The sequence below is a fragment of the Stegodyphus dumicola genome, chromosome 10 (genome assembly GCF_044657685.1).
Source record: "Stegodyphus dumicola isolate Sdum_Otavi_A_Nest chromosome 10, ASM4465768v1".
Taxonomy (NCBI): Eukaryota; Metazoa; Arthropoda; class Arachnida; order Araneae; family Eresidae; genus Stegodyphus; species Stegodyphus dumicola.
The window spans coordinates 58,521,721-59,088,793 of record NC_140777.1 but is presented as its reverse complement, the minus strand read 5'-3'; the positions used below and the strand labels follow the sequence as shown (position 1 = coordinate 59,088,793).

At 33.2% G+C, this 567,073-nt stretch overlaps 5 protein-coding genes across 12 annotated transcripts; 2 read left to right on the top strand and 3 right to left on the bottom strand.

The window, feature by feature from the left end:
* Nucleotides 1-109,660: 109,660 nt before the first annotated feature.
* Nucleotides 109,661-115,887, bottom strand: LOC146994972 (uncharacterized). Of its 2 annotated transcripts, XM_085824960.1 has the most exons (3): nt 115,710-115,887; nt 115,148-115,308; nt 109,661-110,763 (listed from the first exon to the last, which is right to left on the bottom strand). In XM_085824960.1, the coding sequence occupies exons 2-3, from the start codon at nt 115,298-115,300 to the stop codon at nt 110,728-110,730; spliced, it is 189 nt and encodes a 62-aa protein (XP_085681086.1). In that variant the 5' UTR covers nt 115,301-115,308; nt 115,710-115,887; the 3' UTR covers nt 109,661-110,727. The 2 variants fall into 2 exon arrangements, 1 of the variants encoding a protein (XP_085681086.1); XR_015043405.1 differs by lacking the exons at nt 115,148-115,308; nt 115,710-115,887 and adding an exon at nt 114,774-115,127.
* Nucleotides 115,888-116,534: 647 nt separating this feature from the next.
* LOC118193663 (gamma-tubulin complex component 5-like) lies at nt 116,535-242,475 on the top strand. Its single transcript, XM_035364785.2, has 22 exons — nt 116,535-116,889; nt 127,639-127,745; nt 128,941-129,046; nt 133,382-133,478; nt 146,339-146,421; nt 148,164-148,483; nt 157,769-157,858; nt 173,551-173,644; nt 179,224-179,431; nt 186,122-186,321; nt 188,962-189,080; nt 189,504-189,703; nt 195,713-195,974; nt 207,752-207,914; nt 208,029-208,091; nt 210,261-210,349; nt 211,407-211,494; nt 211,587-211,707; nt 214,011-214,162; nt 216,427-216,641; nt 231,107-231,201; nt 233,898-242,475. Exons 1-22 carry the CDS (start codon nt 116,815-116,817, stop codon nt 233,987-233,989), a joined length of 3,039 nt encoding a protein of 1,012 aa, XP_035220676.2. The 5' UTR covers nt 116,535-116,814; the 3' UTR covers nt 233,990-242,475.
* Nucleotides 242,476-242,706: 231 nt separating this feature from the next.
* On the bottom strand, nt 242,707-362,286 carry LOC118193671 (uncharacterized). 3 transcript variants are annotated; one of them, XM_085824959.1, is made up of 2 exons: nt 362,057-362,286; nt 242,707-243,131 (listed from the first exon to the last, which is right to left on the bottom strand). In XM_085824959.1, the coding sequence occupies exons 1-2, from the start codon at nt 362,088-362,090 to the stop codon at nt 242,929-242,931; spliced, it is 237 nt and encodes a 78-aa protein (XP_085681085.1). In that variant the 5' UTR covers nt 362,091-362,286; the 3' UTR covers nt 242,707-242,928. The 3 variants fall into 3 exon arrangements, with proteins under 3 accessions (XP_085681085.1, XP_085681084.1, XP_035220684.1); XM_085824958.1 differs by lacking the exon at nt 362,057-362,286 and adding an exon at nt 299,197-299,472; XM_035364793.2 differs by lacking the exon at nt 362,057-362,286 and adding an exon at nt 259,545-259,680.
* Nucleotides 276,448-438,598, top strand: LOC118188232 (junctophilin-1-like). Its single transcript, XM_085824957.1, has 7 exons — nt 276,448-276,906; nt 331,000-331,250; nt 339,516-339,773; nt 374,049-374,224; nt 377,653-377,771; nt 398,041-398,954; nt 437,519-438,598. The coding sequence occupies exons 1-7, from the start codon at nt 276,507-276,509 to the stop codon at nt 437,603-437,605; spliced, it is 2,205 nt and encodes a 734-aa protein (XP_085681083.1). The 5' UTR covers nt 276,448-276,506; the 3' UTR covers nt 437,606-438,598.
* A 16,878-nt stretch (nt 438,599-455,476) lies between these two features.
* On the bottom strand, nt 455,477-560,192 carry LOC118188233 (carbonic anhydrase 1-like). Of its 5 annotated transcripts, none has more exons than XM_035358625.2 (8): nt 559,751-560,190; nt 492,556-492,747; nt 488,156-488,274; nt 485,738-485,833; nt 476,561-476,675; nt 470,868-470,974; nt 466,450-466,579; nt 455,477-465,072 (listed from the first exon to the last, which is right to left on the bottom strand). In XM_035358625.2, exons 1-7 carry the CDS (start codon nt 559,965-559,967, stop codon nt 466,451-466,453), a joined length of 975 nt encoding a protein of 324 aa, XP_035214516.1. In that variant the 5' UTR covers nt 559,968-560,190; the 3' UTR covers nt 455,477-465,072; nt 466,450. The 5 variants fall into 5 exon arrangements, 4 of the variants coding, with proteins under 4 accessions (XP_035214516.1, XP_035214517.1, XP_035214518.1 ...); XM_035358626.2 differs by having other exon boundaries at nt 455,477-458,225; XM_035358627.2 differs by lacking the exon at nt 559,751-560,190 and adding an exon at nt 521,124-521,266.
* Between the last annotated feature and the right edge of the window lie 6,881 nt (nt 560,193-567,073).

The following is a 567,073-nucleotide window of genomic DNA, read 5'->3' as shown; positions in this document are numbered from 1 at the left end:
GTAAAGAGAACCGCCCTCTATTGATCGGGCGTCCAGTGGACATGTTGTGCCCACTGAAAACGGTCCCTCCTACTGCGTGACGTGAGCGGCACACAAATGGCTGGTCGCCTCGCGTACAAACCACCTTCGTGAAGCCTTCTACGCACAGTTGATGTTGACACGAACCTTCCGGTGGCTGCAGCAAGGAAGGATCTAAGAAGAGTCAGAGTAGTGGTTCTATTCCTGCGTGCACATATTGTCAAATATCGGTCGGCGCTCATCGTAGCAGTTGGCCGTCCTTTCCTGAACCTCCTAGATGCTGAATCTGTGGTTTGAAATTGCCTCCAAAGTCTATAAACTACAAAAGGACTCACATTTAGCCATCTGGCCACTTCTGTTTGACTTTGTCCTGCCTTTAGTTTCCGAATGGCTCTCCATCGCAGTTCTGCTGGCAAATGAGAGGTCATTGTTACGAATTGGCTTTCTCAGATTTCTGGTGTCACTGTCACAGGGAAATATGTGGGCTTGCTCTCAAACGTGGACTTTTAGGCTCCTCGCAAATGACGTATTCCGAAAGCAGCATCACTAATTTGCATATTGCAGTTTTACTCAGCTACTCTTACTTGGTAACATATTCAAATTTTACACGGTTTGGCTTATTTTTGTGGGAGTTATCACTATGTTTGTAATTTTTCCTTAATTTATGATAACCAGTGTAGCTGAGTTCTTCAATATAGTGGGGAAAAAACAAAAACACAATGATCTTGATCCAACTGTAAAGGCATTGTGTGGGAGTAAGTATATTATTATTATTATTGCAATTTTGTTGCATTCTATTTCTTTCACATTACAGAAAATATTTCTTTTGCAAATGTTATGTTATTTGCATGTTAATGATCATGTTTTTCTAATATTCTGTTGCCTTGAATTTAATATACATGTATAAGAAAAGAAATTTCCTTCACTGGCAAACATTATTTTTATACAAAGGTACAAAAGATGTTACGCATTAAAAATGGGCAATATTCATAAAGTAATATTATCCAATTTAAAATAACATATCTTTATTTCTCTGTTCCAAATCTATATTAGTCTAACTTCAAAAATAAATTTTCCTTTTTCAAATTGATTATAAATATTGCGAATACTGCGTACTATGTTAGCTCCCAACGTCATTTTTGCTATTTCTAAAAACACTCGTCTCATGCTTTCGTAGATTACATCAGCAGAGAATGGATATATAATACGTATGAATTAATAATCACAACACTAGTAAGTATCTTAAGTTTTACTTTACTGTCCTCTGTTATTTTCCACTTCCGGCCAGAATAAACGCGTGAATATGTTTATGCAATTTGTACTTGCTAACACTTAAGTATTTAAGTTGTTGCTTTTCGCCAAGAACAGAGTTAGATGGAGAGAAAGTGAGCCTTCTTGCCACTGTGTTCCACGCGACCTTTCAATCAGTTGCTATCCGCTCTTAACCCTTTAATGGTTTGACCCGGATTTTCTCGTTCTTTATGCAAGCTCCTTAACGGTTTCTCCCGTAATATTGTCATTTTAAATATCTCCTTGAAAATGAATTGACCCGTCTTTTTGTTAGATTTAAAAGCAACGTCAAAAACGGATAGCCCGGATTTTTGTCTCACTTTCACCCCCAAGTGCCTAAGGGGACAAGCGTCCCTCCAACCCTGATGACAATAGTTAATGAATGACCCTCAATAGCGCGGGAAGTTTTACGATCAAGAACTCTTCTTGATGTTTTACGATAACGGCGACTTTACCTTGGTTCTAAAGTAATAAGAAATTTGTTACCAGTTAGAAAATTAATGGAAGAGGAAATAAGAATTTCTGTTTTAGACGCTGTTTAAGAAATTAAAAAATGATTAATAAATTAAAAAAAGAAAAGTAATTTAGCTATTGTTCTGCTATCGGAAGGGATTCAGGAATGTATGTATGCACGTCATGTGCATGTGTCTGTGTATTTATATGTGTGTAAACACATGTATACGTTCGTATGTATATTATATATGCGCATACATGAACACATACATCCGTATATACATGCATACAGACATACATTTTTTAATCCGATCCCGATAACAGAAGAGTACCGTAATTTATTACATAGATTAATAGCAATAAGAGATTAAATAATATTCTTTACAAAATTCATTTACAAATTTATGTCATGAATAATAAAAAAAAAGTCGCACCCTATATATATATTTTTGACATTGCAAATCGACTGTTTGATTTCGTTATTTAAGTGTCTGCACTTTTATAATCCTTGATATAAATTGCATATAAATTGAATATTGTAAAGAAGTTTAATCTCTTGTTCCCATTAAAATATGCCATAAATTATTTTTTGCATTTGGCTTATTAAGAATTTTATAAGTTTTGAATAAAAGCTTATGTTATAAAACTTTTTAAATTTTTATCTTCTTAATCTTAACTTATTTTCAATGAAACTTTTCAGTTGAAAAATCATTTTTCAAAAATGAATAATTTTTTTTTTTTTTTTACTTCCAATAAATGCCTCAAATAATTGAAAACATTTTCTGACTTTTCACTCAGAAATCAGAAGTTTTGTTAAAAATATCATACAAATTTCAATTAAAAGAATATTTTACGTCAGTGCAAACATTAAAGTTTTGACATTGTAGTTTGTCTTGCAAATGAAAATATGTGCAAAAATCGTGTCAACATTAAATTTTAAAAAAATTTAATGGAATTTTATGAAATTTGTTTCACTATATTGTATTATCATCCGCAGTCAATATGTTTACAAAATTTGAACTCGATAGCTTATCAGGAAGTAGTATAAAAATCTTCTGTTCATAGCCCCAAATACCATGAGTGAACTAAATATATACTAGACTAGAAGAGAAACACGCTAATGTGACAATCAAAATCGTAAAAAACAACCTTATATTTAGCGTAGGTATAATGAAACACTCAATCGATTTAGAGGGCAGCTAAAGGTCCCTCCTCATCAGGAGAAAGACAGATTTTGAGCGTAATGTGCATTTGCCCCTCGCTCCCTATTTTAACTTCGCTAATATTTCTTTATGCTTGATCAGACAGCCTGGCTCAGTAAAAGTAGGCGGCCAGTGCAACTCTGATTAAAAATCTAGTTATAACCACGTGCAGTGCTGATAAGCACTACGTGTTTCTGTGACTCCTTCTCCTATTTTCTTCTTTCTATGTATTTCTTTCTCCTGATGAGGAGGGACCTTTAGCTGCCCTCGAAATCGATTGAGTGTTTCATTATACCTACGCTAAATATAAGGTTGTTTTTTACGATTTTGATAAATATATACAACTTCTTTGCAGAAATATTATGCTGTTTGAATAAGGTCATCAGAAGAAATTTCGCATATTTTTAATTATTTATATAACTACTTATACTTCGTGCATTTTGCAGCAATTATTTCATCTAAAACTTTTTTTTTTTTGTTACCTTTCCCACACTTAATGATGTTATCACCATTCTGATGAATCTCGATGGCTCTGAAAAACCAAACTTTGAGTAGGTTCTCATAAATTTAACTTGTAAGGATCCTAAGTTTTACTAACGTTTATTTTATTTTGAAACTGTACTATCACTTCTTATTTTCTATTTTCGGCCAGAATTAAATGCTTTAACTTGTTTATGCAAATTATCTTGCTGACGCCCATGTACTTAAGTTGTGGCTTTTTGCCAAGCAGGAGAGAGAAGGAGTTTTAGGAAGCAAGCCGCTTGCCATTGTTTCGTATACCCTTCCTGCTTGTGTTGTCTACTTCACACTTTCGTGAACATAGCTTGAGTAAGCTCCCTGTTCCTATTCAGCACCATTCATGTTTGCAAAGCAAATCAAGAGAAACTCAAGTCCTGAGAGTGGCGCCCGAACTAAAAGGGTTGCGGATGATGATTCTCCGCACCCAGGATTTGGCGACTAGGTCCCCTAAAACCGTAGTCGCCCTTTAAGAAGGGGAGTATATAAGGTATTTATCCCACTTCCCTAGAGTGCCTTCGTGGTGTAGTGGTTCTGCACGCTGGGCCGGTATTCCAGAGGTCCGTGGTTCGATTCCCGGCAAAGGCATTGTTAATTTTTCATCTTTTCTGCCCCTAAAAAAAAATCATAATGAATCTACAAACTTGATAAATACTATAAAAATACAACTGTTCTTATATGAGTAGAATTTATTGCCCGATGGAAAGGTTTTGCTAGATTGCTTTAGTAATCAGTAGAGTTTTATACTGATTTTATGTTCTTTTTTTCTTAATTTTCAGTTGTTGTAGCCCTACCATCAATCTCTCGAGAGGACTTTCGGCTCGCTGCATAGTTAGTGCCCCCATGCTGCACAGACACTATACATTTACATTCATCCTTCTCCGGGATTCGAGGACCCTTCGATACGGCAGTCAGCGACGCTAACCACTATACCAGCTGGGCTGCAATTTTCAGTTGTTCATGAGTCCACTAAAAAGCTCTGCTGCTTAAAATGTCAATTGCTTAAAAAATATTTGCAGTCTAAAGCAAATTTGATATTTACATGTTTTTACCTTAATATTTCTTTACAAAGATAGAATGATAGTTGTCAATACGGACGGGTTTAACGTATTTGGATTACGGCGAAGCACGCAATTGTTTATCTGCCCAAGAGGAAGGAAACTTTCTAAGAGGATCTAACTTATATTCTCGTTCCACTTGTAAAAAAAGCCAAGAAAACTTCCAGGCAACCAGCTCGTTGGCCAGGATTTGAACCCGTGTCGAGCTAGCTGTGCTTAGCGATTTTAGATGCTCTGACAATGGGGATCCGGAGTTTTATTTAAAATCTTGGTTCGAAATCTTCTACCCTAATTTAGTGTGACAGTTGTCTTAGCATAAGGGTTACGGTTATTTAAATATAACAAAGCATACGAGAGCTATGGGCTTTCGTGGAGCCCTTTCAGTGGGAAACTGGGTTACACGTGTAGAAAACCACGAAAAACAAACAGGCAGGAATCCAGTCTCTGATAAACAGAACTGATTATTTTCATTTAATCTGAAATCTAAAACAAATAAGATAGAAAACAGTGCTTTTCTGGGGAGCTGTATTCAGTATATGAAATTTATTTCAAATAAGCTGTAGGCTTTAAGTACAGTTTTTTGTACAAGCAAATGGTAGTTTGCCTATGCTAACTGCCCCAGTGGATTGGCTGCCTCACTGTCGGTGGGAAAAAAAGAAAGTAGTTTAGCTTTCGTATGTAACTAACATGCTGACCAGCAGCTCACCCTGTATCATTCTCTATTGATTCATTAAATGAAGATTGGATCATCAGATAAATTTTGCTTCTTCCAGTGCCAGTTACAAATCATACAGCTGTTCAATAACATTTGAACTATATCATTAACGTTGCATATTACTAAAATGTACTTGTTCTTTAAAATCCTTGATCTGTTTTAAAAATAGTACCGCAGAAGTTTCAGAAGTGAAGTACAATTTAAAGCTACTTAACATTTCTATGCATATAAAAAAGTAAAACTGTTTAAAATGCATATCGTTTAACGCTTCCTGTTTTATTTAGAATAATATTTCAAAAATAAAACTCGTGTTGGTTACGACCCAAGCAATACTTAACGGGATAAAGAGCCATAGTTTGATAATGCTAGAATCATGCATTCAGTTTTCGTCGTTTTAATAAAATCCATTATGATACTTCTGCTGCTAATTATAAACTGCATTTACGTATACAGAAGTATGATTAATACACTAATATCATAGAATGGGTGTACTCCAACTGCGCTAATGAAAATCCCCCCCGGGTCCTGCTATAGTCCAACTGCGTCGATCAGAATTTCTTCCCCCAGCTGCCTACAGGGTTACAATTTAACTTTTCGAAGCCAATTGTAGCCAAGAGGAATATAAAAATAAATAAATAGAATTACATATCTCAAGACCAAGTAAAAAAACTATCTAACAAGCAGTCTAATTACTTGAATAACAGTAATAAATGCGAGAGCTAACAAAGAAAATAAAAGGTATTGGTAAACATACATATTAGCATTACAAACATCTTCCATTTATTATAATAATATCATAAATTAAATAATTATAAAGCATACAAATTATATTTTTAATAACTTGCATCAATAACAGTCAAGATGTCTGAACTAGACTGGAAAATTTAATAGAGTTCACTAGCGTGCAAAAAATACTTTCATATCAAAGTGTGCTAAAAATATTTTTTGTTAATTAAAGTAATCATGTAAATATTTGCAGAAATTAAATTTAGTTAAATTTAAAAAAAGCTTAGCATGAAATCTATTATAACAACATTACTATGCATTTGGAACACTGACGTATAAATTGTAAATAAATTTAAATTATTATGCTAAGAAGTTTTTTCTAAAATTTATCTAGAAGAAAGGAATTAGATAAACAATACTGCAAATTAATATAATCAGTCAGGTCTCTCAATAAATAAAAGTTTATTTTTTTAACCAAAAATTAAAAATTGGGTTGCAAAAGTTTGAGTAATATACTTGGAAATATTTGAACATATAATTAATTAGAAATGTATAATTAAATTAATAACAAGCTAATTAACAGTAACATTAAGCTTAATTTCATTCAATCTAAAACAAGCAATCGATGAGGAGCTCAGCATAACTGAAGTTTTAATGCTATTTTACATAGATTTGCGTATAAAATAAAAGTTGCACTTGTGAAACAAGTGAATAATGTACTGATAGTCAACAGGAATTAAAATACAGTGGTTAAAAATATAACTACTTGTCAGAAGGTATGCAAAGTTGCCATGGCTAGAGAAATTGAATGGTTATAGAAAACTCATAAAGTTAAGCGCTACAGTGTGAAAAAAAAATTCTGGAATAAACATGTTAAGAAAATTAGATGGAGAAATAATCCTTAATTTATTGATATCCATATAAACTCTATGCTTTTGGAAAAATGTGACATATAATTTCCACCGAAACCGAGTTAATTTCTTTCCTTATTTTTTCTTATTAGGGGGATTTGTAAAAAGGTATGCTAAAGTAAAGGTGAAACTTTTTGCAATATTTTTAAAGAATAAATTAAAAAAGTATTTAAGTATTTTTACTTCATGAACTGAATTTTTTACGCTACATTTTTACACAGTAAATACGTACAAAAAAAAAAGCTGGAGGATCTCTGGGATTAGAAACTCGGAACGAACTACCAATGTTTAGTGACTTTTCCGCTTGATCGTAAGATCTTTCAAAATTACGCTGAACAATATATTAAAGAAAGTGGAAAATACAGTACATGTAAAAACAAAAGTGGGCTGAATTATAGATTAACATGTTTGGTAATGAGTTAAACATAGATAAGTATGCCATTATGAAATATTAGGAATGTAGTATAAAAGCATCAATGAAGAAGGCAATGGAAATCTAAAACACTGTAATCTAAATGTATAATATTATCAGTATATGCTATTAATTTCAATACTGCTGAAAAAATTATAAATGAATGGTGACGTCTTATCATCAAACAGAGATCACACTCACGATTCAAAGTATCAGGTTTTTTTATTCCTGGTTTATAGAAGAAAAGATAAACGGAATGAGTATGTACAAATGGATTAAATATGTTTAGGAGAGTAGTCACAACACATTCCAGTATGGGGATGTAAAAGTCACAGCTGACCACCTACGTGCGGTCACTTTAGATAAGTTCCAAGTCCGATCGCCTACGCGCGACCAGTAAGCGTCTAGTTGTAGCTCCTTCGCGAGCGTTCTGTCAGACCGCTTCTCTCGGACTTCTCGAACCAACTGAAGTTGTGTTACTTGGAGAGTTCTTACAGAGTAGAGATAGGTAGCGACATCTGGTGCTTCGTTGAGGCACGATTCCACAATGAATAATATTATAAATCACACGAACTTGTTGCATTATAAATTACAACAGTTAGAAATATTATTAGCGTGATTTAGCGATCATCATTGTTAACAAATAATTTCAAGTAATTAATTTTACAAATAAATCAGCCTGAAACTAGGTTAGAAAATAAGCTACGTGCTGAAGATTAAGCTTTGCCAAGGTGTTAGAAACATCTTCTGTTAACTAGAGTTGTGATGCAAGAATTTGTAAAAATTATCATTTAAATATAAATTCACATTAATACAATACAAAGTAGTATATAAATTCTACATACATGAAAACTTGAATACAGTGCAACAATATGAGAAAAAGGAAACTGAAAATTCCAGGATATAAATACAAGGGAGTTTGATTTTTTTTTTTTTTTTTTTTTTTTTTTTTTTGGTTAATTATGAAAATTCTGCTGATGCTCATAATTATAAATTTATTAATTAAATGTGTATTAGAAATTAAATGTATGCCAAAGGCGGAAAACAATCAGGTGGAAAACAATAAATATTTAAACTTTTCTAGTATTAAAATATGGAATTTGTAACAAAGTTAAATAAACTTAAAATAACTTCAATGACTAAAAATGGAAAGCTTAATACGGGAATATATTGCAATAATATTAGAGTGAATTTAGAACGACTTAAGACGTCCAATTTTTAGATTTAATAAAGAGAATTTTTTGAATTAAATTAGAACTGTTTACCTAAAATGGTAAATTTGAAAGTTAAAACCATTCTGCTGTCTAAGAAGATTTGTTAATATTTATCTAGATAAGAAACTTATTTAAGGTGCGCTACAAATCTGACATTTGATAGGTTGATTATGTATCAGTTTTGTGTATGTCATTAATCTATCAATTTTACTATTCAAAACTGATATATATATATATATATATATATCAGCGACTAAAATCTACAACTTGAAAAGTTTTTAATTCTTACAGAGAATAAAAAAGATCTGGCTCATCATTCCTTTAAGCATCATAAAACTTTAAAATGAGTATAAAAGAAATTTATTTTTACTTTAGCACACGCCAGACTTTAAATTAATACTTGTTTTGCATGCACAATTTTTATAATATTGGTAAATGCAAATAAAGGTCAGTCTCCATAAAATGTTCCATTAATGGCGATAAATGACTTTTTGTAGCACCTAATCTTCTTGGGAAAGAAATAGGGGACAGGAAACGTCGCGCAGTTCGTGGATTAAATAAGAAGCGGACGGGTATCTTCGATCAACTTTGGCGCACAGAATATACGCTTTTTATGCTCTGACAAGTTTTGTCAAGATACCAATTTATAGTTCATATACAAGTCGTAAATTCCCTAGCCAGATTCCATTTTTATATAAATAGATGCATAAAGGAGAAAATGGAACAGTTAATTATATTTATTCTTTAACAAAGTTTAATTCTTTTAGATATAATTTTTAACGGTAAACGATAGTCTGCTAAGTTATAATATAAAAATTATTACTAATAATAATTTATATCCTAATTTAATAATATTTATATCCTAATTTATATCACTCAAAACAGAATTGGAAAACTCATTCAAATCATATTTAATCAAAACATTTAGCGAAGTTTTGGGAAAAAGGAATTTGGGGGTTTGTTTGATTTTTAACGGTGAATTCAATCATTAAAACATTTTTTACCGTGTTTCCTCATTCATATAAAATTAGCAAAATAATTTACTAAATAATTCTTAGATGTAATAGTATTCTTGTTTATTTTTTGTTATATGACTAAAAATAAATAAACAAGCGGCTGGTATTCAATATTTATTTTTATTTAATTACAAAGACTTGGCTATTGGTACTTAAGACGTAGTCTTTCCATATTATCACTTTTCTATTAGGCCTTGAAATTATGTTAAGGACGTAATAGAATTCGGAAAATCCTATGATTGCATAAAACTGCGGAAGGTGCTAATAATGACAAATTTTAAATGAAAATTGAAATTTATTTAAATAGACTACAATTGAATAGAAATTTATTTAAATTGACTAAATTAAATTATTCTTATATTCTATGTCATTTCAGTACTATAATTTCAGTTATTAGCTTAAATACTGCAATTTAGTCATATAATTTGTAAGTGGAAGTCCCACGATTTTAAATTTATGCATAAACGAGCAAATACATTTTGAAAGTTAAAATATATGTATATTTTACAATTCATTTAACTGAAACCGTAAGAATCAACAGGGACTTTTGTGCGTGTCTTCTTTATGCATTTAATGTATAAAACCCGGAAAAATGAGAAAATCCATCAACACAGAGAAATAATTCTTTTTATTCTGTGGTAAGATTGTATTAAATTCACTTAAACTTCCGTTTAAATTCGAAATGCAATCAACGAAGGAATACATTTCTGGTTTTAAATTCCACATTAGTAGCAACTGTATAATTGCTAAACTTACCAAAATATTTGTAGAAAACCGCCAAAATTCTAGAAATTGCTATAAAATCCCGAAAACATTAGGAAGATTATTGATTGCCAATTCCATGCTGAAAAGATCAAGCGTTTACGAGGAGGAGCTCGACTGTTAACGAACAACTTGTGGAAAAAATTCAACGCTAAATTATAAATACGTACCAAATTTTCCAAAAATCCCTTATAAATATTGTACTCTCATCGTAAATATATATGGACTTATAATGTGATGAAAACTGAGTCGGTAAAACATTGGATAAAAATTTAATTTCCCAAAATAAATTGGCCTACTAAAACTAAATAAAATAGATAAGTAAATAGTAAAAAATGTATAACAAAATAAATAATGATCTTTCTTAAAATACTGCCCAATAAAACATGTCGAATAATTGGAAATTTACAAGCTTGAAAGCTAAAATTCTAAAAAGATTTTAGAAAATTCGGACGTCACATATTAAAAGAAACAAGTCTACAAGCTACAAGTATAAAGAAAGAGGAGGAGACGAAACTAAACGCAACAAGTACTTCTTGCCATTCAATAGCCGTGAGGCAATTTTATGGCTTATCCATCACACTAAGGGGAAGCAAACATACTGCCCTAGGCTGGGCCATCTTAGAGAGATTTCAGAAAACGAAAGCGATTTTTTGGAGGGTTTTGTTGACTGACAACACGGCCATTTTCAAAGCATTTCGTTTCGATGGACGGGCTCGTTAATGGGTTAAGGCCAGAGGTTTAGTCCTCTCGATATTTAAATCATATTGTAGTTTTCCGATGTTTGCGCTCTACATATGTAATAAATTGAAAGGCCAACCTTAGTGTTAGTCATCTGTATAAAGTATTCAAAGTTATCTCTTATTTAAATTTACTTAGTTAGTAGTTCTTATATTATTACGTTCAGACCACAAGTGGTTGGTCTTTGTATCCCGAAGTGCGGGAGCGCCTGTTATATTGTGGAGAATAAAGAGTAGTTAAACCCTTCCAATCTTAGTCATCCATTTTTCAATTTCCCCACAGAACATAGCTTCCAGTAAGCTCACTGTTCTCATTCAGGACGCATCATGTTCGCAAACCAGATTAGGAGGAATAGTAGTCCTGATACACCTTTAATATGAAGGGTTTTAAATTAAAAATACATTTATTAAAAATTTCTGCACTTAATGCACATTTACGGAGGTAGCACAAGAGCAAAATAATACTTTTTCTCCCTAGGAAAAGTCACTACAATTTGTATATTAAATTCACCACACTACTGTCTTGTAAGAAGTGTTATCGCATAGCAACAAAAATACAATGCAAGTAATAATTTTTCGGTTGTGCTATCAAAATGTAAACAAATGGGTATGGAGATCTACCTTCCAGCTCCAGCAAAGTCAAAGCGTTCTTAAACGTAGAGGAAATGATGTCATGGGAGCGATATTCAATCACGAGGATCAAGGAAATTCGTGTTACGGATTTCTTAGGCATAAACGCCTTTACCTCCACATCATGAAAAGAATAAAATTATCGTCATCTAAAGAAGGGATTTTCTAATACGGAAAAAATTTCATAAGCCGAAAAAAGCCTTAAAGAATAAGTGCCTTCGCACTGAGAAAAAAGGTAAAAACTCAGAAGGTCTTAATTTTGCGCCAAAATAAAGGCCAGAATAATTTAGATAGTGGCAGTCATCATTCATAAAATTTGGACTAGAACATAAGAGCAGGTGTTTCCTTGATGCTTGATCATGCGACGTCAACTACGCGGAGAGAGAAGAACCCGTAAGGGAAAAGTCAATGTCTTAATCCGCGCTAGTACTGCCGGAATGTTGCGCAAAGCACGACTTGTCCGGCTCACTGTTCTCATTCAGGACGCATCATGTTCCAAGAACCAGATTATCAAACCAGATTAGGAGGAATAGTAGTCCTGATACACCTTTAATATGAAGGGTTTTAAATTAAAAATACATTTATTAAAAATTTATGATAAGAAAGATCATTTGAGCCTATTAAGTCAATGACCTTGCCCTGCGAGCTCTTCTAAGGAGGAATGGGAAGGGGTGTGTTGTATTTTATATGTGTTGGGTATGTGCTCAGTGATGATTACAAGATGTACACAAACATCGTTTATTCTACATTACTCATCTACTATTCTATATTACAGTTATGATTAAAGATAATAATAGATACAGTTACAGTTACATATATAACATCTCCCTTTTTTATAAAAAATAATAATAGTAGTAAAATTAAACATATTCTTTTAAATAATAAGGTTTCTTAACAGTTCTACCAGATCGAATGACGTAGTTATGTCCATTTGAAAAATTTGATGATACTATACCTCTTTCACTATTTGGTGACACAACACTTCTGTTAGATTTTGAAGGACTTACAGGCACATCTAAATTTGTAGTGCTCCTACTATTTTCATGTATCTCGTGTTCATCTATAACTTCATTCTCATAGTTGTTTTGTATTGCAAACTCTTCCTGATTAGTTCCTTTAAGAGGTCTCTTCTGTTCCTTTCTACAATTCTTCCATCTGTTCTTATAATTCTATATGAACGTGGTCTTTCTGCTTCTTCTATAATTTTCCCTCTTTCATTTAGTTTTTTCCTTTTCTCTTTTATGTAAACAGGATCTCCTGTTTTCAGTGGTTTTAACGGTCTTGCATTCCTATCATAATAACTTTTTTGTAAGGTTTCTCTCTTCAGTAAATGTTGTTTATGGTCTTCATATCGTTTAGCTTGGACAAAATTCTCTTTTATAGGCATCAATCCATTTACTTTTCTTCCAAACATCAATTCTGAAAGTGACTTAATTTCATCTGAAATAGGAGAGTTACGATATTCCAGTAATACTAAATATGGATCCTTGTCAACTACAGCTTTTTCTAACATTCGCTTGACAGTTTGAATATGTCTTTCAACCATTCCATTAGACTGTGGGTATTTTGGACTTGAAGTTCTGGTTTCAAAATTCCATCTTCTTGCAAAATCTTTATATTTCCTGCAATTATATTGTGGACCATTATCGGAATATACTATTTTCGGAATACCATATCTTGCAAAAATTGATTTCAATTGCTTTATGACTGCTACACTTGAAAAATCTTCCAAATGTCCAATTTCAACATATTTGCTAAAATAATCTATAACTATTAGATGATCCCTTCATTGAAAGTAAAAGAGGTCTGTTCCCAATACTTCCCATGGACCATTAGGTATTTCTTTAGATATCATTGGTTCTTTAGTATTAGCATTTTGTAAACTTAAACATGTTTAACAATTCAGTACCAAATCTTCAATTTCTTTGGACATTCCTGGCCAATATAATATTTCTCTTGCTTTGATCTTGCATTTTACTACTCCTAAATGACCATAATGAATTCTGCTTAACATATCTTTTCGTAAACTTCTTGGTACAACAACACAGGAATTTTTAAATAATAATCCATTTGCTTCTGATAGTTCTTCTCTGAAGTTAAAATATGGTTTTGCCAGTTCTGGAACCATACGTTTTTCATCTGGCCATCCAGTTTTAATTAATTTTTTTAAAACTTGTAGTTCTTCATCTTTTCCTGTTTCCAGTTGAAAAACTTCCATTTTACCATTAGACATTGGTATACATTCTACAACTAATCCAACATGAGCTTCTATTTCTCCTTCAAAGAAATCAGATCCTTTATCAGTGAATGATCTTGATAATGCATCCGCTATATAAAGTTCTTTTCCTGGTTTATATTTTACCTTAAACTGATATGGCTGTAATCTTATACGCATTCTTTGTAGTCTTACAGGGCATTTATTTAATGGCTTTTTAAAAATTGATTCCAGTGGTTTATGATCACTTTCCACAGTAATATTTTTTCCAAATATATACTGGTGAAATTTCTCACACGCAAATACAATAGCTAAAGTTTCCTTTTCAATTTGAGCATAATTCTTCTGTGTATCTGTTAATGCCTTAGATGCATATGCCACTGGTAAATTATTCTGCAGTAAGACTGCTCCTAGTCCTTCTTGAGATGCATCTACAGATAAAACTACTGGTATGTTTATATCATAATACTGTAAAACTGGTTTATTTACCAAGACATCTTTTAGTCTTCTAAATGCTTTTTCATGTGTTGCATTCCAGTTCCAGATAACTTGTTTTTTCAACAAATCTCTTAAACATGATGTCAATTCTGATACATTAGGTATAAATCTAGAAACATATGTAATCATTCCTAGGAATGTTTCTAATTCTTTCACATTTTTTGGTGCTTTTATATCTAGAATAGCCTTAATTTTGTCTTCATCTGGTTTTAAACCATCTTTAGAAAATATATGTCCCATATATTTCACTTCATTCAGCCCAAATTTACATTTATTTAAATTAAATTTAACATTCTTTTCTCTGGCTCTGTCCAACAATTTCTTTAATCTTGAATCATGTTCTTTTTTATCTTTACCCCAAACTAATAAGTCATCTATATATATTTGAACTCCTTCTAAATCACTAAAAATTTCAGAAAATCTTCTGTGGAAAAGTTCTGGTGATGAACTCAGTCCATATGGCAACCTTAAAAAACAATATCTACCAAACGGAGTGTTAAATGTAGTAAATTCACAACTTGAATCTGACAGTTAATTTGCCAAAATGCTTTGTTTGCATCTAAAATACTAAAGACCTTTGCATTTGTCATTTGAGATGAAATTTCTTCAAAGGTTGGTACGTGATAATGTTCTCTCAGTATATTTTGGTTAAGGTGCTGAGGATCTAAACACACTCTTAAATTTCCATCCATTTTCCTTAGTACCACTAATGAATTCACGAATTCTGTTGGTTGGTTAACTTTCTTTATAATACCATCTTTTTCCATTCTTGCTAATTCCTTTTTTCAATCGATTTAATAAGCTAAGTGGAATTTTCCTACAGGGTTCTATTTTACCAACAGCTCCTGGTTTTAATTTAATATGATATGTATATCCAGTTAAATTCCCAGTTCCTTTAAACAAATCTTGATATCCTTTTAAAAGTTCTGGTAACTTTTCATTAGAATCAGGATTTACTGTACAAATCCTTTGTATTAGGTTTAATTTTTGCAATTTAGGTAAACCTAAAATAGCTGGAACAGTTTTATCACATGCTACAACTTGAAATTCTATTTCATCCTTGTTTCCTTTCGATGTTTCACATAATAATTTACATTTTCCAACTACATCAATCGTAGTACCATTGTAATTATTTAAAGTGACTTTTGATTTAGTCAAACATTTCTCTCTTAAATTTAATTGTTTAAATTTAGGCAATGGTAGCACATTACACTGAGCTCCAGTATCCAACTTAACAAATAAATATTTAGATATCTTTACCTTTAGTTTTTCAAACCATTCGGTTTTATTTTTAGAAAATGGATTTGTATCTTCTACTGACCCTAAAATATATTCATTACCATTATTATGTAACTCATGCTCTAAATTATTCTGTACAACATTAACATTTTTAAAAGTGCACATTTTAGAAAAGTGATTTTTCTTTTTACAGTACAAGCAAATCTTATTATAAGCAGGGCAGTTGTATAACTTATGAAAAGTTCCACATTTTCTACATGGTTTTGGATTATTGTACTTATTTCCTTGATAGTTTGAAGAAGATTTAGTACTTTGTTGCTTTTGTTTTACATGAAAGTCTTTCTTACAAGGCTGACTTTTTTCCTCTGAAGGTCGAAATTTATTACGTTTGATAGCTTCTATTTTATTTTCTTCAGTTAAAGTTTTCAGCTGAAGTTCTTCTAATTCAGAACCTTTACACATTTTAATAAATTCTCCAATGTTAACTGATCTTCCCTTAATAATCTATCTTTGAAATTTTTATTTAGAATTTCACTTACTATTCTATCCCTTATTAAACTATCCTTTAATTCTGCAAATCCACAGTTGATACTTAATTTCTTTAAATCGGTTAAGAAATCATCAAACGATTCACCTACATGTTGTGTTCGACAGAAAAATATATGTCTATCAACACTTTCGTTTGCTTTCGGTATGCAAAAATTTTCGAAAGCTTCAATTACTTTGTCAACATCCTTCTTATCTTCTTCACTTAAATTAAAAGTATTAAATTTTTCAAGTGCTTCTTCACCAATTATATGCAATAAAATAGCTACTTTAATTTCATGTGATTTAGTAATACCGCCAGACGCTAACATATAAATTTGGAATTTTTGTTTCCATTTCTTCCAATTTTCGCTTAAATTTCCTTCGAAACTTAGATTACTTGGTGGCTTTAATCCATCCATATTTAATTTAGGACTTTAAATAGTTTATATATACGTATTTTTAGCCACTTCCAATAAAAATAAACAACTCACTTACCAGCGATATAAGTTTCGATTTCACAGTAAACAACTTCCCATGATGTTTTTGTTTAGAACATCTTTACCGAGGCTGCATGGTTCTTGAAAAAAGATTTTCTTTTTTAATCAACGACGGGCTGCGCCATGTGTTGTATTTTATACGTGTTGGTTACGTGCTCAGTGATGATTACAAGATGTACACAAACATCGTTTATTCTACAATACTCATCTACTATAGACAGACAGACAAAGATGTCTTGTTTTGCACCCGCTAAGTCTTTCTGCACCGATGGGCGAAAAATCAAGCATAGGTGCGAAGGAAAGGTATATAGAAAGGGGGCAATTTAGAGATTTAGAGGATAGTAAAAACGAACTTCGTATTGTTTTATACGAGTTCAAAAGGCCCGAAAGAAAAGTTGGGACAAAATAAATTAAAAAAATAAATGGCCCATAGTGAAATCGAGAGGAAAGAAATTTATAAAGATATACATATATATATATATATATATATATATATATATATATATATATATATATATAAAGGGGGCCAATAGAGGAAAAGGAAGAGAAGAAAAACCTAATTTGCTAATACGTATGAGTATGATGACGATGGAACTATGTGATGAGTGTAGGTAAGAAAATTAGGTAAATAATATTATTTTAAGATAGTTGTGTCCACAATCAGTGAGTATTTGCATCGAGGAGGCACTAAATATTTAACATATTTAAAAATTTACACGATATGCAGGGAGAGGGAAGGAAAAAAAGAAAAACACAGGTGAAAACATAAGTACATTATGCAGTAATAGAGCATGTCGACTTGTGAAGTTTTATAAGTAGTTCAATTGTCACATTGTATTCTTTCATATATACTGTACAATAGAATATACAGTAGATTCCATCAGGTTGTACGTAGAGGAAGAAAAACAATTTATAAATAAATAAATAAATATATTTTTTAAGTATATAAACAAGTAAATACAGCATATAATCATGGTAAGGAGAACTTAACAACATAGAATAGTTATATCTAGTTGCGCATAGAAATTATATTATCATATAATAACTTCAGTAGGATTGAGGAATTACACGTTTGATAGAAATGCAAAAAGGGGGAAAAATTAATAAAAAGAGAAGAAAAATTTAGACTAATTTTATTCATAAATATAAGATGAAAGGGTAATTATTGAAAAAGAAAAAAAATAAAAAAAAAAAAATGGGGGGGTAAGGTAAAAAGGAAAGTTGGAGGAGTGTCTCAAACCAATTTCCTTGTTTTGGTTCTTCTTGTGTCGCTTGGCGTCCCGATTTCGATGTCCTGATCGGCTCCCGAGAACTTGACGATGCCAAAGAACTATGACTTTCAGTACACTGGAATCTAGATATCAGTCTAGAATGGTTAGTGCATGGATTTTCAGAAATCTTTGGGACAGAGTCTAAATCCAAATGGATAAAAGGAATGGACGGAGGATTTTATTTAGTAGGGAAAGGGGGAGATAGAGTGGCCCCTTTCGAGTTATTAGAGAGAAGAGAAATATATAAGGTAAATAATTATAATAGAGGGCAGAGAGACCGGGAAAGCTTGAGATATCCATAGAGTAAGGGAAAGCGAAGGATGGTAAGGTCAGGAAAATTCAGATAATGTAGCATTAATTCATATATTCGTGCAAACTTGCCCATGTAAGGTGATTGATAAGATTTCTAAGAGTAAGGACAGATATATGTGAAAAAATGTATGAGAAAGTGCGTCTTGAAGAGGAATATTTTGAGAGCAATATTTGGAGATGGAGGTAATATGGAAGTAGAATGAGGGAGCAGAAGAGCCGGAGATGAATATGTGCATGACTATTTCAGAATAGGAAGGTAGAGCAGGTGATGAGCTGGCGTGGTGAAGTGAAGATATAAATTAGAATAGGAAGAGAGACATAAATTTGGATACTTACTTATTTCGGAAGTTTGTCGGTGCTGGTTGTAGGGTGTTGGAGGTGGCTAAGAGAAGAGTTTCTCGGTTGAGGAACGTTTGTCGAGTAGTATTTTTGTCTCTTACAGAAGTAAGTGCTTTGGACTCTCGGTCTTGTAGTAATGCATAGTAGGGAGAGAAGGGGAAGAAGAAAGTTGAGTATAGTGGACAGATGTTAATGAAGGAGGAAAGCCAGCAGGCATGTAGAGCTCTAGAAGAGGTTGGTGAAGAAGTAGTGGTTGAGGGAGACAGAGGGCTGGAGGTAGAAGGGACAAAGAGGTGATTTAAAACATATTTATGAAATTGCAGTCTTTGACGAAGTCTCCTAGGAGTTTGAGAATGGTAGAGGAAGTGGAGTAGAGTGCAGCAAGGATAGAAGGGGATTCAGAAAGTGCAAGAAGATGAGTCTGTAGGGTGTTCCTGGGCGCGGAGTAGAGAGAGCAATAAAGTAGGAGGTGTTCGAGGGTGTCAGGGACCTTACAGAATAGGCAAAGGGGGGAGTCAATTTTATTAAATTTAAATAGTAATTCGCGGGTGAGGATAGCGCCTGTTCTCAGACGGCGCAGGGAAACGTCAACTTTTTTTGGGGGATGAGAAAGTAGCTTATTGGAGAGAGTGATTGAAGAGAGGGGGCGCCAAGGGTTGGCAGAATGATTTTGTAGATAGGAGGTGAAGTCAGTATTGAGAGAGAGTATAAGAGATTTTTTGGTTTGGAGGGCGGAAGGTGGAAGAGAAATTGGAGTACCTGTGGGAAGTTTAGCGAGTCGATCCGCCTCTTCATTTCCAGCAAGGCCAATGTGGGAGGGGATCCATTGAAATTTAACTGATTTATTGAGCGAGATGCAAGTCTTATAAAGGGAGTAAATTTCTGATAGAAGCGTGTGAAGGGAAGTAGAAGAAGGGAGCTTTTGAAGGGCCAGTAGGCCAGATTTGGTATCGGTGAGAATAAAGCTATGGGGATGATTAGAAGAAGAGAACCATGAGAGTGCCTCACGTATGGCAAGGAGTTCCAGCTCCATAATGGTACATTTGTCTTGAAGGGTGAAGTTTTGTTGAATGCCCAATTTTGGGATAACATATGCTGCACCATTGTGGGTTGGTGTAAGGGAGCCATCAGTAAAAATGAAAATGGAATTAGGAGGAAGATTAGTAAGAGTGTCCAGGCAGAGAGACTGAATAGCTGATGAAGGAAGAAGGGAGGATTTTGAGGGAAGGGAAGGTATATAGCATCGAGTGGGTGCTGGAGAGAAGTTCCAGGGGGCTGGGGAGTTGATAGGAGAGGCAGGGGGGTTGTAAGAAAGGAAAGATTTGGAGTTTTAATTTTGATGAAATCCATTATATTGCCTGAACGCATAGGTGAAAGTAGCAGAGGAGCTAAGGGATGATTATTTGCTGAGATGCACACTCTGTGAAGAAGATGGAGGAGTTGGTGTTGGGCTTCAAGGAATATGGGTTTTAGTTGGGATTCGATGTACACCTCAGAGGAGGGGGTAAATCAGAGAACTCCGAGAGCTCTCTTAATAGCCATTTTGTGGGCAATCTCCAGGGGTTTGAGCTTATTTGTGGATAGATTACATAGCACGGGGAGGCTGTAAATGGAGATAGAGCGGACAGTAGAGATATAAAGGAGGAGCTGCGAGTGTGGGTTAGGGCCGATAGAAGTGCCAGTACAGGATTTGAGAATGTTAGATGTAGACTACTCATCTACTATACAGTTATGGTTAAAGATAATAATGGATACAGTTACAGTTACATATATAACAGGGGAGGCGCTTACGCGTCGAAAAAATTGCTGTGTCAGTGGTCAGCTGACGGAGGGAGAAGTTTCATTTTCGCCAGCTATTCAGTTCGGTGTTTAAAGGCCAGATGATTGACACCTCTTAGGGGGTGTTAAAAACAAGTTTCAGTCCCTTTTAAGCTGCCATCACACTAACGCAACGATGCAATGATCAAGGAGATTAATGTACGGAGTGCGCTAGGCTAGGCCTTTAAATCCACATCATCAGAGATAAAATAATTACATCAAAAGAGGGGTTCATCTAATAAGGGAAAATTTTGAAGCCTACATTTTAAAAAATAAAATCTTTTCAGATAATGCCCTTCCGCATGAGAAAAAGGTGAAAACTCATAGAAGGTCTTTTTAATTAAATTTCGTGTCTAAAAAAGGCCAGAATTCAATTTTGATAGGGCAGTCATCATTCATAAAATTTTGAAAAGAATAATAAAAGGGGCAATACATTTCCTTAATTCTTGATATCAACAGTAAAATAAGATCCTTAGAACAAGCAGTCCGGATGGAAGGAGCTAGCGCGGGTTCAATGAACTCGCACCCACTCGGAGTAGCTGGTTAACTGGGCGGGGGGTGGACCCGTTAAGCAGGTTCTAGAAGCAGATCAGAGTATACAGCTGGTGGAGGGGAAGAAATTTTTGTCGCTATTTAGTGCGAAGTTTAAAGGCCAGATATGAGCGCCCCTTAGGGGGCTCATATCTCCTGCGAGCAACTCGTTTAGCGGGGGAAAATAAACTATTAAGAAATTGAATGCAGTCGTATGCGGCTGCGGAGATAAGTTGTCCCTTGTTAAAGAGACGTTAAAAGACTCTTCTTAAAGAGTTAAAGAACAGGACTCCTCCGGTCAATGCGCGGGGGCGGTTTGGGTTTAGGAACGTGAAGTAAGCATCCACATGGGCTTCTGTATTCCAATACCGGGGCTAAGTTGTCCAATGACACGGTATTCAAATTTTTAGTTAAAATACTGCATTAATTAGTAAGAAGTTAGTTCAAACAGGACAAAATTATAGATTGAATTAGTTTCAATATTTTTACTCTTTATATTTAATTATGAATAATATACAGTTCAGCATAACCAAGTGTTCAGAATACTTAACTGAATTCAAATCCGAATTCTATTTCAAAATCTTGTGAAATCAATTTGAAACTGTTGTTCAGAGGCCAATATTTAGAGTAAAGAAGCCATCGATTTAGGACAACACACTTTATTTACGCGAATAATGAATAAAAAGATCACACAGGAAATCATATTGACCATCACACAGCAAATAACATCTCACCATCTCCATACGCTCGAAGCTCGAATGACGGATGTGTCGGTAGAAGAGACAGCTGCGCCATCATAATTAATACGCATGCGCATAAGAAAAAAGCGTTCGCTCGCCTCTACCCAACACACCCCTCCTGCGAGCAACATTTTTTCAATACAAAAATGAAATACAAACTATATATAACACATTACATTAAGAAATTAAGGAAATTATTTTCAATGTATACATTAATTTTTCTTCACTGACACTCTTAGTAAGAAAATCTGCAATCACATTATCAGTTTGTGAATATTCCAACTTAACCCATCAACGAGCCCGCCTCTCGGAACGAAATGCTTCGAAAACGGTCGCGTTGTCAGACAACAAACCCCTCCAAAAAAATCGCTTTCGTTTTCTGAAATCTCTCTAAGATGGCCGAGTCTAAGGCAGGATGTTTGCTTCCCCTTAGTGTGATGGATAAGCCATAAAATTGCCTCCCCGCTATTGAATGCCAAGAAGTAGTTGTTCCGTTTAGTTTCGTCTCCCTCCTCTTTCTTAGTACCAGTAGCCTGTAGACTTGTTTCTTTTAACATGTGACTGCCGAATTTTCCGAAATCTTTTTAGAATTTTAGCTTCCAAGCTTGTGAACATTCAATTATTCGAAATGTTTTATTTGGCAGTATTTTAAGAAAGATCATTATTTATTTTGTTACACAATTTTTTTACTATTTACTTATCTATTTTATTTAGTTTTAGTAAACCAATTTATTTTGGGAAATTAAATTTTAATCCATTCTTTTACCGACTCAGTTTTCATCACATTATAAGTCCATACATATTTACGATGAGAGTACAATATTTATCAGAAATTTTTGGAAAATTTCGCATATGCATTTATATTTTAGCGTTGAATTTTTTCCACAAATTGTTCGTTTACTGTCGAGCTCATCTTCGTCTTTTCAGCGTGGAATTGGCAAGCATAATCTTCCTAATATTTTTCGGGATTTTATAGCAATTTCTAGAATTTTGGCGGTTTTCTACAAATATTTTGGTAAGTTTAGCTATTATACAGTTCCTACTAATGTAGAATTTAAACCCAAAAATGTATTCCTTCGTTGATTTGAGAGATCGCATTTCGAATTTAAACGGAAGTTTAAATGAATTTGATACAATCTTACCACAGACTAGAAAGAATTATTTCTCTGTGTTGGATGGATTTTTCTCACTTTTCTGCATTTGATACATTAAATGCATAAAGCAGACACTCACAAATAGAATTTAAATAAATTTATTTAAATAAATTTCTATTTTCATTTAAAATTTGTCATTATTAGCACCTCCCGCAGTTTTATGCAATCATAGGATTTTCCGAATTCTATTATGTCGTTAACATAATTTCAAGGCCTAATATGGAATAAAAGTGATAATATGGAAAGACTATGTCTTGAGTACCAATAGCCAAGTATTTGTAATTAAATAAAATAATATTGAATACCAGCCGCTTTTTTATTTATTTTTAGTCATATAACAAAAGATAAACAAGAATACTATTACATCTAAGAATTATTTAGTAAATTATTTTGCTAATGTTTTATGAATGAGGAAACACGGTAAAAATGTTTTAATGATTGAATTCACCGTTAAAAATCAAAGAAACCCCCAAATTCCTTTTTCCCATAACTTCGTAAAATGTTTTGATTAAATATGATTTGAATGGGTTTTCCAATTCTGTTTTGAGTGATATAAATATTATTAAATTAGGATATAAATTATTATTAGTAATAATTTTTGTATTATAACTTAGCAGAATATCGTTTATCGTTAAAAATTATATCTAAAAGTATTAAATTTTGAAAAAGAATAAAAAATATAATTAACTGTTCCATTTTCTCCTCTATGCATCTATTTATATAAAAAAGGAATCTGGCTAGGGAATTTACGACTTGTATATGAACTAAAAATTGGTATCTTGACAAAACTTGTCAGAGCATAAAAAGCTTATATTCTGTGATATTAGTGTATTAATCATACTTCTGTATCCGTAAATGCAGTTTATAATGACCAGCATAAGTATTATAATGGATTTTATCAAACGACGAAAACTGAATGCATGATCCTAGCATTATCAAAGTACGGCTTTTTACCCGTTAAGAATTGCTTGGTTCGTAACCAACACGAGTTTTATTTTTGAAATGTTATTCCAAATAAAACAGGAAGCGTTAAACTATATGCATTTTAAACAGTTTTACTTTTTTTTTGGAAGGGAACCTGACCTCCGCAGGCTAACTGACACTAAGGTCTCGAAAGACTATTTCTAGTCAATAGAGTTTTTTCATTCTAGAAATACTCATTATCTAGAGCTATCTTTTTTTCTAGCCATTGTAAACTACAGGTATAGTGGGAAAAAATTCTCATTTTACATAATTTTCGGATAATTACATTTTACGTTAAATAATTTTAGATTTTGATTAACGCAATCGATGAATATGGCAGAATAATAGATTGTTGTAAACACTGTAAATTTCAACGTTTTTTATGTAAAGTTTTCAAGTAAACCAAACCAAAGATTATTAAATTAGTCTTATAATGTTTACTGTTTGGTTTTCAGTGTTCTGAATTTGCATTTTAAAAAACATAATTTAAATAATCTTTCTTTACGCTAGTCGCTTTTAAAATGTTTACCTATGTAAACACTTACTAATGTTTAATGTAGCAACTTTGTATGTACTTAACGAAAGACTTAGAGGAATTTATAAAGAAAACTAGTTCACATGGAAAAAATCACGAAATCTTCCCTACAGCCAACGTATTGACCAGAAACCAAAACCAGGTCAAAATACTTATGATCATCTCTTTTATTCACATAGCCATTGGTAAACTTTTCAAACTTATACTTGTTCTTATTGAAGTTATAAACAGAAATGTGAACACTCAGATACTGCCGCTTGTTAAAGTTAGTACAGTCTGCGGCTGATTCTATATCTGCCGAGGTGTTTTCGAAAAAAACTTGAAAGATAATAAATTATGTTACCTGCTGAGTCATCGAAATATTATATATTTGTTTATTGAAACTGAAAATTTTATAATTTTCTATAAAACTGCAATGGAATTATTGCATTGAGTAATCTTCAGTGTGATGTAATTAGTGTCCTAAATATAAAAGTATGCAAAAATCAAATTGGAAATTACAGCAAATCAGTCCCTAGAGATATGCTATGACTGTATTAATCTAGTAGCAATCAATTATTCATGAACATTATAGTATGCATGCCATATAACAATTTGTCAGCAGTACAGGAAACAATTTCGATATGCGTGCCTTTTCTTTTAACATAGTTTTTCTCTCGTTACTTTTAAGATAAACATATAACTTGAAATAGTTTTTCTTCCTCCAGCTTTCACTTATTTATTTCTTAAAATATCTCCACTAAAATCAGAGTGATATAATTAACGATTTTTCTTTATTATATAAATATAAAATTTATCCTTTATTATATAAATAATTGAAATGCTTAAATTTGACATTCTAATAAATATTTTATAGTAACTCTCTGAAAAATTTAACTTCTTTTAAAATGTATGAAAATGAATTAAATAGTGTATTTTTTCCAGTCTTAATGATAATAGAATTTTAGAATCATCAGTTATATATCCGTATTGATCATGAGAAATTATCTAGAATTTGAACTCGGGGTGTAAGTGATAGTAGATCGAACTATCAGTCGGAATGCCTGTGGTTCGTATTCCGCTGATAGGATAACGGATTTTTCGTTTTTTTTTTTTTTTTTTTTTTTTTTTTTTTTTTCTTATAAAGATGCTATGTCTCTTCAATGGCACCCCAACGAAAACATGTCAGACGATAATTCGTTAACACATGAATTATTCCGACAGTGCCTCGTGCTTCTTCTCTCTCGCCCTTTAAATGAAAACAAATAATAAGGAATTATGCCATTCTCACTATCTTGTTATAAATGGAAGTCCTTCTAGCTAGAATTTGGAAGACCTCCTTATTAGAAGCACAAAGAGGGCACTGCTGAATTTTCGCATTTCTTGCTTCGAAAAAAATCCAATGTATCTGCATGGTATCTTTCTATTTGTGCAGCATTCGAAATTATTCCGCTTTCGCAAATTTTTCAAATTTACTTTTTCTTGTATCGTTATTCCATTTGTCGTATATTGATAGGTGAAACAATGCAGATTTCTGTCTATTTTCTTAAGTTTTCGTATCGGCAGGAAAATATACTGTCACACTTAAAATTGGTTTTAATGCTGAAAATGATTTGATTGTTTGGTTCTATTTTTCCTTTTTCTTCCTTTAAAGATTTATTTTTCTTCCATATACTTATTTATTTATTACATTTTAATCTAATAGTCTCCCAAAAACTAAAGCGATAAAAAAGTTCTTTGATTCCAAGATAAAAGAAACTTTCATTATGCTTTGAATTTCTTCAGCAATCTTTCATCAGTAGGATTTATTTTCTTCTTTCACCTACTGATACTATGTGATTCTATATATGTAATATATATGATTATGTATGTGTGTGAGTGTGTCTAAAGGTTTAATTGATATATATATGTCATCAATGATATATATATATATATATAATCAATGATATATATATATGCATTCATATTTTAGCATATATATATATTATAATGCATATATATATATATATTGCATTTTATAATTTCATTACACAAAAATTTTATACCTTAGGGAGTATATCTTTTATAGTAGATTTTGGGAATGCTTGAATTTTGAGTGAAAAGGAAAGTCAAGATTTCTACTACTTTACCCCGTTCAGTGCTTTCTCTTTTACTGAGGAATTAACATCATAGGAGGGCTGTTTTTGCCCAAAGGTTCGGCCTTTGTGGGAACGGTTAGGGGAAACCAGAAAAGCAAGAAATAATTTTTCATTCATGAATTGACATCTTCAAGAAGCATTGACTCTCAGTGAGTAAAAGACAAACATCTGGAAAGATGTATTTAAGCATAAAATGGTTTTCGAATCCAAATAACATTAATTTAGAGAAATTTTTGTGGATGCAATATATAATATTGAGATAAAAGTATAAAAGTAAGTAAAAGAGGGCGATGTAGGGTGATTTCATTGTTCGACTATTCGATACACTATTCGACTATGTTAGAGAAAGGCCTCAAACATAGTACTGTCGGCCCTGTGTTTAGATTTGCTAAATTTACTAAAGCACACGATATCTATCTACCAAGATAAAGGTATTCTACTTCCGACGAGCTTTCTAAGAAACACTTACACGCATTTAGTTTACATGTTGAGAAAAATCATAAAAATTCCATGCAGTTGTTCTATTTCGTCGCTGAAAATAGAAGCCAAGAAGAATCGATAGTGTTCTCTGGCTTCAGGCACCTAGATTTCTCACTTTGAATTTGGAACTAGAAATATAATTACAAATGTCTCTACTAGGGAAGATCAAAATTCATTATTTTTTAACACATGTAAAATCTGGATAAATACGTTTTCTCGTTTATAAATTACAGAAGATTTTTCAATAATTCCTGATATTTTATAGGAAACTTTTGATGTATTTGTTTCCTGTAACAGGTCTAAATAATCATTCATTAAAGCCACACTAATTTTAACGATCTGAAAATTAACAAATGAGTTGAACTCTTTCATAATTATAATAAAAAACTTAATTTGGGTTTAAGATTACCTCAGAAGTGATTTTTTTTTTATTTCTTAATTTAGAAGCCTTACAATCCAACAGTTATTTCCCCTATTCAACTACGGCCATATTAGTGGCCGGTAAATACTGGTAGTTCGATTTACACCCTGACGAACGAATACGATGGCTGAATGGTATTTTCCCATGTTTTTCCCTATATATAACATGAATATGAGAGTTTTCTCGTTAAAAAGTCCTCTACGAAGGCATCTCTTTCCTTAAAAGCAGATAGTCCTCGTGTGTTTTGCTGTATTCAAGTAATCCTTACTTTCAAACTACGGCACCTGTCACACTAAATCAAGATTAAAGGTTTCTAAACAAGATTAAAGGTTAATCGGCCTGCGGTGGCCAAGCGCTAAAACCACTGAGTACTGGTAATCCTACATAAGTTCAAATCCTGGTGAACACGCTTGTTCGGTGAAAGTTTTCTACGTTCAATGTGAAAAAAATCTAGTTTTCCTTAGAAAGTCCTCCCTGATAGTTTCCGTCCTCTTGCGCAGATGCCAATTCCATTAAATTTTCTGCATTAAACACAATTGTAATTCTTTCTTTTTAAAGAAATCTCAGGGGAAATAATTGTAAACATCAGCTTCAGTGCGATTATGAATTCTTATTTTAAAGTAGTTAACATTTTGAGTGGGAAAAGAATTTTTAATACGCTCATAAACAACCCCTCCTCTAAACTGGTATCAAACTGTGTCGATTTCTAAAACAATCTATATAAATACGTTTCCAAAAAATTCTGCTAAAATATTAAAAGTTGTATTTGTAGAGCATTTATTAGTTAGATTTGTGACTACCTACTCAACTTTTGGTTTTCATAACCTATAAGGTATTTTCTCCCGCCTTCTTAGCATACCTTCGTGGTGTAATGGTCAGCACGCACGGCGTGTATTCGAGAGGTTGGTGGTTCGAGTCCCGGCGAAGGCATTGCTCCTATTTCACATGTCCTGCTTCGAAATAACCTAATGTTTCTATAGTGGCACCCAAACCAAAAAAGGTGGTGGATGATGATTCTCCGCCGCAAGGATTTGGCGATTCGGTCTCCTAACCCCAGTCGCCCTTTAAAAGGGGGAGTATATACGGTATTTTCTCCCGCCCTTTTAGTATGCCTTCGTGGTCTCAGTACGCTCGGCGCGCATTCGAGAAGTCCGTGGTTCGCGTCCCGGGTAAGACATTGCTCATTTTTCATGTCTCTTGCTGTTAAAAAAATGTAATGTCTATAAAAACCTTCCATTCATCAGAATAGTAATAAAGTCATGAAGCATAGTGGGTAGGGGGGGGGAAAGGAAATTTTAAAGAAAAGATTATTTTTACAAAATGACTCAAAATTTCTTGAGACAGTATAAGTAGTTATATAACTCAAATAATTAAATATTTGACCTCTTAATTTTACGAGTATTTCTGTATAGAAATAAAACATTATTAAATATCTTTAATGAGTATCATAGATAGTGGAGCACATCGAGTGAGCTTCACAATATTTTCAAAAGCAGCCACTTTGACAAATGAACAGAACTGTCGGGAATCGCTTATGAATGTCACTTACACGTTTCACAATGCCAAGAATGTTATAAAAATAACGGTTATGCTTAAATCAACAACTTACCGATCTTTCCAAAGTGCTTAAAAATAGAGCTGTTCCAAAAATTGTATTCAGTTCATTCACGGTGTTTAATCAAAAGCTCGTCGTCGATTTTTGAACTGCTTATCGATAAGCTATTGAATTCAGATTTTGTACAATTACATTTACGGATGATAATACTTCGATTTAGAGTTTTTAAAATTTAATGTCGAAGAAATTTTGTGCGCATATTTCCATTTATGAATAAACTAAAAATCTTAAATTTTTAAGTTTGCATCATTTTACAGAGCGTAAAATATCTTTTGAAATAAAATTTGCATGAAATTGGTAACCTAATTTCTGATTTGGGGGCGAATTTTGTTTTAAATTTATATATTTTTTCGATTATTTGAGGTAAAAGCATACTTGGAAGTAAAAGACTGAACCAAAAGTAATAATAATAATAATAATAATTTATCGCATAGATTAATGGTAATAAGAGATTACTTAATAGCTTCTTTGCTAAATTCCTGTACAGTTTTATAAGAAGAATCATAGGCTCTTAAATTACGAAATCAAATAATTGAATCGCATTGTCAGATGTATAATATTTATAAATTTATCAAGACAGCCTCACGTTTTTATTATTCGTGATATAAATTTGTAGAAGAATTTTTTAAAGAGAATTATTTAATCTCGTATTCCCATTAAATTACACGATACATTATTTTTAAAACAAAGGGCGTTAGCCGAGAAGGTCTATTAACTTCATTTTTTCATTTTCCGTTGAAAACTATGTCAGTTCACTTTTCAAACTGTTGCTACCACATATTACAGCCCTGTATTATATTTAAAGAAATTAAATAATGGTTTTGGTTTATTAGATTACGGCAGAGCACTCGAGGGCTATCTGCCTTGAAATTAAATAATGAATAATCTGCATAAATATATGTATGTTTCTCGCATTGTGATAAAACAACGGTACCTAGACCCATCCAATTTTGAATAACGTACATTTCCACCCGAATATGGGCATCTCGAAGCCGAGATTTGGAATTTGTTTTATTATATGTTTCCTATTTCGTAAAACTTCAATGAATTTTTTATTAAGAAACTCAACGATTTTAAAGCGAGCAAAGGCAACACTGTATGAAAATAATAATATAAAAAATTATCTTCAACGGGTGAGACTGTGTATTGGAAATTCTAAAGATATGCTCATTTAAAATTTATTTTGCGGTATTGATGTTTAACTGAAGTTTTATGGTTTAAGTGCGAAGAACATGATATTTAAAAATAAAGGTAACCCACAAACCGTTAAAAAACGCCCTTTGGGCGTAATGTAAAATCTGAAAGATTTGCATTCTCAGATTTTTATGTTTGCATTTATTACTTTTATTTTTCTCGTTTTAATTCATTAATGCTCTTATAGGTAAACGTTCATTTTGTAAAAAATTCTATTTTTTATTCAATAACTGCTCTAAAACGGAAATTCTTAACCCACCGGGCGGCTCGCATTCAAATCTATTTACGTCTCGAAAACTGCAGTAAAATTTAACCATGTTTACAACTTTTTTTTCACTTAGAGTGAACCAAAATTGTCCTGAAAACGGCCTTTGTTAGATTTTCTTCCCCCCTCCTTGTAGGGCGATCAACAAGTCGTTTCACTAAAGTCATGGCTTCCTACTGTCCTTTGATTACCGCCTAGAGGCGATTAAGCAGATGGGCTGCTTTTGCCCTTACGGAGGAAGGAACACGTTTTGTGTCCATGCTTTGGTTAGACGAAAAAAGATATTTTTTTCTGGAAATCCAAAACAGAAAAGGACGTTTTGTATTGCATTGTTACTAATTTTGTGCATATTTCTAATCTTAATTGCTTATCAGAGCCGTGCAAAGATATTTTTTAACCTGAGGCAGAGAGGTCAATGCGCGTCCATATAAATATAAAAATAGCTACACTTGTATTAACCAAAAGTAATTGCATTAAATCAAAATGTCATAACTCTTATAGCATAATTATACCATAATTCTTAAAGTATTTTTTAATCGTAGATTTATGAATTCAGAGAAATAATGTAGCCAATTATTTATAATTTTCAAATGAAAACGTTAAAAAATTCGTTTTTGATAAATAAGAAATAACACTGAAATGTATATTGCATTAATTTCCAGGTTTCCTTGCAATTTTTTTGGTTTGTTGTATTGATTTAAGTTTGACGAAGCTTATTTCCCCTAATAATTAAAGCAATTTTCGAAAGCGTATAGCCAATTTGGCGCCTCTTCTAGTGATTCACATGAGCCCGGCTTTGTTGCTTTTTAAGTATAAATGTTATTAATTTTTATTGCGTTTCGGTATTTTAATGTACGTTTATAGAATGTTAATTTGTTTTTATATGCATATTTCAGTAATATAATCTTACGACTAGTGAGACAGTGTAGTTTAACTAATTTTCTGCTTTTGATTCATGTTATCGAGCTTTAACGCTAAGAAAAAATTTATAAGAGGCTTAAAATACCTAATTCCTATTGAAAGCTACATGTAATTGTTAATTAAATTACTATTAAAATAACAAACACATGCTCAGTGTCAGTCATTTCGACATAATGTTTGTAATTCATTTTACCACAAATTTATTTCGTTTATCTTGTTTCATATTTATGAAAGGGGAGTTTACCTTTATCGCATTTATTGGTTCATAGAAATTATGAAATATTGAATATTTTGAAACAAATTTCACCCATAATAACCTTATTAAATATTTTCTACATATAGACAAGATGTCGCAGATACCTCTCAGTTTCCGAACTAAATTACATGGTACTAAAATTCGGTGCATTTTCATATGATTATTGACAGAAAGAGTTACCTTACGTAAATCACAAAAGAACATTGTTTTAATTCTTAATTAAATATAGCACTTGTATTAAATTGCTAAAATTCATTGTTAGGAAAATCTCGCTCTAAAAAATTAGACACTTTTACGTTTCAAAGTGGAATTTTTGTGGTTTTCTCTGTGCATAATGTGGGCGCGAGTAAGTTTTTCTTAGAATGTCCTCCACGGAGGCATTCCTCCATTTAGGCGGATAGCTCTCGCGTGGTTTGAAGGAAAAATAAAGCAGACCAAAACAAAAGCTTCAAAATTGGTGTTTAAAATTTTTTTGTTTTCAAATACGCAAATTACTTAGAGATCTCAATTCACATTATCAAATGTTATTAGTTAAATAAATAAAAGCAAGCAGAGGATTTCCATTTAAATTGTTTGTTTTAAAATAAAAAATAAGAACAGTAAGTTTTGAATAAATCTTGTCAACATCAAGCAGGGACAGGAACATGCCAATGTAAAATTTAATATTAGGCCAAAAAGAAACGCTTTGACGTAGATTTTGGATAAAACTTAATCAAATTCGCAGGTAGTCAGAGACAGGCCTTTCTTCAGTAGAGAGAAAAAAATGTTTCTGAAGTATTTGTGTATTTATTACATAAATGTTTTAATGCTTCCATAGCACTGCTAATCGATAAAATTTATTTGATGAAAAGTAGGAAGTTTGTTTTTAAAATTCCGATTTTTCAACCTTTTTCAGTGACATATGTGGCATCGAAAAGCACGTCTGGCCAGGAGGCAGATTAATGGCTGAAAAATTCTTAGAATTTAAAGAGGCATCGAACAAGAAAATTTAGGGATAGCGAAATTCTAAGAATTTGGCACTTGACAACGGCAAAAGTTTTAGAATGTAGAGAGCTACATAATTTAGGCAGGGCAAAATATTTTAAATTTATAGAACATCGGTCAGTAGAATTAAGATACCACAGCGATTGCACTGAGAAACAAATCGACCTGCTTCTCGATTATGCGGACGGACGCAGATTAACTTCCGAAAGCTCAGTGAAAGCAAGAGCTATACATAATGCAGCTATTTACGATTTCTCCTATAATAAACTGAAATTTAATATAATAATTTAACACTATATATCAGTTTACGAAAACATGATGATACTTTTGAGAAATTTTCTTTAATTCCCCAGTACACTAAAAAAAAAAAAAGTACAATAGATTATATAATGATATTACTAACAAAATGATGCCGATGACGCATTTAATTTTTGTCTTTTTATTAATCTAAATAAATATGTCATTGAGTTTTCCATAACTTATAGTTTTGCAAATTAAAAATGTTCAATAATATAATATGCGATTATGGTATTATTGGTATGGTACTATTCAAGGCAAAGCACACGAGGGTTATCTGCCTAAATGGAGGGATGCCTTCGTGGAGGACTTTCTAAGGGAAACTGGCTCGTATACACGTTACACATGGGGAAAACCACGAAAACGACCATGCAGCCAGCCCGTTCGCGGGATTCGAACCACGGACCGAACTAGCAGTGTTCACCGTCTTTACCGCTCGGCCGCTGGTGGGTAATATGTGATTATGAAAGCTGTATAAAAGAAGAAAAATTCTTGCATATTCGTCAGGCAGCATACGATGGGCACCTGCTTGAGGAAAAGGATGCGTTTGTAGATGACTTTTTCAGGGAAACTGGTTTGGTATATTCAACCTAAAATTCACCAAAATACCAAGCAACGAACGCCTTCGCCGGAATTCAAACTTAGGCAAAACTACCAGTGTACAGTTGCAAAAGAGAGTTAACAACATAAACAGGTAACATATCTGAAATTAGTATTTATTGCATCCAACAGTGATATGATTTTCTGATATAATTTAACGGAATATGACTGTAAAAGAATGGGAATCTTTTTTTTTTTCTCCTTTTGCAAGGAGATTTTTTTCCGCTTTGTTTTCAACATTTGGTTGAAATGCAAATTAAATAAATATTTACAAATGCAGAATATTGGATAGTTATTGATGATTTTGAGATTCAGTTTCTGAAATCCATTTCATGTGTCATTTCCATAAAAAGGTGATACTGAAACCAACTTTCGAGGAGTAAAATGATTACTAGAAAAGAGTTTCCGATTTCTTTCATTCTTTTATTCCCATTATAAATTTATCCCGTAGTTCTTAGAACATTCTTCTATCCGTAAGTGATGATTTGCTTTCCGAGAAAATTTTCTGAAAGGAATAAATTACTTAGTCTTCAAACCATGGGAAAATCTTGCCATCGCCGGTACTTAATTCCCTTCATTTACTGAGATAACCTGCTTTGTTATAAGTATGGTACTTCTTTTCTGATTTTTACTGAATTTGCATGCTCAAAGCTATCTAAATAAAGAAACGCTATTGTGAATATCAGGGTATGAGTACATATATAAAAGGGTTATATATTTTTCAGAATTCCCCTATGAGCTGTTTATTCTTAGGGCAGAAAGAGGAGAAAGCTTGCATACATCGCCATTCCCGGAAACTAGACAGTACCGAAAACATTACTAGACAGTCCGGTTTACCAAACAATAGAGTTTATCGGATTCCAAGTTGTAAAAGCTGACAGTTATAAATTGTTATGTTCATGGCGACCTTCAGAAGGCATCAAATTATTTCAAAAGTTCCGCTGCTATAAATTTTCAGACTGCAATTTTGTTCCTTTAAATTTTCGAAAATACCTATTTTTTAAGTATTTTTCGGTACTTATATTAATATTGATACAAATAATATAGAAAGCACCAAACGTAGTTATGATGTATTTTAATTTGTCCTTAGTATTTTCTCACATATAAGTACTAACACTTTGTCTACACGTTTCTAACGTTTCACCATAGTAAGCCTTCTCTTTCCGAATGTATTCAGTTCCTTTTCGCTTTCGTTTTCTGCTTCTTCTTCTTCTTTTTTTTTTTTTTAAATTTTATTTATTTATTTATTTAATGTTACCATATCCTGAGTTTTACTTTAGCTATTAACTAGAGTATCTACTAGGTAGCATTCATTATAGTACATTCATTATATTCATATAGCTACTAGCTAGCATTCATTATAGTACAAAAACTAGTATACCTTGTCAATATCAACACATTTTTATCTTCAATAAAATCCACTAATTCGATTGATGCTGTAAAAATTACAATTTAATACTTTAGCCAATTATTCTGATTATAGTGATTTAAATTCGATTTTAGGCAACATATGCATTCTTTCAGAAAACGCGATATATTGAGCACCGCTGTTACAAGTAAATACTGTACATTCAACCGTTTCATAATATGTAAATGTAGCATAACTTCTTTTCGAGTGCTTGCACTGAGAGTCTCCTTCAAGTAAACTTTAATGGAACTTTATTTCATGAAAATTTAGAAGTATTATAAAAGCCTCAGAATTATTTCCATTGCAAACATTTATGAATTATGCAGAAAAATATATAAGAAAAACATCAATGAGAAACTATTATCGAATATACATTTCATGACAGTAGTAAAACATTTTTTCAGCACCGACGGTGTTAAAAAGCTCAATATTGTGATAAGCTAAATAAAATAAAACGGTATTAAAAGTTTAATATTGTGATAAGTATACTAATCTATAACACTCATTTGATATTTTTGGCATTAGGAACTATAATGTAATTCTAACCGTTAAAGTAACATTGTATTTGTATTAACTATAATTGTAATTGTAATTTCAATTAAATTTATCAGTACTCGTTGTACCTTGAGGGAGACGCATTATTATTATTTTTTTTTCTATTATATAAAATACTGTCCTCAGAAAAAAATGTCTCTAGACATGATTCTGTCTCCAAAATTAATGGATGAGGTGAACAGAAATAATCTTGGAACAGCCTTTGGGCAAGTGCTGCGAGTATGCGAAATGTAAGACTGTAATTAAACTTCGACCATCCTGGAGACTACACTTTCTTAGAATATTGCCATTCGACAAATTATAAGACCTTCCATTTATCTTTAAAGTTTAAGCTATCTGTTATTGACTGAGAAAAGCTGGTAATTCATTGTAGTTACTTTGTAGTTAAAACTACAACTAATGCAGTTATAACTGTAATTGTGCCGCCCAGATGGTACAGTGGTTAGGGAAGCTAGACTGCGATACCGAAGGGCCTGGGTTCGAATCCCGGAGAAGGCATGGCTTTAACTGTTCGTCATTTCATAGAAGGCGATGGTGGCTCACATATTAGATGCCTCCATAATAAAGTGACTGCAACTTCTGGCCTTGTATAGACTAATGGACTGTGTTGCACTGTAACTGTTCCCAATCTGCCATTGGGGAAAAAATAAAATAATAATAATTGTAATACAATGATTGTTCGAATTACAATATAAATTCAAAAGCAATTAGATTTTTCGCTCAGCAAAGTAATAAGTCGTCTTTTGAATACTACAAGTTCAAATCGGATGCCCATTTTTGCAAACAATCTAAATGTTTAGATAGCTCCGTGGATTTCCTTATGTGTAACATGAATACAAATCATTTTATTTTAGAAAGTTCTCTATGAGTACATCATTCTTCTTAAACGTTTCGTTGCATTCAATTAAATAAAGATCTTTTCCTGCTTTTATTAACGGGTGATGTGAACATGAGCCAGTTTCCCTTAGAAAGTTCTCCATAGAAGCATCTTTGCAGTCTTTACCGTAATCCAAATAATATGACAATCACAGGTGCATAAGAAAATTGTACTTTTATTTGTTCTTACGTGAAACAATGATGGAAAATAGTTCATGCAAGTACTTTCACTTGTAACTGAATAATGCATTTTAACTATTTATGGAAAATGTGTGTTATGTTGAATAAAAGACCAATTCGTAATTTTTTTTTCCAATGGCAGGGAGTAGCCGTTTATAGACATTGATCACTACTAAGGCCGGTCATGTTATTAAGGAGGGAACTAATACGTTGGCCACCGTTGCCACCTATGAAGAGGACGAACAAATTACATTCATGCCCTATCCGGGATTCGAACCCAGGCTCTTCGGTACGGCAACCAGAGTCACGAACCGCTTTACTGTCTGGGCGGTAATTCATAATAAATGGATTTAGTAAAATGTCTAATACACACAGCAATTAAGCATACTGATTGCTGATCAGAATCCTTTTTTACCAGCTAAAGCAATAGGTTGGACAAGCGTCCCGTAGCAAATCCTTTGCGGAAACATCCCTTTGCACTGGCATAAACTCTTTGCTTGCTTTCCCTTAATCTTGTAATTTAAGTTCACATGTATATCGAAGATCATAAACATACATATTTGCTTACTAACGTTATGTGCATTTCGGTCTATATAAAATATTGCCTTTAAATAAACTCCTATTTATGCTGGTACCACAAACTACAATATATGTAAGATGATTCAGAAGACATGACAGAAAATATTAATATTTTTCTCATAGGTGATTATCCCGTTGTATTATTTAAAAACTCATTATCCAAAATGCAGAAACATTTCGAATATAATATTATTGACTGTAATTTTCAAATATTATCACGATTTCCTTAGCCTATGTCACTGAAATTATAAGGGGCAGTTGTTTTTCTGATTAAATAGTTACAATCATCTGCTGCGCAATTTTAATTAAGAGGTCATTACAATTGCTTTGTAATTTTTATTAGATAATATAATTACAGTTATACCGTTTACTCAATTAGATTTCACAATTAAAATGAAATTATAATTAAAATGCATTTGAGTAAATTGTATATATAATTAAAAATTGTTACATTGTAATTACAAGATAATTGCATAATATTATTCCAATTACTATGTGTTTTTAATTGCATTCTGCAATTACATTTGCAATTAAGATCATGATTTTCCTGGGCTACGTAACTGCTTTTATCAGAAACAATTGCTATCCTAATTACATTATTATAATTACTTACTGGAGTTACAATGACAGTGTAATTGTAATTATATTATATGTTTGCAGTTGCATTAAATATGAAATTGGATTTCACAAATATAGAGTAATCGTAATTTAAATGAAATTACGTAAATTGTAATTGTAATTAAAAAAACAGCTACTTTTTAACTATAACTACTTAGTAATTGCATAATTTTATTACAATTGCATACTACACTTAGAATTACAATTATGATCATAATTTCACTATGTTAGGTAATTCTAATTATCAGAGACAATTACTTTCCTAATTACGTAGTTATAATTAACTACTGCAATTGCAGTTAAAATTACGTTGTAATTAGCTAATATTAAAGTAGTTGTGATTAGATGCAATAAAATTTGTAATTGTAATTAGATTATATAATTTTAATGTTTGTGATTAACATTGCATTGTAATTGTAAGACTTAAAAATTAAAATGCAATTACATACATTATTGTTGCATTTAAAAAGTACTTATTTTCTAATTGTAATTGCGAAGCTAATTACAATTGCAATATAATTGAAATCACATATTTCAAAATATTGTAGCAGTTTCTTGCAATTTTAATTTTAATTCCAATTACATTTTGCCAAACTGCATCTAAAATTTGGAGAATAATTAGCTGGAAAATGAAAATTCTCCTTACAAACATAAACATTTAAGTTTACTATAGCTGGTATAAGCACAGAACAGCTGGAACAGCTGGAAGTTTTGAACGAGCTATTTATTCCGAGCTGTCCGTCTAATTAACCCCGGTTGTGGGGGAGCTGGTAGTAGACAGCTTCCTGAGCCTCGTAGTAGAAAGCTCTGCCTTAAATTCTACTGAACATCTTTCCAAATTAGTATATCTTACTATTGAGGAATGTAGAGGATTGAAGTTTCATAGTCTATTCACTCGGTTTTGCATGTTCAGAATGTCTGTTATGATGGTCGTATGAAATGTCGTCGCCTGGTATGATGTCAGAATGTCGTCTGTTGTGATCGTTCCGTATGTAAGCATATGATTGATCTTATTATTTATAGCCGTTCCTAGGGATAAATACATAATTAAGGAAATATTCAAAACCTAACGATAAAACCCATTTGCCCCTAGCGAATAGATAGTTTCCTCTCCTCAATTATCTCCCGCAGAGAAAAATTATCACCTGTCAGTTTACATTAAGAGCAGAGAGGGGAGGGCACTCTGAGACAGGCCGTATATATGCTGTTTGCCGTTTCGGGCCAAAATTTAAGTTTACGTATATATGCTGCCTTGCCGCCATGAGGACCAAAATATTTGGACGCATATATGCTGCTATGCCGCTATGAGAGACATTATTTTCGAACGCATATATACGGCCTTGCCGCCTGGAGGGTTAACATTAGACAGTGTCAAGTGCATACCGAGAATGCACGGATGGCGGGAAAAAGCTCAAACTACCCCCTAGCTGAAGCAGGCGACAGTCGTACAGCAGTAAAAAGATCGTGTATCGCTCCCTTCAACATATGGCCTTCGGATGCCGTAGACACACGAGGGTACCTTTCTTAAATACATACCATCGAGTTGCCGTTCTTACCTGGGCAGGAAAATATAGAGAATAGACACTAGTGGAGTTGAAATGTGTAGGAGCGATGAGTCTCGATCCGTCTAATTAACCCCGGTTGTGGGGGAGCTGGTAGTAGACAGCTTTCTGAGCCTCGTAGTAGAAAGCTCTGCCTTAAATTCTACTGAGCATCTTTCCAAATTAGTATATCTTACTATTGAGGAATGTAGAGGATTGAAGTTTTATAGTCTATTCACTCGGTTTTGCATGTTCAGAATGTCTGTTATGATGGTCGTATGAAATGTCGTCGCCTGGTATGATATCAGAATGTCGTCTGTTGTGATCGTTACGTATGTAAGCATATGATTGATCTTATTATTTATAGCCCTTCCTAGGGATAAATACATTACCTCTAATGATATATAGGTCATAGGGCTTCGCTTATTTAATAGGAACACGACCCTGAAATCTTTACCTATCCATATCTGTCCTTAGTGGGTATCATAAAAGTGAAAAATAAATCCAAATGATGGAACAAACCTGTGCACTTGAAGTTCAGAATCACATACAATGTGGCAATATGTAACAGTGGCAAAACTTAGGTAAAATAGCGATTTAAATATATCTGAAGCATAACTTTCAAATCGTAAAAGCATATTAGCACATCTGTAGTACAAAAACTTTGGCATATCGTTCTCCTCGTAGGTGCTACAGCTGTAGCGTCTTCCTACTTCCGTGTCTTGAAGCTAACGGAATAGCGTAGGGGTAGTTGTTGAGGCATACAAAAGGAGTGGGCGGAGCATAGTTGCACAGACCAGTTGTTGAAATTTTTAATACATAATACACATCAAAGTGCTGCCCCAGAGGGCGCAAGATCCATATCGATTTGCCAGCACTAATTAAGGAAATATAATAAAGAATAAATAATGAAAAGTAGAAAAAACACTATATACACTATGCACATCCATCACCAAAACTCATTTTGGTGTATTGTTCTTGCTAATTATGTAACGTAAGTTAACGTTACGCTAACCAGTTGATTTTATCTTAAAGAGGTGGATATTAAAGAATTAAAAATATTTTGATATATTTCTGTATTGTGTTTATATTTAGAAGAATTTTTACCCAGCCGAAGGTTGATGAAACCACTTTCATGAGAGTGTAAGGATAACATAATTTCTGTGCTTTAAAATAATAGATCAAAGAAAAATACATGTTTTGAAAGTACTTTTTTTATTGATAAATATTTTCTCCATAGTATTCACGTATTTTCGTTCTAATAATAATGATCTCTGGTTATATATAAGTATTACGTTTATGTTTTGTATAGCAAGAAGCCCCCCCCCAAAAAGAATTATGTATTTGAATATGTATGGCAGCGGTAGTTTAGCGTTGGTTCGTTTTCCACTTTTCCGCTTACACTTTTATCCAAAAAATACCAAAAATCTGAGATATTAATTAAAAATTCTTAAAACGCTAATTTTCGCCCTCATTTTTCCGAATGGCAACAGGGATACAACAGCAACAATGGCGTCGTGCCATTATTGCTGATGTAATGAGAGAGAATTATCGATTTAATGCGATTTTATCAAAGACAAATGAATAAAACAAAAATTAAAAAAATAAAATTTGAAACCTCATTCAAATTTTGGAAACCTCGTTTCGAGGTGCACTGGCTCTTGTCTAGATGCACCTATGTAGCAAATTCGTAGCCCTGGGTCTATTAGCTTACACTCAGCCCAAACGAAAGACAGACACATAGAATCTTCCTTCTATTATGAGTTATATATCAGAATACCTTTCATTGTTACATATTCAAGGAATCCTTTTAATAGCGTTCGAAACAATGAATTTACCAATAATTGTTTTAGGCTTTTGTTGAATTACAACAAAGTTAATGTATACATTTTTAACAATGCTTATAAACCATAATCATTAGAGATACCGAATCTAGTGGTGCTAAAAACTTACGTGTGGAGCTTATTTGCTTAAACTTGTTATTTTTAATGCTGAAATCGAATTGGAACCATTTTTAGAAATGGAGTTCTTTTTTTTTCGAAGTATTGTGCTACGTTTTTATACCAACACCCTTTATCGACAGCCTATTGGGCATACTTATTTGTTTTGCTACTGTGTTTCTTTTGTTTCCTGGAAGAGAAGAGAAAACTCGGAAAAATAATGATGAAAACTCTATTAACCGTAATGAACACAAGTTTAACACCGGAAAGAAGGTACTTAATTTATATTTCCTTGATTCATATGATGATATTAATGAATTTAATGATGATTCCCTTGATGTGGATATAAACAGTGACACCGATCTCCTCGAAGTTAATAACGAAGCTTTTGATAATAATCTTCTTAATTTGCATATTGATAGTGATACTGACCACATCCACCATTTTGCCAAAGATTTCGATAATAATCCTTATGATGTGCACAATATCAGCGATGAAAACAAATTTAATTACCTCCAACATGAAACAGAAAAGGATTTTGATTTTCCAAAACCTGATAACTCAGGTCATCAAATAGGCACGAATAGCAGTATAACCATGTTGAACCAAGAAGAATGCAGTTTGAATGCCTGTTTTAAATCATTGGATGCTGAATGCATTGTATCGCATAACGATCTTGGAGCACAAACTGACATCGATTCTGGTAAACTCCTTAACACAAATAATGAACCAGGAATGAATGGCAAACTGGATCAAATAGAGAGAACAGAACTCAAACCAATTCAAGATTCTCAAGAACACCCTGTTGATGCCGTCGTTGGTTCCGTCCCTCTTATCTATATTGATGACGAATACACTCAACATCCTTCTTCGACTCATAGCAAGCGTTTCAAAATTTCAAACCTAAGAAAACCATTACTAAAATATTTCTGCTTTAAAAAATTTAAAATAAACCAAAGACTTATAGCATATTATCGAGATCTCAGATAAGTTTACACAATTTCAATTCATATTCGTCAAAAATTCGTTTGCCATGACACCAATCTCATTGACTGACCAGTGACTGCCTAAAAAATGGACATTGACTGAGCAATGACAGATTAAGTGACGATCTCATTGATTGACCACTGGTAGACTAAAAATTGGACATTCACTGAACAGGGACCGAGAAAGGGAACATCTCCTTGCCTGACCAGTGACTGAATAAAAATTGGACATTGACTGAAAAATAACTGACTAAGTGACGATCTCATTGACTGAGCATTGGATTTGGACGGAAAAAATTGCCTTATTCGATAAGAGAGAGGAAGGATGTTTTCAGTCCAATAGATTTCGCTACAGCTGAAATGCAAACAGAAAGTCATTTTAAAATTCTTTTTTGCAGCTACATTTCAGAACTGTAAAATAAAAATGAAATTATATCTTAACCTGAAATTAAAATGATTATTTGCATTTAAATGCTAGTGCTAAATTAGTTTTTCTTGTGTTCTTAAATTAATTTACTAGTTTACACACCATATTCAGTTATGATTAACCAATATGCTCTATTTTTAACTATAACTTCTCATTGAATTAAGGAAAGCTGTAGCTATTATTGAAATTTTTCTTAGCATATTTTGACTTGTTGTCTGTGCTCCCAATTCGAAGTGACCGTCAGCCACTTCCTTTTTGTTTTTCGTAAGTGATTTGTCGGCATTTTGCATAAAAAATTTCCAGATTATCATTAAAACACGAATAAGGATGTTATTTTTTATTTTAGATTTTTTTCTCTCCGTGGCCTTCATGTCAAAACGTACTAGAAATAATAAATGAGAATATATTGCTTTCTTTTCAAACGAAGTATTTTCAATATATGTTCCATAGCAATATGCTCTGTCATTAAGATTGCTAAGAGTTTTACCCTGTTTCATTCCTCGCCAACGTGCTGGCTGCATGGTTGGCTTCTGCAGTTTCCCTTATCTCAACGTATATGAGGCAATTTCCCTTAGAACGTTCTCCGTAAAGCCCTCCCTCGCGCCAGGTACGTAACCATCCTTTTCTTTGCCTTTTTCAAATAACCTGAATTTTACTCAAACAAATCAGTCATGACATGAAATTTGGAAGAAATGGATTTAAATAATTTTTTATAAAAATGTCTCGATTGGATATATACTGGAAGTTAAAGAATTTACAAACCCAGAGATACAGGAAAAACAAATATTAAACTGAAAGCTTTCAGACTTTGTATTACGCGCAAAGGGATCATTTTCAGGGGCGTAGCTAGAGGGGGGCAAGGGGGGCATCTGTCCCCGGGCGCAGAATTCGAGGGGCGCCAAACTGATGTTACCACATTTTAGAATTAAATCTTTTCCATCGTTGGCAAGCAGTAGGGGGCGCGAAATCTTCAGTTGTCCCTGGGCGCTGAAAACCCTAGCTACGACTCTGATCATTTTTTTCATTTGCACACATAGACGTTTGAACAGAATTCGGGCTAATATCCCTCTGGGTTAAAAATATTTAAAAACAGCGTATTTTATAAATTACAAAATGAAATTTTCATATATTTGAATAAATATTTATGAGGCATTATTAATAAAAATGAGAATAAAGGAAACACTATGGATAATCCTCAAACGTTTAGTCTGAAATTTAAAATTCAACAAACCTATCGCAAACCACTGAGTACAGGGGTTGTTCAGGTATTTTTTTAAGGATTTTGCAAAGATTTAGATATATAAATACATCTTATAATCTCATTTTCTAATAAATTCCGTCTGAGAGTCCTTTTGTTGAACCATCATATTACATCTTGATTTCCAAGAGAAAAGCCTTTTCCTGAAAACATCAAGCTTGATTTTATGCCACTTCTACCTCAAAATGTTCCACAGTCCATCCAATGTTTGGAGATGCCACGTATAAAGAACTTGTATTAAACGTACAAATGCACATTAATCCATGAGAGACACATCAGAAGATTTCGAGGATATGCATCTAGAGGGTACAGCTTTAATTCCGGTTTCATATCTTATTTTTTCAAACCATAAAGCAGTAGATTTAGAGGTATGAATTGTAGCCTTGACCTGATGGAACTTAATACTTTCAAGATCTTTTGGATAAAGAGATGACATTTCGTCTTTTAATATAGGTGTTTAAAGTTTTTTCTGATTGTAATACGAATTAATTTTGATATTTGTTTCTACTTTCCTTACTTTAAGTTTCTCGTTATAAAAGAATCCAGTAAGAATAATAAAACCTTTAGAAAAATTGTCCTTGATTTTTCTGAACCAATATACTATGTCTTTTTCTCCTCTTTTTTGGTAGTAAATTAATCTTTTTTATTGCAATCGTTATACGTATGGTCAAGCTTCATGTGTTGTAACTAGCCCATTAACGGTTTGGCCCGGATTTTCTCGTTCTTTTATGCAGGTCTCTTAACGGTTCGTTACGGTAAATTGTCCTTGATTTTTGTGAACCAATATACTGTGTCTTTTTCTCCTCTTTTTTGGTAGTAAATTAATCTTTTTTATTGCAATCTTTATACGTATGTCCAAGCTTCATGTGTTGTAACTAGCCCATTAACGGTTTGGCCCGGATTTTCTCGTTCTTTTATGCAGGTCTCTTAACGGTTCGTTACGGATTATTGTTAGTTTAAATGTACCCTCGAAAACGGACAGTCCCGTGTTTTTGTATTATCGAAAAAACACGCCAGAAAGGACTACCCCGTATTTTTGTATGTCTTCCAACCCCCAATGCCTAAGGGGACAAGGGTCCATGCAATTCTGACGACAATGGGTTATGGCTGTCATTAGCGTGGGGAGAAATCTTCTTGATGTTTTGGAATAAAGGCCTTACACTGACTCTAAAGAAACAAATTTATTACCAGTTACAAAGTGGATGCATATATAAAGGGATTTAAGAATTTCCGTTTTAGAGCAGTTATTGAATAAAAAATAGAATTTTTTACAAAATGAACGTTTACCTATAAGAGCATTAATGAATTAAAACGAGAAAAATAAAAGTAATAAATGCAAACATAAAAATCTGAAAATGCAAATTTTTCAGATTTTACATTAGGCCCAAAGAGTTTTTTAACGGTTTGTGGGTTACCTTTATTTTTAAATATCATGTTCTTCGCACTTAAACCATAAAACTTCAGTTAAACAGCAATACCGCAAAATAAATTTTAAATGAGCATATCTTTAGAATTTCCGATACACAGTCTCACCCGTTGAAGATAATTTTTATATTATTATTTTCATACAGTGTTGCCTTTGCTCGCTTTAAAATCGTTGAGTTTCTTAATTAAAAATTCATTGAAGTTTTACGAAATATGAAACATATCATAAAACAAATTCCAAATCTCGGCTTCGAGATGCCCATATTCGGGTGGAAATGTACGTTATTCAAAATTGGATGGGTCTAGATACCGTTGTTTTATCACAATGCGAGAAACATACATATATTTATGCAGATTATTCATTATTTAATTTCAAGGCAGATAGCCTCGAGTGCTTTGCCGTAATCTAATAAACCAAAACCATTATTTAATTTCTTTAAATATAATACAGGGCTGTAATATGTGGTAGCAACAGTTTGAAAAGTGAACTGACATAGTTTTCAACGGAAAATGAAAAAATGAAGTTAATAGACCTTCTCGGCTAACGCCCTTTGTTTTAAAAATAATGTATCGTGTAATTTAATGGGAATACGAGATTAAATAATTCTCTTTAAAAAATTTATCTACAAATTTATATCACGAATAACAAAAACGTGAGGCTGTCTTGATAAATTTAAAAATATTATGCATCTGACAATGCGATTCAATTATTTGATTTCGTAATTTAAGAACCTATGATTCTTCTTATAAAACTGTACAGGAATTTAGCAAAGAAGCTATTAAGTAATCTCTTATTACCATTAATCTATGCGATAAATTATTATTATTATTATTATTACTATTGGTTCAGTCTTTTACTTCCAAGTATCCTTTTACCTCAAATAATCGAAAAGATATATAAATTTAAAACAAAATTCGCCCCAAAATCAGAAATTAGGTTACGAATTTCATGCAAATTTTATTTCAAAAGCTATTTTACGCTTTGTAAAATGATGCAAACTTAAAAATTTTGAGATTTTTAGTTTATTCTTAAATGGAAATATGCGCAAAAAATTTCTTCGATATTAAATTTTAAAAACTCTAAATCGAATTATTATCATCCGTAAACGGTGTGTGTACAAAATTTGAATTCAATAGCTTATCGATAAGTAGTTCAAAAATCGACGACGAGCTTTTGATTAAACACCGTGAATGAACTGAAATACAATTTTTGGAACAGCTCTATTTTTAAGCACTTTGGAAAGATCGGTAAGTTGTTGATATAGCATAACCGTTATTTTTATAACATTCTTGGCATTATGAAACGTGTAAGTGACATTCATAAGCGATTCCCGACAGTTCTGTTCATTTGTCAAAGTGGCTGCTTTTGAAAATATTGTGAAGCTCACTCGATGTGCTCCACTGTCTATGATACTCATTAAAGATATTTAATTATGTTTTATTTCTATACAGAAATACGGGTAAAATTAAGAGAACAAATATTTAATTATTTGAGTTATATAACTACTTATACTGTCTCAAGAAATTTTGAGTCAACTTGTAAAAATAATCTTTTCTTTAAAATTTCCTTTCCCCCCCTACCCACTATGCTTCATGACTTTATTACTATTCTGATGAATGGAAGGTTTTTATAGACATTACATTTTTTTTAACAGCAAGAGACATGAAAAATGAGCAATGTCTTACCCGGGACGCGAACCACGGACTTCTCGAATGCGCGCCGAGCGTACTGAGACCACGAAGGCATGCTAAAAGGGCGGGAGAAAATACCGTATATACTCCCCCTTTTAAAGGGCGACTGGGGTTAGGAGACCGAATCGCCAAATCCTTGCGGCGGAGAATCATCATCCACCACCTTTTTTGGTTTGGGTGCCACTATAGAAACATTAGGTTATTTCGAAGGAGGACATGTGAAATAGGAGCAATGCCTTCGCCGGGACTCGAACCACCAACCTCTCGAATACACGCCGTGCGTGCTGACCATTACACCACGAAGGTATGCTAAGAAGGCGGGAGAAAATACCTTATAGGTTATGAAAACCAAAAGTTGAGTAGGTAGTCACAAATCTAACTAATAAATGCTCTACAAATACAACTTTTAATATTTTAGCAGAATTTTTTGGAAACGTATTTATATAAATTGTTGTAGAAATCGACACAGTTTGATGCCAATTTAGAGGAGGGGTTGTTTATGAGCGTATTAAAAATGCTTTTCCCACTCAAAATGTTAACTACTTTAAAATAATAATTCATAATCGCACGGAATCTGATGTTTACAATTATTTCCCCTGAGATTTCTTTAAAAAGAAAGAATTACAATTGTGTTTAATGCAGAAAATTTAATGGAATTGGCATCTGCGCAAGAGGACGGAAACTATCAGGGAGGACTTTCTAAGGAAAACTAGATTTCCTTCACATTGAACGTAGAAAACCTTCACCGAACAAGCGTGTTCACCAGGATTTGAACTTATGTAGGATTACCAGTACTCAGCGGTTTTAGCGCTTGGCCACTGGGGCCCGCAGACAGATTAAAAATCTTGTTTAGAAACCTTTTATCTTGATTTAGTGTGACAGGTGCCGTAGTTTGAAGGTTAGGATTACTTGAATACAGCAAAACACACGAGGACTATCTGCTTTTAAGGAAAGAGATGCCTTCATAGAGGACTTTTTAACGAGAAAAGTCTCATATTCATGTTATACATAGGAAAAAACATGGGAAAATACCATTCAGCCATCGTATTTGTTCGTCAGGGTGTAAATCTAAGTCGAACTACCAGTATTTACCGGCCACTAATATGGCCGCATTTTAATAGGGGAAATAACTGTTGGATTGTAAGGCATCTAAATTAAGAAATAAAAAAAAAATTCACTTCTGAGGTACTCTTAAACCCAAATTAAGTTTTTTATTATAATTATGAAAGAGTTCAACTCATTTGTTAATTTTCAGATCGTTAAAATTAGTGTGGCTGTAATGAATGATTATTTAGACGTGTTACAGGAAATAAATACATCAAAAGTTTCCTTTAAAATATCAGGAATTATTGAAAAATCTTCTGTAATTTAAACGAGAAAACATATTTAACCAGATTTTACATGTGTGAAAAAATAATGAATTTTGATCTCCCCTAGTAGAGACATTTGTAATTATATTTCTAGTTCCAAATTCAAAGTGAAAAATCTAGGTGCCTGAAGCCAGAGAACGCTATCGATTCTTCTTGGCTTCTATTTTCAGCAACGAAATAGATCAACTGCATGGAATTTTTATGATTTTTCTCAACATGTAAACTAAATGCTTGTAAGTGTTTCTTAGGAAGCTCGTCGGAAGTAGAATATCTCTATCTTGGTAGATAGATATCGTGTGCTTTAGTAAATTTAGCAAATCTAAACACAGAGCTGGCAGTACTATGTTTGAGGCCTTTCTCTAACATAGTCGAATAGTGTATCGAATAGTCGAACAGTGAAATCACTCTACATTGCCCTCTTTTACTTACTTTTATACTTTTATCTCAATATTATATATTGCATCCACAAAAATTTCTCTAAATTAATGTTATTTTGATTCGAAAACCCTTTTATGCTTAAATACATCTTTCCAGATGTTTGTCTTTTACTCACTGAGAGTCAATGCTTCTTGAAGATGTCAATTCATGAATGAAAAATTATTTCTTGCTTTTCCGGTTTCTCCTAACCGTTTCCGCAAAAGCCGAACATTTGGGCAAAAACAGCCCTTCTATGATGTTAATTCCTTAGTAAAAGAGAATGCACTGAACGGGGTAAAGTAGTAGAAATCTTGACTTTCCTTTTCACTCAAAATTCAAGCTTTCCCAAAATCTACTATAAAAGATATACTCCCTAAGGTATAAAATTTTTGTATAATGAAATTATAAAATGAAATATATATATATATATATATATATATGCATTCTAATATATACATATGCTAAAATATGAATGCATATATATATCATTGATGACATATATATATCAATTAAACCATTAGACACACTCACACATATACATATACAGATATAGAATCACATAGTATCAGTAGGTGAAAGAAGAAAATAAATCCTACTGGTGAAAGATTGCTGAAGAAATTCAAAGCATAATGAAAGTTTCTTTTATCTTGGAATCAAAGAACTTTTTTATCGCTTTAGTTTCTGGGAGACTATTAGATTAAAATGTAATAAATAAATAAGTATATGGAAGAAAAATAAATCTTTAAAGGAAGAAAAAGGAAAAATAGAACCAAACAATCAAATCATTTTCAGCATTAAAACCAATTTTAAATGCGACAGTATATTTTTCTGCCGACACGAAAACTTAAGAAAATAGACAGAAATCTGCATTGTTTCACCTATCAATATACGACAAATGGAAAAACGATACAAGAAAAAGTAAATTTGAAAAATTTGCGAAAGCGGAATAATTTCGAATGCTGCACAAACAGAAAGATACCATGCAGAGACATTGGATTTTTTTCGAAGCAAGAAATGCGAAAATTCAGCAGTGCCCTCATTGTGCTTCTAATAAGGAGGTCTTCCAAATTTTAGCTGGAAGAACTTCCATTTATAACAAGATAGTGAGAATGACATAATTCCTTTATTATTTGTTTCATTTAAAGGGCGAGAGAGAAGAAGCACGAGGCACTGTCGGGATAATTCATGTGTTAACGAATTATCGTCTGACATGTTTTCGTTGGGAAAAAAAAAACGAAACATCCGTTATCCTATCAGCGGAATACGCACCACAGGCATTCCGACTGATAGTCCGATCTAGTATCACTTACACCCCGAGTTCAAATTCTAGCTGGAAGAAGCTCCATTGAGCAATTTCCAGCTCAAAGAATAATGAGATAATTTCTCATAATCAATACGGATATATAACTGATGATTCTAAAATTTTATTATCATTAAGACTGAAAAAATACACGATTTAATTCATTTTCATACATTTTAAAAGAAGTTAAATTTTTCAGAGAGTTACTGTAGTTTTTCAGAGAGTTTTCAGAGAGTAAAGTTTTCGGAGAGTTATATTTATTAGAATGTCAAATTTAAGCATTTCAATTATTTATATAATAAAGGATAAATTTTATATTTATATAATAAAGAAAAATCGTTGATAATATCACTCTGATTTTAGTGGAGATATTTTAAGAAGTAAATAAGTGAAAGCTGGAGGAAGAAAAACTATTTCAAGTTATATGTTTATCTTAAAAGTAACGAGAGAAAAACTATGTTAAAAGAAAAGGCACGCATATCGAAATTGTTTCCTGTACTGCTGACAAATTGTTATATGGCATGCATACTATAATGTTCATGAATAATTGATTGCTACTAGATTAATACAGTCATAGCATATTTCTAGGGACTGATTTGCTGTAATTTCCAATTTGATTTTTGCATACTTTTATATTTAGGACACTAATTACATCACACTGAAGATTACTCAATGCAATAATTCCATTGCAGTTTTATAGAAAATTATAAAATTTTCAGTTTCAATAAACAAATATATAATATTTCGATGACTCAGCAGGTAACATAATTTATTATCTTTCAAGTTTTTTTCGAAAACACCTCGGCAGATATAGAATCAGCCGCAGACTGTACTAACTTTAACAAGCGGCAGTATCTGAGTGTTCATATTTCTGTTTATAACTTCAATAAGAACAAGTATAAGTTTGAAAAGTTTACCAATGGCTATGTGAATAAAAGAGATGATCATAAGTATTTTGACCTGGTTTTGGTTTCTGGTCAATACGTTGGCTGTAGGGAAGATTTCGTGATTTTTTCCATGTGAACTAGTTTTCTTTATAAATTCCTCTAAGTCTTTCGTTAAGTACATACAAAGTTGCTACATTAAACATTAGTAAGTGTTTACATAGGTAAACATTTTAAAAGCGACTAGCGTAAAGAAAGATTATTTAAATTATGTTTTTTAAAATGCAAATTCAGAACACTGAAAACCAAACAGTAAACATTATAAGACTAATTTAATAATCTTTGGTTTGGTTTACTTGAAAACTTTACATAAAAAACGTTGAAATTTACAATGTTTACAACAAACTATTAGCGGTAAAGTCGCTGAACACGGGTAGTTCGGTCCGAGGTTCGAATCCCGCGAACGAGCTGGCTGCATAGGTGTTTTCGTGGTTTTCCCCATGTGTAACGTGTATACGAGCCAGTTTCCCTTAGAAAGTCCTCCACGAAGGCATATCTGCCCTTAGGCAGATAGCCCTCGAGGCTTTGCCATAATCACACACACACACAACAAACTATTATTCTGCCATATTCATCGATTGCGTTAATCAAAATCTAAAATTATTTAACGTAAAATGTAATTATCCGAAAATTATGTAAAATGAAAATTTTTTCCCACTATATCTGTAGCTTACAATGGCTAGAAAAAAAGATAGCTCTAGATAATGAGTATTTCTACAATGAAAAAACTCTATTGACTAGAAATAGTCTTTCGAGACCTTAGTGTCAGTTAGCCTGGGAAGGTCAGGTTCCCTTCCAAGTCGTTTTCTTTTCCCAGGAGGCAGGGGTAGAAAGGATTCTTCCCGATTATTATTACTTTTAGCAAAGACGTTTACAATTATCTAGTCAATCCTTGCTAATCAGACGAATTTGGGAAGAAAGGGAAAGTTGTAGATAAATTTTGCTTCTTCCAGTGCCAGTTACAAATCGTACAGTTGTTCAATAACATTTGAACTATATCATTAACGTTGCATATTACTAAAATGTACTTGTTCTTTAAAGTCCTTGATCTGTTCTAAAAATAATACCGCAGAAGTTTCAGAAGTGAAGTACAATTTAAAGCTACTTAACATTTGTATGCATATAAAAAAGTAAAACTGTTTAAAATGCATATAGTTTAACGCTTCCTGTTTTATTTGGAATAATATTTCAAAAATAAAACTCGTGTTGGTTACGACCCAAGCAACACTTAACGGGATAAAGAGCCGTACTTTGATAATGCATTCAGTTTTCGTCGTTTTAATAAAATCCATTATGATACTTATGCTGGTAATTATAAACTGCATTTACGGATACAGAAGTATGATTAATACACTAATATCACAGAATATACGCTTTTTATGCTCTGACAAGTTTTGTCAAGATACCAATTTTTAGTTCATATACAAGTCGTAAATTCCTTAGCCAGATTCCTTTTTTATATAAATAGATGCATAGAGGACAAAATGGAACAGTTAATTATATTTTTTATTCTTTTACAAAATTTAGACAAAATTTTTACAAAATTCTTTTACAAAATTTAATTCTTTTAGATATAAATTTTAACGGTAAACGATATTCTGCTAAATTATAATACAAAAATTATTACTAATAATAATTTATATCCTAATTTAATAATATTTATATCCTCATTTATATCACTCAAAACAGAATTGGAAAACTTATTCAAATCATATTTAATCAAAACATTTTACGAAGTTTTGGGAAAAAGGAATTTTGGGGTTTGTTTGATTTTTAACGGTGAATTCAGTCATTAAAACATTTTTACCGTGTTTCATCATTCATATAACATTAGCAAAATAATTTACTAAATAATTCTTAGATGTAATAGTATTCTTGTTTATCTTTTGTTATATGACTAAAAATAAATAAAAAAGGGGCTGGTATTCAATATTTATTTTTTATTTAATTACAAATACTTGGCTATTGGTACTTAAGACATAGAGTTTCCATATTATCACTTTTCTATTCGACCTTGAAATTATGTTATCGACCTAATAGAATTCGAAAAATCCTATGATTGCATAAAACTGCTGGAGGTGCTAATAATGACAAATTTTAAATGAAAATAGAAATTTATTTAAATAAATTTATTTAAATTCTATTTGTGCGTGTCTGCTTTATGCATTTAATCTATCAAATGCAGAAAAGTGAGAAAAATCCATCCAACACAGAGAAATAATTCTTCTAGTCTGTGCTAAGATTGTATCAAATTCATTTAAACTTCCGTTTAAATTCGAAATGCGATCTCTCAAATCAAGGAAGGAATACATTTTTGGCTTTAAATTCCACATTAGTAGCAACTGTATAATAGCTAAACGTACCCAAAATATTTGTAGAAAACCGCCAAACTTCTAGAAATTGCTATAAAATCCCGAAAAATATTAGGAAGATTATTGCTTGCCATTTCCATGCTGAAAAGATCAAGCGTTTACGAGGATGAGCTCGACTGTTAACGAACAACTTGTGGAAAAAATTCAACGCTAAAATATAAATACGTATGCCAAATTTTCCAAAAATTCCTGATAAATATTGTACTCTCATCGTAAATATATATAGACTTATAATGTGATGAACACAGTCGGTAAAAGAATGGATTAAAATTTAATTTCCAAAAATAAATTGGCCTACTAAAACTAAATAAAATAGATTAGTAAATAGTAAAAAATTGTGTAACAAAATAAATAATGATCTTTCTTAAAATACTGCCCAATAAAACATGTCGAATAATTGAAAATTTACAAGCTTGGAAGCTAAAATTCTAAAAAGATTTCGGAAAATTCGGCCGTCACATGTTAAAAGAAACAAGTCTACAGGCTACTAGTACAAAGAAAGAGGAGGGAGACGAAACGAAACGCAAGCCATTCAATACCGGGGAGGCAATTTTATGGCTTATCCGTCACACTAAAGCCCCGTTCACATGCAACGCTCCTTCGCACAGCTGCCGTTAGCAAGGGGAGAAAAAGGAGACATGAAAGAGTTTCGTCTTTAGGACCCGTTCAGAAGACCACCGTCTTCCTTCCCCTTTACACCTAAAGCCTCTGTGAACAATCATGTCTCCGATTTGGCAGATTTCTAATACTGTTTACACATTTTTAACGTGTTTTACTGTTGTTAATTTTGTAATCTGTACTTTCGCAACTGGTACCTGAACTTTCGTAATGGTTCCTGAAAAATATATGCTTTTTAATTATTATTATTATTATTTTATAAGCTGTTATTTAGTTCACTCTTGGTGCTTGTCGCTATGGTTAAAAGAGGGTAATGGATTTTTAAACTGCTTCCCGATAAGATATAGAACTCAAACTTTGTACATACACTGCTTGTGGATGTGGTGTCACGCTTTTGATTTTTAGAGGATTAGATTTTTTTTCAAATTTAAAGTTGAAACGACTTTTTGCAAATATTAACAGATAAACTGAGAATCTCAGAATATTATAGTTTGCACCATAACACACTGCGAAAGAAAAAAGAAATTAAATGAAATTTTAGCGTAATTTTTAAAAAAAATATTTTAGGAGAATTTTGTACTTTTTTGAAAGATATGCAATGAAGCAGAATGGAAAATATTAGTTCTTCTTGGGCATCAATTCGAATAATCGGTTTAAAAGTAATAATCTCATTATACCACACTATTTTTATGACATTATTTACGCTATATAAGTTGTTATTGTTACCAGTTGTTAGTTCAGCGTGAGATTGGAGATATTTCTGAGTTAAGTTTCTCTTAAGATGCGTTTTGCATTCCGTTGTGTTTAACGTTCTTTAGATTGAAGCATAACTACTGATTATACTTAGTGATATGCTAAACACTTGTACGAGTATTTCTGTGGAAAATTCCAGAACTTTGAAGTGTTTATGTTGATAAAATAAACTTAATTAAGCTATCATCGGATTTGAGTGCAATGACAATCTTTTACGAACTATTATCAATCTATTACAAACCCATACGCAAGCAGCAATATTATAAGTAATTAATGTATTAAAATTGTTTTGAACGTGTTTTACAAAACAAAAACAGGTAAAGAAAAATTCTGCTTGCGTTTTATTAGTTTTTGCAATTTTTCTGGCCACATAAGGTTTTAAAAAAAGGATTGTAATTTATGTTTATATTTACCAATTGAATAAATAGCACTAGGTTTGATTTATATACATATGTTTATATTGAAATTCAGTATTAAAATTTTAAATATTTGAAATGATTAAATGTCTATTTAGACAGTTTGAATTCTTTAAACTGCAAATGCAAACTGAGAAACTTTTGCACTTTTTTCAATAAATTCTTTTACTCCTAAAACATATACACGTATGGATTAAATTTTTTACTGCTTATATAGAATTATATACTTTATAGAAACAAGGATGGATTTTGCAAAATACTTTCGGAAAAAATTATTTGAAATGAAAATGTGACTGAGATCATATTTGTTTTAAAGATTTTAGATAAAAGTGTATTTTTTTTTCCTCAGAAACTAATTCATTAATTGCAAAATCATTCCTTGAAGTTATTACGAACACTCTAATAAATACAATAAAAAAACTGGGGGGAAGACATTGAAAATTGTAGGAGAAGAAAGACATTTTAATTGTAAAATTTTTCTTCAAAAATTTAAATTAAAAAAATGCTAGCAAAAACTTTTTTTCAGCTTAAAATTATTTTGTCTCACAAAACCATTTAATAATATTCATAATTATTAAATGGATGATTCATAATTATTAAGTAGATGAAAATGCTTAAATTTTAAAAAAAATCATTCAAAAGGTACCGAGTCCCTTTTTGCGTTGAAGCCGATATGCATTTGTTTTAACTTTAGTTTTAATTTGAACGATATTTCTGGATTACCTAGCATCAGATAACCTTGTCTGTATTTGCCTATAATTTCCGTATCTTGTACAGTTCTATCTAATTTGGGGGGGGGGATCCCCAGACATCTATCAGCGCGATTGTTTCGCTGACAGTCCAGCGAGCAGTAACTAAAATTAAGTGAACCGCGCAGTATAGAACGGGAAATCTCCCCATTTGCCCTGCTCCCGAGAGGTAAGAAACATTCAACCAAGTTCTACCTCCAATTCGGCGAGGCAGTTAATGCTTGTCCCATGTGAACGGGGCACGTTGGAAGAACCGGTTTTCGCTACCGGTCGAATCTGCTCTTGTGAACGGGGCTTAAGGGGAAGCAAACATACTGCCTTAGACTCGGCCATCTTAGAGAGATTTCAGAAAACGAAAGCGATTTTTTTGGAAGGGTTTGTTGTCTGACAACGCAGCCGTTTTCAAAGCATTTCGTTACGAGAGGCGGGCTCGTTTATGGGTTAAGTTGGAATATTCACAAACTGATAATGTGATTGCAGATTTTCTTACTAAGAGTGTCAGTGAAGAAAAATTAATGTATACATTGAAAATAATTTCCTTAATTTCTTATTTAAATAATTAATAATTTAATTTCTTAGCGCAAACTTAATAGCGCTGCGCCGCATCTGGGCTTACGTGAGGAAGTTGTGCTAAATGCACATAAAGCTAGCACTGTGGTTGTTGATAATCAGTGGTTTCACATACCAGTATAGGTAAACTTTATGACATAGACAGGTTCAATATCGGGCAGATAGTAGTCACTCGTCGCATGGGAAATACAATTTCCAAAATCCTCAGCGGGACAGCATTTTAACATTAGACAGTGTCAAGTTCAAGTGCATACCGAGAATGCACGGATGGCGGGAAAACGAACTAGCGATGGGGCAAAGTGCAAAGCACAGTTAACTTAGAATAATCGTCGAGTGAGACGTCTCAGCCGTATTGTACACGGCCAACGAAGTAAACAATAGTTCAAATTACCCCCTAGCTGAAGCAGGCGACAGTCGTAGAGTCAGTAAAAAGATCGTGTATCGCTCCCTTCAACATATGGCCTTCGGAAGCCGTAGACACACGAGGGTACGTTTCCTAAATACATGCCATCGAGTTGCCATTCTTACCTGGGCAGGAAAAGTATAGAGAATAGACAATAGTGGAGTTGAAATGTGTAGGAGCGATGAGTCTCGATCCGTTTAATTTACCCCGGTTGTGGGGGAGCTGGTAGTAGACAGCTTCCTGAGCCTCGTAGTAGACAGCCCTACCTTGAATTCTACTGAGCATCTTTCCAAATTAGTATATCTTATTATTGAGGAATGTAGAGGATTGAAGTTTTATAGTCTATTCACTCGGTTTTCCATGTTCAGAATGTCTGTTATGATGGTCCTATGAAATGTCGTCGCCCGGTATGATGTCAGAATGTCGTCTGTTGTGATCGTTCCGTATGTAAGCAATAAATCCAAATGATGGAACAATCCTGTGCACTTGAAGTTCTGAATCACATACAATGTGGCAATATGTAACAGTGGCAAAACTTAGGTAAAATAGCGATTTAAATATATCTGAAGCATAACTTTCAAATCGTAAAAGCAAATTAGAACATCTGTAGTATAAAAACTTTGGCATATCGTTCTCCTCGTAGGTTCTACAGCTGTAGCGACTACCTACTTCCGTGTCTTGAAGCTAACGGAATAGCGTAGGGGTAGTTGTTGAGGCATACAAAAGGAGTGGCCGGAGCATAGTTGCACAGACCAGTTGTCGAAATTTTTAACACATAATACACATCAAAGTGCTGCCTCAGAGAGCGCAAGATCCATATCCATTTGCCAGCACTAATTAAGGAAATATAATGAAGAATAAATAATGAAAAGTAGGAAAAACTCTATATACACTATGCACATCGATCACCAAAACTTATTTTGGTGTATTGTTCTTGCTAATTATGTAACGTAAGTTAACGTTACGCTAACCAGGTGATTTTATCTAAAAGAGGTGGATATTAAAGAATTAAAAATATTTTGATATATTTCTGTATTGTGTTTATATTTAGATGAATTTTTACCCAGCCGAAGGTTGATGAAGCCATTTTCATGAGAGTGTAAGGATAACATAATTTCTGTGCTTTAAAATAATAGGTCAAAGAAAAATACATGTTTTGAAAGTACTTTTTTTATTGATAAATATTTTCTCCATAGTATTCACGTATTTTCGTTCTAATAATAGTAATCTCTGGTTATATATAAGTATTACGTTTATGTTTTGTATAGCAAGAAGCCCCCCAATAAAGAATTATTTATTTGAATATGTAAACCAGCGGTAGTTTAGCGTTGGTTCGTTTTCCACTTTTCCGCTTACACTTTTATCCAAAAAATAGCAAAAATCAGAGATATTAATTAAAAATTCTTAAAACGCTAATTTTCGCCCTCATTTTTCCGAATGGCAACAGGGATACAACAGCTACAATGGCCTCGTGCCATTATTGCTGATGTAATGAAAGAGAATTATCGATTTTATCAAAGACAAATGAATAAAACAAAAATTAAAAAAATAAAATTTGAAACCTCATTCAAATTTTGGAACCCTCGTTTCGAGGTGAACTGGCTCTTGTCTAGATGCACCTATGTAGCAAATTCGTAGCCCTGGGTCTATTAGCTTACACTCAGACCAAACGAAACACAGACACATAGAATCTTCCTTCTATTATGAGTTATATATCCGAATACCTTTCATTGTTACATATTCAAGGAATCCCTTTAATAGGGTTCGAAACAATGAATTTACCAATAATTGTTTTAGGCTTTTGTTGAATTACAACAAAGTTAATGTATACATTTTTAACAATGCTTATATACCATAATCATTAGAGATACCGAATCTAGTGGTGCTAAAAACTTACGTGTGGAGCTTATTTGCTTAAACTTGTTATTTTTAATGCTGAAATCGAATTGGAACCATTTTTAGAAATGGAGTTCCTTTTTTTCGCAGTATTGTGCTACGTTTTTATACCAACACCCTTTATCGACAGCCTATTGGGCATACTTATTTGTTTTGCGACTGTGTTTCTTTTGTTTCCTGGAAGAGAAGAGAAAACTCGGAAAAATAATGATGAAAACTCTATTAACCGTAATCAACACAAGTTTAACACCGGAAAGAAGGTACTTAATTTAGATTTCCTTGATTCATATGATGATATTAATGAATTTAATGATGATTATCTTGATGTGGATATAAACAGTGACACCGATCTCCTCGAAGTTAATAACGAAGCTTTTGATAATAATCTTCTTAATTTGCATATTGATAGTGATACTGACCTCATCCACCATTTTGCCAAAGATTTCGATAATAATCCTTATGATGTGCACAATATCAGCGATGAAAACCAATTTAATTACCCGCAACATGAAACAGAAAAGGATTTTGATTTTCCAAAACCTGATAACTCAGGTCATCAAATAGGCCCGAATAGCAGTATAACCATGTTGAACCAAGAAGAATTCAGTTTGAATGCCTGTTTTAAATCATTGGATGCTGAATGCATTGTATCGCATAACAATCTTGGAGCACAAACTGACATCGATTCTGGTAAACTCCTTAACACAAATAATGAACCAGGAATGAATGGCAAATTGGATCAAATGGAGAGAACAGAATTCAAACCAATTCAAGATTCTCAAGAACACCCTGTTGATGCCGTCGTTGGTTCCGTCCCTCTTATCTATATTGATGACGAATACACTCAACATCCTTCTTCGACTCATAGCAAGCGTTTGAAAATTTCAAACCTAAGAAAACTATTACTAAAATATTTCTGCTTTAAAAAATTTAAAATAAACAAAGGACTTATAGCATATTATCGAGATCTCAGATAAGTTTACACAATTTCAATTCATATTGGTCAAAAATTTGTTTGCCATGACACCAATCCCTTCTACCAATCATAGCAAGCGTTTCAAAATTTCAAACCTAAGAAAACCATTAGTAAAATATTTCTGCTTTAAAAAATTAAAAATAAACCAAGGACTTATAGCATATTATCGAGATCTCAGACAAGTTTACACAATTTCAATTCATATTCGTCAAAAATTCGTTTGCCATGACACCAATCTCATTGACTGACTAGTGACTGCCTAAAAATTGGACATTGACCGAGCAATGACTGATTAAGTGACGATCTCATTGACTGACCACTGACAGACTAAAAATTGGACATTCACTGAACAGGGACCGAGAAAGGCAACATCTCCTTGCCTGACCAGTGACTGAATAAAAATTGGACTTTGGCTGAAAAATCACTGACTAAGTGACGATCTCATTGACTGAGCATTGGATTTGAACGGAAAAAATTGCCTTATTCGATAAGAGAGAGGAAATATGTTTTCAGTCCAATCGATTTCGCTACAGCTGAAATGCAAACAGAAAGTCAGTTTAAAATTCTTTTTTGCAGCTACATTTCAGAACTGTAAAATAAAAATGAAATTATATCTTAACCTGAAATTAAAATGATTATTTGCAGTTAAATGCTATTGCTAAATTACTTTTTGTGTTCTTAAATTAATTTACTAGTTTACACACCATATTCAGTTATGATTTACCAATATGCTCTATTTTTAACTATAACTTCTCATTGAATTAAGGAAAGCTGTAGCTATTATTGAAATTTTTCTTAGGCATATTTTCCGTTGTTGTCTGTGCTCCCAATTCGAAGTGACCGTCAGCCACTTCCTTTTTGTTTTTCGTAAGTGATTTGTCGGCATTTCGCATAAAAAATCTCCAGATTATCATTAAAACACGAATAAGGATGTTATTTTTTATTTTAGATTTTTTTCTCTCTGTGGCTTTCATGTCAAAACGTACTAGAAATAATAAATGAGAATATATTGCTTTCTTTTCAAACGAAGTATTTTCAATATATGTTCCATAGCAATATGCTCTGTCATTAAGATTGCTAAGAGTTTTACCCTGTTTCATTCCTCGCCAACGTGCTGGCTGCATGGTTGGCTTCTGCAGTTTCCCTTATCTCAACGTATATGAGGCAATTTCCCTTAGAACGTTCTCCGCAAAACCCTCCCTCGCGCCAGGTACGTAACCATCCTTTTCTTTGCCTTTTTCAAATAACCTGACTTTTACTCAAACAAATCAGTCACGACATGAAATTTGGAAGAAATGGATTTAAATAATTTTTTTATAAAAATGTCTCGATTGTATATATTCTGGATGTTAAAGAATTTACAAACCCAGAGATACAGGAAAAACAAATATTAAACTGAAAGCTTTCATACTTTGTATTACGCGCAAAGGGATCATTTTTTTCATTTGCACACATACACATTTGATCAGAATTCGGGCTAATATCTATCTGGGTTAAAAAATATTTAAAAACAGCGTATTTTATAAATTACAAAATGACATTTTCATATATTTGAATAAGTATTTATGAGGCATTATTAATAAAAATGAGAATAAAGGAAACACTATGAATAATCCTCAAACGTTCAGTCTGAAATTTAAAATTCAACAAACAAATCGCAAACCACTGAGTACAGGGGGTTTTCAGGTATTTTTTTAAGGATTTTGCAAAGATTTAGATATATAAACACATCTTATAATCTCATTTTCTAATATATTCCGTCTGAGACTCCTTTTGTTGAACCATCATATTACATCTTGATTTCCAAGAGTTCCAAGTTTTAAACGTACAAATGCACATTAATCCATGTGAGACACATCAGGAGATTTCGAGGATATGCATCTAGAGGGTACAGCTTTAATTCCGGTTTCATATCTTATTTTTTCAAACCATAAAGCAGTAGATTTAGAGGTATGAATTGTAGCCTTGACCTGATGGAACTTAATACTTTCAAGATCTTTTGGATAAAGAGATGACATTTCGTCTTTTAATATAGGTGTTTAAAGTTTTTCTGATTGTAATCCGAATTAATTTTGATATTTGTTTGTACTTTCCTTACTTTAAGTTTCTCGTTATAAAAGAATCCAGTAAGAACAATAAAACCTTTAGAAAAATTGTCCTTGATTTTTCTGAACCAATATACTATGTCTTTTTCTCCTCTTTTTTGGTAGTAAATTAATCTTTTTTATTGCAATCGTTATACGTATGTCCAAGCTTCATGTGTTGTAACTACACTGAAGTGCCACTAAATTAGGGATAGACATGGGTATGCAAATTGAATAGCGCTGCGCCGCATCTGGGCTTACGTGAGGAAGTTGTGCTAAATGCACATAATGCTAGCACTGTGGTTGTTGATAATCAGTGGTTTCACACACGAGTATAGGCAAACTTTATGACATAGACAGCTTCAATATCGGGCAGATAGTAGTCACTCGTCGCATGGGAAATACAATTTCCAAAATCCTCAGCGGGACAGCATTTTAACATTAGACAGTGTCAAGTGCATACCGAGAATGCACGGATGGCGGGAAAACGAACTAGCGATGGGGCAAAGTGCAAAGCACAGTTAACTTAGAATAATCGTCGAGTGAGACGTCTCAGCCGTATTGTACACGGCCAACGAAGTAAACAATAGCTCAAATTACCCCCCTAGCTGAAGCAGGCGACAGTCGTAGAGTCAGTAAAAAGATCGTGTATCGCTCCCTTCAACATATGGCTTCCGGAAGCCGTAGACACACGAGGGTACCTTTCCTAAATACATGCCATCGAGTTTCCATTCTTACCTGGGCATGAAAAGTATAGAGAATAGACAATAGTGGAGTTGAGATGTGTAGGAGCGATGAGTCTCGATCCGTCTAATTTACCCCGGTTGTGGGGGAGCTGGTAGTAGACAGCTTCCTGAGCCTCGTAGTAGACAGCCCTACCTTGAATTCTACTGAGCATCTTTCCAAATTAGTATATCTTATTATTGAGGAATGTAGAGGATTGAAGTTTTATAGTCTATTCACTCGGTTTTGCATGTTCAGAATGTCTGTTATGATGGTCGTATGAAATGTCGTCGCCCGGTATGATGTCAGAATGTCGTCTGTTGTGATCGTCCCGTATGTAAGCATATGATTGATCTTATTATTTATAGCCCTTCCTAGGGATAAATACATTACCTCTAATGATATATAGGTCATAGGGCTTCGCTTATTTAATAGGAACACGACCCTGAAATCTTTACCTATCCATATCTGTCCTTAGTGGGTATCATAGAAGCGAAAAATAAATCCAAATGATGGAACAATCCTGTGCACTTGAAGTTCTGAATCACATACAATGTGGCAATATGTAACAGTGGCAAAACTTAGGTAAAATAGCGATTTAAATATATCTGAAGCATAACTTTCAAATCGTAAAAGCAAATTAGCACATCTGTATTATAAAAACTTTGGCATATCGTTCTCCTCGTAGGTTCTACAGCTGTAGCGTCTTCCTACTTCCGTGTCTTGAAGCTAACGGAATAGCGTAGGGGTAGTTGTTGAGGCATACAAAAGGAGTGGGACCAGTTGTCGAAATTTTTAACAGATAATACACATCAAAATGCTGCCTCAGAGGGTGCAAGATCCATATCGATTTGCCAGCACTAATTAAGGAAATATAATAAAGAATAAATAATGAAAAGTAGGAAAAATACTATATACACTATGCACATCGATCACCAAAACTCATTTTGGTGTATTGTTCTTGCTAATTATGTAACGTAAGTTAACGTTACGCTAACCAGTTGATTTTATCTTAAAGAGGTGGATATTAAAGAATTAAAAATATTTTGATATATTTCTGTATTGTGTTTATATTTAGATGAATTTTTACCCAGCCGAAGGTTGATGAAGCCATTTTTATGAGAGTGTAAGGATAACATAATTTCTGTGCTTTAAAATAATAGGTCAAAGAAAAATACATGTTTTGAAAGTACTTTTTTTATTGATAAATATTTTCTCCATAGTATTCACGTATTTTCGTTCTAATAATAATAATCTCTGGTTATATATAAGTATTACGTTTATGTTTTGTATAGCAAGAAGACCCCCCCAAAAAGAATTATTTATTTGAATATGTATGGCAGCGGTAGTTTAGCGTTGGTTCGTTTTCCACTTTTCCGCTTACACTTTTATCCAAAAAATAGCAAAAATCCGAGATATTAATTAAAAATTCTTAAAACGCTAATTTTCGCCCTCATTTCTCCGAATGGCAACAGGGATACAACAGCAACAATGGCCTCGTGCCATTATTGCTGATGTAATGAAAGAGAATTATCGATTTTATCAAAGACAAATGAATAAAACAAAAATTAAAAAAATAAAATTTGAAACCTCATTCAAATTTTGGAACCCTCGTTTCGAGGTGAACTGGCTCTTGTCTAGATGCACCTATGTAGCAAATTCGTAGCCCTGGGTCTATTAGCTTACACTCAGACCAAACGAAACACAGACACATAGAATCTTCCTTCTATTATGAGTTATATATCCGAATACCTTTCATTGTTACATATTCAAGGAATCCCTTTAATAGGGTTCGAAACAATGAATTTACCAATAATTGTTTTAGGCTTTTGTTGAATTACAACAAAGTTAATGTATACATTTTTAACAATGCTTATAAACCATAATCATTAGAGATACCGAATCTAGTGGTGCTAAAAACTTACGTGTGGAGCTTATTTGCTTAAACTTGTTATTTTTAATGCTGAAATCGAATTGGAACCATTTTTAGAAATGGAGTTCTTTTTTTTCGCAGTATTGTGCTACGTTTTTATACCAACACCCTTTATCGACAGCCTATTGGGCATACTTATTTGTTTTGCGACTGTGTTTCTTTTGTTTCCTGGAAGAGAAGAGAAAACTCGGAAAAATAATGATGAAAACTCTATTAACCGTAATGAACACAAGTTTAACACCGGAAAGAAGGTACTTAATTTAGATTTCCTTGATTCATATGATGATATTAATGAATTTAATGATGATTATCTTGATGTGGATATAAACAGTGACACCGATCTCCTCGAAGTTAATAACCAAGCTTTTGATAATAATCTTCTTAATTTGCATATTGATAGTGATACTGACCTCATCCACCATTTTGCCAAAGATTTCGATAATAATCCTTATGATGTGCACAATATCAGCGATGAAAACCAATTTAATTACCCGCAACATGAAACAGAAAAGGATTTTGATTTTCCAAAACCTGATAACTCAGGTCATCAAATAGGCCCGAATAGCAGTATAACCATGTTGAACCAAGAAGAATTCAGTTTGAATGCCTGTTTTAAATCATTGGATGCTGAATGCATTGTATCGCATAACAATCTTGGAGCACAAACTGACATCGATTCTGGTAAACTCCTTAACACAAATAATGAACCAGGAATGAATGGCAAATTGGATCAAATGGAGAGAACAGAATTCAAACCAATTCAAGATTCTCAAGAACACCCTGTTGATGCCGTCGTTGGTTCCGTCCCTCTTATCTATATTGATGACGAATACACTCAACATCCTTCTTCGACTCATAGCAAGCGTTTCAAAATTTCAAACCTAAGAAAACCATTACTAAAATATTTCTGCTTTAAAAAATTTAAAATAAACAAAGGACTTATAGCATATTATCGAGATCTCAGATAAGTTTACACAATTTCAATTCATATTGGTCAAAAATTTGTTTGCCATGACACCAATCCCTTCTACCAATCATAGCAAGCGTTTCAAAATTTCAAACCTAAGAAAACCATTAGTAAAATATTTCTGCTTTAAAAAATTAAAAATAAACCAAGGACTTATAGCATATTATCGAGATCTCAGACAAGTTTACACAATTTCAATTCATATTCGTCAAAAATTCGTTTGCCATGACACCAATCTCATTGACTGACTAGTGACTGCCTAAAAATTGGACATTGACTGAGCAATGACTGATTAAGTGACGATCTCATTGACTGACCACTGACAGACTAAAAATTGGACATTCACTGAACAGGGACCGAGAAAGGCAACATCTCCTTGCCTGACCAGTGACTGAATAAAAATTGGACTTTGGCTGAAAAATCACTGACTAAGTGACGATCTCATTGACTGAGCATTGGATTTGAACGGAAAAAATTGCCTTATTCGATAAGAGAGAGGAAATATGTTTTCAGTCCAATCGATTTCGCTACAGCTGAAATGCAAACAGAAAGTCAGTTTAAAATTCTTTTTTGCAGCTACATTTCAGAACTGTAAAATAAAAATGAAATTATATCTTAACCTGAAATTAAAATGATTATTTGCAGTTAAATGCTATTGCTAAATTACTTTTTGTGTTCTTAAATTAATTTACTAGTTTACACACCATATTCAGTTATGATTTACCAATATGCTCTATTTTTAACTATAACTTCTCATTGAATTAAGGAAAGCTGTAGCTATTATTGAAATTTTTCTTAGGCATATTTTCCGTTGTTGTCTGTGCTCCCAATTCGAAGTGACCGTCAGCCACTTCCTTTTTGTTTTTCGTAAATGATTTGTCGGCATTTCGCATAAAAAATCTCCAGATTATCATTAAAACACGAATAAGGATGTTATTTTTTATTTTAGATTTTTTTCTCTCTGTGGCTTTCATGTCAAAACGTACTAGAAATAATAAATGAGAATATATTGCTTTCTTTTCAAACGAAGTATTTTCAATATATGTTCCATAGCAATATGCTCTGTCATTAAGATTGCTAAGAGTTTTACCCTGTTTCATTCCTCGCCAACGTGCTGGCTGCATGGTTGGCTTCTGCAGTTTCCCTTATCTCAACGTATATGAGGCAATTTCCCTTAGAACGTTCTCCGCAAAACCCTCCCTCGCGCCAGGTACGTAACCATCCTTTTCTTTGCCTTTTTCAAATAACCTGACTTTTACTCAAACAAATCAGTCACGACATGAAATTTGGAAGAAATGGATTTAAATAATTTTTTTATAAAAATGTCTCGATTGTATATATTCTGGATGTTAAAGAATTTACAAACCCAGAGATACAGGAAAAACAAATATTAAACTGAAAGCTTTCATACTTTGTATTACGCGCAAAGGGATCATTTTTTTCATTTGCACACATACACATTTGATCAGAATTCGGGCTAATATCTATCTGGGTTAAAAAATATTTAAAAACAGCGTATTTTATAAATTACAAAATGACATTTTCATATATTTGAATAAGTATTTATGAGGCATTATTAATAAAAATGAGAATAAAGGAAACACTATGAATAATCCTCAAACGTTCAGTCTGAAATTTAAAATTCAACAAACAAATCGCAAACCACTGAGTACAGGGGGTTTTCAGGTATTTTTTTAAGGATTTTGCAAAGATTTAGATATATAAACACATCTTATAATCTCATTTTCTAATATATTCCGTCTGAGACTCCTTTTGTTGAACCATCATATTACATCTTGATTTCCAAGAGTTCCAAGTTTTAAACGTACAAATGCACATTAATCCATGTGAGACACATCAGGAGATTTCGAGGATATGCATCTAGAGGGTACAGCTTTAATTCCGGTTTCATATCTTATTTTTTCAAACCATAAAGCAGTAGATTTAGAGGTATGAATTGTAGCCTTGACCTGATGGAACTTAATAATTTCAAGATCTTTTGGATAAAGAGATGACATTTCGTCTTTTAATATAGGTGTTTAAAGTTTTTCTGATTGTAATCCGAATTAATTTTGATATTTGTTTGTACTTTCCTTACTTTAAGTTTCTCGTTATAAAAGAATCCAGTAAGAACAATAAAACCTTTAGAAAAATTGTCCTTGATTTTTCTGAACCAATATACTATGTCTTTTTCTCCTCTTTTTTGGTAGTAAATTAATCTTTTTTATTGCAATCGTTATACGTATGTCCAAGCTTCATGTGTTGTAACTACACTGAAGTGCCACTAAATTAGGGATAGACATGGGTATGGAAATTGAATAGCGCTGCGCCGCATCTGGGCTTACGTGAGGAAGTTGTGCTAAATGCACATAATGCTAGCACTGTGGTTGTTGATAATCAGTGGTTTCACACACCAGTATAGGCAAACTTTATGACATAGACAGCTTCAATATCGGGCAGATAGTAGTCACTCGTCACATGGGAAATACAATTTCCAAAATCCTCAGCGGGACAGCATTTTAACATTAGACAGTGTCAAGTGCATACCGAGAATGCACGGATGGCGGGAAAACGAACTAGCGATGGGGCAAAGTGCAAAGCACAGTTAACTTAGAATAATCGTCGAGTGAGACGTCTCAGCCGTATTGTACACGGTCAACGAAGTAAACAATAGCTCAAATTACCCCCCTAGCTGAAGCAGGCGACAGTCGTAGAGTCAGTAAAAAGATCGTGTATCACTCCCTTCAACATATGGCTTCCGGAAGCCGTAGACACACGAGGGTACCTTTCCTAAATACATGCCATCGAGTTTCCATTCTTACCTGGGCATGAAAAGTATAGAGAATAGACAATAGTGGAGTTGAGATGTGTAGGAGCGATGAGTCTCGATCCGTCTAATTTACCCCGGTTGTGGTGGAGCTGGTAGTAGACAGCTTCCTGAGCCTCGTAGTAGACAGCCCTACCTTGAATTCTACTGAGCATCTTTCCAAATTAGTATATCTTATTATTGAGGAATGTAGAGGATTGAAGTTTTATAGTCTATTCACTCGGTTTTGCATGTTCAGAATGTCTGTTATGATGGTCGTATGAAATGTCGTCGCCCGGTATAATGTCAGAATGTCGTCTGTTGTGATCGTTCCGTATGTAAGCATATGATTGATCTTATTATTTATAGCCCTTCCTAGGGATAAATACATTACCTCTAATGATATATAGGTCATAGGGCTTCGCTTATTTAATAGGAACACGACCCTGAAATCTTTACCTATCCATATCTGTCCTTAGTGGGTATCATAGAAGCGAAAAATAAATCCAAATGATGGAACAATCCTGTGCACTTGAAGTTCTGAATCACATACAATGTGGCAATATGTAACAGTGGCAAAACTTAGGTAAAATAGCGATTTAAATATATCTGAAGCATAACTTTCAAATCGTAAAAGCAAATTAGCACATCTGTATTATAAAAACTTTGGCATATCGTTCTCCTCGTAGGTTCTACAGCTGTAGCCTCTTCCTACTTCCGTGTCTTGAAGCTAACGGAATAGCGTAGGGGTAGTTGTTGAGGCATACAAAAGGAGTGGGACCAGTTGTCGAAATTTTTAACAGATAATACACATCAAAATGCTGCCTCAGAGGGTGCAAGATCCATATCGATTTGCCAGCACTAATTAAGGAAATATAATAAAGAATAAATAATGAAAAGTAGGAAAAACACTATATACACTATGCACATCGATCACCAAAACTCATTTTGGTGTATTGTTCTTGCTAATTATGTAACGTAAGTTAACGTTACGCTAACCAGTTGATTTTATCTTAAAGAGGTGGATATTAAAGAATTAAAAATATTTTGATATATTTCTGTATTGTGTTTATATTTAGATGAATTTTTACCCAGCCGAAGGTTGATGAAGCCATTTTTATGAGAGTGTAAGGATAACATAATTTCTGTGCTTTAAAATAATAGGTCAAAGAAAAATACATGTTTTGAAAGTACTTTTTTTATTGATAAATATTTTCTCCATAGTATTCACGTATTTTCGTTCTAATAATAATAATCTCTGGTTATATATAAGTATTACGTTTATGTTTTGTATAGCAAGAAGACCCCCCCCAAAAAGAATTATTTATTTGAATATGTATGGCAGCGGTAGTTTAGCGTTGGTTCGTTTTCCACTTTTCCGCTTACACTTTTATCCAAAAAATAGCAAAAATCAGAGATATTAATTAAAAATTCTTAAAACGCTAATTTTCGCCCTCATTTCTCCGAATGGCAACAGGGATACAACAGCAACAATGGCCTCGTGCCATTATTGCTGATGTAATGAAAGAGAATTATCGATTTTATCAAAGACAAATGAATAAAACAAAAATTAAAAAAATAAAATTTGAAACCTCATTCAAATTTTGGAACCCTCGTTTCGAGGTGAACTGGCTCTTGTCTAGATGCACCTATGTAGCAAATTCGTAGCCCTGGGTCTATTAGCTTACACTCAGACCAAACGAAACACAGACACATAGAATCTTCCTTCTATTATGAGTTATATATCCGAATACCTTTCATTGTTACATATTCAAGGAATCCCTTTAATAGGGTTCGAAACAATGAATTTACCAATAATTGTTTTAGGCTTTTGTTGAATTACAACAAAGTTAATGTATACATTTTTAACAATGCTTATATACCATAATCATTAGAGATACCGAATCTAGTGGTGCTAAAAACTTACGTGTGGAGCTTATTTGCTTAAACTTGTTATTTTTAATGCTGAAATCGAATTGGAACCATTTTTAGAAATGGAGTTCTTTTTTTTCGCAGTATTGTGCTACGTTTTTATACCAACATCCTTTATCGACAGCCTATTGGGCATACTTATTTGTTTTGCGACTGTGTTTCTTTTGTTTCCTGGAAGAGAAGAGAAAACTCGGAAAAATAATGATGAAAACTCTATTAACCGTAATGAACACAAGTTTAACACCGGAAAGAAGGTACTTAATTTAGATTTCCTTGATTCATATGATGATATTAATGAATTTAATGATGATTATCTTGATGTGGATATAAACAGTGACACCGATCTCCTCGAAGTTAATAACGAAGCTTTTGATAATAATCTTCTTAATTTGCATATTGATAGTGATACTGACCTCATCCACCATTTTGCCAAAGATTTCGATAATAATCCTTATGATGTGCACAATATCAGCGATGAAAACCAATTTAATTACCCGCAACATGAAATAGAAAAGGATTTTGATTTTCCAAAACCTGATAACTCAGGTCATCAAATAGGCCCGAATAGCAGTATAACCATGTTGAACCAAGAAGAATTCAGTTTGAATGCCTGTTTTAAATCATTGGATGCTGAATGCATTGTATCGCATAACAATCTTGGAGCACAAACTGACATCGATTCTGGTAAACTCCTTAACACAAATAATGAACCAGGAATGAATGGCAAATTGGATCAAATAGAGAGAACAGAACTCAAACCAATTCAAGATTCTCAAGAACACCCTGTTGATGCCGTCGTTGGTTCCGTCCCTCTTATCTATATTGATGACGAATACACTCAACATCCTTCTTCGACTCATAGCAAGCGTTTCAAAATTTCAAACCTAAGAAAACCATTACTAAAATATTTCTGCTTTAAAAAATTTAAAATAAACAAAGGACTTATAGCATATTATCGAGATCTCAGATAAGTTTACACAATTTCAATTCATATTGGTCAAAAATTTGTTTGCCATGACACCAATCCCTTCTACCAATCATAGCAAGCGTTTCAAAATTTCAAACCTAAGAAAACCATTAGTAAAATATTTCTGCTTTAAAAAATTAAAAATAAACCAAGGACTTATAGCATATTATCGAGATCTCAGACAAGTTTACACAATTTCAATTCATATTCGTCAAAAATTCGTTTGCCATGACACCAATCTCATTGACTGACTAGTGACTGCCTAAAAATTGGACATTGACTGAGCAATGACTGATTAAGTGACGATCTCATTGACTGACCACTGACAGACTAAAAATTGGACATTCACTGAACAGGGACCGAGAAAGGGAACATCTCCTTGCCTGACCAGTGACTGAATAAAAATTGGACTTTGACTGAAAAATCACTGACTAAGTGACGATCTCATTGACTGAGCATTGGATTTGAACGGAAAAAATTGCCTTATTCGATAAGAGAGAGGAAATATATTTTCAGTCCAATCGATTTCGCTACAGCTGAAATGCAAACAGAAAGTCAGTTTAAAATTCTTTTTTGCAGCTACATTTCAGAACTGTAAAATAAAAATGAAATTATATCTTAACCTGAAATTAAAATGATTATTTGCAGTTAAATGCTATTGCTAAATTACTTTTTGTGTTCTTAAATTAATTTACTAGTTTACACACCATATTCAGTTATGATTTACCAATATGCTCTATTTTTAACTATAACTTCTCATTGAATTAAGGAAAGCTGTAGCTATTATTGAAATTTTTCTTAGGCATATTTTCCGTTGTTGTCTGTGCTCCCAATTCGAAGTGACCGTCAGCCACTTCCTTTTTGTTTTTCGTAAGTGATTTGTCGGCATTTCGCATAAAAAATCTCCAGATTATCATTAAAACACGAATAAGGATGTTATTTTTTATTTTAGATTTTTTTCTCTCTGTGGCTTTCATGTCAAAACGTACTAGAAATAATAAATGAGAATATATTGCTTTCTTTTCAAACGAAGTATTTTCAATATATGTTCCATAGCAATATGCTCTGTCATTAAGATTGCTAAGAGTTTTACCCTGTTTCATTCCTCGCCAACGTGCTGGCTGCATGGTTGGCTTCTGCAGTTTCCCTTATCTCAACGTATATGAGGCAATTTCCCTTAGAACGTTCTCCGCAAAACCCTCCCTCGCGCCAGGTACGTAACCATCCTTTTCTTTGCCTTTTTCAAATAACCTGACTTTTACTCAAACAAATCAGTCACGACATGAAATTTGGAAGAAATGGATTTAAATAATTTTTTTATAAAAATGTCTCGATTGTATATATTCTGGATGTTAAAGAATTTACAAACCCAGAGATACAGGAAAAACAAATATTAAACTGAAAGCTTTCATACTTTGTATTACGCGCAAAGGGATCATTTTTTTTCATTTGCACACATACACATTTGATCAGAATTCGGGCTAATATCTATCTGGGTTAAAAAATATTTAAAAACAGCGTATTTTATAAATTACAAAATGACATTTTCATATATTTGAATAAGTATTTATGAGGCATTATTAATAAAAATGAGAATAAAGGAAACACTATGAATAATCCTCAAACGTTCAGTCTGAAATTTAAAATTCAACAAACAAATCGCAAACCACTGAGTACAGGGGTTTTTCAGGTATTTTTTTAAGGATTTTGCAAAGATTTAGATATATAAACACATCTTATAATCTCATTTTCTAATATATTCCGTCTGAGACTCCTTTTGTTGAACCATCATATTACATCTTGATTTCCAAGAGTTCCAAGTTTTAAACGTACAAATGCACATTAATCCATGTGAGACACATCAGGAGATTTCGAGGATATGCATCTAGAGGGTACAGCTTTAATTCCGGTTTCATATCTTATTTTTTCAAACCATAAAGCAGTAGATTTAGAGGTATGAATTGTAGCCTTGACCTGATGGAACTTAATACTTTCAAGATCTTTTGGATAAAGAGATGACATTTCGTCTTTTAATATAGGTGTTTAAAGTTTTTCTGATTGTAATCCGAATTAATTTTGATATTTGTTTGTACTTTCCTTACTTTAAGTTTCTCGTTATAAAAGAATCCAGTAAGAACAATAAAACCTTTAGAAAAATTGTCCTTGATTTTTCTGAACCAATATACTATGTCTTTTTCTCCTCTTTTTTGGTAGTAAATTAATCTTTTTTATTGCAATCGTTATACGTATGTCCAAGCTTCATGTGTTGTAACTACACTGAAGTGCCACTAAATTAGGGATAGACATGGCTATGGAAATTGAATAGCGCTGCGCCGCATCTGGGCTTACGTGAGGAAGTTGTGCTAAATGCACATAATGCTAGCACTGTGGTTGTTGATAATCAGTGGTTTCACACACCAGTATAGGCAAACTTTATGACATAGACAGCTTCAATATCGGGCAGATAGTAGTCACTCGTCACATGGGAAATACAATTTCCAAAATCCTCAGCGGGACAGCATTTTAACATTAGACAGTGTCAAGTGCATACCGAGAATGCACGGATGGCGGGAAAACGAACTAGCGATGGGGCAAAGTGCAAAGCACAGTTAACTTAGACTAATCGTCGAGTGAGACGTCTCAGCCGTATTGTACACGGTCAACGAAGTAAACAATAGCTCAAATTACCCCCCTAGCTGAAGCAGGCGACAGTCGTAGAGTCAGTAAAAAGATCGTGTATCACTCCCTTCAACATATGGCTTCCGGAAGCCGTAGACACACGAGGGTACCTTTCCTAAATACATGCCATCGAGTTTCCATTCTTACCTGGGCATGAAAAGTATAGAGAATAGACAATAGTGGAGTTGAGATGTGTAGGAGCGATGAGTCTCGATCCGTCTAATTTACCCCGGTTGTGGTGGAGCTGGTAGTAGACAGCTTCCTGAGCCTCGTAGTAGACAGCCCTACCTTGAATTCTACTGAGCATCTTTCCAAATTAGTATATCTTATTATTGAGGAATGTAGAGGATTGAAGTTTTATAGTCTATTCACTCGGTTTTGCATGTTCAGAATGTCTGTTATGATGGTCGTATGAAATGTCGTCGCCCGGTATAATGTCAGAATGTCGTCTGTTGTGATCGTTCCGTATGTAAGCATATGATTGATCTTATTATTTATAGCCCTTCCTAGGGATAAATACATTACCTCTAATGATATATAGGTCATAGGGCTTCGCTTATTTAATAGGAACACGACCCTGAAATCTTTACCTATCCATATCTGTCCTTAGTGGGTATCATAGAAGCGAAAAATAAATCCAAATGATGGAACAATCCTGTGCACTTGAAGTTCTGAATCACATACAATGTGGCAATATGTAACAGTGGCAAAACTTAGGTAAAATAGCGATTTAAATATATCTGAAGCATAACTTTCAAATCGTAAAAGCAAATTAGCACATCTGTATTATAAAAACTTTGGCATATCGTTCTCCTCGTAGGTTCTACAGCTGTAGCCTCTTCCTACTTCCGTGTCTTGAAGCTAACGGAATAGCGTAGGGGTAGTTGTTGAGGCATACAAAAGGAGTGGGACCAGTTGTCGAAATTTTTAACAGATAATACACATCAAAATGCTGCCTCAGAGGGTGCAAGATCCATATCGATTTGCCAGCACTAATTAAGGAAATATAATAAAGAATAAATAATGAAAAGTAGGAAAAACACTATATACACTATGCACATCGATCACCAAAACTCATTTTGGTGTATTGTTCTTGCTAATTATGTAACGTAAGTTAACGTTACGCTAACCAGTTGATTTTATCTTAAAGAGGTGGATATTAAAGAATTAAAAATATTTTGATATATTTCTGTATTGTGTTTATATTTAGATGAATTTTTACCCAGCCGAAGGTTGATGAAGCCATTTTTATGAGAGTGTAAGGATAACATAATTTCTGTGCTTTAAAATAATAGGTCAAAGAAAAATACATGTTTTGAAAGTACTTTTTTTATTGATAAATATTTTCTCCATAGTATTCACGTATTTTCGTTCTAATAATAATAATCTCTGGTTATATATAAGTATTACGTTTATGTTTTGTATAGCAAGAAGACCCCCCCAAAAAGAATTATTTATTTGAATATGTATGGCAGCGGTAGTTTAGCGTTGGTTCGTTTTCCACTTTTCCGCTTACACTTTTATCCAAAAAATAGCAAAAATCAGAGATATTAATTAAAAATTCTTAAAACGCTAATTTTCGCCCTCATTTCTCCGAATGGCAACAGGGATACAACAGCAACAATGGCCTCGTGCCATTATTGCTGATGTAATGAAAGAGAATTATCGATTTTATCAAAGACAAATGAATAAAACAAAAATTAAAAAAATAAAATTTGAAACCTCATTCAAATTTTGGAACCCTCGTTTCGAGGTGAACTGGCTCTTGTCTAGATGCACCTATGTAGCAAATTCGTAGCCCTGGGTCTATTAGCTTACACTCAGACCAAACGAAACACAGACACATAGAATCTTCCTTCTATTATGAGTTATATATCCGAATACCTTTCATTGTTACATATTCAAGGAATCCCTTTAATAGGGTTCGAAACAATGAATTTACCAATAATTGTTTTAGGCTTTTGTTGAATTACAACAAAGTTAATGTATACATTTTTAACAATGCTTATATACCATAATAATTAGAGATACCGAATCTAGTGGTGCTAAAAACTTACGTGTGGAGCTTATTTGCTTAAACTTGTTATTTTTAATGCTGAAATCGAATTGGAACCATTTTTAGAAATGGAGTTCTTTTTTTTCGCAGTATTGTGCTACGTTTTTATACCAACACCCTTTATCGACAGCCTATTGGGCATACTTATTTGTTTTGCGACTGTGTTTCTTTTGTTTCCTGGAAGAGAAGAGAAAACTCGGAAAAATAATGATGAAAACTCTATTAACCGTAATGAACACAAGTTTAACACCGGAAAGAAGGTACTTAATTTAGATTTCCTTGATTCATATGATGATATTAATGAATTTAATGATGATTATCTTGATGTGGATATAAACAGTGACACCGATCTCCTCGAAGTTAATAACGAAGCTTTTGATAATAATCTTCTTAATTTGCATATTGATAGTGATACTGACCTCATCCACCATTTTGCCAAAGATTTCGATAATAATCCTTATGATGTGCACAATATCAGCGATGAAAACCAATTTAATTACCCGCAACATGAAATAGAAAAGGATTTTGATTTTCCAAAACCTGATAACTCAGGTCATCAAATAGGCCCGAATAGCAGTATAACCATGTTGAACCAAGAAGAATTCAGTTTGAATGCCTGTTTTAAATCATTGGATGCTGAATGCATTGTATCGCATAACAATCTTGGAGCACAAACTGACATCGATTCTGGTAAACTCCTTAACACAAATAATGAACCAGGAATGAATGGCAAATTGGATCAAATAGAGAGAACAGAACTCAAACCAATTCAAGATTCTCAAGAACACCCTGTTGATGCCGTCGTTGGTTCCGTCCCTCTTATCTATATTGATGACGAATACACTCAACATCCTTCTTCGACTCATAGCAAGCGTTTCAAAATTTCAAACCTAAGAAAACCATTACTAAAATATTTCTGCTTTAAAAAATTTAAAATAAACAAAGGACTTATAGCATATTATCGAGATCTCAGATAAGTTTACACAATTTCAATTCATATTGGTCAAAAATTTGTTTGCCATGACACCAATCCCTTCTACCAATCATAGCAAGCGTTTCAAAATTTCAAACCTAAGAAAACCATTAGTAAAATATTTCTGCTTTAAAAAATTAAAAATAAACCAAGGACTTATAGCATATTATCGAGATCTCAGACAAGTTTACACAATTTCAATTCATATTCGTCAAAAATTCGTTTGCCATGACACCAATCTCATTGACTGACCAGTGACTGCCTAAAAATTGGACATTGACTGAGCAATGACTGATTAAGTGACGATCTCATTGACTGACCACTGACAGACTAAAAATTGGACATTCACTGAACAGGGACCAAGAAAGGGAACATCTCCTTGCCTGACCAGTGACTGAATAAAAATTGGACTTTGACTGAAAAATGACTGACAAAGTGACGATCTCATTGACTGAGCATTGCATTTGAACGGAAAAAATTGCCTTATTCGATAAGAGAGAGGAAGGATGTTTTCAGTCCAATCGATTTCGCTACAGCTGAAATGCAAACAGAAAGTCAGTTTAGATTCTTTTTCGCAGCTACATTTCAGAACCGTAAAATAAAAATGAAATTATATCTTAACCTGAAATTAAAATGATTATTTGCAGTTAAATGCTATTGCTAAATTACTTTTTGTGTTCTTAAATTAATTTACTAGTTTACACACCATATTCAGTTATGATTTACCAATATGCTCTATTTTTAACTATAACTTCTCATTGAATTAAGGAAAGCTGTAGCTATTATTGAAATTTTTCTTAGGCATATTTTGCCTTGTTGTCTGTGCTCCCAATTCGAAGTGACCGTCAGCCACTTCCTTTTTGTTTTTCGTAAGTGATTTGTCGGCATTTCGTATAAAAAATGTCCAGATTATCATTAAAACACGAATAAGGATGTTATTTTTTATATTATATTTTTTTCTCTCTGTGGCTTTCATGTCAAAACGTACTAGAAATAATAAATGAGAATATATTGCTTTCTTTTCAAACGAAGTATTTTCAATATATGTTCCATAGCAATACGCTCTGTCATTAAGATTGCTAAGAGTTTTACCCTGTTTCATTCCTCGCGAACGTGCTGGCTGCATGGTTGGCTTCTGCAGTTTCCCTTATCTCAACGTATATGAGGCAATTTCCCTTAGAACGTTCTCCGCAAAACCCTCCCTCGCGCCAGGTATGTAACCATCCTTTTCTTTGCCTTTTTCAAATAACCTGACTTTTACTCAAACAAATCAGTGACGACATGGAATTTGGAAGAAATGGATTTAAATAATTTTTTTATGAAAATGTCTCGATTGTATATACACTGGATGTTAAAGAATTTACAAACCCAGAGATACAGGAAAAACAAATATTAAACTGAAAGCTTTCATACTTTGTATTACGCGCAAAGGGATCATTTTTTTCATTTGCACACATACACATTTGATCAGAATTCGGGCTAATATCTATCTGGGTTAAAAAATATTTAAAAACAGCGTATTTTATAAATTACAAAATGACATTTTCATATATTTGAATAAGTATTTATGAGGCATTATTAATAAAAATGAGAATAAAGGAAACACTATGAATAATCCTCAAACGTTCAGTCTGAAATTTAAAATTCAACAAACAAATCGCAAACCACTGAGTACAGGGGGTTTTCAGGTATTTTTTTAAGGATTTTGCAAAGATTTAGATATATAAACACATCTTATAATCTCATTTTCTAATATATTCCGTCTGAAAGTCCTCTTGTTGAACCATCATATTACATCTTGATTTCCAAGAGTTCCAAGTTTTAAACGTACAAATGCACATTAATCCATGGGAGACACATCAGGATATTTCGAGGATATGCATCTAGAGGGTACAGCTTTAATTCCGGTTTCATATCTTATTTTTTCAAACCATAAAGCAGTAGATTTAGAGGTATGAATTGTAGCCTTGACCTGATGGAACTTAATACATTCAAGATCTTTTGGATAAAGAGATGACATTTCGTCTTTTAATATAGGTGTTTAAATTTTTTTCTGATTGTAATCCGAATTAATTTTGATATTTGTTTCTACTTTCCTTACTTTAAGTTTCTCTTTATAAAAGAATCCAGTAAGAACAATTAAACCTTTAGAAAAAATGTCCTTGATTTTTCTGAACCAATATACTGTGTCTTTTTCTCCTCTTTTTTGGTACTAAATTAATCTTTTTCTATTGCAATCGTTATACGTTTGTCCAAGCTTCATGTGTTGTAACTACACTAAATTAGGGATAGACATGGCTATGGAAATTGAATAGCGCTGCGCCGCATCTGGGCTTACGTGAGGAAGTTGTGCTAGATGCACTTAAAGCTAGCACTGTGGTTGTTGATAATCATGGTTTCACATACCAGTATAGGTAAACTTTATGACATAGACAGCTTCAATATCGGGTAGATAGTAGTCACTCGTCGCATGGGAAATACAGTTTCCAAAATCCTCAGCGGGACAGCATTTCAACATTAGACAGTGTCAAGTGCATACTGAGAATGCACGGATGGCGGGAAAAAGAACTAGCGATGGGGCAAAGTGCAAAGCACAGTTAACTTAGAATAATCGTCGAGTGAGACGTCACAGCCGTATTGTTCACTGTCAACGAAGTAAACAATAGCTCAAATTACCCCTTAGCTGAAGCAGGCGACAGTCGTACAGTCAGTAATAAGATCGTGTATCGCTCCCTTCAACATATGGCCTTCGGAAGCCGTAGACACACGAGGGTACCTTTCCTACATACATGCCATCGAGTTGCCATTCTTACCTGGGCAGGAAAATATAGAGAATAGACACTAGTGGAGTTGAAATGTTTAGGAGCGATGAGTCTCGATCCGTCTAATTAACCCCGGTTGTGGGGGAGCTGGTAGTAGACAGCTTCCTGAGCCTCGTAGTAGACAGCCCTACCTTGAATTCTACTGAGCATCTTTCCAAATTAGTATATCTTGTTATTGAGGAATGTAGAGGATTGAAGTTTTATAGTCTATTCACTCGGTTTTGCATGTTCAGAATGTCTGTTATGATGGTCGTATGAAATGTCGTCGCCCGGTATGATGTCAGAATGTCGTCTGTTGTGATCGTTCCGTATGTAAGCATATGATTGATCTTATTATTTATAGCCCTTCCTAGGGATAAATACATTACCTCTAATGATATATAGGTCATAGGGCTTCGCTTATTTAATAGGAACACGACCCTGAAATCTTTACCTATCCATATCTGTCCTTAGTGGGTATCATAAAAGTGAAAAATTAATCCAAATGATGGAACAAACCTGTGCACTTGAAGTTCTGAATCACATACAATGTGGCAATATGTAACAGTGGCAAAACTTAGGTAAAATAGCGATTTAAATATATCTGAAGCATAACTTTCAAATCGTAAAAGCAAATCAGCACATCTGTAGTATAAAAACTTTGGCATATCGTTCTCCTCGTAGGTGCTACAGCTGTAGCGTCTTCCTACTTCCGTGTCTTGAAGCTAACGGAATAGCGTAGGGGTAGTTGTTGAGGCATACAAAAGGAGTGGGCTGAGCATAGTTGCACAGACCAGTTGCCGAAATTTTTAATACATAATACACATCAAAGTGCTGCCCCAGAGGGCGCAAGATCCATATCGATTTGCCAGCACTAATTAAGGAAATATAATAAAGAATAAATAATGAAAAGTAGGAAAAACAGTATATACACTATGCACATCGATCACCAAAACTCATTTTGGTGTATTGTTGTTGCTAATTATGTAACGTAAGTTAACGTTACGCTAAATAGTTGATTTTATTTTAACCCACCGGGCGGCTCGCATTCAAATCTATTTACGTCAGGAAAACTGCAGTAAAAATTAACGATGTTTACAATTTTTTTTTCATTTAGAGTGAACCAAAATTGTCCAGAAAACGGCCTTTGTTAGATTTTCTTTCCCCCTCCTTGTAAGGCGATCAACAAGTGGTTTCACTTAAGTGATGGTTTCCTACTGTCCTTTGATTACGGTCTAGAGGCGATTAAGCAGATGGGCTGCTTTTGCCCCTTACGGAGGAAGGAACACGTTTTGTGTCCATGCTTTGGTTAGACGAAAAAAATATTTTTTTCTGGAAATCCAAAAGAGAAAAGGAAGTTTTGTATTGCCTTGTTACTAATTTTGTGCATTTCTAATCTTAATTGCTTATCAGAGCCGTGCCAAGATATTTTTTCACCTGAGGCAGAAAGGTCAATGCGCGTCCATATAAATATAAAAATAGCTTCACTTGTATTAAGCAAAAGTAATTGCATTAAATCAAAATGTCATAACTCTTATAGCATAATTATACCATAATTCTTAAAGTATTTTTAATCGTAGTTTTATAAATTCAAAGAAATAATGTGGCCAATTATTTATAATTTTCAAATGAAAACGTTAAAAAATTCGTTTTTGATTAATAAGAAATAACACTGAACTGCATATTGCATTAATTTCCAGGTTTTCTTGCAATTTTTTTTGGTTTGTTTTTTATTGATTTAAGTTTGACGAAGCCTATCTCCCGTAATAATTAAATTAATTTTCGAATTCGTATAGCCAATTTGGAGCCTCTTCTAGTGATTCACATGCCTGACCTTTTTCCCGGCTTTTTAGCTTATTAAGTATAAATGTTATTGATTTTTATTGCGTTTCGGTATTTTAATGTACGTTTATAGAATGTTAATTTGTTTTTATATGCATATTTCAGTAATATAATCTTACGACTAGTGAGACAGTGTAGTTTAACTAATTTTCTGCTTTTGATTCATGTTATCGAGCTTTAACGCTAAGAAAAAATTTATAAGAGGCTTAACATACCTAATTCCTATTGAAAGCTACATGTAATTGATAATTAAATTACTATTAAAATAACAAACTCATGCTCAGTGTCAGTCATTTCGTCATAATGTTTGTAATTCATTTTACCACAAATTTATTTCGTTTATCTTGTTTCATATTTATGAAAGGGGAGTTTACCTTTATCGCATTTATTGGTTCATAGAAATTATGAAATATTGAATATTTTGAAACAAATTTCACCCATAATAACCTTATTAAATATTTTCTACATATAGACAAGATGTCGCAGATACCTCTCAGTTTCCGAACTAAATTACATGGTTCTGAAATTCGGTGCATTTTCATATGATTATTTTGGACAGAAAGAGTTAACTTACGTAAATCACAAAAGAACATTGTTTTAATTCTTAATTAAATATAGCACTTGTATTAAATTGCTAAAATTCATTGTTAGGAAAATCTCGCTCTAAAAAATTAGACACTTTTACGTTTCAAAGTGGAATTTTTGTGGTTTTCTCTGTGCATAATGTGGGCGCGAGTAAGTTTTTCTTAGAATGTCCTCCACGGAGGCATTCCTCCATTTAGGCGGATAGCTCTCGCGTGGTTTGAAGGAAAAATAAAGCAGACCAAAACAAAAGCTTCAAAATTGGTGTTTAACATTTTTTTGGGTTCATATACGCAAATTACTTAGAGATCTCAATTCACATTATCAAATGTCATTATTTAAATAAATAAAAGCAAGCTGAGGATTTCCATTTAAATTGTTTGTTTTAAAATAAAAAATAAGAACAGTAAGTTTTGAATAAATCTTGTCAACATCAAGCAGGGACAGGAACATGCCAATGTAAAATTTAATATTAGGCCAAAAAGAAACGCTTTGACGTAGATTTTGGATAAAACTTAATCAAATTCGCAGGTAGTCAGAGACAGGCCTTTCTTCAGTAGAGAGAAAAAAATGTTTCTGAAGTATTTGTGTATTTATTACATAAATGTTTTAATGCTTCCATAGCACTGCTAATCGATAAAATTTATTTGATGAAAAGTAGGAAGTTTGTTTTTAAAATTCCGATTTTTCAACCTTTTTCAGTGACATATGTGGCATCGAAAAGCACGTCTGGCCAGGAGGCAGATTAATGGCTGAAAAATTCTTAGAATTTAAAGAGGCATCGAACAAGAAAATTTAGGGATAGCGAAATTCTAAGAATTTGGCACTTGACAACGGCAAAAGTTTTAGAATGTAGAGAGCTACATAATTTAGGCAGGGCAAAATATTTTAAATTTATAGAACATCGGTCAGTAGAATTAAGATACCACAGCGATTGCACTGAGAAACAAATCGACCTGCTTCTCGATTATGCGGACGGACGCAGATTAACTTCCGAAAGCTCAGTGAAAGCAAGAGCTATACATAATGCAGCTATTTACGATTTCTCCTATAATAAACTGAAATTTAATATAATAATTTAACACTATATATCAGTTTACGAAAACATGATGATACTTTTGAGAAATTTTCTTTAATTCCCCAGTACACTAAAAAAAAAAAAAAAAAAGTACAAAATATTATATAATGATATTACTAACAAAATGATGCCGATGACGCATTTAATTTTTATCTTTTTATTAATCTAAATAAATATGTCATTGAGTTTTCCATAGCTTATAGTTTTGCAAATTAAAAATGTTCAATAATATAATATGTGATTATGGTATTATCGGTATGGTACTATTCAAGGCAAAGCACACGAGGGTTATCTGCCTAAATGGAGGAATGCCTTCGTGGAGGACTTTCTAAGGGAAACTGGCTCGTATACACGTTACACATGGGGAAAACCACGAAAACGACCATGCAGCCAGCCCGTTCGCGGGATTCGAACCACGGACCGAACTACCAGTGTTCAGCGTCTTTACCGCTCAACCGCTGGTGGGTAATATGTGATTATGAAAGCTGTATAAAAGAAGAAAAATTCTTGCATATTCGTCAGGCAGCATACGATGGGCACCTGCTTGAGGAAAAGGATGCGTTTGTAGATGACTTTTTCAGGGAAACTGGTTTGGTATATTCAACCTAAAATTCACCAAAATACCAAGCAACGAACGCCTTCGCCGGAATTCAAACTTAGGCAAAACTACCAGTGTTCAGTTGCAAAAGAGAGTTAACAACATAAACAGGCAACATGTCTGAAATTAGTATTTATTGCATTCAACAGTGATATGATTTTCTGATATAATTTAATGGAATATCACTGTAAAAGAATGGGAATCTTTTTTTTTTTTTTTTTTTTTTTGGCTTTTGTAAAGAGATTTTTTTCCGCTCTGTTTTCAACATTTGGTTGAAATGCGAATTAAATAAATATTTACAAATGCAGAATATTGGATAGTTATTGATGATTTCGAGATTCAGTTTCTGAAATCCATTTCATGTGTCATTTCCTTAAAAAGGTGATACTGAAACCAACTTTCGAGGAGTGAAATGATTACTAGAAAAGAGTTTCCGATTTCTTTCATTCTTTTATTCCCATTATAAATTTATCCCGTAGTTCTTAGAACATTCTTCTATCCGTAAGTGATGATTTGCTTTCCGAGAAAATTTTCTGAAAGGAATAAATTACTTAGTCTTTCAAACCATGGGAAAATCTTGCCATCGCCGGTACTTAATTCCCTTCATTTACTGAGATAACCTGCTTAGTTATAAGTATGGTACTTGTTTTCTGATTTTTACTGAATTTGCATGCTCAAAGCTATCTAAATAAAGAAACGCTATTGTGAATATCAGAGTATGAGTGCGTGTATGAAAGGGCTATATATTTTTCAGAATTCCCCTATGAGCTGTTTATTCTTAGGGCAGAAAGAGGAGAAAGCTTGCATACATCGCCATTCCCGGAAACTAGACAGTACCGAAAACATTACTAGACAGTAAGGTTTACCAAACAATAGAGTTTATCTGATTCCAAGTTGTAAAAGCTGACAGTTATAAATTGTTATGTTCATGGCGACCTTCAGAAGGCATCAAATTACTTCAAAAGTTCCGCTGCTATAAATTTTCAGACTGCAATTTTTTTCCTTTAAATTTTCGAAAATACCTATTTTTTAAGTATTTTTCGGTACTTATATTAATATTGATACAAATAATACAGAAAGCACCAAACGTAGCTATGATGTATTTCAATTTAGCCTTAGTATTTTCTCACATATAAGTACTAACACTTTGTCTACACGTTTCTAATGTTTCACCATAGTAAGCCTTCTCTTTCCGAATGTATTCAGTTCCTTTTCGCTTTCGTTTTCTGCTTCTTCTTCTTCTTCTTTTTTTTTTTTTTTATTTATTTATTTATTTAATGTTACCATATCCTGAGTTTTACTCTAGCTATTAGCTAGAGTAGCTACTAGGTAGCATTCATTATAGTACATTCATTATATTCATATAGCTACTAGCTAGCATTCATTATAGTACAAAATCTAATATAGCTTGTCAATATCAACACATTTTTATCTTCAATAAAATCCACTAATTCGATTGATGCTGTAAAAATTACAATTTAATACTTTAGCCAATTATTCTGATTATAGTGATTTAAATTCGATTTTAGGCAACATATGCATTCTTTCAGAAAACGCGATATATTGAGCACCGCTGTTACAAGTAAATACTGTACATTCAACCATTTCATAATATGTAAATGTAGCATAACTTCTTTTCGAGTGCTTGCACTGAGAGTCTCCTTCAAGTATACCTTAATGGAACTTTATTTCATGAAAATTTAGAAGTATTATAAAAGCCTCAGAATTATTTCCATTGCAAACATTTATGAATTATGCAGAAAAATATATAAGAAAAACATCAATGAGAAACTATTATCGAATATACATTTCATGACAGTAGTAAAACATTTTTTCAGTACCGACGGTATTAAAAAGCTCAATATTGTGATAAGCTAAATAAAATAAAACGGTATTAAAAGTTTAATATTGTGATAAGTATACTAATCTATAACACTCATTTGATATTTTTGCCATTAGAACTAATTCTAACCATTAAAGTAACATTGTATTTGTATTAACTAGAATTATAATTGTAATTTCAATTAAATTTATCAGTACTCGTTGTTTCCTGCACCTTGAGGGAGACGCATTATTATTATTTTTTTCTATTATATAAAATACTGTCCTCAGAAAAAAATGTCTCTAGACATGATTCTGTCTCCAAAATTAATGGATGAGGTGAACAGAAATAATCTTGGAACAGCCTTTGGGCAAGTGCTGCGAGTATGCAAAATGTAAGACTGTAATTAAACTTCGACCATCCTGGAGACTACACGTTCTTAGAATATTGCCATTCGACAAATTATAAGACCTTCCATTTATCTTTAAAGTTTAAGCTATCTGTTATTGACTGAGAAATGCTGGTAATTCATTGTAGTTACTTTGTAGTTAAAACTACAACTAATGCAGTTATAATTGTAATTGTGCCGCCCAGATGGTATAGTGGTTAGGGAAGCCTGACTGCGATACCGAAGGGCCTGGGTTCGAATCCCGTAGAAGGCATGGCTTTAACTGTTCGTCTTTTCATAGGAGGCGATAGTGGTCCACATATTAGATGCCTCCATAATAAAGTGACTGCAACTTCTGGCCTTATATAGACTAATGGACTGTGTTGCTGCACTGTAACTGTTCCCAATCTGCCATTGGGGAAAAAATAAAATAATAATAATAATTGTAATACAATGATTGTTCGAATTACAATATAACTTCAAAAGCAATTAGATTTTTCGCTCAGCAAAGTAATAAGTCGTCTTTTGAATACTACAAGTTCAAATCGGATGCCCATTTTGGCAAACAATCTAAATGTTTAGATAGCTCCGTGGATTTCCTTATGTGTAACATGAATACAAATCATTTTATTTTAGAAAGTTCTCTATGAGTACATCATTCTTCTTAAACGTGTCGTTGCATTCAATTAAATAAAGATCTTTTCCTGCTTTTATTAACGGATGATGTGAACATGAGCCAGTTTCCCTTAGAAAGTCCTCTACAGAAGCATCTTTGCAGTCTTTACCGTAATCCAAATAATATGACAATCACAAATGCATAAGAAAATTGTACTTTTATTTGTTCTTACGTGAAACAATGATGGAAAATAGTTCATGCAAGTACTTTCACTTGTAACTGAATAATGCATTTTAACTATTTATGGAAAATGTGTGTTATGTTGAATAAAAGACCAGTTCGTAATTTTTTTTTTTTTCCAATGGCAGGTAGTAGCCGTTTATAGACATTGATCACTACTAAGGCCGGTCATGTTATTAAGGAGGGAACTAATACGTGGGCCACCGTTGCCACCTATGAAGAGGACGAACAAATTACATTCATGCCCTATCCGGGATTCGAACCCAGGCTCTTCGGTACGGCAACCAGAGTCACGAACCGCTTCACTGTCTGGGCGGTAATTCATAATAAATGGATTTAGTAAAATGTCTAATACACACAGCAATTAAGCATACTGATTGCTGATCAGAATCCTTTTTTACCTTTTTTACTTTAAAGCAATAAGTTGGATAAAATTATGAGACTTAGTTTAGTCCTTGATGATCTCCTTTCTGAGAAGAAAAGGATAAATGTAATTTTTATGATTTATTTCTTGTGTAATGTAAACAAAACAGGCGTCCCGTAACAAATCCTTTGCGAAAACATCCCTTTGCACTGGCATAAACTCTTTGCTTGCTTTACCTTAATCTAATTTAAGTTCACATGTATATCGAAGATCATAAGCATATATATTTGCTTACTAACGTTATGTGCATTTCGGTTTATATAAAATATTTCCTTTAAATAAACTCCTATTTATGCTGGTACCACAAACTACAATATATGTACGATGATTCAGAAGACATGACAGAAAATATTAATATTTTTCTTATAGGTGATTATCCCGTTGTATTATTTAAAAACTCATTATCTAAAATGCAGAAACATTTCGAATATAATATTATTGACTGTAATTTTCAAATATTATCACGATTTCCTTAGCCTATGTCACTGAAATTATAAGGGGCAGTTGTTTTTCTGATTAAATAGTTACAATCATCTGCTGCGCAATTTTAATTAAGAGGTCATTACAATTCCATTGTAATTTATATTAGATTATATAATTACAGTTATACTGTTTATTCAATTAGATTTCACAATTAAAATGCAATTATAATTAAAATGCATTTGAGTAAATTGTATATGTAATTAAAAATTGTTACATTGTAATTACAAGATAATTGCATAATATTATTCCAATTACTATGTGTTTTCAATTGCATTCTGCAATTACATTTGCAATTAAGATCATGATTTTCCTGGGCTCCGTAACTTCTTTTATCAGAAACAATTGCTATCCTAATTACATTATTATAATTACTTACTGGAGTTACAATGACAGTGTAATTGTAATTAGATTATATGATTGCAGTTGCATTGAATATGAAATTGGATTTCACAAATATAAAGTAATTGTAATTTAAATGATATTACGTAAATTGTAATTGTAATTAAAAAAACAGCTACTTTTTAACTATAACTACTTAGTAATTGCATACTACACTTAGAATTACAATTATGATCATAATTTCACTATGTTAAGTAATTCTAATTATCAGAGACAATTACTTTCCTAATTACGTAGTTATAATTACCTACTGCAATTGCAGTTAAAATTACGTTGTAATTAGCTAATATTACCGTAGTTGTGATTAGATGCAATAAAATTTGTAATTGTAATTAGATTATATAATTATAATGTTTGTAATTATCATTGCATTGTAATTGTGAGACTTAAGAATTAAAATGCAATTACATACATTATTGTTGCATTTAAAAAGTACTTACTTTCTAATTGTAATTGCGAAGCTAATTACAATTGCAATATAATTGAAATCACATATTTCAAAATATTGTTGCAGTTTCTTGCAATTTTAATTTTAATTCCAATTACATTTTGCCAAACTGCATCTAAAATTTGGAGAATAATTAGGCAGGAAAATGAAAATTCTCTTTACGAATATAAACATTTAAGTTTACTATAGCTGGTATAAGCACAGAACAGCTGGAAGTTTTGAACGAGCTATTTATTCCGAGCTGTTATTCAAAACCTAACGATAAAACCCATTTGCCCCTAGAGAATAGATAATATCCTAATATCCTCTCCTCAATTACCTCCCGCAGAGAAAAATTATCACCTGTCAGTTTACATTAAGAGCAGAGAGGGGAGGGCACTCTGAGACAGGCCGTATATATGCTGCTTTGCCGTTTCGTGCCAAAATTTAAGTTTACGTATATATGCTGCCTTGCCGCCATGAGGACCAAAATATTTGGACGCATATATGCTGCCTTGCCGCTATGAGAGCCATTATTTTCGAACGCATATATACGGCCTTGCCGCCTGGAGGGTTAAATCCCTTTATATATGCATCCACTTTGTAACTGGTAATAAATTTGTTTCTTTAGAGTCAGTGTAAGGCCTTTATCCCAAAACATCAAGGAGATTTCTCCCCACGCTAATGACAGCCATTACCCATTGTCGTCAGGATTGCATGGACCCTTGTCCCCTTAGGCATTGGGGGTTGGAAGACATACAAAAATATGGGCTAGTCCTTTTTGGCGTGTTTTTTCGATAATACAAAAACACGGGACTGTCCGTTTTCGAGGGTACATTTAAACTAACAATAATCCGTAACGAACCGTTAAGAGACCTGCATAAAAGAACGAGAAAATTCGGGTGAAACCGTTAATGGGTTAATGACATTGTCCTTTGTTAAGTCCTTCATAAAATGGAAACGTAAGTTCATGTGTCTGGATTTCGTAGAAGATATGGCACAGTTGATCCACTGGATGGCAGCTTGACTGTCTGTATTCAAGACCACTGCACCATTCAAAAATTGTTTACATTTTAATTCTGATAATAAATTTATAGTTCAAATAATATCCTTACAAATTTCAGAAATAGAAAATAATTCTGCTTCACAAGTAGACAGACTAACACTTCTCTGCTTACGACATTTCCAAGAAATCAATGAATCACCTAGTAAAATAGTACCACCAGAAAATGACTTACCATTTGCTGCATTTGAAACTCCAAAATCATTGCTATAGAAAAGTTTTTTTATTTTTTATACCTTTTAAATACCTTAATACACTTTCAGCCAAAAGATAATGCCTTTTTTCTGGTACATGATTAAATTGTGACAAATAAGTTGTTACAAATGATACATCAGGACGTGTTCTATTCGCTAAATATAAAAGTTCCCCAATTAATTCCTGATACAAAATTGCACATCAGTTGTTTCATTTGTACATGAAAAACCTTTATCTGCCCCTTTAACGATTGGCGTTTTTACTGCTTTACAATTTTCCAGATTGTGTTTACTCAATAAAGATTCAATATATTCTGTTTGAGACAAACATATACCATTTTCAAGTTTTTCTATTTGCATTCCCAAAAATTTTGAATTAGTATTTTCATGTAACTCAAATGCATTTTTAATTTTAGAAACAATATTTTCAAGCATTTTTTTATTATTACAGAATACAGCTAAATCTTCAACATACAAATACAATATAAAAATGTTTTTGGTATCATTATAAATGAATATACAATTATCAGATGCTAACTGTACCAGTCCAAGTTTTTATAATTCAGTTTTTATTTTCATATACCAATTTCTACCCGATTGAGGCAACCCATAGATACTTGTCTTCAATTTACACACTTTACCTTCTCCAATCAGTTTTTCATAACCAGGTGGAGGAGTCATATACATATCCTCGTTTAAGTCACGGTACAAGTACGCTGTTTTTACATCATAAAATTTAACAGTCAAGTTTAATTTAGCTGAAAGTGCAAGCAATAATCTAAAACATTCAATGTTAACTACTGGTGAATATTATTCGGTATAATCCTTATTTTTTATTTGATTAAACCCAGCCGCTACTAATCGCGCTTTATATTTTACTTCTCCAGAGTCTGCTTCCTTCAAAGTATACACCCACTTACTTTTTACTAATTTTGTTTTTTCAGGCCTCTATACTATTTCCCACACTTCATGTTTATGTAATGAATGTAATTCATTTCCCATTGCGGATTTCCAGTCATACCAATTAGCACTTTGTTTTGCTTCTGAAAAATCATTCGGAACATTACTGATTATACTTGACGCTAGTTGTTTTGATTTGAGCCTCTCGGATCGTCTTAACGGTATTTCATTTCCATATTTATTACCTTTTTCATAGCTATCAGATGTTTGGACTTTATTCCCCCTGTCTACAACGGCTCATGTCGCCGATTTCGAAATTCGCTGAGTCATCATATTCGCTTGCTTGAGTATTTTCCGTAACAACCAATTCGAGGTGTGGTTTTTTATCTACTTCGTTTCCCCTTCCTTTTAATTCTTCAATATCCCAAGTTTCTAAGGTTTTATTTTCCCCCATATAATTACTACCTTTTAAAGATTCGTTAAATTTAACTGATCGTTCTTCAATTATTTTGTTACTTGCTATATCATAAATACGATATCATTTTCTTTCTCTAGAATATCCTAACATTATCCCTCTTTTCCCTGGTATTGCGAAAGGTGGTTCTAATTCTAAATGAAGTGAAATACTTCAACAATCTACAAAAATAATCATTTTATTTACAAAGCAACTTGGATTGCCTCGAAGGTTCACTGCTCACTAACTACGTCGCAAACTAAAAACTAACATTCTTTTTCAGAAGCGAAGCGCCCTCTAACGGCGATACATAAATCATTTGGGGGATTTTTCCACACTCCCCACCTGATAATTTCTGCAAAAATTATCACTATTTCAGCATACAAATAATAAAATATAAGAAAGCAATTTACATCAAATACATTCAACTGATGTAAATATAAACTGCAAAAGGAAATTCTATAAAATAAACAAATATAGTTAACTGCATCAACTCAAATGTTACTCAATACGTAAATATTAATTCAAATTACAAACAGTAAATTATTAGTAATAACTAAACTAATTATCTAAAATTAATGTTAGTGAATATGAAATATAAGAAATAAAATTAAAAGGTTACAAATTAGTTCATTTTCAGTCTGATAGTTCAAGGGGGTATATCAATTGTACAGGTCTCTTAAGGTCCCCTTTTTTAGTTTTTACCACACATGATCGTACAAGACCATCACGTCCTTTGAAGACTTGAATTACTCGACCTAAATCCCAGAGGAACTTAGATTTAGTCGTTCCTTCAAGTAAAACTATATCACCAATTTTAAGATTTTTCTTGGCTTCTGGTGTACCAAAGAAGTGAGCATTTCTTAACTCAAGAAGATACTGATTTTTCCATTTTTTCCAGAACTGTTTTATAAGCGTTGTCTGATATTCTTTTCGTTTTATTAGACTTGTTGGAGAGTTATTCAGGATCTCAGCAAAGTTGTATGGATATTCATCCTTATGTCCTATCAATAGAAAATCAGCCGGTGCAAGCGGTTCAGGTTCATGTAAATCGTTGTAAACGTAGGTCAAAGGACGTCTATTCACAATATTTTCGACCTCTGTCAACACAGTCATAAATTCTTCAAAATTCAATTGAGCTCTGCCTAATATCTTTTTCAATGGTTCCTTTATGGTTTTCATAAGGCGTTCATAAAAAGCTCCCCACCATGGAGCAAGCTCTACGATAAATTTCCAAGTCAAGCCTTCATTTGCTAGAAAATTTTGTACCTTTAATTATGCTGTAAAAAAGTCTGTACCTTTAATTGTGCTGAAAAAATACTGTAAATCTTTGGCAGCATATTTGAAAGTTTTCGCGTTATCTGAATAAAAGGTGCGACAGTTTCCTCTTCTCGAAATGAAACGTCTGAGAGCCAAAATGAATTTGTTTGCAGACATATTGGAAATGAGTTCTAGATGTAACGCTCGTGTAACAGCGCACGTAAACAATACGATGTATGATTTCTGAATGTCGTTTCCAGACCTGATGTAAACTGGACCTGTGAAATCCACGCCTGTAACATAGAAAGGTGGAGTTTCAACAATTCGATCTTTAGGTAACTGAGCTGTCATTTGTTTCGCTGGTTTTACTGCGTATTTCCGACAAATTAAACAGTTCCCTATGACTTTCTTTACCAACTGACGGCCTTTAGGAATCCAAAATTTCTGTCTTAGTTTGGCTAAAGTTGCTGCAACTCCCGCATGCAGAACGTTATTATGTTCCCTTTTTACAATTAATTCAGTAAATTTGGAATCTTTAGGAAGAAGAACTGGATGCTTCTCGTCAACTGTATATTCGGTTTCTTCTAATCTTCCCTTAATTCGAAGAATTTTATTTTCATCAAGAAACGGTGCCAAGCTGAATATATCAGAGCTTGGAGAAATTGACTTGTTAGATTGAAGAGCCTTAATTTCAGGTGTGAAGAAATCCATCTGGGCTTTACGAACACAAAAAATTTCAGTGTCCTGAATTTCAAAAGCACTTAATGTTCCACTATTAGCAAGCAGTTTTCTTGCCTTAGCAACGAAACGTCTAACCCATGCCATAATTCTGAGATATTTCAGCACATTACTGAATTTTGTTATATCCAATAGTTGATCATCTCTTTTCACAACAACGTCATAAACAGATATCTTACTACGGAGTTTTAGTTGCTTATCGTTTCCTACGTCAAACTTCGGTTGAACTGGCCAGTCTATACGTTTGTTTTGCAACCATTCTGGTCCAAACCACCAAAGTGAACAATTTCTTAAATTAGCAACAGTAGTTCCTCGTGATATGATGTCGGAGGGGTTATCTTTCCCACGGCAATAATGCCAATTATTGCTTTCAGTTAGTTTCTGAATTTCATAAACTCTGTTTTTGATGAAAGATTTAAATCTTTCGGGAGATCCCTGAATCCAAAAATACGTTATTTGAGAATCAGTCCAGTGGAAGGGGATTACTTCGTATTTTAAAGATTTTGCTATTTTTTCACTCAATCTAGCGGATAAAAGCGCACCCAAAAGCTCCAATCTAGGAAGTGTAAGGGATTTCAGAGGTGCAACTCTACTCTTGGAAGCAACAAAAACTGTTTGAAAAGTTCCATTGTTCAAAACTATTCTCAGATATACCACGCATCCATAAGCTTTCAAACTAGCATCAGAAAAGCTATGGAGTTCTATTTGTTTCACATCTGCATCTAATATTCCTTCTAAATAGTAGCGGGGAATTCTGAGGTGGTTCAGTTCTTCAATTTCTTCGTACCAGGCTTTCCATTTATAACTAAGATCAGGTGGCAGTTCATCGTCCCAATCGATTTTGGCAGACCAGATTTCCTGAATCAGACACTTTATTCTTATAGTGAAAGGGCCATAAAATCCGACAGGGTCAAAAATACGGCCTGCGGTCTGCAATAGAAAACGTTTTGAGTTGATTGACGAGGAAATGAAATTTGTCAAGTGCTGAGTGTCAAAATAAAAATTATCATTATCCGTATCCCAATTAATTCCTAACACTTTGATCGGGACAACTTCAGGAGATTCTTGCATCGAAAATTCTTTGCGATGCCAAATATCTTTGAGTTCTTTGGAATTAGTATGCCACTTATGTAGTGACATGCTAGCTTCATTAAAAATGTTCACAATTTCTAAACTTGTTTTCAGGGCTTGTTCTAAATTTTGGTGACCACCAATAATGTCATCAACATACAGGTAGTTGTTTAAGAGTTCTACTGTTTCAGGATATATTTCTGAATATTTTTGAAGGTGATGCTTAATAGTAGCAGCTAGGAGAAAGGGACTAGATTTTACTCCAAACAAAACTCTTGTAAATCTAAAGATTTTCAAACTCTCATTGTTATCATTAGGATCATGTTTCCAAAAGAATCGTGTAACGTCCCTGTCTTCTTCATTTAACTCTATCTGTAAGAATGCTTGTGTAATGTCCGCTGTAAAGGCTATCGAATTTTGTCTAAATTTTATCAATAAATCAAAAATATCAGGATATAGGTTCGGACCAGTATATAAACAGTCATTTAGAGAGAGTGTTTTTGGTTTATGGGCTGAAGCATCATAAACTATTCTTAGTTTGCTTGTTGCTCTATCATTTCTGATGACTGCTCTATGAGGTAAATAAAATAGGGTTTTATCATTTTGATTGTCTTCTTGAACTGGTTCAATAATATGTTTTAACTCGTAATCCTTTAAAACCTCTGTGTATTGAACAAACAAAGAGTTATCAATTTTAAATTTGTTACTCAGTTTCTTAAATCTTTCAAGTGCTAAATCCCTATTATCTTCCATTAAATGTTTTGAATTCGGTTTCCAAGGTAATTTTACTTGGTATCTGCAGTTCTTATACCTGATATCAGATTCGAAAGATTTCATAATTTCTAAATCAACAGTTTTGTCGTTTTGAGTATCACTTTCCAAACCCAAGTTTTCTAGCTTCCAAAACTGTTGTAACTGATCTGATATCAAGTTTTCATTTACAATTACTTTCATAGTTAATAATTCACTATGATCATTATTAACTTTACCCTGAAAACACTGCCCAAATAAAGATTCTGTGGCTACTACATTTCTTGAAATTCTTTTAATTTTACCAGTAATTATAGAATAGTAGAAATCTACCCCTATGAGAATATCAATTTTGTCACTTTTTCTACAACAATCTGCTAATTGTAAATTTTGTAAAATTTTATTTTTCTTAGCAAAGTTCAAATCTGGAGGAGAGATAACAGTATTGGATATATTTTCGGTTTCAAGAAGCTCAATATATATATTAAGATTAGGATCGTTTACATTTTCTAGTTTTGCTCTAACAACATTAAAGGTTTTTTCTAACGCACTTTTATCACCAAAGGAATAAACAGAAAGTGATTCTTTTCTAACAATCGGAAGTTCCATTTTAGTAGATACATCTTTAGTTATGAAAGATCTCATTGAGCCATTATCAAAAAGAATTCTGACATTTTCAGATTTATCATTATTTCGGATCAATGCAGAAGCCGTTTGTAATAATATTTTATTAGATCTATTTTCATCGGAATTATATGACGAAACAGCGGAAATAACGCTCGAATCCGACGTTTTCTTTTCAGGTTTTTCATTATCTTTTTTCTGATAGAATGAATAACAAATGGCTTTCGAGTGTTTATTAAAGCAGAAGGCACAGTTTATTTTTTGTTTACAATTTTGGATCCGGTGAAACCGACCTAAACATAAAAAACACCGCGATTCACTTTTTAAGATCTCCTTTTTCTTTTCTACACTTAAAACTTCGCAATCCGCAGATTTATGATTTGTGTTCCCGCAGAACAGACACTGCGATTCGGATGACGCCGCTAATAACTCAACTGTAGACGGCTTGCTCGTTATGGCTGGAGAATGATTATGTTTGAAGGGCAAATGCTTTTCCAATCGCGAATATTTTTCTCTAGAATTATAATTAACAGAAGCCGCGCGTTCTCTACTGAATACTTCGTTCCTCAAAAAGGCTAACAAACCTTTTAAATCCCAATTTTCGTCTTTAATTTTTCGGCTATAATCAAGAACGAATTCATTAGGAAGTAATTTCAAAATTAAAGGCGTTAAGAGATTTCCGTAGGTATCAGAGTCTATTTTTAATGCTTCAAGATTTCTTATCTGTACTTCAGTGTGATCTAAAAGTTTTCTTAATCCGTTTATATCATTAGGATTTCTAACAGGTGAAGTACTTAAGAGTTGTCCTAAATGCGAATTAATTAAGATGTTCTTTTGACCAAATCTGGAACGTAACAGTTCAAGAGCAGCTTCGTAATTATTTTCGATGAGAGCGAAACCAGAAATAGCTTTGGCGGCTGAGCCACCAAGAAAGCTTTTTAAGTAAATTAATTTTTCTATTTTTGATAAATTCTGATTTTTATCAATCGCATTTTCGAACTGACCTATGAATTCTAACCAATCCGAAGAATCACCATAAAATTTAGAGATCGTTAATTTTGGAAGACGAGTGAATTTGTGACTTTCATTTTGGGATTCTGTAACGGTTTCATTAGAAATGTCTCTATTTGCATTGTCCGAATTTTCCAACTTATTCAACTCCTTCAACTTTTTCTTTCCTCTAAACTGCCACACTTGAATTTTCTCTTCATATTCTAAAGCGGATGAGATTTTAAGTTCAAATTCGTCTTCTCCGACTTTTAATTCTCGTTCTATTTCAGCGTCTAAATTGCTCAAGGATTTTGATTTTTCGTTTAACTGGTCTAAAATTTCTTCTAATACATTTACATTTATACTACTATCATCTTTATTCAGTTCGGTTTCAATTTTCTTTAATATCTTGGACACTCCGGTCCTCAATACCTTTCGTTTCGATTTCAGTTTAGCAATAAGATCTTCCATATTATATAAAAATAGAAAATACAGGCTTACCTTGGCTGTCTTCGCATAAAATGATATCCAAAATTAAAAAACACAAACTTCTAAATTGGCCAAAGGTTCTCGGCACCGATGCGCCATAATGCGAAAGGTGGTTCTAATTCTAAATGAAGTGAAATACTTCAACAATCTACAAAAATAATCATTTTATTTACAAAGCAACTTGGATTGCCTCGAAGGTTCACTGCTCACTAACTACGTCGCAAACTAAAAACTAACATTCTTTTTCAGAAACGAAGCGCCCTCTAACGGCGATACATAAATCATTTGGGGGATTTTTCCACACCTGGTATGTCAAATTTGTTTCGCGTTACTTTCGGAATGTGAAAGTATGCCACACATCCAAACTTTTTTAAATAGTTTAATTTGGGTTTTTTACCAGTCCAAATTTCTAAAGGAATTTTTTCTTTTCCTTTTCGGGGTGTTAAATTTGATACTTGAGTACTAAAATTAATTGCTTCTGCCCAGAATTTTACCAGAAGCTCACTCTCATGTAGTAATGCCCTAGCTCTTTCTAAAAGAACTCTGTTTGCCCGTTCATCTTTCCCATTACTCTCACTGTTATACGGAATTGGTTTTTCACGAAAAATACCTGAATTAACAAGATAATTATCTAATTGTTGATTTACAAATTCTAAACCATTGTCTGTTCTCAAACGTTTAATTCTTTTACCAGTTAAATTTTCATACTTAGCTTTAAATTTACAAAATGCGTCAAATACTTCACTTTTACTTTTAAGAAAATAAGTAAAATACATTCCAGAAAAATCATCCACTAAGATCATAAAATATTTAGACCCACCAATTGATTCAGTTTGAACAGGGCCACATAGATCCGAATGAATTAATTCTAAAATTTCTGAACTCTGGTTAATGTCAATATTTGGATAACTTTTTCTAGTTATTTTACTTATGTCACAAGTTTCACACTTAAAATCACTTACATCATTAATATCAATGTATTCTTTCATTTTAAGCATATATTTTGGATTTAAATGGCACAATCTACTATGCCAAAGTTTATAATTATTATCAGTACAATCATTAGCAATGCAAGATTCAGAATTATAATATGGTTCTAAATTAACTTCAAGCCTACCGTTATTCTTAAATGCTTTAAAAATCAATTCATTAAACCTACTAAAAACTAACACAGAATTATTCCTTGATTCAACTTTACTTCCTTTATCCATTAAGGCAGTGAGTGACAATAAGTTATTTCTTAAATCAGGAATATAACTAACATTACTAATAGTTAAATTAATAAAACTAGAATTCTTTGTATTTATAGTTTTTGCTTTAACAGTACCAATACAATAAATATTTTTGAATGTTTTCCTGCCTGGTAAATTTCCCTCACCTCTGGTGTAATATTCTGAAACCAAAAGAAGTCTTTTGCCATGTGTCCAGTTGTACCACTATCCAACAACCAAATTTTATCACATTCATCATTTTTTCCACGCGTAAGTTGAAGAGCAAAATCACTTTCATCAGAATGAGATGAAACGTTCACACTCGTAGGTTTTCTTTCCTTGTTACCTTTGGATAACTCACTTTTTGGATTCTTGTTTCTGTAATAGCAGTCCTTCGAGATGTGATCAGGCCGTCGGCAAATGTAACAAATTCTTGACTTATAGTTTTTATTCCTTCTTGATATGAACGCCTCTGCGTTGTTTCCATCAGGTCGTTTCCCATTCGTTGAATTGTGAACAGACTTTTTCTCACGGAGTATTTCGAGTACTTCATCAATTGTTTTTTTCACGCTGAGTCTTTACAATTTCCCTAATTCGAGAGAATTTTCCACGAAGTCCACGGACTGTGTAAAACACCAGTTCCCGAGAAGATACATCTAGGCCTAGCGAGTGGCACTTAGTTGCTATTCCTCTCGCTCTTGCGATATAATCATTAGCCAACTCATGCAACTTCATTTCTAAATTTTTTAGCTCATTACCAGCATCTATTTTTCGATCTTCGGCTTGTCCCGTAAATGTTGACTTTATTTTTTCCCAAAGAATTTTTGCATTCTCTTCTGTGGAGAACTGCAGCGCCTGTTGATCCGATAGTGAAAGTTTTACATATGCTACGGCGTCAGCCTTTTTTCATTCCACAATCTTTCATCTTTCTCGTCTAAATTTTCTGGTTTTACTGTCGAAATTACCGAGCCAAGTCTTTTCAGTGATAAGGCAGCTTTAATTTTCAGTGCCCAAATAAAATAGTTCTCTCCAGTTAATTCGGGAACGTTCCACTTCTCCATTTTTTGCTTCCACTAAGACACTTTCGGTTTCGACTTGGTATTTTATATCCAATTCTTCTTGACAAAACCACGAAGCTGCTACCATTTGTTGTTCAGAGGCCAATATTTAAAGAAGCCATCGATTTAGGACAACACACTTTATTCACACGAATAATGAATAAAAAGATCACACAGGAAATCATATTGACCATCACACAGCAAATAACATCTCACCATCTCCATACGCTCTAAGCTCGAATGACGGATGTGTCGGTAGAAGAGACAGCTGCGCCATCATAATTAATACGCATGCGCATAAGAAAAAAACTTTCGCTCGCCTCTACCCAACAGAAACATACTTCTTAAATAACAAAGATATGGAAATTTTTAACAGAAAACGATAAATATCAAAATCGAAACTGACATTTGATTCATAAAAAAGAATAACTTATTATGATAGTAAATAAAATTTACTGACTGAAGCAAAAAATTCTATAAGCTGCATTAAAATTTCGCCACAGTTTATATCAAGCTGTGTATCTAAGCATTTTAGAAAATGAGAGACGCGAAGAACCTATTCTAATTAAATTTAACATATATACAGCAAGTATTATTACTAGTAATATGATTATATTTTTAAGGGACTGAAAAATATCTTCAAATTAATCATTCATAAAAAGTACTGCAAGCCTTACAGCATGAAATCTGTAAATTAATTTTATAATTTGAGGAATAAAATACAATTATTAGTGAGCAGTATATTATAACGTTGATAATAACTCAATCCATCGCATTATAAACAAACATTTTTTCATCCGCTAGTAAGATTAGCCGCCTGACTACTCAATAAACTAACTACCAAGAACATATAGTGAATTTGAGTTTCAGAAAGCAGCGCCTCCTTTTACTCTGTATCACGTGAAGAACATCAGTAAAACAAAAAGACGAAAGTAAAAGTCAGGTGGCCACCATCAGTCGACGAAAAATGTGAGTGTCTGGTCGAAGGTCCAAATCAGTGAACTGAAAATTCTAGTATAAGTAAAAAATGTTAAAGATGGAGCATGTCAGATGGATATTTGTGCTTTTCTCTGGGAAATGGAGAACATTTAACAGCGTTGATGCAGTTGCTAGGATGAGTGAGGACTGAATAGAAGAAATTTCTGGCAAGTTTTTGAATATAATCTTGAATTGTATCTACTTTGAGATCTTGGTGAATATACGAATTTGAAATGAACTGTGTTGTATTTTATATGTGTTGGGTATGTGCTCAGTGATGATTACAAGATGTACACAAACATCGTTTATTCTACATTACTCGTCTACTATTCTATATTACAGTTATGATTAAAGATAATAATAGATACAGTTACAGTTACATATATAACATCTCCCTTTTTTATAAAAAATAATAATAATAGTAAAATTAAACATATTCTTTTAAATAATAAGGTTTCTTAACAGTTCTACCAGATCGAATGACGTAGTTATGTCCATTTGAAAAATTTGATGATACTATACCTCTTTCACTATTTGGTGACACAACACTTCTGTTAGATTTTGAAGGACTTACAGGCACATCTAAATTTGTAGTGCTCCTACTATTTTCATGTATCTCGTGTTCATCTATAACTTCATTCTCATAGTTGTTTTGTATTGCAAACTCTTCCTGATTAGTTCCTTTAAGAGGTCTCTTCTGTTCCTTTCTACAATTCTTCCATCTGTTCTTATAATTCTATATGAACGTGGTCTTTCTGCTTCTTCTATAATTTTCCCTCTTTCATTTAGTTTTTTCCTTTTCTCTTTTATGTAAACAGGATCTCCTGTTTTCAGTGGTTTTAACGGTCTTGCATTCCTATCATAATAACTTTTTTGTAAGGTTTCTCTCTTCAGTAAATGTTGTTTATGGTCTTCATATCGTTTAGCTTGGACAAAATTCTCTTTTATAGGCATCAATCCATTTACTTTTCTTCCAAACATCAATTCTGAAAGTGACTTAATTTCATCTGAAATAGGAGAGTTACGATATTCCAGTAATACTAAATATGGATCCTTGTCAACTACAGCTTTTTCTAACATTCGCTTGACAGTTTGAATATGTCTTTCAACCATTCCATTAGACTGTGGGTATTTTGGACTTGAAGTTCTGGTTTCAAAATTCCATCTTCTTGCAAAATCTTTATATTTCCTGCAATTATATTGTGGACCATTATCGGAATATACTATTTTCGGAATACCATATCTTGCAAAAATTGATTTCAATTGCTTTATGACTGCTACACTTGAAAAATCTTCCAAATGTCCAATTTCAACATATTTGCTAAAATAATCTATAACTATTAGATGATCCCTTCATTGAAAGTAAAAGAGGTCTGTTCCCAATACTTCCCATGGACCATTAGGTATTTCTTTAGATATCATTGGTTCTTTAGTATTAGCATTTTGTAAACTTAAACATGTTTAACAATTCAGTACCAAATCTTCAATTTCTTTGGACATTCCTGGCCAATATAATATTTCTCTTGCTTTGATCTTGCATTTTACTACTCCTGAATAACCATAATGAATTCTGTTTAACATATCTTTTCGTAAACTTCTTGGTACAACAACACAGGAATTTTTAAATATTAATCCATTTGCTTCTGATAATTTTCTCTAAAGTTAAAATATGGTTTTGGCAGTTCTGGAACCATACATTTTTCATCTGGCCATTCAGTTTTAATTAATTTTTTTAAACCTTGTAGTTCTTCATCTTTTCCTGTTTCCAGTTGAAAAACTTCCATTTTACCATTAGACATTGGTATACATTCTACAACCAGTCCCACATGAGCTTCTACATCTCCTTCAAGGTAATCAGATCCTTCATCAGTGAATGATCTTGATAATGCATCCGCTATAAAAAGTTCTTTTCCTGGTTTATATTTTATCTCAAACTGATATGGCTGTAATCTTATACGCATTCTTTGTAGTCTTACAGGGCATTTATTTAATGGCTTTTTGAAAATTGATTCCAGTGGTTTATGATCGCTTTCCACAGTAATATTTTTTCCAAATATATACTGGTGAAATTCCTCACACGCAAATACAATAGCTAAAGTTTCCTTTTCAATTTGAGCATAATTCTTCTGTGTATCTGTTAATGCCTTAGATGCATATGCCACTGGTAAATTATTCTGCAGTAAGACTGCTCCTAGTCCTTCTTGAGATGCATCTACAGATAAAACTACTGGCATCTTTATATCATAATACTGTAAAACTGGTTTATTTACTAAGACATCTTTTAGTCTTCTAAATGCTTTTTCATGTGCTGCATTCCAGTTCCAGATAACTTGTTTTTTCAACAAATCTCTTAAACATGATGTCAATTCTGATACATTATGTATAAATCTAGAAACATATGTAATCATTCCTAGGAAAATTTCTAATTCTTTCAAATTTTTTGGTGGTTTTATATCTAGAATATCCTTAATTTTGTCTTCATCTGGTTTTAAACCATCTTTAGAAAATATATGTCCCATATATTTCACTTCATTCAGCCCAAATTTACATTTATTTAAATTAAATTTAACATTCTTTTCTCTGGCTCTGTCCAACAACTTTTCTTTAATCTTGAATCATGTTCTTTTTTATCTTTACCCCAAACTAATAAGTCATCTATATATATTTGAACTCCTTCTAAATCACTAAAAATTTCAGAAAATCTTCTGTGGAAAAGTTCTGGTGATGAACTCAGTCCATATGGCAACCTTAAAAAACAATATCTACCAAACGGAGTGTTAAATGTAGTAAATTCACAACTTGAATCTGACAGTTAATTTGCCAAAATGCTTTGTTTGCATCTAAAATACTAAAGACCTTTGCATTTGTCATTTGAGATGAAATTTCTTCAAAGGTTGGTAAGTGATAATGTTCTCTCAGTATATTTTCGTTAAGGTGCTGAGGATCTAAACACACTCTTAAATTTCCATCCTTTTTCCTTACTACCACTAATGAATTCACAAATTCTGTTGGTTGGTTAACTTTCTTTATAATACCATCTTTTCCCATTCTTGCTAATTCTTTTTTTAATGGATTTAATAAGCTAAGTGGAATTTTCCTACAGGGTTCTATTTTACCAACAGCTCTTGGTTTTAATTTAATATGGTATGTATATCCAGTTAAATTCCCAGTTCCTTTAAACAAATCTTGATATCCTTTTAAAGATTCTGGTAACTTTTCGTTGGAATCAGGATTTAATGTACAAATCCTTTGTATTAGGTTTAATTTTTGCAATGTAGGTAAACCTAAAATAGCTGGAACAGTTTTATCACATGCTACGACTTGAAATTCTAATTCATCCTTGTGCCCTTTCGATGTTTCACATAATAATTTACATTTTCCGACTACATCAATTGTAGTACCATTGTAATTATTTAAATTGACTTTTGATTTAGTCAAACATTTCTCTCTTAAATTTAATTGTTTAAATTTAGGCAATGGTAGCACATTACACTGAGCTCCAGTATCCAACTTAACAAATAAATATTTAGATATCTTTACCTTTAGTTTTTCAAACCATTCGGTTTTATTTTTAGAAAATGGATTTGTATCTTCTACTGACCCTAAAATATATTCATTACCATTATTATGTAATTCATGCTCTAAATTATTCTGTAGAACATTAACATTTTTATAAGTGCACATTTTGGAAAAGTGATTTTTCTTTTTACAGTACAAGCAAATCTTATTATAAGCAGGACAGTTGTATAACTTATGAAAAGTTCCACATTTTCTACATGGTTTTGGATTATTGTGCTTATTTCCTTGATAGTTTGAAGAAGATTTGGTACTTTGTTGCTTTTGTTTTACATGATAGTCTTTCTATCAAGGCTGACTTTTTTCCTCTGAAGGTGGAAATTTATTACGTTTGATCGCTTCTGTTTTATTTTCTTCAGTTAAAGTTTTCAGCTGAAGTTCTGCTAATTCAGAACCTTTACGCATTTTAATACATTTCTCCAATGTTAACTGATCTGCCTTTAATAATCTATCTTTGAGATTTTTATTTAGAATTCCACTTACTATTCTATCCCTTATTAAATTATCTTTTAATTCTGCAAATCTACAGTTGCTACTTAATTTCTTTAAATCGGTTAAGAAATCATCAAACGATTCACCTACATGTTGTGTTCGACAGAAAAATATATGTCTATCAACACTTTCGTTTGCTTTCGGTATGCAAAAATTTTCGAAAGCTGCAATTACTTCGTCAACATCCTTCTTATTTTCTTCACTTAAATTAAAAGTATTAAATTTTTCAAGTGCTTCTTCACCAATAATGTGCAATAAAATAGCTACTTTAATTTCAGGTGATTTAATAATACCACCAGAAGCTAACATATAAATTTGGAATTTTTGTTTCCATTTATTCCAATTTTCGCTTAAATTTCCTTCGAAACTTAGATTACTTGGTGGCTTTAATCCATCCATATCTAATTTAGGACTTTAAATAGTTTATATATACGTATATTTAGCCACTTCCAATAAAAATAAACAACTCACTTACCAGCGATATAAGTTTCGATTTCACTGTAAACAACTTTCCATGATGTTTTTGTTTAGAACATCTAAACAAAAGCCAGAGCCCCCCACCTAGCCAGAGATCTGAACTTTCCTACATAATGTAGAATATTCCTGTATATAGTTGTATATATTGTGTATAGCTTTTATGAATACTTTTTTCATTATTTTATCGAAACTTTTATATGATATCTGATCTTGCAAACTGCACTTTTCTCACTGTAACTCTATGTCTGCAAATGTATGGTTTTGAGAGTTTGTATTCCTACAAACTCGTTCTGTCATGTAGTATATTCTCACAGTAGCTTATCATAAAAACTCATGACTGCTTTACCTTGTAGTGCTCCGTCTGCGGGGCGTCTTCTTGTCTGGCCTAATTCCTAGGCTTGCGGCATCTTGCTCGCCCCCCTTCTGCCTCACCTCATTCTCTTAACTCCTACCACGTCAGACTTCCTACCCTCATGTACCTACTGGCTCTCCTCATGAGCTGGAAACAGCCATACTTGCCATACTTGTTCGGATCGGATCGGATCTGATTAAGTGATTAGCTATAACGTTTTGATGATAAATCTGAAATTACATGTTATTATTTATTTACTTATTTAAATTTGGTATGTGTATGTTAAAGTGAAAAATATTATTCAGGAGTTTCTCACATACTATTTTTAAGGCAATATGGCGGAGATTAAATATAATTATGTTTTATTATTAAAACTATTAACTTTTTAATTAAAAAACACTTGATTTTTTTAAAAGTTTTTCCTTTAGTTCCTTTTTAGTTTAGGAATATTAATACAATTAAGCACAATGAAACTTGGTTAAGAGGTATTTTATTTTATACTTTACACTGAGCTTATTATCAAAGTTTAAACATATTTCCCATTGAAAGCTTTTTTGAATGTAATTAAATTTTGACGATTTTCTAGAGATATTTTCTATTAGATTTTCGAATAAATTAAATTAAATTTCTGAATAAATTATCATTTGACACCCTGTCAGAAAATGAATTCCAAGTGTAACCCCCCTCTTTAACTGCTTTTTCACTCAGCTGGCAAAAGAAAAGGAACGCAATGGTTTTCCGCTTGAATAGCCAGCGGCCAGTTAGAAAACTGTATGACAAAAGCCCACAAGACGAATGCCCACTTAAAAACAGCAGACATTTTCAGGAAATCCAAAATAGCTATGACTTCCTGAAGAGTAAAAAGATGTTTCTACAACTTGACACTCGAGAATAAAATACGATCTGTGTGTGAAAAATTTTACGAGTACTAATTATTATGATTAAAAATTAAATTTCAAGTGGGGATGAAATTAATTTATGTAAAATCCAACTCGTCAAAATTTAACTAGATTATTTGAAACCGTGCTTTTAATTCACCATTAAAACACTATTTGTGATAGCGCACACAAATGTTTCTTAATCATAATAAAATACGGTACTTTTATTTTTTTCGTTGAAACGAAAGTTCGGCTTTAACTCTCCATATTAAATTCATTACATGCAAAATTTTCTGCAGTGTTAAATTATTCATAAATTATTCTCTGTATATGATGAAAATTTACATACATTTTATACTGCTTATAATTTTGTAGAATTATAGAAGCCAGTGTGGCCAGTATTCCTTTCACCTCCCTTTGTCGGTCTTATATGAGGACACTTCCACTGGTGGCGTAAATATAATAAGAAAGTTATACGTACATGTATATGTTTTTAATAACATTATTCTGAATGACTCTCTGTTCTATATACATTTAGGATTTTAATTCAGCCGGAGCCCAAAATGAAATGTGTTCCGCTACTTAAATTTATTGTTCAACTATTTGTTATTAGTTTAATTTATTTTTTATTAATTAATTTATTATTATTTTTTTTATTATAATATTAATTTTAACGCAGCATATATATCGGTGTGGGTTTTTGTTAGTGTGGGCTTTTATCAGCGTGCTCTTATATCTATGTGGGCTTTCATCGGTGTGGGTATTAGTCGCGTGAGCAATTATCCCAGTGGGCTCTTTTTGTGGGCTTTTGTCGCATGCGCTTTCGTCCAGTGGGCTTTTGTCTGGTCACCAGTTCCAACACCGACTCTACTACAAGCCAGATGGCGGTTTTGTGACGTCACAAGTTGTGGTCATCGGGGATTTGATGCGTCGTCCGTTGTAACGAACGAAGCGTGCTTGTTGCTATCGCTATGTTACAGTGTCCTTTTGTTGACATATTTGTTGGTCGATTCCGACTTAATTTTGACAAATATGGGTGGATGTGTTGCATCAAATTGTTCCAATCATTCAAAAAATAAGTTTAGGACGTTTCGCCAAAAATGAAGAAAATGGATAATTAATTATCGTCAAAATCAATGGATTCCGGTCTCAAAAGCATGTTTTTGAGGTAAGTTCAGCTTCGAATTTTCTCATAGAATGTTAGAATAAATTACTCTTCGTATTTCTTTAAAACGTGCATTTTCGTTTAACTATCATTTATTAATGATCAAATGATTTTATAAATACAAAATAAACTGCGGAATGTGTGTGTGTTTGTGCAATAAATTATAGCCGATACTGTTTGTGATGTTTCTTTTATTATCGTTTGTAAAATTGTACACTACATTTCATGTAAATTTTGTGCTTGGTTAGAAATGTGATATGACTTTTCGTGTTTCAATTTTACTCTACGATTGGTAATTTAAAGTCGCATGCTATATTTTGATGTATTGTCACCAAACCTGTTGGTTTGCACCTTTGTTAAAAATTGGATACATAGTTATGATCTAAATTATAAATTATTTAGGTTTTTCGTTATATTAGGATAAATAAATTGTGTATTTGTCTAGGCATTTTGAAGAAGTATTAATTTAAATATTTTATGCATCATTTTGATCCTATTATCATGCTTTTATGTTATAGTAAACCTTCATGTTGTATTTCTAACTATAGTTACTTTAAATTTATTTTCAATGTGTGAACAGGAAATATGTTTTAATTAGCAGTATTAATTAATTAATTTTGAAAATTTAGGGGGGATTTAAAAGTCCTCCTGAAATTTTTAAGTTATGCTTTCTATGTGAAAAATTAATTCAAAATTTTCAAGACAAAATAATATGTGAAAATATAACTATGGACGAAGAATTTATAAATATGCAAAATCAGATGAGGTAAATATTCCCTCCTGTTACAATATCAAAACAAAGATCATAAAATGTTTGACTGCACGTGGAATTTTTTTTTTTTCAAGAAGCTTATTCAAAATAAAAAGCAGCATGAGGAAAGGTTTTAAAAGGAAGAAACTAAATTAGAATCTGAATCGACAGTTTAAGAAGTTTTTACTGTTCAGTTCTGTCTGTAAAAAAGTACATTAGTTATTGCTGAAAAATTGTTGCTTATCTCTTAGAACAATAGTTATACCCACGAGTAGCTGAATGGTTAAGGTTACTGAATGCTAAGAGTACATTTTCTGAACATGCTGTCTGCATGGTTGGTTTTTTTTTTTTTTTAAAGTTTTTTTTACGTATAAAGTGAATACAAGCCAGTTCTCATTAGAAAGTCTTTCACCATGAGCAGCAGATAGCACTTTTGAGCTTTGTGATAGTCAACTAACCAAACTATTATGAATATTAGATAATAAGCTTAACATTGGTGAAGATCTTTCTCGTTAATTTGACATGGAATATCTCTTGGTCTGCTAAATCAAATTTACTTTTGTGTGACCTTAAATCAGAGGCACCAATCGTGAATCTGTTTTGGCGTGTTTTAAGAATTATAAATGAAAAATTTATTGCTACTGTGGAAGAATGCTCAACTAATGTTTACCTTACTAATCAATTCTTATAGTATTGTAATGGCTTGCTCTGTTGCAAATTTTTCGCTAACCAGAAACTTTCAGTACTGCATTTCCTTTAATTGTGTTTTTGTTTATGCCCTTTCAGTTATAATTCTTATAATCATAGGGATAATGAAAGTATTTAATTACTTTATATTTAAGAAATAATTAATTTTATTTATGGTAATATTTTGCACAGATTATAAAGTAAACATTTCACAAAAGAGAGCATATATTTTCGGGAATATTGTTCAAAGTAAAAATGATATCAGTTTTTAAACATTATATATATATATATTAAGAAAATAAAATCAGGCTCTAGTGTAGAATTGGGTGCCCCTTTGATTAGCGACATTTTTTTTTTTTTTTAATTTTATTTTGGCAATGAAACCTCGCTTCAGGTTACCATGATAGTTTTAACTTTGTTTTAGCTTCCTTATTTAAATGAAAATAGATTGATGTGTACATGGACAAATTTAAGGCAGTGCGCAATGACTAGTTTGTGCAGTTCTAGGATGCTTTTTTAAGTGAAAACATATCGATGTGTACATGGACACAGAGTTCGTGCAATTCTTTTTTTTTCCCTTTTACTTATTACATGCTCCGCCTTTAGGCACTACAGGAAAAGGAGGAATGCCCCGTGGAGGTCTTGCTAAAATCCTAATATACGGTGCAGCCTTGGTGCAATTTTGAAAACATCAAATGACCTTTATTTGATTGCAGTCTTAATGTGACATGTCAGAACACTTTTCATATTTCACATTTTATTTATTCATTAAAAATTATTATGCATTTAAGTTTGTTTTCATTTTAAACTTAGTTTTGAAAAGGCATAATAAATTATTTTCCAGAATATAATATCTGTTGTAATGTCCATAGATGGATTTATATTAAAATATAAAATTTTATTTGTTAGAAAATAATACAAATTTTCATAAATTCAACTGCTAAAGAAAAATACACACAGTACATTTATAACAAATTTTATTACAGCATCTTTACACATATCATTATAACTGAAATCCGACACAATTTATTCTGTGTTGACACAAAAGAAATACAATGCAAGAATATAAAACTCTATCATTATAAGAAATGAACATTCGTAATATGAATCATTTATTATCTTCATAATAAATGGTTTTCTCTCCTTTTAATGCAATATTCAGGTATAGAATCCAGTACAGTTCTGTTATGGGGAAGCCATCGGCAAATTTTTTGCTAAACTCGCCAAGAGACTGGTTCATATGAAGTCGCCAATGTTTACTTCTAAAGTCATTAGAATGTTAACTTTTTTAAGAAAATGTAAAAGAATGTCTTTTCAAAATTGGCAATGAGAATGCAAATTCCAAAGATGTAATGGTCACTTGTATTTCAATCAACAAGCCTTCAACACAAGTTTCCCATATTCTATTATAAAATCTCTGGTTTCAATGATAAATGTAAGAGAATACATGTCAATATAGAATAATGACAATACACCAATGGCATTTTAGGGGAAAAAAAAAAAAAAAGTTTGCTTATTATCAATAATTAAATTTACAGTTATATGAAATAAAATAAACATACCCATTACATGCATCACAAGGTAATTTGTTTAAGAAATATTTTTCCATTCTTATGATACTCAGTTTCATAATATCCACAATTATCTGGGACATTTTTTTACTTCTTCAGCACATAAAGCTCTTGCAATAATCAAAGATCTTTCCATCTATTTTATAATACTGACGATTTGTTACACAAGACACCACACTGATAAGCACAAATGTATATTACCAAATGAAGAGTTTTTGTTGAAAATAAGGACGATGAATTATTCCAATACTTATATTTGGAATTAAATCATGCACACAATCAAGTTCTAGATATTCCTTTGTTAATCATTTTCTTTATCATTCAGGACTGATCGATATTCTTGAACAGAGTGGTGTGACAATGGATATTGCACATATTTTTTAGTCCACAAAGCACCAATTCTTAACTTCAATAAACTAAGATATATCCTATGCATTTTTACACCTGAGAGCCATTTCATGATAAAAACACTCCTTTCTTCATCATGAATACCTGAAACAAAGAAAGAAAGAACAGAACAAATTTATTTTTTAGTCTTTAAAATCATATATCATATAACTATTATACAGGTGAAATGTTATAAAGACCTATGTATGTAACTTTGTAAAGACTTATAAATTAATATCATAATATATTTATAGAGCTTGGGTCAAAATTATTATTATGAAATATAATTATTGCTGTATGTCTCTTTTTCTTTTTAATAAACAACAAGGTGTTAGCCGAGGTTTCCAAGCCTCGTTACCAAAGTGTATGTGGTAGAGCCTTATCATGTCAGGAAAAGTGCAGACAGAAAAGGATACCGGACGTCCCTTGCAGTCACACTTCATCATTCTTTATTTAATTATCTCAATAACTTTTCAAACTTTTAGTGTGTTTGCTTATTTTTCATGTTCCAAAACGAAAAGTCCCTAGGCCATTTCCAAGTCGTTTTCCAGTAGAAGCAGTCCGGCTAATTCTATCTTTGGATTTCTTAACAGTGAGATTTTTTATGGGGTGGGGTAGTTAGCCCCACACCCAACCCCCAACCTGGAGGACCAGTTCCCTGATATAATCCCCAGGGGCAGGGTGCCCGGCTATACCCCCAGACGCTGGGTACCCATTTTAGTCGCCTTTTACGACATGTATGAGCTACATTGGGACTATTCTTTCACACCCGGTCACCACACGGGTATATTAGTAGATTGATTTGTGCTTATTCACTGTGAATAATGTGAAGAGCAAATATTACTTGAGCTGAACATGTAGTACTATCCAGAAAGAGTCCATACAATTATTGCATAAATAGAAATATTAGAGTAAGATTGTGCAGAAAGAAGACATTATGGAATTTGTCTTTTTTTTACACTACTACACTATGCCATGTAATTGCAGGATACAAAATCTTAAATAATGATGAACATTTTAAGAAACACAATTGAAATACAAAATAGAAACTTTGGGAACTTGAGAAGTAACTGAGTATAAAGAAAATTTTAAATAATATAAAATCTTCAGTAATACCAAAAACTTGGTTAAATAACTAAATAAGCAAAGAATAATATCTACAAGTCCAGAATAAATTATGATATTTAGCATTTAAATGTATAATAAATATGCTTCTTAAATCTCAGCTGCTCAGCAACGATGACACGTAGATATTTAGCAAAGGCGCTTGTAAATACAATATAGAAATTTCAGGACCTTGAGAAGTAACTTAGTATAAAGCAAATTAAAAATTATATAAAATCTTGAGTAATATTAAAAACTTGATTAAATAAGCAAAGAATAAGATATACAAGTCCAAAATTTGCAATTTAAATGTATAACAAACATTCTTCTTAAATCTCAGCTGCTCACCAAAGATGACACGTAGATATTTAGCAAAGATGCAGTTTGAGAGAACTTCAAAAATTACTTTTAAAGACAGCATCAATGTTACTTTGCAAGTGTCTGAAGTTATCTTTTTTTTTTCTTTATTGAACTTAATATCGTCATTTTTCCTATTGCAAAGATTCTTGAGCATGATATTTGTTGATATCCAAATTATCAGTTTGCTTATACTTTCACTTGTATGACCATTATCACAAATAATATCATCAAAGAGCATTTCTTTTAATTCTAAAATTTTAAAAGTCAAATTTGCAACAATTTTCCTCTGATTTTGTTCCAACAAAAAATCTTCATATTCTTCACTACACAGCTTATTTACAATTAAATAATTATACATAATTATATTTACAATAAATGGTTTTGGCCACCTGGGTCCACCACGATCAAGATTCTTTATAAGATCATACGTTTGATCATGATTAACTGTGGAATTTATTGTAATGTTTTGTTTGCAGGTACAGCATTTCACTTTCTTTAAAACTGCATGACAACAGTAACCACCCAAATAAGTCAGAACTGGCAGATGGCTACTAATGTCCTTCACATCACTCTCCGTAATATTTAATGATGGGTAATATACCGTATTATCTAATTCTATAATATCATGAAGATTATCATCATATTCAAATGATGTTAAAGGGACAGTAGTATTTTTAATAATCAATTCTAACTTAATACTTGATTGTATTCTTAATTTTTTTTCACATTCTAATAACTGTCTCATTGAAATATGATACTGAGAACCAGAAAGTTGTCTGTATTTACCAAACCGGGCTTCAAGAGCATCAGTCTGAATTTTTCCTGGAAGTATATATTTCATTCCAAGCTCTTCAACACAATATCTAGTCAACTCCAGTATACCATAAGTAGTTTGTTTGAGAGCTGCATGAGTTTCTTTTGTAAGCATGCCTGTTGAACATTTCATTGATTCCCATGCATCTAACCAGTTAAGAAACTGATTGAGGAAAATAACTTTTGGATCAGAATCATCTGCTGTTAATGGCTTCATAAATTCACTCTTTTGATGTATACCTTTAAACATAGTTTTAACATTCATAATATCCCACCATTTGCATATTATGGATATAAACTCAGATGTATCTGAATAGTGTAGTATTTCATGCAAAGGACCCAAATGAATCAGACCTTCAATAGTAAATTTATTGAAAATCTTAAGAACCAGTTTAATGTTTTGTTTCTCTAAATTAGAAGGTGAAAGACTTTTTAGAGTTAAACCATTAGAAAATGTAATCAGTTGGTCATTTTCAATTTCATGTAGCTTTCTCAAAGACATAAACGAAGCAGTTTTGAAGTGCTTCTTTGAAAGATCTTCAATATTTGGAAAAAACATACATGTACCAGGATTTTTCTGGTTCAGCCAATTGTTCCTTATATTTTTAAATAAATGAACTGCATCTATTATGTAGAAAAGAGGCCTATTCCCATTCATTGGATGTTTGTAAACAAATGAATTACCTGGTGGATTTGAAAACAAACTCATGGCTTTTCTATTTATTGCATTGTTGTCTGTAATAACACAAATAACAATAATTCCCATATTTTCAAGACCTCTAATCACTTTTTTAATTACATAATGTAATGTTTCAAAATTTATTGTGTTAACAGGCATAATATGTACTACCTCTTTGAATGAAGATTCCAAACTGGATATCATAAAAGCAAATGCACTGGTTGCTGGACTGGAAGAATCAAATGCAGCCCCAACGACAGAGCCTCCTTTGTAATCAAAATATGGCTGAACATACATTTCATCTACCAAAAGAATCACTTTTCTTTCTCGATCCTCAAGGAAAGTTACACGATTTTTTTATATATTTTAAAAAATTTTCATCAATAGTTTCATTACATGGTGACAATACTAAATTGCTACAAATTTTTTTTAAAGTCGAAGGATGAGGCATAATAATACTGCCACTATCCCTTAAAAATTTATATGCATGTGGTGATATAGTATTTAACAAGCATGCTAACACTAGTACATCAGGATTGTATCTAAAATTATTTTTAGGGCAAAGTAAAAGATTCATCTGGTCTTGCAAAAATTTAATAATGCTCTCATTTTTGTCGTTAGAGATAGTTTGCAGTAATTCATTAATTATATCAATTGTTATGGTTAATTTTGAATTTAACTCTTTGGTTTGAAGATTAGCCAATTTATCTAAAACAGTCCTAATTTCATTAGAATTTGTAACTTTATGTGGGAATGTGTAAGGAGATAATTGCATAATAGATTTTTCTTTAATAAATACAGACATTTCTTGATTGTCATTCACAACTACAGAATAATCAATTGATGGCCCAGAACTAAAAACAATATGAATAAAGCAAACAGTTGAGGTATCTGGAACTGTGTATACATGCCAAAATGCTGATATTCCATAGCGATCAATACATGACAAAATATCATTAGAACAATTAATTTTCAAATCATTATTATACATTTCATATTCTTTAAGGCTTTCACGCAATGCTTTCTGTAAATTATGGCACTCGCGGGCAGTTTTTTTTGCATCAGGATCTTCTCGTACAATGGTGCTACTTTTTGAACTGTATACAGATGGATAGTCCTTAAATATTGATGGCACTGTATTTTCTTTTAATCTAAGCACCTGAAGTGGAGCAGAAATTAAAATTCCATTCTTAGAATCAAATGCTGAAGCTTCAACTTTAAAATCACTTTCCTTGAAATGCAAATCACAAACCTTTAGAGAAAATTAAAAAAAAAAAAAAAAAAAAAAAAAAATTATTATGTTAATAGTAATAGTTTAAAAATCAGAGGGTTCATTCCGAGCATTTGTAGTAAAGAATATTCATTTCACAGATAGAACCAGAGAATATTTGCAGTGATTAAAGCTCTATTTCAATCCTTTATTTCTGTATATCCTGGTTTATGTAACAAAATATTATCATTTAAAAATTTCTGAATGAACCCTTATATGTAATTAGAATCTACACTATTAATTAATAACTCTACTTTACTTACCTTTGAACTCTTTTTGGGTGAAAAGTCTTTCCGTTGGATTGCAGAAAGCCACTCTCTCTTCAAATCTTCATTTTTAGGAAAAGAGAATACAGACACTTTTGGTCCTGTTGGGTAGTTTCCCTTACATAATGGTACACAGCATCTACTCGGCATTTTAATAACTGAAATGTTTTTATTTAAATTAATATATAAAAGGGAGTAAATAGTTATGTATAAAATATAAATTAATTATTTTTAAATATAAAAGGGAGTAAATAGTTATAGTGTATAGCTAATGGCATGTAAAATTTTAAGAATAAGCTGTGTTAGCTTATATTATAACATCAAATTTATACAGGTCCATAAAAAAATGTTTTATTCTGAAACAGATCAGGTAATATAATTATGCAAAGCCCGTTTATTCTACGATGGGCTGAAACAACATTATTCAAAAAGAAATTATACATAGCACAGCAGCCTTATCTCTACCAGAAATAACACATGTATACTAGAACATACGCCTAAAAACGTTGATATAATTAGAAAAATATAACTTTACAGAAGTAAAGTAATGTATTCTTACCTCTCTAAAATACATCCAACCTTAAAACCATAAAAAAATCAAAGTATTCTGCTTCAGCGTTCGCACAACGTAATAAGCTTCAGCAATCAGCAAAGAGCCACTGCATGCGTTCCGAAGTTTATTATGACCAGAAGTCGTGACGTCACACGAATTTTCGAACCGCGCGCTTAGGCTTGAAGTAGAGTCGGTGTTGCCAGTTCGCGTATGTGGAATCCGTTACGGATCTGTCAATTCAATGCGCATGCGTGGTTAATGGGGGTGCGAATAGCATCGTCTGTTCGCACGCATGCGCCATTCGGACCGAATTATTCTCAAAGGAGGTTCTTGCTCAAAAATAGGGTGGAAAGATGGGGATTTTCCTTCCCTCCAGCATAGCTCTTTCCTGAGAAGAGACTTTCACGTCACAGCAAATAATACCACCCCTTTTGGACGAGTCTATGTGTTTTGGCGGAATGCCAACCAGGGTTGTTCTTGAGACGGTCGAACTATACTAGGGACTTGTATTACGGGTTCGGACTTTGCTTTTTCCTGCCTTTGATTATGGTAGGAAAACACCATTTTTTTTTTTTTTTTTCCATTTACCGCGACCTTTTTTTAAGGGGGGGACATAAGAAGCTTGCATTTATTTTTCATTCATTATGGTGGAACAATTTTCGAGACAGGTAATTACACGCTGCTTATAATATAATAATAAAAATAATTTAATTTGTATAATAAGCCATTTTGAAGAATAATAAAATAAAGCGTAGCTGGACAAGCAACTATGATAACAAAAACAGATCGTTAATAATATATTAATGATATAAGCACGCGGTCTTCGAACATGAGCGCTTGGATGAAATCCAACATGAGCATTTGTAAGCGCTTGGACAAAATTCCCTTTTTCCTTCTGTCATTCCGAAACCCGGGCGATGAGCAAAAGTTAGGTTTAGACGCTAGTAGCACCGCGTACAAAATTGTAAATATTTTCTGGCGGTTAATATAATGTTTAGATTAATTCTTGAGTTTAAAAGAATTAACTGTTCTGTAAAAAGTCGTTTAATTTAAATGCATGAAAGATAATTTGATAAATGAATTACTAATCTGTATTGAATTAACATTTTAAATGACTAAGAAAAAAGCCGATAGCATATTGTATGAGCACTGCAGAAAGTTAGTTCAATCCGTAACAAAATTCGAGGTAAGTTTCTTATTTTAAGTATAAAACAAGAAACTGAATCAGTATGCATAAATTTCAAACTGTAGTATCGCATTCAATATTAATGCTTTGTTAGAATAGAGAAAATATATGTAGAGAAAATGTTTTATTCAATTAGTGTTCGAGTTTAACTATTATTGTCTAGAATTTAAAATCTGAATATAGTTCCGAAAAAAAAAAAAAAAAAAAAAAAAAAAAAAAAAAAAAAACTTCCTCTTAATAGTCAGTGGATCATTAAAAATATGCCAAATTTAGACTTTAACTTCTATTTTATTAGTTTTGTTGGTGTAAAATGAAAATTGCAATTATCTTTATCTGCTTTACTTAAAAGATTGGGAACTACTCTTATATGCGCCCTCAAGTCGCCAAATTTCTCGCCTCTACGGTGCCATAGTGCCATATTACTATCTAAATTTTTTGTCTACATTTCGAACTTTAAGCCTAAAATGTCTCCAAAAACTTTAGGCTAAAAATCAAAAACAAACAAAAAAATAAAATAAAATAAATTAGATAGCAAAAACGTAAAGTTTCTAACCAAAAATATTTGACAAAAATCCATGTACACAGCAATATGTTTTAACTTAAAAAAAATGTACGAATTGCACAATTTAGGCGGCGAAAGAATCTACGAACTACGCACACCTGGCTTTAATAAATTAACATAACAACAATAAATTTCAAAGAATACCATGTACACGGCATTCTGTTTCAACTTCTAAACACATCTATGAATTGCACAATCTGGGCACTACACACTAATTAACAAAATAAACTAAAATAACTAAAATAAATTTCAAACAATTCAAAAAGCAATAATAATGACAGAAATCCATACTAAAAAAACAATGAACATAAACATTCTACAAAATAAGAACAAGAATAAAATAAAATGCACTTACCATGAATGTATACTTTTTCGAACAGCAGAAATACCAATTTCATGCCGACATGTAATCACTCTCATATTTATATGACAGCCAGACACACTATCCAGAAAATTCATACTATGGGTCACAAATAAATGTTCGAAACCTTCTTTTCCTAAATCCTTGTAAGATTTCCAGCCATCCAAAAAAATAGTTGTACAAGGATCAATCCACTCTTTAATACACTGCATCAGCATTTCCTTACTTCATGATACTAAAAATAATCTCCCAGACCCTCTTGCAACCACGTCTCTCATTGCAACATAGGCCATTTCAAAACATGCAGGACACGAACCTACGAGCAATTAAAACATTCCAGCAAAAGAGTATTCAACGTCAAAAGGGTTGCCATACAACACGCAATCGTGCCAAAAACCAACGCAGAACACATATTGCCACATTTGATGATCTTAGGGGGCATATAAGAGTAGGGCCAAATATTGTATCTGTATGTGGTTAGTCAGTTTGAAATTTTGTTGCATTGACATTGTTTCTTTTAAATAGAGGAGTGGATAAATTTTTAGTAATTTGGGACTAAAATGGTGACTTTCGGAGAATTAAGTAATTAGCTATATAACTAAGATATTTTTTTTTTTTTTTGCATTTGAAAGTCTCACATTTTTTTCCTTATATGATTATATTTTAATAATAGAAAATTCCTATAATATCCTGAAATATATACCATTATAGCTTGCATTAATGGATATTATGTTAAAAACTTATTTTCATGTAAAAGCTTTACTGTATGCAGCGAAGTATTTACATATAAGCTATACAAGCTATAGCTTAAGGCCTCCGATTTCTTGGGGGACCCCAAAAAAGCCCTCTTGGTATCCGAAAATCATATTTGGCATTGACATATAATATCTGGACTTGAAAAGGTCCCCATATCTCAAATAGCTTAGTGCCTTATCAAGTCTGAATCCAGCCCTGACAGTATACATTTTTCATAATTTTCTTTCAAATGTAACAGAATTTTTAACTATGCATTGAAGTTCTGTTTTTATAAACATGGAATTTTTCACTACATATTTATTAATGTTTTGTTTTGAATATTTTATTTTAAAAAACTTGAAATTGCAGCAGTTTTAGTTGTGTAAACGAGAAAGTGACAGTAGCTGCGAAGATCTATGTTTTTCTAAAGTTGGAAAATGATGTATTTGAATAACTGGGAAGGTTGCCATTTTTGACCAAATTAGAATCAGAAGGAAACTTTATAAAAATATGCAAGTTCCTGAAACAATTTTTTGATAATTTTGATCTTGCTTGAAAATTGCAGCCAAATTACATCAGATATAGTCAGGGTTAGTTGACCTGTTTATTGTAAACTACAGCTGATTTAACACTCTGTCAGGTGCATTTGATCTGCTAGGAACACCTCAAACGCTTTTGTTTGCCCTGTCTCCTTCAAACATTGTATCTCCTCTATCCAGTTAGCTTTCTCATTTCTAGTGCCACTAGCATTCATAAGGTCAGTCAGTGAATATATTTCTTCATTTCCAGTTGAGATGAAATGATCTAATAGGCTCATTGGCCCCGATTACATTGTAATTTGACAAGTAAGTTTTTTGTGATTTTTTAATGCTGTATCACATTTTTTTCAACTACATTTTAAACCAAATGATAAAATAACATAAAAAAGGAAAAACCTGTTATGCATTTAAGCATTACACAAAGCAAATATCCACTTACTTCTGTGGCACACAAAATTCCTTAACAGCATCCAAAAACTTCCTAAAATTATCTGAACTAGAATCCGTATATTGGCATCCCCACATAAACTCACAAAAATAAGAGTAAAAAATATCTTACGTAATGTCCAGAAAATGGCTACTAAGTAAACCTTCATTTACACACCAGCCAATTAATGCACTTTTCTCCCTTTGTTCCAAATCGTACAGAAACTTCAAATTAATCTTACTACATTCAGCCATTCTACTGTCTAAACAATGAAACAAGCAATGTACTTCCTAACCACACACACCACAAAAGCCCTTGCAAAACACCCCACAATTCAAAATTTCCCGGAATAATGCAAACATCCTTAATTACATCATAATATTCCATAACATTCATTTCCATAACATTCAACTATTCAGCTTATCATAAATGAATAAACAATTTGGTGATAAACAAAACAACAACTTGGCGATAATGAAACAACAACTTCGCGATAATACAAGGGGTACCCTAAAGTCAACTCTAACCATTTAATCTAAACAGGTGGCATAAAGAATATTCTACACATAAATAAAAAATAATAAAACAAAAGGAAATTTAATTTAAAGAGGTGGCATAAAATTATAAATATACAATATTATGGAAAAAATTTCAGTTTTTGAATATAACTGACATTACATAAATTCTCTCTCTCTGTAGAATGGTGTTTGAGACACCAGGGTGCCTGAGACAAAGCTCTACCCCTTGTAGAACAATTTGATCATTTCGAAAGGTAGTATACAATAGCCGAAAGATAAATCGAACAGGTTTTTTATAAAAATTTTGTTAAGGTCAAATAAGAATATTGCTAAAGTATTAATATCAATGGAGTTGTTGTCTAAATTAGTGAGAGCAGAAAAGTCGAGAAACTGGTCACTGTGACAAGAATGAGGTAGTGCAAACATAAGCAAATTGAATCCATTAAGAATTATCAAGTACGCAACATTAAGACATGAACTTGAAATAATTATATTCATATATCTATAACATATATAAAAGTGAGAATGAAGACAGAAAACTTGAAGTGTAGTAGATAAGAGGAATGAAAATATATACATAAATAAACACATATGTCAAATTATTAGAGTTGCATATTACATAATCCATACATTTAATTGGGCCATAGGCCTATCCATATTTTCCAAACTGTTATAGTCGTAATCATAGATTTTAATACTGGGATTATCAACATTTTGCTGCCTTTCATGAAATTTTTTGGCTAAGTTATAATAATGAGTGCGCAGTAACTCAATGCCTATCTATTATTCCTTACATACCATTCAGCATTTGCAATTTGCCGTAGAACAGTATTCTGGTGGACTTGCAATCTTTTCCTATGAGTTTTCTTGGTATATGCCCAAACTGGACTTGCATAACACAAAAGTGAATGTAGAATGGACTTGTAAATGAGTAACTTGTTTTCAATAGATAATATACTGTTTCGAGCAATTAAGGGGTATAGTTTGGCTTTACGAACTCAAAACTTCTGGATAATAGATGTAATGTGCGGGGACCATGTAAGTGATTTATTGAGGATCAACCCAAAATAAGAGACTTGCTTGCCCCAGGGAATATCAGTGCCATACAACTTCTGGTTTTTCTTGAAGTTAGTTTTCTTCACAAACATAATAGCTGTTGTTTTTCCCACGTTCACAAGGATCTTCCACCTGGAGAGCCAAGTCTCTAGCGTGTGTATGTAATTTTGTAGTCCTTGTATAACTGGACCTGGAAATGCACTTCTGTGTGCGAGGACTGCTGTGTCATCTGCATACATAGCTAATGCTGTGTCGTGTGTGGAAGGTATGCCGTTCACGTAAATATTAAAAAGTGTAGGTCCGAGCAAAGATCCTTGCGGGACGCCAGCCAAGATGACATGGCTTGTGGAATTTGTGCCAGAGACGTGAACAACAAAGTGTCTACCTGTTAGGTAGGAATTAATAATGTTTATGATGTAGCCCGGGATACCCAGGATGTGTAATTTGTAAGTGAGGCCATCCAGCCAAACTATCAAGCCTTGGCAGTGCCGAGGAATAAACCACCAGTCACTTTCCGGTTAGCCATTCCCTTTGCAATTGTTTCTACCATTCGGTAGAGTTGGTTGGTTGTGGAGAGATGTCGTCTGAACCCGAATTGATGTGGAATAATAACATTGTTGGAGTCCAGAAATGCGTTGATTCTTTTGAGTATGATAGCTTCACATATTTTGCTTACTGAAGATAATAGGCTTATTGGTCTATAAGATACAAGTTCCGACGCAGGTGTACCAGGCTTGAGGATAGGTATAATCTTAGCTATTTTCCACTGCTGAGGAAGGTATTGCCAGGTGAGGATAATATTGCAGATTTTAGTTAGCATGAAGATGGTCTTGACAGGGAATTTCTTGATCATAATGTTTGTGATGGCTTCAATACCGGAGCTTTTCCTTTTCTTGAGTCTTTTGACAGTGGTATAGACCTCTGATGGTAAGGCTGGAATGATGTTGTCTGTGCATGGATTTGTTGAGAAGGTGGAGTGAAACTGGTGAACAAGGTTTTCTGTTGTAGTGTCATGAATGTTGTTTGTGCGAAATTGAGTTTGCAGATGCTGAGCTAAGAATTCTGCTTTCTCAATTTCTGTGTAATGGGTCCTTTGAGGGCCTTTAAGGGGCGGAATTTTATTGTAGCATTTTGTGTACTTTTTAAAGGCTTTCCAGAGTTATCATCTGTGGAGAGTGCATTGAGGTAGCTGGTCCAGCTTTGTTGCGCTTGGGTGTCTAATAGAGACTTGATAGCATTTGAGAGACGATTGAATGATTGTTTATCTTCCTGGTTACGGGTACGCTGAAATTGTCTCCTTGCTGCATTCTGCTGGGTGATCAGCTGCTTTAGCTCCTTGCTTCGGAAGATATGTCTTTTGGGAATTCTTTTTGAGCATTGGCATGAGCTCTAATAAAAGATGTGAAAGTTTGAATAAAGCTATCAATATCATCCCTCGTATGTATTGTGGGTATGGTGAACTGAATGTACTTGAGAGCTTTGGCATACTTTCGCCAGTCAGTAGTAAGGGCTCTGGTGTCTGGTAAGGTATAGCTGCGAATGTCCAGAATCATTCTGACCAGGTTATGGTCAGATGAGAGTTCATCCAGCACAGAAACATCCAGTGGTACGCTGGTGTTTCTGAGCAGGAAGAAGTCAATGATTCCTGATGAACGGGCAGTATACCGTGTTGGGGTTTTTGGAGCTGCTATTCGTAAATTCACCGCTACATAAATTCTATCAGATATGACTCTAAATGGTGGCGAGCAGTGCACTGCTAAAATTTATTTCTCCATTTAGCACAGTCCCACAGTCATTCCACAGTTTGAGTATGGCATCCAGTTTCGGGGTCTACAAAATTATAACTGTGACTCACAGTGAAATGTTCAGCATTTCTTAATTCCTCTTCCTTATGTCCTTTCTAGCAGTCTGAAAATATTATACTGCCATCCGCAATGTTTTCCTGAATGGCAGTCATCAGTGTTGTAGCACAACAATCGAGATCAGCAACCAGAAATCATTCATTGCTTTCCCAGCATTCCAGAACATATCCTGTGTTGTTTTTCCTTTTTGTAGAAAGACTTCCGTCTACTTCTAAGATTTTTGTTGGCTCCACCAATTTTATTTCTTTTATGAGACATCAAGCTCTTTGCACATACCTCCCTCAAGTAGTTATTCCAATCTACTGTCTTATTATGGCTGATTTTTAACTGAAGCTGGCAAAATGCAATCACCCACAAATTGATAAAAGGAACGGCACTAAAGAAAGAAAAACATGGGCCTTCAAATCATGTTTTGGTTCTCAATCCTTTTTTTTTTTTCATGGCATGAACATTTCATGGCATTTTTTTCATGGCAAGAACATAAGTAACAATGCCGTATAGGAGCTTTGTTTGAGTCAAAAGTTAACTTCATCGAATGATTTTAAGAACAAAGTCAATTGATAGGAATTATTCCTTGGTCTTGATGAAATCTTATGACAGCCACTTTGTCATTAGGTAATTTCCAAATTATGTAGTCCATCGTAATAAAAAAATGGCAAAATATGGCAAAAAAATTAACATGTGAAGATATTTCGAATGAAAACTGGAAAACTTGAGCCACGATATTTGGCATGTTGTTGTAGCATTGTTTTCTCATTTTTTCTTCATTTTTAACTGATGCCACTCAAGCGGAATTGTACCCAGGAAGTTTTATACTCATTTTATGAAAAATTAAACATATTGATTTCTGTAAGACAAAAATTGACCAGGGTATTTAATTTAAAAATTTGCGATTTTTTATCCATTTTTAACTTGCGTTTAGGTTAGTAAACCTGTAAACGATTATCAGTGCACTCAGTTGACATTCCAGTTATGCACTGCCATTGGTGCAAGCGGAACAGCTCACATTAAAAATTTACGACTGACAGATATTGCATGTATTTAGAAAGAAAGACTTGCTTAATCTTGTAACTGCTAAATGGTTAAATAAGAATAATTTGAGAAAATAAGTTTAAGATGTATTGAAAAGAATGTGTATACTGTAATTGGCATACAAGAAAGTCATGCAGTCTTCAGCGCAGATTTTTCTTAATTTTATTCATGTATTAGGTTATCAGATTTTTCTTAATTTTGGAAAGGGGAGATTGATCATGTAGCAGTGGTGAAAAGGATGCATATAGCAAAAAGGTTACTTTTCTGTTATTGGGACCATAGACAGAAATGCCCATATGTATGCATGTGTGTTTGTATATGCACAGACATATGTACATTGTGCCAAAAAAAAAATTGAAAAAGGAAAAATCTGAAATGTTTCAGATTTTAAATTACGTCCAAAGGGGCATTTTTTAAACATTTTGTAATGATTTATTAAATAATATATTTTACATATTCAAACCATAAAATTCAGTTCTACAGAAATATTCCAAAATAATTTTAAAATGAGCATATCTTTAGCATTTCCGATACAGAGTCTCGTGCGCTGGAGATAAAAATGTTTTTTCGTACATTGTTGCCATTGCTCACTTTAAAGTCATTTAGATTTTTAATAAAAAATTCGCTGAAGTGTTACAAAATATGAAATTGATAATAAAACAAATTTCGAATTGAAATTAGGGCTTCCACGTACCCATATTTCAAGGAACATTATGTTATTCAAATTTTGACGGCTACTGTTGTTTTATCACAATCCGGAAACATACATACATTCATGCAGATTCTGCATTATTTAATTTCTTTAAATATAATATATATGCAGGGCAATAATATTTGGTGCCAACAATTTGAAAAGTGATTCTCCGTTTATATTTTTCAATACGAAATGTCAAAACGAAATTAATACAGTCAAAAGTTGTTAATCCGGACTCGTCGGGACTTCGGCGATTCCGTGTTATCAATTTTTCCGGATTATAATCCGGAAAAATTCATCATCAGTTTAAATCTGGTAAGATGGCATGCAGAAATTATAAAATTAAAAATATGAAACCGTAATTTATGAAATAAAGAACAATTATGATCTAAAGGGTATCAAAATTTACAAAAAAAAAAAAAGCTTAATATTTATTTGTTTACTTTATTAAACATTTCTTTCAATGTAAGTTGTTTAAGTTGCTTCATTTTATGTGATAATACTTTCTCTTTAATTCTATAAACAGACAAAATTTCTTATTCAGTTACAAAGTTCCGCTGTTCAAGTCCTATAATTGCTGTGTCGACAATACCGACTAATTTGTCAATCGAAACTTTTTCGTTTTCAATAACCACTGTGTCACTTTCTTCACTATCGGAAGCAAATTATAATGACGAGGAATTCAATTTAAATCATATCAAAGGCGGAATACATCGAGATGAAATACTACATTTAGTAAGGAATTATAAGCCAAATAAAATGAAAACATCTGCCCTGAAGATAAGGATAATGCTGACAGATCAACTTCCAATTCATTGCACCCCCCCTTCCCCGCCGCAGAGCAGCGTGAAATTGATAAATAGATTTCGGAATGGTTAAGTCATTTTTTGCAGCAATTCCATTTTTGTTTAATGGACTTCGAAACATACTTTCGCTTTGTAGATCCTTTACATATTAGTAAATATATATCGGAAATTCTATTTGACATAATCGAAAGTTCAAGCTTACTTTTATAAAATTGCTCTAACAGTTTGCAAAAAATAATAAGCTGGATCCAATTCGAAGATTAAGGAACAATGCAATCTGCAACATTAACTGAATTCGATAATTTTAGCTTAGCTTATACCGTCCATTATGCATTAAATGCGCATGCGTAAACGTATTTTGCGCATGCGCACATGCATATTCGCAGCCGTAAAGGTCTTACGCGCATGCGTCCCATTGACGCATGCGCGTAACGAAATCCGGACCTCACCCATAATCCGGACTTTCGTTTGAAGCTTTGAGGTCCGGATTATGGGTGTTCGAATTAACGACTTTTTACTGTAGTCCTTCAGGGCAATTGCCTGCTTGGACCCCCCCCCCGAAAAAAAAAATTCTACGTCTCCCGTTCTACTGGTCGAAATTCAACTTGCGTTTTTCATGTCTCAAAAGGGAGATTTAGGATATGTATTAGGTTTATATATAGCTTTTTTCTAATATAGGTAATTTGACTCTAAATCAGACTTTTTCTGAAATGACATGCCAATTTTTTTTCATATTCCGATTTTATGACTCAAATTATGCCAAAGTGCCAAGTTTTGTAAAAATCGCATAAGTAGTTTTTAAAAAATTTAACTCTCAAAATTTTAGCTCTTCAATGTTAATTGAATTTGATATATATTTATTAATATCACTTTTTTGTTATTAAACTTGCTTGATTCCTTCTTCCAGAATTCGAGATTTAGGCTTAATCCAAATATAATTTGTGCATTTTTTATGATTTATTTTAAAAATTTGTATTTAAAAATAATTTTAATAAATTTTTCAAAATTTTTTTATATTATAACCTATAAAATTTCTACCATCATCTTAAAGTAGATGTATTCCTAAGCATACCTGCAAAAAATTAGAGTTTTTTTATTCAAAATTTCAAAAGATGTACGTGAATTTATATATTGGCACGTTTTGAAGTGTGGCATAATTGTTGAAAATGATACTAACATCAAATGTGGTTTACGCAGTTTGTTAAAATTATTTGAAAGTAGTAATGATATGACTTTTTTTCAACTCATTCACAATGCAAAAAAGGGAAAGAAAAATAGGTAGCCATAAATTAAAAAGTTCGCCAAGTGAATTATTGTTGGCGCAAACTGAAAAAAAGTGCCAAGATAAATTTTTGAATTTCTCCATAAATTTCACACCAAATTTTACAAAATTTAATATTTAGGCATAATTTGAGTCATAGAATCGAGATATGAAAAAAAAAATTGGCATGTCATTTCAGAAAAAGTTCGATTTTGTGTCAAAATACCTATATTAGGGCAATTCTATATATAAATCTAATACATATCCCAAGTCGCGCTTTTGAGACATGAAAAACTCAATTCGTCAATCAGCCCAGTAGAACGGGAGATATAGAAATCCTCCAATTTTTTGCGCAGTGTACTTTCATACAATCACACATACATAGGTACATTTCTGAATCCGGTCTCGATAACAGAAAAGTGTCCAAGAAGGATTGAGAACAGCTGGTCAAGAATAACTCCCATTTTTCTTCTCTTCTGCCAGTTATTTTTCAGCTGTCCTGCATTTCACTCCTACACCTGTACAGGGATTATACATGTACGACCAATGGTGAAATTCTAATGTTTTGTCTATTTCTACCTGACTCCTTTTGTACCCTAAACTACCTATTTGCCTCTTGAGGTCATGTGACCATGTTTTTGAAATTTTTAGTCTTTGGACTCACTCATATTAAAATTATGAGCAAAAGTAGCAAACATTTTTCATTATCAACTTGTATTGTTAGAATGGGCCTGTCCCATGGGCAGTTGCAAACAAATTTGCTTGAATGTGTAATTTTCATGTTTTTGAAGAATATTTTTTTCCTTTTTAAGGAACATTATATATAGTCTTCATTTGTTATGTTTCTTATGAATTTGTCTTAAAACTGGTTTTGTATGTGTAAATTTGTTTCACAGGAAGATGATGAAAATTTCCAAATATGCCTGGATTTTGCTTTGTCAAATTTACTCTATCACACATATCCCGATGTTAATAGTCATGCAGTCAATCGATGGATTTCAGGGTAAGTACCATCAAATATGTAGTTTTTATGCTGAGAGTATGCTTTCTTGATTAAATTGATAATTTAATGTTTTAATAATTTTGGGGAAATACTGAAGTATATTGAATTAAATTGCACTCATAGAATGAAATTAAAAATGAGACAAGATAATCGGTACTTACATATTAATGTAACCACCTTTGTACAATTTTCGGTTTTTTATAAATGAAAAGGTAAAAATTACTTATCAGGGGCAAGTTGCCGATCTTTATGAATTTTTTAAAAACATTCTCAAACTATTGATATTTATTGTAAGTGGCAAACATTATCAACAAATGAAAAAAATGCAAATTATAATTAATAAATAAGGATTATCTGATACATAACAAAAATGAAATAAAAATAAAATTAAAGCATATTTTTCAAGAAATCCTTCTCTAATTTTTATGCTGTCTTCTCCCTGCGTACACAGCAATCTGGTTTTTAGAAATGTCAGAGAATAGCAGAAACTTGTCCTTGTGCACTGTTTGTCTACCAAATGCATCTCATTGTTCTCCCTTTAGTGATTTGGTGGCAAAATACTAGATTCCTGTAGAATATTTATTGCACTTTGTTGCAATTGCTGGAAACGTTCGCAAGCTGTAATTGAAAATTGAGTTGAAGGCAAAAAGTGTCATGCAATTATAAAAACTGTTGGAACTTAGAATGCAACAAAAGTAATGCATACAAAAATTATGATTTTGTTTCATACAAAAGAACGATAATTTCTGCAATTGATTTAGCACAGTAAAATTAATATAAAGTTATTTTGACTTTTAGAACCTTCACAAATAAAAACTCATTTTATTAAATAAAAATTTTTTGTTTTATAATAATAATTAGTAGTTTTCATACTTTGCAATCTGTGCTGAAATAACATATTATTGCCTAAATTACTGAACTAAAACTTTTTTTTATTTGTTTTTAAGAAATTGTTTGTTTCTGAAAATTGTTCATTCACAGGAATGTTAATTCTAAAATTGAAAGTTTAAAGTAATAATAAAAAAAGAAATAATATAAATATATTTTGCAACTCAACTGAGTTTGCAACTCTAGTTTTACTTAAATTTGGTGCAGATGAATGCAGAATTTGAATATTTCCAAAATTTTCATATAGCTAAATAATAAATAATGTGCTCTTTGCACAAAATATGTACTAAAAATTTTATTTTTCTAGGATGCATGATAGATTTCTCATGCGTTCTGAACTAGAGAAAGCCAAGAACTTTTCATCACTGTCAAGAAAATTGCTAGATAAAATTAATGAATGTAATATTTCAGAAGTAAGTATGTTTTTTCATTGTTAAAGTTATGTATTTCTTATTGATGTCTTACTGATATACATGTAAAACAGTCTGAAGGTTAAGAAAGTATAAAAATTTTGTGAGTAGTCTAGAAAGTCTTTTATTAATTTAGAGAGAACTTTTTTAGCACTCGTAATGGAAACATTTATATATTTTATAAACTGTCATTGATTGGAATGTTTGGGTTTGGCTTTCCCCTTGACAAAGTTTGAGCTCCAAGCTTGTTATATTTTTAGCTGTTTTGCTACGATTTCTTTCTAATTTTCACCTAAGGTATACTTTTTTGAAAATCTTTATAACGAGTTGCCTTTCTTTTGAGTTCAACTTTACTTCTGTAGAAATATATTGTTTCTATTTTTTATTTTAAAAAATTTTTCATGTATTTGAATGATTGCATTTTTTCCGTTCAAAGAAGCAGATTTATTTAAGTAATCCATTATATGTAATATATACAGTGCACATTTTGAAATTCAGACCTTTGAATCATTAACAACCATTTTTTTGTCCTATCTCTAGAAATTTTTTTTTTTTTTTTTGGCTGCTTAATGCTTACGAATTTGATATTTTTTCATAATAAAGCATGTGGAGAGTCCCAGTTCTTAATTAAAATTCTGCCTTGATGCCAAGCTGGTGAATCATTATTTATTAATTTTGGCTTTTAACAAGGTATGACTATCAACACACTTCAGCTTGAGAAATGATTCATGTAGCAATGTCTAAACAACTAGTAATTGTTTAGACAATTTTATCATTAGTAATTGAATACCAAAGAGCATGGTAACCTTTTATGTTAACATTAGGCTTGGCAATGATAGCAGGCTTCAGCTAGAGTCTAGAGCAAGGGTTTTCAACTGGTGGTACACAAAGAAGCAAAGTATTTTTAACTATTAAATCCAAAAATTAAAACCCCAACATCCTGATTTTTTTCTCTAACACTCCTAAATTTATGCAATCTGAGTTTTGTTCAAGAGTGGTGGTACTAAAGGTTTTCAATTTTTGTTGAAATGGTATGCGTTAGTCAAAAGGTTGAGAACCGCTGGTCTAGAGTATATCGTCGAGGAGAAATTAACAAAATTTTTTCCATAAGCAAAAAATAGATTTTTTTCAATGATTTTCATAGACCTAAAGTTTACATTTAGTGCTGTTTGAATTGACAATAACTGATTTGTTATTCAAAGACCAGTGTCAAAGCTGGTGTGGCCGTATTGGGCGGCAAAATTTAGATGAAGCAAAATCTTTAGAGAAGGCACCAAGATGCAAAATTTTTAGAATTTAAGGAGGCAGTTAGCAGTAGAATTTTGGACATACAGAGACTGCACTGGGCTGTAAAATGTCTTGCGACCATCCTAAATAAGCATTGAGTATATGTGGGAATTTATTTGAGACTCAGATAAGACTTAATCATGTTCCAGAAATAGGATAAGTATAATAAATAACTAATATAATTGAAGCTTAACTTTAACTTCGTCAGCGTGCGATAGAATTAAGAGAGAATTTAATGCAACATGTCTTTAGTTGCTAGTCTCATGATACATTGCTAATAGTGTATAGCAGCTGCTAGCTAAGCTTTATGATGATAACTGCAAATTTGAAGGCAATCCATTATCTCAAATAATAAAAGAAAATTCCAATTAATGGATTTTTTCAAAGAAATGTGGGGAGGTGGTAATAAATGAAGATGATATTATAGGAGTTTTCAATTGCAGTGACAATGCCTCTGCTGTCAACCAACTGGTGAAATAATGGCAAAATCTGAAGTATGGTTCAAAAATCAACAAAATATCACTACCAATAATAAGAGAGTGGGTGTTGAATAGTTTTGAAAATGAAAAAAATTCAGTTGACAGTTTAGAGGAAATTCTTGACGTGGCAATTACAAGTCTTGAACATTGGAACTTTGTAACTGAACAAGTAATTATGTCTATCTGTAGAATTAAAGAGAAAGTTTTTTTGTAATGAACAATGAATTGGAAGTTGATCTGTCAGCACTATCCTTATCTTCAGGGCAGATGTTTTTATTGTATTTGGCTTATAATTCCTTACTAAATGTAGTATTTCATCTCTATGTATTCCGTCTTTGGATTTAAATTGAATTCCTCGTCATTATAATTCACTTCCGATAGTGAAGAAAGTGACACAGAGGTTATTGAAAACAAAAAAATTTCGATTGACAAGTTAGTCGTTATTCACGACACAGCAATTACAGGACTCGAACAGTGGAACTTTGTAACTGAAAGAGAAATTTTGTCTGTTTATAGAATTAAAGAGAAAGTATTAGCACAAAAAAACGAAGCAACTTAAACAACTTACATTGATAGAAATGTTTACTAAAAAGTATACAAATAAATATTAAGTTTTTTTTTTTTTTTTGTAAATTTTGATACCCTTTAGATCATAATTGTTCTTTGTTTCATAAATTACAGTTTCATATTTTTAGTTTTATAATTTCTGCATGCCATCTTACCAGATATAAACTGATGATCTATAATCCGGAAAAATCGATAATCCGGAATCGCCGAAGTCCCTACGAGTCCGGATTTACGACTTTTGACTGTATTAACTAATCATAGCTTGTTCCTAGAATCACACCTACTCTAGCATAAATACTTCTGGCGAGCTAAACTATGTCTTAATTCTATGTCATTATCCTGCTAGCTTCTACCTTGCTAATATCTCCCCACTTTGCTTCTCTAAAATACCTGTCTTATTTCTAAAAATTGATTGTGTATAAGAAATTATCATAATTGTATGTTGTTTACAAGGAATTATTCTAGTGTGCTTGGAAATAAAGATGATAATTAGCTGAACTTTGTGTGGTATGAACTTCTCCCTCTCGCATTACAACTCAGCCATCACAACTGTTCTTCGAAATTATGACATATATATATATGTTTGCGTGTGTGTATGTATGTAATGATAGTCAGCCTATACTGCTAAGTGCTGGCTGAAAAACTCAAGAACTGGGATCTAATTTATTCTTCAATTAATTTACGTTCTGGTGGAAATAGTAGTAAAACAAGCTAAGGTAACTGATTTAAATAAAATAAAACAGTCATGTTTTACAGTTTAGAAAAGCTAGCAAATAAAATCCAAATAAAAAAAAATAATGCAGTAAATGGCCTGAAGTTTACACTAGGTGTTGGGACTAGAGATTGTGCAGGTTTTGCATTTTGCAAATTTCAGGTCATAAAAGAAAAATATTATGTTTATGAAGTATAATTTAGAAAAATTAAAGTAAGCAACAATTTATCTCCTTCTGCGATTTTGGTAGAAGAGAACAAGAGGCATTAAAAAAAGGGGGGATAAAAAGCATGTGAGGTTTTTTTTTTTTTTTTTTTTTTTTTTTTTGTTCTTTGCCCTCGTTTTTCAAATAGAAGTTTTTTTTTTTAACTTTAGTGTGCCCTTTAAAGCTCCCGCTGCCAAATTATGCACACTCAACCTCTGTACAGTTTTGTTCTAAAAGTTTCAGATAAGTTCTGAGAGTGTCTTTTTAGTGTTTTCTGTCATGATTTATTTAAACACCCCATTTTGTAATAAAAAGGTCTCCCCTAGCATGAAATATGCTAAAAACATGCTAAATTATTCTCTCTAAGAAATTGGAATTAATAGCTTAAAAATTGTTTTAACTACATTCCTGTTACTCAATATAACCAGATATTTTTGAATGTATATTGAACTGTATCTAAAATAAATTTGTTTTAAATAGAGAAATGGATATTTTGCATTTTGCTTTTTTTGGTAATTGTTATGAACAATTATTTTATGAACCTGAGTGGAACTGTAGTACTTACATATTAATGCAACCACCCTTGGTGCAATTTAGCAATTTTTTACAGCTAAAAGAAATTAAAATTACTTTTTACGTGTAAGCTGGCAATTTTTAAGACTTTTTTCAAGAAATTCCCAAATTACTGTTATGTATCATAAATTCAGATTGTTGTGTACTTGAGAATAAGAATAGAGCACACAGGTTATGTGCATGGTTGCCATTCTTTGGCACAGTTTTAAAATTTGGTTGTACTATGGTGGTTGAAATAATACATACACACTGATACTTTAGCAAATGAATCTGATTTTACAATAGATTTGAGCTCTAGTGATGTATATAGTCATGTGGTGGTACAGTGTAATAAACAGCACTTCAATTCAGAATGTTTACAAGTCCCATATTCGTGTTTTGGCAAGAGCATTTCTTATTTTCTATTACATTTAGGTTTTGAACTTCTGTATTTAGTAAGATGTATTAAATTTTTACATGAATTTTATAAATAAACTTTAATACATTCCATTAATGAGCTTATGATTCCATTGCAGAAGGAGAAAGTATATAGAATACTAGCTCTGCTGTTCCATCTTGCTGGATTTGGGGATGAAAAGCAGGAAGACCCAAAAACTGAAATATGTGACAATGGTATGTTTCAGAATTTTGATCATAAGAAATGGTTTAAAAACAGCATTTATTTATTTTTTTGTATTGCAATATAGCTTTAGGTTTATAATATGTTAAAGACTGCAATATTTTTTTAGTTTCATGTATATTTTAATATATTGAAATTTATTGCTATTTAATATTTAAATAACGTTTTGTGTAATAATAATTTAAGTATAATGTATTATTTATAACATTTAATAATATCAAAATTGCTAGGTACACTCCACAAAAGAAAGGAGGAGGCAGTTCTATATGTACCATTTTACTGGACCGATTGACGAAATTTATGTTTTTTATATCTTGAAAGCGTGTCTTAGAATATATATATGTGTAAAATATAAATTATCTTTCAAATAATAAATTAATTATAGCCCTTTAACTTTCGTTTTCATTCTAAAAATAACAAAGCAATAATTTTTTAACTAAACTCCCTGCAGTTCTTGTGTTGTATTTTATATGTGTTGGGTACGTGCTCAGTGATGATTACAAGATGTACACAAACATCGTTTATTCTACATTTCTCATCTACTATGCTATATTACAGTTATAGTTAAAGATAATAATAGATACAGTTACAGTTACATATATAACATCTCCCTTTTTTATAAAAAATAATAATAGTAGTAAAATTAAACATATTCTTTTAAACAATAAGGTTTCTTAACAGTTCTACCAGATCCAGTGACGTAGTTATGTCCATTTGAAAAATTTGATGATACTATACCTCTTTCACTATTTGGTGACACAACACTTCTGTTAGATTTTGAAGGACTTACAGGCACATCTAAATTTGTAGTGCTCCTACTATTTTCATGTATCTCGGGTTCATCTATAACTTCATTCTCATAGTTGTTTTGTATTGCAAACTCTTCCTGATTAGTTCCTTTAAGAAGGTCTCTTCTGTTACTTTCTACAATTCTTCCATCTGTTCTTATAATCCTATATGGACGTGGTCTTTCTGCTTCTTCTATAATTTTCCCTCTTTCATTTAGTTTTTTCCCTTTCTTTTTTATGTAAACATGATCTCCTGTTTTCAATGGTTTTAATGGTCTTGCATTCCTATCATAACTTTTTTGTAAGGTTTGTCTCTTCAGTAAATGTTGTTTATGGTCTTCATATCGTTTAGCTTGGACAAAATTCTCTTTTATAGGCATCAATTCATTTAGTTTTCTTCCAAACATCAATTCTGAAGGTGACTTAATTTCATCTGAAATAGGAGAGTTACGATATTCCAGTAATACTAAATATGGATCCTTGTAGTCAACTACAGCTTTTTCTAACATTCGCTTGACAGTTTGAATATGTCTTTCAACCATTCCATTAGACTGTGGGTATTTTGGACTTGAAGTTCTGGTTTCAAAATTCCATCTTCTTGCAAAATCTTTATATTTCCTGCAATTATATTGTGGACCATTATCCGAATATACTATTTTCGGAATACCATGTCTTGCAAAAATTGATTTCAATTGCTTTATCACTGCTACTCTTGACAAATCTTCCAAATGTCCAATTTCAACATATTTGCTAAAATAATCTATAACTATTAGATAATCCCTTCCTTGAAAGTAAAAGATATCTGTTCCCAATACTTCCCATGGACCATTAGGTATTTCTTTAGATATCATTGGTTCTTTAGTATTAGCTTTTTGTAAACTTAAACATGTTTGACAATTCAGTACCAAATCTTCAATTTCTTTGGACATTCCTGGCAAATATAATATTTCTCTTGCTTTGATCTTGCATTTTACTACTCCTAAATGACCATAATGAATTCTGCTTAACATATCTTTTCGTAAACTTCTTGGTACAACAACACAGGAATTTTTAAATATTAATCCATTTGCTTCTGATAGTTCTTCTCTGAAGTTAAAATATGGTTTTGGCAGTTCTGGAACCATACATTTTTCATCTGGCCATCCAGTTTTAATTAATTTTCTTAAAACTTGTAGTTCTTCATCTTTTTCTGTTTCCAGTTGAAAAACTTCCATTTTACCATTAGACATTGGTATACATTCTACAACTAATCCAACATGAGCTTCTATTTCTCCTTCAAAGAAATCAGATCCTTTATCAGTGAATAATCTTGATAATGCATCCGCTATAAAAAGTTCTTTTCCTGGTTTATATTTTATCTCAAACTGATATGGCTGTAATCTTATACGCATTCTTTGTAGTCTTACAGGGCATTTATTTAATGGCTTTTTAAAAATTTATTCCAGTGGTTTATGATCACTTTCCACAGTAATATATTTTCCAAATATATACTGGTGAAATTTCTCACACACAAATACAATAGCTAAAGTTTCCTTTTCAATTTGAGCATAATTCTTCTGTGTATCTGTTAATGCCTTAGATGCATATGCCATTGGTAAATTATTCTGCAGTAAGACTGCTCCTAGTCCTTCTTGAGATGCATCTACAGATAAAACTACTGGCATGTTTATATCATAATACTGTAAAACTGGTCTATTTACCAAGACATCTTTTAGTCTTCTAAATGCTTTTTCATGTGTTGCATTCCAGTTCCAGATAACTTGTTTTTTCAACAAATCTCTTAAACATGATGTCAATTCTGATACATTATGTATAAATCTAGAAACATATGTAATCATTCCTAGGAAAGTTTCTAATTCTTTCACATTTTTTGGTGGTTTTATATCTACAATAGCCTTAATTTTGTCTTCATCTGGTTTTAAACCATCTTTAGAAAATATATGTCCCATATATTTCACTTCATTCAGCCCAAATTTACATTTATTTAAATTAAATTTAACATTCTTTTCTCTGGCTCTGTCCAACAACTTCTTTAATCTTAAATCATGTTCTTTTTTATCTTTACCCGAAACTAATAAGTCATCTATATATATTTGAACTCCTTCTAAATCGCTAAAAATTTCAGAAAAACTTCTGTGGAAAACTTCTGGTGATGAACTCAGTCCATATGGCAACCTTAAAAAACAATATCTACCAAACGGAGTGTTAAATGTAGTAAATTCACAACTTGAATCCGACAGTTTAATTTGCCAAAATGCTTTGTTTGCATCTAAAATACTAAAGACCTTTGCATTTGTCATTTGAGATGAAATTTCTTCAAAGGTTGGTATGTGATAATGTTCTCTCAGTATATTTTGGTTAAGGTGCTGAGGATCTAAACACACTCTTAAATTTCCATCCTTTTTCCTTACTACCACTAATGAATTCACAAATTCTGTTGGTTGGTTAACTTTCTTTATAATACCATCTTTTTCCATTCTTGCTAATTCCTTTTTTAATGGATTTAATAAGCTAAGTGGAATTTTCCTACAGGGTTCTATTTTACCAACAGCTCCTGGTTTTAATTTAATATGATATGTATATCCAGTTAAATTCTCAGTTCCTTTAAACAAATCTTGATATCCTTTTAAAAGTTCTGGTAACTTTTCATTAGAATCAGGATTTACTGTACAAATCCTTTGTATTAGGTTTAATTTTTGCAATTTAGGTAAACCTAAAATAGCTGGAACAGTTTTATCACATGCTACAACTTGAAATTCTATTTCATCCTTGTCCCCTTTCGATGTTTCACATAATAATTTACATTTTCCAACTACATCAATTGTAGTACCATTGTAATTATTTAAAGTGACTTTTGATTTAGTCAAACATTTCTCTCTTAAATTTAATTGTTTAAATTTAGGCAATGGTATCTTTGACATTACACTGAGCTCCAGTATCCAACTTAACAAATAAATATTTAGATATGTTTACTTTTAGTTTTTCAAACCATTCCGTTTTATTTTTTGAAAATGGATTTATATCTTCTACTGACCCTAAAATATATTCATTACCATTATTATGTAACTCATGCTCTAAATTATTCTGTACAACTTTAACATTTTTAAAATTGCACATTTTAGAAAAGTGATTTTTCTTTTTACAGTACAAGCAAATCTTATTATAAGCAGGACAGTTGTTTAACTTATGAAAAGTTTCACATTTTCTACATGGTTTTGGATTATTGTACTTATTTCCTTGATAGTTTGAAGAAGATTTAGTACATTGTTGCTTTTGTTTTACATGAAAGTCTTTCTTACAAGGCTGACTTTTTTCCTCTGAAGGTCGAAATTTATTACGTTTGATCGCTTCTGTTTTATTTTCTTCAGTTAAAGTTTTCAGCTGAAGTTCTGCTAATTCAGAACCTTTACGCATTTTAATACATTTCTCCAATGTTAACTGATCTTCCCTTAATAATCTATCTTTGAGATTTTTATTTAGAATTTCACTTACTATTCTATCCCTTATTAAACTATCTTTTAATTCTGCAAATCCACAGTTGCTACTTAATTTCTTTAAATCGGTTAAGAAATCATCAAACGATTCACCTACATGTTGTGTTCGACAGAAAAATATATGTCTATCAACACTTTCATTTGCTTTCGGCATGCAAAAATTTTCGAAAGCTTCAATTACTTTGTCAACATCCTTCTTATCTTCTTCACTTAAATTAAAAGTATTAAATTTTTCAAGTGCTTCTTCACCAATTATATGCAATAAAATAGCTACTTTAATTTCAGGTGATTTAGTAATACCACCAGACGCTAACATATAAATTTGGAATTTTTGTTTCCGTTTCTTCCAATTTTCGCTTAAATTTCCTTCGAAACGTAGATTACTTGGTGGCTTTAATCCATCCATATTTAATTTAGGACTTTAAATAGTTTATATATACATATTTTTAGCCACTTCCAATAAAAATAAACAACTCGCTTACCAGCGATATAAGTTTCGATTTCACAGTAAACAACTTCCCATGATGTTTTTGTGTAGAACATCTTTACCGAGGCTGCATGGTTCTTCAAAAAAGATTTTCTTTTTTAATCAACAAGGAGCTGCGCCATGTGTTGTATTTTATATGTGTTGGGTACGTGCTCAGTGATGATTACAAGATGTACACAAACATCGTTTATTCTACATTTCTCATCTACTATACTATATTACAGTTATAGTTAAAGATAATAATAGATACAGTCCCACTTAGCAGTGAAATGTGAACCCAACATCTGGACATTAATCTGTTATCTGATCTGAAATGGAATTCACAACTTCCTCTCTCTTCTCTTCTGCTTCATTTCCCTGTATAGCTTTGTTGTTAGCCACACAGAGTTTACTTTTCCAATTTTCATTCATTGTTTAAGAAATGTAAGCTGTATAAAATTGTGGGGTACATAGTGCGGCACACATAGTGATGATGTGCATTTTTAAGGAATAAAATTATGTGTGGAATTTACTGTTGTCTGTGTCTTTGAGTGTCAGCTTTCTGTTATGAATTTTGTATTTAGATATCAAATGTTAGTAAAATAATAATTAAAATTGTTTTTTGTCTTCGCGCTATGCAGCACGAGACATAGTTTAAGATAAAGCTATGCCGGAAAAGTAAATATAGAGGAGTATGTGCATCTACCCTTTTGCTTTCCAGAATTCTCGAGAAGCAAAGAAATTACTAGAACTCTCTCTTGACTGATTGAAAGCTTTAAAAAGCCAGACAGAAACATCTCAGCTCAGTTGTTTAGTTAGCTGCTGTTGTTATTATTTATTTGCGAGCTCAGCATGAGATCAGATTAGCTTTCTCTTTGCATTGCGTTGTATTCTGCTGTTTTTAGTAGTTTAAAGTATAACTACTGATTATATTGCATGATATTTTGAACAGTTGTGTGGCTATCTCTGATGAAAATTCCAGCATTTTGTTATATTTCTTTTCATAAGAATAAATTATATTAACCTTTTATCGGACTTGTGCTTTCAATCTATTATGAACCCATACACACAAACATTTTTAACTACAGTCAAAAGTCTAATCCGGACGTCCATAATTCGGAATGATCTATAATCCGGACCTCAAAGCTAAAAACTTTCTGCGCATGCGTCAATGCATAATGTGTTAACGCATGCGCATAATACGTTAGTAAAATTATAATTAAAATTGTTTTTTTGTCCCTGCGCTATGCAGCACGAGGCATATTTTAAGATAAAGCTATGCCGGAAAAGTAAATATAGAGGAGCATGTGCATCTACCCTTTTGCTTTCCAGAATTCTCGAGAAGCAAAGAAATTACTAGAACTCTCTCGCGACTGATTGAAAGCTTTAAAAAGCCAGAGAGAAACATCTCAGCTCAGTTGTTTAGTTAGCTGCTGTAGTTATTATTTATTTGCAAGCTCAGCATGAGATCAGATTAGCTTTCTCTTTGCATTGCGTTGTATTCTGCTGTTTTTAGTAGTTTAAAGTATAACTACTGATTATATTGCATGATATTTTGAACAGTTGTGTGGCTATCTCTGATGAAAATTCCAGCATTTTGTTATATTTCTTTTCATAAGAATAAATTATATTAACCTTTTATCGGACTTGTGCTTTCAATCTATTATGAACCCATACACATGCAACATTTTTAACTACAGTCAAAAGTCTTTAATCCGGACCTCAAAACTACAAACTTTCTGCGCATGCGTCAATGCATAATGTGTTAACGCATGCGCATAATACGTTTACGCATGCATCTTTAATGTATAACGGACGGTATAAGTTAAGCTAAAATTATCTAATTATCTATTTCAGTTAATGTTGCAGATTGCGTTGTTCCTTAATCTTCTAATTGAATTCGGCTTATTATTTTTTGCAGACTGTTAGAACAATTTTATAAAAGTAAGCTTGAACTTTTGGTTATGTCAAAAAGAATTTCCGATTCTGGAGTTACCAAAGGATCTACAAAGCGAAAGCATGCTTCGATGTCCATCAAGCAAAAAGTGGAATTGCTGCAAAAAATGGATAAAGACATATCCTTTGAATCTCTAACCATTCCGAAATCTGTTTATCAATTTCACGCTGCTCTGCGGGGCGAGGGGGGACGTCACGGCGCCAATGAACTGGAAGTTGATCTGTCAGCACTATCCTTATCTTCAGGGCAGATGTTTTTATTTTATTCGGCGTATAATTCCTTACTAAATGTAATATTTCATCTCTGTGTACTCCGTCTTTGATATGATTTAAATCAAATTTCTCGTCATTATAAATATCACAAACACACATCAAATAGTTTTCTGGTTGCAATTTTCTAATTTCGACTATACGTAATGTATGCTTTACGCATGCGCGCATTGAAAGAAATATTTAATAAAGTAAACAAATAAATATTAAGCCTTTTTTTTGTGAATTTTGATACCCTTTTGATCATAATTGCTCTTTATTTCATAAATTACGGTTTCATATTTTTAAATTTATAATTTCTGCATGCCATCTTACCAGATTTAAACTGATGATCTATAATCCAAAAAAACTGATAATCCGGAATCGCTGAAGTCCCAACGAGTCCGGATTAAAGACTTTTGACTGTACGCAGTTAAACCTCTCCTACATCAATCCGCTGCAACTTTCCACCTAGTCATGTTATGTATAACATTATTCTAAGATATTAACAAGCAAGCTAGTTAGTACAATACTGTATGACCAATTTGGTCTAGATAATTTTTTGCGCAATATGCTGCAAAATTAAGTAAATTAGAAATTGTAGTAAGCTCGCCTAAAAGTTACCAGGAGCTGTGGCTCCAAAAAAGTTCAACACATTTTAAAAAAACAATGTCATTGAAGGGTGAGAAATTATGCTACATGAGAAAATAAACACAGTAAAATACTAAGCGTTGGAAACTAGTAACGGCAAAAAATACAGTAAAATACCTATTGATGTGACACTTGAAAAAATTAAAACATATGAAAATCAAACCAAGGAACAAGTTAAAACATAAAACAAACAAATTCAGGTAAAAATAGAAAGCGGAAAATGGTAAATTAGCCGAATTCGAGGTCTGGCTTTTCAAGGGAAATATCTAATTGAACGTCGAATCAAGCTAACTCCATTACGTGTTTCGCCATGTATTTAATGTATACATTAGTTATTATATTTAATAAAATCATGCAAGCAATTTATTTAAAATTCCAACATATAAAAACATGCCAGAGGTTTTAATTTATTGTTGAACCTGCAGTGAAATTCTATTATTTTTACTTAATACAATTTTGGTAGCATTTTATTTTAAAAACAACAACATATAAATGTACTGGAAAATTTAATTTTTGCAGATTCTTTCTGGTGACTGTAGTTCAGCAATAGTTGTTAATAATGGCTCACACATGAACTATAGCTTTTTTTTCCATTAATGGAAAATTGAAAATAATTATTAAATGAGTATTTTACAATAAAAATCATTATTTTGTCCACAATGCATTTATGAAAACTAGTTAAATCATTAACTATTTGTTTCTTGCACATGTGCAGATCTGTAATTCTTTGTTACTTGCACATGTGCACACCAGTAACTGCTTGTTTGTCACCAATGTAGAAAGACATCATTTCCACTTTTTCAGCAAGGCCATTACAGATGATAAATATTATTGTTTTCTAAAGATTTTTTTTCTTTTTACAAAATAAAAGTTCATATTTGTTAGCTTGGCAGACTATGTTTCAATGAAGTCCTGAGAATATATCACATATTAAATTAATTAAATAGATTCAGTTGATATATAAGCATAAAATTTCCCCATCTTTTTGCATATTGTTTCTAAATTTAAGACGTTCTCACTGAATTCAAAATTGGAGAAAAAGAAATAATTTATTAACCTGCTTATCACTATTATCTTGCTTTTTAAGAAGTTGTTAAATCACTTTGGTTACTTGGAAAATTTCATAAGTATTGAATGTCTGTAATTTTCAATGATATTCTATGCTGTTTCTTTTCTTAAAAGTAATTTTTAAATGTTTCTGATCTTTCATAGAGAATACAATGAAAAAAATTTAGTTAATATAGTCAATACGGCCCACCAGCGGCCGAGCAGTAAAAGCCGCTGAACACTGATAGTTCGATCGAGGGTTCAAGTCCCGGCGAACGGGCTGGCTGCATGGGCGTTTTGAGGTTTTTCCGATGTGTAACGTGGATACGAGCCAGTTTCCCGTAAAAAGACCTCCACGGGGCATCTCTCCTTTTCCATGTAGTGCCCAATGGCAGAGCACATAATAAGCAAAAGAGAAAAAAAAAAAAAAAAAAAGTCAATATTTCCTTGCTAGATCTGCCATCTAAACATGGAGAAAATACATCATCTGCCATAAGAGATTATTTCGAAGTCAATCTGATTGGCAACATTTTGGTTAAAATAGTACAAAATAAATCAGTTTAAATGTCCAAAATTTAGGATTTCTAAGAATTAAATAATATATAAAGAGATTATAAAATATTATTCTGTATGGGTTCTTTCTCATCTAAAATGTCCTGAGAAGTCAGGGAAATGAAAAATGGTCGGCCTATACGAATTTTGTAAGGAATTTCCCTATGCCTAATCTCATGGCATTAGTGTTTAGCCGCTCCATTAGAGGTGTGGCTAGCCATTTCATAAATTAACTACTAATTCCAGTCTAACAGCTGAAATATCTGTGATTCAAATCCCAGCAAGGTCACAGTTCGTTTTTCACATTTACTTCTCTGAAAATAATAATTTGTACAGTGATACCCAAATTAAAACATGATGCAGAATAATTTTTCAATAATTGAATCTGATTGTCTGGATCCTGTAGGTTGCTTTTATATCTAAGAGAGTAGCAATTATTGTACCCCTGCATGTTTACAAGGTGCAAATGGTTAATATTAGAGATGGGTGAAACAATTCTGTTATGAAATTGGATCAGAACCATGAAATGAATCAGTTCTTTTTTATGACTCCCTGCTGACTAACAGTACATTGAAGGAAAAGATCAGATATAAGGGGTATATCAAGAGCCATTAGTGAGGATGGAGTGAAGAGTGAAAAAAATTGAACAAACAGTGGATTGATACTGGTTAGCAAGGTTGAAACAAAGAGCAAAAGGAAAGTAGGGGTGGATTTTAGCAAGATTGGAGTGAAGAACGAAAAGAGTTGAACAAGGAGCAGGATTGGGAAAATTGACTTAACCAAGCACTAACTTCCTCAAATGATTTCTTTCAACTTTAGTTTCCAGATTCCCTAAAACTTCCTTTTTACACAGAATCAACAATAAAATTCTAGACTAAAAGAAATTAGGAAGTGATGAAAATTAAGCTGACTATTAACATGGAAGGATAAACATTTTTTCCTCTCCTAAAATGGGAATCGAACTTTCCTGGCATGCTTTCAAAAAGAGCTCAGCTCTTTTTTAATGAATCAGGCATTCACTTACTCAGTCAATAAAGTGAATCAGTTTGCAAGTGTCTATTTCTGTCATGCTTCCTATAAGAACTCTCCATGAACTGTAAAATAGTAACACTTGTTTTCTGGAAGTAAATTCGCTCAGTAAAGTAGTTCAGGAGCTTATCCTCCAACTTAAGTTAATATTGTCCTGCTTTCAGTTGAAAGATTTGTAGTTTAAATCTCAGGGAAGGCATAACTGAGTTTTCATTTTCTCCATTGTAGAAAGCCTAATATTCTTTACAACTTTAAAAAAAAAATTCCACATCTTTTCTTAAAAATCTGCGAAACAAATAATTATAATAATAAAAAAAAAAATATACAGATCTATACTTTCAAGTAATAAGTTCATGTTTTTAATAGTGACTAATAAACCAAACCGCTTTTCTTAAAAGAGAGGCAAATGAGAAGCTACTATGATCTTCATTTTTTCTTTCACAGTATATTTTAGCTACCTTGAATCTGACAACATTTTATTAACCTATAACTCTCCTTTACACCTGCTAGTGAGCTATTAATCCCTCTGTTTGAAAGTGTGACTGCCTTTCAAAAATAAATGCCAGTTTTCCAATAAAGCCATACTATACATTTATTATCTTAATTTATTGTTTTTGTTTCATTTTTGATGTATACACTTCTTGTTGGAAATGTTAACCTCCTTTTTTGATTTAATTACTATCTTTTGATTATATAGAGAGAGTTTAGGTAGTTTGGTACAGTTGGTTGATATTATTATATATACTTGATTTCTTTCTTATATATATATACATATATATATATATATATATTTGTGTGTGTTGGGGTAATCCAAAAGCAATGTCTTCAAAGCACTAGAGATGCATGTAAAGTTTTTATGTGGCTGTTGACAACTCTCATATTTTTTGCTTATCCCACTATAAACAAATGTTGCATACATGTTACTGGGATGCTTTAGTCTTGGCTTGGCAGCCATTTGTAACCCGGTTGACACTACTGCCAAGTGCAAGTTCGTATAGTTATTCTTTTTCTTTTCTTTTTTTTTTTAATGCCAAAGGTGTTAAACTAATTGAAATTCATTGCTAGTTGATGGAAGTGTATGATGAGTCTTGCATGGATGTCAAAAATTTTCGCAAATTGAATGGGGTGTTTACAGCTGTTCATTATAAAATTCACGACAAAGAAAGAAACAGGAGACTGTTAATTTCCAATAAGACAGTCACAAAGGTTGAGCATCCCTTACATCTTAAGTTGAAACAATACTTAGCCTAAACATGGTTCGACAGTGATGACGAGGTGAAAAGTGAGGTTCACTGCTTCCTCAATGACAGGGCGGTTGAGCTATTCAGAGCTTAAATTGCAATGGAGCTCGGCTCTGGTACTTCTCAGTTTTCGAGATAAATTATAATTTCAGCCAGAGTGCAAATAATGAATAAAAGGGTTACGGCACTTTTCATGTAAGGGAACTACAATTTTAGCACATAAATTTTGTTTTAATAGTAAACGTGCCTTAAAAAATCAAGTCTAACTTCTGAATGCAGGCTTGTCTTTCTCTCGCACTCAAGCCTTGCACAGAGGTTGAGACTTAAGGAAAGAAAAGCTACCCCGCCCCCCCAATTGTATGCCAAAGGCTTATTCTCCAGGATATGCAATGAATTTATGAGAGCGGGTCAATTTTGTATTCTCTCAAAGAACTAAAAGTGATACACTGGTCATGCACGTTCCACACTGGTGACTTTCTACTGCAGAGCTCCTGTAAACTTTCTGAATGATGTAACCCAACGGGGCACTGCTGCCACTTGTACAGAGAAGTCTTATAGTCGTCAAGCAGAAAGATAGACAGGGCATCGCGACCAGAAAGTCTTGAACTCTTCATTCTTTATTTTCGAAGCTACACCTTTTTCGTTAAATTTCTTTCCATATCCTCATACTGTTTCTAGAATTATCACTATTCTCCTTAGTGTAGCTTTAACCATTTTAGTTTTTTTCCTTGGTATGCTGGAAAAAAAAAAAAGAGTGGAGCCTGTCATCCCTTGGAATAGTACATTATACGTATAATCAGGGCTTTAACTCAGGCGGAGATCGGGTGAGCTGCTTCTTAGCATCTAAGTGGAATTCTAGCCGATGCCCCAAATAAGACAAGATCCGATACTTTTTTTCGTATTTAACTATTTGAAATTAATATAATAATTTATTAGGTTTCTCTTTATCTCTTTACATTTTTCCTAATTTAATTAATTATTTTAATTTTTAGCTATTTTATTTATTATTATTAATATTATTATTTCTCCTTTCCTTCCTCACTGTCTTCCATAGGGTTGTGGCACTTCTAATTTTAGAAATTAATCCTTGCAGCTGTTATAACATGGGTATCTAAAAAGCTGCCACAATAAAAAGTTAACATTGCTTTTGGGATTACTTTCATATATGTATATTAAAAGACAAGAGTTCTTTTTTTTACTATCAGTCTAATATGTTTAAAAACCAAGCATATTGAAAAATGACTTAATTTGCAAAAACCTAAGTAAATTATTGAGATCTTTTTTATTTACTCTTTTGCCATAAAAACAAATCAATTTATAGGAAATAGAATAGGCAGAAGTGATGCAGCTCTAATTAATGTGTTCTTTCTTCTTTCTTAGATGCTGCGGAGAAGTTTGACTGGGTTGCTTACCTTCGTGAAGATGATGAGAGATACAGTACATTTTCAGATAGTAATTCTGAGGTATGTTTTCCCTCCAGCTTACAATTTTGATACTTATTACAGGGTTCTCACTCACCTTAAAAGTCAAGACTAGGGAAAATGGTCAAAGAGAGTTGCTGAAAATGTCAGTTTTTTTCTGTAAAAGGCCAGAGATCAGAATTTTTCTAAAAGTCATGAAAATAATGATTATTAAAAATAAGTGCATATTAAATTCTATAAATAATAAAAAATATTCTCTAAATGATAACTAATAAATAAAATTTCTGCATCTTAATAATAATAATAAAAAGTTAAATGAATCTTTTTCTTCTTTTATATTATGAGTATTTTACTCAGCTTATATAGCTAAAACAATTTTATCAATTTGTATATAATTGTTATTAGGAATATAATTGTTCTATCATCCTTCTGTTCATGAGTATAGTTTAAAAGTCACTGCACTGTGTTATTTTGCATTAAAATAAATATATTTGTTAAATATTTTTTTATATCTATTGAAAATTTTAACTTTTCAGTTTTGTTTTGAGCACCATAGTACTAATATTTATTTTGAATGAAATTATGAATTTCTTTTATAAAAAGAACATTTATTTTTCTGAAATTTGGTATTTTTGTAAACCTTACTTGCTTATTTGAACATTTCCTGTTTACAGTAAAAGTTTGATAATCTGGCATCCAAAGGTTCAGCAAATCATCTCATCCTGAGAGTAAATCTTACTTCTGCAATAAAGTTAGTTTTTAGTCCAAACAGGCAATTTGCCCAGAAGGACTATTGATTTCATTTTGGTATTTTGCGCTCTAAAAGTCAGTTCACTTTTCAAATTGTTGCCGCCAAATATTAGAGCCCTGTATTATATTTAATGAAATTAAATAACAAATAATCTGCATAAATGTAAGCATGTTTCTCACATTGTGATAAAACAACGGTATCTAGAGCCATGGAATTTTGAATATTGAATGTTTCCACCTGAATATGGGCATCTGGAAGACCAAATTTGAAATTTGGAATTGGTTTTATTATCTATTTCATATTTTGTAAAATTTTAATGAATTTTTGATTGACAAACTCAATGATTTCAAAGTGAGCAGTGGCAACACCGTATGGGAAAAAACATTTTTGTCTCCAGAGCACAAGACTGTGTATATGAAATTATAAATGTATCCTCATTTTAAAATTATTTTGTGATTCCCATCACTTATGTGAGCCATTTTTTGCTCCGTTCTAAACAATTGTATTTTTATTAAATTAATATTTTAATATTTTGAGAAAATGTATGTTATGTAATAATTGTTACTAAATTTAAGTATGAAACACACCCACAAAAAAAATTTTACATGTTTTTTAAATTTATTTTATTACAGTTTCCTTTTTGTAAAGCACAAGTGTCCCATCACTTTTGTGAGACACTGTATCTAATTAGTCATGTCGGTGCATTTATTGCCCATTCAAAAACATCTCCAAGCAGTGGGCTAAACCGCATTCGAACCTTGTGTGTGTTGAACTAAATTTTATAGTTTAAATGCGAAGAACATGATATTTAATAAATAAAGGTAGCACTTGTAAACACCATGGCACACACAATTTGACAGCTCTTGTTACCATTCCTATAGCTTGTTACATTTTGTGCTCCTATTTATATTTGGCCCCAAGTTAATGAGGTACCGTTAACCGAAATTTTATATTGATTGATTTTTTTTTTTTACACAAATTTCTAGTTTATAGTGAAATAATTGTCATTAATTTGGCATTTCAATATTAATAGTTGTTTTCGTCGGATGAAAGCTCTCCTGAGGCAGACCGTGGATCTGAAAATGGCTCTGTTGACAGTTTACTTCACTCTCCTCTTCATCCTCCCCCTAGAGATGATTCTGGGATAGGAATCAGCCCAGACAGTTGCTCTGGCACATCCCAGCATTTCCATGGTCACAACCAAAACATACAGGGATTTCAGGATGGAAATTCCAGTGTTCTGAAAGTTGTTCAAAATTCCTCTTCGTTTTATCCATACTGGGTGTCAAAATACCAGAAAACTTATTTTCCTTGTCGCTATGATTTACAAACTATGAACTTCACCAAAAGATGGTAAGTGTTGCATTTTGTGTACTTGCTTGTTTGTTGCTGATTGTATCTTAACAGTAAATACCCTCTTCCCTTTATTTTCTTGCCATACAATATGTGACAGATAATTTTCATCTGGGGAAAAAAAAAAAAAAAAAAAAAAAAGATTTCTTGCATAATTGGGTATTTAACATATTAGCAAACACCTCAACATAATTTGGTGATATTTTACTGATGAAAAGCTAACAGTTGTTTTTTGAATCTTTTATAAAAAGATTCCTAAATTGTTGATGTTTATCATAAGTTGACAAATATTATCAACATATTTTAGCAATATAAAATACAAATTTGAATTGTTAAATAAGAATTACAGGATGCATTAAAAATATCATTTACATTCGTTTCCAGATCTTTCTATAATTTTTTTGCAGTATTTTTCCCAAGTACATAGCAATCTGTTTTCACTTTAAAAAAAATCAGAGAATTGCGGAGAATCATCATTGTGCAAACCTTGGCAACATCAGCTATCTACAGAACACATCTGCCTGTATTTCCCTTTAGAAATTGTGCTGCAAAAATCTGTATTCCTGCAGAAATTTTACTGAAGTTTCTTCCATTACTGGCAAATTCCAAAAGCTCATATTTTAAAACTAAGGCAAAAAGTATGATTTGTTTATAAAAAGCGCTGGAACTTGGAATACAACAAAATGGAATTGCATGCAAAAATGATGGTATTCCTTGACTGAAGGACTGTTATGAGCATCGTTGCTGGAGAATGGTTACCTAAGTTTGCACATTCTGAAAATGTTATGACTTCTGCAAAGGTGGTTGCAATAACATGCAAGTACTTATAACTGTTATTCATTACATGCTATACTTTTTATGTTATACAACCCTTTCTTCGTTACCATTACACTCATGTATTGCTTAGATTCGAAAGATATATCAGCTCGTTTTAACGTTCTAGGGAAACAAAAATTGTATGTCACTAGATTTTGAATGTTTGATCTAATGGTACATTATATGGATAAATTTACTTTGAAGTTAGGAAAGCAAATAGTAAATGCATATTAATGTTTACATTTATATGTCTAGTAAATAACAAGTAATTTAATTATATTAAAATACCAAAATCGCAACTTTCCAAATTTTTACTAAATGCTATAGAAAAAACTAAGAACCAAGTGAAAACAACTTTAAGAACTGAAACAGAAATGAAGTCAAGGTCAATGGTCAGATTGTTAGAACTGTCAGGTTGAATTGCTTTTGCTGTCGTCAGGGAAATGGACAAAAATAATTTAGTTTTCTATTCCAACTAAATGATAGCTAGACCAATGTTTCTGATACTGTGTAATTTTTAAACCACAAAAACAAGTTATAAACAATTACATAGAACCATCCCCTATGCTAATTTGCAACCACCCCAAAAGTGAAATAAAATCATTTCAAAATGTGGAGGATAAATAAACTCGAAAAAACAATTGTATTTATTATTAAACTTGTGCTTGATGGTAAAGTTATAATGCTAGGCAAAAAAAAAAAAAAAAAAAAAAAAGGCAGGTGGCACTTGAAATAGTTTTTCCCACACCTCTTCAGGAATAGAATTTTAGTGCTGACAAAGTTTGCTGTAGGTTAGAGTTTGTACTAGTGGAAACCCTGTCATCAGTTTGAAATTACCATTCTTTGCAGCATAATCAACAAATCCTGTTTCTTCCAGGAGAGAGAAGAAATGTTGATGTATTTTATCACTTTTGCATTCAGTGTTCGTATGGTCCTTAAGAGTTGTCCTTAGATTTTTTTAAATCGATTTTTGGTTCTTAAAAGTCCTTAATTTTGGCCAAAATCAACAGAAGATCCTTAATTTTTAATCATCTGAAATTTCTCTCTGTTTTTACAATTGCCATTTTGAGTGTGAATTAGAATTTTGGAGGAATATTTTTGGCGATTCACTGGCATATATGGTTACCTTTTGAATGGGTTTATGGGTTATAATTTGTTTCTATTTCTAATATAATTGATAGGATACTCGAGTTTCTAAGCAAGAAGTGAAACATAAGCATTTCAAAATTCATTTTTTCTAATAAAGAGCTCTTAAACAACTTTTCGCTTTTGGAGATGCGAATTCTTTTATTAAGCGGTTCTAAATCTGGCGACATTTTTGGCGATTTTAAGATCAGTTTCTATAGAAAATATTTAATTCCAAGATCTGAGAATTTTTGGACGATTTTTTTTAAAACATCCTAACATTGATAAATTTCATTAAAATAATGGTAATAAATTGAAATTGTGTTAAAAAAATAACATTAAAATAAAACATTTTTATTTTTCGCTGTCATATTATAAAATTTCATTTTGGCAACTTATACAATATTTTGACTCTGAAAAATAAACAAGGTATAATGCTGTAAAGCACAATTTACGAAATGGCTCTTAGCAAAAGCAAAATTAGCTATGTAATTAGTTAAAAATATCTTCTTTTTAATTTTTTCATTTTAAAAGTTTTTTCCATGTAATTGTCTCAGAATATTCAAAATTCTCAGAATATGTGTCAGTTTTCTCTATAAAATTAATTTTACACTTTTTCCCTTCTTTTTTTTTTTCCAAAATATATCTGGCTTTTTACTGTTACTGAATTGGTAGGCATAATTTTTCTTTAGTATTTTAGACATTGCAGCTTGGAAAGTTTAGAAGGATTTGAAGGCAAGATTTATAGACCCACGATTCTAGAAGATTCGAGAAACATGTAACAAAATGAAAAATGTCTCCATAGTATCAACACATAATGGATGTATTTTACAGAAAGTTTGCGATGAATTTCTTACTTTTTGGAGAATGTCTGGAAGAACAATGAAAACATAGTATTTGAATATTTTACTCCTGATACTAGAATCATTTTCGTAACATGTTTATCTTCCCTTTATTATCTCTACTTTTCACTAGACACAAGCATGGAAAATATCAAAAATGCTTCTAATCTTATCACATGGGTAGCCATTATAGAAAGGGATTTTTTTATTAATAAAAGAAATGAAAACTTACAATTTAAAAGATTCATGTAATGTGTTTTAATGCATCATATACTAGGCATTTTCCCACCTGATGCAATCTCTGTGGAGCGTAAATTCTGCTTCCAATGCCTGCTCTAAATTCTAAAAGTTTTGCCATTTCTAGATTTTGTTGTTCGGTGTGTTACTAAATTCTGCCACAACGGCTCTGTATCCAGCCTTTACCATATATATTTCTTCTGAGTGTTCATATTACTACAAAAGTAAAATTAGCCATTTTCTATATATTCTAAATGCATTTCATGTTTTTTAGAGTAATGGAAATCTTTAATTAAATCCAAAAATTCTAAAGTGAAAAGGAAATGTGTTGAAGAAAGAAAATAATAAAGACAAAGAAAATTATTCTTCAAAGAAAATGTGCAGTTATTATGTAAATTACCAAATTGTTTATGATTTCAGCCTTTACTATAATTTCCCATTTCTGTTTCCTCATATGATAGAGTTACTGAACCAGATTAAATTTAACTTAAAATGTATAATCTTTGACCACTAGTCCACACTTTTAGTTTGAATTTGGTTGTTCTTGTTTAATTACGTCACCGTCAGCTGTAAATGATTTTGTTAGCAACAGAACATGCCTTTATATTCTAAGTTCTTATTATATAAGAGGCTTATTTAAACCTTTGTCTGATATTTTAGTTATTTTCGGATATAGTGATAGTTTGCTTCACATCAGTTGGGGGTTTTTGACTATTTAACTTTTACCAGATCAAGTAAACCCTCATAGGTACATTGTGGAGAAGTTGACAAGTGTGCAGGCAAACCTCCACATTATTCAGCATCAGGTGTGCTAACCGCAGCCGCTCAAGGACAACACGAAAAAGATTGCAACAACCGGTTTCTTGCCCTTCTGCTGCTGGCGTTCGAGGGTGTAGGATGGGCTTCGGTCTGTCCTCTCCCTGGCTGATGCGATGTGCATTTTCCTGCTTCTCTTTGCTTTCCTTCGATGCTGTCTGCTATACATGAAAATCATTTTTAGTGAGATTTTTATTATTAGAAAGAAGAGATTAGATTCAAGAAAATAATTACTCCTGTTTCCTGTACATCGTTGCAGAAAATAATTTTTGTTCAGCTTCTTCCTCCTTTTGAGAACTCTTCGCGCGCATGTGTTTGTGAGATCTGAAATTTCCTGATTTAAAGAAGAAAAAGCGGAAATACCATGATTAATCAAGTGCGCTTAATGACTGCTATCAAAATTTGATTGTTCCTTTTACACCAAGACTTTGTTTCGAGCTGATAGAGATAGATTGACTTTATTCTGAGTGCAACGTTAATTCTGGTGATGCGCATTACTCGTGCTTGATGTTCAAATTTATTCGTCTGTCTGGTTGATAATTTTATTTATATTAATGCTTATTTCAATATCAAAGATGAAGAATAAAATATAATTGATTTGGTAACATACACTTGCCATACTTTGGGGTAAGTACTTTGATTTCGTATTTCCTTCTAGATCACACATTTTGATCTGCACGTTAGTAAGTATTTATGGGTTATTGCTACACAACGCGATTTACTAAGTAAGCAATTCATTTGATTTATATTTGTTCATCCTTTAATTCAAAAAATGCCATGTTACTACACTTAATTCTATTTCATTTTTACATTTAGCACCGCAACACACCATCTATTATAACAACAAGTTAGGAGATAAAGCACTTAGGTTGATGCAGAAACTATCGAGAACATTGGTTTGCATTTTGAGACAAATCTCTAATTGTTAGAAAAGATGCTTAAAGAGAAGGAAATTGATATAAACTAGCCAAAAAGGTTTCATATTAAAATGAGGGATAAATATTTTGTTGAGTGGTGTTGTTATAAAACATAAATGTTTTGTAGCTTTTAATGTGTAATTATCCTAATATCATTTAAGGATCAATGTTATAAATTACATGTATTTTAAACTGGGAAATTTGATTAGATTTTGATTTTAATAGGCCTTTGTTAACAAATATTGTTAAAAAATAAAATTTAATAATGGTGGCCATGTAAATCCATAATAGCTAAGGTTGTCTAATTACCTAATTTAATTATTTATAACTAACTGTTTACCCTTAAAAATTATCTCTACATATTAAAGCGAGTTATTGCCTTTCATTAATACTCACTGTGGTCACAAGATAAAACACAAAAATGTAAAAATTCAAGTAAAACTTATACTTTGCATCTAGTGAGACTTAAAATAATACAAAACAACTTATCACCTCTGGTGCTTTAATGGCTTGTTGGAACCTTAAATTATATTAACTGGGTTACAACCCCTGAAACTTTACATGAAGCTACGACACTAACTGCATCATACAGAGCCCGACTAACTTTCAACACTTGCCCAACTGTGCCAACATCAGGCCTTTCAGGTTTGTTCTAATGAGCAGGTGTTTCTCTAGACAAGCAGCAGCAGTAGTAACAACATTCAGTCTATTGTTCTGAATCATGCTGATTATGATCTTACTTCTCATTTTAACCTATGCCGTTTGACATAAACTCTACCTTCTATTTACTCAACCTCTAGACTGACCAAGCATGTGACAAAATGAGACATTAAAAAAATAAATAAATAAATAAATCTAACTGTGACTAAAACGTAAATATCACTTATCTTCTTTCAAATATGTCCATCTGTTGTAAGTGTAACATATTTAATGCTACTTGATAAATTGCATAAAGTTTAATTTATTCTCAAACTTAATAATAATTATGTTAATTAATTCATGTTTAGTTATAATGCATACTACTTAGAGATCTATTTTATTTTTAGGATGGTATTACAAAAGTGAAATTCAAGCATAGATAGTATTTTTAATTGAATTTATTCAGTTCCCATTTGCTCATAGGTCTTTTTTCATTAATGGTCCTTAAAAGTACGTTATTTCCATGTGCTGAAATGTGTACGAACCCTGGTATTCATATACTGTATGTACCTAGGTTTTGTGATTAATCAGCATTTTATGGGCATTAAAATGAGTTTAGCTTGATAACATATGAATTAGTAATTCACATACATGAATTTTTTCATAATTTTTGTAAATATATGAATATTTTTTATATCATTAAAATTTTTATAATGTAGTAAAGCTGCCATTAAAGCTCAACTATTTTAAAAGCTTGGGAAATTCCAAATTTTGGATAGCTAAGTATATAAGAAACATAATTCCCATCAGAAAAGTGAGATTAATGGAAAAAATGTCTGCTGTAAAATCGTAAAACAGGTTTGCCACACTACCTGAAAAACCAGGAAAAGTAAAAAAATTCGAAAATTGACCAAAAAAAAGGGGGGAGGAATTTAAATATTTTAGCCCAAATCTGGAAATTTCGTTTGCTGATCCCCGAAAAATGACTTTTGTGCCAACATTGGAGCGGATTACTTTTTTGATGAATTATATATCGCATGAGATCATTCCGGAAGCTGGTGTAGAGCCAATTTTAGCAGCGCTGATCAGATTGCCTTTCAGACAGGAGAAGCAAGTTTCCAGCATCTTTGATTTCTAGCAACCTACAGAATTTGTCTCCAGAAAATGGACGTCTGAATCATATTGAACAAAAGGAAATTCTGCCTCATGTTTTTCTGTTGTCTATAGAATTAAAAAATGTCTAGAATTAAAAAAATCTGCTAAGTGATAAGTGAAACTTTGTAGTCTTTTACAAATTATTAACCCCTTAACTGCAGTGGAAAATGTACAAAATTCACTCTCCAGTGCCACCGTTTTCTACACAGGCGTGCATAGTTATGTGATGTATTAAGGGGTAAATAAGTGCAAGTTCTGCTGTCTAAAAACTGTTTACTTTCACAAAATAAAGAATAAGAGAAGAAATGAAAAGGCAAATTTAATATTTAAAGTAGAAGTATATACAAAGATGTAAATATAATAAAAATGATCCTAAAAATATATGTATATGTATATTTAAATTAAAAGCAGTAGCAGATTTGGCAGAAATTTCTTCACATCATTTGGAAAATTGGAAAGCAGATCAAAATTTGTTTCTTGGGAACTGTATTTGGAAATTTCTGAAAAAGTCAAAACATAATAAAAAAAAAGTGTTTTCTGCATCTGTTTGACGGTATTTTGAAATTGCATGTAATTGCATATCCATAATTTCTTGCCTATTTCACCCCCTTTTTTAAACTAATTTTATCATCCAAAAGCCAAAAAATAAAAAATCATGCAAGTGATTTAATTTCTGAAAAACAGGGTTACAATAAGAACGTAACAGATGGAAATTAGTGATGTATAAACTACTGGTAAATATTGCAGTATTATTTCTCTAAAAGAAATCTGCATCCCAATAAGAATACATATTAATATTAACATTGCATTTATCTGACATATATTGAGCTGATATATGATGGTAGTTGAGCCGGCCACATTGCATTATTCAGATAGCTTGTAAAGCCTGCACCTCACATAGTGAATCTTGATCAGAGTTCCCAAGAAGGATATCTTAGAAACAAAGGAGGAAGAAGGTGAACAACAGACCCAGATTTCGAAATCAGCAGTAGATAAAGCTACAATGAAATGAAATGTAAATAACAGAAGTAAGGTGAAATCACATGTTTGGAAAGTATTTTTAACTGTGAGAAACAGCTATTGCATTGGGTAGCTCAACAAATAATCTGCACAAAATATGTTTCATATAATAAATGCACAGAAAAATAAATTAGCCCTCAGAAAGAAAAACTATGTTCAATAGAGGAAGGGGAAAATTATGCTAATATTTTTTAAATTTTCAGAACCTAGCACTAAAAAGCTAGGAAAAAATGCACATAGAAGTATGGTACATCATCAGAAATTTCCCAGTTTAAAGTAAAATATTTCCTCATGTAGAATTGCTAATTTAAAAGAATTCTTCTTTTAATAGTGTTCAATATTTTATGGATAATTCTGTGTTTCTGCTCATAGTAAAATATGGAGAGAAAGATTATATAACATGGGAAGAACTGCAAAAACATTTTACAACTGTCCATTGAGAGGAACCTGCTGTAGCTTCAAGATTTTGATATAGTGATTTCATGGGAAACGTGCAGTAAATGGAATAGGGTAATAAATATTATGAAGCTGAATTTTTTTATTCCATTTAGCCCTTTGACTCCCCCCAAAAAAGTAGTCATTAAAAAAGTTCACTTGCTTGTCACACGGTCAACATATTGGTAATGCTTAATATACATAAATTTTTTACTGAATTTTTTAAAATTACTGTAGAAAATATGGTGATTACACTATAGTACCACTTGGACTATACATCTTGATTTGTTTCTGATGATGCTATAGAAAAAAGTTTTCCTTTAGACAGAGTCCATCATTACAAGCTAAGCACTGCCATTTTGTGCTATGGGGTTAAGCTTTTGCCTTGCATAAACCACATTTAAAGATGCCTCATATATTGGCATATGCACTGCTTTCTGTTGATGAGCCTCAGATGAAACAAAACATCTGTATTTTGTCACTTTTTTGTACCCATTTTCACAGTGCTGTGAATCTGCTTGTTACAGAGATTTGAAAAGTTTTCAGTCATAAAGTTTGACCTTCATTCATAGAGAATGAGATGTATGAATCTGTAACCGTCATGTCAACAAAATGCTAAAATATACGAAGCGACCAATGTTGAGAAGATAACTTACCAGCTGTTAAAAAAGTTATACTGAAATTTATTACACAAAATACTCAGAAAGCACACTTATGACATTCTATAAACGTCATCACTCAGAAAATGCTGATATTGACAGAAGACTGCATTTTATCTTGAAATTTCTGTTATGGGCCAAAAGATGGGGTCCTAAGGTATTTATTTATGTATGTAGTTATTTAAGAAAACCATCGGATTACATTCTATAGAATTTTGAATAAATAGTTTCAGCATTAGACCACCAGGAGTGAAAGGGTTAACAAAAGCAATATCATTTATTGTATGTTAAAATAAAGGTGATTTTTCATTTTTTCATTTTCTAATTTTGTTTCAAGTATATGCAATTTTTTTATTTCTGTAAATTTTGAATTTCATTTTCTGAATTTTTTCCAGACTTCTCATTTTTACTCCCATGAGGTTAGCAGATGTGCGAAGTATAATTTAAAGTTTGAGTTGTTTTTATTCTTGTAATTACATTTCATTATAGGATTTTACCAGTATTTAAGAGTAATTAGGAATTAAGCTTTTATAGTTTGTATGACTTGTCTATATTTCCTTCTTAGATATATTTCCATATTTGTTTAGTATTTTTTATATGCTATTTTATGTAACCTAATTTTAGGGAGGAATTCTCTACTGCTCAAAATCTTTTTAATATCATTGAAAGAAAAGTAATCGTGCACGAACGGAATATCATCAAAGAAATACTGTGGTAAGCATGGTGATACCTTTCAAATGTGTAGTAATATTTAATATGAAAACAGTTACTTAACATATGCAAATAAATTCATTAAATTGGTCTAATGTTTTTAAAGTTCCCCCTTTTTTAAAATGTTCTGTTTATTTAAAAAAAAAAGGGAATTATAAATCAAAGATTAAAACTTTAATTACATATTTTTCCTTCTAAGTTCCCTACTTTGAGTATCATGGCTTATATTTTTATGCAAGGGCTGTTATTACTGTGATCATGACTAAGATTATAAGGTGTAAGTGTGAATAATAAACAAAGACAGGTACACTGCTCAAAAAAAAAAAAAAAGGGGACAGTGCTATATCTCCCGTTCTGGGGCAATTCACGAAATTCAAATTGCGTTCTTCATGTCTCGAAAGCGCGACTTAGGATATATATTAGATTTATATATAGCACTATTCTAACATAGGTATTTTGACACAAAATCAGACTTTTTCTGAAATAACATACCAATTTTTTTACATATTTCGATTCTACGACTCAAATTATGCCAGAATACCAAGTTTTGTAAAAATTGTACGAGTAGTTTTTGAAATATTAAGCTCTCAAAATTTTAGCTCCTCAATGTTAATTGAATTTGGCAAATATTTATTTATATCTCTTTTTTTATTAAACTTTTTTGATTTTTTCTCTCACATTTCGAAATTTAGGTTCATTCCAAATAAAATTTACCCATTTTTTGTGTTTTATTTTTTAAATTTCTATTTTTAAATAATTTTTCGAAAAAAATTTTGAATTATAACCTATAAAATTTTTACCATCATCTTAAAGTAAGTATATTTTTAAGCATATCTGCAAAAAATTAGACTTTTTTATTCAAAATTTTCTAAGATATACACAAATTTACATATTTTCGCGTTTTGAAATTTGGCATCTTTTTTTTGAGCGATAATAACGCCAAATGTGGTCTATGGATTTTTGTTACACTGTATTGCCACAGCTATTTTAAACCTTAAATTTTAAGTAAAATTTTACGGAGAATTAATTACATGACATTTTTTCCCTCAATGATGCATAATAAAAATTTATTAATACTATATGAAAAGCTATTTTTGTAAATAAATTTTTTAATATTTTTTTTAATTTCTCTCTATCTTTTTTTTTTTTTTAAATAAAAGTAAATTTTTGTATGAGTAAATTTTTACCTTCAGCGTTTTATCGTCTGCTACTTTACTTCGATTAAATCGAATTGTCTAAAACTGAGAATTTTCGTTTGATGTTTATTTGAATTTTATGACATTAACTGCACAATTTATTTCTAAACAAACTGATGCTTTTGAAGTGGCTGAAAGAGCGGCTGGTACTATCATCCATATTTTTAAAGCACAGTATATTTTTATAGAAACATAAGATTTAGAATAATCATTTTTATAAAAGTCAAATTATGATATAAATATACAACCCTCTAGAGACTGAATTAATGGAAGTTCAATGGTTATGTAGAAATGATCTGCAGCTACTTAATCGCTGGATAAGTCAGCAGGTTCTGTGGACAAGTAAGAATAATTATATAAACGACACCCAGCATTCTGAATTCAATTAACAACGAGGATACGATGTTTATTAAATGAATTCAAGAAGTTTTAAAACATAAAAAATCAGCTCATTTTTTATCCTAAACTGTATTTTTGTGCGTAGCGTATTTTCATTATTCTAATTTAAAATTCTAATAATTCTTAAAATTCTAATTTAGAATGTAATTGTCAAGAACTGATTCTTAATCATCAGTAATATAATAAGTAATTATTACGGTTATTAATAAATCCTTCTTATAAAGTAATTGCAAATATTTCAAAAAACTTTCTGTCTGAATGCAAATATTTTTCTGTGCAAATATTTTTAATTTTATATTTATCAAGATTGCACACGATATTATTTATTTGCACTTCAATTCTTAACGTCAGTTCCAGTAGAAGTTACAAATCAATTATATTTAATTAAGGATTGGATTGGATTATTTAATTATGGCAAAGCACACGAGGGCTATCTGCCTAAAGGGAGGGATGCCTTCGTGGAGGACTTTCTAAGGGAAACTGGCTCGTATACACGTTACACATCGGGAAAACCACGAAAACACCCATGCAACCAGCCTGTTCGCGGGATTCGAACCTTGGACCGAACTACCAGTGATCAGCGTCTTTACCGCTCGGCCGTTTGTGGGCCTTTATGAAATGGAAGGCGATAACTTTATTTAAAATGATTGTCAGAAATACCAAAATGTTTCGAAAAGTTGGATACTTTTTAATATACTTTCAGAATGCTTAAAGAAAAAGAGAAGAAAAATAAATTTTTTCGTAAAATTTAGTATTTGTTTTTTTATAATTTAAAATTTTTCAGTGTTATGATATTTGATTCTTGCGATTTCAAAAATAAAATATTTGACTAAAATATGAATAACATTTTAAGAAACCAAATGTAGGATAAAATTGTGTAAAGCAATGGGCACAATGATAAAACTGTTTAAAGCAGTGTATGCAAGTCATCCTAAGTTAAAATGTCGGTTATACATCTCTCTTATTTATATATATCTTTTCTGAACGGAACATTGAAAGGCATGTAAAACTGTGCTTTACTGTATTTTCTCTTTTAATATAGTATGCAGTTTTCAAACTCATCCTAGTCTGGGTTACAAAGTATTCTTCTGAAAGAAACGCAGTTCAAATAAATAAAATCAAATTCTGGAAAATTGATATTAATAAATATATTTAAAATGCTCAGTTCGAAGAAATAAATAGAAAATTTTAAGACAATTATCTGAAGAGACAATGCAACACAAACAATTAAAATAAAAGTATAAAAATTTAAAAATTACCTAAAATAATAACTATGACGAAAAATATATATAAAGAAAACTATTTGAAAAAAAATAAATGCTGCACCTTTATTTACGCAGTTCGAATAGGTAAATAGAAATTTTTAAAACAGTTATTCGAAGAAAAAAAAAGTGCAACTTAAACAATTAAAATGAAATTCGAAAAAGAAAAAATTACTTAAAATAATAAGTTATAATTAAAAATATAATATAAAGAATATTATTTGGAAAAAAGGAACGATGGTGACTTTTTTTCCTCTCACCGGAAAGGAAACTAGGTTGCCATATATTAAGAAGTTCGCCAAGTGAAGTATTCTTGGCGCAAACTGACAAAAAAGTGCCAACATAAATTTGTGAATTTCTCCGTAAATTTTGCTCCAAATTTTACAAAATTTCATATTTAGGCGTAATTTGAGTCGTAGAATCGAAATATGTAAAAAAATTGGTATGTTATTTCAGAAAAAGTCCGATTTTGTGTCAAAATACCTATGTTAGAATAGTGCTATATATAAATCTAATATATATCCTAAGTCGCGCTTTCGAGACATGAAGAACGCAATTTGAATTTTGTCAATCAGCCCAGTAGATCAGGAGATATAGGACTGTCCCATTTTTTTTTTAGCACTGTACTTAAAATTAGGCAAAGAAACAAACATGGATTTTAATTGGTACTCTGTTTCGAGCTCTGTCAGAAACAGGTCCATCTTTTTCGGAGGCCCACCAGCATTCGAGCAGTAAAGCCGCTAAACACTGGTAATTCAACCTGGGTTTGATTCCAGGTAAATGGGCTGGCTGCATGGGTGATTTAATGGTCATTTTCAGCTAGTTTATCTTAGAAGTTCTTCACAAAGGCATCCCTCCCCTTCAGATATCTTTCATGTGCTTTGCCATAATCAATTAAACCAAACCCTCTTCTTCAGGAGCAAAATGATTATTTCTAAAGGGAGGGGGGAAAAAAAAAACCACACATACTTTTGTGGTAGAATTCTTATTCATTTACTTATGTACAAAGGAGAGACAAGTGTAGCTAAATAATAATTCATTACTTTTGATGCTATTTTTCAAAACAGAGGGCAACATCTCCCAAAACCTTACCAGTGCCATTTGCAATGTGTTAGATCTTATTATGTGGTAAAAAAGGAGTGCGTACAATTTCTTAAATTTCATGTAACTAATATAATTGAGATACTTTTAAGATGTCCTTCAAGCCGAGCAGGATTAGAGCAAATTTTCTGTTTGGATTGATCCATTCAAAATATGAAATAAATTATTTCATACATAATATGGTTTGCTCATTAGTGTGCTACACTATATTAATTCTGAGGCTGTAGATTCAATTTTGTAATTATTAACTCAATTTCTCCTTGTTATTTATGACTAAGTATGTTAAATTTCTTTTTTTATTAGTAGTATAGTAATTTTCTTTTATTAAGTAATGAAGAATCTATATATATATATGTTTCTCACAATGTAGAAAAATGGTTTAATACAACAAGTATTGTCCACCAACCAAATATATGCACTCTGAAGATGGAATTTGTTTATTTGATTCAGGTTTTGTGCACATTTAATGTACTTTTAATCATCAAACAATTTTTAATTAATATGTTGCCACTCTTAAAATTTTATCAGAAACTCAGAAAACTCAGGAAAAAAAAAATTTGTAGCCGCTCGATAAAGTGTAACCTATGTATATTTTACATTTAGTCTTAAAACTCAGCAATTTAACAGAAATGTGTTGCCCCTTCCAGAAATAAAAAAATACTTTTATCACACATCGGTATGTTGCCATAACACAAAGCGTGAGATATTTGATTTTTCTTCATTATTCAATTAATCTCATCCTGAGCTATTTAGTAACAATTAATGCAATTTTTCATCTCTCGTATTTCAATGAAATCATTGTATAATATTCTTTTTTTTTTTTTTTTTTTTGTCATAACTATTTTAGGTTGCTGTCAAGCAGCTATAATATTAAATTAGTAAAAAATTGATTTCTTGCAACTGATTTTCTTAGTCATGGAAGAATTTGTTAGGGTTGCTGAGAATGCACCATTTTCAAAATTTTGTTTTACTGTTTATACCATTTGCAATATATTAAATGTTATATGGTAAAAATGAATTTTCCAATTTCTGAAGTTTTCTTTGTAAATTCTTATCTGTGATTCCATAGTCTAAATTTGTGTGCCTTAAATGATTTATTAGATTCCTTAATTGCTTTTTCTGTCCACTATTGGTAACTTATCACAAATTACTATTTGTAATCTATTACAATATAGCTCAGACCAAATTTCAGTAGGATTAGAGCATTTTCTCCCCTTTTGAATTTATCCATTTATTTATCCATTCAAAATTATAAAATAAAATTATAATATAAATTATTACATGCAATAGCATAAAATGTTCTTTTAATACACTATTTTTATTATAAATTTTATACATTATATTTATTGCAATTTAAATCAGTTTTATAATTTAATTTCCTTTTTTAATTCATTTTTATTTTCTGTTCCTTCTACATACAGTAGAACAATTATCCGAATCAATTGGGAATGAACCCCATTCAGTCGGATAATTGGATTTTTCACAAAGAAAGTGTCTACATACACTTTAATAAATTATTATATGTACTGTATTCTGAAAATAGAAGAAAAAAAAACTATTTTTAAAGAAAAAGAGATTTAAATTAATTAAGATGAAAAGACCAAACTTTTATGTACATTTTATATAGCGTACTGTACAGTACTTACAAGTGCTGAAAGTCATTGCTTGCTGAACATCTCGGTCAAAGTAAGCTGTTTGAGTGTCTTCATCCATTTTCGGGCAGCCAAGTTGTGTGTGTGCTTGACAACGAGAAGTTGCATGTGGTCACACTCGGGCAGATGCTCCATCCACTTCAGTGCAGTTTCAAGGCCAGCAAACGTTTCAATAGCTGATGCACATTCAATAGCAGACACGTCCTGTGTCAACTTCAACTTCAACACTTAAGTAATCTTCTTCCTCGACACTTTCTTCTCTCCCACTTTTAATAAGTCCATCATTTAGAATTTGAAATCCAGGTTCTGAGGAATCGCACAACATCCATCCTGCTGTATCCTCAGCATTAACTTCTGGACATTGAGGAATTTGCAAAAGAATGTTCCTGAATTCCTCAAGTGACATGTCACCGTCATCTTATCCTCTCTCTTCTCTTTCCTTTTCTTCAGATTTGTTTTCCTTTTTTTTTTTCTTTTCCTTCTCTTCTTCAGATGATTCTGAAATTCTGAAAGTGATTCGGATAGTCGGAGTTCGGATAAATGGAGTTGTACTGTAATTGTTTGTTTTACCATTTTTATTGTTACTATGAACTGAAATTAAATTTCAAAATCTGTTTAACTTAGATATAGCTAGTATGCAAAATTCTAAATAAATATATATATTACAAAGAAAAGATTGTTGCAGAATTATAAATTAGGTAAGTTAAATTATATATAAAACTGAAATATTAGTAATATAACAGTGCTGCATATGAATAGAGATATAATAATATAAATCTGAAATAAGTTTAAAAATTTTATTCTTTCATTTTTTAGACTGGTTTTTTTCTATGGTATGGTTTCTTCTTCTGTGGAAGGAACTTGCTAACATTGGAATTAATGCTGCTTAGTTAGTCACAAAAATTACTTTTCTTTAGAGAGAATCATTTTCTTTCTGTTTAGTTGTTACTACACAACCTTGGCTTGCACTCATCCAGTAGGGATGTTACAAAAAAAAAAAAAAAAAAAAAATCACATTGTTGAGGAGTAACAGATTGTATTTCTCCTGTATGAATCTCACCCATCTGTAATACTTAAAAAAAAAATAAATAAATATCCTCTTAGTTATTATGAAAGAGAAAATGGCGAAAAGAGGGGGGTTGGGGGCGGGAAACGTTGCGGTGCGCAATGAATTGGAAGTTGATCTGTCAGCACTATCCTTATCTTCAGGCAGATGTTTTTATTTTATTTGGCTTATAATTCCTTATTAAATGTAGTATTTCATCTCGATGTACTCCGTCTTTGATATGATTTAAATCGAATTCCTCGTCATTATAATTTGCTTCTGATAGTGAAGAAAGTGACACAGAGGTTATTGAAACGAAAAAATTTCGATTGACAAATTAGTTGGTATTTTCGACACAGCAATTATAGGACTTTAACAGCGGAACTTTGTAACTGAAGAAGAAATTATGTCTGTTTATAGAATTAAAGAGAAAGTGTTATCACATAAAACGAAGCAACTTAAACAACTTACATTGAAAGTATAATAATAATAAATGTTTAATAATGTATAATAATAAATGTTTAATAAAGTAAACAAATAAATATTAAGCTTTTTTTTGGTAAAAGTTTACAATATCGTGCCCCTTGTTTTTTGGCGATTCTTTTTTGACGCCAAGATCGGCGGCAGGAAGACACAATTTCGAGATGGCCGCTACGCAAAACCAAAATAAGAAGTCAAAGAATTGCATAAACTCTATGTCCAGAGTCGTAGCTAGGGTTTTCAGCGCTCAGGGACAACCGAAGATTTCGTGCCTCGTAACATCAGTTTGGCGCCCCTTGAATTCTGCGCCCGGGGACAGATGCCCCCCCTTGCCCACCTCTAGCTACGCCCCTCTCTATGTCTATGTACACATCAATCTGTTTTTACTTAAAAAAACATCCTAGAATTGCACAAACTAGGCATTGCGCACTGCTTTAACTGCTTCCCTTACACCTTTTTTTGAAAAAAATTGCAAAAAATCATCACATTTTTTTATTTTATTATTAAATACTAGGAAACGAAACAAAACAAAATATATAGGTTTTAAGTTGAATTTTTAATTTTTTACAGATGTAAAAGCATTTAGTTTTAATATTAGGTTACTATCCCGAGTTATCTCGGGCAAATAAAAAAATTAAATGTTAGTTCGTTGTATGAGAGTTTTTGAAACAAGGGACAACACAAAGTGATACCTAACATTCTATACACTGGTAATCTGGTCACTTTTCTTACTGGCTTACCTCTGGAATCTCTTTTACGGGAGAACAGAGGACACTGCCTCATTGGATTTGATTTTTTTTTTCAGTAGCAGGAATAACATCTGGAAAATGCCTTGAGGTTATAATCACTATCTGAAAAATCATCGCATTCGCTATCTTGCATCATCGCCATTATTTTACTTTTTTCAACGCAACTATCATTCTTCATACATTACTAATCCACAAGCCGACGTATACTGGACAATAGGGGAAACACATGACCAGTCCCGCCAAAAGAACCGCAAAAGCAACAAAACTTGGCGAATTGCCAATAAAAGCTGAATATTTCCTTTCATTTCCTCCAAGCCGAGTGAAACCGTGATAAAACAAATCGTATTGACAAATTCTGCTTTGCCCGATTTTTCTTGGAATAATAATTAACTGCAATATATACGAACCCGGGATAACTCGGGATAATCTGGCAAGCGGTTAAATTTGTCCATGTAACTCATCAATCTATTTTTATTTAAAAAAAATCAGGAGGCTAAGGCAAAGTTAAACTATCATGGTAACCAGAAATGAGATTTCATCGTCAAAATTTTACAAAAAATTGTCGCTAATCGAAGGGGCACCCAATTCTACACTAGAGCCTTTTTTTTTGTAACTTTTGATACCCTTTAGATCATAATTGTTCTTTATTTCATAAATTACGGTTTAATATTTTTAATTTTGTAATTTCTGCATGCCATCTTACAATATTTAAACTGATGATCTATAATCCGGAAAAATTGATAATCCGGAATCGCCGAAGTCCGGACGAGTCCGGATTAAAGACTTTTCACTGTATTTTTCATTTTATTCAACTAGAGATAAAAATGCTTTATTTCTAGATGTGTTGTCACTATTTACTGCTAAATCCTCGAATTAATTAATATAAATGTTATCAAATTTGTACAAAATATGCAATAAATAAAAAATAAGAAATTCTGGCTTCAAGGTGCACATGTTCGGGTGGAGGGATGTATATCAAATTTTGGGAGCTCTAGGTGTCGTCATTTTTACACAATGTGAGGAACATACATACATACATATAAAATTCTTGTTTATTTAATAGTAAATATTGGTTAGAAAAATGCATTTGTGTTTATGCTCATGGTTTCATCTTTGCAGTTAAAATGTGCAATGAATTCTCTCATGGCAACCATATCCCATAAATAAGCACTTTTGAAAATTGTTATTCTTTATAATATAAACATTGATATTAACAGTTAAATTTTAGTTTCTAAGATGATCACATCCTAATATGAGCAAGACCGCCAAATGTTTGTTAAGCCTACCATTGAAATGTTTGGTTTCAGCATCAAATTGAAACATTTTGCACTATGATCAGATCAGGGAGTTATATTTCCAATTCTTTACTATAAAAGGAAAATTATTTTTATATTTATCATTTGCAAATCATAAATTGCAGCCTTTCTTGATTTGCTATAATTTATCACACAATCTCAATTTATATGCCTTAAATCAGCGATTCTCAACTGCTGGTACGCAAGAGAAAAATAGGTGGTATGCAAAGAAACAAAGCATTTTTAACTATTAAATTAAAAAATTAAATACATTAACATCATGTTTAAGATTTTCTCTAACACTCATAAATTTCTGCGATATGAGCTGTGTTCAAGGTCAATAGCCGCTCATAGACTTTAGCAAAACAATCCATTTGTAAGGATTATGTTAATTTTGTTAACAGTTAAATTTTGAGTTAAAGTTCCTTTCCTATCGATTCTTAACTTCAACTTACTACATCCTGCCAGAACGTAGTTTTAGAATCACGTCTGAATACATAATGAGGAAGAGCAGTATTTAACCGCAAAGTTCATCGGTCTTAGGGAGAGAGATACCAGGTATTCTGGCTGCACGCACTTACCTTTTTAGGCTACTCTTTCATAAGCTATTATTATGCTCGGCCGTACTTTAGGCACTTGATAGCTTTGCAGTCTATTAATGTTAAAAGGCCAACTCTGTTAGAATCTTGATAGCTTCGGCTATATCTCTTTAGTTAAGATTAGGTTAGTATTATTCTTAGCCTCTTAAGTTCAAGCCGAATTGTCGGCTTTATTGTACACTCCAAGAGGGAGTTTTGTTAAACTTTAGTTGGAGTAATAAAGGGTTAGTTTACCCTTCTATCTTGTTGTTTCCTGTCACACGAACTCAAGCGATTATTCGCTTATTAGTTCTTAAGATTCTTTCACTTCCAACAGTAACTTAGTATTAAAGTGAGGAACTCTACACATTTTTACTTTCACATATATAAATGGATGTCGTGTTTAATAGGAAATAAAAATAAGTTTTTGTAAAAAGATTATTCTTTTAGAGTAATTACCATTAATTCTTTTCGAGTTGATTGATCTATTAACATGTCGCCACCATTTCCAGGCTCATATTGCTGTATTATCAATTAGAATTGTTTCTTTACATCGATTTGCTGTCTCTAACAGCAGATATTTTCTCTTCTTGTTGCTTTGTATTTCTTACTTTTCTACATAAAAGTACATTTCTCAATGTAAGTACATTTTTTACATTGAGAATATCGGCATTTGTTTTTGAAGAACTGGTAATATATTAGACATTTAAATTATTGTGAAAAATAATAAAACAAACCTGGATTTTCAAAATGGAAAAATGGATAGGATTCTAAGCAGAAAAGTGATGATTCACTAGGGGTGGATCCAGAACAATATACACTGACTACCAATAAGTATTTGCACACTTATGCAAATGACGATATCTGCGGTCCTAAGGTACGTCACGGACTCCGCCGGTATATATCGTGTAGGAAACAGCATCGGCTTTAGTCACATGCAAGATGCCTTGCAGTTCAGAGCTCTCTGATTTCGGGAAAGGTATATTTATCAGGTATCACAAATGTGGCCGATCCTTAAGGGACATATCTAGCGATCTGAAGTACCCAAAATCGACAGTGGCCTGTGATTAAGAAGTGGAAGGTGAACGGTGATTGTCAGAATGTGCCCTGAGTTGGCAGACCAACGAAACTGGGAGATAGAGACTGACGAGTGCTGTCCAGAGAAATTCGGAAGAACAGCACCCAACTGATGGCCCTCATCTGCGAGGAGTTTCAACAGGCACCTGGGAGTATTGTTTCAATGAATACCATTCGTAAGGAAGCACATCTGCTTGGTTTTTCATGGTCGTGTTGCTGCCCATAAGCCTTTGATTACAAAGTCCAACCACGCTGCTCGGTTAATGTGGTGCAAAACACATCGAAATTGGACCATAGATCAGTGGAAACAGGTTCTTTGAAGTGACGAATCAAGGTTCACCCTTTACCGTTCGGATGGCAGGGTCTGGATCTGGCTTCTACCTGCAGAACATCTGCCAGAATGCATTGTACCAACAGTCAAGTTCGGCGGAGGTGGAATTATGGTCTGGGGGTTTTTCTCCTGGTATGGGCTGGGACCCTTGGTCCCCATTCATGGTAAGCTCAACTCCGATGCCTACTGCACTATGTTGGATGACAATGTGCTTCCTATGTTGTGCCAATTTTACGGGTTGGACCCCTGTTACTTTCAGGACGACAATGCCAGTTGTCATGTTTCGACGTTAACCAAGGCTTGGTATGGTGCCAATGGAGTTCATTGAATGGACTGGCCTGCCTAGAGTCCAGACCTGAACTCTATCGTGAAACTCTGGGACGAGTTGCATCGACGAATTCAGGGGTGCACTACCCGTGCAAAATCGGTGAAGGAACTTCTATGTCTTCTCCAAGCTGAGTGGAAGAAAATACCACTAGCTGTCATACAAAGACTTGTGGAAAGTATGCCCCGGAGGGTACACGCTGTAATTACCTCTCGTGGAGGCTCTACCAACTATTGATTTCGAATAAAATTTTTCTTTTATATCACAGGTGTCCAAATACTTATTGGTAGTCAGTGTACTATCACTAAAAATATTGAAAAGAACAATTGTTTATTATAGTAAAAGTTATTTATCATTTGCGTTTACTTGGATTGGAGATGAAATGGGCCCTCAACCTCAGTGTGTTGTTTGTGGTGAATTGTTATCCAATAAAAATATAAAACTATCGTTTCTTAAAAGACATCTTGAATGTGCATGCCAATTTAAAAGATAAATATGAATATTTCAAGAGGAAATTATCCGAGTTTAAAAATTGTAAGCAAGTAATGAAAGATTTTGTTACTTCAAGTGAAAAAGCTTTGGAAGCTAGTTACCTAGTAAGCCCTAAGAATTGCCAAGACAAGGTAGGTTCACAGTATTTGAGAAAACCTTTATCAGCAGCTAAAGATACCGTTTTAAATATTATGGAAAGAAAAAGGTGACTAATGAACTTAATAATATTCCATTTCCAAATGATACACTAAGTCGATGAATTCATGAAATGGCAAATTCTATAAAAGAGACACTTATTCAAAAAATAAAACACAATGAATATTGTGCATTGCAAATGGGTGAAAGTACTGGTGTAATGAACTTTGTTAAATTAGTAGTATATATACGTTTCGAAGAAGGTAAACAAATTGCTGAAGAGTATTTATTTTGTGAATCTCTTCATGATAGAGCAACTGCAAATGAAACTTCCATTTAAAGTAATTGACAGTTTTATGTCTAAGAATGATATTCCTTGGAATAAGTGCATTGCTATATGCAGTGATGAAGCTCCTGCGTAAACAGGAAAACATTCTGTTGTTAATTCTCAAATAAAGAAAGTCACACCAGAAACTAAATTTACTCATTGCTTCATTCATCGTGAAGCTTTAGTACCTAAAATAATCTCCAAAAACATGAAAATCATTTTGAATTCAGTTGTGAAACTTGTTAATTTTATTAAAAACCGAGATTTAAATTAAAAAATATTTATGATTTTATGCCAAGAGATGGGCAGTGAACATGAAATGCTTTTGTTATATTTCAAAGTAAGGTGGTTATCCAGAGGCAAAGTTTTAAATCATCATTTTGAACTTTGATCAGAAATTAAAATTTTCCTCTGTGATTCAAAATCTGAATTGCAAAAATGTTTATTTACTGAATTATGGTTGGCCGGTTTAGCATATTTACCTGATATTTCTGGAACGTTAAATGAATTAAATTTAGGATTTCATGGACAAAGTGTTAATTTGTTTAGCATTAGAGATAAAATTAATGCAACGATAAAAAAAAATGAGCTAATAATCAAAGTATTGGATGAAAATATTTTAAGCTTTTTACCACTTTTAGAAAGTTTTCTAACCAAAAATAATTTGAAAATAAAAGAAGAATTAGCATCCAACATTATAAGTCATTGTTTTTTATTCATAAATAATTTCAACATGTATTTCCCTGAGGATTATGAAAAAGAAAATTGGATTAGAAATCTATTTAGTTTAAATGTACCTGAAATTTAATCTCGTAAAGAAAAAGAACAATTGATAGAAATTTCTCATGAGGGAGCTCTAAGTGAAAATTTCAAAAGTTAACTTTTCATTTGTTAACTTTTGGCTAAACCGAAAAAAAAAAAAAAAAAAAAAAAAAAAAAAAAAAATTATTAAATGCATTTCAAATAAAGCTATTATTATTATTATTATTATTATTATTTTTATTTTTGCACAGCCTGTCTAATACAAATGGCCAATAGGTTATGCAAAGGGAAATATATATATGTTTTAATATTTGTATTGAGAAGTGGAAAAATAATCATTCTAAAATGTAATGGTGGTACTGAAGTTTTTGTTTAGATGGTATGCATTAGTCGAAAGGTTGAGAACTGCTGCCTTAAATTATTTAACAAATTCCTCAAATTCCAAATGAATAATAAACTTTAAAATGAATAAAAAAATGCAAGAAAAACTATTCACAAGAAGAAGTAACAAAATTTAAAATGAAGATCGAGTGTGGTAAATCTTGAAACATGGAGAAATGCAAAGTTCTACATTCCATGCTCCACAAGTATAAAATGTTTGTTGCCCCCCCTTTTTTTTTTAGCATGATGTGGGAACAAACTATGCACCTTCCCCCCACCCTTTTTGTAAATACAGAGGGCAGGAAAAGTCCTATTAGATAATTGGATAGGCGCTGGTACAGATCTGACAGTAAAACAGTAAACTGCTTTTCTTCTTGATAATATTTGTAGTTTTTGAGGATTTGTTCGATTAATTTAATTTCAAATTGGAGAAAGGGTATTGGTATTTTAATGACTAATTTTTTTTTTTTTTTTTTTTTTTTTTTTTTGTTAAAATTAATGTTGGAGTTCAACACTTTTATATCCATCAGCCCCCCCCCCCCCAAAATTTTTGTGTGCCATTTTACTGACTTTCTAAAACATGAATAGTGTGTCATAATTATGCCTACACCGCCTATGTTTTTGTTGTAATCTATAATATATTTAGGTTTTAAAATGTCTTCGCCAGTAACTCTATTTTCTGCCAGATTTAGTCATTTCTGGCCATTAAGGATTGTTAGCATAAAAATGACCTTTTCTTCTTCTTTTTTTTTTGAACGTGATGATGTTCATATTTTCTTATTGAATGCATCTAATTCACCCCTTTTTATTTATTTATTTATTTATTTTTTTTTCTAGAAAGTCTGTGTGCATTTTCCCTTGTTTTTAATACTGTTCTGCAAATATTCGATTTTAGAGAATACAAATATCCTGCAAGCATTAGGGAAATGAAAAGGTATTACAAACTTGTAAAAAATATATAATAAATAAAGACAAATTAGAAATTCAAAATTCTGCCTTCAGATGCACATGTTCGGATGGATGGCTAAGTGTAATCAAATTTTGGTAGCTCTAGATGTCACAATTTTTATACACATACAGATTCGTCATTATTTAATAGTAAAGATTGATTGGAAGAATGCATTTGTGTTTATGCTCATGGTGACATCTTTTGTGGTTGAAATGTTCAATGAATTCTCTTGCCAACTGTATCTGAAAAAGAGATCCAAATATAAATTACAACTTTTCTCACATAAATCACTCATCAATGTTTTCACTATCATTTCTCCGTAAGACCTATTACTGCTTAGCATTTCTGTGTCTCTCTCACAATAACTTAAAAAATTCTGTACATAACTGGTAATTGATATAATAGTAAAAAAAACTGTTGTGTGGATGACTGAAGGGAAAATCGCAACTGTCTTGATCGTTTAAAACATAATTCTTATTTTGAACAGGAAAAATTCTTGAGAAATGCATTTTTGCTTAAATTACTACTATACTAGGGATGCTTAATGGACCCCAGAATTTCTATATGGGCAGTTTACGTTTTAGATAATAGGAAGGGAAAAACTTTGCATAGAGACATGCTATAGGCAGAGCAAACAGATGTAAAATTGACATATAATAACTGAAGTTGTGTTTATAACTTGGAAAGTATTTGTGTTAACGCTGAGCAGCTGATTGGGCTCAAGATTTCGCAGTGCAGAGAAATTGCAGAGTGACATAACATTCTGCAGAGTGATGCAAAATGATGCAAAGCATATCCTTGAAGTGGGGATTTATTTAATTAAAATTATGAGTTTAAAGATCTATTGCCAGTGAGTTCCAATTAAGTTTAATAATTTTGTTTCATATTTACATCACATATATATGCATGCATTTCAATTTTATAATCATGTTTTATATTCAGTTTCAATATTTGCCATGTATGCAATAATAACAAATTAATCTGACATATTGTACTGAAGGCAATAATTGCTGTGTAGGAATGTAAAAGATTTAATTCATGAAAAGTACTTTTTCTTTGCTTTTAAAATTCACTGTTTGAAATTTAAAACTGGGTAAATTGATAAAATTTAACGTTGTATTTTTAGCTGTTAATATAATTTAACTTTATATTTTTCAGGATGCTGAGTGGAGTGAAAGATGTGTTTATACTTCAATGGAATGGTTCTGAATTTTTACCGAATTCACAGATTCATTTGTGCGAATTAACTTCTGTAAGGCTTTATCTTATATTTATTTTAATCTATAGTCTTATATTTATAATATAATCTTATATGTGTATTAATATCTTACATTTATTTTTTATAAAGCTTTATTTTATAGTTATTTTAATATTTGAATCTTTATATTCCTTTATTAAATGTAATGTAAACTTGCAGCTTTTTTTATTGTAGATTTTAATATCAGCATGTTTATTATGTGAACAAATATCTGGTGTAAGATGTTAATTGTTGGATAAGTAAAATCTTTTAAATTTCACTGCATGCTACTGATAAATGGATGTTTTAAAAGCAAGTAAATAAGGCAAAATTTCCTTTTCACATTAGTTACCATAAGGTCTCCTTTTAATAATTTAGGCATTTTGTTAACTTGGATGTATAGTTTCATATATGGCATAGTTCTGTAAGTTGAACAGTTATGTTTCATTTAACAAATATGTTCACATTTTAGCAGATGTTTATTATATATGTATTTATAATAATAAACACTGGTTATTTCAAGATTCTTGCAGTAATAATTTCAAATTACCTTTGTAACTACCATATTTCCTCACATAATTTTCCCTTTTGTTTTAATAATTACGTTATCTGAAAATCGAGATACAAAAAATGATGCGAATAATTTAATTTTTAAAAGACGTAGTTATAGTATAAGAACATAACAGGTAAAAATTAGTCATGGATAAATTACACGTAACTGTCACAATATTATTTCTTTAAAAGAAACCTTCTTTCCAATAAGAATTCATAGTATTAATATGAATATTGCAATATCTGACAAATTATTTTCATTTATAATGTTGTGTTTTTTTATGTATAGGTTTGTGGAGTGAATAACGAAAACAGCACTTGATAAAGTATCGAAACACAATTTATTAGCCAGTATTACCCAGAACAGCTCCAAAAACATGTTTACAGTTGTCAAAATGGCAAACACACTGAAACAATCAGCAACAGAGCTTTCAGACTATAACTGATATCAGTTATCTTTCAAGCTATAACGGTGAAGACAGCTTCATGACAAAGCACTAGAGTACAGCTCCCGATTCAGTTCGGTCGTTTTCAGAACTCTATGTACTCTCGAGACTCCACGCTGCAGCTCACAAAGCACTAGACGATACACTCGTTAGCCTCAACAATGCACACTCTTGATGTACCAACTTGCGATACAGCCGATGACCAACTCGAGATTAGACTGACGATCAACTCAATGGACTAGGCACTGACTGACTGACTCGCTGCATACCAGCAGGGAATTATATAGCTTTTGGCTTGCATTCGAGAACATTCTGGGCCAAACTAGTAAGAATTCATTTCAGAAGATTCTCAATCCGTCTATGGTATATCACCAATTTTGTCGCCAAATGGGCGATTTCGTGCCAAATTTGGCAACCTTGCTTTCCCTTGTTATTTTTTAGCAACCCCAAACCCGCCTAGCGGAGAAGCTATCATACCACATCCAGACATTTCATAACAATATTTTCCTGTAACTTGAATCTTGCCTGTTCTTATTATGTCTGTGCTACTTCTTTGGCCTCAGATTATCAATTAATAGAGAAGGTGAGTGCGCTGTTGAGTCAGCTAAATTTATAGACTGAATGCTGGTTCATATTTGCATAGCTGTGAGGATCGGTTCTAGGCTGGCATAAAATTCAAGAGTTACGAAAAAAAAAAGGTCTGCTGTGACCTTCGCAGTTTGTTTGCGGGAATTTATCTCTCTAGTTAGGTCAGAATTATCACTATAAATCCATTTTAAAATTTAAGGGTAACCCATTCTCTGAGTGCATTAAGGAAAGGGGAAAATTACATGAATATTTGGTAAGTTTTAGAATCTAGTGCTAAAAGTGCTAAAACTCTGGGGGAAAATACGCAAGTAATGCGATTTTTTTTTTTTTTTTTTTTTTTTTTTGGTAGAATACTCAACACCAAAATAGGAGACTACAAATTCAAAACAGCATTTAAAATTGCATTTTAGGAATCAGTTTTTTCGAAACACTTCATGCACAGATTGATGTATTAGAATGCTATTCATTTTGAAGCATCTTTGATATTTAATTTATATGACTGTGTTTGTAGAAATAGTTGAACTTTTTTTTTGGGGGGGGGAGAGTTTTGTCTCGGATATTTGTGTTTTACACCTGAGTTGATTTGTATATGTATATATATGTATTCCTGACAGCACATGTCATGAGCATCCATTTGAGTTTGAATTAAGTTATGTGGAACTCATTGCTTGTGTACTTGTTTTACTCTTAAATGGCCATGTAAAACTGAATGCACTTCTGTCATTGAAATGTTCGAAAATGCCTTATTTTCATCCTTTGTGACTGACAGCATCAGTGTTTTCTGGTGTTGAGGAGCAGTTTTTGTTTATCCTTTATGCAATTCGTTACTCATACCCCTGTGTGCACAATGGGATTCTTTAATGAGTTGTAAATTTTTGCTTTGGTACCGAAAGTCAGTTGAATTCCATCATCACTTTGTTTTGTCAGAGTTTGTCAGTAGTCATTAAAAGCATAGCTCAAGATCATCAGTTGGTTCAAATTTAAAAAATAATCATAGCTGAAAGCTTAAAAGCTCTCATTTCAGTTTACACTTAATTTTTCACACACAGTGAATTTTAAGTCATCATATTATTGTAGTACAGCTGTTTTATCTGTTGATATGTCACTCTGTTTCATGCATAATTTTTTTACTAGAACTGTGCCATACGTATACTTAATGCTGCCCATTCCTGTACGTTATTTAAGAAATCTTATTTCTAAATGAGAGCAAACTAAATTTGTAAAAGCATAGAATTAGTGTCTGAATATTATTTTCTTCAGCTTTACAAGAAGAATTTTCAGTGCATTACTCCATGTAATGCTGCTGTTATTTATATATTGCCTTGAAATTTGTTTATTATACCACAAACAAAGCGAAATGCATCAAATGATATAGATCTTTCTGCTCAAAAATTTTACACGATGGTTCTAGTTCTTTAGAAAAGCCATTCATAATGTGCTACTTTATATGAACTTCGGTATTTTGCAATTTCTGTAAACAGTATTTTGAAAAAAGATTACTTGATTTGTCTTCTTTAAAATATTTAATTAATAATCCATAAATTTTAATTATTGCATACAGGGAATTTTGGTACTAATGCTTGCATTCATGGGCACTATCAAATGGAATTATTTTGATCATTTATTATTATTTAATATTTAAAAAATTCTTTTTACTAATCTCTGTTACTTATATTATGTTTTGATGTTAAAAACATCTGCAATTTCAGTCTTTCCGCTTTTTATAATTGTTATTTGCCTTATATTACACTATGCAATCATTTGTTTATCATTTTACGTCTTTGCAAAGGTTCCTGCTCCACAAGCATGAGAATTTTCATTTATCATCCATATTTGTCATTGCCTGGCAATTATCTAATCCCGAGAAATTGTTCTATTGGATGTTCCATAAGATTTTTAAAATGAAATCTTTCAAATTAAATTTTTTAAATTAAATAACTGCATGATTTAATCTGATGGTCTTCCAAAGTTCAGCACCAGGAGGAATAAGAGATATGAGAGCCATATTAACTGAACAAACAATAAAAGGTGCAGGGCTGAATTGATTAAAATAACAAAATAACAGCAATGGCCTATTCTGACTTGTATAACATGAAGAAATCAGTATTATATTTTGTGTTGCACCATGGTTTGTGATAATTGCTGTGACATGTTTCAGCACTGGGGAAAAAAAAAAAAAAAAAAAAACTTTGGATGTGTGCTTTTGTAGTCCATCCTGTTAATGTTTGATGATAGGAAAATGATCTGGTGAGGTGTAAGTTGACTTGATGAGTAAAGAAGAACTGTTGTGTTACATGTGGTCGCACGTTCTTATGGTGAAACTTGGATGGTGACAAGCTGTGAAAATAAGGGAGAAAAAACTTCCAGAAATTCAGAGATGTAATACTGGCCATTGAAGCATATTAGGTGGTGTAGGTGTGCAGGTGTAAAATCCAGCTGTACTCAGATTGTAGCTCCAAGTGACAGACTGATATAATATTACATTACAAGTTTCATTATGTCTTTCACAAGGGTCATTATGTCTATCATTGCATTGCTGCAAGATTCAGTTACAACCATTGTTATGCTGTGAGCAAAAGTGGGATTCATCAGAAAAGATTTCTTGCCAACGATGCATACATTCGTATGCATTGTTGAATGTACCATTGTAAGTACCGAATCCTGTGCTGTGGTGTCAAAGGAAGCTAGAATAATGGTTGCTTTGCTGACAACTTATGGCAGTACAGATGTTGTTGGACTGTCTGTGTGAATGCTTAATATTGTGGAAGACACCCAATTTCTCAAATAAGAATTTTTTTGATTTTACAATACCTAATGGCACTATGGGCCAAATGGTCTGTTATCTTGAGTATTGATGAATGGATGCTATTGAGATCCCAAAGGTAATTCTGTGTGGTCCACCTTAACTCATCTACCAACAATTCTTCTAATAAAGATCTCGATCTATGCAAGAAGCATTTGTGTGGCATGATAATCTGTAGTCTAGGTGAGTTATAATTTTCCTGTAATCAAATTCTGAGACATACTGGTATAGGTTTCATTACTTCTTACAAAAAAGCTTCTTACAAAAAAGCATAAAATGTCCTCCAACAACAAAAATAAACAAAACAAAAGAATGATGTTTCTAAATGAAAAATTGGCAACTCCAATACTCTGGCTCTCAAAGGTAGCCTCAATGAGTGCCTAACGAAAAATGATTCTCCATCACTAGTCCTTTGAAAGTAAGGAGAAAAATTTTAATTTCAGTCTACCTTTTTTTACATGATGTGCATGATTTTCATATATGTTGCAAAGCTAATTGTTTGCATATTTTATAATGATTGACTTATGCTGCCTAATCAGGATAATTGTTAGTGACTCTGATTGCCATACCAAAGTGCTTGGGTTGTTTGAATCCCGAAGAAGGTATGGATGATTGTAAATGTATAGTGTCTGTGCAGCATGAGGCACTCAAAATATTTGGTGAGCCAGAAGTCCTCGGAGAGATTGATGGTAGGGGAAGAGGGATGGGAAGCCTCACACCTGTCTCCTCCCCAGGGTGCTCTCCTTTAAAACTGGGGATGGAACAGAGCAAAGTTGTACTATCACCTGTATGGTGCTCGGGGCTTTTGCCAGTGACAGGCACAATCTTGCATCCATGCCACGATAAATTCCTTAGGCTTGTTCTGATATCAGACTAGTGAGATTAGTCACAACATAGGTCTACGCATGGTTCAAATTTCAAGTCTGTTGTATACTTCTTTTGTGATGTTGCATTTGAATGGCTAGCAGTGCTTTTTAATAAATATTTTTTTTTTAGTATCTGTAATTAATGTGCAGCAAAACACATCAAATTTGTGGTTTGTATTACATCTAACTGATATGCATCTGTCACTTATCTCTCAGTTATTAGAATCAAGTTGCAAGCCTAACTGATAATTTTTGTAAAAATTTGCATCATCTATTATTTATTTCAATACAGAATAATAACTTGCTTTTTGCTTAATTACATTTTTTAATTATTTTTAGAAATCCTTGGGCAATATTTTGAAGGAATTTTGTGAATATGGAACCAAAATTGCAGTTCTGAGAGATTTTGTAAATGATGTTCAGTTAAGAAATTCAGACGTTGGTAAAAACTGCCATACCTTTCAGGCATACACAGAAGCTGTAAAAGAACAAATACAGTATGTCACCAATCAGATATCTGATCTGGATAAAATTTTGAGGGATAAGAGTAAGTATATAATTACATATATGTATTTTATATCTGAGGTGATTGCCATCTGGATATAGTTGGACTTCTGGATTTTTAGCCTTGTTAAATCCAAAATTTCTGGATTTATGGAACATAGATTCATTGTCTTTCTTTTAGAAAAAATACTTCATTCAGAGATAACATAATCTTAAAACTTTTCTATTCAGAGGAGACAGACGAGAGCTGAAGGTTTCAGGCTAAACACAGAAAGCAGAAATTCCCTATATTGTCAAAATTGATTAAATCTCTGTCCATATGCCGTTTGTTGAAAATTCATTGAATTGTATGGATTACAGAATATAAAGCAGCCTCTAACAGTGACAGCCTAGATATTGTGCAGACTGAAATATTTTTTATTTCATCACACAAAAACACAAGTGAAGGTTTTAAGTTAGAAAAATCCCTCTGAAGACTTTATTAGTAAAGATTTTAGGGATAATTTGGTGAATGACTGGACAGCTTTTATATAGCAAAATATTTTTCATTCAATGAACCATTCTGTTCCTTCTTATAGTTCCTCATCTCCAACACTTTGCAGTGTCTGTTAATACTTCGAGATCTAATCTGATACTCAAGTGAAAAGCCAAAATATTTTGCTGATCACACTGAACTTTCATTTGCTAGCAAAGAAAACCATTAATGCAGCAATTCCCCAAAATTAAATCTGATGTTGTATATTATAAATTAATTTTATAATAAATTTTAAAAAATTATATTTTCTGCATATAATGAAACTGTTTGAAAATATTTATGTGTGCATGTATGTATGTGCTACAATTATCCTGTATTATTTGAGACTTGGATGTTTACTAGTTTTCAGATTTTTTAAATGTGGTTGCAATCAACCTTGATTATATATTCATCATACTGATAGAAAATTCCTTTTCTATCACTTTAGTTTTGAAACCGTTGGTCATAGATAATATATGCTTCTAGTTTTGAAAGTATTTCAAATGATGCACGTATTCATGTTTCAAATTTATATAATTTTTGTAAAAATTATAAAATTTAATTTTTTGGTGAGTCTTACCGTTGCTGTAATTTTGCTTTGTAAAAAATGAAGCATTTGTGTTTCATTTTTTACATGCCTTTTCGTTTTAAAATTATGGTTAATCATCTAGGCAAAAATTTCTTAAATTGAGTGTCGTGACCCCATTTAGGTTTACAAAAATTGAATTCAGATACATGAATTTTAAAAAAATTACATTAAATGGAAATTTTAAAGAAATCACATTAACTGGCACTAATAAGATTAATGTCATATACAACCCAAAAAGAATTTGTTGAGTATCAATAAACTCAAAACTTGAGTTTCTTGCCTTGACTGAATTCTGGATCACAGCTCGAACTGAATTTTCCATGATTTATTGAATGGCATTAAACATTCTTCTGTCACATACTATATGGGGAACAAGTATTTATCAGCTTTAATGCTTATTAAATCCAAATGCCATTCAATGCTGAAAAACACTGAAGTTGCCTTATATCCAGCAGTGTCAAATATTACACCAAGATTTAATTTGTTATGCAGCAAAAATTATGATTTCCTTCTATTAATTTTCATATGCCTGAAACAAATCCTAAAACTGTTTCTGGCTCTACTCTTATATGCGCTCTGATATCACCAAATTTTGTTCTGGGCTGGATTTTGGCATGATTGTGTGTTGTATGGCAACCCTGTTGAAAAATCTTTTGACGTTGAAAAATCTTTTGCTGGAGTAGTTTAATTGCTCATTGGTTTGTGTCGTGCGTGTTTTGAAATTGCATATGCTGCAATGAGAGACTTGGTTTTAAGGTTTTAGTCGCATATTTTAGATTGTGTGAAAAGGAAATTTAGTATTAAAAGGTACAATGTTGGAGTTGTAAACGAGTCTGCTTTGTGTCTGAGAAATAGGGAGGAGATAAAGTGGTGGAAGTTGATGAATAGAAGTTCAGCAAAAGGAAATATCATCGTAGCCATCCTGTTGAGGGGCAGTGGGCATTTGGAGGTGTGGAAAGAGGGTGTGGGAGATTATTTTTAGTGGCTATGCCTGATAGAAGTAGGGAAATGCTGATGCAGTGTATTAAAGAGTGGATTGAGCCTGGTACAACTATTTTTTCGGATGGATGGAAATCTTACAAGGATTTAGGAAAAGAAGGTTTTGAACATTTATTTGTGAACCATAGTATGAATTTTCTGGATAGTGTCTCTGGCTGTCATTGAAATAGGATAGTGATTACGTGGCGGCTTGTTAAAGGTGGTATGAAATTGGTATTTCTGCTGTTCAAAAAAGCATTCATTCATAGTAAGCGCATTTTATTTTATTCTTGTTCTTATTTTGTAGAATGTTATGTTTATCGTTTTTTAGTATGAATTTCTGTCGTTATTGTTATTTTTTTGAATTGTTTGAAATTTATTTTAGTTATTTTAGTTTATTTTGTTGATCAATGCATAATGCCTAGATTGTGCAATTCATAGATGCTTTTTAAAGTTGAAACATAATGCTGTGTACATGGAATTCTTTGAAATTTGATGTTGTTAAGTTAATTTTATTAAAGTGAGGTGTGCTAGTTCATAGATTCGTTTGTTGCCTAGATTGTGCAATTCGTAGATTTTTTTTAAGTTTACACAGGATGCTGTGTACATGGTATTCTTTGAAATTTATTGTTGTTATGTTAATTTATTAAAGCAAGGCGTGCATAGTTCGTAGATTCATTCGTTGCCTAGATTGTGAAATTCATAGATTTTTTTCAAGTTGAAACATATCGCTGTGTACATGGATTCTTGTCAAATATTTTTGGTTAGAAACTTTATTATTTATTAGTTTTTGCTATCTAAATTTTTTATTTTTGTTTCGGGTTTTTAGCTTAAATTGTGTGTTCAAAACGTGGTTTTTGCATGTGTGAAACCTGCGTTTTTGGAAACATTTTAGGCTTAAAGTTTAAAATGTAGACAAAAAACTTAGATAGTAATATGGCAGCATCGAGTTTCTCACCAAAAATGAAATTTTGGTGACCTGAGGGCACATATAAGAGTAGTTCCCTATTCCTCTTTTCATATGCATATTGTTTATCTAAGAAATAAATTATTTTATTTGAAAATATTTGTTTTTATATCTTTATTCTATATTTAATATTATCTGGGGTTGAGAAAAAATGTCAATGATGAAGGGGGGGGGGAATATAAAGAAGCATTGATCTAGGCTATCAAACTTTTTAAAGTTCAGATGGTACACAAGTTATTGCCATCGTATTTACTATAATTTTGATTTAATTATGGATGTCATCCTCAGTATTATTCTGGTGAATTGGCGATGGTTACAGATTTAAGTTAAATATGCTAAGAAATGTTGAAAAGGAAAAATTAAAAAAAAATTATTTCCATATACAGTACAAAGTCCGTAATCCGAACTCGTCGGGACTTCGGCGGTTCCGGATTAGGGTTTTTTCCGGATTTTAGATCATCTATTTAAATTTGGTAAGATGGCATACAGAAATTATAGAATTAAAAATATGAAACCGTAATTTATGAAATAAAGAGCAGTTATGATCTAAAGGGTATCAAAATTTGCAAAAAAAAAAAAAAAAAAAGGCTTAATATTTGTTTACTTTATTAAACATTTCTTGTAATGTAAGTTGTTTAAAAGGCTATGTTTTTTATGCTAATACTTTCTCTTTAATTTTATAGAAAGAAATAATTTCTTGTTCAGTCACCAAGTTCTATTGTTCAAGGCCCGTAATTGCTGGGTCGAGAATTCCGACTAACTTGTCAATCAAATTTTTTTTTGTTTTCAATAACCTCTCTGTCTCTCAGGGTTCGTAGCGGTCCTTATATTTGAAAATAAGTGCTTATAAGTCCTTATATTTGAAAATAAAATATAAAGGCCCTTATAGGTGCTTACTTTTTCTTTAAAGCCCTTATTTTTTTGTTTGTAGTGCTTATTTTTTGCTTTTAGTGTTTTTTTTTAAATGAACGCGCAATTTTTCCCCGTACCAAAGCCGAAACTAAATAAACAACTTTTCTTCCGAATATGGAATGTCAGATTGTGAATCATACTCCCGGAAATAGCTTTTCCCCCTTTCTCTGCATTAACATAACCTCTGGTGTGCACAGAGAGTACAGACAGGTGCCCGTCGTTCTGTTGGTCAAAGAATTGCGAAAGCACTAGAAAATTTCGGTACATTTGGCATTTTCCTCCTACCCAAATACTACACACGTTTGAATTTCTATCAAGATCTTAATAATTTGCATTCTCGTTCCGCTTGGTCAGTTCATATTCAATTTTATTATGATATTATGATCGTTATGCTTATATTATGAGCATATGTATGAATGTTTATAATAACATAGTTGCAGTAACTGCTGAAGTATAGTAAATTTCAAAAATGGTTGTGTTAACACAGATTTAGCTTTCTAATTAATAATATTCGGAATACGTAAATAAAGGGAAAGTAATTGAATAGTCAAAATAATTTCATTTTTTTGGCCAATACATTATACAGTACAAAGGTTGGGAGGTTCTCCCCTTTCTCCGCAAAATCACGAATATTGAAACTGTTACAGTTCGTTGCAAAACAAGCAATGGACTTTTTTTTTTTTTTTTTTTGTCAGTCACTTTCCAATTTGGATTAAATAAGACTAAAAGTTTTGCGGTCTACCAACCCAAGCGAAGAATGATTCTATTCCGGAAATTTAACGCAGTCTGTTGAAAATTAGAATGAAAAACACCAAGTCTCTTGCTTTTCCTTGATTTAGTTCTTTAATCTCCCAATATCGGCAGCTGTTGAATCCGATTGCGTAATATCATGTAGGGAAGAATTACGGCATACATATTGCACAATAACGTTTGTGATATTTTGCAGAGATAATTAATTTTGATGTTCGGTCCGAGATTTGTTTATGAACACTTAAAAGAGTTTTACTGTGCTTGCTAAGCAGAATATTTTTCTGTTCCGTTGGTTTGTTTTTATATGATGCACATATCGAAATGTCAAAAGCATTTATTTAGCCGAAAAATCTAAAGAACGGTTACAATCTATCCCCCCCCCCTCCGCTCCTCTTTTTCAAGTTACGCTTGACTGTCTGAATATTCTCCAGTTTTCAAGTATGCGGGTAGTTAAGCTTTTACTGTTAAAGGATGACTGCATGAAGCAAATTTCTGATTTCAGAAATGTTCATCTTTTTTTACTTAAATTACTTTGCTTGCAATATCTGTTAAGGGAAAACTGATATACGATGAAAATTTAGAAAATGTTCAGAATTTAGGTTTAAATTAGTTAAATATCAATATGAGTGGAAAAATAAATTGCATTTATTATTAAGTTCCAAGCGAATAGAATAAATATGCCTTATTATTATTTATTTCCTCTATTTTGAACTGAAATGTCATCATTAAATCTTGTAAATATAGTTTAGTTGTGCATAGTTTTTTTTCCTCTTATTGTAAAGTAGTTCTGTAAATTGAACTATTATTTAAAATTTAAAAAAAGTAATTATTTTCCATGGTTGAGGTTCCCCCTTTCTCTGCCCATGTTTATTCTCTTGTCCCCCATGCTTATTTTCTCTTAATAAATACTGCATTTCTCATATTTTAAATTACGAGTCTAATTTTTGAAGCTATGCAGTTGTGTATAATGTAATTAGATAGGTGCTTATTTTTTTTCTTAAAATGTGCTTGAAAAGTGCTTATAGGTGCTTATTTTTTGAACTAAAATGTGGCTATGAACCCTTGTCTCTTTTTTCACTATCGGTAATGGTATTTTCTGGATCTAGAACCCTACTACAAATTTCGGCTTCCTTTACTTGATTGATTATTAGGGCATTGTCATCGAAAATGAAAAACTTCTGTTAACTACTCTTCTTTCCTAAATTCTGCTGTCCGGTGTGGCCATGCAAGCTCTGGCTTTATCTGAATAATAAATCAGTTATTCTTAATTTAAATAGCACAAAATGTAATCTTTTGGCCTATGAGTATCTATTTTTAGCATATGAAAAGAAATTTTTGTTTAAATCTTTCCTCGTCAACATTTCTTAGCACATTTAACTTATTTGTAATTGGCACCAAACGTAATGTCAACAGAAAAGATTATCATACTCTTCCATTATTCAATTACTAATATAAAAGAATTGTTTAGGCATTGCTGCATGAGTCATTACTCAAATTGAAATGTGTTGATGAACATGCGGTGATGAAAGAAAAATAGAATAAATAACGATTCACCAGGTTGGCGTTAAGGGTTAAAATATTAGTTGGTGTAAAATCAAAAATATTTCTATGTAGAATGTTTTGGTTTGAGATGTTATGCCAAGCAGATATGGAGTCAAATTATTGATCTCACCAATTTGTGCTAAAATAATTATTTCTTCAATAATGATGTATTTTATTTAGTGCCAAAGTGAGATTAAGAATCAGGACTTGCGTGTTTTATTATAAGGGGGGAGGAATCAAATGCGTAAAGCATAGGGAAAAAATGGTGGTGGCTTTGATGTCCGGATTTCAGATCATTCCAGATGATGGATGTCCTAATCTCGGACTTTGTACTGTATATTAAATATAAATAATAAATGAAATTTTGATGTTTTCTGGTGATCAGAAAATTATGGGAGAATAATTTTTTTATTTTTGTTACTGTTTGATACTTTATTGTCATGCATTTTATACAGAATAAAGTTTTTCAATTTTTTTTCAGAGAAAATATTTACTTTATTGGTTTTAAGAAAGGAAATTAAGCCCATATTAGATGCAGTTGATTTAATATATCTTATTCATCAAGAAACAACTACAACAATTTGTGCCACTGACGACTCATTTGAAAAAATGTGCAAAATATTGCAAGTATTATGGGAACTGCTATGTCATCAAAGTCTTCGAGAGCAAATGTCTTCAGTGGTAAGCTTTTAGTTTTTTCTATCAGTAACATTACTTGAACAGGGCAATTTTTCTAAACTGAGAGTGGTTGTAAAACATATGGTGCCTTCAAAAGGAAATGATGTCGAAAACCATTTTGGAGATTGGCAATATACGAGGCCAGTCCCCAAAAAAAGTTCTCCTATATTTTTAGATATACAAATAACCGTTTATTTTCTATAATTGCTACATTACTTTAAAGATTGAAGAATGCTTTATTTTTCAACATAATCGCCATTTCGGTCGATGCATTTTTGCAGACGCTGTGGCAGTTTTACAATGCCCATGTCATACCAGCTTGTCGCCATGACCTTCAGGAAGCGTTGAACCTTATTTTTCACCTCATCATCGGAATAGAACTGCCGTCCAGGCAAATGTTCCTTCAACTTAGGGAACAGGTGGAAATCGCTGGGTACCAAGTCCGGACTGTAGGGTGGGTGTGTGATGACATTCCAACCAAAATTTTGCAGTAGATCGACGATTTGACGGGTGACATGAGGACGGGCGTTGTCGTGGAGAATGCTTACACCCTTGCTCAACATCCTTCTTCTCCAGTTCTGAATTGCCCTTCTGAGTTTCTTCAGTGTTTCACAGTACCTGCCAGCGTTGACTGTTGTCCCATCAGGCAGAAAGTCAACCAACAGTACCCCGTTCCTATCCCAAAACACAGTTGACATGACTTTACTGGCAGATTGTGTTTGCTTGAATTTTCGTGGCTTGGGCGAAGAGGGATGCCGCCACTCATGTGACTGTTGTTTTGTCTCAGGTGTAAAGTGGAATGCCCAGGTTTTGTCACCTGTGACAATCAAGTCCAAGAAATTGTCCTTTTTGTCTCCATAGCGGTGAAGAAATTCGCGGGAAGAATCAACCCGTTGCCGTTTGTGGTTGGTCTTCTGTCAGCATACGTGGCACCCATCTTGCACACACCTTCCGATATTGCAACTTTTCTGTTAAAATCCTGTGGATGGTGCTTCTGGAAACCTCAAGAAGCAAAATGCAGAGAGCATCCAGAGTGATCCTTCGATCTTTATGCATGAGTTCCTCAAATTTCGCGATTGTCTCATCGGCAATTGATGGCTTTCCGCTACTTTCTTCGTCATGAATTTCAGTACGACTGGTTGTAAACTCTCTACACCACTTGCGAACGTTTTTGACATCCATGCACGACTGTCCATACACCTCCGTCAATAGGCGGTGAATTTCAACCGGTTTAACGCCTTTTGCGTTCAAAAATCGAATAACTGCGCGCACTTCGCACTTGGCGGTAATGAATATCGGGAGCTCCATTTCGAATGGCTGCCAAGCCAAGACTGAGCATCTGAGCGAAGTGCCTGCGTGCTTATGTGGTAGCGGAGAAGGCACCACTCACAACAGTGTTGCCAACAACCATATTAAAACTTTCTCTACATCCCCAAAAAATAGGAGACATTTTTTTTTTGGGATTGCCCTCGTAGCTGATAGTTCAAAGCTACTGTATTTTGATTGGTAACATGGGCAGTTAAAATTGTCTACATGGATAAGCATGGGAACTCTGATAATTAGCTATGCATTCCGGCAGGGGTTGCCAGTGGGGTCGGTGGGGCTTGCATGGGGGGTCTATGATAATCAAGGGTCGGTATGTGCTGGAAAATAATTGGCAAATGATTGACATAATCAAGAACCCATTGATTACAAAACAATGTATTAATAAAACTGACAATTAATTGTTTATTGATATAAAGTTTTATAATACAAATAAGTCAAATCTTATTCAGAACATACAAGTACACTATATTCTAGAATTTAGTAGGAAGTCTTTCACCTCATCATCCCAAACCTCATCCAAATCCTCATCATCACTGAAGATCCCAAAATTAACATTGTTACTAGATCGACATTGTTGACATTCTTATGCAGTGGAAGCAGGCTTTAGTTAAGTCAGTAATTTGTTGCAGAAAACGAAAATGTTGAATATTTCTGAACGAGGTGAACTCTCCGATCATTACAGGTTTAGCCCTTAAATTTTAATGTTCCTCAGAGTGTCATGAATAAATCATCTTTTCGTGATTATAACTAAATAAAGACTCTCTCACTTTGTACCTTGATTTGTTTTCTTCCATTGTATATCCGACCCCAAATCGGATACATTAAAAGTTGGCAGAAATTTTCATGTGCAATGAATAAGAAAGCCATCCTTCTATATGGAATTTCCCGTCCATATCGCTGAGATGGTTAAGCAATCTTGTGCCAAATATTCAAAAAATTGTTAGTAATTACTATATAAGCATCCTCATTACCATATAGTATCATATTAATCGGGTTTTAGCAAATGTTTCCCACCACTGCAAATATTATCTGCGGAAACAGTTTGCATTGCCATGTTTAATCATATTTTGCCGAACGATTTTTGGCATTTGAAAGGAAGAGACTTGCTTTAGAACACTGTGTTGTGAAATTTGTAAAAAAAGTATTGTTATCATTAAGTACAAGGTGTCTGAAATGGAACTATCGTGCTACCATATTAGACCCATCATTTACTTCCAGTTCTATTGCAAAAAGTCAGTTACAGAATGTCACCAAATCATGTGTACAGCTTTTGGTACTAATTAATCATTTTCTGATTTTACGTTTTATATATTTCAGTTGCTCAAAATAATCTTGACTGTGTTCTTAAGGACATGCACCCCGCTCTTTTCATTTCTGGAAGAGTTAATGTTCCTTGGAACTTTTAAAGATTCAGCTGGTGAATATTTTCTTATCAGGTAATTTATAAATATATTTTATGTTCTTATTGATTCTTTGCTGTGCATACATTTAATATGCATTTAAATAAATCAGGTTGTGTAAAATTAACATTTTATTGAAGTCATTTGTTTTGTGAGCAATTAATTTTTAAGTGGCATTTTTATAAAAACCTTTTTATTATAAAATCCTCTAGTAATGTATTTTGTGATCACAAATGTTAAATTGCGAATGTGTCATTAGATCTACTTATTTACTTGTTTTCAAATCATATTATAAAGTAATATTCTATCAACTAACTCCATTTGTTTTGTAGGCATTTAATTTTTTGATAAATTTTCATAAAAATAATTTTGCTTATCACAGAATTACTCATCTGTATATTTTATAATCACAAGCATGACAGAGCGAACATATATTTAGATCTACTTATTTTTAAACAGGAAAAATGATGTTATTGCAACAGATGAAGAATACTGGGAAAAGGCATTTATTTTAAGACCATTACCACCCGAGATTGAGAAAACATTTTTTTTAAAACCTTTCCTAGATGATGTTATCTGTGCTGGGAAAACTATTGAAATACTGAATCAAATAAATTCTATGCAGAAGAAAGAGCCTTTTAGACTTCATTCTGAAAAAGGTAATTTGTTATTTTAATAGAAATGCAAATATCTGTTTTAATTTTTTATGAAAGGGACATTTTCCTTTGAGATAATTTAATTTAGTTGACTTATGTATGGACTGATATCTGTCATTTCTAAGCTATTATTTTCATGTTATCCCTGAAAGTTATAAAATATTTTTAAGTCCTATGTATTGTATTAAGAAACTGTACTATTTAATCTTTCCATTTCAAAAATTAAGACTTTAGAGATATCTTAAACTATATTTAACTGAAATCAGTATAATAATGTAAATTTATGATTTAATTGGAATTCTATAATTCTTTAAAATAATTCTGGGCAGTTGATTTAAATGTACTGATAATGTTCTTTTGCTTCTTTGATGTATTTTATATGCTTGAAACTTTTATTTATGAAATGTAAAAAGTGTAAAAATCAAGGGATAAATAGAAAGGGCTAGCTCATTTCTTTGTTCAACTCCTCGCCGACGCGAGCCTAATGGGGGGACTTAACAGGCAGTAATCTGACGTCACTGTGATGCCACCTGTTCTGATTTCCCGCATTTAAAACTGTAGTTTCATTCAGCTGCGAGACGATTTTCTAAAGGTTACATATCCCAAATTAATTTTATTCATATATATATCTGTTTTCTAATAATGTATATATTTAAAATAATTTATATATATGTAATTTTAGTCTGTTTTTATTTTAAATTTTGTATTGTAAAGTATCGTTTACGTAATATGGCTATTTGCGCTGTAGTAACGTGCTGTAGCACTTACAGAAGTACAAAAGGATGAGATATTTTATTTCATGGAACCAAAGGAGCCAAATGAGAATTTGCTTTTGACGAAAGAATGGAAATAGTACGCTAAATTTTAGTGTAGTCCAAAAGTTCAAAGTGATGTTCTTACTCTAAAGAAGGAAAGTGGCGAATATTTGAATTCTGTAGAAAACATATGCGTTCTCAGTTTTGATGAAATGCATATAGATTGAAAACTCTGCTATGACTGTAAACTGGACCAAGTTCTTGGTTCTTTTCAAAATAAGCAGTTTGTTTTAATCAGAGGTCTCATTTCGCGCTCTGCCTCAAATTACTGCGAAACCACGTTTTAAATAAAGGATTTGTTTTAGAAGATGGAACTGTTTTAAATTTTGATATTATTAAAGAGGTTTTAAATAGAGAGATTGAGAAGAAATCAAATTGTGTCACAAACTAAAACCGAATTATTTAATGATCAAGGGAAACGAGAGACAAAACGTCACCCCAGGGAAAGCATTATTTTCAAAAAGTACCGCAAAAGGTATACTCCACCTCACAGGAAATCAAAAAGCATCTGACTTCTATGAGTTAATCAATAATATCTTCGGTATTATAAATAGTACCAAAATAGTACCACCAAGAATAACAAGTATTTAACAAACTAATTTTGTTAAGTACTTGTTAAAGTTATTGTATCCTTTGTAACTAATTATTGATTAGATTTTGTGCTAGATTAGCATTCTAGATAAAATATAATAGTATAAAACATCAAAGTAATTGGCATAAAAAGACCTGCCTCCTTTACTCATACTTTTGAAAAATTAAATAACTGTTTTAGGTACTGTGAGTAAAGCTATTTTGTCAAAATTAATGTAACAATCATACATACATTTATTTAGTTGTAATATAGATATAAGTACAAATTACAAAATTATTTAAAAAATATCTATTATATTGAATTGGAAGAGAATTATAATAATGTAAAATTTACATTTAGGCAAAAAATCAAACGTAGGTTAGCAGAAATGTTGCCATATATGTCATATATGTTTAAAACTATGTCAATGTAAAGTTGTTTTTGGAGGAAAAAAAAACTACTGAACTTTATGTTAAAAGAGTAGCACATTTTATCTATTATTTTAAAATTGAGTAAGTATTATTAAATTTTTTAATGGTTCAGTCTAAAGTGCATAAAGCAGTAACATTGTCTCTTCCAAATTATAGCTATCTTTCACACACAGCTCATTTTAAACCCTGGTTCAAAATCGCTAATTTCCAAGCTGTGAATTGTATCTCCGTGCTCAGTGTCATCATGACTACGTCATCACTTCTCACTTTCTGATTCAGGGGGAAAAGCTCTATGAGCTAGCCCTTCTCTTCTAAGTCCTGGTAAAAATTAGTCTTAGGCTGATATTGGTATTTATTGAAAAATTTCAAGCAACTAAAAGAGAAAAAGATGCAGGGAACGTATTTTCAAAAAGGACTTAGTATTTGGCTCCTTCAAAATGAATAGTTTTTTTTTTATAAAACCAACCACCAATTTAAAAACGGTTTCTTCATTATTAACATTTTGACTGCTGTGGGCTTCTCCGGTGGCTGCCACTCAACTTGGCTACAGCACCTGGGGGCCATCGGTGACCGACGATGCGACCAATAGTAAAAATGCATAATTCGAGTAAATATCAGTACTGATAAGTTTTTAAATAACACCATTGTTACTGTAATGTTTTGGAGAATAATAAATTGCAAAAATTATCTGCAGCACCTCGAGGGATGCTGGTGACCCCCACCACAAAAAATACATTAAACACATTTATATAACTCATCTTCCGTAGATAATGTTTCAACATAATATAATCGCATAATTAAAAAAGTTATATTGGCACCATGGGCAAACCACGTAAAATGCACGCGGCAGCCAATGTGTTAAATATCAGTAATTTCAAAGGCTGAATGTTTTTGGGCACGTTTTCAGTATTGCATTCCTGTTATGCATATATGTTTTTGAAGTAATGTCTGTGGAGCCACATTGAAGAGCATCAACTGTTAATACACACTGAAAGGCATCTGTGATTTCACAGTTGAAAATTGACTGTTTGGCCTCTGTTGTCATGGCAATAGTCTCTGATGGCTAGAAATATCTCTTAGCTGTTCTTGTTTAACATGACTGAACATTAAAAATTCACAAGGCATGATTAGAGTGGATTAGGATTAGAGGCTTAAAGTACAAGAATGAGGCACAGTTGTCACTGGGTGAAAAAGAATGGTCACAATGTAGTTTGTTCATGTCATAAGAGGCGACTAAAATCAGTCCCCAGCGTTTTTAACAGAAATTTTACCAGAAAATCAGTGCTCTATCTTGCTTTGCCTGTGCCGAGACTATTACTTGTAGAAAAGGTAATGGCTAGCTTACAAGTGATCGAGTTGAACTGCTAAAAAGATGGACAGCATTCTTTAGAGATCTTCTCTGTGGAAGTGACCTTCCAAGGGAGGAATCCAAGGCTGATCTGAGTATTGACCTGAATGTTGTTGAAAAGGATCGAACTCTGGAACCTGATGCACCATCCTTGTGTGAAGAGAGGAAGGCTATTGAGAATCTAAATAACAACAGAGCTGCAGGCCCAGATGGCATTAAGGCAGAACTTATTAATATTGACCTACCTGAACTGATTAATGCTATTCATAAGGTTATACTTAACGTTTGGATTGCGGAACAGATGCTCTTTGAACGGGAATGGAGCTCCATTTGTTGCATTTAAAAAAAAGACGGACTCGAATATTGCAACTATTGAGGTATCACCCTCTTAAATAGGGCATTTAAAATCTTCTACTATGTTTTACATAATAGGTTATTACTGTACGCATCTACAGTTATTGGTAGCTACCAATGTGGTTTTCAAGCTGGAAAATGTACTATTCATCAAATTCATTCTTGTAGACAAATTTTGAAAAACTACTAAACATAATAATGATACTTATCATCTTTTTATAGATTTTAAAGCTGCTTATGATGACATATACTGTGAAAAGCTGTTTGAAGCTATGCTGGAATTTGGATTTCATAGAAAATTGATTGATCTATCTAGAATGACTTTAAAGAGAGTAAATTGCAGAGTTAAAATCATGTCTTATCTATCAGAGACATTCTGCACTGAAAGGGGTTGAGACAGGGAGATGCCCTTGCATGCATGTTTTTTAATATCACCCTTGAAAAGGCTATTAGAGATGCTAGAATTATAACTAGAAGCACCATATTTCAGAGATCTATACAGTTACTTACACTGACGACATCGACATTATTGGCAAAAATAAACAGGCGGTTGTCAAGACTTTTATTTCTTTAGTGCCTGCAGCCAGAGACATTGTATTTGCCATTAATAAGTGTAAAACATTTATGGCAGCAACTAGTAAAGTACATAATCCCCTCCCACTGCAAATGAAATCTTATACTTTTGAGGGTGTTTCTCATTTTACGTATCTCGGTACTATCATCTCTAAAGATAATAGTATTAAACTTGAAATTGGAAGTAGATTATTTAGAGCTAATAGATGTTATCATGGTGTAAATAATTTTTTAGTCTCTAAATCAGCGGTTCCCAACCCTATACTCGCGGGTACAATGGCATCCACCAATCATTTGACGTGTGCCTGCGGCTGTGCGATCATAATAAAAATGTTTTAGCTTTCAATAAAATTCTATGTGAAAGGTTTCTCATTTTTAATGAAATAGAAATTGTGTCCAACACAGATACCAGCACAAAGCAACCGAAATGCGACTAACCTATTTTTTTTATGTGCATGTATTATTAACTGTATCTAACTAGTATAAATTCACCATAAATGGTGCTCACCATCCAACAGGTATTCTAGAATTTCTAACCTTTGAAAGTAAGGGAAAATGATTAGGCAACTGGGTCTTATACCTCACACAATACCAGTGAAAACAATAGACTAGAAAATTTGAGAACATCAAAAAATGAAAACAGCTATTAAATTAATACCATAAGAGTTGAGGGTAAATTCAGGTTATAATTTGGATCATTAACTAAAAGTGAAAGTTTTTTATGAATGTGAAACACCTCTAGGAAATCTGGTCTGCCACTGGTAGATTTTTTTTGAATAATTTTAGCTGCCGAAAATTGGAAAGCATTTTTTTTTTTTTTAATAAAACTAATAGTGTTGAGCAAGATTTGTGGTTTCTTTTTTGCTTACATATGCTTCATGTTCCTTAGTGTGAAGTTAGGCTGTCTTAATTTGACCAATGTATATTAAAAAAAACATGTTGGCAAGCTTAATGTCAACATAAATGGTTACCATACTCCTTTATTATTCAATTACTGAAATAAAAAATTGTTTAGGCATCACTACATGAGTCATTACTCAAGTTATGTTTTGATAAACATGCGGTGATGAAAGGAAAATATAATAAATAATGATTCGCCAGATTGGGGTCAGATCAAGGATGTATCATGTGGAATGTTTTGGTTTGAGATGTGTGCCAAAGCAGATATGCTGCAACAGAGCCAAATTACTGATCATACAAATTTATGCTAAAATGATTGTTTCTTCTATAATTTCTTCTATAAAACTACTTAATTTATTTAGTGTCGAATTTATTTAGTCGAATTTATTTAGTGTTGAAGTGAAATTAAGAATGGCGACTCTCCATATGTTTTATTACGTGCGGAGGGGGAAATTAAATGCTCATGTGTAAAACCTACGAGACAAACGATTTTGGTGGCTTTGATGTCCGGATTTTAGTTCATTCAGGATAATTTGGACATCCGGATTTCGGACTTTGTACTGTATTACCTCTCTCTTAAAGGGAAATTGGATAGAGGCATAAGACTTAGTTGATCAAATCCATGTGTTGATGATTTGTTGTCTGTCACCTTTTGTTTTGGGTGTCACTATAGAGATTATTAGAATTTTCGGAGCCATTAACATGAGAAAAAAAGCTTGGCCCTTACCAAGATTGAAAGTGTAAATTTTAACGAATAAATTGCTTTGTTTATATCTCTTGTTTTTATGAATTCAGTTATACTGTTTTGTGTGTAGTATAATCAGTATAATTCTGGACAATGCATTATATCATTATTTCATTTATAATGCCTTGTTTAAGAACATTGAAATTTCTGTGTTTGAAAATGAATTAATTTAGGATTTAAAAACACAGACATTTCTGTTGTCTGTTTTATTTTTTAATAAAATATTGTAAAATCGTTTTTTAAATTTAATTTATATTTTCATTCTTTTCATTTAGGGGATTTATATTTGAAATTTGTGCACATTTTACAAAAGTCGCTTTCCAAAGAAAAGAATTTCAAGTTCATAAATGGAGAAAATAAAAAAAAAAAAGGTGAAAAAATATTTCTTATGGAAGATCCTTTGTTGAAGCAAAAGATATTTTCCTACAGTGGGGTGGCAGGAAAATTTTTCAAGCCAGATGTTAATCCTGTTTACCTCCACGTGGCAAGAAAGGTGCCAGGAAAGTTGTTTTCTGAAAAACAGACTGAAATTGAGCGGTGAGTGATAAAGGCAAAATTCTAAACATTAGTTGTAAAATTTTATTTTAATTAACTAGTTATCTTATTATTTTGAGTGTTTTGTACTACACTTTGCTAATTTCTACCATAATGCAAATTAATCTATCCAAAGTTTTTCGAAAAGCACTGGGAATTAAATTGACTGCTTCTTTACCTTTACATTTCTGCTTTTTATCATAGCTTGCCAAGCAAAACCTTGGGTTGCTATAGTAATTGATAAAATTAGTCAGGAGGAAAGCAAGTCAGGGGGAAGTCAAGGATTCCGAACCTTTTTCTTTTCATCAGCGTCCTTAATTTTTTTCGTTAAATACAGCACATAACATAATCCTACTGCAAATAATTGCACAAAAGTCACTTAAGTATAACAACTGGACCAAGAAAGAGCACCAACAGTTTTGAAAAAATGATTTAATAGATTTATGTTTTATTATTTTTATGTTTATAAATATAAGTTTTCAGAATCAAAAGTTACAGATTTTAATTGCATAAAAGTTCGATTTTAATTAATGTGATGGCTGCATTGATGTATTTATGCAATTTGTTAAGTACTTGGCATAAAACTACTTAATTCTTAAACCACTTGATTGAAAAATATTCAGTTTGTTTCTTGTTTTCAATACTTTACTTTTTGACTTGACTAAAGCCTGCTTCCACTAGCTAAGAATGGGGAAAGTCAATGATGTTGGTTTAGTAACAGCTTTTATTCTGGGATATTTCTCTCACGTGACTTTTAAATTTCAAAATTCAGCATATGCATGTGTTTTGAAGTAGACTTGTGCTTAACCTCTTATTTCAATGCACTCAACTTTCATGTCATAATATCAAGATCATATATATGGTAGTTCAGCAATTCTGTTAGCTGTGCTGGCACATACAATTTTTCAATGCTTTAGAACTTTTAGTATAGTACTTTAGGTAGTATTTTTGGTACTTTAATTTCATTGCTTTAGATTCTTTTAAATTCTGCCAGCTATATATACCAATATAGTATCTTCTGCAGAAATAAGATGTTTTCCAGTAACAAACAATTGCGTTAAGTTCATTCTATGAACAGTCATATTCTTCTTTTTTTGGGGGGCAGAGGGAAAGTGTATTTTTATATTGCACTTATTTCATAAAATTTTATATATTTTAAAATGTAGTTTTTTTTTTTCAAAATATTTATTTTATGTGATTTTTTCCCTTACTACATGATAGAGCTTTACATTAAATAATTAATTATCAGTTTTATTAATCGTTTTTTGTAATCTATGGGATCTTCAGTATGTTAAACAGTTGCCAAGTGCATAATTTGGTATCAACCACTTGATCATCATTGACCCCCTTAAAATTTCATCGATACTCAGAGGATCAATAAAACCTATTGATCCTCTGAGCATCGATGAAATTTTACTATGAGTTATACTTAGCTGATATTATGAATTATATTTGATGTATTCTGAAACTTGTTACGTCATTATACTTTAAACTAACTTGCATTTTGGTGGAAGTTGAGAAAAATTGGAAACTTTAAACAGCCAAAATAATAAGATAATTGGTTAATTTGAGTATAACCTTATATTGCACTCTATACTTGCTTATTATATAATCTTTTTTTGAATTTTTTTTACACTTTCTAGAAAAATAGGGATTATTACGCGTTTACTGTACCAAATTTTTGAAAGGAATTTTTTTCCTTTTAGCTCTGAATTTTAAGTCTGAACATTAATGTTTTATTGCTTTAAAGACACTAAAATATCTATTGTATATGCTTAGCTAGCTCATTTCTGCAACATTCAGTAATAAGTGAAAGTTAAAAACAAAATGTAAGGGGAGGGGGTGTTTGGCTACCTAAAAACTTGAGATTATATTATAAGTTTATTACTACAAGTATTTTTAATTTTAAGAATGTAAAATAAAATACTTTGAAAAATTTTATAAATTGTTCATTCCCCCTTTAAATAGACATAATATAAATTTTTGCCAGCTCATTCAGTTAAAAAAAAGATTCAATTATTAAAAGCTCCAGCATTAATTTCTGAATTTTTTTCGACTGTGATTGAAAATATCAAAATATTAAGAAAGAGGATTAACATTTGAACAAAATTAAGGGAAAGAAATTTACATATAGAGAAAAAGAGTCTTGCAGTCTCTGCATTATCACAAATTTCATCATAACAATTAGATTTTATTCTAAATGCAAATGATAATGCATGCTGGTAAAAGAGTCAGAAATTTTGCAGTTATTTATTATGAGATGTATAAAACCTTTATGAGACATAAAAAAATTTAAGAAGTCCAAGCAAAATGACTTTCTAAATGATCAACTTAATGCTATATTGAGTGATGCACTTTAATAATACAGAAATTAAATGAAAAATTGTATTCATCGTTGATCAGAAACGAAGTCTAGTTATCATGTTTCAAATGGAAAATAATAAATATCTTTAAGAGGGTTTTTTTTATTTATTATTTTTTTAAGCACGGAAAGTGTTACTCTCAAACTTTTTTGTTGTCTTTATCTCTTTTCAAATGTTGCCACTAAATGTTATGACTATGTATTAGTTTTTGGCTAAAGAAATAGTATAACGAAAGTTTAAAAATATACAACACAAATAAAAGAATGCTGCCACCAAATTTTATCGTCATCTATTATTTTTAAAAGAAATAATAAAGCAAATTTAAAAAAAGGGCCAACATTTAAAGCTTTATAAGGAATTGTAAATATATCCCATGTAAAATATTTTTAACTTCCACACCTTAGTTTGTTACCATTTGGAAAAGAATAACATATTTAATTTTTCTTTTAATGTGCTTGTTTTTGATAAACAAACTAAGCAATTTAAAAGCAATAAACAGAGTTCTCTAATTTCTTTTAATAATTACCAGCGTGACCCATGAAATTATACCAGCAGGATTTATTGGAAACATTGTGCATTCTTTTCTTTTTTATAGTAACTATTTTAGATGGCTCGGCCTTGACAGCAGCAATTTATTTGAAAAGTGAAATGGGGAACAAAAGTGATTCAATGTAAAAGTGAGACGAAAAGTAATGGCCCTTCTGAACAAAAAAAAAAAAAAAAAAAAAAAACTGTGTGGCAGCTATATTAACACTGTATCAGAAATTCTAAAGATATGCTGTATTTAAAAAATTTTATATGACATAAGTACTAATTCAGAAGTCAAACAACAAAAATCAGCGTTATATTTAAAAAATTTTCACAGGACTAGTTTCGATGGTTTTACCGAACCATCATCTTCAGCTGCAAAACCGCAAATGAACAAGATAGGAAATAATGTTTAGATAAGATAAAAAAGCCTGGACAAGAATAAGCAAGTGGCGCCATCTGTTGGCAAAACCAGAACTAAAACATAATTTCTCTAAAAGCCGAAGGCAAATTTGGATTGGAATTAGGATCGTTAACTAGAACAGAAAGATTTTTATGAATGTGAAATGCCTCTAGAAAATCCAGTTCTCCAATGGAAGATGTTTTTTGAATAATTTTGGCAGCAGAAAAATTGAAACTGTGATTTTCGGACCAACAATGCTGAGCAACAGAAGACTTCTGTGTTTCCTTTTTTCTAACATATGCCTCATGTTCTTTGACGCGAAATTTTAAGGCTCTCTTAGTTTGGCCAATGTAAATTAAACCACACTGGCAAGGAATCCTATAAATACCCCAGGAATTCATATCCGGAATGGGGTCCTTCAGTATAGAAGTTGGAATTTTATTGATGGGAGAGTAAACAACCCGAAAGTTAAATTTCTGCAAAATATGTGCAACTTTATAGCTAATTGATGGAAAGAAGGGAATGACAACAGAATTTTTATAATCTCCTAAAATAAGAGTGTGGCTTTTAGTGTGTTGAGATGAGAATTTTTTAACTGCTTGATTAATAATGTTGGGTGAAAAGCCCCTGTCAATAGCTATTGCTTTTAAATAATTTAGTTCTTCATCAAGGGCTAGTTTGCAGGAGCAAACTTGAAGAGCACGGAAAACATAGGAATAAAATGAAGCTAACTTTTGTTTAGTCGGATGACATGATTTAAAGTGTGGTGGAAGGCAAACCGATGAAGGTTTATGGTAAACTGTAGTACTGAAGTTGGATATGTTACGTGTGACCAGAATGTCGAGAAACGGAAGAGAATTGCAAGTCTCAAGTTCAAAAGTGAACTGAATAGCAGGATCAATAGAATTCATTGTTGAAAGAACTTTATTCAAATCATCTTTATTACCTTCAAACAGGGTAAAAGTATCGTCTACGTAGCGGAACCATGCCGGGAATTTTAAAGTTTCAAACAATTTTGATTCATAATAATGCATGTAGATATCAGCCAGGATGGGACTGAGGGGGCTTCCCATGGCTAATCCCTCAGTTTGCTTGCAATATTTATTTTGGAAAACAAAATGTGTTTGTTTCAAACAGAGTTGAGTGAGAGAAATTAGCTCATCAATTTCGATGCAAGAGAAATGAAATTCGCGAAGTCTGGTTTCTAGACATCTTAATGCACCCTCCACTGGGACATTGGTGAATAATGATTTTACATCAAAAGAAACCATGAGTAAATTACGAGGAGAAATGTTTTTAACCTTTTTTACAAACTTTATTGAATTTTTTATGGTGTAAATGTTATTGTCTAATAGAGTGGAAAATCTAGAAACTAAATGTTTAGCTAATGGATACGAGGCAGTTCCTAAATTTGATACAATAGGGCGGAAAGGAATACCACTTTTATGAATTTTGGGAAGAGCATATAATCTGGCACAATTCGCAACAGATGGGATAAGTGAATGTTTTAAGTTGCTTGAAATGATTTGCGAAGATTTGATCGCAGTTTTTATTTTGGATAAGTCCGAAGGTGAAGGATCTTTAGGGATAGGATTATATGGTCCTTCATTTAAGAGTTTAGTGACACCATCGATGTAAGTGTTCTTATCCATGACGACTATCTGGCCACCTTTGTCGGCCTTTGAAATGACAATATCCGGGTTAGAATGCATCTCGCGCATTGTAGCTCTTTCTCTCGCAGTTAGATTTGGTTTCAAAGGTTTATTATTGAATTTCACATTATGAGCGATAAGATGCCTAATCATTTCTTTCTGTGAATCTGAAACTTTACTGAACTTGAAAGCTTTTTCGATAGGAGCCAAAATCTTTGGAATCGAGGGTTTACAGGTTTGTGAGAAGTTAAAATTATATTTTAGAATTCTCTCTTGTTCTTCTGAAAGACTAACATTAGAAATATTAACTGTTGGCTTGATGTTTACAATGGGAAGATTTTTTGAACTACTTGAACTGGTAGACTGTAAAAGAAGTTTTTCGAATTTAACTGCAAGGGTGTTTTTATGACGGTTAACTGCATTCTCCATTCTAGACCAAGACTTTTGTTCAAGGGCAGTGCATTTTGGATATGTTTTAGCGAGAAAGAGCTACAATGCGCGAGATTCATTCTAACCCGGATATTGTCATTTCAAAGGCCGACGAAGGTGGCCAGATAGTCGTCATGGATAAGAACACTTACATCGATGGTGTCACTAAACTCTTAAACGAAGGACCATATAATCCTATCCCTAAAGATCCTTCACCTTCGGACTTATCCAAAATAAAAACTGCAATCAAATCTTCGCAAATCATTTCAAGCAACTTAAAACATTCACTTATCCCATCTGTTGCGAATTGTGCCAGATTATATGCTCTTCCCAAAATTCATAAAAGTGGTATTCCTTTCCGCCCTATTGTATCAAATTTAGGAACTGCCTCGTATCCATTAGCTAAACATTTAGTTTCTAGATTTTCCACTCTATTAGACAATAACATTTACACCATAAAAAATTCAATAGAGTTTGTAAAAAAGGTTAAAAACATTTCTCTTCGTAATTTACTCATGGTTTCTTTTGATGTAAAATCATTATTCACCAATGTCCCAGTGGAGGGTGCATTAAGATGTCTAGAAACCAGACTTCGCGAATTTCCTTTCTCTTGCATCGAAATTGATGAGCTAATTTCTCTCACTCAACTCTGTTTGAAACAAACACATTTTGTTTTCCAAAATAAATATTGCAAGCAAACTGAGGGATTAGCCATGGGAAGCCCCCTCAGTCCCATCCTGGCTGATATCTACATGCATTATTATGAATCAAAATTGTTTGAAACTTTAAAATTCCCGGCATGGTTCCGCTACGTAGACGATACTTTTACCCTGTTTGAAGGTAATAAAGATGATTTGAATAAAGTTCTTTCAACAATGAATTCTATTGATCCTGCTATTCAGTTCACTTTTGAACTTGAGACTTGCAATTCTCTTCTGTTTCTCTACATTCTGGTCACACGTAACATATCCAACTTCAGTACTACAGTTTACCGTAAACCTTCATCGGTTTGCCTTCCACCACACTTTAAATCATGTCATCCGACTAAACAAAAGTTAGCTTCATTTTATTCCTATGTTTTCCGTGCTCTTCAAGTTTGCTCCTGCAAACTAGCCCTTGATGAAGAACTAAATTATTTAAAAGCAATAGCTATTGACAGGGGCTTTTCACCTAACATTATTAATCAAGCAGTTAAAAAATTCTCATCTCAACACACTAAAAGCCACACTCTTATTTTAGGAGATTATAAAAATTCTGTTGTCATTCCCTTCTTTCCATCAATTAGCTATAAAGTTGCACATATTTTGCAGAAATTTAACTTTCGGGTTGTTTACTCTCCCATCAATAAAATTCCAACTTCTATACTGAAGGACCCCATTCCGGATATGAATTCCTGGGGTATTTATAGGATTCCTTGCCAGTGTGGTTTAATTTACATTGGCCAAACTAAGAGAGCCTTAAAATTTCGCGTCAAAGAACATGAGGCATATGTTAGAAAAAAGGAAACACAGAAGTCTTCTGTTGCTCAGCATTGTTGGTCCGAAAATCACAGTTTCAATTTTTCTGCTGCCAAAATTATTCAAAAAACATCTTCCATTGGAGAACTGGATTTTCTAGAGGCATTTCACATTCATAAAAATCTTTCTGTTCTAGTTAACGATCCTAATTCCAATCCAAATTTGCCTTCGGCTTTTAGAGAAATTATGTTTTAGTTCTGGTTTCGCCAACAGATGGCGCCACTTGCTTATTCTTGTCCAGGCTTTCTTATCTTATCTAAACATTATTTCCTATCTTGTTCATTTGCAGTTTTGCAGCTGAAGATGATGGTTCGGTAAAACCATCGAAACTAGTCCTGTGAAAATTTTTTAAATATAACGCTGATTTTTGTTGTTTGACTTCTGAATTAGTATTTATTCGGCGTGTTATTGTGTCTTAATGACATAAGTAATTAAGAAAGTGATGTTTATTATTAAACATTATTTATTAAATTTAAAACATTATTTATTATTAAACATATCAAGGATCATAACTGTCATATCAGGGATCATAAAAGTGAAAAAGACAAAAAAATGCCTTGCCAGGATTGGCAGGAGTGAGTCCAAGGCCAGACAGATAAACCATGAGCTCAATTAAAGCACAAGAAAGCTTAGCAAACCCTCTTGTGCAGCATTAAAATATAAAATCCTTTCAGATTTTCTTCTTCCTCTTCCCCCCCCCCTTTTTTAAGTATTTGATGATGTGATAATTATCTTAAAATATACTTTAGAAGAAAAGTAATGACTATTTAAACATAAATAATAGAGATAAAAATCAGGAAGATTCTTTCATCCTTCTTGACGAATATCTAGAGCAGCATTTCTCGACCTTTTGGCTAACTCGTACCATCTAAATAAAAACTGAAAAACATTAGTACCACCACTACATATTTCAATGATTATTTTTTAATTTCTCAATAGAAATATTACAAAAAATATATCTTGTCATTTGAACAATGTGTTGGCTATTTGTGTTAAGTATGCACACCTAAAAGTATTAGATTAAAAATTGGTTACCATTTTAATTATCAGAATTCATGTTATAATATTTTAATTCTAAAATTTAGTTTGAAATATGGGCCTTTTAAAGAGATAAATTTCTTTATATCTGTTCTTATTTCACTCAGTTTTAACAGTAAGTTAGGACCCACTTTTAATTTTGTTCTGTATTTTTCAAATAGAATGTGGAAGAAAATCCTTGTTCACACAAATAGGATTTGCAAAATGGCAATAAAAATTTGATAGCTTTGTTTGGAATGTCTTTAAATTATTTTTTCGGTTCAGCCAAAAGTTAACAAGTGTATTATTTTTGAAATCTTCATTTAGAGTTCGATCACATGGATTTTCTATCAATCATTCTTTTTTCTTCAAGAGATAAAATTTCAGGTACATTTGAACAAAATAGATTTCTAATCTTAATTTTCTTTTTCATAATCCTTGAAAAAATACATGTTGAAATTAAACATCAATGGAAAAAAAAAAAAAAAAAAGACTTTAAATGTCAGATGCTAATTCTTCTTTTATTTTCAAATTATTTTCAGTTAGAAAATTTCTAAAAGTGATAAAAAGCTTAAAATATTATCCAATTCTTTGATTATTTGATCGAGTTTTTTATCCTTACAATTCATTTAACATTCCAAAAATATCAGCTGAACATGCTAAATGTGCCAATTGTAATTCACTAAATAAATATTTTTGCAATTCAAATTTTGAATCACAGAGGAAAATTTGAATTTCTGATCGAAGTTCAAAAAGACAATTTAGAACTTTGGATTAACCACATTACTTCAGAACATAACCAAAGCATTTCATGTTCACTGCCCATCTCTTGGTATAAATTCATAAATATTCTTGAATTTAAAGCTCGGTTTTTATTAAATTAACAATTTTCACAGCATGATTCAAAGTGGTTTTTAAATTTTTGGGGATTATTTTAGCTACTAAATTATAACGATGAATGAAGCAGTGAGTAAATTTAGTTCCAAGTGTGACTTTCTTTATTTGAAAAATAATACTGGAATGTTTTCATGTTAAAGCCCAAGCTCCGTCATTGCATATGGCACTTATTCCAAGGAATATCATTTTGAGAGATAAAATTGTAATTACTTTGAAAATTTCATTTGCAGTTTCTCTATCATGAAGACATTCACAAAATAAATACTCTTCAGCAATTTATTAGCTTCTTTGAAACACATGTAAACTAATAATTAAACACAGTTCATTATATCAGTATTTTCATCCAATTGCAATACAAAATACTCACTGTGTTTTATTTTTTGAATAAGTGTCTCTTTTATGGAATTCACCATTTCATGAATTCGTCGACTTGCTGTACCATTTGATAATGGAACATTATTAAGTTCATTAGCCACTTTTTTGGTGAATAATGTTAAAACGATATCTTTAGCTGCTGATAATATAATGTTTTATCCAATAGCGTGAGCCTACCCAGTTTTGGCAATTTTTCCAATGCCTTTTTCACTTGAAGTAACAAAACCTTTCATCTCTTGTTTACTATTTTTGAATTTCAGTAATTCTCTATTAAATATTCTTCAGATTTATTCTTTAAATTCGCATGCTTGGATTCAAGATGTTTTTTAAAAAGCAATGGTTTCATACTTTGATTGGATAATAGTTCACCACAAACAACAATTGAGGTTGACGGTTCATTTCATCTCCATTCCAAGTAAACCCAAATGATAAATAACTTTCATTATTTTTACCATAAACAATTTTTCTTTTCTCTCCAATATTCTTAGTGCTAGTAGATTGTCCTGTGAATCTTCACTTTTCCACTCAGTCCTAGCCATTTTTCCATTTTGAAAGTGTAGGCTTGTTTTATTATTTTTTCACAAATATTTAAATGCACTATATATTACAAGTTCTTCAAAAACAAACGACTGTATTCTCAAATCGTATAGAAAAGTAAGGAATACAATGCAACAAAAGGATAAAATACATGCTGTTAGAGACAGCAAATCGATATAGAAATGATTCTACTTGAAAATAGAACAATGTAAGCCTGGAAATGGTAATGACATAAAGTGTAGACGTGTTAATAAACTGATCAACTCTAAAAGAATTAAGGAGATACTATTTTCTTTTTATAGAAACTTATTTCCTGTTAAACACAATATCCATTCCCATTACTCCATTTAAAAATATTATTTATGACAAATTTTGTTGCATCTATGATTAAAAGAATATTTGTGAAAATAAAAATGGATTATTTTAAGTTTATGAGCAGCTATTGACCTTGAACAAAGCTCATAGCACATAAATTTATGAGTGTTAGAAGAAGAACTTAAATAGGATGTCAGTGTATTTAATTTTTGAATATAATAGTTAAAAATACTTTGTTTCTTTGCATACCACCTATTTTTCTCTTGCATATTATCGGTTGAGAAATGCTGATCTAGAGTATTAGCTTCTCTGTTCCATAATAGTCTTAAATGTTTGATTTGTCAGTTTCAAATAAACAAGTGTCTGTATAATTCCCAACATCTCAAATCAATCTTTCATAATCTTAGTTGCTTTTCTTGTAAAGGCTTCAAGTTCACTGTTTTCAAATATGTCTTCTATACTGATAATGCAGTTATCAACGTAACTGTGAGTTTTTGAATGACAGAACATGACCAATTCCTTTCACTCTGTTCAATAAGCTCAAGTTCCTTCGTCAAGTGATGGTTAGTAACTGCTCGTAATAGAAAATGACTGCAAGTAGTGACAAGGATTGCTTGATTAAGATAAAATAATTTGCAAATTTCCTTCTATGTGAAACCACGAAAAATGGGGGTAATAGTTATCTCCTTCATATATACTCATCTGCAAAAATGCTGTTTTTATGTCTTAAACCAATTTTCCCATGCTGAAACCTTACCAGCGTAGAGGATATGCATTGCACTAAGTTTATTCTAGTTTCCAAACAATCATTCACTGAAAGGCCTTGGGGAAACCTTCATTACAAACAGGTCTGATCATAGTTATACTATTTTCCTTCAAGATATGACGATGATGAAGATAATATCCAAGTAAAAAATGCTTAGATTCTGAAATTATTTCATTTGTACCTTCTATTTACCATTCTTCAAATACCTGTTGATATTCTGAAAGACAACCATGTTTTCCCAACTGATAATTGTCATATATAGGATGGTGAACCTCTTTTTTTTCATGGCATGGGAACTATCTTCCATTGTGCCTTATTTTTTTGAAGGTGCGTGTAACTTTTTAGGCCATGTGCAAAAAATATCCACTGCCACTACCATGCCATCATATTTTATGGATACAGTGTCTTGAAAATGTTATATCTTATTGTGCTTAATTTCATTCATTTACCTCTACTCTGCAGGATCCCTAATCCCTATAACTTCTAAGTTCCATAAATTTGAAATGCTTGTATCTGGATGTCTAGTAACCCTAGTATACTATCATTTGATTGCCTCCCACCGGAGAAGAAATATAGTAACACAAATTGACACATTATAACATGATGTATCACTAATTGTCTGCAATGATTTGATTTTTAGATAAAATTAACTATAATAATCTGTGCAGGATGCCATTCAGCCAGTTTCTAACTCATTCACTTATGTTTGCATGAACAAAGATAAACTTTTTTTTTTTTTTTTTTACTGTAAATATATAAACCCTACTTTTTATATTCTTTTCATCATTAAATTCTTATGTAGTTTTTATGTAAAGCTTTGCTTTCAGTGAAACATAACATTTGCTATAACTGCAAACTTTTAAAGTATCAAAATTTCAAAAAGTGTCTAGAAAGTAAGAATGTTGCTGCTAAAATATGAATTTTATAAATTTGTGTGTGTATGCCTCTCTCTCTCTATATGTGTTGTATGTATTTTTATAGAATTATTCACAATTTAAAGCCCAATAGCCAGAAATCTCTGAGCTTAAACATTTTGAAAGCCTTTGATATTTGCATGCAATTTGCATATTACCCTACATGCCGTAGACTGGTGAAGACTTTGAAGGATGACCATAATCTGATGACTCATATGAATATTATGCAGGTAATATGAAGCAATTCACTGTTGGATTAAAATTTATTTCTTTATTTTTGCTACCACTATAATGAAAAAATAAAATAAAATAAAATAAAATAAAAATCAAATTCTATTTTCCAGAAATATTTTTTGATGGAGTCTGGAGATCTGATGTTCAGTTTCTATTCAGAAGTCTTTGAAAAGGTACTCAGAAGCATTTAAGAAAGATTGTTTTCTATAATTTTTTTTACATTAAAATTTGCATAAGTTAATGCACAGTAGAAATCCAGCAACTGAAGAAAATCTGTGCTTACTTTTAAATGTAAACGGATAAAATTTTTTATCATCAGAAAATTCAACATGGTAAATTTAATGGCATTTTTTATAATATATATATATATGTATGTGCATGTGTGTGTGTGTGTGTGCATGCATATAAATTTTAACAAAAATATGCTATAAGTATAAAGTATTTTGATGAAAGAAGCAAGTGAATTTTATTATTAAAGTTATTTGCATTTTCTTCATGCATGTCTGTACTCTCTTTGTGTAAACATGGATCGTGAATGTGAAAATTTTTTGTGTTTGGTAAATTCCTCTTTTGTATATAAATTCTGCTGCCTTTTTAAATTAATTTAGAGTTTATGTGAATCACATATATAAAGAATTTATTTGTCTTTGATTTTTCGGAACCGAATTCTAACTTAAATGTGCTTTGTTGCTGGTTTGTTTACATTCTCTGCAATGGCAGGCTTGCTTATATCAGCTGTAAATAGGGATAAATTATCACAAATTGCATTTCCAGAGATTCTTTGATGCAAAAAATGAAAATTAGTTGAGTTGAATTAACCAGTTTTATTTTTAATTTCCATCTTTTCTTTGTACTGCATGTTGTCATGTACTCACTTATTCTAGAGATCTGTATAGAGATTATTATTTATTGTACAGATTTGATTACCTGATTATTACTTTTGATTCCAAGCGGCTTACTATAAATTGAGGAAAAAATTATTAGATCTATGTTTGGCTGTGTAAAAAATGTCCATCACATTTGCTTGTTATTTAGCAAATGCTGCAGCTCGACAGAATAAGAATTATTAGACATTAGCTTTGGTAGTAAGTCAATCCAGATTTTAGTACTGATAAGGAAATGCTTATCAATTTGTGTTCAAGAGACTTCTCATTTTGTTTCTATGCCAAGTTCATTAGAGTGGTAATTCTGTTAATAATTTAATCTGACCCCCACAGATGCTGTAAAATAGAATAAAACTAATTTAATTATAACTTGTATAATAGCTTTTAGGTTACAGTAAAGTGTAAGAGTTAGTTGAAGTAATTAGTAGTAAGAATTAGCCCCTCCAATTGTTATAAAACTGTTAAAAATACAAATTTTGTAAATTTACTACAGTCGAAATAACCAGTTATTATCCATATTATATAATTCCCAACTAATTAAAAGCAATACTAACAAGCCATTAAATTTTTTCAAAAAGTGCATTTTTTCGATGTGTAATAAATTTATAATTTGTTTCAGATATATTTATTGTTAACATTTATGACTATACATTGTCGTAACTTATTGTACTAACTCTTACCCATGATTTATAGAATGCTTAACTATTCCAATCTGTGCCTGACCAGCATATAATTATATAATATGAGGGACATTGAAATGTAAATAATTTCATCAGGTAAACATTATTTACTGAATACAGTTAAATGACTGTATTCTGTTTTTCTGCATAGTCACTAGCACTTGTTCTAGTGTCTGGGGACTTTATAATCTAGAAAAATAAAAGTTTTTTTCACTGCATCTTGACCTATTCTTGCATAACTTGTTCATTAGATTTGTGGTTCATTTTGACTTTTCTGTCTAATTTTGAATTTTGATAAGTACTGTCTTGGCATTTAAAATACTTGCACTAATTAAACATTCTATATTGATAAAGACAGCTTCAAATTGATTGGTAAGTCTTGTATAAGCTAAATCTGAAACAAAATGACATCTTTATAAGTCAAAAATCTAATGATGATTAGTTGCATAACCATTATACATTTCCTTTTCTAACATATTCATTATAATTAACATGACAAGAAGCTAGCACTATTGTTGACAAATTTAAACTTGTGTTTACTCAGTGGATCATGATTATATGGAACAGAAACAGAAAATTCTTTTTTTGTATTTGAACATATCTTGTATATTCACTTGAGCAGGATAAATGTATCTCTTTTTAAACAGTTTTGTAAAATTTGTGGCGCAGAATATAAAAACACAGATTGTGTACTTTTGCATTAGTGATTGCATAAATATATTACTGTAATCGTATTTAATACATTTGCATTCACTTGGATGCATCCTTTTTCCAACAGATATTTTACCATCTGCCATGGCAAGACGTTTCATTCTTATACAGTGCCTTGCAAAATGCTGTGGAAGAAGATAAAGGAAATTGTGAAAAGTATGTAATAACATTTGTTTTTTATTTATAATTAACCTATTTTATGACAATGTTATGCTAATTTTAAATGTTTTTAAATTTTACTGATAGCTATGTTTTCTAGTACTGTTAGGGTTGAATGCACTTTTGCATCCTATACAGGTCTGTAAGTTATTTACTACCGGTCGGCATTTCAAACCTTCGTTCCTCTTTGTTACTATTTTTAGACATTACTTTTGGATTCCATGATGTCAAATGCAACTCAAGCTTTGCTACTAAAAATAACCTTGAATATTTAAATATGGCAATTAATGTGCATTCTTTATGTTTATTTAGAAGTGAGGTTTATGGTAAACAATAACTGTAGAAATTGTATGTAAATAATAATATCAGTTAAGTCACAAAATATGAAATATTCATGTGAAATTATAGAGTGATTGAATTACTGCAAGAGTTTTAAAGGAATCTGTCAATAATTAGGAACTTGAAAGACTATTAATCTCAAAGTAATCGATTAATAGCAAATGTAAAAATTATTAAGCATTCTTAGTGCGTTTTGTTCCTGCAACCGTACTGGCACTATTTAGCTCTCTGAACAGAGTCAGGTAGCACAGGTAATTAATTCTAAGTATGTCTGAAGGAAATGCTTAACGTGATAAAGTTAACTCTTACCTCCTAAAAAATAACTTTGTTTGTTCAACAATTGAGACATCATTTTTCAATTGATAGATGGTACAGGGGTCTTTCTACCTTCAGTTTAAACATTCTAAAATTTTTCTAATTGTTTTCGTATAAGGATATGTTTTTTTTTATCATATTTTCTTTCACAGCTGAAAAAGAAGATTCTGTTTAACATTTGAAATTGTAATGCTGAGATTAAATCGTGTTATGCTAATTCCTGTTGCTTATCATTACTTGTCTGCACAGGCAGTCAGTGTTATGTATGCTTATTCTTTTGTTTATTGTTCAATTAAGATAGCATGGTATAAAATTTCATATCAAGTAACTTTCCTCTCTTCTATGCAATAAATTGATGAGTTGAAAACTAATATTACAGTTAATATGATTTTGTTTTCAGGTTATTTATATTTTTAGATTCTCAAAATGCTGACTTGAATGCCACACAGCCACTGAGTTATTTGAATGCTCTTCAATTGTCATATGAAGTAAATATTAATCTGTAAATTGCATGGCTATATGCTAAATGATTGAAAGTTTTCCTCTTAATTATTTTATTGAATTATATTGTTTTTTGCAGGTGGAATGGCCTGTTACAATTATGTTAGGTTCTCATTTACAGAACCAGTACAATGAGATTTTTTCCTTTTTACTGCAAATAAAGTGTGCAAAGTATCTTCTAGATAAACTGTATTCATCAAGTAAGTCTTTTGTTACTTTTTGTATTCAGTTAATGCACATGCGGTAAAAATTCGATGACTAAGCAAGTTCAGAATTTGGTGAAAGTGAATAATAAAATATGAAAGGTTATTGGTTTAACTAAGTAATTCAGCAAAAAACAATTTAACTTGCTATAAAAATGTAAAATTTTAAATAAAGCTGTATGTACAGTAAGTTATCAAAAATATATTCATTCACTGGAAGTGTACAATGTGCATAATTAGCCAAAAAGGGACTTTAATCCTGAATGGGATAGTAGTCTTGAAATGCTTAAATGCGTTGCATCACTTTTCAAATTGTTGCCATCAAATATTATCGCTCTATATCACATTTAAAGAAATTAAATAATGAAGAATCTGCATAAATGTGTGTATGTTTCTCGCACCGTAGAGGGGGGGGGAACAAAGATACCTAAAGCCATCAAATTTTGGATAACAGAGTCTTCCAACCGAATATGGGCACCTGAAAGCCTGAATTTTGAATTTGTTTTATTATCTATTTCATATTTTGTAAAACTTTAATGAATTTTTTATTAACAAACTCAATGATTCAAAATGAGCAATGACAGCACTGTATGTGAGGAGGGGACATTTTAATCTCCAGCCTGCGAGATGGTCCATCAGAAGTTGTAAAGAAATGCTGTTTTTATATATATTGTGATTTTGCTTTTGAATCGAATTTTATAAGGCATAAGCATCAAGAACGTGATATTTAATAAATAAAGTTAATAAATTTAATAAATAAATTACTTTATTTAATAAATAAAGTAAACACACAAAATTTTAATAATAAAAAACAAAACAAAAAAATTGTAAAGCCATCTTAGTAAGAAAAATGAACATTGATATGATAAACTGGGAAAGAATTGTATGCCAACACTTTAACAATGCAATGGGGATTCTAAACATCTACTGCATTCAAAATTTTTGTAATTTTGCTGTTGAAATGTAAAATGTAATGTATGGCGTAAGTGTGAAGAAAATGGTGCTTTTATAATAAAGCTAAAAAGGCACAAAAAAGTGGGTGCTAGTAGGAGTGAGTATAACAGACTGGTAGATTGTGAGCTCAGTGAGAGTGTAAAAAAACTTAACAAACCTTTTTGGCACACTATTAAAGTTTAAAACCTTTTAGATTTTATTTGTTTATTTATTTAATTAATATTATAATATTTTTTTATCCAAATCTGTTGTATTGTTGTTGCACGAAGACTGTTCAGAATTGAAACTGCAACTTTCTGTTAAAATATCAGCTGGAAAAAATTAATATTCATTTCTTCTCTGCTGCTTTGGGGTTCCATAAATTTCACAAATTCATTTAATGCTTCAAACCTTATACCAAATAACATGGTCCATATCGCTCCAAATAGCTTGACGTTTGTGACTTGTTGTGTTCATCAGAAATAGTCAAAATGTAATGGTCATTGAGCCATCTCATCGGAGCATGACTGAATTATCCTTGCAAGAAAATGAAAGCTCATTCCATTTTTGAAGTAGAAGCTGCTGGGTGATGGACTTGAGGGTCTCCACCACTCTTTCCATCCCATTGATCTCTCAAAAGGACTTTTAGCTCCACTGTATTTTAAGTGTCCCATGCCACAAAAACACTATAACACTGTACTATCACACCTCTGGAGACATGTATGTGTACACTTATGTATTGAATTCTGTATATTTGCATAATTAGTGCTTTTGCTTAAATACTTTTCATAAAAATTGACACAATTTGCAGATTTGCTTATTTTTGCACTGGAGTGTACATGATAGAAATGTATTCACAAGCCCCATAAAATTGCTTGGAGGGCTACCACTTTGAGACATTGCAAGCCACAGTATTTATGCTTTTTTCCAACTTCATTTGTGGAATGTTGATTTAGTAACTAAAATAGAGTAAAAGTAGAAAAAAATAACAGCTACTTTGTGGTTACAAGTGAATATTATTACAAGTGAATATTATTACTTATTATTTATTTATTAATCAAATTTAAAATTATTGTAAATGAAAAAGTTTACTAAAGAAAATTTTAAAATATTGCTTTGAAAGTAACTAATTTAAAATACATCATAATTAATGAATCATTTTCATGAAAATAAATTTGGTTGTGAATTTCGTGAAATTAGTCATTAAAATGAATTTAATGAAAATAAATATGGCTGGAGCCCAGTTATTCCTTGCAAGCAAAGTATGCGACTGAATTTATAGTATTTTGATTGTTTGATGTAGTGTGTTGTAGTTCCATTGTATTTTGATGTAATGCATCTTGTAGCTTATCAAACTTCTTTCATAGAAATTTCCTTTGTAAAAGAGAGTGGGCCTGCATTTAAGAAGAGGTATGCAAAAGTAGACCTTCCCAGGCAGCAAAAAGTTCATGGCATGTACATTATTCGCATGAGATTAATGTTTTTTGTGAATGGACTGCACAACTACATAATGACAAGAGTAAGTTTTTACTAATTATATAATTTTAAACTTAATTGTATATTTATGCTTGAGTTTCTATTTTCACTGTACACAATGCAAATACAGCGAAACTTGTGTGTCTTTATTCACTTGAACAAGATGTCACATTATACACCACCACATCCTATTTGATTACAGTAATAACTTAATTACAGTAGCCATTTAATGTGATCACGGTTAATGTTATAATCCAGATATAGTTATTTAATTGGCGATGTTCTGCCCATGTGTGTACAAAAACATAGAAAATACTTCACTTTTTATTATCAACAATTCAGCTTATAGGAGGAAAATATTATAGAGTAAATATTTTGAAACTAAGTAAGTGTAAGTAGAGTCGCCTAAGTGACAGAGAAATGTTGCCAAGTAAGGGATTAATTAAGTCACCAAATAGCTTGGTATTGATTTTCAGCCGTTGAAATTTAAGCAAAATCACAACCATAGTTTGGCATACATTTTAAATGCAAATTATTAGTATTTTCAAATAATCAAAAAACCTCAAACAATTGTCTCAAAATTTATCAAGTTTAAGGTTTTCCTAGAGCAAAAAAGTTTTTCAAAAATTCTCCCCTCCTTTTCCTTGCTTCTGAAAAATAAAAAAAAAGTTATAAAAACAATTATTACAGTGTAAAACTAATAATAAATTAAGCTGCTTTTGGTTAATTTTTAATTTTGCATTGAGATGTTCTCTTTTAATGAAGACTGTCCTCCAGATATTAAGATTAGGGGTAAAGCATTGGTCAAATAATTTCCAGGAATATTACAAAGAGTTTTTAAATGAACATTTCCATTAGTTCATAAATCAGCCTTTTCCTAATTAAAGTAATGTTAAAGTACCTATTTATAATAAATTAGTTAAAGTCCATTGCTGTTTTGAAGGTTTTTTTTTTTTTTTTTTTTTTTTTTTTTTACCCCTCATTGTTTAATGTTATAAAAATAGTCGTCCCATTAAGTGGTGCCTGCTGTACCTAAGCTCTAAAACCCACATGTACATTTGCAAAACATTAGTACATGGTACAGGTAAAATGTTTGCAACAAATTAAATACTGTAAAATATTTACAATGAAGTAATTCAAAATGACTTAATATTTCAACATAAACATTAACTTTATGCAGAATGCTTTGTAAAATGTATGGTGCTTAAGCTTATTATGCTTCACATAAAAATCTTGAGTGCAGAATAAAAATATTCTTACACCATTAAATGATCCACATGAAAAACAAGTAAAAAAGTAACTCCAAATATATTTCATAAACATCAGTAGTCTCAAATGGTAACCTGTGGGCTGCATGTTGGCCCCGTGGATACATTTTCCATAAATTAATTAGATTTATTATGATAAGAATTAAGAGAAAGGTTTGAAATTTAAATAATTTTGGGTACAATTTTACATTATTTTCAGTAGGCTTAGTAACGAGTATGAGTAAATGCCCCAGAACATCTACAAATGGAGCTAATTAATTTGTAGTGTGATACAAATTTTATTGAAATAGTTGAGGTTAAAGATTTGACTACCTTTTATTCATACTTGTCAAAAGCTAAGTAACCTCAGTTACAAATTTTTGCAATAAGAAAAAATCGGTTTGTTTGGAAGTGCTCATATATGATGTGTAAGCAGTTTTGTTTTTTTCCTAGTTGAAAAACAAACCTCTTCCCCCAAAAAAAGTCCGGTCTAAAAAAGAACCAGTTAGTGAAGATATTTCATAGAATGTGATCTGGCTACAGGTTCAGATCAGAAGGATTAGACAGTTATAACAGCTACAGCAAACTAACACAATTAACTGAATCCTTCTTTTGGATGTTGATAAAAACGCTTGTTTCTAAAATGTTTGAGTTAAAATGTTTAAAGGTTTCTTAAGTCATGATTCAAAGGGTTTGCCCATTAGTACTGTTAAACAAGTCTAATAGCCTTAAAAAATCCTCCATGAAAGCATACTTTCCCTCATGCAGATAATTCTTGCGTGCTTTGGCATAACCCGAATGATCCATGAAAATCCATAATTGAAAGATTTGAATGACAAAAAAAATGCAAACATTTGAGTTTAATGTATTTAATTTTAGTTAAATATTTAATTTTTCAATATTTTGGGTGTATGAGTATATGAATATCTCTTTCCCAATTATTAATTTCCAGTTTTGCTTCCCAGCATAAGATTGCTCAGTCATATCAATATGAAATCAAACTTACCTTTTTCATTGTTGTGATGTTTGCATTTTATGCAAGTTTTTCTTTCTGTTTCAGATACTGCACAGTTTTGGACTAGAAATAAAAGAAAAATTAGAAAATTCTCAAACAGTTGATGATATGATTGTGGCTCATAGTGAATATTTGAAGTCCTTGCATAACAGATGCCTCTTGGACCGTCGACTTACTCATTTAAAACAACAAATTTTTCAAGTTTTGAATTTATGTTATACATTTCAACAGCTTTGGCTAAGAGGAGTGGATAATATAAGGTAATAAACATATTTCTTGCTTTTTGGGTTATGAGTTCTTCTTATAGATTATAGATATTCCTTTTATAACTGTGTGTATAATTCCTTTTATAACAGTGTGTATAATTCCTTTTATAACTGTGTGTATAACTCCTTTTATAACTGTGTGTATAATTCCTTTTATAACTATAAATATGCGGTTTCATAAGGTTTATGTTTGCGGTTTTTTATGCTTACCATACTTATTTGAAAATAAACCCACTGAATGGTATAATGTTTAGTGACGATGACTGCTGTACTGATGGGACTAGATTTTATTCCTAGAGAAGACTCGGTAGTCTGTAAATATATATAGTGTTTGTGGGGCATGGGGCCCCAAAAATGCATGGTGATCTGAAAAGCCCTCTTGGGTGAATTTGTGGTTGAGGAAAAGAGGGGTAAGAGACTCTTGGACCACCACTGGGGTGTTCTACCTTAAAATTAGGGTGGAATTGCACTGTTAGTGTAGTGTTGTCGGTATACCTGCATCACAAATGTGAAAACTAGATGGTAAACCTTGTCATCCAAGGTTCTCTCTCCTTCAAAACTAGAGTGGGAATGGGTAAATGTCAGCTGTGTGGCATTCAAGGCTCATGCCACTGTCAGAAGCAATCTTGCACTTCTTGTCACAATAAAATTTGTGGGTTTGTCTTGATTATGTGAGACCCGCAAGATTAGCTGCAATGCTTGAAAGTAAGACCCTCTTTTTGTGCTGCATTTTTGTTCTAAACTTTAATAGGGATATTTTGATAAATGAAATTACAGAATTAGAAGAAAGAATTTATTATATTCTATAGAATACTTACAGTGCTTAAATGCTAAATAAATCACATAAATATTGTGTATATAAACTATTACCACCTAATTTAGTCATAATTTTACCGTACTAGTCACTAATAGGCTTGAAAACAAATATAGTATATCAAATAACTATGCAGTACCTGACACTTATTAAAATCACTTCTGTTCCAAACATATTTGAGTTTATTAGGCATCTGAGTGTAATAGACAGTAGTTTTTATACTGTAAATCATGGTATTAATTTAAAACTTTTCTAGTAAAATAATAGTTAACAACCAATTCAATAATTAATCTTATAATAATAATAATTAAAAATTTATGTTAAAATGAAATTAGTTGCACAATTTTGAAATTCACTTGTAATACATTTTTATAATTGTATTCTTGATGAAGTTTCATCTTTTGCAAACAACTACAGTCAAAAGTCTTTAATCCGGACTCGTTGGGACTTCAGTGATTCCGGATTATCGGTTTTTCCAGATTATAGATCGTCAGTTTAAATCTGGTAAGATGGCATGCAGAAATTATAAAATTAAAAATATGAAACCATAATTTATGAAATAAAGAGCAATTATGATCTAAAGGGTATCAAAAATTTTTTTTGAAAAAAAGCTTAATATTTATTTGTTTACTTTATTAAACATTTCTTTCAACGCGCGCATGCGTAAAGCATATATTATGCATAGTCAAAATTAGAAAATTGCAACCAGAAAACTATTTGATGTGTATTCGTGATATTTATAATGATGAGGAATTTGATTTAAATCATATCAAAGACGGAGTACATCAAGATGAAATACTACATTTAATAAGGAATTATAAGCTGAATAAAATAAAAACATCTGCCATTAAGATAAGGATAGTGTTGACAGATCAACTTCCATTTCATTGCATGCCGTGACGTCCCCCCCTCCCCCGCAGAGCAATGTAAAATTGATAAACAGATTTCGGAATGGTTAAAGAATCAATATGCCTTTATCCATTTTTGCAGCAATTCCACTTTTTGTTTGATGGACATCGAAACATGCTTTCGCTTTGTAGATGCTTTGGTAGCTCCAGAATCGGAAATTCTTTTTGGCATAATCGTTCAAGCTTACTTTTCTAAAATTGCTCTAACAGTCTGCAAAAAATAATAAGCCGGATCCAATTAGAAGATTAAGGAACAATGCAATCTGCAACATTAACTGAAATAGACAATTAGATAATTTTAGCTTAGCTTATACCTTCCATTATACATTAAATGACGTGCATGCGTAAACGCATATGCGCATGCATAAAGGTATTATGCGCATGCGTTGACGCATGCACAGAAAGTTTGTAGCTTTGAGGTCCGGATTATAGATCATTCCGGATTACGGATGTCTGGATTAAAGACTTTTGACTGTATTCTATTTCTGCTCATTTCATATTGTTCAACAATGGGCTTTCAATTATATTCACAATTTCTGGTAGCTTTTTTTTATCAGCATTTTTCAGTTTAAAAGATTTCTTAGAATTTGCTGTTTTTTTTTTTTTTTTTTTTTTTTTTTTTCCCAGATTCAATTCACGCTGGCATTTGTCCCCCCCCAAAAGACTTTATCAGTTTCTTAATTTTTTCAACATTTTCATAGTCAGTTTTACACATATTGTCTCAATGTTGTTGTGAATTGGCACATATTCTAAAAACGAATGTTCTTAACTCACCTAAATTGATGTCTGAAACATTAGCTGTAATTCAAAATTCCTCTGAGGCTTCTTCTGCATAAAAGCCACATTTTCAAAAACAGTTTTTAACTAATTTTAAGAGATTAACCCTCTGCAGTGACTATAATATGCAGGACCTCTAGCAGAAATGTTGACTTACTTATCTCCTTCGAAGTGACATTTGCACAAAATTAATTTTCTGAACATCTTTCTGGTAATGATATTTAAAATCTTATATAATCTCCAGGTCTAAGCACTGAATGTTAGAAGTTTTATTTGCAGGAAAAGAAACTAAAGTTGAGACTATGAACTATAAAATACTTTGGTAGGAATTAAGTGGGCACTGAAGTGGATTTGTCATGGAAGAATCAATCTTTTGCTGATCTCCGTTTGATAAGTGGCTGAGATGAGTTTTATAAATTGCGATTTTTCTATTGCTTAGTAGTATTGGTTTTGGTTTCTGGAAATCTGAATATAATAAGCAGCTGAGTTTATTAACTAGTTAGTTTATAATGAGTGGGTACTGTATATCAGTGTAAAACTGTATATCACCAATTTTTCTTCTTCTTCTTCTTCTTTTTTTTTTTTTTTTTTTTTTTTTTTTTTTTTTTTTACCATGTTACAGTATTGTATTTAATTAGGTAACTTAACTTTTTATTCTAATCAGAACTATGCTGTCACTTACAATTTTATTTCTTTAAATTTATCCTAAAATATTATGAAGGTCTTATTTTCATGAAAATTAGTATATATTATTACAATGACTTAGACACAGTTTGACACACATTTTGCAGAAGACTGTTATAACTGCAAAAGATTACTTATTGCCTGCAGACATATTTTACATTTTATATAGATATTTATCCCCAGAATCAATCAATAAACATGCATACTTGTAGTTTTTATTTCTTTTGTTCTCATAGAAATGTTCTGGTATTTACTTTAAGAATAAGTTGAAAGCATTTGTTCCCTTCAATGATTTTTGTGAATATATTGCAGAAAATTTCCTGCTGTTTCATTCATTTTAGGCAAATTCCATAAACACACATTTTAAAATTGAGTTTAAGGGGGGTTTCATTTTTCTACAAAAGCCATTAGAACTTCAAATACTGCAAAAACAACACATACAGAAAAGGCATTGTTTTCTGTTAAAACTGAGAAATGCTATGGACATCATTGCTTCAACAGCCCCACCAATAGCTGATTGGTTAAAACTGCCGAATACTGATAGTTTGATCTCTGGCGAAAGAGTTGGCTGCATGGTTTCCCCCTTGTGTAACATGAATACAAGCTAGTTTTTTCTCAAAAAGACATCCACGAAGGCATCATTCCTCTTTAGACAGATAGCCCAGATAAACAGTTCTTAGGCAGATAGCAAGTTTTGTCAGCTTGAAAAACCTTACCTAACCACTGCTGTGAAAATATTACAGTTTTAACAAGTTTTCCACAGTCTGAAAATTTTGTAACCGCTACTGATATGTATATAGAGCTTACTTTCTAAAATAAGAAGTGCTGGAGCCCTGTGAAAGACCGTCATGGAAGGAAGGGAATAAATAGCATAATTAACATTTAAAATAATTTAATAATTAAAATTCTTTAAAATGTAAATAAAAATTTAATAAATTATTAAATGAATGGTAAATAGTAAATTAATAAAATAAAATACTGGAACCTATCTTATTTTTGGCTTTGGCAGGAATTGCATTTCCACTAAAAAACTAAAAAAATAGCTCAGCTGGGCTTTGGCTGAATTTAAGCCTTGAATATGCAATATAACTAAACACTACTTAAAGGAATGGTCAAAACAAAGACCATTCTTTTTCCAACACACGAATGAAAAATTGAAGATGTTTAAAGTTTTGCTAATGAGAAGAGAGAAGATGCTATAAATTATAACAGAGAAGAAATTTTTATAGGGGATGTGTAGGTATGATAGTATGATTTAATAGGGGATGTGTAGGTTTCAAAGAGAGAAAAATTTAACACATTCGGATCTTCTAGCTAAGTAGAATGTGACTCGGGGGGGGGGGTCTTCTGAATCAGAATTAGCTGAGAACAAAGTAACAAAGACAGTTTTCATCTCCTGTATTTGGTTATATTGTTCCAAAACATCTCCAGATGCGTTTTTTCTACAGGAAGGCATTGAGACAAAAATTTACCAGCGGTCACCAATTCATTGCACTTCCTGGAGAATAATCCTTTAACTTCCCTGGTGGGGGATTTGTTTGCCAGAGAAAAAGAAGCATGTATTCAGAAGTTAGAATTTTTTTTTAATTTAATTTTATTACTAAAATAAAACTTTTGAGATCAAAAAAAATTTTTGCTGAAAATGGGATTCAGTTTCATAAAAGCAGTGCCAAATCTCTCTTATTTAGGGCTAAAGTGTGCTCTGGTTTGAGTTTTGATTTATTTAAAAAATGAAGAAATACCTAAGCTGGGCTGTAGCAAAATTTAAGCTTTGGGTGGATCTCTGCCATGAAGCCAAATAAAAATAAGAAGTATAAAAAGGGTAGAACTTGTGTTTGTCTGAACTATAAAAGTGTAGGCTACTGTTATCTGTTATAAAATTTTTGAAGGTAAATTAACTATGCTGAAATTACATATGGGCATCTGTATGATAAATGTTATTAAAATTATTACAGTACAAAGTCCGTAATCCAGACTCGACGGGACTTTGGTGATTCCGGATTAGAGTTTTTTCCAGATTATAGATCATCAATTTAAATCTGGTAAGATGGCATGCAGAAATTATACAATTAAAAATATTAAACCATAATTTATGAAATAAAGAGCAGTTATGATCTAAAGGGTATCAAAATTTACACACACACACAAAAAAAAAAAAAAAAAGCTGAATATTTATTTGTTTACTTTATTAAACATTTCTTCTAATGTAAGTTGTTTGCTTCGTTTTTTATGCTAAATGCGCATGTGTAAATGCATTACGTGCATGAAGAGAAATTATGATCTAAAGTCATGAGAAATTATGACTGGTAAATGATAAATCCACATTTTTACAAAAAGAAAGCTTAATATTAATTTGTTTACTTTATTAAACATTTCTTTCAATGTAAGTTGTTTAAGTTGCTTCGTTTTTTGTGCTAAACGCGCATGCGTAACATTAAACACACATGCGTAAAGCATACAAAAAAAAAAAAAAAAGTTTGTGGCTTTGAGGTTTATACACTGAAGTTAAAATTTCATCATTACAATTAGATTTTTTCTGATGAGTTTCTGATTTTATGTCAGTGTTGACTTTTATAGGATGATAGAAACATATTTTATTCATAATGTGAATGATGTTAAATAACAATGATTACAAAATGTTATTTAAAGTAAATTGCTTTTGATATGATCCACTTTGTTAAACTGATGAGCAATGCACTTTACAAAATGGAAGATAGATGAAAATTCTTTTAATTTTCTTCCATATTAGATAAAGGACATTTTATTTATTTTGTTTTTCTACCATTGAATCAGCTGTATAAATTCAAATAAAAAGTTCCATTTAAATTCCTTTCCATAAGAAGGTAATGTTGTAAATAAAGAAAGTTGAGATGTGTTAGTAATTGATATATTGGTTAATAAAATATACTTCAGGTCCACCAGGACTGATTAAAAAAAATTGGTCCTTAAAATTTGGTAATAAAGCATCCTGGGTCCATTGGGACTCATATAGATGCATTGTGTTTTGATCATTCATGTTCTGTTTTAGCAAAATTTGATTGCTATTTATAATTTTTATGTGTACTTGTCCTTTTTATTGAGTGGCATTGGCACATTTTGGGTGTAAGAAAGTGCAATTTTTTTGCCAAATGTTGTATATATCTATAAAAACAATACTGACTGGTAAATGATAAATCTGCATTTTTCAGTGTCTGTACAAGTTACTTTATGTATATTTGATATAAATTTGCATTTATTATAATATTTAAAACAATTTTGTCAGCAATTTATTTAAAATAACAGCATAATTCTATGGAACTTATTTTATATGAGCATTAATTATCATGTTTAATGCAATTATACAGAAAATTTATATAAAATAATACTATATACAGTCAAAAGTCGTTAATTCGGACACCCATAATCCGGAATGATCTATAATCCGGACCTCAAAGCTACAAACTTTCTGCGCATGCGTCACGTTCACGCATGCGCACAGGCGTTCACGAGAGCGCGTAAGACCCTTACGGCTGCGAATATGTTTGTGCGCATGCGCGTTTAATGTGTAATGGAGTTATACGCTAAGCTAAAATTAATTCAGTTAATGTTGCAGATTGCGTTGTTCCTTAATCTTCGAATTGGATCCGGCTTATTATTTTTTGCAGACTGTTAGAGCAATTTTATAAAAGTAAGCTTGAACTTTCGATTATGTCAAATAGAATTTCCGATATATATTTACTACAAAGCGAAAGTATGTTTTGAAATCCAAAATCTGTTTATCAATTTCACGCTGCTCTGGGGCAGAGGGGGGGGGACAGAAACGTCATTATTAGATTATGATAGATTAGAAAGATTATGTCAAATAGAATTTCCGATATATATTTACTAATATGTAATTTGTATCTACAAAGCGAAAGTATGTTTTGAAATCCGAAATCTGTTTATCAATTTCACACTGCTGATTGGAAGTTGATCTGTCAGCACTATCCTTATCTTCAGGGCAGATGTTTTTATTTTATTTGGTTTATAATTCCGTACTAAGTGTAGTATTTCATCTCATCTACTCCTTCTTTGATATGATTTAAATCAAGTTCCTCGTGGATAGTGAAGAAAGTGACCCAGAGGTTATTGAAAACGAAAACATTTCGATTGAGAAATTCGATATTCTCAACACAGCAATTATAGGACTTGAACAGCGGAACTTTGTAACTAAACAAGAAATTATGTCTGTTTAATAGAATTAAAGAGAAAGTATTATCACATGAAACGAAGCAACTTACATTGAAGGAAATGTTTAATAAAGTAAACAAATAAATATTAAGCTTTTTCTTTTTGTAAATTTTGATACCCTTTAGATCATAATTGTTCTTTATTTCATAAATTACGGTTTCATATTTTTAATTTTGTAATTTCTGCATGTTATCTTACCAGATTTAAATTGATGATCTATAATCCGGAAAAATCGATAATCCGGAATCGCCGAAGTCCCGACGAGTCCGGATTAACGACTTTTGACTGTATAAACATGTCTGAAAATATTTATTAAGCATATTGAAAAGCTCTGTTCATTGTTTTGCTTAATACAATTTTAGGAGCAATTTATTAAAAAAATAAGATGCATAAACATACCAGAATATTATTCTAACATATGCACAGATCAGTGATCATTTGTTTCTTTCTCATGCAAAAAGGTGCATAATCCACTTTCTTACCAAGGCAGCCTTAGACAGAAGACAAGTACCATTTTATGCTTTGAACAGTATTTTTTAAAATTTTAATTCTCTTATTAAAAATGTGTTTAAAAAATGATGAGTGTTAAACCATAATTGTGTGACTTCAGATTTGAAAGCTATTCGTGTCATTTTAATGGCTATTAAAATTGTTTGAGGTCATATTTTTAAAATTTTTTCTTGCTGTCGATTTATTTTATACCATGTTTTAGAATTTCTACTAAGATTGAAATATATATATATATATACTACTCAACATTGAAAATGCAACACAAGAAGAAGCGGGCAGAAAATGATGAAACTTGGCAAGCAGAGAGAGGCAGCATGAAATGATATGCATAATATAGAGCGAGAACAGCATCGGCTCTGTAGGTTGTAGAACCACTTTGCACAGCAATACACAAAGCAACACATCTAGGTATGGAGACAGTGAGACTTCAAATGATGTCCCGAGGAATGGCTCTCCATTCACTGCCAACCATTCGCCACAATTCGTCTTCTAAATGTGGTAATGGCAGAGCATCCAATCACATCTCAGATGTGTTTGATTGGTGAGAAGAGTGAACGGTGGCCAGGGAAGCATCTGAACACCTTGCAGAGCACGTTGGTTGATGCGAGCAGAATGTCGTCATGCATTATCCTGCTGATAAAGGGCATTGGGCACTCTCTGAAGGTAGGAGAGTATTATTGGCTGCAGCACATCTGCGTATACAGGGTTCGTAGCGGTCCTTATAAGTGCTTATATTTGAAAATAAAATACAAAGGCCCTTATAGATGCTTACTTTTTCTTTAAAGCCCTTATTTTTTAGTTTTTTTTTTTTTTTTTTTAAATGAACGCGCAATTTTTCCCCGTACCAAAGCCGAAACTAAATAAACAACTTTTCTTCCTAATATGGAATATCAGATGGTGAATCATACTCCCGGAAATAGCTTTTCCCCATTTCTCTGCATTAACATAACCTTTGGTGTGCGCGGAGAGTACAGAAAGGTGCCCGTCGTTCTGTTGGTCAAAGAATTGCGAAAGAAGTAGAAAATTCCGGTACATTCGGCATTCTTTTCTTCCCACCCAAATACTACACACGTTTGAATTTCTATCAAGATCTTAATAATTTGCATTCTCGTTCTGCTTGGTCAGTTCATATTCATGTTTATTATGATCGTTATGCTTATGTAATGAGTATATGTATGAATGTTTATAATAGCATAGTTGCAGTAACTGTTGAAGTATAGTAAACTTCCAAAAATGGTTGTGTTTTAACACAGATTAGCTTTCTAAGGAATAATATTTGGAATGGCTTAAATAAAGGGAAAGTAATCGAATAATCAAAATAATTTCATTTTTTTTGGCCAATACATTATACGTTACAAAGGTTGGGAGGTTCTCCCCTTTCTCTGCAAAATCTCTAATGTTGAAACTGTTGCAGTTCGCTGCAAAACAAGCAACAGACTTTTTTTTTTTTTTTTTTTTTGTTTTTGTCACTTTCTAATCTGGATTGAATAGCAATAACGTTTGCGATATTTTGCAGATATTTAATTTTGATGTTTGGTCCAAGATTTGTTTATGAACACTTAAAAGAGTTTTACTGTGCTTGCAAAGCAGAATATTTTTCTATTCCGTTGGTTTGTTTTTATACGATGCACATATCGAAATGTCAAAAGCATTTATTTAGCGGAAAAATCTAAAGAACGGCTACAGTCTATCCCCCCCTCTGCTTCTCTTTTTCAAGTTATGCTCGACTGTCCGAATAATCGCCAATTTTCAAGTATGCGGGTAGTTAAGCTTTTACTGTTAAAGGATGACTGCATGAAGCAAATCTCCGTCTTCTGATTTCAGAAATGTTCCTCTTTTTTACTTAAATTACTTTGCTTGCAATATCTGTTAAGGGAAAACTGATATATATAGTGATGAGTTGGTACTACCGAACCGGGTATTTTGTAACGGGTACTGAAAATCGGTACGTCCAAGTACCCGTTACTTCAGTACCGAAATCGGTACTTTTCGGTATTCGTTACTTCTGTACCGAAATGGGTACTTTTCGGTATTCGTTACTTCTGTACCGAAATGGGCACTTTTCGGTATTCGCTACTTCTGTACCAAAACGGATGCTTTTCGGTATTCGCTACTTTGTAATGAAAATATGCGTCTCTTCTCGGTATTTCAGTATTCGTTACTGGAGGATCAATGAGGGTTCAGCTCACTTCGGTTTTGGTACGAGGACAGTAGTATCTGGTTGTATTTGCGAAATGGTGATATGCGCTCCTTGTGCACATGAATTGCCTGCTCCTCAGACACTTCCGTAGTTGACATGTTTTCTGATATTCAAAATCTTACTCCGTACAGATAAAATCAAACACGTGGTGACGTGGCAGAGTTCCTTCAGTGTGCAAAATCGTTAGCTGCGTATTTCGGTATTCCAAATCGTTACTAGGGCACTTCGGTACTCCAAATCATTACTAGGGTACTTTGGTACTCCAGATCGTTACAAGTTACTCCGGTACAGCAAACCGTTACTAGGGTACTCCGGTACAGCAAACCGTTACTAGGGTACTCCGGTGCAGCAAACTGTTACTCCGGTATTTCGTTACTTCGGTACTCCAAATCGTTACTTGGGTACTCGGTACTTGAAATCGGTTTTCGGGACTTTTCAAAGTAACGGTTACTTGAATCACGGGTGTTTTGTATCGGGTACTTGTCTGTACCTGTTACTCTCGTACCGGGTACAAGAAAGTACCGAAGTTGCCCATCACTACTGATATACGATGAAAATTTAGAAAATGTTCAGAATTTAGATTTAAATTAGTTAAATATCAATATGAGTGGAAAAATAAATTGTATTTATTATTAAGTTCCAAGCGAATAGAATAAATATGCCTTATTATTATTTATTTCCTCTATTTTGAACTGAAATTTCATCATTAAATCTTGTAATATAGTTTAGTTCTGCATAGTTTTTTTCCCCTCTCATTGTAAACTAGTTCTGTAAATTGAACTGTTATTTAAAATTTAAAAAAAAGTAATTATTTTCCATGGTTGAGGTAATGCTTATTCTCTCTTAATAAATACTGCATTTCTCATATTTTAAAAAACGAGTCTAATTTTTAAGGTTATGCAGTTGTGTATAATGTAATTAGACAGGTGCTTATTTTTTTTAATGTGCTTGAAAAGTGCTTATAGGTGCTTATTTTTTAACTAAAATGTGGCTATGAACCCTGGTATAATTGAACTGTCATATTACCCTGAGTACGAGCTATAGGTGACCTGGAATGATACGCAATTGCACCCCAAACCACGATGTCCTATTGTCACGTGGTGAGGCATTCCACAACTGCTGCTGGATTGGACTTGTCTCCACATTGACACCACACTCGTATATGGCGACTATCATTTGATAAACAGAAGCTTGACTCTTCTGAGATCACAAACCTGTGCCATTCCATTATCCACATCGAGACCAATACCATAGCAGACGTTGGCCATAGCAGACATTGGTTGATGTGGAGTCAATGGTGGCAGTCTTCTTAACGGAAGCCACAAGTGCAAGCCACTAGCTACCACTAGCAATTGATAGCAAATGGTTCTAGTCAATATATTAACATCAGGGTGTCTCATATATGTTGCAGAATACAGGCAGAAGTGGCTTATGGGTGTGCCACATGCGTGCTGACCTCACTTTGTCTGCACCTGCACCCCTCGAATTTGCCACATTTCCTTGTTCCAAACATTGTCATCACAGCCAGTGCATTAGTGATGCGTCCAGGTGTCTCTCAGCTGAGATTTGCCATATGGACCAACCTGCCCTTCTCAGTCCAATCACCATGTCCCCCCCTAAAATGGTCTCTCTGCTGGAACTGCCTCCGTTAGTGTCGGCCTAGCGTTCTCTGCTATTACACATGCAGAGTTGCTAACTCTACCGATTTAGGCGGGTGACTCCTGATTTTCGACCGGTTTACAATATATTTCTCCCGACTTTTTCTTATTCTTAAAATTTATCACGATTTTTATGGATGGCTTAATACTTCGTTATATGAACAAAAATAAGTGATTTTGGACGCCTGAAAGCAACTGAATTATCTCTAGATTATATCTTAAACAAAACCTTGCGAATCGGATGAGAATTTCCGCTTTGTGAGTGAGAGCATACGTATCCAGAAACGTCATTCTCCAGTTCTCCAATGGACATCGAGCTCCACTGCGTGTCATCAGGCAGATATTAGCCAATGAGCACAAAGCAAGCTCAAGGCTGTTATTTGGATACTACATAATCATAGCATACTACATAAATTTCCAGTCGACGATGAAGTGATTTTGCATGCTAAAGTTGCTGATGTTTCTGCTCTAGCAAATGCATCTTTTTCTGATATAAGGTACTTTTTGAACAGATTTCCTGTGTTACTTCATTTAGTCATGAAAGATGATGATATTGATGTTGCCACTGATATATTGCAGTTGCAGTTTTGCAGTTTACAATTAGAAAACTTGGATGAAATTATAAAATCATCTAGGATTGACACCCAGTGGAGTTTAATTGGAAAACTGAAAGGTGCTGATAGAATTTTAAAATATAGTGAACTATCTAGAATTATGTTGGCCATCTTGACAGTTCCCCATAGTAATGCGGAGTGTGAGAGGATTTTCAGTGTTGTTGCGAAAACGAGAACTAAATTTAGATCTAATATTAGTGATGACACATTAGAAAAACTTTTATTAGCGAAAGCAGGCCTATGTGGCAATTGCTATGAACAAAATTATGAAATTTCTTTTTTAACAAAAGTAAAATCTGCCAGTGTTCATAACATTTGTACAAAAACAAATTAAACTGTCTGTTTTTTTTTTTTTTTTTTTTTTTTCCCTGCCTTAAACGTTGCAAGTAATAAAAATGTTTTTTATGTGCAAGGGATTTTTGTGTTGCTTGCATTTAAGAATTAGTAACTATTTAAAGTTAATTCATTATTAAAAACTATATTTTTATAACATTTAAAAAGTCTTTTTAACATTGTGAAAAATCTCCTAATTTCTTTAAAAAAATCTCCGGATTTTTGAGTGTCATAGGTTGGCAAGTATGCACATGTCCTCTGAGACAAAAACAAATTTTCTATGATGATTTCCGCAGCAGAAATGAAGTATGAAAATTGAACATTCTGCAGGTTTCTTCCCTTATAACTTCTTCATTATGCACTGGAGAGCTGTACATTTTGCATCATTTGCATAACTTATTTACATGCCTCTACCTGAAATTTGCGCAATTTTCAGGCCACTCCTTCTTGGTGTTGTATTTTCAATGTCAAGTAGTGTATATGTATATATAGAGAGAGGGAGAGACTTTTTATGAGAGAAAGCTTTCATCAGTAGCTTAGCTTTACCTTTCTTAAATCAATATGGTCTATAATGCATAATTTTTCAATGATACTACTTACTTTTATAAACTAAAAAGAGCTTTGAATATAATTGTTATTTAATGTGCATGATTAAATTTTATTTATTGATTGGAGAGGGGGGAAAAACTTTGAGGTTGTGTTCAATATTTAAACTTATATTTAAAACGTTTATATATATATTTTTTCTTTATATATATATGTGCATGTATATGAGGGAGTTTAAGGTGTTGAGATTGTATTCAATAATATTATTTTAATTTACTTGAGGGGAACTTCAAATTGTAGAGATAATGTTGAATAACATTAGCATACTTTTTCCAATATAATATAATCTTGAATTTAAGATGACTTCTATTTTTTAATGACTCGCAAAAAATTTAATTTTGGAGATATTTTTCTTCTTAAGCGTATAGAAATAAATATTGCTTTATGGCTCTACAACATGAATTGGGATGTGATTTCTGTACTTATGACATTTTTGGAAAAATGTCATCCTCTGGAAATGAAATAATAAAATATAGGATTTGTTTCTATATATTCTGATAGTGGTTTTTATGCTAGCTTTACTGTACTCATTGTCACTTCCTTCCAGTTTTAGACCACACCAGTGGCCGAGTAGTTAAGACACTGAATTCTAGTAGTTTGATCTGTTTTGAGTTTGAATTCAGGTGAATGGTCTGGCATTCATGATTTGCTTTTACAGTTTTCTCTGTATATAATATGAACAAGAGCCAGTTTTCCTCAGAAAGTTCTCCATGAAGGCATCTTTCATCTTAGGCTGATAGCCTCGTGGCTTTGCCATATTCAGATAATCTAACCTAACATCTCACTCCTACAAATGAATTCCGAAAGAAAATTCATTTATATTTCCTGTTATGAATACATGAAGGTATTTTGTGTGAGATATTATTCCATGTACTTGGAAATGGAAGCATTTTTAGGTACATTTGTTAATACGCAAATTTAAGACAGCCTAACATTTTGTTAATACACAATTTAAGACAGCCCAAATTTTAATTTGGATTAAAAATTTGGGGAAAAAACACCCATCTTACCCTGTATTTAGGTAAGTATAGTATTTTAATTTAGTTTGCTGGAAATTCAAACTGTAGAGATTGTTATTATTTGACTGCTATTATTTCAATTTATGTTTAAAACTTCTGTTCAGTATTTTTTATTTTTTAATTTTAGTTTAGAGAAACTTCAAGCTGTAGAGCGTGACTTTAGCAAAATCAGTAATTTCCTCATTTGTTGTTGCAATGTACAACGGAGAACATATCCTCATTGTAAGTAATTTCTAGATTGTCAAAATGATGTTTTATATTTTGTGTAAAATTACATCTTTTATAACAACTATGGTGGAGGGTAATACATTAATAGTTACCAGTCATGGTTCAGTATTATCTTGTATTAAAAGAATAAATTTTGTTATAAATATTATAATTTATTCTAAGATTGAATTATGTTGTATGGTTTTATCAAATTTTGTTAGGTTGGTACTTGGGTTGTTTTTACATTTTTTGAAAAGTTTTAAATAAGGTATAAATAACATTTTATGAATAAATAATATTTTAAAATTAGTTTTAATTAGTTTTAAATAATATTTTATGAAAAGTTTTAAATAAGGTATAAAATTAAATGGGGAAAATGCAATATTGTTTAGAAAACAGGTGCTATATATTTTAAATAAATATTATAATAAAACTTCTTTTACCAAATATCTTTTACAAAAATTTGTACTTTTAATTAGAAAGATATAAAAATATGCATTGATCCTATTATATTATTGTTTAGTTTTTCATGCTAGCAGAAATGTATTTTTAAATATGCCTTAGGAAAAAACTTATAAATCTCAAATATTTAAAAAGATATAAAATAAAGAATTCCAAGTAATAAAAGCACTTGATCTAAAATTATTCTAAATTAAGACCTAAGAATTCTAAATGCAGAATGTGCCAGTCACCTTTCCCATCCTATTCTACATTACTGTAGTTTCTAATAATGTGATACCCTTACTAGTAAATAATATTTAAAAAAAATTTAAATTTGTTTATTAACATTATGTGCTGAACTATGGCTAGAAGAATGAGACTGGTGAACTATTCAGCCAATCCATAACTATAGCTGATTCCTAAAGAATTAATTTTAATATTAGGAATATATATAGGGGGATAATGGCTATGAAAACAGCATTAAAACAAAGGCGGCCGAACAGGGACACAAAGCATCAGATGGTTCTTTATCATTTATTATGTCTTTTATATACACATATACAAATGTCCTATTATAACATGGACTGACCTTCTGGGAGTCATACTGCCTAATGAACTGATATGCTGTTCCTCGTTTAATTTCTACATTACATGCATCCTTCTGCAAAGCAGTGTCATCTATATTTTCTCATTTCAACAATGGGCATTGGCTATCACTATTTATATCCTGTCTGAGGAGATGCTGCTAGGAGTAATATGCATAGTGTGAATCATCTGGTTGAGTACAGTAAAGTAAACTTCTGTCTAAATATCTAGTATTCTGGCCAGATTGTAAATGTCTGTGTAGAACAGGTGTCAGCAACCTTTTTCGGCTGCGGGTCAACAAAATCAACCAAAATATGTGCATTAAGAATATATTTGTATTTTAGTTCAGTGGTATTTTCATTTTAGAATAGTCATAAAATTATAATTTTAATTATTATAAAAACAAAATAACTGAATTCACTTTATTTTTATCTAAATTATTTGATATCATTGGTTCCCCCCTGATGCTGAACTTGTGGTGTCAATTTAGTCAAGTGTGGCTTATAGTTAGTTGTCTCTCAAATATAAGAATCTAAATTTTCTGTAGTTAAGCTGCTACTGTTCATACTTAAAATAAATTTCATGTGTGAAAATATTTGCTCACATTTTTAAGTTGAAGCGAATGCAGACAAAATGGCAAAGCCCTTTTTTTTTTAATTAGGGATTGACATTGGCAAATTTATCAAATTTTCCTTGAAATTATGTTGCACTTTTTATTTTTTAAAAATAAAAATCCATGTTTGCTACTGTAACTTTGTAATCGAACAAAATATTAATGTTATTATTTATTTTTTTAATGGATTCATGAAGTGCTTCTTTCATATTTATGTTTTATGATTAACTTTCACATATATAACTTTCACTGCCCTATTTTCGGAACTCTAGAAGGGTCACTCATTAAAGAGGACTGATAAATGGGTCACTCGTTGACCTGCGATTCACAGGTTGCCGAAGACTGCTTTAGAGTTTTCTTTGCTTCATATCTGGCCTTTGGGGAATGTAAGCAACAAATGTTGAACAAAAGAACTCTGGGGTAGAAGGAAAGGAACCAGACATGGAGAATCAAATTTGAGAAGGATTTGCCACATTTAGGTGTAGAGTTTTCATTGGGTTTGAAAGTCATATCTGGGTTACATATATATAAAGGATTATAGCAGTTTTAGTAAATAATTTGAGAAATAAAAATGGAGATGGGAGTTTGACAAATTGATAACAATATCTGAATGATAACATTAACTTTGATCACATTTAGCAGCATCTGCTGTATGATTTTTATATATGCTTCTTATTCATGTACTTTCATTTATAATAACAATTGACTATGCCTATCAGCTGTTTTGTGCCTGTTATTCATACGAACATACATCACAGTCATTTTATCACCTCTTTGTTCAATGTGATTGGCTCCCAAGCATAGTTCCCTACATTCAGAAACTTGTACAGATAAAAGGTGACTGTACAGAAAACATGGACCAGTTTACTGTAGTTATACTCCAACCCCCAAGCTTATGTTTGTCACTAGCTTAATAATTCACCTTGTTTTTTAGTAGGAAAAAAATTAATTTCATTTTTAATTTTTGAAACTGGTTGATGCATCTTTCAATTTTGATTTTTTTTTATGGAGCTATGTTTTGTTGCCTTCAAGTTTTATTTTATAAATTAAAAAAAAAACTTTTTTCCCCTAGTGGATAATCTTATGAGTACTATGTTATCTGAAACTCATTCCTTACAAGTGTTCGAATGTGAGACAACTAGTTCCAAGAAAATGAAGAATTGAAAGCTTATTTGAACTTTATTCATATTGAATGAAAAGTATAGTAAGAAAATAAGTGGATCTATTTTCACTTGTGTGATTATTAAATAAACAATGGCTGTTATATATTGCTACTATATTTTTTTCACTTGAACAGTTGTACAACTTATATTGAACTGTTGTTGTGGAATTTAATTGAACTTTTAATTTTATAAGAATGCTACTACAGGTGATTAATTAATTGGAATAATTTCTAAAACCCAGAAAAATTTTAAAAAGTACAAATCAATCCTCTCCAAAAATATAAGAAAATTCATATTTAAACTACTAACCTGTAAACAATTAATGTTATCTCTACTATTAAATGATGAAGAATATGTTTATATGTATGTATATTCTTCATACTGCAGAAAAACAGTGATGCCTAGAGCTATTAAATTTTAAATATGCAGGGTGATTATAATTAAAGTTGCGATTTCAAAATGCTCTAAGTTTAAAACTACAGGTCAGGATGATTTGATATTTTACCAGAACAATCCTGAGATAATGGAATTTTGCTTGGTGAAGGGGGAAAAAATAGTTTCAAAATTTGTCAATAGATGATGCTGTCAGTGTTCACATTGCTGTTGTGGATGTATAGCTGAAAGGAAACAACAGACTCCAAGGGTTTGCGACAATTTATTAGCAAAATGACAAAGCTACATATTTGCAGAGAAAACAGCGATAGTGACAAGAGAAGTTTCACGAAACAAACACCTTACAGATGATTAATGCAAAAGTTGTTCGATATGCTCTCCTCCTTGTTCCACTGCTAATTGGGAGTGCAAAACTGCATGTTCCACAACAAATCAGAGGGTATGTGTGCTGATGCTATGAATGTGGTGCATGATGCTTGCCTTCAAGTGGGTCAGATTCGCAATCCGCCCACTGTAAACAACATTTTTCAGATATCCCCAAAAGTCATGCGGTTTTAAGTCAAGAGAGCGTGACAGCCGCATGACTTAAAAAATGACAGCTTATGATTCTATCATCTCTGAAATGAGCGATCAGCAGCAGCTTCACACGAGTAGCAATGTTTGAAGGAGTGCCATCTTGTGTGAGTAAGTGCGATCCATATATTGACGTAGTTGAAGTGCTGGAAGGACATATGCAAAAGTGCTTCATACTACTTGCCAGTAACTGCGTAGGTAATGGGACCACAGATGTAATTTCCTCGAAGAAGAATGGACCAATGACAAATGCTGCCATTATTTTGCACACAGTGACCTTTTCAGAGTGAAGAGGTAATGGTTGTAGCGGGAACAGATTCTTCGTCGCCCATGTCCTGCAGTTTTGCGTATTTACAGAACCTTGCAAATGGAAATGATCTTTGTCAGACCACAGAATGTTCCAAGGCCATTCATTAGCCACTTCTGTCCGGGCAAGAAATTGTAATGCAAATGATTCACGTGCTTTCAGGTTAGCAAGATTAAATTTATCTATCATTTTCTGCAGGCCATATGTGGTCATTGGGCTGGATTTTATGCCTTTTAATGTCCAGAACTTCCAGATAGCTGTTAACGCACAGTCACAATTCTAATAGGAAAGCTTTATGAGAAAGAGCATGATCTTTCTTCGTCAGAGTCATGATGAAACACTCAGGCAAAATGTTATGTTGTCGTTAGGGCTCTGCACTTTTATCTTAGCTATGTCTGCAGTGTGCATGTTATGTCTTAGTAATTTGCATACCAACAGCAACGGGAACCTTGACAGCACCATCTATCGGTATATTTTGAAACTATTTTTTCCCTTCGCCAAACAACAATGCCATTGTCTCACGATTGTTCTAGTAAAATATCAAGTTATTTTGACAAGTAGTTTTAAAATTAAAGAATTTTGAAATTACAACTTTAATTATAATCACCCTCTACCTGAACATGGTCACTTCAAAATTTGACTTTTTTGAATTTGTTTTGATTTATTTTGTACAGTTGTGGTTGCATGTCACCAAAACCTGCAACCAATTAAACTTGTGTGATCCTTTTTAATGTCCACCCAACAACAATGGTTTTTATGCTCAATCGTAATTTTTTTTTTTTTTTTTTTTTTTTTTTTTTTTTTTTGTCCATTTCCCTGACAAGAGCAAAAATAGCTCAATCCGACTGTTTGAATATTTTGCCCATTTGCCCTAGCTACTTCACTTTTGCTAAAGTTTTATATATATATATATATAATAAAAAACTAGTTCTTAACGTTTTCCTTTGCATATATGTTATACTTGGAAGGTTATAATTTGATTATTTAACATAGTTTAATTTCAATATATATGTATGTATATTTTACAATAATAAGATTTAAAATTCTCAGAATCTGTACCCTAGGTGTTAAATAATGAAGAATTTTGTATGACATAGTTTTAGGTGTTTTGCAAACTAAATGGTTGTCTTATTTAACTTGATTTTCGCTGGTGCCATAAAAATAAGGAAACTTGGTAACCGACTAAAATTAAAATGGAAATTCTGATATGCCTATACTATGCTGGAGGAACTGTGTGATTGATCTAAACCCAAATTAAATTAATAAACATATCCTTAAAATCAATTAATTAAATCAAAATTCAAATTTACACTTATTAAATCATTAACCTGAAATTAAAGAAGAATAAATCTTTACTGGTGTTCGGATAATAAGAATGCTATCTATAAAATAAAAAATATAAAAAACCCCTTCAAATCACATAAACTAAATATTTAATCAATTTCATAATAACTCCAGTGACAGCAAAACTGTTAAATTCCATTAATTCAAAACCTCACAAAACCCAGAGAAGAAATATTCATACATGTCAATCAATCAGTTCCCCATAAAAATAAAATTCAATAGTTTAAATAGTTCCTCGGCACATTCAAATAACCAAATAATTCATCAATATTCATCATTTGTAGTAATAACAAGTGTCCAAAGAAGGTATTAGTACTATAACATAAAAAGCATTGCATAATTTTTAACTCACAAAAATAGTTAACCTAAGTTAATTAGTCCAATGTGTTTTAAAAGCCATGGACTCAAACAAATGGAGTGACTGGACAGACCAAATAATACATATTAAATCACTAACATATTTATTAATTTTCTAGATTAAATAAACATTCAAGTAACTGGGAAGATTAACTGATCAAGTTCCCTACAATATTCTTCTTAACATGCATTTAAACATGTAACTTTCAATTCACTACATAAAATACCCTCATTATACATATTAATCTTATTGTAATAGTACTTTTACCTTCCATAGTTCACAAACTTAGATGGTTAAACAACTTTTCTATTCATTCATTTACATTCACATTAAAGTAACTGGTCATTACTTAAAATTTCTAATCACTTAGTTTACATGTATATTAATTTAATTGATCATTACTTAGTCACTGTTTAAATAAAAAAAAGGCATGAATAAAAATTATCACTCACAGGGTGAAGTCCATTCAGTAAACTTCTATTACTGGGTATTACCATCCTTGCCTGGATATTAGGAAGTTTTAAATCCAACAGATAGTCCTGCTTATTTCATTTGATGGCCTAAAAAAATTCACAGAAACCCACAATTGAAAAACAACATCAACTTCTTTAACGGATTCTTTTCGGAAGGTGCAAAAATATCTACTTCAGTCAACAGTCTGCTTACATGCATTCATTCCATGTTTTGCTTATATGCAAATTTTGGAAGAAGAATAAATTTAGTAGATAACTCTGAGCACAAAGCCTCTGCCGGAAAATTTCTATTCTAACACATTTTTGTTTTATATCTTAATCAACAGTTATTTCAAAAAGGCATGTTGGCCCTCTGTACTGCAAGTATTAGAGAGCAACATCAGGAACCTTGAAAATTTTCGCATTTAAATATGTGCTAAATTTCATTTTTATTTGAAATAGAATGTAGGGCTGTAGTCATTCATCCTCACGGCCGCCCAACCAGTTAGAGCCCGTAGCGAGAGAGCGCTGGTTCCACTCCTTAGGCACGATAGTCTCCAGTCGGGGAAAAAAAAAAAAAAAAAACCCCAGCTCACATCAAGACAAGCTGGCCCCAGTTCTACTTTTTCTTACTAGAAGATTTTAGGCCAAACTTAAACCAAAACTCCAAAACTGACTCTAAACTCCTACACAAGCCTTAAAGAAAACTCTTTCTCCACCCACCAGAAAATTAAACATAAAATTAAGTTTGACCAACCGGAAGAATTTTCTCTCTTTTTTTAAAAATCATTTCTTTAATTCCTCCCAACAAATAGAAAACTTCTATTATTGGGTATTGCCATCCTTGCCTGATAGAAATAGAAAAGTTGCACAGACATCAGTTGGACACCTGCAACAAGTGAGTCAACCCAAACAAGTACATAACAAAATTCGACCCCTTTTAACAATGGAGAACAACAAGAGATAAAATTACTGCTACCCTTAAAAAAAGAGTTTACAGATGCCCCTCCATTCAAAAAACTCATTTATCCATTATTTTCAACATTCACAAAAGTGAAGCAAAGAGGCCAATTAAATTCTCCTTTATCACACAGTAAACAAAATCTCCTGTAGCACAATGAAAAATTACTACAGCAGCTCTCTCTCATCATAAATGCTATTCACAATCAGTTGGGGAACACAGAAACCCCCTCTTCTGCCAAGATGTTCTGAAAAAAATGCTCTCTCTTTCGTGAGAAAATCTAAGCATCGAAAAACAAAAAATCTTTTAACTGCCAAAAATAAATATCCACTAAACTAGTCACAGAATAGTTTCAGCTAAATGGAAACCTTAATAGTAACTAATTAGATTACATTATTACAGTTAAAATTTGCGACACAAAATTGTTCAACAAAACTTTTTTGCAGAAAAACAGCATATTCCAATACATTAGCTACATGCCGTACTTATATTTTAATCATCAAAACTAGTTTTCATGGAGATCAGTGATAAATAATTATAAGTTTACTTACAAAGTAAGCATTAAGTTAAACAAATTAAAGTAAAAAAAAATAATTAAATGCAGCTCTAACTACCCCCCTCCCCCCCCCAAGAAAAAAGAAAAATCAAACGTCAAACAGCAAGAGTGAAGTATCACTACAACCCATTTCTCTAACTTTGTAATAAAGTGTACGCAACCTCCCAAGAAATAAATAAACACTGAGTAAACAACATATGCTCTAATTAAGACACAATAACATGCCGAACAAATACTAATTCAGAAGTCAAACAACAAAAATCAGTGTTATATTTTCTCTCAGCGAGATAGGATATCTGACTATTATATCCTATCTTGTTCATTTACGCTTTTGCAGCTGATGATGGTGGTTCGGTAAAACCATCGAAACTAGTCCTGTGAAAATTTGAAAATATAATGCTGATTTTTGTTGTTTGACTTCTGAATTAATGTATGCTTTAGCTTTCTAAGTAACCAACAGTAACATGAACCAGATATGTTTTATAAAATAATTAAACACTAAACTGAAATAGAAATTGAGACTCACAGAGAAAACTCCACAAACTGAAAACTGCAACTTGGCCAGAACTAAGCCAAAAGACCAACTATGGAGCCAAGAAACTGAAACCAAAACTAAAGAAATCTCAAATAAGTGCAAACAATACTAACAAATTTATCAGGTATTTTCTTTACTTAATTTCTCAATGCATTGTGGGATTTGATAATTGCCATGTAATTATGACAGTAAATAGTAAATTATCTTGGACATACATCTGTATGAAACATTTTTATGGAATGATAAATTAATTTTGAACATCTGTTCGAATATATGTGCTATAGCTGTGCTTATTATTGAAAGCTGGGTGATTTTTTTGGGGGGGATGAATGTTTTAAAATACAACTTTTTCAGTTTCTGTGAGTGGCACTTTGATATACTAAATAAATCATTTTTGTGTTTAGAAATTACTTTCAACAGTAAGAACTCTGTAAACTTAATTCATTTGTACTTTTGATTGTATTTAAAATTTTATATTTGTTTCCAATTATTCCCCCTCTAAAAAAACGTTTTGAATAAGATTTTGTGTTGTTAAACAAAATATTATTCAAATTATTAAGTAGTTAATTAATGTTTACGTAAATTGCCATCCTTATAATAATTTTTAAAAGTTATCTTCATTAAATAATAAACATGAGTTCTAATGATATTTAATTTTTTTAAATGTTTTTATAATACATCCTGTATATTTTATTGTAAGTTAATTTTCCTGTTTAATGGCATGTAGCCACATATTTGCTTGTATTTGTTTAGTTATTCATAAGTTTTGAAATTACAAAAGTTTTATCAGTATTATTTTCATAATTATTTAGTACCTGGTAATGTATGTAGATTCAACATATTATGCATTTCTGTAAAAATTTCATATACAGTTTGATTTTAACTAGCTCTTAGATTTCCAGATAATTTGTATAAATAAAAAATGCATAATTTTTCATGATGAAGCCTTAAATGAATAACCTCAAATATGAAGACATAATGTGAGATAAAATTTCTGTTTAATATGTAAATATTAAGGTTTCTAATTTGTATTAAAATGCTTGAATTATGCTTGTAAATGTATAAATTTTGTATATATAATAATATGTAAATTTTGTAAATATATTTAATTTTGTATGCCATGTAATTTATAATCATTGAAAGAACATATTCAATATGCTGTTTTTTAAATTTCTGTATGTATGTAGTATATATATAAAAATCCATGTATTTCAAGCATATTTCATCCGTTTTCTTTGGTTCAGTTTAATTTACAGGTACAGTCAGTTTTTATTAAAATAGTTGACTTGTTACAGAATCCTCTAAAGTTGAAGGAAAATTTTAATTAATTTTATTATTTCTTGAAAGTGAAATAAGTTGCTTGAAGTCGACTCTCAGTTAACTGGGATGCAAATGAACCAGACTCTACCTAAAAATAATCTAAGAGTGTTTACTGTGGAGTGAAGGAAAAATTAATATCATAAACCAGCAACTTAATACAACTGTTAACAAAAATTACAAACAATGCTAAGAAAAGTAGGTAGCAGCAATGATAGCAGATGTTATCATTATATTTTTTGGAGTATATTATATGTAACAGTATGTAATTTAATTAATTGTGCATAATTCAGATTGTATAAACCTACAATAAACAACAAAGCATGACTTTTTAACATCAGTTTGAACTCATTAACATCATTTACCTCCTTTTGTAAATATCGTTCTTTAATGTCATGTATAATTAAATTTCTGCATTTCAGATGGTGTGCATTCTTGTATTATTTACATTGTATTCATTTTGCTTTGAAAACTGATTTAATTTATGGAATTATTTTAAGGATTTTATGATTTAATGATTTTGATTTAATTTATGAAGTGAAATGAAATTTTTCTAACTGAAACTCTTGCAGTTCAGGTAAATTGTTAACAGTACTTTACAGTTAGTTATAATGTGGATTATCATATTTTTTCACAAATTTTCCATCTAGTATTTTTCTGATTTTTTTTATTTTTTTATTTTTTTTTATTTTATTTTTTTTTTTTATTTTTTTTTATTTTTTTTTTTTTATTATTATTATTTTTTATTATTATTATTATTATTCAAGTAATTTACCCTTTGTATATTGTGCTTAGCCTTTTCCTGCTGAAAGATACTTTATTGGCAAATTGTATTCCCTTGATTATTTTGATTTTCAGTGTATTCATTTTCTATTAGCATTTTCCTCATTTTATTTTTCATTGCATTTATTATTTGAAACATATTTTGTGGAGAATCTTCGTGGAGCTAGCAGGATGTAGCAGGTGTTCTTCTACTTGAAAAACTTTTAACATGTGATTTTACTTTACCTTCTTTTATTTATGTTGCAGTTTATTATAGCCTTAGCTACAGCTGCTGTGTCTGATCCTTCAGAATCTGGATCTTTTGTTCAATTAACTTTCTTCTTTGTTCCTCCTATGTCCCTCTTGGAAACGGTGGTTAAAAATTCATTCATGTGAGTTTACCCTGGGCTTTGCAAGGAAATCGAGCTGGACACATTACTGTCTGTATGACATGTCCCTCTCAATTGCCATCAGTTATCAGCTCAATATCTATCAGATATGTAATGTTAATACTACTATGTATTCTTATTGGATTGTAGGTTTCTCTTATAGAAATAATATTGTGATAGTTACCAGTAATTTAGCCATGACTCCTTTTCATTTCTTTTGTTTTTACTGTAACCGTGTTCTTCAGAAATTAAATTACTTGCATAAGTTTCCCCTTTCATTTTTCAGATGACAAAATTTATTAAAAAGGGGGAGATAAATGTAAGGAAGTGCAACATTCCCCCTTTTTTTAACTACTTTAACTGGTCTCACATTGTTTGAAATTTTCAGTTAACCATGGACATCATGATATTGCCTCAGTTAACTCCGAGTGTACTATATTTAAGTGCAATATGTTTCAGAATAATTCCTATATTCAGTACATGTTCTTGTAATTTTGTTGTGAAAAACAGTTTCAATAAATTTATTTCAGACTTGCAAAATTAAGCTGAAAGTTTTTTTTTTCATTCTGCTAATACTAATTTTCAATATCTTACAAATTTAAAACATTTATTAATATTGTAAGCTTCATGCTACAAAATTAGTAACACTTTAAATGATAATGCTAATTTTTTTAAAATTAACAGCATTCAGTAGATTTGATCTAAAGAAAAACTGAACTTATTGACCAATCAAAGCTTTGCTAAATTTGTGTTTAATAACACATTTCAAAACTCTATACCAAAATTAAACTTTATTGCAAATTAAAGGATCTTTAACAAAATGCACACCAAGATATTCTGCTTGCACAACTTCCAGATATTCTACTTGTTGTAGCTTAATAAAAATCCTTGAAGATGGTCACTAAAAGATTCAAACTTTAGTGATGATGGTGATGATAGTAGTATTTACCATATGGATCGTAATGGTGGTGATGTTTGTGATGATAGTGGTGATCATAATAGTAAGGATAGCCCTTGTGAGGGTGATGGTAATGATGATGTTTCAAGTAGTGATAAAATGGATGTTCTACATAATGATGATGCTTGTGGTAAGGATGGTGGTGGTAGTACTGCAGTTTGTGATGGTGATGATGGTACGGATGATAGTATACTGAAGCCATGGTTCCAGCTATCAAGCTCATCAGCAATAGTAAAATCTAAAAGAAGGACATTAAAAACATTCTTTTAAAATATTGTAGGTAATACTAAAATAATACATTCTATTATAAAAATATATATGCAACCAATTAAAAAATTGAGCTATAGTTGTGAAACTCGCTGTTATATACAGGCAATATACTAAAATCAAACTTTCGTAACTCTTTAAGCTGCATCATTTTAGAATTAAAATGTTGTCATATTATTCTTATATAATGCTGATGGCGCATGTACGAACAAAATGCTAGGCAAATTACATTCAGTAATAATATTAATCAATAGATGTAAAGTATAACTGTATTACTTTTCACCTAACATTTATATTGGAATGTATACATTTCTTCGCGGCTTTGTTGTTCTAATTTGCAGTTACTGCTTACCACTGTTTCTATTTTTTACTTCAAATATATGATAAAAAAAGATATGTACAAATGTAATTATTCAAGAGCAGGTGTGCAGGTTTTTCAATTTAGTTGTGTTTCTCAGGAATTAAAAAGCATCTAACCAGCTACAACAGCTTCTACATTTGTATGCACTAGCGTCATCATGCTCTATGTCAAAATTTTCATTATGTGTACAGAGGGTGTTTTTACATTTTTAGAACAATTTTGATGAAGAATTTCAAAAAAGCAAATGTTTTAGAATAAAAATTTTTGGCTACAACCTAGAAAGAGTTGGATGTAAAAATGCTGTGGATTGCAGGATACATTATTATGTTTTCTGAAGAGAAGTATTCTAATTCCATAATTAAAAGATGCTGTGAAGTGCATGATATTGAAATTTCTAAGGGCAAAATAAGCAGCATTATTATTTGGGAGGAGAAAAATTGGCAGTAATTACTTCTGCATAGAAATAAGACTCCAAATAAATACCCGAAAAAAATACACACTGTTTTGAATGTTTATAAAGTTACATTGTCGATAACAAAAGAAAATTCACCAATTCAGAAATCATTTGCAAGGTCTGTAATTATATCTGTAGCAGTAATAAATCAAATATTAAATATAAATAAATAAAGCTAAAAAACAATGTTCACCTGCTTTTGCTAAGGCATGTGGCTCAATGCAGAACAATTAATAGAATCCTGAATGAAAACTATTTAACAGGAGATAAATGGAAGTACCTTAATGAAGTATGGGTTTATCTAAATGACTGCAGTAAAAAATGGTCTATTTATTATCAAAAACAAAGAGAGCAAAATGTACAAACCTGGTTCCATCAATGCAAAGAAAGTTTTAGTAAGGGGTTTATGATTGGAGCAGGATTTGCTTAGAATGGGCAATTAATATTAAAATCAATTCAATGTACTATCAAGTAAAAATTTTACTTCCGATAAATTCGATTTCTTTGTCCCAGTGACTTTCAAAGAGTGGAATTTCGTCAAGACAAAGAAACAAGTCCTACTTCGAAAACTGCATTCCTTGAAAAAAAAAATGACTTATTCAGGTATACCATATATACTTTTTTCTATTTCATGTATACCCATACCTGCAAAGGCCCCTGATGTTTCACTTATGAACTATTGTGCCTTTGGTCTCTTGAAAAGAGCTCTTTCCAAGCACAAGTCCATCACCATGGATAGACCTGGAAAGTAGTGGAAGAGGAATAGAAATCAATACCCTTGGAAAGTTTTATAAAAAGCCATGGAAATCACAATGCAGACTTATAGTCAGAAAAAAGGCTCTCAGAATGAACATTTAAAAAAATATTCTTTACATTTTAAACACTAATTAAATGGCACTGAAATTGTTCTAAAAATGTATAAACACCCTCTGTATATGGCTGTTTGATAAATAAGAAGAGTTTAATCTCTGATTCCAGGAATGATTTTTAATTAGCATATTCTCTATGCTTGTTGAAAAGGTCTTTTTTCTTAAGATTTCATATTTTACTTACATTAATCATTAAATAACGTTAATTGAAACTAAAAAATAAACAAATCAGGAAAACTTTCGAAGTTTTCAGAGAAAATTTACCAGGTAGAACAAAATTTGGGAATAAATAATAACAAGCTAGTTTTCTCTTATTTATGAAATTTTTCTTCGACGCATAAATAAAAACACATACGTATTTGTATGTAAATAGTTGATTCATTATCTTCTTCATTATGTTTTACTATAGTATGACGTTTGATCTTGATGGCCATTCAATTTAAGTTCATAACTTTCGAGTTGATAGGAAATATAGAGCGAGATTGCATAATGTTTGTGGTTTTTCATCTGACTTTAACATTGAAGGAACAAAACAAAAATTATTTCAAACCTTCTCTGCAAACGATTTTTTTCTATGTGTAATTTGTTACATTTTAACTCTGAGTCAAATTCTGATAAAAACTGTGATCGAATATTGAAGTAATTTTAAGCTTTTAAAATCTGAAAAAGATGACGATGATGAGTTATCCGAAAACGAAAGTCTTTACGATTCTGATAAGGATGATGGTGATAATTCTGTTCGGTCAGAATCGCCTCCCATAAATAATTCAGTAGATCAAAACATTATGATGCCTAGTAATATTTCGCTACATTTTCGAAAGTGTTTCGGAATTCTGATAGATACTCAGTTGAATCATTCATTTGCGATTTAGAAGAATCTTTTAAGTTATTTAAGTTAAGTGAATTACGAAAGACTGTGTTTGCTAAAAAATTGCTTCCTGTTTCTGTTAAAGTTATTCGGTCTTTGAAAGGTATGTCATGGAAAAGTTAAAAGAAAATCTTTTATCTAAGTTTGGTTCTAAAACATACAGTGCACAACTTAATGCAGTCAAAAGTGGTTAATCCGGACACGTGGGGACTTCGGCGATTCCGGATTATCGATTTTTCCGGATTATAGATAATCAGTTTAAATCTGGTAAGATGGCATGCAGAAATTATAAAATTAAAAATATGAAACCGTAATTTATGAAATAAAGAACAATTATGATCTAAAGGGTATCAAAATTTACAAAAAAAAAAAAAAAAAAAAAAAAAAAAAAGCTTAATATTTATTTGTTTACTTTATTAAACAATTCTTTCAATGTAAGTTGTTTAAGTTGCTTCGTTTTTTATGTGATAATACATTCTCTTTAATTCTATAAACAGACATAATTTCTTGTTCAGTTACAAAGTTCCGCTGTTCAAGTCCTATAATTGCTGTGTTGAGAATACCGACTAATTTGTCAATCGAAATTTTTTCGTTTTCAATAACCTCTGTCACTTTCTTCGCTATCGGAAGCGAATTATAATGATGAGGAATTTGATTTAAATCATATCAAAGACAGACGGAGTACATCGAGATGAAATACATCATTTAGTAAGGAATTATAAGCCAAATAAAATAAAAACATCTGCCCTGAAGATAAGGATAGTGCTGACAGATCAACTTCCAATTCATTGCGCACCGCGGTGTTAAAGATAAACAAAGTTTAGATAAACAAACGTTAAAGTTTAGATAAAGGATATGCCTTTATCCATTTTTTGCAGTAATTCCACTTTTTGTTTAATGGACTTCGAAACATACTTTCGCTTTGTAGATCCTTTACATCAATGATGTCAAACTCGCGGCCCACAACAAATATTTTTGCGGCCCGGCCAATATATCGGCAAATAATAATATATAATAATAAAATACCATATCAACGAAGAAAAAAATGAAATGTTTACTGCTAAGTAATTAACGATAATTTATTCAGTGTTGTTAGATTACTCACAGCGAGCTGACACACACACTACTTAAATTACAAATGCGTGTGAGTAGCTTGCGTTCAGCTACCTTCGGCTTTTGGGGAACACGTGCACTCAGAACTTGTACGCATCCCCCGATAGCCGAATGTGGTCGAACTCATGGTCTCAGTTTTCCAATCATAGTTTTGTACAATGCTTTATTATTACTTAATTCATATTGTTACGGAAATCGAAATCGAGTCAATGGCTAGGCGGCAATTAGTAGCCAACCGCTACTTTAACCGTCTCTGTTGGTAAATTGCCCTAAGGCGTTGGTACTTAAGTTTTTAATTAAGGCGATTTACGCCGCACCAACTAGGCGAAACTTGTCAAATTTTGTGAAATGTAGGAGTAAGGGAGATAATTGGCAGGAGCCTGTCACGCGGGTGGTCACCAGCTTACGCGTACAATGAGAAATATTGTAAATATTAATAATTATCAAGTTTTGAAACAGGTTATCTAGATTGGAATAATTAAACTAATATCACGATCTAAATAAAGACAAATGGCACAACTAAGTGCAACAGATTAGCTAAACAAAATATTCAAATTCATCCTTTCTGTAAAACACAGATTGGACAGTGGTAGTCACGTGGGAGTCACCCTCCCGTGAACTGTCCACAGCCCAATGCATCTTGAAATAGTAGATATCACAATTCAGTGAAGTCTTGGTCTGAGAAATTAAACACTAAAGTTCTTGTACAACACTGAGGCACATGAGTTACTGTAACTATACACTATGTACATATAGGGACGGTGGTATTTGAGCGAAGTGGCAAATATTGTTACGGATTTCATAGTTATTTATTTATTTAGTTTTTTTTTATTATTTATTTAGAATTGTAATTAGATTTGCTTCATGTTGCCTTAGCAACGCAGACGATTTTTGAAAAGACAGCTGTGTTGGAAGGTTAAAAATAGAATAGCGCGTGCCTTTAATACCTAATAAATAAATATCTCGTAATTGCTGTTGCCATCTACAAAAATCCAGATATTTATAGATGTTTCCAGTATATTCGAGAAATTAATTATAAAGCTTATAAAAGCCGAGAACAAACAACTCATCTCAGTAGTAGCTGTAGTTCTAGCGAACTGTTTGTTTACTTAATGCTGTGATTGATTTGTAGCGATTTCGCTGTGAGATAGAATTAGTTTCTCTGTTTTGAATTGATTTTTGCTAAACGTTTGACATTTTGTGATATTGTTAGAATATTTTTGAAGAAATATTTCAGCATTTTGATTTATCTCTTGTGGAAAGAATAAATTTTTGTTAACTTTTTAATGTTAACCATGTTTATTCCAGCCCTTTGTATTCAGTATGTCTATATCAAAACCAAGTGGTAGTAAAATTAAACGAAAAATCGCTGACGAACATAGAATATTCCAAGTAAAATGGGAATTAGAATATTTTTGCTGTGAAATAAAAGATAAAATAATCCGCTTGATATGTAATAATACTATTAATGTATCAAAGTTATATAATATTAAACGTCATTACGAACAACACAAATCGAAATATAACAATTACGAAGGATTAATGAGAGAAGAAAAGTTGAAAGAGCTCAAGTTAGGAGTGAAAAAGCAATAGTCCATGTTTAGTAAAGTATTGCAAGAAAGTAAAGCGGCGGTACATGCAAGCTACGTCTTGTCCAAGATGATAGCTAAACATTCGAAGCCTTTTACTGACGGTGATTTCATCAAGGAATGCCTAATGAAAGCTGGAGAAATTGTTTGTCCTGGAAATGTGAAGACTTATCAATCAATTTCATTGTCTCGAAATACAGTTGCGGAAAGAGTTACTGATTTAGCCGCGAATTTAAGTGATCAGATCAAAGCAAAATCATCTAGTTTCGAAAGCGCATGGACATTAGCGGCAAAGCTCAATTAGCAGTGTTTCTTCGTTCTTGTGACAAGAATTTTATCATTTTTGAGGAATTACTGGAACTAATACCGATGCCTGGTACTACCACAGGAGAAGATATATTTACTTGTGTTTTTGGACTTCTGCAGAAATACAATCTACCTTTGGCAAAATTAAATTCTGTAGCTACAGATGGCGCTCCATCAATGACTGGGAAATACAAGGGCTTTGTAGCATTACTAAGAAAAAAACTTAGTGAAATTCACGGTTCAAACATTCATCATATGCATTGTATTATACATCAAGAAGTTCTATGCACGAAAGTAATAAATATGGAGAATGTTTTGTCATATATAAAAAAAGTTATAAATTTTATAAGATCTCGAGGTTTAAATCAGCGTCAATTCACTGCTTTCTTAAGTGAGTTAGATAGTGAATATTCGGGTTTGTCCTACTATACCGAGGTACGTTGGTTATCTTGCTCCAAGATTCTCAAACAATTCTGGGATTTGAAAGAAGAAATATGTCAGTTTTTAAAAACGAAAAATCAAGACGTAAGTTTGTTTTACGATCCAATATGGATACAAGATTTATCTTTCTTGGTTGATATAACCAAACACTTAAAACCGATTTAAATTTATCGTTACAAGGAAAAGATCATATCATTACGAACATGTTTCACATAATTAAAGCATTCAAATGTCAACTAGTTCTTTGGGAAAAACAACTTAAAAATGAAGAGTTGACGCACTTCCCGACGTGCAGCATGAACAAATCAAGTTTAGACGATACTTGTTCGTATCAAAAATACGCAGAAAAAATTGCAAATTTAACAACTGAATTTGAAACGAGGTTTAATGATTTTAGTTCCCTCGAAGACAATCTTTTTTTTTTTTTTTTTTTTTTTTTTTTTGTGTTTTTTTTTTTTTTTGTTTTCTTCGATTTTTCTCAATAAGTATTGACTCAGTACCCAGCCATATGCAAATGGAGGTGATCAAAATTCAATGCAACTCAAATTTGAAGGCAAAATTCATTGAAGTGGGCGTGCCTGAATTTTACAAATATTTACCAGCCAGGTTTGAAAATACTCGAAAATTCGCACATGAAATTATTTCCATGTTTGGTAGCACTTATCGGTGGGAGCAGTTATTTTCAGTCATAAAAGGTAATAAGTCTCCTATTAGAAACCGTATTAATGATGCTCACCTTGGGTCAGCGTTGAAAGTTATCACTGCAAACAAAATTTCTCCCGAAATAGGAAAGATAATAGCAGAGAAGAGATGTCAAGTATCAGGACGTAAACATTAAATTTTTCTTGTTCTTTTCTATATAAATATATATATATATGTTTATTATTGTATTATTCGAAATAAATCTACGTTTCTATGAATATTGATTTTTTTTTTTCGGCCCGCCTAAAGTTAAACCTTGTTTGTTTGGCCCAAGTGTACCTATGAGTTTGACATCCCTGCTTTACATATTAGTAAATATATATCAGAAATTCTATTTGACGTAATCGAAAGTTCAAGCTTACTTTTATAAAATTGCTCTAACAGTCTGCAAAAAATAATAAGCCGAACCCAATTCGAAGATTAAGGAACAACGCAATCTGCAACATTAACTGAATTAGATAATTTTAGCTTAGCTTATATTGTCCGTTATACATTAAACGCGCATTCGTAAACGTATTTTGCACACGCGTATTCGCAGCCGTAATGGTTTTACGCGCATGCGTCAACGCGATGCATGCGCAGAAAGTTTGTAGCTTTGAGGTCCGGATTATGGGTTTCCGAATTAGCGACTTTTGACTGTAGTTATTATAGAAACAACATTTAAAACCTAGTGAATCCCTTTTCGTGTTTTTAATTGCAATGCGAGAAATAGTCAATCGTGGTTCTGTTGATGATTCATCTATTCTTGATTATGTAATTAATGAATACCCTACCCAAGTAGCGATATTTTTGTTGTTGTATGGGTGTAAAACCATTTCTGAATTTAAAGAAAAATTAAAAATATATGACAAAATTCGCATTCCAGATACGAAGAATGTGGGCCATTCAAGTACTAACACAGAAAATAAAACATGCACTATACCTAATAAGAGTAAAGAGCCAAGGTGTTATAATTGTGGAAGTAAAGGTCATAAATCGAACTCATGTAATAATCAGAGTAAAGGATTTAAGTATCTTAAATGAAATTTATTTGGGCACAAAGCCGTGAGTTATTCCTAAACGTCTTCTAAAAATATCCAAGATGCAAAGACTTTAACTCCAATTACTCAGACTTATCAGAAAGAAATGCATAAAACTGTTAATTTAGGTAAATTGTAAATTGATGCTTTAATAGATATTAGTAATCAAGTAAATTTAATTCGAGAAGATAGATAAGAAGGTATGTTCTCCTGAACTTAAGCCGGCATTAATGTTACAAGATTACGATTACACAATCGAACACAGATCTGGTACCCGTATGTGACATGTTGACGCTTTGAGTAGAAACCCTGTATGCATGACAATTCAAGTTGATATAACATTTAAGATAATTCAAGCTCAAGAAATTGATGAAAGTATAAAAGTTATAAAATAAGTCTAGGCCATATAAAGATTATTGCTTACAAAATGACATACGTGCTTTACAGATTGGTCAGTGAAAATGACACTTTGAATCACGAATTAGTGCAAGCTCAAGGAAACGCAATACACTTGGATTCGAAGCCATCCGAGGAGAAACACAAGTGCAGAAGGAGAATCTGAAAACACACATTTTCCCAAAGAACAATCTCAGTTCAGAGTTTATGTTGAATTAAATGCTAATTCCGCTAGAAAAACTTCAGTAAAATACCTTGCAACAAAGAAGTAAAAGAAACCACTGGAGACGAAGAAACTATAGAGACCACTGAAGAAGGTTGAAAAGCAGAAGTCAGAAAATCTCATGACGAAGACACTGATACAGAAAGCAAAGACGGAACAAACGAAAGGTGAGAAAAAAGAAGCAGAAAAGCAGATTCAGAATATCCAGGAAGAAAATTGAAAGCCTTTGTAACATCGATTCTGATGATTCATGATTTAGAATTTTTCGCGAATTGAGAAATTTCTTCCGATTTGACTAACGGATTATTGTTTTAAAAGACGTGAACCATTCTAAGAAGAAAGAAGATGATGCTTAAGGATGAAATTTATCAAAAAAGGCGATTTTAAGAAGACGCATTCAGATGACGGATCTTAGGATATCTAAGATGCATTTATCTAGACAACATTAAAGGAGACGTGTTTTTGAAATAGTATATGTATTCAGATAGAAAACGTATACTATTTCACAAAAGATGAGCGAAGAGTGAACGAGCATTGAAGAAGGCATAAAGCCGTTATTTCTGAAGATGTTAAGATGATGAGGGAAGATGGCTGAAATTATTTAAGACGACTTTTCCCTCCAAACTAAAATTCGATAGTATTAGAGGTTAATAATGACTATCTTATGCTTCATCTTATTGATGTATGAACTCATAATCAAGTGGTGACTCTCATAGGTTCCTTATATAGGAGCAAGTACTCTCTACTTAACTTACTTAAATTTTGCATTAAATAAATATTGCATTGTATGGGATGCATAGCACTTTCAAAATTATATTGTCAAAGCAATGTTACTAGGCCATTTCCTTAAATTAATATTTGTTAAGATATCTTGAATTCTATTAATATATTTTTTTAAAATTGCCTATATTTTGTTTATATATTGTGTTTATTTATGTTTTTATTTAATATATTATTGCTCCATATTATCTAGTATGTATTAAATAGCATGATCTTATTGTGTAGTGTTTTATTAATTGTACCATGTAAATATTGTACTAAGTCGAAATCTCTGTACTTTGCTGGCATTGTTGCCCATGTAAACTTTTTCTTTTGTTTAAAATAAAAGCTGCATGGGCTGCCACCCCTCCCTGGCCCATGTGAGGTGAACCTCGAGTTCACCATGCAATGGTGCCCTTGTTCTCCGGTGTAAAAGTAAAAGTATTAGAGGTTGTGTTACTACAGAATAACTGTTTGGCTTTGTAGATGAAAAATAAATTTAATAAGGTATTTCTCCTGCCTTCTTAGCATGCCTTCGTAGTGTAGTGGTCAGCACTGATGATCCATAACAATGCTTGCATAATAGTCATTCAAAAGAATACAAAATTTTACTACTCATTATCAATGCTAATTGAAAAGCAAAAATGAAAGAGGGGAAATTTGTTTCATTTTAATGTGTTATGAAATCTATTATTAGCATTAATTAATTTTTAACCAGACAGATGAGTAAGGCTTTTAGTATGTATGTTCAACGTGTACTTGAATATTTTTATTTAATACTTCTATAATGCAAATTACTTTGTGACTAAATGGTATTCTAAATTATTCATTAGAATCGGCAAAAAGAATTCTGCGCAAGTATAGAAATTTACCTATGTTGTCGATGAGTCGTTATTCTTTACATATATTTATCGATGAGTCGATATATGTTATTCTTTACATATATTTAAAGATGATTATGAAAAAGATTTACTACATTTAGGATACACTCGACCTAAAAAAATTAGTTTAAGCTTATGTTTTAAGCATATTAGAGTTTAATTTAGTATGACGTAACTACATTACTAGTTCATACATAGATGCATGTATCTTGGCTCATATTGGTTATTATACTGTAAACGCAACGTATTGATTTAATTTTAAATATGTTTTCTCCGAGTGGCAACGAAAGGTTAGATTTTCATTGAAGCCGATTTTTGAACGGTAATGTTTTTTTGAAGTGCGCATAGTAATTTTTCATGGAGCTACTTTGGTAGACGGTTGCACGGATTTTTCGCGATTTACTTTGGCGCAATTGTTGGCGCGGTTTTTACAATCGTCAGCCATCTTGAAAAACGCCGTTTTTACGTATTTTGCGCATAGTAAAGTATTCGAAACTTTAAAAAAATAAATATCGTTAAAAATAATGGATTAATTTTTCGTTGAAAACGTTATTTTTTAAGATGGCAGACAAATGTAAATAAATACATTTACTACGAGTATAAAATACTAAAGTAAGGTTAAATTATTATTTTCATATAGTAATGAAATAGTATAAAAATATTGTTGGATTAAAATATTACTTAAACTGAATATCGAATTAAAAACCATCATACTAACGTTTAAAAGAATAAAAATATTACTTAAATTCAAATACTTTAAAATAAGTAAATAAGAACGCTTCGTACACTAGAGCTAAAATAACAGCAATTAGAAGTTTACTGCCGGTAAAAAAGGAGGAATGTTTAATACTTGTTTTTACCGTTACAGCGGTTATTTCTTCCACCGTGACCACAATACCATATGCGGCCGCCCTCAGAATCAGTTCTTTTAACGATTTTCATCTGTGATCCACATTTCTCGCACTTCATTGAAGAAGCAAATTAGCAAGGTTTCCTCCAAAAATTTAAAATAAATTTCCTGTGACTCTTGTAATAATTTATAAATACATCTTTGATTAATAAAGCCAGGTTGGCCAAAATAAGGTTTCAAAGAACAATTTTTTGATTCCGATAACAATAATTCTTGGTACTTACCAATAACAACATTAATCTTTTAAATCATCCGTTCCCTTTGAAATCTAAGGAATTCAAAGAGATGAATAATAAAATTTTAAAATGGCGCGTAATGCACAAATATTCAGTAACCAATCAGGGAGCTGATTATATCACGCATAGAATTAAAATTATTTAAATAATCATACATAATAAAATCATTTTAAAAAAAGGCAAAATTAAATTGTATTTTAATATTTAACAGCTATAAATAATGTTTAAAACCTTAGATTAAATTTATAGTATAACTTTTAAAGGAAGGTGACGTCATTGATTACATCATCCACACCGTAAAATTATATAAAATAACATAAACAATAAAATTTTTACTTCAAATAAAAACGCAAAATTAAATTGATTTTTAATATTTAGAAGACATAAATAATGCTAAAATACGGAATTTATGCATAATAAAACGCATTATTTTAATAATGACAACAAAGTATCGGTTACCATAAATAACTTGTCCAGCAATGGGTGTACTATAAGACGTATCGCTCGCCTAAAAAAAATCGCCAAAATCCGTGCAACCGTTTACCAAAATAGCACCTTTTGTATTTTCAGTTGTATCGTCTCAGTGATATGTAAGTAATGCGAGAATAAAGATTTATTAGCATAAGTGAAGAGTATTTCCTAAAGAAAGTAAGTTAAGCTAACATTACTATAGTAAGTTAAGCGTTTTGATTCTCAAGCAAATGCTTAAGAAACTGAAGAGCAAAACTTAGCAAGCGAACGTACGTCATCCGTCTCTTCTTACGGTTTCAGCCGCGAGAAGCTGTAGAGCCCTGGATATGACCATGAACAAATGTAAAACACTGAAATACCCTTCTCCTATATACAAAATTTCAACTTCCTACTGCTAATCATTTTTGAGTTATGTGAGATGCATAAGTACGCACGTACGTACAGACATCACGAAAAAAGACTATTTTGAATCCATTTTACGATCCTTTTTGGAATAGAGTCCTTTATTCTATCCGTGCATACAAACGTCACGGGAAAAAAAAAAAAAAAAAAAAAGTCAAATTATGATTTATAATAAGTGAGATAACAGGATTTTGCATGTTACAAAAAATATCATGAAATTATTCTTTTTAATAAAATAATTTACCCAGTACTTAGTAAAAACTAACTCTAATTCGGACACTCGAATGTTTTGGTGAGGTGCTCTGGCAGATGAAGTTTCTTGTTGTTATCATTTTTTGTTTTAAATTAAAATACATCACATGAATCATCATCTGCATTTGGAAACTATTACTTGTTTAGCAGCACGTATTAACAGTTCCGTACCTGAAGTGAACATGGAAGGACGCTACAAACTGATGACGAGTTCCGTTATAAATTTCATTATTCATCATTTTAAAGATGGTAAAATTATTCGAAAAATACTTGATGTAAAGCGTTAAGCTATCCTTGATGTTATAAACCGATAGAAATTGCATGGAACTGTTGAAAATGCACTGAAATCTTTACATTCCCACTAATACGAAGGAGTCGGCGGTTTATGCTATGCCAAACATTATGCAGCAACAAACCCCCAAATATTAATGATGTGAAACTTACAGCGGATTTAGAAGAACTGTTTACAATAAAGTAACTTTGTTAGAAGGTAGAAGAATCATTAGAGCATATGGATACAATAGGTGAACAGCAAGAAGGAAGTTCTTCGCCGACAAGAGAACAAGGAAAATACGTTAAGCGTTCACAGAATCTATGGTAAGCAAAGATTTATCAAATTAAAACAATGTTATATTTGCAAAAGAATCACAGTCTAATATATTTGGATCCAATGGACGAATGGCTGTAGGGCGCAAACGGAATAAAAGATTGAATCCAAAAAACTTATTGCCTATTTTTAAGCATGAGGGTAAAGGCATAATGGTATGAAGAAGTTTCGTTGCCTCTGAAATAGAAAATAATTTTTATAAAAAATAATTTGGATGAGTGTAAATTTATGAATATGCTTAATGAAAATCTGACCGCATATGCAAAAAAACTTTGAATGCAAAATACATTCAAGTTATTGTAGGATAACGATGCTAAACATACATCCCTAAATGTTCGCTTATTGTTACACCTGTCTTGAAGTAGTCGAAACTCCTCCATATTTTCCGAATTTAAATCCTGTCAAACATTGGAGTTGAATCAACGCCAAAGTGCGTGAAAAGTGTAAATTTTGTTAAAGGATATTCGGCCCCCCCCGCCAAAAAAAAAAAAAAAAAAAAACTATTTTGAATAATTTTTCCCCAAACAAGCAAGTTTGAAAGTGGAAGGGAGAAAAAAAATTATTTCGCAACTGATATTTGCAAATAAAACTGGGAAACTCAAGTGGTGTCCGAAAGCAGATGTGAGCCAGTGCATATGATGTAATGACTTATCAGGAGAAATCATTTCTTCCGGGCTTGAAAAAAACTAAATTCTTTAATTTTGCGTTTTATTCGTATACTTGATTATTGAATTAGTAAACAATTTAATTGCATTCGTTTGGTCGTGTATCTGTAATTTAATTTAGATTTGTAGTAAAATCAATCAAAATTCCTTAGACATTCCCTTTTTTCAATTTCTTTCGGGAAAATAAATTAGGTCTTCGTTTAAAATATGTAAATTTATGCATAGTGAACTGAAACTAGGAAAATAATATTCCACAAAAACGTGAAATATATATATATTTTGTTTCAATAACTCTGAAAAATAATAATATATAGTAAGATTATACACTCACGTTTGTGAAAATTGCAACACCAAGAAGGAATCGTCATAATTGAATGCAATTTAATACACAGTTGAGTGGTAGTGGTACAAATAAATGATTAAATGTTCAAAGCAAACAAACAAGAACAAGAGATCAGAATCAGTATTTTGTGTGGCCACCACGCGCCGCAAAAGTGCTGCTACACGACGTGGCATGGAGTCAAACAAAGTTTGAATGTCTGACTGAGGAAGAGCATTCCATATCGTTTGTACGCGTACCCAAAGTTCGTCTGCAGACGCAACAGGACGAGGATCACGAGCAAGATGCTGACCAATGACATCCCACACATGTTCAATTGGCGACATATCCGGGGAACACGCAGGCCAAGGAAGAAGCTGTACCTGCTGCGCTGCAAAGAAGGATTTAACAATCCGAGCAGTATGAGGGCGGGCATTGTCCTGTTGAAATACAGCGCCTGGCAAGCTTTGAAGGAAGGGAACAGCTTCGGGCTGTAGAACTTCAAGGATATACCGGTTGCTGTTCAGATTGCCCACAATTCGTAGCAATTGAGATCGTCTATGATATGCTATGGCGCCCCAGACTATAACTCCGGGTGTTCGTCCACTGTGGCGTTCGATAATGCACTCCGGAAGGTGGCGTTCACCGGCATAGCGTCTGACACGAATGCGGCCATCATGGTACCACAAATTAAAGCGGGATTCGTCAGAAAACACGACATGCTGCCAATCAGCACGCCAGTCTCTATGCTGATTGGCCCATTGTAGCCGCAGGCGGCGATGGTCGTGTGTTAGGGGGATCCTGTATAAAGGAGTCCGTGCGCGCAGTCCACACTGCAGCAGACGTCTACGAATTGATGAAGCACACAATGAAACACCTGTAGCTATTGACCACAGTGCTGCCAATTGTCTAGAGGAAGCTGTACGGTCCGTCCGCGCCATGCGGACCAGGTGTCTATCATCGCGAGCTGACGTCACATTTCGGGGTCCACTCCCGGATTTCCGAGTTGTCCGACACTCGTCCGTCCACTGCTTCCAAACGCGCATCACTGTGCTGCTGTTACGCTGCACACGAGAGGCTACTGCACGATACGACAATCCAGCTTCACGAAGGCCGATGATTCTCCCTCGTTCAAACTCTGTAAGTTGTTCAAATCTCGCTCTCTTTCGTCGACGAGGCATAAGTACAGATTGAGTTAACGTTTACCACTAGCAGATAACCACCGATAACCATACACGCCTCGCTACAGCCGTCTATTTATTCGGATCCATCAGCCGTTCAGAGGGCGCTGCTCAGCCGTTCAGAGGGCGCTGCTCAGCATACGCATGCGCTACGGATTTGCAATTCTAATCATTTGCATATCATGCGCTACTTTGCATTTCCTGAAAATTTCAGCTCACTCGCGTAAGTCCTTCATGGTGTTGCAATTTTCACAAACGTGAGTGTATAAGTTAAAAAAATTTGTATTGTATAATCTTACTATATATTATTATTTTCCAGAGTTATTTTTACGGGATGTAATTTGCATCTATTACTATGGGGGGGGGGAGAATTACAAGGATTGTATTGTAACAGATTCTGCCTCTAGTCTGCAATTTTGTGAATCTCGCCGTGAATGAAACCAGTGATCTCAAACCGGCGGTCCTCGAAGAAGTTTTATGCGGCTCGGGAATTCATTTCAGTTATGCACTAAATAACCCATAAATGGCGATAATTAATTCAGTACTATATAAATCTTATTTGGGTTTGAAAATACAGATTTTATTAAATTTTATTCGTACTTTTCAAAAAATAAATATGCTCATTTACGAATTTTTGGCTTTGTTTATTTTTGGCTCAGTTACGAATAATGGCTTTGCTTGAGTATGATTTGTATGGAAACAAATTTTTTTCGCAGTTACATAATAATAATAATTAATAAGAGAAGAACCCGATTGATCGATGAGCATCTACAATCCGTAATGAAGAAAATTTCTATTAAATTTTCTCTAAGGTTATGAACTTTTTCAGAACTGAAACTTTGTTAAATTCTAAGCTGTAGTCAGAAGTAAAGAAGTTTATAATTATTTGCATACAAACATACGTATTTTTATTCATGCGTCAAAGAAAATTTGATAAATAAGAAAAAGAGATTAGACTGTTATTATTTACTCTCAAGTTTTGTCCCACTTGTAATGTTTTCAGAATTTATTTTTTATTTAAATTAAAGTAAGTTATTTAATAATTAATTAAACATGTTAGAATTATTTGCCAAGCTAAAAATTTAATATTTAGCTGCAATTTAAAAATTTAATATTAACTGTTTAGTATTTAATATTTGAATTACAAAGCATATCCAACAAAAATGTCTTGCAACAAAAATGTCTTTCCTTTGCGATATAACTGTTGTTTTGGTAAATATTTAATAAGAAAATTAATTTTTTTTTATAATATTTTTTATTTTGTTCATGAAAATTTTCATTTTGATTAAAAAAAAATTCTGACCCACATGCAGTTTGAGTTTGAGACTACTGATTGAAAGAATAATTTAGCTTTACTTACCACATGGAAATCCATTCTTTTCCACTATTAATAGACTGTAAATCGTATTCCGTCTGACTGAAAGTTCATTGGGAATATTCTCTTATATATTGCTTTTAAACAATGAGCAAATTCTAAATAAGGATTGCAGTGAAACGTCTCCCTTATCGTAACGCCTCTGGCCTAATTTTGTAAATGTGAGAGAATTTTTTTTTCTTCCCCATAACAAGAGAAATGTATGGTACGTGTTGAAAGGAGTTAAGAATCAAATTCTCTACGAATGCATTTATTCTTTATTTTCTGCTTTGTACGCCTTAATAATTAGTTAAAAAAAGGCTTCGACATGTGTAGGAAAGGGTTTGCTTTTCTGCTTAACTGGAGAGGCCGCTTCTAATTGGCAAGTTACTTTCACTAACGAAAGTAAGAGAAAAGGAATTTGATATTGTTTGATGGCTCGCTATTGTGGTTTTTTGGAGTGCGATGAGCGGAGCTGAGGGGCACTTTCGAAGCGAATCTCTTGCAACAAAGATGTTGACCTCAATTTTAATTACCATAACTGTAACTGAATGGCACGTTTCTCTTTCACAGAACATTGTTTTCCGTGAGGAAATATTTAAAATGAAATATTAAAAAACTATTTGATTAAAAGATTATTATTAATTGTTTTTGCATGAGAACTATTGTTTTCATGTCTTTTAAACCGTCTTGCGTAGTTTCAACTTAACTTTATTAATTTAAATACAGAAATTTTAAGTCCTTTAAATTTGAATTAATTTACAGGATTTGAATTCCTTTTAATAGGCAGATTTCGGATAAGAGGTTTTTCCCATAATTGAATATATATAAGTCTGGAACTTACTTCATGTTTTGCGATGCCATCTGTAGAAATTGCAGCGTACGAGTGTTTTTGACCTGTCGGCCAAAATTAAATAAATATTATTGAAAATCCTACAGATTATTTAAAATTAAAGCACATAACACGATTTTATATTTCAAAAAACAAAATTAACATATTTATTATAAAGTAAAAATCAGGAATGTTTTAGCATGATGGCGTATAACTTCGAAAGTCTACTTGTTTAGAAGTTTGTTGCTATAGTTTTAAAAATTCGCTGTGTATACAATGAAGCTTCATAACATCATGTGTGGTCAAACAATAATATTTCTGGGGAAATCTTATGAAAGATTGCAATCCTTCATCACCTTCTTCCCAAGTAACTTTCTTGTCCTACATGTTCTCTTTATCTTCATCTTTCCTCTTCCTCGTTATATTTCTCCTTTCTCAGTTATACATCCGATTATTTCTTCCTTATCTTAAGAGAATGGGATGGGAATAAGATTGTCTTCATCCAAGCCTGCACCTCACTAATACTAATTTTCTTGGGATATGTAAATGAGTCCAAGATGTTGGACATGAGCACCAAATGTGTTTTAAAACCAAGACAATATCTGTCATTCGATTCGTCAACTGTGAACATGATCATAAGTTTCAATTTTTACCTATAACGACATTAAATAATGTTCTTTATAACTTTCCAGGAAAGTTTCAAAGTTCATATTCATTTCATTGATTCAAGGAGATCGGTAGTTTATAGTCTGAATTATTCCTCATTGATTCACTAGTTGGATAATGCTTGTTACGTTGGGTGGCAGAAAAATAACACAAAGGTTTTCCACATTTAACTGTTAAGATTGCTAGCCCGTTGCATAATCTTAATCTCGTAGGCTTAAATTTCGAATTTAAATCTAGATTTTTCAAAACCGTCGCTTTTTTATATTGCCGGTTAATTGTGTACAATCCTCAAGAATTTTACTGTAATTTAATTTTCTATTTGCTATTGTGGTTTAGTTCAAATTTAAGTTTGAAACGGAATTTTGCTTAATCTGAATACTAATTTAACCTTCTAGGCTGCCTGACAAATTTTCATCACGGCTTAAACTGACAATATCCGAATACTAAGGGAAAAAAAAAAAGATTTAAAAAAAATTACAATTTATTGTTCATCTTAGCTCGAAGAAAGTAACACAAATTTACTTGCTGTTCAAGTAGAAATAACTGACAATAACATTCTTTACAATTCAGAAGTTTAGATAATATCTCATAGCTTGGATAAATGCCGGTCTACCTTTTAATATCCAAACAAAAGAGCAACTAACCAAATGGCAGAACTATTGCTCACGCTAGCTAGTAAAGAGAAACTACGGTAGGCTGAGAAGTTGTCAGTCCTTTAATTTTTATTTTTTTTTAAAAAAAGGTATAGATTTTCTTAATAATAAAAATTAATGCTTATTTTTTAGAAAGAGCATACTTTTTCATAACTTAGAAACAAAAATTTCATTACTATAATTAATATTATTACTTAGAAGAGACAAAGATTTTTTTTTTGTTATTTAAAAGGCAAAATTTCGTTGTTTTTATTTTAAAAAAGGCTGAATTTTTTTTTGTTTGTAATTTAAAAGGAAAATTTTACTTTTAAATATTTAAAAAAAGGCTCAAATTATTTTGTTATTTAGAAATAAAATTTCCTATTATTATTTTGATTATTATTATTATTATTATTATTATTGATGTTGTTGCTGCTGCTGCGGAGGTATTATTATTCAGAGCTGATACTGATGCTTTTATTATTCGGGACTATAATACTCAAGGTATCAGGACTGTTATTCCTCTTTACTTGCTTTGGAAATATGAACAGTCCTGACTCGGAACAGGGAGCTTACTAAAGCTATGTTCAATAAATTGTGAAGTAGACAATACACACAGGAAGGGTATACGAAATCCTTTATTTTTCTATCTTTACAATGATTTCCGGACTTCGGAATACAGAGACCAACCACTTGTGGTCTGAACGTAAGAATATAAAACTACTAACTAAAACTAACTTTGGATTAATATATAAGTGCCTACTTTAAGATTGGCCGTTAATTAACAAAAAGCCGTATGTAGTATAGAGAGCTGCTAAAACTACGATACGTTTAAAATTATCAAGAGGATTAAACCTCTGGCCTTGAAGGCAACCAGCAACCGAGTAAAAACTACTATGGCAAGCGGCCTGCTTCTAATAACTCCTTCCTCTCTCTTGCTTGGCAAAAAGCCACAACTTAAGTACTTGGCGTTAGCAAGACAAATTTGCATAAAAAAGTTAACAGCTTTTAATTCTGGCCGGAAGTAGAAAATAAGAAGTGATAGTAAAGATTTAAAATAAAATAAACATTAGTAAAACTTAGGATCCTTACATACTTCCCGCCAGAGTTAATTAGTTTGAAACTGAGGTCTAAAACGACCTTGTTGAAAACTTTTAGCTCTAGAATCTAACGCGAGGCCAATCTTTTACAAGCATTTCTCACTAGAAACTAGAAATTAAAAAAGTCGGTTTTACATTATCAACTCCATGGACAAGATTTTTCACCTGTACTGCATCTAAACAGGAGTTTCTTAGTTGAAATCTGGTTCCTTCCAGAGATTTATCTTTGTGATATTCAGACATCCTTTTTTCTGCCCAGTCCTGGAAGGTAGCGAAGACTCCGGTCTGATTGATCTTCCGTCTTGTGCGGGTTCGCCCTTCAGTTCCTTCCTCCATGAGCTTTCTTTTCCTTCCAATTCGGTCACCCTTGAAGACCTTCTTTTTAGCCTCTGCCTGTGGTCTCGGCCGTTTGATGGCAGCTGGTCTTGGCGGAACCGGGACAACTGTCTCTCGTTCTTGCCTGGATCTCGTTGCTGGCTGTTCAAATTTTTCTTGTTTCTTTGCCTCCGCAGCTTCAATTCCTTCATCAATTGTTCCTTCATCAATTCGTCGACATTTGCTGCGTAGACTCCTATCCGATGAGTAGATCTTCCCTTTTGGAGCCGGGTTATAGTTGCCGTCATTTCTCCTGGCTCTCTTTGCATTCGTCGTACTTCTCCCTTCTTCATTCTGGGGGTGGTCGTGCCCTCTCTTTTCTGGTCGGTGGAACGGCTTCTTTTTCTTGTTACCTTCAGTTTTCCAACGGGGGAAGTTTCTTTTCAATTGCTCCGGCCTCCTAATGGCTTGCCCTTGTGATTGTCGTTGTTCCACCTCTGGAGCTTGTGCCTGCCGTGCCGGATCCTGCAAAAGATCTTTAAATATTGGCATTTTATTACGATTATAAAATGGTTTTATCTGGTCATGCGGTGCATGTTTCACCATTCCTGGTTTTAACACCACTACAGCCTGAGTTATTTTTTCTATGACATATGGTCCTTCAAATCGTGGATAAAATTTGGCAGTTTTATCTTCTGGTGCTGAAGAAAGTGAACGCTTAATTTTTAACACTTCATCTTCTACTTTATAAGTTACTCCCCGTCGTTTCATATCATAATAAAGCTTCTGTTTTCTCTGTGCTACTTCAGTGTTCCTTTTTGCTTCTTTAATTAATTTTTCTATATCGCCCATTTTAAATTCTGGGGCTCTTTGTTGAACATAAAATAATTTATCTAACGGCGTTATAATCTTTCTGCCTAAAAATAACTCAGCAGGAGTTTTGCCCGTCGTATCATGTTTTGCGGTCCTAAGGGCGAAAGCTAATTCATTGACATAGTTATCCCAGCTTTTATGAAAATTTTTAACATAACTACGGATAATTTTCACTATATTTCTATTGACCCGTTCCGCTATATTTGATTGCGGCCGATACGGAACCATTTTTAAATGACGTATGCCCAGTTTTTGGCACATGTCTTCAAATATATTACTTACAAATTGAGGACCATTATCCGATATAACTTTTAGGAGCGCCCCGTATTTTAAAATATATTTGTTTAAAATAGAATCAGTAACTAATTTCGTGGAGGCTCGTTTTAAGGGAACAATTTCGCTCCACTTACTAAAATGATCAACCATAACAAGGAGATACCGACTTTTATTTAACTGACTTTTTGGGAAAGGGCCCAATAAATCGATGCCAATTACTTCATTTGGAAATTCGGATTTAATGCTATTTAGAAACCCGGCCGGGCAGAAATTAATATAATTAACTGCTTGACATGTTGGGCAGGACTGGACATACGCCCTTGTTAACTTTTGCAGCTCAGGAAAATAAACTGCTTCGCGTACGCGTTGGATGGTTTTTCGAATACCAGCAGGAGAAGCTAATGGGGAGTCGTGTAACTCCTGCAGTATATTTAATCTAAGACTAGCTGGGATAACAGGTCGAAATTCGTTGTTGGAATTCGTAGTTTTTGTATAAAATAATAGACTATCTATTAGTTCGTAATGGGCCGCCCTATTTCTTCTCGCCACAATATCTTGGTGGCTAAAATTTTCAGGATCCTTTAAATACTCATAAATGTTTTTAAATTCAGGATCCTTACCCAGTTCGGTTATTACAGTTTCTCGGGAATGTATCGTACATGCTGTGAGCATTGCCACCTTTACAGTATTACCTTCTTCATCTATTTTTATTCTGGATAGGGCATCTGCTACGATATTTTCCTTTCAGGGGGTGTGCTTAATTACCAGATTATATTTTTGTAACTTGAGTGCCCATCTTATTAACCTTGGGGATAAGTTTTTCCCTGAGTACAATCTAGTTACCGCCGCATGATCAGAATACACTGTTATTGGCGCCCTTCCAAAATAGACTCGGAACTTTTGCACTGCTAACAGAACTGCAAGTGCCTCTCTCTCAGTCGCGGAATAATTTCTTTGTGTTTGATTTAAAGTTCTACTAAAAAATGCCACGGGCTGCTGATTTTGCGAAAGTACCGCTCCCACCGCATAATCCGAAGCAGCCGCTGAAATTTCTAAATTCTCATCGTTCTCAGGAAATTTCAAAACAGAGGCTTGCGTTAATGCTTGCTTTAATTTTTCGAAAGCACTATTGGCTTCGGCCGTCCACGAGAATCTTGCCTTTTTCCTTTTTAATTTTAACAAGGGTTCAGCAATAACTGCAAAATCTTTTATAAAGGACCTATAATATGAACAAAGTCCTAGAAAAGAAGAGAGCTTCTTCGCCGTATTTGGCGACGGATACTTTTGCACAGCGATTATTTTTGATTCGTCCGTCTCGATTCCTTTCTGAGATATTTTGTAACGTAAGTATTTTAATTCAGGGGCTGCAAATTTGCACTTTTCGACATTAACTTTTAGACCGGCCTCATTTAATAATGGAAACACCTGTCTTAAATCCTGTACATGTTGGTCCAGATTATCACTAGTAATAATAATATCGTCTAAATAGATAAATGTGGTCTTTCCAAGAACAGGCCTTAGCACAATGTCCATACATCGCTGAAATGTTGCCGGTGCCCCTGAAAGGCCAAACGGCATACGCAAGAATGCATAAGTGCCAGACTTGGTTATAAAAGCAGTCTTAGGCACATCTTCCGGTTTAACCCCTATTTGAAAATAACCAGTCGTTAAGTCTAACGTAGTCATATATTTGGTAGAAGTTATGTTCCTTAGAATTTCTTCAATAACAGGTAACGGATATACAGGATATTTAGTCATGGAGTTTAATTTACGATAGTCAATTGCAAAACGCCACCTTTTCGGATGTGTTACCGGATAGTCATTATTTTTCTTACATAACACAACCGGGCTAGCATAACTACTTGAGATGGGCGTTATGATCTTTTTACGTAACATATCTCGAATGTGCCACTCTATAATTTTTTCTTTATTCTTATCATATCGATATGGTTTGTGGCGAACTGGCAGTGAATCTCCGGTGTCGATACTATGGTTAGTAACTTGAGTAAATCCGGGAATATCACTAAATAACGAAGCAAATCCACTTACCACTTGTCGAATTTTTTGTTGCTCTTCCTTAGGCAGGTGGTCGAGGTATAACGTCGGTGGTTCTGTTTTTTCTTCTCGAACTGGTTTCATCGTCAGCTTAAGGGACGCTTCGTTAAAATCCAGCGTTGCTTCCACCTCTGAAAGAAAATCTATCCCTAAAATGACATGTGCTCGTAAATTTTTTACGATAAAAAACATGATCTTTACTTGCTCGTCCTTGATACGAATATATAAGGGTAATTTACCTATGCACTTGCATCTTTCTCCCTGCGCAGCTAACACTGTCGTATTATCCGAATTATATATGCGGTATCTACGGAAGTACTTCCTAAAAAAATCTTCTGCCACACAGGAACACTGCGCGCCTGTATCCAGGAGTGCGGTGGCTGGGATGTTATTCACCAAAACTTCAATCTTTGGAAGAGTCAAGTTTTTCACCATAACTGTATTTAACTTGAAGGAAGAGGGGTTTTCTTGGCCTTCGGATTTCCGCACCCTCCCGTCAGCAGAAATCCGTTTTAGTTTAAATTTTGTTTCTTCCTTTCCATGCCTTCCTTCTTTTTCCGCTGGCCTTCAGACTTTTTTTCTGGCTTACTACTGAACTGTCGACGTTCGCCGGTTGTTTTTGGATACTCGGGTTTCCTTGCCCACTTATTCAATTTGCTTCCGTAGCCGTGTTCTTGCCTTTGCTGTGGTCTTGGCGCACCAAATTGGCTTCGTAGCTCATACTGGCGTCTTCTTTCAATGTCCGCCGTTCTTCTAATTTCAAACTGGATTGCTAGCTCAAATAACTTTTCCAGTGTAGTCGGATTCCTTAATTCAATAAAGTCTTGTACTTGGGGAAGTAACCTCGGCAAAATCACTTGGATTATCTCAGGATCCGGACGGTTTCCATACAAGAGTTTAAAGACGTGAATTTTTCTGAAAATAAAGGTGGAAAGATTTTCGATTCGTTGCTGATATATGCTGAAGAGTTCCGTTTCTAATCTTGCACGATCTCTTACGACAGGGAAGGCTTTTACTAAGGCAGTCTTAAAATTTTCGTAAGTATAGGTGGGACTTCCCGCTTGACCCAAGAGGCTTCTGCCTATACATTTGAACCAATTAAGCGCTTGGCCCCTCAAAGCGCTGGTAGCTAAGGTGACTTTCTGGAATTCATGGACTGGGTACAGCATGAAGTGGTCATCCAATTTTTCCAAAAAACTGGTTACCGGTGAGTTTCCATTGAATGTTGCTTCTGGTTTCATCGATGCGCGCATGGTCTGTACGATGTACCCAAATCCTTCCAGGGCGGCAGCTGGCATTTCTGGATTCAGAGCCGCTTCTGCAGGCAGCACAGGTTCTTCTTGAAACTCGGCCATGGTTATTCTTCTTCGTCGGGCGCCACTATCAGGTCTGTTATTCCTCTTTACTTGCTTTGGAAACATGAACAGTCCTGACTCGGAACAGGGAGCTTACTAAAGCTATGTTCAATAAATTGTGAAGTAGACAATACACACAGGAAGGGTATACGAAACCCTTTATTTTTTTATCTTTACAATGATTTCCGGACTTCGGAATACAGAGACCAACCACTTGTGGTCTGAACGTAAGAATATAAAACTACTAACTAAACTCTAACTAAAACTAACTTTGGATTAATATACAAGTGCCTACTTTAAGATTGGCCGTTAATTAACAAAAAGCCGTATGTAGTACAGAGAGCTGCTAAAACTACGATACGTTTAAAATTATCAAGAGGATTAAACCTCTGGCCTTGAAGGCAACCAGCAACCGAGTAAAAACTACTATGGCAAGCGGCCTGCTTCTAATAACTCCTTCCTCTCTCTTGCTTGGCAAAAAGCCACAACTTAAGTACTTGGCGTTAGCAAGACAAATTTGCATAAAAAAGTTAACAGCTTTTAATTCTGGCCGGAAGTAGAAAATAAGAAGTGATAGTAAAGATTTAAAATAAAATAAACGTTAGTAAAACTTAGGATCCATACAAAGGGATTAAAAAAAATAATTGTGTTGTAAATCGATTTTATTATTTAGAAGGGACTATTAAGTCGACTGGTGCCAGGTGAATGACGCCGTAGGAGACCAGCGACAGGTGCATACTTGTCACGACTAGTTCAGTTACGACTAGTTCAGTTACGACTAGTTCAGTTACGACTGTAGTGTACCGCTCTGATATAGTGAAGTGCATTCTGACGTTGAATCCGAGTTCTTGTTTGTATACTAAGTTAGCTTTGTTAAGATATCATTTATATCTGATAAGTGGTCCTAAGTGCTTAAATAGCCCCGATTCGTTTTGTCGTACATGTGGCAGTTTTATCATTCCCAGTCAAAAGACAAACATCAGTACATTCTCTTAGGAAAGACTGTTTTGTCTATTTTAAAGTGAAAATTGTTTATCAAGATAAATCATGAACCCCTCACAAAAAGTGAAAGCAATGTATCGAGAGTTTACTGATATGGATGAAGGGTATATATTCTAAATTTCCATTTGGTATACCTGTGAGTCCAAAGATCAGTCAAGTGATTGTTACTTTTGTGTGGTGAAAGCGTCAGGATATATATATATATAATTAAAAGTAAAATAGAGTATAATAGTTTACCACTAGATATATGCCCAGTGCCTCGCTCAGCAGATTTTCTCAGTCCCAGTTTTCAAAGAGTTACCCTCTATGAAAATACAGGAATACGATTCTGGTGAATCTCGAATTGACCCCAACGACGAGGATCTTGAAACCGAAAATTGAAATTTCCGTTCGTAAGGGATTTGAACGGCATGAGTTGAATGATTTAGCACGATATTTGGGACTATCCAAAAAATATGACCGCCAAGTAAGCTTAAAATTGATAATAAAAAATGCCTAGTGACAGAAAAATGTCACTATACAAGGGATTAAGTCTGGTTAAGCTTGGTTTTGGTTTTAAAGAATCATTTTAAATTAGGCATAAAAAATGATCTAGTTTGACGTAGATTATCAATAACTATATCAATTTTGAGACGATCGGACCCTAGTCCCTTTTCTTCAAGAGTAAAAAAAAAAAGAAAAAATAATGATATTTTTCCCTTGAAATAAATATTCTCCGAAGTCATTCACGCCAAATTTAGGCAGTTTTTAGTCCAAAGGGATTTGAATCCCGAAGGACTATTAGTTTCGTTTTGGCATTTTGCGTCGGACTCATAAATGTCGGTTCACTTTTCAAACTGTTGCCACAAAATGTTAGAGTCCTGCATTATATTTGAAGAAATTAAATAATGAAAAATCTGCATAAATGTATGTATATTTCTCGTATTGTGATAAAACAACGGTACATAGAGTCATCGAATTTTGAATAACGTAATCCTCCAACGAATATGAGCATGTGGAAGACCAAATTTGAAATTTGAAATTTGTTTTATGATCGATTTCCTATTTTTTAAAACTTTGACGAATTTTTGATTAACAAACTCAAGGATTTCAAAGCGAGCAATGGCAAAGTTGTGCAGAAAAAACATTTTTATCTCCAGCGCGTGAGTCTCTGTATCGGAAATTCTAAAGATATGCTCGTTTTAAAACTATTTTGCGATATTGCTGTTGCACTGGATCTTATGGTTTAAGTGCGAGGAACATGATATTTAATAAAGAAAGGTAACACACAAAATGTTAAAAAACGCCCCTTTGGACGTAATTTAAAATCTGAAACATTTCAGATTTTGGTTTTTTTTTTTTTCTTTTCTTTTCTTTTTTTAAATATATATATATATATATATATATCTAATTTAGCATTTTACCTTGGAAAAGCACTCTTGAATGGGGATAACATCCGAGCATTAAGATTAAGGGTACAGCATCGGTCAAATAATTTCCAGAAACGTTATGATTAGTTCATAAAATGAACTTTTTTTTGCATTAAACATTATACAGAGTTCATAAATTATCTTTTGCATTTCCCTTTATAAAATGCTATGAAAGTACCTATTTATATATGTTTCTTGATATTTTTGTATTAAAATAGTTAAAATCCATAACTATTTAGAATTATTATTACATAATTAGTTCTTTATTGATATAGAGATGTAAAGATTCTATAAATGTGTATCTTAAGTTACAGTTGAATGTGAAGAATCTTAAGAACTAGTAAGCGAATAATCACTTGAGTTCGTGAGACAGTAAATAAACTTGGAAAGGGTTAAAAGACCCTTTATTATTCAAATAAGATTTAACAGAACTCCATCTTTGAGTTTTACAATAAAGTCGACACTCGGGCTTGAACTTAAGAAACTAAGAATTAAAACTTAACTAATCTTAACTAAAACGATATGTACCCGAAGCTATCAAGATTCTAACGGAGTTGGCCCCTTAACGCTAATTGACTACGAAGCTATTAAGGGCCTAAAGTACGGCCGAGCGTAATAATAGCTTAAGGGGTATCAGAAACCCCTATATCGACAATGTTAAATTGGCCATTTTCGATGTACCTTTTTTCAAAATCTGCTGTAGATGTAGATACAAGCTTGAAATTTTTCTGTAATTAAAGTATACCTATCTGATTATACTGAAATGAGCTTTTGAAGCATTTTGAATTTTAGACTAAATTACAGAATATTTCGTTAGGTATAGTAAAATTTAGCACTTTTCTCACACAAAAAAATAAAAAAAATTTTTTTTTCTGAGTTTATTACAAAAAGCTCATTTTAGTAAATATTAGGGAACCTAATAAATAAGCCATAAAAAGTTTAGATACCTGTGAGCAGTAGTTCCTGATAAAAGGTACATCGAGTATAAAAAAATCACGTTTGGAGAAAAACGCGTTTTTATGTAAAAATCCTCATTGATCAAAGCAGTAGATGACAAATTAAAATTAGATTTTTTTTACAGTTCTAATTTTCATAGAGATTAAAGAATGGTATTTTTAGAAAGATAAAAGTGTAGAGAATTTGAAAATGCAAAAATCCGAAATCACAATTTTTTGAAGATTTTGGGTTTCCAAGAGAGAGTAGCTTAAAAAAGCGGACGCGTGCTAGCCAGAATCTCTGGTTCTCTCTGACTAAGACAGTAGAACTTCGCGGTTAAATACCGCTTTTCCTCAATTTGCATTCAAACGTGATTCGAAAAGTACGTTCTAGCCGGAAGTGGTAAGTTGAAATTAAGAAGCGTTAGGACAAGAAGTTTAACTCAAAATTTAACTGCTAATAAAATTAACATAATCCTTACAGAGCTATCATACAAATAAATCAAGTCTTTTTCAAAGCAGATGTGTACGCTAAGTTTTGAAATTAAAAGGCATACGAAAGAAATACTCAAAATAAAAGTTGCTACTGAACCAACTTAATTCATTTCCCCTCTTCTGGGAGAAGGCTTTAATCAAGTTAATAACTTACTATGGAAAACAAGAAATAGGCTGAATATTTCTGAATGAGGTGATTTAAGAGTTAATGCTAAATATTCCCGCCCCCGGAAAAAAAAGTGCATCCATATATTCACATTCTAGTGCAGGTATCACATTCATTAAAATCGAACTTTTAGGAAATTAGAAACTGTAATTCTTGTAAACTTGTTTATATTTTAAAACAACTAATAGTAATAATAATGCAAAAATTATTACCCTTCTGTTATTAGAACTATTCGCATTATTACTCTTCTTTTACCGGGACTAGATTCAGAAATATCTGGATGTATGTATTTGTGTATGCATTCACCGTATATTCCGGCATTTAACGCGCGCCTAAATGTAGTTGAATCCAAACTACATTTTTTAATTTTAAGATATATTCGCCATGTAACACGCACCCCTTTCGTTACGAAGAAACTTGAAAGATACATGTGCGATGCTGTTATCGTTTGAAGTCGTCCATCCGAAGATTTTTCGCAGGCTTTCTAACAACGGTATATCGAATTGACAAGCGAAAAAGGGAACTATCTATGTGTATAGTCATGGTGGTGGGGAAATGCTTAAATGAATAAATGAGTCTGCAAAGAGGTTGGGTTTTATTCTATGTAATAGGTGGGCACAAGAATGTTATCCTAGGGTTTCGAGAAAAGGGGGAAATAATTTGGGATACGAATGTGCTTTTGACCCGAATGAATTCACGGAATTTGGAGTCAGATATTTTCACTTTCTGTAGTCATTTAAAGCTGTGATTTTGAAGTGAGCATTGACGGTTGAACATTGAAGGTGTAACATTTGAAATAAACCGTATTTGCTTTAGCTGAAATACAGTTGATCTAGTGTTTCTTTTTAGTAGTAAACATGGCTTCTGCCAAACGAATAAAAACATAGTGCTGATTTCAAAAACCAAGTCATTCAGTTTAAGAAAGAAAATGGAAATTGTGTAGCTGCAAGACTATTTGGTATTGGTGAAAGCTCCATATGTAAGTGGAAAAAAAATGATATCACAATCATTAATATGCCAAAGGATGAATGTGCTTTGCGGAAAAGAGTAAAGGAAATAGTTCATCCTAAAAGAAAGTGTTGCAAAGTGGGTCTTAGAAAATCACTAGAATCGACATTTACGTACATGAAGAAATCAAATCATACGCATATATACAGTCGCTCAAACAATTGAGAATACACCTTACTTTCACTTGATAAATCCAACTTTCAATGGAGATAACACATTAACTAGAAGAGAAAACGTGTTTTTATTTTCACACGTAACAAAAGAGTTAATTTACTTGAAATAAACTTAGGCAGATCTTTATCTCGAAAAATTAAGGATACACCAATGAAATTTTATGATATATCACATACAAAGACAGTGTCAATATTTGGTTGCATGTCCTTTGGCTTTTATAATGCCCTCCAAACGTCTTGGTATCGATTCGACCAATTTTTTGGTGGTATCTGGAGATATTTTATCCCATTCTTCTTGTAACACTTGCTTTAAATGGTCTTTGTTCCTAATTTGGTGTTTTTCGACCGCTGTTTCGAGTGTGGCCCACAAATTTTCTATGACATTGATGTCAGGGTACTGTGGTGGTGCTTTCAATTGCTCTTTACAATGAAAAAGACACCACATTGTGATATTATGTGCAGTCTGTTTGGGGTCGTTATCGTGCTGGAAAATAAAATTTCCATCTAAATCCAATTTTTTTGTACTTTCTTTAAGATTGTTGTGGAGTATATCTATATAAAGCTTATGATCCATTATGCCATCTATAAAAACTAAATTTCCTACCCCATTTAAAGCCATACAACCCCAAACCATGACGGAGCCACCACCATGTTTAACTGTAGGATGTACATTTTTTGGATCCAAAGTGGTGTTCGGCTTTCTCCAAACGGTGTGACGACCATCACTTCCAAAAATGTTGAATTTACTTTCATCACTAAATATAACTTTCTTTAAAAAGTTATCTGTCTTCAATTGATGAGTTTTTGCAAACTCCAAACGCTTTTTCTGATTTTGTAAGCTTATAAATGGTTTCTTTCTACCTACTCGACTGCTATATCCAGCATGTCTAATCACATTTCTCACAGTTTCAGCACTTACACTTCTGCACATTATTCGAGAAGTTTCTGCAGCTAGTTTGACTGCACTTATTTTAGGATCAATCTTGATATCTTTCAAAATTTTCCTTTTGGCTACATCACTCAGAATACTTTTCTTTCCTCTTCCACTTTTATTTTCAATTAATCCATCGCTTTTAAATCTTCCAATGATTTTCTGTACACACGAGTGGCTTCTACCGACAATTTCAGCTATTTCACGATAAGATTTTCCTTTCTTAAATAACCTTAATATAAATTTTCTTACATCAATACTGGTCTCTCTCCGAGAAGCCATTTTCCATTTAAAATTGCGACTTTAAATTCGCATAACCAACTTCAAAAGACAAAAATAACAGTCGAAAAAGTTTAAGATAAAATTGCCCAAACTTAGATTATGATAGTAGCAAGCAGAAAAAAAAAATCTAGTGGTAGTTAAACAAAAATTTCATTGGTGTATCCTCAATTTTTTTAGGTAAAAATCTGCTTATGTTCATTTGAAATGCCTCTGAAAATTTTTATTTTAGAATTTTGTCATTGATTTTTCTTTATTTTTACTGTTAATTAAACCTTCTGTTATGTCTAAGAATAAAAGTACGTTTGCACTTCTAGTTAATGTGTTATTTCGATTGAAAGTTGGATTTATCAAGTAAAAGTAAGGTGTATCCTCAATTGTTTGTGCCACTGTATACATATACACGTGCATACATACGTACACTGCAGGCGAGGGGAAATGGGACAGTTCTGTACCTCACGTTCTACACTGGGCCAATTGACGAAATTTTAACTTGCGTTTTTTATGTCTCGAAAGCGCGACTTAGGATATGTATTAGATTTATATATAGCATTGTTTTAATATAGATATTTTGACACAGAACTGGACTTTTCTTGAAGTGCCAATTTTTTTACATATTTCGATTCTACGACTCAAATTATGCCAAACTGCCAAGTTTTGTAAACATCGCACGAGTACTTTTTTAAAACATAGCTCTCAAAACTTTAGCAAAACTTTTTAATTTTTTATTTATTATTAAAATTTGTATTTTATAATATTTTTATAACTTTTTCGAAAATATTTTTGTATCATATCCTATAAAATTTTTAACATCATCTTGAAGTAGATGTATTTCTAAGCACACGTGCAAAGCATTAGTTTTTTATTCAACATTCCCTAAGAATATGCGTGAATTTATTTTGTCGCGTTTTGATATTTGGCGTATTTAATATAAGCGATAATGACGAAAATGTGGTTTACGCACTTTGTTAAAATTATCTGAAAGAATGAACGATGTATCTTTTTTCCCCTCGTGTATCAATGAAAGAGAAAAGTAAGTAGGTTACTATAAATTAAGAATTTCGCCAAGTGAATTATTCTTGGGGCAAACTGAAAAAAATACGCCAAGATAAAGTTTTTTTTTTTTATTTCTCCATAAATTTCTCAACAAAAATCATAAAATTTAATATCTAGGTATAATTTCAGTCGTAGAATCGAAATATGGAAAATAATTGATATGCTATTTCAGAAAAAGTTCGATTTTGTGTCAAAATATCTATGTTAGAATAACGCTATATATAAATCTAATATATATCCTAAGTCGCGCTTTCGAGACATGAAAAACACAATTTGAATTTCGGCAATCGGCCCAGTGGAACGAGTGATACAGAACTGCCCCATTATTTATTTATTTATTTTTTCGCAGTGTACATTTCTTAATCCGGTTCCGATAACAGAAGAGCACCCATTACTCTAATAAATCATTTCTTTCAATCAAATTGTTATCTTGAAGTTATTTATGCTCAGTTAGTTGTATTGTGACTATGTCTATACTGTATATCATAGACAAAAATGTAATGGGGTCGATAAAAAAACTATTATTTTAAAAGTATTCGATGCAAGAAAAAGGCTGAGAATCCGTGGTTTAACATTACCAGACTTTTCAGAAGCTTTCTGTACAATGAATTCGATAATTCGACGTATTTAATAGTTCAGTAATCCTACATATTTAACAGTTCCATAATAAATTCGATAATAGGACCTATTTAATAGCTCCATAACACATAAATTCAAAAATCCGCCAAAATTTAATATTTCCATAATAAATAAATTCGATACACTTAATAGTTTCTAAGTCCCGAACTTATCAAATTTTTGCTGCCTTTACAGAAACTGAAAAGGGAATAAAACAAATTTAACAATTATAAATTTAATCCAATAATATGATTTTAAAAAAGTTATAGTTATTATACACTTCTTTTGAAAGATGGAACAGTGCTCAGCAATAAGACTTTTGAAAATTTGATTTTTTATTTATTTCTTTTGATATAATCTTTTTTTAAATCAGACCAGATCTAGTGAATTAAACTTTCGGTTTCTTTCTGGTTCGTTCCAGATACGGGGAAGGGGGTTGTGCTACAACCGCACTGTTAAAACACAGTTCCTCTCAATCTTTTAGGTCTTTTAGATCAACACTGTACATTCAGTAATCGTGCTTCTTCGTCAAATCTCGTGGTCAAGTCGTTCGTTACCTGAAAAGCGTGTCGCGACGATACAGCGAAAAAGATAATTAATCCGAAGAAACCCGAGGCGGCGATGTCGGCCCTGCTGAAGAACGAGAAAAGACAGAGAGAGAGAGAAGCGCTTCGGATAAAAAAAGCTCGTCGGGGACTAAAAATAAGAGAGGTTGGCAGCTCGGAAGACGCAGAGCGAAGATGCTGATGAGGAGTGCATGGTGGGACGCGGAAGGATGGGCGCCGGCCGAAAATGAATTCCATCCTCGTCAGCCCCAGTGGAGGCCGCTTCGACTTTGATGATGGGGGCACTTACTGCGGCGGATGGGAGGACGGCAAGGCCCATGGCCACGGCGTCTGTACGGGGCCCAAGGGTCAGGGAGAGTACAGTGGCACCTGGACTCAGGGTTTCGAGGTGTCTGGCATCTACACATGGCCCACGGGCAGCACCTATGAGGGCCAGTGGGCGAACGGCAAACGCCACGGCCTGGGTGTCGAAACCAGGGGCAGGTGGATCTATAGGGGGGAGTGGACAGAAGGATTCAAAGGACGCTATGGAGTGAGACAAAGCATCTCATCCGCTGCCAAATATGACGGCACCTGGGCCAATGGACTGCAAGATGGATATGGTTCCGAGACATATGCAGACGGAGGTAAGCGCCCCTATAATTCTTCTCACAGAGACACAGCGCATTTATCACTTAACTCCCCAACTTTTTCTTGCATCGTCTCCTTTAAAAAAAAATGGCTTTCTTCTACGATTCCCCCTTACAGTTTTTCTATATAATAACAGTACACTGCATAATCAAAATGCAAATGATTTCACATAAATAGTTTTAAGGTAACAAGTAGATTAAGATTATGAACAGAAACTTAAGAAATGAGGAAAATGTGGTTTATTAGATTTATGTTTAATTAATTATTTTTTGGTATCATTATTATTATTAATTTTACAGTATACACAGGTTTTCAGAAACAGAATCTTAGATTCTAATTGCAAAAAATTTCGATTTTGGTGAATGTGATGGATGCTTTTGATATATTGATGTAATTGTTTTTTTTTAATATTTGGCTTAAAACTGCTTAATTTTAAATTACCTCGTTTAAAATTATTCAACCGGTTTCTTGTTTTCCATTTCAGTTTTTCGTTCTTTGTATTTTTTCAATTGCTATTATTTTTCTTAATTATGGTTTTTTTTTTTTTTTTTTTTTTTTTTTTTTTTGTGTGTGTGTGTGTGTGTGTATTTGCGATTTACTTTCTTACATTAAACTTATTGCATGCAAATAATAATAATAATAATAATAATAATTAAAAAATAAAATAAATAAATAAATAAATAAAATAAAAGTTTACAAATATTATTGATTTAAAAAACATGTTAAGTAATTTTAGCGCATTTTCTCTAATATTAATATAATATTTCGATGCTTACTATATGATACAGCTTTATATCAATAAACAATTAATTATCCATTGTAGTAATAATTCTTTTCATAATCAGTGGGATCTTATTTCGGTTGATTTGATGCCGGTGTATATTCGTCTGTCGATCTCTTGATCATTAAAATTTCATCCATCTCCATGGGGTAACGCCGTTGGGGACTTCCTGACTTAATCGAATAGGAATCTTCTCCTAAACGCTGAGACTGATGAGTAGAAAATATGTCAATTGGTTCCAGTGTGAAACCATCTATATTCTAATAAGTCATATTTTAAATCGAATATTCACTCCAATACTGATGAAAATTACACGCCAAAATATTTTTATATAATTATTGCGTTTTTACTTTTAAAAGATTACGCGAGAATATTTTGTTAAATTATGCGTTTTTATATTTTCGTTTGATTATTTTGAAAAATGTGCAATAGTATTTCTTAATTATTACATTAATTGGATGAAGATTACACTACAATATTTTGCTAATTATTGCGTTTTTGCTTCTCCGTTTATTATTCATTTCGAAAAATGTGCAACAACATATGTTAGTTATTGCATTAATTGTACCGAAGATTACACGAAATATTTTATTAATGATTGCGTTTTTATTTTTCTGTTTGTTCAATTATTGCGTTAAATATTTCGAAAAATATGCAAAAACATATGTTATTTGTTTATTCCGTATATTAATTATTGAATTTAGAAACTAATTAATAACGAACTCGTGGAATATTTTTCTTTCATTAAACAGTGATGAAAAGTATTCCACAGTGTATGGAGAGATGTACAATAGTAATTAGTTAATTAATGCTTTTCACTTTTCGTTCGTTAATTATTGTGAAAGCAAATATATTTATTTATTTTTGGATTTTTATTTTAGGGTTTGTTTTTGATTGCTTTAAATTTTGAAAAACACACAATAATATTTATTGATTATTACGTTTTTACTTTAGCAGTTGTTAATTACTGCGTTAATTACCTTGAAAAATATACTACAGCAATTTTTATTTTTTTATTGAGTTTAAACATTATTACGAAAAATGCACAATATTTTTTACTTAAAGTAATTTACTTTAGAGTTTCATAACTACTATGTTAATCACTTCGAAAAATACACAATATTCGTTGTTCATTTATTGAGTTTGTTAATTGTTGTAAAAACATATAGCAGCAATGTCTGGTAATCACTGCTTTTCTTATCTTTGCATTTCTTAGTTATTGCGTTAATTTCTTCAAAAATGTAAAACACCATTTGCTATTCGTTTATTGCGTTTTTTCATGTTTTTTTTCCCGATGTTTAACCCTCTGACTGCTCAATTCGTGGACCGAAATGGCTTCCAAAATTGTGTTTTTTCTGTTTTTTTTCCCCCATATTCTAAATCTATATATATTGCAGAATTGAAAAATGTTTTTTTTTTCTTTCTAGAAAATATTTTTTATATAGATTTTTATTATGAGAAACTAAATTGCCAGAAAAACCAATTTCAGATGTTATCACTTAAAAAAAAAAAAAAAAAAAAAAAAACACCTTTTTTAAAATAAATTTCAATCGAATTACAGTAATTTCTATTTATTGCATAATATAAAAAAGTATAAAATTCAAGAAAATATAAAGTCCTCAGGGAAAAATAACTTTGAAATGCAGTTTAGTATGATAGAGTTCAAAACAGGGTTCAAGGCACAGTCTTTGCACCAGATTCAATAAATATAATTATTAATCTAATCAATAAATCTATCGATTCTATATCGATGGGCATTTTTCGCCTTAAAAAATATTGAATTATGTTGTTCTTATCTTCCGGTTAAGGTTTTTATGCCTTTAGTTAGTCTGCATACAATAATTGTAGAATTATCAACAATTTAAAAGCTGTTTAAGTGTGACTAAGCCTATTTTTTTTTTACCATATCAGCCATATTTGTTTACATTTGAAAATTAGCAGAATAGTGAATTAAATCTTTCTGCATCTTGCATCTTCAGTGCCAAAAAATTTTATAACACTGCTTTAAAATGAATTCTAAAGAGGACTTTTCGTGGTATGCGAGTTACATACATACGTACGTATCTATCTCGCATAACTCAAGAACGAATAGCCTCAGAACGTTGAAATTTTGTATATAGGACTGTTATATCATGTAGATGTGCACCTCGTATTTTGGTTACAACCGGCAGCACACCAAACGTATATAAATATATTTATATATATATCCATTCTGTTACCCGGCTGAGTGATCTCAGTTTCTTTACTCTTATATGTTTGTAAATTGTACATTTTTTGCTTTAAAAATGGTTGAATTATGTTGTTTTTATCTTCCGGTTAAGGATTTTATGCCTTTAGTAAATCTGTGTGCAATATTTTTAGAATTATCAGCAATTTTAAAGTTGTTTAATTGCCGTTAAGCATGTTTTTAATGGCGGCCATTGATGTTTACATTTGAAACAGGAGACTAGTGGATTTGTTGCCAATCTAGAGAAACTTAGCTTCGCAACAACAAAGATAACGCATTCATTTATTATTGCCAATTAAATCATGCTTCATTCTTTCTGGAATTTTTTCGAGGAAATAATTGTTTAAGATTTACTTCGTAATTTTTAATATAGATATTTTGAGTTTTTATGTATTTTTGCCTTCTCGCGAAGTGAGAACTGAATCAATTAAATGAGAAATACTGAATCGTCTGTGAAAAAGTTTTTTTTTTTTTTTTTTTTTTTGTTTGTTTGTTTTGTTTGCTTAATTTCTTTTATACATCATTCTAGCTTTATTATAGTATTTGAATAGAACATGTGGCAACGATTAGATAATTCTATTCTTTAAATGATATAAATTTTGTGCATTATGAGTTATAATATGAACGAAATATATAAGTTAACTGTTATATAATTATTGGATTATATAACAGTAAACTTAGTTTCCCTTACATAATTATTATATAAGTTAACTGTTATATAATTATTAATACTGTTAAGTGAATCTAGCGCCAGAGTGTCGCTATGGTAAACAAATACTAGAGTGAATTTTAAAGAATGCATTTATTCTATTGTAGTTTATGCGCTGTCGGCGAAGTAGATTTAATTTAATCCAATAAGATTAAATGAAATGAAAAAAAAAAAAAATTCGTATAATTTAATATTCCAATACAAGGAAGTTATGTGGTGTACACATCAGATTTTTATATTATGAAATCGTGGGATGATCAGCCAGAGGGTTAATACAGCATTGATATTTATGTATTAAATATTTCTAGGAAAACCATATTCGAATTTTTTATTGAATTTTTTATTTCACTTACATATAAAGTCCTGCCAGCGATAAACTGTTGCCAGTCGATGATGTATAAAATTTTTCATTATCAGTAGTATTATAAGGCTGCTCAATGTAAAGGAAATTAGTGATATAAACACTCATTTTGCCTGTATCGAGAATGAACAGTTTTAAGGAAATTTTGTAGTACCGTATAGATTGCAAGCTTTTTATATATTTCATTTTTAACTTTATTCAAACGTTAATATATGTTCTTAATATTTCGATATATATATATTTTCGTTTATATCATTTTAAGTTCAAAAACGAAATGTAGAAAATTGTAAATTTTGAAATTTAAATCCTTTTTGAATTGATTTTTAATTTCATTCATTAATTAATGCGTTACCAAAGCTATAGCTATTATTTTCAGAAGAGAAATTACGTATATAGTACATCTACTTTTAATTATTTATGCTTCTAAAATGTTTTTAAGATATTTTAATTTTAAATTCTTTCAGATGGCGTTTAGATGCCAGCAAATTGTAATTTAAATTTTAAGGCAGGTTTTTTTTTAAAAATTTCTTTATTTTATTTCATTTGTGTATTTATTGATATTCTCGAGAAGTGCCAAGAATTGTTTTTTGTTTCGTACTTGAATCTGGGTTTAAAGAATTGTCACTTCCACAACCTTCACTTCAACGATCGAAAAGAATTATCAGTTCAACGAAAAGAAAGCAAACTGCCACTACCAATTTTTGGATGACATTATCGGATACTGTTTAAAACAGAATTATTACAAAGAATGTATAGTATTATTGTTAAGATCGTTAAAAACCAGCTGAAAAAAACTGCTGCTAATTCTTTTTTCAGTACTTCACTAGTATACCCACAACTCTCTTCTTAACGAATTGAATAAGCGAATGCCTGAAACTCTGCCAAGATGCAGATGTCACTGCTAACGTTGGAAATAATAACTAAAGTAAACAATAACTAAAGTAGGCAACTCGTGCTTTAAAGCTCATTCATTTCATAATATCCTAAAACTAATATCCAAGCAGTTCACAGAACGCAAATTATAAAATTAGATAATAATAATAAGGCTTATAGCATCCTATGGATTGCTGTATGGGAATCTTAAAATTCGCAATTTTAAATATATAAAAATAACATCTCAGCTATCTTCCAAACTAAAACTTAGGTTAAATTGCTTTACAAATTCTTTGCCGCCTCGGCTTCAAAACAAGGAATAATTAAATTAAGCATTTTTATATTTTCCAGTGTTTTCAAATATTAAGTTGGTATTTTTATCTGTTAACAGTTCATATAAACTTTGTGAATAAACATGCCAGAAGAGCAGAACCAAACATTTTGTACTTTTTCACAATTCCAATCATTAACAGTTTTTACAGGTGAAGATATCCGGATTAAGTTTGGGTACTTTCGTCAATTTACATCCCAAATATGAATAGCATAGCGAATATATATAAAATAATATGGAAACACTTGACACTTTGTAATAGTATGCTGAGTTGATTTTAACACTTTTTTCCCACTCTTCTTATTTTTAATTTCCCACTGTAAGAGTGGACTGCGACAATTATAAGACTGAAACTTTCTTTTTACATTACTGAAACTTTCTTTGCATTGTACATTTTTTGCTCTTTTTGATAATAAATAGACCTTTTTTTTGTTGCAATCATTTAGGTAAATTCATCAAGGGTCACAATGTATTTCCATTCATCTCCCGCTAATACTTTTCATACAGGGTTCTACAAATTGTTTTGCTTTGAGCCACTTACCTCGGCAAAAGCTAGTGACATTATGTTTCTTAGTTTTTTTCACTTGTAAATCCTGGTTTATTATTTTATTCACTGTTGGTACAAATGTATTTAAAGACTGCAATTGATCTCTCAGTTTTTTTCGGCGGATTGTTACTAACGATTTAAGTTTAGAAAGTGATTGACGGCTTTCCTCCTTCCGGCTAATAACGTAGCTTATTTTGCACTTTTGAAGTGCACTTTTGAAGTGAAGGTTGTGGAAGTGACAATTCTTTAAACCCAGATTCAAGTACGAAACAAAAAACAATTCTTGGCACTTCTCGAGAATATCAATAAATACACAAATGAAATAAAATAAAGAAATTTTTAAAAAAAAACCTGCCTTAAAATTTAAATTACAATTTGCTGGCATCTAAACGCCATCTGAAAGAATTTAAAATTAAAATATCTTAAAAACATTTTAGAAGCATAAATAATTAAAAGTAGATGTACTATATACGTAATTTCTCTTCTGAAAATAATAGCTATAGCTTTGGTAACGCATTAATTAATGAATGAAATTAAAAATCAATTCAAAAAGGATTTAAATTTCAAAATTTACAATTTTCTACATTTCGTTTTTGAAATTTGAACCCCATGCAGTTCACAATGTATATCTCTTCGGAAAGTGCAAAAACGTATGTATCATTCAATCAACAGCTTGTTTGAATTTGACATTTTGAAAGAAGAACAAATTTAAAATTAGCAGACGATATTTCTCATTTCTAATAATAATCTATTAGCAGAAATTTTTATTCCGAATCATTTGCTTTTTTTTTTTTTTTTTTTTCAAAAAATAGTTCTTTGTCAAAATCGTTCTAAAAACGTCTAAACTACCTCTGTTCGGAAACTGTATGGAGTTAAATAAATAATTAAGTATTATCTCTTCTCTACATATAATAAGAGTCTGTGTGTCTTTCGTTCGTGCTGATAGACCCAGGGCTACGAAATTTGGTATATAGGTGCATCTAGACAAGAACCAGTGTACCTCGAAGCGAGTTTTTTCAAAATTCGAATCATATATATTTTTTTAATTTTATCTTTTCGATTTTATCGCATCATTTTGAATAGTTTAATTTTGTTAGCAATGAGGTTTTGGCAACAGTTTTTCATTCAATTGTATACTGGATTGCTGAATGTTGAAAATCAGCACTGTTGCCACTTCGAAAAATGAGGGCGATAGTTCTGTGCAGTTTTTAAATTTAATGCTTCTCTTGGCTACTGGACGTGTGTTGAAAGAAGGCAACGGGAAGTTACTTAATTTATTTATTAGGATAATTAATATTTGTATTAAGGGATATTGCTTATTTCATTGTAATTTTCATATATGTAATATATTTTTTTTTTAAACTTGTGGGTTTTTTTTTTAGTCCAAAGGGGCTTTGTGCCTGAAAGACTATTGTTTTCGTTTTGCGATTTTGCATTGAATCACTATAAATGTCCGTTTCACTTTTCAAACTGTTGCCACCAAATGTTAGAGTCTGCATTATGCTTGAAGAAATTAAATAATGAAAAATCTGCATAAATTTATGTCTATTTCTTGAATTGTAATAAAACGACGGTACATAGAGCCATCGAATTTTGAATGACGTAATCCTCCTACGAATATGGGCATATGGAAGACCAAATTTGAAATTTGGAATTTGTTTTATGATCGATTTCATTTTTGTAAAACTTTAAAGAATTTTGGAATAACAAACTCAACGATTTAAAAGCGAGCAATGGCAAGGTTGTACAGAAAAAATATTTTTTATCTCCAGCGCGTGAGTCTCTGTATCGGAAATTCTAAAAATATGCTCAATTTGAAACTATTTTGCGATATTGTTGTTGAACTGAATTTTACGGTTTAAGTGCGAAGAACGTGATATTTAATAAATAAATGTAACACACAAAATGTTAAAAAAAACGCCCCTTTGGACGCAATTTAAAATCTGAAACATTTCAGATTTTTTTTTAATTTGTTTTTATTTATTTATTTATTTATTTTGATGAAGTTGTTCTGCAGAGAAAAATTCTGCGCAGTTTTTAAATTTAACGTTTGGTGTTCTCTTCAGGCATTTCCCCGGTATATTTAAAAGCCAGATGAAGGCTGGCCGCGCAGCTGCTAGTTTAATATAATTAAGGTAAAGTGTTTAATATTACTAATATTCCAATAAAATTGCGACTTAACATATTTATTTCTAAGTTTTCCTGCATTATTTTCTCAGTTAGTATTAAATAACAAAATTAAAATATATAATTTAAATTATATTAAAAAATCTGACCACATGACTTTTTGCACGGAATATTAAATTATACGCATTTTTTTTCTGTATTTCATTTAAACTTATTTACTCGAATTTCACTAGAGATATATTTCTCATTCAATTAATTCACTTCGCGGCAAGGCAAAAATACATAAAACCTCAAAATATCTTCATTAAAAATTGGAACACTGATAAACAACATAAAACACCAAATATATCTAAACCAATAAAAAAAACAATATTTACAATTAAAATTACAGTTTCTGCTCAAAAGCAAGCAATTTGACCAACAGGCAAGAAGGCAGATTTTTCGGTGCACAAAACTAAAATTTTCCTTTTGGTCACACTCGGCAAAAAGACACTGAAGATGCAAGATGCAGAAAGATTTAATTCACTATTCTGCTAATTTTCAAATGTAAACAAATATGGCTGATATGGTAAAAAAAAAAAAAATAGGCTTAGTCACACTTAAACAGCTTTTAAATTGTTGATAATTCTACAATTATTGTATGCAGACTAACTAAAGGCATAAAAACCTTAACCGGAAGATAAGAACAACATAATTCAATATTTTTTAAGGCGAAAAATGCCCAATTTACTAACCTATAAGAATAAAAACAACTGAGCTCACTTAGCCGAATAACAGAGTATAACCGAATAACAGGTATATATATATATATATACTTTTGGTGCGGTCGATCGCAATCAAAAAGCGACGTGCACAACTACATGTTATAGCAGTCCTATACACAAAGTTTCAACGTTCTGAGGCTATTCGTTTTTGAGTTATGCGAGATACATACGTACGTACGTATAGACGCCACGAAAAGATCCTTTTGAATCCATTTAAATCAGTTTTATAATTCGTTAGGGGCAAAAGAGTAATTTATTCTGTCCTTATATACAGATGTCATGCAAAAGCATCGTTAAATTACATTCGATAGCGGTCAAAATATGGTACCCGGAATTTTTCGTGATTACAATACATGCTTTACTTGGTACAAGGAAGTAAAAATTAAGTGTTCTGTGGGCAAGGAAAGTAAAATATGAGAGTGCTAAAGCAATTTAGAGGAATTTTTTAGAATTAAAATAATTTATTATTAAATTAGATAACTATTAAGTTGAAGGTTTAATAAATTTTTCCTTTACTCCTTTCTAGCAAATTCCTCCATTATTTTCGAAGTATCAATGTTATTTAACACCTTCTGATCCCATACAGCTCTGTCAGTCTACTGACATCCTATTTTATTAATAATTTTGTAAGGTTCTTGTTAATTAACTAGTTATTATGATTATAGTATGTGGTATAACTTTTTCTTTCTGTATTCCTAACTAGAATTCAAATTAGCTTTTACAGTATTATAAACTGAGGGTTTTGAATCTTAGACAGAGTTTTTGTAAATCGCTTCCGCGCTATTAAAATTTTGCCAGCTTTAATCTAAAAGTGATTATCCGGCTTTTGCACTCTCTCGCAACCAATACTTATGCGCCGGTAAAATTAATTGAGCCAGCTTAGCTTAGTTTACTGGATGTGTAGTCTTAAACTACTTTATCAACGTTAAAATCTAATTGACTGTTATTTCGTATTGTATGCATCGACAGGAGAGGTATAGTTTGACCGCCTTATCCGCGACCATGAGCGCAAACACGCATGCGCGATTCGGACCGAATTATTCTTAAAATAGGGTGGAAGGATGGGGACTTTCTTTCCCTCAAGCATAGCTCTTTCCGGAGAAGAGACATCGCAGCAAGTAATACCTCCCATTTTGGACGAGTCTATGTGTTTTGGCAGAATGCCAACCAGGGTTGTGCTTGAGACGGTCGAACTATAGTTTGGCTGCCACACAAGTTTTGCCTTTTATGTTCAGATTTAAAAAAAAAGGTGGTTTTAAAACTTTCTTCAGTATTTTGTGAGTTTTTAAAACGTAATGATAACTTTCTAACCTATCTACTAAGGTCAACAGAATTTAATACCAGATATATAAAAAATGTAATCCGAATAAACAATTAAACACAATTTCAAATCTTTAGAACAATCATTTTTCCTATTTATTTTTAACAAAAACAAGGTAAAGGAAAAAACGGTAACCATGGTAACACTTTTGCGACTGCGCAGATAGTCTCACAGACGATGTGTTAGCGTCGCAGAACAAATACAAAAATATTAAACACCAGATCAACAACGATTTCACAGGCTTTTACGCGTTTTAAAAGACAGAAAGATCTTCCTCCGGATTCATTGAGAAATATAACAGTCAAACAAAGTTTTTAAATAATTTTCTAAATTTGGAAACTTGAATGTGTTTTCTTTGGCACCATAGTATGTTTGTGTTTCAGAATTAAAATTATACCCAACTTCTGAAAATAATAACACATTTCATTTAATTATCAAAACGAGTAAGCTTTATATCACCATTACAAATATCAACTTTTCTAGGTACATTTTTTTCTAAATTCGACAGATTTAAATTACAGAATATTTAAAATTGATCTAGGTTAATTTTATATGCTTCATTCCTATTAGAGTTCTGCTCTTATATTATCACAAATAAAGAATAAAAAATAAAATTTTCGCGCACTGAAAGTTATTTAGATCCTTTATTACTTTCATAAAATATCTTTTTTTCTGACGTGCGAGTCTGTTCTTTAGATGTCAAATATATCAAAAAAATTGCTTCTTTGAAAATGTTAAAAAAATTCATGATGGAATCCTGCAATAAAATTTTACGAAGATTTTAATAGATCAATTCCTTTAAATAGGGTATACTCGGATGAGTGTAGGGCCGGTTTTAGGCTTGATGAAGCCTATGCTATCTGCCGAGTCGTTTCAAAATGATATGGGGCAATTTTTTATATATGAAGTATGGAAAAATTTCTTTTGGGGCCCTCAAGAAAGTGGGGGCTAGTTTGTGCAGCTTGCACTTAAATCCGGCATTGAATGACCGTAAGGATTTGCTGGTGGCATTCGTTCTTTGCAAAATGGTGTTCCAGAATATTGTCATGATTATTATTTCAGTTGCGCGCATTTTTTAATAAACGTGTATCTTTTGCTGCAGTTACTTTCATTTACGAACGTAAATAAGTGATGTCAAATAAGGCCTCTTTCCTGTGTTTGCTTCTAACTTTTAACGTCAATATGAAGTTTGCTCTCTTTTCAACCGTATAGTGTAGGATAATTGTTTTGCAGGTTTAATTATTTTCACATGCTTTTAGCTTTCTGTTCAAAATTTTTCAAAGATTAGCAGATGCAGGAGGAAAAAAAAACCGAATAGTTTTTGCACAAACATAAAATATTCAACTGCGGCATTACAATTTTCTGCAGCAAAACTACACAATAAATTTAAAGAATGATAAGCGCAAGATATGTAAATCGTACTTGGAACTGTAATGTTTAATACGAACCTGAGATCCTGGATATTTAATAGAAGCCTGGAAATAAAGTGTCGTTATCTTTTCATAGATTTACATTCGACAAGGTTTAAGATCTGCATCTAATTTTGCTAGAGTGAACAATATCAGTTATTTCAAACATGATCTTGTACTCTCTCTCTTCATTTGATATAAACCCTGGAAACCTTTCTTTCGCATTATCACATAGCAGTACGTACCTAATAACTAATACCTGTCAGTCCCCCAATATGTGAAATATCAGATGTAGAGGGTGTTTACACATTTTTGGAATGATTTCGGGGCCGTTTAGTTCATCTTTAAAGTTTGAAGAGTATTTTTTTTTAAACGATCAATGTGATAGCTTTTTTTTTTTTTTTTTTTTTTTTCTGGACACTTTCTGGAAATGGTATATTCTGGACATCGCAATTTCCATGATAGAAGGCGCTATCTATCATGGACATAGCAATTTCCATAATAGAAGGCGCTTTCGCAAAACTTCCAGGCGTATTGATTTCCATTCCTTTTCCACTACTTATCCGTCGTGGTGGATTTGCGCTTAGAAAGAGTTTTTTCCAGAGACCAGATGTGCATGGTGAAATGTCAGGGGACTTCGCTGGAAGAAGCTGAAAAAGTATATATGGAATAACTACATCAGCCTTCATTTTTTTCAAGGAATGTACTGGTACCTTTCGAAGTATGATTTATTGCTTTGTCTTGATGAAGTTTCACTCTTTGAAAGCCAATGGATAAAGAAATGGAATTTCTTCTGTAAATATCGCAACTAAAAACTTTCTCTCAGTAGTACGTTAATTTTAACATTTTTTCCCCGCTCTTCTTATTTTAAATTTCTGATTGTAAGAGATGTTGCTACAATCATAAACTTATTACTGAAACTTTCTTTGCATTGATGGAACCAGGTTTGTACATTGTCTTCTTTTTCCATAATAAACACCTTTTCACCTCCGGATTTACAATAGAATGTCTAATGGGAACCAGAGTGTATGTTCCTAAATGGCGCTGCAGGCTAACAGGCTTAGCACTGAAATTATCAAAACGCTAGTGACTTTTCCAAGGAAATAGCCCTTGCAGACTTTTTTGTGCAATGTAATCAGAGATGAAATGGATGAACTTAGAGATGAAAATGCCAACTGTGCATTAGAAACCTATATTTCTTCTCAACTTACAGATTGACTTTCGGATTCGGGGAGAAAAGCTTTCCCTTGTTCCATTCTGTTTGGCATCTAGAATTATATCGGATGGGGATCGTGGTCAAAAAGTGTTGAACTCTTCTTTGTTTTCATACCCACACTTCTCTGCTAATTACCCCTCCCGTAATATAATTCTGCTTAAAGCATTCTTTCAACTGCCATTAGTAACGCTTTAACCATTTTACTTCTTTCATTTTGTTGCGCTGAAAAAATCACAAACAATGTTTGTTTCTATCGTTCCTTGAAATGGTGTATTATGCTGTACATTCAGGGCTTAAATTCAGCCGGAGTTTGGCTACGCTATTTCTTAATTTTTGAATCGCAGTTCCAGCCTGGAGCCCCAAATACGACGAGGTTCGATATTTTACTTTGTTATTTAATTTAATACTAAATTTTTATTTATTTATTTACAGTTTATTGAAATGAATTTTAATATTAATTATTTGATTTATTTACTTCTGTTCATTTGGCCGCCTTCCATAGGACTCTACTTTTCTAATTTTAGAAATTAAACCCTAGTTCATTGTGCAACACATTGTCAGTCACCTAACTTACATATTTTAAGGACTGTGTTCCATTTCAGGCATTTTGGATGGGATAGTTAAGAAGGGTTACGATCTGAGCCTTTCCATTCAAGGCCAATGCTATTTTATATAATATTTTTCATTTGATAATAACTGAGTGTTATCTTGAGATATACCCTTGTCGACCCAGATAACAGTCACTGTTAAAGTATTTTTAGAGTTCTTCGTCTTAAACAAAAGCAAAAACTGTCAATTTCTGAAGGCTGAGGAAACAATAAATCTAATTTCGAAAGTACTCTTGCACCAAGTTTCAATGATTCGTGAAAATTGGAAGTGAGGCTGCTATTTAAGTTTTTAATAAAATAAATTCCTCATTTTAGCAACTAATACTTTATATATGCGCTTTATCGTGGAAGAGATGAGTCATGTATAGAAAAATGAATTTCTTATGATCATCTGCCAAGTAAAATTATTGCGTATTCTTTTTTCGATCTGAAATTAGTTTCTCCCTCCAACTGATTGAAAAGATCCAGCGATTGAAAAGAAATGTATTGCTATTGCCGGAGTTAACATATGAATATTTTTATCTTCCACGCGGCAGTATGTCGTCGTTCAGTAAAGCCTAAGATATTCAATTTTTCTTTCAAATTTATTACGTTATTAATAGCAAAGTAAACGATTTAAAAGCAATAAATGGAGAATCATTTCAGTTATTACTAATTACTAACTGGATCCGTGAAACTACATTGACTGGATTGATTCTTTTTATTATATATATTTTCTGCTTTGTAATGAAAACCTTAGGCGGCTGGACATGCATGCGACTAGTTATTTAATAATAAAAATTTATTATTATAACAATAGGTATTACTAGTAAGCGCCTGATTCTCTAACGAATCGAATAGATCTGAGACGATGCTGATGTCACTGTTACCTCTGGAAATAATAACTAAAGTAAACTATTATAATTAAAATACATTGAAATGGTTCATCGTCTTATTCTGGATACAGAAAAGCAGGGATTTTTGCAGAAGAGAGATTTTAATTGATTTCAATGTTCCTTTTCCCTGATGAAGTAACATTGAGGTTGATTGAATCACTCTTCTGTTATGTTCTTTTTTTCTTTTAATTTCTTAAAGGATTTGAAATTTATTAATTATTAATTTTAAAATTTTCGTCTTTGTGAAACATTAGTTCTAAATTACTTACTTTATAAATATATTTAAATACTTTTTGTGCGGCCGATTGCAACCAAAATACGAAGCGCACATCTACAGGTTATAGCAGTCCTATACACAAAATTTCAACGCTCTGAGGCTACTAGTTTTTGAGTTATGCGAGATACGTATGTACGTACGCACAGACGACATGAAATATTTTCTTCAGAATTCATTTTAAATTAGTTTTATTAATATTTGGGGGAAAAGAGTCCTTTATTCTGTCCTTACGTACAGATGTCAGCAAAAACATTGTTAAATTGTATTCGATGGTTGTCAAAATGGATGTTTCCTTTGAAATAGGATGCCTAAAATTTTTCGCGATTATAATACTTCCTTTTTACTTCGTACAAGGAAGTAAAACGTATGGCAACACTTTCAACGAAAGTGAAAATATATCACTTAACACTCTGTAAACTTAAACATTGATGACTGAGGTATGTCTACCCACACACGTTTTTCTTCCTTCGCCTTTTCTAATATAAGATTTCATTGACAATCAGAAACGTTCACATTAATTTTTACTTTCTTGTGCGAAGTAAAGGAAGTAATTTGAAAAATTTTGGTTATCATTTTTCAATGTGATGTCTACACGTACGTCTCTAATACGCTCTATCTGGCATAATTACAAAATGATTAATCAATCGCAGAATGTTGGAACTTTGTACATTTGACTGCTATAACATCTAGTTGTGCGCCTCACCATTTTTTTATTGCAATCGGTAGTAACAAAAGTGAAAATATATCGTGCCATACCCGGTTTAAAAGTCCTTACCGATTTTTTTTCGCAATCGTTGGTGGTAGTCATATAGTTCCAAATTCAGAACTGTTTTAATTGGCGAAAATATTCGTGTCTGGGCAATGTCAAATTTTTAAAAAAGAATTAATTTTGGACTAATAACGAAATTTAACTCACTTAGAATAATTCTAGGAAATAAGTTTAAATGAAGTGGAGCAAAAACTATGTGTATTTCAGTAGGCCGTGCAAGGGAATCATGTTGTGTGTGCATCAGATTTTTTTTCCTGCTATTTTCAGTTTCGTCTATTTCAGTCCTATCTATGTTGATCACAGTAAAATAGTTCTAAAAATAAAAACAATACATTGTCTCATGTCTTTAATACATGTCAACAGTTCATGTCTCATTAAAAATAAATAAAAACTTTAAAAGCTGACAGCAAAATCTCGAATAAACAAACAAGATGGCGTTCAGTATTTTAGATACACTTCTGAGAAACAAAACGAAAATAGGTAGAAACGTCACCATTTTAAAAAAGAAAATGTTGGTTTCACAGTCAGCAATTCGTTTTGAACGTAACAAGGAGGTAAAGTCACATATATGTATACGTGGGTGGGTTGTATGAAAGAGGTGTCAGCTTCTTGGCTTGTGCTTGTGAAGGGGCGAGACAGGCTTTCACGCGTTACGTTAGGTTAGAGTGAAAATCAAAAAATAAATTTATTACCTGTCACATAGTATATGAGTAAAAATACAACATGTTCTTAAAACGTGAAATAGAGTATTCATGGCCTTAAATGTTGGCGCAGGTTACAGTTATAGAATTTCTCGAAATAAGGCAGAAAAATTTTATGAAAACTATTCCATGTCAGGGTACAAAACTATGATAATAATTTGGAATAATTATCTTTTAATTAGAAAATAGGAAAAGAAAATATGTATGTGTGTAGACGCATTCAGTCGATTAGTGTTTGCATTTATAAAATGTTAAGGGTTCACACATTTTGCGTTCGCTATAATATTTATATATATAATATCAAGGAAATCCGAGACTTAGTAATTGTAATATAATTTTAATAACTTATCATACGCAGTCAGTACCCAATTAACCGATATTTAATTTCCGGTAACTGATTAATAACTTCGAACTGTAATTTTATTTCATTAATGAGACATGATCTTATATTTTGATACATGTTTTACAGGGAATTCTACTAGTATATGATTATTGTTACTAGGGGGCAAGCCCGCCAGATGAACGGGCTAATGCCATAGCAAAACTTATGTTCTATATATACATGAGAAGAAAATGTATAAAAACATTTCAGTATAAATGAAATCAGTTCTTTCTTTACAAGCAACATCCAGTTCGTAATTTTTTTTTTTGGTCAATCCTGGAAACAAAAACTTTTGACACTTCAGATTAATAGGTGTGATGCCATGATTTAAATTAAATTTAATATAACAACTTTTTCTCCGTATTAATTAATTAAGAATTAACATGGCAATAACATATCATGTCAATTATCCTAATCGGAAACAAAAAAATTTTGCAACAGCAAATACATATTCAAAATACTGACATTAACGAAATTTTTCGACTTAATAAGTACGTCACATGCAATCGCGTGTTCCTTCAACGTCAGAATGTGACATTATATAATAATTATTTATTTAATGTTTCGCAATTATATTTTTATTTCATATTTTGTAAAACTTACAAATTTTTTGTTAACAAACTCTACGATCTGAAAGCGAGGAGTGGCAACACTTTTTGAAACAATGCAGATTTTTATCTCCATCGCGCGACACTGTTGGTACTCGGAAAAATAAGTGCGAAAATTAGCATTTTCAGAATTTTTAATTAATATCTCGGCTGATAAAGTGGTATAAAGAAGAGAGTGGTTGAAATGGCTGCCCAAGAATTTTTGGAAGCCTCTGTCGAAACTAAACTTTTTGCTGATCAGGAGAAGATGGTGTCACAATCAAAGAAACAAACAGTAGGCAGACGCGCACATATTTTAATAGTATAGACTAGTGGGCAAGCCCGCCAGATGAGAGGGCTGAGGGCAAAGTAAAATTTATAGTACACCTGAAAAGAAAATGTATAAAACCATCTCAATATGAATGACATTATTTCATTCTTTCCCAGCAACACCAATACGTAAATAATTTTTTGTTGCCAAAACCAGGAAAAAAACTTTTGACATATCAGGTTAACACGTATACGTATGACTATGGTTTAAATGTAATGCAATATAACAATTTTTCTCAGGATCAATAAAATAAATCCAATTAGAGCGGCTTATGACCAGGAACCAGTGGGTCAACATTCTGCTCATCTAGACGATTTAAGCAGACAAATCAGTGCCTTGAAGCGAAATAGGAATGGCAGCAAAAATATTCTATAGTGCTCGAACTGCGAAGCTGAGGGCCACATAAGAAGGAACTGCAGAACATCCAAGGCACGGACCGTTCCTTAGACCGCTTCCCAAAAAGAAGGCAGGACGCAAATTAGAGACTATCTCGCGGAGCGGAGGTTGAATTTAATGAGAATCACATTTTAAAGGGATTCAGATTTCTGCAATAAATGGCGGCAATAATGGACTCTTCATCATGGAACATATAAATGGAGTTCCTTGGAATATCACCATAGATACAGGAGCCAATGTTACTAGCATTCGGAAAGATTTAGCTTAACAGTTTAAAGATTAACTCATTTGGACGCCATCCTGTGTTACCATCCAGACTATGTCTGGTGATGAAATCGAAATAGATGGGAAGTTAAATGTTAACATTACGTTTGGAAGTGTCGCCTGCCACTACACGGCATATGTGGTAAATAATTAGACATCCTCTCATACTCGGATTAGACTATCTGTAGAAATACAGATTTTTCTTGAACTTTAATAAAAATAATGAATTGTATTTTGCCTTAGAAGACATAACTCGGAATGAAAGATGAGTTTAATCCGCCCACCAAATAACAGCTTATCACAATATCACAGTTCTAGCAAGAACAGAATTTTTACGTTCTGGATCCATATCTGAAACAAGAATTTCCCGTATGGAATAATGGAATATTTTACCTACTGTTACAGCTCTAAAGGAGTACTAGTAGCCTTAGCACTCGTCGACCTAACGAGGACCATCATCCCGGTGCGAATTGCAGACTCAAGCGATAAGGCGAAAGTCATTAGGAAAAGCGAAGTACTTACAGCATACCTGCATTAAACGAATCATTAGTCCGCTAATCGCTGTGTCTTGGGAAGCCTAATATCAGAGTTATTGCAGAATGCACAAATGAGCGATGAAGAGAAGAGCGCTGCGAAAAGTGTCATTTAAGAAATTCAAGATGTTTCCTCCTGTACATCTTCTGAAGTAGTTAGAATAAGTTTAGCTCAGCATAGAATTGACTCTGCATGTCATCCGCCAACAAGCAACATCCAAGACGTCTACCGAATATTAAAAAGAAGAGGTAAGAAAACTTCAAAAGAACATGGAAGAGAGCGACGTTATAGAGTCTTCAGAAAGTCCATGGACCTCTTCCATCGGCCTGGTCAAAAGTAAAGATGGTTCAACTAGAGTGACTATCACCGGTTGAATGAGGTCACGAAGGAAAACAGCTAACCTATTCTCAGAATTGATGACATATTGTGAACACTCTAGAAAATATTAGGAAGGTGCTTCAGAAATTCAAGGAAGGCAGTCTTAAGTTAAATATTGCTAAATGTAAATTGTTCAGACAGGAAGTGACTTAACTCGGACATATCATCTCTGCTGAAGGTGTGTGTGTACAGTTCCAGAAAAAGTGTCGGCAGATAAAGATTGGAGACGTCCTGAGAATGCTCGTCAGCTGAGAGAAGCACCTACTGTAAGAGATTTGTGAACGACTTTACTTCCATCGCAAGACCGCTTCGCAAGCTGACAAAGAGCAAAGCAAGCAAAATTTCTTCTGTACAAAAGAATGTGAAACTGAAGAAGGCTTTAGGTTCTGCGACTACTCTGACGTATCTTCAGTTAAAGCCGTAGCTCGTTTCCACCATTAACCTTTACGACAGGCAATTCCTGCTCCTCACAGATCATGTCTAGTTGACCTGGCTATTAAATTTCAAGAGTTCCAAAAGCCAGTACCCAGATGAATAACAAGAATACGAAATAGCTATCTGCTATAGGAAAAGGTAGTGGCTCGGAAACTCTAAAGCCCTGTCTAAAAGACCTCGTCCAGAAAGCTTCCGATATTGTTCCAGGGTCGAAGGGAAATACGAACTGGTTAATGCTGTCGCACGTCAACACATTGACTGATTGAGACCTATGGTGTTTCATAGTCAGGAAGGACCAGATGGAAGACGGTGCCATTAAAACCATCTCGCAGGATATTTCGATCTATAAATCCTACCATAAAACAATCTTGGGATATCTAGGACTCCCTCCATATTCGAAACGGCGTCTTGTACCAGAAGTTAGAATCGGGTGATGGAAGCTCATTTCAGTGGCAGCTGATACTTCCAAGATCTCGGATTTCGAATATCCTTAAAGAACTACGAGTACATAACAGTCCGACTGGAGGCCATCGGTCAACTCGGAATAATGAAGCAGGGCATAAAGTTCTAGAGCGCTTCTACTGGAATAATGCAAAGGTTGACGTGCAAAAGTGGCGCCAGTTTTCGGGTGTCTGTGGAGGCCGGAAAGAACCGGTAAATTGCAGCCAAGGGAAGATTCAACGTTACAGTGTAGGAACGCTTTTTGAACGCACCGCCTTTGCCATCCTGGGATATCTGCCACGAACTACTGATGATAACAAATACATCCTTGTTGTCACTGATTACGTCACAAAGTGGCCTGAAACATACAATATCCCTGATCAAGAGGCTGTCATGATAGCAGAAGTAATTATTCAATATTCGATTTCTAGGTTTGGAGTGCCAGTATAGTCAAGGAAAGAGTTTTATCTCAGTTGTAATTAAAGAAGTCTGCAAACTACCAAGCCTAGGCAAAACCCAAAAGACACCTTTACATCCAAAGTCAGAAGACATGGTAGAGAGATTTAATCAAACCATCCTTAGAACCTTTTGCTGATGGTGTTCGGAAACCAACAGGACTATGACCAGGAGTAACCTCTGTTTTTATTACCTAACTCAGTGTTGTCAACGAGACTACCAGCTCTTCCCCGTCCCAAATGCTTTTCAGTTGGTACCCTCGTCTGCCTTGTGATGGCTTGTTTTTTTCGCCCTCTGGATGCCCTTTTATCGCCTGAGGAGTGCATCCAAGATCTCTATGTATGATTTGAAGTGATGCACATTATTTCTAAAAATGTGCAAATACTCTCGGTACAGCGTTGTTGCCAGAGACACTTAATATCCTTCATTTGTCTATGATACTTTAAAGTGAGTTGTTCAAGATGTCAGTTAATTATTAACAGGACTTGGTAGCCGAAAATTGAGTAAATTATATATTTTTCGATTTTTTTTTTACTAAAAATATAATATAATACGAAAAGAAATTTTCGATCTATCTGAAGATAAATGGTATAAAACGTCTTTTAAAAGTTCTGACAGCCTTTTATACGCCACACCCACCTAAGTGTTTACTTTCTTTTACTTCTTAATTGTCTGAGTTTTTTAATAAAAACTAGTCTAGAGGAAGAAGTACCGAACTGGATGTTACTGCAAGTATCAACAAGCCCTGTTTATATGTGTAATCTGACTTATTTTAAATACTGACTGAAGTACAAAAAAACATTTTTTTTTTTTTTTCACTTTTGAACTTCCAGGCTGAATTTGTATGTTATTTACTCAAATCAGCAAATATTTCTGTGCGTATTATCAGTCAGTCTTGTCATGCCTCTTTGGAAACGGCGTGTATACAAGCCAGTTTGCCTTAAAAGGTCCTCACCGAAGACATCCCTTTCTATGCGCTTGTAGTCCTCGATTTGCTTTTCCCTAATCAATTATCCTAATCTAACCTAATCTCTTCAGAAGCGTAAACTGATTGTGATATAGACAAATAGAAAGAATAAGAAAAGTGATAAATTTCCTGACTGTAATATTACTGAAACACGTACTGGAACAAACATTAAACTCTTTAATTAATTAAAATACTCCTAAATTAATAAAAATGCTATTTATATGTAAGACCAAATGACAGACAGAAGAGAAGAAATTACATATGTTGCTGGGCAGTTTTAAATAAAAAGTTTGTATGTTTTTTTAAATTTCGTATTACTTTTTGAAAAAAATTAACTAAACAACAATTTAATTTTATTGATATTAATTATAAATATATTAGAAACATTATTATTATTCATCTTTATACTAAAATTGTTTTGGACATGTTGTAAAAAACAAAAAAAGAAAAATTCTACTTAATAGTTTATGATTTTGCTTCCTGTATTTCCGGGGGGCTCACCAGCGGCCGAGCGGTAAAGTCGCTGAACACTGGTAGTTCGGTCCGAGGTTCGAATCCCGCGAACGGGCTGGCTGCATGGGCGTTTTCGTGGTTTTCCCCATGTGTAACGTGTATACGAGCCAGTTTCCCTTAGAAAGTCCTTCACGAAGGCATCCCTCCCTTTAGGCAGATAGCCCTCGAGGCTTTGCCATAATCACACACACCTGTATTTCCGGTTTGACAAGATTTAAATAATAGCTTGTAATATTTAAAAAACAGGAACTGTTTTAACGATCATTTTCAGAGTTTTCATTCTTTAAACCGTGTTTTCAGAGTTTGCATGTTTTTGATAAACGCTATTAGTAAAAGTCCTAAAACTAACCCAGTTTTGAGCTAAAATACATAATATTTTTATTGCTTGTTTATTATGTACACTCAATAGAAGTAAGGATGGGTTTTGCAAAGTACTGAAAAGGAAAGTTATTGAAGATGGAAATGTAACTGAAATTAAATTTTTTCACAGTTTTCATATAAATATCTTCTATTTTTTTTCTCAAAAACTAAGTCATTAATCACAAAATTATTCCTTAAAGTTATAAAATAACAAATACCAAATATAATAAACAAAACTGGCTAAAAAGACTGAAAATTGTGCAAGAAGAAAAATATTTTAATTGTTCAATTTTTGTTCAAAAAATTTATACTTAAAAAAGTACGAGAAAAATATTTAACGTTTTACCTTCAGAGCAGCTTCAACACGGAGTAGCATTTCGCTGTACACCTTACTGTGGTGAATTTTACCTTTTTCCAGACACTCTTAATGGATAATACCACGGCAATGCCACCAGATACAAAGCATGATCTTTTTGTTAGTCAAATTGCGCTTTGCGAAGTTACCGGCCGGCACACCGGGCGCAGTCACGCTCCCTTTTCGGCCTGTGTTGTTGAAGTAAATCAACCTTTAATCACAAGTGACGATACGTTCCAGAGGTTTTGTCCTTGCGCTGATATTCGAGCAGATTAATGCAAGCCCGAACACGGTGCTGTCCTTATCTGCTTGAGTCAGGTCATGCGGCACCTAGCGAATGAACTTGAACGTCAAGTTTATGTGATTCATAGAGCCGCTAATAGACATGGCACTCACGTCTAACTTAGCAAGCTCTAGAGTGTTTGTATAATGATCTTCTTCCACAAATTCTCGCAGGCGGGCCTCATCAACATCAGAAAGACGGGCAGAGGGCTCTGCTTCTTGAATGTTACAGTCCTTATTTTTGAACTTTCCGTACCAAGCCTTCACAGTGTCAAATGATACAACAGTAGTACTTAAAGCTGCACACATGATTTGGTGACATTCTATAGCTGACTTTTTGCAACAGAACTGGAAGTAAATGATGGTTCTAACCTAGTAGTAGCGTGATGGCTTCATTTCAGAGGCCTTGTACGTAATGATATTTTTTTACAAATTTCAGAACACAGAGTTCTAAAGAATGTGTATTTCTTTCAAATGTCAAAAATCATTTTACAAAATATGATTAAAAACGCCAATGCGAAATATTTGCGCAGAGGATACTTGCGGTGGCGGGAAGCTAACCAAGCCATGTTCTTCCAGTTGGCCGCGGCTGAGCTCCCTGTTTTTCTTTTATTTTTTTTCAAGATTTCCTGGTCATGTCAGGAAGATTCTCTGCATCCTTATCTGCCCGAAATTTTCAGACTGGCGAGAGCATCCTGGTTGTTTGCGGGCATAATGCTGAAAGGCCTGACAACATTTACATGAGAATTCCCAGGTCCGACTTGGCATGTTGTAGAGTTCCTCACTTTGTAAATTACAGTAGAACGTGAAGAATCTTTAAGAACTGCTAAACGAATAATTGCTTAAGTTCATGTGACAAGAAACAACTAGATGGACGGGTAACTAACCCTTTATTATTCAGATAAAATTTAACAGAACTCCGTCTTGGAGTGTACAATAAATGCCGGCACTTGGGCTTGAACTTAAGAGGCTAAGAAATAAACTAAAACTAATCTAAACTAAAGAGATATAGCCAAAGCTATCAAGATTCTAACGGAATTGACCCCTTAACGCTAATTGACAGCGAAGCTATCAAGGGCCTGAGTACGGCCGAGCGTAATAACAGCTTTGCGAGAGAGTAGCCAAAAAAGCAGACGCGCGCAAATCAGAAACTCTGATTGTCTCTAACTCAGCAAGTAGAACTTCGCGGTTAAATACCGCTCTTCCTCATTATGTATTCAGAGTGATTCTAAAACTACGTTTTGGCCGGAAGTAGTAAGTTGAAGTTAAGAATTTGACAGGAAAGGAACTTAAAATTTAACTGTAAATAAAATTAACATAATCCTTGCAATGTGATCAAGGGTGGTCGGTGACTGGCAATCGATGTATAACAATTTATCTATAAACAAATACGTGGGATTTTTGAACGAAGGATTCCATTTCTTTCCAGGAACGAAACAATGTTCTTCTTTGGACCACCGTGAAAGGAAACAAAGACAGGAGAACGGTACGTGATTACAAGTCACGATTCAGCTTTCCCAAGAATTGTTATGGAGTCATGGGAAAATAACGTATCTGAGAATTTCGAGTTGGTTGTTGAAGCTGAAGATTGTAAAAATAACAAATAGCTGAAGAAAACAAACAACCGTAACAAATAGCTGAAGTCATCACAAAATAATTAAGAAAGCTCCTGAGCCGGAAAATGCAAAAGCTTTTCAGGGGTCAAAAGCTACTTCGATTCTGCCATTCTCAGCATTGGAATCTGACTGGAGTACATTAAAATCTGTCAAATGAGATATATCTGCATTTGGAGTCTTTCATATGTTTCATATATATAACTCTTTTCCTGTGAGTGGTATTTTTTACAGAAGGTTTGGTAGTATTTCAGAAACTTTAAGGAGAGTAAGATGGTTTTAGTTAGCATAAAACAGGCAAAATATTTAATGAGTCTAACAGTCTCATTTCATAAAAATATTTACTATTTCTAATTAGACTGATTTCGATGCATTGTTATTTAAATCAATCAAATTAAAGGGTAGAAAAAATATTCTTAAGAGCTGCGTTGATTGCTCTTAAATTGCTCTGCTTTTTATTAATAACAGACAGATTAATGCAAGTAGCAACACACTGGCGCGTGAAATATAAAAGTATTTTGTTTTGGGCAGTGGCAACACATTGCGTTTAAACAGACACAATGCTTTTAAACTATTGATTAAATTGAAAGAATCTTTCATATTGCCGAATAGCAGCAATCTGACGCGCCGTGGTTAAAAATGTGTATTATAAAAAGTGCTGCCGCTGCGCAATTCGATATAGTCGAGTTTGTTAATCAGAAATTCATTAATTTGACAACCTTTCGCATTCAGGTATATCTACAACTTCAAAACTGGTACGCTAACGCTACATTTGGCCTAACATGGATACTTTTATCAAGAACTCCGTGAAGGCTTAGAAAAATGTCAATGTTCAAAGATACATGGCATACGAAATCACACATTTCGACATTTTTACTTCCTAATGTTAGATTTTCTTATATTCACATTGATTTTATTTGCCCATTAACAATTTCCGAAGGTTTTAGTTGCAATGGTGACTTTTTCCTACTTTGCAACAGGGTAAAGTAAAAAAATGAGTTTTTAAATGTTCAAAGTCATAACCGAACTTCTACCATCATAAAAAAATGAGTTTTTAAATGTTTAAAGTCATAACCGAACTTCTACCATCGAAAATGATGGCTGGTTTCATTTTGATGCGCGCATGATGACTAGTCTTCCATCGGATCTCCTGCTGCTGGCGGAGATTGAAATCTTTGGGAGGCGAAGGCAAAATAAATGTTGCTCGGTCTTGCACGGTCCGTAATTGATTCGGGCGCCGCTTATGTTTTTTGATGCAGTACATTTGAAAAATATCGAGATTCGAACTCCGGACCTTCCGATTATGCGTTGGACACACTTCCAGTTACGTCACGAAGGCACGCATAGAGAACGGAAAAAATGCTTTTCAAATGTAATACGTTTTAACTACTGCAATAGCTCGGCAACTGTAAAGAAATGTGAGGACTCCGATTTCGGTATTAAATCTAAATTAAATAAAGCCCCAAGCTATAGATTCGAAAATATAAAGAGTATAAAATAAGAATTCTTGAAATTAGAAACCAAAATTCCCTTAAGTAAATTAAAACCAATGAGCTAAAGAAATTTTGAACCAAAGAAAGTGCAAAATAGTTTAAAAAAAAAAAACAATAATGTAAATCAAAAGTAATTATTGCGAACCAAAAGTAAATGTATGTTAAAGTCAAAATTTTAATGAAACGAAATTACTTTATTTAGAAAGAGGTTTACTTTAAAGCAAAATAAATAAATAAGCTTTAAAGATAATTTACGCGCAAAAGTATTTTCCAGATTGAAGGAAAACGAAAAAATTATACAAAAGAATGCAAGGCTTGTTGCTTAAAATGAGAAATATTATGAACGACTGTAATGTCACTAGGTTATATCAATGCAAGAGATGTGAAAAATGCGCTATGCACACGCGGGGATTCGAACTCTGGAGATCCCGATTACACGTCGCAAGTGTTTCCAGTTACACTACTAAGACACGCGGAAAGGAGAGAGAAAATACCTTGTAATATTGCCTTTTACTGGCTCCTGTTCACGTTACACACGGGGAAAATCATGAAAACCAGCTATGCAGCCTATAGCTTGGATTCAAATCCAAGTTGAAGTACCAGTAATCAACCGTCTTGACCACTCGGCCACTGTTAGAGCGATGATTGCCTGAAAGCTGTACGTAGTAGTCTCAAATATAACGCGAATAGCCCATGCAAGAAACGTTTCGGAAAATACCAATGTTGTAGTTACGTACGTCCTATGTGTACGGTTGCTACGTGCAACACTTTTGCACGTGGTGCAAACGTATTTTATACTTTATACAAGGATTTGAATTGGATAAATTTTCGTCAGAACTGTATAACTTTATAAATCAAGTTTCCGAGGAAAATTTAGAAAATATTTCTGATTTAAATATTTATATTAAATAACTAACTCAATAGTGGATATCTGTAAGAAAAATAAGAAGATGGACAAATTTAAACAGAGCAATGCTCTGGGTAAACAGGTGCATTGGTGGTCCGAAAAAATGGATGTTTTAAGAAGTCAAGTTCACTGTATCGAAGAAAATTTCAGAGATGTTACAATCGTATAGAGAAAAATTTGTTAAACATTCAATATAAGAAGAAATTAGCTGAATATATAAGAGAAATCAACATTAGTAAAAATTTTGCTTGGGAACAACTATGTGACACTTTGAATATTCCATCAGCCTTTTGGCATTCCTTACTATATTGCTGTTAATACATTTTAACCAGCTTTACAAATTGCCTCTTTGAAATATCAAGATGGATCTTATACTAAGAATATATACGAAACAGTAAATTACCTCCTACAATATCGCTTTCCTTGTGATACTACTAATAGTGATGTATCATGTCATTATCAAGTTAAATCAGATTGTAGGATACCTCCAGAGACCGTAAATGATTATGATTTTACTTTGGATGAAGTGGAATTTACTCTTAAAAAGTTAAATAAAGGTAAAGCTCCTGGTAAATGCTCCTGGCCTGACAATGGATATTATTTTAGAAATCTTTGAATGTAATAAAAAGTTCTTTGTAGCTATTCTGAATGAATGTCTTCGGGGGGGGGGTATTTTTCCTGAATGTTGGAAAGAGGTTGATTTGGTTTTGTTCAACAAAGAAAGAAAGGATAAAGAAGATCTTTTCTCTTTTCGCCCCATTTGTTTACTGCATTCCTGGGTTACTGCCTTCCTGCCAAGTGCTGGATAAACTCATGACACAACGGTTACAGTATTATTTATTATCAAATAATCTTTTAAATAAAAATCAGTTTGGTTTTATGCCGAGTAAAAGTATTACCCAGGCTATAGATAATTTAATTTCTGACATCCTTCGAAATAGGTAATGGTAAACATGCTGCAATTTTATCCTTAGATGTGAAGACCACTTACAACAATGTTTGGTGGCCAATTTTATTAAAGGAATTAAAAAATATGAAATGTCCAAGAAATATATTCTTATTAATATGTGATTTTCTGAATGAAAGAAAAGTTTCCTTATATGATGGTGATAAGTGGCATCGCAGAAATTACCAAAGGGGTTGTCCCCAAGGCTCAATATCTGGTTCACTTTTGTGGAATATTATTGCTAACATAGCTTTAAATATAAACCTTACCACAAAATGTTAGTATACAAGCTTATGCTGACGATTTTGGTTTACTGGCCACGGGAAGTGGTCATCATACTATTGATAAAGCTTTAAGTTTCGCCACTCAAGAATTGAAGAAGTGGTCTTTCCATGTTAAACTCAGATTTGATCCAAAGAAGATCTTTCTTTTGGGTATTGCCAAAACTAATACTTGATCAATACATTTTAGGTGCAAACTGTATGGACAACCAATTAGAGTCTCTAAGACAATCAAATATTTGGGCATTACGATCGATGAAAAACTTACTTTTATACCTCACCTAGATCAAATAAAGATCGAATGCACCCATATTCTTAATAGACTTAGTAAAATCAATGCCCAAGGAAAAGTTCTTAAGAGTTTATATAAAAGAGCTATTGAGAGAAAGATCTTGTATGCATATGGCACATGGTGGACTGGAAGTGTCCGAATGCGTAACAATATTTTGCAAATTCAAAGAATCGCTTTATTGGGGATTACTAAGTGTTTTAGAACTTGTTCCACAGTAGCTCTTCAGATTTTGGCTGGATGTCCTCCGATCGATATTTTAGCGGGAAAAGAATACGCTATCTTTAAATTAAAAGCTGGTAATAACACTATCGATTGTTTCAGTGAGATCTTCTCGGCTAGAGATTTTGACTTTTAGAAAGGATTAGACATCCATCCAGCTTTATTGAAACGGTTGAATTGGCATAAAGGCCTCCCCAGTATGACAGGCTACACGGTTTTTACAGATGGATCTAAATTAAATGGTCATGTGTGGGCAGCCTTTTGTGTGTTCTCACAGGAGAAACTAAGCTTATAAAGGAAATATAGACGTTCTGACAATGCGTCTGTCTACCAGACAGAGTTAGTGGCCCTGAGAGAGGCTTTATATTGTTTTATTTCTAATTCTGCGCTAGATCCTGTAGAAATCTATAGTGACTGCGAAAGCGCATTTGTTTCAATTACAGACGTTTCTCCAAGTAACGATTTAATTAAACAGATGAAAGATATGCTCATTTTTTTTAGCGCATTCAGAGATATTAAACTCTTTTGGACGAAGAGTCATATTGGTACCATTGGTAACGAGTTAGCAGATAGATTGGCAAAGGCTGCCACTGAAAATCAAATTATTGAATTTGAAGTAAATACTTCTTTTGACAGTTTGAAATCCTTGTTGAAAAGAAAAAACGTTTGACTCTATGGCAAGCAAAGTGGAACGACACAGATTCTAAAGGAAAATTCACATATAATTTAATTTCAACTTAAGTGAGAGAAGATGCCTAAGTGAAAAGTATCAAGCTGTAACTAATCATGTACACTTTCCCTTTTATTATAATAGGTTTTCGATTAAAAATTGTGCCTGTCCATGTGGCATGAGTAATATCGATGTTGAGTACATGTTGTTTAGATGCTCTTCTATGAAAAATATTGTTCTAAGATTTATTTCAGATATTGCTAAATTTAATACTCTAAAGGATCTAAGTAAAAATTCAGTGACTGAATTGAAATTGTCAAATTTCATAAAATATGTATCTCTAAATGAAATGAATTTATTTATTGATTGTGTTTAAAATTTCCCTGTCTGTTTTACGAAAACCTAGGGTGTTTATGATATTTTGTTATTTTATTTCTTTGTATATGTATGTTACATATTTTTATGCATTTAAGTAACATGTGCTATATTTTACAAAGTATGTAATAATGTGCTTTTGTTGGTGCTGGTAAATCTCACCAGCTCCTAGACTTAAAGTTCATATTTTAGTTGTTTATTCTATTTAAAGTTATTTCAGGTAGTATGGTGGTTGTTCTACTGATTAATGCGCCTGATTTAGGCCTTGTTTTAGATCTTAGTGTTTCTTTAATTAAATAGCTCCACTAAGCCCTGTTAAGCCTCTAATAGCGGTACAGGAAGTTCGACCAGTCATACTTTATACAAACATTCTTTTGCACGTCGTAAAAATGTTGTAAAAATTTCGAAAAGCACCATTGTTGTAAGTTATGAGGATGCGGTTGTAACGTACTTTATAGCACATGCTGTAAACGCGCCATTTTAGCACGTCTTGTGGAACGTACTTCATAGCACATGCTGCAAACGTATCGAAAATTACCAATGTTATATATTGAAATATATGTTTTGATATTACGGGTGTAACACGCACAGCTTTAGCACGTCGTGTAGAACGTTCTTTATAGCACATGCTGGGAACGCTTCGAAAAGTATCAATGTTATATGTGTAAATGTACGTGCTAAAAACACGGTCGTAATCCGTTCCATTTTAGCACATCGTGTAGGTGTTATTGCACATACTAGGATCGTTAAAAAAAATAACAGTGTTGTACGTTGGAATTTACGTTCTAAGAACACGGTTGTAATACATACCACTTTAACACGTCGTGTAGAACGTTGCACTCAAAATTAAAAGAACAACTATTCTATGCAACAAATAAAATCTTAAATACAAGACATGTGGCTAAAAATTTGATTTAACACAAAATGAAACATAAAATTATCATTCTAAAAACAATTAATAAATAAAACAATACAGAATCCTACAACAATAACGAAAATCAAAAATATAATCAAAAAGGGTTACAGTATTTACAAATGTTTAAAATGATGTGTAATATTATTTTAAACATTTATAAATACGTTATATATATAATATACATATATTTAAATATATGTATAATAAATAATTTATATATTTAAATATATAATATACATCCAGATTTGCATTTCACATAATACGCGAACTGAAACTTGAAAGTTGTAAACATATAAACAAGTCGCGGGTTGGAAGAAAAAGAAATTAGAAAACTGCAGGATCTCAAAATTCTCTTTCCCCTCCTTTTTCTGTCAAAAATAAGAACAACAAAAGTGTAACACACCGGCTGCGGATAAAAACATCTTCATCATCCATTTTGCAAGGTTCCTTACGAGGAGTTATTTTTAGGTGTAGCTCCCAAAAATATTATATTCGTATCTTTCAAATAAAAGCGGTGCGAAAACGAGAAGGAATATGAATGACATTTTCGCATATCGCAGTGTAGTCAGCTCAGTCCCGAATAACGAGGCTGTAGATTAAGAAACCCGGTCTAAAAAAATTTAGATTATTTATTGCGGAACTATGGTTTGTAACATCTTTTAGTGTCACAAAACCTTCAGCGTAAAGTAAAACTGTCAACTAAAATTACGAAAAAGAAAGAAAAATGCTTAGAATAAGAGTTTTAAGAGCAAATCACATCTGCTAAATCGAGGATTACCCACCTTTTTATTGCATCGTCCATTTTAAAAAGAATGGTTTCTTCATCGAACCCCCCTTAACATTTTTCGCTGTCATGTACAGTATGCAGTATAATCCACTTTAAATCCATTTTACAAATTACATTGTAAAATGGATTTAAAGTGGATTCAAAGGAGATTTTTTCGTGACGTCGGGACGTACTATGTACTGAGGTATCTCACATAACTCAAAAATCATTAGCCGTAGAAAATTGTAATTTTGTACATAGATTGCTATAATATCTAGTTATGTAAACTTCAAAAAAAAAATGGGACAGTTCGATATCTCCCGTTCTACTTGGCCGATTGACGAAATTCAACTTACTTTTTTTATGTCTCGAAAGCGCAACTTAGGATATGTATTAGATTTATATACAGCATTGTTCTAAAATAGGTATTTTGACACAAAATCGGACTTTTTCTGAAATAACATACCAATGTTTTTCCATATTTCAATTCTACGACTCAAATTACCCCAAACAACCAAGTTTTGTCAAAATTGCACGAGTAGTTTTTAAAAAAATTAGCTCTCAAAATTCTAATTCCTCAATGCTGATTGAATTTGGTATATATTTATTAATCTTTCTTATTTTATTAAACTTATTTGATTCTTCCTTTCACATTTCAAAATTTAGGTTCATTCCAAATAAAATTCACCCATTTTGAATGATTAATTTGTATTTTTAAATAATTTTTATAAATTTTTCAAAAATTTTTTAATTATAATCTATAAATGTTTACCATTATCTTAAAGTATATGTATTTCTAAGCATACCTGCAAAAAATTACAGTTTGTTAATTCAAAATTTCCGAAGATATACATTGGATTTATATATTGGCGCGTTTTGAAATTTATCATACTTGTTGAAAACGATAAAACAGCAAATGTAGTTTAGGCACTTTGCTAAAATTATTTGGAAGTAGAAACGATGTGACTTTTTTCCGTTGTTGCACAATGTAAAAAGGTGTTAACGAGGTGCCTTTTTTTCCGAACCGGCATAATGGAAGGGAAAGGAATATTGGTTGCACATATTAAGAAGTTCGCCAAGGGAATTATTCTTGGTGCAAACTGAAAAAAATTGTCCGAAGATAAATTTTTGAATTTCTCCATAAATTTCGCACCAAATTTTACAAAATTTAATATTTAGGCATAATTTGAGTCGTAGAATCGAAATATGGGAAAAAAATTGGCATGTTAAAAAAAGAAAAAGTCCGATTTTGTGTCAAAATACCTATGTTAGAACAATGCTATATATAAATCTAATATATATCCTAAGTCGCGCTTTCGAGACATGAGAAACGCAATTTGAATTTAGTCAATCGGCCCAGTAGAACGGGAGATATAGAACTCCCCGCCCCTTTTTTTTTTGTGCGCAGTGTACCTCCCTTTTTTATTGCAATCGGGAGAACGAAATACATAAATACATCTGTGATGATTTATTCGAAACAGGATGAACGTGGAGGCGATGGCCGAAGGAAGGAGCTGCTGGCTGCTGAGCTAAACGTTTTTTTAGAGCACATATTCCTTTAGCGTCACGCAGTCAGGCGGTGAGAGTAATGAAGACACTGAAATTGAAATCGAAGATGTAAAAAAGCATTTCTTTTCTTCTCAGTCCTTTCTTTTTTGGTGGACGTACTTTCTTATGACATAGCTTGTTGCAGTAATTTAGAATATACATCTATTTCAGGCATTACACATTATATAAAACTTACCTGCGTCACACTATGCGATGAATAAAGGAAGAAAAATGTAAACAGAGCGGTACAGACTATTCAAAGAGAGCAAGGAAAGCATACTATTTCTAGTAATGGCGGTATTTATTCTGAGCACGTGCGTATATAAAGCCAAGCTGCTATTGGTCGTTTTTTGGTTTTAGTTCCATTTGCATCCAGAGTTATGTAAGAGTCATATCACATTAGAATGTCTCGAATTTGAGAGAAAAGGGAATAAGGGTTAATTTAGAGGTTGCCAATTATTGTCATTGTGTTAGCGTAGCAGTCTTTCATACGTCACATAGTTTATACTTACAATATTTACCTCCCTTCAAAGAGAAAAAAGGCTGGGACAGCGTTTTTGAGAATGCTTTTTACGACATTTACAGTGTATAAGACTATATATAAATCTAATATATATCATATATAGCTTTTTTCTGTATATTAGAAAATTATGGGAATAATTTAATTTACGAAGAACAGGAAAACCTAACAAAACGAAAAGTAGCCATGTATAAACTACGGGTTACTATCACAATGTTATTTTTTTAAAGAAACCTACATTTCAATAAGAATACATAGTAATACTAGTAACATTGCAATATCCATTATGATAGATTCGCTTTTACTTCTCTGTAACTTGAATCTCTCCTATTCTTATCGCTGTATCTGCTATTCCTTAGGCCTCAACTCATTCATAAATAATTAAAAAAGGTGAATGAGCATCAGACTCGATGAAATCGTAGATTGAATTTTCGTTCTCGTTTGCTTAGCTGTGCTAGGTCTGTTCTTGTATAAGGCTAGCGTAAAATGCTACCTTTAAAAGGGAAAGGTTCGGGCTCACTTTCGCTAGTATCTTGGAAGAGTTTGTATTTCTTAGTAAGACTACAACTATTGCTATGCGGACGAATCCATTCTAAAATTTAGAGAAGCTCGTTGTCTGAACGCAGTGAGAAAGGAGAAAATAACGCGATATTTTTTTTTAATTTTCGGAATTTTAACTTAACCGTAGGCTTTGAATGGAAAAACTGAAATGGTACGATTTTCAAGAAAACAACGGTTAGGAAAGACTGAAAAGGAACATAACCAAATATCTCTTGAAGGTATAGCCATAAATGTTTTAAATGGTTAGAAAATAATCCAAACAAGACTCAGTTTTAGCACTGGTCACATGCTACCTTTTACCGACATTACAAATGATTCACCATATTTCGCGAAGTTTTGCTAATAAAAGATTAACACTTTAAGAAATGAAGTAAAACCTTTCAAATTTAAATTAAAACACTGCAAATCAGGTCCATGAAATTTTAAAGCTGACCTATGATGACCAAGGGTTCGATAGACGAATATACACCGGCAATTGAGCAGCAATAATCAATATTCCATTAATTACGAAAATTACTATTAAAATTGATAATTGATTATTATTGATATAAAGCTGCATTGTGTATTAAAAGCAAAATCATATAAAATAAGTATAAATGAAAATGCATTAAAGTTATTTAATATGCTATAAAATGCTATAACATACAGTTATGCACCTCTCTTTCTCATTGCAATCGCTAGTACCTTAAGTGTATATAATTGCAGTGTAATTGTGTTATAAATTGTACAAATACAATGTAGTTGTAACTGTAGGTAATTTTTTAGAATATAATTTTAATTGCACGATTTATCATTACAACTGTAAATTATAATTGTAATTGAGACAGCTTAACTACAGTCAGATATTGTAATGTAAATATTACTACACATTGTTATTGCAGTGTAGGTTTTCTAAAGAAATAATATTGTTATAGTTAGCGGTATTTTATCCATAACTACTTTTCATTTATTATGTTGTTACTGAAACCGCGTTCAACTTTCATATTTTCCCCTCTCGATTTTTGAAAGATATAATTAATTAGAAAAAGAAGGTAAATACGCGAAGAAATACTGTAATCATTTCATTGTAAAATTTCCCTTAGAGACTCCTTCAAGAAAGCATCCCTTTGCTTTAAGCAGATGATTCTCGTGTACTTTGCCATAAAAAAGGAATGAAACCAAACATTAAGATGCTTGGCTTTTCCTAATTAGACATTGAACTTGTGAGCATCATTCCAGAACACTGTTGTAAAATTTTTTGTCTTTTCGATCCTCTGTTCGATGATTTCCTATAGGCAGCTTAGTACATATGAGTTTTCACGTCGACCTTGAAAGTTGAAAGTTTGCATAGATCCCACCAAAGCTGCGGCAGTTGCTCCTGCGGAATTTTGAACGAACTGACGCCTCATTATTATTTATTAAACCATTAGTACTAGAGTCCTTCGTTTCTGGGCTTCCTAAAAAAGGCTTTTGACGATTCCTGCTGCTTTTAGGCCCTCTAAGTTTACGGGAAGCTTTGTTTAGAAGGCTCTTCCAGCTATTAAAGTTTGCAATTTTTAGTGTTTAGTCGGCCTTATTCAGCTGATCATATCCTATTCATTGATATTTCTTTTTTAATGATAAGATCTCATAACTTTTAAGACAATCCACTGCTTGCTGTTCTGTAGAAGAAAGGTTTCAAATGTTGTTAATGATTTATCTTTTTTTTTTTTTTTTTTTTTTTTTTTTTCAGAATGCAAGGGAAAAAGTACAAAATATCAGTTAATTTATTACCTTATTCATAAATGCAAATGCGACTTATTGAAAATCGGTCAGGATTACACCAAGCAAAAAACTTACCATTTAATAGTTATACCAAACGTAATTATTGAATCTCCAAAATGGTTGGCTGTGGTTCATGGCTAGCGCGATTTCTAGTTTTTTGTGGGCTATATCTCTAACTTTCTCTCTACTGTTACGCTAAAAACGCTAGGCTTAGCTGTTGCTTTTACGCAGATGACCAGTCTTCTTGAACTGTCAATGCGATTGCAGAATGCTCTAGTGGCATGGAAAATAAAGTAGACGCCGATGAATGTGATCGCGTTTAAATGTTATCATTCGGATATAGTTACCGACTTGACGAAGTCCCGCTCTTTTGCATGAAAAATACATCGCTTATCGTTATTAGCAATTTGATTAATATAATCAATATAATCAATATTATAGAATACATTTTTAAACAGAAGTAAAGTCCCCAAATAAGGTCAAAATGCACTTTGAAAATTGCCAAGTGATAGAGATATGTCGCCAAGTAAGAGATTAAGTCACCAAAAGACTTGATTTCGATTTTAATCAATCGTTTAAAATTAAGCAAATCAACCTCACTTTGGGTTAGCTTTAAATAACTCTAGCGATTTTGAGGGCGACCAGATACATGTGCTCTTTTTTTTTTTTTTTTTTTTTTTTTTTTTTTAAGAGGGGGAAAAAATATAAATTCTGCATAATCATTTACCCCTTCTGTTTGCTCTCTTGGGTAAGGGGAAATCATGAAAACATCTACTTACATTAGCACGTTCTCTTTCAACGAAGGACACTCTCCAAATATTAAAATTAAGAGTTCGGCTTCGGTAAAATAAAGTCCAGAAACTTTCTAAACAGATCATAAATGAACTTCCGAGGTTGAAGACATTCTGAACAGTCTATTAATTTTTTTTTCCGTTTTACTAACGAAATGCTGTTAAAGTGCGTATTATATGTCTCTGCTTATTACCCTAAAAGGTAAATTATCAGTGTTGAATCTGTTGCCAATTCGGAAAAACGTAAAATATTTTTCTTCCGTATTTAACCTGTTTGTTATTAATTAACAAAGAAAATTATTTAATAAAAACTCAGTTGTTAAGAAAATTTTTTAAAGTTTTTAATTGGATTGGTGTAAATGAAAATGCTTTTAATTCGTGATATATCTAATTAAAAACATTCATAAATTTATCGAATTATATTCCATGTTTTTTACGTAAGCATACAGAAGTTATATAATGTTCCCATGTTAGTCTAAATGCATATTCATCCGACACAAAATGATTAGCTGTTCCATCTGGATCAGCTCTATCAATAATTTCTATTAATAAACCATATTCACTTCAGATTTTATTTTTTTTATTTATGTCAAATTATTTAAATTCCATATGATTTAATTTAAATCCCATTGCATCCATTTTATTTTGAACAGCACTTTTTGTTATCGTTTAATGTTATCGTTCTCAAAATAGCCGTGGACAAACGTGATCACAATTAAGAGGAGCCCATTGTATGTATTCCACTGTTTTCGAGATGAATTTTACACAGTAACTTTAGATAACTACTTTAATGTTGTCTCTCTTTCTGCTGCAAGCTTCCCCATTTTGAAAATGGAATTCATATCTGCTACACGATGTGTCGCAAGAAAGTATTCTGGAACGAATAGAATAGTTTAAGATATTTTCGTTTGGGGCGCAGATATCAGGTACATTACTTAGAAAGAATCCAGTACTTGAAATTATAGGACTTGAAACCCTAATGAATCATTTGTAGTATTCACTCGTTATAAAGTGGTGTGGACGCATTCAGCTGATCAACATTTATTAATGTTTAACAATTTTTTTTTATCCGAAATATTGTAAACAGTGAAGTTTTTGATTAATTCCATGAACTGACTTATTTTGTTAACTTTGCTGCTTATTGTTGCGCAGTTCTGACTTGCGTATTAAAACAAACCAATAAAATAATTGGTTCACCTTCGTTAAATCGTTTATTGAATGTTTTCATTTAATCCTTGTATAATCTTATCTCCGAGTCTCAAAATGTATATGGAACTCTGAAGTTAAATTTATTCTCTACTTTTTAATTTTCTTATTCTCATTCCCATGCAATTCCTACAGTAGCGAATTTAACGCGTTATCTTATTCGATTCGTTTGAGAATCGGAGGCTTGCTAGTCAAAATTAAAATATAAATTTTTACGGAGTACGTTTGATTCTTTTAAATATTTTAATTTATCTTAATTAACTCCATAACTACACTCTTTACAGGAAACGGAAATTTCAGATTTTATAGTCTGTCGAATGGCAGCGCTTGGAGAACTTCCTTGTTCGCCAGGTTACGTGGAAGTTAAATTGTAAAGATAAAAGACTAACGTTTCTAAAGTCAAAAGTTAGTGAAAAAAATGGCTTAACTTTCTCCATAATTTTACGCAATCTGTTTCTAATTGTATGGGTATGCATTATAAGTTTACTAAAATACACTTGACGTGACTCCCGAATGACTAATAAACACCAATTACTCGTATATAAAGAGGGGGAAGTCTAGTTATATAAAGACAGGTGCTCTCAGCAAAGATAGACATCAAAGCAGGTGCAGTGTGTTGCCAAAATAAACTCCGAAAAGAGTTTATGGGGAGAAAAACACAATCTAGTAAACTTAGCACTTTTTCTGAGTGCAAAAAAACCTACAACAATCACAGCTAGAATATGCAGCCACGTAAAAAAAAGTTACGAAGTTAAATACAGGAAGAGGAATCTGATCTCCAGAGAACAGTTGAATATTTCAGTAGTAGAACTCCAAATATCCGGATTAACTGCAGTTGTAACCCATTCGGATAACTAGATTCTCTCTCTTTTCTTTTTTCTATTTTTTTTTTAAACAAAGGAAGTCTGTAGTAGCTTATGAAAGACATACAGATTATGAATATGTTGTTTAAAAACATTCAAATAAAAACTGTGGCTTTTTGTTTCAAATTCCAAAATTCATTTCGATTCTTTATTTATTTCCAACGTCTTTAAGCTTTTACGAGGGATTGTTTTCAGTTTGCCTCTGAGATAAACTGATGCTGTTGCCAAACGAAGATGCACAAGATATTTTACGTATATGCAAAATTATATAACTGCATTGCTCAGTCCACCTGCAATTATTTCAAAATGCCATTTCACTGGTATTCTTAGCGATAGTTTATAAGTATTATTTTATTCCACGAATATTATAATTAAATATTAAATAATAAATAATCTTCATCTATGTATATATGTTTGTATGTTTCACGTATTGTGGAAAAACGGAGATACCTAGAGCCTCCCAATTTTCAACCCATGTAGACTTCCAGCAAAACTTGAGCACCTCGAAACCCGAACTTTTAATTTCAAATTTGTTTTTCATTTATTTCATATTTTATGCAAATTTAAGAAAATTTTGATTTGTCTTTGCCACTCGGCAGAACATACGATATTTAAATGTCAGATTTAAATCAGAAAACTCGGCGACTTCAAAGAAATGTATTGTCACTGCCCGAAATAAAATATTTTTATCTTCCAGAATCGAGTGCGTTGCCAGAAAACTCAGCTTTCTCCGCAAAGTTCGTCTTCAATCGATTTCCTACCTTCTGAAAATGTCTTAAAAAACCTCAAACCTAGATTCTTGACAAAATATTGTCTCCATAAGCTGCACTGCGTTCAGGTCTGAAGCAATATCTGAAGCACAACTTTGGTCGAAATTGATGTCCCTCGTTTTCATAACGCATTAGAAAAAACAGTCCACGGAAAAAAAAAATTCCTACAAACTACTAACTTTCCTCCTAACGGGAAATCCGCAGTATTTCCAAATAGAATGGTATGTTTCCAGTCTCATTACTTTATTTGCACACTTCGCAGGAAACAAATTTGCTAATTCGATTTTGATTTACATATCCATTCACAGATATAGCCGAATGTATTTGCAATGCGTTTACTACCTTTTATACTTGACATTTTGCCCTTAGAAATGTTCTTAAAAAGTTATTTCCATCATTAATATGATCATGTTTGTCCACGGTAATTTTGATAAATGATGAGAAAGACACAGCCTTCAAAACAGCAATGGAATTTAAAACTAATTTAGCACAGTAAATATAACTATATATATATATGAATAGGTATATCTCTAGTATAACTAGTATATATACATAAATAGGTATACTTATTATATATATAAATAGTTATATCTACCTTCATAGCATTTTAATTAAAAAAATGCGAAAGTTTGTCTATGAACGTTACTACGTTTCTGGAAATATTATAACATTCTGGAAATCATAACTTGCCGAAATTATAAACTTTTAACTTATATATATTAGCTATTAATATATTATATATATTAGCTATTATTTAACTTATATATATTATATATTTAGCTATCAATTAAGGAGTTAAGAATTTATTATAAACGAACTATTTATGCTATACATTAACTATATTATATATATATATATATTTAACTGCTAATTTATATATGTTATGTATTTATATTATATATTCAAATATTATTATTTTTATTAATTAATCTTAACTAATTATAAAATTGCAACGTTGTGGAAATTATTTGACTGATGCTGCGACAGTAGTTCTATTACTCGGAAGGTATTGGCGAGGGCTCGCCGATATAAAATTTTAAATTAAGTAAAAAAGCAATCTTAATTTGGCGTAGATGTTTTCAGTTAATTTTCACATAGTTCTGAAGAAGAGGGACCTCTTTTGGACTAATTTGAAATTATTGTTTCAAATCGAAACCAACTTTGCCAATTTAAAATTTAAAATTAGACAAAAAAATTTAACGCGGCGTAGATATTTTTTATTAAAAAAAATTCTGCCGAAACTTTTTTTTCGTAAAGAAAAGAGAGCAGTGTCTAATTTCTCAAAATAGACAGAATTATTAAAAATCTACCTAAAAGTGAGTTTATTTTATTTTTTTTTTTTTTTTCTAATTTTAAATTTAAATTTCTGGCACTTGGCAATTTTTATAATCTATTTGATTTTATGTAGAGAATTTATGTTTTATTTGGTGATGACAAATTTTATTCTATATTATTTTGATCATATTAACAAAATTGTTGATCACGATAACCGTTGTATTTCTCATGTTTTCGTATGCAAAAGGACGGGACATCGAAAACATTATCCGAAAAATAACAAACCCTGATCATACTAAGCGGCATCTACTGTACTCCAAGTTATGTAATTTTGTTGCATTATGTATAAAAATAAGTTGAGATGATATCATCTACTATTATCGGCTTGTGTGTAATTAGATTACATTAATGAATTCAAAACAGCTTTCATATACAATGGCATCATCTGCTATCACTACTCAACGTGTCTCATATTAGGGGAAAAAAAGTGTGTGGGCCTGGACGCACTCAGCTCATCATTGTTTACCTTTACAGGATACTATAAGCTACTATATTATGATCTAATTTTATGATTTGCATTCTGCGAATTGTTCCGATGATAGTTTTAATATTATGAGATGCTTTAAGGCAGTGGTGCTCAACCTTGTGCTCGCCGATCGTTTTGTATGTGCTCGCCAGCCCGATTAGGTACTGTGAACAAAACATATTTTTAAAATAACCATCATTTATATTTCTTAATGGTTAAAATATAATAAGCATTTATAATCATAAGAGATATCTTGAAAGACATTATAGAATAATTGATTGCTGACTGATGAACTTGATAGCGAATGTAGAATCTTATTTCTTCATTCCCATGTTAGATGGCTGAGCAGGGAAAAAGTACTTCAACGATTTATAGACTTCTTTCGCAAATAAAGTGGTTTTTGGAATCCGGAAACGAAAGTTATAAAGAATTGGACGATAATAATTGGTTATCCATTCTGTATTTTCTCATGGATATAACAGCTAAAGTGAAAAAACTAAACGAAGATCTCCAAGGAAAAGAAAAAAAAAAAAAAAAAAACACTTTTTCAATTGACTAGGACTGTAACTGCTTTTCAGATAAATTTTTGGATAAATCAGATGAAAGAAAAAAATATTCACCCATTTGCAGAAAAACAATTTTTACAATTAAAATTACAGTTTCTACGCAAAAACAAGCAATTCGGCCAGCGGTCATGCTGAGTCAAATATATAAGATAATTTAATAACTTAAATGATAATTCCAGAATGAATCAAGCATAATTTAATTCACAATAATAAAAGATGACTTTTTTTTTTTTGTTGTTGTTGTTGTTGTTGTTGTTGCGAAGCTTAGTTTCTCTGGACTGGCAACAAATCTACTATTCTGCTAAGTTTCAAATGTAAACAAATATGGCTGCTATGATAAACAAATTAAGCTTAGCCGCACTTAAACAACTTTTAAATTGTTGATAATTCTACAGCTATGCAAAGTTAAATAAAGGCATAAAAACCTTTGCTCTAAAAAAAAATTTTGAACTCCACTTCTCTGATTTCCATAAAGTTCAACCAATATTATTATTCATCTCAAACCCATTTCCCGAAATTCATATTTCAGATGTATCATATCAGATTGGAAATATGTTTAACAAAAAGTTGATGTTTTGGAAATGTGCTCGCGAGAGGCCAAAAGTTGGGCCACACTGCTTTTAAGGCATGAAATGCTGACTTTAGTATTTATTAGTTATCGGTAGGTTAGTTATTATTATTCTCCCATTTTCATTTTCATGCAATTCCTACCGTAGCAAATTTCGTGCGTTCGCTTATTTGATTCGTTACAGAATCTCTGAGACTAATAATTTACTGGTACGATCCACAGGCTAAAGCTTGTTTGAACCCGGCATTCAAATCCTGACTAATGCGTTGGCTGCATAGGAATAATTGTGTAAATCGCTTCCCGAAGTTTAACTCATATACTAGCCACTTTTCCTTAAAATGCCGTCCCTATAGGCACCACCCCTTTCTTTAGGCCTTTTCGTGCTTTGCCATAATCGAGTCCAGTCCGATAACATATTTGCTATCACAGCTGCTCTCTATGTATTCGGTCGTTGCAAAAGTCTGTGCCGTTCTTTATTTGGTTAGCAATATTGCATTGTAAAGCCTTCGTTTCTCGTTATTTAATTGTTTTTCTTCAGTCTGGAGTTTGATTGTTGCGAATAGGAGCTTGTATATTGTTAACAGCTCGTTCTGGCCATTTTCAAGGATTATTCTTATGGAGTGTCAAATAGAAAAAATATGAACACTTCCGAAACATTTTACCTTTCGAGTTTAATCGAGAAATTAGTGCTGCAGAAGTCACGAGAAGAATTTGTGGTATGTGCGGGAAGTGGCAGAAATTATGGAATGCGATTACACAACCACTGTGAGCCATTTGCATTCATTGGGTAAGGAGCGCCAGGAGAGGCACAGAACTCCTACCTGAATGCTAGCAGGCGGTCATTAACAAAGATACTGTAGCGAGTGAGCGATTATGGATTTTATGGCGTAGAGTATCAATGTCTTATTACTGTGTATTATATTATTTTATAGGGTATTTTATACTAATAAATTCATAGCATAGTAAAAGCGTGGTAAAATTATTTAATTTCTTTATTTATTCTGTATTTCTTTATTTAAGGTTTTTATGCCTTTATTTAACTTTGCCTAGCTGTAGAATTATCAACAATTTAAAAGTTGTTTAAGTGCGGCTAAGCTTAATTTGTTTATCATAGCAGCCATATTTGTTTACATTTGAAACTTAGCAGAATAGTAGATTTGTTGCCAATCCAGAGAAACTAAGCTTAGCAACAACAACAACAACAAAAAGTCATCTTTTATTATTGCGAATTAAATTATGCTTGATTCATTCTGGAATTATCATTTAAGTTATTAAATTATCTTATATATTTGACTCAGCATGACCGCTGGCCGAATTGCTTGTTTTTGCGTAGAAACTGTAATTTTAATTGTAAAAATTGTTTTTCTTTATTTGTTTTAACTAGACTCTGTGTTTTATATTTTTCTACATCTTTCAATTTTTAATTTTTATGTATTTTTGCCTTGCCGCGAAGTGAGAACTGAATTAATTAGCAGCGCATGCGCATTAGGTAAGCGGCGCTGAATCGTCTGTGAAAAAGTGTTTCCTTTTTATTTGTTTAATTTCTTTTATACATCGTTTTAGATTTATTATAGTATTTGAATAGAACATGTGGGTTGGAATGCGGTTTAGCCCACTGCTTGGAGATTTTTTTGAATGGGCAATAAACGCGCCAACATGACTAATTAGATATTTTGAAGCTGCGTTGTTATTCAGAATGTTGCCACTAAATATTATCGCCCTGTGTTATATAAGAAATTAAGTAATGAAGAATCTGCATAAATGTATGCAAGTTTTTCGCATTATGATAAAACAATGGTACCTAGAGCCATCAATTTTTTAATAACGTAATCCTCCGCCGAATATAGGCATCTGGAAGCCCTAATTTGGAATTTGTTTTATTATCTGTTTTATGTTTTGTCAGACATTAAAGAATTTTTGATTAACAAACTCAACAATTTCAAAGCGGGAAATGGCAACACCGTACAGGAAAAAAAAATTCTTTCCAGCGTGCGAGATTGTGTATCGAAATTCTAAAAAATATGCTCATTTTAAAATTATTTTGCTATATTGGTATTGAACTGAATTTTATGGTTTAAGTGCGAAGAACATGATATTTAATAAATAAAGACGACACACAAAACGTTAAAAAACACTCCTTTAAGCGTATATAAAATCTGAAAGCTTTGAGTTTTTTTTTTTTTTTTTTTTTTTTAAATTTTAAGTGATTGATTAAAATTGAAACAAGGCTGCTTGGCCACATTTGTCTTCCATTTGGCAACTTTTTACAATCTATTTTGACCTTATTTGGCGATTTTACTTTACAAAAGTGTGTTCTAGGATACTTTGATCCTGTTAACTAAATTGCTGATCACAATAAGCGGAGAATTTTCCGTATTTTTGTATACAAACAAGCGGGACTTTGGCAGTTCGATATCCGAATGATAACATCCACCGCAATTACATTAAACGGCATCTGCTGTATTTTCACGTAACTAGCAATCTCGGCCAAAGACATTGTCTCAATACGAGCTGTGAAGAGTGCATTCGAGCAGAAGCCCCACCCTACGTGTGTGTGTGCGTGCGTGAGTTTTTTTTTAACTGACAAGCACATAATGCGAATCTGTGAGTTAGCTGCCAAACACAGTTCCATAAATATCTCTCTTCCCACGGACTTATCTGAGCAGATGGAAAGAATTCGGCCTTGTGAACTCCAGATGAAACCTCTTTCAAGGACAGCCGAGTTTTTACTCGTCGGATGAGCATTCACGTTTTGGACGCTGTCCCTCTCTTTCGTCGGGCGCCATCGCATGCATTGCTTTTAAAAACCAAACGCTTCTTGGGCTGCATTCGGGAGGAGGGGAATCTTTTCTTCTAGCTCGCCGAGGAATCTGTGGCAGCGTTCTGATTGAATGCGATGCTGAGGCAGTTGGTCACGTGACTTACAAACGCGGGAGAGTTGCTTAGAGTTCTCACTACTGTAAAAATAAAATAACAAAAAAGAAAAGAAGTAAAAAAATAATAAAATAAAGCCTGTTCTAAATTATATATATGTAACAGGTAGGAAGGACGTCAAATACTTCTGTTTTAATACTTCCATGTAATATGCTATGCTCGTTCCAGTAAAAAGGCCCTGGTATATTCTAGCAAAACATTCTGAACTCTGTCCGTATCGCATGTTTGTAACGCAGTGGTCTCAAATTCGTTGTGGCCTGAATGCACGATCTCAAAACGGTTCTCAAGCCCTTTCCCCCCCCCACACACACAACAAAATGAAAATTTTTTGCCTCCCCCAAAAAAATTAATTAAAAATTTTGTTTATCTAACTATTTGTTTATTAACTATTTGTCAAAATATACATAAACAATAACAAAAATAAGACAAAGGAAAAACGTTCGGTAGCTGCAAGACATTTTCTTTGATTTATACTTTGTAATTTGAACATACTGGTGGCTAAATATTATATTTCAGACTTAATCTTTATTCCAAATATTATAATATGTTTAATTAATTATTAAATAACTTACTCAAAATGAAAAAAAAAATATTCTTGAAAAATCTAAATTTACAGAGAAAACTTTCCAAGTCACTCGAGGATTAATAATGTTAACCAAACGTCAGGAGCGTAGCTAGAACTTTCAGCGCCCGGGGACAACTGAAGAATTTGCGCTCCTTTCTATGTGTCAAGAATGGAAAACATTTCATTAAAAAATTTCGTAGCATCAGTTTGGCGCCCCTTGGATGCTGCGCCCGGGGACAGATGTCCCCCTTGCCCCACCCTAGCTACGCCACTGCCAAACGTGAGACAAACTTGATCAACCAAACTTGAGAAAAAACAATGACGACCAAACTTGAGAATTCATAATGACAACCTTATAAGGCAGGGGTTCTCAACTGGTAATACGCGTACCACTGATAGTACGCAAGAGAAAAATAGGTGGTACTGAAAGAACCAAAGTATTTTAAATTATTAAATTCAATAATTAAATATCCCAACATCCTGCATTAAATACTCCGACACCCTAACATTTCGTATTTTGTAACACTTTAAACGAATTTTTTGATTAACTAACTCAACGATTTCAAAGCGAGCAATGGCAACACTGTACGAAAAAAAAAACATGTTAATCTCCAGCGCGCGACACTGCGTATCGAGAATACTAAGCACATGCTTTTTTTAATATTGTTACGAAATGTACAGGCACGGTGAGATAGCTTCCCGGCAAAGCAGTTTTAGGGTTGCCATAAAATGGCAAGGGAAGGCAGGGTTGCCACATTTGGAGAGAAATCGTCCATTTGGCGACAAAATTGGCAATATGCCATGGACGGATGGAGAACCTTCTGGAACGAATTCTTACCGGTTAGCCCAGAATGTTCTCGAACACAAATCGAAAGCTACATAAACCCTGCTGGTTCGCAGTCAGTGAGTGTCTCAGAGTGTACCTCGTCGAGAGGTTGTGCCTCGCATAGAGTGCGAGATAGTATCGAGTTGGTTTCTCGTATAGCGAGTAAATCCCTGCGGAGTCGATCGAGTGAGCGTGTTGAGCTCCGGGAACGACTGAACCGAACAGTCGGAAGCTATGCTCTGTGTGTCGTTGAGTGCATCGCGAGTTGTAGAGTGGAGAGTCCGAGAACGACCGAGCAGAGTCGGGAGCTGTACTCTGGTGCTTTGCAGTGAAGCTGGCTCCACCGTTGCAGCCTTATAACCTGAAGGCTGTGTCGCTGATTGTTCCAGCGAGTGTATAGTAGATATTCGACGACTGTAAAACGTGACTTTGAAGCTATCCTGACTAATACCGGCCAATAAAAAAAGTTTTTTGATACTTCATCAAGTGTCGTCATTATTCACTCCAAATCTACGAACCCCGTACGAACATGAAGGAAGCAAATAACGCAACAACTGGTGTCAGAAGAAAAACGCAACATTATTTTATGATATTGTTGTTGAATTGAATTTTATGGTTTAAGTGGGAAGAACATGATATTTAATAAATAAAGATGGCACAAAACATTAAAAAAAGCTCCCTTGGGCTTAATATAAAATCTGAGAGCTTTCAGATTTTTTTTTTTTTTTTTTAAATTTCTATTCAGAAATTGACAAATAATCATTTAAAATGTAGTGGTGGTACTAAAGGTTTTCAATTTTTGTTAAGATGGTACGCGTTAGTTAAAAGGTGGAGAATCGCTGTTATAAGGAATTTCTCCTTCTTAGTGTGCCTTCGTGGTGTAGTGGTCTGCACGATGGCGCGTATTCCAGAGGTCCGTGGCTCTATTCTCGGCGAGAGAATTGCTCATTTTTCATCTCTCCAGCTTTGAAATTACCTAATGTCTCTACAATCTATTATGCTTCTTTTATTTATATTTTTTTTTTCTACGCGTAAATAAAAATACATATGTTTGTATGTTATAAATTTTGTATATAAATACAAAAATTGTTTGCATTATTAACACAAAATTTGTAAAATGTAAGTAAAAAATTTGTTTATATTTACATATAAAATACAAACAAAATTTGTATTTAAATACAAGCAAACAAACAATAACAACAATGTAGACAACAAAATCCGTAACTGAGTGTACTTATTTTTTAATAAGTACTACCAAAAGTGATTCAGATGCGTGTCTACAAATCTTTGAACAAGATTTATATCATCCAATTGTAAATGAATTAGTTCCATTTATAGATTTTCTGGTGCTTTATACGTGTTCGTGTATAAAGGTAATTGTCTGTGCAGCAAATACATGATTAAAATATATTTCCGGGTGGCATAAAATTGCTTCGACGGCTGTCAGTTTGAGACCGCTACTATAACGATACCACTACACTACTACTCCTTTCCTCTCTCTCCTAATTTCAGATACAAATCGTACAGAATGAGTTTTTAGAATCGCGTTTAATACAAATGAGAAGGAATGGTATTTAAATCGGAAGTTCCACTGACTTCAAGAGAGAGAATCAGGGAGTTTCTGAATAGCGCACGTTTGCCTTTTAACCACGTCTCTCTAAGCTGTTACTACGCTCGGCCATATTACGTGCCCTTGATAGCTTCGCTAGATAATTCGATATTTAGGGGCCAACTAGTTAGATATTGTGTTACCTTCGGCTAAACATCTTTGGTTACTCATTAGTTAAGTTCTTATTTCTTATATTTTTGAGTTTAACCCCAAGTGGAGGCCTGAGAGAGGGACCGTCTGTACACCTTTAGTTTAGCAATAAAGGGTTATTAACCCTTTTTGAGTTAAAGTTTCTATTTCTGAAGTTAAGTGATTATTCGCTTAGCTGTTTACTAGGTTCCTCTACACGTTTTTTCAGCTGCTATGAAGGAATCTGTCGTCATGTCTCCAACTTGTACTGCCTTGGTACTAAAACATACGAAAACACAAACGCAGATCTTCACTGCTCGGATGGCGTGTCCTTTCTTGGATTTAATGTGGAAAGGACCAGAACAGCCCACTCCACATTTCGAGAAAGCTCTTGCGGAATTCATTCTGGATGCTGGAAGATCTTCCATTGTTTGATATCTCTGATTTCTGAATGGAACATTTGTGTTCCTCCGTGAAGATATTTAAAGTGGTTATTTTGTAGTATCAGTTCTGTAATATAGTGTGAGTTAGGCAGAATGACTAGCTATTTTATATTCTGTGTGATGCTAGCGTTACTTAGTCTTTCTCCCACTCTTAGAATACCCTCATCATCTAAGGATGGATGCAATATATTGAGTTTACTGCGAGGACTCATGTTTTTTTTTCTCTCTCAAATGACCGATTTCTTCACTAAATTCTTGCATTTTCACAGATTACCCAAGAATGAGCTGTGGCTAGTTTTCCAATCTGGAGAAAACATGATTTTTTCCTTGTCATTGACTGTTTCAGTTTGGCAACAAATCTAAGACACCAAGCTAAAAGTTTTATACAAGAAGAGTTTTTCTGAAGTGGTTCATCAATCACATAATTCTTAATCACAGCAGAATGCAAAACAGATTCTTTTCTGTCATTTCTGATGGTATATCCTTCACTGAATGTTTAGAAAAAAACTATCTTTTCTTTTCAGCCAGTGTGGACCACACCACCAATGATCCCCTTCCAACAAACACTGAGATGTCACATTTCTACTAACTAAATCAGCAGGGTTGCCTTTTCAACTACAGTAATTCCAAGACCTGAGATCTGAATTTTCCTGTACTTCAGCCACTTTATTACCATCAAACTCTTTCCATTGTTTCGCAGAACCCTTTACCTAATACCGAAAAATTAAGGAGCTAGCGAATGCACAATTTATCAATAAGATCCTTAAAAACTTCACCCAGATACTTTCGTAATCTAACTCCTATGACTGTTGTCATTAGTTTCAATCATGGCAACATCAATTTCGTCAAAGGAACTACTCTGCTATTCGATATGACAAACGACAACGAAATAGCACCCTTATCATTTTAATAACGACAATATGCTATAGCAGCACTAGCGAGATTAGATGCATTTCAAAATATGTGTATTTCTATTTTTTAATTTAAGTTTTTCACAATGCAGAAATAAATTTTTAGGAACAGAAATATCTTTCACACCTTTAACCTTAGAACAACAGTTAGTTTACTTCATTTTACGATCATCTAGCAATTAATCATCCTAACCCAAATTTCCTGTAGCAAATACTTAATCCTGAATACGAATAGAGCTGTAAAACCAATCGAATTAAAAACCATTGCAGCAATACGCAAGATATAAGGCTTTGTGCTCTTCAAATTCTTTAAACTCTCCATTAATCCTGCTACATCTAAAGAAACTTTATTATTTACTGGATTCCACATCAATTCTAAGACCTTCAATTGAAAATCAAAAATACGATTATCTTCGTAAGTCCATTCTGTATCCATAATGACCTCAGTTTCTCAGAATTTGTTTTTAATTTTCGTTACCAAAATTAGGATAATTTTCACTTTTGCTCTTAAATAAATATGTTCCTTCCCTAGACCGTATTTCTTTGTCTAGAAAAGTAAGTAAATCCTTAATAGTTCGACTGCTATCTGGATATATTTTATTGAATTCTAAAACAAGTTCTTTCAGAATTCTTTCCAACGAAATGGGATTAAATTTTCTGAAACATTTTGTTTCAACTCCTAACGATTCTACACTTCTTTCTAATTAGAGTAGCAGCTGCATCAAACAACCTCCTCAATTCAGCTAAATCATTTGTATTTATAATAATACAAATTTTAAGCAATTGATTCAAATTTATTTGTAGAAGAGTATTTTTGCTTTGAAATCTAAACTAAATGGTGCAACATCCATTAGTTCGCCCTGATATCTGCTTTCTTGACCGTTGGCCCCATGCCGTTACAACACTAGTCAAGAGAAGGGAAAAAATATTAGAATTACAAGCTTTCAACGTGCCTACCTTCGCAAATGGTAATGAATTGCATGCGAAAGATTGTTCACATCAATGACGATCGTCGCAGGAGAAATCTGTGTAATTTCCCGTTTTATGGCATCTTTCAATTCTGACAAATCTCGTGGATCTGATGTGTACACTTTAGATTTCAGATAATTACAAACAGAAATCCATCGAAGTGAGGTCGAAGGATCACGGTGGCCACGAAATTGCAAAGTTACGGGAGGTGACTTTATCTTGAAACATTTTAGACGTATTCTTTTCTTATGTTGTCATTAGTTCTTTGCTATTCTTTTCTTTGCAAATACTTTAGACCAGCAATTTTCGTCATACGTGTATTGCTTCGACGCCATTTATGGTTTTTCAATATGCAGATCAATTTTCGCAGAAAAAAAAATGGTGTTGCCATTAGAAAATTTCGAATTTTTTTTAACTGTATTCATAACCGTGACAGCTTATTATGTTAGATCATCACAATCTCGATCGGATATTTCCAAATAACAATATCTGAAGTTTCTTTTCGATTGGTTAAGGAGAATAGCCCGCTGGGGGCTCATGTATCCGGGATGTTTTTTTATGGCCATCCTGTATGTAAAGAGACTTTATGAAATGCACTCACACATGTTGCCATATTGTACAGTATTTTTAGCATCAGAGTTGCTATTAGTCTCGAAACTCACTTTTTGTCCATATCACTTTTGTGTCCGAATCACTTTTTAAATTGTTACCACCAAATGTTACCGCCATGTATTATTTAAAAGAATTAATAATGAAGAATCTGCATGTGTGTATGTTTCTCGCACCGTGGAAATACGACGGCGCCAACAGCTATCGAAATTTTTAACAAAAGTAGTCCTCCACCCGAAAATGAGCATTCCGAAGTCTAAATATTAATTTTGAATTAACTTTTGATTTATTTCATATTTCTCAAATATTTAACGAATTTTGTTTTTGAGAAATACGCTGATTTGAAAGCCAGAACAAGCAACATACTTCGAAATACGCTGATTCGAAATACGCTGATTTGAAAGCCAGAACAAGCAACATACTCCGAAATACGCTGATTCGAAATACGCTGATTTGAAAGCCAGAACAAGCAACATACTTCGAAATACGCTGATTCGAAATACGCTGATTTGAAAGCCAGAACAAGCAACATACTTCGAAATACGCTGATTCGAAATACGCTGATTTGAAAGCCAGAACAAGCAACATACTCCGAAATAAAACATTATTATCTCTTGCGGCTGCAGTTCAGCAAAATAAAAGATATTAGTCTTGATTTTAATCCACATATTCAGCTGGTTGAAAGCAATGTGTTGCCACTACTTCAAATAGAATAGTAACTATCTGCACGTACCACTGTTTGCCATTCAGTAAAGCGTAACGTATTTAACGTTCAAATTTAATCTCTCTGTTGCTGAGTAGCAAACCAACTAATTCAAAAGCAAATGTATTCTTCTTTTTTGTCTGACTGATTAAAAAATATGCATTTAAATCACAAAATGTCTTATAAATATTAAATATTTTTATGAAATTACACTAGCTGGACCTATTTAAATCATTATCCCATATGACTAATCCAGAAGGGCTATTAGTTACTTCAAATCACTATAAACAGCTGTATCACATTTCAAATTGTTTCTAACAAATATTATCGCCCTGTGTTGTTTAAAAAAATTTAAATAGAGGAGAATATGTAAGTGTGTTTCTTATATCGTGGGAAAACGACGGTACCTAAAGCAATCAAATTTTGAATAACGTAGACCTCCAACCGAACATGGGCACCTGAAAACGCGAATTTTGAATTTCAAATTTGTTTTATTATCTGTTTCACATTTTGTTAAACTTTAATGAATTTGTAATTAACAAACTCAACGATTTCAAGCAATGGCAACACTGTACAGAAAAAAGCATTTTTATCTCGCGAGACTGTCTATCGGAAATTCTAAAGATATGCTGTTTTTAAGTATTTTTAACGCAAAGGGGCGTTATACCAAATGCTCTCGAAACTTGTATGTATGTGTAAATGAAAGAAACTCCAGATTTTGGTGTTTCACCGTAACATATATAAGGAATGGTAGTAAAGAAGTAAAATTGTTCACAAGGGTTCTGTAAGCCGCTCACTGCCACAACTGAACAATTATGATACAGAAGACACATGTGGATGATTTTTAACATGGTAGAATAATCGGCCGCCTGGAATGTGGGAGTATTCAGACAGAAGTATCGGAGGAACTTGGAATAGCCCAAAATGTCATCTCTAGGCTTTGGCAACGATTCCAAAGTGATGGAAATTAGGGATTACAGTGCAGGTTGCCCCAAGTTACGACTCCGAATGACGATTGGTACTTGTCAATAACTGCCAAAAGAAGCAGACGAAGCACAGCATCAGACCTGTCTGCTCAACTATCTTCAGATATGAGTACGACAATTTCAAGGCAAACCGTGTACAGACATTTAGGAAAGCTTGGTGTATATGCTCGCAGGCCTGTCAGATGTGTTCCGCTCACGGCAAATCACTGTCGCCAGCGGTTAGCCTGGAGTAGAGAACTAACAATGTGGACATCATCACAGTGGTTCTTGTGCGATGTTTTCCGACGAATCCAGTTTTAGCTTGCAGTCTGATTCACGTCGGTCTTTCCATATGGAGAACTCTAGGTACCCGCTACTACCAAGACAACGTCATTGAACGACACCGTTGCGGTGGTGCAGGAATGCTTGTTTGTGGTGGAATTATACTGGGCTCAAGAACAGATCTGCATATTCGGATCGGAACCATGACAGGCCAAATTTATCGGGACTTCATTTTGAAACAACATGTACGTTTGTTTGAGGGTGCTATGGGCACAAGATTTGTGTTTATGAATGACAGCGCCCGTCCTCACCGTTTAAACATTGTAAAGGAATGCCTTCAATCTGAGGATATTACCCGTATGGAGTGGCCAGCATTCTCACCCGACTTGAATCCAATAGAATATCTTTGGGAATGCTTTGCCAACGGATTGCGGCGCGTAAAATACCTCTTAAATATGTACCGGAATTTCGGAGAGCATTGCTTGCTGAGTGAAGTAATCTTCCCCAAGATCAGCTGGACAATTTTATATTCAGCATGCCCAGGCATTGTATGGACTGTATTTCATCGTCTAGGAGACATACAGTGTATTAACCATTATACTAACTATGTAGTGTTAAGTTTTTGTAAGGGAAATATTTTTTGCTATTGAACTGAATTTTAGGGTTTACGTGCAAAAAAAGTGATATTTAATAAATAAAGGTAACACACAAGACGTTAAAAAAACGCCTCTTTGGACGTAATTTAAAATCTGAAACATTTCAAATTTTTTAATTTTTATTTATTATTATTTTTTTAAAGCAAAAACTAGTCTTAAGAGAGTAAGGGCAAATTTATGACAGGGCCTCTTTAGGGAGTTTTCTAACTTTTAGAACAGTAACCACTTAGAGATGTCGGCACACTTTGTGGAGATCGACTGATTTGCATAAAGGTACTGACATGTTTATGAAGATTTCTTTTGACAGATAAAAACTTATCTCCAAAAGAGGTGTAGAGCATCTTTATGCCGGAGCCTCCTTCTGTCTTTTCGATCAGTGGCTGCCTTGTTTAAAAGTGTCGCCGGGGCATTGTTATAAAGCTGTCACTGTATGCTTTCTTTTGTAATACATAAATGAAGATTTTCAAATTGCATTTTTTAAAATTTTTGTTTTCAGGAACCTTCCAAGGACAGTGGGCAAAAGGCATGCGGCACGGCTACGGGGTCCGAAGCAGCGCTCCCTTCGGTCTCGCCGCCCACACCAAGCAGTCAGCACTCCGCAAGTCCGACTCCATCAGCGACTCTCCCCATCAAGAAAGGCACCCGGAAGAATGCAGGGGTGGGTTCGTCCTCAAAGATTCCAGCCTCAGGCACGATGGGACCTGGGGACGGTCTCTACCAGAGCATTCCAAGAGCTCCACACTCAAAGTAATTTATCATTCCATCATTTTTTATTTGCACAAAAGACACTACAGGCCAACAAATTTATCATCTCGATCATGGAGTTTGCATGCTGGTACCCGTGCACCGTAAGTGAGGTAATACTTGGGGAATACATCAAAGAAATATGCTTACGATCCCTTGCGAGTATCGTGTATTACGTGAATGCGAGGTTCTCCCATTGGTCGCTGCGTCTGGCTTCACTAGCGTCTGAGGAGTGATAACCATCATAACTGCACCAGCTTTAAAACACAGGCATATTACACTATATTCTATTATATCGCTACACATTGTGCTACATAATATTATATTACATTGAATTATGCTTCATTATATTATATGAAAGTGCATTATATTATATTACATTGTATCACATTACATTATATTATTGAGTATTACATTACATTATATTGCATTGTATCATATTACATTATATTATAGAGTACTGCATTACATTATATTGCATTGTGCCATATTACATTATAGAGTATATTATATTACATTGTGTTTCATTACATTGCACTACATTACATTATATTATATAGCATTAAATTATTTTGTATTGTATTACATTATGTTACAGTATATTATGCTGTATTACATTACATTGTATTATGTTATATGAGGTACAATTTATAATTATTTTCGTCTTAGGAGTAATTGATCAAAAATTTGCAAATCTCTGATCTAGATCGGGGATTACCAACGGAATCGGTATGAACATCCTGAGGGTCGATGAAGTTTGAAAAGGGCCTGTAACAATCAAGGAGTCGACTGGAGAGTCGATAGCGGATAGATGCGGGAAGTTGATAAATATAACATAGATCTCTTTTATTACAAAAATAACAGTAAAAATTATAATATTGTAAAACTGATAATTAATTGTTTAGTGATATAAAGCTACATCGCATAGCGAGGAAGATATCATACAAAATGAATATAAAGGAAATAATACGTAAAAGGTATTTAATTTATTTTAAAATCAATAATATTTTTTAAATATGTAAATTTTTATGCAAAAAATGCAATATAAAGTTAGTAAAACGAGGAAACACAGGAAAATACAACCAAAAAATAGGATGAACCTAAAATTTCCTCAGAAGCCATATTGTTATGTAGAAGCTACTTGTGAAATTAAAATGATTTTAATGTTATTCACTTTCAAGACATTGAAAATAAAAATGTGCCAGCTCTGCTCATAAAACCGCTGAGATGCAATATATCTGATCTGATATTATGATACATGAAGAGTTGATTGCATTGGAGGAGGATGTTAGCGTACAAGTCTTACTCAAAATACGTATGTACACTAAGTTTCGGAATTTAAAACTCATTCGAGAGAAATATCCCGAAGTAAAATGCTGTTACCGAAACAACGCTACTGATTTTTCTCTCTTCTTAACCTAGTAGAAGTACGTTTCACTTAAGTCAATAATTTACTACCGAAAGCAAGAAAGAGATTGAATTTTTTCCGCATTAAAACCCATAAATACGCATTGAAAAACCATAAATGGCGTTGGAACGAAAATTGCCAATGTAATAAACTTGCAATGAAGAGTTATTGTGGTAGACCAGTGATAATACAAGAAAAGAGAGGGGAAAAGGACTTTTATTGGAACTACAAGTTTTCAACTTTTGCAACGTTTTCGAGATAAAGTCATGTCTCATAAGCAATTTCGTGGCCATAGTGATCCCCCGACCTCACTCCAATGGATTTCTGGCTCTGGGGTTATCTGAAATCTCTACACGTCAAATCCACGAGATTTGTCAGATCTGAAAGATGCCACAAAACGTAAAGTTACACAGATTCTTTTTTTTTTTGCGATGTTAAATTCGTCATCGTTGTCAACAATCTTCCGCATGCAACGCGTTATCATCTACGAAGGTGGAAACGTTAAAAACTTGTAATTCCAATACTTGAAATGCTTCTGTTGAAACTTTAGAGCTGATAGGCCGATAGAAGTTCATATATCAGGAACATTTTTATGACTGCCCTGTATTTTTTAATAGTAATTTCAATCAGATTCTCCCATGGTCATGGTCAGGGCTGGATTAACCATTAAAAATATAAGCACGTGCTTAAGACATCAAGGAATGGAGGCACCACAAAAGATCCTAAGACATTTAGGAAAGGAGGCACCAAAAAATTTCCCATTACCATATTATTTTACCATGGAATGCATGGTGCAGCTAAACCAAAACCGAGAGAGAGAAGGGATGAAGAAAAAACTGGCGTAAGCACATATTGGGGCACCAAATTCTTTGTGCTCAGGGTCTCAAAATGGTTTAATCCGCCGCTGGTCATCGTCGCTTTCCAACCTAATCTGCCCTTATGGGTTAGGACTACAGGATTCCGATCTGTGCCCATATTGTAACATTGTTGGGAATGTTAAACACTTCTTCGAGGCTCAGCGAGTGGAGATTGTTACAGAGGACAATCTGATTTTAGGAAACTGTTAAAAGATACTAATTTTGCAACGGATGTTATTAGGGTGCTTAAATAAAAATCGCAGTGGTTATAGATGTTGATTCTGGCGATAACAGTTTTTCGCTATTTTGAGTTATTGAAATAAGACCAGTTACTTTTATTTAATTTGATCTTCTTTCTTTCCTTTGTGCTGTTGAGATCATATGGCTATGGAATATAGCCACTTTTTAGTTTGAGTTTTTTTTATTGGAGTTCAGTTACTCGGAACACTGTGGCTGTTTCAGTCGGAATGGTTCAACAACATGATTTCCGCTTCTGTTAATTCATGTTTCGAGGACTGGGCCTTTGGACGTCCACGTTTGTTATTATTCTAGACAAGCGGTTCTCAACCTTTTGACTAACGCGTACCATCTAAACAAAGAATGAAAAACTTTAGTCGCTGCATTTTACGATGATTATTTTTCAATTTCTCGATAGTAATATTAAATAATATTGCCATTTGCACAACTTATTGGCTGATTGTATTAAATAAGCACACAAAAAATATTAGATTAAAAATTGGTTACCACTTTAACTAGCAAAATAAAAGCTATAATATTTTAATTCTAAAATTTAGGGCGAAATTTGGGCCCGTTTGAGAGAGATCAATTTCTTTTTTTCATGCAGTTTTAACCGTAAATTAGGATCCGCTTTATATTTTGTTCTGCATTTATTTTCCAAATATAACATTGAAGAAAATTCTTGTTCGGACAAATAGGTAGCGCAAAAAGGCGATAAAAATTTAATAGCTTTATTTGAAATGTCTTTAAATACTTTCGGTTCAACCAAAAGTTAGCACATGTGTTATTTTTGAAATTTTCAGTTAGATTTCAATCATAGGAAATTTCTATCAATTGTTCTTTTTCTTCACGAGATAAAATTTCAGGTACATTTGAACAAAATGGATTTCTAATCCAGACTTCTTGTTCATAATCTCAGAAAAATACATGTTGAAATAAGTTATCAATGAAAAACAATGATTTTTAAAGTCGGGGGTTAATTCTTTTATTTTCAAATTATTTTCGATTAGAAAACTGTTAAACGTTTTTAGAAAAAAATTTAAAGAAAATTTATTTTATCTCTAATGGTAATAAATTAACATTTTGTCCATGAAATCCTAAATTTAATTCATTTTACTTTCCAGAAATACCAGGTAAATATGCTAAACCGGCCAAGTAATAATTCACTAAATAAACATTTTTGCAATTCAGATTTTGAATCACAGAGGAAAATTGGAATTTCTGATTGAAGTTCAAAAAGGCGATTTAAAATTTTGCCCTGGACTACCTTACTTCGGAAAGTAACAAAAGAGTTTCACGTTCACTGCCCATCTCTTGGCATAAAACCACAAATATTCTTGAGTTTAAAGCTCGGCTGTTAATAAAAATTAACAATTTTGACAGCTTGATTCAAAACGATTTTCAGGTTTTCGGGGATTGTTTTGGCTATTAAAGCTTCACGATGAATGGAGTAGAGAGTAAATTTAGTTTAAGGTGCGACTTTCTTTATTTGAGAAATAACAATATTTTCCTGTTAAAGCCCGAGCCTCCGTCACTACATACTACTACAGTAATGCGCTTATTCCAAGAAATATCATTCTCAAATGTAAAATTGTCAGTTACTTTGAAAATTTCATTTGTAGTTGCTCTACCATGAAGATATTCAAAAAATAAATACTCTTCGGCAATTCCTTTATCTTCTTCGAAACGTATCTGAATTAATGATTGAACAAAGTTCGTTACATCAGTACTTTCATCCAATTGCAATGCGAAATACTCACTGTGTTTATTTTTTGAATAAACGTCTCTTTTACGGAATTTGCCATTTTATGACTATTGCATATCATTGATAAATAGATCTTATTAAAGTTCATTAGCCGTTTTTTCTTTGAATAACGTTAAAACGATATCTTTAGCTGGTGGTAATATAAAGTTTTCTCCAATAGTATGAGCCTACCAATTCTTAGGCTTACTAGGTAACTAGCTTCCAAAGCCTTTTTTATTATTTGTTTTAAAAAAACGTTTCACTACTTGTTTACTATTTTTGAACTCCGATAATTTCCCCTTAAAATATTCTTCAGATTTATCGTTTAAACTGGCATGCTTAGATTCAAGATGTCTTAAGAAACAATGGTTTGATATTTTCATTGGATAATAGTTCATCGCAAACAACGCATTGAAGTTGAGGGTCTCTTTCATCTCCATTCTAAGTAAACCCGAATGATGGTATCTATGATTATTTTACTTTTATGATATTTTCTGTAAACAATTTTTTCTTTTCTTTTCAATATTTTTAGTTCTAGTATATTGTTTTGGATCATAATCTGTGAATCATATCTTTCCCGCTTTGTCAATCCTAGCCATTTTTCCTATCTAAATCTAGGGTTGTTTTATAATTTTTTCACAAAATTTATATGCACGATATATTATGAGTTCTTAAAAGAAATGATATTTTCAAGTCGCGGAAAGTAAAGAATACAGAATAAGATGAAGACAAAATACCTGCTGTTAAGAGACAGCAAATAGACGTAAAAGATCATTCTAATTGAAAATAGAAGCAATATGAGCACGGAAATGGTGGAGACATGCTAATAAATCGATCAACTCTAAAAGAATTAATGATCTTTTTATTGGAACTAATTTTTATTTCCTGTTAAATACAAAAATCCATTTCTATTAATTCTTTTAGAAACAACATTTATGACAAATTTTATGTCTATAGCTAAAGAATATTTGCGAAAATAAAAACAGATTATTTTGCTTTGCCTATGAGCGGCTATTGACTATGAACAAAGCTCAGATCGCATAAATTTAGTATTGTTAGAGAAAAAACTTAAGCAGGATGTCGAGGTATTTAACTTTTGAATTTAAGAGTTAAAAATACTTTATTTCTTTGCGTACCACTCATTTTTCTCTTGCGTACCAGCGGGTGAGAATCGCTGTTATAGACCATTCTCTGGTGGCTTATGATTCCGGTTTGGTGAACTCATGTACACCCAATCGAAAATACCTCAGCGAAAGTCTGTGTTACAATGTACTCCACTGTACCTCATTGCTTTCCATTATACCTGATTGTACCTCCAGTATACCCCATTGCATTTCAGCGAAAGTTCATTGCTTTTCTGCTGGAATGTCCCTGCAAAAGTCTTTAAAAAATGACACAATCTTATGCTTTAAATTTGCATATACTTCGGCGAATTCACCTTTCCAAAGATTTGTACATTTTTGGCCTACAGTAATCGCTTGATGTGTCAAAAGTTGTTTTTTAACTGGCTTTCTAGTCCGCCGACTAGCAGGGAGAAGTCTACCTCGCACATTTGAAGAATGAATGTCGATACCAATGGACAATAGATCACTTTTTAAGATCCTTGTTAGTTTTGGTTTGATTAAGATTTTATGTTGTTTTCCTTCCATATTTGCCGTTCCTTTCCGGAGAAAACGATCTAGTTTCAATGTGTTTCCTCAGAATTCGAGAAATGCTCGATTTTCCAACACCAGCGGCGAAATTTTCCATCACCAGGACCAGTATTTCTAATAATCATGAATGTGTGTCTGTTAAGAGCACATCCTTGCTCTATTTCTACACGTTATATCAAGTTTAAAACTAAAACTAAGTTGGGCAGCACAAACATCCCTTAGAGAGCCATGGTCGGCAGTGCCCTGATATCTACTTTCTAGACCGTGGGCTCCGTGCTGCTTGTGCATCTTTACCTGGACTAGTGGTCAGCTTGTCGCAGAACCCCCACTCATTTTATCGACCCACTCAAGAAATGAAAAGCTGAGTCAACCGTGTCCAGCCCCGGGATCGAGCCCAGGACCTGTGATGCTGCTGCGCGACGCTTTGGTCACTGCGCCACTGGGCCTCATATCAATTTTTAGTACAATAAAATTAACGAATGTAAAAGATATTTAAAAAGCATGCAAAAGTAACTTCCTCTTCAGAAAGCAAAAGTCTAAAAATGATGCAATAATCCTAATTTATTGCCTAAACTAGTTCGACGTAGACGAAACCGATATTAAGTCAGATAAAACTACTTTGAGATACCTGTGGCCACCAAATTAAAATTCTGTGGAAAGAAAAACCGCTTTGTTCCAATTTAATTTGACCACTAGAGTACTTTTACTTCATATTACATTTTTTAATCGCAGTTGTTACCTTTAGGTTCTTTTTTTTAGATTTCTGTTCTTGGAATTTCATTTTAATTATTTGAACTGCGTGGTTGAATTGTAGCTCTTCAAATAGTTATTTTAAAAATTTTTGTTTATCAGATATGCCGTAGATAGTGGTCGTATGAAACATGTTGGCACATTCAAATATTCAATGCCTTGGAAATAAATATTAAAATCCTTCAAATTTTACTACTGGCTTGTATATAGCAGTATATTTTCTGATGAAATTTCATGGTTTTCGTATTTTTTCACCCCCAAAGTGCTATTAGTCTCGAAATGCGATTCGTTCATTTGAGTCTGTTGCCTTTCGGAAAAATGTAGAATATTATTCTTTCATATTTTAACTGTTACTAATCAACAAACTAAACTATTTAACAGCAATAGAGGAAGTTCATAAAAATACTTTTTTTTCCCTTTTTAATGTGATTGACATAAATAAAAATGCATTTAATTCATGAAATATCGAGTCGGTGCCGTTCTTCATTGGGTTGGCAACACTGCATTGTAAAATCTTCGTTTTCCGTTATTCAATTATTTTCTTTCCCGTCTGGAGTTTGATTGTTGCGAACAGGAGCTTGGATGTAGTTAACAGCTCGTTTTGACTATTTACAAGGCCAATCAGTACGGATTGTCAAGTAGAGAAAAAATGAACACTTCTGATACATTTATGGGGCCTACTGAGTAACATCTTCTCCGATTTCTGCCTAACAACATTCACGGACAAGAGTTTCATGATGAAACTTCTCTTAGCAACTGGCTAACATATTTCTTCAAGTCGAAACACAACAGGTCTACAAGAAAGGCATTGAACTCCTACCCGAACGCTGGCAGTCGGTCATTAACAAATATAGTGATTACATCACTGAGTGAATGAGTAAATGATTATTGATTTATGCGTAGCGTATCAGTGTCTTATTGCTGTGTAATTGCACTGTTTTGTAAGGCATTGTAATGTATGTTAAACAAAAAAACTCCTACCCGAACGCTAGCAGTCATTATTCTATCGACGTTGTAAAACGAACTTCCTGAATGTAGCTATTACCCAATTATGAAGATATTTATAGATTATTATCATAGTTCAATGATGTGTGGTTGAATAAAAATATCCGCAATGCTACTTGTTATATGCATCATAGATTAATTTTGAAACTACAATCAAATTAAAATGAAGAACTAAAAAGTATATTGCCAAATTAAAGTTAGTAGTTTTTTTTCATATTTTATATCAGACATACGTTCATTATATCATTCATATATGCCTCCCACTGGACACGCATAAAAGTGCGTTTTTAAATTCCATATTATTATTGTGCACAGTTTAAAACCAAACATTCAGAAGTTTATTTGTAAGTATTTAAACAGTTTTGAAGTTTTTTAAATTAAGGGTCTTCATTTTGTGAAGTATTTAAATATGAACAGCCTAAGAAAGAGAAACGCTGACTTAATTTATCTTGATTAGTTGTGTTATAGCCCGAGTTGGCGTTTGAGCTTAATTGACAGAATACAATGTGCAGTATCTATACTCAAGTCGAAATTAATGTTCCGAGTTAACAGGTTGGCTATAATGTGCAGTTTAAAAATGGCAGTCGGCGTTTAAGATTCTTGTTCCTTTTTCAGACTCTGATGTCCAAGACCAAGAAAGGTGACAGGACAAGCTTCGAAGAGATGAGTGAAGGTTCGGATTCCGACGCTACGGAGGGAAGCTTCGTGGCCCAGGACGAGATGATCGACGCGAACGTGATCGAGACGTATATGGGGGAGTGGAAAAACGACAAACGCAGCGGCTTCGGTATTGCCGAAAGATCCGACGGGGCTAAATATGAAGGCGAATGGTACAACAACAAGAAGTTTGGATACGGACTCACCACCTACAAGGTATGTCGGATCTTTCTGCATGCTATCGTTAAAAAATGTCAGCATTGTATATTTCCTTAAATCGGAGTAACAGCTTTCAGACCCACAGCAACGTTCATGACTTTTGGAGCGTTTTATTCATAACTGCATTTAGCTCTACTAAAGGAAAGTTATTTTACGCAGAAAATAACTTCTGAATTTTTAATACATGGGAACAGCTTGAGAGTTCTTCAAATCTAGCCATGAAAGCTGGCGGAGATATTGCCAAAGTTGTGCCAAACGCTGCTGAGGATTTCGAAAGGAACGTACTCCTCTTAATTTAATAGACAACTAGTATTTAACTCGCTCTTCGCAGAAAAGCTTTCGTCGATTTCTATTGTTTTGTTAAGCTCCCCGGTTTCCTGGTTTTATCAGAAGTTCTGTTTAAAACGCTATGCGTGAAAACTTTTCGCAAGTATTTGTTCCAATTTATTAACGTTTCGTCGGAAATTTTCAGCTGACTATATAGTGTCCATTAATACACACTTGTTTATGATTGGATGCTATAGCTTTAAAAATAATCCGTTACTTAATATTCTGTAGAAGGCATGTCCCAAATTTTAACAAATTTTTTCCAATGTGCAAGGGGAAAAAATGCAGTTAATATAAATCCTTGCTCATAAAAACAAAAGGTGGATCCCCGAGAATCATTGGGATTAAATCAAACGAAAGGGTATTGTGAATATGCTCTTAGGTCAGGCTTGTCCATAATTAGCTTTAAATTGCGTTGCTTGGCGATAGTTTCATAGTCAATGGGATAATATGTAAGTACTATAAAATCTCTGTCTCTGTAGCGCATCATAATTTTGTAACGATTTCCTAACTAGAATCTATTCGTACCTCTTATTCGCTGCGAATAAGATGTACGAATAGATTAAAGTTAGGAAATCGATGAATAATACTTTTTCGGTGATCGTAAAAAATCATAATTAAAAATTTGTCAGGATGAAGAATTTTCGTTTCTGACAAATTAAAGATATATATAGAAACTTTTTAAGAATTTCATCAATTTTGAACTGCATGGCAGTTTTTGAGTGTCTACCATTTTCTCTTGCGCAAATTAATAGTCTACTTGGTGTATTTTCTCAATTTGTGAGTTCTAAAATTTTTTCTTAAATAGATTAACCGTACCTCTTGTACATTGTATCCTGTGAATGTTTCACTCATAGCGTTTGATAGTGAGAATTCTTCTTGGAAAGACGAACTGTCTTTTGGTACATTTTGAAATTTGTAACTACGTGGAAATTTCATTTTTTAGAGACACTATCTTTATGATGCATTGATGCAATCCATTTGTGCTTGGTACTGTTATCTTGGATAGGTTACTTATGATTTTAAGACTCTTTTAACTTATGAGGGCTTAAAATTTCATTTTGAACAATATAATCTTTTTGGTACATTTCTGAAATGTGGTTTGTTTCAAATTTTCATCTTGGACAGATTAGCAGCCTTTTTTTAAGCCCAAAAGGATATTAATCTCGAAACAGAATTTTGATTTGATTTAATTTGAGTGCCGTTTTCTGTCAATTAATTTGTTCACTTTTCTAGTTTGTTGCCATTCGGCAAAATATACAATGTTATTGATCTTTCTAATTGAATCTGTGCTATGTATTAACAAACTCAGCTATTAAAAAGCAATAGATGCTGTTCTGAAGAATATTATTTTTTACTTCCTTGTGCGAAGCAAAAAGGAAGTATTGTAATCGCGAAAGTTTCAGGCAGCATATTTCAACGAAAGTATCCATTTTGACCGCTATCGAATGCAATTTAACGATGTTTTTGTGTGACATATGTACGTAAGGACAGAATAAAAGACTCTTTTCCTCCAAAAAAATTATAAAACTGTTTTAAAATGAATTCTCAAGAGAATTTTTCGTGGCGTCTGTACGAACGTATGTACGTACGAACGTATCTCGCATAACTCAAAAACGAGTAACCTCAGAACGTTGAAATTTTATATATAGGACTGCTATAACATGTAGATGTGCATCTCGTATTTTGGTTACAATCGGCAGCACCAAACGTATATAAAACGTATATAATATATATATATATATATCCACTCTGTTAGTCGGATCAGTGAATATATATATATATATATATCCACTCTTACTCGGATCAGTGATCTCAGTATCTTTACTCTTATATGTTTGTAAATTGTACATTTTTTGCTTTAAAAATGATTGAATTATGTTGTTCTTATCTTCCGGTTGAGGTTTTTATGCCTTTAGTAAATCTGTATGCAATATTTTTAGAATTATGAACAATTTTAAAGTTGCTTAAGTGCCGCTAAGCCTAATAATTTTCTTGATGGCGGCCATTGCTTGTTTATATTTGAAACAGCAGAGTAGTGGATTTGTTGCCAATCTAGAGAAATATAGCTTCGCAACAACAAAGATAACGCCTTCATTTATTATTGCCAATTAAATCATTCTTAATCCTTTCTGGAATTTTTTCGAGGAAATAAGTGTTGAATTATTTGAATGAGAAATACTCAATCGTCTGTGAAAAACTGTTTCTTTTTTGTTTTGTTTGCTTAATTACTTTTATACATCGTTCTAGCTTTATTACAGTATTTGAATAGAACATGTGGCAACGCTTAGATAACTCTTAATATAAATTTTGTGCATTCTGAGTTATATTATGAACGAAGTATAACGCTGTTACGTGAACCTAGCGCCAGAGTGTCGCTATGGTAAACAAATAGAGAGTGAATTTTAAAGAATGCATTTATTCTATCGTGGTTTATGCGTTATCGACGAAGTAGATTTAATTCAATCCAATAAGTTTAATTGAAATGTAAGAAAAATGCGTATAATTTAATATTCCGCACAAGGAAGTCATGTGGTGTACAGATTTTTTTACTTTTTTGACCGAAATACGAATACATTGAATTAATGATATAGCAAATTAAAAACATTGAATATTTTTACAGAATGGTGTTTTGTATCTTTTCACTTTTTAAACAGACAGAAGATATAAAAAAATAAAGTTCCCATGTTCATCTACATGTATTCATCTGGTATCCTATAAAGTGTTTTGCTATTACACTTCAGCCATCTCAATTCAAAATCTCGACTGAAAAGCCATATATTAAACTTCATTTCAGCCATTCTGGGTAACCGCTAAAATCTGAATCCTTTCAGATTTTTATTTTTCTTTAAAATGTGTTCTTATATTTAGTTTTTTAAAATTAATTTTCAGTTTATCAAAATTATTTTCTCTCTCTTTTTTTAACTTTGAGTGTTCTCAAATTTCATTTTGACAAAATAATTGGTTTTCATTATAAGCTTTTATTTCGTTTACTTATGGTGTTTGCCACTATGATAAAAAATTTGTTATCAATTCTTAACCACTTCTTAATATGTAATCGAGTTCAAATCTTGTACAAGCATAGTTTTTCGATGACAGTGCTATGTGATAAAGCGATTTTGTTTTTCTTTTTGAAATTTTGATTAACGTTTTTAAAAATTTTTTTTTAAGTTCAAACGATTTTTGACACATTTCTTTGTATAACGAGTAGACTAAAGATCTCAGAAATTTATTGCCTGCACTATCGGACAAAGCGTAAAAAATCTTTTAAATGAATGTCAAATTTTTCACATCATTTTTGATTTTTGAACAAGAATGATATAAAAAAGTATTATTTGGGCGAATTTATGTATTTTTTTTTTCAAAGAATATGCCACTATATAAAACGAACGTCACTTCTTCCTTCAGCATTGGTGGGAAACAGTTTTCAAGGTTATGATGTTATTGCGCTATAACCTTGAAATGAATACCAAAATTAAATCTATCACGTCATTTTTAACCTTTTCCATTTAAGATTATATATATTTTTTCCAGCATTTAATTTTAGGAGACATCAGTTTTTGACATCCAAAAATATGCGTAACATTGTATTTTTTCAAAGGAATCTAAAATTCTGACATACAAAAATATATCCATAATAAAAATTTGAAATTTGAATTTTTTAAAATCATTATTGCATAGTTGCATTAAAACATTAAAAACCACCTAACGGGTCTAAGAAATTTTTGTCTTTAGTAAATGGTCGCTTTAGAGAAAATGGCAGCCGGTAATAGTAATTAATGTTCAGTACCAACATTTATTTATATTCCCAGAAGAGATTGAAGTTTGCAAGAGATGACTACTGGCCTCATCAATTATTTTAAAAGTCATACAGATTTGTCAACCCTGCAGTAAATTTATTGAGCTAATTATAATTTTTAAAAATCATAGAGTACGATAATCGTCCATAGATTACAATAGTAGTCAAGATGCCATAGAATTACTTAGTTTATAGATAATAGTCCACAGTGATATATGTAGTCAATAGCATACATAGTCTATAGATACAATAGAATGGATCATAGTTCGATAGTCGCATAAGTTATGGATGGTCCATAACCATAGTCACAAAACAATAATGTGTAGTTACAGTCACAGTAATTCATTGTCACGGTTAAATACTGTTCATAATACATAGTCCAATAGTTACGTAATACTAAGTCATAGATACCATAACCCATAGCTACAATAAAATACACATTCAGTAGTATAGATTGGCCACAAATGACCTTAGAATACATAGTTTTTAAACAAAATGGTCTTAATATATATTGTTGCGAGCGTACGGGTTCGTTAGGAAATGAATGCACAAGTCCGATGAAAAATGAACAAAAAAATTTATTATTATCACAACAAATATGATTAAATGTTCTCAAATAATCGTGCAGTATCACAATATATCACAGTAGTTATCTTCTAACTACTCAAACGTTCAAAAGAACTTAATTCAAAACAGCTAAAGAAAGCTAATCCGCGAATTCGCTACAATCAACAAGAGCAGTTTTCTAAACAACAACAAACTAAGCAACTACTACGAACTGAGATGTTTTCCTCCTTTTATAAGATTTTAAAATCACGCGCTAGAATTTTCCAGTACTTTCTCGAAATCAAAAAGAGATATTTATTTATTTAATGCACGCGCTCTCGTATTTTCAATTTTCCGACTTAGCTTTCTTTTAATATTCGTCACGCGCTGCACTGCGCGAGAAATAAAACCATTTAATTTACAATTCAACTAACATTAGCTTTTTAAATACCAAATTCGTAACACTGCCCCCTTGCCAAGGACTGCACGTTCCGGGCAGTACAATCCCTGGACAGGAAGCTAAACTTACAACTGTGGCATAAATGCATTAATAAGCATTACATTACAATAATAAACAACATGAACAATAAATGCAATAAATAAAACAAATCAAATGCTATCAAATACAAATCAAATACTAAATGCAAATCAAATACTAAATACAACTCAAATCAAATACACATTTAAAAACAAAAAGGACCATGGTCTTATACTATTTACAATTATTTACATTAAGTACTATGGCCATAGTAATGAGTTAACCTGTTGTAATAGTTCGAAGACTCACGGATCCGAACCACGACGTCATTTAGCCTGTTTAGGACTGTGTGCAGACCATCCCAAGGTGATTGTAAATCAGGCCTGACTCCTTTTCGTCGAATCGTGTTCCACAACCACACCTTGTCTCCTTTGTTGGATCTATGTCCAGTAACTCTCGTGTTGTATCTGGACTTCACTTTCTTCGTCGCCAAGTTCATTCGCTTTCGTGCGGAACGGTGCATCACTTCAAAACGGGCCAGGGCATCTTGGATGTTTTCCTCAGGAGATGAAGGCGCATCCGAATGGCGATCAAACAGGCGGTCACAAGGCAGACGAGAATCTCGACCGGAGAGCATCTGTGATGGTGAATACCCGGTAGTCTTGTGTTTCTCTTCGACCTTGGTAGGATTTCGGCAGCTTTCTGAATAGGGTCTTTCACATGAGACGTCGGCGTTTCCAGGCGATGATTTCTTTTGAAGATGGATTGTCATGTCTTCAGATGCTGAGAACAGCTTATTGTTTTTGAAGTCTAAGGAAAAATTGTATTTCCTTAAAAAGTCCAATCCGAGTATGCATGGATCTGTAATATGCCGTATGATGGTAGGCGGCACTTCCAAACGTGATTTTCACGTTTAACTTCCCAGCTATGTCGATCTTGTCACCACACGCAGTCTGAAGGGTAACAGAAGATGGCTTCCAAATAAGTTTATCTTTAAACCGTTGAACTAGATCTCTCCGAATGATGGTAACATTAGCTCCTGTGTCAATAATCATATTGCAAAGAACTCCGTCGATATTTCCATTGATGGACAGTCCGTTACTGTTGCCACTCACTCTAAAAATCTTGAGTGCTTTAAAACAAGGTTTTTCATTACCTGGCAACCTTCGTTCCTTGGTATGGTCATTAATTTGTTTCCTGCGTCGTTGCTGAGAAATGGTCTCAATTTTCGTACCCTGGGGTGTTCTGCAATTCTTTCGTACGTGGCCTTCAGTTGCACAGTTCCAGCACTTTGGTTTCTCGTCAATCCTTTTCTGTTTCATGGCATTTAATTGTCTGTTTAACCGGCCTCTCTTAGTTTTCGTGCTCTGGGGTGTTCTGCAGTTCCTTCGTATGTGTCCTTCAACACCGCAGTTCCAGCACTTGAGGGTTGGTTTCTTCTCACCAATATTCCGTCTCAAGGCATTCACTTGTCTTGTCAAATCATCCGTTTTATTATCCGTGCCCTGGGGTGTTCTGCATTGCCGTCGTATAATGTCCTTCAATACCACATTTCCAACACCTTAGAGCCACTTTGTTTTCACTCCTCCTCCGTACCAAAGCATTGACTTCTCTAGCTAAATCATCTAAACGAGCCATCAGTTGATCCACTGGCTCGTGGACTCGCACAGCTCTAACTGGGTAGCGATCTCTACTAGTTGCTTGCTGGGCCACCTCGAACTTCACGGCGTACAACAGAGCGCTTTTTATGTCCTTTACATCTGCCATTCGAAGAGCTTTCTGTATTTCAGTATTCCGGATGCCGTCGATAAAGTATTGCAAGGACAGGATTTCCCTTGTTTCTGTCGGGCATTCCGAAAAGGCGAGATGGGACAACCTTTCAACATCCGTGACGAGCTCCTGAAGTGTTTCGGTAGGCTTCTGTTGACGAGATTTTAATTGAAGCCTGCTGTAGTCTTTCAAACACTTCTCGCCAAAGCGCAGCTCCAATGCGCTGGATAGAGCTTTGAAGTCAAGTCTTTGATTTTCGGGAAGCGTCTGCAGGATATCCGTTGTCTGCTCTCAGAGAAGCGGCGAGATGACAGGCCTTAGCTTGGGAATCCCATCCATTCGCATCCGCAACGATATAAAACTGGGTCTTATACACTTGCCAGGATATCTTCCCATCATATGTGGATAGCTTCAGAGATGGACGAGCAGGCATCGGTAAGAATTTAAAATCATCACTCTTGCTCCCTGCCGTCGCTACGAATTTCTTTGGCAAGTTTCCATTTCTTTGGCAACTGCTGAAACTCTGTCATCAATTTGTTGTTCGATATGTTCTTGGACTACAGATACTTTTTCTTCAATTTGTTGTTCGATTCGATGTTGGACGGCCGAAACTCTTCTTTCGATTTGCTGCTCCACAGCAGAAACTTTCTCTTCTATTTTTTCCTTCACAGAAGAAACTCTTTCTTGAATTTCTCTAACTTTATTTTCAACTGCGTCTATTCTGCCTTCCATAAAATCAAATTTGTTTTCTATTATGCAGGTAATCTTTTCCTTAACAGCTTTTATGTCTTCTTTAAAAGTTACTTGACCAGCTTCCAACTTTTCGTGAACGGTTTCCATTTCCTTTTTAACGGATTCTTCCATCTTTTTCTGACCAGCTTCCATCTTTTTCTGACCAGCTTCCATCTTTTTCTGACCAGATTTCATCTCATCTTTCATTTCTTGCTGGCCCGTTTTCATTTCTTCTTTAAATGCAGCAAACGCTGATATCAGCTGTCTTAACTGCTCTTCCATCGCTCTTGTGATTGGCATTAAAATCCCACTTCTGACACCAAAAATTGTTGCGAGCGTACGGGTTCGTTACGAAATGAATGCACAAGTCCGATGAAAAATGAACAAAAAAATTTATTATTATCAGAACAAATATGATTAAATGTCCTCAAATAACCGTGCAGTATCACAATATATCACAGTAGTTATCTTCTAACTACTCAAATGTTCAAAAGAACTTAAAACAGCGAAAGAAAGCTAATCCGCGAATTCACTACAATCAACAAGAGCAGTTTTCTAAACAACAACAAACTAAGCAACTACTACAAACTTATTTATTTATTTATTTCTGATTCACCTCAGGTATACAACTACTTTGAGTTTTGACCTGTACAATCTGTGCAGCCAATAAAGGCCATTCACGGTTTTTAGTACGTTAAGGTGCTACTGCACCTCGCCCGGGGGCGTGACATTAGAACAAGGTGCAATCATTTCGTGGCGAAGTCAAGCTGAATATACGAAAATTGGGAAATTAGTACTTGGAAAACAAAATCATCCAGCATTCAAGTCCTTGCATGATGCATTCGGTCAGGATAGTAGCGTAAGGTTACTGAGATAGGGTGCGCAGTCCAGCAGGTAATCAGGAGTAGAACCACAGCAGTGGGCGTGGTGAGATCACAGAATACACAGTCCTTAACACATAGTAATTAATTCAGAGTCTCTAGCCTACTTCCTGGCAAATAGCTAATTTTGACAGTAACACAGTACTTGGTTAAATAAGGTTAGATAGAGCACAAAACACAACTTCATATGTACACTATTTACATATTTACATCACCACCGCGCATTATGGTGAATTGACCGAGGTCTCTTCACCACGCTGTCCACCGTAGGGTCATAATTACCGAGTTCTCTTAGCGTGTGCACTGGAGAATTATTCATTTTTTCGAAGAAGTTGTGCGCCTCCATGGGGATTTGTTCAGGAATGGGCTTTATTTTCAAGTCTGCATGAATGATGCTATTTCGTACAAACCAGGGAGCATTAGTGATGGCTCTCAAAATTTTGTTTTGAAGGACTTCTAGTTTTCTCCTATCCGTCTTATTGGCAATTGCCGACGCTGGGGCGGCGTAGAGCATAACTGGCCTAATCATAGTGAGATATATCATGCGTTTAGCTTTTAAGCTCAATTTCGATTTCCTACCTATAACAGTATAAAGCGACATGAAAACTCCGTTTGCTTTATTTACTTGGTTGGTTACGTGCTCTTTGAAGGTGAGCCTATCATCTAGGGTAACTCCCAAGTACTTTGCGGACGAGCAAACTGGAATCACATCATTCTCTATCTTGATATCCGTGTTCGTAGTGACATTTCTTCTGTAGCGACGGAATTGGACAATTTTACATTTCGCGGTATTAATTTTAATTCTCCAAAGTTGACACCAAGCAGCTACTATGTTGATGTGAAACTGTAGGTTAGTAAGAGCAAGTTGGGGGCTTTTAGATTCCGATAAAATCACCGTGTCGTCTGCATATTTCAGGGTTTTAGCATTCAGTGGGTTGGGTAAATCATTAACGAAAATGTTGAATAATTTTGGGCCAATAACAGACCTTTGCGGGACGCCGCTGGCAATGATTTTCCTTCCGGAAAGGGAGTCTCCAACTCTCACCTGGAAGGTTCTTCTTTTTGGGTATGAGATGATTAACTTCACAAGGCTGACAGGAAAAAGAAAGTTATTTAGCTTGTAAATCAGTCCTTCGTGCCAGACCTTGTCGAAGGCCTTCTCAAGGTCTATGAAGCATGCTGCCACACCAGTCTTGTGGAAAAAAATCTCTCGTGATAATCTAAACGATATTTAGTACTTGATGGGTTGTACTGTGATGTTTCCGGAAACCAAATTGAGCCGGGTCTATCAGATCCAATCTTTCTAGGTGGTCTGTAATTCTGTTGTTTAAAGCTTTCTCAAATATTTTTCCGATAGCCGGAAGAAGGCTTAATAGGACGATAACTGTCTGCAAGTGAGGGGTTTTTCCCCGGCTTCAGTATAGTGATAATAATCGAGTGTTTCCACTGCGAAGGGTAATAACTCGTCCTGATGCAAGCATTAAAGATGTTTGTAAGTAGCACTGTACACCTTGGAGGGAGTGCCTTCAGAGCACGATTGCTGATCCCGTCAAACCCGTGAGCTTTCTTGGTATTGATATGTTTAATGATAATATGGACTTCTTTCGGGGAGTACTACGAACTCAGATGTTTTCCTCCTTTTATAAGATTTTAAAATCACGCGCTAGAATTTTCTAGTACTTTCTCGAAATCAAAAAGAGATATTTATTTATTTAATGCACGCGCTCTTGTATTTTCAATTTTCCGGCTTAGCTTTCTTTTAATATTCGTCACGCGCTGCACTGCGCGAGAAATAAAACCATTTAATTTATAATTGAATTAACATTAGCTTTTTAAATACCAAATTCGTAACAATATAGTGATAGTCTTAATATATATAGTATACATAATATAGTCCATAAATATACATAATAGTCATTAGATAGTTTTATATATAATACATGGTCACTAGATAGTCATCTTTTTAGACCATAGAGAGTTAATCTTAAAATACATAGTCATTAATTCAATAGAAAATATGGACAATAGTTACCGAAGCCATATACATACGATAATTTATTGATATCATATTATTGACAGATAGCTCATAGATTCGATAATTCATAGATACCATAATTAATAGATATTCTCAGAAGTACTCTAGCTATCCACTGAGATGCCAACCCATCTAGTCTTCGAGGCTAAGCGGATTTGAAGCCATCACAATGGTATTTATTGAGTCTTATTAAAATAAAGGTTACTTGTGACTTACACTTTTAGTGCTTCGAGCGATGCATAATTTGCACATACTTTTGACATAATCGTGCATAGTATATAACGATAATTACAGTGTACAATAATAGTCACCGTATACAATTATAATCCATAAATAATCTTCCATAAATAGTCCATAGACTAATCAACCTTCCCATAAATACTCAATAGTCCATACAGTTAGTCATATTCAATAATCCATACAGTCAACAGTCATCAATAGTATTAATAAATATCAATAGTCAAGAATAATCAAGGTAATTATTTCATAAATAATGCATAGAATCAATTAAAGTTAATTTTTAAATTAGTCCATAGATGGCAATAATAGTCAGTTGCCTGTAAATAGTCCATCCAATAGTCAATATTCCATTAAAAAGACCTTAGAATAGTCATTATTCCATAAAGGGCCACAGAATAGTCAGTATTCTGTATAACAGTCAATAGCATAGACTAACGAATAATCAATATTCCAATAGTCAGTAACCTTATAATTAATGAATAGTTCATGAATAGTCAATAGTCTTTATCCGTAGTCGACATTTATGTATTTTTTTTTCAAAGAATATGCCCCAATATGAAACAAACGTCTCTTCTTTCTTCAGCATCGGTGGGAAACAGTTTTCAAGGTTATGACGTTATTGCGTCATAACCTTGAAAACTGTTATGACTTGAAATGAATACTATAATGAAATCTATTTCGTCATTTTTAACCTTTTCCATTTAAGATTAATCTTACATCTAAAAATAATAGTACTGTGAGACGTAAAAGCACTTAAAACCCTGTCGAGCAGAAGTCCTTTCGCGTGGCTTGACAACAGGGTAAAGGGGTGGGGAATCCTCGAAATCGTCACCCGGGATGGTCTGGATCCAAATTAGCTCAAAGCTATACAGCTAATGCGGTGGGACTGCCTATAGAATCAATGGTGAAATGCTAGTCTCTCTCCCACTTCTTCCTGTCCTCCATTTATTATTAACTGGAAAGAACGCACTGTTGAAGATATTACGCATCGTAGATTGGCAACAACATCTATATGGAGAGGAGTTCATTTCAAACTGAAAACAATAGCATATCTTCATGATATACCAAAAACGTAAGATTTTTCGGACGCCTTCCCTGATCAGAGGCTCGAGACGATTCGCCTCTCCCCCCCCTCTTTTCACGGTGTGTCCCTAGTCGACTGTACCAACATCTATTTAGAAGATGTTGGACCAAGGAACTAAGGAGTTTTGATTCCGGAGTACCTTTGTATATAAATCACAATTATCTCCACATCTTCGTTAATAAAAATGAATTAAATAATAGAGAAAGCAATAGCTAAAGGGAAAGGAAAGAGCATCATTAAGGTTAAGAGGTAGAAGGTATTGGTCATGCCCAATACTGCTTCGGTCTATCGGAATTCCACTGTAACTTTGGATTTTTACGATAAAATTCGATAAATTGAATTTGAAACGACAAAAAGGGCTCAAAAACTCGAGTTTCCGAATATCGAATCTTATGCGAGATTAATAGGATTTTAGAAATCGAAGTGAAGTAATACTACAAAAGATCTGTGTCAGCGCATTATACACTCCCGAAGTTTCTCTTCCTATCCATTTCTGCAGTAAAATATTCATATTTTTCTATAAAAGTATCATTCGTCTTCTTGGGGATATTTTCAGGCTGCATTCCTGGCAATGTTTCTTATTTACATTGGCGAAACTAGAAGTTGACCTGTCTGTTGAGAAAATTCTTAGTGTTAAGAGAAGGATTCCAGAATATTTTTGCATATAAGAAAAAAAAAGTTTTGAACCTCCTTAAAAAAGTAAATAAATAAATAAAAAATGAAATGTTTCAGATTTTAAATTACGTCCAAAGGGGCGTTTTTTTAACGTTTTGTGTGTTACTTTATTTATTAAATATCATGTTCTTTGCACTTAAAACCATAAAATTCAGTTCAATACCAATGTCGCAAAACAATTTTAAAATGAGCCTATCTTTAGAATTTCCGATACACAGTTCCGCGCGCTGGAGATAGAAAGGTTCCTCCCCTTCCGTAGAGTGTTGTCATTGCTCGCTTTGAAATCCTTGAGTTTGTTACTAAAAATTCGTTAAAGTTTTGCAAAATATGAAATCGATCATAAAACAAATTTCAAATTTCAAATTTGGTCTTCCACATGCCCATATTCGTAGGAGGATTACATCATTCAAAATTTGGTGGCTCTATGTACCGTTATTTTATGACAATGCGAGAAATAGACATACATTTATCCAGATTTTTCATTATTTAATTTCTTCAAATATAATGCAGGACTCTAACATTTAGTGGCAAGAGTTTGAAAAGTGAAACGGACATTTATAGTGCTTCAATGCAATATCGCAAAACGAAAACAATAGTCCTTCAGAAACAAAGCCCCTTTGGACTAAAAAATAATAAAAAAGTCTCAAAAAGTTCTGATTTTAACGATTACCCAAAACGACTGTTATGAAAGGAGTTAATATCTGTTTAATATGCATCGATAAAGGTATACATCGATAGGTAGATGAGCGAAACAGTTTATAAGACAATGGATGAATATGTATTTAGACTAACATGAGAACATTATATATTTTCTGCATATTTAAACAGTGAAAATATATCTAATGCAATTCTGTAAAAGTATTTAATGTTTTAATTTGATATATCTCAAATTAAATGCATGTGTCTGTAAATCAATAACATTAAAAAGTAAAAAAATAATATTTTTAAGAAATGCATCGATTTTGCTTTTAAATAGCTTAGTTTGTTAATTAATAAGAGAATAATAATGAAAGAATAATATTTTAACTTTGTTCTGAATGGCAGCAGACTATATTGAAAAATGAAATAATGCATTAAAGTGTAAAATTAATTTGAAAAGTAAAAAAATATGTACCGTCATTCTATAGAAATATTAAATGTTTTTCATTAGACTTATCAGGAATTAAATGCATTTTTATTTGACTGAGTCAGATTCATAAGTAAAAAGTAATATTCTTAATAACTGCATCTATTACTTTTAAACAGCTGTTTGTTTAGCAGTAGCAGATAGATTAAATATGAAAGAATTGTATCTTACATTTTGACTAGTGGCAATTAAAGTGAAGCAATGTAAAATCGCATTTCGTGATTCGTAGCCGATTTGGCTTAAAAATCTGATGAGGCCAGCAGATGACCTCCCATTTTAAGACATGTAATTAGCCGAATATCAAAGAACTTTAAGTAAACTATCATTTCCAATTGATCGTTTATAAATAAAATATAATTCCTTTATAAATTTTATGGCTAAGTTTTACTTACAAACACTATTAATTTTTTAATATTCTATTCTCCCACACAATAGACAATGATAACTATGCATGCTCATGTACATATCCCTTCTCATGCTTTGATTTGAATATCTCAAATATTCAAATCAAAGCATGAGAAGGATAAGCGAATAATCGCATGAGTTCGGGAGACAGAGAACAAAACGTGAGAATGATTAAATGACCCTTTATTATTCCAAATAAAGTTTAACAGATGACTAGATGACTCCTTTCTTTGAGTTACAGGTGACAGGTGAGAGCAGTCCGGACACCCGGATGGCTTACATAGACTAGTCGGGTATCGTCCGGATCCCGCAACTATCTGAAGCTACACTCTGAAAACAATACAAGGGCAAAGTACATGGCCATACAAGGGCAAAATATAGATTTTTCTGCATGCGAAATTAAACATTTTCCTTGTTCCATCGCATGTTAACACATTGCTACACATACTCGCTACAATATACATTTCATAATATGCATTGCGTTGCATTGCGTTATCATTGCACTGTACTTAAGCACGTTTACAACTCAATGCTACACTTAATACACTATATATTCTTTGCAACATATTACGCTAGACATTATTCTTGACAATTCAACATGGATTCTGAACAATGTAATTGTTTAAATGAGATATAACTGGATTATATAGTACATAACTTCGTTATATAAGACAGACTTAAATAAATAACTTGATACAACAGATAAATAAATTAAGAGCTCTTAAATAAAGAGCAAAATTGCACATTACAAACAAATTACACATTTTTGCACACAGAAATCCTCTTTGTTTACTTTGTGCTGTACTTATAATATACAAAATACAGATTTAAGAACACAGTACAGCCCATATTACTTTTGATTAAACAACATGTTAAATGTTAACTGTGGCATAAATTTTGCTGTATTCTTAAAACATACTAAAAATAATTTTGTTATTAAACATTCTACTGGTTACATTGCACCTTAACATACTGCTATATATAAAATACTCAATACACTAAAATTTTTATAATACATATTACATTGAACACTGCACTATATTTAGGACACCTTACAAAACTCATTTCTAAACTTAATGCACTGTGTGTAGTGGCTACATACTACATTGAACATTACTCTTGATTAAATAATATAGGCAGTGGTAGTAACTCTTTGTTATATACAACATAATTCTTAATACAAAAAAGCTTATAAAAACACTGTTAGAAATACACATTGAGAGAAAAAAATTACAGATTAAATTAATTGCAGTTAAAAAATTACATGCGCTAGATACATTAAATACCGTATTTACCATGCACTATACATTTCGTAATATGCATGTTAACACACTGCTATATATAAATCACTCAATACACTAAAATTTACAAAATACAACAATATTTACATATATATAACTACTATAATAATTACAACTATAATATTTACATTCTGTGCTCTTGAATACATTAAGTTGTAGTACTACAGTTATAATTACTATGCTTCCTGCGGCTCAAAGCATAGCTCTGCATGCTACGAGCACTTACACATTTTACCAAGGTACTATACACAGTGTGCTATACAATACATTATTCACAATACACTGCACAATATTCTATTTATAAAATGCACATGCTTACAATATTGCATCCATGAGTTAATACGCTCATTACAAATATATATAATTAAACTATTTACATTTGCATAATATTAAATCATATTTACATTTGTTTTCCGTGTTCCCAGCCTAATGTTATTACTCTGCGTACTGACTCAAGGCGGGCTTCTTGCAGAGGCCATTAAAAACCAGTGTGCATTGATGCTTTGAATCTCTGCGAAATTTAAGTCTGTTATTGTGGGCTGCATAATTCTAGTCCTAGTGCTTCAAATTTGTTCATAATGCTTTTGAGCTTCTTGAGATAGGCCGGCTGCTTAATGAAGAAGCGTTTATAAGCAATGTCAGTATCAGGAAGCCTCATGTGCCATTCTTACGTGAGAGGGCAAGACGTAACGTAATGATCAGGTGTACCTACTTCATTACAGACACAATGATCAGTTGTTGATATTCCCCTTTGATAGAAATATTGGGGAAATGGTCCGTGGCCTGTAATGAAACGGGAAAGAAAAGGGGCGGAGATGAGTCGATCTTGGGAAACTCTATGAACAAAGTCATGCGTTCTACGGCCTTGCGATATAGAATCCAATTCCTCTTGAAATTGTTGCTGCGATTTAATGCGACAGACTCGCTTCAGATAATATTTGGGAAGCGGGATCTGGACATCTTGCGCACCGATATTCTTTGTAGCTTCCTTTGCAAGAGGGTCTGCATCCTCATTGCCCCTGTGGCCTGCGTGCGCTTTAATCCATAAAATCTGGATGTTGCAGTCATGCGCATTTTCTTTGAGCAGGCATTGTATATCTGCTATGATCGGTGATGGATGGAATGGATTACGAAGAGCAAAGATTGCCGACTGACTATCTTAGAAAATGCAAACTTTTCAGTCAACAAACTTCCTAGCTGCTGTCATAGCCTGGCCCAATGCTACTGCTTCAGCTTGGAATACCGATCTATTAAGTCCAAGGTATCCTTTCCATGTTTCTAAGACTCTTGGAGTTACAATAAAGCCTCCACTCGGGCTTGAATTCAGGAAACTAAGAACTAAATTAATCTTAAATAAAAAAATATAGCCGAAGCTATCAAGGGCCTAAAGCACGGCCGAGCGTAATAATATCTTAAGAGAGAGGCCTTGAAAGGCGAACTCGCGCTAGTCACAATCACTGGCTCTCTAACGACGTCAGTAGAACTTCACAGTTAAATACTTTTTCTCATTTTCATTCAAACGCGATTCTGAAAATAAGTTCTGGTTGGAAGTTGCAAGTTGAAATTCCGGAATATAGGAAAATAACTTTTAACTAAAGATTAACTGTTAGAAAAATTAACATAAACCTTACACGTTTGATATTTTAGCCATGACTTTTTCAGAACGTTTTGCCATTTTAGCGTGATTTCTGTTGTTTACAGATTTGTATTGTTTACAGTGTTTCAAAAATTGGTTCAAACGCATGTAAAAGGGTACTGATCTTCATGGAGAATAGTTTGAAAAATAATAAAACCAATTTCGATAATAGACATTTGTTTTTTCATTATTAGGACAGAAATATAAACACCAACCCTCCTATATCCAAAATATAATATGTTATTTTTATTGATATAAAAGTCTTAATTGCTAAAATTGAAAACTTTTATATTATATTTAAATACAGTTTTTTTATTTAAAACCGTTAGGGGCTTCAAGTAAAGAACCACTTCCGTTTGTCCAGTTGTACCCAAAATCTAATCAACTCCATATGAATGTAGAAGGCTTAAATACGGAAAATCGAAATTTTTGGAAGTTTGATGTAAGAGTTATTGTAAAGGAAAATATCATCACACGCATACAGACACACAGACATCGTTATAAAAATAGTGGGAACGTATTATGGGAACCCTAATTTGTATTTATTCACTGAAAACTGACTATTTGGACCGAAAACATTACCCCCCTTACCTAAGTGACCGAGTGAGTGAGTGCGCCGCTAAGATGGCTTCCGACACGGAGGTAAACCAAAATGACATACCATCACAGAGGGGAAATCTATAGGCATAGACAAAAGCTGTTTTTGAATTCAATATACCAAGAGACTCCTGCTGTTTTGTCGTGCAATAGCCGCCACACTTGACGTTGAATCACTAAGTATGGAGAATTTCTGCTGTTGATATGTGTTAGTGTACCTAAGTTACAATGTTGAATGTTACGTATTAATAGCAATTTCTATATTTTACAAAGTCTTTCTTGTCTAAAGTTAATTCATATTACACGTTCTGCGTACCTGAAACCAAATGCTCAGATTTACACTTCTTGCTGAATGAAAAGAGGCTCTACTACTCTATAATAAACTTAACAATAGTTCAGCGATTATTTAGTTTGATAATTGCAGACTAAGCGTTATCCTGATTATCTACTTTACATTTTTAATCATTTCAAATATAATGTTATTCACAGTGGTTTTTGCTTAGGCAGTGTCTTGAGATTTTCTTATTTTACCAAAAACTACCTTATTTTTGAGTCTGTTGGACGTCCACGTTGCCCAGGCACAGTTTGCTGGTTCCTTTAATACAGAATTCTTGTATTAACACAATGAAAGTAATTATGGTCTGTGTCACCTTCCTCTCCGCACTCGCAGAAGGGAGTATCCCTAAGTCTGAATCTGTTGAGGTATACTGGGAATGGTCCATGACCTCAAGAAGGCTAGCACTGTGGATCTTCATTTCCATGTTAATTTTTGGCAATAAGCGAAATGTCCTTAGTCCTACCTCTGACCATCTGCTTTGCCAATTTTGTAATAAAATTATCAAAGCTTCTCTTTTATATGTGAGACCAATGAAGTTTAGTAGGTTGCTCTAGTAATTCCATGCCATTAAGTGTCCTACTTAGCCAGAAGGTTCGCGGCTTCATTGTCTTGAATCACTGCCCATTTTAGAGTGGGTCTTTGTGAGATAGATGTATACAGAAGCTGGTTTTGAATTTAATACAGCAAGGGAGTCCTGCAGTTTTGTTCTGCAATAGCCTCTACACTTGAAGTTGAATCACTGAGTATGGAGAATTTCTGCTGCTGATATGAGTTAGAGTACCTAATTGCAGTGTTGATAGCTAGAATCTCTTCTTCGTATACAGAGTTGCTCAGTTCTATTTTCTTCTTCCACTCAAATGTTACAGTGCCATCTTCCAGTCTACAAAAGGCGCTACCCGTGCCGTTCTCCGTTTTGGAGTCATCTATAAAAAAGTTATTTATTGCCATTGAATTGGTTCGTCGTTTATGTTGATGCTGTTTGAGAGATTAAAAGCAGCTGGATTAAATACCTGTGTATACCTATGAATACCTTACCTGTTGCGGGGGGAGGTAAAAAACATTATCTGAAAATCTGTTATCAGTCTGTGTTCTTTCATCACTGTAAATATCCTTGATGGATTCTTGATTTTTTTAATCCTAAAATATTCCTTAAGTTGAATTTTTTATTTCATTCAGGCGTAAAGATTTAGTTACATGAGCTCATAGCAATCTTTATTGTTGTAAATATCTGTAAATATTTAAATTCATTTTATTGCATTTTTTTCAATATTGTTATTTGTACTATTGCGTATTTAATTATTTGTTGCTTTTAGGCAGATAATTTTAGACTTTATTTTGTATTTGCGACCATATGTTTCATAGATAAGTATTTATTTCTTAATTTTAAGTGCAGTAAATTTTAAATTGTAAAAATAGCTCGAATAGAACGTAGGATATCGGCATATTCGCTCCTCACGGGCCTTATTGACCGACTTTTTCGAAGTTTTCAAAAGCCTGTCCTTCACCATATCTGTGCGCGTACGATTCCGATAGTTAGGACGAGTTCAATTTTTCAGGTTCTTCCACATCAGTCAGCCTCATCAGGACGCTCCGACACATCATACAAAAGTTATAGTGATATTCTCGGCAAAGTCTTTGATTTTTCTTGGAGTGTAATGTGGCTAACTTGGGGCCCAGAGTAAAAGTGCAGCAATTCCAGAACTAGTTTTGGAGGGAGGCGAAAGGGACAGACGTAGTGTAAGACTATTTGAAGTTAAGTTGAAAAATAAAAGAAGAGACTGATCACGAGAGAGTTATCAAGTCATTTTAGTACAACTGGATATTTGCTTTCAAAAGAATATGGCCGCAGCCGTTGCAGCTGCGCGAAAATGACTGCTGGCAATTAGAGAAGGGCAAAACACCTGTTTTTATGGGATCCGATCACTACCTTACTGATCTAACTTTTTTTCACATTGCTTGTCTATTTTCATTCCTTACATCTTTCTTCGCGATTGATGGCGGCTAAGTGAAATATCCCATTCTACCATCTCGATTCTTCTTATCATCCTTTTGTTGTTCCAGACATTCTTTTATCTGATGCAGAGTAAAAGCACGCTGTCACTCCCTTTCCATTTGACACAAGTCAAGAACCGTTCGTTTACTGAAACGAATCAGTTCTTTTTTTTATAAATCACCGCTCATTAACAATAACATCGATTAAAAACACCGGGAAGGAGGAGTGAATCAAGATCGATTACCGAGGATAAAACGAAAAGTGAAAGAATCGAACTGGATCGGAGTGGAATCGGCGGATTCGACCCTATCCCCAAACGCTAATTCACTGAATTGATTTCTTTCAACTATTAGTTTAGAGATTTTCTAAAACTTGCTGTCTACACATAATTAAATTTGCAGCTCAAGAATTTTTTTTTAAATCAAAAAGTTGGGAAATGATACAAATTAAACTGACTTTAAACACGAGAGAATAAACATTCTTTCCTAATACTATAATCAAATTTTCTGGCACGCTTCCAATAAGGGCTCTCTGTGGGTGAAGTATAAAAGAGCTCCAGGAGTTCTATATATCAGTGCTCCGCAACCTTTCCTCACCTGCGACGCACAAAAAATCTTTCTGGAATTTCGAGGCACACCAAAGTGTTCCGAGTTATCAAGGAAGTGCCGAAAAAATTCAAATGCTGACACACTTACAATCACACACACAACCACACAACAGTGGAATATATAAAAACATTTAAAATAGACATTATTAAGGGAAAAAATTGTCATTGTGTATTAAATACATGATAAAAGATTGCAAAATGTCAAATACATGTATTTGATTGCGGCACACCTATATCCTACTCATGGCACACCGGTTGCGGAGCATTGCTATATATGTAGCGTCTCATTAATAGATCGCGCGCGCTACTAGCTATGGTCAAGTTTAATGGTCGCGCTAAAAATTGCTTGCTGAATCAGATGTTAAATATAAGCATAATACTAAGAATTTCCGAAAATAATTGAATACGATTATAATAATTATAATCAGATGTTATAAACAAAAGGTTAAGAATTTCCAAAACTAATCCGTTACGTAAAATTTAATTATAACTGAGTGAAATTACCATATCTGAATAAATATCTGATTGTTGTGAAACTGATTAGCTGTATCTAAGACATATTAAAAACAAATCTCTTCATTTTGATGTACGAGACACAGATGGCGTTGGCTGTCATTGAAGTAGGAAGAAAAAAAGGGTTTTCCCCTTTCGACCTCGTGTGACGTGAACTGATTAAGTGTAATAACTTTCGGGGCCAGAAAAATTTCCCGACACTTGTTAAAAAATGTATATATTTTGTAGTATAGAGAGAATATAATTAGATAAATCAACATATTAGAGTTTTTATTACAGATTCAACATCACACTACCCAGGTAAGTGAGCAAGTTTTGTCTTTAGTTTTTCTGGATTGCTCGGTATCTGGGATGAGTGAAGGAAGTATTTTTATTTTAATGATATGTAATGATAAGACTATGTTTTAGTAATAACAGAAAGTGGCGTCCGTGACAGGACTCTAAGAAATAAACTTTAAAAAAAAATATTTTAATGGTTATAGATAGTTTTTGATGTATTAAAGTATAATTAAGTTTAAATTCGAAACTATTTTTTGTAAAGCAGTTTGTTTTATTTTGAAAGTTAACTATGGAAGCTTTAAAGGCTTTGAAACTTAAACGGGCAGGTTTACGCACTTCTTTTGCAAAAACTGCTAATATTTTAAAAACGGAATTAGTAAAAGAAGATTTTTCTGTAGATTTAGTACGAGATAAACTTACTAAACTACAAAATGTATATTCAGATATAAAAAATGTAGATGATAAAATTCTTAATTTGTTAGCTGAAGACGGGAAAACTTTAGAGGATGATGTTACTAAAGAAATCGAAAGTCGCGAGGTGTATTCTGATGATTTCATAACACTAACTCGGCAAATTAATGAAAAATTGCAATTTTCAGATGAAATCAATTTAGAAACAAGACCAAATGATGGTGCTGGTATTTGTTGTAGTAAGATTAAACAGTATAGACTTCCGAAAATTTAACTTAAGAAGTTTGATGGGGAATTGATAAATTGGTTACCGTTTTGGTCGCAGTTTGAGAAAATTCACACTGACCCTGATTTATATGAAAGTGACAAATTTTCCTATTTGATTCAGTGTATGAAGCCCGGATCATGTGCTAAAGAATTCATTGAAAGCTATCCGGTGACTTCGGAAAATTATGATAAATGTTGTATCTCTCAATAGAATTCTAAAAGGTAAAAAGAAATCTCTTACCTTTTCTTTCACCCGGGAGCCGAGCTTGTTCCATTCTAATTCTTATTCGATGAAATATCTAAATAATTCCAAGCTTTTGCATAAAAACTGACACTTCTGTATAAATAAAGATATTATATTTAGATACAGTTATATACAATTATTAGATTACATGAAATTACGCGCTCTCCAGCTAACAGTCAATCGAGTTCGGATTCAGAGTTCTAACTACGTTCTTACGTAGGATTATTCTCGAGTTTTGATGTAATGGTGCTGATAGTTCGGAGTTTAGATGTAACATCTCCTCCCACCATTGAGATCCGACGATGCGGAGGAACTCAATACACACAGGTCCAGTCGATGAGGAGGCCGAACAACTCGTCCAGCTCTGGTCATCACTCGAGGACTTGAGGCAGGTTCTGGAATACTAGCAGCCTGATCAGCCTGACCAGTTGCATGGTCGTTTCTGTCTCGAGGTGCTCTGTCGGGGAACGGAGGGCCAACGGATTCGGAAGTAGAGATCTCCAACGGGAAAAGCCGGGGCACTGGACGAAGCAGAATACCATTTCTTGTCTTGACCCTCGCTAGTCTAACTATTCCGTCTTTACTGGGGAAAAGCTCGACTATCTTGGCTAAAGGCCAATGTATGCGTCGTCTCTGGCTGTCTTCCAACAGAACGACATCGCCTACTTGCAATTGTTGAAATTTTCCTTTCTTTATTGCCTGTTGTCTCAACTGACCAAGATATTCATTACGAAATCTGTTTCGTAGATCATGTCTTATTCTCTGTCGGTATTTGGCTCGACGGTTTAGTTCTTTGGAATCTACGTAGTCCATATCAGGAACTCCAGATGACGGCAATTCTTGCAGAAACATCATAGGGGTCAGTGGTGATGGATCTTGATTATCCTCTGATACGTATGTGATAGGTCGCGAATTAATCACTTGTTCACAGTCACATAATATAGTATATAATTCTTCATAATTTAAGGACGTTCGACCTAACACTCTTCTTAAATTTTCTTTCACCATTCGCACAAGCCTCTCCCACCAACCTCCCCACCAGGCGGCGGTCGGAGGGTTGAACTTCCATCGTATCCTTTGGATAGAAGCAGCTGAACATATGGCGTTCCAATTAACTTTCTTAAGAACACTGTTAGTCCCTACAAAATTAGTTCCGTTGTCGGAATATATCACATAAGGTCTACCTCTTCTGGCAATGAATCTACGTAAAGATTGGATGAAAGTTTCTGTAGATAGAGAAGTAACTAGTTCGAGGTGAATGGCTCTATAAATGGCACATGTATACAAGACTATCCACGCTTTAGACCCCTCACGAAGATAGAGAGGACCCGCTAGATCTACACCGACGACTTCAAAAGTCGCCCCTTCTCTGACTCGATCTTCGGGTGGAAATCCTGGCTCGACTTCCACTCTTTGTGTAACAAATCTTTTACATCTTACACATTTTCTGATAATATTTCGAATACTTTTCCTGGATTTTAATATCCAAAAGTTTTCTCTAAGATTTGTCATTAAAGTGCTGACACCAGCATGCTGGAGTTCTAGATGTTTCTCGTAAATTAGTCTCTCAACAAGAATATGTTTTGAAGGTAAAATGATAGGATATCGGAAATTTTCATTATCTTGACGCTGTAGGACGTTCGTTTTGGCTCTTAAAATTCCATTTTGGTCTACGATTGGTCTCAGCGCACGAATGTCGGGATCGTTTATGCCTGTAAATGATTCTTTCTGTACCAATCTACAAAGTGCCTTTTCAGCATTCTCCAATTCATCAACTGAGACATCAGGAGTGAGGTTTTTATCTTTGTTCTTTAAATTGTGATAAAACCTGAAAATCCAAGCGATCATTCTCACGGTTTTTCTATATGAAGAGAAGTATTTGTAGTACCGGTCCAAATTGTCTCCATGATCTAGAAGAGTCAGAATCGTTTTCCTTTTTTCCTTGTTTATAAGTTCTTCATCAGGCTTTTCTTCTACATGGGGCCACTCGTCTTCTGGTAAGTAAAGCCACGATGGGCCCTCCCACCATGCCGATTTCTGTAATTGCTCAATAGTACATCCTCTCGATGGGAGATCCGCTGGGTTTAAACTTCCAGGTACATGCCTCCAGTCAGATATTCTGGTAAGCGATCTTATTTCTTGTACTCGATTGTGAACAAACGTACCCCATGCTTGATCCCTTCTTATCCACCCCAAAGCTGTAGAAGAATCACTCCAGAACACTGTTCTACAATTCTTAAGTTTCAAATCTGATAGAATTGTTTTGGCAAGCCTGGCACCTATCAGACAGGAAAGAAGTTCAAGCCGTGGAATCGTAAGTTCCTTAATATGGGCTATTCGACTTCTCGCACTTACTAACTGAACCTTTACGCCTTCGATGGTTTCAGCTCTTAAAAATGCACATGTGGCATAGGCTCTTTTACTAGCATCCGAAAAAACGTGGAGCACTACGGTATCTTCGTTTTCGTAATCAATATTTAACCAACGAGGAATTTCAATCTGAGATAGCAGAGGCAATTGGTTCAACCAAGTCCCAAACTGCTCACTTAGGGGAAGAGGAAGATCTTCATCCCACTTAATCTTCTCGTTCCATGTTTCTTGCAAAATTAGCTTAGGAATTACAGTTATCGGTGCAGTAAAGCCAATGGGATCAAAAATTTTCTGGGTAATTGACAAAACTTTTCTTTTGGTAATAGGTTCCCTCAAGTTAAATGTTTCTTCGATCTTGCAACTCAAACTATCTTTTTCTAAATCCCATACTAATCCTAATACTGGGACAACTTTTGTCTTGCTCTCTATCTCATCGATCATGTCAATGCGAAAATTTGATCGCCAACATCTCAAATTGAAATGCCCTGAAGCCAAAATCAATCTTGCTTCTTGAACGAAATTTTCGGCTTCATCTACGTGATTTAAGCTAATTAACGAATTATCGAGGTAAAATGAATCTTTCAAAATATTAGAAGTTTCTACAAATTTTTCTGGGACTGTAGTCAAAAGGTGACTAAGTGTAGCGGCTAGCAGAAACGGACTTGATGTGAGTCCAAAAACAACTCGGTTATGTCTGTAAATTTTAAACTTATGTTGATTATCGAACCATAGAAACCTTAAAAAATCTCTATCCTTTTCTGCTATTTTGATTTGACAAAAGGCCTTTTCGATGTCAGATGACACTCCTATGCGATATTTTCGAAAACGATTCAATATACGTGGAATAATTTCTATTAAATTTGGTCCTTTACTCAGACAATCATTGAGAGAGGGTGAATTCTTAGAACGTGCAGATGCATTGAAAACAGGCCGTATCTTTGTAGTTTCACTAGACTCTTTTATTACAGGTCTGTGTGACAAGTAGTGCACTCCTTCCTCCTTTTCCTCAGTTACTACCTCAATAATATCCTTCGCTTCCCACTCATCAAATATTTCTTCGTAATCTTTTCTTCTGCGTGTGTTCGTCACAAGAGCAATAGAAGCTGATTGGTCCAATTTCGAAACCCCTCCCTCAGTGGCTACGCTGATGTGCACTTGTGAAATATGCCTCCCGGAGCTATCTCGTTTTACACTTTTTAAGAAATGTTTTCGGGTTTCTTCTTCCAAGGCACTTTTCGTTTTGTTTTCCTGACTTGAAATCCCCAAAGTGTCTAAACGCCAAAGATTGGACAAATTTGTATCGGAAACATGTAAGGATAAAGAAAGAACGGACAGGGAACTCGACGTATCCGCATTCTCTTTGCATCTTGCCCATTAAAGTCCAGCCTAACTTGGTCTCAAAGGCTACGTAATCCCCCGCAAAATGTTCAATTCTTTCAGTGAACAATTGTGCTGCGGTGTCCGCTCCTAACAGCATATGAATCTCTTCCGGATTTTCTTGAAACAGACAGAGATTTCCATTCACATGATTGTCGTTGATAAGGATTCCCCTTTTTTCCATTACTTTAATTAATTTTTCGTCTTTGATCTTAGGTAGTGACGAACAAATTTTCCTCTGGTCTAGTGCTTCGATTTTACACCTGTACTTTCCATCCAAACTAGTTAAATCTATTTGATAACGATTATGATCTTCCGAAACTTCTACACCCCCAAATAACCCATGTTTAATTCTTTCAGTTCCTATCTTTTCTAATTTCAACGTTTTAGCAGCATATTGACTTATGTACGTGTTCTGACTTCCGGTGTCTATTAGCAATCTTAAATAACCCTTTAAGGTTTTCCCAGCTACCCCTACGACCAAAGTTTGTAAATAAACTTCAGAACGGTTGCTTTGATTCGAAAGTACTTTATTCTCAACTTCCTGGACAGTTTTGATCGTTCCCTTTTTACTCTCGGAATTAATTCTGTTGCACATAATCGTAGAATGCTTAGAGTGACAATGGGTGCAAAAAATGTTAGAATCACAAAATTTGCTGACGTGACCCTTATTTTGTAAACACCTAAAACAAGTGCCATTTTTGCGTAGTATTTCAACCTTTTCGTCATTAGTTAGTTTCTGGGCAATAGGACATTTATGGCTTGAATGGGAAAAATCTCCGCAAAAAACACATGCCTTAATCAATTTTTCTTTAATACCCGTGGACACTAAATCAGAAGCAGAAGAAGCTTTCGTTTCTAATTTATTGCTCTTTCCATCGCTGTAATGACGAGTGTTTATTTTCTGGACTGCATACGCAGACTGACGGCGCCCACTATTCGCTGTCGAATGCTCTGAATTCTTATTTATGACTTCCGCCCTTTCGCGTGAATCTAAACATTGAGCTATAATCAAGCACAGGCTTTTAATATTACAATATGCACTTCCATTACTCATTCTGTTAATCTCAAGCAAAATATCTTGGGGAAGTGATTTCAGAATTATTGGACATAACACACTTGATAAATTCTCGAGAGACTGACCCAAATTTTCTAAACATCTTAATTCGATAGAAATATTATCATAAAATTTTCTAAAGGCGCGAACATCATTCGAGATTTTCAACGGTTTAGTGTTCAAAATGTTATTTATGTGAGTGTAAATGAGCACATCTGTTTTCGCAAATCTTTCTTTTAGAAGATCAATTGCGGAATCGTAATTAGCAGCAGTAATCGGTAATCCTTCGACTGTATTTAAAGCAGAACCACCTAAATGAGCTTTCAAATAATTAAATTTGTCTATTTTATCTAATGAATCATTTTTATGAATGGCAGACTCGAAACTGTTCCAAAAGGTTAGCCAGTTGTTTATATCTCCGTAGAATTTCATTAAAGTTAACTTACGTAATTTAATTCGAACAGACTCGTTATGTTTTGGTTCGCTTTGACTATCAGTACTGAACTGGTTATTTACTACCGTTTCAGTAGATTTGCGTTTTAATTCGTCGATTCTTTTGGAGGTACGGAAACTGCATTTAACGACCTTTTGGCGATATTCTTCAGATTTTTGGAATTCAGCATCAAATTCTTCGACTTTAAAAAGAGGTTCTAATTCTGTATCGACACTTTTAAGCGATTCGAAATTATTCTTTAATATTTCTAAATTTTCTTCCAAATCATGAATTTTCGGATCAATTTCCGAAAGCTGCGATTCCAAATCTTTAAGCGATTTCGTTACTGATGTTCGGAGAGCTGCGCGCTTCTTTTTAAATTTATTTAAAATCTCTTCAGGCATGTTCTTAACAGTTCAAAAATTCAAAAAGTAATCAATAATTGTATTCTTAATCTTTATTGTCTAATTTAAATTCTTATTCTTAGCTCGGGCGTCCCGGCAGGGATGCCAAAATATTGTTGTATCTCTCAATAGAATTCTAAAAGGTAAAAAGAAATCTCTTACCTTTTCTTTCACCCGGGAGCCGAGCTTGTTCCATTCTAATTCTTATTCGATGAAATATCTAAATAATTCCAAGCTTTTGCATAAAAACTGACACTTCTGTATAAATAAAGATATTATATTTAGATACAGTTATATACAATTATTATATTACATGAAATTACGCGCTCTCCAGCTAACAGTCAATCAAGTTCGGATTCAGAGTTCTAACTACGTTCTTACGTAGGATTATTCTCGAGTTTTGATGTAATGGTGCTGATAGTTCGGAGTTTAGATGTGGAGGCGCTGATAGTTCGGAGTTTAGATGTAACAATAAAGCTGTTTTAGCTTTGAAGGAACGTTTTGGGAAACCTGAATTATTAGTAGAAGTGTATGTTAGAGAACTAATTAAATTAATTGTTTCTAATGTGAAGGCAGATCAAAAGGATAAATTACCTCTTGATAAACTGTATGATAAAATTGAAGCTCAGTTGAGAGCCTTAGAGTCTTTAGGTCTTAAATCGAGCGAAAACACATCGTGGTTATTTCCGATGGTGGAATCGTGTCTCACAGAGGATGTTTTAAAGGCGTGGCAAAGGAGTTCGCTCTTTAACCAGCCTGAAGGAACTGATCTTTCTCGCCTTACCAACTTAATGAAATTTTTAAAGTCTGAAGTGGAGGGTGAGGAGAGATTAAAATTGGCGCGTAATGGACTCGATGGTGTTAGTCGTAAAGAAGGATATCATGATAAAGCAAAGAGGGAAACAAAAGGTAAATTTAAATTTAAGAAACAGGGAAATGTTCCCAGCCACAGGTTTTCTTACAACCAGAGAACATGCATGTATTTTTTGTGGTAAAATGCATGATAGTAAAAATTGTTACGATGCGCGTTCATTATCTCTTAATGAAAGGATTTCTAAAGTTAAGGAGAAAAAATGCTGTTTAAAATGCTTGGAACCAAATCATATGGCAAAGTTCTGTAAACAGTTTGTTAGGTGTTTTGCTTGTGGTAAATCACACTCAGTTATTTTGTGTCCGGACATTAATAATGAAACTGAACTTCCTACAGAAAAATCAGAAATAGACAACATACATACGGCTACAGCCAGGCAAACTTGTACCGCTGACGTAGCTTTAATGACTTTACGCGTAAGAGTAGCTGGTGTCAAAAAGCATAAAGATGTTAGAGTACTCTTAGATTGTGGTTCCCAGAAATCGTATATTTTGAAATCATTAGCCACTGAATTTGGGTTACCAATTATTTCCAAAGAAAATGTTGCTCTTACTTTATTTGGAGGTGCCAGAACAGAGGCAAAGATGCATAACAAATATTTGGTAAAATTATGTTCAGCCAGTCCGCGTAAGTATTCAGATCTAGAATTTGAATTTTTAGATCAAGACATAATATGTGGGAATATACCTCGGGTACCCAAGGGTCCAATATTAAAAGAATTAAAACGAAACAACATTTGGTTGTCGGATCTGGGAGCAGATTGTCCAAAAATAGAAATGCTCATCGGTAGTGATATTTATGGAAAAATTCTCACGGGATCAGTAAAACAATTAAAAGGAGGACTAACAGCAGTTTGTACGAAACTTGGTTGGACAGTTTGTGGTGTATCGGAGGAATTTGTTAATCACAAAGATAAAGATGCTTCCATTTTGTGTGCAAGTTTAGTGGGTCCAAAATCTCCGATCTTTGGAGTTTAGAAACGATCGGAATATTAGATGCTCACCAGAATTCAACTAACGCTGCTGAGGAAGAAATTGCCCACGAACAATTTTTAAACTCTCTTTCCAGAAACGAAGATGGTCGTTATTGTGTCGGATTACCTTGGTTAGTATATAACGCAGAATTGCCATCAAATCGTCATGTAGCAGAAAAAAGATTGTTCAGTGTCACCCGAAAACTCAAGTCTTTACATAAATATGAAGAATATGATAGAATTTTTAATGAATGGATGGAGGAGGATGTAATTGAAATAGTACCAGACAATGAACTGAATTATAAAGGGCACTACTTACCGCATCACCCAGTATTTAAACCAGACAGTGTCTCAACTAAGATAAGACCTGTTTTTGACGCATCATGCAAAGTTAATAGATCGCTCTCCCTTAATGATTATTTAGTAAAAGGACCAAATTTAATAGAAGAAATCCCTTCAATTTTGTTAAGATTTAGAGAAAAATGCATTGGCGTAACCTCTGATATCCGGCGTGCATTTTTACAGATTGAATTACGGAAAGAAGATAGGGACTTTTTAAGATTTTTATGGTGGGAGAAAGATAATGTACTGAAGGTTTTCCGCCATACGAGGGTAGTTTTTGGAGTAAAGTCTAGCCCTTTTCTATTAGGAGCGGTTATTTCAGTTCATTTGGCACAAGTACCAAAGGAACAAAGTTCTATTGCTCAGAAATTAAATAAATCCTTTTATATTGATAATTGTGTGACTTCTGTTGATAACGAAAAGGAGCTTGTGAATTTTGTGAAATCTACTGAAATATTAGCTGAAGCAAAAATGGACTTACGTATGTGGACCTATGGCCCAGTAGAAAAAGATGTGGAACTAACCCAAAGTACTTTGTGCAGTGAGTCCACAATGGAGAATTCTGTACCAGTTTTAGGAATTATGTGGGACAGAATAGAAGATAACCTTTATATTGAAATTAAGACTGTATTGGTTTCGGATAATTTGTCTAAAAGAGAGGTTTTGTCAGTAACGCAGACAATGTTTGATCCTTTGGGTTTCTTGTCACCTGTTTTATTGCCTGCAAAGTTACTGCTACAGGAAATTTGGGCGATAAAAGCAGACTGGGATACTCCATTACCAGATAGTATCAAAAGTAAATTTTCGAGGTGGTATAATAAATTACAAATTTTGAATAAGTTGAGAATAACGCGACGTATAGGTTTTGGAGATAGAAGTTCCTGGACACTTCATGTATTTTGTGATGCTAGCCAGTATGCTTATGCCACGGTAATATTTTTGAGATGCGAAACTAAAGAAGAAACATTAGTCAGTTTTGTAATGGCTAAGTCAAGAGTCGCACCCTTAAAAGAACTTACTATTCCCGTCTAGAACTTATGGCCTGTCTTTTGGGCGTGCGTCTTTCCAAATATGTGACAGAAGCTCTTACATTGGATGACATTCCGAAATATTTTTGGACCGATTCCACCACGGCCATATCTTGGATTCAAAGAAACGATGCGTGGGGGACTTATGTGGGCAATCGCGTGAAGGAAATTTGCGCTTTCACTAAAGCAAATCAGTGGTCATATGTACAGGGTCATTCTAACCCAGCTGATTTACCTTCTCGTGGTTGTTCCCCTCTTCAGTTTTTCGAATTAAATTGGTGGAGAGGGCCTGTTTGGCTCAAAGACCCTAGAGATAGCTGGCCAAAATTAGAGGTTAAGCCAAATGAAACTTTAGTTTTTTCAGAGCGCAGGAAAGGCATAAATTTAAATGTAAATCTTAGTATAACTACAAAAGCGGATAAAGTTAAGTGGTATGAGAAGTTCTCTAAATTTTCAGAAATGTTAAGAGTTTTAGGTTGGATAAAGAGATTTATCAAAAATTGTCAAAAGAAAATTGTAAATAAAGAGCCTTTTCTGTCTGCTTCCGAGATAAAGGAATCTAAAATTATACTTCTTTCACTTGTTCAGGGGGAGAGTTTTCCAGAGACTGGAGACTCCATCAATGGTCTTTTGACCGTACGAGATCAGAGTGGCTTAAGAAGAGTAAAAACGAAAATCACCGAACGAGATGATTCTTATGCATTCCGGTACCCGATTTTATTACCTTCTAAGCATTATATTGTTGACTGTTTAATTAGAGATTACCATTTAAAGCATTCTCATGCCGGCGTACAAGCATTAACTGTTATAATTAGAGAAGAATTCTGGATCATTGGTGCAAGACGCCGAATTAGATCGGTGGTGAAACAGTGCGTCCGTTGTAAACGATTTTCAGCAAAACCTCCAACTACTGCACCCATTCAATTACCATTAGACAGAGTTCGAGATGCGTTCGCATTTGAAGTTACCGGCATAGATTTATGTGGCCCTCTGATTCTCAAAAATAAAAACAAAACCTGGGTAGTACTGTTTACGTGTGCTGTATATAGATGTGTACATTTGGAACTAGTGACATCCATAAGTACCGAATGCTTCATTCAAGCGTTTCGTCGGTTCACAGCCAGAAGAGGTCGGCCATCTACAGTTTATTCAGACAACGGCACAAATTTCGTCGGTACATCTGCATTGCTGAAAAAGGTTGACTGGGTAAAGGTAATTGCTCAGGAAACTTTGCATCCCATCACTTGGAAGTTCATTCCGCCTACTGCTGCTTGGTGGGGAGGATGGTGGGAGCGTCTAATCCGCACAGCCAAGAATTTGATTGTGAGAGTCTTAGGACAAGCTGCAGTCAATTACGAAGAGTTACTCACCGTCATCTGTGATGTGGAAGCCGTAATAAACTGTCGACCACTAACTTATGTGTCAAATGACTCTGAGGATCTTCTACCATTAACGCCTTCCATGTTCTTACAGGACATTAAGGTTTCAGGTACAGCAGATTTGGATGCTTTAGATCGAAATAAACTCTTGGCTCGTCAGCGTTTCTGCCAGGAACTTCGAGAACAATTTCGTAGCCGTTTCCGCAAGGAGTACTTTGGACAGTTAGTACAAAAGCATGGACAGACGGACTGTGAAATAAAAGTAGGAGACATCGTGCTAATAGGTTGTGAGAACCTTAAAAGAGTGAACTGGCTAATTGCTCGTGTCCAAGAACTTTGTACAAGCAGAGATGGACGTGTAAGAGTTGTAAAAGTGAAAACTAGAAATGGCATACTGATTCGTCCTGTACGTAAACTGTACCCTCTAGAAGTGTGTTCCTGTACTAAGGATACCATTATTTGATTTTTTGATTTTCCTTCTGAAAATCAAAAAGGTGGGAGTGTTGTTAAATTGATTAGCTGTATCTAAGAAATATTAAAAACAAATCTCTTCATTTTGATGTACGAGACACAGATGGCGTTGGCTGTCATTGAAGTAGGAAGAAAAAAAGGGTTTTCCCCTTTCGACCTCGTGACGTGAACTGATTAAGTGTAATAACTTTCGGGGCCAGAAAAATTTCCCGACAATTGTTAAAAAATGTATATATTTTGTAGTATAGAGAGAATATAATTAGATAAATCAAGAGTTTTTATTACAGATTCAACATCACACTACCCAGGTAAGTGAGCAAGTTTTGTCTTTAGTTTTTCTGGATTGCTCGGTATCTGGGATGAGTGAAGGAAGTATTTTTATTTTAATGATGTGTAATGATAAGACTATGTTTTAGTAATAACACTGATACTTAATAAATACAGAAAACGATGCTTAATAAATTACAAAAAGAAAAAAGCTTTAAAATAAAATATAAAAGAAATTTTTAATCTAAAGGCTGTTTCTATTAGCTTGATTCGCAATAAAAAGTATGAAATAAAATAATTGTTATGAATTCTTGACTAAAACACTCAAAAACTGCAGTTTCTATTAATCCCTTTGTATTTATTGAAATATAAAGATAGGAACAGCAGTTTCTTTTTATTCCAGAATTTTATCATCACGTACAAAGGAAGTTCTAGAGAATCTCAAAGCTGCAGTTGAAAGAAACCAATCTATTGAGTCAGCAGTCCGATAGAGCCCATCCTTCCTGCCCATCGCTCATTCGAATCTCTCCGCTCTTCGCTACATACGCGCATACAGCTCTTGATTCACACATTGCTCATGATTTTATTCGTTAAAGTTATATGTTACAAGTTTTACTCTTTTCGATCAAGGTCAACTAGCATGGTGAGGTTGACATCCGTAACACGTAAGTCTGAGCAAACAGGTAATACACATCACTGTCTCGAGCGTCGGAAGGAAAACGATTTAACCTTGAAAGAACAACCTTGCTACCTACTGAATTTGTTGTAAATTAAGGTTATTGTTAGAGAGCGCTCAGTCATAAAAATAAACCTGTTCAGTTCATTAAGCAAACAGTTCTAATCTGATACCATAAAAGAGCAAGTTTTGCCTACTTCTAGTGGCATTCTCCTTCGTTGCTAAGTTATATTAGCGATTTAAATGTTACTGAAATTTCAACAATCGGGTTCTTTTTCTTTTCTAACGAGCGCTTCTTTTCTTATTGATAAAAGCGTGCTGACTTATTTTTCTTCCAACAGAACGGCGTGGTGGAGCGAGGAAAGTACAAAAATAATGTGCTGTTGATGTCCGGTGGCAAGAAACATCTTTTCTCGTTGCGGTCGCCCAAATTCCGAGAAAGGCTGGAAGCTGCGATCAACGGTGCCCACAGAGCTTCTCAGATAGCCCTGCAGAAAGCTGACATCGCTATTTCCAGGTACCTGACTTAGAATTATGAGCTACATTTTACAAATGTTTCATAGAAATGTATTTAGCGAGTGTTTCTAGAATGTACTACATTTAGCAAGTGTTTCTCATTCACAAGTTCCACCAGTCAGTGCCGTTTTAACAGCATTATGAGCCCCTGGGTATACATGCGTGTTAGACATCTGTGACAACAACCAACCTATTAACGGAAGTTAGCTGACACAGATTAATATAAGATGCCCGGGAAAGTGCCCAACGGATTCATGGATTAAGACAACATTAACACTAATACGATATAAACAAATACATAACACACAGGTATTCCTCTTATAACACGGTTTCGCTCTTACACGATAAGAAAACTGCAGAAAATCTCATACAGCACGGCAACCTGGTTTTATAGCACATTAATGAATGAATATACGTAAACCTAATTATATTTAATGTATGTACACTGCGAAAAAAATGGAACAGTTCTATATCTCTCGTTCTGCTGGGCCGAGTAACGAAATTCAAATTGCGTTTTCCATGTCTCGCGACTTAGGATATATATTAGATTCACATATAGCTTTGTTCTAACATAGGTATTTTGACACAAAATCGGACTTTTTTTTAAATAACATGCCATTTTTCTTGGCGAATTTATCTTGGCGAATTTTTTCCAGTTTGCGCGAAGAATAATTCACTTGGCGAACTTCTTAATTTATAGCAACCTATTTTAATTTCCTTTTTCTTCATCGTCCACGAGCGGGAAAAAAGTCATCGTTCATACTTTTAAATAATTTTAGTAAAATGAGTAAACCACATTTTCGTGATTATCGCTTATAATAAATACGCCAAATTTCAAAACGCGCCAAAATGTAAATTCACGTATATCTTAGGAAATTTTGAATAAAAAACTGTAATTTTTTGCAGGTATGCTTAGAAATACATCCACTTTAAAATGATGGTAAACATTTTATAGATTATAATTCAAAATGTTTTTCGAAAAACATGAAAATAATTTTTAAATACAAATTTTAGAAACTAATCATAAAAAATGGGCGAATTTTATTTGGAATGAACCTAAATTTCGAAATATGAAAGGAAGAATCAAATAAGTTTAATAAAAAAGAGATATTAATAAATATATATCAAATTCAATTAACATTGAGGAGCTAAAGTTTTGAGAGCTAATTTTTCAAAAACTACTCGTGCGATTTTTACAAAGCTTGGCAGTTTGGCATAATTTGAGTCGTAGAGTCGAAATGTGGAAAAACATTGGCATGTCATTTTAGAATAAGTCCAATTTTGTGTCAGAATACCTGTATTAGAACAATGCTATATATAAATCTAATACGTATCCTAAGTCGCACTTTCGAGACATGAAAAACGCAAGTTGAATTTCGTCAATCGACCCAGTAGAACGGGAGTTATCCTATTTTTTTTTCCGCAGTGTACATATTCAGATAACGTGATATTTATTCTATTTACAAAATTAAGTTTACTTTTCCATCATTCGAAGTATACAGTAGCAACCAATTTACTTATACACACAAAAATAAAAGAAGTTCCGGAAATACTCGTATTCTCTCACATCGAAATTTTTTAAATTGAAGTCGTGTCCATCATTACACAATATATGGCTAGTACTCCATATATTCGGTTGGTAAATTGTATAATAATGTAATGGATGTAACCAAACATATGGATTTTCAAAGAATATTTTTTAAAAATGTTTGGGTACGTGTTGCTAATTAGCTTTATCGTTTTTAAAATAATTATGACAAAATTATATTTCAGTCCCAAATTCTGAAAAAACAACTTTTAAAAGAATATTTATATTTTAAGAAATGAAAATGCAAATTCTGAATCCTTTGTTAAAAATACAGCATCTTACGTTTCAAAATGTCTAAATTTAAATGAGGCAACAATGAGAATCATTAAAAAATATTTTGCTTTAAAACTTTTTGGAATGCATTCCTTCATTTTGTATTGGTTGTTCATATTGTACTGCTGTAACGTTAATACCACACAGTATTTTCTAGAACGTTTCAGCCGTGTTATAGGAGGGATACTTGTATGCGTGGAAGCTTATTGCACAGTAGCAGCACAATCTTGCAAGTAAAGCTATTGGCTCTTGAAGCAGCAATAAGCTATGCTTAATATTGTCAGGTCATATAAACAATTACAGCGACTCAGCTTCAACTCTAGAAGTAACTGCAAATAAGCTTAGCAGAAGTCTTCTAATTAGCAGCGTCAAACAAGACTTATTAGCATTACAAACAGACAAAAGGCCCCGTCTATATTGGGTTCCCGCGCGCTATTGAAAACAGGGGAATGAACTTGCTGATGAAAATGCATGAGCTTCCTATATAAGCTGCTAATCATGCAACTTTGCCAGATCAGTCAGCAGTATTCCCATTAGTTTATCTCAAGCATATTACAAATGTGCACCTTATGAATAACTAGCAGGGGCAATGGTTATCTAGAACAAAGGGTAAACGCGTCCTTCATCACTGTCCAAACGTCGAAATAGGACTTAATAGCAACAGCCTATCGCTGGCACAATTTCTAACAGGTCATAGACTGTTTCACAACTTCCTGAAGCGATTCAGACCAGTGCCAACACGAAGAAGAGGGCACTTTCGATCACTATTATTTTGCTCAACTGGTACAGTAGGTTGCTTGCATTAGTACAACAGAGCAGCATATATTACAAACCAATGTTTCGAACTGGGCAGCATGGACGAGAAAATACCAAGTTCAGTCCTTATATTCTTACAAATTTTTCCATGTTTCAAATTACTGTGCTATGATAAGAGGTTCAACTTCTCGAAGACGAGCTAGATCATTGCAGGCTTATTGACCGCTTTCGAAATGCGTTCCATCTTTCGAAATTCGGTTCTTTTGTTTGTTCCCTTGTTGTCTTTCGTTCCTGTGCTGTCCTTCTTGGAAAGTGCTGTCAATACTCATTCATCTGAGGTGCGTCTGGGACTCAGATACCGTCAGATGTCAATTCAAGTACCTGTCAGATATTATAATGTTAATATTACTATGCACTCTTATTGAAATGTAGGTTTCTTTTAAAGAAATAATATTGTGATAGATACCACTAGTTTATCCAAGACTACGTTTCTTTTGTAATATTCTTACTGTAACCGTGTCTTTCGGAGATAAAATTACTCTAAAAATTTTCCCCTCTCGATTATCAGACGGTAAAATTAGTTAAAAAAAAGAAAAATACATGAGGAAATATGGTATTTAGGTAATTTGGTATTTTCCCCCTTCTTTCGATAGTTAAGCTGAAAACGGAATATTTCACTGCAGTTTTTTTCTAATTTTTTGTTAAGATCAATTTAATCTGTGGTTTGATTGTTGGCAAGAAGATTCATATCATCTATAATTTGTGCTTCTATGTTTGTCTATATGAAATAGGTGATATTAAATATATTTCAGGACAGCGACAGCCAGAGGTAAAGCGGAACAAGCGGACATCGCCGCCAAGCACGCTAGAACGGAATCGGACATCGCCAGATTAGTTGCCAAGCAGTTTGCGCCAGAATTCCAACAGCCAGGTTTGTAACTGAAGTATGCTCTTGTTAATATTGCAGCGCTAAGAAAGAATCACACTCAGTACCCGATGGAGAGTAGTGTAGTCAATACCCGATTAACCGAGCTGCAGATTAACTGATCTCCGTCAAGAAAGTAAATCTTTTTTTTTTTTACATTGGAAAGATGGAAAATTTACTAATACAAATCATGAGCGTAAAAGAAGACGGTATTCTACCAACAGATGACGTAGCTCTCATGTGAGGGCTTACCGCCCGTAAACAAAGATAAAACCAAAGAAACCTTTGGACAGCCAAGGCTCGGATGTTGATGACATATGCATTTTTTTTTTTTTTTCTTTTGCTGAGTATTTTCCTCTTTCGAAGCATTTTTTGAGCATTTTGGGGGCTTTTGAGGGCATTTGTATGGGCATTTTAGAATGTGATGTTCAGTTCCATACTATTTACATACACATTCTTCGAGCTATACACTGACAGCTGTATGCAATACATCTTTCTACCTCGATAAAATCTCCTTTATATTCTTTACATCAATTTATTTACTTTTTTGCTCAGTCCGCCGGCGGTAAGTTGGCAAATGACCTTGGATCTTAACCGTTTTTTAAAAGGGATTATCCGATTAGGATTGGGCATAGATGCAAAAGACGTTTGGCGACCGTACTTTTCGGAAGAAAAAAGGAAAATCAAGTCACAGGTATGTATCATTTTTGGGGTTTTAATCCATTTGTCAGTGTTTATCAGTTGTTTCATTTTTTTATGTTACTTTATTTTTGAGATGACTTTTTTATTTTTATTCTTACTATTTATTTTTTATTTTTATTTATTTATTTATTTATTTTTGATGCTTTGGTTACATATTCTGGTTTTACAGCCGGAATCATTACTTATTTTTGTTTTTGTTTTCACTTTTTAATGCATTTTCCAGTTATTTTTTAGGTATTTTCAATTAATTTTTAAGGCATCAAAATCCAGCCCCTGTTGATAATATTACAGCACTAAACTATTCGAAAAGCAGCTACACTTAAATACACACAAAGAAATTATGCGAAATTAGTTTTATTACATTAATTATACCACATTACGAGAAATATACACTTTTGTAATCTTGAAGAAGACCTATCGTATCTCTCAATGATCATCATTATATTATTTCAAAAAAGCAGTTTGCATGATCCTATTTGGTATCTGTTAGTTGAAGCAGTCCTATTTCATATCCGCAATAGTCATCATTTTGCTACTGTAATCAGATATAAAACAGAACCGAGAACCATCCCTATTTTTCATTGACACAAACGCTGTCCTGATGTCCTGGACAGAAATTTCGTCCTAGTTGTTGATATATTACGCGATTCACAAAGTTACGGGGTTCACAAAGTCACACCACCGCGATTCAACAAAGTTACGGGGCAGTATTGTTAGTGTTGTTCCTCTCATACTGAATTTCCTCGCGTATTTTGTCCCCTAGCATTTTAGCGCCAGGCTTTCTTCAAAATATTCTGGTAATTTTCCCCTCCCTTAAATGCGTTCAGAGAACGAGGTTCCCTAAATTTTAAAATGGGTTCGTCCATTTAAGGATTGTTTGTGTCTTACTAACAAAGATAAACCCTCGCAAAACCCCTGCGAAGATCACGCCGAGTATGTTCGTTTTAGCCGACGAATTTTATGCTAGTGCACAAGAATCGATTCATCACGGTGAAGCAAACACGAAGTCACATTCAATCCAGGATTTAATTGAGTCGGCTGCACGTAAAATTTCTCTTATTATTTATGTATGATTTCAAGCATAAGGAGTAGCTGTAGACGGCAGAAAGAACTGCGAGATTCAAATTACAGGGAAGTAGAAATTAAGACACCTTATTAAGTACTGTAATGTTAATATTTCTATGTATTCTTATTGGAATGTAAGTTTCTTTTTAAAAAATGGTATTCTGATAATTAGCTATAGTTTATGCGTAGCTACTTTTCGTTTATTATTGTCTTATCGTAACCGCATCCTTCGAAAATTAAATTCTGTATTTTTTTTTAATCTTAAAAACACATTGCTTATGTCAAGGATTCCCACCCTATCCAATTTTTTTTCTTGTGGACATCTATATATATGCAAATGTACGGTGGGTATTTACCCTCTTTCTAGAACGATTTCGGGGCAGTTTAGTTAACCCTTAAAGTGTAAAGAGTATATTTTAAATGTTCGATATAATATCTTTTCTTCTGTACTTTTCTTTATGGATACGAAAGGCACAATATTCCATAGATGAAACGTCAGAGAATTTCACAGAAACACATTGAAAATTTATATATGCAATACCTGTATCAGACTTCAATTTTTTTAAGAAATGCAGAGGTACTTTTGGAAGTATGACCTGTTGCTTTTGCCTGATGAATTTTCACTCTTTGGTTTATTAGATTACGGCAAAGCACTCGAGGGCTATCTGCCTTAAGGGAGGGATGCCTTCGTGGAAGACTTTCTAAGGGAAACTGGCTCGTATACACGTTACACATGGGGAAAACCACGAAAACGCCCATGCAGCCAGCCCGTTCGCGGGATTCGAACCTCGGACCGAACTACCAGTGTTCAGCGACGTTACCGCTCGGCCGCTGGTGGGCCAATTTTCACTCTTTGAAAGTCATTTTGATAAATAAGTGGAATTTCTTCTGTAAATATCGGACACAAAACTTTCTCGTGATAGTACATCGAGTTGATTTTAACCTTTTTTTCCCTCTTTTTGTTTTTAATTTTCTGCGACAGTCATAAGCCTCTTACTAAAACTTTCTTTGCATCGCAACCAGGTTTGCACATTTTTTTCTCTTTGTTTTCGAACATAAATAGGCCATTTTTGTTGTCGTTGTTGCAGTCATTTAGGTAAATCCTTATTCCATCAGTGGGCACAATGTATTATTTCCATTTATCTCCCTCTAAATAGTCTTCATATAGAGTTTTACGAATTGTTGTGCATTGAGCCGCATGCCTCGGGTAATCTGTTGAACATTGTTTTTTAGCCTTTTTAGGTTTAAGTCTTGTTTTATTATTTTTTGTTGTTATAGATGTACTTGAAGACTTTGTAGTTGATTGTTGCGCAGGCGAGTTTTCTGTTGTTACCCAACGATAAACTAATATAAACTTTATACGGGTATTCGTTTGAAGTCTTCTTTCCATGTGAAAGTAATGACTGGCGATTTTTTCCTTTCCAATTAATTATGTTGCTTATTTTGCACTTCAAAATTTTAATACCGTGAAATTTAAAGCGTTTATGAATTATGGAAGAAGAATATTTCTCTTCGGAAAGTGCAAAAACATATCCTTCAATCCACAAATTGTTCGCGTGCGACATTTTTTTAAAAAGAATAAATTTAAAAGTGGCAAGAGATATTTCTCATTTCAAATAATAAGCTATTGCCACAAGTTTTATTCCCAAACATCTGTTTTTAAAATTCTTTTATCGAAGTCGTTCTAAAAATGTGCAAAATCCTCTTCCTAAATGAAATATTTATTTATAACATTCTAAAAGCTAATAATTAAACAGTTAAATTATTCCTAAATGAAATATTTAGTTCTAGGTTTTTAAAGATAGTATTCAAACAGCTCCAGTATAATACAAAAAGTGTAAACTGCAAATTCTGAAAATTATAATTGATAAAACTGAAATACATTTTCTTATAGAAATAGTCAAAAAATTTTAATATAATACTTTTTCAAACAACATATACAAATTTATTCCTATAACTATTAAATACGATCTTATTATATGGCCGTACTTTGGTGGTTAATGTTTGGTATTAGCATATTAATATCTGCCTCAAATTTTGTGATAATAATCATAATATTTAACAGTATGCAGTTATTTTTAACTTTAAGCATCAAGGATTAAATATTGAAGAAGAAATCGTGAAATTAAAAGTTAAAAAATATAAAAATTAAAAGCAGGTCTGAAAATTAAATTTTTTATTTGATTATACGAAGGGGTTTCAGATGCATCCCTGCTCATCGCAGGAGCCGCCACTGCTTGTAGCTGCTGATTCAGATATCGTTCGTTCACAAGAACAATAATGTTCAATAACACAAATAATGAATTCAATCAGAACGATACCGATTAATCGGTATAGAATGAAACGACTGCCTCTGACCGAACGATTTCTTCGAGAGTTTCTATGAAGAGAAACTTTTTTTCGTGACTAAAGAAGGTTCTAGAAAAGGCGATTGTCTCCTAAACCGAATTTCTGGATTTTTCTCTGGCATAAATTTATTTTATTATTATATTATTTTATTTAGAAGTCCATAATATGACAGTCCAAAATTATGGATTTATTAATAGTTCATATTACGGACATACTATTGATTTCATATAATGGACTTTCGAAATGCAATTTTGTCTTATGGACCTTGGAGCCCATGTGGACCCCGACTGGAAAAGGCTAATTTACGACAAAAATTTGCCATTTTACTGCAGAATTTTACATAATTTCAAGACTCTTGGGGAAAGAAATTTGCAGCTCATATTGACCATTTTCGATTTTAGTTTTAATCTAAAACAGTTTTTAGGAAAATAACTTTCTAACTTTGGTTTGTACTAATGAAATAATAAAGATATTGAAGGGCTTCACAGTGGTCGTTTGAAGCTGGAAAACCTCTCTATCTTAAAAGCAGACTCTTTGTTCCATTTAAAACAATTCTTAGTTACATTTTCTGGTGGAGTAAACGAAACAGTAGAAATATAGGACAACTTTTTAACACACACACACACACACACACACACACAAAAAAAAAAAAAAAAATTAATTCCTCTAGATCTAGAAGCCGTTTCAGAGAGATCTCGATCCATCCAAATTCGTCATATCCATCGTAATTCCACTTTTATTAGGTTCTTGTTGTGTGTTTTTTTTAATGAAGAAGTTACTTTTTAAAAGTTTTTATGATTAGAATTATTACGCCGTTTGAATATACCTTTTGATTTTTGTTTTGTGTGTCCATAGCGTGTAGGGTATCCGACATCTGGATTTAATATGCCCGAAAGAATAATTTATTTTTAGAAAATGGAAAATGTTTTTGCACACCTAAAGTAAGTCAATACTATTCACTTATTGTAAGGTTTTAAGAATGTTGAATACGATTTGACCTTGCAACACTGGCATTTTATCACTGTCGGTTCATTTCGTAGTTTCGTTGCTGCTTAGTCGACTTGGAGTGCTACACAGAGAAACAGAGTTTTGATTGTGAAAAATTATTAAAAGAATGGTGAATGTTATGTACAGAGACTGTTAGAAAGTGCTGGACGTGAAAGTACACCTTCTGAAAAAACAGTTTTCAGGTAAATAAAAAAAAAGAGGACCCAGGTTCGATAGCAGGCATTAAATTAGTACTTTTTTGAACTAACTTTGTAGTTTTGTAAGTAGCCGATCTCTGCACGTGTCGTCTGCACGTACTAAAAGAGAACTAATTGATTATAAGGACTACAGTTTGACCGTGTCCAACGAAACCTTGGCTAGTACTCTGCCAAAACATAGGATCATCTAGAAGGGATGTTCATTATATGTCGCAGGGTGAGGAGATCACTTAAGAGTTCGCTTTTCTCCGGAAGGAGGGAACTGACAACAGAAGGAGCGAAGTTTCAGAGCGTCATGGGGTGATTTGGTCGTCAGTTGTCTTTCACGCCTTTATTTTAAACTCCCGGAAGCATATTTCACAAGTGCACATCAGCGTAGCCACTAAGGGAGGGTTTTCGAAAATGGACTAATGAGCTTCTATTGCTCTTGTAACGCTAAATCTTCGAGCCTGTGAGCGTATGTTGCTTACGTTTTAATTTGCATTTGTTTCGCAGTTATAAATATATAGCGTAAAAGTAAAAAATCTTGTATTGCTTTCGTTTTATGAGTTTAATTAATCGCGGACATTTCACTTTCGCGATTTTGATCACGCATTAATATTTGGATTGATGTTCTCACGGCATATTATCGCTCTTTACATCGAGAAAATGACCCAAGCTACTACAATTAGCCTCGAATATTATGCATTTACTAACACCTGTGGATTAAGATACTTCAAGTGTATAGTGTTTTTTTAATTGAGCTGAGAAGGACTGGAAGTGTTACAATGAATCTAGTGTTTTCTTATTTCAGCGATTGCATGCATTCTTTTGATTTTTAAAGTGTAAGTTTCGGAATACATATTGTATATGATTTGATTATATTTATTATTAACATTAAAAGTTATATCTGAGTAAACTGAATATATTCGTTGTGAATAAGATAAATTCATTCTGTTTGATGATTATTTCTTGTGTAGACAGTACGTTTAAGAGCAGCTATTAAATGTGAAATTTAACACAGTAAATGGAATTTAGTAAAGTTATCAGGTTCAATGTTTCTTCTAACCTTCTTCGGAAACATACAATAACCTGACTAGAACAGAGAGCTTACTAAAGCTATGTTCACTAATTGTAGTAAGTAGACAGGATACAGACGAAGGGTATACAAAACCCTTTATTTTTTTCTTTATATACAATGACTTCCGTACTTCGGAATACAATGACCCTCCACTCGGGGTCTAACTTAAAAGATATCAAAATAAAACTAAACTCTAATTTAACTTTAGAATAAGATTGGCCTTATAATAACAGGAAGCGTATGTAGCACAGAGACTGTGAACACTACAATACGTTTAATTTATCAAGAGGATTAAAACCGCTGGCCTGGAAGGCAAAGTAGCAACTGCGTAACTTCTAAGGTAAGCGGCCTGCTTCGAACTCACGGCTTCCTCTCTTCTGCTTGGCAAAAAGGCCACACTTAAATACTTGGCGTTCGCCAGACAACTTTGCATAAACTCCTTCACGCTTATAATTCTGGCCGGAAGTAGAAAATAAGAAGTGATAGTAAAGATTTAAAATAAAATAAACGTTAGTAAAACTTAAGATCCTTACATACTTCCCGCCAGAGTTAATTAGTTTGAAACTGAGGTCTAAAACGACCTTGTTGAAAACTTTTAGCTCTAGAAACTAACGCGAGGCCAACCTTTTACAATCATAACTTAGCTAGAAACTAGAAAATTTTAAAAGAAAGAAATTTGTTACAATAGCAGCTCCCGGAATATACAACAATCTTTTTTCTTTTTCATCTGTACTGCATCAAAACAGGAGCTTTATTCAATTCTGGTTCCTTCCAGAGATCTGGAAGGAAAACTAGTTTAATGAAATGTTACAGAATGACATTGCAAATAACATATAGAATATACTTTTCTTAACATTCTTATTTCATTCATGACTATTTTAATTATCTCTCCCCGTGCTCTCTGACATGTGTTGTAAAAACACCAAACACGAATGTGTTTCTGTCTATGTGTTCAACACTTCCTCCTACAATCAAAACACTAACGTGTTAAAATTCAACATACGAGACCTCTTAACACACCCTAATTTCAACTCTAGACCCTGAGGTACTATTCTGAAAGTGGCTAACTCTAAAGTGTAGCGTCAGAGAGCCTAACTACATCATTCAACCTTTAACACATATTCATCATGATTTAATCTTTACAGTCACACGAATAACAAATTTTTTAACATTACTTTCACTTTTACCATATCACGGTATTTCTAAACATTCAAAATAACAGTTCACATGTATACAAGAACATATCAAGATGCCGTTAATTTTACACATTTGAAAACATACATTAGTAGTACATTGTTAACTTCTATTCTTTTCAAAGCAAGTGCCAATTCTTTCTACATTGAAATAATACTACATTTCAAAAAGTCTTTCAGACTAAAACTTCTTTCTTGTTAGAATGTTTTAAATAAAATTTATACAATAACTTTTTACAATATTTAAGTCTTTATACAACGCTATTATACATCAACTTTAGTTTTACGCGCGAGTAATTGAAAAACATAATAAGAAAATCGGTCACAACTCACTTCTCGCCCTTTTGGCGATAAAGGTAGACCTCGCATGAGGTAAAACTTCTTGAAATCTGCCACTTGCAGTAAGAATGAAAGATTAACTTAAGTTTGTAAAGTAACATAAAATTTTACTTATCTTTGTAATATTCAGACATCCTTTTCTGGGCCCAGTCTTTAAAGGTGCTGCAGACCGTAGCTTGGTTGATCCTCCTTCTTGTACGGGCTCGCCCTTCAGTGCTTTTCTCTGGAAGCTTCCGTTTTTCACCACTACGGCCACCCTTGAACATCTTCCTTCTGTCCTCTGCTTGTGGTCTTGGCCGTTTGAAGGCAGCTGGTCTTGGTGGAACCGGGAAACTTCTGTCGTGATCCTGCTTGGACCTCGTTGTTGGCCGTTCAAATTTTTCTTGTACTTTTTCCTCCGCCGCTGATGGCCCTTCCGCAGTTCGGCGACTTTTGCTGCGGAGAGTTCTGTCGCATGAGTCAATCTTCCGTTTCACAGCCGGGTTATAGTTGCCGTCCTTTCTCCCGGTCTTTTTCACATACGTCGTCCTTCTCCCTTCTTCATTCTGGGGGTGTTCGTGAACTCTGTTTTTTGGACGGTGGAACGGCTTCTTTTTCTTTGTACCTTCAATTTTTCCGCGGGGCAATTTTCTTTTCACTTGCTTCTGTCTCTCATTGGCTTGCCCTTGTACTTGTCGTTTTCCCACCTCTGGAACTTGTACCTGCGGTGTCTGCCGTACCGGATCCTGCAAAAGATCTGAAAAGATTTGCATTTTATTACGATCGAAGTAGGGCTTGATTTGATCCATATTTGCGGAACAGGTTTCACCATTTCTTGCCTTTAATACTACAACAGCGTGAGTTATTTTTTTCTATAACATATGGTCCTTCAAAGCGTGGAAAAAATTTGGCAGTTTTATCTTCTGGTGCTGAAGAAAGTGAATGCTTAATTTTTAGTACTTCATCCCCTACTTTATAAGTTACTCCCCGTCGTTTCAAGTCATAATACAATTTTTGTTTTCTTTGTGCTACTTCAGTATTCTTTTTTGCTTCTTTTATTAGTTTTTCTATATCACCCATTTTAAATTCTGGGGCTCTTTGTTGCACATAAAATAGTTTATCTAACGGTGTTATAACCTTTCTGCCTAGAAATAACTCAGCAGGAGTTTTGCCCGTTGTATCATGTTTTGCGGTCCTAAGGGCGAAAGCAAATTCATTGACATAGTTATCCCAGCTTTTATGAAAATTTTTAACATAACTACGGATAATTTTCACTATATTTCTGTTGACCCGTTCCGCTATATTTGATTGCGGCCGATACGGGACCATTTTTAAATGACGTATGCCCACTCTTTGGCACATGTCTTCAAATATATTACTTACAAATTGAGGACCATTATCCGATATAACTTTTAGGGGCGCCCCGTATTTTAAAATATATTTATTTAAAATAGAATCGGTAACTAATTTCGCGGATGCTCGTTTTAAGGGAACAATTTCGGTCCATTTACTAAAATGATCAACTATAACAAGGAGATAGCGACTTTTATTTAACTGACTTTTTGGGAAAGGGCCCAATAAATCGATGCCGATTATTTCATTTGGAAATTCGGATTTAATACTATTTAGAAACCCGGCCGGGCGGAAATTAATATAATTAACGGCTTGACATGTTGGGCAGGACTAGACATACGCCCTTGTTAACTTTTGCAGTTCAGGAAAGTAGACTGCCTCGCGTACGCGTTGGATAGTTTTTCGAATACCAGCATGAGAAGCTAAAGGGCTGTCATGGAGCTCTTGCAGGATATTTAATCTAAGACTAGCTGGGATAACAGGTCGAAATTCGTTGTTGGAATTCGTAGTTTTTGTATAAAATAATAGACCATCTATTAGTTCGTAATGGGCCGCCCTATTTCTTATCGCCACAATATCTTGGTGGCTAAAATTTTCAGGATCCTTCAAATACTCATAAATACTTCCAAACTCAGGATCCTTACCCAGTTCGGTTATTACAGTTTCTCGGGAATTTATTGTACACGCTGTCAGCATTGCAACTTTTACGGTATTACCCTGTTCGTCTAATTTAATTCGTGACAGGGCATCTGCTCGATATTTTCCTTTCCGGGGGTATGCTTGATTACCAGATTATATTCTTGCAGCTTGAGTGCCCATCTTATTAACCTTGGGGATAAATTTTTCCCAGAGTACAATCTAGTTACCGCCGCATGATCAGAATATACTGTTATCGGCGCCTTTCCAAAATAGACTCGGAACTTTTGCACTGCTAACAGAACTGCAAGTGCCTCTCTCTCGGTCGCGGAATAGTTTCTTTGTGTTTGATTTAAAGTTCGGCTAAAAAATGCCACTGGCTGCTGATTTTGCGAAAGTACCGCTCCTACCGCATAATCCGAAGCATCCGCTGAAATTTCTAAATTTTCATCCTTTTCAGGAAATTTCAACACAGGGGCTTGCGTTAATGCTTGTTTTAATTTTTCGAAAGCACTATTGGCTTCGGCCGTCCACGAGAATCTTGCCTTTTTCCTTTTTAATTTTAACAATGGCTCAGCGATAGCCGCAAAATCTTTTATAAAGGACCTATAATATGAACAAAGTCCTAGAAAAGAAGAGAGCTTCTTTGCCGTGTTTGGAGTCGGATACTTTTGTACAGCGATTATTTTTGATTCATCTGTCTCGATCCCTTTTTGCGATATTTTGTAACCTAAATATTTTAATTCAGGGGCTGCAAATTTGCATTTTTCGACATTAACTTTTAGACCGGCCTCATTTAATAAAGAAAACACCTGTCTTAAATCCTGTACATGTTGGTCTAGATTATCACTAGTAATAATGATATCGTCTAAATAGATAAATGTGGACTTTCCGAGAACAGGTCTTAACACAATGTCCATGCATCGCTGAAATGTTGCTGGGGCGCCTGAAAGGCCAAACGGCATTCGCAAAAATGCATAAGTGCCAGACTTGGTTATAAAAGCAGTCTTAGGCACGTCCTCAGGCCTGATCCCTATTTGAAAATAACCATTCGTTAAGTCTAAAGTTGTCATAAATTTGGTTGATTTTATGTTCCTTAAAATTTCTTCTATAATCGGTAACGGATATACCGGATATTTCGTTATGGAATTTAATTTACGGTAATCAATAGCGAATCTCCACCTTTTTGGATGCTCCAAAGGATAATCATTATTTTTCTTACATAAAACCACCGGACTAGCATAACTACTTGAGATAGGCGTTACGATCTTTTTACGTAGCATATCGGTAATATGCCATTCTATAATTTTTTCCTTATTCTTATCATACCGGTATGGTTTTTGACGAACCGGCAATGCATCTCCGGTGTCAATACTATGGTTAGTAACCTGGGTAAATCCTGGAATATCACTAAATAAGGAAGCAAATTCACTTACCACTTGTCGGATTCTATCTTGCTCGTCATTAGGCAGGTGGTCAAGATTTAACCTCGGCGGTTCAACCTTTTCTACACGCACTGGTTTCATCGTCAGCTTAAGAGACGCTTCATTAAAATCCAGTGTAGCTTGTGCGTCTGAAAGAAAGTCTATTCCTAGTATTAAGTGTGCTTGCAAATTCTTTACTATAAAAAACATCACCTTTACTTGTTCGTCCTTGATACGGATGTACAAAGGTACTTTACCTACGCACTTACATTGTTCTCCCTGCGCCGCTAATACTGTTGTATTATCCGCATTATATATGCGGTATTTGCGAAAATACTTTCTAAAAAAGACTTCTGCCACACAGGAACACTGCGCGCCGGTATCCAGGAGTGCGGTGGCCGGGATATTATTTACCAAGACTTCAATCTTCGGAAGAGTTAAATTTTTCACCATTACTGTATTTAACTTGTAGGAAGAGGGGTTTTCGTGGCCTTCGGATTTCCGCACCCTCTCGTCAGCAGAAATCCGTTTTAGTTTAAATTATTTTTTCTTTCGGTGCTTTCCTTCTTTCTCCACTGGCCTTGAGACTTTTTTCCTGGGTTGCTATTGAACTATCGACGTTCGCCGGCTGTTTTTGAATGCTCGGGTTTCCTTGCCCACTGATTCGCTTTTTCTCCGTAGCCATGTGCTTGAGTTTGCTGTAGTCTTGGCGTACCAAATTGGTTTCGCTGTTGATATTGGCGTCTTCTTTCGACGTCCGCCGTTCTTCTACTTTCAAACTGGATTGCTAGCTCAAATAATTTTTCCAGTGTAGTCGGATTTCTCAATTCAATAAAGTCTTGCACTTGGGGTAGTAACCTCGGCAAAATCACTTGAATTATTTCAGGATCCGGACGGTTTCCATACAAGAGCTTGAAAACGGGAATTTTTCTTAAAATAAAACTCGAGAGGTTTTCCATTCTTTGTTGATATATACTGAAAAGTTCTGTTTCTAATTTCGCACGATCCCTTACAACAGGGAAGGCTTTTAGTAGGGCAGTCTTGAAATTTTCGTAGGTATAGGTGGGACTTCCTGCTTGACCCAAGAGACTTCTGCCGATACATTTGAACCAGTTAAGCGCTTGGCCCCTCAAAGCGCTGGTAGCTAAGGTAACTTTTTGAAACTCGTGCACGGGGTAGAGCATGAAGTGGTCATCCAATTTTTCCAAAAAACTGGTTACCTGTGAGTTTCCATTAAACGTTGCTTCTGGTTTCATCGAAGCGCGCATGGTCTGGACAATATACCCAAATCCTTCCAGGGCGGCAGCTGGCATTTCTGGATTCTGAGCTGTTTCTGCAGGCAGCACAGGTTCTTCTTGAAACTCGGCCATGGTTATTCTTCGTCGGGCGCCACTATCAGGTTCAATGTTTCTTCTAACCTTCTTCGGAAACATACAATGACCTGACTAGAACAGAGAGCTTACTAAAGCTATGTTCACTAATTGTAGTAAGTAGACAGGATACAGACGAAGGGTATACAAAACCCTTTATTTTTTTCTTTATATACAATGACTTCCGTACTTCGGAATACAATGACCCTCCACTCGGGGTCTAACTTAAAAGATATCAAAATAAAACTAAACTCTAATTTAACTTTAGAATAAGATTGGCCTTATAATAACAGGAAGCGTATGTAGCACAGAGACTGTGAACACTACAATACGTTTAATTTATCAAGAGGATTAAAACCGCTGGCCTGGAAGGCAAAGTAGCAACTGCGTAACTTCTAAGGTAAGCGGCCTGCTTCGAACTCACGGCTTCCTCTCTTCTGCTTGGCAAAAAGGCCACACTTAAATACTTGGCGTTCGCCAGACAACTTTGCATAAACTCCTTCACGCTTATAATTCTGGCCGGAAGTAGAAAATAAGAAGTGATAGTAAAGATTTAAAATAAAATAAACGTTAGTAAAACTTAAGATCCTTACAAAGTTCTCTTAGAATAAAATTCTGCATTGGTTATTATTATAGAACATCTTTTTCATATAGACTGCAATAAAAAGTGTTGAATTTTATTTACGTACACAATTGGTGTAAATATTTTTCTCATATGCATAGTTTTATGTAAAGATAGCATTTGGGCTCAGATGTTTATCACATATTTCTTTCTTCATTTTATTTAGCACTTATTAATTATTATTTCACATGGATGTTTTTACGGACTATCCAACATGTCTTTGTGTTTATTTCAAATTCTTTCAACCAGGTAGTGAAATCTTCACAATTTCTTATATTTGATCTAACTTCGCAATGAAAATTTTCCGAAGAAATCGAAGGTGGTTTAATTATTTTGTACAGAAACCTGCGTGGCAAAATATTTTCAACCATCTTGCTTAAATCTTAAAGCACGTGAAAGGTCATGTGACATGACAGAAATATTACTAGATGCCCATTGGTCCATCCTAGAAGCCACTCCCTCGGTGACTACACAGATGTGCATTTGTGAAATATGCCTCCCTGAAATAACACGAAGATTTGAGTTGAGGTGCAAAGCTGGAAACTAAAAATGATGAAAATATTTTCATAGCATATGAATTTTATGTGAACACTGCACACTTCAATACTTACTTTCAAAAATATGATCCATAAAAATAACGAAATTGTATTTTTTAGACGAAACATTATTTCTGTAGTAAAAAAAAAAAAGACAAGACAAGAAAAAGGAACGGCCAACAGGTATCTACCCCATTTGAGCGGGTACTTCCTTGATCGCTGTTAATTTAACGTGAGATTTGCCAAAACTGTGCTCATTTATGCAAGAATTATTTTCATTCTTTTTTCTAAAATAAATTTGATTCCCCCCACTTCAACTATAAATATATCAGAATAATTATTATATTAGAATTCATCGTAATGAAAATTATACAAATGAACTATAACAATTAAATGATTATAATAACAATTATTATACAATGATAGTTATTTATTGTACTTTATCACACAGTTCTGTATATATAACAAAATTAAACTTTGAAAACACTCATACGTATTTTTACTAATGTGTATATAAATACACAAATGCACAAAATTAAACACTACATTTAATCAAATAGTTAAAATACAAATGATGATCAACATATTATATTAGATTACTTGAAAGTGATTTTTTGCCTTCTTAAATCTGTGCTCTTTTAGCGCAATGAGAAAAATAGTTAGCGAAAAAATAACAACGGAAATGCCCTACTACATAATTCTCGTACATCCACCCTATTTCGTCAATAAATCGGTTAGAATGACGCATGAGTGATTGTGCTCATAGTCGCGGCCCACGCGGTGAAACTGTAATTCTCGTAATTAAATCAAACTACTAGTCATCTTCACAACATTAACAAATTTTATATTCAACCACAAAACAAGATACAAAAAGCATGCGTGCTCGAAGTACACGCGGCACAGAGCGGAAACACAATTGAGATACAGTTACAATTACATACTTACAGTTTCTTCACAGTTAAGGGTACAGTTGTAGTTACATGAAATAATTCAGTTAAATAAAGAGTTAGAAAGTAAGCAATAGTTCAAAACTCCAGTTACGGTTAAACCACTTTAAACTTAAAAAGGAAATTTAATGTGCTATATCAGCCATCTCAGTAGGCAAATATGAACGACATATGCCAGACATTCTATTTCATATTTAAATCGAAATATTTTGTTGTGAGTATGTATTTCTATTTTAAAAAAATAACGTGCTTTACTGAGCGTATTGAATCCTATGCGTTCATTGGGATACCCTTAGGTTTTACTCTAAAACAGTTCTTAGGGAAATAGCTTTGCATTTTTGGTTTTTGTTCATGGAATTAAGTGAGGGAAGGAATTCTTCATCTAGCAGCGAGTCTAGAGAAGAACAATGTTTACAATGCAACAAGAGGGCGCTTCGGCAAGTGGAAGGCAGCCAAATTGCCGTGTGATCAAAATAAGTTCTTTCGGGTTCGCTTACTGTTTTTAACATTCAGTCGGCAAGTAGATTGAGGAATTCGGTTGCTTCGAAGCCGGAAGGTCGAGAAAATTTCAAAGTGAGTACACCTGTTTCTCAATTCTATCTGAAAATAGTTTTAAAACTTATCGAATTTTTGAATGGGAATATTCTTCGTATTGTAGAGAAATTTGAAGTTGTTATGTAGTCGGGGCAGTAAAGTTGCAGCATTAAGTTTACTGCTGCTGTAAATTCTCAAAAGTATTCGAAACTAAGTGAATTTAAACAAAATGGCGCCTCCGGGTGGCCAGAAGTTTAAATAAATCTTAACTGGAAAGCTCGAAACAAATCTAAATCTGTATTTAAACCAGTTAAATCGTTTGCACTAAAAAAGAAAATATCGAAATTTGTTGTTGCCATTTTATATCTTTTGTTTTGTAGATACTTAAATTTTCAAATTAAAAAATATTCAGTATTGTCATTTATGCAAAAATAGGTGATACAGCCAGTATAATAGACCCGTAATAAAATCTGATCAAAGGAGAAACACAAAAAATACTTTTAAATATATATTACTATTTGGAAAAAAGTTTAAAAAAATAAAAAATAAATATATGAAGGCGTCTGCAATCCAAAAGTCTGCAATCCAAAGTCGAATTGATTATTCAGAAAAGGAATTTGAAAATCAATTAAAACAGTGAAAAATATCTCTTCGCTTGCATGTTAAAAGAACGTAATGCTTAAAACCATCTACTATTAAATAATGAAAATTTGTTTGTCTGTTCCTCACACTGCGGGAAAACGACTCCAACAGATCTCAATTTTGAACACGGGTAATCTTCTAATCGAACATGTGCACCTCGAGGCCAGAATTTTAAATTTCTAATTTTTTTTTTTTTTTTTTTTTTTTTTTGTATATATCACATTCTGCACAAATTTAGTAAATTTTGATAATAAACTCAGAGATCTGAAATCGACGAGTGGCAGTACTGTTCGAATAAAATACTTCGCGCGAGACCGTTGCCATTCGACAAACTGTCCGTCCATGTCGCCATTCAGATCAGCGTAAGATATTTAACCTTTTGATTTACTCTGTTTGATATTCAGTAACAATCCAAGTGATTTAAAAGCAATAAACGCAGTTCTTAAGAATGTTTTTTCTACTTTTAACATGATTGATTTAAATAAAAATACATTTTTTTTCACGACATATCTAATTAGAAATAGTAAATATTTTTATAGAATGACATTAGCTGCACTCATTAAAATCCTTAAATATTAAAATTTTTTATACTATATTTCTTTTTTATGATAATTAAAAGACGGTTGGCTGCGCATGCGGCTATTTAAATAAAAATGTAGACTTAGATTGGCATCGATTTTAAATGAAACTATTGATTTCGAGGATGAACAAACATAACTGCCGTTTTTCCAGGTGTAAAAAATTTTTGTTTCTCAAGAAGAGAGTTAATATTGTCAGAATTGAGTTTTAATTAATATTGATTTATGGCAAATGTTGCCGCTCCGATGTATTTAAGATCCATAATTCTCAAGCGCCTTCGCATGCGATCAGTTCTTAATGTATTGCCATGCGGGATAGCTCAAGTTCTTTAATTTAACATTTAATTAAAAAAGTCGGTTATTAATTAGAAGATTTAAAAGTAATGAAAACAACTGTTAAAAACATAAACCTTTGTTTTACTTTTTAATAATTTACTTGATTGATATAAATTAAAATAAACTTAATTTATAATGTATCCGTTTTATATTGTATATCGGGTCTTAACAAAAGTTTTCCGCCACCGAAAATGTCCTCTGCGCAAATAGTTCGCGTTGGCATGTTTAATCATATTTTATCAAACGATTTTTAGCATTTGAAAGAAAGATACTTGCTTTAGAACACTATATTGTGAAAAAAATATCGTAAACATTAAGTAGAAGGCTTCCGAAATGGAACTATCATGCTACCACATTAGAATCATCATTTACTTTCAGTTCTGTTGCTAAAAATCACCAAATCATGTGTATAGCTTTAAGTACTAGTGTTGTACCATATGACACTTGAAGATTTGGTATCGAAAGTTCAAAAACAAGGACTACGACATTCAAGAAGCAGAGCACTCTGGCTAGCCTACTGATGTTGATGAGGCCCTCCTGCGAGAACATGTGGAAGAAGATCAATATGCTACCACTCGAGAGCTAGCTAAGGAGTTAGACGTTAGTGCCATGTCCATCAATCACGCATCGTATAAACTTGACATACAAGTTCAATAGTTTGGTGCCGCATGAGCTGACTCCAGCACAGTGGCGGCTCGTGGCTAAAATTAGTGGGGGTGCTATTCCAAAAAAATTTAACCTTTGTTTTAAAATTGTCTGAACGGAAACAAACATGTATAAAAAGAAAATTTATTTTGAAACATCAGGAAATCTTACAATAAAAGCATTTCATAATTACTTTAACCAAAATTTTTACAGTTCACTCTTTGTCTATTCATTTAAAAATGAAATCCATTCTTCTTGTTTTACTTTGCGCGAAACAATCAATAATTTTCTCCTTGATCTCTGGATTTCAACTGAAGAAATTTTTCTTTATTGAAAGCAATGCAAGCACATTTAATCTTTCCGAATTCTAGTGCTTCTTAGAACAGTTTTCATTCTTTTCAATGTTGAAAAGCAGCGTTCTGCCTCTGATGTAGTCATGGGAACTCTCAAGAGAATTTTTATCAGTTTCGTAATTCCACTAAGAACATCATCTAGATTATTTTCGAAGATAAATTTCAGTAGCTCATTTAATTTGTAGTATTCATGGATATCAGACCTACAAAAGAATACTTTTAGTTCAGTTTCAAGCTTTCCTTTGTCAATCATTGGATATGCTTCAGCGGTCAGTACTATTTCTTCTGCAGAATGTTCATTCCTAAAACTAGCGAAGCATTTCTTGTTTAACAATTTAGAAGCTGCTAAGTGTTTAGTGGAAGAATATATCTGCATTATATCAATGCATAGTATAAAGTTAAAGACTGAAGGGCACACTATATTAAATAACTATATTTCCTTCTATTCTTCTGCCATCGGTGTCTTTGGAAAATTCTCACAGTACTTTGGGTTCCTTAATTCTAAGATAGCAGTTTTGGAATTTGTTATATATTCGTTAACTTTAAACACACTAATTTCTCTGAATTGCATTTGATTGTATATTCTTTCAACATGAGGCATCTGATAAAAAAGCTCTAACCAAAATTTGAAATTATCATCATTTAGATATTTTAAAATTCCTATTGCTTTTGCAATAGGAACAGTTGTTTCATTTGTTGTTGTTCTGCATTTGATGTTGATTGAATTTCACTAAGGCAATTTTTTAAAAGGTTGCAAATTTTCATGAACTCTGGTTATGGTCCGTATGATGAAGTTCCACCTTGTAGAGGAATACCACTTGCGCGGAGTAAAAAAGAAATCACTTTTCGAACAACATGCCAGAATTTCGGCACTGCAAGAGCGACAGTGCTCTTCTCGCTGCCCGGCTCGCGTGCTGCTTTCTGTGTGCGCATGCGCAGCCAAATACCATATCGCTGGAACTGTGAAGCTCGCAGTTCCGAAGACTTTCGTACCTTTTTGACAAAGTGGGGGATGGCTACTGACATAAAGCTTAAGGATTATATATTGTAAAAGTATAAAGAAAGACTTAAAGACTGAAGGGCACACTATATTAAATATTAAAAATAATAATAAGTGGAAATTGGGGGTGCTGCAGTTCCACAGTGCTTATTACGAGTCGCCACTGCTCCAGCAGATAAGAGCAGACGTATTCGGGCCTACACTAATCTACTCGAATATAAACGCAAGGGCAAAATAATGGATCGATCGTCACTCGTGATGAAAAGTGGATTTATTTCAACAACACAAGCAAAAAGGAGCTGGTCTGTTCCCGGCAGCGTCGCAAAGCGTAATTTGACTAGCAAAGAGATCATGCTTTGTATCTGGTGGTATTATCAACAAAGGCTATCTGGAAAAAGGAAGAAGGTCTCGCTGTACATCTCGACAGTAAGGTGTACAGCGAGATGCTATCCCGTGTTGACGCAGCTTTCAAGGAAAAACGTCGAACTGAGTTCCGGTACAAAAAGGAAATGTTTCATGAAGATAATGCAAGACCGCATGTGTTTGCGTTCACCGGCTGGACTCTGTGCGGACTCGAATGGGATCTTTCGCCATACCCACCAACTATAGTCCCGGCATCGCTCCTTTTTTCACATCTGCAGCAACTAAATCTTACTGGTGCTATCTTCCCTTCTGCACAGGATGTCTGAAGTGAAGTTGTTCTGTTTTTGGACTCGCGACCACAAAAATTCTGGGCCGAAGGCTCTGAAAAATTACCAAACCTTTGGCTGAAAATCATAGATTTGGGTGCTAATTACTACCCGCACTAAAATTATTACTTTCGTGTTGTTTTCCTAACTTTAAAAAAGACTTTTTCTGGCGTAAAACATTCGTTACAACCGGATATTTATATATAGTGACCATACTTCCAAAACTTCTTTATGAATATTAATGTTTTCGCTGCCGTATAAAATTTTTATAACGACTGTGCACCTACCAACGTAGATCCCCAATTGTACCTATTGTGTTTTACTTTCCTTCCACCAGTAACCGAGAAGTAAAGTCTCTGAACACTGGTAGTTCGGATCCAATTCCAGGCGAATGAGCTATTCGTTCGAATGAGCAAAGGCGTTTTTCTGATTTACCGCATCTATAATTATGTCTTCAAAGTAAGTATTGTATTTGCACCAAATACATACTGAAATGTATTCGCAGGATGTATAAATTTGCTTCAGAAACCGCAAGTTTGAGACCACTGCTATAATTAACATCCCTTCGAGACTGTTGTTTTGGCAGAATACCAGCCACGGTTGTCAAACTACAATCATACTTTCGAGAATAGGTTAATAGTAGAACTATGACTTCTGTCAATGATAATGATTTTTTAAATATCTGTTATGTTGATTTACTGACTAATTTCATTTTCAGGCACAGGATTTTTGAAAAGAAAATTCCCTTCTAGTCAAGAATCATCAGATTTTGGACATTACCACACTGGTGAGGACTTTTCCCAGCAAACATTTCACTTTGGAAATCCAGAAACCGTCGGATCTTCGAGGGATCCTTTTCCACAGAAGGCTGAGTTCGACGACGTCCATCTAAGCCTCCCTCCGGAGCCCAGCATCCCTCCCGCTCAGTCTGCTCTTCTCGACATCTTCCGGAACAACCCCGACCGTCGGCCATCGGCAGCCGGATTCCTCAGGCGTCCATCCGCTGCGAACTTCAGACGTCCATCCGTTGTTGTTGAACACAAACTCGTTCCTTCTTCTTTCGAGCAGCGCTCAGAACCTATTCCAAACAACCCGACAGGAGACAGGTACCACTACCCGCTGACTGCACAGCAAGTCGTCGACGAACACTTTCGTCACTACTACGAGACCAACCCCAACCAAAGCCCGACGCCCAAGCGAGCCGCCAAAAAGCCGGGCATCGATTTGTCGGAATTGTCCAGAATATACGGTATACCCCTTACCCCTCCCAAGATGGAGGATGAAGAAGGTACACCTTTTCTTCCCCAGAGGCGTTCCACCTTGCCCACAGTTCTCGACCAAGTGGATCAAGATGGGATGAGTGGTCTTGGAGACGGGATGGTGAGGACGGGATCCTTGTACAGCGCCACACGCAAAATGGAAGCGTCTTCCAAGAACAGTTCCATAGCCAGTGCTAGAAAAAATAGCCTACCCGACATTAGCAACATTGGAAGCTCGGAACCCAGAGTTTTGACGAGGGAAACTATAGCAGTCTTGAGCAGCCAAAGGCGAGAGGCAATCCGCAGACAGCAGGAAGAGGCAGAACGACTCAGAGCAAATCCTCTACTTTATCTAGTCAGTCCAGAAGTGTGGGTAAGTTCATCTCTAATTATTACTTAACTCTTTCGACGCAACATTAATAAAATAAGGTGTCCAAAAATGTTTAGGCTGACTTTAAAGCATGATAACTCATGACTGTGCTCAGATAACGAAGAACATAGGCATGGATGGGATTATCGGGAATTTGGGGAAATTTCCCGAGACGCCTATTGCTGTAGGTTTGTCTTGTCACTAAAGAAGCATGTACCCTTATACAAGTCAGCAATTGTTACACCTGACAAAAGCCACCATACAGGTGGCCGCACCTCGACAAAAGGTACCTTCTCCAAGTTATAGATTAAACTTTATAATGGTGGCAGTACCTTTATGAGAGGATTTCATCAGATTGGGGGGTGTTATGCTAGGGCTTTATGCTAGGGCATCATTGGGCAACAGGGAACCACTTGTATAAAGGTGCCCTCATCATTATGATGGAGATTTTGCCAAGACAGCAACTATCCTAAAGCTACGCCATTGTAATGGAAGTCGCTTTCTTGAAGTTCTAAACTGAACTTCATAAGGGTGCGAACACCTTTATGCACGTCAATGCCTACTCACTTAAATAAAAATCCGACCATGTATCTCCCGGTATCTTGATGAAGGTTGCATTATTCATGGCGTAAACTGAACTTCATAAGGATACTGAGCACCTCTTATGCCTTGATGAATAATGGTGGACTTTCATCAAAAGATGACGGCACCTTTATTCAAGTCAGCAACTGTTCTCATAGATCTTAAAGGAAACATACTGGAATCTTCACGAAGGTTGCATTTTTCGTGCCGTAAAATAAAGGAAGCTGGGACGATTTATGTCTTAATACTAAGAAATACTTGCTCCTTTGTCAACAATGGCCGTCTTGCTGCAAATTGACCTCGTTGCTGAGATCATCCCCATTCCCCTTTAATGGAATATCAAACGAATAATTTTGCCATTGTTTATAATCTGTCGAAGATGCTTAGTAAACTTCCACATGCACATTCCTGATAGCACGCAAAATATCCAGTGGGTTTTCAGTTTCACGCCATACACTTTTCCTGACAGCCTGCCCCTAGTCTTTGGGGGTATATTAAATGTATTGTGTATCACACAATAGCTTCTGATGGCTTCTTGCGACAGCTCAATACAGAAGACATTCTCAGAATGACATCAAATATAGAGGAATATATGGCGTGGAATTGAATATATTGGCAGATTTCTTTTGTGCTGCCCGGGATGCACATATGGAAGTTTATTAAATGTTTTCAATATGATTACAAATTTATATATTTATTGAGAATTGAAAGACCACTATTTTACATTTTGTCAAATGGCAACAGTCTGGCGTGCCGAAAATAAAAATTTTTTATTTCGAATACTGCTCGCTTTAAAATAGTAGAGTTTTTAATAAAAAAATCGTTAAATTCCTGCAAAATAATTCAAAAACAAACTCAAAATTCAAGATTTCTAGCTTCGAGGTGCCCGTGTTCGAGGGGAGGAGCGATGTATATACGAAATTTGGAAGGTCTAGGTTCTGCCCTTTTTCCGCAATGCCAAAACATGCATACATACGGATTCTTCATTACTTAATAGCAGAGAATACCACACATGTTATGAAACGTAGTAAGTCTTGTCAGTGAGAAAAAATGCAGTCTGGCATTAACCGTTAATGACGCTGCTGTTTACATTAAATACATGAAACAAGACGTTTTAAAATTTAATTTACAACTCATTATTATTATCTTAAAATATGATATAGTGATTTCTAATGATTATTTACGGCTAAAAGATTTTGAGAATTCTACATTTTGAAAGCAAAAATAAAAGCTTTTGAGGATTTGGCTGTTATTAACTCTGGATTAAAAAAACAATGTTTTAAAGAACTATGAAAATACAGATTTCATATACGATCATTCCTATGGATTCCATAATCTGTATATATACAAGTATACATATATATATATAGAAAGAACATCTGTTTGTGTGTTTGTTCGCGATTAATTCAGTCACTACTATAGGTATCGTCACCAAACTTTCTGCAATCTTTTTCTGGGTCCCGGAAAAGTTGAAATTCCCTTTAAAAAAAAAAAAAAAAAAAAAAAAAAAAAAAAAAAAAAACAGAGAAATTAATTAACTACTCTGAAAACGCTAATTTTCATCCTCGTTTTTCCGGGTGGCAACAGTCTCCCACGCTAATAAAAATCTGCTTTATTTCGAAGTGTGTTGCCACCGTTCGCTTTCAGATGTAAAGTTAATGTAGAGTAGTTTCAAATTTTAACAAAAAATTTCTAAGTTTTACAATGAAATAAAAATAGAATTGGCAAACATTGAATACGTTATTCGGGATTCCAGAAATTCATGGGAAGCCATTTCGACTGTTCTCATTTTCGTACGACTTTAGTCAGCCGAGATATTAATTAAAAACTCTGAAAATACTAATTTTTGCACTCATTTTTTCGAGTGGAACAGTATCGCGCGTTCGAGATAAAAATGCTTTATTTCGAAAAGTGTTACGAAAGTTTCGAAAGTGTTCGAAAGTTTACTACTGCTCGCTCTCAAATCGTAAGAGTTAAATTTGTAAGTTTTACAAAATCTATCTATTTATCGATATTCGATATATATAAATCTATATATATCGATATATATAAATCTATATATTTATCGATTTCTTATTGGTTTATATGGATTATGTATAGTTCTTTTATAGTTTCTTTTTATTGATATGCATATTCGTGTAGGGGAAGTTTCTGTAGAAAGGATTTCTAAAATACATTGGTTTCTAGATTTGTTTTATTATTTTATAAAAAATTAATTTAAAAAAAATTTAATTTTTTAAGAAAAAGTTTAATTCTTGACTATACTTGCTTGTTTCTCAAAAGACTTAATTAGTATTTTCCTCTTTGAACTTTAATTCTTAAATGTTAATAATTAAATGTTAATTTCTAAGGGTACCACTTTATTGGAATTACTTTTGGTTTTGACTTTTACCCTTGCCTGCATGAATGACGAAACACGAATTGAATGATTGGAGAGTTAGGTTTGGAGGCAACTTCCCCTTGATAAGTCTGTCTCCTGCCTACTCTACGATCATTCACATATGCATTTAAAAAAAAAATGTTTAATTTAATTTTAATTTGTAGATTTATTTTCATGGATAGATTTTGCACTTGATTTGCTTATGCTTCTTAATTTAAATGATTTTGTAGATTAGTTCGAGAATTAAATCTTTTACATGTTTGCATATTTTTAAATTATTTTAAATTACTTTGGCTTTTTTCCTTTTTTTAGAATTTAAATTTGCTTTTTTACCTTTTTACTTTTATACGTATTTGTTAAGAATTTAAATTTGTTTAAATTTATATTTATCGATATATATATATATAAAGAAGAATTCCTGTTTGTCTGTCTGTTTGTTCGCGTTATTTATTTTCTGATCAATTACGATCAATTTATTGCTACATTTAATCGATTAAAATTGAATATAGGTGAAATATTGGATGGAACTTGAGCTTTTACGCCCATTTGATTAGCAAATATTAAACACTGCTTGCCATTGTTGCTGATATAATGAGAGAGAATTAGTTCATTTTTCTATCGAAATTTTTTATGTGGGTTTCCCTATCGATCAAACTGAAAAATGTAAGACTATGAATCATATTTTTTGCATCGTTTTAGAAAAGGATTACAGCGGTACAGTTCTCTCTGTTATTAGATACATTACTCTCAATTTAACTTAACTGGCATAGCGTGCTTCCCCTAGTTTTTAATAAAACTGATTAATTCTTTTACAAATTTCTAAAAATGAGGCATTCATCGAAGAGGAGAATATTAAGCCATATATAGAAAAAATTATTTTTTTACAACCATCTGCCCATCGGAGTTACTGTATATGGTATTAAAACAAAAGTTTTGTCTCTTTCTTATGGGCTTCTTTAAGGCTGAAATAATTGTTCTTTTCGGAATCTAAGATATTTCTTTTTGTCGGTTTTCCATGTTTTGCTCATAGTGTTTTCCGAAGTAACTTAAAATACACTAATTTTACGTTACATTCCCACCAAATATAATGAAAGGTTAAAAACAGAAAGGCTAAAATGGTAGGATTTTTGTTCACATCTGAAACATCTAAAAAAGGAAGAAACGAAATCCTGAAATGTCTCGATTTTTTGTGCCCGCCTCCTCAAGTCTGAACTGGGAAAACTCGTAATGAATCATCATGAACCTAAAAAAGGAGACTTCTTAAGGTACATAAAGAACAATTAGCCGAAAAAGAAGACCAATGTTTTGTTTTAATATAGTAACCCCATATAGCAGATGGTTGCAATAACTCCGTTTTCCTATATGGCTCAATATTCTTCTCTACGATAAAAGTCACATTTTTAAAAATTGGTAAAATAATCAAACTATTTTATTAAAATATGTGATAATAGTACTACTAATGATTTTCACAATCCTTAGTTATTACTTCCTTGCACGGAATAAAGGAAGTATTATAATCATGCAAAATTTCGGATTTCAGCAGATTTCCACCGACTTATCCATTTTGACTGTGCCCGAATCTATTTTTACCATCTTTTTGCTTGACGTCTATATGTACGGACATAATAAAGGTCTCTTTATTCCATAGCAGACTTCAAAGTGAATTTTTGTGACGTCCCTACGTACATACGGATTTATCTCACATAACTCATAAACTATTAGCCGTAGAACGTTGGAATTTTATATATGGCACAGCTATAATATCTAGTTCTGCACCTCTTTTTTGTTTCGCATTTGGCAACACCAAACTCTTGTATATATATATATATATTGCACTACTATGTAGTTTGTACTACAACAACGAATTCTTATTTTAATTTTGATTTATTTTAGATATTGTGTTAAACCTCTTATACAAGGTTGCAATTATTAATATTGTTTAGAAATTGTCTTGCTTTGATTCCAATCTCCAATTTACTTTTTTAATTTTAGATGCTTTAAGTTTAAACACACACACCTCCCTTATCCGACCTTTATTTTCGTAGTATATTCGTTTGTCGTGGTCATATACTCATATACTTCCAATTACAGAAGCATTTTAAATGACGAAAATATGCAGGTTTTGTAATGTCGCATTTAAAAAAGAATTAATGTTGGACAAATAACGAAATCTATCTTTTACTGCGGTCTTCCTATTCCTATAGTTATATTTGGGAAAGTTTTATATTCTTTATGAAAAAATAAAAGTACGAGAAGTTTGCTCCCGTACGATAAAAATTGATCAAGATATTTAATTTCAAAATTTGCAATTTTTTTATGTTATTTTCAACTTGTCTTGACGAATTGGTTAATTAATTTAGAATAATTTGGGGAAATAAATTTAATGAACTGCATATTCTATCAAAAGAGGCTGAAATGACACGATTTACAGTCATGTGCAAAAGTTTAAGACCAGTTGTTGAATTGTTACCGTGAAAGACCGAAATTGGAGAATGTCGGAGAATGTCAACATTCATCAAATACGTCGGTGAAAGATCGAATATTTCTTTGCATTCTTGTACATTCGGACCCTACCGGTGTATGTCGACAATTACCGATATGCTCTGATGTAGATCAAAAAGAGAGGAGTGTAGATCAAAAAGAGAGGAGTATATGTACACGCTGCCATTCCAAAAGGAAGTGTTCCACAAATAAATGCAGTTGTAAAAGCAAGGGCCTCTTGTGCAATTCAAAGTGTCATAATAGTTTAAGTTGTTGCAATAAATAAGATTTGAATCACATAATTTGGTAAGTTCATAACTTTTATTATTTTCCTTTCTCATTTTGAATGTACTGTGTATTTTAAGTTCTTATAGTCTTAAGTTCTTATTCTGAGTCTCAAGTGCGTTTTTTCGTGAATGAATTACGGAGAAGGAAATATAATATTCTTATATGTTCAACATTCACCATTAGTAGATGGTGAATGTCGACATTCACCGCTGTAAGTCAGAAATAAGAGTATTTGGGAAATATTTCGGACATACACCAAGTGACTATGTGAATGTTGACATTCACCGGTGAAAGTCGACATTCTCCAGATTTCGGTGTTTCACCGTAACAGAGTCATTAGGTTAATTGGAAGCAGAAAAAAGATGAAAAATATGCAACCGCCTTCGCCGGGAATCGAAGCACGGACCTCTGGAATACCGGCCCAGCGTGCTACCGTTACACCACGAAGGCACGCTCGGGAAGTGGGAGAAATACCTTATACAGTAACCGTTTTCCTGTATTTTAACAGATGGCACTGTTTTCGCTCGTGATTGCGTTATCTCATGTGTTGATTGCATCAAACGCTTTCTACTGCTATAAATATAACGTGGTCTCGTTTATCATTAATTCGTTATTGGATTTTGCGTACACAGTGCTGTAGTATAATTTTTGAAATGAGTAAAAAATCTTCACCTGCTGTTGAAAAATGGGCAAAAATAGTGACCCTGCATGACATTGGCTTTTCTGAACGTGAAATAAGTTTGAAGGTAAATGTCAGCAAGACAGGTGTGCATTAATCTATTAGAAAATTCAAAATTTCGGGAAATTATACGGATCTTAAGATAAGCGGCCTCCGAAGAAAAACTTGCGCACGAGATGAACGTGTGATAAGAAGGATGATCACTCGATGTCCAACAATCTCCTGCGATAAAATTAGAGCTGCTCTGGCTGCAAAGGATACCAACGTCAGAAGAAAACCTCGACTTGCTCAAAGTATGAAAAAGGAACGACTGACTTTCGCCAGATAATATCAGAATTGGACCGAACAACAGTGGAGTACAGTGTTATTTTCCGATGAGTCAAATGTGCAGCAATTTTCTGCACGTGCTAAATGTATTCGCCATGCATTTGGAAAAAGATATGATGACAGATATACGATTCTGACAGTGAAACACCCTCCAAGCCAGACGATATGGGGTGCAATGTCTGCGTCTGGTACTGCTGCTGTATATTTCCTGCCACCTAAAACCACGATGAACGGCAATCGGTATCTTAATTTGTTACGTGACAAGTTGAAGCTTCACTTGGATGCTCACCGATGTTCAATTTTCATGCATAATGAGGCTCCGTGTCACAGGGCAAGGAATATTAAGGACTATCTGAGGGCTACTCAAATCCAAATGCTTGATTGGCCAGGTAACAGCCCAGATTTGAATCCCATAGAGAATCTGTGGTGTATTGTGAAAAATAAAGTCGCGGTGAAGCTACCATCCAGTGTTACAGGACTTGTTGAAGCTATAAAGCATGTGTGGTATACAGAGATTTCTTAAGCTTTCTGCCAGTCTCTTTTTCACAGCATGCCGAAAAGGATTGCAGCAGTGATAAAAATAACGGAGGTCTGTCAAAATACTGAATATACATCAATAACCTTGTAAGTCTATTTTTTACATTTATGACATATGTTTTTGTTGCGGAATTCCAATAAATCTTTTTTTCCTTTAAATCTGATTTTTCCATGAGTGGTCTTAATCTTTTGCACACGACTGTAAAATAAAAGCCTCATATCTGGGAAAGCCAGAACTGGAGCATAACCTTCAGTTGACCATAAGATCACTAGTGTTTAGTTTTGTACTGTCAATTGCCCTGGTAAGGATTAGCCGGTTTGCGGATTATCCGTGGAGAGTGATGCCCACGCACGCACTTTCAAGGCTATGCATAACAGTATATTAAAAAAAAAAAAAAAAAAAAGCACCTGCAAGTCTCATCATGCTCTAGAAACTGCTGAACTACATCTTTAAGTTTTCAACGATTACCCCGTATAATTTGTTCTGCATGTGCACAGTCGGAAATATCATTTCGATTCATCAGTTGGATTTTGGGGGGTTGGGCTAGTTTGTTTCGAACATATTTTCGTGCATATTTTCTTCTTATTCTTTTAAAAATTAATTTAAAATTTGAGAACTAAAATGTAAATAAACACGCGACTAGTACTAAGCGCAAGAACGTTGCTGTAACAAGTGTTTTCTCCCTTCTTTCCGCCTGCTTTCGTGATGTAACTAGATAGCACGTCCGATACGTAATCGGGAGGTCGGGAGTCTCGGCGACAGCATTGCGGATTTTTTCCAGTTTTCTGATATCGAAAAACAAAACTTAATGACACTACATATTAAAAAAAATATATCAGTCGAAAGACTGGTACGCTAAAAATTTGAAACTGTAAAATTCTTCGAAAATGTCTGCCGGAAAAAATCGAGGCATGGCTAAAACGCGAGGAAATAAAGTGATTAAAATAATAAAGTTATTATAATAAGTAGCGAGGCTTTCCTTAGAAAGTCCCCAAAGAAGACATCCCTTTTCTTAATCAGATACTCCTCGCATTTAACATAACCTAATCGAATCTTTTCTACCAAGATGTCTAGTACTGTGTATTCACTATGTATTCTGTCATGTGTATTATGTAATCACTGCTTTGCCTTATACACTGAGTTCCTCTGTTTCGTAATTGCATCTTGTTTGATTACTAATATTAATAGAACATAACCTTACTACTGTATTTTTCTGTAACTGCATAGCTGTATGTGCGCATTCATTTCGTTTATGTAACTCTGGCCCACCAGCGGCCGAGCGGTAAAGTCGCGAAACACTAGTAGTTCGGTCTTGTGTAACGTGTATACGAGCTAGTTTCCCTTAAAATGGTTTTCCACGAAGGCAGTCTCTCCCCTTAGGCAGATAGCCTTCGAGGTTTTGCAGTAATCAGATAAACCAAACCACTTATGTAACTTATTTTTTATCTATTTTATTTGTTCGTGCGTTTATTTACTTATTTGTTTCTGTTGTATTTTGCTCAGCTGTTCTTTTTTACTATTAAAATTGTTAGATATTTGTTGAAATCTTATCCAGTCGCCTACTTCAATGGTCTTCAAGTCAAATTATATGCGTAGCGAATGCATGACCTGAAAGTAACTGACGGGCCAAATCCCTTTACCCCTTCCAAAAAAAAGTTTATATATTGAGATTGGCATCTGAAAGAAATTTCTGATAATTACACTGGGATAAACAGCTAAATAACTTATTTTCACCTTAAACTAAAAAGAAATGACAAAAGCTTTTCTAGTGGGACAAAACTTGGGAATAACTAATGACAACCTATTTTCTTTCTTTTCTTTGACACATACAAAAAAATTCATGCATTTGAATAGAAATAATAGCAAATTTCTTTATTTCTTACTACAATTCTCAGTTGCAATATTTCATGGTGTTTCGAATTTTTTAGTTTCTGTAACCTTAGAGTAAAATTACTAGAAATTATCTTCGTCGTTATGGATTGTAGGTGCTCATTGTTCTGGTTCGTTTTTTAGATTTATTAATTTTCAGTTGCGGAAAAACAAGACTGCTAACATATGAATGTACCCCCAAAAAGCGATTATTCTTATTTAAAAAAATTGTAACTGGAAGTATTTAACTTTTGACAAGTATGGAAAAAAGCTAACCAAATCTGTATCTTCAAATATTTGAATGAGATTTATATCAAAATGTAACAATATCATTGTAGACTTTTTAGGGGGTCTGTTTTTAATCGCGCTGAAAGTTGTAGCGTATTAATATATTCTCATTAATCAGTTATCTTATGTTAATTAGCTTTCCTGTCTTTCTCGCTGCCATTTTCCTACCAGAATGCTAATTTCTAGTTCGCGCGTATACAAATGAGGTATAAAGAGGTAAAATTCAAAGGAAGTTTTTAGATAGTTAAATCAGAGCATGTTCCGCCTGGCTGAAGACCACGTTTGCTATTTGATTCTGTTGAGAGCAGTTTATCTGTGGCGTTGCGTTATTCTCGGCCTTATGCTTGTCACCTCGACATTAGGTAGAAGCACGCTTGCGCGTTTTCTGTCTGTGTAGCCCTTCGGCTAACTTACATTTTGCTTAGCTAAATTTGAATTCATTAATTTTCTATTTACGACATAAATACTGGTTGCTTATGTAAGTGCCTTCTGTTAACTTTTATCTGAATTAAATAAAAGGGACTTTTACACCCTTCACCATCTCTTTTGCAATTTCCAAGACATAACGATATCTTGCTTGCATCTTAGGTAGAGTTCTCACAGTTTATGTTATCAAAGAGAACGAGACTGTATGAAATAATGTAAAACTGGACTCCAGATCAAGGAAGTCTTAAACGTTTCTTTAAATTCTTGTAATAATAATGTTAATTAATTTACAGAAAACATATTTGTGGACCGCATGAAAATTGAATCGCGTGTCGGAAGTTTGAGACCACTGGCCTCCTTTACCTTCCGCAGAAGGAGTGTGTATGCATTCTGCAAAGAGTGTTCTAAGCAAGTGCGTCCTAGGCATTGTATTACTGGTATTTACATCACCGATATGCTTAACGCCCCAATTATCGACCGTTCTTCTGTTGGCGAAAGAAAAGTACTTTTCTTGAAGCCGTGTAAAAGAAGGTTTATTGTTGTTAATTTAATTTAATTTTTTTTTTTCTTTTTTTTTTTTTTCATTTTTTAGAATAGCATTCAGTCACTTCAAAAACTATGAATTCATGTACAAAAATCTGACCGTCTCATTAGTTGATTTATGAAGTTTGGCAAATAGATAACCATAATTTATTGGTTTTAATGCAATCATATATTTACAGAAATATTAGAAAATGATACAGTATATTATCCTTTTAGAAAACTATTACATTAATTTTAGTTGATGGACGATTTATATGATGTACGACGTGTAAAATGGTTTACAACGTTAGTATTCAAACTGTGATTTGCGACTTCATATGGAGTAAACGAAAATTTATAAGGGGGTCTCAAGGTGGATAAAAATCTTTAAAAAAAGTCTGATTTGATGATATACGAGGGTTGGAACTTTAATAGTGGCAACTATTTATTTACAAGGAATACAAAAGTGATTCATGTCACCATGTTTTACAGTCCTTCAATATACTCGCCAGCATTGTGTACAACCCGTTTCCAACGATGAGGAAGTCGCAGAATACCTGAAGTCGCAGAATACCTGTAGCCGCGCCTGTTTTGTTGATAGTTTGAATGGACCGGTCTACTGCCGCAAGAATCTCAGGAACAGTTTGGAAGCGAGTGCCACGAAGTGGTTCCTTTATCTTAGGAATTAAGTCATAGATCTGAGGAGTATGGTGGATGGTAAAGCACTTCCCAGCCCCATCGCTTGAACAAATCAGTCACAGCTTGCGCTGCATGCGGCCGAGCGTTGTCATGCAAAATGAGAGGAGCGTTCTGCAGAAAGTGTCGCCGTTTTTTTCTCAAAGCTGGTCAGAGATTGTGCTCCAAAAATGAGCAGTAATACTGCGCAGTGACGGTCTTTAGTGGGGGAACGGTATGCGTTAGGATGACACCATCACAGTCGTACACGAGAATCACCATAACTTTCACATTGCTGGGGTTCTGACGAAATTTCGAACGTCGTGGTGACCCGTGATGACACCATTCGTTTGATTGGCGTTTCAGTTCTGGCTGGTACGATCGGGCCCAAGTCTCATCCAGCGTAATGATACGGCGTAAAAAAGCATCACCTTCGCGCTCCAGGTGGGTTCGCAAGCCTCTTGAAGCCCTTGATGACACTGTCGTGCTGTACGACCTCTGGCACATTCAATTTTTATCCAACATCGTTGTTCTTGTTTTGAAAACATTCTGACAACACTTACTTTAGACCGCGAGCTAATACAAGGATTCGTTCTTCGCATCACTCCGCATGCGCGTGACGTAGGCAGGACGAGTCTTTTTGCTGAGAGGTAAGGTAGGTATGTAGTTTACGTGTGGTATACGCGATATTCTTTGTTTTTGTTGCGTAGCGTTTTTTCAGCTGTGTTGCCACTATTAAAGTTCCAACCCTCGTATAAGTAAAGAGTCGACGCTCTGACTGGGGTCTTAAAATGTTTTCGGCGGTCATTTTCATTTTTATGGGGTCGTAATGCCCTAAAGTTTGAATACCATTGGTTTATAAAGTTCGGTAAATATGTAATTATAATATATATGTTTTTTATTTTCCCATTTATTTAAATCAGAGATTACTAACAATATTCTTGCATCGACCTTTTTTAAAATAATAGTTTTCTTCATCGATCTCTTTATAATTTTTTCCATAATGTATAGCGTGCAACGTTACCAAATACAAATAATTACGCATAAATAACCTAAAAACAGCAATTAGACTATGAACAAAAAATTTGAAAAAAATATTTATTAGACTTTATTAGTTTACTGTTTTTGGTATTATTATTATTATTGTTAGTATTTATTTTACAAACATGCACAAGTCATCAGACGCAAAATCAGATTCTGATTGTCGAAAGGCTCAATTTCATGAAATATGATGGCTGTGCTAGATGTTATTAATGCAGTATTTTTCAATATTTGGTCTAAATTTGCTTAATTTAATTCTTAAATCAACTTATTAAAAGTATTCAACCCGCATCTTGTTTTCCGGAGTAAGCTATTGATTTGTTTATAACGAATTTCCCATTAGATAAAAAATCTGATGTGTACACCACACGACTTCCTTGTACGGAATATTAAATTATACGCATTTTTTCTTGCATTTTATTTAAACTTATTAGACTGAATTAAACCTACTTCGCCGACAGCGCATAAACCACAATAGAATAAATGCATTCTTTAAAATTCACTTTGTTTACCATAGCGACACTCTGGCGCTAGGTTTACTTAACGGTATTATATTTCATTCATATTATAACTCAGAATGCACAAAATGTATATAATTTAAAGAATTATCTAATCGTTGCCACATGTTCTATTCAAATACTATAATAAGGCTAAAAAAATGTATAAAAGAAATTAAGCAAATAAAACAAAAAAGAAACAGTTTTTCACAGACGATTGAGTATTTCTCATTCAATTAATTCAGTTCTTACTTCACGAGAAGGCAAAAATACATAAAAACTCAAAATATCTATATTAAAAATTACGAAGTAAATATCAAACGCTTATTTCCTCGAAAAAATTCCAGAAAGAATTAAGCATGATTTAGTTGGCAATAATAAATGAATGCGTTATCTTTGTTGTTGCGAAGCTAAGTTTCTCTAGATTGGCAACAAATCCACTAGTCTCCTGTTTCAAATGTAAACATCAATGGCAGCCATTAAAAACAGGCTTAGCGGCAATTAAACAACTTTAAAATTGCTGATAATTCGAAAAATATTGCACACAGATTTACTAAAGGCATAAAATCCTTAACCAGAAGATAAAAACAATATAATTCAATCATTTTTAAAGAAAAAAAATGTACAATTTACAAACATATAAGAGTAAAGAAACTGAGATCACTGAGCCGGGTAATAGAGTGGATATATATATAAGTATATTTATATACGTTTGGTGCAGCCGATTGCAACCAAAATACGAGGTGCACATCTACATGTTATAGCAGTCCTATATACAAAATTTCAACGTTCTGAGGCTACTCGTTTTTGAGTTATGCGAGATACGTACGTACATACGTTCGTACAGACGCCACGAAAAATTCTCTTCAGAATTCATTTTAAAGCAGTTTTATAATTTTTTTGAAGGAAAAGAGTATTTTATTCTGTCCTTACGTACAGATATCAGGCAAAAACATCGTTAAATTGCATTCGATAGCGGTCAAAATGGATATTTTCGTTGAAATATGCTGCCTGAAACTTTTCGCGATTACAATACTTCCTTTTTACTTCGTACAAGGAAGTAAAAAGAGGAGAAGGGCAATAACATTAAATCCGGTAACAACTTTTTAGGATGTCTTTTAAATTCCAAAACTTAACTTACCCATATATTTTGAATAAGACTTGATTTATTTATATGATAAAGCTTTTTATCAATTAAGAATTAACTACCAATTTTATTAATATTTTTAATCAGCGGGATCTTGATTATGCCAGTGCAAATTTGGCTAAATTCGTCCCCTTTATCGTCATAGATCGCCTTGACATTTCATACCGACCCCATTGGGAATCCCTGATTTAAACCTTGTAAAGAGATAATCCGGCATATTTTGACTTAGAGAAGATACTTTGAAACAGGGGTTCCCCACGGCATCTCTGGAGGTCGATGAAATTTTAAAGGTGGTCAGTCAAAATTTGTCATTTGGTCGGCATAATGAAGATCCCATTAATTACAAAAATCGATAATTAATTGCTTATTGGTATAAAGTTATATGTAACAAGTAAGAAATCATATAAAGTAAATATAAAGAAAAACACAAATATTACTTAATATCTTTTAAAGAACAATAATATTTAAAAAAATATATTAACTTTCGTGCAGTATAAAAAGTAAAAGCTAGGTACAACGTAAACACAACAACCCGCCCTTTTTTTCCTTACGGCTTCGATAGTCAGTCGACTGTTTATTTGTGGGAAAAAATATGAATAAAATTTGTAATAAGTTGTAGAGACATTAGGTATTTTTTGGAAACGCTGGAGAGAGGAAAAATTAGCAACCGCATTCGCCGAGAATCGAACCATAGACCCCTGGAATATTGGCCCAGCGTGCAGAACCACTACACCACGAAGACACGCTAAGAAGGCGGGAGAAATACTTTATAAAGTTATCTATTAATATATCGACAAAATGTATAAAAATATAAAGAATGATTATCGTAGTAATGATTATCGATTAGAGATTAATTCAGGTGGAATAGCAAAACATTTTTTGGATATTAGATGAATACGCTTTTATGCTAACATGGAAACTTTATATACTTCTGCATATTTAAAAAGGGAAAAATATATAATACAATCGTATAAAAATAGTAACCATTTTTAATTAGATAGTGTTTTTCTTGGATATAATGATGTTATATTTTTAACTGATATTTTTAATTAGATATTGCCTAAGTCAGTGCCATTCTTCATTGGTTTGCCGTTTTCACCAAGCTGTGATTTTCTGTTTAAAGTGCACTACAATGCATTACAGAAAAGAGCAATTACACAGCAATAAGACATAGATACGCTATGTCATAAATCAATAATGATTTACTCATTCACTCAGTGATGTAATCACCATGCTTGTTAATGACCAACTGCCAGCATTCGGGTAGGAGTTCAATGCCTCTCCTGTAGACCTGTTGTGTTTCGACTTGAAGAAATATGTTAGCCAGTTGCTAATAGAAAGCTTCATCATGAAACTCTTGTCCCTGAATGTTGTTAGGCAGAAACCGGAGAAGATGTTACTCAGCAGGGCCGATAAACGTATCGGAAGTGTTCATTTTTCACTACTTGACAATCCGTACTGATTGGCCTTGTAAAAAGCCAAAACGAGCTGTTAACTACATCCAAGCTCCTGTTTGCTACAATCAAACTCCAGACGGAAAAGAAAACAATTGAATAACGAAAAACGAAGATTTTACAATTCAATCTTGCCATCCCAATGAAGAACGGCACCGACTCGATATATCATGAATTAAATGCATTTTTATTTATGTCAATCACATTAAAAAGGGAAAAAAAAGTATTTTTAAGAACTGCCTCTATTGCTGTTAAATAGTTTAGTTTGTTGATTAGTAACAGTTAAATATGAAAGAATAATATTCTACAATTTTCCGAATGGCAACAGACTCAAATGAACGAATCGCCTTTCGAGGCTAATAGCCTTTGGGGACAAAAAAGTACGAAAACCGCGAAATTTCATCAGAAAATATGCTGTTATATACAAGCCAGTAGTAAAATTTAAAGGATTTTAATATTCATTTCCAAGACATTTAATATTTGAATTGGCCAGCATGTTTCATACGATCACGGCATATCTGATCATGATTTAATGATGCAAGAAGAGTTGATTATATTTAAGGAGGCTGTTCACTTCTTTCTTATTTAAAATATATGGGTTCGCTAAGTTGTGGAATATAAAAATTATAAGGTATTTCTCTCGCCTTCTTTGCATACCTTCGTGGTGTAATGGTGAGTACACTCGGCGCGTATTCGAGAGGTCCGTGGGTCGAGTATCGGCGAAGGCATTGCTCATTTTTTACATTCCCCTGCTTTAAAAAAAAAACCTAATGTCTTTATAATGGCAACCGAACTAAAAAAAAAAGGTGTTTAATGATGATTCTCCACACCTAGGATTTGGCAACTGGGTCCCCTAAAACACCAGTCGCCCTTTAAAAGAGAGAATATATAAGGTATTTCTTCTGCCTTCTTAGCATGCCTTCTTAAGCATGCCTTCTTAGCATGCTTTAGTGCTGTGGTGGTCAGCACACTCGGGAAAGTATCGAGAGGTCCGTGGTTCGAGTCCTGGCGAGGGCACTGCTCATTTTTCACATTCTCTTGCTTTAAGAAACCTGATGTCTCTCTAAAGCCATCCAAAAGAATGAAATAAAAGTTGTTTCGGAACCAACATTATTGACGTATCCCTCTTTTTACCCACTAGAAGCAGATTTCAGTTAAGTCAATAATTTACTACGGAAAGCAAAACCAGGTTCAATATTTTTGGTGGAAGTGATTTAAGAATCAATTTAAGCGATTTTACAGTAAATATTAAAAAGAATTGTATCAGTAAATCAAGCGCGTTAAATAAAATCGAACTTATGTGCAATTAGAATCTGAGATTTTGTTCTTGAAAACATATTTGTATTGCAAAATTAATAATAGTAATAAAAATCTAATAAACCATTTTTCTTAAAGCTCTTACTTACGTTCTGAATCTAACTTTTATTTTACAATTGTTTACGTTAAGTTACCTGTATACTGATTATGTTATATGTTCAATATTATACAGAGAAAAACGAAACGGGTTCAATGAAGAAAACCATTCTTACAGAAGGTGTCAGTGTAAGAAAATGTTTAGGAATTCCTGATTTAAACGATAGAAAAAGATAAGCTAGCCCATTATACCTTTTAGAAACGTGTAAAGAATGTGCTTTTTACTAATGTAACTTGTGACAAATCGTCTGGTTGGGCGGTCCATTTCTTCTTCAAAGTCGTTTCTTGATATCTAATGACTTTACTTTGTCGTTGAGGGGACACTGATTTCGCGGCCGCTTCATAGTCTGTGGATTCGTCCTCTGAACGGCTGTATCGCTTGGTTATATCGCTTGACTGTATCGCTTGGTTGGCTGTATCGCTTGGTGTCTATAGTTTAAGCGGACTGGATCTTTGGAACTTGGACAATCTGCTTTGCTGTGATAAATCCTGCTCCGCTAGGGATTTTTGCCTTAGAAGTTATTATGAGGGAACTTCGTTGAAGTTGGCACTTGAACTCTTTTCCGATCTCCGAGCTTGTGCCGATTGTTCGTTGATTACTCGCTGGATCATTTAGATCGCCGTCCTTTCTGTTGCCGTCTTGGAAGTATGTTACTTCTTAAAGTCATTGTTGCTTTTTGAAATCCTTTCCTCTTGGAGATCCCACCCTTAAATATTTTGACTCATACTCATTTTCTGTCCCCCTTCTTTTCCTTTCGGGGACTTGCCCTTCCGATTGCCGCTGGTCCTTGTTAGCACTGCATTGCCAAATTTTGTAATTTCTGCAAAAAAGCTTTAAAAATAGGCATGTCAGCTCGTTCATAGCAGCGCTTCACCTCGTCTATATTCGCAAGTACTTTTTCCCATTTTGATTCTTTTATATAACCGCTTCTCGTATGGTCTCGATTACATATGGGCCTTCAAAGTTTGGGCAAAACTTTCCCACTTTATGGTCCGTCGCACATAATAAAGAATGTTTTCTTTTCAATACCTTATCTCTCACCCTGAAATCACGTTTTTATCGTAATATAGTGTTTGCTTTCTTCCTTCAATACCGGAATTTTGAGTAGCTTCATCTACTAACATTTGAATATCTGCCATCTTAAATTCAGATCTCCGTTTTTGAACAAAAAATAGTTTATCTAGAGGGGTAATCAGTTTTCTTTCCTGCTGAAACTCCAGAGATCTGATATCTTTTAAGGTACTCTCGGAAAAAATTGCACTGCGTCTCAATATCTAACAATGCATCCGCAGGGACATTATCCATCAATACTTGTATTACAGACAGAGCCAAATTTTTGATGACTACTTCATTTAATTGAATTTTATAGATATTTTCTTACCTTTGGAGTAACTTAACCCTCTTATCTTCAGTACCCCTGATTAGTTCAAAATTTTCTTGCTTTTTTCGTCCTGTTTCTTCTTTTGCTCTTTATCTTGGCGATTGCCACTCGCAGTTGAAAATTTTGCCTATTTTCAAAACACTTATTCTTTCTAAACTGTGGCGTTCACTGTGGTGCAGAACTAAATAATTGTCCATTTGGCCTCTGTCCATATCCTGCCATACGCGTATTTTCAAGAACCTTCCTGCTTTTCCAATTTTACCGCGATTTTAAACAGTTTTTGAGCATGCTTAGATTTCTTAATTCAAAGAAATCTTGTATTCGAGTCAACAATTGATGTTTACAAATCAGCAGTTATTATGGCGGTAACTCAAAAGAGAATTTTAAATTTAAAACTAAATCTAAGTATCTGTTAGCAAAAGGCTATGCAGAAAAATTTAAACTCGAAAGTTGGCTCTCAAGCTTACATCGGCGTGGAAGCACTATCAGAAAAATAAAGCAATGCCGAAGACATCGTCTCTTATCTTAAAATAGCAAACTAGTATTGCGGTCTTCAGCAGGGAGAACACGCTCTGTCCAAACAATCACAAATCCTCACTTAAAAACGCTTCAGCTAATTTGCATTGTAGTAGGAAAAAGGAAAGATTCAGAACATAAAATAACTGAATAATTAACACAAATAAATCCTGCAAATTATTAAATTCAACTCTGCACTACACTATTAAATTAGATGAAATATGTACGACATAAAATCTGATTAACAAAGCTCGGCAAATGTATAGCCTGGATTTATTTATTTTTAAATTTTCATCTCTTTAATTTGTGTAAGAAATAATATGGCGTAATATTTTAGAGATATTATCTAAACAGCGCCGGAATGTTCACAACGCTTTCCGAGTGCGTGGCTTTCTTTTTATGATGTGTTACATGCAGAACTTTATATAGGACGTGGTAAAGCTATGCTTGTTACAGCCATGTACTTGAGACGTACATTTCAACATACAACACTGGTACTTTTCTGAACGTTCCCAGCATGTGCTACAAAATATATTCTACTTAACGTATTTAAGTAGTACGTGATACAATCGTGTTATTAGAATATACATTTCGACATAGGGCATTAGGTACTTTTCAAAACGTTTAAATAGGGCATTAGGTACTTTTTCAAAACGTTAAGTTTATCCTAAACGATGTGCTAAAGCGGTGCCTGTTACAACAGCGTTCTTTTAAAAGGTTATCGAGTCTTTTGAATCCCTCATATAAGAATATCAACAAGAAGAAAGAAAACTACCTGCGGAGGTCACCCAGAGTAGCTGAAGGTCTTAGGCATTGAATATAAAAATCATACACTGTGGAATATGACAACTTTTTAAAGCTGCCGAAAATCATTTGCATTTGGAGCTCAAAGGTTTTCGTTAACCAATCAAAAATGGTCATATTAACCATGAAAGTCACTGATCTAGCTGTGAATCACTGCTCTCCACGTTTGTGTTTGCTTTCAGTGTGATTATTTCGCTTACTCCGTCATTTTACACTATAAAAATATATAAATAATTTAGTGCGCTTTGTTTTTGTTTTTTGCATTTCAGGCAGTCGATCTAGAAAGAGCAATGTAAAAGGGACTCAGAAAAATTTACTGTAATTCCAATTTTTAGCGTTGAAAATGATACGATGGTTATAATAAATTTTCTTGGAGGTAAGTTTTTGTATCTTATTAATACACGTAACTTTTTTTAAACTAAATAGCCGAGCGCTTGCAGCTTACTATCTGTAACTTCAGCGGGTGTAATGCAAATGACATTTTGGACTTAGCTCATGTTTAGCCAGAATAAATGTCAATTTTTGTTCACAGAGCCCGGTTAGCATAGCCTTAAGTACATCGTGATTTCACGGTTCTCCAATGCTCACTTTCTCTTTATTTTTTGCGAGAAAAAATTCATGAAAAATTTGGGGCTCTCTAAAACATGGGCCCACCAGCGGCCGAGCGATAAAGTCGCTCAACACTGGTAGTTCGGTCCAAGGTTCGAATACCGTGAACGGGCTGGCTGCATGGGTGTTTTCGTGGTTTTCCCCATGTGTAATGAGTATACGAGCCAGTTTCCCTTAGAAAGTTCTCCACGAAGGCATCCCTCCTCTTAGGCATATAGCCCTAGTGTGCTTTGCCATAATTAAATACACCACCACCTCTAAAACATGGGCTTAAGTTTTGGCCTTACAATCTAGACAGAAATCAGGCCCTGTTGTTCGATTTTTTTATTTAACAATCTAAAGATGCATGCTTACATTTTGTGATCTATAGTAAAATAAAATTTACGTGAAAAAGTAGTTGCAGAACTCGGTAAATTTTGGAATAAATTTAAATTAACGTGTTCGAAACCATTGCAATGAGGCTAACATATGCGGGAAAAAAATATGATGCGTAAAAGTGTGTGCTGAATTTAACCCCCACGCGCATACCACTTTTTGAAATTAAGTATATAAGTAATAAATAAGACTAAATGTAACAAAGTACTTTTTTTGGTGTGTGGTTGTGCATTACAACAGTGGTATAATTTTTTTAATGCATCTGTTATTATTATCACCACAGAGATGTGTCCTTTGTAAAAGTTTCTGCTGAGTTTCCACCGCAGAAAATTTTAGATAGAAAGTAGAAATCCAGTCTTGAAGCAATAAGATAGATTAAGTATCAGCTTGACGTATTCTATGTGCTCTTACTGCCATAAGAACTAGAAAGTGAAAGGAACGCATTGTTGTCAAACAGGGATTGTAATTGATCTTTAACTAAACATTATGCTGTATATATAATATATACAGGTTGATTAAAAATATCCGGCAAAAATGACAGGTAGGTAGGATTGTGATAAGTCGATTTTGTTATGAAATATATGTGCGCAATAATGGCGCGTTGAAAAGCTACAGGGCTATGTTCAGCAGTAGGTAAAAGTATTCCTGACATAAACTGTACTTCCCCGTGCGAATTTCTAGAGGTATGCGTCGCTACATGAAACACGAAGCTTGTCGATATGCATTTAATCTACAAAGCTGAAGATGGGAATAGCGCATTTATTCAAAGGATCTATTCTGAAATTATACTGTAAGCCTCATTAAAGTATCTACCCCATTTTAGCTGCAGCTCCATAGATAAAATTCATATCGGGGAATACCGTGTTCGTGTATAGATGCATACCACTTTAAATACGCACGGGGATTGCTGAGATTTCCTAGAAAAACGTCTTTGCTTACCGCTCAACAACGTCTTATATCTCCTCGAAACGCTGTTCAGTCGCAGACATTCCATTATAAAAATCTGCTTATTTAGTCATCTTGCCTCTGGCCTTGCATTTTTGCCAGATATTTTTTAATTTCCGTGTGTATAAGTGTATGCAGACTATATATGTAGGTTCAGTCTAACGTACGTATTCAGTGAATAATATGTGTTTTTCTTTGAATAAACAAACTAGCAAACAAAACAAAACAAACAAACAATCCAACAAAAACAGGACTTGGAAATTAGATGCAAATTTAACAAATCGATTGCCCGAGCTCCACTGCTACTTACCCCTGTGTGTAAGCATTTTCGTAGTTTTGCTTAAGCGCAATGTAAATATGAGCCTAATTTTCCTAGAAAATTCTCCGCGAAAGCATGCCTTTGTCAGCCAGCTCTCATAGGCTTTGTCATGTTCAATTACATCTTTGTCAGAAAAATTCCAGGACAATTTTGTTTTTATTTCTGAGTTTGCAGTACTCCAAAGGAACAAATGTTGCTTTCATGTTATAAGGTATTTCTCCCACCTTCTTAGCGAGCCTTCGTGGTCTGCACGGTCAGCGCGTAATTGAGAGGTCCGCTGTTCGATTCCCGGCGAAGGCGTTGCTAACTTTTCATCTTGCCTGCTGCCAAAAATTTGCTGATGTCTATACACTGTTACCTGGTATGTATTCCTACTTGACATGACCTTGGCCATGTTTTCCCGTAAAATTATTAGGTGGTAGGGCACTGTTCGGATTGTTGTCGCATTCGTTAAGGTGACAACACAATGGATGCTGATTGTGAGCAGAGTCAACATTAAGTTCTGCGTTAAGTTCGGTAAAAATCGTGGAGCATGATTAAACAAGTATATGTAGACGAGGCACTTTGAAGAAGTCGTTTTTTCGAGTGGCACAAAAAGTTTCGTGAAGGCAGAGATTCAGTGCAAGACGATTCCAGGGCTGGTTGCCCGTCTACAGCACACACCGATGCAAATGTGAAGCGTGTAAGGCAGTTATTGCAAAAAGATCGTCCTGTCATTGTGCGTATGATATCAGAACTGAATTTGAATCGCAATGTGTGTCATAAGATTTTACCGGAATGGTTGCAGGATGTTCCGGCTGTCGTTCGTGATCACATGTGGCTCCAGCATGATGGTGCACCAGCCCATAACCACGTGCGGGTCCGCAATTTCTTGGATAGGACATTTCCGGGCCGTGGTGGACGCATTCGATGGCCATCCCGTTCGCCAGATTTATCCAGCTTGGATTTTTTTATGGGGCCATCTGAAGAGCATCATTTATGAGACTCCTGCTGACTCACTGGAGGACCTCGTGACCTCACACAACTATCCATTGCGGCTGCAAGCGTGCTCGAAATGCCTGTCGTTTTTCAAAATGTTCGTCAATCTCTTCTGCGACGTTACCAAGCATGTGTTACTGTTGGTGGTTGCAATTTTGAACATTTATTGTGAATACTGTATTGCTATAAAGAAACACTTTGCATTGATTTTGTACATAAGCACATTTTCCTCTGGTGTCGTTTTTTTCGCGTTCCTGCCTTAACCCGTCAGTTTAGACCCTACATTATTATAAAAAAATGCATGTTTTAGTATTCTCCACCACCCCTCCAAGTTTGTCCCATGATCTATGAAACACCCTGTATAAATTCCCGTGTATCTTCGGAAATTTTGATTAAAAAAACTGCAATTCTTTGCAGGCATGCTTAGAAATACGTCTACTTTAAGACGATGGTAAAATTTTTATAGATTATAATACGAAATATTTTTTCGAAAAATATATAAAACTTACTTAAAAATACAAATTTAAAAAATAAATCATAACAAATGGGCGAATTTTAATTGGAATGAATCTAAATTTAGAAAAGTGAGAGGAAGAATTAAATAAGTTTAATAAATATATACCAAACTCTATTAAAATTGAGGAGCTAAATTTTTTAGAGCTAATTTTTTAAAAACTACTCGTGCGATTTTTACAAAACTTGATAGTAATTTGAGTCATAGAATTGAAATATGGAAAACAATTGGTATGTTATTTCAGAAAAAGTCCGATTTTGTCTGAAAATACCTACATTAGAACGATGCTATATATAAACTAATACATATCCTAGTCGCGCTTTCGAGGCATGAAAAACGCAAATTGAATTTCGTCAATCGGCCCAGTAGAACGGGAGATATATAGAACTGTCCTTTTTTGGGAGGGGACAGTGTACCTCCATGGTAATTAATTTCATTTTTGCCTGCTTGACCGCATCTGCGACGACTACCTCGAACCAAATATGTTTTTATGGTCCACCTCACGTGACGTCAGTACAAGATGGTTTTCTTTAGAAAGACATCCACAAATGTATCCCTTGCCATAGGGAAGAAGCCCTTGTGTGCTTTACTGTTATCAAATAAATTCAAAAATACAACCTCTTATATCAGTGGTTTCAAAGCGGTGGCTTGCGAGATGCATGCGTCCTCCAAAGCAAGTTTATGCGGCCGGCGAAGACATTTTAATTGTGGCGTGGCAAAGTTTTATAGATTTTAATTATTTGAAGTCCTAGTTTATATTATTCTTCTTATCACTAAAAACGACATAAATAGCGCACTAGGAAATCTATAAATAAAGCTAATTAATTTACAATCTGACATAATTCTTATTCAAAGATTTGAAAACACAGATTTTATTAACTTTTAATCGTACTTGTCAAAAAATAAGCCAGTTACGAATTGTGTTAAGAATAATTGCTTTGTTTAGGAATACATTTATAAGTGAACATTTTTTTTGACAATTAAAAATTAATAAGAACTGGATTGACCGATGAGTATCCGCAATCTGTAATGAAATTAATATCTAGCAATTTCTCTCCAAGGTTACAAACTTTATCAAAATCGAAACACCATTAAGAGTCATGCTGTAGTAAGAAATAAAGAAGTTTGTACGAATATAACGTGTATCTTTATTTATGTGTCGACGAAACACTTTATCAAAATCGAAACTCCATTAAGAATCATGCTATAGTAAGAAATAAAGAAGTTTATAATTATTTACGTACAAATATAACATGTATTTTTATTTATGTGTCGACGAAACACTTTATCAAAATCGAAACTCCATTAAGAGTCATGCTGTAGTAAGAAATGTAAGAAATAAAGAAGTTTATAATTATTTACGTACAAATATACGTGTATTTTTATTTATGTGTCGACGAAAAGCTTAATAAATAGGAGAAGACTTGATTGTTATTATTTATTCCCAAATTTTTGTCCCACCTGGAAAATTTTCTCTAAAAACTTTGAAAGTTTTCACAGTTTGTTTGTTTCTTAGTTTATTTGTTTCTTTCTTTATTTGAGAGAAATGTAGTCTAAGAACAAATTAAGAAGAATCTTCAGTCTAAGAATACTTAGCTGTCAGTATATTTGAATTACCAAGTGTAACCAACAAAATGTCTTACAGTTAACAAACTTTGGATTTCAGATAGAAGATAAATATAAATTTGAATTTTTTTTTACTTTTCAGTATTATTATTATTGTTTATGTATGTCTTCATAAATACTTAGGAGCGAAATATAAAATTTATTAAAAATATTTTTTTCCTTTGCTAATAGAAAGTTTCATTTTGCAAATAATAATAATAATTCTGGCCCGTCAGCTGCTTTCAGATTGTGCATTCGGTCCACACGCAGTTTGAGTTTGAGAACACTACTTATGTATATAGGTACAGGAAGTTTCAGCTAATCGGTTACAAACTTTTTATTATGCTTAGTTCAGCGGAAACCAAGAACAAAAAAAGACGATCATCGTCAAAGATGGTGTTCAGAATTACATTCGAAACGTATCCTAAACATAGGTTTGGCGGGAGGTTCCGGTTATTTGGCCAGCAAGATCGCCAGACCTCCCCTTGCATTGATTACTTCCTCTGCGGGTACTACGTCAAGACACTTGTACGAAATCTCCATTAACAGTACTGAGGAACTTGTTCCACGCAATGTGGCACTACTGGGGAAGTCCCGAACACGCCCACCATTTTCCAGAACATCAGATCTTCCATGCGCTGGAGATGTGAGGCATCACGGTCCGGGATCGTAATTTCAAACACCTTCTTTGATGATAATCGTTGTCTGTTTTGGTTCTTATTTCTTGGTTTCTGCTGTACTCAGCATGGTAAATATGTTTTCTCACCCTGTTCAGGTCCTTCCTTTATTGTGCTTTGTGTTGTCACTACCACTCCAGAAAAGCGTTTCCGACCATGCATTGCTATGTAATCTTCCATCGTCTAGGTGTACTCTATCTCTCCTGAAAGTTTGTAACAGATTTGATGAAACATCCTGAACATATTATATATGTTACCAGCAAACTATGAAACGCCCGCATTCTATAGAATGCCTAGGCATTGTATATAATGCCGGATGATTTTAAGCAAAGTATAAAATAAGAGAATTATTAGATACTTTACCTAGGCATTGTATATAATGCCTAGGCATTCTATAGATTGACAAGTGTTCTTTATGCAAAGTATGAAAACAAAGGTTACGATAAGACTATTATTTAAAAGACGTTCATTCCTCTAAAATACAACTGTTATTCTGAAAAATTAATGAAAGAGTGCCATTAAAAAATTGTTCTTCGAAATATGTTAAAAAAAGATAGTAAGGTGATCTTGATACAGCTTAATAAATTTGCATTTTCTATCTGGCTGAGAGTGAGAATCGGTAAGATCTACCGGACAACGGAAGTTAAATTCAGAAACAATCGTAAGTTTCGCATCAGTACCCTTTTTTTTTTTTTCCTAGCAGAGCTCACAAAGGTGGTTGTTACAGTTCAATATCCATTACGTGTAACGTTTTTGTAATTGGTTGAAAGTTCTTCCGACATTCTGTCACGTCGTTCCTGTGCAGTACTCAATGTGTTTTCATGAAATACGGAAATTTACTCAGCGTCCGTAACGCAATACTGCATAGTACTGACACTTTCTTTAACAAGATAAATGAATGTCCTTTTGTTTTCCACAAACATCACAACCTAGCAATTCGGCGGCCAGCAGTTCCGTGGTTCTTTCTTAGAAGTCATTTTGGTCTTTTTACATCATTTATTAGCTTCTGGTAAGTAGTTTCAGATCTTCGAAACGAATCGGAAATGTATTCTTTTCTTTGCCGGCTTGTTAATGGAATGTGGAAATAGTGAGGAAATGTGTGAAATATGAATCGTTTCTTACACTGCCAGTTAGTTTTAGGGATTATATACAATGCCTAGGCATTCTATAGAATGTCGGATTTCGTACTTTGCCGGTACCATTCCCCTTATCAGACTTTACTTGTCTAGAATCAAGGAAAATGAGAATGAATATTGCAGCACATATAATTCTTATCAACTTCATGCTGAAAAGCATCCTTTTGATAAAGTTCCCTATCACGCAAATGACACATTCTAACGAACCATTCCAGGTAATTAATGTAGATACCATTGGACCTTTAGAACCAAGCTGTCGAGGTTACAAGTATGTACTGTTGACAAGTACGAGATAGCCAGAAGCAGTGTCATTAAAGAATTTTAATGCAAAGTCAACATGTAATGCGTTGTTGCAGATTTTGTTTTACATGCACTGAAATCCCTCAGATTGTTGCGTCTGACCAAGGAACTACATTGCGTCTTTGACTCAAAAGTTTTTTAAAAAAGATCTTATCTTCACCAAGGTTCTCGACCTCTTACCATCCAATTTCAAACGGCCTTGTAGAAAGATTTAATGCTGTTTTGAAAGGAATGAAACATCCTACCATTAGAGAATTGCGATTGGAAGAATTAGCTACTATATCTACTTTGGGCCTACCATGGTGTCCCTGATGATATGACTGGTATTAGTTCATTTCAAATGCTCTGTGGAAGACGTCCTAATGGCCGGTTATCTATCTTCAAATCGTTATGGACTGATGAAACCCCTATTCCTCATGGTCAATTAAGCCTAATTACCTGAATGATTTGAGTATGAAATTAGAAAAAGCTGCTGAATACGCAGGACTAAAGTTGTTGATAAGTAACAAGGTTATGCATTCTACCACAACTGGACGAAACGTCGTAAAGAATTTAAGGAAGGTTATAGTTCAAGACGGAAGTTCAAGACTGCTGCGAATAATTTCGGTGGAGGTACTGATTTTAGAGTAAAAACATTCCAAAAATTCTTCCACTGAAAGCAAAAAAACACTATTCGTTGAAGTGATTGATTTGACGGACCTCGAACCACACAAGAGAAAGGAACTCGGGGAATTTTTAAGAAAGCATTCCAGTCTAAGATCTGATATTCCAAAAAGTGACAACATCGGAGAATATAACATTAGACTAAAGTCTGAAAGCGTACAAAAGAAGCAGAAGCCGTACCGAATACTCGAAGTTCTGATCGATAAAGAGATGAGCTATTACAGTTGCAACTACACTCATGTCCATAAATTAAGAATAATGCAAAATCAGGCAAAGGAAGAGTTAGAAGCAAAACAAATTTGACTTATTTGTAAAGCTTATTTATTAAACAAAAGTTAAAGAGCAAAGAAAGATGCTATATGTTTGATATTATTAAAAAAATTAGCGATTTTTTCTCCCTGGAGCAAATTACAAAAAAACCTATTTACAAGAAACCAATAAAACATGGTTGGTATGATTTTTAATACGTTGTATGTCTCCCAGACGATGCAATACAGTCCGTACAACGCCTAGGCATGCTTAATATCAAATTATCGATCTGATCTTGGGGGATATTACACCACTCAAAAAGCAATGCTCTCCGAAGTTCCGGTAGACATGTAGGAGGAGGTTGACGGGCTGCAACTCGTCGGCTAAGCATGTCCCACACGTGCTCTACTGGATTCAAGTCTCGTGAGAATGTTGGCCAGTCCATACGGATGATATCCTCCGATTGAAGGCATTCGCTTACGATGTTTGCACCGTGAGGACGGGCGTTGTCATCCATAAACGCAAATTGTGCGCCCATGGCGCCCCGAAACAAACATACATGTTGTTCCAGAATGACGACCCGATAGATATGGCCTGTCATGGTTCCAATTTGAACATGAAGGTCAGTTCTGGAACCCAGAATAATTCCACTCCAAACGAGCACTCCTGCACCACCGTAACGGTGTCGTTCAATGATGTTTTCTTGGTGGTAACGGGTACCTGAAGCTCTCCATATGAAAGTCCGGCGAGAATCAGACTGCAAGCTAAACCTGGACTCGTCAGAAAACATCACACAAGCCCACTGTTGCGGTGTCCACAATGCATGCTCTCTACTCCAGGCTAACCGCAGGCGACAGTGAGTTGCAGTAAGTGGAACGCATCTGACAGGTCTACGAGCATATAGACCAATCTGGCCTAAGCGTCTGTACACGGCCTGCCTTGAAAGCTGTGCTCCGCCTGTTTCTTTTGGCAGTAACTGCCAAATACCGGTCCTCATTCGGCGTGTAACTCTGGGGCTACCTGTGCTGTAACGTCTACTCACATTACCATCATCTTGGAATCGTTGCCAAAGCCTGGAGATGACACTCCAATTTCCAAGTTCGTCTGATACTTCCAGTTGGGTACGGCCACATTCCAGACGGCCGATAATTCTACCACGTAAAAAATCATCCAAATGCGTCCTTTGTGTCATAACTATTCGGTTATTGCACTGAAATGCTTATAAAGCGCCTGCGAACAATTTTACTTCTTTGCCTGTATTCCTTATATATCACTCTCTTACACTCTCGTCATTGTGACGTACCATCGGTGTCATCTGGTTACTTCCTGAAATTTGCATATGATTCTTGAAGATGTGTGTAGTGATTTTACAGGTGATATATTTATTTTAGAGTTCGATTTCCGCGTGACTCCGAATTATCCTTAATTTATGGACACGAGTGTAATTGCTGAATTAGAAAGTGAATATCCCCATCCATTATTTTGTTGAAAAAATACCGAACTTTAAGACTGCTGATTACCGTTACCTGAACTCGCAACCTGAAACTGATGCTTTTCCAATGAAAAATGTCACAGACCTAGTTTCCCAAGTGTCAAAGTCCAGTTACATCACTTTGATTGATCTTTTTAAAGGTTACTGGCGAATATGACTAAACCCCTGAGTGCCAACTGGTAACTTCTTTTTTTTTTCAAACGAACTAAGAAAAACCTTCTCACAAAACACAACGGTCTATGCTGAGTCTTATACTGATGACGTGATTTAATGACATGATTATGTTTTTCAGTGATTGAAATATGACTGCAAGACAATAACTTTTGAAACACTATTAACATTTCAACACTATTTCATTTGAATTTTTTTAATAGACTAGAATAGTCTAAAATGGTAGACTGAAATCTTTCTATTGTTATGCGATATGATTAATATTTAGGTATAGTTTGATGAAGTATGATGTTTAACGTTAATGATTTGACTTGTATTAGTTTCTTTATGTGCTTAAGATAATTTCAAAGATTAACGTTTAAAGAAAAGTTAATGGTTGTTACATCTTTTAATGATTAAGAATATTGAATTTATGTTGAAATAACTTTAATTGAAATTAGTAAGAATTGGTAATCAATCTTGAAATTTCATAACTATTTTTTTTTTGTTTGTTTGTTTCAAGAAATGTTTACGTGTGGATTTGACAGGTCGCTGAAAGACTCAATCTTTTAAGGGTAAAGGTGTCATTGGTCTAATGAATACTACGCTTGCGCGCTCTAGCCGAGCTGCAGGCGCTTTCGTAACTCTCCCACGAGATGCGGAGTCCACATTATTAGAAGAGAATGTCATGGTTAGGCTTAGATATGTTACGCTGTAAGCCAGTAGAAATATTATGTTGTTAACTTTATCTAAATTATATCTGTTTATTTTGTCCATGTTATAATAAAATGTTTGTCTTATATTACCTACGTATGCTTTATGATAGCCACATCACGTCACGTCTATGTTAAATATAAAAACTCACCTCACCATGGGAACATCACACGGCCATTTGTAAATGTAACTGTGGCTTCCAGTAATTTAGCGAAATCGAAGGTACTGGAAATTCCTCAATGGATGGGGATATGTAAGATCGGAAAGGTCTATGCTGAGTCTTATACTGATGACGTGATTGAATGACATGATTATGTTTTTCAGTGATTGAAATATGACTGCAAGACAATAACTTTTGAAACACTATCAACATTTCAACTATTTCATTTGAATTTTTTTAATAGACTAGAATAGTCTAAAATGGTAGACTGAAATCTTTCTGTCTGAAATCTCAGTTTCCAGCTGAGTTCAGAGTATTGAGTACGTTAAACATAATGCAGTGCAAAACGCATCTTCGCTTTTAGATGCGTTTTGCATTGCATTATGTTTAACGTACTTAGTAATTCGAAGTGGTAACTACTGATTTTGCTTTGTCAGAGAATAGCTGTACAATTACTTTTGTGTGAAAGTGTTTGTTTGGAAAAAAACAAATTTCATCAAGCTATCATCGGTTCTATGTAATTTCAATCCACTATTAACCCGTAGCACGTAACAGTATCTTCGCTTGATGACATGTGTGACATCCTGTTGTATATTTCTCTCTTTAAGGATTCGCTCACTGACTTAGGAACACTGCATGTCTGATGTTTGCATCCAAACAGTACAATATTTTTAAATCCCACTTTAAAGAGTATTCGCAAATCCTGCTTTTGGAAGTTTTGCTCTTTCTTGACGATAGAAATATTAACGAGATTATATATAAGAAGCTTTTTCTTAAGCACAGGCATAAATACAATTCCATTCCTATGAAACAGATGGATTGAGAGGAACCGATCACGTTGAAACAATATTTTTTGTGAATGATAATCATATGTAGGGCAGATCTTTGATTAACGGTTATTCAATTCTGACCTCACTTTCACTCATATATGAGTTATGCCGGAGAAAGTTCATACAGGAGACGCAGCCTAATGTGATTACGCTTCTCCAACGCAATTTTGATAATATTAACCGAATGATAAAAACTTAAACGATGAGAAAAAAACTGTTCTTCAAGATAGTAATAGATTTTAACTAATTTAATATAAATATAACTAGAAACACATACAAAAGTCATTTTGACAGAATTTAAATTAGCAAAGCGCTAAAGTTTGGCCATGAACTGTTGATAATGTCTTTAAAACCAGGAAGGAAAGCAAATAGCAGAATCTTACTTTTTGTATATATAAACAGTTTTATAAAAAGAAGCCAGTGGTTTGGACTACACGGAATGCAGAATGCAGTACACAACATTGCCATTTCTGGCAGCAGCAAGGACTATAATCCGGCTGGGCTTCGAGTCAAGCTGAGCTTTCATGATAGGTTCATTCCACGCGTCTGTAACTTTCTCGGCGTTCATCAATCGTAGTGGCGTGTCATTTTCTCATTAAGAGATTTTAGAGAAAATGCTGCACTGGCCAACGGCCGAACACCGCCTGTATCGAAGAAGGTCAAGCTAGCATGGGTAACTTGTTATCATGTATTATTTTGTTGGCAGAAGGTGTCACAGAGGCCTCGAAGGTAGCGTACGGCCACGGGCATTAACACGTCAGAAACTTACTGGATGCTGTCCAGATTACCAGCTATGCCAGCAAGAAGTGATTGGAAATTGTAACCAGTGGAACTCCATACCAGTAGTCCAGATTCTGGTTCCGTATGATGATGACAAATGCCAGCTGGTAACGTTCGTTGTCCTCGATCCACACAGATACGTCCATCATGATGCCGTTCACAGAATCGACATTCTTCTGAAAAGACGATGTGATGCACCCTTCTGTCGCTGCATTACGCGTCGTTGTTCGTCGCATTATTATAGACCTACCTGTCTCTGTAGCAACCTCTAAGGAAGCCGCAACTATGGTGCTGATAGCCGTGATGCTGCAAATGTCGTTGCACTTTTCGTGTGGACACTTGTCACCCAGCATATGAAGCAAGTTCCTGATTTAGGGTGTGTGATGAAGCTGTACGATCCCGTGAGGCTGAAAGGACAACGTCTCGATCCTTTTGAACGTTAGTGATCCGAGACCGCGATATCCTGCATGTTATCCATTATAATCCTCCTGGACTTTTCGATTCCATATTCGCCTGACAGTGATGGGATTCCGACCAATACGAGCAGCAACTGATTTATCTGAAGAAATAACGATAAACTGATTTTTTAGTATTTGGATGTCATTAAATATTTCTGGGTATTTATTTCAAAAATTTGGAGCTTTGATATTGTAAGTTCCATTTTTAACCATTTTAATAATATCATTCATCTGCTCTATAGAAGTACCAATAGGAAAACGAAATTTATAAATTGTTTTAACTATATATTAATTGATATTGTAGATAATACATCCAAAGCATTTTTTTTTTTTTTTTTTTTTTTTTTTTTTTTTGAGTTTGTGTGTAACACGGAATTTAGCATTTTGTTACATGAGATTCTAAGTTTAAATTACCAGTAATTTATAAATTAACTGTAATAATATGATTGTGATAATTGACAAAATATGAATCAAGACAGTAGCAAACACTGTATTGTCAGAAATTGGATTATGATTTTTAATCATGGAATTTAAGTTTTACCATATCGGAAGTAAACACAGGTATTCACATTTGAAGCGGAAAATAGGATTTTATAAAAATTAATTTGATTCCCAGTTGGGTGCAAGAAATGAGTAATGGGAAAGTTGTCAGTAATATTTTAAAGGTTATTATATATTTGCATTTAATTTATATTTTCTTTGAGATTTGTATTGAACTCTGTATAGGTTAATTTGTAAGGTATTTTCTCCCTCCTTATAGCTTGGTTTCATGATGTAATAGGAAAACACGTCCAATTAGCAGTCAAAAGATTCAGAGCTCGGATACTGCTGATTCTTCCTACTCGTAATTAAACTGAATGACTGCCCATCTCTTAGAGCAAAAAATAATATACGACTTAATTTTATTTTGGAAGAAATACGATTATCATCCATCTCAGACTTATCTTCATTTCCACACCCATATGTTTTCTGCTACATACGTATTAACTCACCCACTTAGCGAAATTTGACGATTCTTTAGGTACGAAAAGGTAAAAGTTACTTATCAGGTGCTAGATGGTGGATTTCCCGCCCTTTTTTTGAGATTCCCAAACTTTGTTCATCTTCGGTAAACATTATCTGTATATGAAAAGAAAGCATGTTTTAGCAATTCAAAGTTCAAGTTGGAATTATTAAATAGGAATTACGTAATGCATTAAAAATAAAACACTTGACATTCTTCTTCAAACTTCAAATCTTTGTGATTTTTTTTTCCCGCTATTCTCCCAAAATATACAGTCGTTTGTCTTTGCTTAAAAAAAATATCAGAGAATTGAGAAGACTCGGTCCTTGTTGTTCCCTTTAGAAAATTTTCAGCTAAATTTGTCTTCTTGCAGAAATTTTGCACCAGTTTCTCCTATTGCTGGCAAATACCACAAGCTCATATTTTAAAACTAGGTTTAAGGCAAAACATATCACGATTTGTTTATAAGAGCCGTTGGAATTTGGAATAAATAAATAAATAAATAAATAATAATAATCTGAAAGGTGCAAGGGGTATTTATTTAACATTTTGTATGTTGCATTTATTTATTAAATATCACGTTCTTCGCACTTAAACCCTAAAATTCAGTTCAATAGCAATGTCGCAAAATAATTAAAATGAGCATATCTTTAGGATTTTCAATACACAGTTCCGCGCGCTGGAGACAATTTTTTTTTTTTTTTTTTTTCCCGTAGAGTATTGCCATTGCTCGCGTTTAAATCGTTGAGTTCGTTACTCAAAAATTCGTTAAAGTTTTACAAAATATGAAATCGATCATAAAACAAATTCCAAATTTCAAATATGGTCTTCCATATGCCCATATTCGTAGGAGGATTGCGTCATTCAAAATATTCGATGGCTCTATGTACCTTTGTTTTATCACAATGCGTGAAATATACATACATTTATGCAGATTTTTCATTATTCAATTTCTTCAAATATAATGCAGGATTCTAACATTTAGTGGCAACAGTTTGAAAAGTGATTCGCCGTTTGTTGTGAATCGACGCAAAATCGCAAAACGAAAACAATAGTCCTTCAGGGACAAACTAAAAAGAAAAAAAAAATCCCACCTCATATGAAAATGGCGGCATTGGTTTTACTGAAGGACTGATATGAGCATTGATTTTCGGAAGAATGGTTATGCCGCATGGTCGCCACTTTGATGGAAGTCGCTTTCTCCGCTTATTCCGAGTCGCCTTCTCCGAAGTGAAATTCATAAGGGTGCTGGAACCCTTAAGCACCTCCGTAGCTATTCACTTAAATATAGACCCAACCACGGGCGTCTTGATGAAGGTTACATTCTTCTCAGTGTAAACTGAACTTTGTTAAGATGCCGTTACTCATGTGTTGATGCATAGTCGCTAACTTCCAGAAGGTGCCAGAACTTTTATTCAAATCAGCGACTGTTCACTTGAATCATCAAAGGAACGTAACGAAATCTTGATGGAGGCTTCATTCTTCATTACATATAAGGCCATAATTGTGCCGTGTACCTTTATATTATCATACTGAGACATGCTTGTAACTAGGCGAACAACAGCCAATTACAGAAAGGGTTCGGTATTTTTGCAAATGCCGGCATTTTTCGGTAAGTTCTGCCGAAGCAGTCATATAACACCCAGATATGAAAACGTAAGACTAGTGCTTGAAAACCACTAGAACTAGGAAAATGAACGATCCCTTTTTTAGCATTCTTTAAAATGCTACACTGTACCTGTGGTCTTCAGATTTTATTCACTAATGGATCCTTAGAACTCCAAGGTTTATTCTGGAAACCTCATCCTACCCTTAGAAAAATATATTTTAAAATAATATTTAAAGTAGAAATAATGTTATAGGTATTTAATGAAAAAATCTGATGTGTACACCACATGACTTCCTTGTACGAAATATTAAATTATGCACATTTTTTCTTGCATTTCATTTAAACTTATTGGAATAAATTAAATGTACTTCGTCGATAGCGCATAAATCACAATAGAATAAATGCACTCTTTAAAATTCACTATATTTGTTTACCATAGCGACACTCTGGCGCTAGGTTCACTTAACAGTATTATATTTCGTTCATATTATAACTCAGAATGCACAAAATTTATATCAGTTAAAGAATTATCTAATCGTTGCCACATGTTCTATTCAAATACTATAATAAAGCTAGAACGATGTATAAAAGAAATTAAGCAAACAAAACAAAAAGGAAACAGTTTTGCACAGACGATTGAGTATTTCTCATTCAATGAATTCAGTTCTCACTTCGCGAAAAGGCAAAAATACATAAAAACTCAAAATATCTGTATTAAAAATTACGAAGAAAATTTTAAACACTTATTTCCTCGAAAAAAATTCCAGAAAGGATTAACTCTTTGAGGTACAGTGTGTCCGGTTTGGACACATCTAAAACTTAACTTCTGTACGCAAAGAAAAATTGAATAAAAAAGGATTTATAGGTTACTTTGAATCTTCTTTATTTATAGTAGATGGCAGCTCAACACAAACCAGTCCATTTATTTTAGCCATGCTTAGTTTTTTAAGACACTCATTTTTCAAAGAAATCTTCCAGATTTTTTTTAGTGTATAAAAGGAATTGTTTGAAAAGAAATTTCTATGTTATTTTTTGGCTGTATGCTAATCTCCTTATTGTATATTAATTTAAAATTTTTATCTTGAAATCTTGCCTAAAATCAAACGGCGAACCCTAGGTGTGCCCAGACCGGGCTGACCGATAATCTAGGAAAACTGAGAGTCTGTATTCTTTGTTTCTCCGCATCTCATCGGTCAGTTCATTGACAACAATGTTCGGTTCAGCACTCTTTTCAAAGCTGTATTCAATCAGTGTGCCACTTTGGGCACACGCACAGAATTAAAACGATAAGTGCTATCTTCACAAAATTTTACTTATGCACTCCTCTAGGCCTAATTAGACTGCCTACTTTTGTTTAAAAAAAAAAAAAAAAAAAAAAAAAAAAAAACTCCGACTTTAAAAGGTAGAGTGCCGGAAAGGGTTAAGCATGATTTAATTCGCAGTAATAAATGAAGGCGTTATCTTTGCTGTTGCGAAGCTAAGTCTCTCTAGATTGTCAACAAATCTACTATTCTGCTGTTTCAAATGTAAACAAACATGTCCGCCATGTTATTTTAAAAATTAGGCTTAACCGCACTTAAACAGCATTTAAATTGTTGATAATTCTACAAATATTGCTTGCAGATTTCAATCATGTCTAAAGAAAAAAAAAAAAAAAAAATGCACAATTTACAAACATATAAAAGTAAAGAAACTGAGATCACTGAGTCGAGTAACAGAGTGGATATATATATAAATATATTTATATACATTTGGTGCGGGCCGATTACAACCAAAATATGAGGTGCACATCTACATGTTATAGCAGGCCTATATACAAAATTTCAACGTTCTGGGGCTACTCGTTTTTTAGTTATGCGAGATACCTACGTACGTACAGACGCCAGAAAACTTCTCTTCAGATTTCATTTTAAAGCAGTTTTCTAATTTTTTTGGAGGAAAAGAGTGCTTTATTCTGTTCTTACGTACAGATGTCACGCAAAAATATCGTTTAATTGCATTCGATAGCGGTCAAAATGGATACTTTCTTTGAAATATGCTGCCTGAAACTTTTCGCGATTACAATACTTCCTTTTTACTTCGTACAAGGAAGTAAAAACAAAGAAAAGTACTGAATACTTTTATTAACAAAATTTAACGTAAAACTGATGTAATGTACTCATTAATAACATCAGCTCATGCTCCAGGTGTGACCGTGTCCTGTCCAACGTTCAAGCCTTGTTTTCAAGAGTGCGTTCCACACCACAAGCATTTTTTTTCCCTATTCGCCCGGTTTTTACTTACTTATAGGAAATAAAGGGATTGCAATCGGGAAACTTTCGGGTATCATATTTCAACAAAAATATCCAGTTTCACCGCTCTGGAATCTATTTGAACGATATTTTTGCGTGACGTCTGCACATACGAACAGAATAAAGGCTTCTTTTTCAAAAACGGACTAAAAATGGTTGCAAAAGGGATTTTTACGTTATGTCTGTATGTACGTATGTAATGTATGTATTTCGCATAATTCAAAAACGATTATCATTAGAGACATTGAAATTTCGTGTATGGAACTGCTATACCATCTAGTTGTGCATCTCCCTTTTTTACTGCAATCGAAAGAGCTAAACGTGTATGTATATATATATATACTAACACCTTTACTTGGCTTAAAAGTCTTTACACAGCCTATATTTTCACTATTCATTGGCTACTATAACATCCAGTTGTGCATCTTCCCTTTTCCATTGCAATCGGCAATAGCAAAAGTATATATATATATATATATATATAGAAAGAGGATATATATATCTTCATTTTTGCGGTGTATCAGCTTTCAAATAATGCGTTTATGATTATAATGCTTATGTGTTATATATATATATATATACACACATTATTTTATTTAAACTCTTTACTATAATTTCCTATTTTCCAAATAAACGAACTCAGGTAAAAAAAGAATTGAATTAGAAAAAATAATTGCGGTAAAACAAATTAATACAATTAATAATTTCAAATAATTAGTAAAAGACATATAGATTTTCAATCGAAAAACAAGAAAGCTATTAAGCTAAACATATTGAATAGTCTTTTTTCTAGTGTTTATTATATTTGGAAAGTTGGAAATTTAAAGTTCCTGTAATGGCAACATAATTTAAAACATTTGTATAGTTATTAAAATTCATTGAGTAGTAACATGAATTAAGTTGTTATTTCTATTTTTATTGAATCGTAAGACTTAACTTTTAAAAACCTATGTTTATTGTATTTTAAAATATTTAATATATATCAAATATGTATGGAAGACGTATGAATATGCTGTTTAGAGGCGAAGAAGAATTTCTTTTAATTATAAAAATTTGGATTTTTGCTTCAAATTCAAAATATGCGTTTCGATTCTTTATTTTCTTCTAGCGCCTTTAAGTTTAAAATTAAATAAATTACATATAATGTGTGCTGATATTGCGCATAATATTTATTCTGTTTGAATTAGTAAGTCAGTAACTTTGTTTAATAATTAACTCAGTTCTTCTTCGCTCTTTCTTCTCTCTCTCTCTCTATATATATATGAATGATTAAGATATACTGATTATGAAAGCCTCACCAGAGGTTCAACAATTTGTAATATACTGCATTAATATTGTTTTGTGTTTGTATTTCAAGTGAATTCAGAAATTTTATTATTCCCCCTTTTTTTTTTCTTCCAGGATTGGCTGGCAAGTCAACAGTTAGTGATTCTTGTAGTCGTTATCAACATCGCCTTAGGAATATTATTTTTCAAGGTCATTTTATAACAATGGAAAATGAAATTTCCGTTTTCTGGTGCTCTCCTTGAATTCCGAAATTCCATCTCATCGTTTCTAGGACATATTTCCTGAACATCGTCTGGCGCCATTTTCACAGAAGTAAAGAAAGAGAAAAAGAATATTTCTTTCTTCGAGCTGAACGCCTGTCACGAAAGGATATCGTCGAAAAGGCGCTGTAATTATACTTTTTTACAGATATTTTGGCAACATTGAACCATATGAAATCTTTATTAAAATTCCAGATCTCTTATTCACTAAATATCTTCAGTCTCCTGAATTATTTTAATAATAAATGAAATTCGATTAAACAAAATTTGCATTGATAAGTTCATAAAAGCGAGGAAAATGTTTTTACAGCTGAAATTATTCAAATTTATCATTTCAATGTCAGATTAATTGCTATCTAAATCTATTGAGAAACAATTGCTATTAAAATATTTTTATATACTACGCATGGATTGTGAGAAAAAACTATTATGTTCTAATCTTTTTATTTTTTTTTTTTTACAAACAACAGTACATACAATTATTTTCATAACATAATGATTGAATAAATTATTTTTCACTTTAGATATTTATAAAATTTACAAAAAACGTTCAGTAGCAGTATGCAATCAATTTAAACAATAAATTGTGTTAAATAAACATTTTTAGAATGGCCTTTATTGAAAAATATGTAATCTTTCGAGCCTTATAACTGAATTTTGTATATATAATTATTCTTGTGGATAGTTTTTGTAAACTGTCAGAATTTTTGATAAAAAAGCAACTTCCAGTTGAGCTGATTTCATAACTTTCATATTTTCTTCGAAACAAAAAAAGACAAAGTATTTCCTTGAAGGATATTTCCTAAAATTCTTCATGCCGGTATGTACCATATTTGTAAAAATATAGTAATTCAGAAGAATTTGGTACTTTTATGAAATATGTATCTGAAAATTATGAACAAAATGTCCATGTATAAAATATTTTCAAAATTTGTCTATTGTATTTCATTATATTTTTAGAATACAGAGCATGAACGTTGCAACATTAACATAGGCAAATATTTTAAAAAAGAAACACCAAACGAAAATATCAAGAAAAAAAATGTAAAAATTTGAAAGCTTTCAGATTTTACATTATGCCCAAAGGGGCGTTTTTTTAACGTTTTATGTGCTACCTTTATTTATTAAATATCATGTTCTTTGCGCTTAAACCATAAAATTCAGTTCAAGAGCAATATCGCAAAATAATTTTTCAATGAGCCTATCTTTAGAATTTCTGACGCCCTAAAAATAATTTTTTTTTTTTTTTTTTTTTTTTTTTTACAGTGTTGCCATTGCTTGCTTTTAAATCCTTGAGTTTGTTAATCAAAAATTCGTTAAAGTTTTACAAAATATGAAATAGATAATAAACAAATTCCAAATTTGGGCTTCCAAATGCCCATATTCGGGTGGAAAAGTACGTTATTCAAATTTTGATGGCTCTCGGTACCGTTGCTTTATCACAATGCGAGAATCATAGACACATTTATGTAGATTCTTCATTATTTAATTTCTTTAAATATAATACAGGGCTTTAATATTTGGTGGGAACAATTTGAAAAGTGAATCGATATTTATAATGAATTAACACAAAATGCCAAAACGAAATTAATAGTTCTTCTGAGCAAATTACCCCTTTGAACTAAAAATAAATTTAATAGTTTGAATAATCACAAAAAGAACAAGAATCAAAGAATAATAATAGCAGAAAAATCGAAAATTAATTACAGAAGAATAATCGCGAAGCGATAATAGAAATGAAGAAATAACAAAATAATAATTGACAAAGAATGGTTAAAGAATTAAAAAAAAACAACAAGAATAATCAAAAGAATACTATTAGTGCTTTCAACAGCTTCGGTTATACAGTTTAATAGGGAAAACCAAAAGGAGGACGAACAATTTCGTTACAAGTATGTGGTCAATGGGCAGTATAAACCTCTTTTATTAATTAACGATAATCGTGCAAGTATTCATGAAAATTATCAGTCAGGTACATTATAAAGCAAATATACTTTAATTTATATTAATCAAATATATTATTAAAAATAAAAATTTAAATTATAGAGAAAATATTTTTTTTTTTTTTTTTTTGCTTTTGAATTCTTTCAGTTGTTAAGCAGTTACAGGTTGATTAGGAGAGAGATAAATAAAGTATTTTATATTTTACTGAACACCAAGTTTGACAACAGGAAGCCATGTAGAAGATAGTTCGTTTCGTTTAATGCAATGGCAATATTGCCAAGACGAGCGAATGATATGCAGTACATAGAAGAGTAACGCAACGCAATGACCCAAAAATTTTGGAAAGACTCAGTTAAGGCGGTTTCTAATATCAAAATCTGCTTTTCAAAGAGCAGAACTCCAAATATCTGAACTAAGATCATTTTATATTCAGATACTAGAAAATAACCTGATAATTTGCTTGTCTTTTGATATTAGAAACAAACCTTAAGGAATTTGTTCCAAAACTTTTGGTTATTATATTACGTTACGTAACGCCTTTATAAACTTATTATCTTAATTATCTATTTTTTAAAACTAAATTAAACCTTCAAATAATGGATTTATATACCAAATGTAAATAATTTATTATTATTACATTACGTTACGTAATGCCATTATAAACGTATTATCTTAAGTGTCTATTTTTTAAAACTAAAAGAATTAAAACTTCAAATAATGGATTTGATATATACCGAATGTAAAAAATAATTTAAATATTAAGATATCGGTACATAATTTTAATAATAAGTAACAAGAACGAAATATTTTTAGGTTTCCTTTATATTTAAATTTTGGACTGTATTTAATGTTTAAAAAAAAATTCTCAGTGTTTATTGTAATCTACAGTCTCAGAATCAAATTAAAAAAATTACTTGCGTCACATTCTATATTTCTGCATAATTTCTTATATTTTAAAATATTAGTGTCAAATATCTTGGATTTCTTTTTTTTTTTTAGTTACATTACATACCATATATTTGCACGTTTTTTCATATTTTCAAATTACAGTACAATCCCTAGTAATAGGCGCCCACTTAAGTGCCAATATCAAAATAACAGCATTTTTCAAAGTTCAGATTTAAATACGAAATTTATGCCTCTGATATAAAAATGTATGTTGTAAACTAACTGAAGACTTAAATGCTAACAGCACTTGAGTTATATTTCTGCAACCGAACGGATCGAGCCTTATCCAACTAGTGAATCGGAAGTATTCTCCAGACTATAAACTATTGATTCCTTTATGCGTCCATGCGTGAACTTTGAATATAATATCCACAATTTACGGAAACAATTCAATTTGAAGGGCAGCCTATTTACTTGGTCTCTTTCCTGGAAAGATATAAAGAATATTACTTTACGCTGCTGTTGGTGTAAACTGGGGACCTATGATCACATTCGTAGATAATGAATAGAGTGACAAAGATTCTGTTGCTTTTAAAATACGTCTGAAGCTGGTGTCAAAATCTTGGATTTACTTATATATTCAGAGAAAAGTAGTGTTAATAGAAAGAAGTTTAGGCTTGGATAGATGTAAACAGCTCTGTATCTGTCATTCTCTCTTAAGTTGACAACGAAATAATCGGACATGCAATGAGAAAGGAAGAAGATGAGGAGGAAGAGGAGAATGAAGTTAAGAACAACACCGCTAAGCAAGAAAGTTACATGGAAGGAAGCTGACGAAGAAATGCAGACTTATAATTCCCCGAGGAATATTCATCTATGTCCATACATGATGTTATGAAGCTTTGCTGTATATACAGCAAAGTTTTAAAACTACGGTGATATCTTATAAACAGACATTCCAAAGTTATACACATTATACTATAAAAAATCTTAATTTCATGTGATAATAAATATTGTAATGATACAAAATTGTTTAATTTTGTTTCTAAGTAATTTATACAATTTTTAATATTGTTTATTTTATTTTGGTCTGATAGATCAAAACGACTACCGGATTTCACATACTGCAATTTCTACAGATAGCATCACAAAACATTAAAAAATTTAAATTGAATTCTAGACTTATATATTCAGTTATCTGGAACGCACGGTCCCATTGCTGTCGCTTGAAAGAAATTCGACTGTGTATGCATTTAATTCTTAATGGTAAGCACTTCTTTTGAGAGTTATATTGTGAATAAAAAAAACCACATTGATATTCTTTGTAAAAGGGAAAAGAACTTGCTTAAACATTTGTAATTGTTATCCGCTCACCAGTAGAAAACTCTTACTACTTATAAAACACAATCGAATGGGAAAAAAATTAACGCAGGTTGTCAGGCCCGTCCCCCACGTGCATCCTAATACGTGGCATCTAGCCAATAGGATTCTGAAATCACTGTAGAAGGACGTGGCACAATTCCAGACACAGTCTCAGATTTGCACTAACGTCGCTTACCACAGTCTAAGGTTTTACGTGCGCGTGTTAGCTTCCAAAGTTAGAAAAACATAATTGTACCGCGGACATGTTTTTTGATGTGAAATAGTTTTCTATAAGCTCTGTTAAATAGCAAAACAAGAAATACAAAAGTTAAAGCCTCAGGCAATATTCGTTACCAAGGTGTCTTCTCTTAATATTTTCAACATCACAGAGGCAGTGTACATTTCATGTAAAGTACATTCCGTGCAAAATATTTTGGAAACTCGTCTCACAATTCAATATTTTTCATTCGAATTGAAATTTCATTCAAAAAAAATAATTTAATTGAAGTTAATTAAACGAGAGATCATTTCTCCTGATGAGTCATTCAGTGATATTTATGTCCGATCAGCTGAAGAATTAATATTGAAATCGCTTTAAGAATCACGTCAACTCTTTCATCAGAAACCTGTAATATAACGCGGTATAGAGTGTGTCATCCGTCATCGGTGAACCTTTGTGTTGCCACTATGCAAAGCGCAAGATTTTTATGATTCCGGTTAATCAGGAATTTCGGCGATATAGAAGAAATGCGTTGCCACTTGCAATATATTTGTATTTTGAGTTTAATGAAAAAAAGCAATTTAAAAGAAATAATTTGAGACTGCTCGATTTTAAATTTTTTTTTTTTTTTCACGGTGCAAAGTATTGTAATTCAGAAAAACGTAAGATAGTTAATTTTTCTTCCAAATTAGTTACATTATTAATTAACAAACTGGTCGGTTTAAAATCAATAAACGGAGATTCATTATAGTTATTACTAATTATTAATTGGATCCGTGAAAGGGCTCTAACCGTATTCATTAAACTTAAGATTATTACTCAGTTTGTTTATTTCTGTGTGTGTCTAATTCGTACAAAATTATAGTTTTGTTTAGATCACAATAAAATTTTTCACACCTGACCTTCAAAACAAGAGGAAGATCACTGTCTACTGATTTTGCAAGATTTTGGAAAACCATCCTAACTACCCGTCCTCATTACGGGGCGTTTATATTAGAACGTTGCACCCACCTCATCTATTTTAGTTTCTCATCGCCTTCCCGTTGTCAATGGAAGATATACATGCTAAGCAAGGGATTAAACATTTCTTTTTTACTATATATATATATTTCTGCACAGTTTCAGTTTTGAAATCTCTTTACCCATTTTAGGTTCATATTGCCGTTGTTCTACTAGTAGCTGATCGGCAAGATCGCTAGGCCCTGATACTTTGATTTGGGTTAAAATCTTTACAAACGAGCTGGCTGTATAAGTGTTTTTATGAATTACCCTATGTGTACCATAAATACGAGTCAGATTACCTTAAAAAAATCTCCTTAAAAGCAACCTCCCTCTTTTACAGACAACTATCGTATGTTTTGCCAAAATCTATTCAATTACATTTCGCCAAAAGCTTACACGGTGGATGTTTTCCCAAGGCAGTCTTTAGGCTCAAATATTAAATAAATTAGATTGGATTACTTATATTACGACAAAGCCGACGAGTAATGTTCAACTAAAGATTTTGTTCATAGGGCATACTGTGCTGGCTTTTAGTGATTTGGAGATAAATGAATAATGGTAGGAAAGAGGGGAGATAATTTTAAAAATGATATTTTTAGGGCTACAGAGAACTTTGGAATTCGAAAATTATTTATAAAGACATTCAGCTTTGTTTATAATTTTATAATGCATTTATTAATCTGATGTTGCTTTAAAATTTGATTAAATATAGTTTGAATTATTTAATAAAATACGGTACTTACGTAATATCGTAACCCCGAGAAGTCACCAAATTTTTAGAATGTGCCAAACTCAGGTAATCACGCGCATAACCATTCTTCATTCATAACATCACGTCATTCAGGCATTACTTCACACTCATTACAATCCTTCCATCGAGCAACGTCGCCATTTTCGTATGCTTTCTTTATTATATTTTAAGTTCCATTGTCTGATGTTTTTCTTAAGAGAAAACAGATCGCTGTGCACTTGAGGAAAAAAAAACAGTGCAAAAAATTACAGAAAAATTTGGAGATGAATGTTAAGCGTTTTATTTTTTTTTTTTTCAATGCATCACGTAATCCTTATTTAATAATTAAAATTTGAACTTTAATTTGCTAAAATATATTTTCTTTTCATATGTTTGCCATCTTACGATAAATATCAGTGGGTTGTGAATCTTTTTTAAAAGTCGGGAAAACCACTAACGTGAGCCCATACAAAACTTCTACTTTTCCTCAGTAAAAAATCGCCAGATTCCACGAAAGTGGTTACGTTAATACGTAAGTGCCTAAGATGTTTTAATAATCTGATGAACATTTTAACTGTCGATGCTATGTCGTAAGGATGGCTAGTCTAGAACTCACATTTTAATCTATGGCTTTCATTCGGGAGCTGATATGTTTATCCCTCAGAACAAAATTGTCTTGGCTTACTCTAATGATGTCGCTAAATTAATTTAATTACACGTGAAAATTGAGATAACTACTCGTTGAACCACACCATAAGGTATTTTCTCTCTCATTTCCGCAGGACTCTACAACACTTGTTGCTTCGACAAAATGGGATAATGGATGTTGTCAGTTAGACGCTTCAAGCCTTACCTAGAAGGAAAAGCATTTACAAAGTAACAAAAAACAAAATCTTAATATTCGACTTTCGTCAAAAACTTTACAAAGCAGCATCTGGACAAGTAGACCAGCTTCACTAAATCTCTCACATTTCGACTGATATCTCACCTTCATAAAAGGTGAGAATAATATTGCAGCCGATACATTATCCAGGGTTAATGAAATTTCATCATTAGATTATGTTATAATAACTGATGAACAGACTGAAGATGAAGAATAGAAGAGTTTTTAAACACCTACTTCCTTGAATTTAGAGCGATGTTCTCTACCTTCAGAGAAATAGTATTTGTGGTGTGATACATGAACTAAAAATGTTCAGCTATATATTCCTCAAACTTTCAACGAATTCACGGTTTATCACATTCAATAAAATCGACTATAAAACTAATGACATCAAAATTCATTTGGCTCAGCATTAAGAAAGATATGCAATTGTGGAGGCGAACCTGCGTTCCTTACTAAACATCTGAAATCAACCGGCATATCAAAACAAAATTAAATGAGCTTGAAGTACCACCAGAAAGATTTTCTGTAATCCACATCGATCTCATCCTTCATCCAAAGGGAATATTTACTGTATTATTTGCATTGACAGACTTTAGAATTCGATGGAAGCAATTCATTTAGGCAATATTTCAGTTGATACTTCAGCAACAAAATTTGACAGCAAGTGGATTGCGCGTTTTGCAACGGCAAACTCGTTAGTGATCATGGATAACAATTTAAATGTGAGAAAATACGAGCTTTATCCAAATTCTGTGGTATCAATGTGCAACATACTACTGCTTACCACCTTCGTATAATGGCAAAGTTGAACGCTTTTACAGAAAACTGCAAACAGCATTAAAAGCTTGCAGTACTTCTGCGTTTGTAAACTGCTATCCAGAACGATACAGATCATTCTATTGCGCAAGTAGTTTAAAGCAGACTTCCTGGAGAGTGTCTCAGCAAACCAAATATCCAGACAGCATCAGAGACGTTTGAAAATAACTCCAGAAACAGATGGAAGTATTCGGAGCCAGAGAGATTTGTAAAATTTCATCTCAACCGTTATTTATACTTTAAAAAAACGGTTCTCGTGTGAAAGAAACCTTTGGAACCTCCTTATGAAGGGCCATTCTCGGTCAAAGATAAATATTTTACTACTGCCATAAAAGGAAAACATGTTAATGTATTCCTCGATCGCTTGAAATTAGCTTATATTTTAATTCAGGAGTGGACAAAATCTGACTACAACAAATTGCAGAGGCCAGACCCCAATGACAGTTGTAGTACCAATATTGCAATGTAGATCAAAAACATTCTTGCAGAGGTAGAACGATGCGTTTGCCTGTCAAATTCAAGGATTGCATTTAAATTCTTCTGAAAATGGCTAAATTCTCTGAAAATGGTTAACATTGCAATTCTAATCATACCTTTTCTCAAACTTCGTAATGTAACTTAGTTACTGTTGGGCGAATAGTGTAATGACTCTGATGTTGCACGATTAGTAATTATTTTGATTTCAAGTATTTTATATTTTCGTATGTGTTTAATTAAATTTGTAAAACTAACATTTTGTTAATATTCAGAATTTTATTTCTTTTATGCTGAATGGTAACAAGTAGTTATTTGCGATTATTTTGTTTTCGAATTTTGAATCCATTGTTTTTGTTATTCTAAGTAGACCTGCATTTTGATAGTTAAAAAATAAATGCAGTAAACTTAGCTATTCGGTAGTGATTCTTGCTGTTCCTAAATTATAATTCAGTTTGAATACCGGTAGTCAAAGGCGGTGAAAATCCTGCTTTAACCCACACCTTTGGCGCGATTTTTATAACTGCACAGAGGCTTGCGCCAGACTAACCTACATATGCCATATTGCTTAAAAGTAACAACAAGGATGTGAGATAAAGCCTATTTCACCCATAAAAAAAGTTGTAAATTGACCTGCGGAGTTTGAAGGGTTATGGGGGGGGGATCTTGTCCTTGGTACCTTTTACTATTTTTAGCATTTATGAACTCATGCCGACCGAAATTAACTACTTTGAGTACGTAAATGACATTTTTCTCTATTTTGCAGACATCTTACACTCCAAGGTGTTAGCAAATTGCAGTCAAAGAGCAAATCTGAGCCAGTGAATGAAATTTATGTATATCCTCCTTAAAAAGCAAATCCATCAGAAGAAGTGCAAAGAAATGGGCGCTTTGAAGCTAAACGACTTTAGCATTAGAAACAGTTAACTATGCCTTAAGACTAGCCATTGTAGCTCCAGTTAGCACTCCCCTCCCGCTGCTGTATGTACAAGCAAAAGTTTTCACTCTACGCACAAGGATGCGAGTAATAGCAACAAAATTCTTGATTAAGAATATTGCTCTCTCACACGCATGACCTATAGCGGCTACTGTGAAAAGTCACCAAGAAAATTGCAAATATACGTGCAGCAGAGTGTCAAGCACAAGCTCATCAAACTAGATATTGATTCTGACAATGCTGTCATTTTCACCAATGAGCAGGATTTCTCTGAAGATGTGAATTTCAGTATAAAAATAGATGAGTTTGAGTTCCATAGCGAACACATTCCAGATGAGCAGGTGCAGCACAGATTAAGTCTCATAACCGAAAAATACATGAAACGAGGGTACTAAATATTCGTTATAGATGCTTCTAGGTCTGAAACTGGAATTGACATATCTGCAGTAAGTGGGGCCGATATGATTGTCAACCAGTGCATTGACAACAGGAACTCTATTTCCATTCCAGCTTGTGAAGGGCCCAAGCCCTTCACAAGCTGCTGGAAAATCTGAACGAGAATGAAAACGTCATCATTCTCACTGATACTATCTCAGTAGCTAATGCTATTCTCTGTGTTCATAGGAGTTCCAATTCTCTCGCCCTAAAGCTTCATGAATGGACGAAGTTTTCCACTTTCTTATTACCTTCGGGGTTCCGGGCCACAAGGGCACAGGGCTAAATGAAAAGGAAGACAAAGTTGCAAGAAAGGAAAACGCGCAGGTGTTTAATGATCTTTCAGTAGAAGATGCTTGTACTAATAAAATCGTATATTACTTCAGGGTTAGAGTTTGAAGTGGGACAAGCTCCCTTTTACTCTTTGTCAGCTATGCGACCATCAAGAAGAAAATAAAAACAGTTTGAGCAATTCGAAGAATTATTATTATTTCAGATGACCGCCATCATGCTTGCAGCGTTCTCACTAAATCCACCGAGAAAGAACAGGCTAACAGTTGGTTGGATTTTCATACAGAACACAGATTCAACTATTCTGATGTATATTAAGAGTGTAGTAAAGGTTTAAGTATCACCAAAGCGATGGGAGTAGCTATTTGTAAAGTGAAGCATATTGAACAAACATATGGAGAGCTTGAGGAAACTTAATGTTTAAAGAATTATCTGGGATTTTCTGCCCTCCGTTAGCTTTGAATAGTGAAACAATAAATGTTTGACAATTGCACCCGCCTGAAGCTACAGGAACACAAGTGTGTATGAGATAAACCAATTTTTTTAGATATGAATTGAATTACCGTGCACACCTGAATAAGTATAAATACTGGTGTGCAAAGTTTAAAGACGAGACAGTTTTTCGAATGTAACGTTGTGCTGAAGTATTCCACATAGACCCAAATTATGTCATAAAATCCCCAAGGTGTGGAAATATGGGGCAAGTGAGCAAAGCCATGCGAACAAGAAATCAGAAGGTTAGAAAGGCACTTTATTGAAAACGTAACTCCGAGCACAACTGGAGAGAAGACAGAAATATCTACGTGATGAGAGCCTTTTAAGAAACATCCAGTCTTTAAAAGAAAATATGATCACTTCTGACTGCGGTATAAGAATTACAACGTCAGTCCATGCTGAGGATAAGGTTGTCAATGTGCTGTAGAGGCAGTGCTCCCCATTCCTCTTGTAGCGCATATTTCAGCTGCGGAATCGTTGCTAGCAGTTGATCATGTGCTGCCAAGCATCTCCCGAGCATGTTTTCACGCATATTCTATGGGATTTACATCTGGGGATCTTGCAAGTCAGTCGATGAGTTGAACACTTCCAATTTCGAAGAACTCTGAGACTGCTACTATACGATGAAGTGTAGCGTTGTCATGCGCGAAGAGGAAGTCGGGACACACAGCACTTCCAAACAGAAACACGGAAGGAAAGAGAACTTCAGGAATCTCAGTAGTAGCGGACACCAGTGACTAAATCTCCTTGGAAAAAGTTGGAGTCAGTATGGTTACGAAGCATAATACTACCCCAAACGAGAACTCCGGCAAAATCCCAAATGCTCTCTTTCGATAATGTGTGAGGAGCGACTTCTTTCTCCAGATATGCATATATCTAAAATCGCTCGTCAGATTAATCTGAACTTCATCCGTAAATAACACTCGCTCGTACTCCTCTTGTCTCCAGTTCTTATGTTCTCGGCACCACAGAAATCGGCGTCTCCAATAAGCAGGCATTAACGGCATACACCGTACTGGTCGTAGTGCATAGAGACCATGTTTAGCCACATAGCCCTCCTGCCCAAGGTAAAACGTGATATCGGACATTCGGTAGTAGTTTTTTGCATGCATCTTGCTATATTTCGCGCTGTTTGCCGATTGCCTATTCTCACCAGAAGGGTAATATACGATCGTCCACTGCCGTTGTTGTTCATGGAAGACCACTGTTGAACGCTCAAAGAGCTGCTCTTGTCACTTGAAATGCTCTTCAGGATAGTGAATCGATGCAGTGAGCGACCCCGAACTCCTACGCCATACTTGTCGCACTTTGAGTTTCTTCTAACTTCCATCTGATGTGAACTTGGGTAAAATCATCCAGATGATCCATCTGATGGATACGAGCTGATGATCCATCTGATGATCAAGAGGAGTACGAGCGAGTGTTATTCAATGCATCCTAGATTGTTTGTTGGCCATATCACTCGGTAGTAACAACTTGAGGTCTGAAATCATTTTACACCGTGCAATAGTTTTCACCAAATAGTTGATGGTACACTGCCCGTGTGCTTTATACCCTTCCGACACTCCTCTTCCTTAGTCATGTGCCATTTATGCGCATGCCCTAATATACCGGTCTCAAGTCTATCTCCTGATTGGTCTTTCTATCCTTTCTGTTGCCTTATTCCACTTTTATGCTGATTTCTCCCTCTCGTTCTTCATTTTTGCTCACCAGTGTAGCCTGCTAAATACAAATTCGGATTCTCAAGCTTTATTTATTTGTTTTCCCCTCACGTTTTGGGTGGGGGAGAATAAATTTGGGACCGGCCTACTACGGAGTAGCATGAATTGGAGTATTTTTGAGGTTACCAAATTGTAGCATTAAGAGAAGTGTGGTTTATGGGAACGATTTGCGACTTTATTTGAAAACGGATGGGGATGGATAGGAAAAAAATATGGCAAGCGATTTAAATTTTTATATACAATGTCGGTAACTTTTATCTATTGGTTATCTAACTAAATAAGGAAGGATCTTTTTCCTTTAAACTTCTGCGGGAATGACTAGCTCAGGTTTGGAGACAACTGCACTAACCTCCACGTTCGAAAGAATTTCACAATGGATGACAAATAAGATGATCGTTTTATAATTCTACACCGGAAATTTCTTCCATTCATTTGCCATTTTTGCCTGACACTGAATTGAAAACTTAGTTCATAATATAATGTGTATTTCTGTTAGTATAAATGCATTCATTCTGTAGCAAACAATTTTATGATGATTTTTCCACATGGGTATAATGCATGCATTTATACTAACAGAAATACACATTATGAACTAAGTTTTCAATTCAGTGTCAGGCAAAAATGGCAAATGAATGGAAGAAATTTCCGGTGTAGAATTAATATATAAAAAGATCCTTTTTATGAATGGCTATCAGTATATATGTATAAACTTCTACATTCACGCATAACAAACATAGAATGTACTGTAAATAATTAGCTGGGGTTGTAAAAAGTAATGGAATAGAAATTATACCCATTCTTGTGATTCTGAGTAAGAAATGTCTTGATATATTCATTAAATATTTTTGAAAAATCAAAAAATTATAAGTGTGCATTTCACGTAAATAGCCATCGATTTCTAAATCAATAGAGGTAGTGAAGAAAAAAGTGAGAACATTTACAAGCTTCAAAAATTTTATCCAAAAAAATACTTTGTATAATGCATATTGTAAAATAATAAAACTTTATTATTGCCTATTTAAAATTATATAAAAGTTATAACTTTTAAAAAGTGTTATATAAGAATGCAAATGAAGAAATGAAGCCGAGGTAAATAATCCATATATGTTAGAATTTTGTTAGCATCAATATTGTGTTAGATTTTTCGTAAATTAATCACTCATACAGAGCTTAAATTGCGCCGGAGCCCACCGGAATTTCTGGACAAAACGGCATTTTGCGCCGTTTCACTTTTTGCTTTGGTTCACGTTTCAAATTGCTGCCACCAAATATTATCGCCATGTATTATATTTAAAGAAACTTAATAATGAAGAATCTGTATTAATTCATGAAGGTTTCTAGAGTTATGAAAAAAAAAGTATACTAACAGAAATACACATTATATTATGAACTAAGTTTTCAATTCAGTGTCAGGCAAAAATGGCAAATGAATGGAAGAAATTTCCGGTGTAGAATTAATATATAAAAAGATCCTTTTTATGAATGGCTATCAGTATATCTGTATAAATTTCTACATTCACGCATAACAAACATAGAATGTACTGTAAATAATTAGCTGGGGTTGTAAAAAGTAATGGAATAGAAATTATACCCATTCTTGTGATTCTGAGTAAGAAATGACTTGACATCATGTTTGAAATATCGTAGTCCTCCAATTGAACATGGGCACTTTAAGGCCGGAATTTTGAATTTCGAGTTAGTTTTATTATCTATTTCAAATTTTGTAAAACTTTAACGCATTTTTGATTAACACACTCAGCGTTCAAAGCGAGCAATGGCAACACTATGAAAAAAAAAAATTTTTTTTCTCAAGTGCGCGAGACTGTATCGGAAATTCTGAAGATATGCTGTTTTGAAATATTTTGTGATATTGCCGTTCATTTGAATTTTATGTGATTTAAGTGCGAAGAACATGATATTTAATAAATAAAGTAACACACAAAACGTTAAAAAAACGCCCTTTTGGGTGTAACATAAAATCGGAAAGCTTTCAGATTTTCTCTTATTTATTTATTTTCTCTTTACACAAACCCCTGAATGTATCAACATATTGATGTTCGGCCAGACAAATAATTAGTATTCAGCTCCAGTATTTGACAAAAAATATTTTCAATGCATCTTTCTTTTTATTTTCTTTTACGAAGTAAAGGAAGTATTGCAATCGGGAAAAATTTCGAGTATCATATTTTAATGAAAACATCCATTTTCGTTGCTCTCGAATCTGTTTGAAAAATGTTTTTTGTGACATTTGTACGTACCGACATAACAAAGGATTCCTTTTTCTAAAATGGATTCACAAGAGATTTTTTCCATGACGTCTGTATGTATCTCGCATAACTGAAAAAGGAGTAGCCTCAGGAACGTTGAAATTTTGTATATGAGACTGCTATAATATATAGCTGTGTTAACATGTAGTGTGCTATAAACGATTAAGGTTTTTATGCCTTTTATTAATCTGCATGCAATAGTTATAGAATTATCAATAATTAAAACGTTGTTTATGTGCGACTAAGCCTAACTTAACAGCCATATCTGTTTACGTTTGAAGCTTATCAGAACAGTGAATTAAATCAATTTTTGCCCCTTCAGTGTCTTTTTGCCGAGTAGGACCAAAAGTAAACTTTCAGTTTTGTGCACCGAAAAATCTGCCTTCTATGCTGACCGAATTGCTTGTTTTTGCACAGAAACTGTAATTTTAATTGTAATAATTGTTTTTTTAAATTTGTTTAGCTGTATTTGGTGTTTTATGTTGTTCTAAGTCTTTCAATTTTTAATGAAGATATTTTGAGGTTTTATGTATTTTTGCCTTGTCGCGAAATGAGAAATGAGAAGTGAATTAAAATTAACTGAATGAGAAATCTATCTCTAATGAAATTCGAGAAAATGTGAAATGCAGCAAAAAATGTGTATAACAAGGAAGTCATGTGGTTTCCACATCAGATTTTTTATTTAGAATTATGAGGCACACTATTTCAAGAAATTATTTTAAATGGATTAATTCAAAATGTCAAGGAAATTGTATCAAGAGAGAAGAAACAATAGTTTTCACGAAAGAATATTTGCTCGAAAACGAATGTGTGGATTGGAAAATGAATTATTAGTCGAAATATCATATTTGAAAAGATATGTAAACTTTCAAAACTATGGAATAATGAAAAAACACTCACCGATAAGCATCGGATGCAAATTTTAAATTATTTTTGTGAATATATATTCATTTCACAAAAGCTATAGAATTTGCACTTTGTTTACCTTGTACTAATATAGCTACTGAAAGGGTGTTTTCTATTACAGTGGTGGCCAAAATTGTGGACACATTTGAAAATTTTTATGTTTTTGAACTTTCTATGCTTATAGAAAATGTTATGTTTTGCAAAATGCAAAATTGTTATATCATTTTAAAGAGAATTTATTACTGAATTCAATACAAAACACAAAATTCAATTATTTTCAATACAAAAAAAGTTATATATACTTTAATATAAATAAAAAACACAGTTATGAAGTGGTTTGTAATGTCTAGCTTTCCTGGCCAATCACTGTTCTTGTTCTGAGAATCAATCAAATGTTAGTAACTGCCAGTAGAAGCTGACATCATATTTACACTTGAAACAATTTATTATTTTGCTTTGTTCTGTAGAAGGAGGACCTGTTTCTTATACACTGCAATTACAAGTAAGAATTTTTGTAAAAATTTTTAATATTTAGTCAAGAAGCAATGACATCAAATAAAAGAGTAGATTGGACACCTAGAAAGAGATGTAATATTATTGTGTTACAAGAAAGTGGTCTTTCCTATCCTGAAATTGCAAGACAGGTCGGTGGTTCAGTGACTACATCTGGAGTCCGAAAGTTTTGTTTACGATCGATATCAGGAGACAAATTCAATAATAAAAAAGAAGGAAAAGGCTGAAAAAGGTGCACCACATCTATTGATGACAGAAGAATAAAAAGACTGTGTCTACAAGATAGAAAAATGTCATCAGCGGCCATCAGAAGTGATCTGAATGATGCTGGTGTTTCTGTCAGTTCCAAGAACAATCAGGAGAAGATTAACAGATGTTGGACTGAGAGGTAGAATTCCACGAAAAAAGCCTTATCTTAATTTTCAGCAATGAAAAAAAGACTACAGAAGGCAAAGGAACACATTAATTGGACAGATGATCAGTGGTCACAAGTTATATGAAGTGATGAATGATGAAACTAAGATATCGTTATTCGGTAGTGATGGGCGAAAATATGTAAGACGTAGAACAGGAGAAGAGCTACATCCTGACTGCATTCAAGCTACTGTGAAGAAGCCAGTTAGTGTTATGATTTGATCATGCATGTCAGCAGATGGTATTGGTCGCCTTCATGTCATCGATGGGACACTGAATGCCAGAAAATTCATTGACACTATTCTAGAACCAAAACTTCTACCTTCCATCAGAGATCTCTTTTCCAACAATGCATCGTTTATTTTTCAGCAGGATTCTGCTCCTTGCCACACGGCCAAAATATCGAAAGAGTGGTTTCGTACAAAGAACATTAAATTGTTGTCATGGCCAGGAAACAGTCCTGACCTCAATCCTATCGAAAATTTGTGGCACCGTTTGAAAACTCTTGTTCGAATGAGGCGCCCATCAAATAAAAGGGAACTAATTGAGGCTATAATTGTTTCCTAGCATCATGTAATAACAAAAGAAGAGCTTAAAACTCTTGTCAGCTCAATGAAACGTCGATGGAAGCTGTAATCAAAAATAAAGTGTACCCTACTAAGTACTGATAACTCACTGCAATCATCACTATCTAATGTATATCGATAACTTTTTTGTATTGCAAATAATTGAATTTTGTGTTTTGTATTGAATTCAGTAATAAATTCTATTTAAAATGATATATACAAGTTTGCGTTTTGTGAAACGTAACGTTTTCTATAAGCATACAAAGTTCAAAAACATAAAAATTTCCAAAAGTGATCACAATTTTAGCCACCAATGTATAAATAATTTATGGACAGCAGAAAAATCGCAGTATCGGAGCACGTTGATACCATGAAGTGAACGGTTATAACTAAGCATAATACCTGAGTAGAGTTCAAAGAACAAATGGAAAATTGTGATGTTAAAAAAAGGTTCATTGCGTTTTAAAATACAACTATTCTTTTGTACGCATTATTTACACTTTGGATACATTCTTATGGTATTTGTATGTTTGGTTTTCATTTAATTAGTTTAAATATTTTTTTTTTTTTGTTTGTTTGTTGATTAGCGGGGAGGCCAATGTCCCAGACTGGTCCATGGAAACAATGATCATCTTACTCAAACATCAACTGTAGCTTCTTTTTCGTTGATGTAAGACTGAAAATAGTAAGCATAGTTAATACTTTACAATGCAAAATCGCTAGCTTGACACAATGGAATTATGAAAAACCAATTACATTATTAACCGTTTGTATGCACAGATTGGTAAACTTTTGTTTCTTGCCAGTGCAGAATTCGCCAAGGTCACTACAAAGGACAAGTACCTTTATTATTGTTATATCATTAAACTGGCAACTTTTATCTATAATGATAAAGCTGAAAATCTATAATTATCTATAATAGTAATGTTAAAAAAATAAACAAACCACACTTGAAAGTTAAATTTATTGCAACTTTCAATAAATGCTCTCCTAAAACATAACAAAAATAAACTTTGCATTATTTGGAAGTTCTGCCTTCGTTTGGCACAACAGTTCTACAAATCCTTTACCTTAAAACATACAAAATGCAACACAAAATATTTCAATACTAAACAGACATATATTCTACTAATAAAGTTCAGACATATATAGACTTATAAACATTAAATAAAATATTATATTACAGTAGTATCAACAGTATTGCCTCATGAGATCGTTGTCTGTTGTCTCACTTTTTAATAGTGAATCACTATTAATTGAAAAATCTTTCAGCTCCAGTTCTCAAACTATAGTGATCTAAATTGTACATGACAAGAACAGAGTGCATGTGTATATATATATATATATATATTTGCAATTCAATATTTACTGACAGTTGATTCATTTCTAAATTAGTTCTAAATTCCATTTTGCGTTGACAATATCTACAATCTGCATTCTTGCATAAATAAACTACAGTGTCATCAACTTCATTATTACACTATAGAACAACTCAGATAGATTTCTCATTACAAAGAACATTTACATATCCCTAGAAATATTAAATTAAGTAAATGCATCAGCATATAAAGGTGTGGCTTTCAGGCCGAAAGAACCCCTAACTGTTACATTTTCTGGTGGAGCCCCTACCCAGTGGCGTACAGAAAGGGGCGGACAGCCCTGGGCTTCTGATCAGGAAGGGCCCTCCAAAGAACCTAAGGAATATTTACCTTTCTGCAGGAATATAAAAAAGGGACTTCGTATTCTGGGAAGATGATTATGTAGTGGCGTGACAATTACGCACATGGCAGCTCTGCATAAGTAACATTTGCGCTCATCATCCGTACAGTAACACGAAATTTTTCCAGTAGGTGTAACCAGTTATGGAGAATGCGTAACATTTTCACACAGCCTGTCAGAAGCGATCGATCAGCCTTGCTAATTTTCCTGCTTGTATGCATCATTTCTCCGAAACCATTGGTCAGAATTTATAAAAAAAAAAAATAAAAAAAAATAAAATTACCAGCTTAATAAACCCTAAGTGAGTTTAAAAGGACAACTATTGTGCCTCTCGCCATAAAATTTTAGAAATTATTAATTATGTTAAAAATATCTGATTTTAGAGTTACAGAAATAAATAAATACATAAATAAAATATTATTTTTTAAGAAATATAATTCTATTGTTTTTAATGTAGATCATTGTAATTGAGCATTATTCTTCTACTTTGAATAAAAAAATTAGATAAAAATGCTGATCTTGTTATATAATGCAGTGCATAATATACAAATTAAATAAACATATTAACAATATTATTATGTGGATGTATTTAAAATATTTTAATATTTGGGACATAAAAGAAAGGTAGCAAATACATTATTAATAAAGTAAAATAAGTATACAAATATAATAAGAGTACGAAATCAGTAAACAAAATTTCATGCTCATAAACCAGTCATAAAGATCTGAGCTTTAAAATGTGTTATATTTTGTGGATATTTTAAGGTGCTTGTCTCCATAAGGTATTTAGCAGTCTTTACACGTTAACACATATACAATTTAAACATTTTGTTAAAATCTATACTTGTGCAGTCTAGTAGCTTAAAATTTTGTAAAGCAAATTAATCACAAAGTCGCTGTTGCAAATTATCAAAAGATTCATCATTACGATATGGTTTTGTACGAAGCTGTCATTAGGGCCGCTAAACTGATTAGTAACTTCGAAAGCTGATTTCCAAATTTCAAGGAAACTTTTCATCAGATAGAACAAAATGAAATTAAACGGTTAAGACATTATCTTCAAATAGCATAAGTGGAAAGGATGAAGCTAAAAAGTGGTTTGCTCTGAAAATGTTAAAGTTTATTGTGGAAATGAACTTATATTTGGTATTAAAGACTTTTTTAACAGTGTACGTTTCAGTTGCTTTTTGCGAGAGCACCTTTCCAAAATTGATTAAAAATAACCTCTGATCAACAATGAACCAAGTAAGACTTATGGTTTGGAAGTCTTTTCCATTGAGCTAAAAGCCAGTTGCTAAAACCATCAATTTTGATAAAGCTATAAAAAATTTTCAGAAGTCTAAGCGTGCAAAAAACAGTTTTAACTTTTTTTTTTGATTGACAGAGCAGCATTTTTTTAAAACATAAAAAATGGCAGATTAATAAGCTTTTTTAAATATATGTTTGTCTGCTCGATGCATGTTGTTTTTGCTTTAAGTCTTTAAGATTTCTTGCTTTCCAAATCATTTTATCTGTTTAATTATAGTTAAATAAATTATATGTTTATGTTGACATACGTATGGTAATCATTTCAATAAGGAGGGCCCCAGGAAGATTTCTGCCCCGGGCCTTAATAGTTGTAGGTCCGCCACTGCCCCTACCATCCTTAGAAAAATAAATATTAAATAAGCACCGAAAATACATTAAAATTTAATACACTTTCTATGAAAATTGAAATGAAAATCATTTAGCATAATTTAGTTGTTAGCTAAAATGAAAATCATTCATTTTAGCTAACAACAATAGAAATAAAAAATATTATTTAACTTATCATTTTAGATTTGAGATCCAAGCAGTATCACAATTTTCTAAGTTTGGATTTGACCTGTGGAAGCCCTAGAGGAGGAGTTGTTAGGAAACTCAAAGTTCACAGCCTGAAGACCACAGTTGTACAGTAACATTTACATATTTGAGGATGTCGATTCCGATTTCACATCTACGAAAAGGTTAATCATTAACAATTTACTAAATAAATTATTTCCAATGTTTTACCAAAATAACACTACTAAAATCGTCCATGTTATAATAAGATGAAATATTAATTTCAGATTACAACAGAACTCTCATTCAGTGCCATCAAGGATTTTTAATCCAATAACCAAAATTTTATCTCGTCGTTAATTAAGCATTACTTTTATACAGGAACTGCAAAACAGAACACTTTTCGTTCGCTTGTCTGTCTGCGGTTTTGCAGGTGTTATAACTTTAATTTCCCTATCAATAATCTTATCTTCAATTAAGATGTAGGTATAAGTTTTTATTAAAAATATTCTATATAGGCATGCATACATCACTGAATTCACTTGAAAATATCCAAAGGGAAAATTTTAACAGCCCTCAAAAAGAAAATGAAGACCAACAGAAGTAATCTGAAAGTCAAGAAATGGGAGGTATTAAGCGCACATGAAGAAGATTATTTACGAAGATACTAAATTTTCTGTCATGATTTATGGAAAATTAGCTTTTACCGAAATTACTGTTGTAAAAACAATTTTATCTGAGTTACTCAAGCACTCGATAAAACGAAGGGAAACGCTACTTCTGATTCATTTTCCATAAATAATTATTAATGATCATTCTATGCACTGAATCCACAAAAATAAGTAATATTTTAGATTTTTGTAAAAGCAATCAACACAAAAATGTAAAAAAGAAAATACTTGAGAATTCTGCGAAACTCTGGAATTCTGCATTATATTAATAAATAATTTTTTGGGATTAAACTAACTGTATTTAAGAAAATTAATATACTTCGTTATATATATGTCTTTAAATTTTTGTTCTGTTCTTTTTTATTTTGTTAATTTAACGTGTAGGCTGAAAGAAAAGCATTGAAACCAGTTCTCTTACCCAGAATCAGGTAACTCTACTGGAACACTATTTTAAATATTAAAGAATTTGAAGACCCAGACCATGCACCTCACCTACTTTTGTGTAGGACCCTGAATTTGAGTCACAAATTATATTTTTCACAAAGTTTTATAAATGATTCAAGACTCACTTTAGTAATATAATGCAGTTGTCTTGTCTAGCAAGAAAGTTCTGTGCATAGTACAGACATGACCCCTTCAGCAAATGTCTTGGTTTGTGCTAGAGTAGTGATTGTGTAGCGCTATAGAAGAAAAGAATGATGTCGTCATTAAAAATCATTTTCTTTGATGTGTTAACTGGAGTGGAATATTGATGGAAACAGTGAATTGTGACCATGCGATATCACTCTGAATAGATTTTAAAAAACTCTCCGTAATCTTGAGTTTCTTAGAAATGTTATCGATAACATATTACACATTCTATACAATACATATACTAGATTTTTAAACATTCTATAGCATTTCTGAGGTGACATTCAAACATTTAACGAAAGATTACTACTGTATTCAAAATTAAGTACACTTGTATAATGTTCATAGCAGAAGAGATTTTTTTTTTTTTAAGTTTAATTTTTTTATGGTTGAAACTAATTTATACAACTGTTTGTTATGCAAGTATTTCCATTTAGTTTTGTTAGTGTATAATGAAAACATATTTTGGTATCTATGTTCATAATCTAATAATGAATGTGTACTTTTTACTAAATTACATTAATTAAGATACAATTTAAAATATGCTACATAACTGAATTGAGTAATGAAGATTTCGCAACGAATTTTATAGATATGAAAATCACATGTGATTAATATTATGCGTTTAGAACTGCATCAAATACCTATAACATGAATAAGAAATCCGATATCCTGTTCTTATTAATAAACGGTATGACACATATTTCTTTGAAATATTTTTCTAATCACATTTCATATTCTCTATATTAAAGACCCCTTATTACGATAAATGAACATTTTGATGCACTGAGAATATAAAAACTCAATCACAGTTAAATGCTCAATAACTTTAGCACAATTAAATCCAATTATTGTACAGGAAAATTATAGTTTTGTGCATTAAAAACTAAACATTATATTTACTACAAGTTCTAAGAAAAACATTATTGAGAAGAAATTTTAGTTAAATTGTAAAATTCCTAGGAGGCAATAGTTACAAAAAATATTTAAAACCAACAATTAGTAAAATATTCTCAGCAAGCTGAAAGAAAGACATTTTAAATACAGTTACATGCTGCATAGAACACATGCTTTAAAAGCATGCACAAAAATTTCATGAATCTAAAAAAATGAAAAAGCTTTTTTACACTTAGCTTGTTTGTACAAATTTTTGCATAGATTAATATATACAGTATAATAAAAATATAAAATCAGTTACACAATATAATAGATATATCATATAAAAATACATATTTTACCGTTTTCTATGAACCGCTAAATAAAAAAGTACAGCTTATGAACAACACGCAGTGGTACCTCGGTATATGTCCACTAATAAATACATCCAATTTGGTATACGTCCTGTTTGGGTGTGGAAACTTTTGTTTGGAATAAGGCTTGAGTTCAATGAGCCATAACTGCAAGAACTACACTTATTTACCTTTTTTGAAACGATATTATGACTGCCCATGAACATAAGTATGCCTGTTTCTACTATTTAGTAAATAACCACACGATATTTCTGCATTTTCAAGACATTTTTGTGTTTTTTTTTCCCATATAATTTTCATAAATTCCTTAGTAATGAGTTTTAAGAAAGTTAATGAGCACAGTCAAGTAGCAAAGAAAATGGTTAAAATCACTATGAAGGTTAAAAAAAAAGATTGTTGAAAAATATGAAAATGGCATGTATATCTGGTACTTGGTTACTGCATATCGTATGCCGAGTACAATGGTGTTTACAACCGTAAAAAAACAACGAAGCAATTAAATTGGCTAACGTTGTGAAGGATGGTGAAATCGATCACCAACAAAAAATAGGATTCCTCAGAAAACACTGAAAAACTGATTTTAATTTGGACAATAGAAAACACTTATGTACAGTAACATGAGCAGTGCATCCAGAGCTGGATTAACAACTAAGCAAAATAAGCATGTGCTTGTGCACCACGGAAAGAAGCAATTACAAAAAAGGTCCTTAGGAACTCAAGGAAAGGGACACCACAAAAAATTTCCACTGCCAGTTTTATGATAGAATGTGCTGCAAAACCAAAATAGAGAAAGAATAAATGGGGGGAAAACAAGACTAAATATATGAGAGGATACCAAAATCTTTTAAGTGTTTATGGCCTCTAAAAGTCTTAATCCAAGATCTGAATGCTTCATTTATGTACAGTACACATTTCAAACACCATGTCTGCCTTTTAATACTAAACAGTATTATAACAATAACAAAAGGATTTTTATAATAATAATTTTCCTCCTTTTCCTTATCCAAAAAGTTTGTTTAATATATCTAGAACAGACCAGTGACATATACTGAGATACCAACAAAGGAAATAAACAGTTGATAACAATTTCAAATAGAAACAGATTTGAATTAGTATAGAAGTGTTTCTCCAAGCTAATGCATTGTAGAATGTTAATATTTCACACAGATAATAGAATGTTTTTATAATTTAAAAAGAAATGAACAAGCAAGGCATAATTTTACTCCACTATTTTTAAATGAAGAATTACCTGTGTTTTCCTTTTCATAATAAGTACAAAAGTTTCCTAAATATAAAAGAGACTGGAAGAATGTATAAAGAGTTAATTTTCTATAAAGCACATATTTTTTTTTTAAATTAAAAAATACAAAAATGCAAATCTTTGCACATAATTTAAAACAATTTTGTGATTAGAAGTATATGTCCACAACCAGCAATTGCAAAAATAAAGGCCAGGTAACTGTTGTGGATACAGTGTATTTATCTATGCTTAATCCCACTTTGCATTAATTAATTTATATTTCCTTCAGCAATGAATTGTGTTTATGAATTAAGAACAAACAGAACATAATAAAAATTAAAAAGAAATTCATACAGAATTTAAACTAAATATTATAAAATACCTTAGTTTGAAACATAATGTAAGCTTGAATAATCATAAAAAAGATAGATTTTGTCCAATACCTAAAGTTAGAATTGCCTTTGTTGACTAAAGTACTGAAAACAATACAGCGATTATAAATGAATAAATTTTTGGAATACTGCGTTTTGAAATTGATATACTATTTTACTTTTAAGAATTAATTTCAAAATTATGCATTCTTATTCTTTGAAGTCTCAATAAAATAATGTTTTTCTAAAACTTTTTATGGAGGTTACATTAACATTAATTAAGATGCATTGTGCCCTTCATTAACTTGGGAAACACTGCAAAAGAATATATATAAGTATATAAGATAACTTTATAAGTACATTTTCAATTAAAGAACAATTTGCACTAAAACAGCAAAACTAATCAATATGTATAATATTGATTAAATTAGACATATGTACATATTAAAAAGTTGAAATAAAATAAAAATAACAACAATAACCAATAAGTTTTAATACACTGGAAAATAAATTTTAAATTTACTTTTCATTTTATATATACTAATTTGCATTTAATAAATTAAAGCAATTAAGGCATAAAATGTAAATAAAGTAATTAAGACATAAAATGTAGTAACTAGTCATCATTTCACATTAATCGTACAGTTTAATTATTGTTCCATTATATGCATTAAAGTTATAACATTGCAAATGCGAGAACAACAAATCCAAATACTTAAGCATCAGTATACAATTTATAATACAGGATAATTATGCAACATTTCAACAGCATTCTACGCAATTACTCATAAAAATATAGAAAACTATTAAATTAATTATAGGACTGTTCATTCAATTATCAGACAAAAATATATAAATACTTTGTAAAAAGTCAAAAATTACATAACTGTTTACATAATTATATATGTACATACATACTCATTAAGAAACACATTAATAAATATAAAAAGTTCTGAACAGTATAACAAACTGGCCATATTAGGATGCATTTGACTTAAATGTACACTACTGGTTACATGCATTTATATCTGTTAAGAAAGAATATTGTCCCATACAATGTCCCCTATCATAGAATTTAAAAGCTCTTCACTTCACTGATAAGATTAGAACACCCATAGTATGTCTGTAGTAACACCTACAGTATGTCTGTAGACTGGTAATCATGTTGTAAAACATATAAAGGTTTTTATTTAATTGTAGACCATAGATTAATTTTAACTTATTATAAACATCACCTATATTGTGTCATTAAGTATAATAAAGGTTTTTTTAATTAATTATTGTCCATAGATTAATTTTAATTTATTATTAACATCCTCTATGTTATCATCTATTTGTTAAATATAATAAAGCTTTTAATTAATTATTGACTATATATTAATTTATTATAAACATCATTTATACTCGCTTATTATTACAAAAGCACCCTGATTATGTCCAATACATGCCAAAACTCTAATTCATAATAATAATGAAAATTAACAAACATTAACATGTATTTTGAAAATTCCAGATAAAAGTTGGCTAAATTTTGGTGGAATATTTATTTAGTGATAATTATAAAGGTACTAAGCAAACAGTAACTATCAATTATCCATCCAAAAAGCTTTCCTACATATAATTTTTACAATATTGGCCTTGTCAACTGGCAGTAACCTCGAACCAATTTTTGTGTCTGACAAAAACCACAGGAGCGAAATCAGCCCAAGATGTTAAAATTTTACATAATGTGCATATATCAGACTGATAGTCAACATAATAAACTTAACTTTATGAAGATAAATTTTTAACTATTGGATACTAGTATTATTATGCTATGAAACTATAAGGGATATTAAAGGATTTTATGTATACTACAAAAAGGAAATAAATAATTATTTTAAACCCATTATTATTCAGAATAATTCTGAGTACAACTGTGTACTACAGCATAGCCATATGAATTTTGTGATAAAATTGATATATGCATATATATTTTTGACTAATAGACATTTAATCAAGTTTTCTGCTATGAATGCAAGAAAAATGAATGACATAGTAAAAAAATAAAATAAAAATAAAAATAAAAATAATCATAATAATAATTAATGCACACATATTTAATATTTGGTGACGTTGATTAAAACTATATAGGAATCAAAAGACTATAATGACAGCATGCATTAAAACTATGCAAGTACAGTGTGAAAGTAGGTTTAAAAAAAATATTTAATTCTCCCTCAGCACTTTTAAAATTAATATGCATCCATATGTAGAAGAAAACTGACCCTTTTAAGACAGAAAATTCAAATACTAAAAACGTTAACTCAATTACAAGCAAAGTCATGGTACTTTCCTTTAAGAAAATTTACCAAGAAAAATTCATAACAATATCAAGCTTAAATTTGATATTCCTTAGGGAAGGATTCAAATGCATCTAGTAACTTTTCTACCTGTATCTATTTTGATGATTCATCTTTCCTTTAGAATTAACAATTTTTCTGATGATTTTTAAAAATAATAGATTCATATCAGTTCCAGTGAAATTCTGTAGTCATTATAAATATCACTAAAATGAAACCTTAATTATTCGCCATTTCGAAAGCTTCATATCAAAATTTATTTACTTTAAAATGCAGATGGTATAATGCAGTTTAATATGTTAGAAATATTTTGATGCAACATGGAAATAAGAAAATATTTTAAATCTATTTTCTAATACACAAATTATTAACCAAAATTGATTTATTTTCTAAAATTTAGATCAAAAATTACATATGACTGTTAAGTTCACAATGACAAATATATATTAATTACTAATATACATTTCAGATGTACTAATGCAGATATGTTCTTAAAGATTTGTACTCTGGGGCTGGTTCTGACAAAGAAAAGGAAAAATGAATAATTTCTTTTAAACTTCAGATTTTCAAAAGAGAACACACCACTACAGAAATATTAAGCAAATTATAAGAACTTAAAATTTTCTACTTTTTAATTTTATGTAAAATACAAAAGGATTAACGGTAGGATAAAGTTGTAAATACAATAACATTAAAAGACATTCATTCTGAAAATTTACACAAAATACTATAGTCTGGCATAAATTTGCTATAGAACCAAAACTTGCACGAGACGATGAAAATGGAAACGTATACAACTTTTGATATTGTAAAATCATAAAATAGATGTAAAAAAGCAGCATAACCGAGTTTAATTTTCATTAGAAAATGCTACTATGTGATATTCATCTACATCTACATTTAATTAATAATATTTGATTATCTAATTATAAATTCCAAAATTAACTCAAAATAATTTTTGATGAAATATATTTAGGGGAGTAAATATAATGCAAATTACAGATTCAATTAAATAAATGTATTTAAGAAGTACTAAAACACATTCAAACAAAATGGTAAATAAATTCCGAAAAGTTGCAAAAGTAATTTTAAAATAAAATCACTGAAAATATAACTTATCATCATAAAAATTTAATTTTTTAATATGATTTCAAAGAAGGATAATATTTATTGTAAAGTATTAATAAAAAGAAATATTTATTGTAAGTATAATATTTATTTGTTTAAATATACCATAATTAATTTCTAGCAATAGTTAATGCAATAGATTGTAATCTTGCATAACACATATATAAACAACTATAAAAATGTCAATTTAAATTAAGAATTTTATTCAGATGTTGAAACTTTTTTCAAAAAGTTTTTCAATTTATTGTATCTGAAAATCTGCATGGAAAACATATTACACACTGTGACACAAATTAATATATAATCCTCCCCTCCTCCCAAATTTTTCTTAAGCTCTTCATATACAAAATTGCAACATGGGGAAAATGTCATTTCAATAGCTCTTAAAAAAATTATGTTTTACATTCATTGTTTACTATAAAAATGGATTCTATAAAAACATGAGATTCAAGTTGGGATTAATGTTAAATAACAGACATATAAACTTGTCAGGAAGTATAGCCCATGACTAAATAACCTTACAACAGTACTTTCACATAATTCAAAATTCCTATCAAACTGCAATTTGCAACATCATATATCTGTGTAAATAACTACAAAAGAATTGCTTCCTGAACAAACCATTCAAAATTGATATAAAAATGAAATATGCATTAGTATATCTAACAAATATTATGCTAATATATTTCTTCAAATATTGAAAAAAATATGTACACCTCAAATTCAAATAATCATTAACTAATATTGATATTATAATTCTATCAAACCTCAGCAGACACTCTCAAATATCACTCTGTCATTTAAGGATTGAGGAGGACGATAATTATGTTCCACCAGGCCAGAACTTTCAGAATTTACATCACAACGAGCATTTTTCATCTGCCTAAAACAATTCAGCTGAAAAAAAAAAAAAAAATCAAAACATGAATTTTAAATTTATGTACTAAATATTTATTTGTTCTTGAAAACTGGAAGGAAAAAGAAAGTACTTTTCCATCAAAGGGGCCTGTAACATAAATGTTAGTCAAAAATCCAGACAGTAATGGCAACCTCAAGGATATACAAGGAGTGGCCAACTTCAGCATATTATATGATCCAACTTTCTTCTTTGAAATATGTCATGATCTACCTACTAAAACCTTGACATTTAACACATTCAGTCTTTTGTCTTGCATATCAATAAGTTGCACCAGGCAAGACATTATTAAACAGACATGTTTTATTAATAATATTTATCATTTAGTAATCTCAGAAAAAATACAGATTAAATTATATTCATGTTTTATGTGATCTAGCACTTTCAGTTATTTATTTATTTAATGATGCCATTAAAATTGACTGTTGTTTTAATCATTTCTTTTTCCCATTATTTTGTCACACGTTTGAATTGGAATTTTTATTTTATGAAGCTATTATTTTTCAATTATGAAATGAGTAAAATTTATATTATTTGCATTATTGTGGTTCTCCATATGTATATAGCTGCTTGTTTTTGTTTAAAAAACACCAGAGAACTGCACAAACTCGGCATTGTACGCATTAAACTTTATACATATCACATATTTAGTGTTGTTCTTCCCATGTAAACAGCGGTCTATTTTCATTTAATAAAACATCACTGAATTACACACCTTAAACACTGCATTATGCATTATTGTTTTTGTCCTCATTTACATAGTGATCTATTTTTACTTTAAAAAACATCAGAGAATTGCACAAACTTGGAATCGTGCATAGTATTGACATTGTACACATATTATTACATATTATTATATTGTATGCATTATTGTTTTTCTCCCCATGTGCACAGTGATCTGTTTTTACTTTAAAAAAATCAATTACAAAAACTTGGTATCGCATACAGTCTTGACAATGTGCACATGAAACATTAGATAGACTATTACATCAAACATTAGATAGACTATGATGCATTACTGTTAATACAGTAGCATTAAGGTTGCCAAAATAAAATCATTATGAAACAATGCAAAAGTAAAGTTTTTACGACAAAATCATAATCTAACATGGAAACTGTCAAATTTCGCATGCTCTTTATTCTTCACTTTAGGCGATTTAAATTTCAGTAGTTCAATTATTAAATAACAATAGTTTCATAAAATAAAAAAAATTCAATAGCTTTCATATTCGATAATGTGTGCAATAAAATGATGTACATATTAAGTGTGTCAGTGATAAAATATTATTTTTCATATTAAATGTGTTGATGATAAAATGATGTCATATTAAATGTGTGCAATAAAATGGTATCTGATATGCAGTGTGCAATAAAATGATGGCACAAAGAAATGATTGAAATGATCCTACCCAATTAGCATGATAATGTTGATGACGTTCAATTAACACGATAAAATTTTGTTTTGCATACATTAATGCTATTGACCATTGACTGTATTGTTTTTCCGTTGCGATTCTAAATTCCAGTCCCTAAATTTTAATGTAAGACCTGCAAGAAATGATAAGTCACAAAACCAAGTTTTATCATTTAAATCTGTACACTATTATACTTGCTTCTCGATTTTTACTCTATACGTATTTGTTTATAACTCATGAAATCACTGCGGAAATTTACATCTACTTAGCCACCTTACACCAGTATATAATAATAATTCTGCCTATTCTTCTGAATGTTGCATTTCTTTTGCATTTAATATTTTACTGACTAGTACCTGTAGATGAAATATGCAGTGGTGCATAAAAAAAACTTGGGAATTCGTCATCACTTTTGTATAGAGTTACAAATCCATTTATATGACCTTTTATTTTTCCTACTCCATTGTTGTTACTAAAATTAATTAAAAAAGTGGTAGTTTCAGATTAGTGAGGAAGCTTTTAAAACAATTGAATATATCTATACCTTTCCTTTCTTTCAATGATATCATACCCAACACAATTTTACTCTAGATGTATAATCTTTAAAAACCACACGAATAAAAATAATAAATTGTGTAGTGTCCCTTATATCTGTCTGCACGTTAAATTCATGCAAAAAACAATGGCTAAAAGGAATTGAAACAAAAACCTGTCAATTTTTGCAGTTTATTCTAAAATGTGTTTCCACAGAAAGTTCGAAATTTTGTAATACCACTTGCTATTTGTGAGAAGTGTCTTCTAAATAAAAGTCATTTAAGACACTTTTAAGAACTACATATATACAGAATGTATTTGCACTGTAGAGATATTAGGTTATATTGAAGGAGACATGAAAAATGAGCAATGTGACTCAAACCTGGACCTCTCGAATATGCACCGAGTTTATTACCATTACACCACGAAGGCATGCTGGAAGAAGAGAAAAAATACTTTATAAGCTCTTAGTTTTTTTTTTTTTTTTTTTTTTTTTACCTAATTTTATTTTTTCTAAGTTATTGTTTTGTGGATGATCTATGTTGTGCTTACATACTGAAATCATCTCCTGTCAGCCATGACCAACCGAAAATTGTTTGCGATCAACTTGGTGACTATTCTTTATATACAACTATATCAAAGAAAAAAAATGGCCTGCTTATTAAATATTTAGGAGCTGTAATAAATCTAGGATTTTGGTCAGGTGGGCTGAATTCATAATAATTTTGCATCATTGTTACGCCTTTAAATTTTCCTGGAGCGAACGAAGGCGTATCTAAATTTTGACACTGCTTCTGAGAAATTTACCTAGAAAGTTCATTTAGTAAGTGAACTGAAGTTCTTTAAAGTATTTAGTAAACATTTCTTATACATTTACAAAAATTCACCTTCCTTAGATGATGACATTCATTCTAATCCAGTTCTTCCTAATACTTTCAAAATTCTAATATTTTAGATTTCCACTTTTCATTACTATTATCAGCAATAGATGACACTAAGTTTCTTTTGTCATCGCTCTGCCCATTGCATTAGACATGATCCATTCAGGACACGCCTATTGTTGTCCATTCAGGACACGCCTAATGTATCAAAGTTGCTGTACATGGACTACCAGCTGATTCTGACTCCAAGGAAATTGAGATGGAAATTATTGCTACAAGATTTCAAATGATAAAAGTTACTCAGTTTATGAAGAAAATTCGAGACCCTGTGATAAAACTTCCTGCCTTTTTCATTTGGTGAAGAGCATCTACTCTCAAAAGATGGTTTTGGATATGTATATCAGAATTAGACATTATAGGACAAGTGCAAATGCTATGATTTGCTTTTGTTTCCAGAGGTTTGGCAATGGTCAGATCTGCAACAACTTGCCCAGATGCATGAAGCGTAGTCAGGGTCACTTGACCTATAAATGTACTTTCCATTAAGAAGAGAAGCCAACATGCATCCATTGTAAGCTGGATCACATGGATTCATCAAAGAAATGTGAATTTTACCTCAAAATTCCCATCAAGAAGAAAGATTAAAAACTCGCTTGGAGACCGAAGAGATCTGCTGACAATTATGTTCATAACATATCAGCACTTGAAGACAAATTCTTTTCAGTAGCACAATGTTCTCGACAACATAAACAGACCAAAAGTTTGGAAATGTCAGAGATTAATTTAAATATGGATGAAAGAATAAATAATTTCTTCAGCAAACTCATACAAATTGTTGAAAAATACAAGAGGATTAAAAAAATTGAGAAATCTTTTGCATATACTTAGTACCATAAATATGATTGCTAGAGCATAATTTTGAATTTCTATTTCCTTTGTAAGATGAATTCTCTATCGGATTTTTTTTGGACTTTCATTCCTAATATCTCCAATTTCTCACTGGGAAATTATCTGATGAACACTCTACATGAAGTGCTCTAGTACTATTATTTTACTGAGTTGGACATATGCTGCTATGGGTGATATTCACGGCAATACTTGAATAGACTAGACTGGTCTAGAATCACTTAATGTTAGGTGCTCCTCAAGCATGTACTTGCAAGAGCCAGAATACATAAGTAAAATATGCAATAACAGGGCCATATAAATGAAGTTGTACCCATTTTTGTAGTTTTCTTTTACTTTTTCCCAACTAACAGAGACCTATATCTGATCTAGAAAGCGAACGAATTTTATTCAAAATCTGTGTCAAGCTAAGGTTGTTTTTCTGTCTAATTTTATATGTTCCACTGTAATGTTTCTCCTCTAATTTAATAAACCAGATTTTATTTTAAACAATTTAAATTTTTATGGAGCAAGAATTATAATATTCAAATTACCTGCTCTGCTGATACAGTTATCGGATTCTTGAAAATTATCCATGTCACACTTTCATAACATGGAGGAGTTGTTAAAGAACCACTATATGTCCAGTACGAATGCTCTGCTGTGAGAAGAAGGAAATAAGCAAAGATTTAGAAATTAATGAAAGAACACATACGTTTAACTTTATTATATGTATCAGTGGTCTCAAATCCAAATTGCAAATGAGCCAAGTGCTCAATTTGAAAACAGCTGACAGACCAGAATTTTTTTTTTTTTTTTTTTTTTTTAATTAAACGAAAATCTTAAATTTTACTTGCTAAAATTTATTAAAACACATGTATACAATAATATTAATAAAGCAAAAGAAAAAAAATTCAAATTTATATTTTATCTGAAATCTTAAGGTTGGCATGTGCAAGAAATTTCTCTTGGTTAACTTTGTAATTCAAATACACTGACAGCCAAATGTTAAATTTTCAGATTGACATTTATTTCAAAATATTTTAATATGTTACTTCATAATTAAATAACCTAATTTAAATTATACTAAAAGTAAATTAATTTTGAAAACATTTTAAGTTTTCAGGATACGCTTTCCAAGTAAGACAAAACTTGAAATTAAATAATGTCAGCCTTGTTTTTCTCTTAGTCATTAAATTTTTTGGGGGGGGGGCACATATATAAAAGTAATATGTTTGCATATAAATAATTATAAACTTCTTACTACAGATTGATACTGGATGGTGTTTCGATTCCAATAAAAGCTTGAACAAAAATTACCAAAAATTATTTTCATCCCAAATTGTAGATGCTCATCAGTCAATCGGTTATTTTGTTTATTAATTTTCAATTATGAGAAAAAGTTGTTCATGTATGAATGTATTCCCAAATCATGTATGAATGTATTCCAAATAAATCGATTATTCTTAGTGCAAAAATTCGTAACTGAGCTTATGTATTTTTTGACAAGCACAAAAAAAATTTAATCAAATCTGTATCTTCAAATCTTTGAATAAGATTCATATCACACTGTAAATCCCATTTATAGATTTCATTTATAGAAAACTTCATTTATAGATTTTCTGGTGCATTATTCGTGTTTTTTTAATAGTACAAAATAATGTAAACTTGCCCTTTAAATAACTAAAATCATAAAATCATTGTAACAATTACCTAAGTGAAATGTATTTGCAGGCCACAAGTTTAAGATTACTGATATAGAGCACATAAAAGCAATGTCTTTTAAAATGAAGGATCACAAAACTATTCAGATACAATTACTATTGATTAACCTACATGCCCCTAATGCACTGTTGGCAGTGGTAGGGCCTGTGGTCTTGCATGAAGTGGGCATCTTCTGTTCCAAGCTAGGCTTTTCAAGAAAGTTAGTAGGCAGGGACAACACCTGTTGGTAAATATCTTGTGTCCTTCCTACTTGTACCTATACCTATTGATTAACCAGCCATCTCTAAAATAATGCTAAGCTTGTTAATTGCTGAATGTTGGAAAAACTACCATCAATAACCATTTAATGTAAAATAAAATTGTCTATGGTAAATACAGAAAGGAATAGAAAATTGCACAGGATAACAGCAATGACATCAAATGTTGTCATACTATTCTGGAGTTGTTTTTATCCTTAACTGTTAGTAACTGAATTACATATAATGCAGAATATATCAAAAATGCATAATTAAAATAAAATTACATAAAAAAGACAAACAGTTCTGATAGATCTTTTCACTTGAACTTAAACTCGATGACACCATTCAAGTTCTTTCATCAATATAATTTTTTACTGCGATTTATAACTTTGTTTCTTCATTTCTAATTACAGTATTTCCTCATGTATTTTCTACCCTATCTAAATTTTTAAAATAAAATTTTTAAAAAAATCTTGCGATTTCTCCCTCCCTCAGTGCATTCAGAAAACGAGTTAGCTACATTTAAAAATAGATTCGTCCACACAGCGACTGCTTTTATCTTACAGATGAATCCTTGCAAAAAATCTGTGAAGGTCAGACTGAACCTTTTCTAAATATTAAACTTTATGTCAGCCAAGACAAAAACCCAACCATCACAGCATAGCAAATGTGAACCAACATTCAGTCTATGATTTTGTTGATTTGGCTTCAAGTTCACCTTGTTTATTTATTCATGGATGATCTTAGACCTATGGAGTAGCAGAGGAAACTATAAGAATGGAACAAGTTACAAGAAAATAGAAATGAAAATATAAGATATAGAAATTTTAATATCACAATGCATTCTTATTGGAATGTAGGTTTCTTTTAAAGAAGTAATACTGTGGTAGTTACTTGTAATTTATCCATAACTAATTTCCATTTGTCTTGTTCTTACTGACCGTGACCTTCAGAATTTAAATTATTTTCATGATTTTCCACTCTTGATTTTTGTGCGATAAGATTAGTAAAAAAGGGGGGAAATAGACAAGGGAGTATGTTATGTTTATTCTTCCATTACTCACACTCATCTTGTTTTCAATATTCATTTGATTTATATAACAAAATGAACAGTTCAGTACTCTAGATTAAGCTGCTTTAAAATATTGGTGAAGAAGAGAAAACACAAGAAGCAGAGTTAGAAATTTTGCTGTCAACCAACATATAGGATAACCCAACATATAGGTTGTTAGAAACAGGGCCAGATTAAGACCTATAGAGGACCTAAGCACTTAAAAGATTTTGGTGTCCCCATATATGTTCACACCAATTTTTCCTTCCTTCTTTTTCCCTTGATTTTAATTTAGCTGCACCATACACATCAAGGTAAAACTGGCAAAGAGAAATTTTTTGGTATCCTCTTTCTTAAATACCTAAGATCATTTTTGTGGTGCCCCCTTTTCTTGATGCCCTATGCATGTGATTACATTGCTAAACAGTTAATTCAGCCCTGGTTAGAAATCTATTTTGTTTATGGTGTTATACCTGAGAGTTACTAGCCTGAGTGAAGACATGCTATTGTGGTGGGCTCTCTAAGGAAAACTAAACCGTATTCATGTTCTTACGCATAGAGAAAATCACAGAATTCTCCAACACAGCCAGTCCATATACTGGGATTCAAAGCTAGGATGAATTACCGGTGTTCAGCAATTTTATCCATTCGGCTACCAGAGGCCTATTTCATTTATGGCATTTATGGCATAAAATAGCGCTTTCTGCAAAATGTCAAAATAAAATGACTCCAAGGTGATTAACTTACACAATGCACTTTTATAATATTGGAAACAAGCAAAGACCATGTTTATTATTATCTGCAAATAATGCTTATTTATGGTAGTACAGTCTTCTGGAGGGAAAAAAATATACACCCATAATAAAGAAAGTTACTGTTTTTATTGAAATTAAATATGAATAAAGCACAGATTTTTAATCATTTCACAGATAGTGATATGATTAAAAATTCAAGACCATAGGACCCATCAGTGACTGGCAACTGCACACTTAATGTTCAAATCAGCAATTGGTGAAACTCCACTGGTGGAGATGCATACTTGTAAATGTATAAGTAAGGAGTGATAAAGATTCTTATCTCATCCTATGATACATACCTCAACTAGCATTTCAGATCTGCAACAATTTGGGGTGCCTCTATCTATCAGCCTATCATAGCCCACATATGTTTGACAGGCAAAAGATCTAGTGACCTTGATGGCCAAGGAAGGGAATCAATAGCTTGGAGACAGTCCAGCATTTATGGAAGCCATATTGTGTCTGCATTATCCTATTGGAAAATGGCTCCAGGATATTGTACTGTAATAGGTAATGAAAAAAGGTCACAGGATGTCATCAACATATCATCGGGCTGTTAAAGTTGTATGCAGGATGATTAGGGTCGACCTGCTGTTGTAAGAGATAGCAACCCACACCATGACATCAGGGATAATGGCTATGTGCCGCTGCAAAGCAAAGATGGATTGGGACCGCTGGCCCTAGACTCTCTATACACGCACATACTCAACAGCCATCTGCAGAGCCAGATTTCGACTTTATGAGGCCCTAAACTACTTGAGATTTGGAGCCCTTTATAAGTCTTTGGTAATATATTTTAATACTATTTATACTATATTTTAATTTTTTGGTAAAGCTATAGCTTGCGTAGCTTATACGTAAATCCGGCCCTGGCCATCTGCTCCAAGACTGAAGCAGGATTCATAGCTGAACACTATGCGATGCCAGTGTGGCACCAGTCAGGGTGATCGTTATGATACCACTTTAAACTACTCTGCCACTGTTGTGGGGTTAAAGGCAGACATACGAAAGGCTGTTGTGAGTGCAAACCCACCTTAACCAAGGGCCATGAGATGGTGGATGGTGCCAGAAGTAATATAAAAGATACTGGTAGCACACTGGACAGCAGACGATGCTGTTGGAGCAGTTTGGGCCTGTTGCACAATCATCCAATCTTGCCTAACATCCATGCACCTTCACCACCCACAGCCTTGATTCCGTCAATGAGTACCTTGTAGAACCATTGTTGCCAGCACCTTTGCACAGCCATGTCCATTAAGTGCAGGTAACAGCTTATTGTTTGGTATAAACAACCCACTTCATCCATCCCTATTATGTAACCATGTTTGAAGTCATTCCACTGTCTATATAGTCTTCAAGAAAATTGTACAGTCTTTCCTAGTTATATCTTCAAAGAATTGCATTGAACAATGAAAAAGATTAACTGTCTGCAAATGTTACTTGTTTTATATGATGCTAGTTGTGTAGTAGAACAAATGCTACGACCAAAATTAACATTCTTTGGACTTGAAAATTTAACAACTGGCATAGTTGGTGTGAAAGAATTTATATAAAAAATTTCCAGATGATTGTATTATTTTTTTAAAGTGTTTCTCCCCCCCCCTTTTTTTTTTCTTTCAAAAGACTGTATTTCATCATAAAACAGGGCCCTTTTCTTAACTAATTTTGGTGTCCAGAATTTGAGAGTGGGAAATTATGTGTAATTTAATTTCCAATGAATGCAGTTACACTAAGAACATAACAAATGAAAAGTAGTCTCAGATAAAGTACTGGCAGCTATCACAATATTATTCCATTAAAAAAACCTACAATTCAATAAGAATATATAGTAATATTAACATTACAATATCTGATGGATATTGAGCTGATTTCCAATGGTAAGTGAGGCAGACGAGGTCGCACTAGTTCCTCAGGTGCACCTCACGTAAATGAGTTTTGACCACAGTTCCCATGAGGTTCATTACAGGAATAAAAGAGAAGAGGGCTGATTAAAAGATTCAGATTCTGAAAGATTATACACATCAGCATAGATAAGGCTACAATGAGCTGGAATATAAATAACAGAAATTAAATAAACATGAAATCATATATCTGGAAAGCTTCTTAAGTGTAAAAACACCTGCCACATTTATGTAGCTTAACGAAGAATCTGCACAAAATACATTTTAAATAATAAATGCAAGCAAAAATAAAATGAATGAAATGCTAATACATGGGATACAAATTTTAAAAAATCAAGGGAATAAATTTACCAATAAACTAGCTGTCAGAAGAAAAAAACTATGATAGAGGAAGGGGAAAATTATGCAAACACTTTAAAAAATTTTAGCACCTAGCGTTAAAAAACTAAGGCGAAAATATATGAAGAAACAAAATTCATTTCCTACGAATATTTACCAAAAAATAAGTAAATAAAATAAATAAATCAAACTTACAAGGAAACAGAGATTCTGGATTGATATCATTCTCAAGGTTTACTCTTTGGTCTTTTTCTAGAATACTAGGTATCACTTCACACAGTTTTTCAATTTCAGAATTCATTTCACCTTCCTAAACACAAACATAAATTTCAGAATCAAGGTTATACAGTGAAAGAAAAAAATAATCAATTACCTTAAAAATGCATTGCTGCACTGACTTGCAGTTTAGAATTAGAACACAAAAATATACTGCAAGCTTATTAATGCCCTAAAGGAACACAAGCTTATTAATGCCTAAAACCAGGGTTACTTAAACTTTTTTCAGTCGCAACCCCTTTTTATCACTGAGATTTTTCGTCACCCTCAGGACCCCATAATATAATATTTACAAAAATTTTGTGGGACCCCATAAGTATTGCGCAAATCCAACACATGCATGAGTGAAACATTCAATTTTTTCACTTGTACTGTAATGTACTACTGCAGTTTTAGGTCATTAACCTTTAACTGCTGTGACAATTTTTTCCGTATAATTACTGTGAGCGGTCTCACAGAAACGCGTAAAAATACATACTTTTATGCCTTTTTAAGGAACGTTATGCATATTTATAGAATACTAATTCTTTTAAATCAATATATTTTAATCATATATCATTTAATTTTATGCAGTTAAATTCATATAAAAAATAACTATTTTCTTCGTTTTAAAGAAAAAAGATTTTTTACTCATGCATGAAAATATGAAAGTATTATTTATGTATTACTTTATTAAGAAGTATTACTGTCAATTAAACCATAATTCTACAACAATGAACTTAATTATTGATAAATAAAAGATTAGTATATCTTTGTCTACAAGGATGAATCATGAGATGATGCACAGTCAAAACACATTTTTGAGACCACTGAAGACACACTGGTTCCTTGCATTCCAAACATTTGTATGCTGTTTTTCTCTTCTTACAAGATGGGCACAGACTACATATTTTTCTTTTTTCCAATTTTCCTTTTTTATTTGATAAATCCATTATCTTTATTTCCAAGGATTCTTCAATTGTTACCTTAAATTCCCTTAGCAAAAAAGCGGAAGTTATCCCAGCTTTCAGATGTGATTTAATAATTTGATTAGCTAATAAAAGCATAAATTTTTTTGTTTTCAGTTTTGTAGCATCAGGATGGGACTGGAACAATATGTATGAACATAAATTCCAAGTATCTTTGGGCTCTGCTGTAAGCAGAGCAGGGTGTTTCAGACAGGAACAGCAGGGTGTTTCAGACCAAGGAGCTGAATTATTGTGTTATACTTTGGTACCCGATTTGGTTCTTTTTTGCACAATTTGAAGTGCTTTTTTTCCATAAAAATAGTCATTTTGTTCACAGTCATTAGAAAAATTATGATATTCATCAGCAGAAAGCTCCTTTTCACTTTTGCTTTCGCTGTAAAACATGATTCTTCAGAATCAGACTATTCTACATAAAAAATATTGTTGACAAGATATTCAATTTCTTCTTGAATGAGATATACGGGACATTTTCTCGTAAAATATAAAGCCATATTTACCACTTTTACGAAAAACAAGCATCCGATAAATAATGTCTATCGTGCATTAAACTGGTACATATCTGCTGTGAGAGGTCTCCCAGACTGCTTAAAAAGTAAAAAACGTGGTAACCGAAATCATAATAAAGTTAGAAGTGTGAAACTAGATATGTGATCTTGTGAAACAGGTTTGGGAAGGTAGGATATACAGAGACCATTCTCCGTTTTTGGAGTGGAAACGACCGTTAGAAAATCCTCAGTGGTCTCTCAGACCGCTCACAGCAGTTAAAGGTTAACTTCTAATTTTAAGACATAGAACAATGAGAAAATTTTAAATCAGTAACAGATGAAATGACAGCGTCACATGCAAAGCAAGGAAAATGAATTTTTAGGTTATAAAAAGAATGCGTCGAAAAGTTTTCGTTTTTTTTCTTTGCCTGTATTTTCTTATTTATTTTCACACATTGTGTAAAAATATTTGGTAATTGTAAAATTATTATAATAAGAAATATCAAAATTTCTAAAATTTTTGGCGACGCCCTGCTGCAGGTGCAGAAATCCCCAAAGGGTTGCAACCCACAGTTTAAAAAACCTGCCCTAAACTAACAAAGAGTAATTTATCAATAAAATATTCTACAGAAATTAAAATAAAAGAAACGAATGTTGCTACATCATTGATACAAAATCATAATGGCTACAAGGAGCTCCTATTAAGATGGGCAAACGAGGGTCCAGTTGATTTCTGTTATCTGAACAGGTCATCATCACCTTTAGAAATATTACTATCATGGATGTTCAAAACCCTCATTCACTTATTTTTTTTTCTAGAATACAGTGGTAATTAAACTACTTAAATGCAGTTGATAATGACAGAGGTTTTCGCCTAACATTTGATGCAATGAGATGAGAATTGTTAAATTAAGGAGTTAAAATATGTTTATCTTAACACATCAAAAAGTACTTTCTTGTTTTGGGAGATGAGAATTCTGCTGCCATTTCTTTCTTTCCATCAAATAACTATAAAACTGCCATTTCTTTCTTTTCATCGAATAACTATTTTACATTCAATTTTCAGGTCGTTTTCTCTTTTGTCAATAAAATTCGCAGTTCTGTACTTAAGAGCCCTATTCCGGATATGAACTCATGGGATGCTAACAGGATCCCTTGTTAATGTGGTTTCATTTATGTTGGTCAAAATAAGAGGTCCTTAAAATTTAGCGCTAAGCCATATGAAGTATATGTTAGAAAAGAAAGAAACACATAAATCCTCTGTTACCCTATACTGTTGGTCAGAAAATCCCGTTTTTCTTTTTCTGCAGTTAAATTTAGTCAAAAAATAACTTCTGTTGGAAAATTAAAATTTTTAGACGAGTTTCACATTCATAAAAATATTTCAGTTCTAGTTAAAGATCCCAATTCCAAGCCATCTTTACCTTCAGCTTTAAAGGAAATTATTTCACAGTTGTTTTCATTTTTAATAATAGATAGTGACAATAGCTTGACTTCTTACCTCTCATTCTTATTGCCTGAGCATTGGCCTCGCTTTCATCATTTGCTTTTCTGCAGCTGAAGAAATACATTCTTTATTTAAACCTTTATAACTAGTTCTGTAAGTTTATGAATATTACGCTGATTTATGTTGCTTTAAATCCTCTAATAATCGTTTTCAGCGAGCTAGTTTGAACTTGAAAAAGATCAGAGATATTACAGCAAGCTGAGAAATTGCTTTCTATCTGGATAACATAGTGTGCTGGCAATAGCATAGATAATTTGTGGAAAGTCAAAACTGATATAGACCAATATTTTGCAAAACAAGACAGGAACAAACAAAGAAGATGAAGTGATTAAAGCCATCAATGGCTGGTTTGAAAATTTTGAGAAGACTAGTTGGATTCACAATGTCGTGAGACATGGATAGGGAGCTTATGCAAAAGAAGATGCCACTATGATGATTTTGTTTAAAGTTTGGGGAATTTGCAAAGGCTTTTGTTTTCTCGCAAAGTTGTGAATGATCTGAAATAGTCAATATGTCTAAAACAGACCCTGAGGAGGTGTCTCTGTGGGTAAATTCCTAGGTCTGGATGAAAGTAATAATGATGTGGAGGAGACAGTAAAGGGAAACAAAGAACTAATCACTGAGGGTTTTCAGGAACTTGAAAAGGAGGAGCACAAGACCATGATAGTGGTATTTTTTTCAGGCTTAGATGAGAAGGAGATTGAAGAAATCACTACTTCATTAATCAAGGAAATGTTTACCAATGGATGGAAATCAAAAACATTGCAGATCGTGGAAACTATGTAAGAAATCTTATGTGGACATCGCATGACTTACTTGTATGGCCTATTAAAGTACATACATTTTTTGCTGAACTTCATTTAAATTCATTTCCACGAATTATTAACCGATCCCTCAAGGCATAACGAGCACTGTAATCCAACAAAGTAACAGTAAGTATGTACACGAAAACTTGAATATGTTGCACGCAATTCAAGATAAAAAGTATTTGTCTATGTATCATATTTTATGCTTTATGAATATTCATAATCAGGGTGTAGCCAATCAGCAAGAGTCCTATCCTGTTCACAGCCTCTTTCTGGCCTGCGCCGTTGGAGTGAAAAGATCACTACACAATGCTTCGGATACGAGTCTCATTCTTGTGTGTATAATAAAAAATATTTTTATATCAATGCTGTTTCATTCAGTTATAGAGTCAGATCAACCGATACCACTCGTCAATGATAATCATCCTTCAATGGTAATGAAAAATCCTTTACAGTAATGGATACTTCTGGTTTTGAAAATGACATTGAAAACCTCAAATTTTGAAATTAAATAACCGGGTCAATTTTTGTCATATAGGAATCAAATGTCTTTTATAATTTTATTTTCTCATAATGAGTACATAACCTTCCCAAACAAGTACAAGACTCGCGAGACCGCATTAAAAGTTATATTTGTCAAAAATTAAATTTTTCTTTTAATTTGACATTGCTAAAGTATGAATATTTTCATACTTTAAAACACATCTGTAATTGGACATATATGGCTACAACCAACAATTTCCTAAACAAGGGCCGGGTAAGGGGGTGGGTATATACTATATATATATATATATATAATTTATCATTAGAAAACTATATATATATTAGTTCTGTTGATTGCAATGAAAAAGAGAAGTGCACAGCTGGATATTATAGGAATGCCATATACAAAATTTAAACGTCCTACTGCTAATGGTTTTTAAGTTATGCAAAATACATAGATAAATACATACATAAATACATACTGACCCAGCCAGTGTTGCCAGATCGTGCGATTTTACGAAAATTTGCGACTTTCAACAAACTTGTGCTACTAAAATTTTAGTAATTGCGATTTAGCAAAATTTTTGCGACATCCATCATTTTCTTATGCTATTTTTTGCGACTTCAAAAATTTGTTTAATATATCGTAAAATGCTTTTATCTTAACATAATTTATCAATTAAAATTTATATTAAAAAATCGGATGTGTACACCACATGACTTCCTTGTACGGAATTTTAAATTATACGCATTTTTTCTTGCATTTCGTTTAAACTTATTGGATTTAATTAAATCTACTTCGCCGACATCGCATAAACCACGATAGAATAAATGCATTCTTTAAAATTCACTCTATTTGTTTACCATAGCGACACTCTGACGCTAGGTTACTTAACAGTATTATATTTCGTTCATATTATAACACAGAATGCACAAAATTTATATCATTTAAAGAATTATCTAATCGTTGCCACATGTTCTATTTAAATACTAAAGCTAGAACGATATATAAAAGAAATTAAGCAAACAAAAGAAAAAAGAAACAGTTTTTCACAGACGATTGAGTATTTCTCATTCAATCAATTCAGTTCTCACTTCGCGACAAGGCAAAAATACATAAAAGCTCAAAATATTTGTATTAAAAATTACTAATTATTAAAAATTAAATTACTAATTATTAAAAATTAAGTAAATCTTAAATACTTATTTTCTCGAAAAAAATTCCACAAAGGATTAAGCATGATTTAAATCGCAATAATAAATGAAGGCGTTATCTTTGTTGTTGCGAAGCTACGTTTTTCTAGGTTGGCTACAAATTCACTACTCTGCTGTTTCAAATGTAAACAAGCAATGGCCGCCATCAAAAAAAAAAAAATATTAGGCTTAGCGGCATTTAAACAACTTTTAAATTGTTGATAATTCTAAAAATATTGCATACAGATTTACTAAAAGCATAAAAACCTTAACCGGAAGATAAGAACAACACAATTCAATCATTTTTAAAGCAAAAAATGTACAATTTACAAACAATATATTTATAAATATATTTATATACGTTTGGCGCGGCCGATTGCAACCAAAATACGAGGTGCACATCTACATGTTATAGTAGTCCTATATACAAGATTTCAACGTTCTGAGGCTACTCGTTTTTGAGTTACGCAAGATACGTACATACGTACGGACATACGTTCGTACAGACGCCACGAAAAATTCTCTTCAAAATTCATTTTAAACCAGTTTTATAATTTTTTGGAGGAAAAGAGTCTTTTATTCTGTCCTTACGTAGAGATATCAAGCAAAAGCATCTTTAAATTGGATTCGAAAGCGGTCAAAATGGATATTTTTGTTGAAATATGCTGCCTGAAACTTTTCGCGATTACAATACTTCCTTTTTACTTCGTACAAGGAAGTAAAAATAGTTTATTTAGGCTTAAAAAGAAGCTGACATCTGGCTATCTTATTTAGATGCGGGCTTTCCTTTTCAAGGCTACACTGCCCGATGCCGGTATAACGAGAAAGGGGTAACGGAAGTGAAAAAGTTAAACAATATATATATATATATATATATATATATATGCTTCAGAACCTCTCACTACCTTCCCTCGTCCTTCATGCATTTTGTTTTTAAGTCAGTTTCCTCCCTTCCCAGTTTTATAGCGATAATGAATCGAACAAACGAACTTGCAGCTAGCGTGCCATAATTTGGGTACCTAAACAGAGAAATCAAATTCATACTCCTGATTATATTACTAAGAACTAAGCAATGGAAATGATTTGAAAATAAAAGCAGTAGCATTTTTTCTAAATCACAACAAAAATTAATTTAATAGTGAAAGAACAAGGCCTTCTTAAGTAATCAGAATCTGAAACAGATCCACCGTACAGAACGGAAAACTGACTGTTAAGCATCCCTCAGTTAAAATGTTCACACTTAAGCAAAAAATAAATAAATAAATAAATAAATAAATAAATAAATAAATAATAATAATAATAATAATAATAATAATAAAATTAAATTAAATTAAAAATAAAAATAAAAATAAAAAATTAACTGCTAGTTCAAAAAATTTAATACACAAGAGCTAGCAGTCTAAAGGTGAGGAATCTCTTAAGAATGGATACCTGCAAATTAATTTAAAATTCAAACCTGAATTAAATTAGAATTAATTAGAAAGAAATGGATATTAAACAATTGAAAATGAGCAATATAATTTTAAAATTTTCGTTAAAGCTAAGACATGTAATATAGAAATCTAAGAACTAAATACAGTCTGTAACTTACAAAACCAAACCAATAGAAGGTAAATTTTATGGACCTTATAAGGAATAGACCAATCCAAATGGATTTTCTCCCTTGTGGGACACGTTCCCGACTGTCACCTTGATCACATCCGGAGGAGTAGGGACGACTTGCAGAAATTTAACAGTGGTTACCTATTGCAGCGTGTATAATTGTCAAGAAAAAGCTGGTTGTAGCGCCTCATTTCACATATTAGAATTTCTCCATATTTTTATTTTTGAAATTGAGATCGATTTTTAAAAATTTAGCATATTTATCAGGCATAATTAGCTTTCCAAATAATTATAAAGCTATTGCATGCTTTCAGGTCTGGATATTTTTTTAGCTTTTTCTATGCTGCAAGAAAATTTGTAATTACTTTTAGAAAATAATTTTTTTAATCTGAACTAATAGAAAATTTCAAACAAGCAATTTTTCTCTTGCAATTTTTATGCTTTTTATTAAAGTAAATAAGTAAAAAATACTAAAATATTTTAAAACGAATTTTTGAAAGTTTTGCTTAAAATTCTAAATTGAGCTGCTTTTTTTAAATTATGGATGAGTATTATAGCATAACTTCTATAAAGGAATTTTATTTCAATTATATTTCATAATACATCATAGTGATAAACACTTTTGACTACTTAATTTTTATACATTTAATTCTAATATTAAAATTGTATTTAACCGTAATAATTAATTTTGCTTGTATTTTATAGTGATTATTTTTTAAATTTACTTTTAGTTCTGCATAAGATTTTTTTTATTTACTGCTAATTTAATTTATTAGCTCGAAGCGGCATTTTGCGCGGTTTCACTATAAATGCCCGTGCTTCCTTTCAAATTATTGCTACCAAATATTATCACCCTGTATTATATTTAAAGAAATTAAATAATGAAGAATCTGCATGAATACATGTATGTTTCTCGCACTACGACAAAAACGACGGTATAGAGCCATCAAATTTTGAATAATGTAATCCTCTGCCCAAACATGGGCATCTGGACGGCCGAATGTCGAATTTGTTTTCATCTATTTCATATTTTGTAAAACTTTAACGAATTTTTAATTAATAAACTCAACGAGTTCAAGCCGAGCAATGGTAACACTGTACGGAAAATAACATTTTTATCTCCAGTGCGGAAAGATATGCTGTTCTCAAATGTATCTGGTTTACGGGCGAAGAACATGATATTCAATAAATATAGGTAACACTCAAAACGTTAAAAAAAAGGTTCCTTTAGGGCGTAATATAAACTCTGAGTGCTCTTCTAGATTTTATTTTATCTTCCCCCCCCCTTCATTACACTCAGAAAATTTTATGCTTCAAATTTTAAAAATTACTAAAATAAATAATCCACTTTAATGTTAATAATTTAATGATGATATCATCAAATAAATAATCGTTTTGTAATGTTATTATAGTTTTGAAAATCACTGCCTGAAAATGTTCATTAAATTAAAAAAAAATTACCAGATCTTGTTTAATTTTACCTTATTTATTTCAAAGCATCACGTGCTATCAATCTTGTTTAATTTTACTTTATTTTTACGCAAAATTAAGCTGATAAATTTTTTTTTACCGTTTTACCAAAGATGTTTATACAAGAATTACGCGTGAAAAAAATGCGCGAAATGCAGTAAAAAGTGCTTTAATGAGATATATTAAATCTTATTTGAAAAAAACTGTGACTTTCATAATCTCATCAATATGCAACGTATCACATTTAATAATTAAAAACAGTTATGTGATACAAACGCGATAGGTTTCAGTGTTAAAGTAAACCAGATCGTCCCTACTCTTTCTTGCGGACATGTCGGTGACGCGTGCCCCGCCCACTGGGTTAGTCTATCTCTTATAAGATCCATGGTAAATTTGTGATGACGTCAGAGGTCATGTGAGCCAGCGTAACTACGACGTCACAAAAACACGTGATCTCTGCTGTCATTTGCGATTTTTGCGACTTTTTTGAGTCTACTTTTGCTATTTTAGTTGAAAATTTTCTGGCAACACTGGACCCAGCTAGGAACATCTGTTCTAGACATTCAAATGATATTTATTACCTGTAAAAATACAGCGACAACAGAAAGGCCTTCTGCAGACGGAATAGCATCAGCACAGGTTGGGAACGTTTCTTTATTCCAGTGGACAAAATGCAGCTGCCAACAATAAATTAGTAAATTCTTAAGAAAACTAAAATATCATAGGAATAATATGTAAGAAGTTTTGATGATTATAAATGAAAGACAAAACATTAAAAGCATGCAACAAAAATTTACTAAATATATAGCAATGCATTTAAATCAGAGTTTAATGAAAACGTAACTAATAAAAATTTATTTATTGAAAACACCAAAATATTTCAAAGCAAATATGTGAATAAGTTTTGAGTAAAAACAGTTACATAAGCAACAAATTGATCTGAATTCGAAGGTAACACAAAATTAGCCTTACACTGTCATCAGTTTCCAAAGAAAAGTTTGTACATTTTTGAAAGAACCGAATATTGTTTTCTCTCCCTCACACAAATAAAAAAAAAAAAAAAAAAAAAGTCAATTATTCATTACTATTAATATTTATTTTATTTGGACCAGTGGTGTAGCTGCAGCTTACCCGGGGTTTACCCTGAGTTTGCCTTCTGGGAAAGTCCCTGAATTTGCTGCCCTTCTTGACGTACAAACAAGTCAAAATGACACATATGGAAATAAATTAAAACTCTACGTTTAATTTTGAAGAAAAATTTTAATTCCAACATTTCAAAATTATATAATTATTTTGTTTACTTTTCCCGAAAGGAAAAAAAAAAAAAAGTCGATAATATTGTGGAGGTTTGCTTGACTGTTTGAACTGCTGTTATGCAGACATATCTTAAATGCAAAATATACATTTTTAGTTCTAAAAAACCTCTTTAAGGATTTTTATTTAGAAACCTCTTCTGGCAACAGCAGTACTTAGAGCAATATTGACGGAAGTTCGCAAGAGTATTACAATATTCGAAACTTTGCTCTGGAAATAATATTTGTTCATTTTTTACTTTGTAACTTCGTTCTGGAAAATTGTACTCGTATTTACTGATCAGCTGCAAAAATTCAAAGGAAGTGCCCTTCCATGCTCCTTTTCCCTTCCAATAACGGACGGAATGAAAAAGGTATAACAAGTATATGAAGTTCTTGAAATATCGTTGTGATTTCTTTGAATTCTTTACCTTGAGTAAAAACAGGCTTTTTTCGCAATTGAATTCTTCATAGCAATACAGAATCTCATTACTCTTTATCAGCCTCAACGGTCTCTATTATTTTTGTCAATACAATAAGGTTTCAGACAAAAAATGCGGTCACCGAAAATATGCCGACCTAGTCGGAACGCGTCCTTTAGCTACGCCACTGCTTTGGAGATAAAAGGGGAGAGAGGAAATTTAGGAAAATCTTTTGATGACCTCGAAGCGATTTTTTCAAAATTCGAAACGGTTTTTTTTTTAATTTAATCTTTTCGATTTTATCGCATCATTTTGAATAGTTTCATTCTTTTAGAAATGTGGTTTTGGCAACAGTTTTCATTCAATTGCATACTGGAATGCTGATAAGGCGATAATTCTGTGCAGTCATTAAATTTAATGTTTCTCTTGGATACTGAACGTTTGTTGAGAGAAGGCAACGGAAAGTTGGTTAACTTTGGATGCACTCAATAACACTGCTTGCCATTAAAATTGCTACACCATGAAGGACAACAGTTAAAAGAATCATATTCACTTTGCAAGCAGGGGCATATGGAGGCAGTGAAACCGCTGAGGCCAACTTGCGTAAATATGCAGATAACTTTATGCGCCATTATCCGTCAAGGTACGAGGGTTTATGCGCTATTATTCGCCAAAGTACAAGACCGCCTTGATATTGATATTAAGACACAAAGGCACCCTATAATTTTCAGAACATAGGATGAAGAATGCGGCCTTCGGCAAGATTCCGAGACATTCCTGTGGAGATCTAAGTATTTAGACGTTGATTTGATTAAAGGTTCAGGCATTTTTGCTTATTAACTATTGTTACTCAACACACAAGAACTGAATGGTACCCTTATGAAGTTCAGGCTACACCATCAAGAATGCAATTTTCATCAAGATGCCGGAAACCATGGGAAAATCTAAGTGAATAGTTAGCGACTTCAATAAATGTGTTTGTACTTGAAATTTTTGTACTGCTAAAGGTGTCACTACTCTTCCCTGTAACGCACGAATGCCATAAAATGCTAATTGTTTGTATATTCCAGCATGTTCTACATCTTTAATAAATTTCAAATTTGTTCTCCATTTACTTCATGGTTCTGAGTTTGCTTCAAAGCAATTTTAATGGGCGACAGTGTACAAAAGTCACGCTTTCGCTAAAGAAATAACAAAGAAGCATTTTCCATCTTATGATCTTACAATTCTGCAGATAAATTATACCACAATATCTTTTCTTTACAAAATGAACAAAAGTGCTTACTTCACCGGCATAAGATTTCCCATCAATGGTGTGTTCTGATCCACATGAATAGGAACTGCCCCAGTGACAATGAAATTGCACTAATTCGTACGTATGCAATAGTGGACCTCCACATAATTCTAAAATGAGAGAAAAGATACGTAAAAAACAATGAATAAATATTTCAACTCTACATATAATAAAAGAAAGAGTCTCTGTGTCTTTCGTTCGTGCTGCGCTTAAGTTAATAGACCCAAGGCTACGAAATTTGGTGCCCCCCTCAAATAACAGTTAACAGAAAGTGCATCTAGACAAGAGCCAGTGCAACTCGAAGCGATTTTTTCGAAATTCGAAACGGATTTTTTTAAAATTTAATCTTTTCGATTTTATCGCATCATTTTGAATAGTTTCATTCTTTTAGAAATGTGGTTTTGGCAACAGTTTTCATTCAATTGTATACTGGACTGCTGATAAGGGTTGATAAGGCGATAATTCTGTGCAGTCTTTAAATTTAATGTTTCTCTTGGATACTGGACGTTTGTTGAGGGAAGGCAACGGAAAGTTGGTTAACTTATTTATTAGAATAATTAACATTTGTATTAAGGGATATTGCCTACGTCATTGTAATTTTGTTATATGTAATATATATATATATATATATATATATATTTTTTTTTTTTTTTAGTCCAAAGGGGCTTTGTCCCTGGAAAACTATTGTTTTCGTTTTGTGATTTTGCATTGAATCACTATAAATGTCCGTTTCACTTTTCAAACTGTTGCCACCAAATGTTAGAGTCCTGCTTTATATTTGAAGAAATTAAAAATGAAAAATCTGCATAAATGTATGTATATTTCTCGCATTGTGATAAAACAACGGTGCATAGAGCCATCGAATTTTGAATGACGTAATCTTACTGCGAATATGGGCATATGGAAACCCAAATTTGAAATTTGTTTTATTATCGATTTCATATTCATAACTTTAACGAATTTTTGATTAACAAACTCAACGATTTAAAAGAGAGCAGTGGCAACACTCTACGGGGGGGGGAACCTTTTTATCTCCAGTGCGCGGAACTGTGTAACAAAAATTCTAAAGATATGCTCATTTTAAAATTATTTTGCGATATTGCTGTTGAACTGAATTTTATGGTTTAAGTGCAAAGAACATGATATTTAATAAACAAAGGTAACACACAAAACGTCAAAAAAATGCCCCTTCGCACGTAATTTAAAATCTGAAACCTTTCAGGTTTTTTTTTTTTTTTTTTTAAATGAAGTTGTGCTGCAGATAAAAATTGTGCGCAGTTTTTAAATTTAACGTTTGGTATTCAGACATTTTTCCGATACATTTAAAAGCCACACAAGGCTGCCACGTAGCTGCTAGTATTTCAATAAAAAGGATTACTACTATATAATCAATAAAGTACAACATTTAACATTTGAGAAGATGTGCTTTTAATTAATACAACACCATTAGGCTGCGGGGACTGGTGATATCCAGTTTCAGGTCTGCTCATAGATCTTGCCAGATAATCGAGCAAATGGCTCGTACTTACTTTGTAAAAGCAAAATAAGTTATATACGTTTTACTTCCGCTTACGTACATATATATATATATATATATATATATATATATATATATATATATGCATAGCATATAGCTGAAGGAGGTAAACATTTCAGTCCAAAAATTTCATACTGAGTTTTCAGTTAAGCACCATCTAAGGCCCTCACAACACGTTTTGACTGCTTTTAAATCAAGTCTGTCTGAGTGTAAGTATGTGTATGATGATTTTTCCGTCCATGATTACTCCTATATGAAACTGCCAAAAATTTACATTTTTAGTATTCAAGCTTTTGGCAGATATATAAACAGCTGATTAGATTTGGGGTAAAATTTAGGCCCATAAAGGCCTGTTTGCATTGGTGGGAATTTGAATTTAAGAAACACTCATGAACCTAAAGTACACTCTCCCTAAAGGAAGAACGGGCACTCCATTTTTACCTCCCACCCACGAATTTACTGTAGACATAGGTAAGATTTTAGGTCTAAAAATGCAACAGCGAGTTTTATATACAGTGAATAACCCCGAATTAGAGTTCTCACAACACCTTTTTAATACTAATTCAGAAGTGAAACAACAAAAAGCATTTATTGTGTCTTAACCTTTTTAGTATTTTTACAATGATATCTATCTGTTTGTATACGAGTGACAACTTTTTTCATTCACGATAACTCTTGTATGAAAAAGAGTTGAGCTGAAATCAAAAAGTAATGACACAGAATTAAGATTTTTTCTAATTTTATACTCATTACAAAAAAATAAAATATTTCAAACCTGCATAACAAAAATTGACCGAGATATTTAACTTCAAAATTTGGCATTTCTGTTATCTTTTTCAGCTTGTTTTAATTGTTTGGGTTCGGTTTATATGATTATGGCTGCAACGCACATACGGGGTATCTACTTAAGAGGAAGGATGCCTTTGTGGAAGACTTTCTGAGGGAAACTGTCTCGTATCCACGTTACACAGGCTAAAGCCCGGAAACGACCATGCAGCCAGCCCGTTCGCCTGGAGTCGAAACCAGGTCGAACTACCAACGTTCAGCGAGCTCACTGCTCGGTCGCTTCAGATACACCGGAAAAGGCCCATGCCCTGTGAAATATTGCGTTAGATGTCCATTAGAAATTTTTAATTCAGAGCTCACTTCAGGAAAAAAATTAAATATTCTCCTTCCTGTGGTATGATTCTCCTAACTCAACTGCCACTGCTCAAATTACTTTTCCATTGTTCTGTTTTTAGAAAAGAAATTGGAAATTTGCATGCTTCGATACTGAATAAACCACGCAGAAACTAGCACGAGTGGCTGTTTCTTGCTCAGCATTTCCTTCTTAAATAGCGGCTGCTGAGATTTTAGCCCGCGTTTCAAAGATTCATATTTTTTCTACCGGTATGCTTCCTGCAAATTTGGAATAATTCTCAGCATGTTTAGTCTCATAATATTTTATATTGTATTCTTTGAGGACTGACATCGTTTCATTGCAAATTATACGCCTTGCTTTATTACTCGACTCAAACACGAAATATTCATATCTCCCATTGCTCTTTAAATGTTCTGCACTCACTATGTTTCGTTTTTTTCCCTTATTTACACGAATCAGCACAAAAGGCACATAACTTCAAATCAAAATAATGTACCTGTCGTTCGGAACTCAAAATTCTCAACTTGTCCAACATTCGGTTATCTCTCCCGTATTTATGCCACGTGTTCTCGATGAGTAGAACATATTCGAAAACACTCGATTATACTCGAATTTTCCAGATAAACGATCACGTAGAAAAACTTTTCCAAATTATACTCTAGCTCTGCTACTCGCTACAAGGTACTGTATGCTTCAGCTAACCCAGTGGGGTAGCTTAACAGCGGCAGGGGGAGGGGGACGGTCGCAAATTTTTGGGGGCGGCATTTTTCGCATGAAATTCCATTTTATAAATGTTAATCGTGTGGATAGTCGAGGAAGGTAAAGAATAATGAGATTCTGAATTCATACAGAATTAAGTTGAGAAAAAAAAAATAGTTTACTTTATCGAAAGTATTCAAAGAAATCACCACCAGATTTCAACAGAAATGAAATTAATGATTTAATTTTAAATGAAAATTACGAACGTCGACTAAATCACGTTGGCGGTGACATTAATAAGAAAAAATTACCCATTAAGTGAGACGCATTTGAGAGTTCTGCTGCCGAGAAAAAGAAATGAGACTGCTGAATGTGGAGTGATTATTTTGAAATTTTATCCCGTTTGTTCTAAATTACAATCTCCCGACAAAGTTCCAAATACTGTAATACGGCTGCGAACTTTCTTTCTCAAAATTGCTGTAAGTGTCGTTAGTTGTGAGAACAGTTTCCTAAATAAAAATCATTTAAGAAATCTTTCTAAAGAGTCTGCATAACAGCAGCTGGAGAAATGAAGTAGATCCCTACGATGTTATGGATGGTTTTACGAACAAAAAACAAGCAAAATATTGAAATAACTTAAAAATGTTTAACATAGTTTAAATTTATTTCCCTATATGTCATTTTGAAATATTTTTGAAAAAAGGGGAAAAAAATACTGCATTTCTGTGATTTTTTTTCAAAGATTCGATTTTCTGTCCTATTTATGGGAAGAAAGATTTATATTTTCTTTGATCACCTTATATTTCTCTATTATAAATTTATATATAATTTCTCTAATATATATAATATATATTAGAGAAATTACATATATAAATATTTTACGGGTTTTGTTTAATTAATAAACAAAACCCGTAAAATATTTCTATTCGCAAGTACGAACACGATTTTAGTAACACTACAACTCTAATTAATTTTTTAAGTCATAGTTTCTCTAAAATATTATTCGAAACTCACCAGAATCACTACCGTGAACGTCAACACGCCAGCCGCACCCTGTGTTAACTATAGACGTTGAATTTTCCGAGCCGTATTTCCATCTTAAAGGCTGGTCGAATTCCTTGGGCAGGACAGATGATGTCACGATGTCGACAGGCGACTGCTTTTTTCCGCCAGCATCGGGATATTTCGAAGGCCAGGTATCCGGTCCTACAAAACCAGACATAAGTATTATTCCAAACAAGAAGTATACGTATTTCTAAAGATCTCTCGGTATTCATGTAGCATGCGATGTACCACTTTTACTTAGCTATTTATTTCATAGATGGCTCCAATGAAACACTATTTCCAAACGTGGAAAGCATAAGTGAAAACGATTACTTATGTATTATCCCGTCGATTGAAAAACCGTCACCAAACAACACGATTTATTTCTAATTATGCATTAGCGTATAGTAATAGCACACATTCATAACCTCTGCGCTTTCTTCTGATCGGCGGCTGATTCTGGATTAACACGCACGCCGTCGTCGACAATCTTTCACCCTTTCGATTCGTTCGTCGTTGTACAAGACGCACATGAAGTGACGTGTCCAGTTTTTAGACACGAAATTTTTAAAGAAAAAGGTGAGAAGGAAATACGGTTTATTAATTGTTACTGCTATATATAAATACATATTTTTTATTTTAAAAGAAATTTTTAAAATTTGGGGCCTGCCTTCTATAGAAGAGCATGCAGTGGATTATTTTCAAAGTTATGGGACCCTTCCATTTAAAAAAGTGTACATTAATGTACAAGATAGGGTCAGCTGAATATGGCCGAGAAAAATGTAATACACTGGAACCATTACCTGTGGGAAGTTTGTATTCATAGCGTTCTGAATAGAGATTCTGTAACATTCAGAGCCTAATAAAATAGTAGAAACAGACGAAAACTTCGAAGCGTAAAACCTAAGGTGGTCGAGTACCGATTAAGAAATAAAGAGGCGTCAGTTCCTTCAGAATTCCACAGGAATGATTAGCGTAACTTTGATGGGATTTCTGTCGACTTTCATAGTTCGATCGATGGTAGCCAGCTTTCACGGTCGACGGGATAATACTTAAGTACCTAGAATTTTAAATAGAAACATGGTGACTAAAATACGATTTACGGTTAATATACACTCACGTTTGTGAAAATTGCAACACCAAGAAGGAATCGTCATAATTGAATGCAATTTAATACACAGTTGAGTGGTAGTGGTACAAATAAATGATTAAATGTTCAAAGCAAACAAACAAGAACAAGAGATCAGAATCAGTATTTTGTGTGGCCACCACGCGCCGCAATAAGTGCTGCTACACGACGTGGCATGGAGTCAAACAAAGTTTGAATGTCTGACTGAGGAAGAGCATTCCATATCGTTTGTACGCGTACCCAAAGTTCGTCTGCAGACGCAACAGGACGAGGATCACGAGCAAGATGCCGACCAATGACATCCCACACATGTTCAATTGGCGACATATCCGGGGAACACGTAGGCCAAGGAAGAAGCTGTACCTGCTGCGCTGCAAAGAAGGATTTAACAATCCGAGCAGTATGAGGGCGGGCATTGTCCTGTTGAAATACAGCGCCTGGCAAGCTTTGAAGGAAGGGAACAGCTTCGGGCTGTAGAACTTCAAGGATATACCGGTTGCTGTTCAGATTGCCCACAATTCGTAGCAATTGAGATCGTCTATGATATGCTATGGCGCCCCAGACTATAACTCCGGGTGTTCGTCCACTGTGGCGTTCGATAATGCACTCCGGAAGGTGGCGTTCACCGGCATAGCGTCTGACACGAATGCGGCCATCATGGTACCACAAATTAAAGCGGGATTCGTCAGAAAACACGACATGCTGCCAATCAGCACGCCAGTCTCTATGCTGATTGGCCCATTGTAGCCGCAGGCGGCGATGGTCGTGCGTTAGGGGGATCCTGTATAAAGGAGTCCGTGCGCGCAGTCCACACTGCAGCAGACGTCTACGAATTGATGAAGCACACAATGAAACACCTGTAGCTATTGACCACAGTGCTGCCAATTGTCTAGAGGAAGCTGTACGGTCCATCCGCGCCATGCGGACCAGGTGTCTATCATCGCGAGCTGACGTCACATTTCAGGGTCCACTCCCGGATTTCCGAGTTGTCCGACACTCGTCCGTCCACTGCTTCCAAACGCGCATCACTGTGCTGCTGTTACGCTGCACACGAGAGGCTACTGCACGATACGACAATCCAGCTTCACGAAGGCCGATGATTCTCCCTCGTTCAAACTCTGTAAGTTGTTCAAATCTCGCTCTCTTTCGTCGACGAGGCATAAGTACAGATTGAGTTAACGTTTACCACTAGCAGATAACCACCGATAACCATACACGCCTCGCTACAGCCGTCTATTTATTCGGATCCATCAGCCGTTCAGAGGGCGCTGCTCAGCATACGCATGCGCTACGGATTTGCAATTCTAATCATTTGCATATCATGCGCTACTTTGCATTTCCTGAAAATTTCAGCTCACTCGCGTAAGTCCTTCATGGTGTTGCAATTTACACAAACGTGAGTGTAGTATTGCAAATCAGAAATACAAAAATGATATATTACACCAGGGGTTCTCTACGATAAGGGAATTCCCCCTTGGGGGAATTTTATACTCTGGGGCGAAAACGCAGCGTTTTATTTACCTGTTAAGAATTTAGCTTAAGAACATAAAAAAATAAATAAAATAAAATAAAATAAAATTAAAAAAAAACTTTTATTCAAGTTTTGATATTTATCAACATTTTCCACACTTTTTTGTTTAATTTATAAAACACATTAAAAATAATATAAATTTAAAGAAATGTATACATATTTTTCGAGTCTGGAAATGGAGAGGAGAAAGGAATATCTAGCAATGGTGAAAGGAGAGCATGGGATAAAAAAAAGGTAGACAGAACCACTGCTATAAAGTGTTAAATGTTGCTACACAATTTTTTTCTATATTCGACAAGCCCCTGAAGACAAGTCCGTGTTGGTCGTCCATCCACCCTCGACAAAGTGCAGCTGGAGGAGGAAGTCAAGCAGAATCCTCATCAAATCTGCCAGTTTGCATACAGGTTTGGAGTATCTGACGAAACCATTCGATCACATCTTACCTTGGGATGACATGGAAACTAAGCAAGTGAGTTCATGTCCTGCCCGAGAGAACCAAGGCCTAACGGTTGAACAATCTGCTTGTCGTTGCTGTGGCGATGTATTAAAGCCTCGTTCCTGGACCTAATTTTGACATGTGGACGAAAAATGGATCATGTATGATAACCGAAAGAGGAAACATCATTGGTCCACTTCTGGTTCGGTCACATTGCCTGCTAAACCGGACATTCACCAACAGAAGGTAATGCTGCATGTGACCGAACCTAGACCAGCGCTGGATACTTTCTTTTGATAGACCAGCGCTGGGATAGTCCACTATGAATATCTAGAGAGAGGAAAAACCATAACAGCCGAGATCTACTCAACACAATTGTAAAGTTTCAACTGCAATGCACCAGAAGCAGCAGCAAGCACAGGTCAACAGATGAGGAAGAAGTTTTGCATCAGCTACCCGATTCTCCAGACATCACCCTATCGAAACATTACCTGTTTTGGGCCATGTATATTGCACATGCGGGAACAGTAGTTCCGAAAACGCGATGATATCATAAAGGCTATATCACAAATTTAGACTTCAGAAAAAGAATATTCTCAAAGTAATAATAATAATAAATAAATAAATAAAAAAGATTTTCTCGAAAAGAATATTTATAAGCTTGTATATTGTTGGGAACATGTAATTGAAGGCAAAGGCGATCATTTCGAAGAATAAAATGGGTTTTTAAGATTTTTGTGGGCCATTTTTGATGAGTGACGAAAACCGCACGAACATTCTTGGTTACCTGGCATTTTTACACGTTTAAAATTATGAATTTTAAGACTTCGATCATACAATCAATAGTATGTTATAAGCCTTATAATTAGATATATAATTTTATGATTTTCATTCTGCGAACTGTTTCGATATTAGTTTTAAGATACTATGAGATGAATGAACTTTAAGGCATCATTCCCATTTGATTTATTGTTTACTGCTACTTTAGTTCTTATTTCCAGCGTTAGAATTGACATCAGCAGCTTGGTTTATATGGTTTAAAAAGGCGAGGAGAAAAAAATGGCAGGCAAAAAAGTCTGAAGTGAAATTTTTGATTAATGCCATGAGTTTATTTAATTTGATAACTTTACTGCTCATTCTTGCGCAAAGTTTGAGTTATGCTGTAAAACAAAACAATAAAAAATGAATCCGCCTTCGTTTAATCTTTATTTAATACTATTTATTTATTATTTAATCTTCGTTTCATCTTATCGCCAAGGTTCAAAATGTATATAAAAATTTAAAGTTGGATTTATTCTCTACTTTTTAATTCTCCCATTGTGATTCCCTTGCAATTCGCACTATAGCGAAATTCACGCGTTCGTTTATTCGATTCTTTAAAGAATAGAGATATTATTAGTTTTTAAAGATTTATGAACATCTGGCAGCACTGTTTTAATTAATAAACAATATCTTAATGGTCATATATTACGTACGTACGTCGATATAGTAGACAACTATCGCCATTTTTAAATAATAATAAAATCCGTGTTTTCTTACTCCACAACAATCCGTCTGCTGTATATTTTATGAGCATTATGACTACTACTTGTATTTTTTACGAGCGAAACTTAAATCATTTGTAAAATAGTACAATTTGCGTCAATAAAACTTGAGTGACAATAAAATTCTACAGTGACGTGACAAAAGTTACGTGCCTCTCAAAAAAGCATAAAACACAATCACACAAACTGTCATAAAACCTTTAAAAACTATACCTCAATTCGCAAACAAAGAGAATTCATGTTTTATTTCCTTTTATTTTATTGCTATCATATATTTATACGAAATTACTACATTCATCGCACACATATCGCCGATATATGCACAGAGAAATCAATTAAATCACTAGTCTCAAATTGACAGCCCGCGGGCCGCCTGCGGTTATGTATTTGTTGCGAATACGGTGTTGCAAAGATTTTGAGGTTTCAGTTACTTCGAGACTGAGTGTACATTATTTTCATTACCATTAAAAAGAAACCTGAATACGCACCAGAAAAATCTATAAATGAAGCTAATTAATTTACAACGTAATGTGAATCTTACTCAAAGATCTGAAGATAATTTGATTAACTTTCCTTCGTACTTGTCAAAATATAATCTTACGAATTTTTGAATAGGGTATAATCGCTTTGTTCGGGAATGCATTAATACACAAACAGCATTTTTTTCAAAATTGAAAATTAATTACAAAAGAACCCGATTGACCGAAGAGCACCTACAGTCCGCGATAACAATAATTTATAGTAATCTCGCTCGAAGACTACAAACTTTATCAGAATCGAAACGCCATCAAATTCCAAGCTACAGTAAGAAATAAAAAAGGTGATAATTCCTTCATGTAAACATTTTATTTTTATTTATCAGTTGATGAAAAATTTAATAAAACAATCAATTGATTTGCAATGTCGAAACAGAGTTACGTGGCAATACACATAAAAAAAAGTCTTAAAGAGTTCAGATTTTAAGTTTTACCCGAAAGGGCTCTTTTAAAGTTTAATATGGTATAACAACACAGATTATCGGATACACATGACTCAGGTGGGAATCGCAAAATATTTTATAGGATCTTAGACAAATAGACATCTAAGATAGCATGGGAATGATATAATTTTTATATTTGAAAAGTGAAAATGTAATTCTATAAAAATATTTAATATTTTAAATTAGGAATATTATAAATTCAGTGCATATTTATTTCAATCAATCCGATTCAAAAATAAAAAAATCTGATGTGGACACCCCATGAGTTCCCTATACTCCTATTAAATTACACACAATGTTTTGCTGCAGTTCATTTAAACTTATTTCCTCCAATTGTTGCAACTTAATTAACCGATCGCTCAAAACTTGAAAATATCAAAAACTTCAGATTTTGAAACTAAATATCCCGGTCAATTTTTTTCGTACGAAAGTCAAATATTCTGCATTTTTATTTTTTCATAACGAGTATAAATCTTCTCCAAATACAACTATAGGGGCTGGGAGACACATATATATATAATAATAATATGAATAGTTTTTCTATATTTATCTATCTATCGACATATATATATATATATATATATACACAGAGAAAGAGATTACTGTACATATATATACACAGGATGCCCACTAAAGTCTGGTACCACCCGTTTAACTGTCGAACGGTTACAGCTATAGTCATAAAAGTGATGTCTATGTATTAGTTAAGCGGCTATGCGCTACTAAATGACATAGCTTACAGCGCCACCTGGTAGAAAACGGAGGAGTTAGCGTTTCTATCATGAAAACGATACGAGATAGGAAGAAAATGCGAATTACACAGTTGTAGAGCATTGTCGATTTAGTTCGAAAAGACACCTTGCGGATATGAATGTTAAGAACATAACGCATACAAAACCATCCTACAGGTTGTAAAACGTTTAAGGGAGGCAGGCTGCGTGACTAGCCGATTTCGATCTCGGAAACCAGCTAAGACAGGGCGGAAAGTACAACCGGGAGATGTCTTATCATACGCCCTTACATATCCCAACAGCAGTACAAGAGAGATAAGTGAACTGTAGCCTCTCAAAAAGTTGAGTTTGAAATATCCTAAATCAATTAGGTGCTCATCTATACCGTCCAACATTTAATTGGCATTACTGGATGGGTGTGTGTGTGTGTGTGTGTGTGTGTATTTAATTATGGCAAAGCACACTAGGGCTATCTGCCTAAGGGGAGGGGTGCCTTCGTGGAGGACTTTCTAAGGGAAACTGGCTCGTATACACGTTACACATGGGGAAAACCACGAAAACACCCATGCAGCCAGCCCGTTCGCGGGATTCGAACCTCGGACCGAACTACCAGTGTTCAGCGACTTTACCGCTCGGCCGCTGGTGGGCCTCCATTACTGGATGGGAATGCTGAGAGACGTTTCATATGGTGCAACTTCGCTATGAACCAGACAGAAGTCCAGCCAACATTCTTGGCAAGTATAGTGCCGACGGATGAAGCATGCTTTTCGCGGAATTGAAATGTACAGTAGGCAGAACACCCATTTCTGGGCAATGGAAAATCCAACATGTTCTGCCAACGTTCGACATCAAATAGGGTTTTCGATTAATGTTTAGTGTGGAATTTATAATAAAAATCTAATCGGCCCAATATTTTATCATGGTACGTTAACGGCGCCACGATATTTAGAATTTCTGCAAGATATAATACTCGAGCTTGTTGAGAACCTGCCATTGCTCCAACTCCGGAATGCATGGTTCCAACATGACGGCGCAGGAACGCACAAAACGTCACAAGTGAAACAGTACCTGAGGAGGAATTCGGAGAACGAATAATCGGGTATGGTGGTTTCGAAGAGTGGCCAGCACGTTCACCTGACCTGACTTCAATAAACTTTTCTCCTGTGGGGATACCTCAAACAGCAGGTGTATGCGGCCCCTCCGCAAACATTGCTGGATTTTCAACGACGTATTATAGATCATGCAAACGTGTCATCCGCTATCTACAACACAAGCAAAATGAATTTCTAACAAGGGTCCAGATGTGCATTTCAGTTAATGGTGAGAAGTTTGAGCATCGAAAATAAAGATAGCTTTTGGTAATTAGTTTTTTTTTTTTTTTTTTTTTTTTTTTTTTTTTTTTTATATCGTTTTGTCACGTCACAGTGTAGGAAATCGTGAACAAACAAATTCGCATTTAAAATTGTGTTCTTAACATTCATGTCCACGATCTGTCTTTCGGCACTAAATCAACAATGCTCTACAACTTTGTAGTTCACCTTTTCTTCCTATCTCGTATTGTTTTCCAGATAAGGATGCTAATTCCGCCGTTTTCCAACAGGTGGCACTGTAAACTATCTCATCTAGTAGTGCATAGCCACTTTACTATACATAGACACTACTTTTATGACTATAACTGCAGCCGTTCGGCAGTTAAACGGGTGGTACCGGACTTTAATGGGCACCCTGTGTATATCTCCCAGTATATAGAAGGTGAAGTAAAAAATTTGTATAACTTAATAGGCCGTACACAGAAATCATGTGGTATCCACATTAGATTTTTTATATGAGTACCATGATAGTTAATATAATTTAACAGTTTAAGCTCAAATAATGCTTGGTACACTTCTCTTTTAATGGGTGTATAGATGATTTTTGTAACTGTGTGTATGTCTTCACGGTCATTGCACAGAGCTGTTTGAAGCACTTGCGACACTTGCCAACGCGTGTGAATGAGAAATGAATGGTATCGTAACACTTCAAGAAGTTTCGAAAGATTCTGGCAGGGATGTTTGCAGGATCAAAAAACGCGTCGTCAGACAACGCACAAGGCTTTAATATAAGTACGACACAGTAGGTGCCGGTGCCGCTTAATGTGATTACGTTTGTCCACAAATGTTTTGATACTAGTAACCGAATGATAGCATTAAACGACGAGAAAAGAATGCTCTTCAAAATAGCTATGGAAATTACCTAATTTAATAGAAAAATATCAAGAATATATAATTATGTCTTTTAACAACATTTTAATTAGGAAAATGCAAAGGTTTGTATATGAAATATTCATAACGTTTCTGGAAATTATTGGACCAATATTCTGTATCCCTAATCTTATAATATTCGGAAGGTATTCCTCACTGAATAAAGAACGTACCAATGTAAAATTTTAAACTGTCACCCTATAGTTTGTCGTATATGTTTTTACAGAATTTTTTTCCAAAGGAAAAAATAAATTCTGCAGATTTTCTCTCCCCCCTCCTAATGAAGAAGGACGTGTGTCTGATGGCGTTGACAATTGATAGCTGTTCATATGGCAAACTAAAATATTTTGCTTAAACTAAGATTTTAAATAGTTGACTGAAATAAAAACCAAACTGTCTGGTGACTTAACGCCTCATTTGGCGACATTTCTCTGTCACCTGTCAATTTTTATTGACTTTATTTGGCAAATTATTTTTTATTCAGGGGCTTTAAAAATGTATGCTGTAATAGTTTGATCTTATTTTAATTATTGATCACAATAAGCGATGTACTTTCCATGTTTTCGTACAGAAGCGGACAAGACTTTGACAAATTCAATAACAATATCCAAATGATAACATTAACTGCGATCACATTACGCGACGTCTACTAACGCGTCAAAAAATGACTCCGATTTTATGGCTCGAGGAAAATTATTCTTTCCACGGTAGCTTATGCGGGAAAAAAAAAAAAAAAAAAAAAAATGATAAAGTCCTTTATTTGGAAGGAAAACTCCTGAGTCACTTCGCTCTTTAAGTCTGTCCTACAGAAAGAGAGACGTGCAAATCCAATCACGGTTTTATCTTTTCTTAACTTCACGAAGCCTTCGTCACGAACAATAGAGTAGGAACAAAAAACAAAAGCTGGATTACTTAAGGGAGAAGATGGATGAAGAAGCAAAATCTAATTTTCTTGTTTCAGCTGGATACTTTTATGCGTTACTAGGCTTCTATACGCACTTTATCAATTACATTGTATGACTTCACATTCACAGTTTATTATTATTTCATGTTTTTCTATAACACCGCAACGTAATATTTAATGGATTCGATTCCAAAGCTTCGCTAAGAGCTGAATAATTTACGATAAAAGTCAGTACGATTCTGTGCAATAAAATCCATGATTGAATGAATTGATGAAAAATGATTAATAAAATTCATGGTTCAATGAATTTTAAAAAACAGTTCTGTACAATAAATGTCACTATGATTAGAACAGTACGAGTTCGTAAAGACGCGAAATTATATCACATTAGAAACATCTTTTAGTACTTCGATTAATTACAATAATACTCCAGATGACTAATGAAAAATTCATCATTGAACGCATTTAAATAAAAGATTATTCTTTCCAATAAAAGCACTGTGATTAGGAGGAATTCGTTAAAATGCGTAATTATATCACATTAGAAACATCTTTTAATTACTTCTATTAATTACAATGTTACTGCTAATGAAAAATTCATGACTAAATAAGTTTCAAAAAAAAATATTATTTAAAATAAAGATCACTATAATTTGGAGGAGGATTTTCTAAAAATATGGAATTATATTAAAATACGAACATCTTTTATTACTTCTATTAATTGCACTAGTACTTCGACTAATGAAAAATTCATGATTAAATTAATTTTGGAAAAAAAAAAAAAAAAAAAAAAAGAATCTTTACAACAAACGTCAGTGTGATTCCAGAATAATGATTCTATACTACGTAAAGAATTAATGGCATTAGAAACAGCTTTCATTATTTACAATAATGCTAAAGATGATTGATGAAAAATTCATGACTGAATGAATTTTAAAAAATGATGCTTTACAATAAAAGTCACTATGATAGCAAGAAGAATTCGTAAAGATACGGAATTATATCAGATTACAAATATATTTTATTACTTTTATTAATTAAAATAATACTGCATATGACTTATGAAAAATTCATGATTGAACGGCTTAAAAACAAATTCTTTACAATACAAAATTCTTTACAATTCAAGTCATTGTAATTCCAGAATGATGGCTCTACACTACGTAAAGAATTAATGGCATTGGAAAGATCTTTCACTATCACAATAATATTGCAGATGACTGATGGAAAATTCACAATTGAATGAATTAAAAAATGTAGTTCTTTATAATAAAAGTCAGGGTGATTCCGTACCAGGTGCAGGATATATGACATTAGAAACGTATTTTATTTAATGAATTCATTCATATTTGTAAGTATTATTTACATTTATTAATTCATTCATTCATATCTGGAAATTACTAAATTTCAGTTTCACCATACTTTGATGCTAAATAATACATCCTGTAAAATTATTAAAGTCATGGTATAGACCCGTTCTGGAATTATATGTTTCCATCTAAAACACACGTTTATAATTAGCATTTGTGCAGATGACGACAGTGGTTTCTTTGAATGGTGATGCATATTTCTTCAACATCCGTATCCTATGCCATTTTAAACTTTTCCCCAGTACCCATTTTTTTTTTTTTTTTCAATATAAATAGAAATTATAGTCTTGATTTTTTTACTAGGTACCAACTATAAACCTGGATAAATTGTATTCTCGACACATACCGAATGCTAATACAAAAATGCAAATACAAATCGAAAGAAAAAGAGAGAAAAGACAAATTTATGCAAAGATTTAAAAAATTTTCAGAAACTAGCACTAAAAAGCTAGATGGAAAAATACGCAAGGAAAGATAAAGTTGGTTTTACGCGATTTTGATACTTTTGAAGTTCGCTGTAGCCGCATAAAATAAACACTCAAAATGTAGAATCTTCGGTTTTTTTTTTTTTTTTTTTTCCCCTCAGAGTAAAAGATGTGAAAATGTGCAATGCCTTCGCCAGGATTTGAACTCCAGACATCTCGATGCTAGCCGGACGTGCTTCCAGTTGTAAAGTTGCGCGCTTCCAACCTGCACGCAACAAAGTGGTGACTGCAGAAAACTGGAAATTAGACAGAGTCTTGAGAAGGGTTTAAGTCCCTTTTTATTCAACTTTAGAAATTACAATTGCGTGCTCTTGACGCTCACAAACTACGCCGACCCGGCGGTAAAATAAAAATAAGAAACTAAAAAGAGATACTAACAAGTAACTAACTACGAGGCTCTCTAAACGTAACTAACCTCACCGCGTTTTACAATACCGCTGATAATTCAGCAAACTCTGAATATTACGTTGAAAGATTAACAATTTGCCGAGGCAAGCACACAGGCCGAAACGCGTGGTTCTTCAATTTCTAACTAGTCACTTCCACACTCACTTGAAGCAAGAAAGCGCACTTCGAACTCGTTTCCTTTCTATTTAACACAGAATACTTCCGCTGATAATTTGAATCCTTGCGCGTTCTACTAAAATTTACATACTCTGGCATTGGCAGTTCCAGGGGAAAGTAAAAAGTAAGGCTTGACAGGAAAGATAGTTTAAACTTAAAATAAATGTTAGTTAAAATAAATATAATCCTTACACAGTTACACCGCAAAAGATGCAATAAGGAAGGAGAAGGTACTACCTTATAAGAATACAGAAAATTGCTCGAAACCGTTAGTTCGTTTGTATCCGGCAGCCAGGTTAGCCATAGCGGGGTTTAACTGTAATCAGTCAATTCTAGTTGCATTTTTCTTTCCTCCTCTTTCATTTTTCTGTACAGGAGGGGAGGGGAGGGGGGACAGCATTGTTGCCACAAGGCCAGTTTTCCTCCGGACAAAACAGCTTTTAGAATCATGGTTCAAATTAAATATTAATTTGTGTGATAGAATAAAAGAAATTTGGAAAAATACTTGCGAATTTCTGAGTATTTTTATTGCAACAGATAATGAACATAATTTCTCCCTCTCAAACTTTTCCCAAAGCTAAGAATAAACAGAAAATACATTTTAAATTTCCAACATGTAAATATTGTAAAATAAATGCGACAGTTTCAGTTTATAGCTTTCTAATTACTCACGGTATATACGACAAGTCTATGCATTAAAAAAAAAAATAGTTAAAGAGGTAAAATTCATAATAATTTTTTGTCCTGCTGTTTAAACATTTTGTTTAAATTAGTTTCTTAGGATTAATTTTTTACTTTTTTGCAAGAAATAAAGGAAGTATTGTAATAGTGAAAAATTTCGGATATTATATTTCAACGAAAATATCTATTTTGAACGCTCTCGAATCCATTTACGCGATGTTTCTGCGTGACATCTATATATGCGGACTTATTTTTTTTTTCCCACACTGATTGTAAAATGGACTTAAAATGAATTCAAAAGAGATACTTCGTGAATGCTGAACATATGTATGTATCTCACATAACTCAAAAACGAGTAGCCTCAGAATGTTCAAATTTTGCATATGAGCCTGCTATAATTAACAGTTGCGCAACTCCCTTTTTGGTTGCAATCAGCCGCACCAAACGTGTGTGTGTGTATTATATATATATTTTCCCTTTTTGCATTTTTATTTATCGAATTTGTACTACTAGGAATTCTTATTTTAATTTTGATTTGTTTAAATATTGTGTTAAACCTCTTGTACACGGTTGAAATCATTAATATCCTTGAGGAACTGCCTTGCTTTGACTCCAATTTAATTTTAACTTTAAATGCTGGTGCGGATAAAACACCGGATAACAGAGTGGGTATATATATAACCACACTGTTATCCGGTTTGGTGAGCTTCTTTTTTTTTAAAAAACCCTTATCACATACGATAATTGTTGCCGGAACAAAACGTTTGCAGCAACAGTTCTGAGAAACGCCCTTTGGCGAAATAGGGTTACCATCTTCACTTAGTAAATAAGGCTGAAAGCCATACAAGAATCAGTTATCGCTCAGATTAGCGAAAGTGACGTTTCCTTTCAAGTGACATTCGCTTCTTCGTGTTGTTTTGTATCGCTCACACGCTTTTCGTTTTAAACTTTTATTGTTAGTAATGGAAGGTGATTGCTATCAAGTTATTCACTTTGATCTCCACTCTGGCACTTCAAGTAACAGATAAACACACTTCTGGTTATATTAATCAATTACATCAGTAATAGCCAAATTCTGAATACACTAAAAATAGTTTAAAACGTGTGCTGGATAAGTCTATTTATCAGACATTATTTATGTGTATTTTCTGTTGTCTACATTGCAATGAAAATTTGATGGCTCACTGGAAAATTTGTGACCTGGTGACCACCTTCTGACCTCGACTAACTTTATGGCTCATAATTACTGTTTTGTCCATTCAAACAAACAAACAGACAAAAAAAGAAGACGAAGAAGAAGAAGACCTTTTATGACAAAAGTCTATATGGCTGATATTTACATCCTCACAGCCAGTAGATACTATTCAGCAAAATGAAGATCAAATAAACTTATGAATACAATCAAACATGTGCGAGTTGTTTACTGTCCCATAGAACACTCGGCAATACACCTAAAACACATTAATTATACCAACTCTAGAAAATAGGTGGTGCGCATCATGAGTTTGTTTTATGTGATTACGGCAAAGCCTCGAGGGATATCTGCCTAACAGGAGGGATCCCTTTGTAGAAGATTTTTTAAAACTGGCTGGTATACCAGTTACAAATGGGGCAAACCAAGGAAACGTCACGTAGCCAGCCCGTTCGCGGCATTCTAACCTGAGACAGAACTACCAGTGTTCAACGAGTAGGCCCGTGCACTTAATTGGAAAGTGCAATTCATTATGTAAACGGACATAAAGGTGATAATCAGTTGTGCACTGTGTTAAGTAATCAAATGTTATAAATGCACAGCTGTAGCATTTCTTATTATTTATTAGTCATGTTTTTATTACGTAGATCATACATATGATATAATTATGAATTAATCCAATAACAAAATGTGTACGCTCTTTAGTACTCAAATACTCATCAATTATTTTTCAATTGATTATTACATACCCATAATAATTTGCAAAGAACTGATAACTATAGTTGCTGCCAATTACATAATCGTTATCTGAATTAAAAGCAACTTCAAATAAACTTCTTGGCAATGTTCATTTTTGTATTCATACATACATATATATACACGTCTAATAAGTCATATATTTACATACAGATAGAGAGATGCGATGGTTTAGAAGTTGTTAATATATTTTTATTAGTATTAATGTAATGAATAAGATTTATATTAATGAATGTATATACAAATGTTTTTCATCATGCATAATAATAAATCCATAAATTTCCAATGTTTCAATATGTAGCATTTACAATAAAAGTATAGTTCCTAATGTATTTATAATCCAAAAAGTATTTCATTAATAACATGAAAATAATAGACAAATTTAATGAGCATTCTTATTATTACATAAGCTATGCTTTTCTTTTTTTATGCTGTTTAAAAAGTGTCACTGATTATGCAATTAACAATTTAAAAGATAAGTAGTTAGGAGAAAAGCCGCGCATATACAAACGGATTTAAAAAACTTATTCAGCTTAAATTTAAGAAATAAAATTCTATTATATAACAGTGATAATACACGATCACCACGAAATACGAAAAATGTGGCGAACTTTTGGCGACGAACAATTTGTAAACAAATCCGAACTGCAAGAACGTCGTAAAATACTGTCAACTCTGAAATTTCCACGATTATATATTTAATGAATATATACACGTTTAAAAAATGACTCAGGCAGTTGTATTACAAAAAACAAAAAAAAAAACAAAAAAAAAAAAAAAAAAACAGCAATAATTAAATCGGCCTCTATTTCCACCGTCCATGACTTCACAGTGAGAGCCATCGCCATATTGAAAGTTACCCGTGATCCTTCAGAAGCAGAACTTTCGTCTGATTGGTTGAACGTTCAAGGAACACGTCTCCAGCCGGAACATTTTCGGACAAGTTTTAAAATGTTGCTCGTAGCCGGGACATGTTCCTCCTAGCTAGACGAAACATTTCTCGGAAGCCTGCCGCTAAAAGCCGTGCTACTAGAATCTCCTTTCTCGGAATTGTCCCGGGTAAGCGCGCGCGTCCATAGAAGTGATAGGGCCGTTATTCTTATGCGTTGGTAAATTGAGCATTTTTTGCTTCAAAAGTGGATTGTTCTTAAGTTCCAGTTAAGGGTTTTATGCCATTAATTAATCTGCATGCAATAGTAGTAGAATTATCAACAATTTAACAGTGTTTAAGCGGTACTAAGCCTAACGAAGCCGCTATTTGTTTACTCTTAGTAAAATAGTGAATTAAGTCAGTTTGTACACCGAAAAATGTCTTCCAAACCGCTGGTTTTTGTTTAGGAACTCTAGTTTTAATCGTGAAAATTGCCCACCCCCCCAACTTTTTAAACTATTTCTCTTGTTTTATGTTTTTTTGGATATTACAATTTTTAATGAAGGTGCTTTGAGTTTTTATGTATTTTTGCCTTGCCGTGAAGTGAGAACTGAATTAATTGAAAGAGAACTACATCTTTAATGAAATTCGAGGAAATAAGTTTAAATGAAATGTAGCAAAAAATGTATATAATTCAATAGGAAGGACTTATATACATTTTTCCTTCCTATTGAACAAGGAAGTCATGCGGTGTCCGCATCAGATATTTTTATTCATCAGAAGCAGTTTATTCTAGTTTAATAAGCAGTTTATTATTTATTAAGCTAACCAGAAGCAGACGAAGCAGTTTATATATTCTAAAATTAATTAATTAATTCAATTTTCAAATTAGCAAGCAACAGCGTTGTGTTTGCCGTAGATTTCAGTCAAGAATCTAGCGATTTCAAGGGCAAAAAGGTAGGTGTCTCTCTTCATCAAGACCAAAGAAATCTGAAACGAATCAAATTTGGCTGAAATCTATGCCGAAAAAAGGTTGTTACTTTACTAATTTTATATTTTATTTTGATGTGTTTCTCTTCTGTCTTCAATTCAATACTTTTAATACATAATAAATAAAGTAATTAGGTAATAAAAAATGATAATAATAATAAATAAATTTTTTTAAAAATCTGAAAGGTTTCAGATTTTAAATTACGCCCAAAGGGGCGTTTTTTTAACATTTTGTGTGTTACATTTATTTATTAATTGTCACGTTCTTCGCACTTAAACCATAAAATTCAGTTCAAAAGCAATATCGTAAAATAATTTTAAAATGAGTATATCTTTAGAATTTCCGATACACAGACTCGCGCGCTGGAAATAAAAATGCATTTTCTGTACAACGTAGCCATTGCTCGCTTTGAAATCGTTGAGTTTGTTAATCAAAAATTCGTTAAAGTTTTACAAAATACGAGATCGATAATAAAACAAATTCCAAATTTCGAATTTGGTCTTCCACATGCCCATATTCGGAGGAGTATTACGTCATTCAAAATTCGATGGCTCTATGTACCGTTGTCTTATCACAATGCGAGAAATATAGATACATTTACGCAGATTTTTCATTATTTAATTTGTTCAAATATAATGCAGGACTCTAACATTTGGTGGCAACAGTTTGAAAAGTGATTCGCCGTTTATAGTGATTCAACGCAAAATCGCTAAACGAAAATAATAGTCTTTCAGAGACAAAGCCCTTTTAAACTAATAATAAAAATAATAACAGTAAAAATATAAGGAACTATTTTTTTTTTCTTCTCACTACAAAACAAAAAGGTCAGTTCTCCCCCCTCCCCAAACAATCAGATTAAAAAATTTTTTTCGTTTAGCAGTTTTGAAATGGTGGCAACACTGGCTGTCGGTATAGCTAACACATGAAAATTTTACGTGGGAAAGTTTCAAAATCAAGCCAAAGTTTCATTTGGTTGTTTGAGTTTTATGGCACAAAATCGAGTTTCGTTTATGCCAAGCCAAAGGCTTGATAGTACATTAAAATCTTTCCTAGCCGCTACCCAATCAACCGGCAGTAACAAAATAACGGCACTTTAGAAAGTCTAGATTTAAATCCAATATTTAGGCATTTGAGATTTAAAAAAAAAAAAAAAAAAAAAAAAAACCATTTAATGGGCTAACAGTCTGAAGACTTAAATGTTGAAAACATTTGTTTTACGTTTCTACCGCCCAAGTTTTACCCAGACAATGCATTATCCAGAACATAAAAGAAAAGTGCCAGACCCTTTTTATCCGTCCATGTGTGAAATTTTAAAGTAATGTCCACGATTTCCAGAAAACTCCTGAATGCCATATTTACTTTGTCCCAGTCCTGGAAAGAAATCTAGAAAGTTACTTTACTTCGGTGTTGGTGTAAATTGTGGCTTACGATCATGCTTGTTTTGTAGATAACTAATCAAATGACGACGATTGTCTTGGATTTAAAGCATGTCTGGCGCCCGTGTCAGAAATTCTGGATTTACAGAAGGGGTTTATACATTTTTAGAAGGACTTCGGCACCGTTTAATAAATGCTTAAACTGTAAAGAGTATTTTTTTTTAAATGTTCGATATGATATTCTTTTTTTCTACAGTGTAAGACTGCATCGTGATTTCCATGATAGAAGGGCTTTCCCTAAAATATTCAGTTGTAATGATTTCCAATCTTCTTCCACTGCTTTCCGAAGTTCCTCAATCGTGGTAGGTTTGCGCTCAAAAAGAGCTCTTTCTATGGGATCGGAGACACATTAGCTCACAGCTGAATCGTCACGGGAATCCGCAGGAATACGTTGAAAAGATATATAGACAATACCAGTATTAGTCTTCATTTTTTCAAGAAATGCATTTTTTCAAGAAATGCATTTTTTTCAAGAAATGCATTTTTTCAAGAAATGCATTTTTTCAAGAAATGCATTTTTTCAAGAAATGCATTTTTTCAAGAAATGCATTTTTTCAAGAAATGCATTTTTTCAAGAAATGCATTTTTTCAAGAAATGCATTTTTTCAAGAAATGCACTGCTCCTTTTCGAAGACTGTTGCTTTGTCTTCATGGAAAGTAAATGGGATAAAGAAATTGATATTTTTTTTTTTTTCCGAAAATATCAGACAATTATACACCGCATGCGGAAACTTTCTTTGTATTGGCGGAAGCACGTTTCTTTCTCTTCGTTTTCGATAATAAATATATCTATTTTTGTTGCAGTCATTTAGATAAATCTATGCTACATTGAGGGTCTCAATGCATTTCCTTTTATCTCCTGCTGTAGTTTTCATATAGGGTTCTACAAATTGTTCTGAGTTGAGCCACACGCTTCCACAAAAGTTCATGAACATTACGTTTTTTTAGCTTTTCTAAGATGTATATCTTGAATTTATTTTTGCTACCCATATTAAAAGATTTTGCAAATGATTTTTTCGTCAGCGGATTTTCTCTTGTTATCAAAGATTTAATTTTAGAAGCATTAGAAACTGTAAGTACCATTTTTCTGGTATTCGTTTGGAGTCTTCAATGTCAAAGTAATGATCGACGGATTTTCCCTTTCCGATTAAATAATGTTGCATGTTTTCCAGTTAGAAATTTTAATACTATGCATTTCACATCGGTTTTGAATTATGGAATAGGAATCTTTCTCTTCTGAAAGCGCAAAAACCCATCCTTTGATTCACAACTTGTTTACATGAGACATTTTGAAAGAAGAATACATTTAAAAATAGGATACACTATTTCTTAGCTCATCAGCGGCAGAGCGGTCAAGTCGCTGAACACAGGTAGTTCGGCCCGAGGTTCGAATCCCGCGAACGGGCTGGCTGCATGGGCATTTTCGTGGTTTTCCGCATGTGTAACGTGTATACGAGCCAGTTTCCCTTAGAAAGTCCTCCACGAAGGCATCCCTCCCCTTTGGCAGATTGCCCTCGAGACTTTGCCGTAATCACACACGCACACTATTTCTCATTTCAAATAATAAGCTGTTACCAGAAACTTTCGTTCCGAAACATTTCCTTTTTTAAAAATTCTTGATCGAAAGTGTTCTAAAAATGCGTAAACACAGCAGCATTAGTGTTAATGAATAGAAAATGCAGATTTGGATGGATGTAGACAAATCTGTTCTCGTGTTACTCATCTCAAGATATCTATGAAATAATCGGACATCTATTGAGAAAGGGAAAAGCTGGTGAGGAGGAGTGAAGTAATGAAGACGCAGATTAAGATAGTTACGAGGAAAGAAGTTAACAAAAGATTGCAGACTTTCATAAGAAGCAAAGTCTATCTGTGTCAGTACATGATGATGTTTTGAAACTTCACCGCATATACGGAGAATTTTTAAAATCCCAGCAATAATCAAGGCTAAAAACGCAAATTGGTCAAATTTGCTTTGAAAATCAGCTCTGTTATTCGGACGCAACGAGCATATTTAAAAAAAAAAAGAAGTAAGCAAATATGTCGCAAACTATACAACAACTCAAAGGATCAGAGAATGAAATTCTAAAAATTATGAAAAATCCCCTGATCATAACAGTTATTTATCAGATGTGACTTCTAAAACACTGAGTGAACACAGGTCCATAAATTGCTAAATTGCAGAGAACATTAAAGTACGGGCTTTACCTAGAGAGAAGAGACTTCATTTAAGAAATGGGACTAGTTTTTTCGAAATTTCAGGTAGACAGTGATTTTCTGTTTATCTTGTTTCAAGAACTGTGCAAAATTTTACGAAAACTCGAGTAAAACTGTAGTACAATGTAGAACTAACACGACGTCACAGAATGGTTTTAGTAAGAGCTGATATTTGCTTCGTTATCAGTTTATGTCTTTTTTTCGGAAATGAGCTTTCGGAAAATCACCATTCACTTTAACCGATTTCTTCACCGTTTTTGAAATCGAAATATTCGCGAAAAGCAGACACAGGGCGCACTTAAATTCTGCTTTAAAGGTTCTGCACTGTTCTGGAAAGTTTTAGACCGTTGTAAAGAGTAAACGAACACGGCGCTATGAAACGGTTTTAGTAAGAGCTGGTACTTGCTTTGTTATCATTTATGTCTTTTTTCGGAAATGAGCTTTTGGAAAATCACCATTTACTTTAACCGATTTCGTCACTGTTTTCGAAATATTCGCGAAAAACTGATACAGAGAGCACTTAAATTCTGCTTTAAAGGCTCTGCACTGTTGTGGAAAGTTCTATACGAGCAAACGAACATAGCGCTATCTAACGGTTTTAGTAGGAACTGTTATGGGAACGCGAAAACGGCGACGTGAGCCTCAGATGGGTGACGTCATTTCAAAATTGAAATTGTGTGGAAGCCTTTAGTATTCAGTACCGATTATCGATGCTCAACAGCGATTTAGACTGCCGGCAGTGTACAGAATCTTAAATATTGTATACGATGTTGGATTTATTTCTTCGTCATTAACATATATATGATACAAATTGAAGTACCCGACGTAGATCGGGTTTTAAGCAGCGTGAATAAGCTTCATTTATGGGGATGGAAGTAGTTTTACGAATTCTCAGGTAGACAGTGACATTTTTTATAATTATTTTGTTTCTAGATGGATTGCGCAAAATTTCACTAGGCTGGAATAAAACTAACCCTGTGTCATGTAACGGCTTTAGTAAAAACTGGCACTTGTTTTGTTACACGCTATGTATTTTTTTCAGAAATGAGTTTTCAGAAAATAACCATCCACTTTGGCTGATTTTTTTCGGTGTCCGCCGATAACATCGCGGCAAAAACATCGCGGACGAAAACGTCGCGGAGAAAACAACGCAAGGCGAAAACGTCGTGCTACAAAACATCGTGGGCGAAAACATCGCAAAGAGAAAACATCGCAGTTCTAAAACATCGCGGTACAAAATGTCGCCGTCGAAAATAAAGCGGTTCAAAAACTTCAGTTTAAAAACATCGTCTTCGAAAATATCGTGGTAAAAAATAAAGTATCTACAAATCATCGCATGACGATAACATCGCAGACATACTTTTTTCAGGTTTTAATAATTGTAAATGGATATTCCCATAATGATTTGTGAGCGCAAGATGTTAAGAAGGAGAATTTTTACTTTCACATTTTTTTATTAACTAATAAATTTTTGCTGAAAAAGTAAGAAGGAAACTTAAGCATAGAAAATTAAATGCAACTTATAGATTATAGTTTTCATGAAAAATTACCAGTAAAAACTTTATAAAAAACGATTTATTAAAGGCCTTTGTTAGTTAACTATGTCGGTTTAAAATTCTATTAAGTGCTATAAGTTGCATTAATTTTCTATGCTTAAGTTTCCTTTTTATTTTCTCAGCAAAAAATTTATTGATTAATAAAAAATATGAAAGTAAAAATTATCCTTCTTTCCATCTTGCGCTCACAAATCATTACGGGAATATCCATTTACAATTATTAAAACCTGAAAAAAGTATGTCTGCGATGTTATCGTTATGCGATGATTTGTAGATACTTTATTTTTTATCACGATATTTTCGACGACGATGTTTTTAAACTGCGAAGTTTTTGAACCGCTTTATTTTCGACGTCGATGTTTTGTACCACGATGTTTTAGAACTGCGATGTTTTCTCTTTGCGATGTTTTATCCCACGATGTTTTGTAGCACGACGTTTTCTCCTTGCGTTGTTTACTCCGCGACGTTTTCGTCTGCGATGTTTTTGCCGCGATGTTTTCGGCTGTAACCATTTTTTTCACCGTTTTCGAAATATTCGCGACAAACTATAGAACGATCTTAAATTCTGTTTCAAAGATTCTACACTGTTATGGAAAGTTCTACAATGTTCTAAAGAACAAACGAAAAAAGCGCCATTTAACAGTTTCAGTAAGAACGGATAGCGAAAACGCAATAACGGCGACGCGAAACTAAAATGATTTCTGTGATTTCAAAACTGAAACCGTGTAGAAATATTATTTTATATCTTTTGTAAAGAAACAATTATAAGTTCCTCGGTTAGAATCTACGACTTCTACTGATAGCGAGGATGCAACAGCGGTGGCTTGAAATTAATATGGCGGTCGGAGCCTTACGTTCTAATATAAAAACACCAAATGTGGATTCTGTGAGGTTAATTTTGGGAATCTTACGCAGACAGTGACCTTACTGTTCTTTTAAAGGTTAAGTGTGCAAAATTCCATCGAAATCGGAACAAAAATGTAGATTTGTATGAATTATACGTACATACAAATGGACACTCTTCTTTATATTACAAGGTATTTATCCCGCCTTCTTAGCGTGCCTTCGTGGTGTAGTGGTCTGCACGCTGGGCGCGTATTCCAGAGGTTCGTGGTTCGATTCCCGGTGAAGGCATTGCTCAGTTTTCATCTTGCCTGCTTCCAAAAAAAAAAATACCTAATGTCTCTACAGGATAGATGGATGATTTTAATGAATCCAGCTAGTACCAATCACGGATCCAGTTAATAATCAATACTGAGTAAAATGAATCTGTGTTTATTGCTTTTAAATCGTTGAGTTTGTTTATTAACAACAGAATGAATTTAAGAAAAATTAAATATCTGTGCTTTGCTGAACGATAAAACACTGTCCCGTGGAGGTTTAAAATATTTTAATTCGGCAGTGGCAATAAATTTCTTCTACGTCGCTGAGTTTGTTGATTACATTGGAAAAAGAAATGCATCGAGCGAGACTACACATTTCCTTTATATCGCCCAATTTTCTGATTAAATCTGAAATATATGTCCCTTAGGCGTTGCAGAGGTAGCAACACAAAGCCACAACGATGAACGGTGACCCACTGTACCTACCGCGTTATATTATAGCTATTTTTTAAAGAAAAAGTGTTATTCGTTGTTGGTTACTTATGCGCATTGTAGAAATGAACCATTTACTCATACGTTTTCCCACTGAGGAGCTTTAAGGATTGTAAGCTTACAGAGAAAATTTTTTTCAAGACTAGCCGCCTGAATAATTATTATCGAAAAGAAAAAAATATATAGTGATTTTAAACGGCCCAGTGAGTTAAAATGAAAAGTTCATAATAAATATTTATTGATTCACTAAAAATACACAAAATGTTTTTCTTAAAATCAGTTTTTCCTCTGGTTCTTCAGCGTATGCAGTGCAATAAAGACTTGTGTTTGTTGCTTTTGTATTGTTTGATTTGTTAATCAATAACAGAGAAATTAAGGTAAAGTATTATACTCTGTCAACTGGCAACACACAAGCGCATAAAAGATAAAAATATTTCATTTCGGGCTCACTTTCTTTACATTGCTGAGTTTTCTGATTAAATTTGAAAAAACATAAATGTTTTTTCATACACTTTGCCAAGTGGCAACTCAAAGTTTTTATTTTGCAGAATGTTCAATCACACAGTTCCTACGAATCGGGCAACATCAGAGTGTCTGGGGTTTAGGACCTACCTCCATCGAAAAATGAAGTACTTTCGTACATATCACTGACGAATTTATTAACGATGTGAGTGATATTGCAAAGTTAGAAAAATGAAAAAACATTAGTAACATCTGCTGCAAAAGTACCCTTCAAAAAAATAGAAAAACTGCCGAGCTGGTCAGAAAAATATCGAACAGTTAACTTACTAGAGCAGAAGAGGGGGGAAAGCAAAATACAGCATGGAACGCAGCACGAATCTCAATAAAACACCTTAACCAAAATATACACCTTAACCATGTTTGCATATTTTAAAATTATTTTAAAATTATTTTGGTTTTTTTCCTTTTTTTAGAATTTAAATTTGCTTTTTTGCTTTTTTACTTTTATACGTATTTGTTAAGAATTTAAATTTGTTTAAATTTAACCAAAATATAGATACATTAAAAATGAATTACGTGCAAATATAAGTACCAAAGCAAGAGAAGTACTTATTAGATACTAGGAAACTACTTAATGGTAAATTCATTATTCCTGAGATTACCAAAGGGTTTCCGGCACAAATTTCTTCGAAAAAGTGCTAATAATTTGTGTACAGAAGTCAGAGCGTTATGCATTTCATCCTTTCTATCTCATCTATTCCATTATTCTAATTACATCGAATATGGAATATTCAGAAAATACATCATTAATTTCCTTAATATTTTTTACGAAATCACTGAAAGCTCCAAAGATGCTTTCGAGTGGGTTTCTAGGCTGTCCGCTTTTAGAACTACAGTTGCTACTTTTCAGCATTCTAGAGGCCTTGAATTTTTCAATAAAATTTTTCTAAATTCACATAAAATACAAAATAAATAATAAAAAAAATCTACTTTTTAAATTCCCAATTCGTGCATCGATGTGCACATGTGTGCATTTGCTCAAAACTTGGTGGTTGTAGTTAACACCGTTTCTCCACAATGCGATTACATTCAGAAGACATATTGTGTTTTGCTGAGTGACACCGTTCTTTTATATCGCCGAGTGTTCCGATTAAATTCGACACATAAATATCTTATGCTTTGTCGAGTGGCAACACAAAGCTTATAAGTCGCTGAATTTTAACTCAAAATTTTATTAAATTAGCGCAAAATGTAAAATAAATCAAAAACAAATTCGAAATTCAAAATTTTGACTACGAGGTGCTCATGTGCGGGCAGAAGACTATATATCTTCAAAATCGTGTGGCCCTAGGTGCTGCCGTTTTCTACAACGCGAAGAACACACAAACATACATACACATAGACAGATTCTTCACAATTTAATAGCAGAGATCAAGTGACTAGTTTGCAGCAACTAGTGATTCTTGGCTGGCACCCAAATTCGCAACAGCCACTTACCCGCAGATGTTCATATATTCAACAATGCATTAAAACGCCAGCCTCACAGATTAGTTTCAAAAATATACTTTATTTTGGTACAAATAAATTTGCAGTATACAGAAGGCGCGGCTTAATTGTGATCACATTTGCCAACGGCTATTTTGATAACATTGACCAAATGATCACGTTAAGCGATGAGAAAAAAATGCCCTTTTATGAGAAATAAAAATTTATGTTTTGGAATAAAAATTTTTGGCAATTCCCTTTCGTTTGATATTAGAAATATCAGCTGCTACTACCAAAATGTCGCATATAAACAAGCTGTAAATTAAAGGCTACGTCATTGGCTTTCCGAAGAGAAATATTCCTATTCCATAATTCGAAAACGCAGTGAAATGCACGGTATTGAAATTTTTAAGAGTAAAATAAGTAACAATATAAATCACAAAGGGAAAAACAGTCAGCCATTACTTTTGCATGGAATGAAGACTGCAAACGAATACCCGAGAAAGGTTTGTACTGCTTCTAATGTTTCTAAAGTTAAATAGACGGAAAAAAAAAACAAAATTCGCAGAAGTCGAAATTAATTGAAGTCTTTAAATATATCGTAGCAATAAAAAATAAAATTTTAGAAAAATCAAAGATTTCAGATTTTATATTACGCCCAAATGGGCCTTTTTTCTTCATTTACACACACATAGACGTTTCGAGAGCATTTGGACTAAAGTCCCTTTGGAATAAAAATATTTTAAAACATCATATCTTTAGAATTTCAGATAGACAGTCTCGAGCGATGGAGATGAAAATGTTTTATTCCGTAAAGGGTCGCTATTTCTCGCTTTGGAACCGCTGAGTTTGTTAATCAAAAATTCCTTAAAGTTTTATAAAATGTATAGACAATAAAACAAATTCGGGCTTCGAAATGCCCATATTCGGGTAGAGGATTATGTTATTCAAAATTGGATGGCTTTAGGTACGTTGTTTTTCTCCAATGCGAGAAAAATGCATACATTTATTAAGATTCAATTTCTTTAAATATCTGGTGGCAACATGATATTAGGGGAATAATATTCATTGGCAACAATTTAAAAAGTGATTCAACGCAAAATGCCATTTCGAGACTAATAACCCTTCTGAGCTAATAAACCAATATAAAAAAGTAAAAATAATAATAATAATGTTAACAAGCTTTTGTCGAGGCATGTGGCTCAACAATTGGTTTTAAGGAGATAAATGGAAGACCCTTGATGAAGCATGGGTTTACCTAAATGACTGCAAAAATAGAGGACTGCTTATTACCAGAAATGAAGATAAAAAATGTACAAAGCTGGTTCCTTCAATGCAAAGACAATTTAAGTAAGGAGTTTATGAATGTCATTATCTCTACAGTGGGAAATTAAAAACAAAAATTGTGGGAAAAAATATTAAAATCAACTGAAAGTACTATAAAGAGAAAGTTTGACATTCGATATTTACAGCAGAAATTCCATTTCTTTATCCCATTATCTTTGAAAGGGTGAAATTTTATCAGTACAAAGCAACAAGTCATACTTCGCAAAGTAGCATAGCATTCCTTGAAAAATACGAAGACTGATACAGGTATGGCATATATACGCAGATCTTTCAAGGCATTCCTGCGAAGTTCTCTGAGGTTACACCTATGAACTACTACGCCTCTGGTCTATTAAAAGCAGCTAAGGGCAAACCCATCACGACTCCGGAAAGTAGCGGAAGAGGAATGGAAATCAATGCCCCTGAAAATTTTAGGAAAAGCCCTTTTATCATGGAAATAACGATGCAGACTTAGAGTTCAGGAAAAAGGATATTATACAGAACACTGAAAAAAATACTCTTTACAGTTTAAGCGCATATTAAACGCCTTCGACGTCGTTCTAAAAAATGAGTAGACACTCTCTGTACATGCGAACAGGCGGCAAATTGAAAAGAAAACCTTTATCATTACTATTAAATAATGAAGTGTCTGTATGCATGCATGTGTGTATGTTCATCGCACTGTCGAAAAACCACCGATTTTCGAACACACATAGTCCTCCAACCGAGCATGGGAACCTCGAGGCCTGGATTTTTACTTTCAAAATTTTCTTATTTATTTCACACGAATTTAAAGAACTTTAGAATAAAAATTCAGCTATTTAAAAGATTTGTGTTACCATTAGGCAAAATATAAGACATTTACGTTTTAAATTTAATCAGACACTTTGGCAATATAGAAGATGTGTATTGCCACTCGGAGAAATCCGATATATTTGCTTTTCGAATTCATTCATTTAAAAGGAATGCTTTTTTGAAATGGGTTGATTAATATACTTTTATCGTCCACGCGGCAGTGTACTGCAGTTCAGCATAGGAAAAAACGTTTAATTTTCCATGTAAGTTATTCTAGTATTAATTATTAAACTAAACGATATAAAAACAATAACTATAGATTCATTTCGATTACTATTAATTACTAGCCGGACAGTAAAATTACTTTACCAGGATTCACTAAATCCACTGTATGTTTTTCATTTTTTTAATAACTATTTTAGGCGGCTGCTTGCGAAAGCAATTAGTAATAGTAGAAAAATCGGTCTACTTTTGTATTGTTGGTGGCAACAACAATGAAAACAAGAAAATATTTAATTAACTTTTTAGACTTTAGTTCTGCGATCTACGAAGTATTCAAAAATTCTTTCGAACTTTGATTTTGATTTGCAGAACCTCAGAATTCCGTAGAACACAGGTTGAAGAACTTCGCCATGCCAGATTTAAAAAACAAGAAACGATTTTATATTCAAGCAAAACAAAAAGCATGATTTATTGCTATTCAGCTAAAAGTAAATAAAGAACCTAATTTCTTTATGAGAAAGAAAGTATTAGGTAAAAATAATCATCTGCGATTAAATAATGTGAAATTTGTGTGAAATAATAATAATAATAATAAAATACGATTTCCTAAATTCAATTTTTTTAATTGATAAGAAAATTAAAAACATGTAAACAAATTAAACAAAAAATATCTTAAGCTACGCGAGTAACTAGAATTAAGCGCAATCAAAAATTTGGATAACTATAATTCCTGAAAAAATATAAGTTTGACCTATTTGGATTCAACTAAAATTATAAAACAAATAAACTATTTCTTTATTTGTCACAAAACATAACTGGAGAATTTTATTATTATTTTACCTAATTAAGTAACGTAAAAAATTACTTAAAATAAGCTTTTCTTTTACATTTAAATGAATGTAAACAAATTAAACAGCAGGCTGAATTTTACTCGATTTAGAAAGAACGACAAGCTATCCGGATGATTGGAGATCTACTGCCCTCGAAAAGAAGCTTCGCGGAAAAGCGCGGGAAGAAGTAACGCGGGGAAGTCCACTTACCGTTGTGGGTATCATATCCCCAATCGGCCATGAGGGAACAGGAAGGGATCCGTATGCAAGGTGACCCGACACTAGCTCTGCCTCCTCCTCAGCATCCTCTCTCTCCGCTCCCGCCGTTCGGAGGGCGCATGCGCGGATCCGAGGAGCGGGAACATCCCATCAGAGAGTCGGGGGCATCGAGTAAAGGTACGCAAAGGAACGAGGTTTCGATCAAAAGGTAAGACAGGCGATAAATCCTTCACGTCTCTTAATCGCCAACGCGATAGCCAGTTAAGTTTTCGAAGGGAAGGCCCAATTATCCGAATTCCAGATATTTGGCTTTTAATTCCCTGGAGATTAAATTATTTCAGTTCTAGATATTCGGATTGCTATTATCTGGATTCCAGATATCCGAAATCTTAGTTTTTCTTTCTTTATATATTTTAAAAAATTTAACACAAATAAAGTGAGTAAAATTCAGGACTTTCAATTTGATTCAAAATTTGATGGCTCTAGGTATCGTTGTTTGTTCACAATGCGAGAAACATACATACATTCATACAGATTCTTTATTATTTAATTTCTTTAAATATAATAGACGGCAATAATATTGGTGGCAACAATTTGAAAAATGATTCATGCAGATGTTTATAATGATTCGACGCAAAATGCCGCTTCGAAATTAATAGCCCTTCTTAGCTAACGCCCCTTTGGGCTAAAATAAAAAGATTATTAGTAAGGGCTAAAATAAAAAGATTATTAGTAAGATCTTATTATTAGTAAGGGATGCAGGAAATGTTTTGTTATCATTGAAGGCTAAAGATCGCAATGTTACTTAATAGAAATCATTAATTTTTAAAAAACTTTTTTCATATATTGATATATACAGTACCCACCGCTTATTAAAATCACTTCCATTCCAAACTTATCTGAGTTTACTTAGCAGCAGAGTTTAATAGGCGCGATGTATTACAAATTGTAATGTCAGTTTTAAACGTAGCTAGAAAGATAGTTCCTAATGATTCATCTCATAATTAATACCTAAAATTATAATTAAAAACTTATGTTAAAATTAAACTCTTTACTCAGTTTTAAAAACTTTAAGAAAATGTTAAAAACGTTTACGGACGAATGCTTTGGTTCCTGTAAATTTCCAAGTGTAACGTGTATACGAGCCAGTTTCCCTTAGAAAGTCCTCCACGAAAGCATCCCTCTCTTTAGGCAGATATCCCTCGTGTGCTTTGCCATAATTAAATAATCCCAATTCCTTCCTGTAAATTTCACCACAGACGGCTAATTTTACGGTATTTCTTTAGCGTACTTTTTCATCTTTTTTTAATAATATTATTGATCTGAAAACCGAGGAGAATATTAAGGATTAGGATTATTCAATTATGGCAATGCACACTAGGGCTATCTGCCTAAAGCGAGGGATGCCTTCGTGGAGGACTTTCTAAGGCAAACTGGCTCGTATACACGTTACACATGGGGAAAACCACGAAAACGCCCATGCAGCCAGCCCGTTCGCGAGAAAGAAAATTAAGCAAATTATTACATTTCAAAAGAATACGGTTACAGAAAGAATTTAACAAGTGAGAAACCCCCGTGTTTAAACTACAGGTTATTACAACATTATTCCTTTGAAAGAAACCTACATTTCAACAAGAACACATGATAATAATGACTTTAGATATAATTCATCTAATAATTAATACCTAAAATAATAATTAAAAACTTATGTTAAAATTAAACTCTTTACTCAGTTTTAAAAGTTTTAAGAAAATGTTAAAAACGTTTACGGACGAATGCTTTGGTTCCTGTAAAGTACGTATATCTTCACTTCTATTTCCCCATAACTTGAATCTCATTCGTTCTTGCTGTTGTTTCTGCTACACTTTAAGAATCCAATCAAAGATAAATAATGAGAGAAGATGAATATGCAGCCGACTGAATGTTGGTTCGCTTCGTTGTGACGCTTGTCTTGTATAGTTAAAGGTGGAAGGTTTCGGCGTGACCTTTGAAGGTAGTTCGCAAGGTTTGTTTTTAGAAAAATATTTTATTTCAGGCAGTGGAAACATATTATTTTTTAAACAGTTGAGTTTATTGATTAAAACTGAAAGATAAGTAGCTTTCATTTTTCCGAAAGGCAACACTCTCACGCTCTGGAGATGGAAATGTTTTATTTCGAACAGTATTATCACTGATGCTCTCTTTCAGATTACTAAATTAGTTTGTTAATCAAAATTTCATAAAATTCGTACACAAGATATGGCATAAGCAGAAAACAAATGCCAAATTCTGGTTTCGAAGTGGTCATGCTCGGGTAGAGAACAACACGTATTCAAAGTTGGATGGCTCTAGGTGCAGCCGTTTTTCCACAAAGCGAAGAACAAATAGTAGATTCTTCACTATTTAATAGGCGAGATTAGAAATAATAATAGTGATAATCTGTTATTGTGTCTTTATCAATTAAACTAGGTTAAATTTATGTATGTTCGATGGATATTTATGCATGCTGCATAGCATTCACTGTTGTCTGCAGCAACAAACTGCCCGGGGATAGAGGGCTGCTACTGCGTTTGGTTTCATTCTTAAAATTTAAAATAGCAAGGTAACACACATAGTCACTATTTTATATAACAATCAATCTATTAATACATTGCCTGTCATGCACGTCCTCTATAAAGCATATTTTAAACAATATACAAGCGTTTCTAAATTTACAATGAACGAAATACCATACCAGTATATTAAAAATTTGTCATTGTACTTTTACGAGAATAAAGGCTTTGTGTGTTACCTTTATTTTCATAATAATATTCTAGGTTTGTTCGTCGAAATTTTCAGCGGCGATTTTGTTTAAATTTTAATTTTATCTTCTGTTAGAGGGTTTTCACATATTTTTGTAACGATTTTGATTTTCTCCATGAACTTAAATATTAATTTTAAAATGCAAACGTGACTTGCATAAAATTGGAATAAGGTTTAATTATTGTCTGCAGCATTAAAAATATTCTTTTCCTTAAAATAAACAATGGATCGAAGGCTATATTTTTGCGCTGTCCGAAGAGAAATACTCATATTCCATTACTGAAAAAAGATGTGAATAGCATGGTTTTTATATTTCTGCAAGTAAAATAAGTGGCATAATTAATATGAAAGGAAAGAAATGTCAAAGTTTAAAAAGTTTACTGGGAAAAAGGCAATAAATGCATACCCAACAAAGGTACGTACCATTCTTATTAAATCTAAATACGCATCCCATGTTTTAAAAGAAAATCCAGCCCTTCATCCTTAACAAAAAAATCAATCCTCATTGCAACTGGTGGAACACGTCTCTAACAGTCAATTCTCAAAACGATCAAGCACTCTGTTATCAATCATGAAAATGTTCAGAGGAAAGAGTAAAAAGAAAATATTAAAAACTTTTCGTAAGACTGTATGAAGAGTAAAAGTTTTATTAACTGTATAGAGTATAAACTGTATAAACAACATTTACTGTCAACAATTGCGTATTAGCTAGAAACGGGCGGTCCTTCCCGTGAAGCCCATTTTGCCTGAAACGTTATTTTATAGGGGTTAATTACGTGTATCACCGATTCAGGCAAAGAATAATGAAAATCTGAATTGCCATACGAAATTAATTTAACTATATACAGTTACATACTCTTGTTATACCTTTTCTATTCTGTTGCAACTTTTCAATGAAAATTACGAATATGAATAAAATTAGGATTACGGTGATCTTAATAAAGGAAGAATTCCTCCTTAAGAGAGAAATATTTCACAGTTTTCGTCTGTTGTTCCAAAAGAAAGCGAAACAGAATTCTACAAGTGTAGAAAATGTTGATAAATACTAAAGTTCAATAAAAGTAGTTTTTATATCTATAAACTAAAACCAAATACTTAAGAGATAAATAAAAACCGGGGAGGAGTGACCGCCTCCCCCCCCGGTTGAGAAACCCTGATTAAAAGTAAAGGTTATTCGTCTTCTCGATTTTATTTCGTATGGCAATTCAAAATCTCGTTATTCTTCACCTGCCTCGAAGATCAACATGACTAATCCCTACAAAATAATACTATTTCACGCAAAATATGCCCCCCCCCCAAATGTACTACTACGCCACTGAGTTAATCCACTTATCCAGTGTCCCAATTTTTAATTTTTCACTTCACGATAAAAATACTTCCCTTGGCTTTTCACCGGGGGATGTTGATTCACCGCCTGTCGAGATGTCGAGGAATTGCGCCAGAGAGAGACACGGAGAAATAAATAGTTAGCCTCTTTCCCTTGCGAGAACTTCCGGTACACATTTGTGTTAGCTGCGTGGAAAGCAGTGGAGAGGAATATTTCCTCCCTTACCTTCCACGACAGAATACTTACACGACAGAAATTATGTCATCACAGACTCGAAATGAAAATAAGAAACAGAAAATAAACTGTGCTGTGAGGTAAAAAGACAAAACTGACATTAAAAAGATGTAGGTATACTAAACAGCGCTTAACAAGATCGCGGTACTGTTATCGAATTGCCGAGTCTCGCCATTCGTATACAAAAACATGGAAAATATATCACTTATTGAGATCAACAGTTCGGTTAACAAGATCAAACTATTATGGAAAAACGAAATTAAAAAAGAAAATCTGAAAGGTTTCAGATTTTAAATTACATCCAAAGGGGCGTTTTTTTAACGTTTTGTGTGTTATCTTTATTTATTAAATATCAGGTTCTTCGCTCTTAAACCGCAAATTTCAGTTCAATAGCAATGTCGCAAAATAATTTTAAAATGAGCCTATCTTTAGAATTTCCGATACAGAGACTCGCGCGCTGGAGATAAAAATGTTTTTTTCTGTACAACGTTGCCATGGCTCGCTTTGAAATCGTTGAGTTCGTTGCTCAAAAATTCGTTAAAGGTTTACAAAATATGAAACCGACAATAAAACAAATTCCAAATTTCAAATTTGGGCTTCCACATGCCCATATTCGCAGTAGGATTACGTCATTCAAAATTCGATGGCTCTATGTGCCATTGTTTTATCACAATGCGAGAAATAGACATACATTTATGCAGATTTTTCATTATTTAATTTCTTCAAATAAAATGCAGGGCTCTAACATTTGGTGGCAACAGTTTGGAAAGTGAATCGCCGTTTATAGTGATTCAACGCAAAATCGCAAAATGAAAACAATAGTCCAGGGATAAAGCCCCTTTTGACTAATAAATTTATTTAACTCAAGTAAAGTCGCCAAAAAAAGGTCAAAGAGCAGGATCAGAAATTAAAAACAGAGGGTGGTCCAAAATTATTAAGCGCATTTCATGTCTGAAAAAAAAATGAGGTACGTACATGCTTATTGTTTTCTTGAAACAGTTTTACATAACAATTTTACTTTTTCATGTTTCTGGCTATGTTAACTGTCATAACTGCCAGATCTGGGGAACTGAATCTCCTCATGGAGTGAAAGGAAAAGAACACAATAGCCCAAAAGTGAATGCTTGGTGCATATCGGCTGCAGATGATAACCATTTTTCTTTATCGAACAGTCAGTGACAAAAGTTACACATCTGGACATACTACAGTGCTATGCTTTCCTCAATTTGATGGCCATCAGCCTCGAGTTATCTTTCAACAAGACGACGCTTTACCACACTGCGGTTCCATAGTTCGAATGGAGCTGGACTGGATTGGTCGTGGGGGGGGGTGATATCGTGGCCACCAAGATCCCTCGACATTACACCCCTTGACTTTTTCGTTTGGGAATATGTTAAGGACCGAGTGTACGTAACTCCAGTTCCGAATATCGATGGCCTAAAACGACGAATCACTGAAGTCATTAGAAGAATGTCTGCTGAAATGCTGGGAAACGGCGTAAAATTGAATATCGACTGGATATTTTGCGTGACACAAATGGAGCTCAGGGAGAAGTTATTTAATGTTTAAATTTTTGTTTGTGTAAAAGAGCGTTTTAAATTTTGGACCGTCGTGTATTACGAGCGGCACAGCATTTTAGGATTTATTTATATGACTATACAAAAAAATCTGATGTGAGCCACCACATGACTTCCTCGTATGCTTATTAAATTACGCACATTCTTTCCAGCATTTCATTTAAACATTCATTTGAAAGTGAGATACGATCTTCCAATTCTTCAATAAAATGTACAGTTCCATAACTTCTAAAACATTACCTTTTCTTAATATCCAATGTTTATACAGTTATTAATTTAACAAGCAAACCTGAAATATTGGGTAAAAGTCCCTTTATTACTCTTTAAATTAATGTAAGTGATCTATCTAATACTATGTTCTTTAAATTATTCTGGTGTAAACGTAAACAAAATGAAAACAGAAATAAAACACTGGAAGGTTACCAAACTTTTAATTTACATTTGTCACATTATTGGGTTTAAAAACCCTTCCAGAAATATGCCCTTTCTGCACCGTCGACTGCAAAGATACCAAATTTGAGCATTTTATAGCGAACCGTTTTTGAGTTATGCGACGTATTACGTATAGAAGCTACGACAGAACTAGTCAAAATAGATTCAGTAGTAGTGCTTTGAGATTAGTTTGAGAGCGATCGACCGAGTCGGGAGCTGTACTTTAGTGTTTTGCCGTGAAGCTGTCTTCACCGTTATAGTCTGATAGCCTAAAAAGGCTGCGTTGCTGATTGTTTCAGCTGTTCATCGTAGTTTTTCGACAACTGTAACGCGTCTTTGGAACTGTCCTGTGAAATACTGACGAATGTATTGTGTTTCGATTCTTCATCAAGTGTTGTCATCAATCACTCCAAATCCACGAACCTGTAGAACGCAACAATATAATGCTTTAAAAAAATTAAAATCATTTGTAATACTTTTGTCACAGTTTTTAATAAAATAATTTAATTATTTTAAAGATTTTTAAAAATGTGACTTTCATCGAAGAGGAAAATATTAAGTCATATATAGAAAAATTAATTTTTGTACAACCATCCGCCGAACGGAATTACTACAGGGTATTAAAACAAACGTCTTCGTTACAGGTTGGATTGGTTGGGTTTATTATACTTGATTACAGCAAAGTGCACGAAAGCTATCTGCTGGGGCGAAGGATGCCTTCGTGAAGGACTTTCTAAGGAAACCTGGCTCGTACACACGTTACACATGACCAAAAACCCCCAAAACGCCCATGCAGCCAGCCCGTTCGTGGGACTTTTTGAACCGAACTACCAGAGTTCATTGCCTTTACCGCTAAGCCGCTGATGGCCTCTTTCTCATGGGTTGAAATAATTGTTCTTTACCTTAACCCTTTCCGGCACGCTAACTTTTAAAGTTGGAGTTTTGATTTAAAAGAAAAAAAAAAGGTAAGCAGTCTAATTAGGTCTAGAGGAGTACACAAGTAAAATTCTGTGAAGATAGCACTTATCTTTTAATTCTGTGGGTGTGCCCACAGAATTAAATTGATAAACTGATTGAATAGAGCTTCGAAACGAGTGCTGAAACAAGCATTGTTGTCAATGAACTGACCGATGAGATGCGGAGAAACAAAGAATACAGACTCTCAGCTGTTCTAGATTATCGGTGACCCCGGTCTGGGCACACCTAGGGTTCGCCGTTTGATTTTAGGCAAGATTTCAAGGTAAAAATTTAAAACTAATATAGAATAAGGATTATTAGTATACAGCCAAAAAATAACATAGCAATTTCTTTTCAAACAATTCCTTTTATACCCTAGAAAAATCTGGAAGATTTCTTTGAAAAATGAGGGTCTTAAAAAACTAAACATGGCTAAAATATATGGACTGATTTGTGTTGAGCTGCCATCTACTGTAAATAAAGAAGGTTCAGAATAACTTATAAATCCTTTTTCATTCAATTTTTCTGTGCGTACAGAAGGAAATTTTTAGGTGTGTCCAGACCGGACACACTGTGCCGCAAAGGGTTAAGAAGCCTCTTTTTTTAAGTTTTTCTTATTTCGCTCACAATTTATTCCAGAGTAACTTAAATTACGCAAATTTTACTCCTCTAATGCCTTCCTGCCATTTTTTCCCCCAAACTTTTTTTTTTAATGTTATCATCTGGAACACCTGAAGAAGGGGGGGGAATTCCGAAATGACAGGATTTTTGTTGCCACGTCCAGAAAGCCTGAATTAGCAAAGCCCGAAATGAGACATGACGGAATAGGTTGATGATTACACATAACAGAAATAAGTAAAAATATCATCCAATTAATTCAATGCAATTTTAAATGCTTAACTAATCATTTTTATGAAGCATTATTACAATTAACCGTAGATGTTACTAATATTAAGTAGAAGAATCGTTTCGTTTCATACTCGCTTCGTTTTATACTTAAATCAAAGTTTTTGGCGAGCCCGAATATTACGAATTTGATTATTCAGCTTAACTACCAGCAACTGATCTTCATGTTCTACGCTGGCTTCGTGACTTCAGACGCCCTTTAAGTGTGGAATTCAACAAGCGTGACAGAACACGACATTCGGCTGAGTTACATTCCCATTGTCACTTGCAGCTGCGAATGCGGAATGTTGACTGCAAGCATATCATAAACGTACGAATTTTGTCAAGAGAAAGCGGCAGAAAAGTTGCAATAAATTATCTGAGACATACTATACTTCCCCTGCCCCTCATTAAAAAAAAAAAAAAAACCTACATGTAGACGCTACATTACTCCTTCGCACGTCTATTAAATTACACGCATTTTTTGCTGCACTTCATTTAAAATTGTTGCCTCTCGAATTATTCAAATTAAATTATACAATCTCTTAAGGCAAGTTGAAAATATTGCAAATTTTCAAAATAAATATCTCGCTTTATTTTTGTCGTACAGAAGCCAAACTTCTTACATTTTTATTTTTTCTTAAAGAATACGGGGGCCCACCAGCGGCCGAGCGGTAAAGTCGCTGAACACTGGTAGTTCGGTCCGAGGTTCGAATCCCGCGAACGGGTTGGCTGCATGGGCGTTTTCGTGGTTTTCCCCATGTGTAACGTGTATACGAGCCCTTAGAAAGTCCTCCACGAAGGCATCCCTCCTCTTAGGCAGATAGCCCTCGAGGCTTTGCCATAATCACACACACACACTTAAAGAATACAAAACTTTCCCAAACATAAGTATAGGGATCGGGAGACCACATTATTTAGTTACTCGTCCAAAAGTAATTTTTCTAAATTTGCTATTGCCAAAATATGAATATGTCCGTCATTTAATGCACTTCTGTAACTAAAAGTATATTTCAACGACCAAATGATAACGAAAATAAAGCCCTAGTAAGGACTTTTGAAGCGAATATATATATATATATATATATATATACATTTTTGATACTGCCGATTGTAATAAAAAAAGGAAAGTATGTTTCAACTTTCTGTGACAAATCCCATTTGAGCTATGGGTTATACGAGATGCACATGTATTGAGTTATGCGAGATGCACATGTACGTAAGTATAGATGTCAAAAAGAAATCCAGTTTATAATCCGTTTTAGGATAAAGTGTCCTTTATTCTGTTTGCACATGCAGACGTCAAGCAAAAAATAGTCAAAATGCATATTTCCGCTGAAATCTGAAAACCGAATATTTTCGCGATGGCAATACTTCTTTTACTTCATACAGGAAAATAAAAAGGGTAAAAATACGCGAAGAAATACTGTGCTATATATATATATATATAAAGACTAATCAAAAGTTTATGTTTGAGGGCATCGCTGCCGTGTATATGCAAATTAGCGCTTTGCCGACGAGGGAATGGAATATAAGCAACGATATCCTGACATGGGATTATTGTGTCACTCTCCTATTTCCGAAGAATCTGTAGAAAATAATCAAGCGTTAACAATGGCGACCTTATTACCAAATGCGTCCAACAGGGTAAATGTGCTGTTATTTGCCGAAGCACAAAAGCCGGTATACATTCATCGGAGAACGAAAAATGTGTATTACGAAGCATGCCTGCCGAAAACCACCGTAGTGGAATGGTGCCCTAGGTTCAACGCTAGTTGCGTTTCGATTCAAGATGCAGGTCTATCTGGGACGTATCCATTATAGACAACAACAAGCAGCTAGTTGGTGATGCGATTAGGGCAGAACACATTCCTGCGCTTTCAAAGGGATGTCGACATAAACTTCGGTAGCGTGAAAGGTATTATCTGGCAGGAGTCAAGCTATCGTAATGTCGGCAGCCGATGGATACACCGGCACTGGATTCCGAAAGCGAAACAGACGGTTGTTTACCTGATGCGTTTCAGTGTTGAAGACAACATGTTTTTGAACGAATTTTTGCAGACAACGAAAGCTGATGCCGCTACTGGGAACCTAAGCCAACAATCTCGACTATGCAATGGTGTCACCGTTCGTCATTTCGTCCCAAGAAGTTCAAGAGCCAGTCATTTGCTGGAAAAGTGATGTTTAACCTGTTCTCTGATTTCCACTGCCCATTGCTGATTGATTTCAATGATCCAAGTGTCTCAATCACTGAGGAACGGTACTGCGAAACGCTGGCGAGATTACGACGTGCAATTTTGGTCCGGAAAAATTTCGGAATGATGTGATTGTGGTTCATGATAACGCAAGTCTCCATATCGTAAGTGTCGTAAAGCAGAAGTTACACAAAAGTGGGGATATTCGAGCATCCGCCTTACAGTCCTGATATCTCCACATGCGATTTTCACGCCTATCGTCTCTTAAAAAAGTCCTTGAAAAGTCGAGATTCCAGTCGGAGGGAGAAGTGCAACAAGCAATTTCGGACTTCTTCAAGCAGCGGTAAAAGGAGTTATACCTAACGGGTATCTTCAACCTGGCGAAGCGCTGGGATGATTGCCTAAACGATCAAGAAGATTTTGAATGAGTGACATACCAAATTTATACTGTACAGCCTTCGAACGGAAACATTTTGATTGCGCCTTATATTTATATAAAAAAATGTTATAATAAGTAATTTTTCATTAAAAAGATTATCCTATCCTAGGAAAAATTTTTTAGGGGATTAAATTAGATTATTGCTAATTAGTAGTGAAATGTTTTTTAAAACTGGGGAAAACGTTTTTTAAAAGGGGAATTAAAGTTAGAAAAATTACATTTATGGAAGCAACAAATGAAAAACTATTAATCGTCCTCAGTTTAATGTTTCAAATAGAATTTTTTAAGGGGTTAGCATTTAAAACATTAAACCTCGGTGATTAATGAATGCCGAACACATATTTCGTTTTCCTGCTACTAAGAGATTCAAACCGTAAAATTTCTATAAATCTCATATTGATAATATATATTATATTATTAGACAGATATTAAATTAAATAATTATTTAATATAAATATATTTTGGCTTAAATTACTACTGTGTTAACATTTAAAAGAGCTGAAAATCATCCCAAAATTAGAACCAACTTCCGTCGCAGGTAATGAATGCATCATCCGGTCAGAATGAAAGGGATTCATTACGAAGGCCATAACAAGGACGTCAAAATGTCCAGGAGCCGACACCCATTTTTATTCATACTTACTTAAGCTTTCATTGATCTTCGATATTTTCCTGCGACCTATCGCTAATATCAGCGGTTTGCTTGCTCTTTCGGACGTCGATACTGTCGCAATGACACGGCATTGCAGATTCTAACTATTAGTATCAACAAATTTTTAAATAATGAGAAGGAATTTCAAATTGGCGGAAAATCGGTTGTTTGGGAAATCCTCTAAAATTCGTGAAAATAATAGCGGAAATTTGCACTGCGATAAATTTACTGACGTACTTGTAGTTACGCGTATTTTTATACAACAAAAGACGGGCATTTGCTCTCGAAATTCTCCTACAATCTTTAAAGCAGAGTTAGCAAATTTCTGTCACATCCAGGAGGTGTGGAACACAACCTGCCGGAAGAAATAGGTCTTTTCTACTATCGCTGAAGGAATATATAACGATTTTATTGAATCCAGTTGTAATTTCACGGGTCCAGCTAGTAATTAATAATAACTGAAATTAGTCTGCCTTCATTGCTTCTAAATCATTTAAATTAATTAATAATGGAATAAATTTGAAAAAAAAATCTTATTCTTTGCTGCATGACAATACATTGCCGCGGCAAGGATAAAAATATTTTAGTTCGGAATAACAAGCATTTTAATTCAGAATTAATTAATCAGTGGCAACACATTTCCTTTAACCGGTGATTATTTTGCAATAGGCAACATGCTTCTCTGTATGTAACTTACTTTTATGATTGAATCTGAAACAAATATTACACGCTTTGCAACACAAAGCTTTTAAATCGCTTAATTTTAAATCAGAAATTCCTTAAATTCACACAAAATAAACAGTAAATCAGAAACAAATTCGAAATTTAAAATTCGGGCTTTGGGGTGAATATTTAACTTGGTTAATTTGACTATGTAAAGCATAGTAAGGTTATCTGCCAAAGGGGAGGGAAGCCTTCGTGGAGGACTTTCTAAGAAAAACTGTTAAGTCCACATTACACATGGGGAAAAGCATCTAAACGCCCATAAAATCAGCTCTCCGTCTGGTATGGAACCCAGACAGAACTACCAGTATTCATCGACTTTACCGCTTAGCCGCTGGTGGGCTGTTCGAATGGAGGACTACTCGTGCGTTAAAAGCTTGGTGGATGAAGGTATGGCCGCTTTTAACCAACCGAACGACACGACCTGAACGAACGATCGTTAAATTTAAAAGTAGCAGACGATATTTCTCATTTCAAATAATAAGCTATTACCAGAAAGATTTCTTCCAAAACATTTGCTTTTTAAAATTCTTTATCGAGATCGTAATAAAAATATGTAAACTCCGTCTGTATAATGCCATGCCTCCTGATCTTATCGTAAGCTTTTTTTTTCACACATGCATATAAAAGAAAAAAAAAATATTATGTTTACACCACATGACTTCTTTGTAAGGAATATTAAATTATACGCAATTTTTGCAGTTAAAGCCTGTTTTAGGGAAGTCAGTCACAAAGAAGAGATACAAGATCGGACCTAAAATTGACCCTTGCGGGACGCCGGTGTGAATTCGTTTGACTTCAGAAATCACATTTCCAATAGAAACATGAAAACTTTTGCCTTTCAGGAATGAGTAGATGAGACACGTTAAAGTTTTGGTGAAGCCAAGGAAACGGAGCTTGAAAATTAGACCCTCATGCCAGACGCGATCAAATTCTTTGGCCACGTCTAGCATGAGTAAAGCCACATTTTGTCTGTTATGTAACGCACTGTAGATGAACTCCGAAAGTCTGACCAATTGTTTCGTGGTGGAAAGGGTTTTTCGGAAACCAAACTGTTCTTCTGGTAATTTCTCTAAGTATGGATGGATTCTATGATAAATGATGCGTTCAAAAATTTTCATCAAAACGGGAAGCAAACTGATAGGTCTAAATCCTTCAGGTTACCACTCAGGGTGCCCAGAAGGATTTAGACCTATCAGTTTGCTTCCCGTTTTGGGGAAAATTTTTGAACGCATCATTTATCATAGAATCCATACTTAGAGAAACTACCAGAAGAACAGTTTGGTTTCCGAAAAACCCTTTCCACCACGAAACAATTGGTCAGACTTTCTGAGTTCATCGGCAGTGCGTTACCTAACAGACAAAATGTGGCTTTACTCATGCTAGACGTGGCCAAAGCCTTTGACCGCGTCTGGCATGAGGGTCTAATTTTCAAGCTCGTTCCCTTGGCTTCACCAAAACTTTATTGCTGGATTTCATTTAAACTTATTTACTGGAGTTTCATTAGAGATATATTTCTCATTCAATTAATTTAGTTCTCATTTCGCGACAAGGCAAAAATACTTAAAACCTCAAAATATCTTTATTAAAAATTGAAAAATATAGAAAAATATAAAAAGAAAAAAAATCTGAAAGTTTCCAGATTTTATATTACGGCCAAAGGGGCCTTTTTTTTTAAACGTTTTGTGTGTTACCTTTATTCATTAAATATCATGTACTTAAACCATAAAATTCAATTCAACAGCAATATCGCAAAATAATAATAATAATAATAATAAAATAAAAGAATTATATCACACTTAAGAATAAACGTGATTCTCGCATGAAGACTATGTTGCCCAAGTTTTTCTTATTTTTATTCACAATACATGTCATACATAAACATATTAGACTGAAATATAATCCAAGTATAATTAATTAATTAATCAAGTAATCCGGGAAAAAGAATAAACTAACCTAGTAAGCAAAAAATATCCATTACATTCCAAATTCTAAACATTTGTTTACATAAGCATTTATCGCAAGGCCTACCAAGAAAAAGATATCAGAAGATTGCAAACGCGAGATCGCCAGAGATCACATAATCATTTTATTTTCAATAATTTCAAAAGTCAATCAACGCAAAATGCCGAAACGAAATTAATAGCCCTTCTGGCCAAATTGCCCCTTAGGGCTAAATCAAAAACAAACAATTAGGCCTCTGCTAAGTTTCAAATGTAAACAAATATGGTTGTCATGGCAAACAAAACTTTTTGCCCTCCAAAGTGACCCTGAAAATTAAGATAAAGATCCAGACGATAGAATAAAGAATTTTCAGTTGAGGAAAATAGAAATGCTAATTTATACGATTCCTAGCCTATCACTAGTAGATGTGCAAATAACATATCATCTATAATTATAAAATACATCTAATTTATAGCTCGTTTGCAGATTGTAGTATTTACAAAAAATATTTTATGTAGTGAAACGTAAAGTGAAATAAACATAAAATTTCCTGCCTTGCCTTTCAATAGCACACAACGCTCAGTAGTAAACATATTCAAATAACTTTTATCTAACAAGCTATATGAATTTCTTCGAAAAAATTTTAAGATACTACCATTAGAAAAAAAAGATGGTCTTATAAAGGGTTAAAAAAGATAAATATCTGCTTTTTTTAGTACTCTTAACAAAAGCGGATAACTTAATTCTCTAGCCGCGGATACAAAAGACGTAAAAATATATATAACTTTTCTTCCTGCGAAACTAACTAACTAATCACAGTTTCTGCCGACGCGATAAAGACGTTCCCCGTGTAGATCACGGATAGAAGATTGAAAGCTTTAATAACTTTCTTTGTTTTACTCTATTTTAGCATTTTTATTTATTTTTAACTACATTTAACAAAAACGTATACCCTATAAAATCTTTCACATATTTTCTTAAAGACATCACTTCCATGCTAACAGAACATGCCCCATACCATGATATTTCCACCAGACCCTTCCACAGTGCGAGTAAGACAAGATGGATTCGTGGGGTTCTCGCCAAATTCAACGTCTTCCATCAGTGCAAAATAAGGTGTATGTAGAGTAATTTCCCGACCACATTACCCGTTTCCAACACTCAGATGTCCAGTTTCTTCTTTCTCGACACCACTGCAAACAAATTCTTGCATGTCGAGCAAAAATGAGTAGTTTTCTCACAGGCACCCGACTATGCATTACTCTGCAATTTTCTGCGCATGGTGCGAGCTGAAATCTGTTGGGAAGAGCCTTGGTTGATGATCTGCGTTAGTTGAAGCACTAGAATCCTTGTTCTGCCATACAATTCGTCGCAAACCACGCCGATCACTCTCTTGGAAAACTATGCTCAAACCACAGTTACGTCTTTTAGAGAAAGACGCTTTCAAATCTTTCTACAATTTGTTGCCCTATTTTTTTCAACAAGTATACATTAAGTATCAACAAGTATCTGCTTTTGCTTAAAAAAAATCAGAGCATGGCAGAAACTCGCATCGTGCAAAGCTGCTGTACACCAGCTATGTACCAAACCTCCTCCTTATTCCCCTTAGATATTTTGCGGGAAAAATTTGTATTCCTGCAGAAATTTAAAGCAATTTCTTCCACTGTTGACAAATTCCACGAGTGCATATTTCAGAATTTAGTTTAAGGGGGAAAATATTACGGATTTATAAATACCGTTGGAACTTCGAATACACCAAAAAAGGAAACGAAAATAGCGACGTTGCTTGACTAAAAGGCTGTTATGAGCATTGTTGCCTAAAGATCATTCTTTAGGCAACTTTAGGCAATCATGCGCATATTCTGAAAAGTTTGGCATATTCTGAAATTTTGGCGGCTTCTTCTAATGTGGCTGCTATTATAGATGGGGGGGAAACATTCTTTTATGGGATCGGATCAGAATGGTTCGCACACTGAAATGAATCAGTTCTTTTTTTATGACTCACCGATCATTAACAATAGCTTTGATAAAAATGATCCGCAACGACGGGTGAATTAGAAGCTATTAGCAAGGATGGAGTGAAAAGCGGAAAGAATCGAACGAACAGTGAAATCGAGCGTGGCTAGCAAGGCTGCAGCGAAGAACGAAAAGAATTGAAAGAGCAGTGATTTCGGAAGAATTGATTCAACCAGAAGCTAAGTCCCAGCGCTGATTTCTTTCAACTGCAGTCTTGAAATTCTCGAAGATCTCCTTTCTGTATAGATCTAACGATAAAATTCTACAATAAAAGTTTTTTCAAAAAGTTGGCAAAATATAAAAATTAGACCGATTTTTTTACCACGGAAGGATAAGCATTCTTTTTCTCCTCTAAAATAGAAATCGAAATTTCTCGCGAACTGTAAAACAGCTACCACTCCGTTTTATGGAATCGGGGTAAATTCGCTCAGTAAAGTAAATTGGTTGTTTGAATCAGTTCGTCCAACTCTAGATACGATAACACGTAAGTACCTCTCTTCCCCTTCCAGGTGATACTAACAATTTTCTTCGTTGCTTGATTCTTCTCATTAACTTTCTTGAAACTCACTTTAATGAACTTACGCGGAAAAACACAAAAAATCACTCGAAAATTCACGAAAAGTCATAACACGAACCGTTCATTGAATAGTAGCACAGGCGTACTGACGCGTTTAGTTTTGCGCTTTCGTCTCGGTGCAAAATAAAAATTTGTCACGTATACGCGGAATAATTTTTTTGAAACAAGGGAGGGAAAAAACTAAAAATATGGACGTCTCCTTAAAACGACTTAATAAAAGCTCTTACGGGAATGGAGCGAAGAGAACGAATAAATTCTTTGGCATGCCTGCCTTTCAAAAAGTGACTCAGAAATCCCAACACATCCTATTCATACGTTTCTAAAACTGCATTCAAAAACATTCGTTTGTTGTTTAAACTGAGCCTCTAGTTCTCCCATAAATTCTTATTTGATTTTATTCCATTTTTTTAATCGTCTTCTAACTTTTGAACTACAATACTGTAAATTAATACAATATTGTACTAAAATATTGTAATATGTGTAGCAATAAACTGATCCTAAAGTGCCGAAACTGCGGTGGTGAAGACCACGCACAAAGAAACTGCTAAACAGCTAGCCACACGAAAGCTAACAGAGCTGCCCAGCAAGGAGGCAGGAAACAAATTAGCGGCCATCTCGCGAAGAGAAGGTTGACAGATACTCAGAAGACCCATTTTGAAGCACTTCAGATTTCTTCAATAAATAGTGGCAGTAATGAACATTCACCATACGACATAAAAATGGATTTCCATGCAATATGACCATCCATACAGCAGCCAATGTTATCATCATCCGAAAAAATCTTACTCAAATACTGGAAGGTATAATCTCATCTGGACGCCGCCCTGCCTCCAGTCTGTGTCCATGGATAAAATTGACATCGATGAAAAGCTGAACGTTAACATCCCGTTTGGAAGTGCCGCCTACCATCACACGGCATATGTGGTAGATATTACAGAGCCTTGTATATGCGAATAGAATTTGTAAGGAAATTTAATTTTTCCTTGGACTGCATTCTGTCTCTGAAGACATAACCCTGTTCGGGAAAAAAATAAAGGAGTAAAATTCGAACACCAAGTCACAGTATTATTTTATCACAGTACCAGCAAGACCAGAATTTTTATTACCTGAATCAATAGCTGAAAGCAAAGATATCCGGAAGGGCATAAAAGAATATCCTAAGAACTGTAACAGCCCGAAAGGAGTATTAGTAGGCTCGGAGCCACTCGTCAACCTATCGAGGACTGCCATACCGGTCATGAGAGCTGTCAATGTAAGTAATAAAGCGAAAGTCATCAGAAAAGGCGAAGTGGTTGCAGCATTAAACGAACCAGCAGTCCTTCAGTATGTCTTCGGAGAGTCTAACATCGCAGCTACTGGAGAATACACAATTAAGCGATGAAAAGAGAAGTTCTGTAGCATGTATCTTTCAAGATGTTTTCTTCCGCATGTCTCCTGACACATGGCGAACCAGTTTGGCACAGCATAGAATTGATACGGGATATCATCCACCAACCAAGCAACATCCAAGACGTTTACCGTTTAACTAAACAGAAACATGTACGAAAACTTCTAAAGAACACATAAGAAAGCGAAGTTATCGAGCGTTCAAGCGAGTCCTTGGGCCTCTCCCATCTTGCTAGTCAGAAAGAAGGATCGTTCAATTTTGTGTTGACTATCGCCAGTTGAACGACATCACGAAGAAAGACAACTACCCTCTTCTAAAAGAAATGACGACATTCTGGACACGTTTTTTCGGGGCAGTGCTTTCAGACGCTTTATTTAAAGAGTGAATATTAGCAGATAAGACCGATATTTAAAGCTGTCGACCAAAATCTGATATACGCAGGGATTATTGAAACCAATTATATAAAAATAATTTTATGATCCTTGACTTCCATACTAAGACTCGCCTTAAAGACTGGAAGACCTCTTGCGGCCACCAACAAATATTTTTATTACAAATTGTATATCTAGACAAATCAAAATAATTATAACATTTTAAAATATAATACAATTTGTATTACAGATCATAACATTCATTGAAATATTTCATTCAAAATAACATGCAGTTCTTATAATTATTACATATTACATAGTAAAATATAATACAACTTGTATTACGAAACATATTCAGATTAGCATCCATTTATTATATAAACATCTCATTAACATCCAATATTATATAAACATGTTATTAACATCCAATCATTACAAACCTGTCATTTGATTAATAAATATCTTTAAAAACTAAACTCTATTATAACAACAATACAGTAGCTTAATTACAACTATAAATAATACTCTCATTTTAATATTTCTTTTATATGCTCACCAAATCCCATTTGTGACATCATTTTTGACAAAAAAATTTATTAATGCCTCTTGTTTTCAGGAAAATAAAAATAACCTAAGCCATTTATTTTTATCAAAGTCATATATTCAGCGTCATTACTTGCTACAACATTAAATCAAACAATAATTTTTCCTTTTATATCACCAGAAAAATATGTTCACAATGTAAACCCCTTTTTAAATCTATAAAACAACTATCTACGATAATCAGTCCTTCTAATTAGTATATCAATTTGCCTTTTTAGACATACACACTTTTCGTCTAAACTAAAATGTTTAACATCTAAACCCAATTTACATTTCGACTTATTCACAATTATGCAATTTATAGATTCAGGATTATTTCTGTAGTCACAATGATTGTATCCTATTTATGAGCATATGGCGCATATCAATTCTTTTACACTTAAGGCTCCCTACTACACTGAGATATTCTCTGACCAATAATCGATTCCATTTCAAATTTACTTTACCTAAAGTAATAGTTGACTTAAATGTATCAGGTTGGATATTTGCAATCCAGTCAACTTTAACATTTTTCCCTTGATGGAAAATAATAGATCGATACCGCCATCTTTAAAATTTTAAATTTGTTTCCTTATGGCTACCTGAATTTTATCAGTCTTTAATCGTTTCGACTGTTTTTGTTTTTATTTTTTCTGAAGATGTTTCCTTTTCATTTGCATATAGGACAACATGATCCTCTTTCCTCTTCGTCTTCACTTCTATAAAACCTTCTTATCAAGAATCAACTATTCCTAAAACAAGATCCAAAAAAGATTTTTGTAGCATTTGATGCGGTTGTTTAGCTTTATCCTCTAGTTTGCCTTCAGGACTGAGATTTCCAAAGCTTGAGATATAATGAAACTATGTAACACTACTTATGTTTTAAAACTCTTTCTTCTCAAGGACACAGTAACCCTAGATGATACCTCAACGGAAGTCTCTAACTCGCCTATTGTAGAGCGAGCATCACCTATTAAGTCACTTTGAATTATTGCCACTGTTTGAATTCCTTTGTTCATATTAATTTGAACCGGGACCCTGAGGTTTCTCCGCATTGAAATACAGTTTGGTGCTAGCCCCCTCCCTTAAAAGGAGGAGCCCCAGAACACGACAAAGTTTCAAACTCCAGGAAGTTTTCAACGTTGACCAAAAAAATAGAAAGTTTGTTATTCAATAAACACTTGAACAACTTCAACTCATAAACTTACCCTTGGGAGAATACTGGCAGGTAGAAAAACACCCCGACGACAGCGAAAAGACAACATTTACTACCGCACAAGGATTTTGTTAGCTCAAGGTGATGCCATTTAGATTATGCAATGCACCGGCAACGTTCGCATGCCTAATGCAGACTGTATTTTCAACGAAGCTTGTATGACATACTGGTATGACATTATCATCATCATTTCCATTGTTTGAAAATCATTTAGAAAATATTAGGAGGATGGTTCAGAAATTGAAGGAGGCCAATCTCAAGATAAGTCCTGTCAAATGTAAATGGTTCAGGAAAGAAATGATTTACCTCGGACAAGTCATCTCTAACATACGCGTATGTATGAATCCGGAAAAAGTGTTGGCAGACAAAGATTGAAAAGACGCCCCGAAAATGTTCACCAGCTGAGAAGTTTCCTGGGGCTTTTCACCTAATACAGGAGATTATGTAAAGGACTTTTCTTCCATCGCAAGAGCTCTTCACAAACTGATAGAGTGCAATCAAAAGTTCTTATGGACAAAAGAATGTGAGGATAACTTACACACTTTTCGTCAAATTGAAGAAGGCTTTAACATCTGTGATTATCTTGACGTATCTTCAGCTCGACAAACCATTTATGACACGGATGCGAGGAATGAGACTATCGGTGCTGTTCTGTCTCAAGAAATAAACGATCAAGAATTTGTCGTAGCATACTGCAGCAAGTACCTATCTAAACCGTAGAGGAATTACTGTCATCAGAAAAAAGTTGTCACCATAGTTAAAGACGTAGAACTCTTCCACCATTATCTTCTACAGCAGAAAACAACCGCTCCTTTACAGATCGTGGGCTTCCTTCTTAAATTTCAAGGATCCCGAAAGATAAATAGCCAGATATGGATACAGAGATTCCAGGAATATGGCATCACTATCCGTCATCGGAAAGGATCATCACATGGAAACGCTGACGCCCGTCTACAAGAATCTGCCCAGAAATCTGCCGATGTTGTTCCACAGTCAAAGCAAAATAAGAGCTGCTTAATCTGGTCATATGCCAAGTTACCAGTTCAAGATCGTCTGACACAGACCCATGGAGTGACGAAGCAGTCAAGAAAGACCAAAGTTGGAAGGTGGCAACATTAAACCTATAACTGACTTAATGGAGTCTTCAAATACGAAACCTACCTTATAAGACAATCCGCTCTATCAGTCGTACGACAAAACAATATTTGACTCTCTGGGACTCGTTCCATATTCGAAAACGTTTCTACTGGAGTAAAGCAAAGGCTGAAGTGCACAAGTGGTGCCAATCTTGCGATGCCTGTGCGAGTCTGAAAGGACCGAAGAAACGCAGCGGAGGGAAACTGGAACGTTATAAGTGCTTTTTAAACGCATCGATTTCGGCATTCTGGAACCCCTGCTACGAACTGCTAATGCCAACAAATACATTCTCGTTATCACTGATTTCTTTACGAAGTGGCGTAAGCGTATCCTATCTCTGATCAAGAGGTTATGACGGTAGCAGATGTAATAACACAATATTGGATTTCTAGTTTTCGAATGCCTCATCAGTTACATTTCGATGAAGGAAGGAATTTTATCTTAGCTGTAATTAAAGAACTCTGTAAACTACTCGGCATAGACAAAATCCAAAGTGCCTTTGCACCGTCAGACGTCATTGTAGTAAGGTTTATTTGAACCATCACTAATAATCTCTCGCTGATGGTTTCCAGAAATCAAGAGGACTGGCACGCAAAGTTACCTCTGTTTTTACTGGCTTACCGCAGTACTGTCCAATAGCCTACAAACTATTCCGCATGCCAGACGCTCTTCGGTCGTAACTTTTGTCTGCCTTGTAATATGTTGTTTGGTCGCCCTCCGGATGCGCCTTCATTGCCTGAGGAGTACATTCAAGATCTCCAGGCACGGTTTGAAGTGATGCACAAATTTGCACGAGAGTGAATCAACTTGGCAACGGAAAAGATGAAGACCCAACAAACAACCCAAAAGTCCAATACAACATGACAGCACATCGATTAAACTAAGGCGACAAGGAGACAACGAATGTGTGGTTGTGGAATCCAATTCGACGGAAAGGATTCTCTCTCACAGTCATCCTGGAATGATAATTACACAGCTTAAATAAGCTGAGCGACATTGTAGTTCGGATCAGTTAGTCCTCAAATTCGAAACCAAAGTCGTTCATTAAGACAAGCTAGCCCTACTATGCCCACTACGTAGCCCTCAGAGTGTAAATAGTACATTAAGACCATGGTTCTATGTGTATATGAATTTGTAAACTCATGCATTTACTTATTGATTTAGCATTTGATTTGTTGTATGCTATATAATGAAATTATTGTTTTAGTTTTGCATTGAATTTCCTTAGTTGTGAGTATGGCTTCCTGTCCAGAGATTCGCCTGGGACATGCAATCCTGGGAAATGTTACGAAGCTTGCATAATTTATCATGAAATGCCTGAAGACAGTGAATTCGCTGAAGAATAAGATTACAGGGCCAAGTAAGTACATTTAACATTGAGAGAAATAGTTATCTCGCGAACTGGCAATGATTTTGGCGATTAAATTTTGCCGCCAAATTTGGCGGGAAATCACTAAAAAATGCCAAATTTGGTGATCATTTGGAAATATTTTAGCTTGATCCCTGCATAACTGTAATTAGTCTAATTCGTAAAAACTATATGTATCTGGGCCTTTATGTAACTGTAACTGTATATGCCTTCCAGCAATTTCGAGAAACCGAAGGTACTAGAAATTTCCGGGTGAAACTCTATAAGAGCAGAGAGAGCATTATTTCTCAGTTTTTAGTTCAGAACTGAGTTCGAAGTACTGAGAGATCTCAGTGGGAGCTTCGACCTTTAGATGCGCTTTGTACTAAAGGTTCAACTTTTTTAGAGGTTTGAACTGGTAACTACTGATTGTGCTCTATTATATTGAAAAGAGCTATACAAGTACTTTTGTAGAAAGACTATAAATTCTATAAAATTCATTACAACTAGTATTGGGCCATCTTACCCGCTCGGTAAAAAATTACAAGATGCCTAATTCTGATAAACTGAATTGAGGAGAGATTTGCTTTGCAGAGTATCGAAAGAAATTTCAAAGAGACTTAAATAGCTTCAACTAAGCTTTCAACAACGATTTGAATTCCAAGGCCTTGCTCACCTGTTTGCTTAATTAAAACAACGAAATGCCTGAGATTCACAATTTCTCCTCATTAGTGAATAAAGACGTGTTAAGGTTTGAACTATCAAGAGTTCAGCAAATTTAGCGCTCGGCCGGGGATAGGCTGTCTAGAGAAAATAAAATTAGAATAATAAAACAAACTTGCAGAGCGTCATTGATGATTTTGCTAACGGAAAAGCGCATTTTAAAATGTTGCAATTAAAGATTTGCTTCAAAAATTAATGCAAAGCTTTTATTTATTTCCGTATATATCCGTTTTGACATTTTATAGAATTGAATTTTTGGTGTGCACTGGAAGGGGGCCAAATGTTCCAGTGTCCAGAAGTCCTTATCTATTCTCTTGAATTTTGCATAACGAGGAAGCTGCGAGCGGCCTTGAGTCAGTTGGATCTAGCCGGGATGTCTTTTATCTTTTGGTTTTGCACTCAGTGGCCTTAGACTTTGTTCTTACAGCTAATTGCGGTGATCTGCGATAGTTCTGGCATGTTAAGAAAAATTTAACCTCCTCCCTGTTTTCATTTTTTGGGCTCTTTACAGCTGTTCATGTTGTCTATAAAAAGGGTTTCCTTCATACATTTTCAAGGCAGTCTTATTCCTCTAGCGCAGATTTTTACGAAGAACTCTAGGAATCCGTAGCACGCAATAATATGTATTTATGCAGATTATTATTATTACCCTCTTTAGACAAATAACCCTAAAAAATTTCTCTTATTACAGCGGACGCTGTTTAATGTGATCACGTTTGCCCACGGCTATTTTGCATAGTTACCAACCTTGAAATCTTAAATACCGGACGATTTTTGCCAGAAAACGGGGAGAAATGGAAGGGTTATACGTTGCGCGGCGACACCATTTCAAACGAACTCCAAACTGGCTTTAATTCAGTTATAATGCATGATTCATATCATTCAACTATTTGTAATACATTCTGATGTAAAATATAATGTCTTTGGCTAATTTCATTTTTTTAAGAAGTGTAAGAAATTACACTTTTATCCCACGAAAATGTTGAATATGGAAAAAAAGCAGCTATTTATCAAAGTACTTTTAAATATGATAAAAATAAAATTAATAATTAATAGCCATAGTTTTTGTGAGGATAAAGTAATGTATAATACATTCAAATGAACAAAATTAAATACATACATTAATTAATTAAACACTGCTCGAATCTTCAAGCCTACAAATGTCTACAATAGATTATGGCAACTCAGATCAAATGAAATTTAATACGATCAATAAATTTAATAAAAAAGGTACAATTAATATAAAATGAAATTTAATAAGAAAAATTATTCTCAAAATCACTAGAAAGAGAAGATTGCAATTTGCTTAATTTCAAGTTTCATTAGTTTAATAAATTCAATTTATTGCTGAGGAACATTTCCCTTTATAAGGTTGAAAATTAAGAAACATGAGATTTAAGTTATCTGCCAAGAGACCGGAAGATATGATGAAAAACCAAGACAGTTGGCAGCTCTGTGATAACATTAACCAATGGAAAAAATATGGCCTCCAAAATAGAAAAAGAATTTAACTAATTTAGCATAGACAGAAACGTTTAGAGCATTTTTATCAGACAAAAGCTTGATTATGAACTGTTCGTAATGTCCTTAATTCAAAAATTCATTTATGAATGGTTCATATCGTTTCTGAAAATTGTTTCACCGATGCTGTTACCCTAACCTTAATATCTGGAGGACATTTTTCATTAGATGAGAACATGCCAATGTAAGATCTTAAATTAAACAAAAGAGCAATCTACTTTACGTAGATATTTTCAGATAATTTTTATTTCAAGGAGGGGGATTTTTTTTTCCTGTTATATGCACGATTTATATTATATATTTGTATAGTTGCATATTTTTTGTATAGTTCATAAATGAGACCGCCAAAAAAACTGCTTCACTGAATAATTACAAATATCTACATTCTGTGAACTTAAATCTCACAATTATGTGCGTAGAAAAAATTTCAATTGTTTAAAAAAAGGCAATGTCAGGACAAGTTTCTTAGCTCTATGCCACGAGATGGCGGCACTAAACAATCATAATCTAATAGCTTGAAGCTACGTCAATATTCAAGGCTTAATTTCAAAAATTAGAACTGCCGGAGCCATATTACTGTGAGAAAGGAAAGAAAAAATAAATTAATTAAATAGTTAAAAATTAAAATAATTAAATTTAAATTAAGAGAAACGTAAGGAGATAAAGAGAAATCTAATAAATTATTAAATTAATTTTAAATAGTTAAATAAAAAATATCGACCTTGTCTTATTAGAGGCATTGACTGGAATAGCAATTCCACTTAGAAGCAGCTCAGTAGATCTCCATCGGAGTTCCTGATTATATGTATAATATACTATTCCAAGAGATGACAAGTATCACTCTTTCTTTCTTTCTTTCTTTTTTTTTTTTTTTTTTTTTTTTTTTTTTTTCAGCGCACCGAGGTAAAAAGATTAAAGCTCTACTACGGAGAATAGTGAGAATTCTAGAAACAGTATGAGAATATGGACGGAAATTTTAACGGAAGAGCGTAGCTTTGAAAATAAAGAGAGAAAAGTTCAAGATATTCTGATCGCGATGCCCTGTCGAAATAATTCTTGCTGTCAAGCAGAAATTTTTCCTGAATACGGTTCGGTATCAGACCAAGGTATCACTTTTAGTACTTTGAAGAAAAACAAAATTTGCCTGCTCTAATAAATTCATTGCACATCCTGGACAATAAGCTTTGACATATGATTCGAGGGGTTTTTTTTCCCTTAAAAGTCTCAACCTCTGCACAAGGGAAAGACTTAAGTGCGAGGGAAAGACAGGCCTGCATTCAGAAGTTAGAATTGATTTTTATGTCATGTTTAATATTAAAGCAAAATCTATCTGCTAAAATTGTGGTTCACTTACATAATAAAAGGGGCAAAGCCCTTTTATTTAGGGCCCCGATGCGCACCAGCTGAAATTATAATTTATCTCAAAAACTGAGAAGTACCAAAGCCGGGATCCGATGCAATTTAAGCTCTGCCAATACTGACATAATTATACATGACTAAAAATTCAAATGCGTGTGTTGTTTTCTCCGAGTGTCTAGGAAAAATTTCATTGTGTGTTAGAACTATTCATTGCTGTTTTTTTAATAGATGGATATGTAAGCAAATCGGGCGTTATGCCAAAAAATGGTGTTATTTGTTGTCGTCTTAGAAAAATACACTATTTTTCCTCCCAGTAGAGCAGCAACAAGTGCTCTAATATGTGGTGACCCTTAGGACACTCTTCTGGAACATTTAGTGTTTATTATGCCTGACGTACAGCCTTACATAGTCGACGATAATGTAAAGGCTAACCAGTATAGTCTTAAATAGAAGCGTAAAAATTCTCCGTAAGTAATAACTTACTACGCAATTCTATTATGTACGTAATATAAGCGTTAAAATTCCTCCTTTAAGTCCTTAACTTTTTTTATTCCTTTTATTAGCCCAAAAGGGTTATTAATTTAGTTTTGGTATTTTGCGTTGATTCACTTTTCAAACTGTTGGCACCAAATATTACAGCCTTGTATTATATTTAAAAAAAAATTAAATAATGAAGAATCTACATAAATGTATGTCTGTATATTTCTTGCATTATGATAAAACAACGGTACCTAGAGCCATCAGTTTGAACAACGTAACACTCCGCCGAATATGGGCATCTCAAATCCCTAATTTGGAATTTGTTTTATTACCTATTTCATATTTTGTCAGAAATTAAATAATTTTTCATTAAAAAAATCAACGATTTCAACGAGAACAATGTCAATACTGCACGGGAAGAAAAAAAAAAAAAAACATTTTGTATCTCCACCGCGCGAAACTTTCTATCGGAAATTCTGCAGATACGATCATTTTAAAATTATTTTGCGATATTGCTGTTGAATTGAATTTTATGGTTTAGGTGCGACGAACATGATATTTAATAAATAAAGGTAACACACAAAACGTTAAAAAAAGTAATGTAAAATCTGAAATCTTTCAGATTTATTTACTCCTAATGGCAGTTTACAAAGACAACTGTAGAGAGAACAAGCATAAATGAAAGAAAACAGCAAAACTAAAGAAAGAGTCCAGCGTATAATCTATAAATGTCTTTTGTGTCTCGCCTCCCAATGTCTCTCCCAAAGTGATCTAGCATTAAGTGCAGGGCAACAATTCGGATGAACTGCTATTACTACTCCATTTCGGTTATATGAATTCAAGGTCTTTAGTTTTGGCCTTCGAAATGCCCCATCTATATTTCAAAGTTTTAAAAACGAGGTTTTTCGTTGCTATTTATTCCCATATTTAGGTGACGCGTTAGTGGCTTCCTCAAAGGATGAACACAAAGAGCGTATTAATTAGTTTTTGAAAGGCTGAACACTTACGCTCTTTTTATTAATGTAGCAAAATATATAATGGGTGTTGAGCAAATAGACTTTTTGAGTTATGTTACCACAGTTAAAAGATCACAACAGCTTCGTGCCAAAGTTCAAGTAATTTTGGATTGTAAACTTCATGAAACCTTGCATGACGTACGTCCATTTTTAGACATGCTAAATTTTTATCGCAGGTATATGAAAGATGCTGCACAAACAGAAGCACTGTTATATGAACTGTTGAAGCGTGCAAAAAGGAAAGATGATAAGCAATGGATGATGTCATTAAACAATTTGAAAAACATAATGATGTCATAAAACAATTTGTAAAACGTTAAAAAAAATATCTAGCTGAATATCTACACTTCTGAGTTTTCCAATGCCTAGGCTTCCATAATCGTTGCATACATATGCCTTAGATTGGGTTGTAGGCTCAGTACTACAACAATATAAAGATAAAAAAAAAAAGTGGAAGCCAATAGCGTTTCGACGCAAAAAGTTGAATGAACATCAAAATACGTAAAGTTCTTATGATCATCAGCTGTTCAGTGTATATCTGTCTGTGAAACATTTTAAGTATATGTTGGAAGGCACAGAATTTGTAATCCTGACAAATCACAAACCTTTAACACCATTTGCATTTAAACAAAAGATTGAAAAAGCTTCTCCAAAGCAGTTGCGTCAGCTCCAGTATGCATCTCAATTCATCACACACAACGAGACATCGGCTAGTAGTGAAGATAACATTATCGCTGAAGCTTTATTAAGAAGCGAAGCTCCAATACTGATTATGAGGCAACAGCTCAAGAGCAATGCAGTGATAACGAATTGAAGGAATTGTTCTCTAATAATACATCTTCGCATTTTAAGTGCTTTTATCTGGAGAAACCTTAACGGTGTGAAGTGTCACAAAACATAATTGCCCCATATATTCCACATTTTCGAAGGATGATTTTCAAACGAACGCACGGAATATCAAATCCTGGCATAAAGTCTCTGTCAAGCTGACGGTTTTCAGAGTCATCTGGCCAGAAATTAAGAAATAGGGTATAGGCTCAAGCATGTATAACTTTCCAAAAGGCTAAAGTGATTCGGCACATTCAATCCAAATTTGCACAATTTGAAGAACTAGATGTTATATTTGGTGTTATAAATAGTGACATTCATTGCACAAATTTCACCATCAAATCATGACGGTGAAATCATCACCGTCAAATTGCTTAACCTGCATAGGTTCACCTATTGGATGAAGCCATTCATTTGCCAGACATTACAGAAATAGGAGAAAGACTTTTTACGCATACTGGATCTGTAGATTTGGTGTACACTGCAGAATAACAGACCAGAGAAAACAATATGAATTCAAATTATTTCAAAGTCCAACCATAATATGTGGGGCCAAGTTTGGCATACAGCCCTTTATCACCCGCAGATCAATGGGAAATTCCAAATTTTCAGTAAAACAAACACTAAAAGCAGCTATTAAAGCTTATAACAATGTGAAATAGACTGATGTCATACCAATTAGTGCTACTAGGACCGAGACCAGCAATAAGGGAGGATGCAAAACGCTCCAAAGCGCAAATGGTTCATGAGACCAGCTGCTGAGTTCTTCAATGAACCTGATATCTTTGCAAGCAGACTTCAGCGATACATGGACAATATGAAACGAATCAAAGGCTAACAAACTACGAAGCAGACAATCTTTGTTTCATAAAGACCTAGGCTCCTGTTCCTATGTGTTTGTGCGAATAGACAAAGTTAAAAAGCCCTTGGAAGCAGCCTATGATGGACAATTTCTTGTACTGCAGAAACATGAGAAACATTTTGGCGTATTATTTAAAGAAAGCAGTTCAGTATATCAGTTGACAGATTTCAGCCAGGTTACTTGTTTAGTATGAACGCCAACTATAGTAGTACGCCTGCAATGAGAGGGAAAAAAAATCAGAAATGAAGCAAATGAAAAGCAACACAAGAAACACGAATAAAATCAAACATTCGTCTTAAGGGCGCTCAACGCATGCGCTGCGATTAATGGCGTGTGGAAACGAGAGCGCTGTGACATTCAGAATCGGTGAGAACCGTAGTGTCGAGTTCTTCAAGGTCATCCTACATAGAATACAAATTCGTCTGTCTTAGACTTGGATGAGGAGAGCTGTCATCTAAGTTCCTTTTATTGCTGGTACAAATGGTGTAAACCGGATAATCGATTTAACATATTTTTTAGGAGTTTTAAAATTAAGTTCGAATAACAGCATATGCTCATCGCCCCCTACCACGCAAAAGTTCACCATCCCATAGCATCCCCCCTCGCCCCTCGGGGATTGATGTACCGTTCCCGTTGAGAACCAATGATCTACACTAAAAACTAAAAACAGAACAAACTTCATGGGCACATAAAGGCTCTTCAAAAATAGTGCACCATGGTACGGTGGCAGCGTATGATACGCAGTATGAAAGATTTACTGAAACGAATTCTTGGCAGTGCTAGTCTAAATTACAAGGAAATGTCAACAGTTTTATGTGATTGTGAGAATACAATCAATAAGAGACCATTCACTTATATGTCGGAGAATCCAGAGGAGCCATTAAGGGGCCGTTCAGACTGGGGTTTACCTAACGGAGTCAGTTTCATGCGTCGACTAGTCCTGCTATGCGTGCAGATCAGATTTTTCACCTCGCTGTGCTATGGAGGAAAACTGGTTTTGGAGATGGGTCGGCTAAGTCAGTTGCCCAGCATATTTCCTACATGAATACTGATTGTGGTACTCTTCATTTTGACACAAAAAAAATGGAAATAGTTAAAGAAAATGAGACACTTGCAAAGTGTTCAAGATTGTTTTCGAAACAGATTCCAAAGACAGTATCTGGCTGAGCTAGTAAGGATTTCGACCATTAGGGAAAGAAGTAATATTCAAGCAGGATATATGTTTGTGGTATCTGATAAAAAGAATTAACTGCCCTTTAGCTCATCTTGTAAACAGTGATGGAAACTGTTTACAGGATGAGATGGAAAATAGCGAGAAAATCGACTGAAATTAGCAAATGTAGACATTATCGTCCCCTTCAGCGGCTATATTCCTTAGACATTGCATCATCAAATTTAACCTTTCAGGACAAAGTTGGAGGCTTTTCCATTAAAAGGCTCAAATTATGCCCTCAAAAGAAAGATGGAGATTCGTTACACAGTCATGATAATTCAAAACCACATCCTGCAGCCTCGACATTATGCAGTAATAGAATTACTTCAAGTTCTAAATTAATATATACTCGAAGTGGACGACAGGTAAAGCAACCCAAAAGACTGAATTTATATGTAGTCTATTTTTACAAACATTGACAAAAATATCTATATTAGATTACAATTTTTAAGGAATACATTCATTTCCTAAGGGAGAATGTTGTGTATTGGTATTTATTGTTATCAATTTTAGAATTGGGTTTTATTTTTTATGTCAAAGAGACATGTTTCTATATACAGAAAATATTTTGTGAGTAGCTTGTGATAATAATGATATCTAAATCTTCTAAATTAGTAAAATGTTTTATATGAAATAAAGTATTTAGTTTATGATTATAAGAATCGTTTGTGTTACCTCTCTTGAGCAGTTACAACAATCCTTTTTGAATTCTGCACTGTTTAGAATTATGTCTTTTAAACCTGCTTTTGTAACTGCTGGTGGGAAACTTTCAGCGATCCCTCCTATATGTTTCAAATCTTCTTTTTTTAAAAATCTTCAAATCTTCTTTTTTGTTACGTTTTTCTTTTCTGACACCAGTTGTTACGTTATTTTCTTCCTTAACGTTCGTACGGGGTTCGTAGATTTGGAGTGAATAACGACGACACTTGATGAAGTATCGAAACACACTTTATTTAGCCAATATTAATAAAGAAAGTTCTAATAACACTTTTTACAGCCGTCGAAGATCTACTATAAACACGCTGGAACAATCAGCGGCACAGCCTTCACACTGTCAGGCAATAACGGTGGAGACAGCTTCCAGCAAAGCACACGACTCTGCTTTCCGGAGTACATCTCCCGACACTGGTTGGTCGTTCTCGGAACTCCACGTACTCTCGAGACTCTCAACGCTACAACTCGCGATGCACTCGACGACACACGAGCACAGCTCCCGACTCTTCTGTTCAGTCGTTCCCGGAGCTCAACACGCTCTCTCGACGATGCACTTACGAGACTCTTTCGATGCACTCGACGACCCACTAGGCACTCGCTGCCCGGCTGTCAACTCGATCGACTTCGCACGGACTGACTAACTCGAGACTAACTATCTCGGACTTGATGAGGCACTCACTATGGCCGTCTCGACGAGGCACACTCTCAATGACTGACTATCAGCTCGCTAGACGAGGCACACACACTCGATACTAACTGACTGCAGACCAGCAGCGTTTATATAGCTTTCGGCTTGTGTTTGACAACATTCTGGGCTAAACTGGTAAGAATTCGTTCCAGAAGGTTCTCCATCCGTCCATAGTATGTCGCTAAATGGGCGATTTCTCGCCAAATGTGACAACCCTGATTTCACTTGCCATTTTATGGCATCCTTAAAACTGCTTTGCGGGGAAGCCATCTTACCGCGCATGTACATTTCGTAACAGTATTTAATTTACGACTATAAAAATCTTTTGTGTTACTTCTCTTGAGCACTTACAACAATCCTTTTTGAATTCTGTACTGTTTAGAATGATGTCTTTTAAACCTGCTTTTGTAACTGCTGGTGGGAAACTTTCAATAATCCCTCCCATATGTTTCAAATCTTTTTTAAAACCCTCTATTACTTGAAACATCTTAAATACAAAAATAATCTAGAGGCAAAAGGCAGAAATGTAAAAGTTTTAAATATTTAAAAATATAAGTCAATCAAACTTAAGAATGAGGTAGCCCTTCATTAAAGTTGCATCATAGTTTTAAAACAGTCACTAGCACAAAAACTATGCCTGCAGTCATTATTTCATAGAAGAAATCACACTCATATTTCATAGAAGAACTTTCACAAAAATAGTAATAGAATTATTACTTCATTATCATGAGAAAAACAATATCCTTGCAACATCATTCCAGACTTGAATGTATTACTGTTGCCATGCATAAATTACTAAATTATACTAATTTACGCAAGGCTTGCTCATAAGCCAAGAAATATAAATTACAATAATAATAATGTATTCTTAACAAATGTACTATCGCAGGAGGAATCTATGTAACTTCACATTTAAAGTACCTTTCATTTCTGACAAATCTCATAGATTTGATATATATACCTTAGATTTCAGATAACACCAAAAATCCATCGGAGTGAGGTCAGGGGATCACAGTGGCCATGAAACTGGGAAGATACAGGCAGGGGCATAGCTAGTTTCCAGTGCCCGGTCACAACTGAAGAATTTGCGCCCCTTTCTGTGTGCCAAGTATGGAAAACATTTCATTAAAAAATTTCATAGCATCAATATGGTGCCCCTTGGATGCTGCACCTGGGGACAGATGTCCCCCCTTGCCCCACCCTAGCTACGCCACTGGATACAGGAGATAACTCTACCTTGAAATATTGTAGGGTTTGAAAAACCTTTTTATTCAAATAAAAGTTTTTTCCTTCTTCTCTTTTGTATTGTCACTGGTACTTTACAATGTTCTTCGTTGTAAATATTTTATGGTGGAAATTTTTGTCATACATGTATTGTTCCAACTCCATTTATAGTTTTTCAATGTGCTTATCAATTTGCACAGAGAAAAACTGGATGTTGCCATTCAAAAAATTTTCACTGTAAGCGTAACTGTGAGAACTCTAGTGTTTGAAATCATTACAATCTTGAGTGCATAATTTCAAATAACTTTACATGAAATTTCATTTTGATTGGTTGAGCAGATAGGGCATAAGGAATTCATAAATCAGGGCGAATTTTTTATGACCACTGTGCAACGGTACGTTGGCATTATTGTAACCACCTCGGTAGAAGTTGCTATATTTTCAGAAGTCACCAAATTGTGACAACCACATAATAATTCTCCAAGTAACCATATTGATAACTGAAAGTGTGAATAAGTAATGTCACCATTTTCATACCTGCTGTTTTGGTTGCATTAACAGCTCTAATGGCAAACTGCAATATTTTTGGTCTTCAGCTGAATTTTGAAATATGTGCTTGTAGGATTTGCTTGCAAACAAAAAGTGTTCAGTGAAATTTTTTCAGAAATGCAATGTTTTCCAATATATTTACATTTGATGATGTAATCCTTTTTGGAAAGGCAACGTGAAAAAATGTAACGAACACATTGGCATTCGATGCAGTAATCAGTTCAAGAATAGTCGTCTGCCATTGACTACAGCAGTCAGATTTATATACTGCTAGAGTAAATAATTATTGATTTTGTTAATTATTGATTTAATTAAATAATTATTGATTTGCTTGGAACAGTTAGAAATGGTTGGTAAAACTAAGGTAGATTGATGTATTTACATGTGGAAGATATGCAGAAAAAAGAAGAATGAAGAAACAAAAACTTATTTGTAAGTAGTTTTATAAATTGTTTCCCAGAATTTGAAATTACCATTCTTCTTCTTCAAAAAAAAAAAAAAAAAAAAAATTGCCAAAATTGTTCCAATAATACCAAAGTACCAACGTAGTATCCAAAGTTTCCATAATATAAAATTGTTTCAATAATACCAAAGTACCAATGTAGTACCCAAAGTTTCCATAATATAGTGCTATAACAATAATGCTCCAAAAAGTCCAGAAGATGTTTGAAATATCAAAATTATGATTTTTTTGTCAGCTTATTTATTTTAATATTTGATTACAATATTTTATTAATAAGAATTTATTACTGAGCAGCAACTACATAATTAAAGGAAATTAAATTAAATACTTGAACAACTAAATAAAAGACTATTACTAGCTGGGATGTAGTTTTTCCACATAATTTCTGAAATCATAAATTATATCGGCATTCCATCAATCAGTCTGGTTCTTTTAATTACAGAAAAACTGTTCACATATAAATGTATTCCCTACCAAAGTGACATTTCTTACTGCAAAAGTTTGTAACTGAGGCTATTTATCTTTTGAAAAGCAGGAAAAAAGGTTAATCAAATCTGTGTCTTCAAATCTTTAAGATTTACATCACAGTGTTAAGTAATTAGCCCCATAAGTAGGCTTTTTGGAGTGTTACTCATATTTGTTTCTTATGGTAAGGAAAATTATGTAAAACTGGATGCAGGATCATTAAATTAAAAAAAAAAAAAAAAAAAAAAACCTCATCAGATTGTTGCCATATTAATGTTAATTAGTTCTCAGGAAATATATTCGTGGACTACATATAGCTAGTGAGCTGCCAGTTCAAGACCACTGCTATACAGGATTGCAATTTACATCTTACTACAAAATTTGGTGCATTTATGTTATCAGGACCAAATTCAGAAATGTATGTATGAGTATGTATACACACACATACACATGTACATATATACATACCCACAAAATATATATTTCTGAATGTGGTCCCAATAATAGAAAAGTACCCACTATTTCCATTTCATTACCATTCAGTTTCAGTTTGGATGCAGAAACAAGATATTTTGAAGAGCATTTATTTTTCAATATCTATGTGAATTTTGCACTTGAATATATGAAACATTTTGCTCACATTAAAGCATAATAAACATTTAGATTTTTAGCATTACAGAACAACATTCAGCACACAAAAAAAAATTCTACAAAAAGATATAGACACCAACTTAAATAATGTTCTTTCAATTGCTCATTTCAACCGTGATAGTTTACTAACCATATGAGATATCAATTTATGTTAGTTATTTCATTAAACAAAGAATGAAGTAAGATGGCAACTTTAAAAACACTGGGACTTCCTTATTATAGTTGCCCCCTAGATGGGATCCTTAATCGACCGAGAAATCTCACCATATGGTTCTAACATTAGCATCATGTTACATTTTTGCTCTCACCACATGTTCTGATATTAGCATTGTGTTTCATTTTCGCGAAGGTTTTCGATTTCGCGTTGGTTCTTTAAAAACATTCCATTATTTTTTGTAAATATGTTGCTAAAAACCTTTTAATTCACCACATCAAGAGGTGAATGTGATATCATTTTTTTCAAGAAAGAGGTCTTTTATCTGATGAACAAGCACATGAAAATGGCTACAACATGAAATTATGCGTTAATGACAAATTCATGGTTTAGCCAAGTGTCATAATAAAAAAACAATGGGGCATGGCTCGGCATAATCTCAAACTAGCTTTTGGAATTTTGGTGGAGAAAATACATAGGGGAAAAAATTGTGCTTTTGCTGAATTGTTGAGAGCAATTTCAGAAATATGGCCTTGTCATAAGGATTACTGAAAATATTCTAAGGACAGTGACGTAGCTAGTGTGGGGCAAGGGGGACACCTGTTCCCAGGCGCAACATCCAAAGGGCGCCAAATTGATGGTACGAAATTTTGTAATGTAATGTTTTCCATTTTTGGCACACAGAAAGGGTCGCAAATTCTTCAGTTGTCCCCGGGCGCTGGAAACTTTAGCTATGCCCCTGTCTAAGGAGATATGGTGTTGGTGTATTTAATTATGGCAAAGCACACGAGGGCTATCTGCCTAAGGGGAGGGATGCCTTCATGGAGGACTTTCTAAGGGAAACTGGCTCATATACACATTACACATGGGGAAAACCACGAAAACGCCCATGCAGCCAGCCCGTTTGCGGGATTCGAACCTCAGACCGAACTACCAGTGTTCAGCAATGTTACCGCTAGGCCACTGGTGGGCCTAAGGAAATATGAGAGTAACATTTTATTATATATGGTGTAATTTATTTTTACATTTATGCCTCACAAAACCATAGTAGAGATTTTGGCACAATCCTTAAGTCAACAAATAAGGTCAGGGACTCCTAAAATAAGGAAGAACCAAAACATATTAGGCTAAAGTGCAGAATCGCCCACTTATTTGTTTGGCGTTTGTTTGCCACTTTTTACAAGAGTAAGAAGAATTGGATTTTTGTAAATTTTCTCTGACTTTTTAAGTGAAAATAGGTCAATGTGTACATGGATACTGAGTATGTGCAATTCCCAAAAACACGCCAAGCAGTGGGCGATTCTGCACTTTCCCCACATTTTATTTATAATACCGTCTTTTTCTGAAAATAAGACATCCTCCGAAAATAAGCCCTATCATGATTTTCGAAACTTTCTGTAAAATAAGCCCTATCGTGATTTTCGGAACTTTTTGTAAAATAAGACATCCCCCGAAAATAATCCCTAGTTAAAATAATATGACAAAAAGAATTCATTAAAAAATGCTGTCGATTTATTAAGTATAAGTAATAATATGTTTAGCTTTCCTAATACTCGTATTTCAGAGAAATGTTTGAAACAAAATATTCCGAGAAATTAATTGTTTACCTCTACAGTTCGTTTCAAATTCTTGGAATTTATCTTAACCAGTTCACCGTTTGCCCCAAGAGAGATACGTTCACAGGAAAGGCATCGTCATCCGTTCGAGTCAGCAGACTCTCGTCGGGGTGAAATTTGGGCTAAACCGTAACCCCCGAGACACATTCGATGCAGCAACTTTTTTCCAACCCCCACAGAATGAGTCGAAAATCAAAAGGGGTGATTGATGGGTTACTTATCTTCTCAGCGGTGTCACATTAGGATCACAGCGGGGCTGTTTCAGGAAAGTAAAAGATGGGGGCACTTTCTTCGAACAGCTACCCCCTCAACATATCTTATGAGATCCACAATAGCTTTCTGCCTTTCTATTAACGAACAAAGGGATTTGAATGCTATCTTTTCAATTCTTAATGATTCAATTCTTCTCTTTTGTTACAGGCCATCAAGAAAATGATAAAACACAATTCAAGGACATTTCAAATACTAGCTAATGCCCTTATTTTTACTTTATATAAAGCTTTTTCTTGACAATTAAAAATTACATTTACATTGTAATAGATTGCAATAGATTTGGGGTTGGGTGCAGGAAGTGGAAGTGGGGTTGGGTTGGGTGCAAAGGGAAAAATATCTGCTTTAAGGACAACACCAGTCTTTGTGTTTTATGTTGCCCCTTAGAGGGTCGTTATTCACCTTCCTTCAGTGTGACAGGTACGCTGTTCAATCTGATTTGAACAGAATTTCTAAATAAATATACTAATATATAAATATACTTTTATTTTTGCCCTCCCCCCGAAAATAAGCCCTAGCGCGTATTTTGGACCAATACTCTACTACTACCTTTACAATATTTTTTGCATAAGTAAGACAGTGTCGTATTTTCGGAAAAAGACGGTACTTAGGTTGTAAACAAGAACACTTTTATAAAAGGTGAGAACAACTCATAATATAAAACTAGCCAATACTGGTCCATATATTTTTCTGTAGAAAACTGTTCAGCACATGTTGTTCTGTATAATGGAAAATATCAGAACACTCAGCAAAATTTACATTTTAAAGTAATTCTAAACTACTATGAAAAATGTTCTCATAAATGTTTTGTCATGCTTAGTAAGCATTCTTAAAAACTCTTAAAACGGTTCTTATAAAACTTTTTTACTCTATTTACAGAAAGCTGTTAGTGAAAATACACACCAAGGAATAGTAATTAAGGAAATAATGTTCATATACATTAAAACAAAGTACAACTATTCAAATGAAATCCTTGAAAAAGTACAACTAGTTCTCAATAAAACTAGAATGTAAGACAATAATTAAAAACTTTAGAACTTACCTATTTTACCATAACCCCATTCAGTAGCAGGGGGTAGGTTAGAAGGCCAAACACAGTCCGGTAAAATGCAGTCATGACGGCGTTTGGGTGTGAAAGAGTGAGATCTACTTAAGAAGCATGCAGAGGTAGTTCTAAAGTGCAAGCGGGATTTGGGGATTGCAGTTCTACTCACTACAGGAAAACTAACACTACGAAAGATTCTTAAAATGGTTTGCATATTTATTATAGTCTGTATTGTATCAAAATATTAATAAATAAAACAAATAATGGCATTTTCCATGCATTTCGCGAAAATAATTTTTGAAGAACTACTACCTTTACAATATTTTTTGCATAAGTGACAACTGATGATTCAACTTGCACGTTTTCAACGGCTGAACCAGATGTAACCGACTTAAAGTTCTGTAGAGGAAAATGTAAACATTAGCACGAGGTATCTACTCCGCACTTTGCAGCTGCAGCTACTGCGCATGCGGCTTTGATATCGAAATTATGTCATTTGGCCTTGAAGAACAAAAGTGCGGATTTATGATGTAATAGGTATTACGATGATATTCAAATATTTATCATAACCTTAACCTCTTTTTGCTATCAATATTTTTTTTTTATTTATTTATTTTTTTTTTAAATTTCTTACATTTATCTATCCATTCTTCTATCAACAGAGCAAAGAGTAAAAGGGAACGTTCTTTCGAAATAGGAAGCAAAGCTGAGTTCAGAGCCTTGACATCAATCATTAAGGCAATCCAAAAGCATCAGATAGTAGAGGAAAAAGTTTTTTTTTTTTTATTATTAATTTTTGTTTTTAAAAAGTACTAGCAAATAATGAATCATCGTATTCATAATTGAAGAATATCGGTCATTAACAGAACTTACGACTGGAAATCATAAATAACTTCATAAATATGAAAAAAGAAAAATGTCTTAAAGTAATAATGCAAGAAAATTATTTAATATACACACTCACTCATCCCCCTACAAGTTTAGAATTATATGATTTTGAAAAAAAACAAAAAGTCTTAATTGTAGAGACATCTCCATCCGACAGAGACAATACTAATTTTTCAGTTTTTAAAAAAAAATACTGATTTCTGTTCGTATAATTAATAGCTTGATTTTGAAAAAATAAAATATTTCAAAACTACAAATTTATTTATTAGTCCAAAGGGGCTTTCTCCCTGAAGGACTATTGTTTTCGTTTTGCTATTTTGCGTTGAATCACTCTAAATGTCTGTTTCACTTTTCAAACTGTTGCCACCAAATGTTAGAGTCCTGCATTATATTTGAAGAAATTAAATAATGAAAAATTTGCGTAAATGTATGTATATTTCTCGCATTGTGATAAAATACCGGTACATACAGCCATCAAATTTTGAATGACGTAATCCTCCTACGAATATGGGCATGTGGAAGAACAAATTTGAACTTTGGAATTTGTTTTATGGTCGATTTCATACTTTGTAAAACTTTAACGAATTTTTGAGTAACAAACTCAACGATTTCAAAGCGAGCAGTGGCAACACTCTACGGGAAAAAAAACTTTCTATCTCCAGCGGGGCGCGGAACTGTGTATCGGAAATTCTAAAGATATGCTCATTTTAAAATTATTTTCCGACATTGCTATCGAACTGAATTTTATGGTTTAAGTGCAAAGAACGTGATATTTAATAAATAAAGGTAACACACAAAACATTAAAAAAACGCCCCTTCTGACGTAATTTAAAATCTGAAAACTTTCAGAATTTTTTTTTTTTTTTTAATCGTAATTTACTGATTGACAAGAGATTAGGGCAAATCTGGAATTATATGATTTTCTTTCCGAGAGGGAAAAAGTATATTAGCAGAAACAACAACAGCAAAAATAAATAAATAAATAGATTATGATGATATCTTCAGTTTTTAACTCGAGACGCTGTATTCTACTATCATTTAGATTTTAGAATTTGAGGAGGAAAAAAATGGACTATCAATCTTATGTTCTATAACATTAGTTTTACTGATGAAAAACAAATGTAAAAGAAAGAGAAAGTCTGAAATGCTTCAGATTTTAAATTACGTCCAAAGGGGCTTTTTTTTAACATTCTGTGTGTTACATTTATTATTTTTTAAATATCACGTTCTTAGCACTTAAACCATAAAATTCAGTTCAGCAGCAATATCGCAAAATAGTTTTAAAATGAGCATATCTTTAGAATTTCCGATACACAAACTCGCGGGCTGGATATAATTTTTTTTTTTTTTTTTTTTTTTTTTTTTTTTTACATAGTTGCCATTGTCGCTTTGAAATCGTTGAGTTTCTTAATCAAAATTCGTTTAAGTTTTACAAAATATGAAAAAGGTAAAAAGAAACTCCAAATTGCAAACCTGGGCTTCCAGATGCCCGTATTCGTAAGAGGATTGCATAGTTCAAAATTCGATGACTCTATGTACCGTTGTTTTATCACAATGCGAAGACTATATATACATTTATGCTGATTTTTCATTATTTAATTTCTTTAAATATAACACAGGACGATAATACTTTGTGGCAACAGTTTGAAAAGTGAATGGCCGTTTGTAGTGAATCGACGCAAAATTGCAAAACAAAAACAATAATCCTTCAGACACAAAGCCCCTTTGGACTTAAAAAGTCACCTCTTGTGGAAAAAATTTTTCTTTAGTATGGTGTATGATCATTTTGGACATATATGCATACCTCATATCTTGATTTCATATACTTTGTTTTGATCAAGTCTTATGGGATTGCACACTACTCTTCTAAAAGTGCTTTCAACTCCTAGAGAGATCGAGAAGGAATTTGGCTCGCTGAAATTCGGCGCTCTATGGCATCCTACACATGTTCAATCGGTTTCAAGTCGGCTGAATACGGTTGCTATTCCATTCGAGCGATATCTTCTGTTTGCAAGCATTCTGACACCACATATGCTCGATGAGGCCGAGCATTGTTATCCATTAACAAAACCTCTGCGTCAACAGCACCTCTAAAGAGTCTAACTTGGGGTTCAAATACATCGTCCACAAATCTCCGAGCGGTTACAGAAATTCCTTGAAACATATGCGGCTCGGTGCGCCCATTTGTCATGATTATCTCCAAGCTATTAACAGAGATCCCGGAAACGGGATATTTCATAGAAAGGGAAGGCAAGTTGGGCATTCCTCTCTCTGCCCAAATCAAAACACGTCTGGATCACTGTTTAAACTGTATCTGAACTTGTAAGTAGACAGTGCTCGGGCCCAGTCGTCTTGCTTCCATTGAAGCTGACGATGGCATCCGTTTAAACGGTCTCCTCTGGAAGCTGGAGTAGTGGGACACAAACCATTGGTTTCTTGCATACAGTCCAACTTCTTTAACCTTCGTTCGTCCAGCCTTCGTGCGGCTGTAGAAAAGTTAATTCGAGTTCCTGTGGCAGCCTGAAGGTCTAACTTGTAGTAGCTTTGCGGTTTCTTCCGGCCGACAGCGACAGAACGCAGTCTTCTGATGCAGTTGTTGCTCTTGATGGTTTTTGGCTAGGTTGCCTATCAAATGATCCAGTGCTTAAAATGCGGCTCCAGACTGTTGACATGACATTGTGAGGGATATTCAGATCTTGGGACCTCCATTTGTGTTTCTTTTTCCTCGATTCTACCGATTATTCCCCACTTTTCACCTTAATTTAAATGATGCCTTTGAGACCGGAATTCCAACATGCGTCCATTGCTACAGTGTCAATAACCGAATTTGCGTATTTCCAGCGCTAACGTAAGTGCGGAAGTGCTATTTTCTGTTCAATTGTATTTAAGTAACATAAATAATTGCAGCATTGGGCATTGGTTGCAACATTAACTTAGTGAGCATATTTTTTCTCATCACCTTCAATTTTGAGATTAGTATATGTCGTAGGTTACACGATACAGTATCCGTCTTATGAGCAATAAATGAGCAACTGAAAAGCAATAAAGGCACTTCTTAGTAATTGGCATTGTTATTATTATCTCCCCCCTCCCACAATACTGTGTCTAACTGATCGAAAATAAAAAAATGAGGCGTATATTTTTTAAGATTTTCTTGAGAAGAGCAAAAATTGTTTTTAAATTATCTTAGTTAATAAAATTTAGAAAAGTATGTAAAATATTTTAAGATCTTGAAATAATAATTTTAATCAGCTTTTTAAGTAATAAATTGAATTAAAATTTAGGCCAAAAGAACGTTAACCAGAATTAGATATTAGTTTAGGAATGGGATTTTGCGTTGTCACTATAAACAGCTAAACACTTTTCGAATCGTTCCCACCAAATATTATCGTCCTGTATTATTTTTAAAGGAATTAAATAATGACGTATGCATGTATATATGCTCCTTGCACCGGGAAAAAAGGACGGTACTTAGGGCCATTTAATTTTGCATAACGTAGTCCTCCACCCCAACATATGCATCTGGAAGCCCGAATTTTGAATTACATATTTCATATTTTGCTAAGCTCTAATGAATTTTTGATTAACAAACTCAACGATTCGAAAGCAACCATTGGCAATACCGTAAGGAGTAAAACATTTTTATCCCCAGCGCTCGAGACTGTCTATCGGAAATTCTAAAGATATGTTGATTTTAAATATTTTGTGATTTTGCTGTAGAATTCAGTTGTATGTGGGCTAAGTGCGAAAAAAATGACATTTAATTAATAAATTTAACATACAAAAAGTTGTGGCGTTCCCCCCTTTTATCTAATAACTAAATGTGGTTGAACCTAGTGAGCTAAGCGAATAATCGCGTAAGTTCAGTAACAAAGACGTAAAGCTCGAGAATTACCTTTAATTACCTTTTATTACTCAAAATAAAGAATAACATTCGGCCCCTTCCTCAGGGCGTACAGCAAAGCCTCCACTTGGGCTTAAACCCAAAAATGAAAGAAATAAAAACTTCACTAATGCTTAACTAAAGAGATGCAGCCGAAGCTAACATAAATCTAATTAGTTGGCCCCAAAATATCGAATTAGCTAGCGAAGCTATCAAGGGACCGTAAAACGGCCGAACAACAGCTTAGAGAAATGTGGTCAAAATGCAAACGTGGGCGAGTCAGAAACTCTGATTCTCTCTCTCGAAGTCAGTGCAACTTCGACTTAAATACAACTCTTACTCATTCGCATTATAAACGCGATTCTAAAAATACGTTTTGGTAGGAAATTGTAAGCTGAAATTAGGATGGATAGGAAAGGAGCTTAAAAATAACTGTTAGAAACTTAGCATAAACTTTGCAAAGTTAATAAGGAAAAAAAGAAAAAGAGTTTTGTAAGCTATCTTGTTAAGCAAACTGAACACTGATATGATGAACTGAGAAAGGACCTTAAAAAAAATATATATATAAAAACATATGACAACACTTAAGACTGTATCGGAAATTCTAAACGTATGCTGTTATGCTGCTTTTCAAATTTTTGCAATTTTGTTGTTGAATCGTATATGCATAAGCGCGAGGAAAATGAGGCTTAATAATAAAGCGAAAACGACAAAAATTGGGTTAGCAAAAGTAAGTGCAACAACAAACTGATACCGAGAACATAAAAAAAAAAAAAAAAAAAAAAAAAAACTTAAGAAACTATTTTGCGTAACCATTAACAACTGAACACTTTCAAACTTTGCTTTTTTTTTTCTCTTTATTCCCACTTTTTTTTTTTTTTTTTTTTTTTTTCCAATTGTCAAAGCAATACCCCCCGCCCAAAAAAAAAAATCTGAAAGCTTACTGACTGAAGCTCTTCTTACACCCAAAGGGCGTTTTGTTTTCATTTGCATATACACGTATCGAATACACATACACATATTTTTTTTCATTTACACATACACACATCAAGAGCAGTGAGATACTTCTTTCGCAATTTGAAGCAAACTCCATTGATGGAACACAGCAATAGCTTTTATTTAACACTCAAAATTGCAATAAAACAAGAAGAGAAAACGTATTTTAACATTTAAAAATGAGAAAAATACATTATTCGTGCAAGAGCCACACGTGGCCCTCGAGCCTGCGTTTCAAACATTGCCGTATTTAAATTATTAACAATATTTAAAGCTGTTACAACCTCTTCCCCAACAAAGAGAATTTTTCCGACGGGAAAAGTTCTCTAAAATTCGAAAGTTTATGAGCTCGGCTTTCTCATGAGTTTTTGAGCTCGGCTTTTATTTAAAGAGAAACGGTAACTTCTCTCATAAATTTCCAAACTTCAGGCCAAAAATTTTGCAAAACAAATGCTTTTACACCACACTTAAATAGAAAGAAAATGGAGAACGTTCAAATAAATCAGTTGAGCATACGCTAAATAATAGAATAAATTATAAACTTGGTTGCAAACACTAAGAGATATTGTATTACTTAATTCTACTTAGAACATCTACGTTCTTGTGCAAAGATCCTTTGCGATGAATGACCTTAAAATTTTAAGGTTGTAATGAGAATGCCCAGGGCATCAATCTAGAGTTACATTTGGCGTTGGATTGTAGCCAGACCAAAGGGTTATGATCTGTTTTAATCAAGAATTCTTGCTGACGATCCAGATAAAAATGCAGTTTCTTGATAGCATAGATGATGGCTGCGCACTCCTTTTCAGTAGTACGATAATTCTTTTCAAATTTAGTAAAATTTTGCTTATATACAAGATAGGATGTTCATGTTGTTCATCATCTAATTGGCATAGTACTATACCCATGCCATTGTCTGAGGCATCGGTTTGTATAATAAACCTTTTATCAAAGTCGGGAGCATACAGAATTGGTTTCTTGCATAGCAACTCTTTTAAATTTTTAAAAGCTTTGTCACATACTTCAGACCATTGTATATTTCCTTTTTTTTTTTTTTTTTGTTATCCCCTTCAAAGCGTCCGTGAGGGGTGAAGCTCGGTATGTACTGGCGATAATACCCTACTAGTCCTAAGAAAGCACGTACTTCTGTTTTGGTTTTAGGTGCAGGATACTCCTTTACAGCCAGGATCTTTATTTCATCCGGGGTTCGTTGTCCTTGTCCCACAACATGGCCTAAGTATCTCACTTGATCTTGTGCAAATTTACATTTTGATGGTTTTAGTCGTAAGTTTGCTTTCTGTATTCTCTCTAGAACAGAAGTTAGGTTTTTAAGGTGCTCTTCCCAGTTTTCTGAGTAAATGGCAATGTCATCCAGGTATGGTACAGCGAATCCCTCGCATCCAGACAGGACCTTAGTCATAACTTTGCTAAAAAAATATGGGGCATTTTTTAATCCAAAGGGTAAACGTAGAGGTCTGAAACTTCCAAAAACTAATTACAAATGTTTCATATCATTGGGCTCTTTCTGTTAACGGAATTTGCCAGTAGCCTCT

Excerpts from the sequence above, each read along its gene's own strand:
- LOC146994972 (XM_085824960.1), bottom strand. The coding sequence starts at position 115,300 with ATGCCGAGTAGATGCTGTGTACCATTATGTAAGGGAAACTACCCAACA. Across the intron at positions 110,764-115,147 it reads CACCCAAAAAGAGTTCAAAG|GTATTCATGATGAAGAAAGG; the intron begins GTAAGTAAAGTA and ends TCTTTGTTTCAG.
- LOC118193663 (XM_035364785.2), top strand. The coding sequence starts at position 116,815 with ATGACTAAGAAAAAAGCCGATAGCATATTGTATGAGCACTGCAGAAAG. Across the intron at positions 157,859-173,550 it reads ATCATCAAAGAAATACTGTG|GATGCTGAGTGGAGTGAAAG; the intron begins GTAAGCATGGTG and ends TATATTTTTCAG. Across the intron at positions 189,704-195,712 it reads TAGACTTCATTCTGAAAAAG|GGGATTTATATTTGAAATTT; the intron begins GTAATTTGTTAT and ends CTTTTCATTTAG.
- LOC118188232 (XM_085824957.1), top strand. The coding sequence starts at position 276,507 with ATGAATTCCATCCTCGTCAGCCCCAGTGGAGGCCGCTTCGACTTTGAT. Across the intron at positions 276,907-330,999 it reads CGAGACATATGCAGACGGAG|GAACCTTCCAAGGACAGTGG; the intron begins GTAAGCGCCCCT and ends TTTTGTTTTCAG. Across the intron at positions 331,251-339,515 it reads CCAAGAGCTCCACACTCAAA|ACTCTGATGTCCAAGACCAA; the intron begins GTAATTTATCAT and ends TTCCTTTTTCAG.
- LOC118193671 (XM_085824958.1), bottom strand. The coding sequence starts at position 299,226 with ATGCTACTCCGTGTTGAAGCTGCTCTGAAG. Across the intron at positions 243,132-299,196 it reads GTGTTGAAGCTGCTCTGAAG|ATTTTACTATTGCTGATGAG; the intron begins GTAAAACGTTAA and ends TCCTTCTTTTAG.
- LOC118188233 (XM_035358625.2), bottom strand. The coding sequence starts at position 559,967 with ATGCAAACCATTTTAAGAATCTTTCGTAGTGTTAGTTTTCCTGTAGTG. Across the intron at positions 488,275-492,555 it reads CGTTCACGGTAGTGATTCTG|AATTATGTGGAGGTCCACTA; the intron begins GTGAGTTTCGAA and ends CTCTCATTTTAG. Across the intron at positions 476,676-485,737 it reads TTGTCGCTGTATTTTTACAG|GAAGGTGAAATGAATTCTGA; the intron begins GTAATAAATATC and ends GTTTGTGTTTAG.